Source organism: Capricornis sumatraensis, chromosome 17, assembly GCF_032405125.1.
Source record: "Capricornis sumatraensis isolate serow.1 chromosome 17, serow.2, whole genome shotgun sequence".
Taxonomy (NCBI): Eukaryota; Metazoa; Chordata; class Mammalia; order Artiodactyla; family Bovidae; genus Capricornis; species Capricornis sumatraensis.
The window spans coordinates 56888157-57464872 of NC_091085.1; the positions used below are offsets into that span (position 1 = coordinate 56888157).

The 576716-nt window shown below is 43.8% G+C and overlaps 1 protein-coding gene and 1 non-coding gene across 2 annotated transcripts; both read right to left on the minus strand.

The window, feature by feature from the left end:
• Positions 1-231916: 231916 nt before the first annotated feature.
• Positions 231917-472795, minus strand: TMEM132B (transmembrane protein 132B). Its single transcript, XM_068989611.1, has 8 exons — positions 471906-472795; positions 415029-415175; positions 318790-318976; positions 268698-268841; positions 239298-239503; positions 237103-237373; positions 234406-234597; positions 231917-233065 (listed from the first exon to the last, which is right to left on the minus strand). The coding sequence occupies exons 1-8, from the start codon at positions 472793-472795 to the stop codon at positions 231917-231919; spliced, it is 3186 nt and encodes a 1061-aa protein (XP_068845712.1).
• Positions 256902-256974, minus strand: TRNAW-CCA (transfer RNA tryptophan (anticodon CCA)). Its single transcript has one exon. It is a non-coding gene; the product is annotated as a tRNA-Trp (tRNA).
• Positions 472796-576716: the final 103921 nt, after the last annotated feature.

Consider the following 576716-nt stretch of genomic DNA (forward strand, 5'->3'; position numbering starts at 1 on the left):
GCCCGCGCTCAGCAATGAAGACCCAGCACAGTCAAAGAAAGAAAGAAAATTATAAAACTAATAATAAACAGCAAGGTCCTATTGTATAGCACAATAGGACTTATTATTATTCTGTAGCTCCCCTGCCCAACATGATCCTAAGTGCTTAATTAGTGCTTGCTGCATGAATGGATGGATGGGTTACATCTGTTTGACTCACTGGTGTACCATCCTCATGTGATGTAAATAAACCAAAGATATTCCCTGTATATTGACCTCTAGATTGTATATTTCTTCACCGCAGCCTGGATGTGACCCATTAGCTCAAAAGCCTATTGGCACCAGATTTTTTTTTTTTTTTTTTCGTGCACAATGGATTGTTTTAAGCATAGACGATATAAGCCTTTGGAATTTTCTCACCCAGAGATTCCCCCCTTCCTCAACACCTAAAGCTCCTAAGAGACCACCTGGACACATAAGACTCCCTCTCCCCAGAGCTTCCTTGTTGCCCTTCCTGTCTGGGTAGTGGCCCCCACACCACAGCCTCTGGACGACTTCATGAGGTGGGTGACACCTGCCAGCCAACCAGTCAGTGTGACCCACCTAAGCCTGCTGTCTGCTACTGCCACCTTGTGGTTGAATATTTTCCTTGACTGGACTAGCCCCCAAATCCCTCATTAGAGTGCTGCCCAACGTAAACCTACCGCCATCAGTTCAGTTCAGTTCATTTCGGTCGCTCAGTAGTGTCCGACTCTTTGCGACCCCATGAATCGCAGCACGCCAGGCCTCCCTGTCCATCACCAACTCCCGGAGTTCACACAGACTCATGTCCATCGAGTCAGTGATGCCATCCAGCCACCTCAATTGAGGGACATTTTCCCATCATGCCAGTGTACAGTGTTCAAGGGACACCAGGTGAATAAGACATGGTTCCCACTTCAAATACTAAGCAGTCATTTGAGCATCACTTCAAACATTTATTTACAGCAACTATTCATTACTTTCAGCCTTCCCAGGTGGCACTAGTGGTAAAGAATCTGCCTAATGCCGAAGACATAAGAGATGTGGGTTCAATCTCTGGGCAGGGAAGATCCCCTGGAGGAGAGCACTGGCAACCCACTCCAGTATTCTTGCCTGGAGAATCTCATGGACAGAGGTGCCTGGTGGGCTACAGTCCATAGGGCTGCAAAGAGACCCTACTGAAGTGACTTAGCACACACACACGCTTTCATTACTTCCAGACTTGATACACACAAAATAAAGCACAACAGATGCTATAAGAAAGCTCCCTCACAAACAATAGAAAGTCTCTTTAGATTTCTCTTTTTCTGCTTTCTGCATGAACAAAATGACTGTCAATCGTCCCAAAACTAGTTTTATCAAAAATGAATGCTTGATTTCTAGCATTTGGAGGAAAATAAAATAATACCCCCCTCTCTATGCTCCTGACTTGAATTGCTCTCTAATTACAGAATGCATAGTTCTTTTTGAGAGTTTGAATGTGTGTAGACAATCCTATTAAATGATGTAGCCATTGTGTGAGTGTGTGTGTGTCTGTGTGGTGTCTGACTCTTTTGCGACTCTATGGACTGTAGCCCACCAAGCTCCTCTGTCTATGGAGTTTTTCAGGCAAGGCTACTGCAGTGGGTTGCCATTTCCTCCTCCAGGGGATCTTCCCACCCCAAGGATTGAACCCAAGTCCCCTGCATCTCCTGCAGTACAGGTGGATTCTTTTTTCTTTTCTTTTTTTCAGATGGATTCTTTACCGCCGAGTCACCAGGCAGAGTGATCCGTTAATGCTTGTGAAAAAATGTTCCTGGCCAGGGCTCTTTCCAAATGTGGAGGCACTTTTAAACTTTGCATTTGATCAATTAGGCTTTGTGTTTTTAAGCAGTTGCCATTATCTCTGGCCACAAACGAAAAGAAGGTGTCATTGTCTGAACATACTGGGAAGAGAGTACAGATGAAGTTGTCCTGTGTTGTAAGAGCTGATGGCATGAGTGGTTGCCAAGATCAATACCAGGGGGACCACTGCCAGCCAGAGACATAGTTTTGAATCAATGAGAACTTGGAAAATCATTTCAGATACTCCATCCCTGCTTCACCCAGCTTCCAACTGTGGACCTGCTTATCTTACAATACATGAGAGATTCATCAAAAATAAAAAAGTCTCCATCTGATTCTAGCTAGACTCACCCACAAAACTTCACGCTCTATTCTCCTGGGGACACACTTTTGATCTCGTGGGGTTATGCCCTTTTTTTGGCTAATGCAGCTTTTGGCCGTGACCCATGGAGTTAATGCGGGTGAAGTCCATTTTCCTCCCTATGGACATTTCAGCATGATGGCCAGAGGAGGTAATTATTTCTCCCTTCAAACTGAATTAACAATTTTAAGAAGATGTCACTTTCATCTTTGCAGGAGGAATATCAACTTCCTCATTATCCTTGAACCCGGGGACCCTTGCCCATGGTGTCTGTGTTGGATTTCTTTATTTAAAACTCCCCTACTGCATTGACACGATAGATCCATCTGGATGGATACATCCTGAGAGGGGCTTTGGCAGGAAACAAGGACTTAAGAGCTCCACCATTTAGAGGAATAGGTAACAGAAGTTACATAGTGAATGGAAGTGGCATACAGTAACCACTTATCTTTCTAAAAGACATTTTCAGAATTCAGTTTAATGTGGTTGGTGATTTGGGATACGGACAGGGAGAAGAATAAGCTTTTGCCTCATTTTACCTAGTAATTTAAGTATAAATCTGACTTTAAAGTTTATCCAAAGGAATTTATTTATATATATATTTGGCTGTTTCAGGTATGATTTGTGGCACGTGGGATAGTTCATTGCGTCCCACGGACTCTCTAGTTGTGACACTCTGGCTTAGTTGCTCCTTGGCATGTGGGATCCTAGTTCCCTGATCCAGGGATCAAACCCATACCTCTTGCATTGCAAATTGGATTCTTAACCACTAGACCACAAAGGAAGTCCCTATCCTAAGAAATTTTATACCTGCCATTTTATCTTTAGCCACCAAACAATACTTGCACCAATAACATCCCAGATGCAACAAATTCTCAATTACTGAAGCTGGGGGTGGGGATGGGGAAAGAAATTGACAGACAGAATTCACATGAGACAGTCTTCCCCAGAAAGTTGCACAGATGCTTCAAGCTTCCCTGTATTCCAAGGGATAATAGGTAGGCAAGCTTCAGGGGCCCCCAGGACGATCAGATCCCCTCCCCGGAAAACTGTTCTCCAACAGGAGGCACTGATGTGCTTTCTGGCAGCATAGAACCTGTCACAGTAGATCAGGCGTATGCTGGTGAGCATGTCTTAGTGGCTTCCTTTCTGGGCCATATGGCATCTGCGAGTGGGTGGCCTTTTCCTGACACTGGAAATGAAGTTGCCAACAATCTGGAATTTCCATGCTTTACTTTCTTTCCCTGAGTCCTGTTCAAGTGACACCCCAAGATCCAGAAAATCATGGGACTCAGTTTCATCAGGCTGCTATCAACAGGAAAAAGGAGAATTTGCTTAGTTTTTAATAAAATCTATCACTCATGCCGTGTACATAAGCATGTTGGCACCTGGTGTGAGAGTATGTGAGAAAAGCGCCTGCTACTCTGAGGCATTGTCCCAATGATATTACTTTAAACAATGAAGTGCAGAATGAGGAGGGCTTCCCTGGTGGCTTAGCAGTAAAGAATCCGCCTGCAGTGCGGGAGATGCAGCAGGAGACGTGGGTTACATCCATGTCTAGAGTGGGATGGTTAGATCACACGGTCGCTCTATCATCAGCTTTTAAAAGAACATCCATATCACTTCCTATAGTGGCTGCACCAGTTTACATTCTCACCAACAGTATAGGAGGATTCTCTATTCTTCACACCCTGTCCAGCATTTATCTGAAGGATGCTTTTCATTCAAACATCTCCTGAATTCCTGATTTTCAGTACTCAAAACGTAGGTCATCTCACCATTGGGTCATTGCGTTGTCTACTACCAGGAATGCTTTTCCTTTCCTCTTGACACAAACATCTTTCAAGACTCAATTCAAAAGTCATCTTCCCCAGATACCCATATCATTCCCACATCTTGTAGGAAGGCCAAGGCTCCTACCTGAGAGAATCTGTGGCCCCAGACCTGCTCTGGTCCTCCTCAGGACCTGCGCCTACCTTGGACAGCAGCAGTTTCTAAATGCACTGTGTCCTTCTCGTAGAACATAAGAAATTCCAGGACAGGGGCTGGGTCTCAGTTTATATCTGTTACCCTTTGCCTGTCAAGGGCTTGCCTGAATATACTCGGGGAAATTTTGCTAAAAATCAACATCAAGCCTTTCAGATGAGAACCACAGGGTGATTTGCAGACCTTCCTCCCTCCCTAATGTTTCATTGTGATGACCTCAAAACGCTGATGCTTTTTGTGTAGTATAGACGCACACACAGAAACGCATGTATGTGAGCTTTCCTATCTGCCATGTCAGGTGTATGGAGTGTTTGATCCCTTGAAATGTTGAAGTTGTAGCTTGGGATTGGGGTTTAAATCAAAGTTGTGATACGTTTCTTCTCCCCACAATGGGATTACAAAAAAGCTAACACGTGAAGGCAACCCTGAGAATAACTACAGGACTGAACCTGGGTCCTCAAAGCAGTTTGCCTGACAATGAAAGCCATGATTTCATCTGTGGCTAAGAATATGAAAGTAGGACAAGCTATAGGAGATCAATTTTAAATCATCTGAAGCTACAGGAAAGACATTTTTTAAGGTTCTTTTGAACTGCGATAATGTATGTTTCTGCCATGGCCTTTTACTAGAGAGCTGAACACCTATCTTTTTCATACTCCCGTCTTGATATCATGCTTTCCACAAATGTTAATATTTAAGCCAATTGCAAACCATTGAAATTGTTCTAATTCAGCACATGGATGTGAGCTGTAGTGATTTCTTACCAATGTATCTTTGCTAAAAATAAACCAATATTTAAATTGTACCATTCATTGTTTCTCCTTGCTGGAGGAAAACTTTTGTCTAATTTTGGTTTGGAAAGATTGCTTTTTGGAGCTTTCTTTCGGGAAATCTTTATTGGAAATTTTACATGTCAAATAAAACTCTTTCTTGGAGGAAGCGGGGAGGGAGCAAGACCAGCAACTATACATAAGTGTCTTCATTCCTCATGGCGCCTGGGGATGTCATAAGTTAGACCCATTTTATAGAGCAGGAAACTGACCACAACAGCCTAATCATCATCTTCCAGAAACAGCTTCCAGCACCTGCTGACCTGCCCCCATCTGGCCCAGGTTCCCTCATGTCTGGGCCCAGCTACCTGGGTCTGCCCTCACCATCACCCTGGGGACCCTCAGCACTCTCTCCCATGCTGACACTCCCATTTTCTGTGTCTTTCTCTGTCTAGCTTTGCTCCCTTTCGGGGGCAGAAATCTCATTCAGTGATTGATCATTTGTGACATCTTTTTTTTTTTTTTTCCTTCTTTCTTTTTTGTAACTTTTTGGCCACATCACACAGCATGCAGGGTCTTAGTTCCCTGGCCAGGGACTGAACCCACCTTCCCTGCAGTGGGAATGCAAAGTCCTAACTGCTGGACTGCTAGGGAAGTCCTATGAGAGCATTTTTGAACCACATCTATGTGACTCTTTTTTAAAGTTAGAGGATAATTGCTTTACAGTGTGTTGGTTTCTGCCATACAGCAACAGAGATAAGTCATAGCTATAGATCCCTGAGTTGGGAAAATTCCTTGCAGAAGGAAATGGCAACCCACTCCAGTTTCTTGCCTGGACAATTGCATGGATAGAGAAGGCAGGAAGGCTATAGTCCGTGGGGTTGCAAAGAGTTGGACATGACTTAGCAACTAAACCACCACCATTATATATATATGAGAAGGAAATGGCAACCCACTCCAGTGTTCTTGCCTGGAGAATCCCATGGATAGAGGAGCCTGGTGGGCTACAGTCCATGGGGTCACAAAGAGTCGGACACGACTGAGCGACTTCACACATTATACATATATATCCCCTCCTTCTTGAGCCTCACTCCTCCTCTGCCCATCCCACCCCTCTAGGTTGTCTTAGAGCACCAGCTGGGCCCCCTGTGTCATATCACAGCTTCCCATTAGTTATCAATTTTGCACATGGCAAGGTATATATGCCAGTGCTACTTTCTTAATTCATCCCACACTCTGCTTCCCTACAGTGTCCGTTCTCCATGTCTATGTCTTCATCCCTTCCCTGCAAATAGGTTCATCTGTACCATTTTTAAAACCAAATGACAAGGGACTTCCCTGCTGATCCAGTGGCTGAGACTCTGCGCTCCCAATGCAAGGGGCCCAGTTTGATCCCTAGTCAGGGAGTTAGATCCCACATGCTGCAAGTAAGACCTGGTGCAACCAAATAAATATTAAAAAAAGAGAAAAGGATGAGCCCCACTTCAGTGCCCACATGGATGTTGGCGTTCATGATCGGGTTGGTGGGGTGTAAGTACTCTAGGGCACACGGCCCGCGGGTTTTACTGCAGCTTTCCTTAAAGGAGGGATCTTGAGTAGGGGAGGCTGCAGTTACAACCACCTGCAGTATTCATTCAACAAGAAAGAAGCCCCAGGGAGTGGCCTGGGTGAGCGAATGTGACAGGGAGTGTCCAAGTGGAGATGGACAGTGAGAGTCACAGTCCACAGATGAGAATGGCAGGATTTTCAGCATGGCACACCGCACACCTCATCCCTACTAAAACACATCTGAGGATGAAAACAATATGCAGGGTTTTCCCCTGGGCCCAAGGAAGCTGGTTCAGCACAGAGAAAATTGTATGCAATCCGGGGAAATAAATTAGAATATGCAAAGCTGCTAAATACAATACCATTCATATAGACGCTAAAAAGGCACATAATTTGATGAAGCCAAACCAATGCCCTCCCTCTTTCCCAATTGCAACCTCTTTCTTCCCACTCCAGTGAATCATTTTTATTTTGACTGCTGTAGTTTATGGAAAGAAAAAAAAATAATCTTTAGAATGGGAAAATGTTTGCATATAACAAATCTGCTCTTTTCTTCCCTGTTCACCCTTAATAAAAGTTGATTCTAATAACTGTGTGTAAGTCTCTTTAAGATAATCTGATATGCATGCACATATTTCCTAATGGAAAATTCTCTTCTAAAGAGAAAGCTCAGACCTCTAGATAAATATTTTATTCTCGTGCTGATCAGTTTTCTATATAAATATCATCTTCTCCCCGACCCCTCCCAATACAGCAAGAGAATGTTTTCCTGCAAAAGAATTGAGAAGGCCTGCCTGTTTTTGCTCCAGGGTAATGGAATATATTTATCGATGCTGAATAAATGACGTGAGTCAGGAGTTCAACTATAGAGGGTCCCGAGGCTCTTACTAATCTTATAAAGATGAAGCATCCTGGGATTCTAAATAAATGAAACACATCTAGTCCTTAAAAGCACACTCAATTCATAATTTTAACCCAGTGTTCCTGCATTTTTCAGGGTCAATAGCAAAATGCAATATCCTCCCATCTATTTGGTTTTTAGCAATCTTATCTTTGGGGATCAGAATCTCATCAGGGAAAATGAACTAAAGGATAAATCAGCATAACTGTAAATAGTCTCTGCTTGCAGCAAAATATCTAACAAAATCCAAATTCTCCCTCATCCATTGTTCTGGGGACCAGGAGAAACACAATGTCAACTCCATAGACAAGCAAATGCCTGCCCACTAGAGCTCCAGAAAGAGTGGCTTATGATATTTGAGATTTGTTTCAAGACTTCTTTCCTCTCATGCACAGTCTGAGAAAATAATATTCACTGTAATGACATTCCGAGTAATGAACGCTAGTTCATCAGTGTTTATGCAGCGGTCATAAGATACAGAGCACAGAAAAACTTGCACACTCTTGTCTAAGAATTTACGCTTAGAAATACTACGAAGTTGACACCTGTATGCAATTTTTTGAAAGTTGTTTCATCAAACTGTAACAGATCTTCAAAGTACACAAATCAGAAGAGTAGAGCTTCTGAAGAGGAAAGGAGGGAATGGGATGAGCTGGGAGATTGGGACTGGCATATGTACACGATGGATACTACATATGGACTAGATAAGTAATGAGAACCTACTGTTTAGCACAGGGAACTTAATGCTCTTTGATGACCTGAATGGGAAGGAAATCCATAAACAAGGAGATATATGAATATGTATAGCTGATGCACTTTGCTGCACAGCAGAAACTAACACAACACTTTAAAGCAACTATATTCCCATAAACTTTTTTTTAAAAAGAAGAGTATACCTTGACAAATTACCACACAGGGAATACTCATATACAGCTTCCACTTAGGTCAATAAATAAAACATAGGAATGTCCTCAAATTCCCTGTAATTTGCCTTCCTGGTCACTACACACACTCACTCCCCCAACTCCCATATGTCAACACCTCAGCCAGTTCTACCTGTTTTGAAGTTTACATAGATGGAATTATCACGGTTATATATCCTTTATTGCCTGGTTTATTTCATTCTGAATTTGGTAAGAGCCATCTACCTTTGATGGATATCTATGATGTGTTCATTTTCTCTTTGTACATGATATATTTACGCGTGCGTGCGTGCATGCTAAGTTGCTTCAGTCATGTTCGACTCTTTGCAACCCTATGGACTGATGCCCACTTGGCTTCTCTATCCATGGATTCTCCAGGCAAAAATACTGGAGGGGGTTGCCACTTCCTCCTCCAGGGGATCTTCCCAACCAAGGAATCAAACTCCACATCTTTTAACTTTGGTATATTTGAAATACATCAAAGTGTATTTTAACCCATTATACTGAGAATTTAGGTTTGTTTGTTGTGGGGCTATTTTAAGCATCCCACTAATACCATTCCTGTACACATGCTTTGGTGCACCAAGTGAAATTGCTGGATTGGAGTCTATAAATATGTTCCATTTAGATAATACCAACTGGTTTCCTCAGTGGTTGGGCTAGTTTTGATTTCCACCTGGAGACTATGAGAAAGCCAGTTAATCAAAATCCTCACCAATACTGGGAATTTGTCTGGCTTTCAAAATCTTTAGCTATATAGATAGGTATATAAGCAATGCTGTTGTGGTTCTAATTGTCTATGACAAATGAGCTCGAAAACACTTTGATATATTTATTGATTGTGGAATATCAGCAATCCATTCCCCAATATTTACAAGTGCCTTTTCCAGTGGTTAAGACTCTGTTCCCAATGCAGGAGGCAAGGGTTCCATCCCTGGATGGGGAGCAAACATCCTGAATGCTTCCAGGCATATCACATGGCAAAAAAATAAAGCCATTATACATATACAAAAATAAATAAAAGTGCCTTTTCAAGTGACAACAAAAAAGAAAAAAGAAAAAAAAAGCAAAAATAAAAGTGACTTTTCAAGAATTCTGCCATTTTTCTAAATGTCTTTTGCTGATTGAGTTAAAGAAGTTCTATAAGTCTCAGATATGAGCCTTTGGTTGATTTATATATGCAAATATTTTCTCTCATTCTAGTTTAACTTTCCATGTTCTTTATGTGGTCTTTAAAAAAAACAGAAGCTCCCAGTTTTAATGTAGTCTAATTCATCAAAATCTGTACCCATTGCTTATTATGTCTGGCTTAAGAAATCTTTGCTTATACAAACAGCAGGTTTTCTTATAAAAGTTCTATGTCTTACCGTTTGCCTATAGCTGTAAGAGTCCCATGAATCTGGTTTTTGTATATGTTTTGGGGTAGTGATCATAACTTTTTTCTAGATGATATCTGAATAACTCAACACCATTTATTGAAGAGTCCGCTTCCCTACCATGCTATAGGGTTATATTTGCCATCAGTCAATGGCCCATAGAGGTGCCAGTCTGTTTCTGGGAGCTCTATTCTGTTCCACTGGTCTGTTTATCTTTCTCTGCACCATTACTGTACTGATGCAATAGCTAAAACATTTTATTATATCTGTTAGAGTCATTTCTCCAAAGTCACCTCTTTTCTTAAACATTTTCTTGGCTATTCCAGGCTCCTTGTATTTTCACATAAATCTTAGAATCAACTGATCATTGAATACCTTCTGGGATTTTCACTGATGTTATATAAAACTGTATTAACATGTTTTCAGTACTAAGAAATCCATGAAACATAGTATATCCCACTGTATAACCATTCTTTAATTGATCTGAATGATGCTTTATAGTTTCCATTGTAGAAGTCTTAAATATTTTTCATTAGACTTAGTATCCATTATCTGCTCCAGAAGTTGGTGATAAACAGAGAAGCCTGGCATGCTGCGGTCCATGGGGTTGAAAAAGAGTCAGACACAGCTGAGCGACTGAACTGAACCGATCTTCTTTATTCTACTTTAAATGGAAACATTACTTAACTTCATTTTCTAAGTGTCTGTTACTGTGATACAAAAATATAATTGATTTCTTATATTGATTTGGTGTGGAAGTTATCTGAATACATTTACTTATTGACTTAAAAAGTCTTCATATTCTTTTAGCTATACAATCATGCCATCTACAAATAATGACAGTTTCTTTATTCAATCCTTAAATATATTTTTTTTCTTTCTATCACTCATGAGACTGGCTATTACTTCTGCACAATGGTTAATACAAGTAGTGATACTAGGTGCCTTTGGTCTCATTTTCAGTTATAGGAAGATAGACTTCAATATTTTGCCATTAGGTATGATTTGCTGTAATGGGCTTTCCAGGTGGCTCAGTGGTAAAGAATCCCCCTGTGAATGCAAGAGATGCCGGTTCAATCCCTGGGTTGGAAAGATCCCCTGGAGAAGGAATTGGCAACCTACCCTCATATTCTGGCCTGGGAAATCCCGTGGACAAGAGGAGCCTGACAGGCTACAGTCCATGAGGTCACAAAAGAGTCGGACATGACTTGGCAACCAAACAACAACAAAATGACTTGCTGTAATTTATATCTTGTGAATATTCTATCACAGGTCAATATGCTTTCCTTCTACTTATGGCTTTGCATGTTTCCTTTTTATATCATGGACATGAAGGAATTTTCAGATTTTTTTCTCCATCTGTTAAGATAATTACTGAATTTTTCTCTTTTATTTGCTAATAATTTTGTGTCCTTTCCCCATTCAATGTTTCAGGAAATATTTTACTAATATTATAAACTAGCCATAAATATTTTATTTTAAAAAAATCTTCACACTGAAATTTTTTTTTAAAGTATGAAATCTTCCCATTTTCTCACAATTCCACCCCCAGAGGTTTTCACTCTTAATCTTTTGGTGCAGAATCTTTCCAAATTTTCCTCTATAGGAGTCCAAGCTTAAACGAAATTATTAAACATATGATCTACTGTCTTCTTAGCATAGTTCTCCTTGAGAATAAGATATTACTGTAGCTAAATCTGTATTTGATCGCCTGATAGAGAAAAATATATTTTTAGTTTGTGATGTTTCCAGATTTAGTAAAGATAGTTATATAAAAAGTTACATAACTGTCTGGCTAAAATCCCAATGAGTTCTTGAACAAGCTCATCAAATCAGTAAAATTAATACCAGTCAGCTGAATCTGGTAAACTGATATTTTTAGTACCCAAATTGAAATGCTTTAATGCATTTTCTTTAACCCCAGACATCTTTATTGGGTCAGCTGGAAATTTAATGCAGCATAGAGGAAATAGCATGGACTCTTGAATCTTCCCTTTGTCCATCTTTTCACCTGATGTTGTGTGGCTCCCCAAGTGGTGCTAGTGGTAAAGAATCCGCCTGTTCATGCAGGAGACAGGAGACACTGCTGTGGACCCTGGGTCGGGAAGATTCCCTGGAGTAGGAAATGGCAAGCTGCTCCAGTATTCTTGCCTGAAAAATCCCATGGCCACAGGTGCCTGATGGACTACAGTCCATAGGACCACAAAGAGTCAGACACACCTGAGTGGCAGAGCACACAACTGGTGTTGTGGGGCTACTTAAGACATTCCTGGTTGGGCATCTGGGTTGCTCTGGAGAGAGGGGTGAACAGGACAGCTGTGGCCCCTGCCTCCACAGCAGAGAAGACAGAAACGAAACATCAGCAGTGCCATGTACTGTTATCGATAGAATGACCTGGAAGCACGCAGCACACACATTCAGGAGGGAAAATGACCTTCAACTAATGGAATCTGGAAACAGTGGAGACAGATCACAGAGATTCCCACAAATGAGTCTGGATTTTATCCGAAGGGCAATAGAAGTCACGCAGCCCATCTTACACAGGGCAGTGGTGTAGTCGTGTTGGGTTGCCCAGTAAGAAGTCATGGAAAAAGCCCAACAAGCTTTTTGGCCAACTCAATATTTGTGTTTGAAATTCATCGAAAACTCCTTCCTGTTCTCTGGGGCCATTGTAATAGGCCAAATGACGATAGAGCCTAGATTAACACTAGGGCCGACCAAGAGGACGGTTAGAAGAGAAACATGGCCAGGAGGTGGAATTCAGTAGACTTTGTGATCAGATAGAGAAGAGAGGAGAGAGAAAAAAATCAAACGCAATATCCTCATTGTTCCCATGAATAACTGAGTATGTAACAGAGACCCAGGAGCTGCCTAGGGGGTCAGCAAAGTTGGCTCGGACAGGACCTTCCATTGTGGGGGAGGCTACTGAACTGAACAGCATCTCTGAGCCCTCCCCACCCCCCAGGAGTGTTTCATTTGCTAAGTCGTATCTAACTCCTTGCAGACCCATGAACCGCAGCACGCCAGGCTTCCCTATCCTTCACTATCTCCAGGACAGTCATCATAACCATAAATAGTCTCGTAAAACATGCACTATCCACTTGTTATTTTCCATTCAATATTTTAGAAAATACTGTATTAATATTATAAACTAGTCATAAATATCTTATTTTGAAATATCTTCACATTGAAACAGCTGTTCACTTTGGTTAAGCTGAAATGCTTAACCAAGGTGAACTCAAATGTGCCCGGCCATGATCCAATAGAATCAGAATCATTTCCTCCCATTTTACAGGTGAGATTGCTAAAGCACACAAGGATCGTGAGCTGGCCAAACGATGCTCAGTTCACCTCCCTGCTAAGCTGAACTTAGAAAGCTGATGGCAGGTTATAACTTTTCTGGGCTCCATCCCTTCTGTTGGAAGGGAAGATCAGACCCGCCTTGGAAGATGTGAGGGTAAAGGGAGTCTAATAGTCACACTGTCCTGAGACCACAGCCGTGAGTGTTACATAAGTCCACAACCAGAGCAGGGTGAGAGCTGCGGAAGGAAGCCTCATTAATGCACTTCACCTTGGAGTGACCATATCCAGCACCCACAGAAGATGACAAAGGCTCTTGCAAACAGCAGGCTCCCTGGGAACATTGTGAATCCCCCATGCCTGCCAAGGGACTCCAGGGATGTGCCTGAATTTCTCTGGGCTTCAGGTTTGCCACCTGTAAATTGGATCACAAGCATTCCTCCTGCTCAGGGTTGCTGGGGAGTTTAAGTGGATTTCTGTCCTATCCCTTGGAGCCTGGAGTAAGGGCTCAGTGGTGGTCAGCACTACCTGGGGCAGCAGGGACAAGTGACACACACAGAAATGCAGGACCAGGCCTTGAGCCTACTCCAAGTCATGGGGAAGGGGAGTTAACAGCTGTCTTTGTAGCTCATCTGTAGCTCAAAGAAACACTTGTTATTTCTGCCCTTTGTCAGCCTCAAACCACAGGCAGGTCAGGTGTGATCAGAGACTTATCCTTAGCTGCCCAGAGGCCATTCAGCTCCAAACTAAGTAAGCTCGAGGAAAGTGAAAGTGAAGTTGCTCAGCCGTGTCTGACTCTGCAACCCCATGGACTGTAGCCTACCAGGCTCCTTCATCCATGGAATTTTCCAGGCAAGAGTACCGGAGTGGATTGCCATTTCCTTCTCCAGGGGACCTTCCAGATTGAACCCAGGTCTCCTGCATTTCAGGCAGACGCTTTACCATCTGAGCCACCAAAGAAGCTAGAGGAGTAAAGGATTAATTCATAGATGATTAATTACAGACAGATTTATTTTTAAAGAAGGGCACAATTTAAGGATGTTTTGTTGAAGAAACATGTGGAATGACATCATACTTAAGTTTCTGAAATTTTATGTAATATGAACCACCTTCCAGGGTCAGGACTAGGGTGAAACAGGCAAGGCATCCAGGACTCAGAATTTAAGGAGGCACCAGCTGCTCTGGGCAGCTATATGTGCCTGCACCCACACAGCCAGAGAGCAAGTGATGCCTTAAATTTTGCACCCTGGGGTGTGGAGAAAAGGGAATTCTCTTACACTGTTGTTGGCAATATAAATTGGTGCAGCCACTATGGAGAACAGTACAAGATTCCTTTAAAAACTAAAAAAGAACTACCATATGACACAGCAATCCCACTCCTGGGTATACACCCAGAAAGAAGCATAATTCCAAAAAATATATACACCCCAATGTTCAGTGCAGCACTATTTATAATACTCAGGGGATGCAAGCAACCTAAGTGTCCATCAACAGAAGAAGAGATAAGAGAAGATGTGGTACGCATATACAATGGAATCTCACTCAGCCATAAAAAAGGAATGAAGGTGTGCAATTTGCAGAGATGCAGACAGACCTAGAGACTGTTATACAGAGTGAAGGAGATCAGAAACAGGAAAACAAATATCATATAATATTGCTTATGTGTTGAATGTAGAAAAATGATATATAGATGAACTTATTTCCAAAGCAGAAATAGAAACACAGACATAGAGAATGAATATATGAATATGGGGGTGGGAGGGAGTGGGGTGGGATGAACTGGGAGATTGGTATTGACACATAGGCACTGTTGCTACTGTGTATTTATAAAACAGATGGCTAATGAGAATCCACTGCATAGGACAAGGAACAACACAATGCTCTGTGTTGATCTAAATGGGAAGGAAACCCAAGAAAGGGTAGATATGTGTATATGGATAGTTGATTCACTTTGAAACTAACACAACACTGTAAAACAATTACACTCCCATAAAAATTCATTAAAAGCAAACAAACTAATGTGTACCCCGAGAACTTGCTTTCTGGCCCTAGTCTAGCCCTTGCCATCATTACAAAGTTAAAATTTTCATGTAATTGGTCTCAGTAAATTACTCAAGCCTCATTGCTGCCAGGCTGAGAGTCACAGCTGGAGAAGGAAAAAGATACTCCTACCCTCTTGTCTCCTGCCAAGACTGGAGGCCAATCTCTCCACCTGCTTCTGTCTCTGTGATCTACCCAGAGATTTTCTTAAATCCCCACCAAGTGATTTCCTGACTATGATCTTAGTAACAGCTGATGATAGGCAATCCATAAAATTGCAGAGTGGATCCTAAGCTGAAAAACAGATCCTATACTTCATTGCCTTATGGAAGGACTTGAGCTAGGAAACCCTCAGAGCTTTGGGGGTTCTAAGTGTTTCCTGGTAGAAAGGACACTTTTCCTGTTTGACACTTTGCATGGGAGACCATGCTGGGTACAGCTTGGTGACAACTTAAATGTCATTCCACCAAGGTCAGAATCACCTTGACATATTTTTACTCAGACTTGGAGTCGGCGTGCTGATAGTATCAGTAGTGAGTCCAACACGTAATCACTCTCTTATGTAGCAGACACTGAGAATTTTCACTGTAACCATAACCTTGGCTCCAAAGAAAGGTGCCATTATTGCCATATTTTAAATATAAAACAGCTAGCTAGTATGAGAGACAGTGTGTGTGTATTACTCCTCTATATACTTTATGTCTTTTCATTTATGGAACTTTCATAGCATCTGCAGAAGGTAGGTGCTGTTATTATTCCCATTTCACAGATGAGATTGAGGGAGATACATGCTTGACAAGCTATGGAAAAGTTAATAATTGTTTTTAATCATCTGTATTTTGTCTATGCTATGAGTAGCTTCATGTGTTTCAAAAATTTTTAACATTCCCTTCTAGGAACTTCCCTGCTAGTCCAGTGGTTAAGAATCCACCTTCCTTCGTAAAGGACAAAATGATTCCTGGCCAGAGAACTAAGAACTCATGTGCCGTGGAGCAACAAAGAGCCTGCATACTGCAACTAAGACCTGTAGCCCGTCAGGTTCCTCTTCTGTGGGATCCTCCAGGCAAGAATACTGGAGTGAGTTGCCATGCCCTCCTCCAGGGGATCTTCCTGACCCAGGGATCGAACTCGCACCTCTTATGTCTCCTGCATTGGCAGGCAGGTTGTTTACCACTAGCGCCACCTGGGAAGCCTGAGCCACCACAAAAGACCCCAGTTGAGACTCAACAGAATCAAAATTAAACAAATAAATGTAAAAAAGATTCCCTTCTAAATTACAAAAAAATCAGAGTATAAGAATCAATCAATATGCAGACATTAAAGCTTTATAAATTTGCAGTACTTATAACATCATTATTCTTTTCCCTAATAGGGCAGGTAATCAATGTTACTTGGAAGGGGAAAGCTATAGTATGGACCCTGAAACAGAAGTATAATCAGTCATATCACATCACAGATGTCAGCAGGCCTCCATGACAACCATTCTGTGTTGGGATAAATGTGTAAACGTAAAACTGGAGACTTGCACCTAAGTCAGTGGGCAGGATGAATACTAGCAGGGCTTCTGTTTTATAATTATTTTTCACGAACTACCACAACCTCCAACAGATGGGGATAAAATGGAAACAGTGACAGATTTTATTTTCTTGGGCTCCAAAATCACTGCAGATGGAGACTGCAGCCATGAAATTAAAAGATGTTTGCTCCTTGGAAGAAAAGCTATGACCAACCTAGACAGCATATTAAAAAGCAGAGACATTACTTTGCCAACAAAGGTCTGTCTATTCAAAGCTATATTTTTCCAGTAGTCATGTATGGATGTGAGAGTTGGACTATAAAGAAAGCTGAGTGCCGAAGAATTGATGCTTTTGAACTGTGGTGTTGGAGAATATTCTTGAGAGTCCCTTGGACTGCAAGGAGATCAAACCAGTCAATCATAAAGAAAATCAGTCCTGAATATTCATTGGAAGAACAGATGCTGGAGCTGAAACTCCAATACTTTGGCCACCTGATTCGATGAACTAACTCATTGGAAAAGACCCTGATGCTGGGAAAGATTGAAGGCAGGAGGAGAAGGGGACGACAGAGGATGAGATGGTTGGATGACATCACCGACTCAATGGACATGAGTTTGAGAAGGCTCTGGGAGTTGCTGATGAACAGGGAAGCCTGGTGTGCTGCAGTCCATGGGGTTGCAAAGAGTTGGACACGACTGAGTGACTGAACAGAACTGAACTGAACCACAACCCCCAGTACTGTTTCCCCTTACTGAGTGGGAGAGACAGGAGCTAAAGACCTAGAAACGATCTTGTTGAGTGAAGTAAGTCAGACAGAGAAAAAGAAATATCGTAGGACACCCCTTATAAGAGAAATCTAAGAAGAAATGATACAAATGAACATATTTACAAAACAGAAACAAACTCACAGACTTAGAGGACCAGCTTATAGTTACCAGGGGGGAATGTTGGTGGTGGGGAGGGATAGTTAGGGAGTTTGGGATGGACATGTACATACTGCTATATTTAAAATGGATAACCAACAAGGACCTACTGTGTAGCACAGGGAACTCTGACCAGTGTTATATGGCAGGGACTTCCCTAGTGGTGCAGTGGATAAGGAATCCATTTGTCAATGCAGGGGACACTGGTTCGATCTCTGGTCCAGGAAGATCCCACATGCTTCAGGGCTACAGAGCCCATGCTCTAAAACAAGAGAACCCACCCCTCAATGAGAAGTCTGCACACCGAAATGAAGAGTAAACCCTGCTCACCACAACTAGAGAAAGCCCACACAAAGCAACGAAGGCTCTGCACAGCCAAAAAAAAAAAAAAAATGGTATATGGCAGCCTGGTTAGGAGGGGATTTCAGGGGAGAATGATACATGTATATGTATGGCTGAGTCCCTTTGCTGTACACCTGAAATTATCACAGCATTGTTAAGCAGCTATGTGCTCAGGCACTTCAGTCATGTCCGACTCTCTGGGACACTATGGACTTTAGCCCACCAGGCTCCTCTGTCCATGGGGTACTCCAGGCAAGGATACTGAAGTGGGTTGCCCTGCCGTTTTCCAGAGGATCTTCCCAACCCAGGGATTGAACACCCATCTCTTGCTTCTCCTGCACTGCAAGCAGATTCTCTACCACTGAGTCACCTGGGAAGTCCACTAAGTGGCTATGTGCTGTGCTGTGCTTAGTCGCTCAATCATGTCCAACCCTTTTCAACCCAACGGACTGTAGCCCACCTGGCTCCTCTGTGCGGGGATTCTCCGGGCAACAATACTGGAGTGTGTTGCCACATTCCAATACAAAATTAAGAGTTCTTTTGAAAAAACATATCATAAAGAGATTGCAAAAGTAATGGACAGGGAAAGAACAAGAGAAAGTAGAAGATAGTGGACAGGGAGGTGAATGCAAGGCAGAGAAAAAGGAAACAGCACCTGCCTACCCACAGGAAATTCAAATCCCATGTTGCATTTCCTATAATAAAAGTCATCACCAAGCTTTATGTTAAGCTTTGGTTAACAGGGATAAAATGTAAGCTCTCAGTGACAGAGAATCATGCTTTGAGATTCGTCCCAATACATTATTTATAAGTCGTACTTAAGCGACCGAGACACTGAGTATACTTTCTCTCACAAACATAAACTCAAGGGCCAAGGAACATTTACCTGGAGATCTTGGATGCTCAGTTTCATACGGAGCTGCAGGATTGCTGCATGACTGATGGGTATTCCTTTCACATGTGGAATTTCTAAGACCCGTGCTTCTCTTCCTCACCAAGGGGATGGGTATTTCACTCAAGACCCTCTGAAAGATTTTTACTTGAATAAGGGTCTTAAGTCATCAATTGTGGGATCATGGACTGGCCATCTAATTCACTGTGCCTCTAAATGAGATCAGGGATGCAATATATAACATCTGTCATGTATTTTAAGCCACTAAATTTGCAGTAATTTTTTCCAGCAGCAATAGAGAGCTAAGAAATATGACCCTTAGTTCCCCAAGAGTCTGACCATAGCCTGATTTCAACAAGCATCACAGACGTGTCTGGTGGTCCAGTGGCTAAGACTCTGAGCTCCCAATGAAAGGGGCCTGGGTTCGATCTCTGATCAGGGGACCAGATCCCTTATGCCACAACTAAAAGATCTTTCATTGTGCAGCTAAGACCTGGTGCAGCCAAATATACACATAATAAATTTTTAAAAAACACAAGCATCACTTAAGTTTAAAATAAAATATCACCTCCCTGTGAGGATGCTCCCTGACTCCCTAGCTACATAAAATCACATATCCTTCTCTCTCCTGATGCCCTAGAGATGCCCTGTTCCATCACTCTGACTTGAACAATACATCATTCATTGAAACTATCTATGTGTTTATCTCCAGGTACCCCCCATATTGGGACATGGGCTCCTACGGGCAGGGATCTTATATGCTCTATTCCTGATTGCCTCTGTCACCCAGAATAAAGTTCATTACAAAAAGATACTGGAAAGAAGGCTTGTCAAGATGAGCAAGAAGGCAGATGTTCACACATTACCTCTGTCAAGTGTAATATAGAAAAGGGAGACATGGGTAGCCCAGTGGTTAAGACTCCACACTCCCAACCCTGGGGGAAGTTGGTTCCATCCCTGGCCAGGGAACCAAGATCCCACATGCCACATGGAATGGTCAAAAAGGAAAAGAAAAGGGAGATATATATGGGCTCTAGAGTCAGACTGCTGGGTCCCGTTACCAACTCCTTCATTTATCAGGTCTGTGCAACCCTGGGAATTTGCTTCAACTCCCTGAAGCTCTGATTTCTCATGTACAAGTGGTGGTATGCATTGTGTCTAGCTCCCAGGGCTGCTGTGAGGATACCCCGAGGAATTTCTCATGCAATCTGCCTGGCACATTAAAGACCAATCTGAGCTTTTGTCTGAGATGATCTGGGATGAGGTTCCAGGAGGCAACCCCCATTCTCTTGTTCTCCTGCAATTACTAGGAGAAGAGCTTGCCCTCATCTTCTCCTTGGATATTTATCACACCTTGACTCAGCTCAACTTAAAAGCTTTCAGGAGAGAACTCCAATAAAAGACACATGTTCTGGAATAGACTTACAAATTTTTTGCATTTTTAATTTTTGCATGTAAATTATACTCGTATCTTTCATTGTGAGTGACAAGCCCATCTCAAATGAGTTTCAGCAAAAAGAGAATGTCTTGGTTCATGTGCCAGATAAAGGAAATGATTCAGGGAAAGTCATTGCTTCAGGCATGGCTGGATCCAGGGCCTGAGAAATGGAATATGTTCTTTTTCTATCTCTCCATTGCTCAACTCCTCCCACCCCGGCTACAAAGACTGAGGGGGAAGTGGGAGGAGGCCTCAAAGAAGCATCGATGGTATTGATACAAAAGGAACAGAGGATGGGAAACAAGATGGTGAAAAAAGTCGAAGAAAAGGTGTTCTGCCTACTCTTTGAACCTGGAGAGGCCTGGAGAAAAGAAAGCTTGCTGAAGGAAAATGTCACTTAGATTGCTAAAGGAAATTTGCACCAGCAATGATGAGGTTCTTTAGAGACAATGTAAAAAAGAGTTTTATTTCCATGTGCAGTTGTCAAAACAGAGTCTTCTCTGGTGCCCTGGCAGGTGAATCCATTGTCCTTGTGAAGGCTGCAGGTTTACTTCTGAAACTGTATCCAGTATGGGTACCCAGTGTGATTAAAATCTCCATCCTAAAGTCTGAAGTTCCAAGGACTTCCATAGTGGTCCAGTGGTTTAAACTCCGTGCATCAAAGCAGGGGACTCAGGTTCAATCCCTGGCCAGGGAACTAAGGCCCCCCATGCTAAGTGGTACAGCCAAAACTTACTTTTAAAAATTAAAAAAAAAAGTCTGCAGTTCTGTCCTTCAGGTCTTCAGACATCCGTATCCAAAAAGGTTTCATATGTGACCAGCTCTTACAGGCTGCACTGTGCTCCCCCCAAATTCATAGGTTGAAGTCCTAATACTCAGTGCCTCAAAATGTGACCACATTGGGAATCAAGTTCACTGAAGATGTAAATACTTTTTAAAAAATTTGGCTGCACCAGATATTAGTTGTGGCAAGTGGAATCCTTAGTTGTGACATGCAAACTCCTAGTTGTGGCATGTGGGATCTAGTTCCCTGACCAGGGATCGAACCGAGGTCCCCTGTATTGGGAGCACTGGAGTCTTAGCCACTGGACCAAAAGGGAAGTTCCACCGATGTAATTCCTAAACATGTGGTCATTAGGGTGGCCTCTTATCTAACATGACTGGTGTTCTTCTGAGAAGTGGACATTTGGAGACAGACACACACAGAACACCATATGAAGGTGAAGGCAGGGATGGGGATGATGCTTCTCCAAGTTAAGGAAAGCCAAGGATCACCCACAAACCACCAGCGGCTAGGTGAGAAGCCGTAACAGATTCTTCCTTGGAGCCTCCACAAGGAACCAAACCTGCCCACACTTTGCCCTTGGACATCAAGCCTCCAGAACTGTGAAGACATTTCTGCCATTTAAGCATCTGTGATACTTCATCCCAACAGCTCTTGTAAATGAGCACACCTGCCAAGGAGATGTGAAGCTGGATGTGAGATGAACAGATCCCTGAGGTCAAAATGCCAAGGGAAAGCCCAGGGCCCATCACCCACTTCTGATGGCCTTTGTCCATGCCCTTAAAGCATCTCAGTGGAAACTGGGCACAGTGAGATTACATTATGGGAGCTGGCAGCAAGTAACAGTGGCATGGGAACCACCATAGGTGAATCGATTGTCCTCAGAAAGTTTTTGTGATTAAGAACTCAGCTGGGGGAAGTCAGCTGATGACAAGCAGCCTACAAAATGCAGGTTTTGCAAAATATCATTAAATTGTCACAGGCCCACTGTTTCCACAATGATGTACAATAATTCTGCGATGCTAGCCCAAACCAGGCAAAGTAATCTCCTTATGCAAAATGTATGCGATTAATAAAAGATGAACATTTTTATGCAGCTGTCCTTGCCCTTCCAAATACTAATTATATTTATTCCTTTTTATTCATGCAAAGTTTTGTTATATAAATGTAATCATGGTTTTGTAAATCCATAACTGTGTGCAGGACAGCAACGCTGATCTCATCTCTTCAGCTAAGACTTACAAAGCGTTTCATTAAAATGATGTTCTGCCCCGAGGTTCACCCAATGAATTGAATGTGTGACAATAGAATAATGCCACAAGCATACCAGGTACTTTTTAAAAACTCTTTACTTATTTTCAGGCAATGTTGCTAGAAAATTTCCTTATCTCCAAAGTGATGGAGAAAGGGGTCAGGAATTAAAGCATCTACAAGCCCCTGTACCCTTGTCTTTTGAAGTAAAATGCTGACTCGAGAGTTAATGATGGGGAAATGTGAAGATGTAGAAACAAACCATGGCTGCTGGGGCTAAGAAACTGGTAACAATTTAGACTACAATTCTGCCACATCACAGCATCACCAAACGCCCAGTTCCCTGAACGACACAGATTAAAGTCCTGACACACATTCCTAAGTTGTTTTTTCAGGAAGCAGACCCCCTCCAGATGAGAATTGCAAACCAAAAGAGCACAGACCCTAGACTGGTTGAAACCAGAAAGTTGATGATGTTTGAAACTTCACCTTGATGCCAACCAGTCCTAGAACTGTCCACAAGCTGATCACTCCTTGCTCCTTGAACACTGTAAAAGTCCTCCCTAACCCCTCCAGGGTGGGTCACATGGTCTTCAGGGCATTAGCCTGCTGTGGCCACCTATGCCTGGCAAAGAAATAAAAGCTACTCTTTCCTACTTCACCCAAAATTCTGTCTCTATGTTTCTGTTCAGCACCAGTGAACAGAGGCCAAGTTTCAGCAACAGAAAGATGGCAAACATAGAAACGCCTCTGTTTCACAAAAGTCTTTGTTCTGGCTTTTTATTTCCTGGTTTGTGCTAGGTGATGGGGGTGGGGAGGGGGGATGAAAGCATCAGTTCAGTTCAGTTCAGTCACTCAGTCGTGTCCGACTCTTTGCGACCCCATGAATTGCAGCACGCCAGGCCTCCCTGTCCATCACCAACTCCCGGAGTTCACTCAGACTCATGTCCATCGAGTCAGTGATGCCATCCAGCCATCTCATCCTCTGTCCTCCCCTTCTCCTCCTGCTCCCAATCCCTCCCAGCATCAGAGTCTTTTCCAATGAGTCATTTCTTCACATTAGGTGGCCAAAGTACTGGAGTTTCAGCTTCAGCATCATCCCCTCCAAAGAAATCCCAGGGCTGATCTCCTTCAGAATGGACTGGTTGGATCTCCTTGCATTCCAAGGGACTCTCAAGAGTCTTCTCCAACACCACAGTTCAAAAGCATCAATTCTTCGGCACTCAGCCTTCTTCACAGTCCAACTCTCACATCCATACATGACCACTGGAAAAGCCATAGCCTTGACTAGATGGACCTTTGTTGGCAAAGTAATGCCTCTGCTTTTGAATATGCTATCTAGGTTGGTCATAACTTTCCTTCCAAGGAGTAAGCGTCTTTTAATCATCAGTCTTGCGGAAATAGTGTGGGGGGAAAAAAAAAGGTTCCTCAGACACAGAACTCTTGTAGATTTCTTTGAAGTCATTTGGTCAAAGTTCTGGTTTTGCAGAAATGGCGGAGGAACCAGAGATCAAATTGCCAACATCCACTGGATCATCCAAAAAGTAAGAGAGTTCCAGAAAAACATCTATTTCTGCTTTATTGACTATGCCAAAGCCTTTGACTGTGTGGATCACAATAAACTGTGGAAAATTCTGAAAGAGATGGGAATACCAGACCACCTGACCTGCCTCTTGAGTAACCTATATGCAGGTCGGGAAGCAACAGTTAGAACTGGACATGGAACAACAGACTGGTTCCAAATAGGAAAAGGAGCATGTCAAGGCTGTATATTGTCACCCTGCTTATTTAACTTATATGCAGAGTATATCATGAGAAACGCTGGACTGGAAGAAGCATAAGCTGGAATCAAGATTGCCGGGAGAAATATCAATCACCTCAGATATGCAGATGACACCACCCTTATGGCAGAAAGTGAAGAAGAACTAAAGAGCCTCTTGATGAAAGTGAAAGAGGAGAGTGAAAACACTGGCTTAAGGCTCAACATTCAGAAAATGAAGATCATGGTCCCATCACTTCATGGGAAATAGATGGAGAAACAGTGGAAACAGTGTCAGACTTCATTTTTTAGGGCTCCAAAATCACTGCAGATGGTGATTGCAGCCATGAAATTAAAAGACGCTTACTTCTTGGAAGGAAAGTTATGACCAACCTAGATAGCATATTGAAAAGCAGAGATATCACCTTGCCAACCGAGGTCTGTCTAGTCAAGGCTATGGTTTTTCCAGTGGTCATGTATGGATGTGAGAGTTGGACTATGAAAAAGGCTGAGCACCGAAGAATTGATGCTTTTGAACCGTGGTGTTGGAGAAGACTCTTGAGAGTCCCTTGGACTGCAAGGAGTTCCAACCAGTCCATCCTAAAGGAGACCAGTCCTGGGTGTTCATTGGAAGGACTGATGCTGAGGCTGAAACTCCAATACTTTGGCCATCTCATGTGAAGAGTTGACTCATTGGGAAAGACCCTGATGCTGGGAGGGATTGGGGGCAGGAGGAGAAAGGGACGACAGAAGATGAGATGGCTGGATGGTATCACCGACTCCATGCACATGAGTCTGGGTGAACTCCTGGAGTTGGTAATGGACAGGGAGGCCTGGTGTGCTGCAATTCATGGGGTTGCAAAGAGTCGGACACAACTGAGCAACTGAACTGAACGGAATGTTCTTAAACTCTTACCTCCTGCAGGACTTTCCAGTGTCCTTGGCTGGAGAAAGCACAAGGGAAGATGGCAGGGAGGGTTGTTCAGAGATATTTATGATGCATAAAAGATCCTGTGGGAGTGAATGAATGGTTTTTCTGTGGCCTCTTAACAAGCACAGGGCATACACTTAAAGGGAGGGAGAAAAATGTAACATGGTATCCAGTTTCCCTCTAGGTAAGAAAATCCTTTACAACTAATCCCATCTCTTGGACTTTGTTCTTTCCAGGGCACCATGTTGTGAAAGACTCACCAAGGAATGTTCACGCTTGAGCATATCTGCCCTGGATCTGCCTTGGGAGGTTTCTCCTTAACCTTTAAAGCATTCCTGTGCCTACAAGGTTCTCCTGAGCTGACAGTGATGTTAGTGATGTGAAAACTTGCTGATGAAGGAAGATACATGTTTCTTTGTGTAAAAGAGGTGGCCAGAGGGAGGTGTTAATTTGCACTGGTTTTTAGAAATGAATCTGTCAGCATCACAAGAATTTACACACAGGTCTGTAAAAAGGAGGATTTCTCCAATGGCTCACAGGGTGAAGAATCTGCCTGCAATGCAGGAGATGATGTGGTTTCAATCCCTGGGCCAGGAAGATTCCCCTGGAGGAGGAAATGGCAACCCATTCCAGTATTCTTGCCTGAAAAATCCCATGGATAGAGGAGCGTGGCATGCTACAGTCCATAGGGTCATAAAAGAGTTGGACATGACTGAGCAACTAAGTACACGATAAGGAAAAAAAAATCCAGGACAAAGGAGACTCACTTCTGGTTAAAGTGAAGTGAAAGTTGCTCAGTTGTGTCTGACTCTTTGCGACCCCATGGACTATACAGTTCATGGAATTCTCTAGGCCAGAATACTGGAGTGGGTAGCCTTTCTCTTTTCCGGGGGATCTTCCCAACCCAGGGGTCAAACCCAGGTCTCCCACATTGCAGGCAGATTCTTTACCAGTTGAGCTACAGAGTAAAGGCAGGTCATTTATGTAGTAGTGAAGTTTTAGGATCAAGTCAGGGAGAGACAGAATAGGTTAATGATCAAACTCCTCATTTATGCTGTAGCATACCTATCCCATTTTTCTACAGCAATCTTTTTAACAAATGCACTTTTCTCCCACCAACACTTATGATCTCAATAATATAGATCAGCAGAACTATCAATATTAAAACTTTTTAATATTCAAAGAATGTATTTGCCCTCTTGAGCAAGAAGCCTTAGGGAACAACTCGATTTTAAGTTGATGGGATACGGACCAGGTATACCTATAATCTGAATTTTATGATAGCTGCTGTATGGAGAAGGAGATGGCAATCCACTCCAGTATTCTTGCCTAGAGAATTCCACGGACAGGGCGGGCTGCTGTCCATAGGGTCACACAGATGGACACGACTGAAGCAACTTTGTATGCATGCATGCATGCATTGGAGAAGGAAATGGCAACCCACTCCAGTATTCTTGCCTGGAGAATCCCAGGGAAAGAGGAGATTGGTGGGCTACTGTCTGTGGGGTCGCACAGAGTCAGATACGACTGAAGCGACTTAGCAGCAGCAGCAGCTGTATAAATATTCACCAACATTTTCTTTATCTCTCTAAGATGATGTAAGGCCCAACGCAACATTCTCTCCTGTGTGAAAACCAAAAAACAGCAGATCCAAGGCCACACTGCTTAGGAGCCCTTGTAAAGGTTTTTCCCTATGCCTAAACTACAAATCGTACACCCAGCATGTGGGATCTTAGTTCCCTGACCAGGGATCAAACCTGTGTCCCTGGCACAGGAAGCATATGTCCCTAAATCGTATGATTCATATTGAACACTGCTTTCCTTCTAAGAGTCTGAAATTCTGGTATGTACCAGGCAGAAGGTATGAACAGTTCTCAATAAACACCCTGGATGTTTAGTCTCTAATAAACTGGCTAGTAGTCAACATCTCACTCATGTTGTCATAAATTGAAACTGGTGGAATTAAAGACATTCTGTGCAACTCCCTGGGAAGGGGACTTTGGAATCCTGAACCCAGTTTCTTGCAGATCCTTCCATAGGTTGTTTCCCTTTGATGATTTTGCTTTATATAGATATTTTTTGCTGGCCTCGTTTCTGTTCACAGAAGATCAATGGATCTTCAAGTAGAATGTGGTTTTCTTCTCATTTTATCCCTAAACAAACTTTGTGAGTCTATTTAGGATGACCAGACATCACATGAAACATTAAAAATACCCTTAACCCAGTACACAGACAACTTGTGTATTCATGGACTCTGTCTCATTAGCTTCATGCGAACCACGTCCGCCACATCATTACTGGATCGTGGCCTCCAGGATTTCTCAGGAGAAAGGTTTATACTGACTTTTCTCCTATCGCCGTTTTCCTTCTTAAATTTGTTAATGCAAAGCTGAGTTTTAAATTCCTCACAGAACTGAGACATTAGCGGAGGGTGGAAAGATATCCATCCGGCTTCAGCTGATAATGCCTTTAATATGCTGGGAAGCTTTGGGCTCCGTGCCTTATGATCAATTATGCAAGTTCATTCTTCCGCTCCTCTGGGCTCAGACGTGAAGTCTTTGTCTTAAGTAGTAAGAGCCGGTCCCTATAGCCTTAAGATAGGAGGAAACCACTGAGAACCCACAGCCCCCAGGCCCACCCAGCTGTGCTCACAGCATCCAGACCACTGGTCCGAAACAATTTCCTGCAGCTCAAATCTCGAAACAAATTCAATGCTGGAGGTCTTACCCTGATATCTGCAGGCTACTTTGCTTCTCAAAAGTCTGTTCTGAGCCTCTCTTGTTTTTTTCAAGATTGACCTGCACAGTGTTAAAAACTAAGTTAAATTTATTGCCAGTATATAAAGACAGAGAGATTTTAAATCACATTCCAGATTTCTGGCATCTTGTGAAATAATCAGAATGTCTGTCTTTCCAAGGACCACCCATCAACATGAGGATACCTAAGAGAGAGGTTGTCCATTTTTTTCTCTCTGATGTTTAGCCGACTTCCCTTCACCTCCCTGGCCCTGGCATTTTATTTAGCAGTTTATTTACTTTTGGTCACCCTGTGTGGCTTGCAGGATCTCAGTTCCCCAACCAGGGATGGAACCTGGGCCACAGCAGTGAAGGTACAGAGTCCTAACCACTAGGCCACTAGGGAGCTCCCAGTCCTGGCATTCTAATTTCCATTGCCCGATTCTAAAGTTTTACATGGGCATGATTTCCACACTGACATGCCTAGTAGGAGCCCATGTGTTGATTCTATCACACTTTTTTTTTTTCACCAAGTCTTCTTTCAAAAAATAAATAAAGCCCATTTGAGGATGCCCACAGCAGCCTTCCTGTGGATTTCCCCGATGGCTCAGATGGTAAAGCGTCTACCCACAATGTGGGAGACCCACGTTCAATCCCTGGGTCAGGAAGATCCGGAGAAGGAAATGGCAACCCACTCCAATATTCTTGGCTGGAAAATCCCATGGAAGGAGGAACCTGATAGGCTACAGTCCATGGGGTTGCAAAGAGTCAGACATGACTGAGTGACTTCACTTTCACTTACAGCAGCTTAGTAACTGCTTACCATGTTAAGCGCAGGAATTCTGGCATCAGCCTGCTTGAACTGAGACCTGGCTCTGAAACTTTCCTAAGCACATGTGGGCAATCCCAGGCACTGCTTCTGTTTCCTCATTTGCAAATGGGGATAATATTGTTATCTACCTTATAGATGCTTCCCAGGTGGCGTTAGTGGTAAAGAACCTGCCTACCAATGCAGGAGACATAAGAGATATAAGTTCAATCCCGGGGTTTGGAAGATCCCCTGGAGAAGGAAACGGCAACCCACTCCATTATTCATGCCTGGAAAATTCCATGGACAGAGGAGCCTGGTAGGCTAGAGTCCATGGGGGTCACAAAGAGTTGGACACGACTAAGCACCACCCACCTTATTGACAGATAAGTAGACAGACCAATTTTTTTTTTGAGACTCTATTTTTAATTTTCCCTGGTAATAGTAATCTTTTCAGGATTTTGTTTTGTTTATTTTTTCGCCACACCACACAGCTTGTGGGATCTTACTTCCCCAACTGGGGATGGAACTCAGGCCCATAGCAGTGAAGGTGTGGAGTCTTAAGCATGGACTCCTGGGGAAATCCTCATAGTGATCTTCTTTGAAAAAATTGAGCAAAAAATTTTAAAGTAAGGTTTCTAGTGGTTTTGAAGCTTTGTTGGTCATGAATTACTTGGTTGAAGTGTCTACTGATGCCAGGGCCCTTTGATAACCATGAGACTCATGCCACTTTCTGCTAGAGCATCAGTGAGAAGCATCAACTCAGACATCCTCCAAATCTTCCTTCTATGCTCTGCTTCTGTCCATTTGCTCCTGCTTGGGACAATGTTGCTGTCACCAGCACAGCAGGATTCAGAGAGACCTAGCTGAAGTGGACAGTAAAGGAACAATAGTTTCGGTTTTGTTTTTGTTTTCCGGGAGTTCAGAAATAAAACTCATGCTGAGGAGTCAATGGATAAAGAAACCTCAGTTTTGGAAATTCAAAATGGAGCATATAGTTATCAGAAAGATAGGAATGCATTTGAAGGACTTCCCTGATGGTGCAGTGGCTAAGACTTCATGCTTCCACTCCTGGGAGCATGGGTTCAGTCCCTGGTCAGGGAACTAAGATCCCACATGCCACCTGGCACACCCCCAAATTAAATAAAACTTAAAAAAAAAAAAAGCAAATGAGGCCCCAGGCAGTGACATGGGCTGGTGGAAGGAAGAGTTTTAAACTGATCCAGTTTAATTCTAGAATCTGTCATGTTCTTACCAGAAAAACCCTGGACCCAGGGGGCAATATGGCAGACCTCACAGACACCCAGAGCCAAGGAACCATTGGCAAGCACATTACATTTACATAATATTTTAGGGGGGAAAATGGAGACAACCACAATATTTGCCTGGCTTTGTGCCTTCCTTCCTGGCAAACTTACATAGCACTGGCCTGAGCCTTTCAGTTCAAAAATTGGCTTCCAGGCAACTGGGAAGAGCCTAGAAACCCAGCACCTGTGACTGTGTATTTTTATGTCTATTTTTTGAGTCGAAGATAAAGTGACTTAGTCTCATTTGTCTCTTATCCAAATCACCGCTGGTTTGGGGGCATCACCTGCTTTCTATATTCCAAAATGTCCCAAGGTTAGAGCAATAAAATCTCTTTTTGCTGAATTCAAGAAACAGGGAGATGACGGCTGCAGGTGCCAAAATCCATAATGGAATTTGCCTGCAAAGCCACTTGTGGATTGCCTACTCCCATCTCTGTGTCCCAGATGGACCAGATGTTGGGTGGAAAAAGGGCAGCAAACAGCAGAAATGAGGACACCTGTCTACTTTCCCTGGACTTCCCCCACTCCTTCCGTGCTCAGGAAGGTTCAAGAATAGCAGAAAGAGTTCTGAACTGTAGACCCAGTGAGGTCACCACTCAGTTCTATAACTCTGGGTGCACCAATCACATTGTGTTTTAAGGGAAGAGTTTGGATTTTTTTGGCTAGGGGACCACTTGGGAGATTGGAAACCTCAGGGCTTCTTGATTGTTAATGAACTCTTATCCACCAGAGCAAGCACATTAAAAATTATTTACATTTAATCATACTGAAATGCATTTCTCAAATCATTAGTGCTTCTAGAACGTGCCTTGTACATAGAAGGAATACAGCAAGTAAATCTGGCTTGATCAAGTGGCATCAACAGACCAATGACAGAAGACAGATTTGTTGCTGGCATGGCGTGTTTACTGAAGAGAGAGGTCAGTGTGGATTGGGCCAAGCTCTGAACTTTGGATGCATTTTCTCACCAAATACTTCCAACAGTGCTCTGCCACTGGTGTTACTGGCACTTTGCTGCACAGATAGAAGGCTGAGAAACATAGAGGTTCACTGTCTCATAAGTGATGGAGGCCAGCATTGAATGGTAACCCTCACATCCAGCCAGCCATCTGCTGGCCTGGCCACCTTCTCCTCATCATCAGTTTCAGTCATCCTTACTCCACAGCTGGCCGCTTTCATGAAATTTACCAGTTCCAATACCTTCCATAATGGCCTTGGATAGCAAAGAGCCCATTGTTGGAGAATGAAATAGTGGTGGACATCAACATTCAGCACAGCAAGGGAATAAGGACTGGGGACTCAGGGTTATGACGGCTTGTAAAACAAGACATCCCCATTTGAGTCCTATATCAAAACCACAAAGTTTTAATATCTGTTATCAGAGGCAGCCACACTCTTCCAAATGACAAAATTGCATAAGGGAACCATTGAAACTCACCCCTCCACCAAACACACACACACACAAATAGCCAAGACCCATCCATCATGCCAGGAGACCAGGGGGCAGCCTTTATCTTGCACACATCACTCTCTGAGTGATTTCCTATTCACTGTGGCCATTTGGGAGGCAATTTGCAAACACCATCACTGCCCCCACCAACTTGATAAAAGATATGTTGGCAGCACTGAGAGGCAGATGGGTAGAGAGAAATCAAAATAAAGAAGTGTCAAGCGCTTCCCTGGTAGCCCAGTGGTTAAAATTCTGCCTTGCAACACAAGGGACACCAGTTCAATCTCTGGTCCGGGAAGATCCCACATTCCTCAGAGCAACTAAGCCAGCACTCTAGAGCCTGTGAGCCACAGCTACTGAGCCCACACAATGCAACTAAGGAAGCCTGTGTACCTAGAACCTGTGTTCTGCAGCAAGAGAAGCCACTACAATGAGAAACCCATGCACCTCAAGGAAGAGTGACCCCCACTTGCCACAACTAGAGAAAACCCGTGCATAGCAATGAAGATTCAACACAACCAAAAAATGCTCAGTTGTCAGTCATGGACGACTCTGCGATTCCATGGACTGTAGTCCATCAGGCTCCTCTTTCCCCGGGATTTTCCAGGCAAGAATACTGGAATGGGTTGCTATTTCCTTCTCCAGAAAAAATAAATAAATCTTTAAAAAAGAAAAAAGTGTTCAGCAGGATGGTAAGTATTTGAAATTACCCAAGAGCAGGTAATAGGAAATAATTGCACCAGATTTCTTTTCTATGTCTACCTTTAATCTCCTCAATTCTTTGCAGGGTGGATATTCCCAAGCATCTTTGTTCATGTAACTTCTGTGGCTCAGGAGATTCAAGGAGTTCTTTAATGTCTATCTGAGCAGGAGAGACTGGTTTTCCTTAACCTAGACATGGATTTTCCAGCTTCTCAATTTAAGGTAAAGTCTGGAAAAAGTTTTAAGAGTGAAAGAAAAAGATGATCCTTCTCATAAAAGCTGTTAAATATTGTAAGTGCGATGATATATATAGAATTCCACTGCTGTGTTGGATTACCTGAAATTGGCAACTCTTTTCAATCTTCTCGCATCCTTGCCTGGAGAAGTAGTTGCTAAACTGGTTTTGGTTCCATCAGGTTCTGTGTATTTTGAGCGCATTTTGAAATAAATATCATAAGAATCCAGCAGAGCTTTTAGCAATCCCACACGCATGGAGAGGCGGAAATTACATTCACAGTTGCCAAAACAAAAAAAAAAGCCAGGACTTGAGGGGCCATGATCCTGAACAGAAAAGAAGCCCCAAGAAGTAAATGCCACCCTCCAATTTTGTTCTCAAAGCATTTGCCAGATTCTTAAACGCTCCATGGGGAGCCCTCTGCATCGAAACAACAAACTGCTAAAAAGCAAAGCGGTTTACAGCATTCTTAAGGTACTGAGAAGACAACCTTATGAGACAGGTATTATTTTATCCCACGATACAACGGAGAAAACTGAACCTTATAGAGCCCATCACTTGCTCAAGGCAATGCAGCTGCCATTTGCAAAGCCGGGATTTGAATCTGGGTTTAATTTCGCCTAAAGCACTCTTCCCTTGAAATGCTCCCACTCTCATTTCCATAAAGTATCTGCTCAAATGTCATCTTGCAAGAGAACCTTTGAAAGTTTCAGTGTGAGATGGCCCCCATTCTCGATCCACGGCATGTCTTACCCTGTTACCCAGCTTCTTCCCAGCCCTTAGCATCAGGTGGTGTGTCTCTGTGGACCAATTGTGTTTACCACCTAAGTCACTAGACGGTGCCCCTAGACATGGGAGTTGTTTTGTTCACTGTTGTGTCCCAGTGACTAGAATAGAACTTGCTCCCCACTAAGCACTCCAAGCATATTGCTGAATCAAAGAAGGAGAAGAGTAAATTGAGATCTTATGCTCTGATGCTAAGTCGTCAAATCATCCCCATGAATTTTCTAAAAAGACATAGGTTAAAACCACAATGTAAACTGGTGGTCCAGTGGCTAAGACTCCATGCTCCCAATACAGGGGGCCCAGCGTTAATCCCTTGTAGGGGAACTAGATCCCACATGCCCCAACTAAAGATCCCAAAGGCTGCAAATAAGCCCAGATGTAGCTAAATAATGAAATAGTTTTTTAAAATAAAATTACACAGCAAGTCATGGTAGTACTTCTCCACAGTGGCCAAAAGATGGAAGCAACCCAAATGTCCATCAAAGGTTGAATGGATAAACAAAATGGGTTATATTCATAAAATGGAATATTATTCAGCCACAGAAAGGAAGGACACACTTGGAGTTCCCTGGAGGTCCAGTGGTTAGGACTCCAGTTTTACTGCCCAGGGCCCCGGGCTCAATTCCTGGTCAGGGAATTAAGGTCCTGCAAGCTGTGTGGGAAAGCCAAAAAAAAAAAAAAAAGAAATAAGGAATGAAGCAATTACACCTGCTACAACATGAGTAAACCTCAGAAACACGGTGCTGTTTCTGAGTACAATCTGAAAGAATTCAGATACAAAAGACCACATATTGTATGATTCCATTTATATGAAAAGCCTAGAAATAGGCAAACCCGTTGAGATAGATTCCCTCATAGCTCAGACGATAACGAATCTGCCTACAAAGCAGGAGTGAGTGAGTGCTAAGTCACCTCAATCGTTATCTGACTCTGCAATCCCTGGGACTAGCCCGTCAGGCTCCTCTGTCCATGGGATTCTTTTTACCTTTAGCGCCCCCTGGTGATGGATGCTGTCAGATGAGAATATATATGCGGTACCATGCAGGGGACATGGGTTCAAATTATGGGTCAGGAAGATCCCCTGGAGAAGGAAATGGCAACCCATTCCAGTATTCTTGCCTGGGAAATACCATGGACAGAGGAGCGTGGCGGGCTACAGTCCATAGGGTCGCAAGAGTCGGACATGACTTAGCGACTAAACCACCACCGCCACATTGAGACAGAAAGCAGTTTACAGAGATGGGAGAAGAGTGAGGAAATGACGGTTTGATGTGTAGGGCTTTCTTAGACGCTGGTGAGAACATTTCAGAACTCAGTAGAAGGACTTCCCTGGTGGTACAGTGGATAAGAATCTGCCTGCCAATGCAGGGGACATGGGTTTGATCCAACTAAGCCCATGAGCTGCAATTACTGAGCCTGAGGTCTAGAGCCTGCGCTCTGCAACGAAAAGCCACCACTATGAGAAGCCCAAACATTGCAACAGAGAGTCGCCCCCGCTTGTCCCAGCTAGAGAAAAAAGAACGCAGCAATGACGATCCAACACAGCCAAAACTTAATTAATTTTTTTAAAAGACCCAATAGAGGTGATGGTTGCACATCCTCATGAATGTGTTTAATGCCCCTGAGTTATCCCCTTTAAAATGGTTAATTTTAGGTTATGCTAGTTTTACCTCAATATTTCCAAATTACCTGAGTCTTAGCATTAGTCAGAGAAACTCTCCATAGTTCAATTTCTTCACTTATAAACATTTCTAAATATTTAACTGAAACAGTCTCATTACGAAGTTCAAGACTGATTTAATACACAACATCGGTTTGTAAATTATAAAGCATTACAGCATGCTCATTGCTGTTTCTATTCTCCTCCGGTTCTTGAGAGGGTGATCACCATTTCTTTTTTTTTTCCTTTTGAAAAGTGATCTTGATCAATTGATAAATCCCTGTCTGATCAATAATCTGGGCTTATTTCACTTCTGAAACCAGATTCTTCCTAGCCTTGTAGACTTCCCCCATGAAAGAAAAGCCCCCTTTCTGCCTGCACTTTGAGAGGCTTGCTGATCTCAGATTGGAATGTTCTCCCCTATTACAATAGTTTTTTCCCCTATTACAGTGGTCCCTCTCCCCTATTTCATAATCATTTTGCATAAAGTCTCTCCTTACCTAAGTCTAGATCGGTTTCTACTTGACACTGTCTATCTAGGAAAAGGAAGAGTTAATGAAACGGGATTGGGCTTGAGATGCCATCACTGAGAAGGAAAAGCTCACTCCAGGCACATTTCCTCCTACAATGCACCCTCCTGACCTAAGTACAGTGTGGAGGGAACCATCAAGCCGCCGTCCAGTCACTCCCAAACCTGAGTCCTCTTCCCCTTCATCATCCAGCTGTGAAACAAGCTTCTCAGTCCCCAGTATATCCAATAATTCCTCTGAAACTGGACTGCAGAGAGGCGAGGAGCTCTCAGAATCATAGACTGCCACCCCAGATCTCTATAAAATTCTAGATCCTAGCCTGAGAATTCTTTATTAATAAACCATTGGTTGTTATTTGCATTCATTCTTTTTGTGGTCCTCACGGGAGAGGTTCATTACCTTAGAATGATCCTAGAATTACCTAACTTTCCACGACTGAAAGTAAAAACTTCTCATTATTCTTCCATTTATTTTTATTGATTCTTTGATCAATGATGAATTTTTATTCATGTGCTTATTAAGGATTTTTTAATCTCTTCTTTTGAGAATTGCCTTTTTGATATGCTATTGATTTAGAGGGAACAAATCCCCAAATATTTTAACCCTTTCTTTGTCATCTATGAATAAGTCCAAATACAACCGAATTATTTTGACCATGTCAGGACATGTTGATGGTGTAATTTAAGCCTAAGCTCCTTTTAGAAAAGGATATAAGGACATCCCTGGTGGTCCAGTGGTTAAGAATCTACCATGCAATGCACATCAACCATTCAATGTCGCAGTAATCCAAGTCCATGCCCCAAGCAGTAATGCTGATGAAGCTGAAGTTGAATGGCTCTATGAAGACCTACAAGACCTTCTGGAACTAACACCCCAAAAAAGATGTCTTTTTCATCGTAGGGGACTGGAATGCAAAAGTAGGAAGTCAAGAAACACCTGGAGTAATAGGCACATTTGGCCTTGGAATACAGAATGAAGTAGGGCAAAGGCTAATAGAGTTTTGCCAGGAGAATGCACTGGTCAGAGCAAACACTCTCTTCCAACAACACAAGAGAAGATTCTATACCTGGACATCACCAGATGGTCAATACCAGAATCAGATTGATTATATTCTTTGTAGCCGAAGATGGAGAAGCTCTGAACAGCCAGACTGAACTGACCTGAACTGAACCCAATGGTCTCCCCACAAACTGGGGGTCAGAGATCCCTAAATCATGAAGGTGTTCCTCAAATAAGTGGAATAGGGGGAAAAAAAAACCCTGTATTTCACTCCCCGTACACCTTGTACAGTCAACCATCAGTAAATATTCCCTTAATAGTTGAATGTGTGGTCATCCTTTCTGATCACCTTTATAAACTCCCAGCCACACTTCAGGATGGACAGGATGGTCCCCATGATTTGGTATGGAAGTGGAAGTTCAGAGAGGCCAGCCCAAGGTTGCAGAGCCAGCAAGGTGCATCCAGTTCCTGGATGCTCTCTGAGAGAGAGGGAGGGATGGGGAAAGAGAGGAAGAAGCATCTTCTGCGGTTTACTCCCTGGAGTCCACCACCAATAGCTCCAGTTTTCACTCAGGAGCCTCTGCAGGATCAGAGCCACAGCAACAAGATTTTGGATCAGAAGCCTGAAACCACAGCAGTGGAAGGACTTCCCAGTGGTTGAGACTCCACGCTCCCAATGCAGGGGGTCTGGGTTCCATCCCTGGTCAGGGAACTAAACCCCACGTGCTGCAACTAAAGATTCTGCATGCCACAGTGAAGACCAAAGATTCCAAGTGCCATAACAAGACCCGGCAGCAGCCAAGATAAAAAATAAATAAATAAAATAAATATTTTTAAAAAAAACACAGCAGCGGAAGGATAAGAGTGCAGAATGAGGGTGATGCCACCACATCAGGTTATAGGTTCAAAAAACATTTCTGGGTTGGCAAATGTTACGGAAGATGCTAAGACGAGCGGGCTGGACCATTTGTCTGTGTTGGCATGGAATTCACAGGAGACAGAGGGATGATGACATGGGAGCAGGCTAGTAAAGCAGTCCCTTTGCGAAACCAGGTCTGGGTTTGGGCTGAGAGTGGGAGAGGGGTGGCGATGGCCAGAGAGGGCAGCTATCCTCTGTGTCTTCCAGGAGAACCTCTTAGGGAGTGTGTCATTGATGGATTCACACCATAGCCCCATTGCTGGGCTTCGGGTGTGCGTGTGTGAGTGTGTATGTGTTTACCATTCCTCTGATCTCCTTTTCCAAAAAATAAATGACATGCCACAGGACGAAAGCACTGACATTTACACTAATGATGTCAATGACATTCTTGCTCCTTCAGTATCGTTTGTGTGCTGCTCTTGATTCATGCTACACTCATCCGTGAGGAAGCATAAGTGAAAGGTTCTTTCAAAAACTTCTTAGTAAATGTCTGATGAATGGGAACCCAAATAAGTCCACAATGCTTTTTCTCTAACCTTGAAATGGCAAAGATTGGCAAAGAACTCTGAAACAGTACTCTCTCCCACCTTGGGTGGGTTTTGAAAACTGAATTATCCTTTCTGTCATGATACTCCATCCACAAACCATATACCCTTGTCCCATAATATGAAACTGAAAACAAAACTCAAAGGAACCTAGAAATAACTATAAGCAAGCCATATTAGAAATCAATGACATTTCCCACCTTTTTTGGCTAAAGTAAATAGTGTTCTCTGGTCAAGGATAATGCTTTGAGTGGTGGTTTGTAATCTGTCAGATTCATCCACTGAATAAATGCAGGTTGAACCTCTTTTCTGTGATATGACTAATGTCTGGGGATACAGTGGCTCTTTCCTCTTTTGACCTAGGAGACAAATAGTAAGACAGGTATTCATCTTCTGCAAAGTTTGACAGAACAGGGCAATTGCCTACCACGTTGTGTATTCTTTGATTAAATTAATCACCAACATTTAAATACCAGAATGTTGCATGTCAAAATAGCATCTCCTTTTTTTTCCCATTGAAATATGAAAGAGGAATTAATTAGGGGCCCATTTCTTGCGTGGAGACAGCTACTGGAGATGAGTGCTGGCTAGTCACTCTCTCTCTTATTTTTTGACCACATAGCTTGTGGGATCTTAGTTCCCTGACTGTGGATCAAATCCACACCCCCGGCATTGGAAGCTCAGAGTCTTAACCACTAGAACACCAGTGAAGTCCCTCGCTGTTCTCTTTAGCTGGGGGTACACACAATAGTTTCCTATTGACTGCTTCTTTCATTGAGTTCACCTTTCCAAATAGTATTATATGGAAGAGAGTGACTTTGAAAAGAAAAAGTGATTGTACAAATAATTATTTCATTCCATCTGTAGTCCATGCTCCAAAGGAAAAATTAAAGAGCAGGTTATATGTAATGCGGCAGGGGGGCGGGATCCTACCTCTTCTCAGTTTCCGATCCCTGAGACTTCTCCAAATACAGTTTGCAGGACGGAGCCCAGGCAGGGCCAGGCAGGAAAGACTTCAGATCTACACTGAGCTTTAAGACTGAAGTCATTTCATGCTCCATTAAAGAGCTATTCATCATTGCTTGGTCATGTACATATGAATCTGGCTAAACACATCTGTTATCTGAGGCTGGTCTGCTTCAAGAATTCTGTAGACAAGGTCCAGATAAGACATTGTTGTAATGTTAGGACTTTAAAGCTGTTGAAAGATAATCTTATGGCTAGGAAGGATGCAAACTCTCCTATTTTAATTGTAAGCAAGATGCTGGACTAGAATGGCATTCTATTCTCTAGCATTCTCTGAACACTATGATGCTACAAGGTAACTGTGCTCAGAACTGACATGTTAATACACTTGACATTCAACCAATGACGTGATGTTTGTGTAGAGTGACACCCATTGGAAGAGGCTGGGACTCATGCCATGCAGCCTGGCCCCTGCCTGCCCTTAGCACCTGCATTAATTCAACTTACAGATATAAAGGGGATGCATTGAAATGTCTCAGTTAGAGAAAACACCTGCAGCTTGCAAAAGAGGCACGAAAGGATAAATCTGCCTTTTCCTTTATTTCCTCTTCAATAGGCAAATTTTGGAACACGAATAGAATTACTATATCTTCAATAAATTCCAGCCCATGGTGGCTTCGCCGCCAGGTACTTCTTTTCTATTAACCTTCCTTTATAAAAGCAAAGGAACAGCAACAATGGGTCAGCTAGTCCTTACAAAGCCACATGTGTGTCCCACATAAAAGCCTCTATCGTGACTACAATGTGTTGCTCAGCTTCAAGAATGAGGCTCAGGGAAGGGTCCTTTCCATAGCCCCTCACCAGTATCTGCAAAATATTAGCAGGTAATTGACAAAGCAACTACTGACTTGTCGCTCTTACTGCCTATCAACTCATTACTTTTACTAACTTTACCAGTGAGGTGACTGAGGCCACAAGAAGTGAAAGTGAAGTTGTATCCGACTCTGCAATCCCATAGACTGTAGCCTACCAGGCTCCTCTGTCCGTGGGATTTTCCAGGCAACAGTACTGGAATGGATTTCCTTCTCCAGGGGATCTTCCCAACCCAGGACTCGAACCCAGGTCTCCCACATTGTATATGGACGCTTTACCATCTGAACCACCAGGGAAGTCCCCAAGAAGTTAACGTGCCCCCAAATCAGACACTTCTATCTTTAGCATTCGTAACGAAGCCTGAGTCAATGCAAGGGTCAACATCACTGCCATGTCTGTGCCACAGTGGGCACCCAGCCTGGTAGTACCTTCAGATGGTGGCAGCCTTGCTACTGCTACTGCTAAGTCTCTTCAGTCGTGTCTGACTCTGTGCGACCCCAGAGATGGCAGCCCACCAGGCTCCCCCGTCCCTGGGATTCTCCAGGCAAGAACACTGGAGTGGGTTGCCATTTCCTTCTCCAATGCATGAAAGTGAAAAGTGAAAGTGAAGTCGCTCAGTCGTGTCCAACTCTTAGCGACCCCATGGACTGCAGCCTACCATGCTCCTCCGTCCATGGACTTTTCCAGGCAAGAGTACTGGAGTGGGTTGCCAAGCCTTGGCCACCATCAAATAGCAGCCACAGGACACCAATGCCTGAGAATCTGTAGGAAATTCCCAGACCCAAGACAGATAATAAATGATCATTTGAAACAAATGTTTTCAGTAACCGGTTACAACTGGATACCGTTAATAATTCAGATTTACCAATGACAAATCTGAGGTTATGGAAAGTTCATTTGCCCCAAATTAAAGACATTTTGATGGAAGATCCAGGAACAGTTTCAGGTCCCTCTGACTCAGTTGCAATGTCATTCCCTGTGTTCTACACTAGGACTTTGTTGTTTATCCATTCTAGGTACAACAGCTAATAGCTGTCAATCCCGACCTTCCATTCCATCCCTCCTCCAATCCTTCTCCCCCTTGGCAACCACAAGTCTGTTCTCCATGTCTGTGAGTCTTTCCTGTTTCATAGATAAATGTGTCATGTTTTAGATTCTATATATAAGTGATATCATATGGTATTTGTCTTTCTCTGACTTACTTCACTTAGTTTGATAATCTCTAATTGCCTCCATGTTGCTGCAAGTGGCATATTTTGTTCTTTTTCATGGCCGGATAGTATTGCAGTGTATATACGTGCCGCACCTTCTTTATCCAGTCATCCGTTGGTGGACATTTAGGTGGTTTCTGTGCCTTAGCTATTGTGAAAAGTGCTGCTGTGAACATATCGGTGCATGCATCTTTTTGAATCAGAATTTTGTTTGGATATATGCCCAGGAGTGGGATTGCCAGCTCATATGATAGTTCTATTTTTAGTTTTCTGAGGAATCTCTATACTGTTTTCCATAGTCGCTGTACCAATTTGCATTCCCACCAACAGTGTAGGAGGGTTCCCTTTTCTCCACACTCTCTCCATCATTTGTTATTCATAGGCTTTTTGATGATAGCCATTCTGATCAGTGTGAGGAGGTACCTCATTGCAGTTTTGACTCACATTTCTCTAATAATTTCTAGCTTTCTTTCTTATAAGAATACAGTATATAATATATTAATATATAGCATACACAATATGTGTTCATCAATTCTTTATGCTATCCTTAAGTCTTCCAGGCAACAGTAGGCTGTTAGTATTTAAGATCTGGATGAGTCAAAAATTAAAAGCAAATTTTCAACTGCATGGAGAGCTAGTGCCCCTAAGACTCTGTTGTTGTTCAAGGGTCAACTGTAATTTGTTTTCTAATTAGAGTTTATCACACTTGTTTATGCAGGAAACCATAAAATCGGCTCCCAGATGCTAATAATAAATGACGTCAGCACAAACGCAATCCCCCATGGGTCGCCAAACAGCTGCACCAGCTGAAATTAATTTTGAAAACATCCATAGCTTACAGTGGTTTTAATCTTCAGAGTAGGGGGATTAGTTTCCTCTATAGAGTGAAGAATCATGTCTCTCTTCAATTATTGGAAAGAATAAATGGTCCATTGAAGACAAACCAAGAGCACACACTGTACAGCCCAATGCTTGTGACTTTGGACTATTTGTCTCTCTTTCTTTTTAAAGTAATTTTATTTGTTAACTTATTTTTGGCAATGCTGGGTCTTCATTCCTGTGTGGGCTTTTCTCTAGTTAAGGTGAGTGTGGGCTACCCTCTAATTGTGGTGCATGAGCTTCTCATTTCAGTGGCTTCCCTTGTTGTGAAGCATGAATTCTAAGGTACGGGCTCAATAATTGTGATGCATGGACTTAGTTGCTCCGAGGCATGTGGGATCTTCCTGGACAAGGGATCAAACCCTCATCTCCTGCATTGGCAGGTGAATTCTTTATCACTGAGCCACCAGAGAAACCCTATTTTTTTTTTTTTTTTGTAGTAGCAGCTTCATTGAGATATAAATCAAATACCAAAATGAGTGCCCTCTAGAAGTACACAGTTCCATGGGTTTTTTAGTATATTCACAGTCAGGTAATCATCATCATTAATCACAATAATGGTGGTTGATAATCATTTTCAGAGCTTCCCAAAGAAACCCTGTACCTAGCAGTAGTCACTCCCCAACCCCACCCCACCCTCAGCCTGCAACTACTAATCTACCTCCTGTCTCTTTGGACTTGGTTATGCTGGAGGCTTTGTATGAGTGGAATAAGGCAATACTTTCCTCTTGTGTCTGGATTTATTTTCGAGGCTCATCATGGTGGAGCATGTGTCAGCGGCTTCCTTGGTGGCACAGTCTGTAAAGAATCCACCTGCCAAGGCAGAAGATGTGGGTTCAATCCCTGGGTCAGTAAGATCCTCTGGAGAAGGAAACAGCAACCCCCTCTAGTACTCTTGCCTGCAGAATCCCATGGACAGAGGAGCCTGGCAGGCTATAGTCCACGGGGTTGCCAAAGAGTCAGACATGACTTGGTGACTAAACAACAAACAACAAAACAGCATGCATCAGAACTTTATTTCAAAAAATATTTATTTATTTGGCTGTGCCAGGTCTTTGTTACAGCATGTAGGATCTTTAGTTGGGGGATGTGAACCCTTATTTGCGGCATGTGGGATTTAGTTTCCTGAGCAGATATGGAACCTGGATCCCGGCATTAGGAGAGTGGAGTCTTAGCTTCTGGACCACCAGGGAAGTCCCAGAACTTCACTGATGTCATGGCTGAATAATATTCCAGTGGACCAGTATACTGGTCCATGTGGTTACTTCTCCATTCATTAGTAGATGGACATCGGGTTTTTTTCACTTTGGGCTCTGATGAATAACGCTGCTATGAACATTCCTGTATATGTTTTTGTGTAAATATATATTTTCAGTTTTATCAGGTATGTTCCGAGGGTTGCAATTGCCAGGCTGGGCATGTTTCTTCATCTCCTGGTGCCTTTGTTTCTCCGTCTATAAACAGACACAGTGATAGTGACTTATCCATAGGTTTGCTGGGAAGAGTAGGTGAACTGAATCTACTAGCATTTGGGACATGTGTCTATGGCAGTGAACATTTATAACATGTCCTTATCACCACATGTTCACCAACCAGGAAGTTCTACCAAACTCCTCCTTTCGAGTTTTTATGGAAGCTTTATTACATAGGCATGATTGAGTAAATCCTCGGCCATTCGCAGTTGATTCCCCTCCATCCCCTCACCCCCCCCCCCAACATGACCTACCCTCCAAGGAAATCAGAGGGCAGGATTGAAATTTCCAACCCTCTAATTTTGGTTTGTTCCCTTGGTAACCAGCCCCATCCTGGGGTGTGGTCCAGAGGCCACATAATCTGTGGATGATTAATTATTTCTATTATATGCATTCATTTGATACTGTCCTTTAATTGAAGCTCCAGTCACATCTAAAAAGAAATCTTGTCATTAGAGTTTTGTTTGTTTTATTGTTCTGAGAAATGGGGTATCTCCTGCTATATCAGTGAACAAGGACTGCAGCCCTCCAATGCGAGTTTGTGAGTCCTAAGGGCACTCAGGAAGGAGAAGAATATCTGTGATCTAGCAGCCATCAGGACTGCAGCCACTCCCTACAGTGAGCCTCAAGGAAGTTCAGGACATATGAGATCACAGGATACTGGCCCAAGATAGCTGAGACGCGTATAAGAGGAATGATGTCAGTGAGCCCAGACTCTCTCATCTTGCTATACACAGAAAAGCAGTAAATTCCTTAACTTGAAGAAGTTAAGGTTTCCTGATTTCCTTTAATTAACAATAATCTTTTGATATTCAGACTACCTGCCCTTTGTGGCAAAACTTCTATGTAACCTGGCTCCTCTTCTCCCTCCTCCAAGCAGTTCTCCCAGGGTTACTTGAGATGCTGCCTCCCAGACCTGAAGTCCTAAAAATTCCCACCAAATAAAACATAACTCTCAACTTTGAGGTTCTGGATATTTTATAAGTTGACAGTTTAATTTTAAAAATATATATGCTTCATCTTTGGAGAAGCCTTAACCCTTCAGTGTACCTGACTGGATGATGACACAAATATTCCCTTAAGTGCCTGAAAGAATTAATAACACTCCCTGAAAATGTCCATACTTTTTAGTTATAGCTACAAGAGTATCAAGAAAGAAATGCTTCACCAAAAATAAGAATAATGTTGACTAGAAAGAACTGAAAATAGAAAATGGCCACACACACAAAATCCAAACAGATTGCTTCAATGGCAAATTTATGAAAAAGGAGAAATAACATAAAATACGCATTATCAAATTAGCAAACCCTCCAGATCTTTCTGGATTTCTAAAACATATCCCACTAGAATCATCTGTGCTTTGAAACATCCTGTTTGCTTACTCAATGGCATCTCTGGAGCCAGCTTTTTATTCAAAGAGCTACATTCTTCTGGCAACTTGTGCAAAAATAAAAACTCTGAAGTCCTCCCAGATGGGTTCCTGCATTCCTGCAAGAATCCTGACACTTGGGAGATGGCCTCATCTTCTGTCTCCCCTGGATTCATGATGGATGAAATACACAATCACTTCTCAAGTCTTTGCCCCTGTTGCTTGCTGTGTGTATACTGCTTTTCTCACCCCGACCTTGAACTGATACCGAGTAGGACCCTGTCGGGCTCCTGGGCACAAAATCTTTTCTGTGTCCCCCATTTCTTGACTATAGAAAACAGGCTTCATTCAGCCTCCAAGACCTTCCCTTCATTCCAAAGGGCAGGTTCAGACAGCTTCTAATCAGGGGAGAGAGGGGATGCAGAGACAAGGCAGGAGCAATTAAGAAACAATAGTGCAGCCTTGGGTCGGGGTCCTGGTTCCCCCTCAGGGTATATACAGATCAGTATCTTTGAGCTGTTTTGCAGATACTGAAATGAAACCCCCCACCAGTTGGGAGAAGTTAACTGTATGCTGCCCATCAGCATGTAGATCCCAGACTGGCTGGAACCAGAAGGTTGATAATGCTGACTCCCACTTACCTCATCACCAACCAATCAGAAGAAAGTCCACAAGCTGATCACACCCTCCTCTTTGAAACATTACTATGAAACTTCTTATCTCCTCCAGGTGGAGACACACATTGTTTTGAGGGCATTAGCCTACTGTGGCCCTGCTTGCCTGCCAGAGCAATAAAGCTATTCTTTTCTATTTCACCCAAAACTCTGTCTCTGAGATTTAATTTGGTGTCAGGTGCAGAGGTTGGATTGGCATCAGAACCCTATGCCCATCTCCTGGATTTGCAGGTGGACCTTGGCTTGTTTTCCCAGGAATCTACCTATAAACCAAGGCAGGGATGAGGGGTTCAGAGTCTATCTGTCTATGATGAGTTTCCTTGCAGTGCTAACCCTCCAACATGGTCCTTTCAGCATCCTAGACCATCCTTCCTTACTAAGGGAATCCCCACTTGGGGTACAACAGCCCCCAGCTGTTAGCCTCCAGCTGTGAGGTCAAAGTCCCCCATCTTGTCACCTTCCCCAAGGGGAAGAAGGCATTGGCTCAGGGGCACTCAGCAACTACATTGGAGGAGTGGGGGGGGGGTGGCATTTACACTGCTAAACCCCTTCCAGTTGGAAAATTCCCAGCATGAATCCATCATTCCAACGATGCTTAGGGGGAAACCCCGATGTCCACATGTCCTTGAAAAATAGGAGAGAACAATGAAAATCAGAGAGCATGAGTTTGAAGAGCTCTGAACTTGAACTTTTGCAGACTCTCCTAGGAACTCTCTCTCCCATGTGGCTGGGCCAACAGTTTAGCCTTAAAATGAAATTTTGGAGTCTGCAATCCTGCACATGGACTAAAAATCGATCATGAACTGTGTAATAATCTTTAGCCTTTGGCATGTCACAATTTCAAAACTTTTATTGCACCAGCTATATTTATAGTTTACCTTCTAAGTTATTTACGTGCATTTTATAATTTATGTAAACATTTTACAGAGTTTTACATAAACCCCTGATTCTGGGAATAGGGCTGAAATTTTATGATCTTTGTTATGTGTAAATTATATTTGGATTTTGTTCAATATTTTCATTTTCAAAATTATTTCATTTTTTAAAACTTTATTTCTGTAGGAAAATATCCTATTTAATTATTCTTTAGTAAGGACCCTTGGTATGTGGATTAGCCTAAGACACTCATGATCCTGTAAATATTCTTTTCACAAAATCTTTAAAAATAAGAAGTACTTTCATATTTAACTGTCATTAATATGTGGGTTGAGGACTCAGGTTGAAAATCCGTAAAAGAGAAATTAAATATACTGGAAAAACTTATACTAGAATCAGTCTTATTGATCAAAATCATACTTAATAACAATAATTTGTCTTTTTCCTATGAAATAAGAAGCATTTTTAAAAATGAATGCTAACTATTGGCTATAAATATTAGCATTTTCAAATTATTCATCACTGTTGTGAGAAAATAATAATAATGAAAACAGCATACTGCCAGGCTCCTCTGTCCATGGAATCCTTCCAGCAAGAATACTGGACTGGGTAGCCATTCCTTTCTCCAGGGGATCTTCCCAACCCAGAAACTGAACCCAAGTCTCCTGCATTGTAAGCAGACTCTTTACCTTCTGAGTCACTAGGAAAGCTCATCTAAGAAGCCCACGAATCCTCTATAATATCCCAGGTTCTTGGCTATATTCTGAATTCTTCAGATAGTCATTCACTGAATCTCACAACAATCTCATAAGATAGCCACTGTGTTACCTCCAGGTTCCAGATGAGGAAACTGAAGCAGAGAGTAGTCAGGTAATATGTTTTGGGATCACAGGATTAATAAATGACAGAATAGGCCTTTAAATCCAGGCAGAGTTGCTCACATATTGTTCTCATGACCTCAAAATTTGTCTAATACATCTAAAAAATTGTGTCACTACACATAAAGAGCTTGACATCATCATCATGATCCTTTTGCTATTTTAAATAATGCCACCACTTTATTGTGCTCAGACCACCACTACCCAGTATAACACAAAGTACAAATTTAGAAAACATCAAGTCTTCCATGCTTCTGTCAATAAATTTTCACATTATATTGATTTTGTAAGACTGGAAATCTTTCCTATTGTCTGCTGGAAAATAATCTGAATATATAACATATGAATGTGACTACTTTCTCTTAAAAATGGCCCAGTTGTGCCCTGCACAACCAGCACAACTGTATATGGCAGTCTGCTTATTGGACATGAATCATTAAAATATAGCAATCTGGTACACAAATATGTACATCTCAATTGCTAGTTTCAAATTGCCTTCTATAAAGTTATAACTGTGTACATTTTCACCAATAGGATTACTCCAAATACGGATATTACTAAATTTTTTGTCCAATCTTGCTAAATACACTTCACTTTTTAAAAAAATGAATTTTCCCGATAACTTCTGAGATTGAGAAGGATTGTGTGTAGCTCCTCTTGGAAACCTGATTGAAACATGCCAATGGGTAAACAGCCATTGACACAATCAGGGAATTTGAACACTGTCTGGATATCTGAAGATACTAAGAAATCATTATTAATTTTATTCAAGGTAATGATGATGCTATAGTTATTTTTTAAGTCCCCTTTAGAGATGCAGCCTAAAGTATTTACTAATAAAATGCTCTGATATCTGAAATGTTTTTTATTACTATTCCAGGTGGAGTGAATGCAAAGAAACAAGATTAGCAAATGGGTATAATTGTTAAAATAGAATAGTGAGTAAATGGAAGACCACTTACATATTTCTCCATTTTGTAAAGTATTTATTTATTTATTTGGCTGCGTTGGGTCTTAGTTGCAGCATGCAAGATCTTTGATTGCAGTGCACCCAGTCTCTAGTTGTAGGCATGGGCTCAGTAGTTGCCGCTCAGTTGCTCTGCAGTATGTGGGATCCTAGTACCCCAACCAGGGATCAAATCTGCATTCCTTATACTGCAAGGTGGATTCTTAACTACTGAACCACCAGGGAAGTCCCATATCTCTCAAGTTTTTTTTTTTAATTTTGATGTTGAAATTTTCCATAAAAAAAGGAATGTCACATTTTCTGTCCTTAAAGAGAATGAGACAACACTAGGTAATTAACAGAAGCAAGACAAGAACATTCAGATAAGTGTAATGGAAGTTAAGTTTTACATTTAAAAAATTGTAGACTTTGATGGATCTAATATGTCATCTATTAGGATGTCATTTGTAGAGCATGCCTGGGCAGGAACAGGAAACTCCTTCTTACTTAAAACATTTTTTTATGATTCTCTCTTAGCAGTGAAAGGTTGATTATGTTATATCCTATAAGGATTTCTTTCCTGCCATACTTTTATATGGAAAAAAAATAAATAACTACAGAGAGGTGGAAATTAATTGATAACTCGAAGACTATTCCCCAGATTTTCATGGGCCCGTGTGTTTCCATATGATCTTACTCTGTTTAAGCTCTTGATTGATGTCATGTTTAGAGCAGGATCAAGAGCCTGGCTAGAGTTAATCTAGGGCCAATCTTTCTCATTCATTTTTTTTTTTGCTTTCCATCACAGAACTTATCTCATGCTCACTGTGTTACAGGCATTGTGTTTGTACTGGGGCCACAGAGCCAAATCAGAGGATCTTTACAAACACAGTAAGTCCCCTACATTCAAACCTTTAGGATGCAAACTTAAACAGAGGCAAACCTTCCCCTGCCAGCTGTTGTACTGTACTACTGTACTTTTCAAAGTACTGTACTGTAAGATTTAAAATATTTTCTTTGTGTTTGTGTTTTATGTGTTAATTGTGTGAAAAGCATTATTAAACCTATTACAAGGCAATACAAGGCGATGGACAGGGAGGCCTGGCGTGCTGCAGTCCATGCGGTCACAAGGAGTCAGACATGACTGAGCAACTGAACTGACTGAACTGACAGACTGACAAGGCAATACTATAGAGCTGATTATGTTAGTTGGGTACCTAGGCTAACACTGTTGAACTTACTAACAAATTGGACTTACAAATGTGCTCTCAGGAGGCAACTCGTTCATAAGTAGGAAGCTTACAGTATTTCACGGTTTTTTGTTTGCTTATGTTTTTTTAATCCTCAAAATTAATTTACATTTATTTTTTGTAGATTTTTTGATAATGGCCATTCTGACTGGTGTGAGATCATACCTCATTATAGTTTTGATTTGCATTTCTCTAATGAGTAATGTTGAGTATTTTCTCATGTGTTTATTAGCCATCTCCATGTCTTCTTTGGAGAAATGTCTGTTTAGATCTTCTGCCCACTTTTTTGATTGGGTTGTTTGTTTTTCTGGTATTGAGTTGCTTATATAGTTTGGAGATTAATTCTTAGTTTTTTCATTTGCTATTAATTTCTCCCATTCTGAGGGTTTTTTCACCTTGCTTATAGTTTCCTTCATTGTGCAAAAGCTTTTAAGTTTAATTAGGTCCCATTTGTTTATTTTTGTTTTTATTTCCATTACTATAGGAGGTGGGTCATCATCAAAAAATCTACAAACAATAAATGCCAGAGAAGGTGTGGAGAAAAGGGAACTCTCTTACACTGTTGGTGGGAATGCAAACTGATACAACCATTATGGACAAAAGTATGGAGACTCCTTAAAAAAAAAATCTAGGAATAAAACTACTATATGACCCAGCAATCCCACAACTGGATAGATACCCTGAGGAAACCAGAATTGAAGAAGACACATGTACCCCAGTGTTCATTGCAGCACTATTTACAATAGTTAGGACATGGAAACAACCTAGGAAGCAACCTCAGCAGATGAATGGATAAGGAGGTTGTGGTGCATATACATAATGGAATATTACTCAGCTATAAAAAGGAACACATTTGAGTTAGTTCTAGTGAGATAGATGAACCTAGAGCCTATTATACAAAGTGAAGTATGTCAGAAAAAGAAAAATATTATATATTAACACATGTATATAGAATCTAGAAAGATAGCATGAATGATCCTACATGCAGGGTAGCAAAAGAGACACAGACATAAAGAACAGACTTTTGGACACAATGGGTGAAGGAGAGGGTGGGATGATTGGAGAGAGCAGCATTGAAACATATACATTACCATATGTAAAACAGATAGCCAGTGAGAGTTTGATGCATGACAAAGGCAACCCAAAGCCAGTGCTCTGTGACAACCTGGAGGGCCGGGGGTGGGGGGGTGCAGGGAGGGGACACATGTATGCCTATGGCCTATGCACACATGTTGATGTATGAGAGAGGCTTACAGTTTCCCTCACTGTGCAAAAATTTTTAAGTTTAATTATATCCCATTTGTTTTTTCTTATATTTATTTCACCCACTCTAGGAGTGATAGGTCATCATCAAAAAAATCTACAAATTCGTTTACAATATTGTTAATTATCCTCCAGTTAATATAAATGAATCAATTTAAAAAACTAAATTGGAAATAAATGTCACTTTTACCAAATTGGTCAAATGAACCAATAAGAAAGCAGGACTAGCCAATAAGACATTACAAACATGATTTCTCTTGGCTTGATCAAGGGGAAAGGATAAGCAATCGAAGGAAGTAGGCTTGTTCTTTCAAAACAAATGCTGAAGATTTGTCCTGTCAGGTGTCACAGCCCCAGCATTTTCTTCTCCCCAAACAGCCAAGACAGATAAAGTTGCCCCCAACCAGCCAGCTGGGGGAAAGGGGCTGTCCACTGCCTGGGCTACACCCCAGGAGGCTTCCCACACTGCACAACATGGATCAGGGAGAACTTTATCTGATCAAGATGCACCAGAAAGGCAGCAATTTGTCTTTAACAAACTCCCGTTCAGAGAGGACTCCCACGGATGCAGGAAAGGAAAGACAACTACATCTCAACAGTCCTTGGAGGAGGGAAGTTACTGTCTCATGGTCCAGCAGGAATAGGCTGAGGATGCTGCTGGCAAACACAGAGTGGAAGTGATGTCTTTAGAAAGATGAACAACAACAAGATTTAAAACAATACAGTAAATGAATATTCATTGGAAGGACTGATGGCTGAAGCTGAAGCTCCAATAATTTGGCCACCTGATGCAAAGAGCTGACTCACTGAAAAAGATCCTGATGCTGGGAAAGACTGAGGGCAGAAGGAGAAGGGGGTGACAGAAGATGAGATGGTTGGATGGCATCACCAACTCAATGGACATGAGTTGGAGTAAACTCAGGGAGATACTGCTGGACAGAGAAGCCTGGCAGCCAGTCCATTGGGTCCCAGAGTTGGACATGACTTAGCAACTGAACAACAACAGCAAAGTGATAGAGCAGAGGATTCTGAGGAATTGCAATGAAATTGAAATTGAGCTATGAACAGGTCCACAAGGAATATGGTACTTGACTGTATGTTTCTCCTCCTCATCTTCCTCCTCCTCATTATTATTACTATTATTATTTTGTTGGTGGGGGAGTCTATTTTTTTTAATTTAATTTTCTTTTTCTTTTTTGTTTTCTTTTCTAGTACTTTGTTTTTTTCTTTTTGTCCTGTTTTACTTTTTATTTTCTTTACAAACCCTTGTGTCCAAGGGCTGACTTTCAATAGTGGCAGTGAAGGAGCTGCTCTGTCACCGACTAAACCCTGATCCAGAAGCAGGTCGTCTACTAATGGTTTAGCACTGGGTTCCCCACAAATGTGCGGTGCGTGACGGGCGAGGGGGCGGCCGCCCTTCCTGCCGCGTCCAGTGTCCCAGGACGAAGGGCTCTCCGCACTGGACCCTGGAACAGGGGCGGCGGGGATGGTGGGGGACAAGGCTATCCCAGGCCAACCAAGGCTCCAGGGGCCTGGCGTGATTCTGATTTAGAGGCGTTCAGTCATAATCCCACAGTTGGTAGCTTGGCCCCATTGGCTCCTGAGCCTAGCATATTTTAATTTTTATAAAGTTTTTTTTCATTTTTAAAGTCTTTATTGAATTTGTTTTAACACTGCTTCTGTTTTATGTTTTGATTTATTGGCCACAAGGCATGTTGGATCTCAGCTCGCCACCCGGGGGATTGACCCTGCACCCCTTGCACTGGAAGGTGAAGTCCTAACCACTGAACCCCCAGAGAAGACCCTGCTGCTGCTAAGTCGCTTCAGTCGTGTCCGACTCTGTGCGACCCCATAGACGGCAGCCCACCAGGCTTCGCCGTCCCTGGGATTCTCCAGGCAAGAATGCTGAAGTGGGTTGCTATTTCCTTCTCCAATGCATGAAAGTGAAAAGTGAAAGTGAAGTCGCTCAGTGGTGTCCGACTCTTCGCGACCCCATGGACTGCAGGCTCCACCGTCCATAGGATTTTCCAGGCAAGAGTACTGGAGTGGGGTGCCATTGCCTTCTCCGAGAGAAGACCCTGGTGGAGTCTATTTTAATCATTTATTTAATGTAAGAATTCCTGGGGATCCAAGCAAGCGAAATGCACTTTAAAGATTTACACCCAATCTCACTATGCCCTCTGCTCTTTAGCTGCCATGAAGACACACTTTGAGACACCACTGTGTTGTGCCCCCCACCATCAGCACCACAAATGCCCACTTCTCATCAGTCCACTCACCTCTCTCTGAGCAAAGAACCACATCTCACACAAAACAGGCTTCTATCAGAGAAACAGATGAGCTTGTTAATGAAGGGGATGAAAATTGGAGCCATAATGAGCTACTGTGTCATAAATGAGTACAAATTACATTGTCAGTGCTATTTACAATTTCACATGGCACAGAGCCCTGTAATTATGTCTATGCAATTATTCCGTTCAGAGGACTTTTCAGTAAGGGATTCTCGCCATGGCCAAAATGCATTTGGAAGCTTCTGTGGTGCACGGAAGTTAGAACCAGCCCTGGAAGGATTCATCACTGCATATTTGGAAGCAAATTTGTGAGCAAAGGCTCTAAAGATGGGTCTGAACCTTAAAAAAAGTGGAGGTTCAAAGTTTGGAGACCTCATAAGTGGCCCTGGACAGTGTGGTCATGAGGTCAAAACACTGAGTCGATTTCCAAATATTCACATGGTTGCATCAGTAGAAGCAAAATCTTGGACCTCACCTACATCTACACATTTCTGCCACCTTTGGAAGTCCCTTCAGAGATAGATTTTTTTACATATGGTGTTGGTTTAGTCACTAAGTTGTGTCCAACTCTTGCGGATGGATTGTAGCCCAACAGGCTCCTCTGTCCATGGGATTTCCCAGGCAAGAATACTGGAGTGGGTTGCCATTTCCTTCTCCAGAGGATCTTCCCGACCCAGGGATCGAACCCAGGTCTCCTGCACTGCAGGCAATTTCTTTACCAACTGAGCCACCAGGGAAGCCCTTTTTTACATATAACCTGTAAATATTTTAGTACATTTTTCTAAAGGCTATCAACCGTTTTTTAAAAACATCATCACAATACCACGACACACCTAAACTGATGCACAATAATTTAAATCATCCTGGACCTTGTCAGCATTCAAGTTTCCTCAAATGTGTGAGCCTGTTGTTAAATCCCTGCTATAGCGTAGGTAATTTTGTGTTTCATTTCCATAGATTAGAATGTCAGCCTTTTATTCCACTGTGGTTCCCCGAAACGCAGCAAATCCTGTCATTAGATTCACCTTCGCCAAACTGCCCATGGCTGCAGCATCCCTAAACCGTTCAACAGACGGAACACGGCTTAGTTTGTTCTAAAAGATGAGCTTTGTTACCATTCTGGTAGAAAATTAAAGCACTGACTGAAAGAAGTAAAATCAGCTTTTGTTATAATAGAAGTGAATGTGAAGCTTCCAGCTAATGTAACAAAGGCAAAATTTACAATAGCAGGGGAACAAAAGTGGACAATAGAATTGTCTCAACCTATGGAATGTCTGCGGAGAGGGCGATGGCACCCCACTCCAGTCCTCATGCCTGGAAAAATCCCATGGTTGGAGGAGCCTGGTGGGCTGCAGTCCATGGGGTCGCGAAGAGTCGAACACGATTGAGCGACTTCACTGGGGGCTTTCCCAAATGACTCAGTGGTAAAGAATCTGTCTGCCAATGCAGGAGACTCAGGTTCTATCCCAGGGTCAAGAAGATTCCCTGGAGGAAATGGCAACCCACTCCAGTATTCTTGCCTGAAAAATCCCATGGATAGAAGAGCCTGACAAGCTACAGTCTATGTGGTCACAAAGAGTTGGACACGATTGAGGGACTGAGAATGCATGCGTGGAATTTCTGGGGAAACATCCCACAAACCCAGATGTCATGAGACAATGCTGTTGATGTGCCGACATGAACGGCATGAGTCATATAGCGTTTAACACCTCTGATTCTGGCACAAGAGTTAAGATCAGGGAGTCTGCACTGGGGGATTCTTAGAGAATCCTGTCTGGACAGTGCCTTCCTCACTTCCATTGCTCTTTTTTCTTTTTTTTGACTGTGCCATGCAGCATGTTCCCTGACCAAAGATCAAACCTGTGCCCCCTGCATTGGAACCTGAGTCTTAACCACTGGATCGCCAGGGAAGTCCCCTTCCTTGCTTCCTGGATGCAGTGGAGCACAAATCATTTAAATGAACCAGCTCACTGGCTGCGATTCTGGGTAAGAGGTAGCCGGAAAAGAACAGTAAACCAAAGCATCCTCAAAGACTGTCCTCTTTCCGCAACCGACTTGGAATCAGCGCTCTCAAAACCTGCCTCATAAGTGGTCTTATTGACAGGAGGTCAGGCCATCAACACTCATACCCTCAAGCACCCAGTCCATTTCTGTTTGTAGAACAAGCTAACCTATTCTTGCCCCAGCTGTCGCCCCTGTCTGTCCTCTTCCTTGAGCTCCTGCCTGGGTCTGGTTCCTTTCGAATCTTCCCTCCAGGAGAACAGCATCCCTGTTTCATCCCCTGCAGGAGGCTTCCTAGACCTCTCTGACTACAGCTGCTCCATCACCCCATTCATATGTCTCTCTCTCTCTATCAGATTTTTTCTGAATCCAAGCTCAGTTTGCTTGCAGCACAACAAGGGAGATGACGTGTTGAGGCAAGAAATAGCGACTTTATATGGAAAGCCAAGCATCTGAGAAGATGCTGGGCTAGCACCCTAGAGTACTATCTTACGGGATCTGGATGCCAGTTTCTTTTATAGAACACGGAGGGGGAGGAGGTGAGGGAGTAAAGTAAAAAAAGGCTATAAATCTCACAAAATATCACCTGGGTTGGCCAGCACTGGGGAGGGGATGTGTTAATTGTTTTTTCCTGCAGCCGTTCCCAGGTGGGCAGGGTCAGAATGTCTCCCTGTGAACTGAACAAAGGCTCTTTAGTTTAACATTCTGGCAGAGGGGGCAGGTTCCCCGAGGCAGGCCATTATGTATGCTCACAGCTATAGACAGCATCCTTTCAGTGATTATAGTAACAGAAGCAATGGAAAGCAAACGTTAAAATAAGAGAAACAGATCCAACATGGAGTCAGACCCTGTTCTTCCCTGTTACAACCTGAGAGACTGAGGCCTGAGGAAACCACAGGGTCCTGCTTCTCAGGAGGAGCCCGAGAGGAGGAAATGGGAGGCGTGCACAGCAGATCAACCTGTGTAGCTTGTCCCAGGCCTGGAAGGCACAAGGCCACCATGGACCTGACTCCACTGTGAGAGGCTGGTTATAACCAGCTGCAGCCTTGCCCCTGCCAAGCTCCCAGCCAGCGCAGATATGGGTGCACTGATTAATGCATTCATTAACACACGCATTAGTACACCTGTCAACACACTCAGGAATACATTCATTAACACACTCAGTAATAAACCTGACCCTGAGCCCTAGCCCTAGTTAAATTGGGTGGGGACCAAGGCTACCGTGCTTCACTTCAGTGAACATTAAGGCTTCCTTCTAAACACAGCACTTGTTAGCATCCTGTTTGTGCCCTGATGGCAATAACCTCTTAGAATTTTCTGTCACTTGCTTCTGTAACTGAACAAAACTCTAGGGCTTTCCCAGTGTAAAATCCTACCCATGTTCTCCATCTGCATTTTGTCTGTAAAAAAACTTTACTCAGAGAAGAGAGAATATGCAGAAAGCAAGAAAACAGTCAAGCAAGACACAATAATAGGACTTTAGCCATTAAATAAAGTCAAGGACCTTCAGTTCTTAATCAAGGACTATGGATAATATTCGGAGCCACGTCCTTTGAGCTCTTCTGCAGATACTCAAACACCCACCAGATGGAAGAGTTAACTGTCTGCAGCCCACAAGCAGAGACCACAGACCTGTTGAAACCAGAGGCTGATGATGCTGATTCCCAACCAATCAGAAGAATGTCCATGACGTGACCACACCCTGCTCCTTGAGCACTGTAAGACTCCCCACTTCCCCTCCAGGGAGGACATGCAGTCTTGAGGGCATTCGCCTTCTGTAGCCCCCTTTGCCTGGCCAAACAACAAAGCTATTCTTTTCGACTTCACCCCTAACCCCGTCTGCAAGGTCTAATCCAGTACTGAGGTAGAGGGGTTGAATTTCAGCAACACTTGTTCCTTGCAGAGGGGTCTTTCCTCTCATCCCTGAGGCTGAGACCCTGAGGCTGGGTCTCAGGAACTGCAATTAATGAGACATTCCTCTAGCCTCCTCCTGAAGACACAAACCCATCACGAGAACACTTCAGCACAATTCACTGTAAACTAGGACCAAGGGGAGACGCTGGGAATCATGTTACCTAAAACATCCAGAGAGAGAAAATAGGAGAGGTCTGTGTGTGTGTGTGTGTGTGTGTGTGTGTGTGTGAGTGTTGTTTGAGGGGGTGGGAGAAAAGGATCATCAGTTCCGTTCAGTTCAGTTCAGTTCAGTCGCTCAGTCGTGTCTGACTTTAATCATCTACTAAAACTTTAGACGGAATCATCTAAAAATTATTAAATATTATCTGTGCAGAAAGAACTTTCCACTAGCATCTATCTATATCTTGTTTTAAATTTTATTTTATTGAAGTGTAGTTGATTTGAAATGTTGTGTTAATTTCTGCCATGCAACAAAGTGATTCAGTTTTATTATATATACATATATTCACATACACACATATATATATATTCCTTTTTCATATTACTCACCATATGGTTTATCACAGGATATGGAATATATTAATAGTGCCCTGTGCAATACAGTAGGGCTTTGTTGTTTGTATTTATGTACATATTTAACACAGTCCATTGAGAAGTCTTAAATTTTTTAGAGTACAAATTTAGGTGTTGTATCTCGCTGGATTGGAGTGTCAGGTACTGCTCCAGAAGCTAGCATCATTCCCATTATACAGACAAGAAAACTGAGCACAAAGAGGCTGAGATCCTGCCGGGGTCCACATGGAGGGGAACAGCAGAGCTGGGATCAGACTGGAGCAGACTGGCTCTGGAGTCTGAGCTCCTGTCCACACTCCCGCTAGGGGGTCTGCTGGGTTACCCAGCACTCAGGTGACCTAGGAAAGCTGCCCTGTTTCCTCTGAACCTTGATTTGCTCCTATAGGAAGTAGGATGACACTATGTAACTTCTGAGCATCACTGAGACAGAAATTGGGGCAAGATTCTAAGTTGTAACTTGCTGGGGACTGCATATTGACATCAGGCTGAGGGACTCTGGCCCCCTTCCCTCTGTCCTCTCTTTTCTCTGCACCCAGCTCACACTGTCCCCATGGTGAACTGCCTTCCTCACTCATCCCATTTTGCGCATGCTACCCCTTCATCCACCGTTCCTTCCACCTGCTACGTCTCCCTCTGGGGGCCCATGGATGCCCCATTCTCAAAGGGACTCAGTATTTGTCAAAACAAATAACCACTGTACTCCTATCCATATAAGAAAATAGGTCCGGGGAACAGGGAGGGAGATGCGTGTTATCGGGGTCACATTTTCCCTCTCGTAGATTTCTGAGGCTTGAATTGACAAGGATGTGAAAACCCAAGTCTTACAAAGCAGCACAGGCCATAGGGCTAAAGGAAATAATATTTCTCCTGGTTCCCACGGAAAAGATGACCCTTTACAGAGAACTCTCAAAGTACCAGAGACATCTGTGCAGCTCTCATCCAACTTTCTATGTAGAAAAACAACAAGTCAAGGGACTTTCCTGGTGGTTCAGTGATTAAGACTCCACAGTACCAATGCAGGGGCCACAGGTTTGACCCCTGGTCGAGGAACTAAGATCCTACATCCCACACGGTTCGGCCAGAAACAAAAAGAAAAACAACAGGTCGGCTGACTCTAGCAGAAAACTTAAAGTGCAATTAAGATCGTGGCATTTTCCCCTTGTCTGCTACTGGCAGGGGTGAAAATTTCAGCTGTCACAGGTTAATTCATTTTGTACCAGCTCTGCAATAAAAACTGCTAGCAGAAATCTCCAGTCTGAAAGACTTGGTCTGGATGTCCCTTGTGAGGACCCAAATTAAAGAAAAGGATGCTTTAGGGATTCAGGAAGGAAAGAACATTTCAAAGTCACAGGTGTTGTTTGATTTCACAGGCTGTGGGTTTTTATAGTTCCCATTAGCCACACCCCAGAGAAGGTGATGGCACCCCACTCCAGTACTCTTGCCTGGAAAATCCCGTGGACAGAGGAGCCTGGTGGGCTGCAGTCCATGGGGTCGCTGAGGGTAGGACATGACTGAGCAACTTCACTTTCACTTTTCACTTGCATGCATTGGAGAAGGAAATGGCAACCCACTCCAGTATTCTTGCCTGGAGAATCCCAGGGACGGGGGGAGCCTGTTGGGTTGCTGACTATGGGGTGGCACAGAGTTGAACACGACTGAAGCGACTTAGCAGGAGCAGCAGCAGCCGCCGCCACACCCAGCAACAACGAACAGCCAGGAGTTCAAGAAACTCACATGAACAAACATAATCGCTGCACAGTTCTAATTAATTTTACCCTAACAGATGAGGAAAAAAAGGATTAAGTTTTAAATGACTTCTGCTGGTTAGAGTGAAAGATAATAAACAGTGCAATTGATAATCTCTGCTTCTGGTTAAATTTATTTTTGCAAATCTATTTTGCAGATTAAACTGTTAAGGTCTAGTGACAAAACCAGCTTCAAATATAATCTCTATATGCGCCCCTTTAGAGTTAAATTGGTTTTTGAAAGTAACAGTAAATGCAGATCGATCCCTGAATTTGGAATGAAAATGAACAGATTCATTCCTTCAGAAACCTTGTCCCCAATATGTCACCAGCTAATGATTTTCCCTTCATTTGCCAACTAAAAATTGTGATTTTTCAGAGCCTCTCTTATCTTCATTCACTCATAATTCTCAAGGCATGCCAATCTAGCTTGTACTGTGTTTGACTTAAATATTGGTTAAATTCAAATTACAGTTACCCACAACAACAGTAAAACTGGGATATAATTAATAGGGAGCAAACTCAATATTATTTCATTCAGAAACAGCTGGGAAGAATCTTTGCCATGTAAACCCTTAGAAACATGCACACCACAGCCTGTAAGATCCTCTATTATGTTTGCTCGTGGTCCTATGTCAAGAATGTCCTAACAATTTCTTGAATAAAACCGTAACTTTTTTTTCTGATTACAAAAGCAGCATATATTCAAGGTCAAAAATTCAGGGAAACCAAGGAAAATCATTTGCAATCATATCAATCCTACCACTCAGGGTGGTTAATGTGTTTAGCGTATGTCATTTCAGCAAACTGACACATTGAGAGAATTCCCTGGTGAACCAGTGGTTAGAACTCTCCACTTTCACTGCTGAGAGCACAGATTTGACCCCTCGTTGGGGAACTAAGATTTTGCAAGGGTTGCAGTTCTGCAATCTCTCCCCCAAAACCAGACACACTGATGAAAGCACTCTTGACAACAAATACTGGACAGGATGCGGAGAAACTGAATTATTCACATGTCCTTTCTGGGAATACAAAGTGGTACGGCCACTCTGGAAAATACTTTAGCAGTTCCCTGTAAAACCAAAAGTGAACTTAACATACAACCCAGTAATTGAATTCTTGGGCATTTATTCCAAAGATATGCAAACTGATTTCTATGCAGAAAATGTACACTAATGTTCATAGCAGATTTATTTATACATAGCCCCAAACTGAAAACTACCTACATATTCTTTAGCAAATGAGCAAGTTTAATATACAGCAATCCAGCCTTACTAAGGAATGTGTGTATGGGCGCTTAGTCACTCAATTGTGTCTGACTCTTTGCAACCCCATAGACTGCAGCCCACCAGAGGAAGCTGGAATCCCTCAGCTTCCTCTGTCCACAGGGATTGTCCAGGCAAGAATACTAGAGTGGGGTGCCATGCCCTCCTCCAGAAGACCTTCCCAACCCAGGGATCGAACCCAGGTCTCCTGCATTGCAGGCAGATTCTTTACAGCCTGAGCCACCAGGGAAGCCCAAGAATACCGGAGTAGGTAGCTTATCCCTTCTCCAGGGGATCTTCCTGACCCAGGAATCGAACTGGGGTCTCCTGCATTGCAGGTGAATTCTTTACCAGCTGAGCCACCAGGGAAGCCCACTAAGGAATACTACTCGGCAATCAAAAAAATACACTGTGGATGCACATGGCACGCTGGGTAATCCTGAGTGGAATAGCTGGTCTTAAAAGGAGACTTGCTGAAAATTCTATTTGTATAAAAGTTGTGAAATAACAAAATTATAGCAATGAGAACAGATTAGTGATTGCCAGGAATTTGGTAGGGTATGAAGGGGCAGCATTAAGAGCTTTGTAGCAAAGAGAGTCATATATCTGTCTTAGGGGGATGACTACATGAAAGCACATGTGTGAGAAGACTTCAGACACACACAGGAATGCATGTATAGTCATCCCACAAAATCCACAAGGAAGTGGCTCCAGGATTCCCCGTGAATACCAAGATCCACAGATGCTCAAGTCCTCATGCAAAATAGCTGGTAGAGTTGGTCTTCTATATGGGCAAGTTCCGAGTTCTCAGATTCAACCAACCATGGATTTGAAACCATGATTTAAAATCCGAGGTTGTCTGAATTTGCCAGTGTTAACCAGCAGATACATAGTGTCATATATGTATCCGGTAAAACCTGAATAAACTCCATTGATTGGGCCAATGTCATCAATTTCCTGATTTTGACATCATAGGTTTGTAATATTTGATACTACAGTTATATGTTATTGCTGTTGTTTAGTCGCTAAGTTGTGTCCAACTCTTTTCAACTCTATGGACTGTAGCCCACTAGGCTCCTCTGTCCATGGGATTTTCCAGGCAAGAATACTGGAGTGGGTTGCCATTTCCTTCTCCAGGGGATCTTCTCGACCCAGGGATTGAAACTGCGTCTCTTGTACCACCTGCATCAGCAGGCAGATCCTTTGCCACTAAGCCACCTGGGAAGCCCTTTACCTACAAGATGTCAATTTGGGAACAGGTTGGGTGAAGATTGGACAGGATCTCCCTGTATGTTTCTTTGTAAGTTTCTGTGAATCTGCAATTATTTTAAAACTATTTTTAGAAGAATAAGGCAGTAACCTTGTTCTACTAAGGAATGATAACTAGTTTTTCATTCTTTTTTCTAAAACCATTATCCTATTCCAGGGCAATTTTAAGATTAAAGTATGAATTCATATGATGTATGAAGGATATTCTCTATTCCACTCAAAAATACATTAAAGTTGCTATAGGTTTTCTTAAAATAGCATCCAATGCATGCTGCTCTGTAACTTGATTTAACTTTCATTGCATATAATTGCCATTTTCCCATGTCATTAAGTACAATTTTTTTGCAGCATCATTTTTAAAATGCTTTCCCTAAGGATTTCCCTGGCAGTCCAGTGGTTAAGATACTGCATTTCCAATGCCAGGATCAGGGGTTCCATCCCTGGTCAGGGAACTAAGATTCCACAAGCCATGCTCATGGCTAAGAAAAAAAAAAAAAAAGGAATCTCATGGTAACTTGGACTCATTCCAGCCAACATTATATCTGTGGGAATTGTTTCTACTGCAGTATGTAGCTATAGATTGCTCATTTTCACCACTCTATAGCATGATTTATTAATTCATTCTCCAGTCTACACGTGAAAAACATTTGGGCACTTTCCGCCTTCTGACTTGTACAAGCAGTGTAACTAGAACCTTCTAGAACCTTTCTTTTGGTGACACATTCACACCTCTCTGTTGGGTGTATACTTGTTCTGGGTGGTATAGTCACTAAGTTGTGACTGACTCCTTTGTGACCCTATGGACTGTAGCCCCACCGGGTTCCTCTGTCCATGGGATTCCCCAGGCAAGAATAATGGAGTGGGTTGCCATTTCCTTCTCCAGGGGATCTTTTCAACCCAGGGATTGAAACTGGCCCTCCTGCATTGGCAAGAAGATTATTTACCACTGAGCTACCAAGGAAGCCCAGGCATATACTTCAGTTCAGTTCAGTTCAGTTCAGTTGCTCAGTCATGTCCGACTCTTTGCAACCCCATGAATCACAGCACGCCAGGCCTCCCTGTCCATCATCAACTCCCAGAGTTCACTCAGACTCACGTCCATAGAGTTAGTGATGCCATCCAGCCATCTCATCCTCTGTCGTCCCCTTCTCTTCCTGCCCCCAATCCCTCCCAGCACCAAAGTCCTTTCCAGTGAGTCAACTCTTCACATGAGATGGCCAAAGTACTGGAGTTTCAGCTTTAGCATCATTCCTTCCAAAGAAATCCCAGGGTTGATCTCCTTCAGAATGGACTGGTTGGATCTCCTTGCAGTCCAAGGGACTCTCAAGAGTCTTCTCCAACACCACAGTTCAAAAGCATCAATTCTTCGGCGCTCAGCCTTCTTCACAAGTCATATATTTGTTCAGATTTAGTAGATTATGCCAAAGAGTTGTTCAAAAGAGTCATGCTCATTTCAATTTACCTTTTTCTTTTCTTTTTCTTTCATTTGTTGTTTGGGGAAATGTATAGCCTGCAAGATATAATTGACTTGCCTTGAATATGTGGTTCTTTCTCACATGGAAGGGGCTGAATTCATGCCTTTAGTCACTGACCTCTGTTGTCAGAAGACACTGCAGTCAATTCCCTACATGTGAACTCTCGAGTTGTGAGATTTCAAAGGAGCACATGTGCATTCACATGCCCAGTCATGTAAGTTGACTCACGTGTCTGGAGAATATTGTCATGTGTGTGCATCCTACACAAGGCTGTGCTTCTGTGCACTTTACTATATAGTACGGTATAGAGGACATTAGTACAGTATCTTTATTTCAAGGCCAGGATGTCCAGAAGCAAGTGTGAAAGCAGCTAAGTGCCAAGTGATGATGAAAACAAAAGTGAATATAATTGAGAGCACAGTGAGGTGAAAAGATGGTAGAGCTATTGGAATGTGCTTTTCGAGGTCCTGTACTGTAAGTTTTAAAATGTTTTTCTTTTGGGTTTGTTTTTTATGTATTACTTTTGTGAAAATTGTTAAAAGCCTATTACAATACAGCTCAGTTCAGTCAATCAGTCGTGTCCGACTCTTTGCGACCCCATGAACCGCAGCACGCCAGGCCTCTTTGTCCACCACCAACTCCGGGAGTTTACCTAAGCTCATGTCCATTGAGTCAGTGATGCCATCCAACCATCTCAGTACTATGTAGCCAATTGTGTTAGCTAGGTACCTAGGCTAACTTTATGGAATTACGGACAAACTGGACTTACAAACTAGCTCTTGGAACAGAACTCGTTTGTATGTAGGGGACTTACTCTAATCTCTTCTGTGGCACAGTCACCTGGACCCAAATCCTAGCCTGGATCCGAATCCTAATTCTTCTGCTAGCTGTGTGACCTCAGGCAAATAACCTTACCTCTTGTGCCTTAGATTTGGTAACACTGGATTATGAAGAGTTCTTGCCTTGCAGGGCACTTATTAGGATTAAGTTGGTTATAACATATAAAGGACTTGGAAGGGTACTGGCACACAGTGCGTGGGGGTTACTCTTATTTTTTAAAGAAAAAAAAATCTCTGTTGAATTCTACTGTGCTCCATGGGCAATTAGAATTTTATATTCAGGGAATACATGGAGATTTTTGAATTTCAGAAGCTTTTCATTTTTAAAAGAATTCTTCCTGCAGAAAGCAGAGGGGAAGGCCTGGTGGGTGGTTAGGAATGTGGACCAGGAGGCAGAAAGTGTGGTTGCAGGGTCTTTGTACTGGTACTTTGATTTCCAAGATGGCGGTCCTTGCTCCTGGGAATGGAGCAAGTATCTTACCTGGGTTATCTGTGTTGAGACTCAAATAGAGGCAACAGAGGAAGAGCTGATGGGGAAGAGAAAATTCTGGGCTCATAGACCACAGGAGGGAGAAAGTTTACATCTTTGAGAAACACAAGGAAAGTTAATGAATGTGTTTGGAGAATGGGGCACTGATGGAGCTAGAGAGTTGAGCAGAGTCAAATCAGACTTTAAATTTCTTTATTTGATTGTGCTGGGTCTTAGTTGTGGCATGAGCTCCCTGACCAGGGATCCAATCTGGACTCCCTGCATTGGGAGCACAGAGTGTTAGCCTTTGGACCACCGGGAAAGTCCCAACAACTTTGAACTTTATCCTCCATTCCAGTAGTGGTCATTGACATGGGGCAATGGCTTGACCTCCTGGACCATTCTGATTCATCCTCTACTCATGGTCCACTAAACCCATGGTGCAAAAAAAAGGTATAATATGCAGGCAAAGAGAAGAATCAACAAAGTTTAGCAGGTGATGCAAGTTGGAGATTTAAACTATCAATAAGGTTTCTTCAAGAATTGTCATCCTCGGGGCTTCCCTGGTGGCTCAGTGGTAAAGAATGTGTCTGCTGATGCAGGATACATGGATATGGTCCCTGATCAGTCCCACATGCTGGGGAACAACTAAGCCCCTGCACCGCAACTGCTGAGCCTGTGCTCAAGAGCCCAGGAACCACAACTGCTGAAGCCTGCATGCTGTCGATCCCATGCCCCGCAACAAGAGAAGCCGCCGAAATAAGGAGCCCATGCATAGCCATTAGAGAGTAGCCCCCTCTTGCCACAACTAGAGAAAAGCCTGTGCAACAATGAAGACCCAGAACAGCCAAAAATAAAATTATTAAAAAAAAAAAAAAGATTTGTCATTCTCTGGGGCTGGGGGATGAACAGATGCTCGTCTGCCTCTGGGGAGTTCACACCCCCACTTTGCCACTGCTGGGGCCCAGGATACCACCAGTCACACTAGCGGTCCCTCTCCTTAGAAAAGACTTTGGAGGCACAGAAAGCACTTACACAAGTTTAGAACAGACTTCTGCTGTCTTCCTTAGATTTCAGTAAAGAAAACAAGAAAAAGCCAGCCAATGATGTATTCCCAACAGAGTGCATTTCTAACACACTTTTTCTTTAAAGATGAATTATAAAGATACGTTTTGCAAAAGGTGATGATACTTTACTCCCAGACAAAGCCAGTACATCTTGCCTCGGGGCTGTTGCCTCCTGCAAGTCAGTTGCTGCTGTGTTGAGGGCTTCCTGCCTGCTCCAACCTATCGCTTCTGTCCCCCAGGGATCTGTTCTCTTGTTGACAGCTGCTCCTAAGTATTAATTTCTTATTTTGCATTTTTGGTTGCCTTGATCAGCGTGCCACATGTTAATGCCTTGTTCATCTCATGTGTACTGCATTCCATGTTTAGTTTAAAGTAAATGTTTGTTTTCTGGGGTGGTTTCTGTTTGAATTAAGAAAGTGGTCATCTAAGGCAGAAAAGCAAAGAAGCTTTCCTCTTGAGAGTAAGGATTCCATAATTGTCAGTTAGGGGCAGCATTTGCTCTTCCCTCACTAGACCTGAGGGATGTGGTTTATACTCCAAAAGTGTGAAGCTGTTTTGGAGTCAAGGAGAACTTGCCTCCTCAGAAATTCCTCTGGGATTTCCCTGGTGGCTCAATGGTAAAGAATCCATCTGCCAGTGCAGGAGATGCAAGTTTGATCCCTGGTCTGGAAAGATCCCACATGCCTGGGAGCAGCTGAGTCCGTGTGCCACAGCTATTGAACCTGTACTCTAGAGGTTGGGAACTGCAACAAGAGAAGCCACCACAATGAGAAGCCTGCACATTACAACTAGAGAAAGCCCGTGTGCAGCAATGAAGACCCAGTGGAGTCAAAAATAAAACATAGATAAATAAAAGGAGCCCATGTACTGCTACTAAGACGTGGTGCAGCCTAAATAAATATGTTTTTAAAGTGTATTCTTCACTCTAGTTATAGAAATAGTCTATAGAGTGTATTGTGGCACCTGTTTTCTTGCCAATCCCAAGAGTATGGTTTTTCTTAGAGAACTGAAAAATGGTTCAAAACAATGAAGACATTGTTTAACAGAGTAATTCCAACCACAGAGGTCTAAAGCATGACATAAAGGTCCCACACATAAACAAACGGGAGCTAATTAAACTTAGAGGCTTCTGCAAAGCAAAGACAAGCATTAGCATAATGAAAAAACAATCTACTAAATAGGAAAAAATATTTTCAAATGATATGATCAATAGGAGTTAATCTCCAAAATATTTAAATAGCTCATACAATTCAATATCAAAAACCAAACAACCCCACTAAGAAATGGGCAGAAGACTTGAATAGACATTCTTCTAAAGAAGACATACAGAAGGCCAACAGGTGCATGAAAAGATGCTCAGCATCACTAATTATCAGAGAAATGCAATTCAAAACCCAAAATGAGCTATCACCTCACACTTTTTATACTTTTAAATTTTATTTATTTTCTCATTTTTTGTTGCTCTGGATCTTCATTGCTGCACATGGGCTTTCTCTGGTTGTGTGGGCTTCCCATTGTGGTGTTTCCTCTTGTTTCGGAGCATGGGCTCTAGGGTGCTCAGACTCAGTAGTTATGACTTGCAGGCTCTAGAGCGAGCGTTCAGTATTTGTGGCCCATTGACTTAGTTGCTCCACGGCATGTGGGATCTTCCTGGACCAGGGATCGAACCCATGTCCTCTGCATTAGCGGGTGGATTCTTATCCACTCTATCACCAGGTAGAGAGAAATCCCTCAGCTTACACTTTTAATGAAGGTATGTACATTGTTTTCTTAGACACAATGCTACTGCACACTTAATAGACTACACTATAGTATAAACATAACTTTTATACACATTGGGAAACCCAAAAATGTGTGATTCACTTTATTGCAATATTTGCTTTATTGCAGTGGTTTGAAACCTACAGTCTCCTTGAGACCTGTAGTCCAGAGGACCTGTAGTCCTCTGGAATCTTCTGAGCAGGCATTTAACACAAGGCACCCATCCCATCAAATTATTTAATCTTCTCCATTTGAAAACCCCTGATACCCGCAGGGGATGATCCCATGCGGTGAATTTAGAAGACTGCCTGGCTATTAGGGGTTTTTGTTTTGCTCGGAATACCCACTTCTAAGTGCAAATGTGCCAGCCAGTGTGGTACCTGTGTGAGTGAGTCATAAACGGTGCATGGCTCTGTAGCTCTTAAACACTTCGCTGCAGGGCTCCACACTGTGCACCTGTCAGGATTCTGTCTTTTCTGCCAGCAGTGTTTGAGCTATTTGAGCAGGTGACAGCGTACACCTAGTAGAACATATACAGGGAAATGTGCACCAAAGATCAGAATGTGAAATGCCAGGACTATTTAAACACAACACGTGGAAGGGCTGCAGGCATCTCTCTTTGAGAGGTACAGACTGAGAGGATCAGGTTTCAGTGTGCAAGCTGCTGCGTTAATAAGTCATGAGCTAACCAAGACGGGCTCAAGTGCTGGGCTGCGCACACTTTGCTTCTGCGGCCCCTCCCAAACCCCATCTGGCTTCTAAACCTGCCACCCATCCCACATGCACTCCCATTGCTGAGGTCCCCTTGTCCTCCAGCAGGATCCCCCTAAGTAGGACTCCGGACTGGCTCTCTGTCCTGCGTGGGCAGGTGGGCCACAACCCCTGTTTGCCCAGAGAAGTCATGGTTTCTGCTTATTGCCCCAGCATGACTGTGATGTTTTAAATTTATTTATTTATTTTGGCTACACTGGGTCTTTGCTGTTGCATTCGGGCTTTCTCTAGCTGTGGTGAGCAGGGGCTACTCTCTAGTTGCAGTGCATGGGTTCTCATTGTGGAGGCTTCTCTTGTTGCTCAGCACAGGCTCTAGGCACGCAGGCTCCAGTAGCTGTGTCTCGTGGGCTCAGTGTTTGTGGTATGCAGGCTTAGTTGCCCCAAGGCTTATAGAATCTTCCAGGGATCGAACCCATGTCCCCTGCATTGACAGACAGATTCTCAACTACTGGACCACCAGGAAAGTCTAGCATGACTGTTAATTGTTACTATTTTACTTAGCAAAGTGTTACCAAGCCAATCTTGGGTCCATTCACCAGACACTCAGCAAAGCCAATCTACAAACAGTGGTTTGTGGTGAACTCGTGTTTACTGCAGGCACCAAGCAAGGAGAACAGGCAGCTCATTCCCCAAAGACCTGGTCTCCCTGATAACTTTTTTTTTCCCCCTTATGACTTCTAAAGAGTCTTTAAAGACAAAGTGAGGGAGAGGGTCATAGGGTATGTGATCTCTGCTTCTGGGCAGAGAGAACCCCATGACATTAGTAAGCAAGACAACAGTCTCTTGGTGAGGGATATGGACAGGGAGTGACAAGAAGTCTTACCTCCTCACCTCATTCATCCCACAAACTGGTTGAGTGTCTAGTCTGTTATGCTGTTTGCTAGATCCTGAAGCAGCAGCTGGCACCATCAGTTCAGACAACTAACATTTTAGCGAATGAGACAACAAGCCAATAAATCATCAATATTATTTCAGATGGTAATGCTCATTTTGAAGGGCAGAAGCCAGAACAAACTAGTGTGATGGAGCACGCCTACCATGCCCCCTCACTCCCAGGACATACATCTCCCTCCTCTCTGCCTGCAAGTTCATCTCCTCCTTACCCTCATCTTGAGGCAGGGAAAGGAGGTAACATGGGCCCCTTCCTGGATAAAACAATTGGAGATTCATTCCCTGTGGATCATTACTCCAAGAGAAGAAGAGTAGGACAATCAGGAGAGGAGGTTGGGCTCTGCCCAGACTACATATTTTTCATTCTCGAAGTCAAAAGACCTCCCTGACCACACATGCAGAGAAAGGCTTCTTGGAGGTCAAAAGAGGAGTGATGCTAAGTGATACTAACTACCCATAGGCCTCTTTGGTGGAATCCATCTTGGCTGAGAAATGCATGCACACACAGGGAGGATGCTGAGCTATATCAAATATGGCTCAGAACCAGGCAAGACAAAATGATTGGCCAAAGGAAACCCGGAAGAAATGTCCCATGTAAGTGATTCAAACTGCCACAAGGGTGCAACTCTCTCTGAGGATGCCCATGTGTCTATCTACAGATACTATACTCTTTTCTTCCAAATAAATACTTTGCTTGTTTCACTACTTTCTGTCTTTGTGGGAATTCTTTTTCTGCAAAGTCAAGAGGGCCAGGGCCTTGTCACTGACCACTGGTCTAGAGGCTAGGATTCGACACTCTCACTGCCGTGACCCAACCCAATTTCCGGCCAGGAACCAAAGCCCTGCCTCAAGTCCCTGCAGGCTGAGACCACTCTTTCTCCGTTCTTGTGTCCTTCCTGATGACCCTGTCCAAAGTGACTGCTAGACCCAAGTTCCGCAGACTGGCTGGCTTATGAGCAACAGACATTTCTTTCTCCCAGTTCTGGAAGCTGGGAAGTCCAAAGGCAAGGCACTAGCAGGGCAGATGGCAGCTGAGGGTCCCCTTCTTGGCTCACGGATGGTTGGGGCTGCCATGGGCACAGAAGAGGAGAAACTATTTTCCCTGCAGTCTTCCAGGTTGAGACCAGAGTTGATGCTCCATCACATTTACAATTTTGATTGGTAGCTTGGATGGTCTCTTGCTTCCCCACTGGCTCAGCGGTAAAGAATCCGCCTGCAGTGCAGAAGCCATAGGAGACACAAGTTTGATCCCTGGGTCAGGAAGACCCCCTGGAGGAGAACATGGCAACCCACTCCAGTATTCCCACCTGGAGAATTCCATGTACAGAGGAACCTGGCAAGCTACAGTCCACAGGGTCGTGAAGAGTTGGACATGATTGAAGCAACTTAGTATGTTAGCATGCACTTTGGACATTTTTCACCTGATGGTAGAAGACAGGAAGTCCTGGGCTGGCTAAAAGTTTTCAATCAGGGAAAGGGTGGATTATCCTCCTCTGAACACATTTTTTTTTTTTAAGTGTTTTGATCACATCCCAGGAGCTGTTCCATCAACAGAACCACTGCTTCTGTGTTTCTTCCTCCCTTTTTTCTCCTCCTTTTGGTAAAGATTTTTCATTAATGGAGTGATCACTCTGTGGAGGGAATACAGTTATGACAAATCTCAGCTTACTTAACATCTATCTTTGAAAGTTCAAAATATTACCTCAAATGCTCTCTTTTAATCTTTTTGATTTTTCCTTTGAGTAGATATGTTTCCCCTAGGCTGAATGCATAAAAAGTTTCCTTAAGACGTTGAAGATTTGCAGATACAAGCAATATGTCAATATCTCCCTCGTCTTACTACACATTTGCCTTAAAGGTCTCTTTTGTATTTTTTTTTAAATAATCTGAGATCATGTTGGCCTGCAGAATGGGCCAGGTCCTTGTTCTACTTCTTATATAAGGTGGGATATGGGGGCTTCACCAAGGACACATACTAGGAAGGATTATAAAGACACTCTGAAGAGTGAGGCTGAAACCAAGCAGGACCCTGTAGTGATGGTTTGACAACTCTGCGAATAGACTAAAAATACAATGAATTGTAGACTTTAATGGATTGATCTGAGTATGTAAATTATGTTTCAAGAAAGCTATTGAAAAGAAAACAGACAAGGAAAGACTCGAATATGGAGCAGTGAGATGGGGAGAAAATCAAGCAGAACTTTGACCAATGCATTCCGCAAGCATTGAACCATCTACCCACTGCCACACCATCATATGCTAAGGCATCAAGGAAGACAAAGATGTGACTCTTCCCCTCCAAGCACACAGGCTCCCAAGAGTACAGACCCCTTATCCAACAGTGAGTCCACCCAGGTAACAGTGGGATGGAGATAACTGGGATGCATCACAGCAGATTAGAGGATGGAGTGATGAACTCTCCCCTGGGGAGGAGAGAGCAGAAAGGACTCCTGGCAGAGATGCCTGAGGGGGCTCTGCAGGCTGTGAGCATCCCAATCGCAAAGTGATGGCAACAGGAAGTAGCAGGGTCCACTGCGGATGGTGTGGGGAACAGGGTGCGGGGCGTGGGAAGCAGAAGAGTCATGTGAGCTGCCACCACCAAGGGCTTCATCTACCAAGATAAGAGGGGTATCTGGTGGTCCAGCGGTTAAGACTTCACCTGTCAACACAGAGGGTGCGGGTTTAATCCCTGGTCAGGAACTAAGATCCCACATGCTTCAGGGCCAAAAGCACCCAACATAAGACAGAAGCAATATTGTAACAAATTCAATAAATACTTTTAAGATGGTCCACATTAAAAAATAATCTTAAAAAAAAAAGGCAGGGAGGGCATCTGATGATACTTAAAAACAAAAACAAAAACCCAGACCCAATTACATACTGCTCACCTTCCATGGTGGCTCAGAGGATAAAGCATCTGCCTGCAATGTGGGAGACCTGGGTTCGATCCCTGGGTAGGGAAGATCCCCTGGAGAAGGAAACGGCAACCCACTCCAGTATTCTTGCCTGGAGAATCCCATGGATGGAGGAGCCTGGTAGGCTGCAGTCCATGGGGTTGCAAAGAGTCGGATACGACCGAGTGATTTCACTCTTTTGTTTATTGGCCACGCAGCACACAGGGTCTTGGTTCCCTGGCCAGGGATCAAACTGGGACCCCCTACATTGAACGTGCAGTCTTAACCACTGGACCAACAGGGAAATCCTTTTTCTTCCCCATGTGTAGAGCTCCGTGTGGCCTTTAGACTAGAAATGCAGCATCAGCTCTCTGGTTCTCAGTCTTTTCTGGACTCAGGCTGTTAACGCAAGTTTCTGTGAGGCCAAACAAATGAGTCTGGAGCACAGAAAGGTTTATTGCAGGGCCATGAAAGGAGATGGGTGGCTCATGCCCTTAAAAAGCCTCAAGCTCCCCAAAGTTTGGCAAGACGCTTTTTAAAAAGCCAAGTGAGGAGAGGGAGGGTATTACAGGGTCTGTGATCAGTTTATCCACAATTCTCTGATTGGCAGATGGTGTGGTAACAGGTGGTGTCACAGGCGTTCACTTTATTAGTCTTTAGGCTCCAGGAGGCCTGGGGCTATGTGCTCAGGCTCATCAGGTAGTTAACATCTCCTATTTAATGGAGAGTTTTCACATCTGTAAAACAACTCGGGAAATGTGCATCAAATACTGTTATCTAGGCAATTCAGAGCAGAAGAACCTGGGGGAAAAGCCTGCCCCCACCAAGGCACCATGCCGTCCTGCTCGGTTATAAGACTAGAACTAACCCATCACGTCTTCCAGCTCGTGACTCATCCTTCAGATCTTGGGCTTGGCCATCTCTATAATTGTGTGAGCCAATTCCTTATCATGAATCTCTTTATTAATATCTATATGTATATAAATATCTTGCCTTAATTCAGACTTCATTGCTCCCAGAATAAATACCAACAGCCAATGAAATGTGAAGAATTATGTGTGATAAACAGGTGTTCCAGTGGGTAGGGGGCCAGGCTGTATGAACAGGAGGCTCAAGGGTGCCATTCAACAGGAGTAAAGGAAATGACATTCTAATCAGATGGCAAATGCCAGCCCTGGGTAATTACAGTCTGCCCCAGGTTCATCTTAGACTATTAGAACTATGGGGAGTAGTTTGCATCTAAATTAAAATTGGACTTCAAAGAGGCTGGATGAGCTTGCATGTCTAAAGACAGAAAAATGTGACCGACAGGTCACTAATTACTAAGGAGTTCTATACCAGTGGCTGGGGAGAGGGGGAAAAAGAAATGATGATAATAAGAAAGCAGGTCAGGGCACCTGGCAGAAAGTACAGGAAAACATCATATGGGTAATCAGAAACTAACTTCTGTAATCCGTTATTTTTGGTAATATATATTGGATATATTATACATATGTGTGTGCTACATATTAGAGATATAATATACATGTCTGTGCTATACATGGCTTCCCTGATGGCTCAGTTGGTAAAGAATATGATATATATTATATGCTCTATCTTATGCTGGGAGCTTCCCAGGTAGCACTAGTGGGAAAGAATTTGTCTGCCAATGCAGGAGACATGAGATTCGGGTGTGATCCCTGGGTCAAGAAGTTCCCCTGGAGTAGGAAATGGCAACCCACTCCAGTATTCTTGTCTGGAAAATTCTGTGGGTAGAGTCTTGCAGGCCACAGTCCATGTGATTGCAGAGTCAGCACAACTAAGCAACTGAGCATGCACATATATTCAGTTCAGTTCAGTGCAGTTCAGTCGCTCAGTCGTGTCCGACTCCTTGGGACCCCATGAATCGCAGCACGCCAGGCCTCCCTGTCCATCACCAACTCCCGGAGTTCACTCAGATTCACATCCATCGAGTCAGTGATGCCATCCAGCCATCTCATCCTCTGTCCTCCCCTTCTCCTCCTGCCCCCAATCCCTCCCAGCATCAGGGTCTTTTCCAATGAGTCAACTCTTCGCATGAGGTGGCCAAAGTATTGAAGTTTCAGCCTCAGCATCAGTCCTTCCAATGAACACCCAGGACTGGTCTCCTTTAGGATGGACTGGTTGGATCTCCTTGCAGTCCAAGGGACTCTCAAGAGTCTTCTCCAACACCACAGTTCAAAAGCATCAATTTTTCGGAGCTCAGCTTTCTTCACAGTCCAACTCTCACATCCATACATGACCACTGGAAAAACCATAGCCTTGACTAGAAGTAATACTTCTGCTTTTGAATATGCTATCTAGGTTAGTCATAACTTTCCTTCCAAGGAGTAAGCGTCTTTTAATTTCATGGCTGCAATCACCATCTGCAGTGATTTTGGAGCCCCCCAAAAATAAAGTCTGACACTGTTTCTACTGTTTCTCCATGTATTTCCCATGAAGTGATGGGACCAGATGCCATGATCTTAGTTTTCTGAATGTTGAGCTTTATTTACATTACTTTGTGAATTAGTTATGTAAATATAGGGCTAAGTAAAATTTCAAAATATATAAGATGAAACTCTACATATAAAACAGTGTATTTGGGGGAATTCCCTGGTTGTCCAATGGCTAGAATTCCATACTTTCACTGCTGAGGGCCTGAGTTCAATCCCTCACCAGGGAACTAAGATCCCACAGGCAGTATGGTACAGCCAAAAAAGAAAAGTGAACAATGTATTTTCACATCTTTTGGTAAAGTGTTTCTAGTACATATGCGCAATATATGTTATATTTAATATATGGTACTACTATGTGTAAAACATATAAGCAACACATAATTTTACATATATTTGCATATATACATTTATATTTAATAAACTACACACACATAGTCTTCTTTTACATCTCATTTCCAAAGTTTGTTTAATTTCTCCATGATAACTAAAGAAATCAGTTCACTAGAAAAAGTGTGAGTGAGCTTAGTAACCACACCACTTTCATTGAGGGCTTCCCTTTGGTATCTTGCTTAGGCATCCAAAATATTTACAGGGTCGTGAATAAATCTGTCCTCACCACAGCCTGACATGGCAGGGCAGGATGCTAAATACAGAATCAACTTTAGCCTTAGAACCCTAAAAACTGTCTATTTTCTCTTGCTTCTCTAAAGGGGTACATGGGACTTCCCTGGCAGTCCAATGGTTAAGAGTCTGCGCCTCCAGTCCAGGGGGTGCAGGTTCAATGCCTGGTCTGGGAACTAAGATTCTGCTAGATGCATGACGGAAAAAAAAAGAAAAGAATTTCTTGAACTGAATGAAAATGAAAATGCAACATACCAACTTAAAAAAAAGAATTAAAATAAAATAAATAAAAGAGGCACAATTATGGGAAAGAGAAAAAATTCCTGCCTGACTTTAGATCTGACCTGAGTTCTTTACTGATGATGCTTCCCCGTTTCCATCACTCATGCAATTCTGGGCATTCCCAGCGTCGTGTTCCTTCCTTATGGGTTTACCTTAAATCTTCTCATCTGTGAGCAAACAGGAGGGTTTGGAGGGCTTGATTATTCATTTAGCTGCATGGCATGACTGCCCTGCAATGGGAAAAATCAGCTTAGAGAATGTGTGAGGACTACTGAGCAGCGTATTTGCTGCTGAAACGAGGGTCCATTGAGGAGTTCAGGAGAGCCTTAAAGACCTGCCCTAATAAGGATCACATCCATCTTCACCTTCTGCTCTATTAAACCTGGGGGATCGGATACCTGGAGGACATTCCGTGTGCCGGCTGCTCCTCTTTCCCACGTTCCCCAGATCTCTGCACTTAATTCCTTGGGTTTCTCAAGATAGATGCCAGCCAGAGGCAATATTTACAGCTAATCCAGACAGCTGCTTCAGTGACAGGAATTACAACTCTCTCTCACTTCTGCCCGCCAGGGCTAGTCTTATTTGTGGGCCCAGACTGTCTAAAATTTATGTCTATTTCCTTTAGTAAATCTTTATTAAAAAGAGGCTCTTCCCTCTATATTCAGAGGGTGAATTCTTTCCGTTTTATTAAATAAATTTGTATAACCTACGTGTCATGTGTGCACATACCTCTTTGTGGTATGTGTGTGTTCTCTTGACTCATCCTTGAAGGAGTAGTAAACACATGTGGAAGGGGTTGGCCAGGGAAGTAGAAAAGGATCCAGGGTTCTAAGGCAGCCCCGAAATGGAAGATTTTTCCTCTGTGATGCACCCTCTTCATGCTGGGTGGTTCCACGATGTGTGTGCATGCTCAGTCATGTCTGACTCTTTGCGACCCAGGGACTGTAGCCCACCAGGCTTCTCTGTCCATGGGGTTTTCCAGGCAAGAATACTGGAGTGGGTTGCCATTTTCTTCTCAAAGGGATCTTCCCATCCCAGGGATCGAACCTCCGTCTCCTGTATTGGCAGGCAGATTCTTTACCACTAGCGCCACCTGGGAAGTCCACCTGGTTCCACTGTAGCCGTGGTCAGCTGTCCACCTGCCTTTCTCTTTGGCCATCCTCCATGTTGTGGAGACCACAATGACTAGCCTTTTCATCAAGCTGCCGTATCAGGGGAAGAGCCAGTCACATACTACTGGGGCCTGCTTGACATCAGAGCTTCCCATCTGGGCTGCTCCATATCCTATGGATTCTCCAAGAACTCCCCGGGGATGTGTGCTGATGGTCATCGGCTAATGGTCTATCTTCTCCTCATGTCATTACCCCAGGGTAGGACAGGTTGGTGGCCTCTTATAAAATCTCCAGGCCAATGGTTCTTTTTCTGCTTGCAGATATCAGAAAATCCACTCAAACTGGATTCAGCAAAAAAAGTGGCTCAATGTAATCTGATATAAATAAAATGTTTAGCTCTACTGGGACCCAGGAATTCAAGCGAGCCATCAATACCCAGGTCTTCTTCACTCTTCCTTCTCTGATGTGGCTTTCCTTTTTTGATCCATCCGTGGTTCCAGGCTCTTATTATCTATAAGCTTTACAAAATTTTTTTTTAAAAATTATCTGATAACTTCGGCAAGAGGAGTTCTGCAAGAAAGAGTCTTAAAAACTGATACAAAACACACAAATTGTACTCGTGTATTTTGCATTAATCTGTTCCCCTACCACTGAGATCTTGGGAGCTAAATGACACTGCTTTGACCAGACTTTGTAGACTGAGTGATTCCATTGCATTTCCATAGGTGGCGCTAGTGGTAAAGAACTGGCCTGCCAATGCAGGAGACAGGAGAGGCAGGTTTGATCCCTGGGTGGGAAAGATCCCCTGGAGAAGGGCATGGCTACCCACTCCAGTGTTCTTGCCTGGAGAATGCCATGGACAGAGGAGCCTGGCGGGCTACAGTTCATGGGGCCACAGAGAGTTGGACACGACTGAGCGCAAGCTACAACAAGCCAACATATTCCACTCTCTTGCATCTGAAATGTGCAGAGAATTTGGAAACAAAGCCACACAAAAACCAGTCACTCTTACTCCAGAGCCACATTTAGACCTGCTCTATACATCCTGGGATTTGGGCTACATGCTGGTGTTTATTTTTAAAACTGACCTACTTTCCACGCCTGAAATGGGAGAGAATCCACGGGGGCAGTTTGCCTCTGCGGTGTCAGAGAGAAAGCCCATGGAGCTGATTATGTGGGCGAACACAAAGGTCATGCCCGGATGGCAGGTGCCTTTCGAGTTCTGTGAAGGTTTAAAGGTACATCGCAGCCAGCGGGGACTGTGAAACACGGCCGGGAATTCAGCATTCTCTTAACAGCAGCGGGTAGAGAGAGAGAGAGAGAGAGAAAGCCTTTCAGGGAAGATCTTTTATTGTCACAGAACGTGAGAAAATAAAAGTCTATTTCACAAAGGTCTGGCCTGAATAAAGCAACACCTTTAAGATAGACTTCAAAACTCAAAATGTGCAGCAGAAAGGTAGACACTGGTGTATTCAGCAGGAAATGGTATTTTTGAAGAAGACTGAGAGAGACTGATTAATTAAAGCTCTCTCTGCCCTCTGTGAGCCTCTGGCCATCATAGATTTTTTTGAGTAATAAAAAGCCATTTTCCTAAGAATCATTCCCAGCTCTGCTAAGAGGAATGTACCCATTCTGACCGGAGTGTGCAAATAATTTTGTTGTCAGCCACCCAGGCAACAGAAGGGAGCTGGACTGTGCAGAAAATCTGATGGTCATATAGCATGCTGTTCCATTTCTAATTATAGCCACCAAGGCTAACTTTCCCTGGGTTTGGAGATCCTGGTCTCAGAGGGCATCCAGGCTGGCACTCCTTCAGAACAAAATACAAAACCACTATTTTCTCAAATTCCCTTTTACGTGCTCTTGCATTTTGATCAAACTCTGGGATGACGAAACGGAGGAGACTTTTACTAAGCACTCTCCATAGATGACTTGGATAATGATCTGTTACCTTTTGGACAATGGAGAAGGAATTCAGTGCTTTTACTTACTTATTTATTTTTTTTGATCATCTACAAGGGCACTTAATCACTGGACTGCCATAGTTTTATCATGAGATTTGTTCCTATTTTAATTAGAAAAATGGCCTCTGGAGAATGCTTAGGCTGGTAGCAATGGCTACATTTTTTTCTCTTTTTTGCTTTAGTTCACTGGACATTGGCAGGTGGTAACTCATGATTCCATGTGTGTCTCTTCTTTAACTTTGTTTTAGAAGGAGCGAGGTTCTTTATGGTTCCATGTCTGTGGGTAATGCAACAGCTGCTGATTATGCTAATTCCTGCTTACTTGCAAAGAGGCTTGTGTTTATTTTGTGCCTCGCCAGCTGTCAACAAAGACATTTTAGGAATAATTGCCATATTTAAAGGCAGACTTCATTCCAGTGTCCTACTGTGGATCCTCCCAGCATGAGGACAATCAGAATTCTGCATAAAGACCTCTGATAGAAGGGCAGGCACAATGGTGGGATGGCAGTCTTGGCCGGATTCCCCATCACCTGTCTCCCTCACCTGTGCAGGGAATGATCTTCACAACAGAACGAATTCTTGACTTGCTTTGCCCAGAGGAGATCGAAATGCTGCGCTTGTCACGGGTTTGGGAAAGACCTCATTTCATGGTAGTTAAGGAGGCTGAAGTTTTCATCACTTCATCATTGATGTTTGAGAAAACCTGCTCTCCAATTGGAAATTCCAGCAATCTTCAGAGAGCCCGTTTTATTGTCTCCAAAGCTTTGACATGCTTTCTCACTTAGTGATCAGAATAAAAACCAAGGATTGTTTTTGAGCAAGTAATTTTGTTCCTGATCTTCCTTCAAGATTTTATTTTATTTGTATGTTATAGCCTAGATTTTATTTCATGAGAGAAGTAGAGGAATTTTGCAATTGCATATTCTTTCTTTTTTTTTTGCAATTGATATTCTACACAGTGAAGAAGAAAAAGGTCAGTAAATGAAAGCACACTAATCTCCATTATTTATTTTCCAACTATTGTCCTCTTTCAGCTCAGACATCTTTTTAGTTAATAAACAAATTGAAATAAAGTAGTTTTTGTAGAAGAACCACTATGACACTCCTATCTGCACCTATCTATGGAAATAGGCCTCCACTCTTGATTATCCAGAAGGCTTATTCAGAACAGAAATTACTCTTAGAGGTAGGGTAGGGGGAGGCATAAACTATTGGATATCAGATAGGCTCAAGGATGTATTGCATGATACTAGGAATAGAGCCAATAATTTTGTAATAAATGGAAATGGAAAATAACCTTTTAAATTGTATAAAAATAAATTTTTAAAAATTTATACTTAAAAGTTTAATCTCAGTTTCCTCAAAGCATAATGTGAGGACAAGAATCTAATATTGTTTCCTTGGATAAATCCCCCAAATATTCTCTAGGCAAGAATACTGGAGAGGGTTGCCATGCCCTTCTCCAGGGTATCTTCCTGACCGAGGGATCAAACCCACATCTCTTATATCTCCTGCATTGGCAAATGAGTTCTTTACCACTAGCGCCACCTAAGAAGCCCCCTAAATTCTCCATCCCTCAGCAAATGTGCAGACCCACTAGATTCCAAGGTGGGACTTTATTGCTGAATTCATTTCTTCCAGAGCATTCCCATGCTACTTGACAATATACAGTAATGTAGTCAGTATCTGTGAGTCAGCCTTGTGCTAATGGGGATGACAGGGATTTTAAAAAGCCAGACCCATCTTTAAAGGAACTAAGGGAAAGAGTGAAAAAATACAAAGTAAGCAACAGTGGGTCTCAGTCTTGTCTGGTGTGAGGTGAAAAGCAGCAAAGAAAGCTTTGGGGCATAGCCAAGCCTTCATGGTGAGCATGAATGGGGATAGATGGATGATGAATCAATCAATCCTGCCTATGGGATGAGGCATCCATTAAAAAAAAAGACATGAAAGGACAGGGATTGAAGGTTTCTTGGTTGCAGAACACACAGAGATTTGAGGAGCATAGCACCCGGAGAGGGCATGGAAGCTCCGCCCCCTTCCCCGCGGCTTGCCCCGTTCATCTCTTCCATCTGGCTATTCCTGAATTATATTCTTTCATAGGGGTTCCCTGGTGGCTCAGTGGTAGAGAATCTGCCTGCTAGTGCAGGAGCCACAGGTTCAATCCCTGAGTCAGGAAGTTCCCTTGGAGAATGAAAAGGCAACCCACTTCAGTATACTTGCCTGGGAAATCCCAGGGACAGAGGAGCCTGGCTGCCTACAGTCCATGGGGTTGCAAAAGAGTCACACACAGCCTAGTGAATAAGCAACAACATCCTTTCATAACTGGTAATCGAGTCAGTAAAATGCTTCTCTGGGTTTTGTGAGCTATTTTAGCAAATTAACTGAACTCAAGTAGGGGGTCTTAGAAATCTTCCATTTACAGCGAATCTGTCAGAAGCACAGGTAACAACCTGGACTTGTGATTAGCACCTAGATGGGGATAGTCTTGTGGGATCAGACATTAATTTCAGGTGAATAGTGTTGGAATTTAATTGAATTGTAGGACACTCAGAAATTGGAAGATTGCTTGGTGGTATGGAAAACCACCTTCATACACACACTGGAATTGGTACTGAAACAAGAGGGAAGGGGGCAGGGCACAAACTTCAAAAGAATGACATCCCCTGGAGGTTCAGTTCAGTTCAGTTCAATTCAGTCGCTCAGTCGTGTCCGACTCCTTGCGACTGCATGGACCGCAGCACTCCAGGCCTCCCTGTCCATCACCAACTCCCGGAGTTTACTCAAACTCATGTCCATTGAGTTGGTGATGCCATCTAGCCATCTCATCTCTGTTGTCCCTTTCGCCTACCTTCAATCTTTCCCAGCGTCAGGGTCTTTTCAAATGAGTCAGCTCTTTGCATCAGGTGGCCAAAGTGTTGGAGTTTCAGCTTCAATATCAGTCCTTCCAATGAACACCCAGGACTGATCTCTTTTAAGATGGACTGGTTGGATCTCCTTGCAGTCCAAGGGATTCTCAAGAGTCTTCTCCAACACCACAGTTCAAAAGCATCAATTCTTTGGCGCTCAGCTTTCTTCACAGTCCAACTCTCACATCCATACATGACTACTAGAAAAATCATAGTTTTGACTAGATGGACCTTTGTTGGCAAAGTAATGTCTCTGCTTTTTACTATGCTGTCTAGGTTGGTCATAACTTTTCTTCCAAGGAGTAAGCGTCTTTTAATTTCATGGTTGTAGTCACCATCTGCAGTGATTTTTGAGCCCCCCAAAATAAAATCTGCCACTATTTCCACTGTTTCTCCATCTAATTGCCATGAAACCACTGGAGGAGGGCATGGAAACCCACTCAAGTATTCTTTCCTGGAGAATCCCCATGGACAGAGGAGCCTGGCCAGCTACAGTCCATGGGGTCGCAAAGTCAGACAGGACTGAGCTGCTAAGCACAGCATAACACAGCCATAAGAGATGACAAAAACTGGTTAGAATCAACTAGGTCCAAGATGGTGGAAGATTTGACTTCCAGTGGACCTTGAGCCTCATTATAAGCTCATTGTAAAACATTAACATGCTAAGTGACACACCCACCAGCACCATGACAGTTCCAAGGCCAACCTTCAAAGATCAAAGAATGAGCAGTGGTCCAATTCCTGGAAATCTTTACCACTTCCTCAAAATAATTGGAATAATCCTCCCACTTATTAATCTATGAAATTAGTCAACCCATAAAAACTAAGAATGCCAAATTTGGGGGCAGACACGACTGAAGTGACTTAGCAGCAGCAGCAGCAGCAGCAGCACCTTGTGAAATGGCCCACACTCTGTCTGCGGGCTGTGTTCTCTCTAAATAAATCTACTTCTTAGCTATTGCTTTGTCTCTCACTGAATTCTTTCTGTGACATGACATCAAGAACCTAAGCTTCATTAAGTCTTGAGACCAGGTATGTGATCTCAGTTAAAAGACCATGGGTTCAAGCCCCAATCTACCTTGCACAGTTTCAGCACCAGAACTTTACTTGGGATCAGAATCAGAGATAATAAGAGACTCTTGCATAGTCTCTTATTCCCAAAATATAGACAAAATTATCACATCCCCTATTTTTTTTCCATTTAATTTTAGAGTAGAGCATTGGGTCCAATTTGTAGAATCTTTATTATTAATTAGTATGACATCAGATGGTGAGGAAAGAGGATAATACCAGGTTTGCATTCACTTCACGAGCAATTGCTCTGTTTAGCTGATAGTGCATTTCATTTCTTTCTTATCAGTGTAACTCAAAGGTTTGTCTCTGTAACACACAGATGCCAGATGCTCTCCCTAATTAGTATTTCAAGTTCTACAGTGACCATCCCCAAGCTATGTACATCATTCTCCATTGTGAGAGGCCTTAACTCCTTTCTCCAACCCATGCAAGCCTTTTGTCTGACCTTCACAGCTGCTGGCTTTGTGGACCACCACTTGGGAGGCTATTTTCAGCATCTTCTATTGGATAGCAGATTGGCACTATCATATGGGCAAATTGAAGCTACATGGATGGCAGGTCCAGAATCCTTGAGATTAAACTTTGAAAGTGGCCCCTTGGTTTCAGGTCATCATAGTGAAAGCAAGCAGGACTCTGTGGGTCCCTCCTGGGTACAAATCCTTTCTGTGTCCCCTGTTTCTTGTTTGTAGGAAATAGGCTTTATTCAGCCTCGACCTTCTCTGAGTTCCAAAGGGAGATTCAAACATTTGCTTATCAGGGGAAGGAGGGGATGGAGAAGTAAAGGAGAATCAGTTCAGAAACAAGAGTGCAGCCTTGGGGCAGGGTTCTGGCTCCTCCCGAAGAGATATATCTAACACCATCTCTGAGTTCTTCTAAAGGAACTAATGTGCCGCCTCACGTAGATGGTAACTACATGCTGAGACCCCAGACTGTCTGAAGCCAGAAGGCTCATGATTAAGAGTCCTGGAGGACCGCCCTGCTACCTCACCACCAACCAATCAGAAGAAAGTCGCTCACCCTGCAGCCCTCATCCCAAATTCTGCCTATCAAAATTTCCCCTGAAGACCAATGAAAGGACTTCCCTGGTGCCAGTGGCTAAGACTCCAAGTTTCCACTGCAGGGGGCCCAGGATCGATCTCTGGTTAGGGAACTAGATCCCCATGCCATAATTAAGGGTGTGCATGCTGCCACTCAAGATCCTAATGCCTGAACAAAGATCAAAGATCCCGTGAATCACAACTAAGACTTGGTGCAGCCAGATAAATAAATCAATAAAAAATAAATATTTTTAAAAAGAAAACCAACGGGAGTTCCAGTTTTTTGAGCACAAGCAACCAATTTTCCCAGCTGGTGCTGTGCTGTGTTTAGTGTATCCAACTCTTTGCAACCCCATGGAGTGTGGCCCACAAGGCTCCTCTGTCCATGGGGATTCTCCAGGCAAAAATACTGGAGTGGGTTGCCATGCTCTTCTCCAGGGGAATCTTCCCAACCCAGGGATCGAACCCAGGTCTCCCACATTGCAGGTGGATTCTTTACCATCTGACCCACCAGGGAAGCCTGAAAATACTGGAGTGGGTAGCCTATCTTCTCTCCAGGGGATCCTCCCAACCCAGGAATTGAATCGGGGTCTCCTGCAGTGCAAGCGGATACTTCACAGCTTGGCCACCAGGGAAGCCTTTCCCGGCTTAGCCCTGCAATAAATTTTTCTCTGCTCCAAACACCAATATTTCAGGTTTTTTGGCTTAGCGGTGCATTGGGTACACCAGCTTGTGTTCAGTAACAATTGCTGCGCCTGCATCATGAGCTATCAGTCAGTAATAAGCTCACCTTCCAAGAAAGAGGAAGAGTTGGATATGGAGGGTCTTCACTGGAGGCAATAGCACTATCCTTGACAGACTTGTTTTGTACAAATGCGTTAGCCGTCAGGGATTTTCTCACTTCCTCCTGGGAATAAAGCCCATTGCTAATGACAGTGTTTGTATGTCCCCCACCCATCCCTAACCAATTCATATGCTTAAGCCCTAAGCCCTGTTAAGTCACTTCAGTCATGCTCGACTCTGTGCGACCCCATCAGGCTCCCCCGTCCCTGGGATTCTCCAGGCAAGAACACTGGAGTGGGCTGCCATTTCCTTCTCCAATGCAATTCATACACTTAAGCCCTAAGCCCTAATGTGGTGGCATTTGGAAGTAGATGTAACAGAATATGTGCAATCACTTCAGAAACAGTCCACCTCACCTCCTGAAGTTAAGAGCAACGATGGATGTAGCACAGTGACTAACCCATGGGCTCAGCTGTCCCCTTGGCCAACATTTCTATTCATCTCAATTACTTTCTACAACAGTCCTCTGTGGCAGGAGTTTTCACCCTTCTTTTTTTGAAGACTGGCAAATGAAATTGCAAGAAATTAAGCCACTGCCCGAGGTCACAAAGCTTGGAGGTGGCAGAGCCTTGAGTCTCACCCAGATTTGTTAACAGAAAATGGAAATGATCTAACTCAGGGATCCCCAACCCCTAGGACATGGACTGGTACCCATCTATGGCCTATTAGGAACCAGGCCACACAGCAGGAGGTGAGTGGTGGGGGAGGGAGCAAAGCTTCTATATTTACAGCCGCTCCCCCTCACTCGCATCCATCTGGTCCATGAAAGATCTGTCTTCCATAAAACCAGTTCCTGATGCCAAAAATATTGGGGACCACTGACCTACCTCATTTACCCTCCTCTTCCTCCTGAGAGCTGAAGTCACTCAAGGCCTCTGGATACTTAAGCCAGTAACCACCCTGGGACTCAGTTCTATCACCTTGGAATAGGACCACAGCAATGCACAGACTTGAATCACTAGGGCAATTGAGAGCATCTTTGTAAGGATGCTAGATTCTCCTTTTCTCAACAACAGGAAATCCAGCCACAGGAGTTCCTGGAACTATTACTAGTATAATAATAATGATACTCAGAGACAGAAGGACTCAGAGAGGGGCACCCGGGAGCTGGGTAAGTGACAGCCCTGTTCATTTTGTTCTTGGTTGGGTGAAGCTCATGATGTAACTGAGCAGGAACTTTCAAGGCCTTCCTGGGCAAACCCTTCCCCCATATCCTTGCTTTATTTCCTCTCTGAAGTATCTAGAAAATAGTATCTGAGACACATTTCCTGGGTTGTTTTAAAGATGCTAAAACCACCACCAAATGGAAGAAAGTAACTATTTGGTGACCGTGAGCAGACAGCCCCCCAGACCCACAGGCACCTAAGGATTGTTAACCCCTGCGGCATCACCCTATTACCTTGTCATCAACTAAAGAATTGTGCACAAACAGATCACATACCCTGGGACACCCCTCCCTCACCTGGCCTTTAAAGATGCTTTGCTGGGACTTCCCTGGTGGTCCAGTTGTTGAGAATCCACCTTGCAGTGCAGGGCATGTGAAGTTGATTCCTGGACAGGGAACAAAGGTACCACATGCTATTGTTTTTCAGTCACTCAGTCCTGTCCGACTCTTTGCAACCCCATGGACGGCAGCACACCGGGCTTCCCTGTTCTTCACCATCTCCTGGAGTTTGCTCAAACTCATGTCCATTGAGTCTGTGATGCCATCCAACCATCTTGTCCACCACATACCACAGAGCAACTAAGTCCCACTGCTATAACTGCTGGGCTTGTGTCCTCTTGAGCCCATATGTCTCAATTAGAGAGTCCATGACCCACAATAAATGATCTTGCATGATGCAGGGAAGATCCCTCATGCTGAAGCTAAGACCCAACACAGCCAAATAAATTTTAAAATGCTTTGCTGGAACCCAGCAGGGAGTTCACGTGTTTTGAGCATTAGCTGCCCTGGACTCTTCTTGGTGCCTGCAATGAACACTAGGCTTTCTTTCACTATAACCCAGTGTCAGTAGATTTGGTTTACTGCGGGCAAGAGGGCCCCAGATTGGTTCAGTAACAGCATCTTCTGTATGGGGTTCAGCAGACTCCTCACTCCCCCTGGCCAGGGAGCTTTGTGTCAGTCCTTCTAGACTCACGGAGAAGTGTGATAGAAAAAATAAATGGATCTACTCAGGCAGGTAGCTTAACCTCTGTGTTCTCATCTGTAGAATGGGTACCAGTGGCACCACCTTCAAATGCTTCTCTAAAGCAGGTCCCATCTCTGGAAAGTAAACCTCAAAGAAGACAGTGCCCTTACCTCCCAGTTTCTGTGGGATGGTAGCAGTCCAGCTTTGGCAGGTGCCTAACTCAGATGGTAAACTATCTCCTTGCATCGTGGTATACCTGGGTTGGATATCTGGGTCAGAAAAATCCCCTGGAGAAGGAAATGGCAATCCACTCCAGTATTCCTGCCTGGAAAAGTGTATGGACAGAGGAGGCTGGTGGGCTACAGTCCTTGGGGTCACAGAGAGTCAGACATGACTGAATGACTGACACTTTCTTTCTTCTCCCTCCCAAGACCACCTCCTGCCATAAAGGTATGAATTTTGTCTTTCCCCTGGAGAAAGCCAGTTAGCTAAAGCAGAGGGTCAATCCAGTGATCAAATAAAGTTAGGGCCAACGCCCTGTGAAAAGTAGTGTTGCCACATTCTCTCACTTGAAGACGTGCATATAGTTGGTTGGCTTGAGACTTCCCTGGTGGTCCAGTGGCTAAGACACTATACTCCCAATGACGGGGACCACGAGGCCCAGGGTTCAATCCCTGATTGGGAAACTAGGTCCCACCTGCCACAACGAAAAGATCCTTCATGCTGAAACCGAGACCTGGTGCAGCCAAATAAATAGTTGGATATTTTTAAAAAATCATAATGGGTAGGCTGCAGAAGAGAGTGAGATTTCTGTTTTCCCAGGCTCAGCTCTTAGGCACTACCCTCTGATGCATATCACATTCTGGTTTAATGGTTATTCAACAACAAATCTGCTTTCTTTCTCTACCATCTTTATGGAAAGGGTTTTCTAGGTTGGGAGAGGATTTTGCTTTTAATTATATTCATCCCCAAATCTAGGGATTTCTATATTAGGGATGAGCAGTTAAATGTTACCAAAAAGAGGAAAACGGGGCTGACACAGACTTATTCAACAATTACTTGACAATATCCAGAAAAAATAAAAGAAAAGCTCCAATTTGCCCTTCTGCAAAGCTCCCTCCTCCCCCTCCATATCTTTGCCACAGTGGGAAACAGTGATATTTCACTTTTCGAGGGGAATTCTTTCTTCCAGAAAAGTGATTCTTTAGAATGTTAACATCTATCAATTAAACATGCAAAGAAACTTTAAAAAAATTTTTTTATTAAAGTATAGTTGATTTATGATGTTATGTTAATTTCTGCTATACATCAAAGTGACTGGGTTATACAAATACATACTTTTTCATATTCTTTTCCATTATGATTTATCATAAAAGATATTGACTATAGTTCCCTATGCTATACAGTAGGACCCTGTTTTTCAAAGAAACTTAAAAAAATATATCCTGATCTGTCCCACTCTCTCCCCAAGACCCCAGACCCTGCTAGCCTACACTCACCCAACTGCTTCTGCGCCTGCGTAGGGGATCCGCCCCTGCTCGCCCCACAGGGCTCTCAGCCTCCCCTCTGCGCGCCTGCGCGCTCTCTGCGGTGGAGGCGGAGCCAACCCGTTGCGCTGGAAACCAAGGGGGCGGAGCCGAGAGGAGGCACCACCTCCTCCTAGGACTTCTGGGCACACGGCTCGGCTTGTCGCGAGTACGCGCAGATGACATCGGCACCCCCAAAGTCCTTGGCATCTTCAGGAGGGGGTGTGGATTGAGTAGGAAATGACACAGACGACGCGTGGGCCACCTGGCGGCCACGCGGAGAAATAATCCGGCCCGCGTCCTGTGGACAGTGTAGACCCACGCCGGCTCCGGCGGTGTAGACCCGCTCTGTCTCCCCACGGTTGAAGGCCCGCCTTCCTGGGAGGTGGGGAGGGGCTCAGACCTGAAATGGAAAGAAGTCGACCCGACCGAGGTCACGGAAGGAACCGGCTTCCTGCACCCTCTTTCCTTTTAGGAGCAGAGCTCTCCCAGCGCACCTTGTCTGAGCGGAACACAAACTCCAGGGGTCGGGAGGTGTAAGGAGCAAGACTGGAGCTTTCCTAGTTGGGGTCACTGGCGGAACGCTGTCGTTAACACGTTCATTTCGCGTTAAGGACTGAAACAGCCGAGGTTTTTCCCAGGCCCCCACCTGCCTGGTGCCATACCCGGTGCCTCTCCCTCTAGAGCATCTTGGGAACCGGCCAAGCTCCTATTTCTAGCCCCATCCACCCCAGATGAGGTTGTTTCTGCCCTCACCTGTTCAAGGAAATAACTCCAGCAATTTTCGCTTCCCTCCCCACATCTTCAGCTGTTCCCCGTCCTCACACCCTTTTCCGGTCACTCCATCAGCGTTATCTAAACCCTTGACAGCACTGCTTGGATCCAGATCTTAGTGTGTTGAATGCATTTTCTGTAAAAAAAAGTCTTCAAACACATCGACATAGAACCCCTAGATGAGTCTCCTCCTGGGACAAAAAGGTGCTCTATTGATACTGCTTCTGTCTCATTTTTATTATCACGTTTGTTTCTGATGTTTCTCAACCCCCGTATCTGACAATTGTCAGCATCCAAGTCACCCAGCTTATTTAACTTATATGCAGAGTACATCATGAGAAACGGAAGAAGCACAAGCTGGAATCAAGATTGCTGGGAGAAATATCAATAACCTCAGATAAGCAGATGACACTACCCTTATGGCAGAAAGTGAAGAGGAACTAAAAAGCCTCTTGATGCATGTGAAAGAGGAGAGTGAAAAAGTTGGCTTAAAGCTCAACATTCAGAAAACGAAGATCATGGCATCCGGTCCCATCACTTCATGGGAAATAGATGGAGAAACAGTGGAAACAGTGGCTGACTTTATTTTTCTGGGCTCCAAAATCACTGCAGATGGTGATTGCAGCCATGAAAGTAAAAGACACTTACTCCTTGGAAGGAAAGTTATGACCAACCTAGATAGTATATTCAAAAGCAGAGACATTACTTTGCCAACAAAGGTCCGTCTAGTCAAGGCTATGGTTTTTCCTGTGGTCATGTACAGATGTGAGAGTTGGACTGTGAAGAAGGCTGAGCGCCAAAGAATTGATGCTTTTGAAGTGTGGTGTTGGAGAAGACTCTTGAGAGTCCCTTGGACTGCAAGGAGATCCAACCAATCCACTCTAAAGGAGATCAGTCCTGGGTGTTCTTTGGAAGGACTGATGCTAAAGCTGAAACTCCAATACTTTGGCCACCTCATACGAAGAGTTGACTCATTGGAAAAGACCCTGATGCTGGGAGGGATTGGGGGCAGGAGGAGAAGGAGACGACAGAGGATGAGATGGCTGGATGGCATCACTGACTGGATGGACAAGAGTTTGGGTGAACTCCGGGAGTTGGTGATGGACAGGGAGGCCTGGTGTGCTGCAGTTCATGGGGTCGCAAAGAGTCAGACACGACGGAGCGACTGAACTGAACTGAAGGACCTTAGGAAGAGGACCTGGTTGCCATTTTAGCTGAAGCTTTCTTAGAGGGATTAATTTATAAAGAAACTCCTAGAAGATAATCAATCTGAAGTGTGAACTTTTTCATTGTATCTCCTATTATAACTTAGTAAAAATGAATTCTGTCCTATACTTAGGTATTATTAAAACTTCCTTTGCTATATTAAATTCTGCCAAACAAAAAAAAATTGTACATTCACACATACACATATATGCAATATATATCCACTTTTACGTATGTAGCCATTAAATTTTGCAAAAAATAATTAATAAAATAAAAAGTCACAAATACCAACTGTGATGTTTTCTCAGTAAATTGATGGTAGCTCTGAAGCAATTTCTAACCTGGTTTATAAAAGTCTTTTTTTTAAGAATCATAAAATATCACTAGGAAAATTCTGAAAGAGATGGGAATACCAGACCACCTGACCTGCCTCTTGAGAAACCTGTATGACGGTCAGGAAGCAACAGTTAGAACTGGACATGGAACAACAGACTGGTTCCAAATAGGAAAAGGAGTACATCAAGACTGTATATTGGTACCCTGCTTATTTAACTTATATGCAGAGTACATCATGAGAAATGCTGAGCTGGAGGAAGCACAAGCTGGAATCAAGATTGCCGGGAGAAATGTCAATAACCTCAGATAAGCAGATGACACCACCCTTATGGCAGAAAGTGAAGAAGAACTAAAGAGCCTCTTGATGAAAGTGAAAGAGGAGAGTGAAAAAGTTGGTTTAAAGCTCAACATTCAGAAAACGAAGATCACGGCATCCGGTCCCATCACTTCATGGGAAATAGATGGGGAAACAGTGGAAACAGTGGCTGACTTTATTTCTGGGCTCCAAAATCACTGCAGATGGTGATTGCAGCCATGAAATTAAGACGCTTGCTTCTTGGAAGGAAAGTTATGACCAACTTAGACAGCATATTCAAAAGCAGAGACATTACTTTGCCGACTAAGGTCCATCTAGTCAAGGCTATGGTTCTTCCAGTGGTCATGTATGGATGTGAGAGTTGGACTATAAAGAAGACTGAGCACCAAAGAATTGATGCTTTTGAACTGTGGTGTTGGAGAAGACTCTTGAGAGTCGCTTGGACTGCAAGGAGATCCAACCAGTCCATTCTAAAGGAGATCAGTCCTGGGTGTTCATTGGAAGGACTGAAGCTGAAACTCCAATTCTTTGGCCACCTCATGCGAAGAGCTGACTCATTTGAAAAGACCCTGATGCTGGGAGGGATTGGGGGCAGGAGGAGAAGGGGATGACAGAGGATGAGATGGCATCACCGACTCGATGGACATGGGTTTGGGTGAACTCCGGGAGTTGGTGATGGACAGGGAGGCCTGGTGTGCTGTGGTTCATGGGGTCACAAAGACTCAGACACAACTGAGGGACTGAACTGAACTGAATGCTAAATGGTGACCAAAGCCAAATATTTTGGGTTTTTCTTTCTTACTCAAATAATTATGTAGATCATTTTATCCCAATAGTATGTTGTATTTTAACCAAGAAAGTGAAGGGGGAAAAAAAACTGAAAAATAAACATTGATCTGAATACCAAGTAATTTCACTTCCTTTAATATCTAAGGATGTTTATACAATAGCTTTATCACTTCCTTTTTATATCCATTGGCTGTATTTTGAAAAGAAATAGAAACTAGTACAACCAGAGAGAAGCTGTGATCTGAGTCCATTTCAGGCCCACTAAGGACAGCAGATGGTGACTGCAGCCATGAAATTAAAAGATGTTTACTCCTTGGAAGAAAAGTTATAAGCAAAAGCAGTAATATCTCAAAAGCAGAGATATTACTTTGCCGACTAGGTCCATCTAGTCAAGGCTATGGTTTTTCCAGTAGTCATGTATGGATGTGAGAGTTGGACTGTGAAGAAGGCTGAGCACTGAAGAATTGATGCGTTTGAACTGTGGTGTTGGAGAAGACTCTTGAGAGTCCCTTGGATTGCAAGGAGATCCAACCAGTCCATTCTGAAGGAGATCAACCCTGGGATTTCTTTGGAAGGAATGATGCTAAAGCTGAAACTCCAGTACTTTGGCCACCTCATGCGAAGAGTTGACTCATAGGAAAAAACTTTGATGCTGGGAGGGATTGGGGGCAGGAGGAGAAGAGGATGACAGAGGATGAGATGGCTGGATGGCATCACTGACTCGATGGATGTGAGTCTGAGTGAACTCCGGGAGATGGTGATGAACAGGGAGGCCTGGCGTGCTGCAATTCATGGGGTCACAAAGAGTTGGACACGACTGAGCGACTGAACTGAACTGAAAGAGGGAAGAGACATGCTTCAGAGTTTTATTTTACTTAAAATATTTATTTATTTGGCTACCCGAGGTCTTAGTTGCAGATCACAGGAATCTTTAGTTGTGGCAAGTGAACTCTTAGTTGCAGCATGTGGTATCTAGTTCCCTGACCAGGGGTTGAACAGGGGTTCCCTGGTGCTGGAAGCACAGAGTCTTCATTACTGGACCACTAGGGAAGCCCCTAGAGGTTTATTTTAGAAATTAATTTGACTCACCCAGTTCTTGCTTTATTTACAAGGAACAGAATCCACTTTGACTTGCTGAGACAAAGAGGGGATTTACTGGAAAGACACAAGGATTCAAAGAGTGACCATTGCCAGTAAACGAGACAGCTCCTCCCCCTCTCCTGTCTCTAGAGCCTTCTGATCTCTCTTCCTCTGCTTCTCTCTGACCACCTTCAACCATCTCTTCCCTCCTGTAGGTGGACTTTCTCTGATCTTTCACAGATGACTCAGCCATGGCCCCTCAACTGTCTGACAGAGACTGAATAGAAAATCTGTGACCCAAGTCCAGGGTCCCAGGAAAGAGGTTCTGAATGGTCCAGCTCTGGCTTCAGTGCTCACTCTGATCTAATAGTCTTGACACCAGGTCAGGATCACTAGACTCACTGCCCACTCGGCAAAGCATGAGGCAGTGGACTCTGAAGGCAGCCAGGCTGGACAGGCAAGTGGAAGAATTAAAAACGGTGCAGTACACATACACAGCTCCAGAGCTCCAGTATCTCTAACTGTGCGGGGCTGACATGATGCCCTTGACAAACGCACAATCCTATTCAGGACTAGTTTAGCTTAAAACCAGAGCAGTTACTCGAAGATCCAACTGGAAATTCTGTTAACTGCAGGTGGCTTCCGGCTGGTGATCTGAAAATGGTATCATGTATACGAGGAGAGAGGCTGGTAAGTGACTTCTAGAGACGTGCTTTTTTATGCTTCTTCTTTTTTTAAAAAATTTATTTGGCCACCTCTGGTCTTAGCTATGGCCTGGCATCAGAGAGATCTTTCCTTGCAGTGCATGGACTCTCCTGTTGTGGCACTTGGGCTCAGTAGCTGTGGTACAGAGGCTTAGTTGCCCCTCAGCATGTGGGATCTTATTTTCTCGACAAGGGATCGAACCTGTGTCCCTTGCATTGGCAGGCGGATTCTTAACCATTGGGCCACTAGGGAAGTCCTTTCTGCTTAATCTTGACTAAGAGGGGACAACAAAAGATTTATTGGATTGATACTTCCTATGCTGTGCTTATACCCCAGAAATTTAAATAATCTGATGAGCAGGGAGGTACCCACTTGCTCAAGATATTAAGATGAGACAAGTGTTTATTGTTCTCCTTTTCATCTATTCAAAACACCTTTTGAAGAAAAGATATTCAATGCAGATCCAATAACATAATTAAGCAAATTTTAAAAAGAAATGATGACCTCACTTCCTCACTACTTGAAGCCCCCAGAATCTTGGAATCCCAATGAGTGATTTCAAAAAGGTTGACTGAGAACATACTACGGGCAGTGAAGAATTGGACTAAGTTGTTAGGGAGACAAGGGTCAAGAAATAAGTTATTCTTTCAAGAATTCAGGGTTTAGATATCGCCAAACACTCACATAACTAACTCTTGATACAAGGCAGAGCTTAGTGGTGGTAGAGTCAAAAGATTAAATAACATGGAAAAAATGAGAGAGAGAAAACAATCTGACCTAATCTATAAATTCTTTATCTATTCAGCCATTTTAACAGCTCCTTCTGTATTTGACTCTGAAAACAAATATGAGATTGGTATGTCCTACACACCAACATTGGGCTTCCCTGGTGGCTCAGAGGTAAAAGAATCTTCCTGAAATGCAGGAGACACAAGAGACAAAAGTTGGAATCCTGGGTCAGGAAAATTTCCTGGAGGAGGAAATGGCAAACCACTCCAGTATTCTTGCCTGGGAAATCCCACGGACAGAGGAGCCTAGCAGAGTATAGTCCATGGGGTCACAAAGAGTCAGACACAACTGAGCAACTAGACATAGACAGCACATACCAACAGCCTGTTACATGATCCTGGATGGTGATGTGGAATTTGGGGAAACCTGTCTATGGAAGGGTGCAGGGCTCTCCTAACTGATATATTTCAACCACCTTGGCCACATGACACACTTAGAAAAATCAGAAAAATACAGATGTAATTTTCTTCACAAAATACATTAGAATTTTTTAAAAAGAATATATATGTACCACAGCTTTCTTACACAATGGAGTATTACTCAGCCATTAAAAAGAATACATTTGAATCAGTTCTTATGAGGTGGATGAAACTGGAGCTGTTTATACAGAGTTAAGTAAGCCAGAATGAAAAACACCAATACAGTAAACTAACGCATATATATGGAATTTAGAAAGATGGCAACGATAAACCCTGTATGCGAGACAGCAAAAGAGACACAGATGTATAGAACAGTCTTTTGGACTCTGTGGGAGAGGGAGGGGGGTGATGATTCGGGAGAATGGCATTGAAACATGTATAATATCATATAGGAAACGAATCGCCAGTCCAGGTTCGATGCAGGATACAGGATGCTTGGGGCTGGTGCACTGGGATGACCCAGAGGGATGGTATGGGGAGGGAGGTGGGAGGCGGGTTCAGGATTGGGAACACGTGTACACACGTGGTGGATTCATGTGGATGTATGGCAAAACCAATACAGTATTGTAATTAGCCTCTAATTAAAATAAACGAATTTAAATTAAAAAAAATTAAAAGGAGAATATATAGAAATACAAATAATCATGTCATCAAGACCAAGGCCATCAACAATTTAGCCCCCTGGTGATATTTTCAACCCAGATTCAGTTTGTAGTAATTGTATCTTGAAATACCAGAATCCATGCCCAAAATTCATGTTCTATAACCCCAGAATCAGTGCTATAAACCCATCACTGAAACCTATGATAAAGCATGTACTTCATTTTGCCTGCTTGAAAGTGATGGGGAAAAACTGGTCTGGCTACAAAGGTATTTCCTTTACAACCAATCATGGTTTTGCACCATTCATCAAAAATAGTGGTTCCAATCACAAAATCTTTTCCAGGGAATGTCCACTCTCACAGCTCAACTATTTACACATCTCAGGCTTGAGGTGATTCATTTCCAGTTGCTTTCAATTTTTTTCTGGACTCTTTCAGATGAAGTCACAAGTTGTTATGGTTTGTTTTTAAATTATGTAGCGGTCCTGCATTGTTACTGAATACTCAAATTTGATGAGGTCATTAAAATGATGACAATATCAATCACCATAGCAACCAACCCATCAATCCAGAGTCTGATTTATCCTATGGGCTGAAATTTTTTACAGCTCTTGAAAACTCAGGCGCAATGCAAATCAAACATTTAGCTGCTGAAAGAGTTGGAGACCAGACATCCATCAACTCTGACTGGTATTGAATTGTTGTCAGTAGTCAATAATGAATAGCACAGGCCATTTCTTTGGAACTACCCAGGAGTTAAAAGACCTGAGTGTGTGTACACAACAACTTCACCTGCACGCCTCTCTATCTGTCCTCATTAGACTACATTCCGAGAATTGATTGGATGAGAAGGAAAAGTGCCCACCATAGAAAATAATGTTCTCCTTCATTGGTAAATTTCTTTTAAGTCTCACCCATAGAAATGATATCTTTGTCTCCCAGTAATTAATAGGAACCAAAGCAGAGTGAGAAGACAGAAACTAAAAGAATGAATAATTGCCAGCACCGTGAACTAAATGTATAACTAAAAATATATGAGGCACAGGTAGAATATGCTTCATCTTGCCCTTCTTTGACAGGCACATAAATCTCTTGTTGCTTCCCTCATCCAAAGCCAAGAGCTAAAAATACAAGGTGGCACCTGTGTTGTTAAATACTGTTTTATGACAGCAGTGTCTTGAGGGAAACAGTGTATTTTTGGTTGAGCAGACTGAGCTGTCCCAACAGAAAACATGATGGGGTGGGTGGGGAGGGAATCTAGACTGGAAAAGCTTTGTCTAAAGCACACCCTGAGTTCAGTCTTTTCTGTATGTGATTGCAGAAAAGGACGTGGTATAAATTATACGCAGTATAAATTATTCACTGAGACGCTCTGTTCCCTAGAACTTACTCTGTGTCAGCCCTGCAAATCTTTTGGGCACTGAGGACCAGCAAAATGGAAGCGCAAAATGTCAGACACTGTTGGTCCTGAAACACAACAACTCTTGAATTTTTGAGGCAGGGATTATTTTTTATTAAGTAATCTATTTCTGCTCTATTGACTATGCCAAAGTCTTTGACTGTGTGGATCACAATAAACTGTGGAAAATTCTGAAAGAGATGGGAATACCAGACCACCTGACCTGCCTCTTGGGAAATCTGTATGCAGATCAGGAAGCAGCAGTTAGAACTGGACATGCAACAACAGACTGGTTCCAAATACGAAAAGGAGTACGTCAAGGCTGTATATTGTCACCCTGCTTATTTAACTTCTACGCAGAGTACATCATGAGAAACGCTGGACTGGAAGAAACACAAGCTGGAATCAAGATTGCCAGGAGAAATATCAATCACCTCAGATATGCAGATGACACCACCCTTATGGCAGAAAGTGAAGAGGAACTAAAAATCCTCTTGAAGAAAGTAAAAGAGGGGAGTGAAAAAGTTGGCCTAAAGCTCAACATTCAGAAAACGAAGATCATGGCATCCAGTCCCATCACTTCATGGGAAATAGATGGGGAAACAGTAGAAACAGTGTCAGACTTTATTTTTGGGGGCTCCAAAATCACTGCAGATGGTGACTGCAGCCATGAAATTAAAAGACACTTACTCCCTGGAAGAAAAGTTATGACCAACCTAGACAGTATATTCAAAAGCAGAGACATTACTTTGCCGACTAAGGTCTGTCTAGTCAAGGCTATGGTTTTTCCAGTAGTCATGTACAGATGTGAGAGTTGGACTGTGAAGAAGGCTGAGCGCCAAAGAATTGATGCTTTTGAACTGTGGTGTTGGAGAAGACTCTTGAGAGTCCCTTGGACTGCAAGGAGATCCAACCAGTCCATTCTGAAGGAGATCAGCCCTGGGATTTCTTTGGAAGGAATGATGCTAAAGCTGAAACTCCAGTACTTTGGCCACCTCATACGAAGAGTTGACTCATTGGAAAAGACTTTGATGCTGGGAGGGATTGGGGGCAGGAGGAGAAGGGGACGACCGAGGATGAGATGGTTGGATGGCATCACTGACTCGATGGACCTGAGTCTGAGTGAACTCCGGGAGTTGATGATGGACAGGGAGCCCTGACGTGCTGCAATTCATGGGGTCGCAAAGAGTCGGACAGGACTGAGCGACTGAACTGAACTGAACTGAATCTTATTCCTGGCAGTCCGGTGGTGACGACTTCGCCTTCCAGGGCAGGGGTGCTGGTTCCATCCCTGAATGGGGAGCTAGTTCCATCCCTGATTGGAGAGCTAAGATCTCACATGCCTTGTGGCCAAAAAACTGAAACCTAAAATAAAAACAAATGTAAAAAATTCAATAAAGTCTTAAAAAATTCTTTAAGAAAAAGTAATAATTCCTCTAAATGTTTAGAATAAAAAACTAATGGCATCAGCCAGGTAAAAGATTTGTTCTTCCATTAAATGTTTGGATCTCCTGACACATGATAGCACTTTCCTAGACTCAGGATTCAGAAAGGAACAAACCCCAGAATCCTCCTTCATGGTGCTTACATTCTTGTCAAGAAAGTAATAGCAGATATGGGGACTTATTTGCAGTTATTAAAAAAAGAGAGGTATCAAGGACAATTCCAAGGAGTCTGACTGTGCAACTCCATGAATCATGGTGTCATTGAATGAGATAATGAAAAGTGTAGAAGATGCACTGGGAGGATGAGGATTCATTTGGGAGACATTCAGTTTGAAAAATATTTTATCCATGTAATAGGAGATGTTAAGTACAAACTTGGATATATGGCCCTAGAGTCAGAGGGAAGACTCTTGAAAGGCACTAGTCAATAGATGGGGCTTAAAGCCACAAGAGTCAAACCACATCACCCGGGGAAGGAGGGTAGGGAGTTCAACACTGAGCCTTGAGAGTCTAACATTAAGAGTAGGGAGAATGAAGAGGGATTTTTAAGAGAAGTCAGGAGAAATTCAAGAGCAAAATGTGTTCCTAGCAGTAGGATTGATCACACGTGGCTGATGGCAGGTGAGCATGAAGCGTTCATGACAAGGATGTGTGTGTCAGGTGACAATACAGGCACAGGGGATGGGCTTGGAAATGGTGTCTCATTTAGGCAAACAGTCATGCTGTCTATGGACCACTGAATGGCTGAAAGATGGAAAAATAATAAGACCACAAAAGGAGCAGATAAGTAAGAGGATCTCAGACTGACATACCCGCTTCTCCTGCAAGTACCTTGTGAACAAAATACAGCTTTAAGAATATGGCGCAGGGACTTCCTCCTGGTCCAGTGGTCAAGACTCCACACTCCCATGCAGGGGGCACGGGTTCGATCCCTGGTGAGGGAACTGGAGCTTGGATGCACTGGAACAGAGTGCAACTAAAGATCTCGTGTGCTGGAACTAAGACCCAACACAGCCAAATAAATAAATAAAAATAAATATTAAAAAAAATATGATACACACGGTGGAAAGGTTTTTTTTCCTTAAAATATAAACCCATGTATTAAATGTTTCTTCAGTTTTTTCTGGGTGAAAAGATCAAGACCTATGACTTGAACACTGTGAAAAGCAGGGAGTAGAGCGATATTGGGCAGATTTTTATGAGGAGGAAGCCTTGAGGCTATGGAAATGGAGATGAGCTTTCACTACATGGAGGGAAGGGCTGAAGGACCAATCAAAATACTGGTGCTTGGGCTTTGAAGGTGTGGCTTGAGATGAGATGTTTTCCCTCAGTCTCATTTGGCACTTCGCTTCACTCCAGGACAGTGACCCAACTTTTCTCTGTTGGAATCGTGGCTGCGTCCACACTACCTTCTTTGTGGAGGAAAGTGCCTCTGAACCAGGAAATGCGGCGGAGTGATCACCTTGACACGATACACAGGACTTAGTCAACGTCAGCACCGTGAGAGCCTGTGTTGATGGTGTTTCTGCTGGAACCCTGCCGTCTGCCTCCGCCTTCTCCCACAGAATGAACATCCTCCGTGGCTAACCAATACTGTAATTAAATGCCAACACCCGGGGAGGGGGCCCAAGTAGCAACACATTAAATGTGCAAGGAGGGCTCCCTGTCTGGAGAACTAGTTCCCACCTGCATATGATTCAGAATATATATTTTTAAAATTCTTCAGTCTGGGTAAACCAGGTTGTTGTTCAGTCGCTCAGTCGTGCCAACTCTTTGCGACCCCATAGACTGCAGCATGCCAGGCTTCCCTATCCTTCACTATCTCCCAGAGTTTGCTCAGACTCCTGTCCATTGACTCGATGATGCAATCCAACCATCTCATCCTCTGTTGTCCCTCTCTCCTCCTGCCCGCAATCTTTCGCAACATCAGGGTCTTTTCTAGTGAGGCAGCTCTTCCCATTAGGTGGCCAAAGTTTTGGGAAAATCAGGAGGTTTCTTTTTGATTATTATATTTAATTTTATTGGAATGCAGTTGCTTTACAGTATTGCGTTAGTTTCTACTGTCCAGCACAATGAATCAGCTGTACGTATACATACATCCCCTCATTTTTGGATTTGCTTCCCCTTTGGGTCACCACAGAGCACTGAGTAGAGTTCCCTGTGCTATATAGTAGGTTATCTATTTTATTCACACAGGGGTGCTGTGAATATTAGAGAGAGTTAAATTACAGAGATTCACTTATGGTCTTTTTGTGATAAATGCCCAGTTAACATGGATCTTATTATGATAATGAATATGGCTGTTAAAAAGAAGCATAGTGGGCTGGTTAAAAACACAGGATCTGGAGTTAGACTTCTCATAGCCAAATCTTAGGTCTTCACCTTACAAAGTGAATGAACTTGGATGTGTTCCATAGTGGCTGCCTATTCCAGGTACCACATCTGTAAACCAACAATACCACTTCTGGGTATTTATCCTGGAGAGAAGGAAACATGGGTTCCCACCTGTGCACAGATGTTCATAGCAGTTTTCATTGTAATAGCCACAGACCAGAAACAATTTAATGTCCATCAAAAGGGAGGATGAATAAACTAAGGGACAGACTAAGAAATGAAACAATGGTTACTGAGCACAAAACAACTTTGGATGGATCGTAAGAGTACTATCCTGATTTTTTTTTTAAGCTGATCTGAAAAGGCTACATACCATATGATTCAAATGAACAAATTGTTGCAGGAAGGGAGATCTCTTCCAGGGCCTAAGAGTGGGCTCTTGTCTAACCCTTGGAAATAAATTGTCTGAGGAGACACACGTGCTGACAAAGCAAGAGACTTTATTGGAAAGGGGAACATAGGTGAAGAACAGGAGAGTAAGGGAACCCAGGAGGACTGCTTTGTCACGTGGCTCTCAGTTCAGTTCAGTTCTGTCACTCAGTCGTGTCTGACTTTTTGTGACCCCATGGACTGCAGCACTCCAGGCTTCCCTGTCCATCACCAACTCCCAAAGCTTGCTCAAACTCATGTCCATCGAGTCAGTGATGCCATCCAACCATCTCATTCTCTGTCATCCCCTTCTCCTCCTGCCTTCAATCTTTCCCAACATCAGGGTCTTTTCCAATGAGTCAGTTCTTCACATCAGGTGGCCAAAGTATTGGAGTTTCAGCTTCAGCATCAGTCCTCCCAATCAATATTCAGAACTGATTTCCTTTAGGATGGACTGGTTGGATCTCCTTGCAGTCCAAGAGATTCTCAAGAGTCTTCTCCAACACCGCAGTTCAAAAGCATCCATTCTTCAGCACTTAGCTTTCCTTATAGTCCAGCTCTCACATCCATATGTGACTACTGGAAAGACCATAGCTTTGAATAGATGGACCTTCGTTGGCGAAGTAATGTCTCTGGCTTTTTAATACATTGTCTAGATTGGTCATAGCTTTTCTTCCAAGGAGCAAGTGTTTCAATTTCATGGCTGCAGTCACCATCTGCAGTGATTTTGAGCCCCCCAAAATGAAGTCTGTCACTGTTTCCATGGTTTCCCCATGTATTTGCCATGAAGTGATAGGACCAGATGCCATGGTCTTAGTTTTCTGAATGTTGAGTTTTAAGCCAACTCTTTCACTTTCATCAGGAGACTCTAGTTCTTCTTCACTTTCTGCCATAAGGGTGGTGTCATCTGCATATCTGAGGTGACTGATATTTCTCCCAGCAATCTTGATTCCAGCTTGTGCTTCATCTAGAGCAGCATTTCGCATGATGTACTCTGCATATAAGTTAAATAAGCAGGGTGACAATATACAGTCTTGACATACTCCTTTTCCTATTTGGAACCAGTCTGTCATTCTATGTCGAGTTCTAACTGTTGCTCCTTGATCTGCATACAGATTTCTCAGGAGGCAGGTCAGGTGGTCTGGTATTCCCGTCTCTCTCAGAATTTTCCACAGTTTATTGTGATCCACACAGTCAAAGGTTTTGGCATAGTCAATAATACAGAAGTAGATGTTTTTCTGGAACTCCCTTGTTTTTTCGATGGTCCAACAGATATTGGCAATTTAATATCTGGTTCCTCTGCTTTTTCTAAATCCAGCTTGAACATCTGGAAGTTCTCAGTTCACGTACTGTTGAAGCCTGGCTTGGAGAATTTTGACCTTTACTTTGCTAGCATGTGAGATGAGTACAGTTGTGTGGTAGTTTGAGCATTCTTTGGCATTGGAATAAAAATTGACCTTTTCCAGTCCTGTGGCCACTGCTGAGTTTTCCAAATTTGCTGGCATATTGAGTGCAGCACTTTCACAGCATCATCTTTCAGGATTTGAAATAGCTCAACTAGAATTCCATCACCTTCACTAGCTTTGTTTGTAGCGATGCTTCTTAAGGGCCACTTGACTTTGCATTCCAGGATGTCTGGCTCTAGGTGAGTGATCACACCATCATCATTATGTGGGTCTTGAATATCTTTTTTGTGTAGTTCTTCGGTATATTCTTTCCACCTCTTCTTAATATCTTCTGCTTCTGTTAGATCCATACACGGCTCTCAGTCTCAGGATTTATGGTGGTAAGGTTAGTTTCTAGGTAGTCTCTGGCCAATCATTCTGACTCTGGGTCCTTCCTTCTGGCACACACTCACTCAGCCAAGATGAATTCTGAGTTGGTAGGATATATGGATTAGAGTTTTTTCTCTCTTTTTATCCTTTCCTGAATTCTTCTGGTTGGTGGTAGCTTGTTAGTTCCACATCCTTACCAGGACCTCCTGTTTGGGATAACTCATGCAAGTGGTTACTGTGCTGTCCAGGGTAGGTGGTTTCAATCAGTGGTTCCCTAACAAAATTACAGTAATGGAGAACAGGAGTCAGAGTTAGAGAGAAGGTAGACCATAAAAAGTAATGCTAGGGAGTTTTCTGGGTGATGGGCTGTTTCTGTTTCTTAACTGTGGTGGTGGTTCTATGAATCTGTAGATATGATTAAATTTTGTAGAACTATTCACATGACTTCCCTGGTGGCTCAGCGGTAAAGAAGCCTGCAATACAGGAGCTGCCGGAGATGCGGATTCCATCCCAGGGGCAGGAAGATTCCCTGGAGGGGGAAATGGCAACCCACTCCAGTATTCTTGCCTGGAGAATCCCAAGGACAGAGGAGCCTGGTGGGCTATAGTCCATGGGGTCGCAAAGAGTTGGACACAACTGAGGTGACTTAGCATGCAGGCATTCACATGCACACACACAAAAACCCACACACAGAATACATGTAAAACTGGTAAAATCCAAATGAATTATAAAAGTCAGTTAAGAGTAATGCAAAAAAAAAAAAAAAGAGTAATGCAGCAATATTGATTTCTTGGTCTTAATAATTCCACTGTGGTTATGTAAAATGGTATTAGGAAAGCTGAGTGAAATGTACATAGAAACTCTCACCACTATTTTTGCAACTTTTATGTGAGTCTAAAATTATTTTGACAGTTTTTAAAAATAGCGCTCACATAGAATTGAACAATTCAGTAAACAGATGGAAGAAGGTAGGAACCATATTTCTGACTGTGGGAGTGAGAATTTACAGATAAAAAAGAGGAGGACACTGGAATAATTCCTGAGGTAATGGACTAGAGTCAGAGACATCAATACAAATTCATGTGTCCTTTCATATAGATACAGATGGCTATGTATAGAAATATTTATAGATATGTGTTGGATAATACAAGGGTCAGTATACACACATATATTTCCTTGTTCTGTCAGCTGAAAGGACTGAAAAGAAATGACACCCCTTAACAATGAGCACCTCTTGCATCTAGATCTTGGTTTGTAATATCATTTGTTCAGTAGAAGGAACCAGGGTTCTTTTGAGAAAGGCTGATTCTAGGACTGGAGCATGAAATATACAAGATGAGTCTGGAGCATCTTAGAGTGCCAGAAACTAAGGAAATGCATTGTTAGAAGTCCACATTGATGGTGGTATGTCCTGGAACACAGAAGCCCACTGAAAGAGCTTCCAGTGGTTAAAGTTGGAACACTTGGAGCAAAGATAAACAGATGAATTAGTATTGGGTTGTAACCGGAAGTATAAAATAATTGTCCAGGAGCCCGAGTTGATATTAGTAAATGATTGAATAAATTAGTAAATGGAGAGAAGAGACAAATTTTCCATGCAACAAGAATTTTGCCTGGAAAACTTACGTAGATATTCTCCCCTCAAGGAGGATGAGTGTTACCTCTTCCCCAACTCCTCAGGTGTGGGCTGTACATAGTGATTTCCTTTCAAGGAGGACAGCTTGGAAAAGGAAGGAAACAAATAAATTTACAGTAGAGACCCCAGCCAGGTGATCAAGGTCCGTGTCAACAGTGTTAAGTCACTTTGGTGTATACACCACGTTGGTGGTGTACACCCTTGGGATGACATTACGTAGATGACACTTTTCCTCTGTGGTCTAAGTCCCCCCAGATTATAACCCCTGTGTAAACATGAGAAAAAAATATCCAACAAATTCCACTCATGGGTCATCCTGCAAACTACTGACAAAACCATCAAAGTCATCAAAAGTAAGAAAGTCTGTCACAGCATAGAAAACAAACTTATGGTTACCAAAGGGAAAAGGGGGTTTCCTGTAAGGAACCTGCAATATGAAAAAGAATATGGGTACATATGCATAACTGAGTCACTTTGCTGTACACCAGAAACTATCACAACATTGTATAACAACTATACTTCAATTTTAAAAAATGAATATGGGGCCCTTCCCTGGTGGTTCAGTGGTTAAGACTGAGCTTCCACTGCAGGTTCAATCCTTGGTCAAGGAGCTAAGATCCAACATGCCTTGTTGACAAAAACCCAAAATGTAAAATAGAAGCAATATTGTTATAAGTTCAATTAAGACGTTTAAAATGGTCTATGTTTTAGAAAAATGCAGTGGACATTCATGTACATGTTTTTTGTTAGACATAAGCCTATGTTTCTCTTGTGTATGCAGCTGGGAGCAAAAATGCTGTGCTCAAAGATAAGTGCAGGTAAGCTTTCCCAGATCCCACCAAATGAACTTCAGCTTTCACAGAGGCTGTATCTCTCCACAATATTGGCTTTAGATCACCAAGAGTGTTAAGTTCTGAGTTTTTTTTTTTTTCCCTGACTTTAAACCACAATAGTCATTGCTCTTGGTAAAATATTGTATATCACAGCTATGACTCTTTGTGGGCTGCAGAGTAGCCTGGGTACCATCCATCCTATGTGGATCAGAAGAAGAAAACCTGCCCATCCATTCTTCACTACTTCCTCTCGCTGGAAATCCTGGCTATCCTTTCTGCACAATCGATCGACTCTTTCTTCATCGCTTTATTTTGAGTCTCTATCCTATTTCTACATCCCCCAAACATTTGTTCTCAGTGCCCTCTGTTTTGCTACAGAAAATAAAAATCCCTGGGTGGAAGCAAAACAAAAAGGAAATGAAAGAAATCTACAGAAACATCGCATGTGGATTTCAATCTTTATAACCTCCCTATTTTGTAATAGATTTCTATCAGAAATCTGCTAATCTGCTGCCAAATGGCCAGAGTTCATGTTTCTGGTGTGTTCAGCACTCCCTCGGGGTTTGCGTTGTCAGAGAAGATGCCTCATGCACTCACCTGCACCATTAATACATCACGCAGGATGGAACCAAGTGTCTTTCGCAGGCTCACCAACTGCACCACTGGCTGAGAGCAGGAAAACTTAATTGGTTCTAAAACAGGCAAATTAAGGACATGCTGAGTCTTCCCTCTCAGAGATCAATCCAAACACTTTCACAGAAGCATAGAGATGCTCCTTGGGGTGAAATAAATGTTAATGTTAAAAGAAAGTCAAAATATACCCCCTTCCCTCCACAAAAAAAGCTCAAATCAGTTTCTAATGCTTTAAAGAGAAAAATGACATTCTGGTTTTACACAGACTAAAGTCTGCTAAAATATGTCAATACTCAGAGCTTAGCAGAAAGGGTGCAGGGGTGTGTTGGTTTAGCTTTGCCGCAGATGTGAGCACAATGGTGGGGCTGGCTCTGGAGTAAAAGATGGCAACTCTTTTTTTTTTTTTTTGGTTGCATCGCAAAGCTTGTGGGATCTTAGTTCCCAGACCAGGGATTGAACCTGGGCCCCAGCAGTGAAAGCACCAAATCACTGGACCACCAAGAAAGTCTCCAAAGATGTCAACTCTTCAGAGACTATAGGACATTCTTTTCTGACTGGGACTTAGTGGCTATTAATTTAATAGCAGCCCCAGGCTGGAGTGAAATTATAGATACAATTCATGGGGCTTCTCAGAAAATAGAAATATCGTAGAGGTCTCCTGAAGACAAAAAAATATGAACTGGTCTGTACATTAGCTGCTGGTCTCCTATGGCTGTTACCTGAAAGAATACTAAAGATATCAATATTAAAGAGTCCTCCTCCTCTGTCTCTACCCTACCCCTCCATTTATCTTTGTTCCTCATCTGCTTATGCAAACTCTGTCAATCAAAAGTGAGAATAATTTATAAATCCCTTCGTAGATTTTCGATTGAGACACGGTTGATGCCCTTAACATCTGTGTTATCAAGTCAACCATATATAATAAAATGTTATTCAGTCATGAAGACAGGAATCGTGTCATTTGTGACAGCATGGATGAACCCAGAAGACGTATGTTAAGTAAAATAAGAGACATAGAAAGACAAGTACTGTGTGATCTCATTTATATTGAAATCTAAGAAGTTCAACTTAGAGAATAGAAGGGTTGCTGCCAGGGACTGAGGGTAGAGGAAAGATGGGAAGACACCAGTCAAAGAGTACAAACTTTCAGAATACAGAAAGTATTCTGAGTATTTCTTTCTTTTCAAAAGAAAATTTTCTTCTTCCTTCAGAAGAGTGCAAACCTACACTTTAAAACTCAATTCTGGGGTTCTAATGTACAGCAGGGTGACTAGAGCTAATAATACTGTAATATTATATTATATACTTGAAATTTGCTAAAAGAGTAGATATTAAATGTTATCCCCCACCCTCAAAAAAGGTAACCATGTGAGGTGATGGATTAAGCCAATTAGCTTAATTGTGCAATTTTTTTACAATGAATATATCAAGTTATCACATTTTATACCTTTAAATATATGCAATTAAAAATATATATGCAATTTTAATTTGTCAGTTATACTTCAGTAAGGCTTAGAGGAGTAAGAGAAGTTAAATTTTAGGGGGGAAAAGTCAGAATGCATTTACTTCTTTATTTATGTATTGGCTGAGCAGTGTGGTTTGTAGGATCTTATTTCCCAGATGAGGGATTGAACCCTCACCCTTAGCAGTGAAAGCATGGAGTCCTAACCACTGGATCGCCAGAATATTTTACATCATGACAGAATGCTGAAGAGGGACTCCAATGCACACATGTTGTCTATTTTTATTTTATTTTTTAAAGCATATTGTCTCTTTTTGAAGGAGCTGGGTCTCAAATGAATAGATGGGGCATGGTCTGCTGTCAACACTGCAGAGAGACTGAAAAAGCAACAGGACATGCAGATCTTATTGTACAAAGACTTGCTCATAACTGACTGACACTCTTGCTATCTTCTTCTTCCACTGACGGTGACCCTGCTTGACCCACAAGACAGAGAATGAGCAGCTCAGACAGGCATCAAGGCTGCCTGCTACACATGGACCGACAGGGCATGGCTGTTGTGAGCTTCAAGGAAAGACACAGAAGAATTCTCTGAAGCCAGCACAGCCACTCAGCTGTCCGTGCAAAGGACAAGGCTTGAGGCCAACAGAGCAAGAGGGACACAGCAACTGTAAGATCCACCTTCCCAGGAGGCTCTCACTTTCTTGTGGCTGGACATCCATCCTCTGAGGACCACTGTGCCACTTCCTACACATCAGCCCTGTTCTTACTGAGGGCTTTCACCATCCTATTTGATAGAGTTGTCACTGGCCATGTCAATTGCAACCATATCCACTCTATGAAAATTTCAGAGAATGCACCGGAATGAAAAGACATCCATGGACATGTCCCTGACTGCATGCTAAACATGGCTCATACAACTTCTGGAACTAGTCTCCTGCGGGACTATGATGTCACAGACCCCAGTTACCATTTTCAGTGGGGGTAGGTCTATAACGGTAGTTAATTTTCCTCAGACCCACTTCGGACCTGGGAAAGTTCTCAGGAGTTCCCTGAAGCTTAGCATCAAAGCTGCCCTCCCCACTGTAGAGCCACCTGATAACTGACATCCCTGCTGTGTAAACTCCTCTGTCTCCAGGGCTGCAAAGAAGGGACAATTGACACCATCCTCCTAATATAACCCCTCCTCAATATAAAAATCCTGAGTAGTGCATTAGAGCCTTATCCCAATGCTGTTTGAGGATCTTTAATTCAATAGCTCATCTTTAAGCTGGTTGTTATCAACTGCAAACAGGGTTTCCCTTATGGCTCAGATGGTAAAGAACTTGCCTGCAGTGCTGGAGGTCCAGGTTCAATCCCTGGGTTGGAAATATCCCTTGGAGAAGGGAATGGCTCCCCACTCCAGTATTCTTGCCTGGAGAATTCCATGGACAGAGGAGCCTGACAGGTTACAGTCCACTGGGTCAAAAAGACTTTGACACAACTGGGCAACTAACATTAATATACTAGCAAATACATTATATTACATTATCAACTTGAATGAAAGTGTACCATTTGAATGAAGTCACTGCTGTTTGATGTGGATAGACTTTGGATTTAATCTGAAATGCTAGTCATGGACTCTCTAAGTACAGAATCATTTTATCCTCATGAAAATGAAGCTATTAGGGAACAGAGGACACAGAGTAAATGAAAAGTTATGATGGAAAAAAAGTTGCTCCTATTGAAAAGACTCCAGTCATAATAGGTGAAATTCTTAATTCTGGGGAGATAATTGGGTTGTGGAAATTCTCTAAACATTTGGCCTAAGAAGGAAACTTGGCAAAATATATCAACACCCAGTGGGATGAAGCAGTTGGAGTTTTGGTAAATCACAGGTGCAAAAATTTCCACATTTCCATTGGTATTTATCAGAATTAAGCAACTATGATGTTGATTAATATGAAATTGACATTTTTTAACATCCCCTTTTCATACAGAGCAAAGGAGTATTCCAGCCTTGCGTGAATACAGCATCCATCAGCACACAGAAGACATCCAACATCCTTTATCCTTTCTCACACCTGAGCTTTAGCTAAAACAGAGACAGGGGGCAGTCTCTGCCCACCTAGAACAGGAAGGAGGAGAAGGACCCATGGATATATTTCAAACCAGTGACCCAGGAGCTTGTTTTCCTGTCTCTTCCTTAGTTAAATACACATTTCCTGCAATGCGGGAGACTGCCTGCAGTGTAGACCTGGGTTTGATCCCTGGGTCAAGAAACTCCCCTGGAGAAGGAAATGGCAACCCACTCCAGTATTCTTGCCTGCAAAATCCCATGGACAGAGGAGCCAGGTGGGCTACAGTCCATAGGGTCATAAAGAGTTGGACACGACTGAGCGACTAAACCACCACCACCATTCAGAAGACTCGCATGCCATCCTCTCAGTGCGTCCACGCCTACATCATTCCTTCGAGGGCTGTAGGTCTGCATAGATGGAGGAAAAAGAGGGCTTGCTCTCTCCTATAAACTGTACCTTTAAGTCCACCACCCCTCCGCAGCAGACACACACATCCACATCTACAGTCTTGACTCTTATCTATAAACTTGAGGACAAATAAAAACTTTCCAGCTCATCTTAATAGCACTCTTGTAAATGGTTCGCGTAGCCTAGCAAACAGTGGGAAGACAATAAAAGCAATATTTCTGAGCCATGCTAGAGTTTTGCTCCAGAGAGAGGAAATTGTTTCTTAAATTGCTTCAGCATTTTATTTATTTTCATAACAGAGCAAAACAATAGAAAGAGAGCTGTTTATCTGGCCCTTGGATGTCCTGTTTCTTCCCTCTCCAGCTACATTCCCCCAACTTTCAATTTAGATCACAAGGTGGCCCCAGATTGCTTTCCAGTTCCGTCTTCTAACAACTGCATGTGATGAACACTTGATTCTTCTCACTGCTTCCACCATCTCTCTTTTGCTTGGTGGCTTGTGGTTTCTGGAGAGAAAGCAGCCCTTCCCTACTCTGTATCCAGCTGGCGCCACTAGGTCTGACCTATACCCAAACTGCAGGAAAGCATCCGTTCCAGACCTGACACGCAATGCTGTTAGCAGGTGGGGGGTTTGGAGGAGGTCTTTTGTTGTAGCAGCATGAGCTGACTACCACACTCCTATTGCATGCACGCGTGGTCAGTCTCTCCAGTCGTCTCAGACTCTTTGAGACCCCCATGGACTGCAGCCCACCAGGCTCCTCTGTCCATGTGATTCTCCAGACAAGGATACTGGAGTGGGTTGCCATGCCCTCCTCCAGGGGATCTTCCCGACCCAGGGATCGAACCCACGTCACCTACCTCTCCTATGTCTCCTGCATTGGCAGACGGTTTCTTTACCACTAGTGCCACCAGGGACTTCTCACACACTCCTGTTAGAGAAGTCTAATGCTCTTTGCCCAGGAAGGTTTCCTTCCCTCCCCCAGGGGGAGAGGAATTTTCTTGGATACAGTTTTCCCAATACAAAGAGTCTTCACCTATGGGGACTTCCTTGGTGGTTCAGTGGCTGAGACTCCATGCTCCCCAATGCAGGGGGCCTGGGTTCCATCTCTGGTCAGGGAAGAAGATCACACATGCTGCAACTAAGACTCAGCACAGCCAAGTATACGCATAAGTAAATAATATACATATTTTAATAAGTACTTGGCAATAAGGGCTTTCCCAGCTGGCTCAGTGGTCAAGAATCCAGCTACCAATGCAAGAGACACAGGAGATGCAGGTTCAGTCCCTGGGTCGGGAAGATCCCCTGGAGAAGGAAATGGCAACCCGCTCCAGTGTTCTTTCCTTGATAGTTCAATGGACAGAGGAACCTGGTGGGCTACAGTCCATGGGGTCACAAAGAGTCAGACATGACTGAGCATGCGTGCGCGTGCGTGCACACACACATACACGGCAGTAATGATGTTGTTCAGTCACTCAGTTGTGTCCAACTCTTTGCCACCCCATGGACTGCAGCATGCCAAGTTTCCCTGTCCTTCACTATCTCCCAGCAGAGAAGGCAACGGCACCCCACTCCAGTACTCTTGCCTGGAAAAGCCCATGGACGGAGGAGCCTGGTAGGCTGCAGTCCATGGGGTCACTAAGAGTCGGACACGACTGAGCAACTTCACTTTCACTTTTTACTTTCATGCATTGGAGAAGGAAATGGCAACCCACTCCAGTGTTCTTGCCTGGAGAATCCCAGGGACATGTAGCCTGGTGGGCTGCCATCTATGGGGTCGCACAGAGTTGGACATGACTGAAGTGACTTAGCAGCACTATCTCCCAGAGTTCGCTCAAACTCATGTCCTTTGAATTGGTGATGCCATCCAACCATCTCATCCCCTGTTGCCCCTTCTCCTGCCCTCAATCTTTCCCACCATCACGGTCTTTTCCAATGAGTTGGCTCTGCACCTTAGGTGGCCAGAATATTGGAGCTTCAGCTTCAGCATCAGTCCTTCCAATGAATATTGGCAATAACGTTGCCAATTCTCAAAAAACAGAGGCTTCGCCTATGCCCTGGGGTCAGGGTGGGGTAGCACTTACTTCCCTTCCCCTACAAGCCTCTGGGTTTTGTTTTTCCAAGGCATAGGTATTAGGTAGGGACACTTTAAGAACTTTTAAGAATAGGTACTAGGGACTTCCTCGGTGGTCCAGTGGTTAAGAATTTGTCTTGCGATGTCGGGGATATTAGTTCAGTTCCTGGTTGGGGAACTAAGATCCCACATGCCTCAGGGCAACTAGGCCCATCAACTGCTGACCCTAAGTGTGACAATGAAAGACCCTATATGATGGAACAAAATCCTGTATGCCACAGCTAAGACCCAACACAGTCAAATAAAGGAATAAATACTTTTTTAAAAAATCACCTATTATCTCTTAAAAAAAAAAAACTGGCTGTATGACTCACTGACAGTATAAGTGTAGAAAAAATTGCTAAAATAGATACATTTATAGGTCTAACTGAATCACTTTACTATATACCTGAAACTACTAACATAACATTGTTAATCAACATTATTGTTGTTTAGTTAGTAGGTCCCGTTCAACTCTGTGTGACACCACGGACGGTAGCCCACCAGGCTCCTCTGTCCATGGGATTTTCTAGGCGAGAATACTGGAGTGGGTTGCCATTTCCTTCTCCAGGGGATCTTCCCAACCCAGGGATCGAACCCGAGTCTCCTGCATTGGCAGGTGGATTCTTTACCACTGAGCCACCAGGGAAACCCTACTCCAATACAAAATAAGAATTTAAAAAGAAAGGAAGAAAGAAAGAAAAATTGTTTATTGTCTTTAAGACTCAATGTCTTCATCGATAAAATGAAGGAAGTCTTTCTTTCCACCTCCAGGATCATTGTGAGCATTAATTCAGATAAATACTAGAAAGCATTTAATATAGATCCTAGCACTGAAAGCACTTACATATTAAGTACTCAGTAAAAATGAATTCTATTAGGAGGATTTTAAAATAATTCACCTACTTCTAACTGCTTCATCTTTTCTGCAATGAGCCGGTGTTTTTTAAAAGCCATTCAGTGCTTATCCATGGCAAGGAGTACCAGGCCTCTGTGTTATGGCATGCTTTTAACACTGATCAGGGCTATGTTCTGAGAACAGTGCATTCCTGGAAATGGAAAATAATTCCAAGTTTGCATAATTCTCATCTGATCCTCATAAAGAGTAGCAGGGGTATCTGATTATTAGTCAAAGTATTATAACTACTGCAATGATTGAATTTACATGTTTTAAAGTCTGTGATTATAGGTGAATTATTACTTTTTTGGTAGAACTGCTATTTGAAAACAGGCACATCAAGTGAGCTTGTATTAATCTATTGACAGCTCACTATGAGGCTTAGCAAACTTTGAAGTTGTACCAGCTGTCAAATTCCATGGAAAATCTGCCTCTTAACTGACTTTGACAGAGGTTTTGATTCCAGGTGGGGTTTTTTAAATTTTTATTTTATTTATTTTGGCAGCACTGGGTCTTGGTTGCAGCATGAGGGATCTTTAGTTGCAGCATTCAAACTCTTGGTTGTGGCATGAAGGATCTAGTTCCCTGACCAGGGATTGAACCTGGGTCCCCTGCATTGGGAGCACACAGTCACAGCCACTGGACCACCAGGGAAGTCCCCTGATTCCAGGTTTAAATAACCAGAAGTTATGCTTTAAAAAGGTTTTCCTAGTTGCCTCTACACTTGGAAGACATTTCCTTCATCCCTGTTCTGTCACGAAATCATGTCCAGGAAAAGGGGGCCCTTGGATTCTCACACTCATTCACCAGCTCTAGTGGCACCTTGAGTCTAACGAAGTCTGGAATGTTCCACCCACGTGAACTTCCACACCTCACCTGAGGAAGTTCACCTAGAATCAGTGTGACACTTTCAGGAGTTTCCAACTGTTCTGAGCAGCAACTTAATCTTTTCAAACAGACACACACATACACACACACTTATGTACAGACACCCACTTACACACATACACATACTTACACATAGAGACACACACAACACACTTACATACACAGATACCCACTAACATATCTATACCTACTCTCACACACACACACATACACACACACTTATGCACTTACAAACCTACACATACACATAGAGATACACATACATACACTCACATACACAGATACCCACTTACACATCTCTACCTACTCACACACACAGACACACACACACATTTTGACAACTTGAACCCTCCTCTCTTCCTGCCACTATACACTTGAGACTTGTACCCAATGAAACTCTCCAGAAGAAGAGTATCTTTTCACACTTTAAAACTTCCATCTAAAGTTCTAGACATTGATACTATCCAAATTTGCTTAGGGTCTGGGGGAAAAAAGCCTTCTTACATTCTTCTAGTGGGGATGCAAATTTGCTTAACCTTTTGGCAGCCTCTTGACAATATCCATAGAAACTTTCAAGTGCACAGCAATCTACTTTCAGAAATATATCTAATTAATATGTTTCACCAGCCACCAAAAGTACAGGCACAAGAATATTTATTGCTGCATCATTTGAGGGAAAATGTCATTGGAGCAGGTGTTTGCATAAAGAAACATCAGCTATTCAGCAGAAATGATGAATATTTATTTGTGTAGGAACCATGGCTTCATTTCATTCCATCAACAAATATATTTATTAAGGACATATCAGAAGCCCAGAGCAGTGTCTGTCATCAACATTACTTCACTCAACAGGGCATATATGGTTCCTTCTCTCTTGGAGTTTATCTCTTAATGGGAAGAAGAAGATAATAAACAATTAGCAAAGAAATAGACACAGCTATACCAGGTAGAGAGAAGTACTATGAATAAGATTATAGAGTAACAGAATAGAAAATAACTAGCACTAATGTTGCCAAAATTCAGCCTGTATATACTGGAGCCAGATTAAATCTCAGAGACAAGAGTTTTGGATAAAGCAGAAAGAAACAGTTTCACTGTTTTGCCAGGCAAAGGGGGCTACAGGGGGGCTAATGTCCTTTAGACTGTATCCTACTCTGTAGGGGTAGTGAAGAGTTTTATAGTTTTCAAGGATTAGGGTGTGTCAGCTCATGGACATTCTTCTGATTGTTTAGTGATGAGGTAATTGGGAGTCAGCATCATCAACCTTCTGGTTCCAACTGGTCTGGGGTCTCCGTGCTTGTGGGCAGCAGACATTCAATTTCTCCCACTGGGTGGGAGTTTCAGTGCCTGCAAAACAGCTCAAAGAACATGGTTCAGAATATTAGCTATAGTTCTCAGGGAAGAACTAAAGATCCTTGACTTCATTTAATGTCTAAAGTATTATTCTTTTGTCTTACTTTATTGTTTTCCTTTCTTCCTGCATTTTCTCACTTCTCTGATTAAGTTTATTCTTTGACTAGAGATAAAAGGCAAGTGGAGGACATGGGTGGGGGTCTATTCTGGGAAGGCAGTATAGGGTCCTGCTCAGTTGCACTAAAAAATAATTCACACTAAGGCTAACTAGCAAGGAGAGCAAACCAGTCAGTCCTAAAGGAAATAAACCCTGACTATTCATTGGAAGGACTGATGCTGAAGCTGAAGCACCGATACTTTGGCCACCTGATGCGAAGTGCCAACTCATTGGAAAAGACCCTGATGCTGGGAAAGATTGAGGGCAGGAGGAAAAGGGGGTGACAGAGAATGAGATGGTTGGATAGACATGAGTTTGAGCAAACACCAGGAGATAGTGAAAGACAGGGAAGCCTGGCATGCTGTCATCTATGGGGTCACAAAGAGCCAGACATGACTTAGCAACTCAACAACAACAAAAAGGCTAACCCAACTTATATTTTATATCATCTTCTAGTGGCTTGGAGAGCACACCCTGAGATGATCCAGGGCATTCTCCGTCTGAATAGTCTGTCAGTGGAGCCAAGATAAAGGGATGGTCTTCAGCAGTCAGAGAAGACTTTCTGAAAGAGGAGAAAAGGAATGAATCGTGGCTCTAGAAGAATCAAGGATTTCTTTAAAATGTCCTTCAGGCAGAGGAAATCTTATTTGTATTAATCTAGTTACAAAGCTGAGCTTTTGATTCAGAAATCTTTGTGAGGAACTAGAAATGATATTGTTCAAACTCACTTCTGGTTAAGCTGTCTGCCAGTCACAAATGAAAATTATGAGTTGACTTAAAAAGATGCCCATGTTGCATGCAGTCTTTTTTTTTTCTATTTGCATTTACATTTTCATTGATTCCAGGAACACTCCAAATCTTCCAAGATGTTTGTGCTTTAATCTTTTGAATCTGCTTTCAAATATTACTGTGTATCAGATCTTTATAAAAAGACGCTGAAACAATAAGGAAGCAATACTCATAAAATGCGGACATGAGCTCACAATCTAGGGGCAGAGAAGGCATTAAGCCATGACAGTAAGTCCCTTGAATATGAACAAGTTCCATTCTGAGAGCACATTTGTAAGCCCAATTTGTTCATAAGTCCAACAAAGTTAGCTTAAGTACCCAATTAACACAATCAGTTATATAATACTGTGCTGTAATAGGTTTATAATGCTTTTCACACAAATAATACTCTGATAGTTGGATGGCATCACCAACTCAATGGACATGAGTTTGAGTAAACTCTGGCAGTTGGTGATGGACAGGGAGGCCTGGCATGCTGCAGTCCCTGGGGTCGCAAAGAGTCGGACACGACTGAGTGACTGAACTGAACTGAACGGAATACATTTAAAAAATGCAAAAAATAAAACAGTTTTAATTTTACAGTACAGGACCTTGAAAAGTACAGTAGTACAGTACACCAGCTGGCATACAAGGATTGGCATCAAGTGAAGAGGCAAGAAGAGTTACTGACTGGCGGAGATGGAAGAGGTGGGAAAATGTAGAGCCGAAGGATTGACATCAATAGGAGACAGAGGGCAAGCTGCAATGTCACTCTCACCTGATATTGATAGAACACACACTGGCATCTTTGAAAGTTCGCAACTTGGAGGTTCATACGTAGGGGACTTACTGTAGTTACTTGTATAAGGAGCTTATTACCGTTCAGTTCAATAGTTCAGTTCTGGGAAGAAAAAGTTCAGTTAAAATGTCTCTTTGGTTAATGAGCTCCAGTGCAAGGAGGGAATGGGAAATCCTGAGAAGGTGAAAGTCCTAGAAAAATGGGTTTGCCTTCATCTCTCAGAGGCTGAGTCATACTCAGACCAGGAACTTACAAGTCTCTGTCTATTAAAGTTTCTAGAAGCAATAGCAAAAATCACATCAAATTTTAAATACTTATAAATTTATTGTTTTTCAAACATATGCTCCCAAGTAGAACAATGGTCTTTTGACATAAAATGATATAATTATATATGAGGTCCTATGTTGGACAGCAAGGAGATCAAATCAGTCAATCCTAAAGGAAACCAACCCTGAATATTCGTTGGAAGGACTGATGCTGAAACTGAAGCTCCAATACTTTGACCACTTGATGCAATGAGCTGACTGGAAAAGATCCTGATGCTGGGAAGGACTGAAGGCAGGAGGAAGAAGGGGATGACAGAGGATGAGATGGTTGGATGGCATCACTGATTCAATGGACATGAACTTGGGCAAACTCCGGGAGATGGTAAAGAACAGGGAAGCCTGGTGTGCTGTAGTCCATAAGGTCACAAAGAGTTGGACATCACCTAGTGATTGAATGCCAACAAAAAATTTGAGTTTCAGACCTGGATAAATGTCCTATCTACCTTCTAGCTTCTCTCAAGCTCTGCACTCTTGAGTAGCCAAACCATGACTCCGGTTGAGTTATTTTCACCAAATAGATGTAATTTCAAAAGTGCTGATTAGAACCAGAATCTAAAAGAGAATAAATCATCATTAAATTTAAATGGACCTGGCTCCCTGCTGGTCCACTGACTAAGGCTCCATGCTCCCAGTGCAGAGGGCCCATGTTCAATCCCTGGTCAGGGAACTAGGTTCTCCCATGCCATAACTAAGACCAGGCACAGCCAATTAAATAGATATTTAAAAAATAAAATTAAAAAAAAACTAACAGTACCATCAAAGTGTAAAGACCACAGAGCATGCAGTTTCTCTAAACATCTGTCTGTGATTGATCCATAGAGAATGAAAAAGGGACAGGGTCTTCTCTGTTATAACCTACAGATGTCTGATAAGAATAAATAATGTTTACATTATCACTTTCCATTACACCATCATCCTATTACTCAATGTGGCATGTCAGTTTCAGATGCACCTCTGTAATCAATTAACAGTGAATAATTTATATTAACAGCTGTTGCCAAGTGTTTCCAGATGCTGTCTCATGGGAGACATCTAGTACTTTTCAAAGGTTGCCGCAGGCCCATGTGAGTAACCAAATTCAGTATCTAAACGAAGGGGGTTGTCTTTTCCTTTTTCCAAATATAAAGCTATGATCTGGTCCCTCCACATGGAAAACAGAAATACCAGCTCTTACCATCAAGCTATAAACTTGCAAGACAGGACTCTTGCTGGCTACTGTGTTCTGGTCTTAGTTATGAATATAGCAGTGAGCTCCCACACCCCCTCCCTAGGGGTGGGGCACACAATTCAAGGGCTGATCATAGGTTAGACTTCATCACTTAACATGACCCAAGTCACAGGGGGATGCCATTCAAATATGTGGATATCTTGCTTCTCTTCTGAAATGTCACTTAAGGACATGTACACAGGTGAGTGTGTGCTAAGTCTCTTCAGTCATGTCCAACTCTTTGTGACCCTATGGACTGTAGCCCACTGGCTCTTCTGTCCAGGGGATTCTCCAGGCAAGAATACTGGAGTGGGTTGCCATGCCCTCCTCCAGGGGATCTTCCCAAACCAAGGATCAAACCTGCATCTCTTATAGCAGGTGGGTTCTTTACCACTAGCACCACCTGGGAAGCCCCAAAGATATATACGCTTTCCTATTAACCAAACCAAGACTTTACCAGGAAGCCCAAGGCATCACACCATCAAAGAAAATGAGTTGAGATCTTTTGGAACTTCAAACTCCTGTGCACATCAAAGCCCATTCAGTGCCTCATCTCTTTCATTCGCAAGATGACAGCTCGGTAACAGAAAATGTTCCAGATAACGTGTTCAGGAAGTGTCGACGGGCTGACCAAATGCAGATGGCAGATTTTCATGTTAATGAGTCTCTCTCTTGAAGTTAAAAAAAGTAGTTCTGAAGGAGGCGACTTTAGAACCGTTCCGTGTCCTTGCATTACCTGACGACTTCAGGCAAAGGACTGTAGTCATCTCAGACTCGTTGAGGATGATGTAAATTGGAGAGCTTTTCCAAACATGTCAATGATTCTAATTCTGTTCTACAAAGCTTTTCAGAGTGTTCTTCACCATCCTATTTGAAGTGGCTGAGTAGGGGAGGAAAGGACGAGAAATTCATCAACTCATTGTGCTTTTTTTCCCCCCCTAATTTATAGTTTTTTGGTTTTGGCTGCACTGTGACTTATGCAAGGGTCTTAGTTCCCCAACCTGGGATTGAACCCATGCCCCTTGCAGCAGAAGCAGGAAGTCCTAACACTGGACACCAGGGAATTTCCCATGATGCTTTTTAAATTGCCCTGGGTCATTTCAGATCTGGAAGCTAATCTGTTTCTTCCTGCAAAAGTCAGAATAAGAGTGAGTGTGCATGCACACATACACATACACACACACACACACACACACACACACACACACACACACACACTGGTGAGGGGAATTTTCTTTATTGAGTTCACCGATTCAAATGCTAATGTCTTCCAGAAACATCCAACTAGACACACTCGGAAATAGTGCTCTACCAGCTCTCTGGATCTCCCTTAGCCCAGTCAAGTTGACACATCAAATTAATCATCAGGAACAGCAAAACCCAGCAGCACAGAGACGGTAGATCAGCTATCTAGTCCATTGGCTGGTGCGGAGACAGAAAATCTTACAAGAGCATGCTAGTATGTCTTCATGCTTGTTGTGCCCTCTGTTGGAAAGTATCCGAGTATCCAGATGCTCAAGTACCTCAAGTATCCAGATGCTTCCTTATATCTTTACCTCCTTCAAATTGTTTAGTCGCTCAGTCCTATCTGACTCTTTGCAATCCCAGGCTTCTCTGTTTGTGGGATTTCCCAGGTAAGAATACTGGAGTAGGCTGTCATTTCCCTTTGCACGTGATCTTCCCATCCCACTGATCGAACCCGCGTTTCCTGCTTGGCAAAAAGATTCTTTACCTTTGAGCCACTGGGCTTCCCATTTGTCCAAAGACCCCTGCTTTATTTTCCTCCTCCAAACTCATCACTTGACACACTGTTTTGTATTTAAACACAAGTTTGCTGTCTGTCTCGTCTCATTAGAATGTTCAAAAAAAGCAAGGGTTTTATTCACTGCTGTAATCTGGACCACTTTAAATCATAATCCTCAAGTGTTAGAATGGATCAGAATCTCCCAGAAGCTTTGTCATAATGAAGATCTGGGGTTCCCACTCCCAGAATTTCTGATGCAGTAGGTCTGGGGTGGTACCCAAAAGTCTGAATTTCTACCAAGTTCCCAGGTGATGCTGATGCTGCTGGTCCAGGAACCACACTTTGAGAACCATGGCTCCAAAACTTCTTGCCACAATGTAGGTGCTCAATAAATATTCATTAAATGAATAAATGAATGAACACTCTTATTGTGTCTCTTGCTTACTGATAAACCTCTGTGGTCATACCTGACAACATGTCCTCAGCACAGGCCATCTTTTCTCTGGACCTGAGTACAGGTCATACCAGGCTTTGGGAAGTCAGGGCTCCCTTCCCAGAGTCTTGGTGAAGGCCCTCCCCAACAAAGGTGCCTTGAATCTCAGCTACAGCCAATCATTCCTGTACAGATGGTTATAGCTGTGTTCTGTCTTTTTAATACCATCATCAAGATTCCCCTCAAGGAGGACTTTGCCTTTTATGTTCCAAGAGGAATATCATCACCCTGCTCGTCATCAGGGAAAACAAAAAACATCCTAAATATCCAACAATAGAGAAAGAGTTAAGTAAATGATAGTCTAGCCATATGCTGGTGTATCATTCAGCCATAAAGATTATGTTTACACAGATTGTTTTACTAGCTGCAGTAAATGGTTTTTATATAATACTATAAAGAGTGGCGCTGGAATAATATTCTCTTGAAAGCTCCCTTCTGCTGGCATAGGTGTAGGCAACTTGCGCTGGAATGGCACACAAGTAGCAGTGACAGGGAAGCAGCAGCCTGGTAACGTGTGTCTTTGGTGGATTTGTTTTTCTTTTTAAAAAATATTTATTTATTTTTGGCTGTGCTAGGTCTTTGTTACAACACAGGTTTTTCTCTAGTTGCAGTGAGTAGGGGCTACTCTCTAGTTGCGATGCACGGCGGGCTTCTCTCGTTGTGGAGCACAGGCTCTAGGGCATGAGGGCTTTCGTAGCCGTGGGGCATGGACTCTAGCGCACAGCTTCCACAGTCATGGCACACGAGCTGAGCTGTTCCACAGCATGTGGGACCTTCCCAGACCAGGGCTCTTTCCCCTGTCTCCTGCATTGGCAGGCAGATTCTTTAGCACTGTGCCACCAGGCAAGCCCTGGGGTTGGTTTTCTAATTGGAGATGGATCATTGATTGGTTGCAGGGAAAGCAAGCAATGATGGGGAGAGAGTGGCATGGCGTGTGTTTCCCACCTAGCCTCTGGACTGGATTTCTGTTTCTCTATTTCAGGGGTCCCCAACCTCCGGGAAGTAATGCCTCATGATCTGAGATGGAGCTGATGTAATAATAATAGAAATAGAGAGGTGGGAGGGAGGTTCAAGAGGGAGGGGACATATGTACACCTACGGCTAATTCATGTTGATGTATGGCAGAAATCAAACCAATATTGTAAAGCAATCATCTTTCAATTAAAAATAATAAAAAATAATAGAAATAAAAAGCACAGTAAATATAATGCTCTTGAATCATCTCCAAACCACTTCCTACCAACCCCCATCTGTGGGAAAATTATCTTCCACAAAACCGATCCCTGGTGCCAAAAATATTGGGGACCGCTGCTCCATTTAGAAGACAGAAGACCAATTTCATAACATCAAAGCAATAGTTAACAGTTATTAAGCCCTAACCATATGCTGGGCACAGCACTGTTTTATGATCTATGCATGTATGCATGTGTTAATTACATTTCATTTATTCAGGGAGCCAATTATTTCAAGAAATAAATGGAACAGTTTTTATGAAACACATGTGTAGCTGTGGGAAAAAACAGGGCCATGTTCATCATATTCATTCATGTGGATTTGCTAGTTAGAAAAAAAAAGATCTCTCTCCTGTGACATTTATATTCTGGTTGGGGGGGAGGTGATAAATAATAAGTAAGCAAATTATAAAGAATACTGGAAAGCAGTAAGTGTTATAAAAATACCTAGTAAGGCGGGTCAAGAGGGTTGAATACATTGAGGTGATTTTAAATAAAAGGAAAAATATACAAGAAAATGATACCCCTTCTGAAAAATTATAGCTGTTGTCTCTAGGAGGATAATTCTATTTTATTTCAGAGTGGTTTTCTAAATAACCCACAACATGGTATATTAAGGACTTATTCTCTAAGACTAACATTTTTCAGAGACACTACAGGATAAAATAGAAATGGTTAGCCATATCTGGGCACAGAATATAGCTCTTCTACTTACTAGCTGAACCACCATAATTAGCATTAATTTTTCTCCTCTTTAACAAGGGGAGCTATTTAAAGATTAAATGATACAGCATTTGCTTGTCCATGAGAAATTCTTTTATCTACAGTTAATAAAACCTGACCATAGTAACTTAAATAATGTTCTGTGCTTAGTCACTCAGTTGTGTCCAACTCTTTGCAACCCCATAGCGACTTTCACTTCACTTCACTTTACTTCAGGGGCTTAATGATGTCTGGACAAAAGTTTTGATTTTTTTGGTCATTTGACTCAAAGTCACAAGATGGCTTCTGCAGCTCTAGTCATCACAGCTGTGTCCATAGCAAGAAGAAAAAGAAAGACAGAAGGGACGGGTTGATGATTAGCAAAACAAATGCTTTTTACAAAACCCTACAGAAGAGTTCTACTTCGACCACATTGACTAGGATTTGGCCACAGGAACACAAAGATGATCAGGAGAGGGAGTTATGGTAATGGATGCTACATTATCCAATAACTACTTTTTCCCACCTTAAACACAAAAGCACTGTGCCCAGGACATAGGTGTGTGTGTGTGTGTGTACACATGCACACACTCAGCCATGTCCAATTTCTTGCAATCCCATCGAAATGGAGCCTTCCAGGCTCCACTGTCCATGGAATTTTCCAGGCAAGAATGCTGGAGTGAGTTGCCATTTACTACTCCAGAGGGTCTTCCAGACCTAGGGACTTAACTCAAGTCTCTTGCATCTCCTGAATTGGCAGGTGGATTCTTTAACACTGAGCCACCTGGAAAGCCCATACATAGGAGGCCATCTGTAAATGCTGGCTACTACTATTACCAAATATTTTTAAAGAGTTATTGAAAAGCAGAGACATTACTTTGCCAACAAAGCTCCGTCTAGTCAAGGCTATAGTTTTTCCTGTGGTCATGTATGGATGTGAGAGTTGGACTGTGAAGAAAGCTGAGCTCCAAAGAATTGATGCTTTTGAACTGTGGTATTGGAGAAGACTCTTGAGTTTTCCTCGGACTGCAAGGAGATCCAACCAGTCCATTCTGAAGGAGATCAGCCCTGGGATTTCTTTGGAAGGAATGATGCTAAAGCTGAAACTCCAGTACTTTGGCCACCTCATGCGAAGAGTTGACTCATTGGAAAAGACTTTGATGCTGGGAGGGATTGGGGGCAGGAGGAGAAGGGGATAACAGAGGATGAGATGGCTGGATGGCATCACTGACTCAATGGGCATGAATCTGAGTGAACTCTGGGAGTTGGTGACGGACAGGGAGGGCTGGCGTGCTGCGATTCATGGGGTCGCAAAGAGTCGGAAATGATTGAGCGACTGAACTACACTGAACTGAACCTTTGCTTTTAGAAAGACAGTTTGGGGTACCACGCTTAAGGAAACACTATCTCTTCTCCGTATCCCCAGTGCAGCTGGTTACCATTATTATTTTCTAGTTAGCAACACTTGATAATATGTAGGCTTTGTTCAATGTGCTCACACTCCAGTTTTCATCAGCTGAAGCCATTTTCCCAGGGACATCCACCTGCACTGCTTAGCTAGGAGTATTTGGGGTTAATTCACTAGAAGCCAAGTGGTTCTTGAGGGCTCCCCAAGGAGATTCAACTCCCCCCATTTCTACCACCCAGAGGATCAGCCAACCCATAAACAGCAGTGGGGACAGAATCACGCTACTAAAGTAGCCTGTAGAGTCACAGGCAGCAAATCTGTCTACATCTTTGACACCAATCTGGTCCACACATCACCTCCTCTCAGGTGGAGAGTTGAAGAACCCCTAATTGCCTTCCTGATGGGTCTCATGTCTGTGCTGGAGCAACTGTTTCCAATAATGAAATGAATCATGCGACCCTCCCATTTAAAAGCCTTCAACAACACTGCATTATTTTTTTTTAATATTTATTTATTTGGCTGTGGCGGGTCTTAGTTGGGGCACATGGGCCCTCCCATTTTTGTTTGGGGCATGTGGGATCTTTGGTTGCGGTATGTGATCTCTCTGTTGCGACATGTGTGATCTACTTCTCTGACCAGGGATGGAACCCAGGCTCCCTGCTTTGGGAGTGCAAAGTCTTAGCCACTGGACCACCAGGGAAGTCCCTGCATTAATTTTTTTAATTGACTTATAACATCATATTGATTTTAGGTGTACAATGTGATGGTTTGATATTTGCATAAATTGTAAAATGATGACTACTATGAGTTTAATTTACAGTTAAACTATAAAAAGTAGTTATAATTTTTTGTATCCAGCATCTCACATAGTTAAATTTTTTCCTTGTGATGAGAGCTTTCAAGATTTCTTTCCTTAGCAACTTTCAAATATACAACACGGTATTATTAATTATAGTAACCTTGCTATATCTTATGTACCCCAAATATATTTCTCTTATAACTGAAAGTTTGGACCTTTTGAACCCATTCTTTGTGGAATTGCTTAAACACAGATTTTATCGTAAATGCAATGGGAGAGTAAGATAGGGATTAAAGAATGCAAAATGATTTGTTGTTCAAACTGTCCACGTTAATCCAATCATGTACTATAGCACCTCCCCACAGGGTACTCTGAGGATTCAGACAAGGCAGTGAATGTAACAAACTCATTACCTAAAGAAAAACAAGACATAAAATTATGTATATATATTAATATATTATGGTATATATTATATATTATAATTTAATATCATATATACACATGCATGCTTATGCATACTAAGTTGCTTCTGTCCTATCTGACTCTTTGCTACCCTATGAACTGTAGGCTGCTGGGCTCCCCTGTCCATGTGATTCTCCAGGCAAGAATACTGGAGTGGGTTGCCAGGCCCTCCTCCAGGGGATCTTCCCCACTCAGGGAATCTAACCCACATGTCTTATGTAAAGAATCCAAAGAGTGGTCCCTGGCGGCCTTCTGATACACAACCCCAGCTCACTTCTCATCTTTCCCTGTGGCCTCCTCCTCCCGCCCTTGACACAGCCACTGAGGTTATTTATCCCGCAGACACACAGCAGCTTTCGGCCTCCAGGAAAGGTGGTCTGGTTTTCCTACGCCTTCACACTCCTGAGCACACAGACTTGATTGACATTGATGACTGACTTGGAGAAGAAAGTGAAATGGGTGGAGAGAGTTTGTTTTGGGCCGTTTCGGGAAGGCTTTAAGCGGGTCACACGTAGGAGCCGGTGGCAGCTGCCAGCGCACACGGGGCACCGAAAGCCCAGGAGCCATGATTCTTCCCTGCAATTCTTCAATCTTGGCAGCGAGGCCTGGATGCTGATTAAATAGCTAATTCGGGAAAATTAAAGATGCTCCAGAACCTTCATCTTGGCGGCGTCTTTTCTCCAGACGCCAGGGCAGTGGAGCGCCTGCCTCCGCAGGTGACACGGATGTCGTTCCCTGGCCAAGAGATGGAAGGTGAACAGATGGAAGGAACTCACTGATGGGGCCGCTCTCTTCCTCACCCCTCCCATGATACAAATTTAGTGTAAGGAGGAATAAATAAAAATCTCTATTCGAATGAAGCAGCAAAGACGCTTTCAAAACGGCATTCATCAGGTGAGCTGTTCAGTAAGCCATAAGCGCTGCACCAGGGGCAGAGAGGAGCACGCGGCAGGGTCTTTGGTGACGCCCTGATGCCCGGAACCGCCTCCGTCACCTGTCATTCCCTGCGCGCTGGGGCGAGGACCTGGATCGTGAGTACTTTCAGCCTCACCCTTCATTCATTTCAGCCATGCACCCTCTGCCTGGCAAAGAGAGGAAGGAACCCAGCGCACCGAAAGCTTATATATCATTGAACTATGATTTCTTGACCCTCTATCAGCTGAGAGCAGACTGTAGCAGTGACCCAAGTGCATGAACTCCTGCCTTCACAGGGCTTAATTCTTGTGTAATATCTAGAAAGAAAAATGGGCAAATGGAATGCTTTCATAATACCTTCATTCCTGAAATAAAAAAGAGGGCTAAGAAGACACAGAAACTAAAAGAAAGAAAAAGGAATTCAACCAAATGTACTGAGCATGGGGTATGTATCCAAAACACAAGAGCTGCTCAAAGAGCATCAAGAAATTAGAGAGTAAGTCAAAGGCTTGACCTGATTTATGAATTTTTCTTCTGGGCTTACAAATTGCTCTTTCTGGAATTTCATATGCCACTTAGTTAGAATCCAAAATGGTGATTCCTTTTTGGGTGATCAATCAGAGTTGTGTGGTCGTTTAATTCTGCCTGTTATATACAGATTTCTCTGGGGGAGGAATCAAAAGAGAATTTGTAGGTCAGTAAATTACTGGGGATAACTGGAGGAACCAACATTTATGGAATATTCGGGATATTCTAAGAGCCATGATTTAATATTATGAATTTATAAATCCCTGCTCTTCTTCAAGTCAAGCATTCTTATTTTCACTTTATAGTTGAGGAAAACGAGGTGCAAAGAGCTAAAGTAAGAAGTTGAAAGTAGTCTGGTGGCCAAATCAGACCCACAGATGTTTTTGAATTTTTGATCCTATCATGTTAAAAATTAGTTACCAAAATTTCAAATGCATAGGATTTCATATTTAAAAATTCAGATTTCTCTGAATTTCAGAGATTTCAGAGATCTAAAATTCAGATTATGGCAGGACTGTCATCCCAGCTTGCCTATAAAATTAGACTTTTTCTTTACCTCATACACCAAAACTAATTCAAAAGTGGATTATAGACCTCAATGTAAGTTCTGAAATTCTAAAGCTCTCTGAAGAAAACACGAAAGCAAATCTTCATGACCTTGGACTAGGTAATGGTTTCTTAGTTATGACACGAAAAACATATGTGACAAAAGAAAAAATGGATATTGGACTTCATCAAAATTAAAACTTCTGTTCACCAGAAGACATCACTGAGAAAGTGACAAGACAGCCCCCAATGGGGGAAAATATTTGAAAATCATATATCTGAGAAGGGACTTGTATGTAGAAGATATAAATAACCCATACCAGGGCTTCCCTTGTGGCTCAACTGGTAAAGAATCCACCTGCAATGTGGGAGACCTGGGTTCAATCTTTGGGTTGGGAAGATCCCCTGTACCCACTCCAGTATTCTGGTCTAGAGAATTCCTTGGACTGTAATAGTCCATGCGGTCACAAGAGTCAGATACGACTGAATGACTTTCATTTTCTCATTCAACACCAGACCACCTAATTTTTTAAACGGGCAAATAATTTGAATGAAAAGTTATATGTAAAAAATATTCAGAAATGGTGAATAATCACATGAAAGTTTGCGCAACATCTTTAGTCATTAGGTAAATGAAAATCAAAACTAGTGTGAGATATTTTAAATTCAGAATCTAAAAGTTGGACAATAGTATGTATTGGAAAAGAAATGGAAAAGCTGAAACCCTAACACATTGCTGGTGGGAATGTAAAATTGTGCAACTGCTTTGGAAAATATTTTGGCAATTCTTCAAACAGTAAAACATAAAGTTACCACATTACCCAGAAATTCCTCTCCTAAATAACACCCAACAGAATAGAAAATAAATGCCTACACAAAAACATGTACACAAATGTTCATATCATGATTTTTCATAATAAACAAGAATTGAAACAAAAGGTTTCTTAACTGATGTATTGATAAAGTATGGCCTATCCATCCAATGGAATATTATTCTATTAGAATAAAAAGGAATGACGTATTGATTCATGGTAAGACATGATGAATTTTGAAAACAATATGCTAAGTGAAAGAAGCCAGATACAAAAGGCTATCCTATGATTTTGTTTATCATGGTACTCATTGTATCATTATATTATTCATTATATGAAATATCCATCATGGTAAAATTCATCAAGACTGATTAGTAGTTGCCAGGGCCAATGGTCGCAGTGGGGGAGGGGGCAGAATATTCTAACAGGGTGATGAAAATATTCTGGAATTAGGAGTCTGAGTGAACTCCGGTAGTTGGTGATGGACAGGAAGGCCTGGTATGCTGCGATTCATGGGGTCGCAAAGAGTCAGACACAACTGAGTGACTGAACTGAACTGAACTGATGGTTGTATAATTTTGTGAATACACAAAAAAAACCCCACTAAACTGTATCCTTTTAAAAAAATGAGTTTTATGTTACATCAATTGCATTGCAATAAGACCACCATTTGAAAAAAAAAACACTAAAGGACATGACAGATAGGTATTTTTAAATCATCATAATTTTTTTTAGATATCATGCCAACTTCATTGTTATGAGCTCCCTTTTCTTTTCAGCCCTAACAGGTAAGAGAAGGTTTAAGACAGGAGAATCCCAATTAATGAGAATTGATCATTGTCCTATAGTCCCACACGACTCCAGTCTAGTAGACTGGAAAACTGATGATGCCCACCCCCACCTTTCTGGCTTATTTTGTTAAACTTCACCCAAAACTATGATTTACCTCCCTGTGCCACGGAGAAGGAGCAGGACTTTCTGAGCAGGAGAAGCGGGTCCTTCTCCCACCCCCTGGCCTCCGCCTGCCTTTTGTCTGTGGAAAAGCTTTAGCAAAAGAATAAGCTTAATCAGAGAAGTGAGAAGATAGAAATAGTCAAAGGAGACCAAAGAATGATAGTTCAGTCATTAAGCAAAGGCAAAGACCTCTAGTTCCTTCTTAGGGGCGATAGATCACATTCTGAGCCATCTCCTGTGAGCTCTCTTATAGATACTGAAACCCCCACCAGGTGGAAGAAGTTAACTACATGATTACCAGACTGAAGCCATGACATAAGCTGCCACAATTCCAAGAATCAGCCTGAAAGAAATGCGAGCAAACCGACCTTGGAACTGAAGATTCATTGTATTTAAAACAATCAAGAGGTTACCAATCAGACCACTGAGGCCCAACTTCAAGAGGACTGTCAGAGCTGAGTGTGCTCTTTCTGCAAGTAGCCCCATCCTTCTGTCCATAGAAACTCTTGCCCACTGATTATCAGGAGGTCGGGGAGAATTCAGCCTTTGGACAAGCGCCCAAACTCCCCCACCCCCAATCCCAGTGGCTAGCATCTGGAATAAAGCAAACTTCCTTTACTATCAACTTGCCTCTTTATTGGCATTTGAGTGGCGAGCAGCCAGACCCCACTTTCAGTAACACCATGGCTAGTCTTTGACATTAGAACATTTTTTTTAAAATCATTGGAAACACATCCCCCAGATCCGGACTCTAAAGGGTCTTCTGCCACCAGTTATAACACAGATGATACATGCATGCTCGTGTTCATTAAAGACGGTCACAGCAGAGCGGCTCTCAAGTTTTCTGTCACTGCCACACTTTCATGTGGGAGAAATCCTGGGTAGCCTGTCAGAACGTGGAGCTGCCTTGACATACATTCCAATCCAAATGATAAATCTCCCTGGCGTAGATTATAGAAGCTGGTCAGAGATTCTCAGCTCTGGCTGCTCATTATAATCACCCCAGAAGCTTTGTAATAATGTCATCCATCAATTGGGTTTCATCTCACAGGAACTGAATCAGAGTCTCAGGGGCTGAGTCCCAGGCACGTTTATTTTCAAAAGAGCTTAAGATTATTCACTCCATTGTGCAGCCATGGTTGAGAAATCCTAATTATGTAAAATCAGCCAAAAGCATACTTGGGCAGTAGATGGGTGCAGTTAATACAAGAGATGCATATTTCAAAGTCTTGTTCTGTTGTTAATCTCAGCGGCACTCACTGTCATTCTCAGGAAGGTGAATCGATATGGAAAGCCAAGCTACTCATAAGGTTGTCTTTGGGTTTTTCCATTTCCAAGAATATCAGAGAAGACAAAGACGAGGGTTAAAGCTGCCTGACTCAGGCTCCTCTCCTCTCCTGGGGAATTCTCTACGTGTGGGGTCTTCTGCAAGGACACCATAGCTTCCAAGGGCACCATCATTTCCTGGGTGGTGAATGCCAGCAAATGCAAGGACTAAACACTCTTTTGAAACTGACTGGCGTTGTTCCAGGGGCTCCAAAGCGCTCTGGTACCATTAATTCCTTTATGTCTCTACACCGAAAAGAATTCAGTGAGAGGCAACGTGATAGATAAAAAGTGATTTATTAGAAGAGGATGCTTGTGAAGTTTACAAGTGGGCGAGCAAGGAGGTGTCGCATCCCAAGAACTTTTGGGGTTATAGTTTTATAATCAAAGGAAAAGTGAGGTGGGGGGAATCTTATTTGTCTTTCTTGAGTAGACGTCACGTGTCCATCATCAGCTCCTCCTCCAGGTTGGACAGGGAAGTCTTCTGGTCCCTACATGGTCAAATTAGGTCCACAGATTATTGTTTTTTTCCGTAATGTCCTACGGATCATTAACTTATGGAGCTCACTGGGCAGGATGTGGGTCTCGTGCCTCCACTATTTGACTGTCTGGGGGCACGTATTCTGCTTCTGTTGCATGGCTTTTTCGCTAAGTGGGCCTGCTTGGTTTTGTGGTTAAGCAAACCTGCTTTGTTGTGTGCTGTGCTGTGCTTAGTCGCTCAGTCGTGTCCAACTCTTCGTGACCCCATGGACTGCAGCCTCCCAGGCTCCTCTGTCCATGGGGATTCACCAGGCAAGAATATTGGAGTGGTCGCCATGCCCTCCTCCAGGGGATCTTCCCGACCCAGGGTATCTACCCTCGAACCCACATCTCCCACATTGCAGGAGACTCTTTACCAACTGAACCACCAAACTGCTTTTTTTGAGTAATCACTAAATTTCAGGAGTTTCCCATTACAAACCTCTAATGGGATTTACTATTTAATCACCTACTTTGTCCTTTACTCTGTCACTATCAATTTCATTGAAACAAAATAAGTTCTTTGGACTCAGCCTAAAGACCCTTCACTCCACCTCTTGCACAGAAGTCAGAAATGCATCATGAATGAAATCAGTCCAAGCTTGGGCGTGTGGCGGAAGGGAGTTTTCCTTTTCCTTCTCAGTTCTTTTGGCTGGCATTTAAAATGATAAAGGTAGATTACCAGGAAAAAAAAAGGTATTAATATTCAGATAGGGAATCCTATAAGTATGAAGAATTCCAAAGACAATCAGGCAAGGTGAAGTATATGTTGACAAAATATTAATCAGTCAACCTAAGAAAGAAATGGAAAATTTTATTTGAGCCAAATTTGAGGATTATAACCTGGGAAGAGCATTTCAGAAAACTCTGAGAACTGTTCCACCCATTAGATGTCAAGATGCAGTTTACCTAGATTTTTTGATGCAGAGGGCTGTCCATGAAATGATGTCGTATTATTGGCAGTTTACATAATCCAGATGAAGGTGCCATTATGGTGAGTCCTGTGAGCCCCTTACAAGATCAAGAAGAAATGTTATCTTTTAAGGAGCTGTCTTGTTGGTCCCAGTGTTGCAGGTAGTGGGACCCCTGTCAGGCCCCAAGAGTAGGCTGTTGTCTCACACTCTGAAATGAATTGTCTGAGGAGACACACGTGCTGACAAAGCAAGAGATGTTATTGGGAAGGGGCGCCCAGGCGGAGAGCAGGAGGGTCAGGGAACCCAGGAGGACTGCTCTGCCGTGTGGCTCACAGTCTGAAGAACTTAAGCTACTCCAATTTGTTACCAGAAAAACTCCATTTTGTAAGGTTCCGGGAAAAGAGCCTTTGGAAATCCCCTGACCTCACCCTACCACCCAATCGGACCCCAGACCAGAATCTCCTGACTTAACGTTCAGGAACTTGTGGTCTACCTAGGTAATACGGACCAATCAAAAACCAACACACAACCCTTTGAAAGAAAGTGACCAATCAGATGTCCCCCTACCTAGAAATTCTTTTTTTCATGAACACTCCCTATATAAGCAATGTAACCCCAAACCTGGGGCTCCTCACTATAGCTGCTGCATCGGTAACGGTGGGAGCCCCAGCTCGAGCTTGGTAATAAAAACTCTCTTGCTTTTGCATCGGATATCGGCTCCCTGGTGGTCATTGGGAGATTTCGCGACTTGGGCATAACAAGTCTTGGCTTTGAGGGTGATGGGATTCGTTTCTGGGTCGTCTCTGACTTGCGTTCCTTACTGGTGGCATGTGCATCACTCAGCCAAGATGGATTCCAGGGAGGAGTATTCTGAAATGTTGGTGGCACTGATGTCTCCTCTCTCCTTTTGATATTTACCAAATTCTTCCAGATGGTGCTAGCTTGTTAGTCCCATGTTCCTTACCAGGACCTCCTGTTGGTATGATAACCCATGCAAACGGTTACTATCTCGCCTGCCCAGGGGTGTAGTTTCAGTCAGTGTTTCCCCTAACACTAGGAGAGTATTGATCTTTATGGTTGAGCAGGTATTTCTGCCAAAGGGGAAGGTTTGGTGGATCCCTAATGCACATACCCAATGCATGGTGCGGGGAGAAGAGAGGTCAAAGGGCAGAAAAGAACTATTCATGTTTAACGTTTTTTGATCTTGCCACAAAAAATTCACATGTGTGAGTTTTATTGCACATATAAATTCTATTCACATATATATTCTAGACAAAGGAGAGCAGGTGGGATCTGAGGCTGAAACCAAGCAAGACACTGTGGGGCCCTCCTGGGCATAAAAACCTTTTCAGATCCCCCATTCTTATTCATGGGGCTTCCCAGGTGGCACAGCAGTAAGAATCTACCTGCCAGTGAAGGAGATACAGGAGACGTGGGTTTGATCCTTGGGTCAGGAAGATCTCCTGGAGGAGGAAATGGCAACCCACTCTAGTATTCTTGCCTGGAGACTCCCGGGAACAGAGGAACCTATCAGGTCTCTGAGGTCCCAAAGAGTTGAACACTACTGAGCACACATTCTTATTTGTAGAATAAAGGCTTCAATCTCCATGATCTTGCCTGAGTTCCAAAGGGCAGATTCCAACAGATACTAATCAGGGGAGGGAGGGAATACAGGGGCAAAGGAAGCTGTGTCTGGAAACAATAGTGCAGGCTTGGGGCAGGGTCCTGGTTCCTCCTCAAGGAATATACACAACAGTAACTCTGAGTTTTTCTGCAGGAATTTAGGCCTCCACGGAAGTGGAGGATGGTAAATTCAGGCTGAGCACAAGATTCCTGGAGCTCCACCCTGTTACTTCACCACCAACCAATCAGAAGAAAGTTACACGCTCTGCAGCCCTCCTCCCAAATTCTGCCTATAAAAACTTTCCCCCTAAACCATTGGGGGAGTTCCAGGTTTCTGAACAAAAACTGTCCATTCTCCTTGCTCAGTTCAGTTCAGTCGCTCAGTCGTGTCCAACTCTTTGCGACCGCATCAATCACAGTACGCCAGGCCTCCATGTCCATCACCAACTCCCGGAGTTCACTCAGACTCACGTCCATCAAGCTGGTGATGCCATCCAGCCATCTCATCCTCTGTCATCCTCTTCTCCTGCTGCCCCCAGTCCCTCCCAGCATCAGTCTTTTCCAGTGAGTCAACTCCTCGCATGAGGTGGCCAAAGTACTGGAGTTTCAGCTTTAGCATCAGTCCTTCCAAAGAAATCCCAGGGCTGATCTCCTTCAGAATGGACTAGTTGGATCTCCTTGCAGTCCAAGGGACTCTCAAGAGTCTTCTCCAACACCACAATTCAAAAGCATCAATTCTTTGGCACTCAGCTTTCTTCACAGTCCAACTCTCACATCCATACATGACTACTGGAAAAACCATAGCCTTGACTAGACGGAACTTTGTTGGCAAAGTAATGTCTCTGCTTTTGAATATGCTGTCTAGGTTGGTCATAACTTTCCTTCCAAGGAGTAAGCATCTTTTAATTTCTCCTTGCTAGACCCTGCAATAAAAATTTCTCTGATCCAAACTGTTAAGTGTGTGTGTGTGTGTGATAGTAAGTGGGGAGAAGGTGGAAGGAGTGTGTGTATACAGAGAGGGAGAGAAAGAGTTTTCTCTAACTGAATTTCAATTCTATGATGAACCCATAAGTGGAAGAAACTTAATCTCAGCTCCTGCTAACAATTGACTTAATCTATATGGTATCTACTTAAGCCCCTGATGAGGAGTAATTTATAATAAGTCAATACTTTGGTCACCTGATGCAAAGAGCCAACTCATAGGGAAAGATCCTGATGCTGGGAAAAATTGAGGACAGGAGGAGTATGGGGAGACAGAGGATGAGATGGTTGGATGGCGTCATCGACTGAATGGATACGAGTTTGAACAAACTCATAGTGAAGATAGTGAAGGACAGGGAAGCCTGGCATGCTGCAATCCATGAGGTTACAAACAGTCAGACACAACTGAGCAACTGACCAACAGCAATGGCAAGTTAACTGCTTCTGAGCTTTGAACTAAGAATGAGATGTAAGAGTACGTTTCCTTGACCTCAAAAAATGCTAATGTTAAAAACCAACTAGCAAAGGAGGGTCAAAATTCCTTTGGTGTTCCCTTCAATGGTGAGTGATTAGAGTCTTGTAGTGCAAACAATACTTATCCACCAGAGGACTAGGTGCTTTGATTAAATAAAAAAGGTAGGTACCAATGTGCTGGCCGCTTATGTATTCGTTTCTCCATGTACTCCCCCAGAACCAGTTGCTCTTTCCTGACAATCCTCTACTTGTTTGCATTAGAATTCTTTTTCAACATCAAATGCATTCTATTCTTCTGGTCATGTGATCCAAGCTAGACCAATTTTACCCTCCCTGTCACCTTGAACAGAGATCCAAAGAACAGAATATAGCTTGTATTCCATTTCACTCCCAAAGTGGCTTGTTTTCTAGTCCCTTTGGGCTAAAGAAGCATTAATGAAGTCCCCACTCCCAGTCTCCTTGGGCTGCCTTGTTCTCCCTAGGCTGATATCAAGCTCACTAATTCTGAGAATGTCCCAACCTCTGTTCATCAAATCACCTTTGCTTAAGTTAACTCAAGTTGATTTGCTTGCAAAGAAAAAAAAGTCTAGTCAGTATACCTGCATATTTAAAAAATATTTTTCTCTGGCTAATATATCTACTCAGTACCAATTCAGTGTCCAGGGTTTGACTGGACAGTCTGAAGAATATATAGAATCCTTGCCCTGATGAAACTTCCAGCCAGTCATGGATATGGACTGGGGAGATCTCTGTAAAGAAAAAAATAGGAAAGAAATTTTGTGCCATAATGTGGAAAATACTGCATATGTCTTTATATTTTGAAACATAGTAAGAATAGTTTTTGCATCTTACACGCACACACACACACACACACACACACACACACAGTTTAACACAGGCACTGAAAGCTCTAAACAGAGCATCGGCTCTGAAGCAGAATATCTGGGTTGATGAGATACAGACAGTGACAGCATGGCCACCTGTTCATCGAATACGCCTTTCTGATGCTCCTGCTGGGAGCAGTCACTCATGCTAGCATCTCATTCTCTGTCATTTCGATGGAATCATGTGACCAAACCTTGACTAGGAAATATGAGTAGATAGTAAGTATCTCAAGATGCAGACGTGGGACTTCCCTGGTGGTCCAGCAGCTAAGACTTTGCACACTCCCAATGCAGGAGTTCGATCCCTGGTCAGAGAACTAGATCCCCCATGCCACAGTGAAGAGTTTTTATGCTGCTACTAAAGATCCCACATTCATGTGCTGCAACTAAGACCTTGAGCAGCCAAATAAATAAATAAATATTGAAGGGGAAAATGATGCTTATGTGCTTTCTCTGCGTTTTTTTCTTTTTTCCTTTTTTTTCATCTTGTCATGGAATAATATTGATAATATGTCCATTTTAGAAGCCTTGTGTTGAATCTGGCAAAGCCATATATGGAACAAATTACTGCTTAGAAGAGTAAGTTTAATTTTTCTGTCATTTAGAAAAACCACATGAAGCGTCCTACCAGTGAGAAATATACTTCTCTTGAGTCTCTTTGTATTTTTAGGTTTATTTTTAAATCTTTATTGAGGTATAATGGATAGGAAAAAACTGTAAATAGTTAGTGCATATGTTTTGATGGATATGGGCATATTCATACATAAAACATAATACCAGATCGTTTCCCAGTGGCTCAGTGGTGAAAAATCTACCTGCAACGCAGGAGCTACAGGAGATGTGGGTTCAAACCCTGGGTCAAGAAGATCCCCTGGAGAAGGGCATGGCAACCCGCTCCAGTATTCCTGCCTGGAGAATCTCATGGACAGAGAAGCCTGGCAGGCTACAAGGGCGCAAAGAGTCAGACAGACTGAAGCAAATGAGCAAGCACATAACATTATATACCATCAGCACAATCAAGGTACTAAATATGTCCATCATAGTGTTGTTCCTTTGTCACAGCAACCAGGATTATCTTCAGTAGCACACTCAGATTCACACCCGCCATGAAAATTTCTGTATGTTACATAACTTAGTTTTGGACAATGTGTATAAATATATTCATGCATTCATGCCACACACATGTACTGAAATCCCATCATTTGCTAAGTATTCTATACTAGGACCTAGAGATAAGTCTAGTTTTCAACATTCTAGTATACAATCAGGGAATAATAGGCCTTCCATTTATGTCACGCATAATATATGAAATCACTGTCATCTCCATTAGCCAATGTGATTCCCACAATTTTCTTGTAGTGTGTGAAAGGCAGAGATCATTAACCCCATTTCAGGTGTGAGTCCTGAGGTTCATAAGTGAAGCTCTCTGAATTTTGGCTGCTCTGGGTCTTTGCTGCTGCGCGAGGGCTTTCTCTAGTTGAGGCGGGTGGGAGCTACTCTCTAGTTGTGGTGTGTGCTTCTCACTGCAGTGGATTCTCTTGTTGAGCACAGGCTTTAGGCACATGAACTGTTGCGGCTCACGGGTTCTAGAGCGCAGGCTCAGCAGCTTTGCACAGGCTTAGTTGCCCTGCGATACGTGATATCTTCCGAGACCAGGGATCAAACCCGTGTCCCCTACATTGCAAGGCAGATTCTTAACCACTGGACCACCAAGGAAGCCCTGTCTGAATTTTCTTTTAACAGAGTTAGCAAGAACCAAAATGAAAAGGAACATTTCAATAAAACATACTACTTAGAACTATAGAGATAAATGCCCCAAATTTGTCAAAATAGAATGGTTGCCTCCAGGCAAGGGAAAATGGGCAGATGGGACTGTTTGGGCTTTGTTCTGTTTAAATTTGTCACAAGTCTGGTTGAAATGTATGATTCTTTAAATTATATCATGCGGGGCTTTGATTTTTTTTTCATATAGTTAATTTTTACAAATTTTCTTTACAGTTTTTCTCCCAAATGTCTAGTATTTTCACTTCTTTTCTCATCCACATTGGAACTTTTGGTTTTCCTTTCAAATGATCTGACATTTTCTAGTTCAGCTCTTTCATATGCATCCATTTAACACCTACTGCATAACAGGTTGAAGGATATATTCAGGCAGTATGTATTTCTATAAAACCAGGTGTATAAAAACAGAAATCCTGGGGCTTCCCTGGTGAGCTAGCGGTTAAGAATCTGCCTGCCAATGCAGGGGACACTGGTTCGATTCCTGGTCTGGGAACATCTCGCAGGCCATGGAACAACTAAGTCCAGGCACCACATCTACTGAGCCAGCTCTCTAGAACCGCTGCTCCAGAATGAGAGAAGCCACTGCAGTGAGAAGCCTGGCACCCCAACTAAAGTAGCCCCCACTAGTCACAACTATAGAGAGCCCGTGCACCAGTGAAGACCTAGCACAGCAGAAAATTAGTAAATCAGAACCATACGTTCTGGTCAGCACTCAGGGAACCTGCAAGCTTGCTGGAGAAGGAAATTGGGAAGACATCTAAGGAACTCTGAGCATTTCTTATTTTCATGTGACAATTTTTCTCAGCTCCTTATCACTCAATTTTAGGTCCATCTTACCATCAGTGTTTTAACATATCCAGTGCTTGTTTTTGGAGCTATGTAAGATAATGTTCCCTTTCAGTGGCATTTGGAGTTTGTTTGTTTATGGAATGTATAATTAAAGATAAAGTATTGATACACACTCTGTTGTGAGCCCAGGGACAGAAGGAGGCAGGGAGAGTGTCTTCCTGAAGTGCAAATCTATTAGGCCACCTCTTACTGACAACTTTCCAAAGGCTCATCATTACCTTCAGGCTAAAGCCCCAAACCCTCTGTGGGTAACACTGTCTGTCATCATTTAGCTTCTGCCTGAAATCAGGAGCCCCCACCCCACACCCACCTGCCCAAGTATCCAACCCCATCACCTTTCCCTCCACACACCAGGGGAACCATGTAGATCCCAGAGTTTGTGATGCCTCTGCTCACATTGAGAAAGGAGGTGGATGCCCTACCCCACCCCCAACCCAGAGTGAGCAGTTGAGTTCATTCCCTGTGAACAAAAATTCAAAATACCAATAGCAGGACAATCGAGAGAGGAGGCTAGGCTTGGCTAAGATAAGACATGAGAGATCACATATCTCTCATTCTCAAAGTCAGGAGACCTTCTCAACTGCACATGTGTAGAAAGGCTCCTTGGAGGCCAAAAGGGGAGTGATGCTAAGTGATGCTAACTACCCATAGGCCTCTTTGGTGGAATCCATCTTGGCTGAGAGATGCTGGTGTGTGCACACATGGGAGGATCCTGAGACTGACCAGATACAGACTCAGAACAAGGCAAATCAGAGTGATTGGCCAAAGGAAACCTGGAACAATTGCCCTGTTAAGTGATTCAACCCAAGGAAACCTGGAGCAATTGCCCTACAAAGTGATTCAACCCAAGGAAACCTGGAGCAATTGCCCTGTAAAGTGATTCAATCACCATGAGGGTGCAACTCTCTTTCTGAGTTCACTTGAGTGTCTATCCACACATACTGTCCTTTTTTCCTGCTCATAAACACTTTACTTGTTTCACTACACTCTGTCTTTGTGGGAACTCTTTTTCTGCAAACCCAAAGGGCCAGGGCCTGGTCACTGACCACTGGTCTAGCGGCTAGGATTCAGCTCTCTCGCTTCTCTGCCCCAACCTCAATCTTTGTTCAGGAACCAAAGCCCCACTTTTCCTAGGGTGTTGTCCCTGGATGTTTGGCTGGCCTCTCCTCAACTTGAAGTCTTCCATCTCAAGAGACAATATTTTTTTTTAAAATGATACGAAGGAACTTATTAGTATTTACAAACCAGAAACAGACCCACAGACAGAGAAAACAAACTTCTGGTTACCAAAGGAGAAGGAGGTGGAGGGGAGCAATCAACTAAGAGCTTGCGATGAACAGATACACGTCACTGCATATAAGATAGATAATCAACAAGGACCTACTGTATAACACAGAGAACTCTACCCAACATTCTGTAATAATCTATAAGGGAAAAATAATCTGAAAATGAATATATATTTTTAATTTTTTTTAATTGGAGGATAATTGCTTTACAATATTGTGATGGTTTCTGCCATACATCAGCATGAATCAGCCACAAGTATACATATGTCCCCTCCCTCTTGAACCCCTCTCCCATCTCCCACCCCATCCCATCCCTCTAGGTTGTCATGGAGCATGGGATGAGCTTCCTGTGTCACACAACAAATTCCCACTTGCTATCTGTTTTACATATGGTAATATACGCGCTTCCATGATATTCTCTCAATTCGTCCCACCCTCTCCTTCCCCCACTGTGTCCACAAGTCTGTGCTCTACGTCCATGTCTCCTTTGCTGCCGTGCAAATAGGCTCATCAGTACCATCTTCCTAGATTCCAAATGCATGTATTAATATACAATATTAGTTTATAGTTTATTATATATTTATTATATGTATATATAATAAATGTATATCAAACTGGGGTCTTCTGCATTGCAGGTGGATTCTTTACCAACTGAGCTATCAGGGAAGCTCATATAATAAAATAATTACATATAAACATTTTATATATATGTACATACACACACATATATGTATTTCTGAATCATCTTGCTGTACACCTGAAACTAACGTGGCATGGTAAATCAGCTGTATTTCCATTTTGAAAAAAGAGAAAATGAAAGAGACAACACTTGTCTGTACTGACTCTCTTGCGTGAGTTCAATGTCTCACCTGTGGCTTCAGTGGGAACCTGTCGTGTCCACAGGAACCCTGCTGTCGTACATCACTGCTGCCCTGAACCATCAGGACATCAGGGAGGCCATCGGAGAGAGAGTTCCTTCTTTGTTTCTTGCCTTCCAGCTCAGAGAAGAGGATGAGCCTTTCCACACCCCCTGGAGAAGGACTCGGAAGTTCCATGGGTTGGTAGCTCTCACTTTCTGACACTGAGAGGCTGCTATCCACTAAAAATATGTTATTCACTCTTCCAACTCCAAGTTGTCTCAGGGAAGCAGTTGTCCAGCCTAGGAGGGCTTTTGCCCCCCACTGGCATCTAGACAGGAATATATAACCAGTTGTCACCAATGAAGTGTGAACAGCAGTGATGCAACACTTCTGAACCAAGGTGTGTGGAAATGAGAGTGTCTTCTTCATGCTTCTCTTCTCCATTCATAGACTCAAAATAGAAGGAACCAGGCCCCACCTGAAAAGACTTCCAGGAGTTAAGGGGGAAAGAATTTTCTTGTGTCAATCGATGCATTGAGATTGGAGGATTTATTTGCTATGCCAATTACTCTTACTCCAGGTTTCCTTGGTGGCTCAGATGGTAAAGAATCTTCCTGAAATGCAGGAGACTAGGGTTGGATTTCTGGGTCATGAAGATCCCCTGGTGAAGGGAATGGAAACCCACTCCAGTACTCTTGCCTGGAGAATCCCATGGACAGAGGAGCCTGCTGGGCTACAGTCCATGGGGTCGCAAAGAGTTGGACACGACTGAGTGAATAATGCTTTCACTTTACTCTTATTTTAATTAATACACTTCCATATAAGCAGTCCCAGGATATCTTTTTTCTCTTTTGTCGTTGAAAATAGTTTTAAAATATTTCTTTCTTTTTTTTTTTGGCTACGTCAGGTCTTAGTTGCAGCTTGCAGACTCTTGGTTGCGGAGCGTGGGCTTCTCTCTATTCCTGGTGTGCAGGCTTAGCTTTGGGATCTTAGTTCCCCGACCAGGGATTGAAGCTCAACCATGGACAGGTGAATTCTTCACCACTGGACCACCAAGAAGTCCCAGAATCATGGTATCTTTAAAACAACAAAGTCCAAATGTGTAATCCAAAAATGATGTTAATTATATAAATCAAATATTTAAATGACATGAACAAGATGCTTTCCCTGATTTGATCTGACTCTTTCCTCATTAAATGTGTTCCCCCTCCCCAGGTTTTTACCTGGGGAGGTAAGGTAAGGTTGGGGTGGCTAAGGTTTTTACCCCCAGGGAGATATATAGCGTGAGCATATTCTTATTTGAGAAGCATTTTAGGAAGGTGGCTTTACAAGTATTAAAAGCTGATTCTTCTTCTGATGGACAGCTCCATGGATTCTCCAGAGACCCTCTGGTCTTCCTATCCAAGCACAATTTCCTTGGTACCCACAAGCCTCATTTCCCCAGCAGCAGCATCTAAACCTTAAGCCCTTTACCCCTGTCTCAGGCAGGACAGGATAGCCTCTACCAGTTTGCATTTTCTTACTCCGGCCAGATGCTCCTCTTAAAATCACTCCAAACCAGATTGCTCTGTTGGCTGTGTTGTACTGGGTCCCCAAGATTCACACAACTTTGGACCCCATCAGAGAAGAGCAGAGAAGTCTTTCTTTCTCTCCCCATCTCTGCTGCTATGGGTAATGTGTGTTCCCTTTTTAACTATGTCTGTCCTTTAACAATGAAATGATGCAATCACATACAGGAAAATTATGTTTCCAAACAACAAATAGGGAACTTCAACTCACAAACTCACCCAAAACTGAAACAAAAGCCATCTTCATTTTTCCATTAGCAGCATGGAGCCTACCAAAAATATTCACCTGACAGATGAATTTGCTGTTTCATCTGTTTTCTTAAATTTAGCATATGTCTTTGGCAGATAAGCCATTCAGTTACCTATTTATAAATGTTTTCAAATTCCGTGATATTTTCCCCCCATTTCAATGGTGTTCTATCATTTTAAAATGAAAACGTTTCCCCAAATGTAGAAAGAACATTATTAATAATTTAACGTTCAAGTCAGGTTTTGCCTTAATGATAAAAATAAAAAGTACTATGTATCATATAGGAACTTGGACTTATTTCCCAAGTACACATTTTTTCACAAAGTAGCTTTTCTGGTCATTTAAGAAGTTGAGTTGAAGAGAGTCACATGAAAAATCAGGCTCAGAATGCTTTCAGCTGCCCCTTCTGTCTGCTACAAATCATCTCTCATGTTTAACTTTCTCCTGTTTTGTAATTTTGCTGTTTGGGATAAAAGGCATGTCCAATAATTGGGCTCAGTGAAATGAAAGTCACTCAGTCATGTTTGACTCTTTGCGACCCCATGGACTGTAGCCCACCAGGCTCCTCTGTCCATGGAATTCTCCAGGTAAGAATACTTGAGTGATTTGCCATTCCCTTCTCAAAACTGAGCTCAGTAATACCAAGCTAATTCCATAAACCCCATTTTTATTTTATTTTATTCATTTATTTGGCTGTGCGGCATCTTAGCAGTGTGCCTAATATTTAGTTGCAGCATGTAGGCCTTAGTTCTGGCATGTGGGATCTAGTTCCCTGACCAGGAATCAAACTCAGGACTCCTGCATTGGGAGCATGGAGTCTTAGCCACTGGGCCACCAGGGAGGTCCCAAGATGATGTATTTATTACTCAGGACAGGCTACATCAGGGTGTGATAGGAAACCTAAGAGGCAGGTAAACTTGCCCCCAGTTTACGAAAGAGCAAACTGGGGCCTGGAGATGATAAATGATTTTCTCCAAATCTGCGCTTTCATTTGCTTCCCATATAGCAGGAACTGCAGCAAGCTTGCCTTTCACAACCCAGTTCCAATTGGTCTCTCAGAGAGATGTGTTAAAAAAAAAAAAGATTCATGGTCATAAATGAAACCAGATGGGCTGGAAGAGGGTGATAATCAACCAGACCAGCTGAATTAGTTTCCCTAGGGTCGCCATGACAAAGCACTATAAACTGGGTGTCTGAGAACAACATTCATGTATTCTCTGTCTGTTCCAGAGGCCAGAAGTCCAAGATCGAAGTGTCAACAGGGCCATCCCTTCACAGGCTCCAGAGATCAGTGTGTTCCAGACCTTTCTCCTAGCCTCTGATAGTTCCTCGTCTTATGACAGCATAATTCCTGTCTTCACATGATTCACTCTCCCTATACAATGTCTCTCTCTCCAAACTTCTCTTCTTTTAAGGTCACTAGTTATGTTGGATGAGGGCCCCATCCTACTTCAGTATGACCTCATTTTAATTAATTACCCTGTTTCCAAGTAAGCTCTCAGTCTGAGGTACTTGACGTTAGGGTTCCATGGGTAGAAGGTGAGCATTTGGAACAAGCATTTGTTTTCACTGGGATACTAATTTCCTTTAAAAAAGAAAGAAAGAAAGAAAGAAATTAAAGACTGTCCTTGAAGGACTTCCCTGATGGTCCAGTAGTTAAAACTTTGCCTTCCAATGCAGGGGGTGTGGGTTCCATCCTTGGTCAGAGAGCTAAGATCTCACATGCCTCACAGTCATAAAACCAAAACATAAAACAATAACAACAAAAACTGAAAAGCAATATTGTAACAAGTTTAATAAAAACTTTTAAAACAGTCCACGTCAAAAAAAAATTTTTTTATAATAAATTAAAGACTGTCCCCAAGGGTGTATGCATGCTCAGTTGGGTCTGACTCTTTCCGACCCTGTGGGATATAGCCCACCAGGCTCTTCGGTCCATGGGCTTTTCTAGGCAAGAATACTGGAGTGGGTTGCCATTTCCTCCTCCAGGGGTCTTTCTATCCAAGGGATCAAACCTGCATCTCTTGCACTGGCAGGTGGATTCTTTACCACTGAGCCACCTGGGAAGTCCTCCTGAGGATAAGTTAGTGCTTTTCATTTTTATTTCTTAATAAATGCATCATGTTTCCAGTGACTCAAACAAAATTGATTATCTATTTTCACACTATATGAAGCACATAGTAACACTCCCACATGAAAACTGTCAAGGTTTGAAGTTAGTGGATTTAAATCACACAACGGGCTAATGGTGACATTAGTATTGGACTTTGGGCTTTCTATCTTAATGGGGTAGAGCCATGGTGTGGGGAAGGAAATGGCAACCCACTCCAGTATTCTTGCTGGAAAAATCCCATGGACAGAGGAACCTGATGGGTTATAGTCCATGGGGTTGCAAAGAATCGTACATGACTGCATGACTGAAGAGGGAGAGAGAGCCTTAGGGAGGTAGGTTTTAGATACAGAAAGAAAGAAAGTGAAGTCGCTCAGTCATGTCAGACTCTTTGTAATCCCATGGTCTATAACCTGTCAGGCTCCTCCTTCCATAGGATTTTCCAGGCAAGAATACTAGAGTGGGTTGCCATTTCCTTCTCCAGGGGATCTTCCCAGCCCAGGGATCAAACCTGGGTCCCCCACATTGCAGGCAGACTCCTTACCATCTGAGCAACCTTTAGAAGTAGAAGGTAAAATTCCTAGGAATTCCTAGAAAATTTTTTAGGAAAGCCAGAACCTCCTTCTCACCAGTAAAAATATGACTTATAAAGTCAAACCTTCCATCAAGGCAGAAGAGAGCCTTAAACCCCCAACTAGGGAGCAGGAAACCCAGGATCAAAAAGTGTCATTGGCAGTAAAGCACCTCTGTCCTGTCACTCATCCTGACAATGCCTTCTGCACAACAGTAGGCAACAGCAGTAATGGGTCTTCCTGCAAGTAAAGACATTAAAGCTCAGAGAGAAAAAATAAATATTGCACATTAACACATAGATGTGGAATCTAGGAAACTGGTAGAGATGAACCTATTTGCAAAACAGAAATAGAGATAAAACACAGGCACAGAAAACAACTGTAGGAACACCAAGGAAGGAAGGGGGAGTGGGGTGAATTGGGAGACTGGAATTGACGTATATACACTACTGATATTATGTATAAAGTAGATAACTGATCCACAACTGGCCAATGTTTTTGCTTCGGCTCCGTCTCTTCATTCTCTCTGGAGTTATTCCTCCACTCTTCTCCAGTAGCATGTCGGGCACCTACTGAACTGGGGAGTTCATCTTTCAGTGTCTTATCTTTTTGCCTTTTCATACTTTTCACAGGGTTCTTAAGGCAAGAATACTGAAGTGGTTTGCCATTCCCTTATCCAGTGGACCACATTTTGTGGTGTTGGAGAAGACTCTTGAGAGTCCCTTGGACTTCAGGGAGATCAAACCAGTCAGTCCTAACGGAAATTAGTCCTGAATACTCACTGAAAGGACTGATGCTGAAGTTGAAACTCCAATACTTTGGCTTCCTGATGCTAAGAGCTGACTCACTTGAAAAGATCTTGATGCTGGGAAAGATTGAAGGCAGGAGGAGAAGGGGACAACAGAGGATGAGATGGTTGGATGGCATCACTGACTCAATGGACATGAGCTTGAGCAAGCTCTGGGGGTTGTGATGAACAGGGAAGCCTGATGTGCTGCAGTCCATGAGGTCACAGAGTCGGACACAACTGAGTGACTGAACTGAATAAGAACCTACTGTATAGCACAGAGAACCATACTCAGTGCTCTGTGGTGACCTAAATGGGGGGGAACCCCCAAATTGAGGATATATGGATACATATAGGGGATTCACTTTGTACAGCAGAAACTAACATTGTAAAGCAACTGTACTCCAATAAAAAATAAAAAAATAAAGCCCAGTGAATTAGTGGCATATTGTCCAAAGTCCAGGTGACACTGGAAGTGAAAGTGAAGTCACTCAGTCGTGTCCAACTCTTTGCAACCCTGTGGGCTGTAGCCCACCAGGCTCCTCTGTCCATGAGATTCTCCAGGCAAGAATACTGGAGTGGGTTGCCATTTCCTTCTCCAGGGGATCTTTCCAACCCAGGGATCGAACCCGGGTCTCCCGCATTGTAGGCAGACACTTTAACCTCTGAACTACCAGGGATGCCCAGGTGACAGTGGAGAGTCATCAATTTCCTTGCTCTTTGCCCCAGATCAGGTGGTGGGCTTTCTTAGTCCCTACCTTGGAGAGATACCATTATTCGTAAGTGAGAGAGAGTCTGTGATCCTCATGTGTTGTTTCCAAGTCTATGTGGACACACACCATATTTCCTTCACTGTAACAAGAGAAATGGAAGTTCTGTTTTGTTGGAGGCAAGAGGATGAGAAAAACAATCACTATCACTTTGAGTGCTGTTTTGAAACTCGTACTTTTTGTCTGCTGAGAGTTGAGCTAAAGAAACATTATTTCAAAGCACAAGCCAGAGAGAAATTTCTAGAATAACTAACTCCTGCAGCTTCCCAAGCTGTGGACCCAGCTATGTATATAAGATGAATAATAAGACATACGTGTGTGCTAAGTTGCTTCAGTCGTGTCCTACTCTTTGCGGCTCTGTGGACCATAGCTCCCTAGGCCCCACTGTCCATGAACTTCTCCAGACATGAATACTGGAGTGGATTGCCATGCCCTCATCCCGGGGATCATCCTGACCCAGGGACTGAACCCACGTCTCTTACATCTCCTGCATTGGCAGGCGGGTTCTTTACCTCTAGCACCACCTGTGAAGCCTGAATAATAAGACAAGAACCCACATAAACAAATCTTTATGACTCTTCTTTTTCTTTCTGGCCATGCCATGTGGCATGTGGGATCTTATTTCCCTAACCAGGGATTGAACCTGTAGACTCACTACAATGGAAGTGTGGAACCTTAACACCTAGACCACCAGGGTTCATCGCATAACTCTGTACATAAACAGCTAGTTAAAAAGAGAAGTTAAGCAGATCAAATAGAAAGATGCTCCTCAGGGCTTCTGATGATGAAGCTAATATGTGTCTTCCTCAGCTTGTCCTTCATAAACTGAAGTCTGCAACTACTTCTAGTCCAGTCATGAACCTCTGTCTACAGATCATAACAGATAGAGAATTTCCAGAACACCACTAATCTGGGGACAAAGTGGATCCACCATAAGACATTTGGTCTTTGATCCTCATTCTCAAAGAATCATTTCTCATAAACTGTCTTAAACATTGAAAGAAACACTACATCAACTTGGACAGAAACAAACCCACAGTTCATATAAATAAAACAGTTCATGCAACCATATTTGAGCAAAAATTCAAGTGGTTTCTACCCTTCGAGTTTCATATGTGTCCATTTGCAAATAAGTTAATTACATAGCTTAGTTAAGACAACAACTGAAGGAATTAACATTCACTTTAATTCAGCATCTCGGTATTCACTTTTTGTGACATTTGAAAGCTATTTTTTATTAAAGAATAGTTGATTTGCAGCAGTATGTTAGTTTCATGTACAGAGCATAGCGATTCAGTATTTTTTACAGATTATACTCCATTATAGGATATTACAAGATATGGGGTATAATTCCGTGTGCTTTACAGTAAATTCATCTTGCTTATCTAGTTTACATACAGTAGTTTAATTCCCTAATTTGTCCTTCCTCTCTAAGAGTTATTTTTTCAATTTTGGATTTTGGGGTGATTCTTAGCATGAAAACTTTAAAGCACATCCATAATTTGGAGTAGGATTATACACAAAGAAGTTTTATATTTACTGTTACCTGGTATATCATCTACTAAAATATTTCAAAAAGAGATCTAGTCTATTTCATAACATTTTACAGTCTTTAATAAATTCCTTGTAACCAGCAGTGCCGAAAAAAATTTTAAAGCTTTTATAATATTATTGGTCAATATTAAATTTGTCATAAATTTTCCCTAACTTTGGAAACAAGCCCAGTAGCTAATTTTGCAAGTGATTCATAGTTATCATAGATTTAAATACAACAAGGTGTTAAATCCTGTTAAGTGCAAGTTTGTTTGAGTAAGAAATTATTTCCCTTTAACGACAAGTGTTGATTAAACTATTTCAGCGCATCGTCCTGGTCTTGCAAGGGAAGCAGCAGAGTTAGAAAAATAACAGAAATGTGTGTTGGAAACACAGAAAGCCATAAGAATTTATACTGCCTTTTACAGCAAAAAATAAGTTTAAGCTCTTTGATTGTGGCTGTGTGTGACTCAAGCCATCAACATTTTGGTGAGGAATTTAAGTTTATTAAAGTCTCCAGATAGGTATATTGGAAGCTCTGGGGGGTCTGTTCATATGCTCTATGTTACTGGGATGACAGAGGACGAGATGGTTGGATCGCAACACCGACTCCATGGACATGAGTTTGAGCAAGCTCTGGGAGATGGTGAAGGACAGGGAAGCCTGGCATGCTGCATTCCATGGGGTCAAAAAGAGTCTGACATGACTGAGCAACTGAAGGACAACAACAGCGTTTCTGGCTGTGACCTTGGAAGAAACAGTGGTGTAAGGGTTTCCATTCAAGCCCTGGTGCAGGGCAAGCGCTGATGGAGGTGAGTCCATGCCATGTGTACTCATGAGTACACATGAGTCCACTAGGGGACGCTGCCCTTCCTTGCAGATCAATGAATGTAACTTTAATGTATGTAGATTACATTTCTGTTCATTTAAGCCACAGAGAATATAACAAGCATTTATTACTAAAATCAGTGTTCCCCTTCAGAAGAAAGCATCGGGCTAGCTAGGACATTTTGTGGGGGGAGGTCCATTTATTAAGTGATTGAAGGTTCTATAGTCCCAAGCAGAGAATGATTTTTTACTTCAAAAACATCAGAATCAACACCACTATGCTTTTGGAATGCTCTCTCTATTTGGAAGCTTTTAAATAATCTAGACAATTCCCTCTTCAGAATTAGGGGATAGAATTCTAACGAGATAAAAAGTCACAATACCATGAAAAGTGAAAATTTTCAGCCAACTCCTTTTTTCAGCCAGGTCCTTCAAACATGTTCTGAAAAACATTTTATTTTGAAAGGATTGTTGCCCTAACAAATATGCCTTTCTTGTTACAGTGGGGCTCACAAAATATATTAATTTCTGCAATGAGACAACAAAAATGTTTCTTGTTTATTAGTATTTTTATGGACGTATAATTTTATTTGCAATGCTGTCTTAATTTCTGCTGTACAGAAAGTGCTTCAGTTATACATATATATGTATAAAAGAATATTTTTAAAAAGAATGTATATATACACAGCATATATATATATAATGAAAAGTGAAAGTGAAAGTCACTCAATTGTGTCACTCTTTGTGACCCCATGGACTATACAGCTCATGTAATTCTCAGGCCAGAATGCTGGAGTGGGTAGCCTTTCCCTTCTCCAGGGGATCTTCCCAACCCAGTAATCAAAGCCAGGTCTCCCGAATTGCAGGCAGATTCTTTATCAGCTGAGCCACAAGGGAAGCCCAAGAATACTGGAGTGGGTAGCCTTTCCTTTCTCCAGCAGATCTTCCCTGACCCAGGAATAGAACTGGGGTCTCCTACATTGCAGGCAGCCTCTTTACCACCTGAGCTATGAGGGAAGCCCTAGATATAATATGTACATATATATACTATATATACTATATATACATGTGCGTGTGTGCTAGGTCTCTTCAGTTGTGTCTAACTCTTTGTGACGCTATGGACTGTAGCCCGCCAGGCTCCATTTTCCACGGGATTTTCCAGGCAAGAATACTGGAGTGGGTTGCCATGCCCTTCTCCAGGGGATCTTCCCAACCCAGGGATCGAACCCCGCATCTCTTATGTCTCCTGTGTTGAAAGGCAGGTGCTTTATCACTAGCGCCATCTGGGGAGCCCATATATACCTATATACATACCTACATTCAGTTATACATAATATGTATAAAATATTTTAAAGAATGTATATGTATATATACACACTTATAAATTTTTTTCTTTTCAATTATGGTTCAAATATAGTTCTCTGTGTTACACAGTAGGACCTTGCTGTTTATCCATCCTGTTTATAATATAGTTTGCATCTGCTAACCCCAGCCTCCCTCTCTATCCCTCTTGCCAGTTCTCTATGTCAATGAGTCTGTTTCTCTTTCATAGATAGGTCCATTTGGAGACACTGAAGGTTTTAATGGAGTAAATATGGGGCTGAATTGGGGTACCCATTGAGGATCAAGAGTCAGACAGGAACGTAGGCACGGTCAGGTGCTAAGCAGGTGCCTCTGAGCCAGAGGTGCGCAATTGTGTTTCTGCTTGCTCCCAGGAGTGCCAAGTCCCCCAGTCATGGCTCCAGGATCATAAGGCCCGCCTCTCTCCTTAGCCACTTCCTTACCTGTGTGGACAGCTGTGTGACATCTTCCCATCAATTCCTCTAACCCTTGAGAGAGAGAGTATTTAAACCTCACTTCAGGGCAGTGCTGTCTCAGGACGGAAGAAAACATATCTTCAAGAGAGGATGAGATTGTTTGGCGTTTTAGGGACCTCTTTGGGTTTTTGTTTGTTTGCTTTTAAACTGGAGTGTTTTGTTTGTTTGTTTAAATGTTTATTTGTTTATTTAGGCTGTTGCCAAATCTTAGTTGCGGCACTTGGGATCTTTAATTACGGCATGCAGGATCTAGTTTCCTAACCAGGGATCCAACTGGGCCCTCTGCACTGGCAGTGCAGAGTCTTAGCCATTGGACGACTGATGAAGTCCCAGAGACCCCTTTGTTAATTCTCCAGGGAGACAAAATTATCACCGGACGAACAAACATTGACCGTGACCGTAATCACTCCGGTCGATGGAAGTGTACCCTCTCCTTGACATCCATCCCTTCTCATTTACAGTATTTTTCACACCAGCAGCAACTTGCTTACAAGATCAGGGCCCCCTGCAAAGTCCACAAAAGCCCAGCTAATTCCTTTCATTTTTTTTAAAAGGAGAAATGCCAATACAAGTTGACAGAAACTGTGGAGTATTGTAAATGTTGACATGTTCTAAATAAACACTGTCAACACAGGCAAAACATTGTGGCATAATGGTATTAGTTGTGAAATAATTATGGCATTTATAAAAATGTTAATTTATGGCCACTGCTGATCTGTATTTGGGGAATGAGATGGAAGCCGGAAATGGCTTAATGACTGTCAGACCTCTTCTTCCCAGTCTGCAGTGGGACTCCTAGCTGTCACAGCCTTCCTTAGCTACGAGGCTGAAGTTCTTCACCTGAGGTTCTGGTGGGATGGGAGGTGGGGACAGGCAAATCGGTCCTGCTGGCAGCCCCCTACTCACCCTGTGGAAAGGTCACTTGAATGGATTCATCTTCAGTGGTGACCAGCACCACTTTGGAGTCAGAGAGAATGGAGTTTCATTTCTGCCTCTGATACTTAGCAGGTAAAAGTCATCTTTTAGAAAATTCCAATTTCCTCATGCATAAAATAGAGGAAATTATAGAACCTGGTCCATTGGCTGATTGGAAAGATTGTATGAGATACAAGAGGTAAGTAATTACACCACTGCTGTCTCTCAAGTATACTTCTCAATAATCACTATCATTATTTTAAAATATACTATTAAAATTTTCCACAGTAATAGCTATTAAAAAATAATTTTACTCTGCACTTTTGATGTGAATTTGAGGATGAAGTGCCGATTTGGTTCCAATATCGGGTCCTTGGACGGCACTATTCATGGAGATGGGACTTGGTGAGTATGGAAACTTCGGGTTAGGGAGAGAAACATAATAGTCTACCCTCCATATTATGTCTTTAAAAATTGTTAGCTCATCAAAAAAAATTTTTTTACAATTATGTAATCAAAGTATACAACAAAAATGTAAGTCTGTTCCCACTCCAAAGTAAATGAATGCCATAGTTTTGGCTGACTGCAAAAATGGAAAGATATTTTTTTGTTATAAAATATAATGCTTCCATAACCTCCTCTCTCTTAATCTCTCTTTCCATCTCCCAGGCCTTGCCACAGTCAATTAAAGCACATTGTCTAAGGTGGGACCCAGAAGTCAATAATTTTCAAAGCAGCTCCATCCCCAACCAATGACTGTCAGGCAGTTTGAGAACCACTGATGGATGGTATACAAGCCCTGCAGGCCATTCTAATGATGCTGAAGTGTGAGCCCTTGACCTTGGCCCTCCCAATTGTGGATGAGGATTTTCTACGGCCTCTTTCTTTAGTCACTAGGGATCAACATTTGTATGAAATGGGGAAGGACTCTGGGCAAGTAAAATACAAATGATAAAGGCCACAATCATACTAATTCCTGGAGACCAGGTCATTTAAGCTGACCACAGGGGACCATCTGGGAATCAGTATGTTGTTTCCAAGGACTGGATAATTCAAAGACCTTTTATCTCAACATTTGTGATTCACAGTAGATGGTGAGTCATTCCTGGGGGCTTTAGTAATGTGTCTCCATCTCTGTGGGATAAGGATCTCTCCAACTGTTACTGCTTAATAAGAGTTTCAGTATGGGATGATACAAAAATTCTGGAACTGGATCCATCATACGATGGGAAATTAATTGGCTAGCAAGTGAAAGATGAATTGGGGCATACACAAATGAACATGAGAAGTCCAGTAAAGAGGCTATCGCGAAAACCCAGTTCCAGGGCACAATTCTCGCATCTGAAAAAGGAAAGAAACAACAGATGTCAGGGAGAGTCAGGAGCTGAATTCAAAGGATAAGTTAAGTGACTAGATATGGAATCAAGGAAGCCAGTGGTATCACAAATGACTGTGACTTGACCTTGCTTTCATGTGTTAAATGTATAGATGTCTATAGGAAATATGATCAAATAGCCTGAATGAATCACCCAGCTCAGGCATAAAAGAGTCTGGGAAATACAGAACATACCAAAACCTGGGTATAGTTCTTACAGAACAAACATTCCCCAATACATGAAATGAGTGCAGGAGAAGCAGAAGATAAAGCCCTGAGAAATTAAAATCATTTAAATAACCTGGTGGTTAACTTTGTAATGGGAGAAAAGGCTATGGATACTTTTTAAAGGGAGTTCATTAGAATCTGTTGGTTTGTTTTTTTTTTTTCTTTAATCTAGATAAGAATGCCCATGCAAAGTAAAAGGATCCCAGTACTGAAACAGGAGGGAAGAGGGCAGGGTACAATCTTTAAAAGAATGACTTGGCCGTAGGACATGATAAAAACTGGTTAAAACTGACTACATTCAAGATCATGGACGATTCAACTTCCAGTAGCCCTTGAGCCTTATTATATTCTTTTTTGTAATATAGTAACATCTAAATGGCAGAAAGTGAAGAGGAACTAAAAAGCCTCTTGATGAAAGTGAAAGTGGAGAGTGAAAAAGTTGGCTTAAAGCTCAACATTCAGAAAACGAAGATCATGGCATCTGGTCCCATCACTTCAATGGGAAATAGATGGGGAAACAGTGGAAACTGTTAGACTTTACTTTGGGGGGCTCCAAAATCACTGCAGATGGTGATTGCAGCCATGAAATTAAAAGACGCTTACTCCTTGGAAGGAAAGTTATGACCAACCTAGATAGTATATTCAAAAGCAGAGACATTACTTTGACGACTAAGGTCCGTCTAGAAACTCCAGTACTTTGGCCACCTCATGCGAAGAGTTGACTCAATGGAAAAGACTTTGATGCTGGGAGGGATTGGGGGCAGGAGGAGAAGGGGACGACCGAGGATGAGATGGCTGGATGGCATCACTGACTCGATGAACGCTAGTCTGAAGTGAACTCCGGGAGTTGGTGATGGACAGGGAGGCTTGGCGTGCCGTGATTCATGGGGTCACAAAGAGTCAGACACGACTGAGTGACTGAACTGAACTGAACTGAGTCAAGGCTGTGGTTTTTCCAGTGGTCACGTATGGATGTGAGAGTTGGACTGTGAAGAAAGCTGAGTGCTGAAGAACTGATGCTTTTGAACTGTGGTGTTGGAGAAGACTCTTGAGAGTCCCTTGGACAGCAAGGAGATCCAACCAATCCATTCTGAAGGAGATCAACCCTGGGATTTCTTTGGAGGGGATGATGCTGAAGCTGAAACTCCAGTACTTTAGCCACCTCACACGAAGAGTTGACTCATTGGAAAAGACTCTGATGCTGGGAGGGATTGGGGGCAGGAGGAGAAGGGGACGACAGAGGATGAGATGGCTGGATGGCATCACTGACTCGATGGACGTGAGTCTGAGTGAACTCCGGGAGTTGGTGATGGACAGGGAGCTCTGGCGTGCTGCAGTTCATGGGGTCGCCATGAGTTGGACATGAATGAGCGACTGCACTGAAACTGAACTGAACTGAACATCTAAATGACACAACCACCAGTGCCATGAGAGCTCTGAGGCCAGCCATAAAAGGCCAGAAAGTAGGTGATGTCCCAATTCATGGAAATCTCTGCCCCTTCCCCCAAATAATTGAAATAATCCTCTCATTAGCTTATGAAATTACCCAGCCCATAAAAACTATGTCATATTTTGAGGCTCTCTCTCTTGCATTCTGAGATGGCCCATACTTTGTTGAGTGTGTTTCTCTCTAAATAAATCTATTTTTTAGTCCTCACTTTGTCTCTCACAGAATTCCTCCTGCACTGAGACACAGAGAACTTGAGCCTCAGTGAGTCCAGACACCAGGTGAGTGGTTCTAATTAACAGACTGTAGGTTCAAATCGCAAACTGTGTTTAGGCTGGGTTCAAGTCCCAAGCTGAATTACGCGGTTTTAGATAAGAGAAGCAAAAAGGGAAAATATTCTGTGCTTTATTCTTCATGACGAAGTCTAGTGAACAAAATCACATCTATTTTGCCAAGTTCAGACATTCAGCTAAAAGGGCAGAAGAAACTCCAATTGCATTCGTTGTTGACTAGGTTGTTTTTGTAGCAGCAAACCTCATGCTGCAAATGCTTAAAGATTGAAAAATAAAGGCTTAATTTGGTTGCTTAGGCTTTTATTAGGCTCAAAATGATCAGTCGGTTTTTTTTATTAAATGGTAAAGGAGTGTTCAGCTCCTGCGAACAATCATCTCAATCATGTTGGTTTCTATTTCATCCCTGATGAATAGTAATTAATTACACGTTGATCATTTTCATCCTTAGAACCACACTGAGATGTGTGAATACATTTATATATAGCCAGTAATGCCAATGCAATCCTCAATTAGCAGAAAGGGGCTGAAATGCCTTTGGTTCGTGCAACACTGATGGTTGATTGGCTTCTTGTTATGCAAATAAAGCTCCCCACTGAGAGAGGAAAAGATGAGAATAAAAAAGTGTTCTACCCAATGAAGTGGACATTCTCTGTGTACTTGTGTGTGTGCCTTTCCAGTTTCTCTTCCGTAGACATCATCCTCTTTCTTTCAACTGGATGACTTTATTCATGAAAGAGTTTTGGAGTAAGTCCTAAAATTAAGGACTTATTTATTTTAACAATATTTTGTGCAGACTTGACATCCGGGGAAATCAAGAGAATCTGGAACTGCTAGTCCCTGCCCCCCAATAGCTATTACAGGAGCCATCTTTACGTCATTCTAAGCTAATTGAGTGGGAGGATTATTTCAATTTTATGTTTGGTTAAACTTCACTATGTGTATACAATAAGTCCCCTACACGTGAAACTTCAAGTTTCTAACTTTCAAAGATGCAAACTAGCTACTTAGGGAAGTAATCAGGGAAAAAAGTTGGGAAACTGCTCTGATAGAGGAGAAAAACAAGGATGAGGGAAAGTTGCTAAGTCTAATTGCTGCAATAGTTATCATCATCATCATTGAAAATATTGTGTATACATCCCCTGAATTAATCCTTCTAACAGTCTTAAGGAGTAAGAACTGTTAGTTGGGTATGTAGGCTAACTTATTTGGACTTAACGAATGTGCTCTCAGAACAGAACTAATTCGTATGCAGGGGACTTACTGTATTGCTATTCATTTCTACAATGAAATTTTGTTTTAATCTGACTCTGTGCTAGGTGTTCGGTGGGAGTTATGGGTGAGACAGTGAACAAGACAGCTCTGGTCTCTGATCCTCCAGAACTCAGTGTCTATAAGTTAGAAATAAATTTGTGCCCTGACAGTCTCTGATGAGATCTATCAAGATACATCATTTCCAGAACATTGCTAGAAAGTCAGTATACATGTGCTGTTGGATACAGGTGTGATAACTGAGGTCCAGAACACTAGGGCAGGTGGTCAACATGGGGCTCAGACTGGATGAAGTCCTGAAACAAGTGTTCCTCCTTGTTGCCTGCCAACATACATCTTAGGCAAAGAAGGCTCTGTGAGTTCGTCTGCATGATGTCAGGATTTCTAAGACCATCCCAGGGGAGAAATGTGCCAAGTAATGATTAAAATGCAATCATCACCCCAGATATTTAAAATCATTTTTATTTTTGATACAATTTTTAAAGGTTGCACTCCTTTTAGAGTTATTACAAAATACTGGCTATATTCCCTGAGCTGTTCAATATACCCTTGTAGCCTGTCTTACACTCAATACTTTGTATCTCCCTTTCATTCACACCAACAGCTCCCCTCTGAACTTCCCCACTGGTAACCGTTAGTTTGTTCTCTATGTCTGTGAATCTGCCTCTTTTTTGTTTTATTCACTAATTTGTTGTATTTTTTAGATGCCACATATAAGTGATAGCAGCCAGTATTCACCTTTTGCTTTCTGACATTTTACTGAGCAAGATGCCCCCCAAGTCCATCCATGTTGCTGCAGATGGCAACATTTCATTCTTTTTTATGACTGAGTAATATTCCATTGGGGCTATACACCACATCTTCTTTATCCATTCATGTGTTGATGGACACTTAGATTGCTACCATACGTTGGCAATAAAAAATGCTGTTATGACAGGGTGCATGTATCTTTTCTAGTTAGTGTTTTTGATATTTTCAGATATATACACAAGGTGGGGTTGCTGGATCATATGGCAATTCCACTGTTAAGTTTTTCAGGGAACCTCCATACTGTTCTCCATAGTGGCTGCAACAATTAACATTCCCACCAACAGTGTAGGAGGGTTCTGTTTTCTGCACATCCTCTTCAGCATTTGTTATTTGTGGTCTTTGTTTAAAATTAATTTATCTGTTTATTGAAGGATAATTGCTTTACAGAATTTTATTGTTTTCTGTCAAACCTCAACATGAATCTGCCATCAGTTCCGCTCAGTTCAGTCGCTCAGTCATGTCCGACTCTTTGCGACCCCATGAATTGCAGCACGCCAGGCCTCCCTGTCCATCACCAACTCCCAGAGTTCACTCAGACTCACATCCATCAAGTCAATGATGCCATCCAGCCATCTCATCCTCAGTCGTCCCCTTCTCCTCCTGCCCCCAATTCCTCTCAGCATCAGAGTCTTTTCCAATGAGTCAACTCTTCGCATGAGGTGGCCAAAGTACTGGAGTTTCAGCTTTAGCATCATTCCTTCCAAAGAAATCCCAGGGCTGATCTCCTTCAGAATGGACTGGTTGGATCTCCTTGCAGTCCAAGGGACTCTCAAGAGTCTTCTCCAACACCACAGTTCAAAAGCATCAATTTTTTGGCGCTCAGCCTTCTTCACAGTCCAACTCTCACATCCATACATGACCACAGGAAAAACCATAGCCTTGACTAGACAGACCTTAGTCGGCAAAGTAATGTCTCTGCTTTTGAATATACTGTCCAGGTTGGTCATAACTTTTCTTCCAAGGAGTAAGTGTCTTTTAATTTCATGGCTGCAATCACCATCTGCAGTGATTTTGGAGCCCCCAAAATAAAGCCTGACACTGTTTCCACTGTTTCCCCATCTATTTCCCATGAAGTGATGGGACTGGATGCCATGATCTTCGTTTTCTGAATGTTGAGCTTTAGGCCAACTTTTTCACTCTGCTCTTTCACTTTCATCAAGAGGCTTTTTAGTTCCTCTTCACTTTCTGCCATAAGGGTGGTGTCATCTGCCTATCTGAGGTTATTGATATTTCTCCCAGCAATCTTGATTCCAGCTTGTGTTTCTTCCAGTCCAGCGTTTCTCATGATGTACTCTGCATAGAAGTTAAATAAGCAGGGTGACAATATATAGCCTTGACGTACTCCTTTTCCTATTTGGAACCAGTCTGTTGTTCCATGTCCAGTTCTAACTGCTGCTTCCTGACCTGCATACAGATTTCTCAAGAGGCAAGTCAGTGGTCTGGTATTCTGCCATAGGTATACATATATCCCCTCCCTTCTGAACCTCCCTCCCATCCTTTTTCTCCACACACTCTCCAACATTTATTTTTTTGTAGACTTTTTGATGATGGCCATTCTGACTGGTGTGAGATGATATCTCATTGTAGTTTTGATTTGCATTTCTCTAATAATGAGCGATGTTAAGCATCTTTTCATGTGTTTGTTAGCCATCTGTATGTCTTCTTTGGAGAAATGTCTGTTTATGTCTTTTTCCCACTTTTTGTTTGGGTTGTTTTTTTTTTCTGGTATTGAGTTGTATGAGCTGCTTGTATATTTTGGAAATTAATCCTTTGTCAGTTGTTTCATTTGTTATTTTCTCCTGTTCTGAGGGTTGTCTTTTCATCTTGCTTATAGCTTCCTTTGCTGTGCAATAGCTTTTAAGTTTAATCAGGTCCCATTTGTTTACTTTTGTTTTTATTTCTGTTGTTCTAGGAGCTGGGTCATGGAGGATCTTGCTTTGATTTATGTCATCAAGTGTTCTGCCTATGTTTTCCTCTAAAAGTTTTATAGTTTCTGGTCTTACAAATAGGTCTTTAATTCATTTTGAGTTTATCTTTGTGAATGGTGTTAGGAAGTGTTCTGACTTCATTCTTTTACATACAGCTTTCCCAGCACCATTTATTGAAGAAGCTGTCTTTGCCCCATTGTATATTCTTGCCTCCTTTGTCAAAAATAAGGTACCAGTAGGTGCATGGGTTTATATCTGGGCTATCTATCTTGTTCCATTGGTCTCTATTTCTGTTTTTGTGCCAGTATCATACTGTCTTGATGACTGTAGCTTTGTAGTATAATCTGAAGTCAGGAAGGTTGATTCCTCCAGACCCATTCTTATTTCTCAAGACTGCTTTGGCTATTCGGGGTCTTTTGTGTTTCCATATGAATTGTGAATTTTTTTGTTCTAGTTCTGTGAAAAATGCCATTGGTAATTTGATAGGGATCACAATGAATCCTGTAGATTGCATTTGCTAGTATAGTCATTTTCACAATATTGATTCTTCCTACCCAGGAACGTGGAATATCTCTCCATCTGTTTATGTGGTCTTTGATTTCTTTCATTAGTGTCTTATAATTTTCTGTGTACAATTCTTTTGCCTCCTTAGGTAAGTTTATTGCTAGATATTTAATTCTTTTTGTTGCAATGGTGAATGGGATTGGTTCCTTAACTTCTCTTTCTGATTTTTCATTTTTAGTATATAGAAATTCAAGTGATTTCTGTGTATTGATTTTGTATCCTGCAACTTTTCTAAATTCACTGATTAGCTCTAGTAATTTTCTGATACTATCTTTAGGGTTTTCTATGTACAATATCATGTCATCTGCAAACAGTGAGAGCTTTACTTCTTTTCTGATCTGGATTCCTTTTATTTCTTTTTCTTTTCTGATTGCTATAGCTAGGATTTCCACAACTCTGTTGAATAATAGTGGAGAAAGTGGGCACTCTTGTCTTGTTCCTGATCTTAGGGGGAATGCTTTCAGTTTTTCACCATTGAGAATAATGTTTGCTGTAGGCTTATCATATATGGCCTTTAGTATGTTGAGGTAGGTTCTTTATATGCCCATTTTTTGAAAAGTTTTAATCATAAATGGGTGCTTAATTTTGCCAAAGGTTTTTTTATGTATCTATTGAGATTATCACATGGTTTTTATCTTTCAATTTGTCAATATGGTACATCACATTGATTGATTTGTGTATATTGAAGAATCCTTGCATCTCTGGAATAAACCCAACTTGATTAAGGTATATGAGCTTTTTGATGTGTTGCTGAATTCTGTTTGCTAACATTTTGTTGAGGATATTTGCAGCCATGATGATAGGTGATATTGGCCTGTAGTTTTCTTTTTATATGTTTTTCTGTTTATATATTTTCTTTTTTATATGTCTTTAGGTCTGAAGTGGGTTTCTTGTAGACAGTATGTATATGGGTCTTGTTTTTGTATGCATTCAGCCAGTCTGTGTTTTTTGTTTGGAGCATTTAATCCATTTACATTTAAAGTAATTATTGATATATATGTTCCTATCACCATTTTTAAAATTGTTTGGGGTTGATTTTGTAGATCTTTTTTCCTCTCTTGTATTTCTTGACTATATAAGTTCCTTTAACATTTGTTGTAAAGCTGGTTTGGTGGTACTTAATTCTCTTAACTTTTGCTTAACTGAAAAGCTTTTGATTTCTCCATCAATTTTGAATGAAATCCTTGCCAGGTACAGTAATCTTGGTTGTAGATTTTTCCCTTTCAGAACTTTAAATATATCTTGCCATTCCCTTCTGGCCTGCAGAGTTTCTGCTGAAAGATCAGCTGTTAACTGTATGGGGTTTCCCGTGTATGTTACCTGTTGCTTTTTCCTTGCTGCTTTTAATATTTTTTCTTTGCATTTAGTCTTTATTAGTTTGATTAGTGTGTATCTTGGCATGTTTCTCCTTGGGTTTATCCTGTATGGGACTCTTTTGCCTCTTGGACTTGATTGACTATTTCCTTTTCCATTTTGGAGAAATTTTCAACTATAATCTCTTCAAAAATTTTCTCATACCCTTTCTTTTTCTCTTCTTCTTCTGGGACCCTTATAATTCAAATGTTAATGTGTTTGATATTGTCCCAGAGGTCTCTGAGACTATCGTCAGTTCTTTTCATTCTTTTTCCTTTATTCTGCTCTTCAGAAGCTATTTCCACCATTCTATCTTCCAGCTCACTGATTCGTCTTTCTGCTTCAGATATTCTGCTATTGATTCCTTCTAGAGCATTTTTAATTTCAGTAATTGTGTTGTTTGTCTCTGTATGTTTATTCTTTAATTCTTCTAGGTCTTTGTCAATTGATTCTTGCATTTTCTCCATTTTCTTTTCAAGGTTTTTTATAATCTTTACTATCATTATTCTGAATTCTTTTTCAGGTAGTTTACCTATTTCCTCTTCATTTATTTGGACTTCTGTGTTTGTAATTTGTTCCTTCATTTGTGTAATATTTCTCTGCATTTTCTTTCTTTTTTTAACTTTTTGTGGCTTGAGGTTTCCTTTTCCCAGGCTTCAAGATTGAATTCTTTCTTCCTTTTGGTTTCTGCCCTCCTAAGGTTGGTCCAGTGGGTTGTGTAAGCTTCCTTTAGGGTGAGATTTGTTCTGAGTTTTTTGTTTGTTTGTTTGTTTGTTTTTCCTTTGATGGGCAAGGCTGAGTGAGGTGGTGATCCTGTCTGCTGATGACTGGGTTTGTATTTTTGTTTCGTTTGTTGTTTAGATGAGGCATGCTGTATAGGGTGCTACTGGTAGCTGGGTGATGCCTGGTCTTGTGTTCAAGTGATTTCCTTTGTGTGAGTTCTCACTATGTGATACTTCCTAGGGTTAGTTCTCTGGTAGTCTAGGGTCTTGGAGTCAGTGCTCCCACTCCAAAGGCTCAGGGCTTGATCTTGAAGCCAAGAGGGTGGTGTTCACCAGTGCTGTTATTGCAACTGTTAGATTCCTGGCTTCTCAGCTATGATGTTCAGTGACCTCAGGCAAGTCATTATCTCCTTCTCTCTAATGCTTATTTTTGGCAACTAATGAATTCATCTGCCCAGGACAGCCCCTCCAGAGGGAGGTAAACAGTTCCAGGCTCTTAGACCCTATCTGCTAAGTAAATCAGCATTTGTGGTCTCTTTCATGATGACCATTCCGACAGATGTGAGGTGGTATCTCTTTGTGGTTTTGATTTGCGTTTCCCTAATGATTAGCAATGTTGAGCGTCTTTTAATGTGCCAATCTTGATTTTTCAATATACTCTTTATTCTCATTCTCACCTAGTTATGTTGTGCTCCTGAACCATCTGGTGATTCCCTGTAGACATAAAATCAGTCATTCATTTCTCTTGTTTACACATCACTCCCCATCAGCCCTCTCAGAACTAGGGTTGCCAGGTGACATAGTGGAGATCTGACTAAATTTGAATTTCACATGTTATGAATTTTTAGTATGTGCATGCTAGGTCACTTTAGTCATGTCCAACTCTTTGTGACCTTATGGACTGTAGCCTGCCAGGCTCCTCTGTCCATGGGATTCTCCAGGCAGGAATACTGGAGTAGGTTGCCATGCCCTCCTCCAGGGAATCTTCCCGACCCAAGGACTGAACCTGTGTCTCCTGCAGCTCCTGCATTGCAGGTGGATTCTTTACAGCTGAGCCACTGGGGACGTCCAATTTTCAGTATAAGAACGTCCCAGATATTGCTTGGAATATACCTATATTAAAATTATTGATTACTTATCTGAAATTTAAATTTAACTGGGGGATCCAGCAATTTTACTTGGTAAATCTGATCATTCTTCTCATAACATCTTCCTCCTTTTTCTACGAAGCATGAACAGTGCCTACATAATTATTCTTGTTTTACTTTATGCTCTTTCTCATCTTTAGAAATCGCAATTGATAAAAGAACTAGATGCTAGGGAGAAATATTTCAAATAATTTCTTTCTACATTGATTATTTGCACCTCAAGTCTCAAAGGAAAAAAAAATCAGACTATAAAGTACGGGCACAATCCAAGGACCCAATGCAAAACTCGTCATTTTCTTTAATAAATAGCAGTTTTGAAAACTAGAATTTATAAGGAGATAATATATTTTTGCAAGCTTTAATAGTTGAATGCAGGGTTTGATATTTCCAGCCTCAAGAAATGAAATTCTAATGGATAAAAGACAAAAACTGAATCCTTTTGTGGAAATATATAATCAGAAGCTTTTGATAATAATAGGGCTTATTGAGATGCTTACTCTATACATACAAAAGGATAGATTTATGGAGGTCAAGGGAACATTTTGGGGATTTTCAGTGGCTTAATAGTTTAAAAAGATCTATAAAGCTATAAGATTATATTGAGCAAAAGAAATAATTAGATTTGTAATAGATAAAAGTAGAGTTTGCTTGTTTGTTTTGTCATGCAGCATATGGGATCTTAGTTCCCAGAGCAGGGATTGAACCCACACCCTTTGCATTGGAAAGGCAGTGTCTTAACCACTAGACCACCAGGGAAGTCCCCAAAGTGTTTTAAGATAGCCTCCTTTCTACAGTGGAAATAGGGCAGTTTGTATCATCATAGTCAGGGTGTGACCTGGCTCGTAGCCATCATATTAAGAACATAAAAGGGGAATTTTTTTCACACTGAAATAACTAGAATGTTTAATTTTGCCTCTCAACTTCCCCTCTGGGTGAAGGGTTGGGGGTGATGTGGGAGTGGGGAGTGATGTCAGGGTACATAGAAGAGAATGACAACACTTACACTGATCCCTTAATCAAATACCCTACATGGTAACATCTGTTTCAGTTCATTACTAGGGAAAAAGCAACTTGATCTTGATGATTTTGAGATAGTGAAATAGATGTGAACAGCTGCTAATAAAACAGGATAGCACTCAAAGACTTTTCAAGAAGGGTGAAGTAAGCAGAGATAAGAAAAAGTTATAGGACTTCCCTGATGGTCCAGTGGTTAAGAGTCCACCTGCCAGTTCAGAGGACACCAGTTTGATCTCTGGTCTGGAAAGATCCCACATGGTACTGAGAAACTAAGCCTGAGTGCCACAACTACTGAGCCGGCAAAATGAGAGAAGCCCCCGCAGAGAGACGAGAAGCCCTCCTGAGACGAGAAGCCACCACAGCGAGACGAGAAGCCTCCGCAGCGAGACGAGAAGCCCATGCATCACAACAAAGAGTAGCCCCCACTCGCTGCAACTAGAGAAAGCCTGTCTACATTAACAAGGACCCATCACAGTCAAAATAAATAAGTAAAAAAATGTTTAGAAAGAAAAATTATGGGAGCAGTAATCATGGTCATCTTTCTTGAGAGGTCTATCCTCCTAGTCTGGCCACACTGCAAAATCCAGGTGAAGCTCATGATCTGACCACAACAAACTACAGCTGACCCTTGAAGAATGAGGGATTAGGGGTGCCGACCCTCCAATCCATGTATAACTAACAGTTGACCCTCTGTATTCACAAATTCAACCAACCATGAATTGTGTAAAACTCAAATATTACTTCCCTCCTGGCCCAGGTGGTAAAGAATCCACCTGCAATGAGGGAGACCTAGGTTTGATCCCTGGATTGGGAAGACCCCTGGAGAAGGTCACGGCTACCCATTCCAGTATTCTAGCCTAGAGAATTCCATGGACTGTATAGTCCATTTTCTCACACAGAGTTGGACACGACTGAGTGACTTTCACTTTCACTTCACTCTCAAGTATTACTGAGGGGTGGAGGTCGGAGTGTATGTGGGGAAACATGTATAAGTGGATCCTTGCAGTTCAAGTCCAGGTTGTTCAAGGATCACTTCTGTATTGTGTGAAAAATATCTTCCATAACAGAGCAATGAACCACCTGCCCGACCCTCTGAGCCAGGTTTGGCATGAGACAACACAGAGTAAGCCATCTCTTTGTATCATCTATTGCCCTGGTTAGGGGGCTGCGTGTGTGCTAAGTCACTTCAGTTGTGTCTGACTCTTTGTGACCCTATGGACTGTAGCCCATCAGATTCCTCTGTCCACAGGATTGTCTAGGCAAGGAAACTGGAGTGGGTTGCCATGCCCTCCTTCAGGGAATCTTCCCAACCCAGGGATTGAACCAAAGGCAGGTTCTTTACCACTAGCACCACCTAGAAAGCCCAAAGGATCATCACAAGATAGCTCTAAGATGAGAAAGTAGAGCCATAAAATTTCTGCAGACAGCGAGACAGTGTCCCCCTGTGGACCTATACCCAGTCCAAGAAAACCAACTGCAAGGGATTCCCCTGGTGGTCCAGTGGTGAAGAATCCACCTGCTAATGCTGGGGACACATGTTTGATCCTTGGTCAGGGGAGATCCCACATGCCACGTGGCAACTAAGCCTGTGCATCCCAATACTGAAGCCTGTGGGCCCTGGAGCCTTGTGCTCCACTGCACGAGAAGCCACCACAATGAAAAGCTGGTGCACCACAACGAAGAGTGGCCCCTGCTCATTGCAACTAGAGAAAGCCCGAGCACAGCAACAAGGACCCAACACAGCCATAAACAAATAAAGAAAGAACCAACCGCGAAACCGTTTCAAGTGGTCAAACAGGGAGTCACGTCAAGATACAACATTGTCTGCACAGAAGCAGGGAGAAAAACTGTCAGCTCTCAAAGGAGTAGACCGTAATTTGGAAAAACAGGATGCCTCATTCTAATGCAAGTCATTTTAGACACAACATTCTAAAACATCCACACTTCGGGGAATAAAACACATGATTATCAGAAATTATTCAAATGGAAGACAAAGCAGAATCGCCTCCCATCCTGTGCTGTAAAAACACATCAGAGAAGCCACTATAAAAATAGCCATGCGAATGGTTGTTTTAAGTTTTTCACAGCTTATTTAAGTCATAATTTGAAGGCTTTGTCTCCGAGGAAGGAAAGAAGTATCTGCATCGGGACCTGTTCAGAACGGCTCTGAAATTTACCATCACGTGGAGGGTGCTAAAGAAAGCCCCTGGCAGAATCAAGCGCCCCCAGCTGTGTTGGCCAGGGAGAAGACTAGAAATGGAGCAAAGGGTGAAACTATGAATGTGTCTCAGATGAGACGGTTGAATGGCACCCCCAACTCAAACTCATTTGCTCATGAGTTTGAGCAAATTCTGGGAGATGGTGAAGGATGGGGAAGCCTGGCGTGCTGCAGTTCATGGGGTCGAAAAGAGTTGGACACAACTGAGTGAAAAACAACAGGAAAACAAAAGTTTCGATACAAGTACTGCTGGGAAAACAGGGGAACTCCCAGCAATTGTCTCTCCTCTGGGAGGAATTCAGAGCACCTTGTAAGAGTCCCGACAATCAATGAATTACTTTCAGGATGTAATTTCACAACTAGGCATAAAAAAAATGAAACGTTCACCACATAGAAAAATGTAACAGAATGGAAAACGGCAGAACCAGTAAGTGGAGAGAAAGAATAATAGTCTAACTCAAATCATCCTGAAAAAGAGGGGGGGAAATAGGCATTAGAAAGGCAGAGGGAGCAAGAGAAACAAACTGAAATGTCTATTGTCTTCATATCAGGCGGCATATCTGTAAGGAAGGAGACCCTGTGCTTGGGAAGATATATGCAGAGGCCATTTGGGGGTAAAACCAAGCTCTTGAATGTAAAACAATCAAAAACACTTTTTGCAATTCTTCATAAGATGATGGAGCTTTCCAGGTGGCACAGTGGTAAAGAATCTGCCTGCCAATGCCGGAATCACAAGAGGTGCAGATTTGATCCCTGGGTTGGGAAGATCCCCTGGAGGAGGAAATATCAGCTTGCTCCAATATTCTTCCCTGAAAAATTTCAAGGACAGAGGAACCTGGCAGGCTACAGTCGGTGGGGTCACAAAGAGTTGGACCCAACTGAGCAACGGAGCACACACACACACATGTGAGGTGATGAGAGGAATTTATTAGTGATCCTTTGTGAAAACAAGATGAGCACAGCAAGTAGAGGGGTATAGACAGTGGGAGAGGAACTGAGGAGCCAGCCTACAGGGCACTATTTTTCTTTTTTTGATCATGCCCCAAGGCTTGCAGGATCTTGGTTTCCCAACCAGGAATTGAACCCTCTGCATGGGAAACATGGAGTCTTAACCACTGAACCGCCAGGGAAGTCCCAAGACATTTTCCGTGTGTTACAAGGGGTCCATTCATCTGTCTCAGTACTTGGTGGGCAGAGCAGGAGCTGCCTGCCAGGCCCCCCACCGCTTCCTCCACTTGGCATCTGTGCAAATCTACGGGCAGTGATCATGGTGGAGACAGAAGTCGAATCAACCAGAAGTGGGCTCCAAGGAGAGGCTCCCTGCCTGAAGACCCAGGCTCATGTAAAGTCCAGATGGAAGAGTCAGGGTGTGCGTTCGGCTCCCCGTGAAGTCATCTGCATTGCTGTGGTGTAATCCCTGTGCTTGTGACTCCCAGCTTCCTCCCATGTTCGACAGAGTCTCTTGGACTTGCAAATGTTTGTCACGAGCAATACTTCTGGGCAAATGGGGCAAGGGGCTGGCTGGTGAGCTTCTGGTCACAGTCATTGTTCTAGAAATAGAGGGTTGACCCCTAGTCCCACTAGATTAGTGGGCTGCAGGAAATGAGCTCTCTGCTGCAGAAACCTTGCAGAAGTTAGAGGTCATCTCAGGAAGCACAAACTGTCCATATTTTAGCAGACTTCTCAAGGGGTACTAGTGATAAAGAATCCGCTTGCCAGTGCAGACTAAGAGACCTGGGTTTGATCCCTGGGTCAGGAAGACCCCCTGAACAAAGGCAACCCACTTCAGAATTCTTGCCTGGAGAATCCCATGGACAGAGGAGCCAGGCAGGTCATAGGGTCTCACAGAGTTGGACACGACTGAAATTACTTAGCATCACACCGGGGGGTTTGTGATGACAATTGCCCATCCACGCTGAGGTCCTGTCGGTTTGGTGAATAAGGGCTAACCAATGTTTTTTGTTTTTCTAATGACAGCATCCAGAAACTCTGAAGCAATAACCTGGTGCATTTATAAAAGCTGCCATCACAAGCAGTGCTATCTTACCCACGGTCCACAGATTATGCGTGATGGCTGGACATCACATCTGCCAGATCCTTTGCAACTATGTACAACGTCTATTCTGTGGACGGAACCATCAGCTCAATGCCTCAGAAGGGCTGAGCCCAGAAGGTCCAGCCAGGTCCCTCCCCCATCCACTACCCAAGCTGCAACCAGAGTGTATCCCAGGGCTTGGTGGGACTTACTGAGAAACAATATGCTCTTTTCTGCTGGATTTTTCTGCCTGGAGGAACAGGCAGCTCATGCTGCCCCCAGGAGGGAAGATCCTGCCTGACAACAGAACATACATGGCAGACAGCAAGAAATGAGGTTATGGGACTTCCCTGGTGGTCCAGTGGCTAAGACTCTCAATGCTAAGGGCCCGGGTTTGATCCCTGGTCAGGGAACCAGATCCCACACACCGCCACTAAGAATTCACACGCCTCAACTAAGACCAAGAGCAGCCAAATACATAAATAAATAGATTTGTTTAGAAAGAAAGAAATGAGGTTAAGAGAAACTCTATTCTGATGAGCCCCTGAATCTAGCTGAACCTTCAAGCCAAACTGTTCATGAATACTTTAGCAACACAAAATGTATTTTGTGTTATTTGTGTAAGCCAATTTGAATTGGATTGACTGTTATGAAAGAAAGAGGCCAACGTGATACGTATAAATTCAGGACCATGTATAGTTAACCTCAATCTCCCTTCTTTGTAGAATAACATCTACAGCCAAGTGGACGTAGAAGCGAGGGGGATGGAAGAGGGGAGTGGAATTAGAGTGGAAGTTTTAGCAGAAGGACCAGCCTGAGAACTAGGGTGGGTATAAATGGGTGGTCTTATAATCACCACCAGGAAAACATTGTGTCCCAATGGTGCATGTGTGCTAAGTTGCTTCAGGTGTGTCTGACTCTTTTGGACCCTATGGACTGTAGCCTGCCAGTCTCCCCGTTCATGGGATTCCCCAGGCAAGAATACTGGAGTGTGTTGCCATGCCCTCCTCCAGGGGATCTTCCCCACTCAGGGATTGAACCCAAGTCTCTTACATCTCCTGCATTGGCAGGTGGGCTTTTTACCACCAGTGCCATCTGGGAAGCCCATTCACGCGGTATTACCCACTAAATAAAATGCTCTGTGAGGCTTATCCATCTCTCCCGTGGGTTCATCGTAACTAAACAACCACCTTTTAAAAGTATACTATTTTGAAAGAAAGTAATTTTAGTTGCATGGTGAATTACACGGACCAGTGGACTTTGAAAACAGCCTATTCTAAACTGATACACTGGAAAAAAACATTTCTAAAACAATTAATACTGAATTAGATTGCATGCCTCATTTGGGATTCAGTGTGGAAGATGAAGACCCCAGAACAGATGACTCACCTGGATAATTCCAATGGCTCCACCCTCCCTCTAAATGTTGGGCTTCCCTGATAGCTCAGTTGGTAAAGAAACCGCCTGCAATGCAGGGGACCCCAATTCACCTCCTGGTTTGGGAAGATCCACAGGAGAATGGATAGGCTACCCACTTCAGCATTCTTGGGCTTCCCTGGTGGCTCAGCTGGTAAAGAATCCACCTGCAATGTGGGAGACCTGGGTTTGATCCCTGGGTTGGGAAGATCCTCTGGAGAATGGAAAGGCTACCCACTCCAGTATTCTGACCTGGAGAACTCCATAGTCTATGGGGTCACAAAGAGTCAGACATGACTGAGCAACTTTCACTTCACTTCACTCACTGTGAATACTGAACTTTACGAGGGCTTGTAGATCCAGAGAAACCACGTTGGCAAAGCTTCAGAGTCTGTTTGTTTTTCTTGGAAATGGGCTTTTATTTCACATATAAGCACACAAACCAAAACCAAACAATCAATTCAATGCTTGAAAACTTCCATGTCCACAGAAGAAAAATCATCTGAAATGTTAAGGATAATGTTCGTCATATCTCTAGTATACTATTTTCTTTTGGCCACACATCAAATACGTAGATGAAGGAGGGCAGATCATGTCACCCCAAAGTGGATCCCTTTGGGATGTTGATTATTTTGAATTAAAGTTACTAAAGAAACAGTTGGTGCAAGAAAGATGTTCTGAACCTCCTTTGTCCCCCCAAAAGCAGGAAATATATCTCCCCCACGTGGGACTTCCCTGGTGGTCCAGCAGCTAAGACTCCATGCAGGGGGCCCAGGTTTAATGCCTGGTCAGGGTTTACCAGGTGACACTAGTGGAAAAGAACCCACCTGCCAGTGCAGGAGACATAAGAGACATAAGACAGGTTCAATCCCTGGGTCGAGAAGATCCCACCCACTCCAGTATTCTTGCCTAGAGAATCCCGTGGATGGAGGAGCTTGGCAGGCTCCAGTTCTGCCAGTCCATAGCTTCGTGGTCAGACTCGACCGGAGCAACTTAACACATATGCAGAGAACTAGACCCCACATGCCACAACTGAAAGATGCCATGTGCCTCAACAAAGACCTGGTGCAGCCAAATAAATGAACAATTCTTTTTTTAAGACGAAGAAATAAGCTTCACTAAAATACCCTTCTATTGGGTCAGGCCGCTAAGCTTTGGAGATTATATGTTGCTGAAACTAGCAATATTTTATCTAATACAGGACAGCATAGAATAATAGATACCTCCTACAAACGCACTATGCCTTCAGTATGAAATTTAGCTTCTGCCTCTAAACATTTTTTTTAATAAAAATTTTTAAACTCCAGAAATCATTAAAAGGATAATTCTATTATCTAGAACTTCCAGCATTAAAGAGTTTTGAATGTTTCTGGTGCTTATTTTTAACCAAAACACCCTCTTATTTATAAGAATGATATTTACAAGAATTTTTATGAGAATGACCACATGAACATAGCAGAAATTATTAGACTAACTGGTCAGAGAAAGTAGTATGCTCATATTTTATTTTAATTCCAACAAAAATTCTTATAAAAGCCATGTAAACCCCCTATCAGGAAAATACATCAGACTCTTTTATTACCTGCATTAATGTTTATCAAAATGTTTGTATATTTAAACCTTTTCTTGCTAGAGAAATCCTTTCTTTTCTCTCTGTGGAACATGTATTTTATGGTGCATTAAGCCAACAAGACAAAAATTGATCTGATGTTTACTCTTATATGTGATTTAGTATAAATAGGCATGAGTCTCAAATATATAGTTTTTCCTATAACTGCAAGCCCAAGTATTTCTCTCCCACAGGCTCCAGGAAAGATTGTTAAAATAGCTTTGTAATTAATCCTTCCCCATAGATGAAATTTCTCATTCCATTGCTCTTATTACAATCCCCATCTTAATCTCCTATCACATTTCAGGAACCAAAAGGAATTTAGTGAAAGGTTGAAGAATGGGCCAAAAATCACTGGTGCAGTTAATATGAACATTCTAAGAAGGAGACCCTCTAAATGTAGGAAAGTACTCCATCTGATTTTCTTTAACCTTCTACTCCCTGAACCAAAAGAAATATACTGAAAGGCTGAAGAACTGGCCAAAATCACCTCTATAATTAAGATTAATAAAAGAAAGAGATCCTCTAAATACAGAAAGCTGCTACATCTGATTTTCTTTACCCTTATACTTGGGACTTAACAGGCAGCACTAGTGGTAAAGAACCCACCTGCTAATGCAGGAGACATAGAGATGTGGGTTTGATCCCTGGATTGGGAAGATCCCCTGGAGAAGGAATGGCAACCCCCTCCAGTATTCTCGCCTGGGAAATCCGATGGACAAAGGAGCCTGGTGGGCCAAAGTCCATAGGATCGCACAGAATCGGATACAATGAAAGTGACTTAGCTGCACGTGTGCGTGCAACCTTCTACTTACTGACTGAAGTAAGTACTTTGAATTGAGGGCAGTCACTGTTTAAACGCAATGCACGTAATATTCAGCCTGGGTTCAGTCTGCTGGCTATGAGCTCAGATTCTGGATTCAGATGTTCTGGGTTTACACCCGGGCTCCATGCTTCCTTGCTCTGGTCTGTGCCCTTGGGAAGTGCACTGCAGAACTGCAGCAGCTGTGAGGATCACAGCAATGCCAGCAGGGTCAAGTTAAGAGGAACTCAGCTTACAGTTTCACAGAGAAATTAAATGAGACCTTGATCAAGACTTGCCCGAAGGCCACCCTGCAGCTGTTCTTTTTTGTTTACGAGAACCATTAAATTCTCTTGGTTATTTAAGTCAAATTGAGAATGGATTTGCGTCATGGGGAACCACAAGCACCCTAGCCTGTGCAGGCCCACAGCCAACAGTACTTGACCTTTCTGAGAAATATAGCCTGTTCTGAAGAATGGGCACAGGTTTGGCAACATAACTAATTGTGTGTTTTCTATTTGTGTCGCATTACGAAGTGTTCTGAACTTTAGGTCACTCTGATTTCACAGAAAAGAGGAACAAGAAAAATGTGAAAAGAACAAAATTTGCTCAAAGAAGATAGTAGAAAGTGGGGTTGGGAGGATTACAAACACTTTATGCAAGAAAGGATTACCTCCTATGTCAGCAGCTGTCCTGGATGTCCTGCCCAATCTATTTTATTTCCTCCCAGAGAGGTCCTTCCCACACTCAAAACATTTCCTAATTTATCTGTAGTTTTTTTTTAAAAAAAAAAAACCTCCTGAATCTGCATGTGTTCATGGCTGTGTGAAAGGAACATGGATAATAAATTGATAGAGAGAAAGTATAGTCAAAGCTATGGTCTTTCCAGTAGTCATGTATGGATATGAGAGTTGGATCTTAAAGAAGGCTGAGCACCAAAGAATTGATGCTTTCGAAATGTGGTACTAGAGAAGACTCTTGAGAGTCCCTTGGATAGTAAGGAGATCCAACCAGTCAACCTTAAAGGAAATTAACCCTGAAAGGAAATCAACCTTACACCTAGGAAGGAGTGATGCTGAAGATGAAGCTCCGATACTTTGGCCACACGACTCAAAGAGCTGACTCTTTGGAAAAGACCCTGATGCTGGAAAAGGAGAAGAAGGGGACGACAGAAGATGAGATGGTTGGATAGCATCACTGATTTAATGGACATGAACTTGGGCAAACTCTGGGAGATATTGAGGAACAGGGAAGCCCGGCGTGCTGTAGTCCATTGGATCACAAAGAGTTGGACACAGCTTAGTGACTGAACAAGAGAAAAAGTATCTTTTCTATATAGCCATTAGGAAGGAAAGGATTAGCAGAGGCTTGCAGTCCACTCTCTTCCTTTATGGGGAGCATCTGGGAAGGAAGAAAGAACATCCACTCTCACTTCTCTTTCTAACTTTTTATTTTGTATTGGGGTATAGCTATTTGCAATGTTGTGATAGTTTCAGGTGAACAGAGAAGGGACTCAGCCATACATATACGTGTATCTATTCTCTCCCAAACTCCCCTCCCATCCAGGCAGCCACATAACATTAAGCACAGTGTACTACACAGTGGGTCCTCGTTGGTTACCCATTTTAAATACAGTGGTGTGTCTATGTCCTTCCCAAGCTCCCAGACTATCCCTTCCTATACTACTCTCATTTCTTAGTAAACTTAGGAGATGGCATTGCCAGATGAAATACAGCAAGCCAGCTACATTTGATTTTTCAGGTAAACTATTTTTTAGTATAAGTGTGCCCCCAGTGTTGCATGGGACACACTTACATGAAAAAAATTATTCCTTGTTTATCTAAATTCAACTTGTAACTGGGCATCTTATGTTTAGATTTGTTAAGTCTGATGATCTTATCAGGAAAGCTTCTGGGAAACACAATAATGGTATTTGCTAGGGGTTGCACAGAGTCGGACACGACTGAAGCAACTTAGCAGCAGCAGCACCAGCAGCAGTAGCAAAAGAAACCTTATGAGTTGGCATGATATACTTTGTCTATGATGCGTATGGTAAATACATCTGGAATCCATGGATGTATGAGGCACTCAGAGACCCAGGGCCCTTCCAACTCATGAGGAAGTGCTCAGCCATCCTCTTCATCTGGCCAGGAGATGAGGGAAGAAAGAGCATGAAGGACCCAGCAGGAGGTAACATGGACCAGAGCTAGAAATGCATACATCATGTCCCTTTGGCCAGAACAGTCTAAGGAAGCTGGGAACATTGTTGAGCTAGATCTCCGGGGGGCCAGGACCATGTTTTGTAACCAAATAGCCAGATTTTACTCTCTGTCTGCCTCATGATCTAATAAGTAGTAGGTGTTTTTTTTTATTAAGGCTTCCCCGGTGGCTCAGTAATAAAGAATCTGCCTGCAGTGCAGGAGCCACAGGAGACCCGGGCTCAGTCCTTGGGTTGGGAAGATCCCCTGGAGGAGGGCATGGCAACCCACTCCAGTATTCTTGTCTGGAGAATCCCATGGACAGAGGAGCCTGGTGGGCTATAGTCCATAGGGTTGCGAAGAGTCAGACACGTCTGAAGCGACTTAGCACACACACATTCTTTTATTAGGTATACAAATTAGATCTGAAAATAATTGCAAACAAGCCCAGACACATAGTAAGCATTGGCTGTTACCATTTTTATCAGGTAATTATTTCATAGAGGTTGTATGTGAGCCTTTTCTGTAAAGGTAGTGAGCCAGGAGTGGCTCAAAGTACTCCTGGGGACTCTACCCTAGTGGTCCAGTGGTTACTCCACACTTACACTGCAGGGTGTGTGTGTTCGATCCCTGGTTGGGGAACTGACCACATGCTACACAGCATGGTCAAAAAAAGCTCCTGGACAGGAAAATGAGTGCAAAACTACTTGACGTTTTTCTGAAGACAAATGGATATGAAACATACTCTGTGAAAAGGCAGCTTCCTTAAGCATACAATGGAGCTCAGATCCACGATTTCCTATTTCCTTGAAGTTCTAAGCCATTTCTATGGAATGAGGCTAAAGTATCCTATAGGTGGAGAAAAAAGAATTGAATTCAGATGCTGGAGGGACTTTGGAGGTAACAGAGTATCTCTTCCTTCCATTCTCAAAGGAGGAGAAGGCAGTAAAAGAGGCTATGAATGTCTAGAACTATTGGCAGGAACAGATTGTAAATAACACATTTTGATCCCAAATCTTTATTATAGCAAATGGTGGATATTAGATAAAAATGCCTCATGTATCCTCAATAAAGCAGCAATGGTGCTTTCAACCCATTTGAGCTAGTTAAGCTTTCATGGATTAAAAGCCTTTTAATAATATCTGCTGAAAAGTATGTCTCTCCCAGATCCACGCAGTAACAAAAATCATTGTACAACCATTATGTGGAGCTTGGACAGGAAAGATAATGGTCTCGGTTTTATAAAGTTGGAGGGAGTGATAGATTATGCCCTGAAGTTTCAGCGGTGCAATTCTATTTAATAAGCATTCAGAAGTTCAAATGTTTATCTGAATTTCAGGACCTGCAGAGACACACTTCAGCCCATTGGCTTATCCAGGAGCAGTTTTATCTCTTTTGGATACTAAGGAGCATGGTCGGGTGGCACGACAAGAGAAAAACGGGGATGGAGAGAAAGGGTCAGTGTTTTCCTGCTCTGGCTCATACACCAGAGATGGGAGTGGAAACCAGAGGGTGTCCTGCTTGCAGATGAAACAAGAACCACCCCACCCACGGCATGCTCCAACCTCCCTCCCTTGGGGACCCCTAGAGACACCCTGGACCCTGGAAGAGATGCAGGGCAGTTTTTCAGGGCGGGTCATGTGCTGATGTAGCCCTGCCTTCCCTGGATCCAGGTGAGCGGACGTCTGTCCAGCTTTGCCTTCTCTGCAGTACCTGAACCCAAGCTGAGAATCTGCTAGGAGCAGAACCCTCCTCTAGTGGGGGAAAGAGAGGCTGGGATGAATTGAGAAAGTAGCATTGCAATATATATATTGCCATGTGTGAAATAGATAGCTAGTGGGAAGCTGCCGTATAACAGGGAGCCCGGCCTAGCACTCTGTGATGACCTAGAGGAGTGGGATGGGGGGATGAGTTGGGAGGGAAACACAAAAGGGGGGCAATATACATATACTTATGGCTGATCCGTGTTTGTAAAGTGGAAATCAACACAACATCGCAAAGCAATTATCCTCTAATTAGAAATGTTTTCTAAAAAAAGAACGCTTTTTCCAGCAGAATCAATATTTCACTATTCATTAGCTTATTTTGCCTTTAAACTAACTTAATTCAATAAACCCCTTTCTCCTTCCCTCCCTCCTCCCCTTTCCACCTCTTTCTTTCCCGTTTGCCCTCAACATCACATTCTCCTTTCTGTATCGTTTGTAGATCATCAGACTTGAAAGTTGAGGGCCTTTGTAGTTGTTCCTAAAAGCTCATACAGGTGTGTATCCTTTACCAGGATCACTACTCTGTGATCATAAATGCTTTCTGATCTCCATTTCCTCCCAGTATCAGGGACCACTTAGCTTCGGTCTAGAATAACAGATGAAAACCAAAGCTATAAACTGCCATAGGTCAAGACTCCCTAATACTAAGATACATACACACACAGCCCTACCTGAATCTGGGTAGCGATTTTTTTCCACCCAGCATCTGATTCCTTGCAATATTCACCAAAGAAACTGTGCAAAACCTTTGGAACACTCTGTAAGAAGCTTTAACCTAAATGACATTCATAATGTTCTTTTCCCAGAAGTGTTCTATTTGAGAGAACAGAACGGATGTTTTCCCCTTCCCGATCAAAACGTAACCTATTTTTGAGAGTGTTCTTTACTTCCTCAATGGAAAAGAGTCTTAACATTGTGGCATAAATATAAGAACAGGTTAAAACTATTCTCCACTTTCCTTCAGAGGTCAGGAGTCGTAAATTTATATCCTAAGATAATATAGGGGCTTCCTTGGTGGTTCAGACAGTAAAGAATCTGCCTGCAATGCAGGAGACCGGGTTCAATCCCTGGGTCAGGAAGATCCCCTGGAGAAGGAAACGGCAACCCACTCCAGTATTCTTGCCTGGAGAATTCCATGGACTGGGGGGTCTGGTGGGCTACAGTCTTGGGTCACAGAGAGTCAGACATGACTGAGCGACTAACACAAACCCATAGGATAATATATGGGCTACTAGAGAAAGGTGTTAATTTCAATTTGGCAGAAAATTAAGCATCCTTGTAGTTATTGTAAAAATGCAGTCATGAAAATGAATAAGTATAACTTGAACCCAACATTTAGGTTTTAGGGAAGACCTTTAACAGGCAAAATTGGGGGGAGATCTTCAGGGCATGCAACACTCCCGAGACTGGTTGGTGGAGAGGTAGCAGGTGATGGTCCAGGAACCTCAGTCATCAGTCTGCTGGTTCCAAGTAGTGTGAGGTATACATGCTTGTGCTCAGCCTGCAGTTACCATCCTCCACCGAGGTGGGGACCTTAGTTGCTATAGAAGACTCAGAGATATGTATTGGATTGTTCCGTGTATCCTTTGAAGCAACTTAGCAGCAGCAGCAGCATCAGTGTATCCTTTCAGGAGGAACCAGGACCCTGCCCCACAGGCTGCACTATTGTTTTTGGACGGCTCCTCCATTAGGAGCTGTTTGAATCTGCCCTTTGGTCCACCCCATAGCCTTTCCCATGAGCTATGTCCTCGCCATATGGCGCAGATCTTCCAGACAAATGGGGGTCACTCTACAGCTCCCATCCTGGTCTGCACCCAAGGAGGTAATTAGGACCTTGAGGGCTTCCCAGGCGGTGCTAGTGGTGAAGAACCTGCCTGCCAGTGCAGGAGACATAAGAGACACAGGTTCAGTCTCTGGGTCCGGAAGATCCCCTGGAGGAGGGAATGGCCACCTACTCCAGTATTCTTGCCTGGAGAATCCCATGGACAGAGGAGCCTGGCTACAGTCTATAGGGTCACAGAGTTGGACATGACTGAAGCAAGTTAGCACACACGAGGCTGTCTCAAGGCAAAGGGGAGATGGAGGATGTGACAGCAGCCTCCTCAGACACATTACAACTCAGGAAAATTTACACAATGTCAGTTCAGTGCACGTAGTTGGATCGAAAAAAGAAAGAAAACATTTCTGTTTAAAGACACAAAGACACCCTGAAGATTCATGCAGAATGGCAGGCTTTCGGTTTTGCAACTGCTAGGGGTGGGGAGCAGGAGAATGTGAGGATGTCAACCTCCCTGTTTGCTTATAGATGACACAAGGAAGAGCCTTTTCGATCATCTGTGATTCAGAGAACAGGATCACTCTGTCCTCTGAAGGATAAACCAGAACTCCTCAGAAGTTCCCTTTCCCAGGACTTCCCTGCTGGTCCAGTGGTTAAGATTTTGTACTCCCAATGCAGGGGCCCCAGGGTTCCATCCCTGATCAGAGAACTAGATCCCACATGCCACAGCTAGGAACCCCGCTTGCCAAAACTAAGACCTGGCACAGCCAAATAAATGGTTTTTCTTTTAAATGTACCCCAACCCTCCTGTTACCATTCCTAACTGTTACAAATTGAACTGTGTTCCCCCAAATTCATGTGTTGACATTCTAACCACCAGCAGCACCCCACCCAGTAAAGTTGAATGTGTATTTGGAAATAGGGTCACTGTGAAACAGGAGGGAAGGGGGCAGGGCACAACTCTTGAAAGAATGATGTAGCCTGAGGACACGACATAAACTGATTAGAATCAAATCAGTGCAAGATGGTAGATGAGGACTTCTCTGGTGGCTCAGATTATGGCAAAGAGTCCACCTGCAATGCAGGAGATCTGGGTTCAATCTCTGAGTCAGGAAGATCCCCTGGAGAAGGAAATGGCAACCCATTCCAGTATTCTTGTCTGGAGAATTCCATCGACAGAGGAACTTGGTGGCCTACAGTCCATGGATTCGCAAAGAGTTGGTCGCAAAGAGTTGGACACGACTGAGCAAGTTTCACTTTTAAGACCATAGATGAGTTGACTTCCAGTTGAGCCTCAGCATAAGTTCATTGTAATACAAAAGTGAGATAAGTCACACACACACAGGTACCCAGAGGGTTCCAAGCTGACCATCAGGATCAAAAAGGGGGTGGTGGCCAAATTTCTGGAAATCCCTGCCCTTTCCAAATAATTGGAATAATCCTCCCACTTACCTATGCTCCCCAGGAGGTTCAGTGGTAAGGTATCCACTTGCCAAAGAAGGATATGCTGGAGATATGGACTCGATCCCTGGGTCAGCAAGATCCCCTGGAGGAGGGCGTGGCAACCCACTCCAGTGTTCTCGCCTGGAGAATCCCATGGACAGAGGAGTCTGATGGCCTATAGTCCATGGGGTCGAGAAGAGTCAGACAGACTGAGCATGCACACACGCTTTCATTATGAAATTACTCAGCCCATAAAAACTAAGCAAACTGTATTTCAGGGCCTCTCACCTTCTGAGATGGCCCACACTCTGTCTATGGAGTGTGTTTCTCTCTAAATAATTCCACTTCTTATCCATCACTTTGTCTCTCTCTGAATTCTGTCTGCAATGAAACATCAAGAACCTGAGCTTCATTAAGTCCTGAAACCGGGTACATCATCTCAGTTAAAAGACCATGAGTTCAAGTCCCAAGGTGGGTCTCACGGTTTCAATTGGAGATGCAATAAGTTAAGACGAAGAACAGACTTGTGGGGAGGGAGGAGGTGAGACAAAATGATCGAGTAGCCTTGAATCATATACATTAACATGCGTAAGATTAAATAACCACTGGAAATTTGCTGTATGATGCAGGGAGCTCAAAACTGGTGCTTTGTGACAATCCAGAGGGGTGGGATGGAGTGGGAGGTAGGAGGGAGTTTCAAGAAGAAGGGAACATGCATATACCTATGGCTGATTCCTGCTGATAAATGGCAGAAACCAACACAATACTGTAAAGCAATTATCCGCCAATTAAAAAATAAATTTAAATTTTAAAAAATATTTAAAACAAGACAAGGACATGCTGGAGCAGGGTAGGCCCAGATGAGGTATCCAGGATCCTGGGCTGGCCCCACTGCGCTTACACAGGCTCAGAATAAAAACTGAGTTGACACTAGAAAAATCAGGAAGAGACATGCTGTCCATGTAATCAAATAAATGTGATCACCACAACACCTGTGTATTCCTCTTCTCTGAGCAGAGAGGAGACACCCACTGGGAAGATTTTCTTCCTTATTTCCTTTCTCAGAGTTTCCATGCTTCTCTCTATACAGGACTGTTTTGTGCTCAGACCTGTCAACGCACACTTAACTTCTTTTTATTTGAGTACAGTTGATTTACAATGTTGTGTTAGTTTCAGGTGTACAGCAAAGTGAATCAGCTATACATATACATATATTAATACATATACATATATTCACACAGTTCACTTCAGTCGCTCAGTCATGTCTGACTCTTTGCGACCCCATAAATCACAGTACGCCAGGCCTCCCTGTCGATCACCAACTCCCAGAGTTCACTCAGACTCACATCCATCGTGTCAATGATGCCATCCAGCCATCTCATCCTCTGTCGTCCCCTTCTCTTCCTGCCCCCAATCCCTCCCAGCATCAGGGTCTTTTCCAATGAGTCAACTCTTCGCATGAGGTGGCTAAAGTACTGGAGTTTCAGCTTTAGCATCATACCTTCCAAAGAAATCCCAGGGCTGATCTCCTTCAGAATGGACTGGTTGGATCTCCTTGCAGGCCAAGGAACTCTCAAGCGTCTTCTCCAGCACCACAGTTCAAAAGCATCAATTCTTCGGCACTCAGCCTTCTTCACAGTCCAACTCTCACATCCATACATGACCACAGGAAAAACCATAGCGTAGACTAGACGGACCTTAGTCGGCAAAGTAATGTCTCTGCTTTTGAATATGCTATCTAGGTTGGTCATAACTTTTCTTCCAAGGAGTAAGCATCTTTTAATTTCATAGCTGCAATCACCATCTGCAGTGATTTTGGAGCCCCCCAAAAAGTCTGACACTATTTCCACTGTTTCCCCATCTATTTCCTGAGAAGTGATGGGACCGGATGCCATGATCTTCGTTTTCCAAATGTTGAGCTTTAAGCCAACTTTTTCACTCTCCACTTTCACTTTCATCAAGAGGCTTTTTAATTCCTCTTCACTTTCTGCCATAAGGGTGGTGTCATCTGCATATCTGAGGTTATTGATATTTCTCATGGCAATCTTGATTCCAGCTTGTGCTTTCTCCAGTCCAGCATTTCTCATGATGTACTCTGCGTATAAGTTAAATAAGTAGGGTGACAATATACAGCCTTGACATACTCCTTTTCCTATTTGGAACCAGTCTGCTGTTCCATGTCCAGTTCTAACTGTTGCTTCCTGAGCTGCACACAGATTTCTCAAGAGGCAGGTCAGGTGGTCTGGTATTCCCATCTCTCTCAGAATTTTCCACAGTTTATTGTGATCCACACAGTCAAAGGCTTTGGCATAGTCAATAAAGCAGAAATAGACATTTTTCTGGAACTCTCTTGCTTTTTCCATGATCCAGTGGATGTTGGCAATTTGATCTCTGGTTCCTCTGCCTTTTCTAAGCCAACTTGAACATCAGGATGTTCACAGGTCATGTATTCCTGAAGCCTGGCTTGGAGAATTTTGAGCATTACTTTACTAGCATATGAGATGAGTGCAATTGTGCAGTAGTTTGAGCATTCTTTGGCATTGCCTTTCTTTGGGATTGGAATGAAAATTGACCTTTTCCAGTCCTGTGGCCACTGCTGAGTTTTCCAAATTTGCTGGCATATTGAGTGCAGCACTTTCACAGCATCATCTTTCAGGATTTGAAACAGCTCAACTGGAATTCCATCACCTCCACTCGCTTTGTTTGTAGTGATGCTTTCTAAGGCCCACTTGACTTCACATTCCAGGATGTCTGGGTCTAGATGAGTGATCACACCATCGTGATTATCTGGGTTGTGAAGATCTTTTTTGTACAGTTCTTCTGTGTATTCTTGCCACCTCTTCTTAATATCTTCTGCTTCTGTTAGGTCCATATCATTTCTGTCCTTTATCAAGCCCATCTTTGCATGAAATGTTCCCTTGGTATCTCTAATTTTCTTGAAGAGATCTCTAGTCTTTCCCATTCTGTTGTTTTCCTCTATTTATTTGCATTGATCACTGAAGAAGGCTTTCTTATCTCTTCTTGCTATTCTCTGGAATTCTGTATTCAGATGCTTATATCTTTCCTTTTCTCCTTTGCTGTTTGCTTCTCTTCTTTTCACAGCTATTTGTAAGGCCTCCCCAGACAGTCATTTTGCTTTTTTGAATTTCTTTCCCATGGGGATGGTCTTGATCCCTGTCTCCTGTACAATGTCAGGAACCCCAGTCCATAGTTCATTAGGCACTCTATCTATCAGATCTAGGCCCCTAAATCTATTTCTCACTTCCACTGTATAATCATAAGGGATTTGATTTAGGTCATACCTGAATGGTCTAGCGGTTTTCCCTACTTTCCTCAATTTCATTCTGAATTTGGTAATAAGGAGTTCATGATCTGAGCCACAGTCAGCTCCTGGTCTTGTTTTTGCTGAGTGTATAGAGCTTCTCCATCTTTGGCTGCAAAGAATATAATCAATCTGATTTCAGTGTTGACCATCTGGTGATGTCCATGTATAGAGTCTTCTCTTGTGTTGTTGGAAGAGGGTGTTTGCTATGACCAGTGCGTTTTCTTGGCAAAACTTTATTTATTAGTCTTCACCCTGGTTCATTCCACATTCCAAAGCCAAATTTGCCTGTTACTCCAGGTGTTTCTTGACTTCCTACTTTTGCATTCCAATCCCCTATAATGAAAAGGACATCTTTTGGGGGTGTTAGTTCTAAAAGGTCTTGTAGGTCTTCATAGAACCGTTCAACTTCAGCTTCTTCAGTGTTACTGGTTGGGGCATAGACTTGGATTACTGTGATATTGAATGGTTTGCCTTGGAAATGAACAGAGATCATTCTGTTGTTTTTTGAGATTGCATCCAAGTACTGCATTTCAGACTCTTTTGTTGACCATGATGGCTACTCCATTTCTTCTGAGGGATTCCTGTCCGCAGTAGTAGATATAATGGTCATCTGAGTTAAATTCACCCATTCCAGTCCATGTTTGTTCACTGATTCCTAGAATGTCAACGTTCACTCTTGCCATCTCCTGTTTGACCACTTCCAATTTGCCTTGATTCATGGACCTGACATTCCAGGTTCCTATGCAATATTGCTCTTTACAGCATCGGACCTTGCTTCTATCACCAGTCACATCCACAGCTGGGTATTGTTTTTGCTTTGGCTCCATCCCTTCATTCTTTCTGGAGTTATTTCTCCACTGATCTCCAGTAGCATATTGGGCACCTACTGACCTGGGGAGTTCCTCTTTCAGTATCCTATCATTTTGCCTTTTCATACTGTTCATGGGGTTCTCAAGGCAAGAATACTGAAGTGATTTGCCATTCCCTTCTCCAGTGGACCACATTCTGTCAGATCTCTCCACCATGACCCACCCGTCTTGGGTGGCCCTGCGGGGAATGCTTAGTTTCATTGAGTTAGACAAGGCTGTGGTCCTAGTGTGATTAGATTGACTAGTTTTCTGTGAGTATGGTTTCAGTGTGTCTTCCTTCTGATGCCCTCTTGCAACACCTACTCTCTTACTTGGGTTTCTCTTACCTTGGGCACGGGATATCTCTTCACAGCTGCTCCAGCAAAGCACAGCCGCTGCTCCTTACCTTGGACGAGGGGTATCTCCTCACTGCCGCCCTTCCTGACCTTCAACATGGGATAGCTCCTCTAGGCCCTCCTATGCCCGCACCACCATATATGTATATATACATACATAAAAGATTCATTTCCCATATAGGTAATTACAGAGTATTGAGTAGAGTTCACTGTGCCATGTAGTAGGTCCTTATTAGTTATCTATTTTATATATAATAATGTGTTTATGCCAGTCCCAATCTCCCAATTTAACCCCTCCCCTGCTTATCCCCTGGTAACCATAATTTTCTATATCTGTAACTCTATTTCTGCTTAATACACCTTTATTTTAATTATTATTCATCTCCCCTCGGTCAGCGTTCAAATCTTCTTCATCCTTCCACCTCTTGTACTTAGTATAGAATCTGGCATATTAATTCATCCGTTTACACATTCAGCGGCTTTACTGCACACCTACAATTCTTGACCCCAACATAAAAGCCGGGAACATAACAGGGGATGAAACTGGACCCACCCCAGGAGGTCACAGTTTCAGCAGGGAAACAAATTTCAGTCAACTCTGCCTGTAAAGGTGTGTAAAATGAGCACTGGGCAAAGGCAGAGGTCTGCGGTCCTGTCATCATGTAAAACAGCGTCATGGGGTCAGAGCAACAAAGAAAATCCACATGGTTGCCTAAGAATGTAAAATAGTGTGGCTTGACCTGCTTTTGCAGAATCAAAGCAGGTTCCCTAAGAGAGTGGAATTCGAGATGGGATACCTGGAGGGTGAATAGGGGCTAACCAGCTAACAGCAAGGGAGCAACGTTCGGGACACAGGGAACCTGTGAACTAAAGGGAATGGCAGAGAAGGGCTTGCGGCTGGGCTGTGGAAGTGCAGGGGTGCCCAGGGTGGGTAGGGACTAGAAGATGCCTGGCTTTGATGGAAAAGTTTTAAAAATATTTACTTTTATTCTAAGAACAGTGGGAAGGCAGGCTGGTAGGGGAAAAAGAATAGGATGAGACTTCCATGTAAAAACTGATCCCACAGGCTATAGCACAGAGAACAAATTTGAGGGTCCATGAGGGATGCGGGGGACTAATTAGAAGGTTCCAGACCATGAAGGGGTGTTAGCTACAAGTCTGGAGGGAGTGAGTGAGAGGGAATGAAATGGGGAGCAAGGGGGAAAAGCGTGAAAATGGGGGGATGCAGAAAGGTCCATACATACGGATGCCTGTTTAACTGAGTATATGGGAGGTTACTATCCTAGGCACCTCTTAGTTCTCATGAGAACTATATGGATGAGAAGAAATGGTGAACAAATGAAAAAATTCAGTGAATTTAAGCTGATTTCCTTACTGCTGGACATCAAATTTTTATATCCTGGTGGTCCTCGTACGTCACTTAAATAAGATATTATTTTAAATTTCTACTGAGTTATTGTCTATGAAAGTATTTTTCTCAGAAGCCCCCCTTTTTTTGGCCACAAGGTGGGGCTTGCAGAATCTTAGTTCCCCAACTAGGGATCCAACCCAGGCCCCTGGAAATGAAAGTGTGGGGTCCTAAACCCTGGACCACCAGGGAATCCTCAGAAGCACATCTCTTAAGAAGTGTTTATACAAAACAGAATCCGGAACTCTACCCAACTCTCTCATGTTGCAGGAGGGGAAGCGGGTGGGTCTGAAGAGGAAAAGTTTTCCAAGTTCTCATTCTGGGAGCAGAGTCAGAAGGGGCAGCTTCAGCATCATCACTTTTAAAGGGGGGTTGTTGCTGTTGTTTCATCACTAAGTCATGTCCAACTCTTTACAACCCCCATGGACTATTGCCCACCAGGCTCCTCTATCCATGGGATTTCCCAGGCAAGAATACTGGAGTGGATTGCCATTTCTTCCTCCAGGAGATCTTCCCAACTCAGGGATCAAACCTGAGTCTCCTGCATTGGCAGGTGGATTTGTTACCACTGAGTCACCTGGGAAGCCTTTTAAAGGGGTAGTTTGGCTTCATTCGATCCCTGGGTTGGGAAGATCCCCTGGAGAAGGAACTTAATGAGAGTTGGACTGTGAAGAAAGAAAGCTGAGCACTGAAGAACTGATGCTTTTGAACTGTGGTGTTGGAGAAGACTCTTGAGAGTCCCTTGGACTGCAAGGAGATCCAACCAGTCCATTCTGAGGGAGATCAGCCCTGGAATTTTTTTGGAGGGAATGATGCTGAAGCTGAAACTCCAGTACTTTGGCCACCTCATGCGAAGAGTTGACTCATTGGAAAAGACTCTGATGCTGGGAGGGATTGGGGGCAGGAGGAGAAGAGGACGACAGAGGATGAAATGGCTGGATGGCATCACCAACTCGATGGACGCGACTCTGAGTGAACTCCAGGATGGACAGGGAGGCCTGGCGCACTGCGATTCATGGGGTCGCAAAGAGTCGGACGCAACTGAGCGACTGAACTGAACTGAACTTGGCTTCATTCTAGCCCTGGTACTAAATCCCCTAAGGATCCAGAACTGAGCCTTTGGAGAGTCACCCCTCTGCTCAGGACTACTTCTGCATTTGGTCAATAGCACCATCCACCTGCCAATAGTGAAGTGAGTGAAGTTGCTCAGTCGTGTCTGACTCTTTGCGACCCCATGGACTGGAGCCTACGGGGCTTCTCCGTCCATGGGATTCTCCAGGCAAGAATACTGGAGTGGGTTACCATTTCCTTCTCCAGGGGATCTTCCTGACCCAGGGATTGAACCTGGGTCTGCCGCATTGGAGGCAGACACTTTAACCTCTGAGCCACCAGGGAAGCCCAGCCTTCTCCTCCACTCTAAACAGAAAGCATCATGCCTGAAAAGTCATTCCAGAGCCCACTGGGGTTCAGCTCTGAGATGCGGGCTGTGACTTTTCTGCTCTCCCTTTTGTGTGTATGCACCTTTGTGCTTCAAAGTCTACAGATGCTCTCTCCAAATACCCCCTCGTCATGTTTCCGAGTGGTAATAAAGGCACTGCCTGTCCCAAGAGCTGCCTTTTCTGTGCTGAAATAAAAAGGAACCAAGAAATAAGACTTTTGAGAACGTACAAGAAGGAAAAGAGACTTTCCAATCCCAGGAACAGTCATTAGAATTTTGCACACAAAAGATCCACATGGAGTTCTCAGAAGGCCACTGAGAGAGAGAGAAGGACAGGAGGAAACACTCTCAGTAAACAGAATGCAACATCAATGGCATATGTTTGGGTTTTTCTTTTTTTCTGGAGTGGATTTTTTTGGTGAAAGAGCTGTAATTAATTATGGGCAACATCCATGTTCCAGAAGAAATCAATGGCAGTGGCCTCAGCGGTGGGCAGCCTACTGGAAATTGACAAAAGCTGATCACATGCAGCCTCACTTATATATTTTCTTAAATATTTCTTTATCTGGGGCTTCGTAGTGGCTCAGCAGTAAAGAATCCACCTGCCAATGCAGGAGATAAGGATTCCATCCCAGGGTCGGGAGGAGCCCACATGCTACAGAGCAACTAAACTCACGCACCACAACTACTGAGCCCAGGAGCTGCAGCTCCCAGAACCTGCGCTCTGCAACAAGAGAAGCCACCACAAGGAGAAGCCCTCGAACTGCAAAAAGAGTAACCCCTGCTCTCCACAGCTGGAGAAAATCCCAAGCAACAGTGATGAACAAGCACAGCCAAAAATAAGTAAATAAAAATTAAAAATATATATATACGCTGGAAGGGCATTTTAAAACAATTTTATTTACTTAGTTGTGCCTGGACTTAGCTGTGGCATGTGGGATCTAGTTCCTCGGCCAAGGATTGAACCCAGGCCCCCTGCATTGCGAGCCCAGAGCCTTAGCCATGGGACTGGGGAAGTCCCTCCTCCGTCCTTTCATATATCAAGGTCAGCAAGTATTTTTTCAGGAAATGCTCATATGGGAAAAATTTTTCACTTTGGGAGCCCTGTGGTCTCTGTTGTCCTTGTCACACAAAAAGCAACCACAAAGGATACAAACAGATGACTTGCTGTGTTCCAGTAAAATGTCATTTGTGGACACTGAACTTAGAAATCAAATTTTTTATGTAAAAAATTTGTTGAAGTTTAGTTGATTTATAATATTGTGTTAGTTTTGAGTGTATATCACAGTGACTCAGTTATATATATATATAAATATGTATATAAATATATATATATATAATATAGGTAAATACTGGAGAGGTCTTCCCTGGTAGCTCATCTGGTAATGAATACACCTGCAATACAGGAAACCTGATTCAGTTCCTGGGTTTCCTGGGTTTCCCATGGAGAAGGGATAGTCTACACACTCCAGTATTCATGGGCTTCCCTGGTGGCTCAGATGGTAAAGACCACCTGCAATGCAGGAGACCTGGGTTTGATCCCTGGGTTGGGAAGATCCCCTGGAGGAGGGCATGGCAACCCACTCCAGTGTTCTTGCCTTGAGAATCCCCATGGACAGAGGAGCCTGGCGGGCTACAGTCCACAGGGTTGCAACAGAGTGAGAGACAATCATGCAGCCAAACAATAGACAACATACATAAATATGCAGGTATATCTTGTTCAGATTGTCTCCCCTTATAGGTTAGTACAAAATATTGGGTAGAGTTCCCTGTGCTATACAGTGTCCTTGTTGTTAATCTATTTTATATGTAAGTGTTAGTCGCTCATTCGTGCCCGACTCTTTGCCACCCGATGGACTGCAGCCCACCAGGCTCCTCCGTCCATGAGATTTTCCAAGCAAGAATACTTGAATGGGTTGCCATTTCCTTCCCCAGGGGATCTTCCCAACCTAGGGATCGAACCTGGGTCTCCTGAACTGCAGGCAGATTCTTTACTGACTGAGCTACAGGAAAGCCCATTTTATATGTAGTGGTATGTATATGTCAACCCCAGTCTCCTAATCAAATGTTTTCCATGCCATGGAATATTCTTTTGATTGTTGCCCTTCTGATCTGTCTCACTGCCGTTCTTTCTTTATATCTTTAGTTGTAGAAAATGCTTCCTGTTAGTCTTCACATCACTTTCATCAATAATTGCTCTGTAAATTGTTGTAATTTTGTGGAAGGAAAATTATATACCCATGGAAGGAGGTGAGCTGAGGGTCTTCTGACACTGCCATTGTGGCCATACCCCAGCTACTAAGTTTTATTGATCCGTCAGTGTATCACGCTATACATCACAGTCTCCCTGGGGTAGGGGACCAGGTCTGGCTTATTTACCAAAGCATCCTTGGCACTGGCAACGTCCAGCTCATGGAAGACAGTCAGTTAATCTCTACCAAGTAGACATATGAAGAGCAGTCCGTATAAATAGGATACTGAGTGTTTGCAAGATTGAATTTCAGGACTTCAGTGGTGGCACAGTGGATAAGAATCCACCTGCCAATGCAAAGGACACAGGTTCAACCCCTGGTCCAGGAAGATCCCACAGGCCACGAGACAACTACGCCCGTGTGTCACGACTACTGAGCCTGCGTGCCGTCAACTGCTGAAGCCCAAATGCTTAGAGCCCGTACTCCGCAACAAGAGAGGCCACCCGAATGAGAAGCCCGTGCACTGCAATGAAGAGTGGCCCCTGCTTACCGCAACTAGAGAAAGCCTGAGCAAACAGTGAGGACCCAGCGCAGCCAAAAATAAAATAAAATAATAAAGTTTTTCAAAAGATTGAATTTCAAACACGTGCATCTGAAACTGTGAAATAAAATGATCCATCTTTTCTCTAAACACAGTTTTTCTAACTACATTTAGCCCTGATGCTGTCAATTTTTCCCCAAGTACCAACAGCTATCTTTGATGTCTTTTACTTCTTTTTTTTTTTCCTTTAACTTTTATTTCTAACTTAAAAAAAATCCCTGTCTAGTGAGTGAATGCACATTTACCAAACAGGAATAAACAGATGTCTCTCATTAGTACAAGATGGCTTTCATCTTTCGCACAACTTTAATTTTATTTTCCCGTTTAATGTTCATCAAGAGATCGTATGGAATAAAGCCTTCAGACAAATAATGCAATTTTACAAGTTTCCACTTTGGCAAAACTTGCAGAGTTTAGACAGAGGACACTGCAGCTGCCGTTGTCGATCTGCCCGGGGACCAAATGAGACACGATGTACAAGGAAATGCGTCGCCAGTAACAGTAGCGACAACAAGATGGTATCTGTGCCATTTGAGATTTTATCCCCAATGTTGGAAAGTGCTGGGCATTTCCTAGGTAATTATTAAATATTTAGCAGATGAAAGAATCAACAAAAAAAGAAAGAAAAAGGCATGTACGTTGTATTTTGCTTTCCCTCTCTTCTTAGTCCATGCATACCCTAAATAATTTTGCTGTTACTGTGATTCTTACATGTTTTAATTTTTTTTTTTTTGTCAGAAACACCTCCAGGAAGACTGTAACCCTCAGAAGTCTACCCTGACTTCAGTGTCTTGAAGCTGAATATTGGGCAGGATTTACAGAAAAATGACTGGGAAATGGATAGGACAACGGCAGAAAAGCAAGGATGACAGGGACTGGCTGAGACAAAGGTAAGGTTTGGGGATAACTGGTGCATAAACAAGAGTTACTAGGATCAATGCACTCTTTAACAATGTGTTAAGCTACAAGTAATAGAAAATCCAGTGTTATTTCTTTATTCCATACGGATATTTATTATTTAGTAAGAAGCACTGCAGGGCAGGCAGAATTGGGTCAACAACCCAACGATATCCTCAGGGCCCCAGACTCTGACCCCCACCTCAGCATACTGGCTCACATACAGAATTTTGAACCACATAGTATGGGGACGGCTGTCATATATCCAGGCATTGCCTCCTCGTAGCACAGCCCCAGTGGGAGGGAAAGGGGCAGAGAGGGGACTTCTTCGAACATTGCTTTTTCTTTCATCAGAGAAGAAAAATTTTCTTGGAAAATGCCAGCAGTCTTCGTAATATATTACAGCGCATCCCATGATTCATCCCAGCACCGCTGATGGGCACAGAGGGATGGAACACCCCTGAGTGGCCCCTCAAACCAATCAGGGACTTCCTGGGTGGTTCAATGGTTAAGACTTCGCCTTCCAGTGTAAGGGGTGCTGGTTTGATCCCTGGGCTGGAGAACTAAGGTCCCACATACTGTGCAGCATGGCCAAGAAAATAAAAGCAAATTAATTAATTGATTTTAAGAAAAAAAAAAAAAAAGGACCCATGGGACTAGGTGCCCAGCAAAATCCTACTCATCTGAACAAAACTGGGCAAAAACCCAACCACATCAGGGACTGTCAGTTTCCCTAACAGGTCCGTTATTCTAAAGGCTTTTAGAATACTAATTGTGGGAGAGACAGTGACAAGCTAATAAAAGTCTCCAGTGTTACTCAGAGGGAGCTCACATAACACAAAATTCACAGCAAAGAAGTGGTCCCCTCCCCAGTTCTTTGGGGGGATTATTCTTTTTAAGTCTTTATTGAAGTTGTTATAATATTACTTCTGTTTTATGCGTTGGATGCTTGGCTGCCAGGCATGTGGGGTCTTAGCTTCCTGTTCAGTTCAGTTCAGTCGTGTCCGACTCTTTGCCACCCCATGAACCGCAGCCCACCAGGCCTCCCTACCTATTACCAACTCCCCGAGTCCACCCAAACCCATGTCCATCGAGTCAGTGATGCCATCCAACCATCTCATCCTCTGTCGTCCCCTTCTCCTCATGCCTTCAGTCTTTCCCAGCATCAGGGTCTTTTCCAATGAATCAGCTTCCTGAGCAGGGACCAAACACGCACTCCCCAGCATTGGAAGGGGAAGTCTTAACCACTGGACCACCAGGGAATCTCTAATATTGTCTCCCCACTCTGTTTGCTCCTGCTTTCTTAAGTTTCTTTCAAACATGTACTGGGAATTCCCTGGCAATCCACTGGTTAGGACTCTGGGCTTTCACTGTCAGAGCACAAGTTTGATCCCTGGTCGGGAAACTAAGATCCCACAAGCCACATGGTGCAGCCAAAGGAAATAAAAACAAACAAACAAAAAAAAAAACAATAAATCCACATACTCATTTCCCTTTTTAGCAAATAGGAAGCTGGCATTCGGATCACCTCTGATATGTTTTCTTTTCATTGTATCTATTTTCATAATTAGGAGCTTCCCTGGTAGCTCAGCTGGTAAAAAATCCACCTGCAATGCAGGAGACCCCAGTTCGATTCCTGGGTCAGAAAGTTCCACTGGAGAAGGAACAGGCTACCCACTCCAGTGTCCTCTGCCTTCCCTGGTGGCTCAGCTGGTAAAGAGTCCACCCATGTTGCGGGAGACCTGGGTTCGATCCCTGCTTTGGGAAGATTGCTAAACCAATATCAGTTTCCCATTTATAGTGTTCACATATGGTTTCCTCTGTAAAAGTTTTTATTCAAGCAATATATTTTTAAAGGAAAATATTATTTAATGAACAGTGTAAATGGCACAGCAGGTACGATCATCATAAGGATGTCTCATAAAAGACTGAAAATCAGGAACCTGGATGAGGGGGGTAGGAGAAAACGTTTGGGGACCTCCAACAGCCTTTACAGTAATTTAGACCTATTAGGCCACTCCAGTACTCTTGCCTGGAGAATCCCATGGATGGAGGAGCCTGGTGGGCTGCAGTCCGTGGGGTCGCTGAGGGTCGGACACGACTAAGCGACTTCACTTTCACTTTTCACTTTCATGCATTGGAGAAGGAAAGGGCAACCCACTCCAGTGTTCTTGCCTGGAGAATCCCAGGGATGGAGGAGCCTGGTAGGCTGCCATCTATGGCATCACACTGAGTTGGACACAACTGAAGCGACTTAGCAGCAGCACCAGACCTATTAGGGGAACGGAAGCTGCATTCACATTAATTTAAGGACAAAATCAACCAACACCTAAAGGTTGTATCAGGTCTTGTTTGCCCCTGATGCCATCCTGCCTCTCCAAATAGACCCCAAACAGTCCCGGGGGTTGTTGTGGATTCCTGTCTGGACAGAGAGCAGGCTGTTTTATTACTCACTGAATGCCACGTGACCACTTCTCCTGGAGAGCTGCCACAATGCCGTTTGTTTCTGTAAAGAAGCTGAAGTGTACAAGGTCATGATTCAAGAGACATTGATTTTTGTCCTGAAATCTTGACTGCTAATAACCGTGGAAGCCACAAGCTGATACATTTGTGTCAGTGGTGTGTGATTTGTATTTCGATGTTGTTTCTAACTAAAGCAGTAACTTGAGTTACAGGAAAGTACTCAGTGGACAAAGTCCCTGTGAGATGATTGGGGCGAAGGGTGGGTTTTTCTTTAAACTCGTGAGGATGGCAGATGAATGATTTTACTTTAATTAAATTTTTATTGGAGTATAGTTGCTTTACAGTGTTGTGTTAGTTTCTGCTCTACAGCAAAGTGATCAGTTACTCATATGCATGCATCCCTTCTTTTTTGGATTTCCCTCCCATTTAGGTTCCGGGAGTTGGTGATAGACAGGGAGGCCTGGCGTGCTGCGATTCAGGGGTCGCAAAGAGTCGGACACGACTGGGCGACTGAACTGAACTGAACTGAACTAGGTTACCGGGGAGCACTGAGTAGGATTCTCTGAGCTATACAGTATGTTCTCATTAGATATCTATTTGATACATAGTATCAATAGTGTGTATATGTCCATCTCAATCTCTAAATTCATTCCTCCTCAACTTCCCCCAGCTTGGTGTCCATACGTTTATTCTCTGTGTCTGTGTTTCTATTTCTGTCTATCCCATTTTTAGGGGCTTCCCTGGTGTCTCAAATGATAAAGAACTCACCTGCAATGTAGGAGACCTGGGTTCAGTCCCTGGGTCAGGAAGATCCCCTGGAGAAGGAAATGACAACCCACTCCTATATTCTTGTCTGGAGAATTCCACTGACAGAACAGCCTGGCAAGCTACAGTCCATGGGTCGCAAAGAGACACAACTGAGTGATTATCACTTTCACTTTTTTTACCATTTTTCTAGATTCCACATATATGTTTTAATATGTGATATTTGATTTAATATGTGATTTTTCTCTCTCTGACAGATGAATGATCGACATCTGGGAAGGTCAGAGCTCAGGCATGCAGGGAAATTTGGGGAGAGGTCAAAACCCCGTTCAAACAGAATGTCAGGGCCAAAGAGAGACCTGCCAGTAACACTTGATATTATCTTTCCTCCCGTCTCCACAGGGAACCCTCCCAGACTTCAGTCTCTGGAAGTCTCCTGAGTACCACAGTGTGTAACAGAGTGTGAAGTGAACTGGCAAAGTGCATCACAAAATAAGCATGTTAAGCAAGAGTGTCATTTTCTGCAGCCAGAAAGGACTCCAGTACACGGCTTCACCTCTCCATCTAGACAACTTGTGATTCTCTTTATCTCAGATCTGCGGTTTGAGCCAAAGGCTAAGGATAGACTCTTCTGGAAGAGTTTTTCACAGATCCCAGAAAAGCAGCATGTGACAAGTGGCAACTAGTGAAGGCAGGTTCCAATTGCCTTTTTTTTGATGAATATTTATGTTCCCTTTTTCAAAGCAAATGAGTCCTTAGAGGAGAAATACATCAGAACCTCTTCAATCCTGACTCCATGAGGACTGAAAAAGTTTAAAGCATTGTTAAGTGTTAGTCGCTCAGTCGTGCCCGACTCTTTGCGACCTCATGGACTGCAGCCCTCTAGGCTCCACTGTCCATGAGATTCTCCAGGCAAAGATACTGGAGTGGGTTGCCATTTCCTTCTCCAGGGTTAAAGGATTAGAGATGTGAAAGAGAAACACAATGTTTTTACTGTCAAATTCACATGGAAGGTAATTTAAATAACATAAACAAACATCAAAGCCCAACCATTTCACATAATAGTGACTAATAATAATAAATAAGAATGAAGTGTCATTATCTCATCAGGCCCAAGAATTTTGTTGTTTTTCCTTTAAAAGTTTGCAATAAAGAGCTACCCATGACTCATATTTGTCCTGTTAACTTGGATACTTTTTCTTTGTTCATCAGATATTTTCTTAAAGACATGGCAACTCGCCTCATCCCAGTTATGACTTTCAAATTAACCACATCTAAACCAGTGGGGTTTGTGGAATTCTACACTGACAGGTTAGCTACGCTGATGGAAAATCACAGGAAGATTTTCAGTGTTGTTGTTTTTTTTATTGAAGTATAGTTGGTGTACAATATTATATGTTACAAGCGTACAATACAGTGATCCACCATTTTCGTAATTTATTTATTTGGCTACATCACGTTGTTTTTTTTTGCTGTATTTTATTTATTTATTTATTTATTTTAATATAAATTTATTTATTTTAATTGGAGGCTAATTACTTTACAATATTGTATTGGTTTTGCCATACATCCCAACATGAATCCTCCATGGATGTACACGTGTTCCCCATCCTGAACCCCCCTTCCTCCTCCTTCCCCGTACCATCCCTCTGGGTCATCCCAGTGCACCAGCCCCAAGCATCCTGTATCGAATCTGGACTGACAATTGTTTCTTATATTATATTATACATGTTTCAATGCCATTCTCCCAAATCATCCCACCCTCTCCCTCTCCCACAGAGTCCAAAAGACTGTTCTATACATCTGTGTCTCTTTTGCTGTCTCGCATACAGGGTTATCGTTACCATCTTTCTAAATTCCATATATATGCATTAGTATACTGTATTAGTGTTTTTCTTTCTGGCTTACTTCACTCTGTATAATAGGCTCCGGACTTCCCTGGTGGCTCAGAGGTTAAAGTGTCTGCCTGGAATGCAGGAGTTTCATCCACCTCATTAGAACAGATTCAAATGTATTCTTTTTAATGGCTGAGTAATACTCCATTGTGTATATGTACCACAGCTTTCTTAGCCATTCATCTGCTGATGGACATCTAGGTTGCTTCCATGTCCTGGCTATTATAAACAGTGCTGCGATGAACATTGGGGTACACGTGTCTCTTTCAATTCTGGTTTCCTCGGTGTGTATGCCCAGCAGTGGGATTGCTGGGTCATAAGACAGTTCTATTTCCAGTTTTTTAAGGTATCTCCACACTGTTCTCCATAGTGGCTGTACTAGTTTGCATTCCCGTCAACAGTGTCAGAGGGTTCCCTTTTCTCCACACCCTCTCCAGCATGTATTGCTTGTAGACTCTTGGATTGCAGCCATTCTGACTGGCGTGGAATGGGACCTCCCTGTGGTTTTGATTTGCATTTCTCTGATAATGAGTGGTGTTGAGCATCTTTTCATGCATCACGTTTGATTTGCAGCATGGGGGATCAGTTTCCCCGCAGCATGTGGGATCTTAGTCCCCAACCAGGGATCGAACCTGCATTGCAAGATGGATCCTTAACCACTGGACCACGAGGGAAGTCCCCACAAATTTTTTGGTTTTAGGGTGTTTTTTTCTTTTCGTGATTTGCAACTTTTTAAGTTTGCATTTCACTTATAGTTATTATAAAATATTGGCTATATTTCCTGTGTTGTACTATATATCCTTAAAGCTTATTTTGTACGTAATAATCTGTGCCTCTTCATCCCCTCCTTCTGTCTTGCCCCTCCCCACTTCCCTCTCCTTACTAGTAACAACTAGTTTGTTCTCTATAACTGAGTTTGCTTCTTTTTTGTTATAATAACTAGTTAGTTGTATTTTTAGATTCCACATATAAGTGACATCATACAGTATTTCCCTTTCCATGGCTGACTTATTTCACTTACCATCATGCCCTCCAAATCCATCCATGTGGTTGCAAATGGCAACATTTCATTCTTTTTATGACTGAGTAGTATTCCACTGTGTATATATGTGTTATGTATACAGCACGTCTTTATTCATTCATCTGTTGATGGGCACTTAGGTTGCTTCCATCGCTCAGGCTGCCATTACCAAGCTCCAGCTATGCCCTAAGGTAATCACAGCTGTGAGTGGGACCTCTGACCCCACTTTATGGATGGGCATGGGCATGAGGACACACACTGGGCACAACAGAGTCATGCTCCCTTATCACCAGTCACCTTCTTCCCAGGCCCAGCAGTACTCCACCCTAGGAGAACTATGAGGGTGATGAGTACCCCCCGCCAAGCACCAGGCCGTTTTGTCCACCTGTCTGGGGTCAGAAGCTGAAGCTTCCAGGACATAGACACTCTCGGTCAGCCTCCCACTGGGAAATCTCTGAGAAACCCCTGGTGCCCTCCTTCCTTTGGTGCCAGCAGAAAAAAACTCAAACCTTGCAGATTCCCAGCCCACACGGGACCTTCCCCCCATCCCACCTCATAGCTTCTAGTTGATCTGTGGACATGTGTGTGCGTACTCAGTCGTGTCCTACCCCTTGGGACCCCGTGGACTGTAGCCCACCTGGCTCCTCTGTCCATGGGATTTTCCAGGCAAGAATACTGGAGTGTGTTGCCATTTCCCCTGGGTTGGGGGTCTTCCCAACCCAGGGATCGAAACTGTGTCTCCTGCATTGGCAGGTGGATTCTTTACCACTGAGCCACCCGGGAAGCCTGGAGACCAGAAGTCCCAGATCTTTATATGAGATTGCTCGAATTTTAAGATGCCACATTGAATTAATTATTTCTGCACATTTTGACCACAGCAAGTCAGCGTGTTGGATTCGGGCCAAGCCTCCGCCCTGATTCTGCACATCTTTTTCCTTCTGACTGATGGATGAAATAGATGAGGAAACAGTGGAAACAGTGGCTGACTTTATTTTTCTGGGCTCCAAAATCACTGCAGACGGTGATTGCAGCCATGAAATTAAAAGATGCTTACTCCTTAGAAGGAAAGTTATGACCAACTTAGACAGCATATTAAAAAGCAGAGACATTACTTTGTCGACAAAGGTCTGTCTAGTCAAGGCTATGGTTTTTCCAATGGTCATGTAAGGATATGAGAGTTAGACTGTAAAGAGAGCTGACCGCAAAATTGATGCTTTTGAACTGTGGTGTTGGAGAAGACTCTTTAGAGTCCCTTGGACTGCAAGGAGGTCCAATCTGTCCATCCTAAAGGAGATCAGTCCTGGGTGTTCATTGGAAGGACTGATGTTGAAGCTGAAACTTCAATATTTTGGCCACCTGATACGAAGAGCTGACTCATTTGAAAAGACCCTGACGCTGGGAAAGATTGAGGGCAGGAGGAGAAGGGGACAACAGAGGATGAGATGGTTGGATGGCATCACCAACTCAATGGACATGGGTTTGGGTAAGCTTCAGGAGTTGGTGATGGACAGGGAGGCCTAGCGTGCTGCAGTTCATGGGGTCACAGAGTCGGACACGACTGAGCAACTGAACTGAACTGAAGTGATGGATGAAAGCCTTTCTTGAGGACCATCCCTAGATCCCACCTCATCCCCTGCTCTACCGCTTCTAAATCCCTTTTCCTGCCTCATCAGACTTGAAGATGCTCCGAGAAGGAAAAGGAGGCAGTGAATCAGTATTCAAAGAAGATAATGATCAGTAACAGCTTAACCGGTAACCTCTCCCTGGAGGAACCAGGATTCAAAGGCTTTTTCTGGGGCGATGATGCTCTGACTGCCCACCAATGACCCCATCTCCCTCCTTGCTAGCAAGTCACGTCTCACAATAGATGCTGATACTGAGTTACTTTTCCGAACTCTTTGGAGATGACATGCAATCCAGTGTCAGCCAAAGGAGACGTGAGAGGACACTGATGGAGTCTTCTGTAATGTTCCCTTCTCAATAAAAAGAGACACACACAGAATGCTTTTCCTCTGTTGAAGCCAGGCCTCTCCTTTCCACTCCCCTCCCCAGAGCTAATCTCCTTCCTTCCTTTAAATGTTAATGGATAAGGACGTGATGCTAGGAGCTCTGACAGCCACCTTGTGGCCGTGAGGAGAAAAGTCAAAGAATCAACTGAAATTCTGAGGAGGCTTCTTGGTGTGTGAGATAATAACCCCTCTGGTTTAAAACTTTCCAGCTGAAGCTTCTATTATTTGGCACTAACACAGGGTACAGCTAGAATGCCAGAGAAACTGAGATCCTATATGTGAAATTTCAAGACCCACAATAAGCATCAATATACGAAGACTATTTTCTGGGATTGGGTGTATTCTTTCTCAAAGCTCCAACCAAAGGTACAGCATGGCTTGTGTCTCTTTATAAAATTAACAGAAGCACAGTTGCCCTGTATTTTTTCCAAATGTCGTGAGTCTAAGTAAGTGCTGAGGTGTGTTCATACAACCCACTCATGAAACTGGATAAACACCTCTGATGCTTTTACTCACAGTTCAGAGCTCTGACCCAGATTTACGGGACAAAACCACGGTGTGTGGAATTTAATTATAGGAGCCTAGCAATCTGGTCGATCCATCCCATGTGAGAGGTACAATCTTCCCCCACCAGCATCTGCCAGAAAATCACAAGGAAAATAGTCAAGCCAAACGTCCTTTTGTCAGTCTGGCAAGTGACCCCACAAAAAGCTCCAAGCCCCCTTAGCCAACTGTGAATACAAATAATTGCTTTCCAGTTCAGAAACATTCATCCTTGCTCAGAACCCAGGCTGACAGCAAGCCCCAGACATTCTCTCCCCTCTCCCCAGCTGAGTCTTCTCCGGCATCCCCTGTGGACTAATGCAACCATCGGAAAGCTATCCATTTTAGCTTCACTGCCTGATAAAAGTAGAGATATCATTAAACAGTCGCTCCATAACAGACCAACCAGATATAATTTAAGGAGATTAAATGGGTCCAATTTTGGACATCTATAGAATTAATATCAAGAAGCAGTATCAAAATAGAAAATGAGACCCAGCCAATCCCATGCCATCTCTCGACTGAACATCTTATCATCGGGGCATTAAAGATAACACTCTCACCTCTCCCTCTGAATGGCAGTTGGCAGGCTCACTGTCATCAGGCCACCTACAGGAGGGAGCCTTGTTGCTTCTCTCAGAGATAATCTACAACAAAGTAAGTACTGAGACTTCCCTGGTGGTCCAGTGGTTAAGACTCCACACTTCTGCTGAAGGGGACACATTTTCCATATTCGGTTGGAGAACTAAAATTCCGCCTGCCTGGGCAGTGTGGCCATTTTTTTTTAATATAGTCTAAAAAAAAAAAAACAATAAAATACACAGCATGTGCACAGTAGTCAAACAAAATTTCAATTAATTCAGAACTTGCTCCCAAATTTCCCAAGACCGCTTATGATCATGAGTTCTCAGGACGTTGATTCTTCCACCTCCTGATGTCACGCTAAATGGCCTGCATTGAAAATGCTGATGGGAGGAAAATGTATTTGTGCTAGACTGTGGTTTGTCCCTGTGGTTTCAGGACCAGAGGAAATAGCATAATCCCCCGCTCCCAACCCCAAGTCCTCTTCTCCCTCCCTCCTGGTTGAGGGAGGTGAAATTGATGGGTTTTGCATCTGTTTTCAGAGCAGCATGGGAAGATTCTCAACTCAAGGGAGTTTGTGGTTTCCTTCATTTGCCTCTTTGATGACAACCCAGTGCTTCCTCCATCCAAAGCATTTCATGAATGGCTCAGGAGAGATGATGAATTATCTGTCACCCTTTGCCCTCAGCACGACAGCTTCGCTCTCCCGCACCCAGGGCAGCCAGGGGTCACCCCTTGTGAGTTCTGGATCAGCCCCAGGGATCAGAGGATGGAGTCCCACTCCAGCAATCCTGCCAACTCACAGCACCCTTGCTGCCCGATTGCCCCGCCTGTAAAGGCGATGACACCCATGCTACCTGCACCATAGGCCTTGCAAAGACCAAATGCAGTGAGGTGAGCGAGGCCTGACGAGGGATAAGAAGCACCTCCCACTGTGAATTAGCATCCCTGACCTCCTGTGGTCATGACCGTGCAGTTGTATGGCCCCTGGGGGAAGATAGAGCCCAGCTCAGCAAGGCTGCCGGCTCACCAGGATGGGACAGCGGGGGCAGGTGGGACAGAGGGGGCAACGCAGCAACTCTGTAATTATGACATGGGCTATCACATCTTCTCCCATCCCCTCCCAAGTTTACATGTGTCTGAGACATAGAACATACAACTCATGACATCAAAACACAATAGTTTTTTTTTTTTTTTCTTTTTCTTTCTTTTTTTGGCCCTATTCGGCAGCATGGCGGATATAAGTTCCCCAACCAGGGATCAAACCCACAACCCCTGTGCTGGGAGCTGAGACTCTTAACCTCTGGACCACCAGGGGAGTTATTTTGTCTTCTCCAGCCCCTTTCAAAAGTATGAATTAAAGAACAGAGACTTAAAGAAAACAACTGTATTGATTTCAGCTCTCCGCTGAACTTCTCATCTTCCATAAGCAGTGACATAGACGACAGCCATCAAGACTTGAAATTGTATTACGCTAGAAATTTGTTTACATGTTTATGACCTCTCCCACACACAAATGGGCTTTCCAGGTGGCTCAGTGGGTAAGGAATCCACCTGCAATGCAGGAGGCACAGGCAGACATGGGTTCGGTGCCCAGGAGGGGAAGATCCCCCCCAGAGGAGGGCATGGCACCCCACTCCAGTATTCCTGCCTGGAGAGCTCCATGGACAGAGGAGCCTGGTGGGCTACAGTCCATGGGGTCGCAAAGAGTTGAACACGACTGAAGTGACTTAGCACACACACATGCAGGTGAACACAAATGCCTTTCTTTTTTCATGATTTTTTTAAAATTTTTTATTGGAGTATAGTTGATTTAAAATGGTCTGTCAGTTTCTACTGTAGAGCAAAGTGAATCAATTAGACGTATACATATATCCACTCTTTTTTAGCTTCTTTTCCCACATAGGCTTTTACAGACTATTGAATACAATTCTCTGTGCTATACCGGAGGCCCTCTTTAGTTATAAATAGTTGATAAATAGTAGTGTGTGTATCTGTTGCTTCCATTCTCCCAATTTATCCCTCCCCTCTGCTCCCTGCCTCTCAGGTAACCATAAGTTTGTTTTCTGCATCTGCTTTGTAAATAAGTTCATTTGTACCACGAATGCTCTTCTTGAGGGCAGGAATTTTGCCTCTCTTTTCCCACTCAGTATTCTTGCATTTTCTCTCCTCCAAGCTTCAGCATCTACCCCCCATTCTACTTCTCAGCTGGAAGCCATACCTTCTCTTTTACTGATGAAGTGGACACAACCAAGGAAATAGAGAAATGCCTGGCTTGTGGTAGATGCTGAATTAATATTTGTTCTATGAAAGAGAAGATTAGAAGTATGTTATCATAAAGAAAATGGTGCAGTGGCTAAGACTGCACTCCCAAGGCAGGGGGTTAAGGTTTGATCCCTGGTCATGGAACTAGACCCCACATGTCACAACTAAGAGTCTGCAGGTCACACACACGTGTGCTAAGTCACTTCAGTCGTGTCTGATTCTGTGCAACCCTATGGACTGTAGCCCACCAGGCTTCTCTGTCCACGGGACTCTCCAGAGAACAAAAGTGGAGTGGGTTGCCATGCCCTCTTCTAGGCGATCTTCCCAACCCAGGGATCAAACCTGTGTCTCCTGAATGTCCTGCATTGCAGGTAGATTCTCTACTGCAGAGCCACTGGGGAGTCCCTTGCATACCCCAACAGAGATCAAAGATCCCACATGCAACAACCCAGCACAGCCAAATAAGTAAATATTTCTTTGAAAAAAAAATTGTGAATGCATTCCTGATCACTGTCTCCTATAACCAAAAACAAAAAACAAAAAAATCAAGCAAACCAAAGGCACAGGTGAAGGTGTGATCTTCAGTGTCTTTCCTGAAAGGTGACCTTCAGTGTCTTTCCTGACAATAACAGGATGGAGTCTGGCTCTAAGGACCTGGCCAGTGAGAAATGACACTGCCCTCACCAGAGTCAGGGACGAAGACAACCTGGCCTCGGGTCTCGAACAGAGAATGCGCCAGCTCCCTCCATACTGCAGGGATGGGAGGACCTCACCAGATGCCCCCAGTGTGATACAGAGCTCATCTTCCCAATCAGCACTGACCCCTCAGACCTGCTGAATATAACACTCATTGTTATTATTCTGGTTATTTACTGACAGACACAGCAGTTGGAGAAAAACACTGGAATCACTATTGTGCTCATCATCAAAATGCCTCGTTATGGGAAAGCGTTCCTGAATGGTGCAGAGGGGTGACCAATCTATCCAGCATTCGTTCCGTCCGTGGAAAATGAAGCTGGTCGAATTGGAACGACGTGAAAAGAAGTTTATTTTTCTCCTGCCAAGGTTGCAGTTTTCAAGAGCCACAAATGTTTCCGAATCAAATGTTGGATGAAAACATTTGCCACCCAGGACACGCTGGCCGTGGATCTGCTGCTGAAAGCAGTTTAGGGGCTCACGTGCGGTGGAGAACTACATTCATTAGTGGGGCGCCATCCCCATCGTAAAGGCTCATCTGGTGGCTCATTGGTAAAGAATCTGCCTGCCGACGCAGGAGACGTGGGTTCAGTTTCTGGGTCAGGAAGATCCCCTGGAGGAGGAAATGACAACTCACTCCAGTATTCTTGCCTGGAGAATCTCCATGGACAGAGGAGCCTGGTGGGCTAGAGTCCATGGGGTCAAAAAGAGTCAGACACGACTGAGTGACTAAACAATAACAGCGCAGCTATCCCCATCATGGCCCTGGGCTTCCCAGAGTCTCTTCCTGCTCAAAGTCGCCAGGAGCCCCAGGATGTTGTCACTCGGCCAGAGCTGGCTGGTGTCCTCTGAATGCCCATCTGGGGGCAGGCTGCTTCTGGACTGGCAGAGGAACTCTACTCACTGGGGGGCAGCACGGAAGCGGGTATTTTCTCCCCAGTGTCCCACAGGGTTTCCCGGAACTTGCCTGGGCAGCGCACACAGGAGCAAGCTCCGCTCCCAGAAGCTGATGGATTTCATCCTTCAGGAAATACCGGCGAAATTGACAAGGGCGCTGTCCTCTAGGAGATCAAAAATTGGAGGATGAGTCTGAAAGGTATCAGAATTGAAAGCCTTTCTGCATCTTTACAGTAAGAATTTTCCTGTGACAGACACGGGGGAGGATACAGGGCTGAGCAGAGAGCCTCTGACCCCTCTGTGAAAGAAATCGGAACAAGGGACAGGAAGAGAAAGCAGCCAATAGGGGGAAGCACCAAGATCCAGCAACTTCTCTTGAATTTCCCTCTTCCCAAGGGAAATTCGAATGGCATCTCACCGTCCCCCAACTCCTGCCATATTGCTCTCTGCTTCTACATCCACTTTAATCCCTGATTTATGAACAAAATTAACAGAAATCAGTCAGGCATGGCTGGGCCTGCAGTGCTGTGTTCAGCAACAGAGGTTTCCCAGGGTAATTACAATAGGATAATAACAGAAAAAACGACTGGTCAATGACAGCGGATCATGAGCACTAAAAAGACCAGGGATTTCACCAATAACACTGTCAACCAGCGAGAATAGACACAGTTCTAGGGCTGGAACCACTCCTGAACTTCTCTCTCTGCCGGTTCCCTTCATAGGAGATCTGTGGTGTTACCGAGGTAGTCTTTATATTCCTGGTTTATGCCCTTAATACCATTGGTGGCTCGTTGGTGCTCATCAATATTGGGTTCAAATTTGACCTTGACATCCCCTTTCCCCACAGAAAGAACGCTGTTCCTTTTGGTCTTCTGACAGGGTTCGCTTATCATCATTTCCAGTTTAATCAAGGGCTCTTGCCATCCACCACCGCCCCTCAACCTTCGGCAAACACAACCAGCCATTTGGACTGAAGGTTTGCCTGGACAGACACCACCATTTCATCCAATGATGAAGCAGTAACTGAAAAATCCTTGGGATGATAAGTGTTTTAAAACCAATCCTTCCAGTTTCCTGTACCTTGGTCTCCATTGGGAAACAGAGGTCAAGAAGCAACAGTTAGAACCGGACATGGAATAACTGACTTGTTCAAAACTGGGACTGGAGTATGTCAAGGCTGTGTATTGCCACGCTGCTTATTTAACTTCTGCACAGAGTGCATCATGCGAAAAGACGGGCTGGATGAAATTCAGTTTGTGAAACTGCTGGGAAACAGAGGAAGTAACCTCATTCACTTTCAGTTGGTTCTGCCAGACACGCACATCCAGGGAAAACCCGTCTGGAAGATGGAGGAGGCGTTTCTCGTGGAACCCAGCCTGTGATCTTCCCAAGTAACAGATTGTGTAGTACAGTTTATTTGTTTGCTTGATTTCTTCATGTTACCTTGACCTGGTTTTGCGGTGTTTGTTAAGGACAGTCTGTTTCCCCTTCTTGAGCAGCTGATTAAGTGCTACCCCCGCCCCAGCCACTTCCTTCCCTTACAGGTCTCCCAGCCACAATGTTCCTTCCTTGGTGCCCTGGACCAAGGACCAAATAACTCAAAGCAATCTCTACTCTCCCTGCGTGGCCAGGCTGATAGCTTTCTCTCAAAGTATAACTGGAAGTGGGGTCCAGATGCTCACCACTCAAAAGCCAATAAAGGGGCAAGTTTGGTGGAAAGGAAAGTTTGCTTTATTTCAAGCCAGCAACTGGGGAGGGGGCAGACTTCTGTCCAAAGGCCAACTTCCCTCTCCCCCAGCCCTGACAATCAGGGGGCAAGAGCTTTTATAGACAGAGGGAGGGGGCTACCTACCGAAATAGCACAGTTAGCTCTGATAGTCCTCTTGAAATTGGTCATCAGTAGTCTGATCAGCGTCATCTTGATTAAGAATGCTTCATCTTTAGTTCCAGGGTCAGTTTGTTCCCATTTCCTTGAGGCCGGTTCTCAGAACTGTGGCAGCTTATCTCATGGCTACAGTCTGCTCATCATGTAGCTAACTTCTTCCACCCAATGGGTTTTGTTTTTTTTTTTTAATCTACAAGACAGCTCACAGGATATGGCTCAGAATATTGTCTCTAGCCCTTGCGGAGGGACTATGCCTGTGTGTCCCCCATTTCTGGAAGCCTCCTAAGTCTTCTAGTAACAGCAGTGTCTGCCTTAGTGAGCCTATGTGATGTGTGTCTGGAACTGCTCTCGTAGCAGCCGCTTGACTATGCGTAATGACTAAACTATTATTATTTAGTCTTGTTAGGCTGTTTTTCTTTGTTTATGCGTTTTTTTTCACTTCTCTGATTAAGCTTGTTCTTTGGCTAAAGTTTTTCCACACACAAAATGCAGGCTGAGCACGAGGTGAGCAGGGCGGCAAGGACCATAGGGCCCTGCTTCCTTTCAACAGGAGCTGCAAATTACAGACTTCTGCCTTTCATCCGTCTGAGAGGCACTGTGTTACGTCCCGCTGTCAGAAGCATCCTTGAATCTTAGAAATCACTGTCAGTATTTGGGGTCTAGAGGTGGGGGTCTGAGCCCTACCCAGCCTTCAGCTGTCTCCCCCTGTGTAACCCAGCCTGTTCCTTGTTTTGCTTCTCCGTTTTCCTCTGGATTCCTCAAGCAGAATTGGGGTAGACCAGGGCTTACTCTTGACTCTGACATCCATGATCGCAAGTCCTCATGCTCGTGTAACTACATCCCCGTGCACCCAGCTTCCCTCTTCAGGGGCTGCTATGAGAGCAGTTCCAGACACTCATCACACAGACTCACTAAGGCAGCCGCCACTGTTTCTAGAAGCCTTAGGAAGCGTCCAGGAGTGGGGGGGGGGAGGGCACACAGGCACTCATTGGCTCCCCACACATGCCAGGGCACTGGAAACAGGAGACAGGAGCCAAAGGCTTCCGTCAGGGGATCTTAGCAGGGGATTGAGAGCAGATATAGTTGGGGTCAGGTCCTGCATTCTTAAAGCAATAAATGTGGGCCTTTTGATATTACCTCCAAAGAAAGGGACATGCCTAGTGACAGCAAACAGCCCTTCTTCACGCCACTGAAAACTTCCATCTGCATTTCCTGGACTGCGCTGGGAATGATGTTCCCAAATCCTCAAAGTGTCTTGTGCATTTTGTATTATACCTTTTGCAATTTAAAAAGCATTTGCTTATTCAAATGTGAACACTGAAAACATACCGCATATTTGGAAATTCCATATAGGCTTTAATTGTATTAAGTAAAGAAATCTGGGGGCAGGGGGAGGAAAGAAATTTAATTGGCCTGTCTTCTCTTTAAATCCGAGTTTGATTCCTGGGTCAGGAAGATCCCCTGGAGGAGGAAATGGCAACCCACTCCAGGATTCTTGCCTGGAGAATCCCATGGACAGAGGAGCCTGGTGGGTTACAGTGCACGAGGTCGCAAAGAGTTGGACACGACTGAGTGACTAAACCACCACCACCGCTCTTTAAATCAGAGGCCCTGATGTGGCCAAGACTTGTCAATAACCTTGGAAAAGGGCCTGTGATCTACCAAAAGTTAAAATTTCAAGCTGAATTCTGGGTCCTTGAGCAGGAGGTTCATCATTTGATTATTATAATTAATATATTATATAAATTATAGCATTATTATATATTAAACTATAGAGAGAATTCATTACTAGAAGTGGTGAGAAAGGGCAGAACATAAAACAAAAAAGAAAGACAGAAGGAGAGGAAAAAAGAGGGAAAGGACAAGGACACATAAGAAGCGGGGTAGGCTGCTCTGTGAGATTAGAAGGGAATTCATCTCCGGTATTGCAGACCCTGGTACACGGCTCGCTAGCAGGACCTGGCCCCACGCGGTGCGTTCCTTCCCATCGACGCTAGAGGGCGCGCCCACGCAAGCCCCGGAGACGCTCTAAGCAGGCGACAGGGGGCGCTGTTATAGGGCCAGAGGGAGCCTAACTAGGACAGGGGAAGCCGGGACACCTTCCGGGTGGAGGGAGGCTGGGCGGCCCTGGGGCTGGTGGACTGGGGAGGAGGGAGGTTTTCCCTGTGGACCAAGGCGGAAAGACCCCACCTCGTCCAAATCCCGAGGGCGCCATATGCTTTGGGGAAGCTGGAGGGAGCATTGCAGTGAGCGCAGTGACCTTTGTAAAATCGTCTCTCTTGATGTCTCAGAGGCAGGTGTTCCTGGTTTAGAATCTCAGCTCTTCCCATAGCCGTGCGAGACTGAACAAGGAATCCACCTCTCTGAACCTCAGTTCCCTCCACCCCTAAGTGGGAATAATGACCATGCCCAGATGGCACAGCTGGGGCGAGAGTTAATGAGACCCTGCACCACTCGAGCGACCAGTGGCGATCTGGGGCACGCATGTGCAACACGCACGTGAGAGCCCACTCTGCTTTGGGATAGATTCTGCTCATGAAGAGAAATGTGCACTTTCCCTTAAGCCAAATACTGACTGCACAGCTAATCAGCCTGAACCTCATTCCTTTATTTGTTCATGATTAGATCTGGCCATTAATCCAATTTTCCGGGTTTAGAATTAGGCTTTAACCCTGTCGTTCTCTGCAGCTCTGACAACTTACCTGGCAGCAGAAGGACATTGGTGTGGTGCAGGGTGCCTCCCCCCGTTAGCCTCAAGGACACCAGGAGCTAAAGCGACAGGTGGCAAAGGAAATCTAATTTCCCCCCAGTGAAGCGAAGTGAAGTCACTCAGTCATGTCCGACTCCTTGCGACCTGGTGGACTGTAGCCCACCAGGCTCCTCCGTGCATGGGATTCTCCAGGCAAGAATACTGGAGTGGTTTGGAAATTTCCCCCCAAGCCCTAAGTAATTACAGAATGTCACCATAACCTGAATATTTACCCAGAAGAACGCAACAATGTGATGACTCCCGATCAGCCCCAAAGCTTAACTGTCATTTAAATAGGGCATGGTATTTGCAATATTAATTTCATTATCTTCTACTGTCTTATCATTATACATCTCAAGCATCACACGGAATATATTTGCATGTGTAAAGAATCCATCATCATTGTTTCTCTGTGCAGAAATGGCTGTTGGTTTGATTTCTGGATCTGAGCATCAGGAAAGTCATGGGATAATGTGTTTTTGCATCAAAGCTTGCTCATTGTTGGAGAAAAATACAACACGGGGTGGAAAGGGCACCTGGACAATGTGGGCATGTCACATCCATCACTTGCGATACATTCTTGCTGTGGTTTGATAACTCCTTCTGCTCCCAAGTCAGCTACTAGAATAGAAGTCCCTTCAGAATTCCCCAAAGTTCAACTGCACTCACAGCAGGAGCCTTGGACCTGACTGCAAAATTCTCAGGCTGGAATTGTTTTACTTCTTTCAATTCTCCTGATTGTAGATTTTTCTCAGGGAACATCTTGGCCTTCCAGGGAAGTCCTGGGACATCCATTTTTAATGGAAGAAACCAAGACCCAAAGGCAGACATGGTCTTCACTTTACAAAACAGAGGTGGGATTCTCCAAAGCAGCTTGCCTGGAAATCGCCAAATCGCCACATTTTCTGACAGACATCACTTGGACTTTCTTATTTTCACTCTCCTTGGCCCTTACTCTCTTATTTCACTTGTCTTCACTCTCTTCACTCGCTTATTTCACTTGTCTTATTTTCATTCTCCTTGGCCTTCAAGTGATGGAGGCACTTGAGACAATTCAGCTTGAAGTGTCTCTTCTCAACCTTTAAGAAATTCGCTTTGCATGATCAAACCTCCATTCTGGAATATCCTGGTGAAATTGCAAGATGAGCCTCTCTGCAAAGTGTCACCTCCACTCTCCGATACACTTTGTGACATATGGGTTTCCCCCCGCACTGCGGGGGGAATAATGGGCTGCACAGTCTGAATGCCTGGTCTCAAATTTCCGATTTGTCACCTGCCTCTGTTGGTCTGTTTTAACGTCTAACCCTTAGCTTTCTCAATTGTAAAATTCAGAGGTAAATAGGATCTAAGTTATCAGGGAGGATTAAGTTAACATCTGGCAGCTTGTATTGTTATTAATATAAGTATTCTGAATGTTCTTCTTCCTTCAAATGTTCAGACAAGGCTTGAAATATCCCCCAAACGCACAGTGAGATGAGACAGTCGGCATGGAGTGTGATGTCAAAGGTTGTTCAGACGCCCTGACCTGGCGCCAGTGTTCCACCAAGGGACCAGCAGGGATGCTGAAGCTCACCTGCAGGCGCTCATCCAGGACTGGATGGTTTTAATCATGACAGTTAGGTGCTGAGTCCATCTGTTGACTAGACATGGGGTGTACACAGAAGGAGAATGAGGTGAATTAATACAGACCAGGATGAATTAAGTATCAACCATCTTGTCTCAGCCCATTTAGTGCTCAACCATAACCCTACAAGAGAGGGATATCTCTCTCCATTTACAGACGGAGAAACAGATCAGGGAGGGCAAGTCACGTCCAGTGTTCTGCACCATCCGTGTGACCACGTCTGGATTCACAGCCATGGTTTTCTGATGCCACGGTCCATGGTGCCTCAAAACCCACTCCCACCACTGGCTTACCCTCTTCTGGGTTTGGAATATTCAGACCCAGGGCACTAGACTGTCCTTCATCCTAATCAGTCCTTCCCCAATCGGTTCCCAAGAATGACCAACCTCGTGTTCATTCATTGTCTCAGCAGCCACCACTTCCACGACATCTCGGCCACCTTCCTTCCTCTGATGTCCTGCAGGCAGAGACAGTTTCCACAGGTGTCTGACCTGCACAGGTACATGTGACCTGGGGCTCAGAAGCCTCCCATGGTTGGTTTAATGTTCTGGTGTCACCATCTTGAAATTCTTAACAATTTTACCTTTGAATTTGTGTTTGTAAAGGAAATCAGATAGAACATCAGGCCACTCGTGAGAGCAGAGAATATACATGTAACTTACGTGCCTGCTGTTCCCTGCCACATATTACATCCATGATACCAGAATACTGGAAGAGCCATCTTCAGCTGGCAAGAAGGGCGCTGACCAACCCTCTCCCTCACTTTCCTTTCGAACCTGAACTTGCTTTGAATGCAAAAAGAAGCAGCGTGCTGAGAAACACAAACGGTCAGAGAACCCCACTGTGGACTTGCCGACTCATGTTTCTTTCCTACATTAACCACCCACTGACCCCAGAAAGGATGACCCAGAAGAAAGGAGGAAAATAGGCCAACGTGGCAGTCCTTTTCTTTCCATCCCTCCTTTACTCATCAGCAAGCTGAAGGGAGGGATTGTTCCTAGAATATATGCACCTCAAAATGTGAAATAATAACAGTCAAGCCGGTCTTGTGCAAGGCTTACACTGTGCTGGCAAGAACAAAATACATGTGCACTTAAATTGTGTAAGATACAGATCTTTTCAATTTCAGTGCCTTTGCCTACAAGTTAAATGCACGGGTATTTACATTTAGAACTGGTCTTACACAGTATAAAGATTAATGACTAAATTTGTTTCCATCCTTCATGATGTCTGTTTACTTAGAATAGCACTGAAGAGCAAATAAGAAGCACCATAAGTTGAGAGAAAACCCGCAAGAAAAATCGTAATATTTTATTACCTTGATACTTTTATCTCTTTTTTTAAAATCCCACCTGCAGAGTATGCAGCCACTCTGTCCACAGGGCCGTGTGTTACCTCTTCAACTTATACTGCAATTGTGACCCCATTCTCAACAGTAAGGCCAGTACCTAATCCATCTTTGCAACACCACCAGCAACCAACATGAAATTAAGTCCACTAACAGATGCGTTTATTTGTTTCTTGTTTTGAATTTAGAATGAGGAGGTGGGAGTGGGTGTTTTCACCACTGGATTGAAAAATGGAGATATTAAGCAGGAAACTAATTACACAGCTTCTGAAAATAACTTTTAAGTTTGGTTTCCACTTCTTCTCCATCACAAATAAATGTTTTTAAAATCCTTTAAAGTGCCTCTTGGCTATACACAAAAACATGCCTGTCAGTTGGAAATTTCTCATCCCTGTCAATGGGAAATATCTCCACTGCAAATATGAGAAAACTGGGCTTGAAATAACTTAAAAATAAAGACAATTTACTGACTCACATAAAGATACACAATGCACCTCAGAGCAGCTCTGTCCAGCAGTTCAACAGTATTCCCCTGGCCCTGGTGTGCTTCTGTTTCCTGCGCTTGTCTCCATAGTTTCAGCTACGTCCTAGTCACAGCCACCCCATGATCACAGAATGGCTCCCATCAACCCCCAGGCACAGGAGCATCCTCATTTGTATCTCTTTTTCCAAGTGTGTCTACAGGGCCTGAGCGGGCAGAAGGTAACTCTAGATCAACTCGGGTCTTCTCTGTGACCAGCCTTGTTGTTGTTCAGTTGCTCCGCCTTGTCTGCTTCTCTGCAACCAGGGACTGCAGCACACCAGCTTTCCCTGTCCTTCGCTATCTCCCATACTTTGCTCAAACTCACGGTCACTGAGTTGGTGATGCCATCCAACTGTCTCATCCCCTGTTGCCCCCTTCTCCCTCCTGTCCTCAATCTTTCCTAGCAGCAGGGTGTTTTCTAATGAGTTGGCTCTTTGCATCAGGTGGCCAAAGCATTGGAGTTTCAGCATCAGTCCTTGACTGGAGATCTTATCTGAAAATTAGGTCAGTACAGAAGAAAATATATCTGAGAGATGAAGAAAGAAAAAGAGAGGGTGGGATTCAGAGTCTTGAGAAGGTTGATTGAGCAGCCGGATCAAACTGTACCTGAAACCACATGCTTGACTTTTCACTTATGAGTGCCAGTAAATTCCTTGCCGACTCTTTGGGGTTTTTGTTTGTTTGTTTTGCTTGCTTGATAAATCTCAGTTACTGTCAATCAAAAGAATCCTGACAATTATAGAACTCATCCATTCAACCACTCATTCATCAAACAGTCCTCAAGTACTCTTCTGTATCAGGCACTGGTCTCTGCTTTCTGGAGCTGCAATCTAGAGAGAGAGGATATACCCAAAGCAAACCTGCGGAAGTGATTAATTCTATATTCGTGAGACTCTGGGCATGTCACAGACAGCTTGGGCATATCATCCTCCATGAGCCACCTGCCTGTTTCAATTTCTAAAAGCCTAGTTGGAGAGAGAGCTACAAAATGCTTAGGTGATATATAAATTCAGGTAAACCCCTTACTCTTACATGTTTAATTCCCCACCCCAGTCCCAACATCACATCTAAAAGGCATAGGAATTTCCCCAGTGGTCCAGTGACTGCGACTCCGTGCTCCAACGCAGGCGTTGCAGGCTTGATCCGGAGTCAGGTATATAATTTCCACATGCCTTGCAGTGCAGCCAAAACAAAAGCCATAAAATGATATGTCTATAAGTTACTTTCATTAAATACAATATGTTTTATACCAGGGCAGTAGAGAGAGGAAATAAATCTAGTAGTTTAAATACCCAGTTCTTCATCGCTGTTCATTCCTCAAGCTTCTACCAGGTTCTGCACTGGAACAGCGGGAACGCAAGAACCTTTGGATGAAAGCTCTCATTTAAACCCCTCCAGATAAAATTCGCTTCTGGTGTGTATGTTTGTGTTTTCCTGCGTCTCTGTGCTTTCTCTTGGTTCACAAGAGCCATCAGCCAATTCTCTGAAATTTTCTAAACTCTTAAATAAATGGACTTCAATAGAAGACACTGGTTCTTTCCTCCTGATTCTACTTCTTCTGAGAGGTGCAGCTGAATTTTTTTTCATGCCTTTTGGAAAGTTTCTTCTCTATCTCCACATTCATCTCCTCCTGTAATTTTCTGTGCAGTTTCAACACATGCTGTTGGTATAATTCAAGCTGCATTTTCATTTTCTACCAAAGTTAAAATTTTTCCCTTTCAAACCACGCTCTCTGACTACAGAGATGCTGGTTCCTGTTGGGAGAGTGTAATTGAATGCTGAGGGCTTTGCTGATTTGATTTCCTCCTGGTAGCACATATATTTCCCAATTTTTCCTTGCACTAACTTAGCTGCATAAAGCGTGGTTTCTACAAAGCAGCTTTGATATGATGAATCATTTTCTGATTCATTCTTTTGTATCCAGGTTGCCACTTCTCATGGAGTTTCTTGGACACCATTTTTGGCAGGTTTCCATCAGAGATGAGCTGACCCTCACTCTAACAATTCTCTACATGCATAGAGTTGCTTGAGTATTGTTCTGTTCAATCCAATCCTTCTCTCTTATTTTCCCCGCTTCTGCTTCCCGTGAAAGCAGGCTAGACTTTCCTGAAGCTCAGCATTTTCATCTGAATCATCCACTGATGATATCAGAAGCTGTTGCCTTGCATCCAAAAGGGTTTAACCGCTTGAGATATTTTGCTTTCAGCCACTTGAGACTGGAGACGATCTTCTTTTAGGGACAATAGCTGTCCTTGAATATGAGCTATGAGCTATACACAATTGAAACGAAAGGTTAGTAGACGCCAGGTCTAGTTCTTTGAGAAGGACTATTTTATCCTCAAATATGGATTTGTTCATGTTTGGATCACTTGCTGCTGATTTAAGCATCTCTAACTTGTTTGGAGAAAGTGAAAGTTGCTCAATTGTGTCCGACTCTTTGCGACCCCATGCATGGACTGTAGTCTTCCAGGCTCCTCGTGGAATTCTCCAAGCCAGAATACTAGAGTCGGTAGTCTATCCCTTCTCCAGGGGGTCTTCCTGACCCAGGAATCAAACTGAAGTTTCCTGCATTGTAGGCAGATTCTTTACCAACTGAGCTACTTGTTCAAAGAGGTAACCTCAATTGAAGGCAACTTAAGGTCTCCATAAACTGTAATCAAGTTAAGCTTGTCACAGAATTCTATAATATGTTTTACCTCATACAGAAAATCTTCACGCTACCATTTTTTTCCTTCCTTAAAATTATGTATTAATATAATCAAAGCAGTCAGTAGCATTTGCTACCATCTCCCAAGAAAACCCCAACTTGGGTCTGTCTAAGCCCCCCAACAACATCATGCCAACCTGCTCAACTTCTCCAGGACGTCATGAGCAACAGAGTATGGTGGTCAGTGCTGAAGGTACTTTCGGTGGCTAGTCCCCTGCTGGGCCACAGCAGACCACATGGAGCCCCATGGAATAGTCCTATTGGACCCTAATCAAAAGCCTGACCACCAGGGAGGACCATCCATGAGGCTGAGAGGAAGCCAGCAGTGCCATTAAGCAGTGTGGTCTTGGGTCTTGGCAGTCCAGTGGTTAAGACTTCATGCTTCCAATGCAGGGGTGAGGGTTCAATCCTTGGTCAAGGAAGAAAGATCCTACATGCCTACTGGCACCACCAAAAAATTTAAAAAAAGAAAAAGTGTGGTCGTGGTCTGACCTTTCTCTGCCAACACATGTGCCCCACACATGATGAAAAAAGTGGGAATGAATAAGGACGCTTGAAGCCAGAGGTGATCAGCTCATGAAGGTCCCACAGGAAGCCAAGAGTATCCAGATTATGTCAGTCTGCCACCCTCTGCCCCTGTGGCTCAGAGTGTCAAGGTGGGACCCTCTGCAGGGGACCATGTGTGTGGCGTGTCACTATCCCAAGCTATGACGTGGCGTGCACACCATCCCCAGCTCCTTCCTTTCATTTCAACTCTTCCTCCAGCAGCTACAAAACCTGGTCCTGCCAACAAAGCTCAAAATCTCCCTTTCTAAGTTTCCTTATTTCATGTTTTGGGGCAAAGGGCGGGGCGGGGATGGAAGAGGGTGGAGAAGAGCAATGCTGAGACCAGGAGAAATCTGGCCACAAGTGTAAGGACAGAAGCAAAAGGGGCCTCATCAAGGATATTTGTGGTTTGCTCACTTTGTATTTTTTTTGAATATTATTCTCATGACATTTTTTGAATATAATTTGCATATAATTAAATGGGCAGGTCTTGGGTGTAAAATACAGTTTGGTGAATTTTTAAGTTTTTGTTTATTTTTCATCTTTGCCTGCCCTGGGTCTTTACTGCTGCACTCAGGCTTTCTCTATTTGCAGAGAGTGGGGGCTACTCTCTAGCTGGGGTGCACGGGCTTCCCATGCAGTGGATTCTCTTGCTGCAGAGCACAGGCTCTAGTAGTTGGGGTGCACGGACTTAGTTGCCCTGTGGCCTGTGGAATCTTCCCGGACCAGGGATGGAACCTGTGTCCCCTGCATTGGCAGGCAGATACTTAACCAATGGGTAACCAGGCTCACCCTAGTTCAGTTAGTCAACACACACCCCAATAAAGGAAAAAAACTGCTCTGATTTTTATCCCCAGAGATCTTTTTTTTTTTAACCTGTTCTTGAATTTCATGTAAATGGAACTATACAGTCAGTACTCTTAGGTTTTGCTTCTTTCATTTGGTTAAGTCCATGAAGCTGCATAAATCGGAAGCGTGTTCCTATTTTGAGTAGCATCCCCTGTCTGAAAAAAGATACAATGTTTATCCATTCTCCTGTGGATGGCAGTTTGGGTTGTTTCTATTTTTTGTATGCATTATGAATAAAACTGCTCTGAACATGTCTTCCTGTGAAATCATGTTTTTATTGCTCTTGGATAAATACCAAAGAAGGATCTTCTTAGCTAATATGTTAAGTATATGTTTAACTTAATCGGAAACTGACAAGATGTTTCCCAAAGTGGTGATAGTATTTCTTAGTCCCTACCGACAACGCCAGAAAAATTTCCCCACATATTTGGCAAGAACGGCTGTTTCATTCTTTTTAATAGCACATAATAGATGGTGAATGCTCAGCATACTCAGTTGCTAAGTCATGTCTGCCTCTTTGCAACCCCATGGACTGAAGCCTGCCAGGCTCCCCTGTCCATGGGATTTCCCAGGCAAGAATACTAGAGTGGGTTGCCATTCTCCAGGGGATCTTCCTGGACCAGGGATCGAACCCTGGTCTCCTGCATTGGCAGGCAGGCTCTTTACCACTGAGCCACCAGGGAAGCCCATGATAGATGGCATGCACTTGCATTTCGTGATCGTTGAAACTGACATTTCCCTGATGACAAATGGGGAAAGTTACTCATTCTTGTGCCTGTCCCAGATCTTCCTTTGGGAAATTTCTGTTCAAAGTTTTGACCCATTTTCAACACTGCTATTTGTCTTTTTATGGAGCTTCGGGCATTCTTTGAATATTCTGAATATAATTCTCCTGCTCTGAGAATGTTTTCTCCCAATCTGTGGATTGCCTGTTTATTTTCATAATGATGTCTTTTGAAAAGCAGGATTTTTAGTTTTGATGAAGTCAAATTCATCGACATTTCACTTACACTAAATGATCTTGTGACCTGATAAAGAAAGCTTTACTGACTCCAAGGTTGACAGAAAAATATTCTATGTTTTCTTTGAGAAGTTGTAAATTGTAGTGTTTATATTTAGGTCTATCAAGGTGTATCGAGATGCATTTTAGATGTATCAAGGTTTAGGTACAGCTCAACCTTGAAAGCAGTAGTCTTTTTTTTTCCTTTTTGGCCTGGCTGTGGCTTACAGGATCTTAGTTCCCTGACCAGGGATTAAACCGAGGCACTTGGTATTAAGAACCCGGAGTCCTAACCACTAGACCACAGGGAATTCCCTGAATGCATTATTTTGAGTGATAGAGGTCAGTCACAAAACCCCCATATTGTGTGATCCCATTCCCATGAAATGTACAGAAAACCAGAACTATGCACTCAGAGTCGATCAGTGGTTTCCTGGGCCTCTAGGTTGGAGAACTCGGGAAGTGACCTGGCGGTGGGTACGGGGTTTCTTTTATGCCTGGTGAGTATATTCGAAGATTGATTTTGGTGAAAGTGTAAATATACTAAAAGCTACTGAAAATGAATTAATGGTGTGGGAGGTAAATTATATCTCAATACAGTTGTTATAAACAAATATCAAAGAACAAGTAAAAGCAGCTGACTTCAGTTTTCTAATGCGAATGTCATCTTAGTGTTTGGGTCAATATGAGACAGATTCGTCCTTATAAAGTGGACTTTTAGGAACTTCCCTGGCCATCCAGGGGTTAAGACTTCGCCTTCCAATGCAGGGGCTGCTGGTTCGATCCCTGGTCAGGGAGCTAAGATCCTACATGCCTTGTGCCAAAAAACCAAAATGCAAAACAGAAGCAATATTGTAACAAATTCAATAAGGACTGTTAAAATGATTCTCATCAAAAAAATCTTTAAAAAACTAATTTTTATGAAAGAATTTACCTTCCTTATCTTGCTAAGCTTGAGCAGGACCCAAAGTTTCTTGGGTTCAGCAGCCCCTAGAGATACCTCACTTACGGATGGGTGTTGTGATATGTCTCAGGTCCCAAAGCTTCCCTGATTACAGATCTGTCATTTTAAACACAGCAAGGAATGAGTCAGCTCAAAATGGAAGCAACTGTTCTAAAATCACTCAGCACTCACCTCCACAGTTGCCGAAGCCTCTTACCACATCACTACCTTTATTTCTTGAGAACACTGGCAACATAAAAACAACATAGAATCTTTATTAACGGTATTGCTAGATTGCTTCAGAGAAGGGTCTTTCAAAGTGTACAATGCAATCCATTAGAGTTTTAATAGCTTTTAGGCAAAATTAAGCAAATAATCAAATTAATGAATAACTTATTAAAATGGAAAAAAGAAAACTAAATTGAGTGACTTATGGAGAATGATGTTGAGGAATACTTGAAATACGTGAAATGTTTCTCTTTAAGCAGACTTCTCAAAACCTTAAATGTAGTCTGAAAATTTTCAAGGGGGAGGATTAAAAAGCATTTCTCATGGAAGGATATGTTCTTGGAATGATTTTTTTGTGTATGTGTGTATATGTGTTCAATATTTTGAATTTGTTTCCTTTTTTCCCACCATCTGATCTGGCCAAGTTTCTTTACTGAAACACGCTTAAGAAACGCTGTGTTAAGAGGTTACTGCCTTACAACCCAAACTTGTCCTGTTGATCGTGTGTGTGTGTTAGCTGCTTAGTCATGTCTGACTCTTTTGTGACCCCCATAGACTATAGCCCAGCAAGCTCCTCAGTCCATGGAATTCTCTAGGCAAGAATACTGGAGTGGGTTGCCATCTCCTCCTTCAGAGGTTCTTTTCAACCCAGGGATTGTACCCGGGTCTCCCGCATTGCAGGCATATTCTATACCATCTGAGCCCCCAGGGAAGCCCTAGTCCCACAATACTTTTTTTCATTTAGAACTTTCCAGAATTTGGGCAGCTTATGCCTAGATTTAGATATCTATGAACAGTTTAGAGTAAGAAATATCCTAGCATGCCAGACCCAAACCTAGAGCCCTATGTGTACCTAGTATGTCTTAAGTTTGTTTATTAAAAAACATTTATATATTTTAATTATTTATTTAGTTATTTGGCTGTGCCTATTCTCAGTTGCAGCATGAAGAAGAATCTAGTTCCCCAACCAGGGATCAAACCCAGGTCCCCTGCATCAGAAGCTTAGAGTCTTAGCCACTGGAAGTAAAGCAAAAGTCAGTCAGTTGTGTCCAGCTCTTTGCCACCCCATGGACTATACAGTCTGTGGAATTCTCCAGGCCAGAATATTGGAGTAGGTAACCTTTCCCTTCTTCAGGGGATCTTCCCAACCCAGAAATCAAACCAGGGTCTCCTGCATTGGCAGGCAGATTCTTTACCAACTGAGGTATCCGGCCCCCTTAGCCACTGGACCAACAGGGAAGTCCTCAGGTTTATTTTTTAAAAAAACAAACTAGGTCACATCTCTTATCTGCTTTGCGAGAATCCTGATTCATGAGAATCGTCATTCAAAATCTATGCTTGGCCATGAAGCTCCCCCATCCAACCAGGGTCCCTTGACCCTGAGGGTCCAAGCACATGGATCTTCCTGCCTTGGCATGTTCTGTTCCCTCAAGCTGGTACACTATTTCAATTTTACCTGCCCATAAGGACCCCACCCCAAACCACTACTACCAGCTGGCGCTGTTCTGGAAAGTGTCAGGGGCCTGCAGACATGGAGTTTTAGTCCTTCTTTGCTGTGTCCATGACCCAGCAGCAAGTTAACATTATGGACCTTTACTGTTATGTTAATCAAATGACTAGTTATTTTGGCTTTTTATGGGTCATTTCATATGAGTGGAAATATTGCCCTTGATATGGAAAACAATCTAGAGTTTTCTTGTTTTGTCCTATAATTTTATGTTATTATAAAGTAAAGCATATCTAGAATATTGCAGGCTAAGGTAACATAGGTTTTTAAAAGAGTATTTAATAATTTCCCAACTACAGATTCTTTATTACATGTAGTCAGATAAAATGTGAAGTGAAAAAATGTATCCTTCGTTTCATAATTTACTACTTGGTCTCTTAAGGCTTGTGTCTTCTCTGAACCCACACCTCATCATCAGGAAGAGAATATTCTAGATGGTTGGTTCTTAGAAATAGGGTTCTCTCAAGGGCTCAGTAGACATCTCCTGTGCCCCGCCTCCTCCCACCTCCCCACCCCGACCATCACCAAAGTACTTCCATCTAGAAGTTTCATTCCAAGTCATCTTGAACATTTATGATAAAATCATGTGTGAATGTGACCTGTGATTCTTTGATGGAATTGTTATTTCACCTCTGAAAATATTAGCTTTAAGCAACTCATCATTATTTACAATTGGCTACATTTCTTGGTGATCACCATCCCGAAAGTTATCTCACCAGTGAATTGTTTTCAAAAGTCATGAAAATTTTATAGGTTCTAAACTTCTCAATGAAGCTAGCATAATATTGTCATGCAGGCATTTAAATGTGTCTATGAGGGGAAACAGTGGAAACCGTGTCAGACTTTATTTGGGGGGACTCCAAAATCACTGCAGATGGTGACTGAAGCCATGAAATTAAAAGGCACTTACTCCTTGGAAGCAAAGTTATGACCAACCTAGATAGCATATTCAAAAGCAGAGACATTACTTTGCCAAGAAAGGTCCGTCTAGTCAAGGCTATGGTTTTTCCAGTAGTCACATATGGATGTGAGAATTGGACTGTGAAGAAGGCTGAGCACTGAAGAATTGATGCTTTTGAACTGTGGTGTTGGAGAAGACTCTTGAGAGTTTCTTGGACTGCAAGGCGATCTAACCAGTCCATCCTAAAGAAGATCAGTTCTGGGTGTTTTTTGGAAGGAATGATGCTGAAGCTGAAACCAATACTTTAGCCACCTCATGCGAAGATTTGGCTCATTGAAAAAGACCCTGATGCTGGGAGGGATTGGGGGCAGGAGAAGAAGGGGATGACCGAGGATGAGATGGCTGGATGGCATCACCAACTAGATGGACATGAATTTGAGTGAACTCGGGAGTTGGTGATGGACAGGGAGGCTTGGCGTGCTGTTATTCATGGGGTCACAAAGAGTCGGACATGACTGAGCAACTGAACTGAACTGATAGTCCAGCTATGACGGACCTCACAGAAGCCCGCCGAATACGAAGGATCTTGCAGAAGCGCGGCCGAGAGGAGCTACCCCTCACCTGAGGTCAAGGGCGGAGATCAGGAGTGCCAGGCTGGGACAACACAGGAGTGGTCTAGAGGAGCTACCCAATGCCTGAGGTCAGGGGAGGCCGCTGAGCGGGTGCAGGAGGGCCTACAGGAGTTACTCCACGTTCAAGGTCAGGAGGGGCGGTAGTGAGGAAATACCCCTCGTCTAAGGTAAGGAGCAGAGGCTGTGCTTTGCTGGAGGAGCCGTGAAGAGATATCCCGTGCCCAAGGTAAGAGAAACCCAAGTAAGACAGTAGGTGTTGCGAGAAGGCATCAGAGGGCAAACACACTGAAACCATACTCGAAGAAAACTAGCTAATCTAATCACACTAGGACCACAGCCTTGTCTAACTCAGTGAAACTAAGATATGCCTGTGGGGTAACCCAAGATGAGCGGGTCATGGTGGAGAGGTCTGACAGAATGTGGTCCACTGGAGAAGGGAATGGCAAACCACTTCAGTATTCTTGCCTTGAGAACCCCATGAACAGTATGAAAAGGCAAAATGATAGGATACTGAAAGAGGAACTCCCCAGGTCAGTAGGTGCCCAATATGCTACTGGAGATCAGTGGAGAAATAACTCCAGAAAGAATGAAGGGATGGAGCCAAAGCAAAAACAATACCCAGCTGTGGATGTGACTGGTGATAGAAGCAAGGTCCGATGCTGTAAAGAGCAATATTGCATAGGAACCTGGAATGTCAGGTCCATGAATCAAGGCAAATTGGAAGTGGTCAAACAGGAGATGGCAAGAGTGAACGTTGACATTCTAGGAATCAGTGAACAAACATGGACTGGAATGGGTGAATTTAACTCAGATGACCATTATATCTACTAGTGTGGGCAGGAATCCCTTAGAAGAAATGGAGTAGCCATCATGGTCAACAAGAGTCTGAAATGCAGTACTTGGATGCAATCTCAAAAAACAACAGAATGATCTCTGTTCATTTCCAAGGCAAACCATTCAATATTACGGTAATCCAAGTCTATGCCCCAACCAGTAACGCTGAAGAAGCTGAAGTTGAACGGTTCTATGAAGACTTACAAAACCTTTTAGAGCTAACACCCCCAAAAGATGTCCTTTTCATTATAGGGGACTGGAATGCAAAAGTAGGAAGTCAAGAAACACCTGGAGTAACAGGTAAACTTGGCCTTGGAATATGGAATGAAGCAGGGCAAAGGCTAATAGAGTTTTGCCAAGAGAACACACTGGTCATAGCAAACACCCTCTTCCAACAACACAAGAGAAGACTCTACACATGGACATCATCAGATGGTCAACACTGAAATCAGATTGATTATATTCTTTGCAGCCAAAGATGGAAAAGCTCTATACAGTCAGCAAAAACAAGACCAGGAGCTGACTGTGGCTCAGATCATGAACTCCTTACTGTCAAATTCAGACTGAAATTGAAGAAAGTAGGAAAAACCATTAGGCCATTCAGGTATAACCTAAATCAAATCCCTTATGATTATACAGTGGAAGTGAGAAATAGATTTAAGGGCCTAGATCTGATAGACAGGGTGCCTGATCAACTATGGACTGAGGTTCCTGACATTGTACAGGAGACAGGGATCAAGACCATTCCTACGGAAAATAAATGCAAAAAAGCAAAATGGCTGTCTGAAGAGGCCTTACACATAGCTGTGAGAAGAAGAGAAGCAAAAAGCAAAGAAGAAAAGGAAAGATATAAGCATCTGAATGCAGAGTTCCAAAGAATAGCAAGAAGAGATAAGAAAGCCTTCCTCAGTGATCAATGCAAAGAAATAGAGGAAAACAACAGAATGGGAAAGACTATAGCTCTCTTCAAGAAAATTAGAGATACCAGGGCAATGTTTGATGCAAACATAGGCTCGATAAAGGTCAGAAATGATATGGACCTAACAGAAGCAGAAGATATTAAGAAGAGGTGGCAAGAATACACAGAAGAACTGTACAAGAAAGATCTTCACAACCCAGATGATCATGATGGTGTGATCACTCACCTAGAGCCACACATCCTGGAATGTGAAGTCAAGTGGGCCTGAGGAAGCATCGCTATGAACAAAGCTAGTGGAGGTGATGGAATTCCAGTTGAGCTATTTCAAATCCTGAAAGATGATGCTATGAAAGTGCTGCACTCAATATGCCAGCAAACTTGGAAAACTCAGCAGTGGCCACAGGACTGGAAAAGGTCAGTTTTCATTCCAATTCCAAAGAAAGGCAATGCCAAGGAATGCTCAAACTACTGCACAATTGCACTCATCTCACATGCTAGTAAAGTAATGCTCAAAATTCTCCAAGCCAGGCTTCAGCAATACGTGAACTGTGAACTCCCTGACGTTCAAGCTTGTTTTAGAAAAGGCAGAGGAACCAGAGATCAAATTGCCAACATCTGCTGGATTATCGAAAAAGCAAGAGAGTTCCAGAAAAACATCTATTTCTGCTTTATTGACTATGCCAAAGCCTTTGACTGTGTGGATCACAATCAACTGTGGAAAATTCTGAGAGAGATGGGAATACCAGACCACCTGACCTGCCTCTTGAGAAACCTGTATACAGGTCAGGAAGCAACAGTTAGAACTGGACATGGAACAACAGACTGGTTCCAAATAGGAAAAAGAGTACCTCAAGGCTGTATATTGTCACCCTGCTATCTAACTTATACGCAGAGTACATCATGAGAAATGCTGGGCTGGAGAAAGCGTAAGCTGGAATCAAGATTGCCGGGAGAAATGTCAATCACCTCAGATATGCAAATGACACCACCCTTATGGCAGAAAGTGAAGAGGAACTAAAAAGCCTCTTGATGAAAGTGAAAGAGGAGAGCGAAAAAGTTGGCTTAAAGCTCAACGTTCAGAAAAAACGAAGATCATGGCATCTGGCCTCATCACTTCATGGGAAATAGATGGGGAAACAGTGGAAACAGTGTCAGACTTTATGTTTTGGGGCACTCCAAAATCACTGCAGATGGTGACTGCAGCCATGAAATTAAAAGACGCTTACTCCTTGGAAGAAAAGTTATGACCAACCTAGATAGTATATTCAAAAGCAAGACATTACTTTGCCAACTAAGGTCCGTCTAGTCAAGGCTATGGTTTTTCCTGTGGTCATGGATGGATGTGAGAGTTGGACTGTGAAGAAGGCTGAGCACCCAAGAATTGATGCGTTTGAACTGTGATGTTGGAGAAGACTCTTGAGAGTCCCTTGGACTGCAAGGAGATCCAACCAGTCCATTCTGAAGGAGATCAACCCTGGGTTTTCTTTGGAAGGAATGATGCTAAAGCTGAAGCTCCAATACTTTGGCCACCTCATGTGAAGAGTTGACTCATTGGAAAAGACTCTGATGCTGGGAGGGATTGGGGGCAGGAAGAGAAGGGGATGACCGAGGATGAGATGGCTGGATGGCATCACGGACTCGATGGACGTGAGTCTGAGTGAACTCCGGGAGTTGGTGATGGACAGGGAGGCCTGGCATGCTGCGATTCATGGGGTCACAAAGAGTTGGACAGGACTGAGCGACTGAACTGAACTGAATTTCCTCTTTGTACTTGAGAGTCTGGGTATGGGGATTAGGACTCCCCTAAGGCCAGGGCGGGTCTCCCGAGGTCATATCTGGACTTGTGATCCTTGCATTTTAGACAGGAAGTTTGGAGCCTCCCTGAGAAGCAAAGTTTAGGACGGAAGACCTCATTAGTGTATTAGCATATTAGGATCCTTCAGTTTAGTAAAGCTCGTGTTCCTCAAAAGAACTTTAAGGGCTAGCAATTCCCAATTAAATAGGAAGGAATCTCCCCTGGGTAGATCTGACCCACGTGGAGTAGCAGTGACAATAATTACGTTCCATCCCTTGTCTCTCTGATCATCTTTCCAACGCACACAGAAAGAGACGTTATTCATCCAACTGACAGATTCCACAACCTGAACCATACAACTTACATTCTGATTCTTGCTGAAAGAGACAAAGTTCCTAGGTCAGAGATGGTCTTAAAATTCTGGTAAACTAAAAAATAGAAAAAAATACAATCTCTCCCTTTGTTTTATGAAAAAATAAAACTATTAGGAAGCATCAACTTCAGTACTGTTGCTAATCTTGCCACTTAAAACAAAACTATCTGGGACTTCCCCGGTGGTCCAGTGGCTAAGACTTCACCTTTCAGCACAGCAGGTGTGGGTTTGATCCCTGTTTGGGGAATATCCCACATGCTGCATGGTGCAGCCAAAAAATGAAGAAAGAAAAAATAAGTTTGCCATGCTTTTCTCTAATTCTGAAATTCTCAGCCAATGACTGTCCTCAAGACCTTGTAGACTGCTGCGGAACATAAACACTTAACATCTTCTTTTGAACAACTATTTGAGGATGGGATAATTTCTTGGAGCCTACCAATGGACTGTTTTACTATGACAAGGAATCATCCAGAACGTTTTATTTCTTCATTTTCAGATAGTTCGGGAGTGCCTTTACAGGTACATTAAATACACTGTGGAAGAGATACAACAGATCATACTAGAAGCTGTGCGTACTGAGAGACAGGTTCATTACACAATCGAAAAGGTAGAGAGACGCAGTGTTGTAATGGCGTGCTCTGTTTACAATAGCTGATGTATACCAGGAAACAAGAATCCAACTCAGAAAAATGGGAAATAGAAGATTATACCTTTTTTTCCCGAATGCCTCGAAGCCACCCAAGAGTGCAGAACTGGCTGGGCCCTGTGGGTTTGGCTCCTTCCTGTGTTCTTCAGCTCAGATCGGATCCACCCAAGAAGAATCCAGGGCTGGGACCAGATGGCTGAGGATACAGATTTAAATCATGAGCAAGAACCTCCCTGGTGGCCCAGTGGTTAAGACTCCATGCTTCCACTGCAGGGGATGTGGGTTGGATCCTTGGTTGGGGAACTAAGATTCCGCATGCCACGTGTTACAGAAAACAGAACGCAACACCGTAAGTGGTGAGCAAACAGCATGCCCTTTAGACACAAGTAATAGATGAGCAGCAATGAAAAAATGGTTTGCAGCAGGAGACTCCTGTGTGTCCCTCCAAGAGGATGGATCTGCTGTATAATACTCATGTGCAAGGGAGTGTCTTTCAGTGTCTTAGAGTTACTTCTCTTTTCCTGGCTTTGATCACTTCCTTATTTCATGCTCCTCTCTCAGCATTATCTTTCTTATCTTTCTTAGTTTGGGTGTTTGCTTCGACCTGCAATGATGTGTCTAGAACATGGACTGTCATGGGGGCCGGGCAATGGATTGGGTTTTAAATTAATGTCCTTGCTAGAAGCCCAGAAAAATTCTCCCAGTGGAAGTCAGCTACGGAAAGGGAATCCCCCACTCAGTGGTCTGTGACCAGAGGAAGCACTTGGATCTCTCTGTCTGCCAGTCCTGGCATCTTTCAGCATATGGGCTGGTGGTGCTGAACAATTCACTGCTTCAGAGTAGCTGGTATGATAGATAGCAGATCCAGTGCAAATTTACAGACTTGTCCAGTGGAACAGTAAATTAAACCAACCAGAATGGCAACTTAAGAACCTGGAGCCATGTTAAGAACCTGGAGCCATGTGACCCTTGCCAGCCTAAAATATTTATGGGAATAAAGCATGCTAACACTATGTGGGAATATAAGGGTAAAATGGAGATACTACAGTGATTACAGCAAGGAGAAAAAAGGCATATTCTTCAGGGAAGCATCTCTAAGTGAAGAAATGGCATCATATGGGAAGTGTCTATCCTGGCATGTGGGGTTATTTCATTTGGTGACTCAGATTCCTCTAAAGGAGGTAACTATAGATTATTTCAGCTCCAACCTTATCAGGGAAAAATAAAACGCTGTCCATGCTCTTTGGAGGTAAAGAAAGTAGTGTCAGGTCACAAGTGACTTAAAGCATCTTAGAGAAGTAATGCTGTCAAGGGGGTGTAAAGGTCAACATCACATGGACCCTGAATCCCAAAGCAACACCCATCTCTCTGTAGAGTGCTTTCTTCCAATGGGCAGCATAGATGTATAAACTGACCTGTTTCTGCAACACCTAAAGAGATTGTAGTCCTCAAGATAAAAGTAAAGGTTTCATCGGAACAACTGACCTCCAATACTCTGGCCAACTGATGCGAAGAGCCAACTCACTGGAAAAGACCATGGTGCTAGGGAAAATTGAAGGCAGGAGGAGAAAGGGGTGAAGATGAAATGGTTGGATAGCATCACCAACTTAATGGACATGAGTTTGAGGAAATTCCAGGAGATGGTGAAGGACAAGGGAGCCTGATGTGCTGCAGTCCATGGGGTCTCAAATAGTCGGACATGACTTAGCAACTGAGCAACAATAATATGCAATGTGAAGATGTCCAGTTTGTCAGTTGATGACATTGTTGCTTTCTTACAAGGAGGATAATTACCCTACCAGACTGGAATTGTTCCTTGCCACTTGGAAAAGGGGATAATGTCCTGATCATCTTGACTCTTAGATGAGGCTATAAACACTGCAACCAGGTTAGAATATCTCTGCACATTTTTTGAGTTTAGAAAAAAAATGTTTAAAGCAAACACAAAACACCTCTGTAACTGATCTAAATCATATCAAACCATAAAGAAACTACCTCTGTAACTGATCTAAATTGTATCAAACCATAAAGAAATTACCTTGTAACTGATTTCAGCTGTATCAAATGATAAAGAAACTAACAGGTATTAAGCATTTCCATATCAAATGCTGCAAATACAATGTTTGCATTTTGCACACACAGAAATCTAAATCTAAAGGGTTTATTCTTTTACTAGCCTCATTTCAAACTTTCTTTTTTCATCCTCTTTCAGAAACTGACTTTACTAAACCACATACATGCATATTAAGATCTGAGAAGAGGCTTTGGCGGCTGTGGTTCCTTCCTCCTCATTCCAAGAAGATGAATGTGCTGTTAGTGGGAAACAACCACCCAAAGTGTGATGGGGGTTGGGGGCGGGGTGGGGGGAGTGGACATCTGAGACAGTGTTCAGGTTCATTTTTGAAACCTGCCATTCTTCAGATTTTATTTCCTGACTGATTTCCAATCAATTTGATTCCAAATCAATTTCCAAATTGATTTCCAATTCCCAGGTTGATGCATCATTCCTCCAATGATGTCTGTAGGGCCCAGTGAAAGATCATGCTTGGGTTGGGGCATTTTTTAGGACATGTCAAGTTATTGCCATAGAGACACCCCTTTTCATGCTGATAACAAGGAGTAACATTTGCCAAAATGCCACGGATGATGCTGGCATTGTCAGAATGGGTACATTCACCACAGAGAGCCATAGGGACTTGTCAATGCACCCGTCAGCCTTTCAGCAGAGACATCATCAACCTTCTAGGAAGAATCCTCGACTCTCGTTGTTGCTGTTGTTGTTGTTTTAATGGGTCCAGAGCTCTGCCAGTTCTAGGCCCTCAGCACCCCAAACCCCTGTCCCAAATATGGACACATGAGTGGGTCACAGACAAATAAAGACCAAAAGGAGGAAGACAGCAGGGACCGATGCACTGCATGTCAGCACTGAATCCAGCATGGTTGGACACTGGACAGGGACCTGAGAAATAGGAGTCCTCCTTCTGAGACATCCAGGAAGGGGTGTCCCCCTATTTGTAACTTTCAAGAAACATTTTCTTTAGGTTTCCATTTATTGCTGCATCAAAGGTATTAAAATCTCTGGCTAAAAAGAAAAATACATATAGTCAAATCATACAGCTGCTGCAATTATAAGAGAAAAATGTGGATAAAATAATGCAACCACTGGAGAATGTTTAAATGTTTATTTTCATGTTAAAAAGGATGAGTTACCCTGTGGTTAGAATATACCTTTATGCTGAAAAACAAAGTCACTTTATTTCTGAAATAGTTTTGGGAAAAAAAGAAAGAAAAAAGGAAAAAGAAATCCAAAAGTAAGGAAGAGTAAGATCAAAATGTTCTGGCAGGTTCCATCCACAGTCCCAACAGAAGCCATGCCCTCTAAAGGCTGCATCTCTAATTCAGTGCATTTCACGATGTCAAGTTCTGATGTTTCCCACCACCAGTTTAGATATTTCTGAGCAGGATGTCTGTACATTTAAAAGCTACAGCTTTGCATGCTTTTATTTGAAAAGGTATTTATTCCAACACAGCTTTCAGTGTTTCAGTATATCGCCTATATTACATACAAAAATATCTGCTATCCATATTTGAGCATAACTTTTCCACCACCCATACTGTTCCTTCACATGACAGGTGACACGCGATACATTACACATAGTACAGTTTTGAGGGAGAAGATGGTTGCTGGGTTTATAGACCACCTATCTTGTCATTTGCAGAGACTAGAATGGAGATCTGAGGCTGCTGAGTAGTTGGTGAGAGTAGAAAGGTGATGAAAGGATTCAGACGGAACCACCCTCTGTGGTCAGTGGAGTTGGAATGAGTGGTCTTCCCTGACAGAAACTTTACTGTGATCCCCACGTCCCAACACTGGGAAGACATTTTTCTAAAAGAGTGAGACGAGAAAGCTGATCAACATGCACGATTCCTAAAACTTAAAATTTCCCAGGCACAAAATCCTTCTTCCTCAGATGTGGCAATGGGACAAAGTTAATCCATTTTTTTCCCTGCATTAATTTTTTATAAATAAAAAATTCTCTGCCTACAGTCTAAGCATGATTACAGTCTGGGAATGCAGTCTGGCCAGTGTGCAACAGAAAATCACCAGGGGTCAACGATTCTCTCTTGGTTCACACAGAGTATTCTGAGGTCAGCTACCTTGTGTGTTCTTTGAGGAAAGTTTCCGGGGAAAACTTCCAGTGTCTTTTGTTTTCTCTCAAATGTAACACTGCAAGTTTAAACTCCAGTAATTTTGTGTGGCAGCTGCTCCTTGATAGCTGTGTGCTGGCCTGGAGATGGTAGTTTCACATCCTCCATGGTTGTAGGTCACCTGGTCCTCACGTGGCATCTGAATTGCCCCTCATGTGATTCACGGAGCTCACGGCCTGCTGTCCCCATTAGAGGCTGCTGGTGTCTGCCTCAGGGGGAGCCTGGGCATCCCGTTTTTATGGGAGAGAAAGGGATTCGGTCTACATCATTTATTTCAGGTTTTTGACACCAATCCTTTGCATATCTTGGCCATAAAAACCTGGAAAATCCAGGCAAATGCATGCCTTCCCCCACCCCCTCAGAGAACCGTATTTCAAGGCTTACTTAATTTACATCATTCCCCCAATTCTAGTTTAAATATTTTGGAAGTATAGTTCCTATTTGTTTTAAATTAACCAGGTTGGAAATCAAGCAGACATAGCACATGGATTCTAGTCAGTAGGAAGTATTTAGAACAGAAAGAGCTTCAGTGAAATTCTGTTCAGCTGAGTAGTTGTCCATGCCCAATCTGAGAACAACTGACAGTGTTGATTCCCACAAATAACTGAATTTCTGGCTCTTCACTATTTACACACACACACACACACACACACACACACACACACACACACACACACATGGGTATAAGTATGTATGTGTGAGTATAGGGAAGTGTGTGTTGTGTGGTAAAAGGGACCCTTCCCCTGAAACCTTCCATTTGATATTTATTTTGAGCTGGCTGAATCTCAACATAAGCCAGCAAAGGTGATTTATGCAGCCTGCATCACTCTGGGGGACGCTAGCTTACAGAACCACAGGGGGCACCTTCAGGACCACGGTCAGCTCCCAGCCCTGTTGCGAAACCAAGTGAAAGTGAAAGTTGCTCAGTCGTGTCCGACTCTTTGCGACCCCATGGACTACAGTCCATGGAATTCTCCAGGCCAGAATACTGGAATATATATCCTTTCATTTCTCCAGGGGATCTTCCCAACCCAGGGATCAAACCCAGGTCTCCCTCATTGTAGGCAGACTCTTTACCAACTGAGCTATAAACCAAGGGTTCCTTCTAATTCTCCCCAGTGTGTTCTTTGCATCACGTCAAGCACTCAGGCTATAGAAGGTGGCCTAACTTGTATGCTCCTGAATAAGGCTCCTCATGACAATGGTAGGTTCCTCTTCCCCTGAATTCTTCCCATGGAAACTCTCATTTTACCAGTGGGAGCCAGCCTGCTGTGTGTGTGAGACTCACTCCCTGCACCAGTTGAGGCTCCTCAGTTTTAGAAACGAAACCCCTATTATGTCTGGACTGTCAAAGGGAAAGAAAATTGAAAATATCTTATAGGGGGAGCAGGACTCATATGGACAGCTCTGCTTCCATTAGGATGTGAATTTCTCTCCAGCCCTACACAGTCAGTTTTGAGCAACCTCCCCACCAAGTCCTTTGAAAAGCAGAGGCAGCTTCCTTTGGCTACCAGAGCAGCTCTTCCTACAAGGTGTCAGCCATCTCTTTGCAAACTCCTTTGGGAGCCAACACCTGGGTCTCCTGACTGCATTTCCCAATTGAACTGGAAGATTTGGGCAACCTTACCAGCTTCAGTTCCTAATCCCCATTTTAAACACAAGAGCAACTGAACACCAGCCCCTGGAGGTCAGGCAGTGCATCACTGGTAACTTAGGCATGGTTTATAAATGTACTGTAGTCCTGTGGGCAGGAGACACAGGGAGAACGCTATGTCTGCCATGTCATGGCTGGAGGAGGCTAGTTGTCATGTTCCTGTCCATGGAACCCTATAAGAGAACCACTGAATCACACCCTTATAAACAGCCCAGTCATCAGCCATCGAGAGTCAAGGAACTGTTTCAACACCTCCTGCAGGTCCTGGCCACTTTGGGTCTTTAAACTTCTACTGCTCTGAGATGCAAATGGTTCAGGAAAGCTTGGAATGAGGCATACTCATCCAGTGTCTGTTTTTCCAGCTACCACATCCTAATAGAATGTTGCCATAGTTTCCTAATCTGAACTTGCTTTGCTTGAGACCAGGCATGTTGTTCTTTGAAAAACATTATTTATTTAAAAATTATGCAGGAATCATGCTTTTTTCTCTCTCTCTCTTGCTTGCCATTTCAATTTCCCAATAGCTATGGTTTTTCATCACAATTGCTTCTCAAGCTTCTGGAATAGTCATTTATTTTATGAATTTTTTTGGGAAAAAAAAAAAAACATTGCTTTTCTTGATTAATGTACACCCTGTATAGGTTTTACCTCTGCCAGAGTCATGACTAGGGATATATATATATATATATATATATATGTTTATATATGAGCTTTTTTTTGTGGTGGGGTGGAAATCATTGAATGGGTAGATTTCTATGTATTACTAAGTTGAAACATCATTCCACTTACTGTTCTAATAAAGTTTGGCTCTGGTAAAAGAAAAGTTTCATCTGAAGGTAATTCCGATGCAATTTCCTTTCTGTGCGTATCATTTCTAGACCTTGATATCAGTTTGGATAACAAACAGTGTTGACCACAAAGCATTAGTATCAATACAACTATTTTGAGGACTGCTTTGCCCTCGGAAACGCACTCCAAGAAGGAGGTCCTCATGACTCCTGCAAGCAGAAGATAAAAGGTTCACAGTTCATAATTTTTCTCCAAAGTTTTTAAGCATCATGTAGAAAACTGTAAAGGAGATGGCCCCCCTCACAGTACATTAACATTTTAAGTAAAATCCCACGTCCCTATCTGAGACAACAAAGTTCAACCAAAAAAAAAGGAGAGACAGCATGAGGATTAGCTTCTTAGCTATTGCCCCTAAGTGATGAAGTGTGGAAAACTGGAAAGACCCTGAACTCCCGCACAGACACCCAGGAAATAACAGGACATGGCAAATCGTGGGGACTAAAACTCATATGTAAATCAAACAGATCTCAGAGAAAAGAATGGCATCTCTTGTCTTCATGTTTCAAAAAGAATTGCAGAGGTCAAAGGAACCAGGTGCGAGTGCAAAGATATATAAAAATAATGAGCAATGCTCGTAACAAATATGGGCGGCTACATTCAGCATCTTTCACGTATGTCCAATCTCAGGCCAAGGGCAAGAAATGTCCACTGTGCTTTAAAAGGTCTAGGAGTAGAAAAATCAAACCCAAGTCTTTTCTAATTCCACACGGCTGTTTTGCCACGAGATGATTAACAATGTCTGTGGGGTCAGGTTTATTCTACTGGAACTGAGCTAGTACCAGGCAGCAGATAAAATCATTGTCTTAGAATTTCTCTAGGACCCACACGTGGCCGACTCAGAGACAGTGCCTAGCTTCAAACCCAGCTGCCTTTGCTCTCTCTGATACCTGCTTAGAAAGGGATCCCGCCAGACCGCCACAAATGAAGCTCTGTTAAATCATCCCCTATTGCTGATCAGACTCACGGCTCCACCATTCAAAAAACAGAAGGCATAAAGGTGAATACAAACATGAGAAAGGAGTTCACATCTGGTCCTGCAGCCTCTCCATGTAGTCTCTGAAGCCCTGGGACTCTCCCAGCCCCATATCTGGGCAGACCCACTGGATGTTGTCATCACTGTCAAACAGGATGGAGTTGGTGTAGGGGCCGCCGTCCTCTGGGAGGATGGTGGTGTAGGAAGTAAACTTGACCCTCTTCCTCTTGGGGCCTGTGGAACTCAGAGGGTCATTTTTCATGTCTTTCTCATAGACATAGTCAGAAGGTCTGAGCAGCTGACTATGGAAAGTCTTCTGGGAACCGCCGTTCAGAAGGAAGTTCCTCTCCTCGAACTGCAGCCCCCTGTCAATCATGGTGGTGCACTCCTCCGAGGGGAGGGTCACGTCCACCGGGTTCTCTAGAAGCTCCACGTCATTCCCCAGCCAGACCCAGTCATGGGAATGGGGGATGTTGCCTTGCTCGCTCACGGCGAATCTTTTGTGTCTGTATTTCCAAGCAAATGCCACACAGTTGATCAAGAAAACCAAGATGGCTAGGCAGAAGACGCAGAGCAGGGCGTACATGCCGATCTCCAAGTCAGTAAGCCCCCTGGAGGTCACCGTGAGGTCACTAGGATTATGGGGTTCTGGTGACTTCCCTTGAGCGGGGAAGCTTGTGAAGGCATCTGGACCACCGCTCTTGCGCGTCTTCTTGTCTTTTCCCTCCATGGCAGACTGTGGGGTTGTGCTTTTGTTGGCATTTTCCTCGTGGCCAACAGAGGCACCATGCTGGAACCACTCCTGAACCGCTCTCTCCTGGTTTCCCTCACGATCTATGGTGTTACTGAGGTGGTCTTTATATTCCCGGTTTATGCCCTCAATATCGTTGGTGCCTCCCTGGTGCTCATCAATACTGGGCTCAAATTTGACTTTGACGTTCCCTTTCCCCACGGCAAGAATGCTCTTCCTCTTGGTCTTTTGACAGGGCTCACTGATCATCATTTCCAGTTTAATCAAGGGCCCTTGCCCTTCCCCCTCTGCAACCACAACTGGCCATTTGGACTGAAGGCTTGCCTGGACAGACACCACCATTTCATCCAAAGATGAGACAGTAACTGAAAAATCCTTGGGATCGTAAATGTCTAAAGGTGTCACTGAACCATCGCTGAACAAAATCCAAGAACTGATGATGGCTTCCTAAGAGAAATGAAACCAGAGCATTAGGTTATAATCAGGTTCCTTCAAAACCTGCAAAGGTAAATATGATTTTCTATGTAATATTATTTAAACATACAAACTGAGAATTAATTTCTGTGTTTTATTATTGTGAACAGCTCTTGGCTTGCCTTGAATTGGCATGAGCCATAAGCCACAGCCCTACTAATGTAAGAAATGGACAATATGCTTTAGCTAATGCATTAAAGTGTATTTTACAATAAGTCCCCTACATATGAACTTCCAAGTTGCGAGCTTTCAAAGATGCAAACGTGTGTGCATGTCCAGTCACCCAAGTTAGTTCTTGTATCTGGCATATATTGTACATGCATGCACCCTCTACAAGTGGCTGTGCTTTCGTGTACGTCACTGTATAGAGTACAGTGGCACAGCATCTTTATTTCAAGTCCAGGATGTCTGGAAGCAAGTGTAAAAGCGGCGACAGTGATGTAGCTGGTACTGTACTGTAGGATTAAAAATGTTTTCTTTACTTTTTGCTTGTTTTTTATGCATTATTTCTGTGAAAAGTATTATAAAATGACTGCCTTACAGTACTATATAGCCGATTGTGTTAGTTGGGTACCTAGGCTAATTTTGTTAAACTTAGGAACAAACTGGACTTATGAACACACTCTCAGAATGGAGCTGGTGCGTATGTACAGGACTTACTGTAATTTACCGCATGCCAGACAACAGAATTTGACTTTGACCCTTCTAAAAACATTCTGAAAGATCAAACAATTTATCTGAATCAAATTCAGGTGCAACGAATTGGGCGCCTGCTCAAGAGAATATTGCTTTGAACTTTCCTTATTAGGAAGCCAATGCTGACAGAGCAAAACATGCCCTGGCTGGACATGCTTATGGAAGGATGCCTCCTGAGACCAGTTTGCTTGAAAGGCACAGTGCCCTGGTATCTTTATCAATGTCATGTCAAAGTTTAAAGAGGGGGAGAGTGTGAAAGTTGGCAATCATTGTCAACAGTGGCAGATGCCATGCTTATTCAAGTAGCTGAAATGAAATTTCCAAGTGTCAACAGGCACCTGCTTGGGCAAAAGTAAGAATATGGGAGCCTTTGGTCATGGTCTAGCAGCAGACTGTGTCTAAAACAGGTAAGGCTGCTCTAAAGCAAGAAGAACATACAAGGAAAATGGGTCTAAGACATTGAGTACTTTTCTCGGAGATAGGACAGATTGGATAAGAAATAGGAAGCAGCTACAAGAATCACCAGTCCCAGTTATGAGTGCTCTATCTCCTTTGCAAGATGTGACAGAGAAAGAAGTGGTCCCATGTCCAGCAACAAAAGGACTCTGGAATCTTACCTGCTGTGGGGCTTGAAGAACATCCTGGGCAGCTGCTGTTGAGATGATGGCTCTTTTGTCCAACCTGTGAGGCTGCAGGGAAAGAGACAAGCCGGCCACCAGCTGCACACCCAGGTCCACGATAGTGACCCGGTCATCCAGGACGGTCACGGTTTTTTCAGCCAGGATGGAGTCAGAGAGAGGCGACAGGACCTGTAGAGTCAGTGGGAAGCCTCAGTGTCTGCATTACACCATTCGAAACTCCTGAACTGATGCTCCCCCCAAAGTGTTCTCCTAGTTTCCTGTGACGTGACTGTATGTAGCGAAATTGTATATGTGAGCAAGTCATGAATGTGTGCGTGCTAAGTCATGATCCTGTTCAATTACGCTTTCCAAGTGAAGGAGTTTTAAGTACAAATATCATCCCGGCCCACTTCTTTCCTTTGATTCATATCATGATAACAGTACTGTATTTTTTTAAGCTTGATTTAATTTAGAGGCAATAACTAAAAATTGCCTACCTTGGTACTAGGCACCAAAGACTGACATTTTTCCAACAAATAATATTTAATTGTGAAAATGGCAGAATTGCAGTAAAAGCTCTTTAAAAGGTTGGTGCTCAGCCATCTCTTCCTACTCCTACTCCTTCCAGTGAGCATTAGATGTTCACTATGGATCACTTACCCCTGGAGAAGGGAATGGCAACCCACTCCAGTATTCTTGCCTGGAGAATTCCATGGACAGAGGAGCCTGGCGGGCTACAGTGCATGGAGTCCCAAAGAGTCGGACACGACTGAGTGACTAACACACATACGCATGGACCAGTGATCACCAGTGTGTGGGCTGCCGTGTCATCACTGGATAAGCCAGGTGAGCAAAGTGGGAAGGAGAATCTTACTCTCCTAAGAAACCATTTTTCTTAATTTACCATCTAGCTTGCAAGCAGGTAGTGGTGGTTTAGCCGCTAAGTCGTATCCAACTCTTGTGACCCCATGGACTGTAGCCCACCAGGCTCCTCTGTCCATGGGATTTCCCAGGTAAGAATACTGGAGTGGGTTGCCATTTCCTTCTCCAGGGGATCTTTCCAATCCAGGGACCAGACCCTAGTTTCCTCCATTGGCAGATTCTTTATCACTGTGCCATCAGGGAAGCCCTCGCAATCAGGGGTGAATATCAAATGAAGAGTTATATCTAGTGGATAGAATTTCTAGACCTATCCCCCCAAAGACGTTCTGTCCAATCTGTCAAACCTGTGAATATGATGAGAAATCACCCTCCCAACTATGTTATAGGATATGGCACAGTTGACCATACTGGGTTAGCCAGGTGGGTCTCATGGAATCACACGAGCCTTTAAAATCAGAGCACTTTCTCCCTGACTGGTAGAAGAGAAAGTCAGATTCAAAGAGTGAGAATCTGGTGGTGGATCTGTTCCATAAGGAGGGATGCAGGTGACCTCTAGGAGCAGAGAATGACCTCTGGCTGAAAATCCACAAGGAAGCAGAGTCCTCAGTCTTGAAACACTTCTTCAAAGCCCCACATGAGCCCAGCCTGACCCATACTGTGACTGCAGCCTTGCAGTACCCTGACTTGGTACCCCAAGCTCAACTGGACTCTCAACATTCAGAACTCTGAGTTAATAAATTAGCGGTGCTTCATGCTGGGATATGTTTGGTTGATTTGTTAACACAGCAACGAAAGAGTGATGCAGAATACAACACTGAATCCAGTTTGTCAAAAATTGACTTGGGCAACACCCCAAAAATCTGACTTTGTGAACTATGAGCAGTAACCTTTTAATTTGTTATTAAAAAATATGCTGCATTCTTTCTGCAGAATGATCCTGTCCACTGGCTAGAAAATAGTCTTACTGTTACTATAGTAAAGTGGAGAGTGGTTTTTATTATTTTTAGTGCAATACATTTAAAAAAATTTTTTGTGTCCACTGTTCAAGGTAAAATAGAGCTAAATGGTTAATGCTCAAGTTGAGGAAAATAAAACTGGCTTTCATAGGTTCTACTGTCTTTTGTTAGTGACACATGAAAAATAATCACATTAGGGGAAAGATTGCTTAGACTGTGCATTAAATTTAGCTTTGGTAAAAGGAATGAGATATTTTTTCTCAGCTCTCTAAAAGGCAAACATTTTTCCTTGATTATTCTTCAAGGTTTTTATTTGCTACTCTAGACAATAAGATTTGAAAATGACTTTGACCTTTGGGGGAAAATACAATATAATTTTATTATCATTACTTTATATCTTTCAATTGTTCTGTGAATTTTTATGAATTCTATTGTCTTTTATAAAAGTATTCATTTATTTAGTTAGTTGCATGGGGTCTTAGTTGCATCATGTGGGATCTTTCGTTGGGGCACACGGACTCTCTAGTTGTGGCTAGCGGACTCTGGAGCCCACAGGCTTAGTTGTTTCAATTCTACTGGAATTCCAGTTCCTTGTCCAGGGATTGAATCCATGTTTCTTGAACTGCAAGGTAGATTCTTAACCACTAACCGCTGGACTATCAGGGAAGCATCTTTAAAAAAAAAAAAAAGTAACACAAAATTTAATTTGAGTTTGAACTGTTAGAATTGACAAACCCTCTATCACTGCCCATAAGTCTTTGATGCACGCACACACACGCTATCCTCCAGCATCTGCCTGGACACTTATCAACACAGACCAGGGTTGGGGCAGGTGGCGAGTGCTGGGTGCCTGTACCTGCACGGTGGTGATGCCCGGCTCCCGGCCCACCAGGGTCCTGCCATCCTGTATCTGAGCGATTCTCGGCTCTTCCACCTTCATGAAATCCATCACGAGGTCGGTAATGTCAAACTGCCAGTCAGGGCCCAGCATGTAGCTCAGCTGACCCGAGTCAGGGGACTCGGCCACGAACTGGGTGAGGACGCGCACGAGGGCGTGCTGGTACTGCAGCGAGCACCCTCTCCCCTTCTTCTCCTCATCCTCCTCGTCTTCGCTGTCTCGGGTGGGCCTGGGACACACACACACAGCGGAGCCAACGTCATCCTGGTGAAGAAGGGTCTCCCCTACCTCCCTGTCCAGATTCCCCATGACTGTGATGCTTCGTGTGAACTGCATTTCCTTCCTGCCAGAGTGCTCACAAGTGGTCACCCACCACATGCTGCCTCTTCACTCCCGGACCCTGTGCGGTGGTCACTGAGCATCACATGTGCTGCCGCGGCCCTGCCTCACTCGCCCGGGGCTGGGGGTCAGCCCCGCCCAGGCCCAGCTGCTAACAAAACTGAAACACGTCTGACACGCGCATCCCGACTTCTCCTCCTTCCTCGGTGCCCCGGCCCTTCCCCCTGTCCTGACACGAGTTCTCCTCCACTTGCCTGCCCATGACCTGCCCTGAGAAACCTTCTCTGGCTTCGCTACTCCACAGACTTCCCCTCAAGATGAACCTGTCTGGCGTCCCTCGTGAGAGGACCTGGCTTGGTGGCTGCTGACTGGTCTGCGGGGCCCTCGGTGGGCTGGGTCTTGTGTCAGGGGAGGGAGGGGCAGAGGCTCATATGTCCTGAGTTGGAATACGTGCCGGGTCCTGCCTTACCTGCTCCTGTAAAGTGAATAAATGCTATCTCTAGAGTTCTGACTGCTGCAGGGTGTATCACTTCACTGAATTCTTGGAACAACTCTATTCAGCCACTCTACTGTCATCTCCAACTTGTAGATGAAGAAATAGGAAGAGAGAAGTTAAAAAACCTGACCAAGGTCGCATGGCTATACACGGGAAAGTGAAAGTCGCTCAGTTGCGTCTGACTCTTTGCAACCCCATGGGCTGGCTGTAGCCGGCCAGGCTCCTCTGTCCATGGAACTCTCCAGGCAAGAACACTGGGGTGGGTAGCCATTCCCTTCTCCAGGGGATCTTCCCAACCCAGGGATCGAGCCCAGGTCCTCCACATTATAGGCGGATTCTTTACGATCTGAGCCACCAGAGAAACCCAAACACGGAAAAGCCAGAGTGAAAACTTAGTGACCTTATTCCAGAGTTTACAGCTTAGCCACTGCACTGTGCTCAACTAAGGATGATTGAATTTTCAAGCAGGAAACTGAGAATGGACAATGCAGGAAAGAACACTAGGGCAGCGGGGAATAGAGCTCTTGCCCAAGCCAGGCCTTGTGCTGTGTGCTTCTTATGCGTTGCATCATTTTATTGAATCCCAGCAACTATTCTGTGAGATAGGTAATATGGCAGTAAACCCACTACATAAGAATGAGTTCCGTTCCAAGCGTGCATTCATTTAAGTACAATTCGTTTGTAAGTCCAACTATGATAGCCTAGGTATGCAACTAACACAATGGGCTTTAGAGTAGCTTGCCGTAATAGGTTTATAACACTTTTCATGCAAATAATTCATAAAAACAAACGGAAAATAAAGAAAATATTTTTAATCTTGCAGCACACGACCTTGAAAAGTACAGTAGTGCAGTACAACAGCTGGCACTCCTTAACAATATCAGCTACGTCACCACTGCTTTTACGCTCACTTGCGGACATCCTGGGCTTGAGACAAAGACCCTGTACTACTGTACTCTGTACAGTACACAAAAGCACAGCCACTCGTAGGAGATGTGCCCGTGTGACAGCGCATGCCGGACACGTGAACTAGTCTATGGGTCGGGACTACGCGAACGTGCACTGGCATCTGTGAAAGTTCACAACACGAGGGTTCGTATGTAGAGGGCTTACTATATCATCCCTATTATAATTTCCACCTGTCAGAGTAAGGACCCAAGTCAGATCCATCTTAACTCTGTTCCCATTACTACCCGCTGTAGATGCAGTTTTGCTGGAGCCTCAGTCCCTGAGGACGTTTTGCCTCAGAGCTGAGCCCCAGGAGCCTCAGATCCACAGCCCCCCCCTGAGGGTCACCCCCTCACCCTTAGTTCCTCACCTTCGATTGGAGGCCACTGGGATCCTCCATCCTTTGATCTGGCTCAGCTCTGTGTCCGAGATCTCAACCTGCAGGGGAAGTCTGGGCACCCAGACCGTGACCTCTAACTGGGAGGTGAAGTGCTGGTGGGTGAAGTTCACAACCGTGTCCACTTTGCTCTTCATCTCCTTCCCATTCACAAAAATTGAATCACAGCCGTTGGAGACCTTGGGGGAGGGGACAGAATCGCCAGATGCATCAGCAGAAAAAGCACATGTGCAACCTGACAGTAAAAGCTCATGAACCGCAACAGCTCTGATCTGTGCAGCCCCAAGACAACCAGGAGAACGTGGCTTGAACAAAAGGTAATTTGTAGGCACTAATTGGTGACAATGCTGACAAATGGACTCCAGGAAAACCATTCTGTATTACAAACTACTGACAAGTAAAACCATAAACATAATTTAATGGCGTTCCATAACCCTTGTTGCCTTTTCTGTGTGTTTTTTTCCTTTTCCTCACCTCTTTTTATGTACTCAAACCACCACTAATCAAACCCCAGGTGCAGCATAAGTGCTGTATCTGAAGATGTTTAAAAGGTATCCATATGTTACTAAAACAACACTTCATTTGAGCCGTAAAAGGGATTTTTTTTTTTTCTGAGAAAAACCAGGAGAGCTTTGCACTAGATTAAGACCCTTGTAGAAATACACTCATGAAATGCATCAGAAATATGGATACAACTATTTTTGCCCCATTACATTTTGCATTAATTTTACAGGATGGAGATGAGGATGTGGCATTCTGCTATGGACTTCTGACTCAGCACGTGGGGCAGGCACCCTTTTAACACGACGCATTTGCAGGTTAGGTATCAGACAACGTAAGCCCCCGTGGCACTTCACATCTTCCAGAGAAGCAAGGAAAATGTTGATGGCTTTCTCGCCTAGACCATCAAAAGAATGAATGTCTTTTACATATCTGGATGGGGAGGGGGAGATCATCACTTTATGGGCAGAAGACACAAAAGCAACAATCAGTTTAGCACAGAATCACACAACTGCTGGGGCCTGCAACCTTCATTTTACAGATGAAGAACCCGAGGCCAGCTATGTGATGCGTCGCTGGCTCAAGGGACTTGACGCTACTTTTAGGGACACTGGCCTGCTGGCAGTGGTCCCCAGCTCACCTGGAGTGCCCCCAAGAGGCCTGTTTCCCAAGCCACAAGTGAAGGCTCACTCATGACCTTCTTTTCCTCACCTGAATCAGTACTTGCGACCCAGCCTCCCTTCCCAGCCCCAGGGCACAGGTTCAACTGCTTCCTCCGTGTGACCAGGTGAACGGCCCAGAGCAATGCCATCAGTGTCAAGGTGCAAACTCTAAGAGCAAACCTCCACGTTGTTTGGGATGAATTATCACCACCTGTCCTCTCCCCCTAGATAAAGGACATCAATGTGTATTTGCTTTCACAGGAAGGAAAAGATGAGCTTGGTTCACGGTGGAGTGAAATCAGACTGAGGAGAAAATAACTAAAATGATGCTTACATTCTTACATCAGAATCACAGACACAGGCCCCTGTCATTGCCACCTCACCATGTCACTGGTATCTCTGGGAATCTTTAAGCAGAATTAAGCAAGGCCAGTAATAGGAAGATGGGATGAAGCCACAGCGACACTAACCTGACAACCGTGGGTTACAAAGCAATAAACAGGGGTACTGATGGGTAACTGCGCATCAGGCTGAGTTCATTCAGGGAGCGCCTTCCCACCCTCTCAGAGCTTAGCCCTCCAGAGTCCCCTGACCTCCAGGCTCCACTACTCTGAGCAGCAAAAATTCTGCCCTCAGATGGCAGTGGAAAGTGGCAGTTAATGTGTCTCTCCCCCTGAAATTCCAGTGGGAGTCGGAAGAGACATTTCCATCACTCTTCAAAGTGTAAAAGAATCCACTTCGCCTATCTCTCTCTGTCTGCTTTACTTCCTAAAGGAGAGAACAAAAATGATGAACCAAGCAAATGACCAACCAAAAAATGACCAACCAAGCTGTCTTTTAAGGCATGTTTGTGGGACGTAAATCTGTATTGTTTTGCCCAGGACTGTAAAGCGAGTAACCAGAGTTAAGATTTTCAATTAAAGCAGAAAAACAAGTGGAGAGCTGTGTTTTTGTTTTAAAATCCTGTGAGGCCGACACAATGCTGAGCCAACTGCCCTTCCTTGGGTGGCAGGCCTGTTTTAGAGAAACTTCTGCCTTCCCTCCAGAGCACTGCAGTGGGAGACATGCGATAAGACCCCTAAACATCCCCGGACTCAGTGGCAATAGCAGACCTATCAAGAGAACAGCGCTCCTCACTGACAAGAACGCTGCGATGGATGCGTTAGGGTTCTGCCCTCACCTTCTCCCAGCTCACGTGGGCCTCAGCCATTGCTAGAACTTTCCCCAACCTCCCTCCCTCCCTCCAGTGCAGACCTCAACTCTCCTGAATCTGCAGGATTATTATAACCTATGTGAGATGCACGTATGTGTGTGTGTTTCCTCTAGAAGGAATGGTTTAGTATTTGTTATTTCAGTGTTTGCAGGGACTTTATAGGACATAGCTAGTGTAAATAATGAGAATCGATTGCAGTAGGGATCTCTAATGGGTACAGGAACTCACTGGCCGTGAGGTTCTTCCTCTTCTCTGGAAGCATTAATCCCCACAATAACTGCGTGTGGCAGGCACCATGACCTTCATTGGACCGAGACTGAATCCAGTGTCAAGAAAGGGAACATCACTTCCCAGGGCTTTGCCTATGTGTGTAACGATGCCAGCCAGCCCTCAGGACTGCTGACACCTGCTCTTTCCTCTGCCTGCTCACGCCAGTTCCCTCTAGAGACGTCCCTCGCTGCACAGGACAAAGTCCAAAATCTTGATTACGGCTTACAAGACCTAAGGACACGGTACTGCCAGCTTCTCCAGGCTCCCTTTGCACTCCTCTCCCTGCCCCTGCACAGGCCCTTCCCTCGTGGGTCACGGGTCTTCTCTCCCTGGAGCTCTCCTGAACTTATCCCCAACTGAACACCTTGCACCACCTTCCCATGACTGAATGACTGAGATCTGTTTGTCATTCACATCTCAGGCAGATAGAACTACTGTCTTGGGCCACCCAGTCCCACACCAGCACCCCTGCCCCATTACACACACACACACACACACACACACACACACACACACACATATCTTCCTCTTTTCTGTCCAGCCAACCATAAGAACAGGGCTTCCTTGGTGGCTGAGCAGTAAAGAACCCACGTGACAAAAGCAGCAGACACAACAGGAGATGTGGGTTCCATCCTTGGGTCAGGAAGATCTCCTGGAAAAGGAAATGGCAACCCATTCCAGTGTGCTTGCCTGAAAAATCCCAGGACAGAGGAGCCCGGCAAGTTACAGCCCACGGGGTCGCACAGAGTGGGACACGACTGAGCGACGGAGTACCACACTATGTCAGTTACTTTGGATTCCTCTGTGTTGTGTTTTATAATTTACTTTTCAATATTTATCACTCTCTGAATGTTCCTGGCTATTTTTTACTTGTTTCTTATCCCTGCTCTCCACCTGAAAGTAATCTGCTTGAGGCCATGGGCCTGTCTTCTCTCATCTACTGTGTCTCTACTTCTAGCACAGAGATGACAGATAGCAAGTGTTCAATAACTAGATGTTCAACGTGACTATGTCACCAGTTTCCTCTGGGTCCCACTCATTCCTCTGCTCCATGAGTAGCCTGAATCTGGATAAGAAGGGGGACGAGGTGGTGTACACCAGGTTATCACATTAAGGATATCATGAGAGGAGGCAGACAAGTAGAAGAAACCTAGTCCAAATACTCAGGGAGTTGAGGTAAAAAATCTGATAAATTTGGATTTCCAGCGATGAGTTTGGCCTTTGGGCTAGGAACTGAAAGGGAGATCTCTGTGTCATGTCACATTGTAGAGGCATGTGTGTTGGGGAAGAAGACAGACAGACAGACACTGCAAGGTAAGGATCAGAGTCAGGTTCCTACCACTCACCGTAAGGATACCCCCAGGGCTCTCTGAGGCCCTGAAGCAACACCAAATGCTGTGTATTCTAATGTAAGAAGAGCTGGGGACGGGAATGTGAAGATGGAAATTGACGGCTCATGCCACGTTAATCTGTGAGCATGGGCCAGATGGCTTGTCAATGTCATCGCAGGAAGGCTGCCTCTAGAGGTTCACTGCTCTACTGTCAAATCACACTTCTGCAGTTACAGTACTTTAGAGTAACAGGGGCAAACACGGTGTAAATAGTTTTCCTTTGGGTATCTTGTAAGATACATCATTGGTTTCGTTTTCTATTTAGAAAAGAAGCAAGAACTGAGTCTGTGTATCAGCACCCTCCCTCTGAGTCTGCCACACTGTTGATGTATCTGCGTCTACACCACGGAGACTATAGGGCTTCCCTCCTGACCTCTCCCCCGACCTGGAGAAATGAGTTAGAAAGAAAAAAAGTCACACAGTCAAGAGTAATGGCTGCCGTCTACTTCCTCGACAACTTGGCAATAGCAGTTTAAGAAGCGTAAACGGTGTTTGTTTAAACTGAATAAAATTAAAGGGTGCCTTCTGCAGTGCTGTTTATGATGAAAATAAAAAATATTCTGTATGAAATGCCTAGTTCAATAAATAACAGTGTACACAAATGAAACATGTGGAATCATACAATAAATTTAAATAAAATTTAAGGAAAGGAAAATATAATCAGGAAATAATATTTAGTGAAAAATGATGGAGTTAAAATTATATGGACACACTCATTCTAATTTTATAAATATATGTTATGTGTGGGCATTACTGAAGAATAAAAAGATCTGAGTAATGGAGGGAAAGCTATATAATAAAAGAATATGTTTCACAAATCATAATAAATGCTGAATTCCATATGAAGATAGGAAAAAAGGAAGCATGTAAAGAAAAAAAATCTTTCAATTCAACTGTCATCAAATTAAACATTCTGTATTTATTACCAAGTTGAGCAAGTGCATTATGTCTCAGGAGCAGCGGGTACTCAAAAAATATTTATTTGACCTTGAGGGTTTATATCTCCAAGAAATACAAAAAAAGAAAACCAATAGCTATCATGTATTGAGTGCTTACTAGCATCATGCATTTTTTTTTTAGAACTTTACATAGGATGATAGCCATTGATTCCTCTGAATACCCTGTTCATGAAGTGTTTTGTCCCTACATTACAGATGGGGAAAGTAAGGCCCAGGACAGGCACCTCCTGCAGGGATCGCAGCTGGTGACGGGGCAGAGGTCCTCTGAATGGGGGCAGAGGGCTCCTCACAGTGTATGTTACCCTCATCATACAGCCCATAGAAGGGGGGCCTGACTGGGAAAAACAAGACCTCAATACACACACTGGGACTTTTTTATAACCCTCATTGAGGTGTAATTTAAGTTCAATGCACAGTATCCATTTGGAGGGTACAGCTGGATGAGTTGGGTGGTGCGTGCACCATGAAACCACTGCCACACTCAGACACAGAATACTTCCACCATCCCCAAAGATCCCTGGTGCCCCTTTTGAGCCCATCATTCCCTCCACACTGGCCCCAAGCCACCAGTGATGTGTCATTAAGCAGGAGGTATGGATTAGTTCCGGAGAAGGCAATGGCAACCCACTCCAGTACTCTTGCCTGGAAAATCCCATGGACGGAGGAGCCTGGTAGGCTGTAGTCCATGAGGTTGCTAAGAGTCGGACACGACTGAGCGACTTCACTTTGACTTTTCACTTTCATGCATTGGAGAAGGAAATGGCAACCCACTCCAGTGTTCTTGCCTGGAGAATCTCAGGGACGGGGGAGCCTGGTGGGCTGCCATCTATGGGGTCGCACAGGGTCGAACATGACTGAAGCGACTTAGCAGCAGCAGCAACAGCATGGATGAGTTCAGACTAGCTTGATAGTTAGTGCTCAAGTCCAGGGTGAGGGAGGTGCAAACAGCAGTTCGGTGCCTCAGACTGAAGGCCAGTAACTTGGGTCCTCATCCAACTCTTCCCCTCAGGACACTGAATAAGTCACTTTCCATCTCCAGGCTCGGATGCCCCATTGGTAAACTCAAGGGTACCTGAAATTTCCAGCTCGTACACCCTCCCATCCTATCAATGGACGATGGAGAGAGCAAGCTTGGAGACCCAGTGTAGTTTGACATTGCTTTTCTCTGTCACAGACCTCTCATCTGTAAAATAAGGATAAATCATTCATTCATTTGATAAATATGTATTTAATGTCAGTGAAGACCCAGGAACTGTCCTAGGTGCTGAGGATAGAGTGATAAAAATACAGTCCTTACTCTTTTTTTTTTTTTTTAAATTTTTTTTACAGTCCCTACTCTTATGGAGCTGACCATCCAGTGCAGGAGACAGACAAACTTGACACACATAGATATAACTGCAATACTAGAGATCTCTTCAAGAAAACTGGAGATACCAAGGGAACATTTGGTGCAAATATGGGCACACTAAATGACAGAAAAAGCAAGGACCTAACAGAAGTGGAAGAGATTAAGGAGAGGCGTCAAGAATAAACAGAAGAACTGTACAGTAAAGGTCTTAATGATCCAGATAACCACGACGGTGTGATCACTCACCTAGAGCCAGACATCCTGGAGAGTGAAGTCAAGTGGGCCTTAGGAAGCATTACTATGAGCAAAGCTAGTGGAGGTGATGGGATTCCAGCTGAGCTATTTCAAATCCTAAAAGATGATGCTCTTAAAGTGCTGCACTCACTATGCCGGCAAATTTGAAAAACTCAGCAGTGGCCACAGGACTGGAAAACGTCAGTTTTCATTTCAATCCCCAAAAAAGGTAATGCCAAAGAATGTTCAAACTATCATACAATTGCACTCTTTTCACATGCTAGCAAGATTATACTCAAAATCAGATAGCAAGATGGGCTTAAAAGGAAAATCAAACAAGATAAGAAAACAGTGATGACAGGACTTCTTGGCGGTCCAAGGGCTAAGACTCATTGCCGCAAGGCAGGGGCCTGGGTTTAATCCCTGGACAGGGAACTAGATACGACATGCCACAACTAAAGGTTCTGCATGCTGCAATGAAGGTCGAAGATCCAATATCGCAGCTAAGACCTGGCACAGCCAAAAAAATAACTAAATAAACATAAATGTTAAAAAAAGAAAAACAGTGATGACAGCCCAGTTAGAATTTTCTGCTCTGTTCCATCCCATCCCATTCTATTTCACTCCACTTTGCCCTGGGCCATTTCATTCCAGTCCATTCTATTCCTTCACTTTTCATAAAATGCTGGTGGGATCCCATAAAAACTGGCCCTTAATCTGAAAAAAATCCTGCACTTGGGTATTGTGGGAAAGTGATCCTCTACCCATTCTACAGATGAGGAGACTAAACCTCAGTTAGATCATCTGGCCAGTAACGGAGGGCCAGGGTCCCAGGCGACATGTTCTGACCTGACGGTGTCCTTTTCTTTTGGTCAAATAGCTCCTGTAGTAACCACTGATCCCCTCTCTATATTCGGTTCATTCTTAGCTTTCACTTAAAGAATTACTTATAAAATCAAGGATAAGGAGCCTGGCTTATCCTCTGCTTGATAAAAATCAAAATCAAAATCATGTCAGCCACATTCCAGTTTCAGTTCAGAGATGTAGTCAGCTGAAAAGAGCACTTCTCCCAGTTACCAAACTGCAAATTAAAAACTTTTCTTGGCACTTCCCTGGCCGTCAGTGGTTAAAACTGTGCCTTCCAATGCAGGTGGTACGGGTTCCATCTCTGGTCAGGGAGCTAAGACTCTACATGCCTCTGGGCCAAAAAACTAGAACATAAAACAGAAAACAGTATTGCAACAAATTCGATAAAGACTTTAAAAATGGTCCTCATCAAAAAAAAATGTATAAAAAATAAAAACTTTTCTCAAACACATCAGAGAAATGCTGATGCAGGGCTACAAACTAACCTGTAATCTAGAGAAAGACACGTGCCCACGGGGAGAAAGAGAAATGAAGCGTTTGCTTCCCCAGGGCAAACTCTGCTAGATGTCATATAAGCTAGAAAAAAGAATCCAAGTGACAAATTGTACTGACTTAAGAAAGGCCTGGTAGGGGCTCGTGTGAGAGGTTTGAGCTTTTATAGCCTGTAAACACATGGGAGCTTGTACCCACTGGCTTGCTCTGAATTCCATCAGCTACTTAGGGAAGAGCCAGCAGTGGCCCCGGGGCATCTCTTGTGTCTTTGGCTCAGGAGGGGAACAGCAGCCCCAGCGGAAACTTTACACACTCCCATATCCTCTGTTTCCTCTACAAGGCAAAAGTCTCAGTCTTCAGGCCAAAAGTGTAATAAAAACTGCCATTCAGAGCTCTTAGGGGATTCTGTTGTATCTAAAGAAATCAGTTTGAGTTAAATTTAAGCTGCTTTATTAAAAGAGGCCTGCATCATGACTCTTGCAAAGAGCTATGTGCTTGTGATGACTAAGTTACCTCATTAAAGTTTATCCAGTAAGATTTATACAATAAGATGCTCTAGAACGGGGAATTCCCTCGCAGTCCAATGGTCGAAACTCCACACTCTCATTCCTGAGGGCCCAGGTTCAATCCCTGGCTGGGGAACTTCATGCTTGTGCTCAGCTGTGTCCAACTCTTTGTGACCCCATGGGTTGTAACCCACCAGGCTCGTCTGTCCATGGAAATTTCCAGGGAAGATACTGGAGTGGGTTGCCATTTCCTTCTCGAGGAGATCTTCCCGACCCAGGGACCAAATCTGTTATGTCTCCTGCATTGGCAGGCGGGTTCTTAACGACTAGCGCCACCAAGGAACTAAGATCCCACAGTGCAACCATTAAAACAAAAAAAAAAGACAAACTTTTTTTTTTTCAGAGAGAAAAAAAGCTCTAGGATGGGGTTTGCAGCCTTTGGGATCTAATGCCTGATGATCTGGGGTGGAGCTGGTGAAGTGAGACTAGAAATAAAGTGCACAATAAACGTAATGTGCTTGAATCACCCTGAAACCTTCTCTCCCCAGCCCCTCAGTTCCGTTCAGTCGCTCAGTCGTGTGCGACTCTTTGCAACCCCACGGACTGTAACACGCCAGGCCTCCCTGTCCATCACCAACTCCCGGAGTTTACTCAGACTCATGTCCATTGAATCGGTGATGCCATCCAACCATCTCATCCTCTGTAGTTTCTTTCTCCTCCTGCCTTCAATCCTTCCCCCACCCCCTAGTCTGTGGAAAAACTGTCTTCCACAAAACTGGTCCCTGGTGCCAAAAATGCTGGGGACTGCTGCTCCAGGACATAACAGTGCTCTTGTCCCCAGGGCTTTCCCAGGCTATGCCAGACTTTCTTTGGTCAGAGGCATCCACTTCTCTGAATCATAACTGTCTATCCCTTCCCTTCAGTAAGTAAACATACCATCTTGATCATCTTTTTTTCCCCCTAGAACATTACTGAATTGGGCTTAATAGCACTGTGTGACTCTGAACAGGTAACTTGATCTGAGTTTCTGCTCCTTCATCTGTTTTATCAATTGGCCTTCACCTGGCTCTAATAGAGCATTTGCCTATAAAATACCTCATTCTTTTCTTAATGACTCACACAAGTGGCAGTTGAGTTTTAACGTTAACTGAAGCAAAATTGCAACTAACCAGTATTACACAATAAAATCCCTATTTTCATTCACTTAGGCACAGAAGTTATGATTTTTAATATAAAGAATATGCACAGTAACATGTATGCATATGAGATACACACACACATGTGTATATATATATAGCATATAATTGCACAGATGGGCAGTATATGCATATTTAACTCTCTGCCCAGAACCCTTGAGCAATTTATAGTGTGCTGGTTCTCTCTGTGTACTATTACCACCTTCACTGTTTGTAAATGTGTCTCCCAGTTCTTATAACATTTAATCAGCCAAGGGTTTCTCGGTGGCCATAATTCAGTCTCTAATGTCTTCCTGAAGGCCAGAGGTCAGTGACACCATCACCACTGATTTGCTTAGCCACCAGAGGAAGGCATCACACATCTCTGGAAGATGTGGAGACCCTTACCATTGTGCTTGTGTGCCCCGCAGGTTATGCCAGTATATACTGATGAATACATGACCAGGCAGAGTAACGAAGGCAATCAGATTAAAAGATGCACAATTTCTACCCATATATGTGTATATGGATATATGTGAAGGTAAGCACACGATGTTATCTGGGGCCAAATGCATATAATTGTGGAGCTCTCCCCAGTGGCTCAGATGGTGAAGAATCTGCCTGCGATGCATGAGACCCTGGTTCAATCCCTGGGTCAGGAAGATCCCCTGGAGAAAGGAATGGCAACCCACTCCAGTATTCTTGCCTGGAGAATTCCAACATGAAATCGAATTCTCAGGAGCTAAACTATTCATGTGCTACAGCTCCATGGCCTTTGGGCCCATTGTACAATCATGAACACAAATCCAAACATCAGAACTGGAATTCCCTGATGGTCAGGTGGTTAGGACTCGCTGCTTTCACTGCCCAGGGGCCTGGGTTCAATCCCGGGGTGGGGAACTGAGATCCCACAAGCCATGTGGTGCAGCAACCCTACCACCACCACCAAAAAACAAAACCAAACATCAGAACTGAAATCATGTAGCAGTCCACTGCCAATGGTGCATGTTGTTTATACACCATTCTGTCGACTATTGTAAAAAAATGAAAGGGTGCTAAGTCACTTTAGTCATGTCTGACTCTTTGCGACCCTATGGACTACATAGCCTGCCAGGCTCCCTTGTAAATGCAATGCCCCAGGCAAGAATACTGGAGTGGATTTCCATTTCCTTCTCCAAGGGATCTTCCTGACCCAAAAATAGAACCCACATCTCTTATGTCTCCTGCATTGGCAGGTGGCTTCTTTACCTCTAGGGCCAAAAAAAATGAATATGCAAAGTCAAATTATTCTTATGAAGATTTCCAGGAGACAAGTCCGTGGATTCTGACTCGAGTAATCTTCTGTATGTATACATATGTACATTCACAGATTATGAGTTAATATATGAATGCTTACTTCTCTGCCTCTGAGATCATAAGGCAAGTCTTTTGAGGACAGGCATGCTGCCTTACTCAATTCTCTGCAGCCCAGGCTCATGGCACAGAGCCCAGTACCTTGTAGATGTACAAGACCTGTGCAGAATAAATGAGAGATGAAGTGCTCTGCTCATATCTGCTCATATCATACAACAGTAATGGGCAGGTCTTGTGAACCTCTCCCCATCCATCCATCACGTCCAGCACCATACTGAAAGCCTCCACTCTAAGGAGACTCATTCACTGTCAAGGTCTGATCATGAGGCTTTGCTCTCAGACTCATTTATTCTTATTAATCCTCTTTTCATGCAGATCAATCTCATTTTCCTAGTCAGATCACGGATGGGACATGTCAGTTCTTCATCCCTCCAAAGCAATGTGCCCAGTGCCTAGCCCAGAACTGACTGATTATCCGGTCCTCCCAGCAAGGGCAGATCTCGGAGCCAGTGTGGGCAGAATGGAGACCATTTCACTTCCCAGCTCATCTGAAACACACTCCTCCTTACAGAATCTTAAAGTCTTGGTGCTACAGAGACCTCAGAGAATGCAACTCTGTAGCCTGGGGAGGATGAGGATCCATCTCAAAGGCACAGAGAGCTCGCAGTGAGTCTGAGGTTAAAACTCAGTGATGATATACACTGAGGTCCAAGCAGGGCTCTGAGGACACAAAGCAAACCCAAGAGTCCCTGCCCTTGAGAAGGCATGAGTGGAGAAGAGAGATGCCTGTGCAAAATACTGTCAGCAACAGTGACTGTTAGGACAGTAAGATTTGTATGGTGTTTACAAGATGCTCAGGCCTCGCTGGTTGCCTCAGGTTCACCAACCTTCCACTCACCTTCATCCAAGATGCCCAGGACGCTCCTCCACTGCAGACCCATTGATGCCCTGTCAACTGCAAATTGGTACTTGCCAACAGCATGTACCATCCACCTCTGTGTGTGCTTGCTAAGTCGCTTCAGTCATGTCTGACTCTGTGCAACCCTACGCCCACTAGGCTCCTCTGTCCACAGGATTCTCCAGGCAAGAATACTGGAGCGGGTTGCCATGCCCTCCTCCAGGGGATCTTCCTGACCCTGGGATCAAACCCACGTCTCTTATGTCTCCTGCATTGGCAGGCAGGTTCTTTTACCACTAGCGTCACCTGGGAAGCCCGCCATCCACCTCTACAAGTATTAAATCATGCTGTTGCCAATATTCAACACCCCTGAAAGGAGTTCAGGGTGGAGAGCAGAAATGAGGCACTCTGGATTTTGGGGAAAAACTGGCAGGACAGGTCTGATAGTTAGATATTTTTCAGGAGCCAATTTTATGAGCCTAATTCTTGTACCTCCTCATATCTAGAAAAGCACTAGAATCTTTCATGGTGATGACTGTTCCTCATGACTAGCTACAACCTTCTAAAAATAAATGTGTGTTTGATTGCACGTGTACCCCCTTCACCAAAGTCACACTGGTGATTTTGACCTCCCCCTGCACCCTGCCTCTTTGGAGCAGTTTCTCAGAGCTATCTAAGGTGCTATCTCCCGAGCTACAGTCGTCATTTTGCCCCAAATAAAACTTAACTTGGGACTTTTCACTTCATGCATTTTTTTAAAGCTGACACTCACTTCCACCCAACTTCATCTTCCCCCTCATCAGTCAAGCATCACCACTCAATGACTGCATTCTGCTAGTCAGGCCGCTTCCATGAAGAAATAACAAAATTCTGGCTCTTTTCCACTAGGAGAAAAAAATCCCCATCTGAGGCGTATTCGACAAGGTTTGATTCTACCTCGACAGACAAGTGCTTCCAAAATTGTGCCCCTTATCAAAACCACAACAGCAAATTAGGCCCAAGATTACGGTTTGTTGTAAAGTTTAGCATACGCTTTTCTGGGGAACGTTTTTATTTTAGCTTTGTAGCTCTCGACATTGGGAGATTTTTCAAAGCACCACCAATGCTTGTGAGTTTAGGAAAAGATCCAAGTGCTTCCTGTGCATCAAACGGTGGCCCGGGAGGGATGAAGAGCTGTTTATCTGGTAAGAGCCCAGCGTATGGTGCTACTCAGCCTCCTGAACCAGCTCAGACAGCAGACACTGAACCTGGTGGAGAGAAGCACCCTGAATGAGGTTCCACTGGCACACAGGCTGGAGTCACAAGCTTAGGTGTCCGGGGTTTGCACAGCAATTAGTCACATAAAAGAAAGGCATTTTGGCAGGATAAGCATATTCTCAGGGGAATGAGAAATCTGCAGGGTTTGTGTTTTCCAAGCTGATTTTGAAAGTACTTCTGAAAATTTCCCTGAGAAACTTTTGTATCAAAGCATGCTATGAACTGGGGACTCAAGGTATGAAAAGTAGTTGAGAGGTTTTTTTTGTTTCTTTTTGTTTTAAGTCTCTGAGACTCCAGGGGAAGGGAAAAAGAAAATGCCAACAATGACCTCATCACCAATTCCTCCAAAATCTGAATGTGGAAAAGATGGAGGTTGAAAGGCCCAACCTAAGATCTGGCAAAGACAGGATTGGCTCAGCGCTGCCAAGGAAAGGCTGGGTATCCAGACTTCTCAGAGGAGATTTTCGGAGAGGGACCAGCGACTCAGAGCCTAGCCAGGCTGAGCCAGTCACAGAGGGAGGGGTAAAGCACAGCAATGCCTAGGTAGCACAGAAGTCCCTGGAATTCATCCCCTTGATCAACTCAGAGTCCTTGCCAGTGTGACACGGGCTGATTAAAATCCTGGATATAAAAATTTCCAGACTGGTAACAAAACACAGAAGTAGCCCCTGTGGCGAAATTACAGCTGTTCTTAAATGACTCTGCCTCATGAAAACCTCTACCTATGTGAGCAATAAATTACAATAATTGCATCTAATACATTGGTCTAACACATCTCACTTAATACAACTTATTTATCTAAGATATTTGTAATAGAATTCAGTTTACCCATATAATTCACCCTTTTTTTTTTTTTTTTCAGCAGGACTAGCCTGGGATGATGGAGCTTCTGTGGAGGCTGATGGGGGTTGCAACAACCCAATCCCTCTGGGCCAAGGGAGGTGACATAAATGAGGAAAGGAGGTCTTCTCTGAAAGACAGAAAACTCGGGGATTGTGAAAAACTAGAGGGAGCACCCCAAACCCTGCTCAAAGGGGTTAACTCCCACCCCCCTGAGCCTTCCGCTGCCATGCGGGAACGTCAGGGCTGTGTGCAGAGATCCTCTGACTTTGAAAGAGAAATGGAAGATCCAGGGTTCAGTGAAATTTACTAATGTTTGAATGTTGACATCTAAGAATACATTTTAAAAGTACTTGACTCTGTGTGGGGGCTTGTCTTGGGGACTGTATTTGCCTCAAAGCCTATCATTTTACGGGATTCCCAGGTAGCTCAGCGCTAAAGAATCCACCTGTCAATGCTGGAGACTCAGGTTCAGTCTCTAGGTTGGGAAGATCCCCTGGAGAAGGAAATGGCAACCCACTCCAGTATTCTTGCCTGGGAGAATCCCATGGACAGAGGAGCCTGGAGGGCTACAGTCCATGGGGTCACAGTCAGACGCTGACTGAGCACGCAAGCACTATCATCTTATGACCTTTGGCCTAAGGACATCATGATACAAATGATAGTGAGATGAGATAGATAAGCTCTCAGCTAGATATTTACAACTGGCCTCCTGTTCACACCTCCTGGGGTGAGAAAAAGATGGGCTCCAGGTTGGAGACTCACTACCAGTCCCCTGTTTACATTTCTTGAGGTAAGAGACAAATGGGCTCCGGGTTACCTTCTTATGACTGGACTCTTTACATTTCAAGATCTGCACTTCTATACAAGAAACGACAGCAGGAATAGGGTGGATAAGCAGACATTGGGTACAAAAGAGAGGAGCCAGACCCTATTAGGAGATCAAGAGGTAATACATTCTCCATGCTTGGGGCAAGGGAGATGCCATACGTGTGAAAAAAGTCTTCACAGGGTCAAAAAGGCAGGGGATGTCAGACCATAGTAAGTCTTGCTATTTTCCTCCCATATGCCTTTGCAATGAAATCCATTTTGACTAAGGTATGTGAGCACACCCAGGGGAGGGTCCTGAGACAAACCAGCCAGGGAGTCAAAGACGATGGGGCTTTCCAGACGGTACTAGTGGTAAAGAACCCACCTCCCAAAGCAGGAGACATGAGAGATACAGGTTTGATCCCTGGGTCAGGAAGATCCCCTGGAGGAGGGCATGGCAACCCACTCCAGTATTCTTGCTTGGAGAATCCCATGGACAGAAGAGCCTGGCGGGCTACAGGTCTATGGGGTCACCAAGAGTTGGACACATGTGAAGTGACTTAGCATACAGGCATGCAAAGAAGACGACTCGGCAAGACGACAGAGACCCAGAAGACTCCTCCCCTTAGAAAGGATTTTAACTTCCCAAAGGCATGACTCAAGCAACTCTCATGCTGAGTTCACCCATGGATATTTCCACATGTACTCTGCTTTTCTAATACATAATATACTTTCTTCTATACCTTCTGTCTTCTTATCTGATTCCTCCTTTCAGGATAGACTAGGATTGGGACTTAGATTCCAGCCCCTAGCCCCTGTCATTTAGCAGTTAGGATTCCTGGTTTCCACCCAGGCGACCAGGGTTCAATTCCCAATCAGGGAGCTAAGGTCTTGCTTCCAGCTGCTACTTACTGCTACGTGTCCCTGAGATCAATAGGATGTAGTGCAATGGCACAGAAATACTGTGTTTTGTTTCTTTTTCTCCAATATATCAGATTTTGAGGTCCTTATCATGGCCTCGTTAGCATCATGCTCCTCAATTCTTATGAAAACATTTGCTAGTTCCCCCACAGGCTTTATCAGAAATAGGAAATAGGTTTGTCTCACTTGCCAATACAAATCACCCCATAGTGGCTACTCAAGGGACCTCTGCTCAAGAAGAAGCCAGGGCTGTAGAAGGAAGGAGTGCTGGGATGGATTAGTGATGTCTGGATTGGCGCATGCTAGGGAGCGGGGTCCTACTACATGTTTTGTTTATTCTATGTTATTTACATCCTATTTATGAAACCAAAATCCTTTGGCCCAGCGTCCTTGACCAAAGTCCCTTCTGTCTCAACCTGGGCCAGAGTGCAAGCACTGGTATCAAAGTGGAAAACCCTTCAAAATTCTCACCACTATTCTGTCACTCAAGGAGGCTGTCAAAAGCACATGGAGGGACTTCCCTGGTGATCCAGTAGTTAAGACTTCGCCCTCGAAACCAGAGGAAGCGGGTTTGATCCCTGGCCCACAGCTAAGACCTGATGTAGCCAAATAAAATCAAAATAAAAAAGTTCTTTTTAAGAAAAGCCACATGGGAATCCACCATCCCCATGAGTGGGCTTCAGACACATAGCCAGTCTCAGCACATGGCCGCGGACTACTCTTCCTACAACTGTGCACGTAGGAAAAGAAGTCATCAGAGTGTAACCCAAATAGTCATCAAGTGTCAGACACAACGGATGTTAGGAAGTCATGGATACATTCACCTCTCTGAACACATCCCTTGAGGAGTGACATGGCCGAAATCCTTGATGATGGAAACTGCTCTTGCGTCCGGAGCATTTAAAGATAACTACATTAGGGCAATCGCTTTGGGCTGGGGCCTTTCATTTTAAAAACAGCCCGGTAAACTGAGCTTTAGAAGTGGTCAAAAATATCTGAAACATTTGAAGAGGGGCCCTTTAAGAAGGTTAAGGCAACTCTGCAGGGAGAAATAGGAGTCAGAAGCAGAGCTTTGAAATCTGAGATTGTCTCTTAACATTTCAAGTTAAACCCGAAATGTTTCCTTGGCAAATTAGTTCAAGAGCAGTGTAGAAGAAACACACTGAGTATAAGAATATAAACGATCGTTTCCTGCTGGAAGCCCACTGCTCTTGAAAACGGATTAGAAGAGATAAGAATCCATTTGTTTAATAGGTGGCTACATAATCCAATGGTTTCCCAAGTGTTGCAGAGGTAAAGAATCCGCCTGCCAATGCAGGAGGTGCAAGAGATGTGGGTTCCATCCCTCAGTCGGGAAGATCTCAAGCAGGAAACGGCAAACCGCTCCGGAATTCTTGCCTGGGAAATCCCATGGACAGCGGAGCCTGGCAGGCTACAGTCCGTGGGGGTCATAGAGAGTTAGACACGACTGAGTAACTGAGCAGGTGTGCCAACACACGGAATCCAGACCATCCAGTCCCAGGAAAACACCATTCCATTGTTTCTGGCGAAGACAGAATTTGTATTTCCACCAACTGCTAAAGGCAGAGTTACTTTCCCAAAGTCCATATCGGACTAGGGATAAATATCAATAAAGCAGGAATAAACTGCTCATGCAAGACCCCTGCATATTCAGGGGACTCTCCGAAGTTTTTTCTCATTCGTGCCCATCGAGTCTGTGCTGTACTAATTGTTTTTGGCTGAGGAAGTCAGTTCTAGCTCTTTCTGGTTGGATTTTCTTTTCAAATAAACATTTATGTATTTATTTGGCTGTGCCAGGTCTTAATTGTTGCATGTGGGATCTTCCATCTTTATTGCAGCATGTGGCATACAGGATCTGGTTCCCTGACCAGGGATCGAACCTGGGCCCCCTGCATTTGGAGCACAAAATCTTAGCCACTGGATCATCAGGAAAGTCCACGGATTTCTTTTTATGTTCACCAGTTTCCGATATGAGGAAATTTCCCTGTATACATTTGAAATGTTTAAGAGAAAAAGAGGCTACAGTTTAATCTTTGGAAGATAATCTTAACCTCATGATATGCATAAAATAAGTCAATGCGCAGATAATCTCAAAGTAGAGGGGAGAACCTTGCCCCTGAAATAAGCACCCTAACCACTCCAATGGGGCTAAGTTCCCTGTGAAATTGGGAAGCTGTCTGTGAAGCCAAAGCTGAGACCCCAGACTCAAACCCCAGCCCTGGCACTTACCAACTGGGTGACCCTCATTTCTGCAACAATAATTAAATGCCCCATGCATCACTTTTCTTAGATGGGTAACTTCTAAAGTTTACTTAAATGGGTGAGGAGGGACATGTAGGGAGAGGGAGGTACAAACTATTGAGTATAAGATACTCAATACTCCAGACTTCCCTGGTGGTCCAGGGGCAAAGACTCTGCACTCCCAGTGCGGGGGCATGGTTTCAATCCCTGGGTAGGGAACTAGATTCCACATGCCACAACTAAGAGTCTGCAATGCTGCAGCTAAAACATCCAGTGTGCTGCAATGAAGATGGAAGATCCGTGTGACCCAACTAAGACCTGGCACAGTCAAATAAATAAGTAAATTTTTTTAAAAAGATAGGCACAAGGCTGTATTGTGTGGTACACCACACAGAGAATATAGCCAATGTTTTGTGAATGGAAAGTAACTTTTTAAAAAATTGTATAAATTAAAAAAAAAATTTAAATAAACTGCATTAAATGATTTGAGTTTCTCCAGGAAACTCAAATGAATTTGAATATAAAGCTGATACATTCTGCTCACCATCAAAACTGCTGGTAGGAGCTGAAATTGTAAACCAAGCTCCAAAATGTCAAGGATAAATGTGCCAGGAGACAGAGGCACTATAGCCATAGTTGACCCTACTTGATACTGATGATACAGCCACAGACCCAAGACCCCAGTGAACCCCCAGGACCTTGCCCTGAGCAGGGCCTGATGGAGAGCAGAGGTGAGAGGTGGCCAGCAGAGGAGAAGGAAGCGTGCGGGCGTGTTTACTGAGGGAAGGAAGCCAGTAGGCTCGCAGACCTACCCTGGCTCATTCCAGGGTTTCTCCACGTGACGCCAAAACAATTCCAGAATGTTAGTTCTTCATTAGAGATGCTAAAGACAGAAAGGAACAAAAGATCTAATTAATATTGAAATCAGAGTGATGCTGATGGAACAAAAGGTTGGGGATGCAGCAATAGCTATCCTCTGGCCAACAGGAAATATATGACACATCTCCCATCAGAATGGAACAATAAAAGTCCAAATTACCAGCATAAAGAAGGACACAATTAGGCAATAACATCCAAGCTGCCTGACGACTTATTCTTAGCTGCCTGGCTCCTGGTGATGGGTGAAGCGAAGGAAATTCATGCCCAGAAATAGAAGAACAGTGTTTTCTGGAGGAACGTTTGCCAAGCATCGCTGAAAGAGAGAGAAATGGGCTTAAACTACTCTAGGATTTCTCTCCAATCTCCTTCTGATAAAATTAGGATCCATCTGAGGGTTTCTCTGGAAGCTTTTTGGAGCCCACGGCAGACAAGGACCCTTTCAAGGTAAGTCAGTGCAGAGAGACTGTTCTGAACCCAGTTCATCAACATCGTGGGGTCCCCACAAGGTCCTCAATCTCACTCTCACCTGTGACTGGGCCCCATCTTTCATTAGTGAACCTGCTCCTACAGCGCAGGACACACAGAGAAGGGGAGAAAGACAGACCCTGGGCATTTGCAGATCTCTTTCAACTGGATGATGTGCCAACATTGAAAAGTCAAAAATCTTACATAAAAATCTAGATTTTCAGAAACATCTGTCTTTAATTCTGTCTTTAAATGAGAAGAAGTAGGAAGGGACTGTTTGTCTACTTTTCTGCACCATAAATTTGGACACAAAATGGACTAGTATTTATGCACAACCTAGACACTTAAACTTCTCCAGCCTCAGTTTTCTGGGCTGTAAAATGGAATAATATTGGGACCTACTCTGTGGGGCTGCTGGGTACATTGCAGGCTGTAATGTGTTTAAAATCAGGGGAACAGAGTCTGGTATAGTGTCACCGTGGGCTGTGGTGCTTGTCACTGCTCCTTCTAACAGACCCTTCAGGGCAGGAAGAGAAGTAAGACATGGACCTGCCTTCAAGGGGCAAACCTGCCACCTGCACAAGGACGCACAATGCACTGAGTCCCTAACACATACGTCTTCATAGGGGACAGAAGCACAAAGGTGAGGACTGCAGCGGTGGCGGGGGGCGGGTGTGGACTGGAGATGCAGAACAGCAGGAAGAAGGTGGCAGCACAGAGCAGGTGCACCTGACCCACGTCCAGAAGACAGCCGAGCTTTCTCCAGGTCCAGGGAGTGGCGGAGGGCTGCTGGGCCCAGGAGCCGGCATGAGCACAGGAAAAGATGCACAAAACCACACAGAGGAAGGTAGAAATGAGAGATGAGGAGAAAATAAGTCCAGATGTATCTCTGGATACACCTCCAACCTGAAGTCATCATGGCTCTTTTGGCTGCATGTCAATGTATTACTATTTCTCCCTTTCAGCTTAAGATACTTGGCTTTGCATTTCTATTGCTGTTGTTGTTTAGTAGCTCAGTCATGGCCAACCCTTTGCAAACCCATGGATTGTAGCCCGCGAGGCTCCTCTGTCCATGGGATTCTCCAGGCAAGAAATAACAGGAGAGGGTTGCCATTTACTCCTCCAGGGGATCTTCCCGACCCAGTGATTGAACTCAAGTCTTCTGTGTCTTCTGCATTGGGAAGCCCTGAATTTCTATTGCTTGCAACCAAAACAAAGCAAAGCTCACCAATGCAGAATTTCATCCCAGGCCTGCAGATCCCACTACCTACCACACCTGTCTAATCCTCTGAATCGTTATGTCTCTGGCTCAGTGGCATCAATGCACACCACGTCTCTAAGGAACATGTTCAGGACATGCCCACCCTGCAACCTCATGCCTCTGTGAATCCAACCACTTAAGAAAATCAGGTCATACCGCATTTTGCAGGGGCAATGTGATAACCTAAGAAATGTAGCTGCTCTCTCAAAGCTTCCTGCATTCTCCAGAGGTGACACTGGGCTCTGTTTAGTGACCCCACACCAGCAGCAGAAAACTTTATGTTTTATTTTCGACAGTACATCCGCTGCCTACCCTTGCCCTTTGCAGACCAAGTTTGGAAATAAAGACCTTCCCTGGGGCAGAGAAGGTTTTAAAATGTTAATTCCCTTTTATGAGGCCTTTAGCATCTCATTATTGCAAGTCCAGCTGATACCAGAAGGCTGGAAACTTAATTATTGCAGCCAAAAGTTGGAGGGTACTCTCTTCAAGATCAGCGTGAGTTTACATTGATTTCTCTCCAAGCGTGAATGAGTTCATCGCCTGCTGGTGACGTATGCCAGGCTTCTGTGGTTCTGGAGACCACAGCTCGCTGACAAACAATACAGCTACTGACACATGAAAACAGGAGGCCATCACTTCGTCAGGATGATAGACGTTCAAAGATTAAATCATAATTACAACATGGAAATTGCATTTTTCTTCCTTCCTCTGAAAACCTTTAAAGAAACTTAGCAAAGAACAGAAAATGTGTTGTTTCTGAAAGCATGTTGCTCCTGCTCAGTTGCTCAATCATATCCGACTCTTTGCAACCCCATGGACTGTAACCTGCCAGGCTCCTCTGTCCATGGGGTTTCCCAGGCAAGAATACTGGAATGGGTTGCCATTTCCTCCTCCAGAAGACCTTCCCGACCCATACACGGGATCGAAGCCGTGTATCTTGCATCTCCTACATTGGCCGGCAGATTCTTTACCACTGCACCATCTGGGAAGTCTTTCTGGCAGCATAAAGACCCCCAGAGCTATCTGGATCTTAATTTTCAGAATATGTCACTTTACATGGGGGTTGGAATTGTGACTCCAAAATGATACATCCATGTTCTAGCCCCCGGCACCATGAATGTGACCTTATTTGGAAACAGGGTCTTTTAAACATATTTATTTATTATTTTATTTGATGTGCCAGGTCTTAGCTGAGGCACCTGGGAGCCTCGATATTCACTGCAGCATACCAGACCTAGTTCCCCGACTAGGAAGCGAGTCTGGGGCCCCTTGTATTAGGAGCTTGGAGTATTAGCCACTGAACCACCAGGGAAGTCCCTGGAAACAGGGTTTTGGCAGATATAATTAACCTAAGGATCTTGAGATGAGATCATTCTGAACTAGGATGGCTCCTAAATCCAAGGACAAGTGCCCTTACAGGAGAATAAGGTCACATGGAGACACAAGGGCAAGACATGTGCAGATAGACGCAGAGACTGCAAGGATACGGGTACAAGCCCAGGAACACTTGGAGCCACCAGAGGCTGGAAGAGGCCAGGAAGGATCCTCCCCTAGAGCTTCTGGAGGAAGGGAGGTGCTGACCACACTTTGATTTCAGACTTTCGGCCTCCAGAACTCTAAGAGAACAAATTTATGTTGTTCAAGCCACTGAGTTTGTGGGAACCTATTATGGGAGCTACAGAAAACTAATACATGTGCCAAAGAGACTGCAAATGTAACTGAGAAAAGAACCTTGAGATGAAAGGAGTATCTGGGTCTATGGTCTCCAACCTTTTTGGCACCAGGGTCCAACTTTGTGGAAGACAACTTTTCCATGGGCCAGGAGTGGAGGGGATGGTTTTGGATGATTCAAGCACATTACATTTATTGTGCACTGTATTTCTAATCTAATGTCCCTGCTGATCTGATAGGAGGTACCAGTTCTGGGACCTGGAGGTGGGGAGCCCGGAGCTGGGTTATCCAGGTGACCCTAAAGGTCCTGATTAGAGACAGGCAGGAGGGTCAGAGTCAGAGAAACAGAGGTGATGATGGAACCAGTCGTCAGAGAGAGAGAGATTTGAAGATGCTACAGTGTTGACTTGGAAGAGGGGGCCATAGTCGGGAAATGCAGGCAGTCTCCAAAAGCTGGAAAAGGCAAATAGATTTTCTGCTAGAGCTTCCAGAAGGAGGCAGCCCTGCCAAGCAACCCATTTTAGGGTCCTGACCTCCCATCCTATCAGATAATAAATGTGTTTTGTTTGAAGCTACTAAGTTCATGTTGATTTGTTACAGCACCAAGAGGAAACGGATACGTAGACCTTCCAGGTTATGAGGATGGAAATACAAGCCTTTCAAATTCAGAAAAAGTCAATTATCAACTGACTTCATGATGGGAAAGCCATAGGAATGATACTTCGAATGATACTCTGCTACTAGCCTAAAGGTGCTCCCCGTGGGGTCAGCATCTGAACTGACATCACCTGTCTGAAAGCTTACCAACCCCCCAAACTCGCTCACTCTGCATTATTTTTATTTATGTTGAGCCCAAGTAGTTCCCTTTTGACTTCCACTCTTGGAACCTAAAAAGCACAAATCTCCTCCGTATTCCAGAGGATGGTCCTCCGAAGACTTCAAAAGAGCTGTCGCGTCCTCCTCTTCACCTCTCCCGGGGACTTTTCTTCTTATCACTGGGCTCAACACTCACGCTTCCTTCAATCATTTCTCCTGCGGTTTGATCTCAAGGACTCTCAGCCCCTCAGACACTGTTTGACAGAACACAATCCAATTTCCAGCTTTCCTCTTATGCCTAGAAAGACATGGAATTCTCTATCAGAGTGACAAGTGACATCTATCATCTGTGACTTATAGAGACTAGGGGACAAGAAGTAGCTCCCTTTCCTCTGAAACCCACTATCAGAAAACCAACAGTACAAGTGTGGTGAGAAATCACAGAGGTCCCTCCGCCTCCGGCAGGGAGACGAGGGGAAGATGTGGAGACTGTGGTGATTTGGGTGCAGGGGCTTACACACAGGGGTGTCCATTGGTTACTTCCAGGTCAAGGGTCACAGGGAGTAGTGTGGGCCCAGGGCTATCTGACCTTCATAAGAATTCATAAGAATTCATAAGTGAATTTCATAAGAACTTGGATATCCAGATGTCTATGTAATTAGCCAATTTTTACAGGGTGGCAGAAAATTAAATAAGCACACGCACACCCCTGAATCAGATACAGCCTCCAGTCTGCCCACCTGGGACCTCTGTTCTGGGGTCACATACCCATTAACGCCAAAAAAAATTATATCAACCTGTGGCAGTCTCTTCAGACAGGTGGTTCCACAGGGAATTAGAGCCATGACCTTGTAATACCTTTTAATGGAGTTTAGTCTGGTTTTAGAAAAGGCAGAGGAACCAGAGATCAAATTGCCAACATCTGCTGGATCATCGAAAAAGCAAGAGAGTTCCAGAAAAACATCTACTTCTGCTTTATTGACTATGCCAAAACCTTTGACTGTGTGGATCACAATAAACTGTGGAAAATTCTGAGAGAGATGGGAATACCAGACCACCTGATCTGCCTCTTGAGAAACCTGTATGCAGGTCAGGAAGCAACAGTTAGAACTGGACATGGAACAACAGACTGGTTCCAAATAGGAAAAGGAGTACGTCAAGGCTGTATATTGTCACCCTGCTTATTTAACGTATATGCAGAGTACATCATGAGAAACGCTGGACTGGAAGAAACACAAGCTGGAATCCAGATTGCCGGGAGAAATAGCAAAAACCTCAGATATGCAGATGACACCACACTTATGGCAGAAAGTGAAGAGGAATTAAAAAGCCTCTTGATGAAAGTGAAAGTGGAGAGTGAAAAAGTTGGCTTAAAGCTCAACATTCAGAAAACGAAGATCATGACATCTGGTCCCATCACTTCATGGGAAATAGATGGGGAAACAGTAGAAACAGTGTCAGACTTTATTTTTGGGGGCTCCAAAATCACTGCAGATGGTGACTGCAGCCATGAAATTAAAAGACACTTAATCCCTGGAAGAAAAGTTATGACCAACCTAGATAGCATATTCAAAAGCAGAGACATTACTTTGCCAACTAAGGTCCGTCTAGTCAAGGCTATGGTTTTTCCAGTAGTCATGTATGGATGTGAGAGTTGGACTCTGAAGAAGGCTGAGCACCGAAGAATTGATGCTTTTGAACTGTGGTGTTGGAGAAGACTCTTGAGAGTCCCTTGGACTGCAAGGAGATCCAACCAGTCCATTCTGAAGGAGATCAGCCCTGGGATTTCTTTGGAAGGAATGATGCTAAAGTTGAAACTCCAGTACTTTGGCCACCTCATGTGAAGAGTTGACTCATTGGAAAAGAGCCTGATGCTGGGAGGGATTGGGGGCAGGAGGAGAAGGGGACGACCGAGGATGAGATGGCTGGATAGCATCACTGACTTGATGGACGTGAGTCTGAGTGAACTCCAGGAGTTGGTGATGGACAGGGAGGCTTGGCATGCTGCAATTCATGGGATGGCAAAGAGTCGGACACGACTGAGCAACTGAACTGAACTGAGTCTGTAAAAATACCGAATCACCATGCTGTACACCTGTTACTAATATCATATTGTAAACCAACTATACTTCCATTAAAAATACAGTTGGTTCATCAGATCTCACTGTGAACAAAAGCACCATGGTTTCTTGCAAACACACATGCATACACACACAATTAATACACGTCTTCTATTTTTTTTTAACATGGAAGTAGTTGTCAGCTTACAATGTGACGTTGATCCCTTCTAATCTTGCCAAGGTTCCAGCCCTTCAAAATCCTTTATGCTCTCAGATTCAGTTCCCCCAAAGTCCCAAGTCAAAGAAGCCAATTTGGACATCACCACAATTTACACCTTTCTAAATGCATTCTTTCTCCCTTACCTAAGTCACCATCCCAACACTCAGAATTTCCATCACATGACAATCTTTGGTGAAACCTGCACAACCCTCCCTGGGGAGTCACACAGAGTCTCCTGGACCGTGAGGAAGTGACACAGTGACCTCCACAGACCAAGGGTGTCTCTCCCCAGGGTGTTAAGGCGCATCCACATCTTTGGGGTGCCCCTGGTGATGCTGAGGCCAGAGGGCAGCTCTGAAGATGACACTGTAACCTCAGTGTTGTGACAAAATGTATGACAAATGGTGGCAGGAGAGCTGTGACAAGTGCATCACGGCCACTTAATGAACCCCCTCCACTGACCCAGGCCCCGGAATCTGCAGCAGAGCCCGGGCTGCCCTAGAAACGTCTTACGGCAGCTCTGGGCTTGGTGATGTGCACCCTCTGGTTTGCCAAGATCAGGCCACAGTTTGCTAGAAGAAAGCCCCATCTTCACGTGGCCACGGAAGTGACAGTTGAACCCCAAACCACTGCCTCCCAGAGCAATGCCTCTATCAGGGCGGACACAGGATGCTTCCAGTATATTGCCAGGAAGAGGAGAAAGCCAAGTAGAAGGCAACAATGGGAACCACGAACTTGGCCGCGCCTCTGTAGGGTACAGCTCTCTGGGACAGGAGAGTGAGGGTTCTGCCTCGGGGGGCTCCCCACCAGGGTCTCAGGAAGGGATGTGGCTGAGGGGACTATAGAGCTGAGCCATCCTTTGGAGCCCATGGTGGCATAATCACACAGATACCATCTCCAGGCTCCATCACTAATGTCTCCCTTCTGGAAAGATGAGGAGGGGGATGGTAAATAACATGCTTTTGTCAAAGGCAACCAAGGACAATGAATCAATATTTTTCATTCTCCGCAGATGAATTTGCATGACTTGGCTCAGAACTTTCTGGATTCTGAATATAGAAGGCTTCAGATTTGTTTAATCAAACCTGCCCATGGAGTTTAAGACCTGTCAGGATTAAAGATTAATTTTTTCTTAATTTTAATTAGAACTCACATCAATTCTTCCTTATCAAAAAAGCCATCTCTAGCTTAAGGCACAGCTTCCTGCAGGTCAACATTAGAAGGAATCAGGCCCTCCCAGATCTTGTCCACCACAGGGAAACCCTTGCAGGATTTTCTGTCCACCTCAAAGTTCTTCAGATGGAGACCAAGTTCCATTCAACCTCTGAACAGCAGCCAGTAGAATGGAAAGAAGGCAGAATTCAGCATTACTGTATTTTTTTTAAATTAATGAAAACACAGGACCTATGAGCTCTCTTAGCAGCTTAAAGGAGAAAGGATCACTCTAAAGACGGAAGTCCTTTCTCCTGGGGTTCTGAGCTGCAAAAGGAAACTGCCAACCAGTGAGCCAAGAAAAAACTGGCAGAAACTCTGAATTCAGTGATTCAAACAGACCCCTGCAAAGAATATGGAGAAAAAAGTCATGGGCTGGTTCCTGGCTGAATTTGGAGCCATAAATCCAGCTAATTGGATGGAAAACGCAGCATAAATAATCCATGACCAGATTCTCCAAACTGTGAGCTATGTCCCACTGATACCCTGATGAAGCTGGGGGCACACGAACGGACTTTTTAAAAAGTTAATCATTTATTTTCATGTATATTAAGGAAAAATTAGTACATCAAAGTAATGGGTTTTACAATGGATTTTATTGTCTTCTAATGAGACATTTAAGATATTCAATGTTGAAAAAGTAAGGCATTTAAAGAAAACATGTTGAGTAAATTACATTATTTGGCACAGGAAGTTGGCAAAACTTGAGAAGATGGCAGATAGATTGCTAAACTTCAGAAAATACTGTCCTATGAGAAAAAAGAGGAGGAAAGGGGCCCCCTCCTCCATCCCAGGGGAGGGAAACAGCGTGTCCAGCTGTCTCTGATCCCAGGCGAGTCCCTGTCATCACTCACTCCCTCTTCAGCACCCCCATCATCCCCATCAGCACCCCCATCACTTCCCCCTCAGCACCTCCATCACTCCCCATCAGCACACCCATCACTCCCCATCAGCACTCCCATCACTCCTCATCAGCACCTCCATCACTCCCCCATCAGCATCCCCATCACTCCCCATCAGCATCCCCATCAGTACCCCCATTGCTCCCCATCGCTCCATCCTCAGCACCCCATCACTCCCCATCAGCACTCCCATCACTTCCCCCTCAGCACTCCCATCACTCCCCCCTCAGCACCTCCATCACTCTCCCCTCAGCACCTCCATCACTCCCCCCTCAGCATCCCCATCGCTCCCCCCTCAGCACCTCCATCACTCCCCCCTCAGCATCCCCATCATCCCCCCTCAGCATCCCCATCATCCCCATCAGCATCCCCATCACTCCCTCCTCAGCACCCCATCACTCCCCATCAGCACCTCCATCACTTCCCCCTCAGCATCCCCATCATCCCCCCTCAGCATCCCCATCACTCCTCATCAGCACCTACATCACTCCCCCCTCAGCATCCCCATCATCCCCCCTCAGCATCCCCATCACTCCTCATCAGCACCTCCATCACTCCCCCCTCAGCATCCCCATCACTCCTCATCAGCACCTCCATCACTCCCCCCTCAGCATGCCCATCACTCCTCATCAGCACCTCCATCACTCCCCCCCAGCATCCCCATCACTCCCCATCAGCACACCCATCACTCCCCCCTCAGCATCCCCATCATCCCCATCAGCATCCCCATCATCCCCATCAGCATCCCCATCGCTCCCTCCTCAGCACCCCATCACTCCCCATCAGCACCTCCATCACTCCCCCCTCAGCATCCCCATCATCCCCCCTCAGCATCCCCATCACTCCTCATCAGCATCCCCATCATCCCCCCTCAGCATCCCCATCATCCCCATCAGCATCCCCATCGCTCCCTCCTCAGCATCCCCATCATCCCCATCAGCATCCCCATCATCCCCATCAGCATCCCCATCACTCCCCATCAGCACCTGCATCACTCCTCCCTCAGCATCCCCATTGCTCCCCATCACTCCATCCTCAGCACCCCATCACTCCCCATCAGCACTCCCATCGCTTCCCCCTCAGCACTCCCATCACTCCTCATCAGCACCTCCATCACTCCCCCCTCAGCATGCCCATCACTCCTCATCAGCACCTACATCACTCCCCCCTCAGCATCCCCATCATCCCCCCTCAGCATCCCCATCACTCCTCATCAGCACCTCCATCACTCCCCCCTCAGCATCCCCATCACTCCTCATCAGCACCTCCATCACTCCCCCCTCAGCATCCCCATCACTCCTCATCAGCACCCCATCACTCCCCATCAGCACCCACATCACTCCCCCCTCAGCATCCCCATTGCTCCCCATCACTCCATCCTCAGCACCCCATCACTCCCCATCAGCACTCCCATCGCTTCCCCCTCAGCACTCCCATCACTCCTCATCAGCACCTCCATCACTCCCCCCTCAGCATGCCCATCACTCCTCATCAGCACCCCATCACTCCCCATCAGCACCCACATCACTCCCCCATCAGCATCCCCATCATCCCCATCAGCATCCCCATCGCTCCCTCCTCAGCACCCCATCACTCCCCATCAGCACCTGCATCACTTCCCCCTCAGCACTCCCATCATCCCCATCAGCACCCCCATTGCTCCCCATCACTCCATCCTCAGCACCCCATCACTCCCCATCAGCACCCGCATCGCTTCCCCCTCAGCACTCCCATCACTCCTCATCAGCACCTCCATCACTCCCCTCTCAGCATCCCCATCATCCCCATCAGCATCCCCATCAGCACCCTCATCAGCACCTGCATCCAGGTTCTGCCCTTGGGAGCCTGGGATGCTCAGAGCAGCCGTGTGACAGAACGGGAAGGAAAGCCCCAAATGCCTAGGCATCTAGAAGTAAAACCCACTGTACCTTGATGACGTCTTCATCTGCAGACCTGCATTCCACAGCCTCTGACACGTCCACCACCAAACCATCCTCTTGAACTGCCACCACCTTGACGGGAACTGAAACAACCTTTCCAGTGAGAATGGCCGTGTTCAGGACCTCCGAGTCCTGTGCGAGAGAGAAGAGGACCCGTGTCAGCCACAGGCACGCCCGTGAGTCCCAGGAGGAGTGACCCTCAAGCCACCTCCGACCTTAGTAGTTGCTCTACAATTTAAAAAACTGTCTGTGCCCTCCAGACACCCCTCACACACAGCGCAAGCGTCCTTTTTGATACTTTGGTAAACGATGCCGTATTTCCAGAGCTTATTCACACAGTGAACACAGCCTTCATTTTAGTTTCAAATCAGGAAAAACAGCAGCACACAGAGCAGAAGAGAACTGGAGGCAGATTGTAAGCCTCCACACTCCTGAGCTGATCACCAACACTGTCTTTCCTCAAACCACTAAGCACTCCCAGAAATTTCCCAGCCAAGCTCAGGTATTGTGAAACCAACAACACCATGTTAATTTTTCTCCTCCTCTGACATCACTCAAAGTTTTGTAGGTTCTGTCTTCCTAACTTATCTCCCATCTGTCAAGTTCTTTATATTTTCCTTCCTTTTTTAAATTGCGGCGGCACTGGTGGTGAGGGGGCTTCTCTAGTTGTGGAGCACTCAGGCTCAGCAACTGTGGTGGACTGGAGATTTAGTTGCCCAGCCTCAGATGGTATCTTAGCTCCCCAGCCAGGATCCAACCTGTCCTCTGCATTAGCAGGCAGATTCTCAATCACTGGACCACCAGGGAAGCCCCCCCAATCTGTCAATATCCTGTCAACCCCAGAATCAGTTCCTCCGTGGAAGAAGAATCTCCCCATTCAGTCAACTGCCACTGGCCCCTAATTGACCTTCCTGTGTCCACAGTCTTCACAGCAGTCGGAAATAATCTTTTTTCTTTTAAATGTTTTAATAGAATTCAGATTATTTCTCTCCTAAATTAAAACTCTTTGAAAGCATCCTAGGGTTCTTAAGATGAAGTCCAAACTCATGGATGTGTAGGGACCTGACCCTCGTCCACCTCCCTAGCTCCCTCTTGCCCCCTTCCTGCTGTCCGTCATCACAGTCAAGCCTCACAGAAGTCTTTTCTGTTCTTCCAAGAGTAAACCCCATTCATGCCTTCTGCCCTTACATACGCAGGGCTCTCCAACCCCAAACACACCTCACTGTTGCTTCCACCCTTCAGATCTCAGCATATATGTCCGTTTCTTTGGAGAAACGGGGCCTTTCTGCCTGCTACAATGTGAGTTAGCACTGTATTATCATCCGTCATGGCATCTAGTCTGTCCTGCAAGGTAATAACCACAGCTGTCACTGTATATTTATTTTGTGTTTACGTTTTAATCTGTGGCTACTTATTAAGCTGTGAACTCCCCAAGGGTCCCGCTCTCCTATCAATGAATGTGACTTGGATGGTGCTGACCCAGGCCATTAAATCAGGCTTCACAAATGAGCAGATGAACCAAATGTGGTCCATCAGGGTATTCTAGCCCCATGTCCACAGAGACTGATTCAAGATTGAAACCCAAATGAAATCAGTGACAACAGAAAGGAAAAGAAACAGATTCCTGGGAAAGATTTCTGGGTTCCTGAATCCGGCTACATCTGTGTCTGTCATCTTTGGAAATTTAGAGATACAAAATAAACTGCTTTATTTAAGCAAGTTTTAATTGGGCTTTTATCACTTGCAACTGAAAGTCTTGACTAATACACAAGAGATTAGACACCATGTTGGGCTCTAGGGAAAGAGAAAAGACAAAAATAAATATCAATCTCTACCCTGAAGAAGCTCATATCCTTTAAAGACACTATAATAATTTTCCCAAACTGAGTCTCAAGGTAGGTGACTTTATGTTTCATAACAAATCACAACCAATCTTCAGAGCTTGTTGCTTTTATTTCAAATACATTTGCAACCGCATTTCCTTCTTTAGCTTTCTCATGCGTGGCTGAGATGTTTGCAACCATGTTTTCCAGTGTCCACCAAGAAATAGCCTTTCAAAAACCCCAAAGGCAGTTTCTACCTGCCTCTGGCACAATGAGAAAGCAATTTGTCTTGTTAAATATTACATTTAAATCATCCCCTGGTGCCAGAGATTGCTAAAAATTCACCATCTATCAAAATGCAACTCTTTCATTCTGTTCCCATTGGTGCCAGCTCTAGGTTTTATGTCTTGAGAGCATATTTATATTCCTTTATGAAGATAAGTTTCCATTAACGTGGCACATTAGTGTGGCATCTATAAAAATGGCAAAGTAAGGACATGTGAAAAGTCCTCTGTGAAAGAAATTTTAAAATTGGCCAAAAGAGTAAAAATCCACTTTTTCAGAACTCTAGGAATAAAACAAAGGCTTGTGCAGCCAAGAGAGCATTTATTCAAGAAAAATGGCTGAATCTTGGTAAAAACAGGATTTTGTGGCATTTTAACTTGATTTACTCCCATTCCCTACTGTCCAACTCAGTAGTAGCTTTGAAAAATGACAGCCCACTTTCACAGAAAAATACCACTATCTGAAAACCATGGAAGAGAGCAGATCAGGGACGGAGATCTTTCAAAACTTCATTGCCAAAGAATTGCCATTACCTGACTTGTCTGGTATTTCCTAGAAAATTTCATTTGCAAAGCTTTTTGTATCTGACTTGACTCCGAGTTCATTCCCTGTGAAAAGCTTTTTACTAAAGGTATTTGTTTAAAGCAATTACAGGCAATTAGTTAATTTCATAGCTAGCTGCCTGAGGCAGTGGTAACAGTTGTGACAAACAATAGATTCATCAAAAAGTTTAATAAGAAAAGATGAGGAATAGAATTGCCAGAGGGGCTCTGAAATGCTAACACATATTCTGGGGAATCTGTAAGACCATGCTTATACACAGGGCTGTGTGCATGCCCAGGAAGACCTGAGAAGGCTCTCAGCTCGTGCCCCTGGTTGATTTTGACATTATAGAGAAGCAGGAAGTGAAAGCTAAGGCAGAGCTGTCTAATGCCTGACCGGGGATTTAAAGTGTGTCCCAACACAGTCAAAGAGACCCTTGTGGGATTTCCCTGGTGGTCCAGTGGTTAAGACTCTGCCTTCCAATGCAGGGCGGGCAAGATCAATTCCTGCTAGGAAATTTAGATCCCATATGCCATGCAGTGTGACCAAAAATCAAAAAAGAAATAAAATTTTTTAAAAAGAGGCCCTTGGTAAAGATCGTGATACTTTGATTCCAGATGCCTAAGGAAATCTCTGCCCAATCATTGGCTGACCACCAAGCTAACCAAACAAAGAATTCAGGGGCCACAGGCAACAAAGAATAAAAACTTTACAGAATTTGTTCACAAAAGTCACTCAACAACTACTACCACAACTACTACACACAACAACAACTATAACAAACCTAGGGAAGGGTGGCAGCAACATAGACGGATACAGAGATTGTCATACATAGTGAGGTCAGAAAGAGAAAGACAAATACCATATGATGTCACATATGTTCAAGACCTTGTATTACAATAACCTGAAAAAATCTGAAAATATATATGTATAATTGAATCACTTTGCTAAACATCTGAAACTAACATAATATTGTAAATCAATCATAATTCAATGAAAAAATTCTTTTATCCGTATGTTAGGTAGTTAGAATAGGAAAAAGGAGTCCAGAATGGCAGTGGCTAAAAGACAAGGAAGGGAAAAGCCTGCGAAAATAGAAAAAAAGGAAGGTCCAAGGACCTGAGTGAGGACCTCAGGCAGAACACACAGCCCTCCTGGTTAGCCCAGTCTACACAGGGCAGGCCCGGGGGGAGGAGAAAAAACATAAAAAGAGGAGCCAAAAGGCCGGGGGTCTCTCTCTCCTCTTTGTGTCTTTTGGGTCGGCATGCCCTCATGCCTCGAGGATGTATTTTCCTGTATTTTCTAAATAAAACTGAGCTGCAAACGGAGCTGTAAAACTGATCTGCCCAAGAGCTGTGACACAGCCTGCCCGAGGGCTTTAACGCTGGTCCATCGTTTCAAATTTTTGTTGTGATGAGACAGAACCAAGGAAATGACACACTCCCCCGACACATATATACATATTGAAACAGAACTTTTGTGTAAATCTCAAGAAAAAGTTGACGGGCTTACGAAAACATCTAATGCTTTCTGAAAGCTTCTCATCTCACTTTTTTTTTTTTTAAAGAATAAAACTCCATTGTTTTCAGCTATGAAAATGTAGGAGTTGTATATAACTTTTCAGCACATTATTCTGACTATATAATCTTAGACTAAAGATAAAAATAACTGTAAACACATATTGAATTCTAGTTAGGTTTGTTTTCCACAGCAGTATGGTTTAGCAATTCCAAAACTACTTTAGTGTACTCTAGGATGGAGCAAATAATGTATGTTGGATAATGAGAGCCAAGTTTCTTATTGCTAGAGAAGTTGAGTTTAAAAATGGAAAGAAGAATGAACTATGTGGTCATGAGTTCGAATTAGAAACACCAGCATGAACTCCTGGGGGAATGTAGGTGTAGGTATGTTTATATGTGTGTAAATGTAGGTATGTGTATGTATATGGTTTTTCTAGTTCCATTGGTTGAGAGAACTTAGATACAGACAATGATGGCTAACAATCAGCACACCTAGTAAAGTGATGCTTAAAATTCTCCAAGCCAGGCTTCAACAATACATGAACTGTGAAATTCCAGATGTTCAAGCTGGTTTTAGAAAAGGCAGAAGAACAAGAGATCAAATTGCCAACATCCGCTGGATCATCGAAAAAGCAAGAGAGTTCCAGAAAAACATCTATTTCTGCTTTATTGACTATGCCAAAGCCTTTGACTGTGTGGATCACAATCAACTGTGGAAAATTCTGAAAGACATGGGAATACCAGACCACCTGACCTGCCTCTTGAGAAACCTGTATGCAGGTCAGGAAGCAACAGTTAGAACTGGACATGGAACAACAGACTGGTTCCAAATAGGAAAAGGAGTACGTCAAGGCTGTATATTGTCACCCTGCTTATTTAACTTATATGCAGAGTACATCATGAGAAATGCTGGGTTGGAGGAAGCACAGGCTGGAATCAAGATTGCTGGGGAAAATATTAATAACCTCAGATATGCAGATGACACCACCCTTATGGCAGAAAGTGAAGAGGAACTAAAGAGCCTCTTGATGAAAGTGAAAGAGGAGAGTGAAAAAGTTGGCTTAAAGCTCAACATTCAGAAAACGAAGATCATGGCATCTGGTCCCATCACTTCATGGGAAATAGATGGGGAAACAGTGGAAACAGTGTCAGACTTTATTTTTCTGGGCTCCAAACTCACTGCAGATGGTGATTGCAGCCATGAAATTAAAAGACGCTTACTTCTTGGAAGGAAAGTTATGACCAACCTAGACAGCATATTGAAAAGCAGAGACATTACTTTGTCAACAAAGGTCCATCTAGTCAAGGCTATGGTTTTTCCAGTGGCCATGTATGGATGTGAGAGTTGGACTATAAAGAAAGCTGAGTGCAGAAGGATTGATGCTTTTGAACTGTGGTGTTGGAGAAGACTCTTGAGAGTCCCTTGGACTGCAAGGAGATCCAACCAGTCCATCCTAAAGGAGATCAGTCCTGGGTGTTCATTGGAAGGACTGATGTTGAGGCTGAAACTCCAATACTTTGGGCACCTCATGCGAAGAGCTGACTCATTGGAAAAGACCCTGATGCTGGGAAAGATTGAGGGCAGGAGGAGAAGGGGACAACAGAGGATGAGATGGTTGGATGGCGTCACCGACTCGATGGACATGGGCTTGGGTGGACTCCAGGAGTTGGTGACGGACAGGGAGGCCTGGCGTGCTGCAGTTCATGGGGTCGCAAACAGTCAGACATTACTGAGCCACTGAACTGAAATGAGACCCAGATTTTAGTTCTAAACACCATTCTTTAAGAAAGGAAACAGCTCTTTAGAGAAATGGGTGATTCTAGGACTGAGAGTCAGAAAGTACCCAGACAGTGATCCTAAAATTTACTGTCCACCCAGAAGGTAATAAAGTGATCAAAACAAATATCAAAGGACCCAGGGAGACAGCTTGAAAGGCCTCCAGTGGCCAACCTGGAACAATTTTATAACACTACAAATAATTGTAATTGCTAATCATAATAATATAACAATATATATTATATGTAATATGTAATAAGCTATTGAATCCATACTGATATCAACAAACAAACAGAGAAGAAAGAAAACGTCACCCATAGGGTAAAATTCCAACAAAAAATGATGAAATTAGAATATACCATCATTGTAGGAATCACTATTGATGCTACTGATGATTAAAAGTATGATAAGAGAGAGGATATTTGTAGAGTGTAAAATTACCTCTGTGCAAGAGACTTATTCATTTCAAAGAAAAAAACAGTAATTTTGTGGTACCGAAAGTTAGATACATCACATTATCCACATGATCAAAGATAACATCACTACTAATGAGATAAAGAGACATCATATGTCCTGAAGAGGAAGCAACATTTCCTGAAGTGTTCTCTCCACAAAAAAAAGTGACTCTAATAATGAAGAAACAGCAGAAAAATCCAAATTATGGAGCATTCTACAAAATAGCTGGCCTATATATTTCAAGTGTATCACAGTCTGAAAGACAAAGACTGAGAAACTTCCATATTAAAGGAAAATAAGAGACACAACAAAGGTATATGTGATCCTAGATCAGATCCTCAAACAGAAAAAAATACGTTTATTTTACTTTAATAAGTGTTGGTGGAACAATCGATGAAATTTGCATAAGGTCTGGGGACCACGTAATTCTTAGTATCAATATTAATTTCCTGATTTTGATCATTTCACTCTATAAAAGAGTTTGGGGAAAATTCACACTGATGTGTGTACAGATGAAGGATCAACATGTGTACAACTCTCAAACATTTCATGAAAACAGTAATAATGTGTGTTTGTGTAAAGAGAATGTTAATATTTGGGGAATTTTGGTGAGAGAATTTGGAAAATGCATTTATTCAGACTCACAGGAAAGTTTTTTAATATCTTTTTTTTTTTTTTTTTTGGCTGCTTTGGGTCTTAGTTGTGGCAAGTAGGATCTTAGTTCTCTGAACAATTGAACCCTTGTCCCCTGAATTGGAAGGCAGATTCTCAAGCACTGGACCACCAGGGAAGTCCCTGGGAAAGTTTTAAATAATATGAAAAGCCAAAAGAGTCAACAATAAAAACAATCAGTGAATAAAGACAGAAGATATTGTAAGTACCTAATGAACACAACTTATGATGATTAATTTCCTTAAATACTTAGATCTAAGTGTCCAGCACTGGGATAAATGATTTACATGCATTACCTATTCATAATAATGCATAATTACAATAAACATAGTATAATATGAATTAACATCTAATAACAAAACAGCACTACAGAGTAGAATCTGGTACATCATAAACATTTGATAAGTATTAATTGCTCTTACTAATCTCATTTAATCCTCAAATATCCCTATTGAAGGACTACTATTTTCATTCTCATTTTACAAACAGGGAAACGAAAGCTTGAAGTTCAGTTCAGTTCAGTTGCTCAGTCGTGTCCAACTCTTTGTGACCCCACGGACTGCAGCACACCAGGCTTCCCTGTCCATCACCAACTCCTGGAGTTTACTCAAACTCATGTCCATTGAGTTGGTGATGCCATTCAGCCATCTCATCCTCTGTCGTCCCCTTCTCCTCTTGCCCTCAATCTTTCCCAGCATCAGGGTCTTTTCCAATGAGTCAGCTCTTCGCATCAGGTGGCCAAAGTATTGGAGTTTCAGTTTCAGCATCAGTCCTTCTAATGAATACTTAGGACTGATTTCCTTTAGGATAGACTGGTTGGATCTCCTTGCAGTCCAAGGGACTCTCAAGAGTCTTCTCCAGCACCACAGTTCAAAAGCATCAGTTCTTCAGCGCTCAGCTTTCTTTATAGTCCAACTCTCACATCCATACATGACTATTGGAAAGCGTTCCTCAATTTGGCCAGAATCACTCTTCTGCTGAGCAACCCAGCTGGGGATGTGAACCAAAGCCCGCTGCCCAGGCTGCCTTGTCAGCTCTCCTCCCAGCCCCTCACCTGTAGGATAGAGCTAACAATCCATTTTTTGGCCTCACTCAAAAGCTTTAAGGATATAAGATGGATTTGTAAAGGCTTTGATTTTAAAACTTTTCAAAAGATGTTACACAAATGTGAAGATTACATTTTAGTAGAAACAGCCAAGTAGCCCCAAAGCCCCAAGCAATGACCATGTGTGGCTTCAAGTATGTTCCATTCCAGCCTCTCCCCCAGCTTGTAAGGTTCTGAGTCACACTCTTGCATCCTCTGGTCCCTGGCACAGGGATACCAGTCTCTAAACAGGTGTCTGACCCTATTCTGTGTTCAGACTCCTCAACTACTGACACCTAAAATGGCAAGATAGGTGTAAACTTCACTCAGAGACAAGCAAGATGTTGGCTCCAACTGAAAGGATGGTTTTCAGTCCCACTGTTGTATCATAAAACTCTGAAATCAGCCCTGTTCTTCCCCTCTTGATGGTTATTTTTGGATTCTGAGTATTTATTATCCACAAAGCAGTAAGCTATTTCAAAACCCAGCTCTTCGTGAATCCCTGAATAACACGAGGATAGTTATCTCAAACGGGATAGCACTCAGAGAGGGTCAATAAAATGTGTATCTGTGAAAACACTCTCCAGGCATCTCCTGGGTGGGAGCTTTGAGCGAAGAGGCCAAAACTATTTGGAAGGAGCTTCTATCAGGCATCACCCAATGGCCAGGGCAACCGCATTACACCAGGCAGCCAAGAGCATGATGTGGAAAATGCTACTTAATGTACATGATCAGGGGTCACATACAGGGAAGATGGTTCGTGCAGTGGGTCTCATAGTCATGTTCATCTCCAGGTCTGACACAACAGGATATCAGTGGGGGAATCCCTACATCTTCGTGTAAGGAGGGAGGTTCTACAAGGAATGGGGACTGAGAAAGCCAGGAAGAGACTAAACTCCATGGGATGCGGAGCAGGTTTCTTTTCTTCCTGTGACCCCCTGCACTGCCTGGGGTGCTGTAAGATCGCAAATGTAGCTGAAACCTTCCAAAGATGTGAGAGTCAAAGAGAGAATACACAGCTTTGGAGCAGAGCAAAACAGAGAGTAAGAGAGAGAGAGAGAGAAGACAAAGAAAACACCTAAGTCTGAAAAAAGCCAGCCAGACGGGTGCAGCAGCACACACGCAGCTTGGAGACACAGAGACAGCCCTACAGATAATGTGAGAGGCAGGCAGGCGGACAGGCAAGAGGCTCAGTCCCACCCTCGGGCTTTCCTGCTTCTTCTGTTTCCCCCAATTCAGGTGGGTCCTGTCTATTCACATCTCTCAGCTCCAACACTGAATAGTAATTATATGTGTTTTCTCCAATTCATTCCTCTAGTTAACTATTAGCACTTCCTTAATTATAACTGTAACGTGTAAATAGTGTTTCTTTGTTGTCTGGGGCATTGGGCGGGGGGGACCTTCTCATCTAACTTGAGCTACGTTAAAATTTAACACAACTTCCATTTGCCAGAGACTCAGCAAGTAAATGACATCTATTCAATTAAAATTGAAACCAGATCTGATGGCACCAGTGAGAAAAACTGTTCCCGAAGTAAAGCTTAGTGCTGGGGCTTTCCTGGTAGTCTAGTGGTTACGATTCCATACTCCCAATGCAGGGGGCATGGGTTCAATCCCTAATCAGGGAACTAAGATCCCACATACTTCATGGTATGGCCCAAAACAAACACTCCAAAAGATTCTGATACCAAGAAATCTGCGAAGACCAACCACACCTCCTCCCTTTTTAGTATAATAGAAGTCTGAATTTTAACTCGGGGAATTTGGTTCTTCGGGACTCTCATTCACATCTTCTGTGGGACTTTGTGAATAAAGTCTCTATGCTTTGCCCCAACAACTCATCTCTCCACTTATTGACCTGTCATATGGTGAGCAGAATGAGCTTGGACTTGGTAACATGTGTACCTTACATATTTCTGCTTGTTTAATTCACAGAGCAAATCTGTGAGACAGAACTCTCATCTCCATTTTACAGATCAAAATGCAAGGCACAAAAAAAGACACTCGAATTTCTATTACTACAGTTTTGACTAATAGAGTAAGCATCTCATTATACTATAGAGATTATACTACTAAACCCCAGAAAGCCTCACTCTCGAGTCTGCACCCTATCCACCGTGTTATTTGCTTAGTAAGAATAATACCAACAACAAGGACCCAATATATAGAACAGGGAGAGACCCATAAGGCAAAAAAAAATCTGTTTACATATACGTAAGCTGAATCACTGTGTTGTACATCTGAACTAACAAAATATATATACATACATTAATTAAAAATAAAAATAAGTAAACACATTAATAAATTTTAAGATGAACCACAAAAATAGAATCACAGCAATATGAAAATCATAAAACACCCATGTTAGTAGAATGCTGAGTGCTTCACATGTCCTGTCTCACTAACACTCAGAGGGAGGGTCTTTTTTGACTCTTCTCTCCCCCGCGCTATTTCCACATATTATTTTATTTTATAGAAAATACCACAAACTGGAAATTTTTAAACTCTTTTACTTGCTTATGACCAAGCTCATTCATTAAAGCTTAATTCCTGGGCTTCTGTTTCCACTTATGACTCAGAATTGCTCCATCTGCTGAAACTAGAAATTCAGATAAAACACATAAAACAACTGTCAATTAGAAAGTGGGCAGAAATTTTCTTTAAAAAAATAAGGTGAGTCTCTTGATTATCATAGGGAGATAAATTCAAATAAAACTCTACAGTTTCATTGAGCTTAGAAAACAGAAATTAGAGTTCAGAGAGTTTGAAGCCACTAGAATTTGTGAGGCAGGTTTTCAGAGAGAAGGGGCTGCTGTACAGAGAAAGAATCCTTGAGATCTGCAGGGGGGCCCCTGAGGGGGTCTCTGACTCACTACATCATCCTTAGGATCCACAGGGGATTGGTTCCAGCATCTTCCCTCCCCAGGGTACCAAAATTTGTGGATGCTCAAGTCTCATATAAAATAGCAGAGTCTTTGCCTATCAACATCTTCTCATGGACGTTAAATCATCTCCAGATTACTTATAATACTCAATACAATGTAAGTGCTATGTAAACAGTTGCTGATGTGCAGCAAATTCAAGTTTTGCTTTCTGAAAATTTCTGGAATTTTTTTTTCAAATATTTTCCATTCGAGGTTGGTTGAATCCAGGGAAATGGAACCTGGAAATATAGAAGGCTGATTGTACTCGTCTGTGCATGCAAGGGCAAGGAGAAAATTTCAGAAAGCAGTAAACTGAACAATTTTAGAACTCATATGGAGCTGAAAAGAGTCCATGTCCCCACCAGCCAGACGGGAGAGCTTGCAGTATGAGGCACTGGACAGAATGCTCAGAAGGGTCAAGCAAGATAGCAGGGCTAAAGCACCCAAGTAAAGGCTGCTCTTGACCTTCCCTAACAAAGCTTAAAGGCAGCCTCAAATGAATCAAATGTATCTGCAAGAAACTTAACTGGGTTTCCCTGGTGGCTCAGTGGTAAAGAACCCATCTGTCCATGCAGAAGACATGGGTTCAATCCCTAATCCAGGAAGATCCCACATGCCTTAGAGCAACTAGGCCTGTGCGCCACAACTATTGAGCCTGTGCTCTAGAGCCCAGAAGCCACAACTACTGAGCCCACGTGCTCTGGAGACCGTGCTCCAAAACAAGAGAGGCTGTTGCAATGAAAAACCAGTGCACCACAACTAGAGAAACGCTCGCACAGCAACGAAGAGCCAGCACAGTCAAGAGTAAATAAATAAATAGTATTAAAAAAAATAGAGCCATGTTTCCCAAGTTATTTTTCTAAAAGAAAGAAACTTAACCATATGCCAGATCAAAGTCAGCACCATTTAAAGGAATGTAGCAAGACCTGGCACTCAACAAGGTAAAAGTCACCATGGATGAAAGGAAATCAAAAGGTATGAAGTAGGACTTCCCTGGTGGGGCAATGGATAAGATTCCGTCCACCAATGCAGGGGACATAGCTTCGATCCCTGGCTCAGGAAGATTCGACGTGCACATGTACCACAACTACTGAGCCTGCCCTCTAGAGCCCACAAGCTGCAGCTGCTGAAGCCCTTGCACCTGAGTCTGTGCTCCACAAGGGAAGCCACCACAATGAGAAGCCTGCACACAGCAACCAAGAGAAGCGCCCGCTCACTGCAACCAGAGAAAGCCCATGTGCAGCAATGAAGACCCAGTGCAGCCAAAACTCAAACAAAAGAATATTTTTAAAGATGTATCAGGTAACCAGAAGGAAAATCAATCAAAACAAAAGACTCAGAAATTGTGAAAATGATGGAGTTATGAATATGGGGTGGGAGGATTATACACAGAAAATATTAAAGTTAAAAGACAATGGAATGACTATTGAGTGCTTACCCAAGGTAAATGAAAACTTATACCCTACAGCAACATAGATTTATTCATAAGAGCCAGAAACAAGTCACATATCCATTAAGTGGGGAATGGATAAACAGATTGTGGCATAGCCATATGATGGAATAATATTCAGCAACAAACCACTGATACACGTGAAAACGTGGATGAACTGCAAAACAATAAAAGAAGTTATGTATACTGTAAGTTCTACTAACTTAAAACTCTGGGGGAGGCGGTCCTAAGATGGCGGAGGAATAGGACGGGAAGACCACTTTCTCCCTCATAAATTCCTCAAAAGAACATTTCAATGCTGAGCAAACTCCACAAAACAACTTCTGAATGCTGGCAGAGGACATCAGGCAAGCAGAAAAGCAGACCATTGTCTTCAAAAACAGGTAGGAAAAAATATAAAAGATGAAAAAAGAGACAAAGGAGGTGGGGAGGGAGCTCCGTCCCAGGAAGGGAAGCCCGTCCCGGGAGGGGAATTTTAAGAAGAGAGGTTTCCAAACACCAGGAAACACTCTCCCTGCCGAGTCTGTGGCGAGCCTTGGAAACACAGAGGGCAACATAACAGGAAGGAAAAATAAATAAATAATTAAAACCAACAGATTACAAGCCCAACAGTAACCCCCCCAGCGGAAAAGCAGCACAGACGCCTGCATCCGCCACTAGCAAGTGGGGGCAGGGCAGGGACGCGCGGGAGGCGCGGGCTGCAGAGATTTGTAAGAATCGGGCAGGAACGCCCCACGCGTAACCAGAACGATCTAACTTGGGCTAGCAAACCAGACTGTGGGATAGCTACCACGCGAAAAGCTCGAACATAAAACACTGCCAGGACCGCGCACAGAACAAAGGATGGAACGGAAATAGCCGGCTGCAGACCATCCCCCACCGGGGACAGGCAGCCAGAGCCGTAAGGGCTGGAAAGGGGCAATTGCAGACCCGGAGAGACTTTACCTACCAAACTGCAAGCAGGCTTCTTTGCTAAGACTTCTGGGGGTGCTGGACAGTCACCATCTGTCTCACAAGGGGCACCAGCGGTACACCCAGAAAACTGAGCAGCAGAGACAGAAAAGGCGACAAGTCGCAGCAACCGCGCTCACCAAACTCCTGAGCTACTCGGACCCGGGAAGGGCGCAAAACACAGTCCCGACCGAATCTGTGCCTCTGAGGGCTACCTGAGTGCCGAACCTGAGCGGCTTAGACCGGGGAGGTGCACGCAGCCTAGGGCCAGCCTCAGACGGTTCCCAGCTGAGCATCGTAGAGCCAGAGCGGTTTGTGCGCCGCGAGAAGGGACAGGTCCAGCGGGCCTGAGACACTGTGTGCACACGACAGTGCTATTTGTTTGCAGCATCCCCCCTCCCCACAGCGCGACTGAACTAGTGAGCCTAAAACACCAGCAAACAGAAGAAGTTAAACAGAGGGAACCGCCTTGGAAGTGACCCCACACTGACCACAACATCAGAGAAGGGCCAGATATATCTTTACTAGTTTTACAATCATTCATTTTTTTTTCTTTTTCTTTCTAACTTTTTAAAAAAATTGTTAAGTCTTCTATTTCTCTTCTAATTTTTATTTCTATAACCTACTATTACTTTTCAAAAAAAAAAGACTATTTTTTTTAAGGCAAACACCATATATAGTCTTTGTGTGGTTGTTGTTGGTGTTTTTTAATAATTCTTGTGGCTTTTTTTTTTCTTTTTTTTCTTTTTTCTTTTTTCCTTCTGCTTCTTTTCTTTAATATTGTATTTTTGAAAATCCAACCTCTACTCTAGATTTTTAATCTTTGCTTTTTGGTTTTGGTTGTCAATTTTCTACTTTTAAAAACCCCAACTTCACTACCCAAGTTTACCTGAGAGCGAGATTACTGGCTTGACCACTCTCTTCTCCTTTGGACTCTCCTTTTTCTCCACCAGGTGGCCTCTATCTCTTTTCTCCCCCATCTCTTCTTTATCCAACTCTGTGAATCTCTGTGTGTTCCAGACGGTGGAGAACACCTAAGGAACTGGTTACTGGCAGGATTTGTCTCTCTCCTTTTCATTCCTCTCTCTTATCCTCCTGGCCACCTCTGTCTACTTCCTCCCTCTCCTCTTCCCTGTATAACTCCGTAAATACCTCTGAGCGGTCCAGACTATAGAGCGCACATAAGGAAGTGACTACTGGATAGCTTGCTCTCTCCTCTTTTGATCTCACCGCATCTCATTCCAGTCACCTCTAACTACCCCCTCCCTCTTCTCTTCTCCATGTAACTCAGTGAACCTCTCTGGGTGTTCCTCAATGTGGAGAAACTTTTCATCTTTAACCTAGATGTTTTATCATCGGTGCTGTATAGATGGAGAAGTCTAGAGGCTACTGTAAAAATAAAACTGAAAACCAGAAGCAGGAGGCTTAAGTCCAAAGCCTGAGAACATCAGAGAACTCCTGAATTCAGGGAACATTAAGCAATAGGAGCTCATCAAACGCCTCCATACCTACACTGAAACCAAGCTTCACCCAAGGGCCAATAAGTTCCAGAGCAAGACATACCACACAAATTCTCCAGCAACACAGGAACACACCCCTGAGCTTCAATATACAGGCAGCTCAAAGTTACTCCAAAACATTTGATGACATCTCATAACCCATTACTGGTCACTCCACTGCTCTCCAGAGAGAAGAAACCCAGCTCCACCCACCAGAACTCCAACACAAGCCTCCCTAACCAGGAAACCTTGACAAGCCACTGATACAACCCCACCCACAGTGAGAAAGCTCCATAATAAAGAGAACTCCACAAATTACCAGAATATTAAAAGGCCACCCCAAACGCAGCAATATAACCAAGATGAAGAGACAGAGGAATACTCAGCAGGTAAAGGAACAGGAGAAATGCCCACCAAACCAAACAAAAGAGGAAGAGATAGGGAATCTACCTGAGAAAGAATTCCAAATATTGATAGTGAAAATGACCCAAAATCTTGAAATCAAAATGGAATCACAGATAAATAGCCTAGAGACAAGGATTGAGAAGATGCAAGAAAGGTTTAACAAGGACCTAGAAGAAATAAAAAAGAGTCAATATATAATGAATAACACAATAAATGAGATCAGAAACACTCTGGAGGCAACAAATAGAATAACAGAGGCAGAAGATAGGATTAGTGAAATAGAAGATAGAATGGTAGAAATAAATGAATCAGAGAGGAAAAAAGAAAAACGAATTAAAAGAAATGAGGACAATCTCAGAGACCTCCAGGACAATATGAAATGCTCCAATGTTCGAATTATAGGAGTCCCAGAAGAAGAAGACAAAAAGAAAGAGCATGAGAAAATCCTTGAGGAGATAATAGTTGAAAACTTCCCTAAAATGGGGAAGGAAATAATCACCCAAGTCCAAGAAACACAGAGAGTTCCAAATAGGATAAACCCAAGGTGAAACACCCCAAGACACATATTAATCAAATGAACAAAGATCAAACACAAAGAACAAATATTAAAAGCAGCAAGGGAAAAACAACAAATAACACACAAGGGGATTCCCATAAGGATAACAGCTGATCTTTCAATAGAAACTATTCAGGCCAGGAGGGAATGGCAAGACATACTTAAAGTGATGAAAGAAAATAACCTACAGCCCAGATTACTGTACCTAACATGGATCTCATTCAAATACGAAGGAGAAATCAAAAGCTTTACAAACAAGCAAAAGCTGAGAGAATTCAGCACCACCAAACCAGCTCCCCAACAAATTCTAAAGGATATTCTGTAGACAGGAAACACAAAAGGGTGTATAAACCCAAACCCAAAACAATAAAGTAAATGGTAACGGGATCATACTTATCAATAATTACCTTAAACATAAATGGGTTGAATGCCCCAACCAAAAGGCAAAGACTGGCCAAATGGATACAAGAACAAGACCCCTCTATATGCTGCTTACAAGAGACCCACCTCAAAACAAGGGACACATACAGACTGAAAGTGAAGGGCTGGAAAAAGATATTCCACGCAAATAGAGACCAAAAGAAAGCAGGAGTGCCAATACTCATATCTGATAAAATAGACTTTAAAACAAAGGCTGTGAAAAGAGACAAAGAAGGCCACTACATAATGATCAAAGGATCAATCCAAGAAGAAGATATAACAATTATAAATATATATGCACCCAATATAGGAGCACCGCAATATGTAAGACAAATGCTAACAAATATGAAAGGGGAAATTAACAATAACACAATAATAGCGGGAGACTTTAATACCCCACTCACACCTATGGACAGATCAACTAAACAGAAAATTAACAAAGAAATGCAAACTTTAAGTGATACTTTAGACCAGTTAGACCTAATTGATATCTATAGGACATTTCACCCCAAAACAATGAATTTCACCTTTTTCTCAAGTGCTCATGGAACCTTCTCCAGGATAGATCATATCCTGGGCCATAAATCTAACCTTGATAAATTAAAAAAAAATCAAAATCATTCCAAGCATCTTTTCTGACCATAATTCATTAAGATTAGATCTCAATTACAGGAGAAAAACTATTAAAAATTCCAACATATGGAGGTTGAACAACACACTTCTGAATAACCAACAAATCACAGAAGAAATCAAAAAAGAAATCAAAATATGCATAGAAACTAATGAAAATGAAAACACAACAACCCAAAACCTGTGGGACACTATAAAAGCAGTGCTAAGAGGAAAGTTCATAGCAATACAGGCATACCTCAAGAAACAAGAATAAAGTCAAATAAATAACCTAACTCTACACCTAAAACAACTAGAAAAGGAAGAATTGGAGAACCCCAGAGTTAGTAGAAGGAAAGAAATCTTAAAAAATTAGGGCAGAAATAAATGCAAAAGAAACAAAAGAGACCATAGCAAAAATCAACAAAGCCAAACGCTGGTTCTTTGAAAGGATAAATAAAATTGACAAACCATTAGCCAGACTCATCAAGAAGCAAAGAGAGGAAAATCAAATCAATAAAATTAGAAATGAAAATGGAGAGGCCACAACAGACAACACAGAAATACAAAGGATCATAAGAGACTACTATCAGCAATTATATGCCAATAAAATGGACAACGTGGAAGAAATGGACAAATTCTTAGAAAAGTACAATTTTCCAAAACTGAACCAGGAAGAAATAGAAAATCTTAACAGACCCATCACAAGCACGGAAATTGAAACTGTAATCAGAAATCTTCCAGCAAACAAAAGCCCAGGTCCAGACGGCTTCACAGCTGAATTCTACCAAAAATTTCGAGAAGAGCTAACACCTATCCTACTCAAACTCTTCCAGAAAATTGCAGAGGAAGGTAAACTTCCAAACTCATTCTATGAGGCCACCATCACCCTAATACCAAAACCTGACAAAGATACTACAAAAAAAGAAAACTACAGGCCAATATCACTGATTAACATAGATGCAAAAATCCTCAACAAAATTCTAGCAATCAGAATCCAACAACACATTAAAAAGATCATACACCATGACCAAGTGGGCTTTATCCCAGGGATGCAAAGATTCTTCAATATCTGCAAATCAATCAATGTAATTCACCACATTAACAAATTGAAAAATAAAAGCCATGTGATTACCTCAGTAGATGCAGAGAAGGCCTTTGACAAAATTCAACATCCATTTATGATAAAAACTCTCCAGAAAGCAGGAATAGAAGGAACATACCTCAACATAATAAAAGCTATATATGACAAACCCACAGCAAACATTATCCTCAATGGTGAAAAATTGAAAGCATTTCCCCTAAAGTCAGGAACAAGACAAGGGTGCCCACTTTCACTGCTACTATTCAACATAGTTCTGGAAGTTTTAGCCACAGCAATCAGAGCAGAAAAAGAAATAAAAGGAATCCAAATTGGGGAAGAAGAAGTAAAACTCTCACTGTTTGCAGATGACATGATCCTCTACATAGAAAACCCTAAAGACTCCACCAGAAAATTACTAGAGCTAATCAATGAATATAGTAAAGTTGCAGGATATAAAATCAACACACAGAAATGCCTTGCATTTCTATACACTAATAATGAGAAAGTAGAAAAAGAAATTAAGGAAACAATTCCATTCACCATTGCAATGAAAAGAATAAAATACTTAGGAATATATCTACCTAAAGAAACTAAAGACCTGTATATAGAAAACTATAAAACACTGATGAAAGAAATCAAAGAGGACACTAATAGATGGAGAAATATACCATGTTCATGGGTCGGAAGAATCAATATAGTGAAAATGAGTCTACTACCCAAAGCAATTTACAAATTCAATGCAATCCCTATCAAGCTACCAGCGATATTTTTTACAGAACTAGAACAAATAATTTCAAGATTTGTATGGAAATACGAGAAACCTCGAATAGCCAAAGCAATCTTGAGAAAGAAGAATGGAACTGGAGGAATCAACTTGCCTGACTTCAGGCTCTACTACAAAGCCACAGTCATCAAGACAGTATGGTACTGGCACAAAGACAGACATATAGATCAATGGAACATAATAGAAAGCCCAGAGATAAATCCACACACATATGGACACCTTATCTTTGACAAAGGAGGCAAGAATATACAATGGAGTAAAGACAATCTCTTTAACAAGTGGTGCTGGGAAAACTGGTCAACCACTTGTAAAAGAATGAAACTAGATCACTTTCTAACACCACACACAAAAATAAACTCAAAATGGATTAAAGATCTAAATGTAAGACCAGAAACTATAAAACTCCTAGAGGAGAACATAGGCAAAACACTCTCCGACATAAATCACAGCAGGATCCTCTATGATCCACCTCCCAGAATACTGGAAATAAAAGCAAAAATAAACAAGTGGGATCTAATTAAAATTAAAAGCTTCTGCACAACAAAGGAAAATATAAGCAAGGTGAAAAGACAACCTTCTGAATGGGAGAAAATAATAGCAAATGAAGCAACTGACAAACAACTAATCTCAAAAATATACAAGCAACTTATGCAGCTCAATTCCAGAAAAATAAACGACCCAATCAAAAAATGGGCCATTATAAACAGTGCTGCGATGAACATTGGGGTACATGTGTCTCTTTCAATTCTGGTTTCCTCGGTGTGTATACCCAGCAGTGGGATTGCTGGGTCATAAGGTAGTTCTATTTGCAATTTTTTAAGGAATCTCCACACTGTTCTCCATAGTGGCTGTACTAGTTTGCATTCCCACCAACAGTGTAGGAGGGTTCCCTTTTCTCCACACCCTCTCCAGCATTTGTTGCTTGCAGATTTTTGGATCGCAGCCATTCTGACTGGTGTGAAGTGGTACCTCATTGTGGTTTTGATTTGCATTTCTCTGATAATGAGTGATGTTGAGCATCTTTTCATGTGTTTGTTAGCCATCCGTATGTCTTCTTTGGAGAAATGTCTATTTAGTTATAATAGCCAGGACATGGAAACAACCTAGATGTCCATCAGCAGATGAATGGATAAGAAAGCTTTGGTACATGTACACAATGGAGTATTACTCAGCCGTTAAAAAGAATTCATTTGAATCAGTTCTGATGAGATGGATGAAACTGGAGCCGATTATACAGAGTGAAGTAAGCCAGAAAGAAAAACACCAATACAGTATACTAACACATATATATGGAATTTAGAAAGATGGCAATGACGACCCTGTATGCAAGACAGGAAAAAAGACACAGCTGTGTATAACGGACTTTTGGACTCAGAGAGAGAGGGAGAGGGCGGGATGATTTGGGAGAATGGCATTCTATCATGTATACTATCATGTAAGAATTGAATCGCCAGTCTATGTCTGACGCAGGATACAGCATGCTTGGGGCTGGTGCATGGGGATCACCCACAGAGATGTTATGGGGAGGGAGGTGGGAGGGGGTTTCATGTTTGGAAACACATGTAAGAATTAAAGATTTTAAAATTTAATAAAAAAAAAAATAAATAAATAAATAAAAGAAACTAAAAAAAAAAAAAAAAAAATGGGCCAAAGAACTAAATAGACATTTCTCCAAAGAAGACATACAGATGGCTAACAAACACATGAAAAGATGCTCAACATCACTCATTATCAGAGAAATGCAAATCAAAACCACAATAAGGTACCACTTCACACCAGTCAGAATGGCTGAGATCCAAAAATCTGCAAACAATAAATGCTGGAGAGGGTGTGGAGAAAAGGGAACACTCCTACACTGTTGGTGGGAATGCAAACTAGTACAGCCACTATGGAGAATAGTGCAGAGATTCCTTAAAAAATTGCAAACAGAACTGCCTTATGACCCAGCAATCCCACTGCTGGGCATACACACTGAGGAAACCAGAATTGAAAGAGGCACATGTACCCCAATGTTCATCGCAGCACTGTTTATAATAGCCAGGACATGGAAACAACCTAGATGTCCATCAGCAGATGAATGGATAAGAAAGCTGTGGTACATATACACAATGGAGTATTACTCAGCCATTAAAAAGAATACATTTGAATCAGTTCTGATGAGATGGATGAAACTGGAGCCGATTATAGAGTGAAGTAAGCCAGAAAGAAAAACACCAATACAGTATACTAACACATATATATGGAATTTAGAAAGATGGCAATGATGACCCTGTATGCAAGACAGCAAAAAAAGACACAGATATGTATAGCGGACTTTTGGACTCAGAGGGAGAGGGAGAGGGTGGGATGTTTTGGGAGAATGGCATTGTAACAGGTATACTATCATGTAAGAATCGAATAGCCAGTCTATGTCCGATGCAGGATACAGCATGCTTGGGGCTGGTGAACAGGGATGACCCAGAGAGATGTTATGGGGAGGGAGGTGGGAGGGGGGCTCATGTTTGGGAATGCATGTACACCCGTGGTGGATTCATGTCAATGTATGGCAAAACCAATACAGTATTGTAAAGTAAAATAAAGTAAAAATAAAAATTAAAAAATAATAATAATAAATAAATAAATTTCATTGGTCAGAATCCACAGTGCCACTTTAACTTCAGGTTGAACAAGGAGTTTGTTTTTCCTGGATATCCAGGAAGAAGAAAATGAAATAAAGATTGATAAATGCAAAAAAAAAAAAAAAAAGACTCTGGGGGAAAACAAAAGGCAAAATTATAGTGATAGAAGTTAGACCAGCAGTCACCAAAGATGTGGTAGGGAGAAAACTGGTTACAGAGAGACAAGAAGGAACGTTGGGGACTGATGGAAATGTCCCATGTCTTCATTGTGATGGTGGTGACCTAGTCACTCCTAAAACCTATCAAATTATGAAATGAGTTTTACTGAACATGCACTTTATTCCTCAAAAAACATAGCAAAAAACTAGATTTCGTTTTCTGATTGCTCATTGCTGCATCCCTGGTATTTATTTTTATGCAATAAAGTTGTTAGAAGAAAAGGGAAGGAATGAGAAAGGATCCATCTGGGTCCATTTTCCAATGGTCAGTCCACTGCTGACCCTATTGTGTGAAAGAACCGAAGTCCAAGGTCCAGGTCCCCACACTGCAGCAGCTGGTCACGTGTCACATACTGTCCTTGGGTGGATAAAACTCATACACTCTCTTAACAACTCACACACGGGGTTACCAACTTCCCCTTTTCTCACATTTCACCCTTCTACCCAGTGTGGCATAATGGTTCCAAGCTAGTCTGGGGAGCCAGAACCCCTGCTCCCCGTCTGACCTATGTCCCTTGGGAAAATCACTGAAACTCACTCAGACTCAGTTTCCTTATCTGTAAAAGGTGGTCAATAACTACCTATGCCTCAGGAAGTAGCCATGAGGCTTAATTAATGTAACACATTTAAAACTCTTGGAACACTGCCTGGCCCTTGGTAGCTGCTCAGTGAAGCCTAGTCATTGGTTTTATTACTTCCATCTCATTTTTTTTTTTCATGGAGAAATTTCATTCTTCCTTCAATACCCTACCAAAGAGTTGTCTCCTATGCAAAGCCTCCCCAGGCAACAGTCCCCTGTAAAAAAAAAAAAAAAAAAAAAAGATGATTCCCCAAAGTAGTCCCAATAGTGCCTTATAAATGCAACCCCTTGGTGCTGGAGAAGACTCTCCAGAAAAATCCTGAATATTCACTGGAACGACTGATGCTGAAGCTGAAGCTCCAATAATTTGTCCACCTAATATGAAGAGCCAACTCATTGGAAAAGACCCTGAAGGCAGGAGGAGAAGAGGTTGAAAGAGGATGAGATGCTTGGATGGCATCATTGACTCAATGGACATGAGTTTGAGCAAACTCCAGGGGATAGTGAAGGACAGGGACACCTGCTGTGCTACATACAGTCCATGGGGCTGCAAAGAGTCAGACTGACTTAGTGACTGAATAACAACAAGTTTTCTTCTATGCAAAGCCCCCCAGATGACAGTTTCCTGTAAAAATTAACTGTTTCCTCAAATATGTCCCAATAGTGCCTTATAAATGCCTCCTCACGCACAGTTTCCTAGTTCACATGGCTGTCTCTTGGATGTGCTTGTGTGTGTGTTTTGAACACGTAGAGTCTGGCATCAGCCTGAAGTCATTACAGATGTTTGAACAAACTTAATAAATACCGATTTATTTCGTATTTACTGGAAGTCTAGTCTACACAGAATGACTTGGAGGAAGTGTAAAGCAGAAAGTCACCTCCTTGGAAAGACAAAATCTGAATAGTTTTATAGGCACTTTAACCCTGAGTCCTCCTATCAAGAATGAAAACTCACTCTGGAAGAACTCATCTAAGAAATTTTCATGAACTCTGTCTGTAAAGAAGAGAAGCCCCATGTCATCATAGGTAAACATGACCCCAAAACATACATTTTTTTTTCTCAAAGCATTTTAGAATTTCTAAAGGCTGAAAGAACTCAATGAAAATTACATCCTATTCTCTGTATTTCCCACATTGAACCTGACAAAAGGAAATGTGTGATGTCAGGATAGAAGCCATTCTTTCAATCTATTTGATAAATTATTCACCATCTTTCCCTATGTAAATATATTAAGATTAACATGTAAAACAAGCAGCCTCCTATATTAAAATTCAAAGTCACTCTGAAGTGTTGCCCCAGCATTTACAAATTAGTGCCCCAGGACTCAAATTAATGGAACTGCTGACTGCAAACCTATTTTTGCTTTCCTGGTTACGTTATATCAAATCCAGCTGCCTTGTCTCTTTGCCTGAATCTTTAAGACCATATACTGGGCTTGTATTTGTTTTCTAGTGCTGCCATAACAGATTACCACAAACCTGATAACTTAAAAGAGCAGAAATTAATTCTCTCACAGACCTGTCAATCAGAAGTCTGAACTCAACATTTTGGCAGGGCTACACTCCCTCCAAGGCCCTAGGGCAGGACTCTTCCTTACCTCTTCCAGCTCTGGGCAGCTCTAGGCACCCCTTGGCTTGTGGTAGCATCACTCTAATCTCTGCCTCCATCTTCACAGGCCATCTGTTCTGTGTTTCTTCTCTGAATCTGTGTGCCTTAAATCTTGCTCTTCTTCCCCCATAAGAACATTGGTTTCTGAATTTACCAGCCAAGATCATCTCTTCTTGAGATGCTTGACTTAATTACATATGCAAAAACCCTATTTCCAAATAAGGTCACAATAACAGGTATGGGGAGGGGGTCAGAACCTAGACATATCTTTTTGGGAGATACTGTTCAATCCACTACCTGGCTTGTCTCTGGTTGCACCGTTGAGTGTAGAAAATAAGGTGACCGGCCCCAACCTTTATGTTACAAGGAAAACAGTGAAAAAACTCTGGCCCTCACCTGTATTGAGAAAAGCTCAAACTTTCTCATTCTTTAACAAAACAAATCCCTTACTACTTTGGGAAAACCAGTAGGGTGGGTTTTTTCACCACTTTCATAATAAATTCAAATTGCAAAACAAGCAATTGTCTATTGCCTACACCCCCTTACCTCTAAGCAGGAATCATCATATTCAGTATACACACCCTGGAAGATCAAAAAGTTTTATTTTTGCTTTCAAAGAATCAGAAAACAATGCTGGGACATTTCTAAGAGAGAGAAGCAGTATTAACTCAGCTGTCCCCAGAAAACCACTTTCCACTGTGTGGTGCAGGGGACTCAGGTTCAATCCCTGATCGGGGAACTAAGATTTCATATGCTGCAGGGCAACTAGGCCCACGTGTCACAACCACTGAGGCCAAGCACCACAACTAGAGAAACTGGTGTGCAGCAATTAAAGATCCCGCGTGAGGCAACGAAGATCTCATGTGCCACAACTAAGATCCGATAACACCTACTAGATAGATAAATATAAAAAGAAAGAAAGCTGCTTTCCACACCAGTGACGTCAATGCACACACTTCACCGGCTGGGACACAAGGTCTAAGCGGATGGAAGTTCTGAGATGCTGTTGTATGACACCGTGCTAAGGTTATGCATGAGCAGAAAGTGATCAGTGTGAATGATGAAGTGGCTGGTGGCTCTGCCTGTCTCCTTCAGAAAAGAAAAATAAGCATAGTTATGAATTTTTGTTTGTTTTGTTGTTTAGTTGTTCAAAAGGGAGAAATTTCCTTCAGACTTGCTTGCACATATAAATTCTTCTCAATTCCTTTCGAAGGGGGTTCCCTAGACAAGCAGTTTTCAGTATTAGACTTGAGCTTATCCTATTACTACACAAAGGAAAAAAGTCTATGCCTTTACTTGACACTTCAATTAAGGAGCTGTTTTTGATATTGGGAAGGTGGGTGAAGCATGACTTAAACAAAGAGACAGTTACTGAACCCAGTAATTTAGAACATGCAATGTTCACTGAAGCCCAGAGGTAATCTAATTCCTACATTGATATGTCATAATGGATTTTGGAAATTATTTTTGAAGTGCCATTGAAACCCCAAAGAGAGACAGAACAGAGTGACTTATTATTCCAAGAAGAGGGACACTGGCCATGCAATAGCACTGGTCCCCAAGTGAGCTCTGATTCTCTTCCATCCTAGGAACTTGACCATTGACTCCTCTCAGCTTCTGTTCTTCCCACAGGGCTGATGGACCTCTCCTTCCAGAAATGCATCCTGGGACCCAGGTCTACAGCCAATCAGCAGCTGGCATTTCTCCTGCCCCAACCATTGGTTCAAGGACTGGCACATGATCCCTGCCTGGTCCAATCATATAAGGCTTCTATAACTAGTAAACAGTAGTCTCCTGGCTGATCCAAAGCCTTTACAGACTGTGTTGTAAACTTCATTTCATGCCTCTGAATTGAGACTGACTTTCTTGTGTTGTGTGTAAGAAGGTGGCAGGAAATGAAGTCCTTTTCAGTGGTTTCTCACAAATGGAGCCAACCACATGCTCTCTCTTATCATTTGCAGGTAGACTCTGAAACAATGTAGTCAGTACTGGTCTAAATACAGTTACTGCCTAATTAAGAGAGGGATCCTCACTTAGGACATCAGTCTCAATTAGAGACCAAACCAACACTCTCATGCATAACAGAGCCCTGGGGTTACCACACAGTGGGCTCTAATCAATTTTTTCTCCTAGTTACACTTGACATTTCCCTCCCCTGAAAGTAATTGTGACTTCACTTCCATAGCACCCATGCCATTCACACCACCTTTACGTCAAGAGATTCACAGCTTCCCTGGGAGGTAAGCAGGGAAGTTAGGACCATTTCCATTATACAGAGGAGGAAACTGAGTCTCCAAGAGGGCACCTGGCCTACCGTAGGTCTCAGAACTGGTTATGAAATCTTCAAAGAACAGAAACCTATCCTTCTCTTCTGGGGTGATATTTCTACTGGGGCACTTTTGTAATTACTTATTTCAGTAAGGGAATGGGTATATTTGCAGTGTAGCACTGTAGTTAAGAGAATACTGTGGTAGAATACTATCCCTCTTTCTTGATCTAGAATCCTGGACCTTTCACTTCCTGAATGGACTTGGATAAATGATTTATTTTCTCAAGATCCCATTTACTGAATGTCTGCCTACTGGTTCTAGCAATTACTGAGGGAGAAGGGTTAAAACCTCCAACTATAATTGTAGATTTATTTATTTATCCTCTCAGTTATAAAAGTTTTTGCTTTATGTATTTTGAAGCTTTGTTACTGAGTGCCTACAGGCTTTAAAATAAAGAGGATTCCAAATATGAAGAGTGGACTCCATAACCTCAGCAGGATGATATAGATAAAGGTTGCAGATAGGGATCTCAAATGCTTATTTTCCTCAACTGCTGCATGCATCTTTCTGTCATAGTGAAATTGAATATCACGCCTCCTTCCCCTGAGACTTTGTCCATGGAATTGCTCAAAGGGGAAGTTCTGAATTGTAACAGGAATGATTCCTCTCATCCAAAAAGACTGAGATGGATAACAATTCAACTCAGTTTCTTATATCTTCACAATCATCTTCTCAAGCACTCCTTTTTTCTTCACAGACACTTAAGTTAAATGCTTCAAAGCATGTGTTGACAAATGTTTGACAACATCAAAACAATGGCTTTTTAAGGAACAAAGCCCAAATCCTTTTTCAAAGGAAAGAAACTTTCTGTAAAGGTAAACAATCAACCCCATTTTGACATGTAGACATCTGAATTTTCCAGTGAGGAAACCACGGAATACTGAACTTGCTAGATACCTAAGAAATTAACTCTTCCACTCTCCAATCATGTTGTCAACATTGTCAAGAATGAAAATATATGGTGTTGGCAAAGAAGAGACACAACAGACCCTTTCATACACTGCTGATGGGGATATGAGCCTGGAAATATCATTTATAATTAACAATCCATGGTTCTTTGATTCAGCAATCCCAGGATTAAGGATCTGTAAAAAGTTATTTGTTGCACTAGTGCTTGTAGTGCAAAAATGTAAGGCAAGAAAGAACGGAAGGAAGGAAGAAGGAAAGAGAAGGAGAGAGAAAAAAGGAGGGGGGAGTGGAAGGAAAGGAAAACAACCTAAATGTCTAACAGAAGATTGATTAAATAAATGATGCCCATCCTATGAAATATTATGCAGGAAAAATTATTGTTAAGAAGGAAAAATGTTTGGGGTCTCTATAAATCGGCCTAAGGATAAATCATGATATTATAAAGAAATATACATAGAATAATTCCATGTTTCTTTGTAGCTTTATTCTTATATCTTGTCATTTGTAGGAAGGGACACTAGGAACCAGTATCTAGATTTGCCCAGGACAGCCCCGTAGGCGGTATTTGGGGGAGAGAGTAGAGAAAGTCATCTGTATTCCTTGAGACATTGCCTTAGGGACCACAACCATGCCTGTGTTCAGCCACTGGTATCCAAGCAGCATCCCCCAAACTATGGTCCTTCATGCATAGCCCTTAAATGTGTGCTATCAGCATGTGCTATAGTCAATATTTCTTTGACTCAATTCACATTTTACAGGAGTTTTACTTAATCATATTTTTTAAAGGTGTTTTCTTTTTTTATACTTATTTTATTGAAGTATAGTTGATTTACAACCAATGTTGTGTTAGTTTCTGGTGTACAGCAAAGCAATTCAGATATATACATATATTCTTTTTCATATTTTTCCACTGTGGTTAATCACAGGCTACTGAATACAGTTCCCTGTGCTATACAGTAGGACCTTGTGTTTTATCCATCCTACATGTAACAGTTTGCATCTGCTAATCCCAAACTCTGTGTCCATCCCACCCTCACCTCCCCTCCCCACAAGTCTGTTTTCTACGCCTATGAATTCGTTTCTGTTTTGTAGATTAGTTCATTTGTGTCATACTTTAGATTCCAAACATAAGTGATATCATGGAATTTTTTAAAAAGACGTTTTTGTAACATGAATGGAAAGGGTCAGCATTACATGCCACAGGTAAAAAGAAGCAAAACTAAATACTCAGAGCTGGAGCACAACCTTTAAAATTGTGAACTGCTATGCTGCGCACCTGAAACATATAATATTGTATGCCCGCTGTACCGCAAACCTAAAAAACAGCTAGTCCTCACTTTGCAAAGTTCCATTATACACAGATGGCAGTTACCACAGTTTAGTCAAATAACCTGAATCTCCCCTAAAACACGGTTCATTTTTCAGTTACCAAGATCTCCTCTATTCACCCGAGTAAATGTACCAACTACAAACCTCTAACCAGCTCTTCAGCTCACAAATCACTACATAAACAAACAGATGGATACCATGATGAGTGACCAATTACATCAATTACTTCACAGTCTGTTGGTGACTGATAACTGTGCATCTGTGATTCAGTTCATACCCAGACAGTGTGAAAGTGTGCTGTTTCCTCGTCTCTCAGGGGTAAGACCCCCTGCCAAAATGGATCATCCAAAGATGGGATGGGTCAACGAGATCAAAGTGCAACATAGAAATGAAAAGCACTGATGCTCAAAGTAAAATGAAAATAAAATGTGGGTGGAATCAGAATACCTGGGTGATGTGGGCAATGTTGACACTATCAGAGTCAAGAAACTAGAGCTATGCAGTTAGAGGAGCTTAATAAAGGTGAATATCAACATAAATGAGAAAAGTAGTTGTAACACAGAGATCAAAGATGCCACAGAGGAAATGACACCAGCCAACCAACACCACGTTAAAGAAATCTCAGAGATCTTTCACAACATTGAAAGTGCAAACGATAAAATGTGAGAAGCTGATTCAAGGCCTAATGAGTGTGACAATCTGTCAAAGCATGGAAAAGATGCTCTCTTCAAATCCTAAGTCAAACAATGAGAAGATAAACGCTGCTCAAACTGCTCTTGATAAGTTTTATACAAAGAAATAAAACACTTTCTCAGTGTTGCTACTGTTTTAAATTACCAATGTACCAAACCAATATTACTTTTACTGTCTTTTTTCATTTCCTTATATACTTTCTAATCAACAATGAGAGTGTTTTTAATGTTCTGACAAAACTTTTTAAAGGTCACAAAACAAACACAATTTCTGCCATTGATTAGTAAGATCGCTTTGCACGCTTTCAGTCTGCTGGGTCACTGACGTGGTCTGGCACCACCATGAAAACAGGGCTACCTGTAATTAAAACAGAGCACTATTATTAAACGACATTTGGATACTGTTGCCTGTCCAGGGCTTTGGCAACGGACTCACTGTTTTCCTAGTAAAGCTGAGCAAGTTCCTAAAGAATTGTTAAAAAATAGCAGAATCCAAGTGAGACTCGGTTCTTGACCTAATCAAAGGTTGAAAGAGAATTGAAAGGAAATAATTTTCTCCTTATGTTATTCGGTTTTATTTAACATGCTGCTCATGCCCTATGTACACTCACCTTACTTGTTGGGATGTGTCTCTAGGAAGCCTTCAGCCCTCACCTTTCCTTCTACAGACCCTCCCCTTCCCCACACTGTCCAACTTCACCTGCCACCATGGTCCTCATCAACCTTCAGAGCCTCCCCTGGGCCCTCAGCAGATCTGCCCACCCCCATCCATTATATGCTCTTGTAACAACACCCTAGACTTGCCTGTTACAGCACCTGCCGCAACTGTGATCACATAACCAAGTATGTCCTTGGTTGTTTCACAAGTGACATCCTGGTTAGGATGGAAGGATGACGCTTTTTGCTCCTTTCACTCTTCCTTGCATCCCACAGGCCTTACCCTGGGGCTGATATATAATAGATGTTCATTTAATATTTGGTAAGTGTTGACAGGCTTCCCTGGTAGCTCAGCTGGTAAAGAATCCACCTGCAATTCAGGAGACTCTGGTTCGATTCCTGGGTTGGGAAGATCCCGTGGAGAAGGGAGAGGCTACCCACTCCAGTATTCATGGGCTTCCCTGGTGGCTCAGATGGTAAAGAATCTGCCTTAATGCAGGAGACCTGGGTTCAATCCCTGGGTTGGGAAGATCCCCTGGAGAAGGGCATGGCAATCCACTCCAGTATTCTTGCCTGGAGAATCCCCATGGACAGAGGAGCCTGGTAGGCTACAGTCCATTCAGTCACAAAGAATAGGACACAACTGAGAAACAAGTGTTGAATGAATGATGAGTCTGGACAATTGCAGGAAATAATACGTTCCCTAAAAAACATTCACTGCAGAAAAGCTATTGTTAATCCACAGAGAGCTTGATGCAAATTAAAAGATGGTACCTCATCCATCCCTCAGAAAATTATGATAATGTACCGATTTTGTTAGAGCGAGGCACTTTACTGCCACCTGCTATGCAACTGCCCTACTTAAGTCCCAACTCTGCAATGTCTGGGGTGTGGATGACATGGGTGTGGCCATGCCCTTGAGCAGTATGCAACCTGGACAACCTTACTTGCAGTCCTGAGCGTGCTCAGGCTGGAAAGCCATTTCCCAGGAGTGGAGCCTGAATCCTCTCTGCAGCTTGGATCACCACATGCCCCTCTCCCAACCTCTCACAGAAGAGTGTGCCCATCACACCCCAGGAAATTCAGTTATTTCCATCGACTGATACATTTCAGACTCTAAAACCACAGAAAAGGATTTCAAATAGCATGAAATGAAATGAAGCAACAAAGCCACTGATCCAGAAGCTTATCTACAATCTGAGGTTAAACCATTGTCCAAGAAACAGATACAGAGACCCTTTTAGAGAAATAAAGTAGTGCCATTTCAAGAAAAGGAAGCGGAGAAAAAGGAAGGAGGCCCATCTGGTGGGGTCTCTACAAGCACAAGGAAGGGTCTGGGAGCGTGACGAGGTGGGTTTTGGACGTGTTACTTTTCATTTTCTTACAATGAGATTACATCACAGCAGGAGTCTCAGGGACCCTGCTCTCTTGGGACTAGAGCTCAGAAATACACTGACAACATGAAGTATTTTTTTAAAAAGGAGCCAGGGACTTTCCTGGTGGTCCAGCGGCTAAGACTCTGAGCTCCCAATGCAAGGGGCCCGGGTTTGATCCCCGGTCAGGGAACTAGATCCCATATGCCGCAACTAAGAGTTTACATGCTGCAACTAAAACTCCTGGATGCCACAGTGAAGATCCGAGATCCCACATGTCACTACTAAGGTCTAACACAGCCGAACAAAATAAATAATTTTTTTTAAGAGGAGCCAGACAAAAGGTGGGGCCACATCTACCCTCATCAAATCTGTCTAAATGATCCCTCTCTCCATCTCTGCTGAGAAAAAAAATCCAGTCCTCCCAGGAGACCACTGAACCTCCAGAGTTCCAGTCACTGGCTTTAACCCAGACTGGATTCTTCTCTTCATTTCCATTTCTGTGGGAAGTTGAAGCTATTCAACATTTTCATCGGGAGCTTAGAGCCCGCATCAAATAGAGTACTAAGATCTAATAAAGGAATCGTTACTTTTTTGCTCATAGTCATCTGTGAAGAAAACTATACAGGTTATTTTATCAGATGGTGTTTTAAATGAGCTTGAGTATACATAGATAATGCAAAGTGACAGGAGCTATTACTGAGAGGAATTCATGAGAAATTGAGAGGTTATTTCTCCTTCGCATGTAGGAGACTGGAGCGAGAGGCAGAAAAGAAAATCATTTGTCCTTTTGTGGCAAGGAGGCAGATGAAACAGTGTTCGAGTTCTCAGCTCAGGCTGCAAGGCACTGCATTTATTTCTGCTTGTCCTCTATTTTATTATTGATTTTATTGAAATATAGTTGATTTACAACGTAGTGTTAATTTCTGCTGTACAGCAAAGTGGTTCAGTCTTACATATATACATTTTTTTCATATTCTTCTCCACTATTCTTTATCACAGGATATTGAATATAGCTCCCTGTGCTACACAGTAGGACCTAGTTTTTTATCCATCCTCTATATACCAATTTGCATCTGCTAATCCCAAACTCCCATCTATCCCTCCCCATCGCCCCTCCCCCTTTCCAACCACAAGTGTGTTTTTGAAGACTGTGAGTCCGTTTCTGTTCTGTAAGCTCATTTGCGTCATAAGCTCATTAAGCTCATTTGCGTCATATTTTAGACTGCACATAGAAGCCATATCTTATGGTGTTTGTCTTTTGTCTGGTTTGCTTCATTTAGTATGATAATCTCTAAGCCCATGCATGTTGTGGCAAACGGCACTATTTCTTTACGGCTCTGCTTGCCTTCCTGTGTGTCCACTGTGGCCATGAACAGAGCAGAGCTAGGCCGGTCCCAGGAGAAGGATGGGACACGTGGCCCAGAGGTACCCCCTGAAACCACCCCAGCTGAACTGTCCCCCCGCAGCCCAATCACCACAGCTGCCCAGCCACTATAGGAGCGACCCTAAATGACTGTGGTGTTAAGCCACTAAGTTCTAGGGAACTTTATTACACAACAGCAGCAAACCGGTCCAACTATAAAATTTAAAAAATAACGGAAAGGGTAAAAAGTGAAATACGATCACCTCTTGTTAAAGACTACACAGATGCACAGAAATAAACTAGAATTAGATGCGTCACAACACGCCTCTAGGCAATGGGGGAAAAAAGATGATTTTATTTTCTTCTTTGTAAGTGTCTCTGTTTCATGAATTCTCTTCGATGAGAAAAAATATTGTGAAAAGTGAAATTATTTGCCTGACTCAATTCCCTCATCACTTATACGAAAGACACAGAAAAGAGGTTTCATTCTGCGCTAGAAAAGCAGTTTAATGGAAAGGAAATGCGCTCTTGGATAAAAAAAACCCGGGGCTTGGTTTCTGACCCCAACTCAACCCTTCACCTGCCCACAAGATACATCTCGGAGCCACAAAGCAGTAAAATGAGTTCAAGGCATTTAACAGGATGGTTTTAAGGATTAAGGGTGGAAAATGTACACAGAAAGGCCATATAATGACAAATCAGAGTAACTCAGCCTCTAGGTGTGAGGCCTAAGAATCCACATTTTAAAGCCCTGGGCTTCCCTGGGCTCCCCTGGTGGTCCAGTGGTTAATCCACGTGCTAATGCAGGGGCACAGGTTCGATCGCTGGTCCAGAAAGATTTCACGTACCACACGGCAACTAAGCTGGTGCGTTACAACTACTGAGCCCGTGTCCCCTACAGCCTGTGCTCTGCAATAAAAGAAGCCCTCAGGCAGCAACAAAGACGCACCGCAGCCAAAAAAAAAACTTTTACAAAAAATTTGGGGGGTTTTCCAGGTGGTGCTAGTGGTAAAGAATCCGCCTGTCAATCCAAGTGACATAAGAGACATGGGTTCAATCCCTGGGTCGGGAAGATCCCCTGGAGAAGGGCATGGCTACCCACTCCAGTATGCTTGCCTGGAGAATCCCATGGACAGAGGAGCCTGGTGGGCTACAGTTCATAGGGATTGCAAAGAGTTGAACATGACTGAAGCTACTGAGAACACACATACAAATAAATAACTTAAAAAACTAGCTCCCCACGTGATTTCAAAACTAAAAGAGTAAGAATCTTCAGTCTAAATCATCAAGGATATGAAAAAGAAATGGTGTGATTAGTTTTTGGTGTATGTTATACTCTAGTAAAGCTTAAAGATAATCATGCTTTCATTCACTGAAAAGGTAGCCTAAAAGGATCCTGGGGGAGCATATTTAAACATGAACAATCAAATAAGAATTGGTTATGGGAAATAAGGGCTTTCCTGGTGGCTCAGAGGTTAAAGCGTCTGACTGCAATGCAGGAGACCTGGGTTCGATCCCTGGGTCGGGAAGATCCTCTGGAGAAGGAAACGGCAACCCACTCCAGTATTCTTGATTGGAGAATCTCATGGACAGAGGAGCCTGGTAGGCTACAGTCCACAGGGTCGCAAAGAGTCGGACACGACTAAGCGACTTCACTTCACTTATGGAAAATGAAAATCAATGTCTCTTGATATTAATGTTGTTGTTGCTGTTTGGTCATATCCAACTTTTTGCGACCCCATAGACTGTAGCCCGCCAGGCTCCTCTGCCAAGGGAATTCCCAGGCAAGAATAGTGGAGTGGGTTGTCGTGTCCTCTTCCAGGGGATCTTTCCAACCTGGGGACTGAACCCATGTTTCCTGCAGTGGCAGGTGGATTCTTCCCCATTGAGCCCCCTGAGAAACCCTGATGTTAACACTTAACCACATATGGTAATACATGAGTCAGAGTCCAGTCAGGAGACAGAAACCACATCAGTCATTTGATCAGGAAAAATTTAAGATGGAAATGTCTCTTTTTTTTAACTTTTTATTTTATATTTGAGTCTTGAAAAACCTATATGCAGGTCAGGAAGCAACAGTTAGAACTGGACATGGAACAGACTGGTTCCAAAGAGGAAAAGGAGTACGTCAAGGCTGTATATTGTCACCCTGCTTATTTAACTTATATGCAGAGTACATCATGAGAAATGCTGGGCTGGAAGAAGCACAAGCTGGAATCAAGATTGCTGGGAGAATTATCAATAACCTCAGATGTGCAGATGACACCACACTTATGGCAGAAAGTGAAGAGGAACTAAAAAGCCTCTTGATGAAAGTGAAAGAGGAGAGTGAAAAAGTTGGCTTAAAGCTCAACATTCAGAAAATGAAGATCATGGCATCTGGTCCCATTACTTCATGGGAAATAGATGGGGAAACAGTGGAAACAGTGTCAGACTATTTTTTTGGGCTCCAAAATCACTGCAGATGGTGACTGCAGCCATGAAATTAAAAGACACTTACTCCTTGGAAGAAAAGTTATGACCAACCTAGATAGCATATTCAAAAGCAGAGACATTATTTTACCAACAAAAGTCCGTCTAGTCAAGGCTATGGTTTTTACTGTGGTCATGTATGGATATGAGAGTTGGACTGTGAGGAAAGCTGAGTGCCTAAGAATTGATGCTTTTGAACTGTGGTGTTGGAGAAGACTCTTGAGAGTCCCTTGCACTGCAAGGAGATCCAACCAGTCCATTCTGAAGGAGATCAACCCTGGGATTTCTTTGGAAGGAATGATGCTAAAGCTGAAGCTCCAGTACTTTGGCCATCTCATGCGAAAAGCTGACTCATTGGAAAAGACTCTGATGCTGGGAGGGATTGGGGGCAGGAGGAGAAGGGGACGACAGAGGATGAGATGGCTGGATGGCATCACTGACTTGATGGACGTGAGTTTGAGTGAACTCCGGGAGATGGTGATGGACAGGGAGGCCTGGCGTGCTGCGATTCATGGGGTCGCAAAGAGTCGGCACAACTGAGCAACTGAACTGAACTGAACTGACAGCCTGTTAGGGTGCTTCCCAGTGGTGCTAGTGGTAAAGAACTCTCTTCCATTGCAGGAGACATAAGAGATGTAGGTTTGATCTCTGGGTCGGGAAGATCCCCTGGAGGAGGGCATGACAACTTACCCCAGTATTCTTGCCTGGAGAATCCCCAGGGAGAGAAGACCCTGGCTGGCTACAGTCAGTGGGGTTGGAAAGAGTCGAACACGACTGAAGCGACTTAGCACGCCTGCATATAGCCTGTTAACAATGTTGTGATGGTTTCAAGCAGACAGCAAGGGGACTCAGCCATACAAACACTTGTATCTATTCTCCTTCAAATTTCCCTCCCAGCTGGGGATTTCTAACTAATGAAAGGTGGGTAACTAAAAGAAAATAACTCTAGAGAACATAAGAAGGCAGATGTCAGCCCTAGAGACCAGCTCTAGATCTCAGGGAGGGTGTCCAAGAAAGGATAAAACATGAAGAGCTCCCCCTCCCCAAGTCTCCGAGGCTGAGATTCAGACACTGCAGAGGGTGTGGCTGCAGCCCACTGGCTGGTGGAGATTGTACTGAGTGCCATGGGTAAGGTGGTCCCCAGTAGGTGAGCAGGAAATCACCCACCTGTGAGTCAGTGAAACTCCCTGGACAGTGAGCATCACAGGGTCTTTGCATGGTGCTGGGAGCTGTACCACAGGGGATGGAAACAAGACCATATTGTAGTTAGAAAGCCCTGTCCCCTGGTACATCTTGCCCTGTCTCTCCAATGGCCACTTCTGGAAAAGCCCAATATTACACCATCTGACAAAAGCAAAAATGTTTGCACAGTTCAGCTCCAAGAGGCCAAAGCAGGCAGAGAAGGTCAGAGTACGAGCTGATGGGCAATAAAATGAAAACTGGCATCAGTTCAGTTCAGTTGCTCAGTCGTGTCCAACTCTTTGCGACCCCATGAATCGCAGCACGCCAGGCCTCCCTGTCCATCACCAACTCCTGAAGTTCACTCAGACTCACGTCCATCAAGTCAGTGATGCCATCCAGCCATCTCATCCTCGGTCATCCCCTTCTCCTCCTGCCCCCAATCCCTCCCAGCATCAGAGTCTTTTCCAATGAGTCAGCTTTTCGCATGAGGTGGCCAAAGTACTGGAGTTTCATCTTTAGCATCATTTCTTCCAAAGAAATCCCAGGGCTGATCTCCTTCAGAATGGACTGGTTGGATCTCCTTGCAGTCCAAGGGACTCTCAAGAGTCTTCTCCAACACCACAGTTCAAAAGCATCAATTCTTCGGCGCTCAGCCTTCTTCACAGTCCAACTCTCACTCCATACATGACCACAGTAAAAACCATAGCCTTGACTAGACGGACCTTAGTTGGCAAAGTAATGTCTCTGCTTTTGAATATGCTGTCTAGGTTGGTCATAACTTTTCTTCCAAGGAGTAAGTGTCTTTTAATTTCATGGCTGCAGTCACCATCTGGCATAGGGCTTGCTAAATGTTCTTGAAGGTTCAGGAGACTTTGTACTCTGAATTTCCCTTCATCTCTTAATAAAACAATATGATACTATTTATGATGTTAACGTTCCCTATTCTGGGTGTTCTAAATCTATGCACTCCTGGGCATATACTCAGAGAAAACTATAATTCCAAAAGATATGTGCACCCCAGTGTGCATTGTAGCACTACTTACAATAGCCAGGATATGGAGGCAACCTAAATGTCCATCAATAGATTAATGGATAAGAAAGATGTGGTACATATATACAATAGAATACCATTCAACCATTAAAAGGAACAAAATCATGCCATTTGCAGAGATGTGAATAGACCTAGATACTGTTATGTAGAGTGAAGTAAGTCAGAAAAATAAAAACAAATATCATATAGTAAGACATATATGTGCAGTCTAGAAAAATGGTACAGATGAATCTATTTGCAAAGCAGATATAGAGACACAGGTGTAGAGAACAAACGTGTGGATACCAACGTGCTAAAGGAGGAAGGGGAAATTAGAAGATTGGGATTAACATACATACACTGTCTAAAACAGATAACTAATGAGAACCCAGAGAATGCTACTCAGTGCCCTGTGGTGACCTAAATGGGAAGAAAATCCAAAGAAGAGGGGATATGCATATATGTGTAGCTGATGCACTTTGCTGTACGGCAGAAACTGACACAACATTGCAAAGCAACTACACTCCAATAAAAATTGTTAAAAGGATCTATGATGAGTGAAACTGACCTATCTGAAAAGGCTTCCTAAATGGTTACACTAGTTCATTTCAGCAGAATCTGAATTTTTAAGAAAGGAGATGAAGACAGAGATGTTAAGGAAGGTGCCTAACATCACACAGCAAACTAGGAATGAACTAAAAAGCAAAAGGTGTCTCCCAGGCCAGTGCTGAAGACCTTCCATCATCTCTGGGATCTTTAGATAAACACAGAGTGACCAAGTATTCCTGAGGGATTATAGAAAGCTCTGGGCTGTGCTCCCATTGAGCACAGGGCGGAAACCCATTGTCAAAGAGGGCTGTTGCTGACCTGTTTCCCACCTTCTCACCTCAATGTGCAGGAACAAGCACAGTTAGCTCCTATCTATGATGCCTGTGCCACATACAAGAAAGCTCTCCAAGAACTGTTTGACTCGCACATCAGCAGGACCTGAAAGGCAGGCTGAAACCTGAGTGTGGGGGGGTCCACAGAGCCAGGAGGCAGATTCGCTGAGAATCAATAGCCCTCATTAATTCCGGAGATTAACCCAGAAAACACCTGGCAGCTGTTTCAACACATTGCTTATTGTCACAACAAGCATAATTAATCTCCACAATGATAAACAATACATCATAGCAGCGGACAAAGTCTTAAGGCAATGATGTTTTCAAATATAGCTGATACCCAATCATCTCTTCTGAGAAACTTCCCTGGGACTAACCATTTCCCATTATGTAGAGGCAACTTTAAAGGGGATGTTGGGTGATGACAAATGTAGCTGCTTGTCCATACTTTATTCCTAACTCGTGAGGAATTCCAGAGTCCTCAAACTGTTTTCTCGCAGGGCAACAGAAGGAATTAGCTTGAGGGCTCCCCAACAAAAAGGACACTTGCAATTCCGCTCCTTGATAATGTCTCAGCACTGTTCCTGGTGTATGCCCCATTCCATCCAGCCTGCTGCTGCTGCTGCTGCTGCTAAGTCGCTTCAGTCATGTCCGATTCTGTGCGACCCCACAGACGGCAGCCCACCAGGCTCCACTGTCCCTGGGATTCTCCAGCCTACACCTCTGCAATAACTGCACCGCAGATCTTCAGAACTTGTTCATCTTGCGTAACTAAAACTGCCTGCCTGCATGCATGCATGCTCAGTTCTGTCCAACTCCTTTTGACCCATGTAGGCTCTTCTGTCCATGGAATTTTCCAGTGGGTTGCCATTTCCTACTCCAGGGGATCTTCCCAACCCAGAGATCAAACTCTCCTGAGTCTCCTGCATTGGCAGGTGGAGCCACTGAGCCACCTCAGAAGCCCCCTAAGTAGCACTATCCCATTTCCTCCTCCCTCCAGCCCCTGGCAACTACCATTCTACTCCTTGTGTCTAAGAGGTTGGGTATGATAGATTTCTCATCTAAGCAGGATCATGCATTATTTGTCTTTCTGTGAACAGCTTATTTCACTTCACATCATATCCTCCTGATTCATCCTTGTCATTGCATATGACAAAATGTCCTTCTTTTTTAAGGCTATTAAAAAATATTCCATTGCACGTGTACACCACTTTATCCATTCATCTGTCAAGAGACATTTGTTTCCAATCTTGGATACTGTGAATAGTGCCACAATGTACATGAGAGCGCAAGCTTCTTTCTGAGATCCTGTTCTTTATTTCCGTTTGCCTTGTTTCAATTTTTCCTCTCTGGGTTTTTATCACTAACGCCTAGTCTACTGATGTCAGAGTCTTTCCTTTAGATGTAAAGATCATGATCCAGCTGGTTCAAGTCCAATCACACTGCACTTTGGGGATTAGGGTGAGGGAGATGGGGGGAATGAGCCCCGTTCTCCTGTCCCCATCTCTCTTTGCTCTCACACCCACTGCCCATCCATTCATGTGTGAACACAGTCCTGCAGGAACTGATGTCAAGCTCCCTGACCTGTGGCATCGGCAGCACTGTTGCAGATACCATGGAGTTTTAAAAATGTGTGACCATGCACCCGTTCTCAGGAGGCTGATGATCCCAAAGAACCCGTGGAGCCTGGGGCTGGGGGCTGGGCGAGTTCCTGTCTGTGACTCTTGCTCTTTCCCTGTCCCCATTCACCTGGGAGATGCAGAATGAAGGCCTTCTCCCTGGGGACGATGCCTTTTCATTACCAGCAACTTCTCTTTGGCTCTGACATGTAACCACCCAGGTGGCGACCCGTCACTACCCCAAGGAAGACGTGGCAGCGTCGGCCCCACCTCGAGTTCCTGTTTCTTTTTTCCTCCAGGGCCAGAGGAACAGAAGGTTGGGGGCCAGCATACCACATGGAGGCAGAAGCAGGGCAGCTCATACTGTGTGGACATCCCCAACTCCCCGCACAGCTGTCTCTACGATGGGATCTCTGGGCAGCCCTAGGGGACCACAGGGAGTTCAGAGATGGATGTGAGTCCCAGGTGGAGCGCAGCCCTCTCCAAACTAGACCACCTTCCATCCAGTCCGATTTCTCTGGATAGGACAGTCCCTGAGGCTGACTCCATCAGTGAGCTCCCCTCCTGCAGAGAGAGCAGGACCTCATAACCTTCACCAGCCAAGGGTGGGCATCTCCCAGAGTCAACGCTCATTCTGGAAAAATGGGAGGGGGGGTCGTAGGGGTGGGTGGCCCGAGGTCCACAGCGCCCCATCCCCTGGTCTTCTCTCAATGCCACGCTCCTTTTCTCAGAAAAGAACCAGCAGCTTCTCCTGCTGAGTCTAAATCAATAAAAGCACAATTACTCCACCCAAGGATGTCAGGGTTTTAACTTGGTCTTTCATTGCAGGATAGAATATTTTGTCTTTTGTTAAAGCAATTTCACACAAACACACACGTTTCTGTTCTTGGTCAGAAAGCCTTTGCTGACATCACCAGTGCCAAGAACTGTCTCCCTTATCCGTCCCGGCTCCGTCCCAGTGCCTGGCACACAGGACTCTGGCAGGTGTGTGAAGGAATGACTGACAACCTACTCCTTAAATCTGAACCACGTTCTACAGTTTCTAAAGAATGTTGGGATTATGGTGGACGAACCGTCAGACTAACCTCATCTATCCTCTAGATCACATTAAAATGGGAATAAAGGAATAAAAACATTGCAGTCCACAGCAACAACAGAAAAAGGCCATCAGCAGGTAACAGAGCCGCATTATCTCTGGGGATGGAAAGAAGCAGATGGCTGGGGTAAAAGATGAAGCAAGCAAGACTGGCTTCCCAGCATCAGAATTAACAAAGGAGACACATAGGAACAAGACTCCACAAAGGTTATCAACATTACAGGCATCAACAATGTAAAACTTACAAAAGCAATAATATCCAGATGGGGAAATGGCAAGAAATCTCAGAGAGTTATTCCTTCTACTTTCCAATTCAGGAGTTGGCATCACTGGCTAAAACTGTGTTGTGAAAGAAACAGAGGTGGCGTGGTGATGACGGTGGACATGACAGGTAGCATTTTTAGTAATACTAATAATGATGCTAATAATAGTTCCAAGCCTTGGTATGCGTTCTTCTACCAACTTTTCTTTCTTAAATTACCGAGATATTTTAAAAATCAAACTTTCTTGTCAGCTAATGTTTTTTTTTTCTTGTTTGTTTTATGAAATACAAGGAGTCTACTTCTTTGTCTTCTTCTATGTATAGATTAAAAGGATTTAACACTTTCACAAATAAAATACAGCCTAGAGTAGGATTTTGTTGTTATAAAATATGGGGTCCAACCACTGTTTATCCACCAGCCAAAGGATTCGTGGACGTGACCCATCAGGAATGATGATTCTCGAATATCACTGATGTCATACAGGGGGCGCTGGGATTTGCCCTTTTTTTTCTGTTTTAACGCTTATTGAATACAAATCATTTAAAAGTAAAATGATAAAACTTTTCAGAAAAAGAAGTCACACGCAGGCTTCATTCAGCCGCAGGGCCGGCAGTGGCGCTGGCGGGGAGGCAGCACCTTTCCAAGAGGCCAGATGCTGTGCACCAGGTGTGCACCAGGTGTGCACCAGGTGCGTCTCGGGTGCTGTGCTGAGCGCTGGGTAGGGCCGAAAGAGGCCGGATGAAGCCGTAGGCTGTCAGGGCTGAACACTGGGCCGGCGGGTCAGGGGTTCAGGGAGCCTGGGGGAGGGGAGCGCAGGGCTTGCGTGGTCACGAGCCCGTCGGTCTGTGAGCTCCATCTAGCGGGCACCCCGGGGACTGCCGCCCGTGATCCCCTCTCCTCGGAAAAAAATTCAAGTCAATCAAAAACGCCATCTTGGCAGTGTGCAAAATTAAAGCGATTTAGGAAAAGGTGTGCTGGACCCTGCAGTAAGCTATGCAAAACGGCACCTTTACCTTGCCCTTTCTCTCAAGAAGACTTTATGCACAGCTGGTATGCCCTGCGGGGAGGGGAGAGGCTACAACAATTATCTAGAGGCTGCATCTATGCCCATGGGGCAGTGGTGAGTTGCCACCCTGTTAGGAAATAGTTTAATTTCATCACTATTCTTAACTGTCTCCTGTTTAAGCACGATGGAATTCTAATGAAAAGAAGCTGATGACATCTATCGTATTCTTACTTTGTAATAAAAACTGTGACTATAATGTTGCTGTATTGAATCCTCAAAGTAACCTGTTGAGGTTGCCATAGTGAGAATTTTAGTACCCCTTTTACAGATAGAATGACTCAGGTGCCAAAGGCAGGCTCAGGCCACACAGCTTAAGTAACTGGCAGGTTAGATTTTAGTAGTGGCACTTTGACGTCTCTCAAGCACACAGTTCAGTACAGTCGCTAAGTCGTGTCCGACTCTTTGCGACCCCATGGACTGCAGCACGCCAGGCCTCCCTGTCCATCACCAACTCCCGGAGTTTACCCAACTCATGTCCTTTGAGTCGGTGATGCCATCCAACCGTCTCATCCTCTGTCATTCCCTTCTCCCTTCAATCTTTCCCAGCATCAGGGTCTTTTCAAATGAGTCAGCTCTTCACATCAGGTGGCCAAAGTATTCAGGCCTCCACATTTCCCCAGCTGCAGAGAAGGGGTTGTCCCTTCACTGACCAGGACAGAGGCAGGCAAAGTCTTTTGGTTTGCAAGGATTCTGGTTTGCCATTTCCAACAGGAGCCTCAGAGGTGGCCCCTGGAAGTCAGTACCCACAAATGCTTGCATATCCCCAACCCCACATTTTGATAAATAATCCAGTTCATCTACCAACAGGAAAAGAAGTTTTTTCCAAAAGAAATTTATTTCTTCAGAATACAGCCTTTTGGTGAGTTTACCATCTCTAAGGGCATGTAAAACAGAAGCACAAACCCTTCACTTAATCGCTCTCAATTTTGTCATTCAGGGCTCGTTACCCAACAAAACAGAACAATTCCCAAGCAGGAATCTTTGATGAATGCGCTGGCCGACAGACGTTTTTGGTGAGATAGGTCATAAATATTCATGGTATTGACGCAGCCTTAGAAATCTGTCATGTCACATTTCTGCAACAGAAACACCCAGACTTCTATCACTTTGTTCTTCAACTGACAGTCACCAGTTTCTTTCCTGGACTTGCTTCTTGGGTCTGTTTTTCCTGTTCATCTTCAGGTATTGTATGTCAGCAAAGTTTCACCAAAAAAGACACAGGTCAAAGGAACCAAATATCTTAATGGGTTTCTTCCTTCTCCTTTTCCAGTTTGCTGACTCCATTTCATTCTTCAAGAACAAATCTTTTTATATTGTTATTTTTTAAGTCAGTTAGGAAATGATAGAGCATCTCCATCCAGCTATGGGGCCATTTTGGAGATAGGTTCTCTGAATAGGCTCACTGGCATCACATGCTTGGCTGTGGGGAGTTGACCTGCATCCCACACTTTAGATAGATGCACATGGCAGCACTTAGAAAGTGAGTGGCTTCAGTCTTATCCAACCAAGATGGTTATTTCTGGTCATTTGTAAAGTACATCCACTGGACATATCTTCAGCTGGACAATTTAAAATTACTCCTTTCAGCGTGAGCATGTTGGATCAGTCAGGTGAAACTGTGTGTATATAACCAAGGGAATGGCTGTTTGCCGACCATCCTGTTCTTTCTTGTCTATCAGAAAGGCTCGAAGACAGCGCTGAGTCAGGTTTATTCTGGATTCCCACAGCAAGGTATTTTATGCAATCTCCAACAAGTAATTATACTGACAGACTTGTGTTGGTGGAAGAAGGAGGACTCTCCTCTTCTGGATGGACTTTTGAAGTCAGGCTTCCACAAAAATACCTTTCAAAGGTACTGGAATCTCTTTCTAGTCCTAGGAAATGAAGTCTAATCACCACTAATGAATGAGAACACTTTGTAGCTGAGTTAATGACTAAAGACCTGATAGCTTTTAGAGTCTTTATCCAGAACGTCCAATCTCACTGAAGATGTTGAAGGTGTAGGATGAAGCTGCCCCAAATCCCATCCAGATCTTAGTGGACAAGTTCTTGGCATATATGCACCCCTCCCCCTTCCTGCCCCATAGTGGGCTAGCTAAATAGTGCCCCCCGCCCCCAATTCATGTCCACTGAAATCTCAGAATGTGACCTGATTTGGAAAGAAGGTCTGTGCAGATATAATTAGATAGATGAGGTGAAAGTGGTGAAAGTTGCTCAGCCGTGTCCGACTCTTTGTGACCCCATGGACTATACAGTCTATGGAATTCTCCAGGCCAGAATACTGGAGTGGGTAGCCATTCCCTTCTCCAGGGGATCTTCCCAACCCAGGGATCGAACTCAGGCCTCCCACATTGCAGGTGGATTCTTTACCATCTGAGCCACCAGGGAAGCCCAAGAATATTAGAGTGGGTAGCCTATCCCTTCTCCAGCAGATCTTCCCACCAAGGAATTGAACCGAGGTCTCCTGCATTGCAGGCAGACTCTTTACCAGCTAAGCTACCCAGGAAGCCTGGTATACTGGTTGAGGGTGGACTCAAATGCCATGACTGGGGTCCTTATAAGGAGGGGACATGCAGAGACGCTGACACACACACAGAGGCTGAGACGGGAGTGATGTGGCCCCAAGCTACGGAACGCCTAAAGCTGGAAGGTCAGGAAGAACCAAGAATCTTCAAGCCATCAGAGGTAGTCGGGCTGGGCTGACAACTTGGGTTTGGAGCTCTGGCCTCCAAAACTATGAGAGAATCCATCCCTGTTGTTTTAAGCCGTCAAGTTGGTGGTAATTCTTCATGGCAGCCTCAGAAAAATAATGTAGCTTACAAAACAGACTACAGCCACTGCCATTTGGTACATGACATAAAACCCACTTTCTACCTCCAAACCAGACGGAATTTTTACAAGAGGCATGGTGGTAACTTCCTCTCGCCCTCCCCCCACCCGACCTCCCCCCCAAAAAAAAACAGAGAGAAAGAAAGAAATGGAAACCGCCTAAATATTCACCAGTAGGGAAATAAGACTATGGATAAGCCCACAGCAGAATATTATAGAGTAGTTTTTTTTAAATGAATGAGGCAGCTCTATTCATCTGGGTACGAAAAAGCCTCCAAGACGTATTGTTGACTGTAAAGAATGTGATACTCAATGCAATGCCCTTTGTTTTCCAACATAGCCATGCGGAAAAAAAAAAAAAAAAAATCATTTGCTTTCTGCAGCCAGGTATCTGTGTATGAAGGTAGATACAAAGTCTTGGATGAGAAAAATAAAATGATTAAACATAGTTCATTCAGGGAAGAGGGCTGGAATTGCGGGTAGCCAATGAACACTTGAGCCTTATCTGTAAGGTTTTAGGAGGATGTATTCAAGTCCTCTTAGATTTTCCTTTTAAGTTTTAAATAAGACAAGGGACCAGAAAAAACCTTATTGATAAGCCTTCAAAGCTTTCTGAGTTATACTCATGACTTAATTACTTAAGACCCCCTGGCAGGTCCCCCTGGGGCCCCAAGAGCCCCAAAGATGCCTGCTGGACCTTCCCTGGGGTGAACCATCTCTCCTTAGAGCTGGCTCAGGGCTGGAAACTCCCAGGACAAAGACTGTCCCCTCTGAACCCTAGGCCATCTGCAAGCAAATGAGCAAAGGAGAAACATAGCTGCAGAGAGAGGGCAAGAGACACTCCATGAGAGAAAGCAGGAGCTTCATGGGATTGAAGTCTCCAAGTGGTTGGTGCCTTCAGGACAGTCATCCCAGGAAAATAAGGGCATACATTGTCCTTGGAGTTTCAACAAGGCAAGTGGAGTAAACTGCAGTCATTGGAGCAGCAGCCTGAACCCTAATGTTAAGGGAGCAGAGTGCCAACAAATCATATATTAAAATGGTTTCACGTGACTCTGTCCTCTGTGTGTGTGTGTGTGGCAGTGGGGGCAGGGGGGTGGTGAGCAAGAATCAGGAAAAAAAAAAGAAAAGCGTATCTTTCAGAAATGTAGCTTTCCCATGGGTAAGCTGCAGTCAAAATGTTCACCAGTCTGGGCTTCCCCTGACATACCCGCCCCCACCACCGCACTCTACCCTCTCCCATTATGATAACTAATCTCTACACATCACACTGGTGTTCTGTCTAATCCAATGACCTCAAAATACCATGGGGCCAGAAATCCCTTCTATCCTTCCCTGTGTGTGCCACTCTTCTGAGCTAACGGCCACCACTTCTATTTGTGATGACTAACACGACGCCAGGCTCTGTTCTGAGAAATTCCCATCTGTGACATCACCACAATCCTGGGCCAGTTTCCTGATGGGGAAACTGAGTCACCACAGAACACTTAAGTCATTTTCCCGAGGTCGTGTGCCCGCTAAGTGTCAGAGGCAGGATCTGAACCCAGATCCAGAGGCTGTGTTCTAACCACTGCACTGCTCGACACTGAGAGGCCCTCAGGTAACCGAGTGTGCCATCCACTCAGATCAATTTGAAACTCTGTCGCCTGTGAAACAGGGATTAGGAAGTCTGAGTTGTCGCTGATGAAAAGGAGCCCAAGGTCCCTGCCCATTATGACTGTCACTGATATCTTCCTGGTCCAAGTCCAAGATGGGCATGGAGCCTGGGGAGTCTTTCAAAGGGAAACTTGTGCCACAAATACACATACACACACAAACCCAGCTCCACAGCACAACTAGGTGTGCACCTTTTGGCAACTTATTTATTATTCTGTTCCTCAGTGTCCTTATCCACAAGATGGGATAATAGTACACTTCTTATAAGGTTGCTGGCTAATGAATTAATACATCTAATAGGTCAATACCTTTCCCTGCAAATATGTCTGCGTCCTGATCCCAGAACCTGTGAATATGTGACCTTATATGACGAAGGGGCTTTGAAGATGCCACTGAGGTAAGGATCCTGAGATGGGGAGAATGTCCTGCATTGTCCAGGTGGCCCAATGTAATCAGCCCTTAGAAGAGGGAGGCAGCAGGGTCTGAGTCAGAGAAAGAGATGCATGATGGAAGCAGAGGTCAAAGTGATGTGGGCTAAGTACCGTGGGCACCTCCAGAAGCTGGAAAGGGCAAAGAACAGATTCCTAGAGCTTCCAAAATAATGCGGCTCTGCTGACACCTTGATTTTGTCCTGCAGACTCATCTCAGACTTCTGACCTCCAGAATTATAAGATACATTTGTGTTGTTTAAAGCCACTCTGGGCTTTCCAGGTGGCACTAATAGTAAAGAACCCAACTGCTAGTGCAGGAGACATAAGAAATCTGGGTTTAATCCCTGAGTGGGGAACATCCCTGGAGGAGGGTTCGGCAACCCGCTCCAGTATTCTTCTCTGGGAAATCCCGTGGACAGAGGAGCCTGGTAGGTCACAGTCCATGGGGTCGCAAAGAGTCACACAGGATTGGAACAACTTGCCACACATGCACACAAAGCCAGCCTGTCAATGGTAATTTGCTATAGCAGCAAGAGCAGGCTAATGCAGACACCGGGAATTAGACACTGGGGGACCTGTGAAATGTCATCTGCTACTTCCAAGGCCTGGAAGAGCTGCCCCCGGCTTCCTCTCTAAGCTCGTCTCTTTCCCGTGCCTTTCCCCAGCTGTCTGCATCCCAACAGCTTGGCCTTCTTTGAGTGCCTCAAGTTAAGCAAGCTTATTTCCGTTTGAAGATGCACACTGTTCCCTCTGCCTGCAATGCTCTTCCTCCACAGCCTTCTATAGCTGGTTCCTCTTGTCAGTTAGTTCTCAGAGCAAGCATCAGATCATTAGACAAACATCTTCTTGACCACTTGACACTGCCACTCCCATCCCTGTCTCTTTATTCTAAGACCCAGCATAAATTTCTCCATAGCATACATCATTGTCTGCAGTGGTCAAATGTACTTGTTTCTTGTACTCTGAACTCTCCTCTCCTAGAATGCAAGGACCTGGAGAGCTGAGACTGTGTGTATCTGTTCATCACCATTCACCAGAACACAGAGTAGACACACGAATATTGTTTGAAATAAATAAGTATTTGTGCCCAAGCCTTGGCATAAAGTTTCAGGTCAGTTTGGCTAAAAAGGAGTCTGATTATCGCTTGCTTTTTCCTAGGCTGAACCTGTGTGTCCAGCTGCCTAGAAACTCATCAAGTGTGTTCATTTTTGATTCCAACCTTTTTGAAGGATAACTTTTTTTTTTTAATCTGTATGAGTAGAGCTGGGCTTTTTAGTTTTAAGAACTGTAGTGGAATGGTGGGCTGCAGCCCTAAATTCCAAGCCACCCCTGGAAAGAAATCTCCATGCTCAAAGCTAGGTAGTTGGACAGAAAACCAGAGAGAAGTGAAAGAGAGTGAAAGACATGGTGGGGAGTGGGGGATGGGGGAGAAAAGAAAAAACTCATGCTTTCATAAAGAAAAGAAGAGGAAGGAAGGGAAAGCGGAGGCAGGCAGGGTAGGGAAGCAGAAGGGAAGGGAAAGACAGTTAGCATTTCCCCGGTGACTGCTCTCAGACAAAACGCAGATCACTGCTGATGCAGACCATCCCCATCTATCTGGCCTTCAAGAGCTAGATGATCCCAGTAGCTCAGATTCCAGCGCGGGATTCAGTCCTTCATTTGACAAATAGTAAGTGTCCCAGGCATTGTTCTAGGTACTGGGGACCCAGCTGTGGACAAAACTGGCCAGAAGCCTGCCGTCAAGGATCTCTCCTTCTGGGGAGGAAGACAGACGATGAATCCTAAATCTCACACACTGATAATATCCATGAAGAAGATACATGAGGGTGAGGATGTGGACAGAGGGTGATGAGCAAGGGGATGGAGAGCCAGTTTGGTCCCTGTGGTCGGGGATGGTATCCCTCTATCAGTTGAACCGAAGAGAAGGAGTCAGATGTGGGGAGATGGGGGCAAGCGTGTTTTGGAGGAAAGAGAAGAGTCAAGAACACAGATATGGGAGTTGCAGAGTTAATTGTAGGATAGAGGGTTTTATCTGCAAGGATCTCACTCTTGGTGCCCAACTTGAGTCTGGATGATAGAAGCACCCCCAGAATGTCCTGAAATCACTGAGTGTGGCCCCTCTGTCTTCGGTTCTAGACAGGAAGGTCAAAGCAGTGCAGAATGCATTTGAACATATCCAGTGTGGGCAAGGGTATTGGGAATACGGTGCTCCAGGGGTTTATTCCCTGGGACACACCAGCACCGTCCCTTAAGGTTCTGGAACCTTGTCCATGACCTTGTTCTCAGATGTGGCCCCTGAGCCTGGTCATGAATCAAGCTTTGGCCAAGCTGAGAGGAGAAAGCTGGTCACCCCAGGCCAGAAACAGAAGCATACCTGGTTTCATGGACTCTGGGACCCTATCCAGGTTCAGCTGGTCAGTTCCCAACAAGGCTCTTTCTTTCCATACACATTTTAGAGTTTGCCAATCCCTAAGCTACACAGGAACTCTCAGGGCAATTGACCGGCCACTGTCAACTGGTCACTCAGCATGGACTCAGAGCAGCTGTTCCCATCACACACGCCTGATGGATTTCAATGCAACCTTCTCTCAAGAGCACTTGGTCCTGAGATGGATATAGGATGAGACAAATTAAAAAAAAAACAACACATGTTCTCCGGGACACAGTTCAACAACATCCACAAAGGAAAGGGATTTATGCAGCAAACCTTGAATAGTTTTTAAGGAGGCATTACGGAAAGCGGGTACATAAAATGTAATTCAAGTGCATTTCCCTTGTTCAAACAGCTTCATCTGGTGCATGGAAAACAGCAGATTACAAAATGCTCATTTTTTATATTAAAAAAATACTAAGGGAATTCCCTGACAGTTCAGTTGTTAGGATTTGGGGCTTTCACTGCTGGGAAGCCACTGCTGGGTTTGATCCTTGGTGGGGGAACTAAGATCCCAGAAATTACATGGCAAGGCAAAAAAGAAAAAAAGGCCTCATAGAAAACATCTTTGCGACACTGATTCTGAAGCCTGATATCTCACCATTGCAAGTGGGACAATGCCCACAAAGGAGGTCTGGCTGATGAAGATCTCGGAGACGACCAGCTCCCTCGGGGCGTCCTCCACGGGGTACTCCACCTGCCAGGTGATCTGCTGGGCACCAGCCAGGCCACTGCTGTTGTCAACTCCGAAGTCCACTTGCAAGATCTCGTAGAAGGAGCCATTTGTTCTGGAAAACAAACACATGGCAAAGTGCAGTTTAAAACTGCGATTCAGCAGAATGTCAAGCATGAGATGAATTGCCACGTTCCTCTTTGTCAAAACGAAGGATTGCCAAGTTCAACAAGTCACACGGCAGTGTCGATAGAGCCTGATTCACAGGCTGCCATAGATGACCCACACCTCAGAGTGAACGGACCATCCGTCTTCAGGGCTCTGTGGGAAGCAGACTGTCCTTCCCCGAGTGAGCAGCTCAGACCGCACTGCATCTCTGGACACTGTGACAGCCCTGTCCTCCCCAGCCCAGCGTCTGCCTACATCATAATCCAAGTGCCACACACAGGATGTGACCAAACCCTTCACCTAAGGCCACCGTCACTCCAGTCCTGAGGCATAGCCTGGATCTGGCTGCTTCTATTGCTACTTACCTGTGTGTCTGTGGACCCATAGTTCAAACTGTGGGCTTTAGAATTTGGGAAGAACATCGGTGACTACATGGACTTGTGGGGGCATCATGAGACCAATCATGGGAAAGGACCCCACCACGTGCATGGTTCGTGACATCAGCTATGAGCCACACATTAAGGTACCATGGCGGATTCTTCATGGCCGCCTGAAATGGGATGGGATGGGATGTAATGTAAGAAATCCCCACCTGCCATCATTCATGGAGTAACAACATGGTACATCTATCTGGAGGAGGGGGAAGAAAGCGGACAGGGCACACACAAGCGGAAAGGACAAGCGCCATTCCCAGCACCTTCCTACACAAGCAGAGCCTCTCCTCGCTGACACGAACTTGTGAGCTATAGGCTGACTCTTGTACTGACAGGAGAAGTTACTGAGCAGAGAGGTGAAAAGCCTATCCTCGCTGACATGAACTTGTGAGCTATAGGCTGACTCTTGTACTGACAGGAGAAGTTACTGAGCAGAGAGGTGAAAAGCCACCCAGCATGGGATTCCTGAGCGACTTTTCTTCCATAAGTCCATGTCTATCATCCTGAATCTAGCTGTACCTGGATCCAAGGAATGCTAACAGCAAGTGTGACTGATTCATAGCTCCTAAAACCTCAGTCACTCAGGTGTAAAGATTCTTGCCCAGCAGAATCTCCTACCACGGACAGCTCCCTCCCACTGACAACTTTAGGGGGAAAAACCACAGTATTGACAAAACGGCTATCGTAAATTTGTCCTTTAAATCTTCCATCTAGCTCCTTGTAAGAAAGACAAATATCATATGAAATTGTTATACATGGAATCTAAAAAAAATGGTAAAAATGATCTTATTTACAAAAACAGATACAGAGTCACAGATACATAATAGAAAACAATCTTACGGTTACCATGGGAAAAAGGGAGAGGAGAGGAGGATTAAATTGGGTGATTGGGATTGACATATACGCACTATTATATACAAAATGGATAACTAATAAGAACCTACTGTATGGCACAGGGAACTTCACTCAATACTCTGCAATGACCTATATGAGAAAACAGTCTAAAAAAACAGTGGATGTATGTACAGCAGATTCTCTTTGCTGTATACCTGAAACTATTGATAACACAACACTGTAAATCAACAATTTTGGTGTTCAGTCACTAATCTGACTCTTTGCAACGCTATGGACTGCAGCACTCCAGGGTTCCCTGTCCTTCACTATCTCCCAGAGTTGGCTCAAACTCATGTCCATTGAGTCGGTGATGCCATCACTCAACCATCTCATCCTCTGTTGCCCCCTTCTCCTCTTGAGCCCTCAGGGTCTTTTCATCAGGGTCTTTTCCAATGAGTCAGCTATATCCCAATAAATCAACTATATCCCAATAAATTTTTTTTAATTGTGGAAAATTTTTTAAATGGGGGGAAATGTAATGTCTATAACCTGACTTACTTACAAAATTACACTTAGAATTAAACTGAAGCACCATTAAAAAAAAAGTGGATATATGTTACACTGACCTGTCTGATATGGAATTCTCCCCCAAATAGCACTACATTAGAATTAGTCATGCCCAGCATTTTTTCTCCATAGCCAAGGTTTCAAGAAACTCTCTGATATCACTGTGTCCAATAGAGTGGCCACTTAAATTGGAGTATAAATGTATTAGGGCTTTTCTGGAGGCTCATACAGTAAAGAACCTGCCTGCAATGAAGGCGACTCAGCCTGGTTCAACCCCTGAGTCAGGAAGATCCCCTGGAGAAGGGGATGGCTACCCACTCCAGTATTCTTGCCTGGAGAATCCTATGGTTAGAGGAGCCTGGCAAGCTACAGTCCATGGGGTCGCAAAGAGTCGAACACAACTGAGCAACTAACACACACACATAAACGTATTAAAGTTACACTGCGAGGTAGTCCCAGCTGGCTGGTTGTGGGCAAATCATCAAGTATCTATTTCCACAAGTATCTATATTGCACAAGTTTCCATGGGGAAGGGAATATGTGTTGGACAAAGGACTGGTCTCAGGAGAGGATGGGAGTGGGCTCACATGGGAACCCCCTAACCTCCTAAAAAGGAGACCCCCTTTTTACTAGGGCACTGTCAGAGGGACTTCAGAATCTAAGGGACTTGGGCACTCAGTTCTTGGCTTCAGTCACCCCCCTTTCCCAGCCGCCATACTCCAGCCTAAAGTCACTTCTCTGATCACCGGGATGCTCCACTTATCGGTCAAGTCTCCTCCTGCAAGAGACTCTTGGCCTTATCAGATCAGACCTTTGATTTCTCTTTGGGCTCCTCCGTGCTTGTAACCAGATCTAAGGAACTGCTTCTAATGCCTCCTGGGTCTCATCATTCAGTAAACCTCAGAAAAACTACTGCCAAGAAAATGAAAATCCAGCACTAGAAGAAAATGAACATAACTCTCTCTGTTACCAGCAGTTTAATCCTGCTAAATCCACATTCTGGCTTTGGGGTGCCAAAGTAGCCAGTCTTTGGGAAAAAGGGGGCAGGGTCTGTATGGGAGGGCTTCCCCCCTTAACTGTGCTGTCCCACTGCAGACCAGCTACAGGAACCTGCCCAAGTCCAGGTTAACACAAATGGATTAACAATCCAGTCAGTCATTTTATGCACAGATTTTTAAGTCATTTCCCTGAAACCAGAGAAAAAGGGTCTTTTACTTTCAGGCAGCTGGCATGCCTGGTAATAAGTCCATTTCTATGGAAATGGGTTTATAACTATTAATTTTACCTGCTCCTGATCTATTCTTGATAGGCCTGTCCATTTAGAAAAGTGCTCCATGAGTCTCTCAATTTAATAATTACCCACTGCCTTTGGGGAATTGGGATCAGTGAGATATTCATTAGATACTTTTTCTTTTCCCTGGGGTGGAGGGGTGTGTGTGTGTGTGTGTGTGTGTGTGTGTGTGTGTGTGTTTGGAGGGGTCAGGCAGGAACACTGCTTGGCTGCTTCTCCCCTCTAGCTAGAACACACAGCCTCCTCCCAAAAGGACTTGCTTCCCAGAAGTTCTATTTCCCTTGGAAACTTGTCCTTTAATATAAGTTTAAGCCTGCTCCGTGGGACCATGGGACTCCTGAGGTGAGGCTGAGACACCTTTTAAGCGCACTGTATGGCTGCAGCTCAGCCGTGCCAGCAAGAAGCAAGGGGAGGAGAGTTGGGAGCAGGGGAGAGAGACGGGATCCAGAGCAGCAGCTGGTCCCCAGGAACCACATCCAGCCCTGTCTCAGCAGATCCCCTGAGATGACAACGATTGTTGCTTTGCAGAAGGAGGTGGCGGGGGGTGGGGGGGTGGTGGTGGTGATGGGGGAACAGGGAGGGAAAGAGAGAGAAACAGAAAGAAAGAAGGAAAGAATGTTTGAAAGCTTGAACTGTTCTCCAGCACGTTGGACCATTTACCTAAATTATTTTTCTCCCTACAAATTTCTAGACAATTCTGAGCTACCAGGCTGAGATGCTTGTGCCACATGAGTTTTTTCTAGAAATGGAGCAAAAGGCTGTCTCTGGTCTCAGGGCTTCTGTTTTTTCTTATGAGTCTATTTCTAGGCATTATTTTAAAAGATGACCAAAAAAGCAAGGCAAATACTGAACAATGATCACATTGAACAAATGTCCCAGAATAAGCCTGCTGGTTATTCAATGTAAATGCAAGCCTGAACCCTGACTTCCTGTCTTGACTGTTCATGTCACCTGCGCAACAGTGCACCTGTCCTCTGCTGTTCTGACTGTGGCAGCGGGCATGGTGCCTGGAAAATGGTAGGAGTTCCCAACATATGTGTTTAATTCTCTGAATACACTCAAAAGGCCCAGTAGGACAACCTGTAAATTGGGGAGATGTGGTTAATTTGCATTCTAAAGCTACCAGTCAGCTGGGTTCTGAGACACATGTTCCTGCCTGCCCAGTAAGTATATTTAAATACTCTGCTTTGAGAAGATGTATCTGTCTCCACTACCAGAATGTAATCTTTAAAAAAAAAAAGACTTTAATTTTTAGAGCAATTTTAGGTTCACAGCAAAACTGAGGAAAAGGTATAAAAGTTTTCCCCATCTACTTCCTCCCCCTATACACGCAGCCTCCTCCATTATCAACATCCCCCATCAGATGGTACATTGGTTACAATCAGTGAATCTACATGGACGCATCATTATCACCCAAAGTGCACAGCTTACATCACAGTCCTCTCCTGGTTTTGTATATTCTACAGGTTTGAACAAATGTATAATGAAAAGTGTTCATCATTATAGTCTCATACAGAGTATTTTCACTGGTCTAAGCTCAACATTCAGAAAATGAAGATCATGGCATCTTGTCCCATCACTTCATCGGAAATAGATGGGGGAAACAGTGGAAACAGTGTCAGACTTTATTTTGGGGGGCTCCAAAATCACTGCAGATGGTGACTGCAGCCATGAAATTAAAAGACACTTACTCCTTGGAAGAAAAGTTATGACCAACCTAGACAGCATATTCAAAAGCAGAGACATTACTTTGCCAACAAAGGTCTGTCTAGTCAAGGCTATGGTTTTTCCAGTGGTCATGTATGGATGTGAGAGTTGGACTGTGAAGAAAGCTGAGCACAGCTTTTGAACTGTGGTGTCGGAGAAGACTCTTGAGAGTCCTTTGGACTGACAAGGAGATCCAACCAGTCCATTCTGAAGGAGATCAGCCCTGGGTGTTCTTTGGAAGGACTGATGCTAAAGCTGAAACTCCAGTACTTTGGCCACCTCATGCGAAGAGTTGACTCATTGGAAAAGACTCTGATGCTGGGAGGGATTGGGGGCAGGAGGAAAAGGGGACAACAGAGGTTGAGATGGCTGGATGGCATCACTGACTTGATGGACATGAGTTTGAGTGAACTCCGGGAGTTGGTGATGGACAGGGAGGCCTGGCGTCCTGCAATTCATGGGGTAGCAAAGAGTCGGACACGACTGAGCGACTGAACTGAACTGAACTGAACTGAGCTGAACTGAGGCGTCTTTTGATCTCTGCCTATTCATCACTCCTTCCCCAAACCCTGGTCAACACTGATCTTTTCACTGTCTCCATAGTTGTGCCTTTTCCAGAATGTCACAGACTTGGAATCACATAGTATGTAGCCATTTCAGATTGGCCTCTTTCACTGAATAATATGCAGGTAAGGTTCTTCCCTGTTTTTCCATGACTTGATAGCTCATTTCAGCACTGAATAATATCATAATACCCCATTATGTGGATGGACCACAGTTTATTTATCAATCCACCCACTGAAGGACATCTTGGTTGCTTCTAATTTTTTAGAACAAAGCTACTATAAATATCCATGTACAGGTTTTTGTGTAGGCATAAGTTTTTAATACCTTTAGGTAAATACCAAGGAGCACAACTGCTAAATTTTCTAAACATAAGTTCTCAAAGGTCAAAACCTATCGTAACACCAGGGTCCCTACAATCCCTGGCATTTTCATTTATTCTATGACATTTATTAAGCACTGAATATCTGTCAGCCATGGAGAATTCACTGATAGACAAAATAGATGAGATTCCTCTCTTAACAGTCAGGTAAATAAACAAATAAGGTAAGCCCATGTCATGATAAATGCCATCCTAAAAATGAAATAGAAAAATGAAGTTTCTTTTTAAAAAGTGAAATACTTATTTTTCAATTTAAAAAAAAATTACATTTATACCACATGACCCAGCAATTCTACTTCTAGGTGTATACCCCAAAGAAACAAAAACACTAATTCAAAAAGATACCTGCACCACAATGCTCAAAGCAGCATTATTTACAATTGCTGATGTGAAAGCAACCTAAGTATCATCAATAGATGACTGGATAAAGGAGATATAAAATGGAATACTACTCAGCCATAAAAAAGAATGAAATCGCTGCCATGTGCAGCAACATGCATGGACCTAGAGACTGTCATACTAAGTGAGGTAACTCAGACAGAGAAAGACAAACATATGCCACCGCTTACATCTGGAATCTAAAAGATACCACAAACTCGTGAATATAATAAAAAAAAGAGACTCGTGGATCTAGAGAACAAACTAGTGGGTACCAGTGGGAAGAGGGCGGGGGAGGGGCAATATACGGTAGACGAGGAGAGGGACAAACTACTATGTGTAAAATAAGTTATACGAATCTACTGAAGACTATAGGGAATATCGCCAATATTTATAGTAACTATAAATGAAGTATAACCTTCAGACATTGGGAATCACTTTACTGTATACCTGTAACATATTGTGCATCAACAAAACTTCATTTAAAAAATAAAGTATAAAATGTTAGTTTTCATTTTAAAATAGAATATAAATTAAAACAGAAGACAATGAAACGAGTGTTCAGGTAATGCCTCTGCAAGGAGCTGACATTTGAGCTGAAACCTTAAGGATGCTTAACAGATCTTTAGCAAATGTTTGCTGAATAAATGAATAAATCTATTTTAAGCTTCAGAAAAAAATCATGGGAAACATTTATCCCAGAATCATCAGCATGAACACAAGGTGCTAACTGAAAAAGAGCCTCCTTCAAGCCTTTGTTCAAATATTCAGATTTTTCTGTAATAGATTATGGAAGAACCAGAAGAAATTTTCTGGCCAATCAAATACAACCCAAAGACTCTTCTGACCACCCCACTAAAAATGTCATCTTCCTTTCCTGCAGTTGTGATCCCATTATCCTGCTCTAAGTTTCCCACAGCTTTCACTTTATAACCTGTAAGTTAATTCATTTGTTGCTTCTCTCTCTCTCTCTCACACACACACACGTGAGTGCAAGCAACAGGAAAGCAGGGATTTCTGCCTGTTTTTCTCACTACTGCATCGCCAGCCCTTAGAACACAGCCTGGGGCACAGTGTTGTGTGCTTAGTTGCTCAGTCATATTCAACTCTTTGGAACCCTTTGGACTGTTAGCCTTTCAGTCTCCTCTGCCCATGGGATTTTTCAGGGAGGAATCCTGGAGCGGGTTGCCATTTTCTTCCTGACCCAGGGATTGAACCTGAATCTCCTGTGTCTCCTGGAATGCAGGCAGATTCTTTATCCACTGAGCCAGCCATCGGGGAACGCTGGGGCATAGTTGGTACTCATTAAATATCTGTTGATGGAATCTCTGAATATCAAACACCAGTTTGAGCAAGACTTCAGAGAAGAAAGTGTGCTTAGGAAAACCAGAGAGGCTGTGATATGGTCTTTGGAGGAGAGAAATTGGCAGGTCAGGGAAGGCTTTTCCTGGTAGAGGCAGCCTCTTCAAATATTGACTCAGGCCAATATTTGAAGAATGGGCTCAAACAACAGGCAACTGCTACTGCCCACTGCTCAGGGTCCCTCATCACACCCTCTTTTCCCTCCAGACTTCCTTCCCACTCTGTGATTTCCCCTCCCTCAACAGCAGTCCTCCCAGAGAGGAAGGGAGCAAATCCCTGTTCACCAAATCCATCAACAGGGCAGAGGGTCTTTAGTTCATCTCTCTGCCTGTCACTCAGCCCTTTTCATCGTGACCTCATGGTTGGCTCTCAGAATCTAGCATGAATAAATCATTTCTTTCTGCAATTTCACAAAATTTAGGCATTGCCCCCGCATTTCTGCTCTCTCCAAAGAACTTGCTGTGGAAAAAATGTTTCAGGTTGACTAATCAGGGTAGCTAGCAGGCAAACGTCTAAAAATATTTAAAAGCCCCTCATTTAGAGCAGGGACTTTTGGACTCAAAACCTTCTTTCCTCATTGGTTTAATTTCAAGACTTCTCCTTACATTGCTATTTAGAATCTTGAAAAAATCCTAAGACTGTGTCACCCAGGAGTAGACCAAGAACAGGGGTCCTTTCATTACATTTCTAGCTGACTAGGAAAGTTAAATAGGAAACCCGAGGTTATAATGTGGTCGCTGGGTGCATGTGGCCAGGGCCATATTTATTGACCACCTCCACTGTTGTGTTTTCATGAAATTTGACTTGGTTGCTAATGTTTTTCAAGGCAGAATATTCACACCAAAGAACTGGTATCTCTGGTTTCTTGGAAGCATAGACAACACTGTCGCACATTCCCATGTGGCAATAATCAGCTAGAACAGCAAGATGCTGTTCACACAAAGTGGATCAAAGACCTAAGAGCTAAATTTATAAAAAGTCTTAGGAGAAAACATAGGCAATAATCTCTGTGACTTTGGTTGAGGCAGTGGTTTCTCAGATAAAACAACACAAACACACAAACACAGAATAAGAAACAATTTAAAACTTTAGTGCTTCAAATTCCATCAGTAAAATCAAGACACTGAATAGAATGGAGGAAATATTTGCAAATCAGATATCTAATAAACAATCATTATCCAGAATTATCCAGAATATATAAAGAGCTTTTACAACTCAACAATTTAAAAAGCAATAACAACAGCAATTAAAATTAGGCAAAGTATTTGAATAAACATTTTTCCAAAGAAGATATAAAACGGCCAATAAGCCCATGAAAAGATGCTCGATATCATTATCCATTAAGGAACTGCAGATCAAAACCACAGTGAAATCCCACTTTAAACTATTAGGATGGCTGCAGTCTTTAAAAAAATAAAAGGCAGGCAAGTGAGGAGGAATAAATTGGGAGACTGGGATTGACATATACACACTACTATATATAAAACAGATTATTAATAAGGACTTACTGTATAACACAGAAAACTCTACTCAACACTCTGTAATAGCCTATAAAAGAATCTAAAAGGGGGACAATGTTTATGTATAACTAATTTGCTTTGCTGTATACCTGAAACCGACACCACTGTAAATCAATTATAACCCAATAAAATTTGTTTAAAGAAGACAAAAATATGTGGGCAAGAATGTGAAGAAATTGTAAACCACATGCATTGCTGGTGAAAATATAAAACGGTACAGCTGATTTGAAAAATATCTTTGCAGTTCCTCAAAAATTAAACAGCATTACCACATGCCCTGGCAAGTTCACTCCTAGGTATATATATAAATATACGCAAGAGAAATGAAAACGTGCGTTCACATAAAAAGTTGTACACAAGGTGTCCCCGGTGGCTCAGTGGTAAAAAATCTGCCAGTGCAGGAGACACGGGTTAGATCCCTGACCCAGGAAAACCCCATTTGCCTCGGAGCAACTAAAGCCTTTGTGCCAAAACTATTGAGCCTGTGAGCTGCAGCTACTGAAGCCTGCACTCTGCACCAAGAGAAGGCACCGCAATGAGAAGCGTGTGCGCCGCAGCTAGAGACTAGCCCCCTCCTCACTACAACTAGAGAAAGCCCTTACACAGCAACAAAGACCCAGCACTGCCAAAAATAAATAAATAACATTTTTTCTTTAATTTTGCACAAATGTTGATTGTAGCACTATTTTTGATAATAATACCCAACATTTATCGTGGAAAAAGCTCCAAAGTCTTCAATTAGCTAAACATGAACTGTCTTTCAGTGAGCTGTGGGTTTTCTACATTCCAGGAACTATGCTAGGAACTTGAACTTCAGCAATGGCATGAGAAGGATACTATCATTATCAATCTTGAGTCGTTTCTGCTCCGGTTGCTTTAAGGGGCCACTCCACTGAGCAACCCTTGATGAGGTCAGCAAAGATCAGCTAGTCACCAAGAAAGAGAAGCATTTTCCGTCCTTATCAACCTGGACTGTCCCTTTGCTTTCTCCCTCCCCTCCTCTTGTGTCCTCCTTCTTTTCCTCTCTTTCTCATTCTTTTCCCTTTCTCTTTGTCCTTCTTGTAGGTAAGTCAGTCTGAGCCATAATGCCCTTCAGAAACACAAAAGTTGCAAAAAAATTAATACCAAAGTTGACTTCACGTCTCTCCACGGGAGGTTTTCTTCTTATAGTTTAATGTCAGGGAATGCGTCACGGAACAGAGCGTTCCCCTCTTCCGTCTTCTCTCGGTGTCTTTGTCTCTCTCTTCTATGTTGAGCAAATTTCAACGTTAGGCCAGATTATACCATTAGCTATGGATTATTTTTTCATTTGAATATGATTTCAGTATACATTAATGAGCCTCTAATAAAACGTTCTAAGCATAGTGCTGGCTTCTGTTCACTGGTGGGGTCATGGTACAAACCAAATAATATAGTTTCCCCCACAGGCCTTATTAATTTCGTTCAACTCTTCCTATGAATTCAGATAAGTTTTGAGAAGAAAGCAGCATCTAACAAAACACATTAGCCCAGACTAGGGGATTTAAGGAACTTGTTCTTTTTGAACTCAGATCTAGTGAAGGAATTGAGAGGAGGTTTTCAGACAGCAGGGAAAAAATATTTGCATTTTCTATACCTGTAGCCTCTCTTTTAAAGTATATATTTATCTAATCTTTCTGCTCTCACAGGTTGCAAACTAGTTCTTTAAAACTAGTGAGAATATGCGTGAAGCATACCAGCGATTCTGCTCATACTCCCCCTCAATCTACAGCTCTAAAATTCGAACTACTTAACTGTGCAGGTTAAACACAACGGTGCATGTGTGCTCACAGATACACAAATGAAATAACGGAGCTACGTAAACGGAAGAAGAAAAGGATTAACTGAATCATCAGGGTATGTAGCATTATTTTTAAATTGAAGTATAATTGATTCACAATATTGTGTTAGTTTCAGATTTATAGCAAAGCAATTCAGTTCAGCAATCCTATTTTTTCAGATTCTTTTCCATTATAGTTTATCCCAAAATACAGAATATAATTCCCTGTTCTGTACAGTAAATCATTGTTGCTTATCAGGAAAATGATCTGAAATGTATGTGTGTGAGAATGTCTGGATCACTTTGTTATATACCTGAAATTAATACAATATCGTAAATCAACTAAACTTCAATTAAAAAAAAAAAAGAAAGCCACCATTGTCAACTCTCCCTTGCTTGGTTTATTCTCCTTCTGTTAAATCTCCAATTCATTTTTCTGCAGTAAATACTCCCAGAAACTCTTTATCTAACTCAAACCAGCTCATGATCAGTCCACCAACTCACTGCCCTACTTTCCAACACAGAAAAAAATGATAGTAAATTCCTCTTGTTTTTTCCATTTTTAAATATTTCAAAGTACCTCACAGAGTGGTGTAAGTGACCTTATTTTTGCTTACCAACAATTTCCCAGAGTGGAAAACAATAAATCTTGATAATGAGCAAACAGCGCGGGCACCTCCACTCTCTCAGCTGCCAGATCCTGGACCATTTCTCACACTAACAACTCACCCTCACTTCCAGCTTATTTGATTTTATCAGCATCACTGTGACAAGCCTGGAGACGGCGAAGACAACTGCCACAGTTAATTTTCCCCCCTCTGCCTCTGTCCTTCTGACAACATCCCAAAAACCCTTGCAGGAAGAGAGAGTCCAGAAATCACCTCCCACCAACTCCCCAAATACAGCTCCTCAGAGTCCTCTCTCCGTTTCTTCCTGTTACCAACTTTGAGCAACATTCTTGTCATGTACAATGACTCGTGGAATTCAGTGCTGTTTAGTTTTTTCCCAATTTTTATTTTATACAGGAGTAGAGTTGATTAACAATGCTGAGTTACCTGCAGGTGTACAGCAAAGTGATTCGGTTTCACAAATACATGTATCTATTCTGTTTCAAAATCTTTTCCCATTTAGGTTGCTGCAGAATGTTGAGTAGAGTGCCCTTTGCTGTACAGGAGAACCTTGTTGGTTATCATTTTAAATAAAGTAGCAGCAATATGTGAACCGTGAACTCCCTGATGTTCAAGCTGGTTTTAGAAAAGGCAGAGGAACCAGAGATCAAATTGCCAACATCCGCTGGATCATCGAAGAAGCAAGAGAGTTCCAGAAAAACATCTATTTCTGCTTTATTGACTATGCCAAAGCCTTTGACTGTGTGGATCACAATCAACTGTGGAAAATTCTGAAAGACATGGGAATACCAGACCACCTAACCTGCCTCTTGAGAAATCTGTATGCAGGTCAGGAAGCAACAGTTAGAACTGGACATGGAACAACAGACTGGTTCCAAATAGGAAAAGGAGTACATCAAGGCTGTATATTGTCACCCTGCTTATTTAACTTATATGCAGAGTACATCATGAGAAACGCTGGACTGGAAGAAACACAAGCTGGAATCAAGATTGCCGGAAAATAATAACAATCACCTCAGATATGCAGATGACACCACCCTTATGGCAGAAAGTGAAGAGGAGCTAAAAAGCCTCTTGATGAAAGTGAAAGAGGAGAGCAAAAAAGTTGGCTTAAAGCTCAACATGCAGAAAATGAAGATCATGGCATCCGGTCCCTATTTCCCCAGCAAACAGACGGGGAAACAGTGGAAACAGTGTCAGACTTTATTTTTGGGGGGCTCCAAAATCACTGCAGATGGTGACTGCAGCCATGAAATTAAAAGACGCTTACTCCTTGGAAGAAAAGTTATGACCAACCTAGATAGTATATTCAAAAGCAGAGACATTATTTTGCTAACTAAGGTCCATCTAGTCAAGGCTATGGTTTTCCCAGTGGTCATGTATGGATGTGAGAGTTGGACTGTGAAGAAGGCTGAGCACCAAAGAGTTGATGCTTTTGAAGTGTGGTGTTGGAGAAGACTCTTGAGAGTACCTGGACTGCAAGGAGATCCAACCAGTCCATTCTGAAGGAGATCAACCCTGGGATTTCTTTGGAAGGAATGATTCTAAAGCTGAAGCTCCAGTACTTTGGCCACCTCATGCGTGGAGTTAACTCATTGGAGAAGACTCTGATGCTGGGAGGGATTGAGGGCAGGAGGAGGAGGGGACGACCGAGGATGAGATGGCTGGATGGCATCACGGACTCGATGGACGAGTGATGGGTGAACTCCGGGAGATGGTGATGGACAGGGAGGCCTGGCATGCTGTGACTCATGGGGTCGCAGAGAGTCGGACACGACTGAGTGACTGAACTGAACTGAACTGATGTACATGTCGAATCCAAACTCCTAATTTATCCCTCTCCCCCCATCTTTCCCCTTTGGTAACTATGTTTGTTTCTGGATTCCACACATAAGCAATATCATATGGCATTTGTCTTTCTCTGTCTGACTGACTTCCCTTAATGATCACCTCTAAGTCCACCCATGTTGCTGCAAATGGCACAAAGTCATTTGTTCCCTCATTGGTCCTCCAGGGAGATAGTGTGGGCATCTGTGAGCCTGAACATGAATGACTCCTTGCCTCATTTTTACATCAACAGAGCACGTTTTGCCCTCTGTTCTGCCTCTAGAACATTTGCTCTCTGACCCACAGGAAGAGGAGGGCTCTGGTCATTCTCTCCCTGACAATGAAGCACTCACTCAAGGAAGTGAGTTTGGAAGCAGTCCCACAGTCTCGTCTGATTGTGGGCATCATCAAGAGCCCTCCTCCAGTGAGTACAGAGGGGAAAGAGTAAGCTACGTTCAAGACTCAGGAACAGGGCAGCCCTGGCTGAGGGCAGTCAGCAAGTACAGATAGCCTCCGGAATCTACCAGGAGTCTGATTGCAGGGGCCGCGAACATCACATTCCCTCATTCGTTCATGCTGGTAGGTTTATGAAGAAGACCACGTCCCTGACTCTGCACCAGGCTCAGTGGTATATACAAGCAGAGTCCCACACAAAACTCTAATTATCTTTCAAAGAGTCTGCTTCTCAGTGAAAGCCTTTCTCCTGTCATGTGGCACCGGATTTCTCTGCACCTAAACTGGAAAGGACCTCATTAAAAGCAGAATCTTCTGCTGCCTAACGGGCAGGTTGGCTCCTCCAAGGGGAGCAGCTGCTAATGAGGCCAGGGTCCCTGGGTTGCACCCGGTGCTTGCTGGTGAGTTGGGCTCCTCCAGGTGGCTGTGGAGGGCACCCATAAGTCCAGCACACTGCAAGCCACCCTGTGGCCAGGGGCCAGCTGACAGCTGCAATCAGCGCCGATTTATCCCCAGTCCTGGTGTATTCCCTGCTGAGAAACAGAAGCAGCATTCTGCCCAAAGGATGACACTGGGCTCCCCGTGAAGGCGACTGTGACAGTCAGATGATTGGAGGTGTGTTCGTGGCCAACCCCGCAAAGATCAGGCCAGAGACAAGCTGCCTGCAGAACATTAGATCAGAAGAAAGCTCACATTCCAGCCACAGCATCAATTAGAGACCACAGACATTGACTGTGAATACCAGGGGGACTCACGTCTCTCAAAGGGGTGGCGTCAGAAGGCGCAAGAATCATGAGGTTTACAGACAGAGGGAACAGACTGGCGGCTGCCAACAGGCAGGGAGGGGAGGAGGTTGGAGAGGGATGGATTGGGGAGTTGGGACTAGCAGATGCAAACTGTTTTAAATAAACAACAAGATCCTACTGTGTAGCACAGGGAACTATATTCAATATCCTGTGACCACACAGAGGACAAAAGTGTGGACAGCGAGGGGGGAAGACGGGGAGGGGGATGAACTGGGAGACTGGGATTGACATACATGCACCACTATGTATAAAACAGATAACTAATGAGAGCCTACTGTATGGCATGTGGGGGGAAAGGAAGCTACAATCTGTAGGGCATGTATCAAGCTAACCTTAAAAAGGTGTTACAATACACATTAGGTGCAGACAAATACAGTTTGATTCCACTTATATGAAATACTTAGAAGAGCCAACTTCATGCAGTCGGAAAGTACACTGGCAGATGTCAGGGGCCAGGGGCTAGCGGGTAGGGAGGGGGAATGGGGAGATGGTGTTTGAAGATGACAGAGTTTCAGATTAGGACGGTGAAAAATTTGGGAGATGGATGATGGTAAGAGTTGTACACCAAGGTGAATGTAGTTAGTGCCATTGAAGCATACAGTTAAATATGGTCAAAATAGTACGTCTTATATCATGTGGCTTTTACCACAAAAAAAGAAAAAACAGTTAAAAAATATCCTGTAATAAACCATAATGAAAAAGAATATATATATATGTATTACTGAATTATTTTGTTATAAGCAGAAATTAATACATTGTAAGTCAACTGAACTTCAATGAAATAAGTTTTTAAAAAAGAATCCAACCTACAGCCTGGACTTGTCCCCCAAATTCCAGACTCTTATTGAACTCCCTTTCAGCAGCTTCAGTTAGGGAACTAAAAAGCATCTCAAACTTGACGCTGAACTTCTGCCCTCCCAAGACCAAACCATATGCTCTTCCCCATCAAAGACAAGGCCATCTCTCCTTCCAGTTACTCAGGTCAAAACCTTGGTCATCCCAAGCACTCCCCCCCTCCTTAGTAGCCCAATCTGGGCTGTTCACAGAGCCTGTCACGCCTATCTGGGAAGTGTATTTTTAAAATAACTTCGCTTTATCATGCCTACTATACCCACGATGGCCCAGGCCATTGTCCCCTGTTGCCTGGTCATTGTCATCACCTCCTAAATGATTTGCTTCCTCCCTCACCCCCAGCCCTCCACTCTGTTCTCTCTACATAGCAGCCAGCATACTCCAGTTAAACCAGGAGTCAGATACGTTCACCATCCTATTAAAAATCCTTAAGGAATTCTCATCTCAGTTGCATAAAAGCCCATTTCCTTGCAAGCATCTCTAAAGCTTTACACAACCCGGCTCCCCAGCCCCAGTGCGCATTATCCTCCTGAATACCTCTGCCACCACCATGCCCTCAGTCACTCTGGCCGAGCCACACTGCTCCCTCACTGTTCCTCCAGCACTAGGCACGCTGCTGCCTTGAGGTCTTCCCTCTGCCTGTCCCTTCTACTGGACCCTCTTCCCTGTGACGTCTGTAGAGCTTACCCCTCACCTTCAGATCGTGCCTCAAAAGCTGCCTTTTAGGGGACCCTGCTGAAAGACCCATGTCCTACATGGGCCAGCCCCCTCCCCCTCCCCTGCTGTTTCTCACCATCAAACATACTCTATTTACATACTTTTGCTGTGGACTGTCTCTGTCTCTTAGATTGTAAACTGAGTGGGTGCAGGGATTTTTCTCCATGTTTCCTGCAATACCTAAGAAAGTACCTGGCCCAGAGGTACTCCATAAATATGTCATGAATGAATGAATGAACTGTGACCCTCAGAGTCCATGCTTCAACTGCACACTTCTTTGGTTTCCTCAGAATGTCATATCTGGATCTTTGGGAACTTCCCTGGTGGTTCGTGGCTAAGAATCTGCCTTGCAATACAGACAATGTAGGTTGAGGAACTAAGATTCCATATGCCTTGGGCAACTAAGCCCATGCGCCACAACAAAGAACCAAATAAATAAACCAATATTTTTAAAAATCTGGATGCTTGTGTGGGAGGCCCTCCGGTGCATCCCTGGCTGGGTGCATCCATGTATCCCTCATGCTTACTTTCTTCCAATGTACATATTCATCTTGGGCATCTTCATAACAGCATCAAGAAAGACTGGATTTTCTGAGTTTCCGCTTCCCTGACTGGGGCCTTCCGTCAGTCTATAAGTCACAAAATAGGAAATTCACGCAGCGTTGCTCTCTGTCACCAAGTGTCTGCTTCTTTTGGTCACTCCCTACATTCATCAGGCAGCTGGGTACTTTCTGCAGAGTTCATAGGTGTCAACTGTGAGACTATTAGTATGATACCAACTCCTCAGCCATGACTGGAAGTGGAATCACCAGTGTTACTTTTTTTTCACTGTGGCAAGAACATTTAACCTGAATCTACCTTCATCACAAATTTTATCTGTACAACACAGTATTGTTAACTATGGGTGATGCTGTATAGCAGAACTCTAGAACTTACTCACCCTGCATCCGATGCGAATGTTTTGAAGGCAGGTACTGTTACAATGGACTTAATAATATGTAAGGATCATAAGGACCACGTTTCCAAGGAGCATCATGAATAATACTGATGACCAGTTTCATCTAAGAAGGTAAAATATCTGCCTTTGGTTCTAGCATTCTCAAAGCAAATGGCCACTCCAAATCACCTGAAATCATTTCAAAATCACAAGAGCAAACCAAAAAATTAAAGACAGGGACTTCCCTGGTGGTCCAGTGGTTAAGACACTGAACTCCCAATGCAGGGGGTCTGGGATCAATCTCTGGTCAGGAAACTATATCCCACGTGCCATAACTAAGAGCCTGCATCCCATAACTAAGACCAAAAGCAGCCAAATTAAATAAATAAAGAAAAGCCAGCCAGATAGACAAACAGACACTCTGGGGTGTTCAAAAACAAACCCAAACAGAATCTCTACCCTCATTAACCTTGAAACTGAGTAGAGTTAAGAGAATTCTACAAATAGATTGACATTCTGAATGCCATTTGGGTCAAAAATCAGATTAGAATTCCTGTAACCTTCAATTTACCTGGCAGCTTTTCAATAAATGTCAGCTGGGCAGAAATCCAATGGAAGTGATCTGCAGGCCCCTGTAATTCCCACGGTGTGTAAATCTCCGTGAGTGAGGAGGTCTCCTTCAGGAAACAAGAATTCTCCTGTTGCCGATTAATTAAAACCCAATGATTCCATCACATCTCCTCCTTGGCCCACTGTATTAATTACAACAGCCTCAAAAATCTTTCTTATGGGCCAATTACTCTATAGTAATTAGCTCTTAAGTCAACCACAATTAGAAAGGATTATGTGCATGTAATTTCTTCCACTTCTCCTTTAATGAATATATGTATTCAAGCACTCCTGAAATTCTTTACATAGAATTGATCTTATCCTGTTGTATTTTAAGAAGGACTAATTTGGTCCAGAAGAGCCAGTATGAACCAGAATCCTGCATGAAGTAAAAGAAAAAAACAGTTAAAAATCGAAATTTTTTATTTTTTGGTCTCCCAAGGATGCTTGTATAACCTGTTATGCATGCATGCATGCTCAGTCATGTCAGACTCTTTGTGACCCCATGGAATGTAGCCCTCCAGGCTCCTCTGTCTATGGGATTTTCCAGGCAAGAATACTGGAGTGGGTTGCCATTTCCTCCTCCAGGGAATCTTCCTGACCCAGGAATGGAACCCAACTCTTTGGTGTCTCCTGCATTGGCAGGCAGATTCTTTACCACTGCACCACCTGGGAAGCCTCATAACCCACTACAGAATACAAAAATAAGACAGTCTGGGACAATGAAAGACCTCCATGTACGGGTTCCAGGGCTGAGGACTTTGAGTTCATGTGGATTCACGTACCAGCACCTTGATCTTGCCCAGTGCTCGCACTACATCAATCTCATATCCCACCTCTGCATGTTCTCAAGGATTGAAAACTATTCCAGATAATGATGAGATCCGATGAGGGTCAGCACAGGTCAGACCCTCAGAGGAAGATAACCACTAATTGGCCTGAGACCGTGGGATAAAAGGTGACATCTGTTCCGGGGGCTGAGCCAGGCTGCATTAATGAGCTGCTCTGCGGCCGCGCGATGGCCATTTGGCCAGCTGACCTCCGGCATCCTGTGTGTGTCCCTGTGAGCTGTCTACCACTGGAGGAGGGCACATCCATGCTGGCAGGCAGAGCACCACTGGGTGAAACGGTAGCTTTGGGAATCAGGCCCAACAACCAAGCAAAGAGAAACTCCTTTTACCTTGCCTCGGAAGCTTCAAGGTCAGTGTCTGTAAAGTCAGTTTCTTTGAAAACTCCATGTAGTCCTAAAGCCACGGTTTGCTCTCTCTGGTGTACACTGACTGATTTTACTCTCCTGAGAAATGCTAGGAGTCTGGGGACCATGCTTTCTGAACACAGAATGAGAGCATGTTATTGGAGGTTTGTGAGTCTCTAATGGGAAGCAAACATCTGAAGTTAGGACTGTCCCAGAATGTCAAGATCAACGTGCCTAGGAAGAAATACAAAGAGGTTTGTCTCAGTTTCTAATTCCACCAGACTTTTGCAAACTTACGCTCTTTGGCTGTGTCTCAACTGGACTGGGACTCATTCGTTCAAGCATCTGATAAAATGTGTTTGAGCATCTCCTGGGAGCCAAGCTCTATTCCCAGCACTGGGATCAATGGGAGGAAAACAGCTGAGGCTCCTGCTCTCCTGGAGTTTTTATTTTGGCAGAAGGAACTAATTACAAAGCAAATATGAAATTAAGTAACACCAGTTTTAAGTAGTGAATTTGATAGTCATTAGTGAGCTGCTCCGGAGAAGGCAATGGCACCCCACTCCAGTCCTCTTGCCTGGAAAATCCCATGGATGGCAGCGCCTGGTGGGCTGCACTCCATGGGGTCGCTAAGAGTCGGACACGACTGAGTGACTTCACTTTCACTTTTCACTTTCATGCATTGGAGAAGGAAATGGCAACCCACTCCAGTGTTCTTGCCTGGAGAATCCCAGGGACGGGGGAGCCTAGTGGGCTGCTGTCTATGGGGTCACACAGAGTCGGACATAACTGAAGCGACTTAGCAGCAGCAGCAGCAGCAGCAGCAGCAGCAGCAGCAGCAGTGAGCTGCTCTAAACACTTTTGGGGTTCCCCATTTTCTGCACACAGGAGAGAGGATTATACTTCTGGCCCACTTGAGGTTGGATGGAGCCTGTGTGTCTCCCTTCTGGGCAAGTATTTAATCAACAGTACAAGCTTCTACTTCCAGATGAGGTGCTATCTTGGCTGCCTTTGAGATTATGATGGTCAGAGTCCCCAGAGCTCATAGCATGAGTGAGAAATAAATCTTCGTTGATTTTTACATATAACTTTCTTTTATTTTTTAGCCATGCTGTGTGGCATGTGGGATCTTAGTTCCCTGACCAAGGAGGGAACCTGTGCCCCCTGAAATGGAAGAACAGAGTCTTACCCACAGGACCGCCAGGGAAGCCCCAAACCTTTACTGTTTTAAACCACTGAGATTTGGGGGTGACGTGTAGCACTGCATCATCCAGCCCATCCTGGCTGGTGCAGAGATGAAAAGAGCATGCAATCAAGTGAGGAGAGGGATCATTTAGATCGAGCCATGAGATATTTGAGACCTGAGATTTTGGGGATGGAGGACACAGATCAGTGTTGCAGACAAGGGGGACACAGGGGCAAAGGCTCTGAGTTGTTAATAAGTTTGCCTTGTACAAGCATGCATGTCCTACACACACACAGTACTCAGCTGCACACACGCACAAACACCGACACAAATTCACAGAGGGAGTGATGAGCAGGAAGCAGAGGGTAAACAGGCAGGCTTCCCAGTGATAAAGAATCTGCCTGCCAATGCAGGAGATGCAGTTTCAATCCCTGGGTGCGGAAGATCCTCTGGAATAGGAAACGGCCACCCACTCCAGTATTCCTGCCTGGAAAACCCCATCGACAGAGGAACTTGACGGGCTACAGTCCATGGGGTCGCAAAGAGTCAGATACAGTTGAGCACGCACACCACCACTGCCCTGTGGTCCATCTGCAGACACTCATGGACCAGCCTTCAGCCCTGAGAGCGAGTCAGCAGTGATACAGGCCCTTTTCATAAAACCTCACACATCCCATCAAGGGATGGGTCTTTCCAGAAACTATTTGCAAATGTGGACCCCACTCCTGGCTACAGAGACCTAACCCCATCCAGTTCTCTATCAGCACAAAGTAAAAAAAAAAAAAATTCTGACCACTGAGACAAGCAGAGAAGTAAGGGATGCTCCGGTTCCACAGAGGGGTTAATTTTCTCTGTGAGTCAAAGTCCTGAGCCTGGGTGCTTCATGGCAGTGCCCTGCTGGGTACCTGGTACAGGCCAAGCACTGTGCCAGGACCTTAGTCATGTAAGTCTCACAATATGGACTTCCCTCGTGACGCAGTGGTTCGCCTTCAATTCACCTTCGATGCCGGGGACACAGGTCCAACTCCTTGTCCGAGAAGATCCCACATGCTGCAGGGCAACTAAGCCTGTGCGCCTCAAGTCCTGAGCCCGTGCTGTACAGCCTGAGAGCCACAACTACTGAGTGCACGTGCCCTAGAGCCTGCACTCCGCGACGAGAAGCCACCACAATGAGAAGGCCGTGCACCACAATCAGAGCGTAGTCCCCACTCTCCGAAACTAGAGAAAGCCCGTGTGCAGCAGTGAAGACCCAGCACAGCCAAAAATACATGATAAATAAATAAATAATTTTTAGGAAGTCTCACTGTGGCCCTCTGAGAGAGGCTCTATTGTTGCCAAGTCACATGTGATGGGACAGTCTCAAACAAGTGAGTGACTTTCCCACAGTGTCACAGCTAGGAAGTCATAGAACCCAGGATCCAAACCAATACCTGGCTCCAAGGTCATGACTAGAATATGCTTGTAAGGAAACGAGCTGAGGCCTGATCCATGATACGGTCCACAACCTAAAGAAAGTCTGTGCTCACAAACAGAGGGTGGTCTTCGTAAAGCACAGAAAGAAGTGGGGCAGAGGCAGTTGGAAACTTGATCTCTGTAGAGAGGAGATTCTGAGCTCCAAGAATTAAGCTCTCAGCCTCTAAGAGCTCTTGCCTGAGAATGGAGGGAAAAGAGGGTGCAGAAGAGGTGATGGGGGCAGGGAGCAGGGAAGAGAACAGCATTTTAGGAGGTCCGAGAGCCAGCCAAGGAGCCAGACTCACGCTCTGGGCCACCCAAGGACTAGAACCAAAGCCTCTGGCCCTTCGACTTTGATATTTGATTAGGCTAATTTAAGCCCCTTCTGTTTGCAACTAAAGAAGTTGAAACACATCTGACAGCATTCAAGTCTATCATGAGAAGGAGATGCGGTATTTCACGATACACAAGTGGCATTATTCTACTTCCCTCATAATTTCAGTGGTGGTGACTTTCCACTGGCATTCCGCCATGTTTCATCTGATATGTGGGGAGAGCCAAAGACAGCAATAAATCAGTATCAAGCGTAGCAAACCTCCTTTCTTAAAGTCTAATACTGCCTTCCATGGGCAGCCTCATATTTTCAGAAAAGGAACCTGAATGTAGGTAGAAAAACCTCCTTGCATGTGTGCATGCTAAGTTGCTTCAGACGTGTCTGATTCTTTGTGACCCTATAGGCTGTAGGCTGCCAGGCTCCTCTGTCCAAGTGGTTCTCCAGGCAAGAATACTGGAGTGGGTTGCCATGCCCTCCTCATGAAACCTCCTTAAAATGCCTAAATTACTAACACAATGACGTATCTCCCAGCCCTCTTGTATAAGTTTGTCTTGAAATCCAGGGAGACCATTTTCCAGTTCTTTTTCTCTGTTTCAAAATCTAGAGCAAGTGGCTAGCATCCCATCACAGTTTAACAAGTGAAGAACCCATAGAGTTGAAGGTAAGGCAATTTCAGGAGGCCAGGGACTCTGTTGTTTCAACTCAAATGGCTCAAAATAAATTCAACATCTCTCACGGCCTCTCAACCACCTGTACATGCTCAGGCACGTTTCTCAAGCAACCACAGCCAAGTATTAAGTTTTTTCAGAAAGGACTTCGTATTAAAAGTGAAGACATATTCAAGGACCCGACATGAAAGGAAAGTCCGACATCCTTCCAGCCCTGATATTATTCAAAACACAGGAACATCAGTGCACGTCCAATCCACCCAGCGTCCTCGGGCAAGACATCAGCAAGCCCAGGCACTCTGCCCATTGTCCACACAATGATGTCTCAAGGCTGTCGCCTGGTGCACCTGGAGTGGTCCCAGCAGGAAGCAGGGTTCCACTCATCATGGTTTAATGGAATAGTATAGGATGAAGGGATTATCTGCAGAGGAGCAAGCAAGGACATGAGCAATAACAAGGGATGCTGAAAAAGACAGAGGTGAGCGAGAGCAAAAAGCTGCCACCTCCCGAGTTTGAAAGGATATGGGGGAGGGAAGAGAATAGTGTTACTGGAGCCCCATGAGAGCTGGAGGCATGGATGGAGGGCCACCTAGCAGGAGCTGTAGCCTTGGGAGTGGAGGGGGCCATGCAAAAAGGACTTTTTCTTCCTGCCCTCTGGTCTCCCACTAATGCCTCCCACTGGCTGAGTCTGGCCAGGAGCCAGCAGCAAGGGAGCCCAGGTGACACGACCTGTCGGCATGAACTCCCAAATCACACAGCAGAGAGAGCGGAAGATGGACTGCTTGAGGGCCAGGAGACAATAAGTGGCGAGCTTGTCATTCGAGGTTCTGTCTGGTAGTACCCCACGATCCTCCAGATGTGTCCCCCTCCAGATGCCTCTTATGGTGCCAGCTCTGCAGAGGCTGAATTCATCTCCAGCACTCCCATTTCTGTTTCTAATTATGCCAGACCACGAGAGAGATTTCAGGGGATGCTGGAGGGCAGTAGGGAAGCATATAGAAGTATTGATCCACTGCAAGTTTTACACATTCCAAACATCTTCCCAGAAGTCTTTCATAACTTAGTTTGAGCCAACGGACCTAAGACAAAATGCCTCATTCTAGAATGCTTCAAGCAGTCTGGTCAAGGTCCTCGCAAAGGAGTAAACTGCTCTGCATGTAATTATTGTCATGGTCGCAAATTTCCATCTGCAGAGACGGGACTTCTCTGTCCCTGATACAGGTCTCCTCCCTTTCACTGTCTCTCAGAGCTCACTGTACTCTCATTCACGGAGCCTCCTGCCATCTGAAATCAGGTTTTTATGTAACTTTACAGGTTTATGCTTGTGTCCCTCACTTGAACATAAGCTTCAGAAGGGGGGAACTGTGTTCTTTTGATTCACATCATGTCTCCGGGGCACACGGTGTCAGCGCCTCTCAGGAGCTAAGTGAAACCTTTGCACGACTGAGCGAAGGACAAATGGGGACCAGAGAAACCCGTGCCCCCTAATTTTCTCCAACTGCTGCCCCATCCATAGAGGCCGACTGAGCAAGGGAAGCAGGGATGCTGACAGCAGGATCATGTGAGCCCTTCTGTCCCTCTAGGAGAGTTCCCACTGCCTCCAGGATCCCGAGGACCCCAACACCTGCTCAGAGCATCACTTGCAAGCCTGACCTGCATCCATAAAGTTCTGGCTGCAGGTCCTCTCAAGGTCAAGAAACTGCAAGGGATGATGGGAGATGGATTTGGAAAGGCCATGACGGATGTGAGGACACATGATACCCAGTAACAGGAAGCAGGCAAAACAGCAGCCCACATTCACACTGATGCTGCCAGAGCCTCAGATTTGAACTGAACATAGAACAGTTTTCACAGATGACCATTTGCTCCTCAGTAATGTGAGGTGAGGAGGGAGACGGAGCAGGTGCTCTCATAAACCCTCAGAAACTCGGGTCCTCATGATCGCGAACCACTTCTACTCGAAAGGGTAATTGGGCCTCCTTGATGAAATGTCCCCCTTTCCAGGAATTTTCCTGAAAATCCAATCTATTGACTTGGTTTAACTGTCAATCTGATACCCAGCTTTGCAGACTCCTTTTTACCCCAACCCTGTTTCCCAGAGAAAGAGATTGACTTTTCCATTCCTGCTCATTAAAAGTGATCTGTTTTAGACTCACAGACCTAGAGAATGAATTTATGGTTACCAGTGGGGAAGAGCAGAGGGTCGGGATAGTTAGGGAGTTTGGGATCGACATGTGCATACTGCCAAATTTAAAACAGATAACCAACAAGGACCTACTTTAGAGTACAGGGGTCTCTGCTTGATGTTCTGTAACAATCTAAATGAGAAAAGAATTTGAAAAACATACATGTGTATTAAAAAAAAATGATCTGTTTTAAATATTGTGCTATGTCTTCCAAGGAGGCCTCAGATAGAAACAGAAAAGAAATTTCTCAGTCTTTGAGGCACCGAGAAAACAGGTTTCATTTTCTGCCCATGTCAGGCCCTGCAGTTGAGTCAAACAAGCAAAGGTCTATTGACCCACTGAGTCAGTTGGTCACATGGCACCTGGACAATGGGTAAGTTCAGTGGGGTCCACATGGGTTGTGGCCACTCACAGCAGAATACCCTGTTCTCCTACAGGTTCACAGGTGTACAGGCAGCCACGATGCAGAAGGTAAAAGTTTAGGTGCACAGCTCACAATTCTTGAAGAGGTACCATCTGAGACCTGTGTATGAACGGCTCACAGCGAGCATTGCCTAAATGTGCAGAGAATATGATGACAAAGAGGGAAAACCAAACTACCCTCAGTAAGTCAAGGACTTGAGGGGAACTTGACCAATGCAGTCCTTACAAGCTCAGGAACTGTGTTCACTCAGACAAGCCTACCTAGGTCCATGCTTACCTTGGAAGGCCTTGTATTTAGTTATTTATTGCCACATAACAAATTAACCCCAATTTTAGCAGATTGAAACAATAAACACTTACTATTTCACAGTTCCTGTGGGTCAGATATTAGGGAGCAGCTGAGCTGAGTGATTCTTTTTTTAAATGCGTTTTAATTTTATACTGGAGTATAGCTGATCATCAGGGTCATGTTAGTTTCAGGTGTACAGCAAAGTGCTTCAATTATACACATACGTGTATCTATTCTCTTTCAAATCCTTGGCCCATTTAGGCTGTTCCATACTACAGAGCAGAGTTCCAGGGCCACTCAGGAGACTGCAGTGAGGATGCTGGGCGGGGCCACGTCATCTGAAGGCTTGACTGGGGCTGGAGGAGCCACTTCCAAGATGGCACCCTCACACGGCTGTTGCTTCAGCTCATCACCACACAGACATCTCCAAAGGGCTGCCTGGGTGTCTTCATCACATGGTGACTAGCTTTCCCCAGGATGCAAGATCCAAGAAAGAACAAGGAGGAAGGCCTTCTACCACCTGGTCTCAGAAGTCACACACCATCACTCCCACCATTCTGTACTCTTTAGAAGAGAGTCACTAAGTCCTGCCCACACTCAAGGGGAGAGAGATTAAGCTCCACCTCTTAGGAAGGAATGTCATGAGAATGTGTGTGCCAGACTTCCATGATGGCACAGTGGTTAAGAGTCCACCTGCCAATGCAGGGGACATGGGTCTGATCCCTAGTCTGGGAAGATCCCACATACCTGGGAGCAACTAAGTCTGTGTGCCACAACTGCTGAAGTCCATGAGCCCTCCAGTCTGCACTCCACAACAAGGAAAGCCACCACAATGAGAAACCCAAGCACTGCAACAAAGACTCAGTGAAGCCAAAAGTAAAATAAATAAATATTTTTTAAAAGAATGTATATACTGATTTTAAAACTACCACAGCCTACTGAGCAAACATCAATAAGAGTTGAACTTGGAACTTAAGAGGCAAGACAGACTCAAGTTTGAATTTTCCTTTCATCATGGGTTACCTTTGGTTTAACTCCATCATACCACAGGCTCCTCATCTGTAAATGAGGAAAATAATTCCCGTATTGTCTAGTTATTGTGAGAATTTAACTAGGTGTAAAGTGTTCAAGACTGTGGCTGGCATACAGCAAGAATCCAACTCATTTTATTAATATTTTAACTACTATTAACAGTAAAGAAAAACAATTTAGCATATTTTTTGCATGTTAATCTCTGGTGCAACACTACCCCATCAGTGTCACATATATCATTTTATTGTTGTTGTTCAGTCCCTAAGTCATGTCTGACTCCTTGCAACCCCATGAACTGCAGCACGTCAGGCTTATCTGTCCATCACAATCTCCCTGAGTTTGCTCAAACTCATGTCTATCAAGTCAGTGATGCCATCCAACCATCTCACCCTCTGTTGCCCCCTTCTTCTCTTGACCTCAATCTTTCCCAGCATCAGGGTCTTTCCCAATGAGTTGGCTCTTTCCATCAGGTGGCCAAAGTACTGGAGCTTCAGTTTCAGCATCAAACCTTCCCATGCATATTAAGGATTAATTTCCTTTAGGATTGACTGGTTTGATCTTGCAGTCCAAGGGACTCTCAAGTCTTCTCCAACACCACAGTTCAAAAGCATCAATTCTTGGGCACTCAGCTTTCTTTATGGTCCAACTCTCACATCCATACATGACTACTGGAAAAACCTTTGACTAGACAGACCTTTGTTGGCAAAGTAATGCCTCTGCTTTTTAATAGGCTGTCTAGGTTGGTCAGAACTTTTCTTCCAAGGAGCAAGCATCTTTTAATTTCATGACTACAGTCACTGTCTGCATTGATTTTATCATAGATGGGTTTATATAGTTAAATAATAGATAATTATTTGTTTAAATGTATAACTCCTAAGTTTTCAGCATCCTACAAATAACGACATGATGTAAGGTCACTGATGTCTCCAAGACATTCTGAGTCATATTGTACTAGGACAAAACCAAAGTCCAAATTTCATGAAGGCTTATAGGTAGATTCTGCCTTCAAAAGATGCCAGAATCAATTAAAGTTTATACTTGTGTCCTCTTCCATCTAGGACAGTATCTTGGCTGCCTCCTTTCTTTAAGTGGAAATAAATCAGAAAATCATGACTATGATAAAGGCGCATGGGTTGACCCAGCCATCAAGAAGCCAAGTTTCTAATGTGATACTAATGTTTCTACTGGTAGCACATACTTTTGCTCTATGCCAGCTGTGTGACCCCAGGCAAGTCTCTTAACCTCTGTTAGCCTCAATTATCTAAACCATAAATGAAGGTACTGAATACCAGATTTCTAATATTCTGTCAAGCGCTAACCATCGCTGGCTTCTCTGAATTTGTCTCTGGATGCTATCTGAGATTGGATAACAAGAGCTTTTGCAGACAAACCCAGAGACAATTAAAGGGATGGTCCCATATGCAAATGATGATTGCAAATGTATTTCTTGAGGAAAAAAAAGTCTCTCAGGACCAACATCTGGCCAAAAAATGCTGATTGGTATACATATGCTTAAATGTGATAACAATTTCTTCAGTGCAGTCTTGCTCTTCATACCAAGACCTACTGAGTAGAGCAGAATAGCATCCACAGACAGTGAGAGTGTTGTCCCCTTTCTTCTAATTGTATCAGCTAGATTTCTCTGTGAAATGAAGCATCCCAAACTTAGCGGCTACAACAATGACCAAAGACCCAGCAGCTGGCCACCAGTTCAAGAGCAAAGTCCGAAGTCCATAAAAAGAACTGTCTAGTTGAGCCCGACCAACGTTGCAGACACACATAATTACACACTAAGTAAATGGCTGTTATCTTCGACAGTTTCATTTTAGGGCGATTTGTTTTGCAGCAAAAACTGATACATAATCTTTATAATTTGTTTCTTCTCCATGTGTTATTTTCTCGGCTAGACACTTAGTACACTGTCAGCCGTGATACTAAAGCACTTCCTCTTCTTTTGTCCTAACTCTGATTTCCTATTAAGCATAATGTTTATGGTAGAGTTCTGAAAGATACTGTCTATCAAGAAAGTTCCTTTCTATTTCTACTTGGCTAAGAGTTTTTGCATAAATTAAGAGCTAAAATAGACACTGCTCTCATTCTGTAGGCACTGAGCAGCAGCCCCTTCCAGACAAATGGAAAGCTTCTTCCGGGAAGACCACTTTGGGAACATATCGAACAGCTGATAATGGCAGAGACAAGACTGAGACATGGAAAATGATTAAAGAATAAGACACACAACAGCTACAGTCAAATGATGAATAAGAACAATATACGGACAGGTTCAACAGAAGTTCAGAGAAGAATGAGAGGTTGATGTTCAAAACAAAAGGAAGGAAGGCAGGAGAAAAAAAGACAGGAAGAAAGGGATGAAGGAAGAAAGGAAGAGAGATGGAGGGAGGGAGAAAGAAAAAGGAAAGAAAGGAAGGAAGGACGAAAACAAGCAATTCCATGAGATGAAGACACATAAGGGTGCAAAATGGCAAAATACACTTGACAAGTGCATCAGGGCAGTACCACACATTGACTTCGCTGGCTTTTCTTCCTGGGCACATAGAAAGGCTACACTTGCCAGCCTCCCTGGAAGCCCTGTCTCTGCCTACTGACCAGTGAAATATGGGGAGAGGTAACATAAGCTACTTCCAAACCTAGCCTTTTAAAACACCCAGTGAGATGTTCCAGGGTTTCCACGGAAACTTCTAAAGATGGCATGGCAACAAGCACAGTTTCCAGATGGCATAGCACAGGACAGAAGCAGTCCCTGACCACTGCCTGGACTTGGGTATCACTACCTGGATGTAGCTCAGAAACTTCATCCAAGCCCTGTTGGACTGTTATGCCACTGAGATACAGGGTTATTTGTTACAGCAGCTAGTATCAAGTATCCTAACGAATATAAAAAGCTATGATGAGCAGTGTTCAAAGAACCCAATAACTGGAATATCCCACTGAATTCCTTAGAGACTAGCCACTCTGTGCTAGACCACTGGCTTGCAATTCTAGCCCTCAGTTTCCATTTTTAAAGACAGCCTTCGTTTTTGGAGCTCAGGAAGAAAGAATCTTACTGATTTTCCTGTGAGGAAGAGAGTACCTGCTGTAATAAGTTTACTTCCACCAAGGCTGCTGAACAATGAGGTCATGAAGGATACGCTAAATACTATTTCAAAAGAAAAGACAGAAAACAGACCGAGGCTTTCTGTTCCCAAGCAGACTGGGGAGTCAGCAGCCCAGGTGATGGATCAGACCTCCTATGCTTTCCACATAATCTCAATGACAATAAGACTATAAGGAGGGAGAGACAAGGCCACTCAGGGATGCACACAGTCTTGGGGAAACTTGAGATTGTTCAGTTCCCACTCCAGCCCCTTAACTCTTTTCTAACTTAAATTTTACTTTATATTGGAGTAGAGTTGATTTACAATGTTGTGTTAGTTTCAGGTGTACAGCAAAGCGATTCAGTTATATGTACACATATATCCATGATTCTTTCCCCATATAAGTTATTACAAAATATTGAGTAGAGTTCCCTGTGCTATACAGTAGGTCTTTGTTGATTATCTACTTTATATATAGTACTGTGTACATATACACACTACATACTGTCTGGTGCCTCAGACAGTAAAGAATCTGCCTACCAAGCAGGAGACCTCAGTTCCATCCCTGGGTTGGGAAGATTCCCTGGAGAAGGAAATGGCAACCCCCATCCAGGATTCTTGCCTGGAGAATTCCAGGAACAGAGGAGCCTGGCAGGCTACAGTCCATAGGGTCCCAAAGAGTTGACACGACTGAGCTGCTAACACTTTCAGTGTGTATATGTTCATCCCCAATTCCTAATGTATCCCTCCCCGCCATCCACATTTCCCCATTGGTAACCATAAGCTTGTTTTTGAAGTCTGGGGGTCTGTTTCTGTTTTGTAAATAGGTTCATTTGCACCGTTTGCTTTAGATTCCACATATAAGTGATTTAGTTTGAGAAAGCAAATTGAAAGATAGTTGAATCAAAGGCAGTACCCTGCTACTTATATTTTAAAACAATGCTGATGATCTTTTTTTAAGCAAAATTTCTTTCTTCTCTATAAGCTACAATATAAAATTGCACTGCATAGTAGGAAGTCTAAGTGGGGCGACATCTGGCATTCTTTATCTTCTGATCCTAGCATTTAAAAAAAATTATCTATCTGGCTGCTCTGGGTCTTAGTTGCAGCACACAGGATCTTCAGTAACGGCATGTGCATTCTTAGTTGTAGCTTGTGGGACCTAGTTGCCCAACCAGTTTAAAGAATAAGATTGAAGGACTTCCCTGGTGGTCCAGTGGCTAGAACTCCACACTTCCAGTTTCAGGGCTCGGATTCAATCCCTAGTCTAGGAACAAAGATCCCACAAGCCGTGAGGTGAAGCCTAAATTAATTAATTAAAGAATAAGGTTGAGAGATGAGACAATATTGAGAACAGAACCTTAAAGTGAATTTCTTGGAATGCCCTCTTCTGAGGTCTTTAGAAATACCTTTGTCTCTGACCTTCCTGGGGCTTCCCTGGTGGCTCAGATGGTAAAGCATCTGCCTGCAATGCAGGAGGCTTAAGTTCAATCCCTGGGTCAGGAAGATCCCCTGGAGAAGGGAATGGCAACCCACTCCAGTATCCTTGCCTGGAGAATTCCATGGACAGAGGAGCCTGGCGGGCTACAGTCCATAGGGTCCCAAAGAGTTGACACAGCTGAGCCATGTGGCTCAGTTGACATATGGCCATGATCACAGAGAGTCGGTCACAACTGAGCAACTAAACACTGCCCTTCCTGAAGCTCAGTCCTTTGGTGGATCTCTGAATTTCATGCACTAACCTGGTATCTTCCCAATAAATTATAATTTTTTTTACTCATGCCTGGTTTTCTATTCTTCCCAAAACAATGACTCCTGTCTAGTCCAAAGTAAAAATTTTCATCCAGATCTCAGCTAACAAAAAGACAGATACCAAAATACCTGATGTTTCCCTTTGCCAAAACACACACACACTCACACACACACACACAAAAAAACCCAACAACCAATTAACAGAACAAAAATGCTTTTATCTGTGCTTTAAAAGGAAGCAAATTAAAAATCTAAAATACCCAGATAGAAACGTTTAATCTTTACTCCCTCAGAACCTCAATAATTGGTCAATATTAACTAAAGTCAGAAGAATAGAAGATTCTCAATACCAAAAAATATACAAATTTTGTCTGAATTGGAAGAGAAAAAAATTTAGGTTCTTGGGGGAAAAAATAAAGGGACTTTCTTAAGAGAAAAAAAACCAGGTGAAAGCTTGCCCAGTCATGTCCGACTCTTTGTGATCCCCTGGGCTGTAGCCCACCAGACTCCTCTGTCCATGGGATTTTCCAGGCAAGAATACTGGAGCGGGTTGCCATTTCCTCCTCCAGGGGATCTTCCTGACCCAGGGATCTAACACGTATCTCCTGTGTTTCCTGAATTGCAGAAGGATTCTTTACTGCTTGAACCATTAGGGAAGCCCATAGGTGAAGAAAGAGTTAATTAACTTAGCTTAAAGCTCTTCAGAATTCGTCCCCATAAGGAAGGGAGTGGATTGAGCACAGGAGAGAAAATTTGTACCATAAATCAAGCATTACTTGGCTATCCGTGTGGCTCAGTTTTCTCCAGATAAATTTTTAAAATTATGATAAGACCAGTTTTGAGTTTGAATCTTTTCATAATACATTCGTTTGCCTTTACATGAAAGTGAAATATACTGTTCTTTTAAAAAGATAAATATGTGTATGTGTGTCTGTGTGTGTGTGTGTGTGTGTGTGTACACACACCCAGGTTTGATTCAAAACCCAGTGAGAAGTAAAGTGTGCAGTCGATGAAGACACAAATTATCATTTGCGTGGAGCTGATGAGAGCCCAGTTCTAACAGAGCTGGTCTTAAATCAGGATTGCAGTAATGTTGTTCTGCACCTGATTACAAGTATCCAGGCATATTTTCCTGAAGTATACTCAGCACTCCATCTATAATAGGTTGTCATCCAATAACAACGACAGATTTGGCTAGAGAGGAAGATTTTGCTTTATGATATTTTTTGCAAATCATTGCTCACCCTTTGAGCCTCAATAATGCAAATGAGACTCAGACTCTGTTCCAGTCTCCCATGGAGCTGCATATCTGTAAGAAAGACCCACTCTACTTCTAGGAAGACCTGTCCCAGCTGGCATTCAAGCCCAAGAATTAGGTAGATATTATTATCATGATTATTATGGGGCTTTCCTGGTGGCTCAGACAGTAAAGAATCTGCCTGCAATGTAGAAGACCCAGGTTCAATTCCTGGGTCAGGAGATCCCCTGGAGGAGGAAATGGCTACCCACCCCAGTATTCTTGCCTGGAGAAGCCCATGAACAGATGAGCCTGGAGGGCTATGGTCCACGTGTCACAAAGAGTCGGACATGACTAAGTGACTAACAGTACTACTACGATCATTTTCAAAAGGCCATCCTGGAAACAGGCTGGCATTTTCTCAAAAAATTAAATATACACATTGTTGTAGAGAAGAAACCAACACAACATTATAAAGCAATTATCCTCCAGCTAAAAATTAAAAAAAAATTTAATGTTAAACAGAATTACCATATGAACTAGCAACTCTTCTCCTAAGTATATATACCACCTCCACAAAAAAGAAAGTAGGGACTCAAGAAAATACTAGCACACAGATGTTTTATTTTTATGTATTTATTTTTTTGTGGCCACACGGTGTGGCATGTGGGATCTTAGTTCCCTGACCAGGGATCGAAGCCACTCTCCCTGCAGCGGAAGTGTGGAGTCTCAGCCACTGGACTGCCAGGGAAGCCCCCACACAGATGTTTACAGCAGCACTATTCCCAGCAGCCATGGGGCAGAGGCACCCTCAAAGTCCCCTGACTAGATGAACAAACTGTGGTGTATCCACTCAGCAGACTACTATTCAGCCCTAAAGAGAATGACATCCTCATCCGCGCTACACTGTGAATGAATCTCAAAAGCACTGGAAAGTGAAACAAGCCATACACAAAGGTCACATATTGTGTATAGAGCCATTGATATGAAACATCCAGAAAAGGTAAACTCACAAGAGATGGAAAACACCTCAGTGATTCCCAAGGGCACGGGTCGAACCTTGGGAAGCAACTGCATAAGATGTTTTGTAACTAAATAGAGAAGCTGGTGACACAATCTTGCAATGTGCTGGATGCCACTGACTTGTTCACTGTATTTATTGATTTATGTGCTGCACTGGGTCTTCGTTGCAGGCTTTCTCTAGTTGCAGAGAATGGGGGCTACTCTCTAGTTGTGGTGCACAGCTTCTCATAGCCATGGGTTCTCTTGCTGCCAAGCCCAGGCTCTAGGGTGTGTGGGCCTCATTAGTCGTGGCATGTGGGCTTAGCTGCCCTGCGGCCTGTGGAATCTTCCCCAAAGAGGGACTGAACTGGTTTCCCCTGTGTTGCAAGGTGGATTCTTCACCACTAGAATACCAGGGAAGCTGTCCACTGTGAAATGACTAACTTTATGTTACGTGAATTTCATAACATAATTAAATGAAAGATAATAACAATCTACCAAAAAAGTCAATCCTCTCCATTTTAAAAATATATAGGCTCGTACTATCAAACTTGTCTTCCTTAAACACTTTTTGACCTCCCCCTACTCCCCAGACATTAACTCAAACACATTGTGTTTTAATTACAAGGCACGAAAGTAGGTGACAAGGCTACATATCTAATTAATGTCAACATAAAAACCAGAGATAAATTCCACAGTCACTTTTATACTCAAGATTGGTAATAGCAATCTTTACACAACAGAAAAGCTTAATTGATGTTTCAAATGCTTCCTTAATGTTCTGGAAAGAGGAAACGTGACCATGTATGTCTCACCATCACGAAGAAAGGTATGGGAGAATTCATGTATTTCCTCTGCCTCGCCTCTTAGACCTGCAGCTATTTTTAAAATTAATTTATTTTAATGGGACGATAATTACAATATTGTGGTGGTTTTGCTGTACATCGACATGAATCAGCCACAGGTGCACTTCTGTCCCCCATCCTGAACCCACCTCCCACCACCCTCCCCACTCCATCCCTCTAGGTTGTCCCAGAGGACCCACTTCGAGTGCCCTGCTTCATGCATTGAACTTGCACTGGTTATCTATTTTACATATGGTAACATACATGTTTCAATCCTATTCTTTGAAATCATCCTACCTTCACCTTCTCCCACAGAGTCCAAAAGTCTGCTCTTTACATCTCTGTCTCATTTGCTGCCTTGCATATAGGATCGTCATTACTGTCTTTCTAAATTCCATATATAGGCGTTAATATACTGTATTGGTGTTTCTCTTTCTGACTCACTTCACTCCGTATAATAGGCTCCAGTTTCATCCACCTCATTAGAACTGACTCAAATGCACTCTTTTCTATAGCTGACTGATATTCCATTGTGTACATATATCACAATTTCCTATCCATTCATCTGCCAATGGACATTGCCTCCATGTCCTAGCTACTGCAAACAGTGCTAGTTCGGCACCTGTCTTAAGGGAATATGCACCTTGATACATTTTGGCATATAAAATAATAAAATAATAATATCATAATAATGATGGTGGTAAAAAAGCCAGTCATACCACCCTAAATGATAATTTCCAGTGATGAATTGCTTGCCAGATAGCCCCATATGTACTTCATTTTTTTTCCAAACTTTTCTTCCAAACTTTTTTTCAAACTGTCATCCAGATGAGGTGACATCTATCTGTCACACACCAGAGCTTCTTAAGGACCCACTTCTTCCTTCTGTCCACACTGGTTCAGGTGGGTCTGATTCCACCCCTTGCTCCATCCAGATGTGGCCAGTCAGAACCAACTTCCAGGACTTGACTTGGAGTCGTGAGAACAAACATCTTTCCCAGGGAAGTTGTCTGAGGCCAGGAAGTAAGCCCAGAACTGATGGATGCCCTCTACCATACCCAGAGGAAAGCCCACCTCAGGGTGGCACCATCTCAGGATCCACAGCACCCAGAGGCTGGCATAGATTGTGTCCTGATGGCAGCCTGGGTCCCTCCTGATGCAGCCGTGCCTGAAACCAGACCTGTCCTGCGCTTATCAGTTATGCCAGCCAATTGTTTTCCTCTGTGCTGCCAAGCTGCAACCTCAGGATTAACTAGAACTGGCAGGAATAGGGAGGGTGCCTACGTCATCTCAGCAAAGTGGACCAAGATGGTCTTCCTCCTCTTAGCCTGGTTTGGGTGAGGATGAACACTTAGAGAAGTACAGGAAGGCAGGATGATAAAACAGGGAAAATTACTCTCAGAGAAAGATGTTGCCTCAAAACATAGCCAGGTATCCAAATCGTTTCCTTACTCTGACACATGAACAAATCAGCAATCCCTGATGGGGACCCAGACTCTCCACTCATGACCCGAGTGTCTGGATTGGCTCCCCACCTTCATTTCCAAGGGGCTTCCCTGATTTCTCAGTGGTAAAGAATCTGCCTACAATACAGGAGACACAAGAGACGTGAGTTCAAACCCTGAGTTGAGAAGATCCCCTAGAAGAAAAAATGGCAACCTACTCCAGTACTATTGCCTGGAAAATCCCACGGGCAAGAGGAACCTGGCGGGCTACAGTCCATGGGGTTGCAAAGAGTCAGACACAACTGAGTGACTAAGCATATCCTCTTTTCCAAAGTGACATGAACTTGGAACTTTGCAATTTCTTCTCCTCAGTTCTACTCTTAAAGACCAGCTAATGATGCCACTGACATACGGCTCATAAAGAGTTCAGTGGTTCAGGAACAGAAACCATGAGGGACATAAAAAAGAAAGTATCTGCACCCTGGATTATTGAGATGCTCCAAGAGGCAGGTGCTAAAACGGAGCTGGGAGTGAGGAAGTTGAGAGTGACTACCTGGAAGAGAGAGGAGGAGGAGGGAACAGGATGGAGCAGGGAGAGGCTCCGGACTGCAGAACAGAGCTGAAAAAGGCTCATCTAACCCAGCGTTTAGAAAAGACCCTGATGCTGGGGAAAACTGAGGGCAGAAGGAGAAGGGGATGACAGAGGATGCGATGGTTGGATGGCATCACCAGTTTGATGGACATGAGTTTGAGCAAGCCCCAGGAAGCCTGGCATGCTGTAGTCCATGGAGTCACAAAGAGTCGGACACGACTGAGCGACTGAACTGAAGTAAACCCAATGTTTAGCTCTGGAGCAAAGGCACCTGGGAGGCAAGTCCAGCCTTGAGCAAGGATGACCAGAGCCCAGAATCCCTGTGGTTCACAGCTGATGGCTGGGGGCTGCCTGGGGAGAGAGCAGCCTCAGCTCAGCTCTGCAGCCCAGAAGAACCCTGAGGGCTGTCACACACTGTGTTCCTTGCAGTGAAGGGCAAGCCTTTCTTAAACACTGTTTGATTCCACTTGTACAAGAATACCTAGAATAGTCAAATTCGCTGGATCCAGAGTATACTGGTAGATGCCAGGGCCCAGGGTGGGGGTGCGGAGGGGGAATGGGGACTTAGTCTTTAATGGGGACAGAGTTTCAGTTTGGGAAGGTGAAAAAGTTGGGAGATGGATGATGGTGAGATTTGCACAACAGCGTGACTGTCGTTAGTGCCACTGAACTGTACAGTTAAATGTGGTTAAAATAGTGTGTTTTATATTATGAGACTTTCACCACAGTACGAAAAAGAAAAAAACATTTTTTTATAAAAAAGAGCAGGCCTTTCCTGAAGAGAGACGGGGCAGCCCTACTGCACAGTCACAGAGCCAGGTGTACAATCCACAACATGGGCGTCTAGCTCTGCCCTGGTGACCCCAACAAATGGAATGTTCAACCTGCTCGTGCCTTTCGGAAATGGTCACTGGAAAGCAAAATAAATGGTATTTTAATGTGGAGGACTTACACAGCCTCCCTGCCTTGAACATGGCTGCTCTTGGATATTTTCCTCTGTGTTCTCACGATACGCAGGAGAAACTCTTGAAGGATGTGGTTTGGAGGCTCATGCACTAAGGTCTGGGGAACAAAGTTTTCATCTTGCTTCCAGCATCCTGCACACAATTCTCTCATGCAGATATGAGAAAGACTACTTTTCTTTTATAGCTAAACACACGCCCCAGCTAGCAGGCAGCCATTTCAAAAACCAGTTGCCTTTGAAGGATTCTCCTGAAATGCCACAAATAAAACTGAGCAGCTCACCATTTCAGGAGAAAAAGACTCTACACTGGATGACGGGAAACCTGGGGCCAAGTGGCGACTACCCTGTCTAGCATCCTGAAAAACTTCTGCACGGCCAATGCAACAATCCACAGAGTGAAAAAGCAGCCTGTGGAATAGCAGAAAATATTTGCAAACCATACATCCGATGAATGGTTTCCAGAGTACATAAAAGATTCCTATAATTCAACAATGAGAAAAAGATAATAATTTGATTTTGTAAATGAGTACAGGACTTGAATAGACATTTCTCCAAAGAAAGTACACAAATGACCAATAAGCATATGAAAAGATGTTCAACATCAATAATCATCAGGCAAAGGCAAATCAAAACCACAGATACCACCTTACTCCTATTAGAATTTTTTTTTAAGAAAGGAAATAACAATAGCAAGCATGTGGGGAAATGGGAACCCTCTCCATTTAAACTGTTTGTTGGATGTAAAATGGTGCAGTCCCTATGGAAAAGAGTACAGAGATTTCTAAAAAAATTTTTAAAGTACTTAAAAAAAGAGAGAATAAAGATCTTTGGTAAACACCAAAAGTTCTTCTGAAAGAATGAATGGTAAGTGATTCTATTCCTGCACAGACGTCAAGAAGGGACGTGTGGGTACAGAAGAGAGGAAAGAGGAGGGAGGCTGGGATGAAATGGGAGATTGGGACTGGCACATATACACTACCATGTGTAAAACACACAGCTAGTGGGAAGCTGCTATATAGTACATGGAGCTCAGCTCAGTGCTCTGTGATGACCTAGATGGGTGGGAGGGAGGCTCAAAAGGGAGGGGATATATGAATGTTTACAGCAGAAACTAACACAAAATTGTAAAGCAATTATCCTCCAATTAAAAATAAATCAATTAATTAAATAAGTAAAAATTTTAAAGTGCATCATTTTATTGTTTTAATTTTTATTTTATATTGGAGTATAGTTGATTTACAATGTTGTGTTAGTTTCCATTAAACATGTACCTATTCTTTCTCAAATTATTTTCCCAGTTAGGTTATTACAGAAAATTGAGTAGAGTTTCCTGTGCTACACAGTAGGTCTTTGTTGGTTATCTATTATATATACAAGAGTGTGCATATGTTAATCCCAAACTCCTAAGAAAGTGCATCAGTTTAGGTGAAAATGCTTGTGTGCACAGGTGTGAACTGGTAGAGATGGTCCACTTATGTCTCCAGCTTACCTACTGTGCACCAGGTATCATGCAAGCTGTGTTCTGTACACTCACTCATTTTAAGAACATGAGAGAGTAAGACACTGATTGTACTGTTTAGAAAGACTGGAGCATAGGTCTATTTCTTCTGTGTTATTCATTTGTTTAGCTTCATTGTACTGTTATATAACAAAAGAGAGACCACTTAATCATAAAAAAAGAACAAAACAGTATCCAGGATACACACTGCTCTCCAGCAAATGTGGCAGAAACTTAGACCCCTAAGAGACAAGTAAAGCTTCCCATGCTGCTTATCATAGTTCTTAGTTTGTGTTTATTTGTTCATTTCATTAGCTAGCCAACGAAAAAAGAAAGTTTTAAAACAATAATTCTCCAGCTTGTCTGCAGTTATGTGATATAAAATACCCTTATTGTGTTGAGGTATAAGCTGCAAACTTTGATAAAGTTAAAAAATTAACAAATCAGTCCAAAAAATACAATCCCCCCACCAAAAAAAAAAAACCACAACAAAACCCTAAGGTGTTAGCTTTCTTGATATATATACAATAACTACCAAAAAAAATATTCACTTAGAAAAGGTGTTAGGAACTAACTGCTCAATGAACCAAATCCACCTGCTCATGAAAATCCCACAAGCTCTTCAGACTGACAGCCAAAATTCCCTGAAACCTAAGCCCTCACCATGACCTTTTGGCCTTTCAAGCACCATATTCCCAACAAACAACTCCTGGAACATCCTTTGGGCTTTTCCACCTCCATGTTTCATCCCATGCAGTTCCTTTGATCCGAACTTATTTTTCCTACCATCGCTGCATGTTAAAATCATCCTTCCAAAATGCATCAAATAAAACTCTTCTGGGCAAGAGACAGATAACAAAGTTAAAATAGTCTAACACAAAACAAACAGACATTCATACCCACTAGGATGGCTTTCATTCAAAAATAGAAAATAACATGTGCTGGGGAAAAAGGGAAGAAATTGCAACCCTCACACATGGCTGCTGGGAAATATGAAATGGCACAGCTGCATGGGAACACAATTTGATAGTTTCTCCAAAAGGTACCATACAATTACCATAAGACCCAGTCATCCCACTCCTAGACAGACACTGAGAGAAATGAAAAGATATATCCACATAGCAGGATTCTAATAGAGAAAGAGAAAGATGTTTGCTTTCCCCACAGTAAAATAAAAGCCTTGGTTCTGGGACTTCCCTGGTGGTTCAGTGGCTAAGACTCCATGCTCCCAATGCAAGGGGCCCAGATTCAGTCCTTGGTCAGGGAACTAGACCCCACACGATGCAACTAAGAGTTCACATGCCACAACTAAAGATCCCGAATGCCACAGTGAAGCTCCTGCGTGCTGCAACTAAGACCTGGTGCATTTAAATAAATCAGTAATATATTTCTAAAAAGTCTTAGTCCTGGTGTTGGGCAGAACTCAATCATAAGCCCAGCCCCGCATCCTCACTGTGGGCAGATACAGGAGCAGCCTCTGAGATGTTTTCTTTGACCCACTGGGAAAGTTTGTTAGTACCCCCTTAGATGATCCCTGTACCTCTATTTTAGCACAGGAACTTTGTTTGTTTAAGTGTGTGTCCTCCATCAGAACCTAAAAGGCAGGGACAGGTCCCCCACCCATCACTTTCCTATGCCAGGTCCAGACTGATGACTCATTGTCACAGAAATACACAAACAAGTTGGTGTTTCGTGGAAAGCTATCAGAGATCCCTGTGGAAGGTTCAGCCCCTGCACAGAGCCAGAGTGGAGACAGTTTGCAGCTTCAGGTAGTACAGCCTCTGTTCTCAGAATTTCATAGTCCAGCACATTCCTCCTTTCTCCTCAACGACAAAGAACCTCTTTTTCTACTTCTGTCTACTAGCCTGTGAGATTCTCAGAACTCCCCTAGTCTGGGCACGGAGGAGGCTGTACTGTGTGAATCATGTAAGCTGCTCTGGAGAGCAGAGCAGTGATGCTCAAAACAGGAAGGGAGGCCCCACAGAGGGGGCTCCACTTACCCTGGTGAGATCTACTCATAAAAGACTGTATTCTGTTATCCCTTCCCCACTAATGATGAACACAGTGACTTTCCTCACACTGCGGGCTGCTCTCTCACCACACAGATTTTCACAAAATACACCACTGGGCACTCAGTTCATTAAGTGCTGAGCTGGGCACTCAGCTTCACCCTGGCTGCAGTGGGTATGTCTACCGACTGAGGTGGAACCTAACCTCACCTTGACAAACAGTGGGAGTAGCCAGTTGACCAGATGCCTCTTCAGGTTAGATGAACCAATGGACCATTGAGCAGTTGACCTGACAAACTGGCAGTTATATATGAAGGGTAGTATTCACTGGAAATGGGATTAAGAGACAGTCTATCTATCCCTGGGTCAGCAGGTCCTAAGGTGGTTGGAAGCCAGGTCCAGGCCTTCCTGAAAGGCTATGAACCAGACTCTAAGACTATTAACTCTTTATCAGTGTATTGAGATGTATACGAAATTGTCCGTGAGTAGTTCATTTCTAGATACCAGGTAAAGACACACAAAGGCATAATGTACTCATAGGAAGAATTAGTGCCTTGTTAGCTGAAGACATTAATTATTTAGTCGCTGCCTTGTTCTCTTAATCGACTTCATCAGTTAGAATAATATCAACATTAGTTAGAAGTGCCAGCACTTTTCATCATTGGACCTTGCTGGAAATAATAGATGAATTACAATCTTAAATTGCATATTATTTTTCAGGCAATTTCTGATCACTGGGAGAGCAGGGGGAAATGTGAATCTACAAGAGGTTTCTGCAGAAGGATTTCCTTGTTTCTTTGCCACATGTATATCAAGGGGCCAGTACAGGCATGCCTCAGAGACACTGTGTGTTTTGTTCCAGACCACAATAAATGGAGTCATGTGAATTTATTGGTTTCCCAGTGCATCTAAAAGTTACGTTTACAGGACTTCCCTGCTGGTCCAGTGCCTAAGACTCCATGTTTCTAATGCAGGGGGCCTAGGTTTGACCCCTGGTCAGGGAACTATCCCACAGGCCAGAAAAAAAGACCCTGCAAGCCCCCACTATAAGTAAATATTTTTTAAAACAATAAAAGTTATACTTACACTACACCATAATCTATTCAGTGTGCAGTAGCATTATAACTTTAAAAATATACATACCTTAATGTAAAAGCATTTTATTGCTAAAAAATGTTAACCATCACCTGAGCCTCAGCGAGTCAAAATCTTTTTGCTGGTAGGGGGTCTTGCCTCAGTGTTACTGGCAGCTGACCAATCAGGATGGTGGTTGCTGAAAGTCAGGGGTGGCTGTGACAATTTCTTAAAACAGCAACAAAGTTTGCCCATTGATCAACTCTTCAGAAGCGATTTCTCTGTTGCATGTAGCGCTGTTTGATAGCATTTTACCCCAGTAGCACTTCTTTCAGAATTGGAGTCAATCCTTTCAAATCCCGCTGCTACATTATCAACTAAGTGTATGCAATATTCTAAGTCCATCGTTGTCATTTCGACAGTCTTCACAGCATCTTCACCAGAAGTAGATTCCATCTCAAGAAACCACTTCTTCAGGGCTTCCCTGGAGGTCCAGTGTTAAATACTTTGTATTACCAATACAATACTTGTGCAGGGGGTACAAGTTCGACCCCTGTTAGGGGAACTAAGATCCTACATGCCATGCAACACAACCAAAAATTTTTTTAATGGAATTGTCACTGATACCATCATTTCTCAAAAAAAAAGAAGAAATGAAAGGAAAAAGATACCACTTCTTCACTCATCCATAAGAAAGCAAGTCCTCATCTGTTAAAGTTTTATCAAGAGATTCCAGCAATTCATACACTTCTTCAGGCTCCATGTCTAATTCTAGCGTTCTTGCTGTTTCCATCACATCGGCAGTTGCTTCCTTCACTGAAGCCTCGAACCCCTCAAAGTCATTCAGGAAAGTTGGAATCACATTCTTCCAAACTCCCGTTAATGTCAATATTTTCACCTCTTCCCATGAATCACAAATGTTTTTAGTGGCATCTGGAGTGGTGAATTTCCTTCTCCAATGCATGAAAGTGAAAAGTGAAAGTGAAGTCGCTCAGTCGTGTCCGACTCTTCGAGACCCAATGGACTGCAGCCTACGTGGTGGGCTGCCGTCTGTGGGGTCGCACAGAGTCGGACACCACTGAAGCGACTTAGCAGCAGCAGCAGCAGAGTGGTGAATCCTTTCCAGAAGGTTTTCAATTCACTTTGCCTAGATCCATCAGAGTCTATCTATGGCAGCAATAGACTTAGTGTATTTCTTAGCAAATAAGACTTGAAAGTTGAAATTACTCCTTGATCCGTGGGCTGCAGAATGGATGCTGTGTTAGCAGGCATGAAAACACACTGATCTCGTTATACATCTCCATCAGAGTTCTTGGGTGATCAGGTGCATTGTCACTGAGAAGTAATATTTTGAAAGAAATCTCTTTTTCTGAGCAGTTGTTCTCAAGGGTGAGTTTAAAATGTTCAGTAATGGGACTTCCCTCGTGGTCCAGTGGCTAAGACTCCATGCTCTCAATATGGAGTGTGCACGTTTTAATCCCTGGTTATGGAACTAGATCCTGCATGCCACAGCTAAAAGATCCCATATGTTGCTACTAAGACCTGGCACAGCCAAATAAGTAAGTAAGTAAATAAGTATCTTTGAAAACTAATAAAATAAAATAGTAAACCATGTTGTAAAAACAGTTGTGCTGCTCTGTTGTTCCATTTGTAGACCAGAGGCAGTGTAGATTGGGCGTAACTCTTAAGGGCCCTAGGATTTTTGGAATGGGAAATGAGCACTGGCTTCAAATTCAGGTCACCAGCTGCATTAGCCCCTAATGTGTCAGCCTGTCCTCTGAAGCTTTGAAGCCAGACATTGACTTCTCTAGCTATGAATGTCTTAGAATGCATCCTCTTCCAAAAGAAGTTTCCTTCATCTGCATTGAATATCTGTTGTCTACTGCAGCCACTTTCATGAGTTGTCTTAGCTAGATCTTCTAGATAACCTGCTGAAGCTTCTACATCAGCACTTGCAGCTTCCTTTTGCACTTTATTATGGAGACATGGCCTCTCCCCTTACACCTTCCGAACCATCCTCTGCCAGCTTTAAACTCTTCCTCTGCAACTTCCACCTCTCTCAGCCTTCACAGAATTGAAAAGTGTGACCCTGGGTCGGGGAGATCCGTTGGAGAAGGGAATGGCAACCCACTGTGGTATTCTTGCCTGGAGAATCCCATGGACAGAGGAGCGGGAGGGCTACGGTCCATGGGGGTCACAAAGTGTCAGACACAACTGAGTGACTAACACTTTCACTTCTTCACTTTCACCCAACCACCTAGTTCCAGAGCTGAGACTCAGTTCCAGGACCCTTGATTGTCAGTGGGTCAGTCTTTACGACTCCTGGAAACAGCCCTGACACTCGGGATTCTCTTTTTTTCAATTGGAGTATAATTGCTTTACAATGTTGTGTTACTTTCTGTTGTACAACAATGTGAGCAATCAGCCATACCTATAAATATATCCTCTTCCTCTTGAGCCTCACCCCCATCCCACTCATCTAGGTCATCAGAGCACTGAGCTGAGCTCACCAGACTATACAGCAGCTTCCCACCAGCGATCTGCTTTACACATGGTAATATGCGCATTGCTACTCTTGCAATGTGCCCCACCCTCTCTTTCCCCCTCCGTGTCCACGTGTCTCTTCTCCACATCTGCATCGCTATTCCTGCCCTGGAAATAGGCTCATCAGCATCATTTTTCTAGATTCCACATATGTGCATTAATATACGATGCTTGTTTTCCTCTTTCTGACTTACTTCACTCTGTATGACAGACTCTGGGTCAATCCACATGACACTTTATGCTGGGATTAAATCATCCTGATGACATGGAGACATACAAAGATGGTAAAGATGACAAGGAACAATGGACTGGTTCAAAATTGGGAAGGGAGTATATCAAGGCTGTATATTGTCACCCTGTTTATTTAACTTATACGCAGAGTACATCATGAGAAACACTGGGCTAGATGAAGCACAAGCTGGAATCAAGATTGCTGGGAGAAATACCAATAACCTCAGACATACAGATGACACCAACCTTATGGCAGAAAGTGAAGAAGAACTAAAGAGACTCTTGATGAAAGTGAAAGAGGAGAGTGAAAAGAGTTGGCTTAAAACTCTACATTCAGAAAACTAAGATCATGGCATCTGGTCCCATTACTTCATGGGAAACAATGGAAACAGTGACAGATTTTATTTTCTTGGGCTCCAAAATCACTGTGGATGGTGACTACAGCCATGAAATTAAAAGATGCTTGTTCCTTGGAAGAAAAGCAATGACAAACCTAGATAGTGTATTGTAAGGCAGAGACATTACTTTGCCAACAAAGGTTTGTATTATAGTCAAAGCTATAGTTTTTTCAATAGTCATGTATGGATGTGAGAGATAGATAATAAAAAAAAGGCTGAGCCCCAGAGAACTGATGCCTTCGAACTGTGGTGCTGGAGAAGACTCTTGAGAGTCTCTTGGACAGCAAGGACATAAACCCAGTCAATCCTAAAAGAATTCAACCCTGATTATTCATTGAAAGGATTGATGCTGAGGCTCCAACACTTTGGCCACCTGATGCAAAGAGCCAATTCATTGGAAACGACACTGATGCTGGCAAAGACTAAAGGCAGGTGGAGAAGGGGGCAACAGAGGATGAGATGGCTGGCTGGCATCACTGACTCAATGCACATCAGTTTGAGCAAGCTCCAGGAGTTGGTGAAGGACAGGGAAGCCTGGCATACTGCAGTCCATGAAGTTACAAAGAGTTGAACACAAATTAGAGACTGAACAAGAACGACAAAGATGATCTGCTTTTACCCAGTCAAGTGTTGAAACCAGGAAGACATGAACATTCAGGCGTTTCCAAAATACAATGCTTTCATGTCCAAAAGATAGTTTGGAAATATTCCTCTTTCATAAATGACACGGGCACATTAGAAAATCATTTCAAACCAAAGGATATGCCCGAGTCTTGCCAATAAAAGTGAGCAACGTCTCATTAATGAGACATGGTGACATGGAGAAACACCACCCTTCTTTTTCCCAGTAAAACTACTGTAATTAAGCCAGAGCGTTGTCTGTGTTATTAAGCAAAATAAATAATTACCGCATGCCCCTGAGGCTCATTGCTAAGCTCAGCCTTGGGCTAAGGCTCTCGCATTGAGTTCTGAAATCCATTTCAGAACTCAGGTGCAGGGTGACTGAGTAACTTGCACACCGCAATTACCATGCCGACCAAAGGTGCCCGGTGTCCCTCAGCCCACACAATGCAATGATGGCTGGTGTCTGTTCCAACTGGCTTTAATTCTGCAGATTAGAAAGGGAAGCGATGGTTACTTTCTTCCCATCCTCCGATCCCAAAGCTAGGGAGGAGAGGGAGCTAGCCCCAGGCAGACATCTGATATTCTGGACTGAATCAGAGAACAGCCCAGAGTCCAAAGGTCACCTTTTACCTCACAGCTGCCCAAGGCTCACTGATGTCCTGTATCTCCCAGCAGAGGTGACCTCTGGCAGAGAAGGAATTCACCAGTTAATTTTTTTTTTTTTTTACCATTAGCGCTAAGTCAGTCTTTCAGATGGACAGATATTAACAGTGGATTTCCTGGACCACAGAGGAAAGGAAACCAACCCCCCCTCCATTCAGCATCCTTCTAACTTTCCCTCCCAGCAGAGAGAGGCCTTAAGATGAGCTATGGATCCTGAACTTCCTTTCAAACCAGGAAGGGTTGAGACTGCAAGAACCTTGCTATAAAGTGACTGGCTGTTTCTCTTGTTCATTTTCTTCAAGTGCACACTCATGGGTTTCCAAGGACAATCATTGCAGGCAATCATAATCGTAGATAGAGAAAATGCAACAGAAATAAAATGGATGTTATACATCAAAAATGTGAGAAGTTGACAGTACTAAGAGGGCAAAATCTATAAACAACTAACAGAGTGTTTATCTTAGTAAAGAGAGAAGAATTTGATCCTGAAATGGACATCACATTCTGAGCCCACCCCATCACCATCCAATCTATTGCGGCAATATTTTAGCACCAAAGACATAGCAACTCGGACCACAGGGCAAGCTCCCACTCCAGTGAGGCTCAGATAACAGAGGACTATGAATATTTCACCTTAAAAATAACCTGTCACTAATGAAAACCCTTTTGCTCACACGTAAGATTTGAATTAAGTTGTCTGGGTCAGAAGATTGGAAATGTTGTCAAGTGGAAATTTTATTTAGCTCAGAAGACATTCAATGCTTTCAGTGTACTTAATATTTGGGAGATCAATTTTGATCCTGAAATCTTTAAGTTGGAATCATTGGATCACAAGAATCTCAAGACTAAGGCTGAAAGCTTTAACGTTATGGGGAGCAGTAACCTTTCTAGAGGGAAACTTCATTCTTGGGGCCAAATGCCATCCCTAAGCATGGCTAATCAACTCATTAACATGGGTTTGTGGGCCTTGGGCAAGAGGCTCCGTGGATGGTTCAACAACAGCAAAAATACCAACATAATAATATAGACCCAAAGTTCTCAGGCTGCTGACTGGGCATCAGCCAAGTTGACTATCAGTATTTTTAGGTGATAATCATCCTTAGGAAAGTCAAATAAATGTTTTTCATTAAGAAGTCTTAGACTTCCCTGATGGGAAAGTGGATAAGAATCTGCCTGCCAATGCAGGGGACATAGGTTTGATCCCTGGTCCAGGAAGATTCCACATGCCTCGGAGCAACTAAGCTGGTGCGCCACAACTACTGAAGCTTGAGCACCCTAGAGCTTGTGCTCTGCAACAAGAGAAGCCACCACAATGAGAAGCACATGCTCTGAAATGAAGAGCAGCCCCCACTCACCGCAACTAGAGAAAGCCCATGAGCAGCAACGGAGACCCAGTGCACCCAAAATAAATAAATAATTTTTTTTTTAAAAAGTAGTCTTTAGAGAAATTTCACCCATGTTCGATATGTCAATATCCACTCTGGGTTTAATGAGCATTTGGAAATAATACCCATCCCCCAACCAATGTACTCTTTCCTTGGGTGACACCAACTTATTGTTCAGGTCTCAGTTTGATGTCCCCTCTTGAAGAAAGCCATCTCTGAAAGGGACCTCTCCTACATGGTTGGTGGGAATGTTAACTGGTATAATCATTATGGAGAACAGTATGGAAGTTCCTTTAAACACGAAAAACAGAGCTACCATATGACCCACTCCTGGGCATATACCTGGAGAAAACCATAATTTGAAAAGATACTTGAACCCCATTATTCACTGCAGAGCTATTTACAATAGCCAAGACATGGAAGCAACCTAAATGTGCATCGACAGAGGAATGGAAAAAGAAGATGTAGTACATGCATACAATGGGATATTCAGTTCAGTTCCGTTCAGTTCAGTCGCTCAGTCATGTCCGACTCCTTGCGACCCCATGAATCACAGCACGTCAGGCCTCCCTGTCCATCACCAACTCCCGGAGTTCACTCAAACTCATGTCCATCAAGTCGGTGATGCCATCCGACCATCTCATCCTCTGTCGTCCCCTTCTCCTCCTGCCCCCAATCCCTCCCAGCATCAGAGTTTTTTCCAATGAGTCAACTCTTCTCATGAGGTGGCCAAAGTATTGGAGTTTAAGCTTCAGCATCAGTCCTTCCAATGAACACCCAGGACTGATCTCCTTTAGGATGGACTGGTTGGATCTCCTGCAGTCCAAGGGACTCTCAAGAGTCTTCTCCAACACCACAGTTTAAAAGCATCAATTCTTCGGTACTCAGCTTTCTTCACAGTCCAACTCTCACACCCATACATGACTACTGGAAAAACCATAGCCTTGACTAGACAGACCTTAGTCAGCAAAGTAATATCTCTGCTTTTTAATATGCTATCTAGGTTGGTCATAACTTTTCTCCCAAGGAGTAAGTGTCTTTTAATTTCATGGCTGCAATCACCATCTGCAGTGATTTTGGAGCCCAAAAAAATAAAGTCTGACACTGTTTCCCCATCTATTTCCCATGAAGTGATGGGACCAGATGCCATGATCTTCGTTTTCTGAATGTTGAGCTTTAAGCCAACATTCCTCTTTCACTTTCATCAAGAAGCTTTTTAGTTCCTCTTCACTTTCCTCTTTCACTTTCATCAAGAGGCTTTTTAGTTCCTCTTCACTTTCTGCAATAAGGGTGGTGTCATCTGCATATGTGAGGTTATTGATATTACTCAGCCATAAAGAAGAATGAAATGATGCCCTTTGCAGCAAGATGAATGGAGCTAGAGATGATCACACTAAGTGAAGTTAGTCAGACAGAGAAAAACAAGTATCATTTGATACCACTCATATGTGGGATCCAATTTTTTTTAATGATACAAAAGAATTTATTTATAAAACAGAAACAGACTTACAGATATGAAAAACAAACTTATGGTTACCAAAGGAGAAATGTGTGGGGTTGGGGGGATAAATCAGGAGCTTGGGATGAATATATACACACTACTGTATATAAGATAGATAACCACAAAGACTTGTTTTGTAGCACAGGGAACCCTATTCAATATTCTATGATAACCTATATGAAAAAAGAATCTGAAGAAGAATGAATGTGTGTGTAGGTATAATTGAATCATTTTGTTGTATACCTGAAACTAACACAACATTATAAATCAACTATAAGCCAATAAAATTTAAAAAAGAAAGTCACAGAAATTACAGTAAAAAAAAAAAAGAAAAGAAAAAAAAGGGAAGAAAGCCATCTCTGACCTCCTAAACTCTATCAGACTTCTCGGTTTTACACTCTCAAAGTTCTAATTTTTCTCCTTCAAGATCATTTCTTATAATTATACTTAATTACCTGTGTAAATCTTAAGAGTCCAGCTTCACTGCCAGGCTTGTCAGAAGCTTTCCCTTTCTGCCTGTTCAGCATAGATGGACACAACTCAGCACATAACCCAGTGAATGAAAACAAAAGTATTTATGTATTTATTTATTTCAATTAAGAAACAAATTACTACCTACTTAGGGATAAAGCTGGTTAAGAGTCTTGGTTTACAAATTCTAAATTTTCTAGTTTTGTTGGAGATCCAAGTGTAGTAGACGTGTAAGAGTTTAGCCTGGGCTTCTCTGGTAGCTTAGACAGTAAAGAATCTGCCTGCAATGCAGGAGACTGGCATTCGGAAATATAGGGTCAGAAAGATCCCCTGGAGGAGGAAATGGTAACCCAATACTCTTGCCTGGGAAATCCCATGGACAGAGGAGCCTGGTGGGCTACAGTCCATGGGGTCACAAAGAGCTGGACATGACGGGGTGACTGAGCATGCTAAGCATATACCCTAGAGCACAAGCTATAGGGCACGTGAACTTCAGTAGTTGCGGCCACATGTTTAGACCAGATAACTCAGACGGCCCTCAGCACATCTGAAATTCCAGGGGCTGTATGTGACCCAGGCTAGGACAATCAGTGTGTTCCATTTCATTTGTCACAGTGATTGATTGGTTCAGAGAGGGATACATGACTCAAACTGGGCCAATGAAACATGAGCTGAGATTTTTGTTGGAACCACTGGAAAAGAGAAGTACTTACGGTGAAAAGACTGCACTACTGAGAGGGCGAAAGCCTAGAGTTGCTGCAGGCCATCTTGTCACCCCGATGGAAATGAACAAAACCTACACAAAGTCCAAAGGAAATCAATCCTAAAGGAAATCACCCTGAATATTCATTGGAAGGACAGATGCTGAGGCTGAAGCTCCAATACTCTGGCCACCTGATGCGAAGAGCCAACTCATGGAAAAGACCCTGATGCTGGGAAAGATTGAGGGCAGTAGGAGAAGGGGACGAAAGAGGATGAGATGGTTGGATGGCATCACCGACTCAATGGACGTGAGTTTGAGAAAACTCCAGGAGATAGTGAAGGACAGGAAAGCCTGGTGTGCTGCAGTCCATGGGGTCACAAAGAGTCAGACGAGACTGAGCAGTTGAACAACAACAACAAAGATCCAGCTGTGCCTGATGTGAGACGTCCCCTTGGATTTTCCATCCCCTTGGATTTTCTTATCATGTGAGCTAACTTCTTTCCTTTATGCGTTAAGAGGTGGGTTTCTGTTGCTTGAGGAGAGCCTCACATAAAATACGAACGAAGCTAAGGACTCTGAGGCTGGTATATTTTCCATCAAACCACCTCATGCACAGAATCAGAGCAAAATGAATTCAAAATCCAGTTGAAGAGGGTTTCTCAGAAGATGATGTTGGAACTGGGCTGGCCCTGGAAGGGTAGAGGAGGTTCAGAAGGACAGAAAGAAGAGGAGGACCTGCTGGAGGTCCGAAGAAGTGCACGGAGGAAGGCAGCGGGAACCAGGTATGAGGAAGGGGCAGGGGAGAAGCTCCCCTGACTTGGTGAGATGAGTGGGGTGGCACAGTGGGCAAACCCGACAGGAATCTGTCTGGATGTGAGGTTTAGGCTGAATTTTGAGGTTCTGGAGAGGAAAAAATAGACACATAAAGTTAAAAGCACCTTCAGCAGACAGTGGAAGAGGGCCACTTACAAAGTTCATGAACAGGTCTGAAGATGTGCTGCCCATCGTGGAGCATTTCACATTTTTATTAATTCATTTATCTTTAGCTGTGCTGGATCTTTGTTGTGGTGTGTGGGCTTTCACTGCGGTGGCTTCCCTTGATGCAGAGCATGGGCTCTAGGGCTACAGGGCCCATGCTCTGTAGTTGTGATGCACAGGCTTAGTTGCTCTGCTGCATGTGGGATCTTTCTGGACCAGGGATCAAACCCATGTCCCCCTGCATTGGCAGGTAGAGTCTTAATGACTGGACCACCAGGCAAGTCCCTTTCATAATGTTGTAAAGTGACATCATTTCAGGAATTCCCTGGTGTCCAGTGGATAGGACTTCATGCTTTCACCATTGGAGTCAGATTCAATCTCTGCTTGGGGAATCAAAAGCCTGCAAGCTGTGCATCATGGCCATAAAAAATAAAATAAAATAGCATCATCATTTGAAAATTGAGATGCTTCACATCAAATCCAGATGTGTCTCCTCTTAAAACAATCAGTAGGAGATGCCCCGAAGTTTCAAGAACCTCCCAGCTTTTCTGTCTTGGGTGTAGTCAGGACCTCCTCCCAGTGAATGTGCTCAATTCATTTTGATATTATTTCTCACTAAGATCAGCTTCCTGATGGCCTTTATCATTCAAATGATTAAGGAAGCCCTTTGCAATAAACAGTCTCATAATTCAGATAGTTCCACTGGGGAGAGACCCACGCCCCTTCCCTTCACTTCATTAATGAAAAACACAGGAGATGTAGGAAAATAAGAAGACAAAAATTACTTTCTGGGAGGGGCTGAATTTTAAAGAGCTTCTTAAAAACTTCCAAAATGAAAAGCAACAAGCATGATGGTCCATCATCTTCAAAAAGAGTAGCATTAAAAGATGACAAAGAAGGGCCAAGATTAGACTTCATGAAAATTTTCCAGCTTCTTGCCTCAGAAGAAGAGGTCAGTAACTAGTCCTCAAAAGAAATGGTTTCTGGGATTTCCCTGGAGGTCCAGTGGTTAAGAGTCTGAGCTTCCAATGCAGGGTATTCAGGTTCAACCCTGGTCAGGGAATGAGCTCCCACATGACATGCATCGCAACCAAAGGAAAAAAAAAAAAAAAGGTGATTTCCCTTCAAATCCAGTGTCAATGGCATGCACAAAAGATCCTAGTGCCTCTGGTCTTGGATGAACTCAGTTTTACTTCATTTGACTCTGGGCTATGGCTTGAGAACAGAGGAATGGCCCCTGACTCAAAAAGAAACAGTGTAATACCCTAATGGTTCAAAGAGAAATAGATTCAACTGGAGTAGAGATGATCTGTTTGGTTCAAGGAGAAAAATTAAGATGCATTCCCAGTAGGTTTAGAAAGATGTACCTTGGTCAGTAAGACCCCTCGACCAGTAGATGAGATAACAGTCAGAGACTGCTTAGAACTGACCCTATCACAACCTCCAAGGTGATCTGAGCCAAGAACACAGTTGGTGTTTCTTCAAGTGCAGAAGAGGGTCCCTCTACCAGAACTAAGAGGCAGTCTTCCAGGCAGCCTCCGTTTTAGGCCCCCTCCTCATGTTAATTTGCATGTCTCTGTGGAGAGCAGTAACTAGTATGAGCCTGAGGATATCTAGCTGGCTCCACGTAGGCCCAAGATTAAGGGGTGTTCTGAAAGGGGCTGTGCAGTGGACCAATGCTGAGGTCCTGAGAAGATGCTGGGATCACACCCAGACCAGGCTGTAAGGCAACATCCTTAGTACATCAATGGCTGACGTGACCTTTGAGTGTGCAGATAATGTAAACATTCATGACTCCACATAGCCTCGTCTGTGTGTTGGAGGTGTTACAGTGAAGAAAGAAGATAAAAGTAACCTGGTGAGCAACGATCTTCCTGCTGGGTGGCTTTGTGAACAGGACTTTGTTGTTGTTCAGTTGCCCGGTTGTGTCTAACTCTTTGTGACCCTCTGCACACCAGACCTCCCGTCCCTCACCATCTCCCAAAGTTTGCCGAAGTTCATGTCCATTGCATCGGTGATGCCATCCAGCCATCTCATCCTCTGATGCCCTCCTCTCCTTCCACCTTCAGTCTTTCCCAGCAACAGGGACTTTTCCTGTGAGTCAACTGTTCGCATCAGGTGACCAAAATACTGAAGCTTCAGCCTCAGCATCAGCCCTCAGTGAGTATTCAGGGTTGATTTCCCTGAAGATTGATTGGTTTGATCTCCTTGCTCTCCAAGGGACTTTCAGGAGTCTTCTCCAGCACCACAGTTCGAAGGCATCAATTCTTTGCCACTCTGCCTTCTTTATGGTCCAGCTCTCACAACTGTAAGTGACCACTAGGAAGACTACAGCTTTGACTATATGGACCTTTGTCAGCAGAGGAATGTCTCTGCTTTTCAGCACACTGTCTAGGTTTGCCATAGCTTTCATGCCGAGAAGCAATCGTCTTCTGATTTCATGGCTGAAGTCACCATCTGCAGTGATTTTAGAGCCCAAGAAGAGGAAATCTGTCACTGCTTCCACCTTTTTCCCTTCTATTTGCCATGAAGTAATGGGGCCGGGTGTCATCATTTTGTTTTTTTTAAGTATTTAGTCTTAAGCTGGCTCTTTCACTCTCCTCCTTCACCCTCATCAAGACGTCCTTTAGTTCCCCTTTGCTTTTTGCCATTAGAGTGGTATCATCCACATATCTGAGGTTGTTGATATTTCTCCCGCCTATCTTGATTCCAGCTTGTAACTCATCCAGCCTGGCATTTCTCATGACGTGGTGCTCAGTATACAGGTTAAATAAACAGGGAAACAGCCCTGCCGTACTCCTTTCTCAATCCTGAACCAACCAGTTGATCCATCAGGGTTCTAACTGTTGCTTCCTAACCCACATACAAGTTTCTCAGGAGACAGGTAAGATGGTTTGGTATTCCCATCTTTTTAAGAGCTTTCCACAGTTTATTATGTTCCACACAGTCAAAGGCTTTGTTGGAGTCGATGAAACAGAGGTAGATGTTTTTCTGAAATTCCCTTGCTTTCTCAATTATCCAGTGAATGCTGGCAATCTGAACAGGACTTTACCTGTCTCTCAGGGCAAGAATACTGAAGTGAATAGCATGAAAAGGCAAAAAGATAGGACACTGAAAGATGAACACCCCAGGTCAGTAGGTGCCCAATATGCTACTGGTGATCAGTGGAGAAATAACTCCAGAAAAAATGAAGGATGCAACCAAGGCAAAAACAACACCCAGTTGTGGATGTGACTGGTGATAGAAGTAAAGTCCGATGCTGTAAAGAGCAATATTGCATAGGAACCTGGAACGTCAGGTCCATGAATCAAGGCAAATTGGAAGTGGTCAAACAGGAGATGGCAAGAGTGAACATCAAAATTCTAGGAATCAGCGAACTAAGATGGACTGGAATGGGTGAATTTAACTCATATGACCATTATATCTACTATTGTGGGCAGGAATCCCTTAGAAAAAATGGAGTAGCCATCATAGTCAACATAAGAGTATGAAATGCAGTACTTGGATGTAATCTCAAAAACGACAGAATGATCTCTGTTCATTCCCTAGACAAACCATTCAATATTACGGTAATCCAAGTCTATGCCACAACCAGTAACGCTAAAGAGGATGAGGTTGAACAGTTCCATGAAGACCTACAAGACCCTCTAGAACTAACACCCAAAAAAGATGGCCTTTTCATTATAGGGTACTGGAATGCAAAAGTAGGAAGTCAAGAAACACCTGGAATAACAGGCAAATTTGGCCTTGGAATATGGAAGTAAGCAGGGCAAAGGCTAATAGAGTTTTGCCAAGAGAATGCACTGGTCATAACAAACACCCTCTTCCAACAACACAAGAGAAGACTCTACACGTGGACATCACCAGACGGTCGATACCAAAATCAGATTGATTATATTCTTTGAAGCCAAAGATGGAGAAGCTCTATACAGTCAGCAAAAACAAGACCAGGAGCTGACTGTGGCTCAGACCTGAACTCCTTATTGCCAAATTCAGACTGAAATTGAAGAAAGTAGAGAAACCCACTAGACCATTCAGGTATGACCTAAATCAAATCCCTTATGACTATACAGTGGAAGTGAGAAATAAATTTAAGGGACTAGATCTGACAGACAGAGTGCCTGATGAACTATGGATGGAGGTTTGTGACACTGTACAGGAGACAGGAATCAAGACCATCCCCAAGAAAAAGAAATGCAAAAAAGCAAAATGGCTGTCTGAGGAGGCCTTAAAAATAGCTGTGAAAAGAAGGGAAGCGAAAAGCAAAGGAGAAGAGGAAAGATATAAGCATCTGAATGCAGAATTCCAAAGAATAGCAAGGAGAGATGAGAAAGCCTTCCTCAGTGATCACTGCAAAGAAACAGAGGAAAACAACAGAATGGGAAAGACTAGAGATCTCTTCAAGAAAATTAGAGATACCAAGGGAACATTTCATGCAAAGATGGGCTCAATAAAGAACAGAAATGGTAGGGACCTAACAGAAGCAGAAGATATTAAGAAGAGGTGGCAAGAATACACAGGAGAACTGTACAGAAAAGATCTTCAGGACCCAGATGATCATGATGGTGTGATCACTCACCTAGAACCAGACATCCTGGAATGTGAAGTCAAGTGGGCCTGAGGAAGCATCACCATGAACAAAGCTAGTGGAGGTGGTAGAATTTCAGTTGAGCTATTTCAAATCCTAAAAGATAAAGCTGTGAAAGTGCTGCACTCAATATGCCAGCAAACTTGGAAAACTCAGCAGTGGCCATAGGACTGGAAAAGGCCAGTTTTCATTCTAATCCCAAAGAAAGGCAATGCCAAAGAATGCTCAAACTACCACACAATTGCACTCATCTCACACGCTAGTAAAGTAATGCTCAAAATTCTCCAAGCCAGGCTTCAGCAATATGTGAACCATGAACTTCCAGATGTTCAAGCTGGTTTTAGAAAAGGCAGAGGAACCAGAGATCAAATTGCCAACATCTGCTGGATCATCACAAAAGCAAGAAAATTCCAGAAAAACATCTATTTCTGCTTTATTGACTATGCCAAAGCCTTTGACTGTGTGGATCACAATAAACTGTGGAAAATTCTGAGAGAGATGGGAATACCAGACCACCTGACCTGCCTCTTGAGAAACCTATATGCAGGTCAGGAAGCAACAGTTAGAACTGGACATGGAACAACAGACTGGTTCCAAATAAGAAAAAGAGTACATCAAGGCTGTATATTGTCACCCTGCTTATTCAACTTCTATGCAGAGTACATCATGAGAAATGCTGGGCTGGAAAAAGCACAAGCTGGAATCAAGATTGCCAGGAGAAATATCAATAACCTCAGATATGCAGATGACACCACCCTTATGGCAGAAAGTGAAAAGGAACTAAAGAGCCTCTTGATCAAAGTGAAAGAGAAGGGTGAAAAAGTTGGCTATAACTCAACATTCAGACAACTAAGATCATGGCATCTGGTCCCATCACTTCATGGGAAATAGATGGGGAAACAGTGGAAACGGTGGCTGACTTTATTTTTCTGGGCTTCAAAATCAAGGCAGATGGTGATTGAAGCCGTGAAATTAAAAGACACTTACTCCTTGGAAGGAAAGTTATGACCAACCTAGACAGAATATTAAAAAGCAGGACATTACTTTGTCAACAAAAGTCCACTAGCCAAGGCTATGGTTTGTCCAGTGGTCATGTATGGATGTGAGAGTTGGATTGTGAAGAAAGCTGAGCACCGAAGGAAAAATTGATGCTTTTGAACTGTGGTGTTGGAGAAGACTCTTGAGAGTCCCTCGGACTGCAAGGAGATCCAACCAGTCCATTCTAAAGGAGATCAGTCCTGGGTGTTTATTGGTAGGACTGATGTTGAAGCTGAAACTTCAATACTTTGGCCGCCTGATATGAAGAGCTGACTCACTGGAAAAGACCCTGATGCTGGGAAAGATTGAGGGCAGGAGGAGAAGGGGACGACAGAGGATGAGATGGTTGGATGGCATCAGCGACCCAATGGACATGGGTTTGGGTGGACTCCAGGAGTTGGTGATTGTCAGGGAGGCCTGGCGTGCTGTGGTTCATGGGGTCACTAAGAGTGGGACATGACTGAGTGCCGGGAGCCAGCGTGAGGAACTCCGCCTGTGGCAAAGGTCATGAGGAAGGAGGTTCGGCATTATGCAAAGGCGGGATCGAGCCTCAGAAGACTCCCTGTTCCCAAGCATCTACCCCTAAAACCAGAGTCTGCCTACTTTACTGTTTTATGCTCTCACTTATACCTCTGACTTTACGGGGGGCTGTCCCCCACCACCTCTCTCGGAGAAGGACTTAACTTGCAGCTCCAGTCTATAAAAATTCCTGGGCATGACAAGAGTGTTTCAACTTACAAACTCCTCTGAAGTTTCTCTAGCCTGCCTGAGCTGGTTCGTCTGGCCACATGTGATTGTTTACACCCTCCCAACCGTGAGAGGCATGAGATGCTTTAAACTTTCTAAATACAGATTCTTTTGAGAAGTTAGAAAATTATTAGTATAGTATAGTGGGTTGATTAGGAATTATATTGGTGAAGGGTTTTTCATTTGTTGAGCTGATATTTGCTGCTAAATCTCCATATTCCCTGCCCTTATAATGAATATAACTAGCATATGGGAGAAATAAGTATTAACCTTTGATATTAATCATGTTAAACCTTAGGCTAAGTAAATTCCTTTCTTGATTATAACCCTCTGCACCCTCACCCTATAGGAATGCAACTTTATGGTGCCTTCAGAGGGTGGCGCCTGGTTTAAGAAAATTCACCCCTGGAAGAATAAGTTTTCTTGTTGACTGACTGTTATCAGAAAGGGCCATAAAATGTCAGCAGGCCTCATGGCCAGAAGATTATGTAAAACCCCTAAGACCTTTGTATACATTTATATGAAGCACCTGATTTTGACAAGGGTCAGGTCTGCTGACCCCGCGTGACTCTGTATTCATCCCCATGTATAACAAAAATTATATAAGCAAACCTGCAAATAAAGAAAATGGATCATTTTCTGGAAAGACTGATTCCCCCGTGTCGTTCTTTCTTGTTCTCCGTTTTTCTGGCTGAATTCCCATCTGGAGCGGGGGTACTCGCCAAGCCTGCTAATTTTGCCCTGGCTTCTAAGACCCATGTGAGAGGGAGCCCAAGGTGGGGCACCTTCCGCTATTCAAGTGGGCGCTGGTGGCCTAAGTAGGTGGTGCAAACTCCTTGTCTTGGAGTTTTATTGGTATTCCATGTAAACCAAGTTATTCAGCCTCTTTTTCTCCACTAATTTTCCTATTACACTATTCTTTTCTAATCTCTCTTTATATTTCTAATTAAATAGCTTTTTCCTAGGACGCCAATTCCGTCTCCCCTTCAAATTACCCTGGATCCACCAAGGCTGGACCCCAGCAACTGAGTGACTGAACTAAACTGAACTTACCTGCCTCTTCCTGTTGGTCCTCCCATTCCCAGCATTCACACGGGTCTCCCCAGTGGTGCTACCCAGTGTAACAGCAACCAGGGCAGGACTCATCTTCATCAGGATCCCCAATTCAGCCACTCTTAGAGGCAGGCATCCCAGACAGCTGACGCTTTGAACATAAGTCACCTCCAGAGAGACATGCTCCTGGCACAGTCCATGGCAGGATTTCCACTCAGCTACTCTGAACTTGACTGTCCTTCAGCTCCGGAGAATCTTCAGGAATTACACAGCTCACAGCTCCCCAGTCCCTGTAAGGTCCCACCCAAACCAAGTGAACCTGGCTGGCCTTCTGGGCCTCCTGGGGGTTCCTGCCCTCATGGATCACAGATGTGTGCTGCTGGTTTAACGTCTGAATACAGTCATTTCATGTATTTTGTCCGTGTTTCAGCTGTTTGCAGAGGGAGGGCAAGTGCAGCCAGTGACACCATATGGTCACAAGCTTCGAGCTACCCTGTAAAATAAACACACATGGGACTTCCCTGGTAGCCCAGTGGTTGACCACGCTTCCACTGCAGGGGCCACAGGTTTGATCCTTCATCATGGATCCCTAATGAAAAAAAAATCCTGATTTCTATCAATAGATCATTCTATGGGATTACACCTAAAATAATAAACAATATTTAAATAAATAAATACAGGTGAACCAGGGTGTTCCTCCCCAGCCTCACCCCCACGGCCCACATTTTAATGCCTCCATTCTGGTCTCCCACATGGAATCTGTCTCAAGTCCTGTGGATCCTGGCAGACTCCTCTCTGAAATCTCTGCCCTCTTCCCTCCCACTCATCCAGCTTCACTGAAGTAGTCTCTCAGCAGGCCTCTGCCTCTCAGTCTTGTCTCTGCTTCCCACAAGCATCGTCCTGAGACACTCCTGCCACACTACCGCTGCGTTCAAACCCCGCCATGGCTCACTGCCAACCTTGCTCTCTATTAGGAGGACATGCCGGTCATCTCTTCCCCACATGCCTGTCTAGACCCAGTTCCTGCTCCTCCCATTGCTTGTGCCTGCCTGTGCACACCTGCAGGCCTTTGAACATGCTTACCTGGACATGCACACCTGCAGGCCTGTGAACCATGCTCACCTGGACGTGCACACCTGTGGGCATTTGAACATGCTCGCATGGACCTGCGTACCTGTGGGCCTGTGAACATGCTCACCTGGACATGCACACCTGCAGGCCTGTGAACATGCTCACATGGACATGCACACCTGTAGGCCTGTGAACCATGCTCACCTGGACCTGCACACCTGCGGGCCTGTGAACATGCTCATATGGACCTACACACCTGCGGGCCTGTGAACATGCTCACCTGGACATGCACACCTGCGGGCCTTTGAACATGCTCACCTGGACATGCACACATGCAGATCTTTGAACCATGCTCACATGGACCTGCACACCTGTGCACCTTTGAACCATGCTCACATGGACCTGCACACCTGCGGGCCTCTGGTCCCCCCTCCCCTCTGCCCAAGAAAGCTCTCTTCCAGCCTTGCCCTTGGTAAGCCCCCAGAAGCTTCACCATCACCTGTACAATACTCCCTGAAATCAAATCGACTGTCCCCTCCTCTCTCTCTGACTCTTCCCTTGCGTACATCACACAGTCTCCATGACCCCTAGTGGGTGGAGGGGCACCTGCCTCTCCTCTCAGGATCACAAATGCTTTGGAGAGCGGGAACTGCATGTTATTTCTTGATTCCCCTGCTCCTGCAAGCGTCCCACCCACGCTACATGCTCACATTCAGGCTGAACTGAATCAAGCCCTGGCAAGCAGCAGAAGCCGACTGTGATTGATAGAGACACCAGGGTGCCCCGGAACAGAGCAGACCCCAATTCCAGCTCTGAGCACAGGGGACCATTCATCCTGTACCCCACACAGGACCCAGAGTGATAGAATTACAACAGCAAAGCCAAGTTTGAAAGAAATTGTTCAAGCTAAGTGAAATCAGGAGGAAAAAGACAGTCATGGGGGTAGAGATGGATGAATCCCTGAGAAGAGCAGGAGGAGAGGGTGGGAGTGGAGGGCCTATTTCCTGGCAGCTCCTCCTGTCTTTCAGCCTCTTGTCACCATGCACATGCAGCTGTGTTATCAAGCAAGAGAATAAATAAGTCTCCTCTGAGTTGCAAAACACACATGAACTTCCTTAGCACAGGCAGCACCAGCGCAGAGCCGACCAAGGGCACGTCCCAGCCCAGACCTGCCAGCAGGTGGAGGGGAGGGGGCAGCATGGGCTGATGGTGTATCTCCAAGGTGAGAAAAAGAGACAGTCATCAAGGAACTGGAGTGGGGTGGGCCTAGGAGAAAGGTTCTCAAGCCAAGAGAGCAGAGATTTTTAAGGAGAGATTTAAAAGTGTGCATTTTGCTTTAGAAATTAAAAATAAAATTCTGACATGGATTTGAGGGTCCACCGGAATTTCTGAAGTGACAGCCTCTGAGGACACAGAGATGAATAAGCCACCGTCCTCTCCTTGGAGGAGCACGGAGAGACTGCAGGGGAGAGGCATGAGAATAAATACAAGAGGATGCAGTGTGCTGGACGGCGTAGCTGAAACAGACACGAGACACAGGAGGGGCTCACAGGAGAGGGTGTTAGCAAGGAGACTGGAAAACAAATAAAAACCTTTACCTCTAACATCCCCACAGCCCTGTCAGGATCCCCGCCTCTCGGATCATTTTTTGACTGCTCCCTGGGAACAGTTTTAGGGACATCAGAAAAGTACAGTCAGGAGCACACAGCTGGCAATCAATAAATGCAGATTTAGGGACTTCCCTGGTGGTCCACTGACTAAGACTCCATGCTCCCAGTGCTGGGGGCCTGGGTTCTATCCCTGGTCAGGGAATTAGTAGATCCTGCATGCCACAGCTAAGACCCAGCACAGTCAAATAAATAAGAATTTTTTAAAAATAAATGCAGATTTAACTGACATGGTGTGGGGATTCATCCTGATCATCTTCCCACGAAAGCCACCTCACCTTCATAAATCAGAAATTGACCCCAATTCACGTTCTATCACCTAGGTATGCTGAGGCCATAAACCACCCTAAAGCTGAGAGTTGCTGGAAAAATTAGTTTATCTCTCATGTAACAAGTCTGGCAGGGGCTGGCCGGGTGCTCAACCCTGCAGATCAGCTAACTGCAGCCCACAGGCAAAATTCAGCCAGACTCCCGCCTTTGCAACTGAAGAGCGATCGGAACACGGCATGCTCATTTGTTTACTGCTTCTTGGCAGATTGTGCGAAGTGAAAAATATTTACTATCTGGTCCTTTATAGAAAGGGCTTCCCTGGTGGCTCGGCAATAAAGAATCCACCTGCAATGCAGCAGACACAAGTTCGATCCCTGGGTTGGGAAGATACCCTCCACTCCAGTATTCTTGCCTGGAGAATCCTATGGACAGAGGAGCCTGGCAGGCTACAGTCCACGGGGTCACAAAGAGTCACACATGACTGTGAGCATGCACACACATCTTTATAGAAAAAGGGTGTTGATCCCTGGACTACTGTCTGTCATTTGACTCCAGGACCAATCACCTGGGGAAGAGTTCCAGAAATTTCTGCAGCAGTAAATAAATTCTCTTGCATGAAATTACATGTGGATTACACACAACTCCACTCATGACTCATTAGCCAGAAATGCCACATGGCTCTACCCCACCACAGAGGCTGGAGGTGCAATAAAATTACTGATGAACTACATGAGTGACCACATACTATACACCTTCAGATTCCTTTTTTAAAAATAAAGAATTCCAGGGACCTCCCTGGCGGTCCAGCGGTTAAGACGTCCCTTGTCAGGAAGCTAAGATCACACGTACCTTGCTGCCAAAAACCTGAAACATAAAACAGAAACAACACTGTAACAAATTCAATGAAGATTTTAAAAATGGTCCACTTCAAAAAAAAAAAAAAAAAACCTTGAAAATAAAAAGAATTCCACAAACCCTAGAAAACAATCTATCTCAGGCAAAAACCATGTACGGAAACAATCTGGCCCAATGGCCTTTTCAGGAAACTCAGAAGACAGGTCAAGCAAGAATTAGAACCCCCCTTCAAAAAAAAAAAAAAAAATCACAGAAACACACACCTTTCTCTGATTAGAATTTTTTTCTTATTCAAACCTCCTGGCACTCACATATCCTTGCAAATTTCTCTCAAGCCTTTTCGGAGAGTCTTCATTGCCTTCCTGAACTGGGCACAATTTCAAATCTGATTTCCTTTAGTCACTAAGTGCAAGCTGTGATTCCCACAAATGTCCCTAAGTGACAGGCTTTATCCTTGTCAGCACTCTGTTCTTGCCTCTGAACTAAGCCCCCTGTTCCCAAGACAACGTTTACCACCAGCACTTATGGCTCTCAACTTTCTTCTCCTCCCCTCCTTTTCTGTCTCCCAGCCAGGTTAGCCGGGTCTTTATTCTCTCTCCTTCCATCCTTCCAATTTCCTTCCACCCCACTGTCCCCACTCCTGAAATGTGTACTTGCCTCATCACCACTCCAGACTCTCCCTCCCGACCCCCCAATTAGGAATCACTCCAGAATTCCCTTGAATCATCAATGGCTGTTTGTTGCAGTCTCTTCAACTCAAACTGCTTATTTCTTCTTTTAATGCATAGAGCACCTTCTGTTCAAACTGCTGGAGGGCCTTGGATGGTGAGGTGTCTTTTCAGTTTTTAATGAGTCCAATTCAGTGCAGACTCATTTTAAGATCTACATTTAAACTTCTCTGATTAGCTTCACGGAGGGCAGGGGGAAAATATCAGAGCCTGGCATTTAAAATTTCACTTCTTAACCTAAAGATATTTCAGAGTTTCCACTGGGATCAAAAATAAGCATCAAAGAAGACACCATATCCACTTAACGAGAAAAACAGCAGAGGAGATAGCCAAGTATTCAAATGCAGAGTCAACAAACTGAGGAGTTTAACAAGATCACCCAGAATGGAATGGTTTCTGTCTCCTTACAACTGTATTTATAAATGTTTTCCTAAGAGATAAATAAGCAGATTTTTGGATGACAGAAATGTTTTCTCTTCTAAGCTTTAGGCAACATGTTTGCCTTCTCAGCTGTATCTTTGCAAATGCCTATACAAAAGACCTGAAATTCCTGAAGAGGCCAAGTTATCTGCTGGCACTTGGCTTCAAAACAGAGGGAGTGCTCACCCAGTCCCCCTCACATCCCATGGGGCGCTGGGAAGGACCAGAAACATCACACACACACACACACACACACACACACACACACATTGTTTTATGCAGAAAACCTCCTGTTGCCGTTTTTCTGAATAACTGCTGCCTTAAAAAGGTTTATGATGGAAAACTGAGCCTGCAAAAAAAATGCCAGGATCCTATGTAACACCTATTATTTTATTTTAGATGCCACATCAAAGTTAGAATGCAGTGCTTCCTTACTGTAAAGTTGTCATCATAAAAACTCCACTGCCTGTTTCTGAAAACGTAAATTTGGCATTCTCAACAGGGCACCATCAGCCTAGGTAGGGTCCAGGCCAGAACCCAGAAATCTCTGTTCAAACAAGCCCTACTTGAAAGCTCCATTCAGCTCTCCAGAGCCATGTGCAGAAGCCAAACAATAGTAAATTCAGTGAGGACAAGAGATGTCTTCTGTCAGGTCTGGCCCTGTTCCGGGGGAAGGGGATTAGGACAAGCTGCCCAAGCAGTAATTAACAAGACAGGGACAACCCCAAAGGGCAGTGTGACTGGCTGAAGCAAGCGAGGTCTGCACACTAAGGCTGAGAATTCCTGCGTTGTCTGGGGTTTGGTGACAGTCACCTCCCCCAACTAACCGGCAGTTCATGAAGCTAATGTGCATTTGGAATCTCCAAGAGTAGCATATGAATACCGAATACAATAGGAGGCATTTTCTCAATGTATTTTCCCAATGTATCCCGAATGTTTCATGGACTATCTCTAAACAGACTCATTTACTGTATGTGGCCTTTGGGAAATAACTATGCCAGAGAAGGTTTTCTATGTTTGTTTCATTTTACTTTATTTCCTTGGTTTGCAATGGGTTATTTACTTTCAGGCCAAAGGTCTTGAGCAACACTGATACAGATCTTTTAAAAGAAATTAGCTTCATCCTGCTGGTGTTATAAAAATAGGAGAGCTGGAAAAGAATTTCGAGATTGCAGACTATTGCTCTCGTTTTAAGTTAGGGGAAATTGATGCTCAAAGGAGAAAATGTTGGCGTGTGAACGGACACACAGCAAGCTGGGTGGTAGCCAAGATTCCAATGTTTTCCCTGATGCTCAATCCAAGGTTCTGTAATCGTTTTATGCTATGGCTTCTTGTCATCATTAGAGGGAAAAACTAGAAAGAAGGAGCTGTGATGGGAAGAGCAACTTCTTTTGCAGCCTACAAAAAGGTCACCAAATGGTCTTATTTAAAATTCATACCACAAAATCTAAAAGTGAAATATAAGCAGCAAAAGCTCACAATATGTGACTCAACAACAACAACAATTTAATGTTGGATTGTATATCTATGTAAAGTGTTGAAATGCAAAAAATTAGCAGGATTATTAGGAAAATTATGGGCAACAAGCTTTAAGATTTTGGTGTAAGGGTAAAATCCCAAGTCATAAATCATAAGATTGGTAATTTGACTACCATAAAATTTTAAACATATGCAAGACAGAAGACTCCATAGAAAGTGAAGGGACAAGACAAACTAAAGACAATATTGGATACATAAATTAAAAATTAATATCCAACTTACAGAATGAGCACCTATAAATCAGTAAAGAAAAATCATCTCATAGCCAAATGATATGAAAAGATATTTCCCAGAAATGGAAGTGTAAATGACCAATAAACATATGAAAAGATGTTCAACTTTGCTAGCAGTCACTGAAATGAAAATCATAACAATAAGAAGATATTGTCACTCATCAAACTGACATTATTTAAAAGACTATATAATACCAAGCACCAAGGAAAGAGGAGGGAAATGAGAACCCTCTTTCATTGCTGGGAGGGGACCCACTAGCACAGCAACTTGGGAAAATAATCGGCTGCTTCAAAATATTAAAAGCATGCAATCCCTTAGATTTAGCATTTATATCTCCTGGAACTTTTTCCAGAAAAGAACTTAACATATGTTCATAATGAGACATATGCGAATACAATTAACCCATCATTACTGGTGGCTCACCGGTAAAGAAGCCACCTGTAACGCAGGAGACACAGGTTCGTTCACTCCCTGGGTCGGGGAGATCCCTTGGAGAAGGAAATCGCAACCCACTCCAGTATTCTTGCCTAGGAAATCCCATGGACAGAGGAGCCTGGCAGGCTACAGCTCATGAGGTTTCAAGGGTCAGACATGACTCAGCAACTAGACCACATGGGAAACAGAACATCTGCAAACAAACTAAACATTCACCACTGCAGGAATGGTTAAATAAGCCACGATATATCCCAGTTATTGACTCTTTTGTAGCAGAAGCAAGTCAAAGATACATGTATCCCATATACATTGCAGCGTTATTCACAGTAGCCAAGACATGGAGGCAACCTAAGTACCCATTGATGGATAAGTGGATAAAGAAGATGTGGTGTATATATATACAATGGACTACAGTTCAGCCATAAAAAAGAAGAAAATCTTGCCAGTTGCAACAACACAGATGGACCTTGAGGGCATCATGTTATGTCAAATGAATCAGACAGAGAAAGACATATACTTATGATACCACTTATATTTGGAATCTAAAAAACAAACAACAAAAACAAGCTCATAGTGCACAGAGAACAGATTAGCAGTTGTCAGAGGTAGGGGTGGGGTAGGCAAAATGAATAAAGGGGATAAAAAGGTATAAACTTCCAGTTATAAAATGCATAAGTCATAGGTATATAATATACAACACAGAGACTATTGTTAATAATATTACATTGCATATCTCAAGGTTGGTAAGAAAGTAGATCTTAATAATTCCCATGACAAGAAAAAAGTTTGTAACTGTGTTGGTGATGGATGTTAACTAGATTAAGATGATGATCATTCTGCAATAATACAAATATCAAATCATTAGGCTATATACTTTAAACTCATATAATGTTACACGTCAGTTATATCTTAATTTTTACAACAGAATCATGCCAGAAGACCCCTGCTTTCAATAATGTGTGTGTGTGGTCACTCAGTCGTGTCTGACTCTTTGCGAACCCACAGACTGTAGCCCACCAGGCTCCTCTGTCCATGGGATTCTCCAGGCAAGAATACTGAAGTGGAGAGCCATTCTCTTCTCCAGAGGAATTCCTGACTCAGGGATCAAACTCAAGTCTCATGTAAGGCAGGAGGATTCTTTACTGTCTGAGTCACCAGGGAAGCCACTGCTTTCAATAACGGTTGCCTGGATAATCCCAACCAGCTCTCCAGCTGAGGACACAATCAAAGCTGCTCAAAATTTAACAATGACTTCATATACACTATTAATACTATGTATAAAGTACTTAACTAATGTGAACATACTATATAGCACAGGGAACTCTACTCAGTTCTACCTAAACAGGTCGCGAATCCAAAAAACAGGGGATTATGTGTACCTATAGCTGATCATGTGTACCACAGCTGATGGTACCTAACCTATGACCAACCTAGACAACATATTAAAAAGCAGAGACATTACTCTGCCAACAAAGATCCATCTAGTCAAAGCTATGGTCCTTCCAGTAGTCATGTATGGATGTGAGAGATGGACCATAAAGAAAACTGAGTGCCAAAGAACTGATACTCTTGAACTGTGGTGTTGGAGAAGACTCTTGAGAGTCTCTTGGACTGCGAGGAGTTCAAACCAGTCAATCCTGAAGGAAATCAATCCTGAATATTCACTGGAAGGACTGATGCTGAAGCTGAAACTCCAATACTTTGGCTATCTGATGAAGAACTGACTCCTTAGAAAAGACCCTGATGCTGGGAAAGATTGAAGGCAGGAGGAGAAGGAGGTGACAGAAGATAAGATGGTTGGATGGCATCACCGACTGAATGGACTCAACGGACATGAATTTGAGCAAGTTCCAGGAGTTGGTGATGGACAGGGAAGCCTGGAGTGCTGCAGTCCACGTAGTCGCCAAGAGTCAGACACAACTGAGTGACTGAACTGAACTGACTGACAGCATATTCACTTTGCTGTACAGTATAAACTAACACAACATTGTAAAGCAACTATACTTAATAATAAAATACAACAGACAAAAAATATTTATTAATATAAGGATGACTTAATGAAGGCACCAGAGAAACAAACAAAAAATGAAGAGTCACTACACCAGAATCCGGGAGAGAACAGAGGGCCAGGAAGATGAGCCTCGGACTGGAGGTGTCATTCCCTCTGTGGGCATCCGTCAGTATCAAGGAGGGAGCTGAGGCGCTGAGAGTTTTGACAGCCTCACGGGGCTGGGGCAAATACTGCAGCCCAGAGCTCACAGAAGGGTAGGGGCCTAGGGAATCTACACATTAAACTGCAATCTCAAAGAAACCTATACTCAAATTCAAAAGACTTAGATTAGCAGAAAGCAGAAAATGAAAGTTAAAAGAGTTTATACTACCTAGTTTCAAAATAATCAAGATGATGTGGGCAAAGAGACATATAGCTACGAGGAATGGAACAGGCAGCCCAGACACAGACTTGCAAATATAATAGAGTAAATGAATTTTCAGCAAAAGTAGCAAGGTACTTCAATGGGGAAAGAATTTTTTTCAGTAAATGTGCTGGGGGGAAAACTGGCAAAAGCATAGCGGAGAAAGGGATAATTGGAGAGGAAGAGGGAAGTAGATGCAGAGAGAGAGACAAGCAGAAGAAGAGAGAAATAAAAGGGAAAACAAGAGAACCAGGGCTCTTACCTCCTGCTCTGATGAATTATAGACCTAAACCTGTAAAACTAATACCAGGAAATAAGGTACACAGTCCTTACGACTTTAGAGTAAAATTGATAGGACACAAAGACCATGAACCATAAAATTAAAGATTGATAAATTGGACTTCATTACAACTTTAAAACTTTTGTTCTTCAAAAGGCATTGGTAAGAAAATAAAATGGGAAATCAGAACAGAAGCCAGGAGAAAATTTTGCCAATGTGCATCTAATAAAACCGTAATGTCCGGAATATAAAAACAGCTCTAACAACTTAATAATTAAAAAAGAATTAATAGAATTATTAGAAAAGAGTTAATTATTATTTTAATTATATTTTAATTATATATTAATTACATATTTTTAAATTATATAGAGTTAATTATTATTAGAAAAGAGTTCATAAAGGATTTTGACAAACATTTCAACAGAGATGATAAATGAATGTTAAACAAGCACAGGAAAAGATGATCAAAACACATAGTTATTAGGGGGATGTAAATAAAACCACAATGAGATACCCTTATATATACTCACTAGAATGGCTAAAATTAAAGACTGATAGTGCCAAATGTTGACAAGGAGTGGGAGCAACTAAAACTCTCCTATACTTCTCCTGGAAGTATAAAATGATACAATCACTCTGAAAAACAATTTGGCAGTTCCTTATGAAATTAAACATACACCTACCATATGATCCAGTGATCCTGAGTATTTAACCATGTGAAATGTGAACAGTTTTCCACACAAAGATTTGTATACAGATGTTTATGAGAGCTCTATTCATAATAGCAGGAAACTGGAGACAACCTAAATGTCCACGAACAGGCAAACAGATAATAAACTCTATCTATCCCAGGGGGAGGAGAAGGAATGAAGTATTAATACATACAACATCATGAGTAAATCTCAAAACGTGATGCTAAGCAAAAGATGCCAAACACATCTTTCCATCTCTATTACACTGTAGAAGAGGCTAGTCTAAGCTATAGAGATGGTAACCAGGTCAGTGGTTGCCTAGGAATAGGGGCAGGGAATAGGGAAAACTTTCATTGTCGTGGCAATGCTATACATCTTGCTAGTGGTACTTATTAGTCAGGAGAATAAATTTTTCAAAACTCATCAAAATGTACATTTAAAGTGGGTGTGCTTTATTGTATCCAAATTGTACTTCAAGAATTTTTTATTTTTCAGAAAGCAGCTACAGAAAAAGGGAAGATTACCTTGAAAGTAAAAATAGACTGACAGTAACTTCTCAACACAAACAATGTAAGCCAGAAGACAATATAAGGATATAATCAAAGTGTTGAAAGAAAATAACTGCCAACTTAGATTTCTACTACCAAGTAAATAATTCTTACAGAACAAAAATAAGATAAGAGCATTTGCATACCAACAAAAAATATTTATGTGGAGCAAACATTACTAAATAAAATACTAACAAAGGCCAAACAAAAGTTATCCCAAAGTTTTTCAACTGATTAGATCAGGCCCACCAGATTATCCAGGATCTTCTCCTTTACTTAAAGTCAACTGATGATGAAGGTCAAAGACATCAACAATATACCTCATAGCAATACCTAGATTAGTGCTTGACTGAACAACCAGGAGCTATAGTCTAGCCAAGTTAATGCATAAAACTGATCATCACAAGTGCTAGCTAATACTTTCAGAGACGCAATTTTCCAAAGCATTGACTAAGCCTTTAAAAGACCAATATCCTGTACCATCACTTCTGCAAATGAACCTAAGAAAATAAGCTAAAAAACAAAGCGTTATTTAGATAAGAAAACTATTTAGAAACAACCTAACTGGCCCCATTCAAGAAATTAAGTAAATGATACAATGCTTGTCTGAAGAAACAATGAGGAGCTATTGAAAGGCTTACGAAAGTTTACAATTATATTTGTAAATGCCTGTGATGAAATACTAAGTCAAGAAATGCAGGAGAGAAAATTGTTTTATAGAATGTAATAAATTTGGAGAATAAGAACATTAAGTGGAACTAGGAAAAAATGGTAACAGTGATTCTTTATGCTTTCTGCTTTTCTGTTTTCTGACAATGACCTTGCGTTACTTTTCACACTACACGGAGTGAAATAAAGAAGAATGTTCCATGCAAACCACAGATGTCTGTAAAAAAGAGAGATGTCATTCTGGTAACTAAGAGTGTTTTGTCCTATTACAGACCCCAAGTCTTTTGTATGCAAATAAGGTCAATCAATGACCTACTCTCATCTTTAAGAGAAAAAAAGGGGAGAAGACCAAAAGTGAAAAAAAAAAAAATGACGCTTTCCTCAACCTAGCAGAGATCCCAGATAGAAAGGACCTTTTCTGACATAGTTACCTTCCCAAGTCACTGTGAAAGTAACTTTAACAAATTACCAAGGGAAAAAATGCACTTTCACCACCTTGCCCTTCCCAATTCAGCTCAATTTCACGGTGCACGACTGCCTTCTATTTTATTGTCACTAAGGCACCAGAGAAAACAAATAGAATAAAGACTACCATTGTTAGCAGACGTTTTGAAAAAAACAAACAAAAAAATTTGTCTTTCTTACAGTTCCAATGGGTTATTTAGTTTCAGTGGCATCTGTTGACAATGAAAAATGTAACCACCATAGCCATAAATCTCCTTTGGTTGTAAATGTTTAATTATAATGTTTCCATTTCAATTTAAGATAAATTCGCTTTCTATCTTAAGAAACAACTGTTCCCAAGGAAACAGAACAGGGGGGAAAATCCACAGCAGTGATTGTTACCCAGCCCCTCTGAAACTCCTCTAAAGCAGAAATCCAGTCAGTCCTTCCCAGCAGGTCACCAACAGGTAACCACAGAGGAGATCAAATTATCACCCCCATTCCATCCTCAGGAAGTTCTCTGGCTCTGCTGGAGTTCACGGAGAAACAGATCACACCACACTCCCTCCCTGCATCACATAAAGCAAGTTTCCAGCCACAGACGCTCCAAAACATTTTTCCCATAGACCTGAACATTAGAAACATCTCGCTCTCCCGTCACAGTTGTATCTGGTGGATTTCTCTAGAACCGCAAGGGATAATATCCACCGCAGCCTAGATCTCCTGCTAGGGATGGGGTAAAGGAAACCCAGCAGAAGCCCATTCTCTACCTGGGAGAAGAAAAATAATAAAAGTGCCTTGAGAAGCATCACCCAGAGAAGCTGCTCCAGGAACTCCTGGTTCTGATCATAATTATAAATGAAAATCTGAATGTAACCCCAGATAAGGAGAAACTGGACAGTCGAACCCATCCCTCGGGCTACTTCTCACAACTAAAAGGGATCTCTCAGTGTCTGAGAGCTGGCAACTGCAGAGCAGTCAGGTCATCCTCATCTTCATTGGCCCACTCACTCAACATGTGTCAAAACTTCACTTAGTGTCTGGAGATTTCATAGAATGGGATGTATGTCTGTGTTCAAAGTTAACCCTACTTGCAGGATAGACTGTGACTTTACAAACGATGATCAAAAGTTGCTACAGAGAAACACCCCTCTCCTGATCTCAGCTCAGGTGGGGTGGAGTTACTTAAGGAGCATTTGCTCCTTGCTCCTAATTAGAACTTCTTCTATCCTTTTAAGGAGGTCATTTATTGAGGGCTTACACTGTCCTTGGTTCTGTACAAAAAAACTTCAGACAATTATCTCATATAGTCCCCAGAGCACACCTCACAGTAAGCATTGTTCTCTTTTCAATGTCACAAATGAGAAACTGAGGAACAGAGAGATTGAGTCACCTGCCTGAGGTCACACAGCTAGGAAAGGACAGGGCCTGCATTTGAACCCAGATCTAACTCCAAAGACTGTCATTTTCAATGACTGTAATATTTACTTCCCTGCAGACAAGTTAGGCAAATCCCAAAACTACCCCCAGTTCATAGGTAACATTCAGTCCAATTGTAGGCACACTGGCTGCCATGAAATTTGAACAACTATCTCCTATTTCCCTATTTCAGACATCACCAGCTTGGTTTTCCCAGAGGCAGTAACAGCACACAGATACCAGATTTCACAGCTATTTTCTCTCCCAAAATACCTTCTAAACCTCCAATCTTTTCTGCTTTTTGATAAATCATGATCTAGGCCCCTAGCAAAGCTACTGCTTTATTTGCTGTTGCCTTTGAAACAAGTAAAAGTGGAATCCAAGTGGGTTTCTAGGGAGAAAACAGAACATACCTTGAAATTCTCTTTAAGGATCAATCCAATTTCATTTGCCTAATTGTGTATCTGGGGTTAAGAAAATCTGTTTTAGAGGGAAAAAAACATCTTCGAAAACACTGCATTTGGATTCAAATCTTTACAGTGGATTTTTTTAACTGAAGTTTAGTAATTTACGGTATTATGTTAGCTTTGGGTGTACAACCAAGTGATACACACACACACACACATACACATATATATACACACACATACTCTTTTTCAGATTCTTTTCCCGTATCAGTTATTACAAAATATTGAGTATGGTTCCATATGCTACACAGTAGGTCCTTGTTGGTTATCTATTTTATATATAGTAATGTGTGTCTGCTAATCCCAACCTCTTTAGGGTAGATTTCTGCAGAAGGAGGAAACTGTTAAGAGAGCATGTACAAAGGCTAGGCTGTTCTTTCGATTTTACTTTATTTTAATCCCCACAGTGAGTCTATAAGGAAATTCCCACTTCATAGAAAAGGTTCAGAGAGTTTCTCATCTGACACAGTTCACATAGCTGATCAGAAATGGAGGAACCACAATGGATCTCAGTTCTCTGCTTTCAAACCCCAGGCTACACCTGCATCTAAAAAGCCCCCTTTTCTCTGGATCTGAGAGATTCTTTCCAGATCACACTGGGGGCTGCTTCTGCCACAGCCGGATGGTGGGTGGTATACAGGGGATCTCAAGGCCAGAAGGGCCAGCAGACATCCTCAGTGGGTGAGACCCGCTCAGGTGAAACACACAAGTGTGAGTCTCAAAACCAACATTCAGCTTATTTGCATTTAGAAAGAAACCCTGTTGAAATCTCCGCCCTTTTATCAGTTCATTATACTGTTCTTCACCTCTCTCTTCTGTGTATCACAGTGGTACAAAGGTTTATTTCTAATGGGTGTTTTAAATTGTTTCTTTCAACCTGGAAATCTTATTTTTTCATAGCAACCATCCAGGAATCACTATGTCTATCTTGATACAGAGGTGAATACAATTATAGTAAATCCGCAATACTTACAGGTCACTTGCTCTGTGCCAAACTCTGTTGTAAGTGGTTTAGAAACATAAAATAATTTAATGTTACAACAGTCCTACCAGTAGATACAAATTTTTCTCTAAAGTTGAGGAAATCAAGGCACAGGAGTTCAAATAACTTGTTTACAGTCATATATCTAATAAGTGGTGATATCAAGAAACATTTCCTAAAAGAACAACATCACGTGCTTAACAATAAATGCCAATAGCCAACCCCAGACTGATATTGCAATTTATAGTAAGAAAGATGTATTTGGTCTCCTTCTCTGTTCCTGACACAGAGCTCCTAAAACCTTTGGAACTTCCTAACTGATGAGAATAATAAAGGTGACTTTTGTTCTGTTAGTGAGGTGACTTTTGGAACTCACTTGAGGATGGTGAGGATGGTTGATTACCAGGGCAACCAACTATGTGACCAGAGGGTTGGAATTTTTAGTCCAGCCCCCCGACCCTGACCTCCTAGAAAGGGAGAGAAGCTGGAGGATGAATCACTTGCTGATGAGCAGTGATTTTTAATCATTCACACCTATGTAATAAAGCTTCCATAAAAACCCAAAAGGACAGGCTTCAGAGATCTTCTAGGTTGGTGGATATTTGGGGAGAGTGGTGGCCTGGAAAGAGCATGAAAGCTCTGCCCCCTTGCCCCATACCTTGCCCCTATGCATTTCTTCCATTTGGCTATTGCTGAGTTATATCTTTTATAATCAACAAGTAATCTAGGAAGTAAAATGTTTCTCTAAGTTCTGTGAACTACTACAGCAAATCAATCAAATTCAAGGAGGAGGTCATCAGAACCTTCGATCCATAGCTAGTGACTCAGAAGCATAGGTGACAGCCTGGACTTGGAATTGGCATCTAAGTGGGGAAGAGAGGGCAGTCTTGCGGGATCTAGTCTTACACTGACTCTAGGTAGACAGAGGCAGAATCCAGCTGAATTATCGGACCCCTAGTTGGTGCAGGAGCACTGCTCAGTGGTGGTGGGAACCACTCCCTCCCCAACACACACACATACATTGGAGTTGGGTTCAGGACTTTTATGCAATTTGGAGGAGACAGTAGGGCATGGAGGGGACTGTGGCAAACCAGAGCGCACAGCCCCCTTCTAAGCCGAATGGCCAAGGCAGCAAGGGCAGTTGCGATCTTTCGCTATCAGCCTGACTTCATGTTAACAGAACTTCCAACTTCCCCAGAGAAGCCAGAAATGCGTATTTGCAGCTAAATCTCCTCATTTTTTTTTAATGTTGGCCCAAGTTGAAGGGAAAAATAAAACATTCAGCAGGCCACACAAAATAGGTTCAAGGTCTACCAATTTGCCACCTGTATTTAGGAGATTCCAATGGACCCCATGCGAAGTACCAACAGTTTATATGTCTATGCAGTTGAGGCAACCTGGTGGGACTCTTGAAAACAAAGACACTGCTTTGCAACTGTCTAATCAAAGGGAAGATACAAGGGGCCTTTATTAACTGGAAAGTAACAGTGCACCCTAATGAGTCACTCAGCATCAAAGTGCATCAAATTCATCGCTGCTGTTTTTATTTTTTGAAAATCATTAAATATCATTTTCTTTCCCTTTATAGCAAGATCCAAGTGACAACCGATCCATCAGCTTATCTGCTGATATTTAACTACAGCATTTTGCATTCATTATTTCCTACTTAAATCATTCTTTGAAAAAGAGGAATAACTTCATCTTGCCTCTTGACAGCAGAGAAATTAAATATCAAGACTTTAACGTGAGTGTTTCCCCAACCAAACACCAACAGCAGATCCATAAAATTAAGCCAGAAGAGCATCAACCCAAAATAAGACAGATAGGGACAAGTTTCTGAAAAACTCCTCTCATTTCCAAAAGTTAAGAAATTTCTAAACTCAGACACAACTTGCTAATTGGTACAATCACTTTGGAGAGCCACTTGGTGACATGAAGAAAGTTAAAGATATTTATACCCAAGGAGGCTGCAATCCCATTGCTAGGACAGACCCTGGTGATTGGGCATCCCATTTTTAAAATCTGGTCCCCAGCAAGGAATAAATTTTGAATTACAACTCAGAAAAATCATACACGAAGGACACTAAAGTTACACAAAATAATATTTTTCTTTATTAATTGCTCTGGACTCTCATATTTTCTATTCTATGCTAATCTATTCAATTTCTCTTTTTTAAAATAAACTTGTCACTACTCATTAACAGTCACAACCCTCAGTTTAAAACCACTATCCCAGAGGACCTGGTGCAAACCATTAAGATTGCACTAAAATCTATATGAGCAAAAATTTAATTTAGGAAATGTTGCACTGAGGAGAAGAGGCAAGTTGTGGGATGATCCTGATAGCATGATGTCAGGTACATAGTTCTAAAACATGACAAACACAGTTCTAGGGAACTGTACCTGTCTTGGTCCATTTGGGCTACTCTTAACAAAAATGCCACCTACTGGGAGGCTTATAAGCAACAGAAAATTATTTCTCCCAGTTCTGGAAACTGGAAGTCAAAGATCAAGGTACCAGAAATTCCCTGGCTACCCAATGGTTAGGGCTCCATGTGGAATCTTCCCAGGACAGGGACCCAAACTGTGTCCCCTACATTGGCAGGTGGATTCTTAACCAGCAGTGTGCATGTGTGTTCAGTTGCTTCAATCATGTCCAACTCTTTGTGACCCTATGGACTATAGCCTCCCAGGTTCTTCTGTCCTTGGGATTCTCCAGGCAAGACTACTGAAGTGGATTGCCTTGCTCTCCTCCAGAGGAACTTCCCAACCCAGGGATCGAACCCGAGTCTCCTGCATTGGCAGGTGAGTTCTTTATCACTAGTGCCACCTGGAATGCCTCTTAACCACTGAATCTCTGGGGAAGTCCTTAGAGTCTTTTTTATAAAGGTGCTAATCCCATCGTTGAAGCTCCATCCTTCCACTGATAAGGATCTCCCAAAGGCTTCTCCTTCTAATACCATCACCTTGGAGATTAGGATTCCAGCAGATACACTGCAGAAGCGGGGTGTGTGTGGGATGCTGGGGAGACAAACACTTGAACCATAGCAGTATCTACAAAATAAAATTAAATGAACACTCATAAGAAGGATAAGCATGTAATTCTAAATAGTGGTTAAATCTAAGGAGGAAAGAAGAGGAAGACAATAGGCATAGTTTGGTCATTTGTTTTTGCTTGTTTGCCTTTTGTTTTGTTTTTTTGACCATACCATGCATCTTGAGAGATCTTAGTTCCCCAATCAAGGATCGAACCCACACCCTGGGCAGTGAAAACACAGAGCCCTAGCCACTGAACCGCCAGGGAAGTCCCTTTGCTTTTGTTTTTTTAAGCTCTACAGCAAATGTGGGGAAAGATCAAAGCGTGACAAAGCTATGCAGTAGATAGGCAGGTATTTGTTACAATAGTCTCTATATTTTCAAATAAGTTTGAAATTGTTCTCAGAGAAAGAAAAGTAAAGGAAAACAACTTGTCCACTTAGAGAGCAGAGAGCAGTCAGCTTCCTTGCTCTCTGGACAGTTATGGTCCCTCTCTGTTAAGGGGTGGCAGGAAGTCCAGGAGATGAGGTGTTCCTAACTAGATCATCCTTCCTTATTCATGCAGTAGCACCTACTATGCACTAGGCATGGCTCTGGGCAACAGTGACTCCATGTGAACAGACACACAGGTCCTGTAGTCCTGAAGCCTATGGATTAAGTGCAATTAGTGTCAGAAGTATAAAACTGTAGCAGCAAGAAGTCCACATACATTTTGCAGACAGTCGCCGGCACGGCAAGGGACCATGACTCCTACACTTGAGTGTGGGCTGCATTGTAACTTCTTCCAAAGAGGACGGTATAGACAGAAGAGCATGGCGTAGCTTCACAGCAGAGAAACCTAGCAAATACTGGCCGCAGCCAGTGACCAAGGTGACCAGTATCAACAGTGATGAAGGGTGCTGGTCACGGGTACTCTCAGTATGATGTGATGAAACTGAAACTTCACCTCTATAGTCTGCTTCCCAAAACTTATAATCCCAGTCTAACCATGAGGTGGAAAAATGAGGCAAATTGCAACAGGGGGACATCCACAAAATACCTGATCAACACTCCCCCCGACACCGTCAAGGTCAACAAGTACAAGGAACATCTGAGAAACTGTCATGGCTGAGGAGACAAGATGACTAAATGTGATGTGGCGTCCTGGTGGGATCCCAGGATAGAGAAAGGACATTAGATGAAAACCTTTAAAAATCTGAATTAAGTATGGAGCTTTGTTAATATTGGGTTGGTCAAAAAGTTGGTTCAGACTTTTCTTTAAGATGTTATGGAAAAACATGAACTAACCTTTTGGCAAACTCAGTACTAACATATCGATATTGGCTAATTAAATATACCAAATGTAACATAACATACTTTGCCCAGTGTTAGTAATAGAGGAAACTGAGTGTGGAGAGGGTGGGGAGTTTCTACGGGAAATTTCTTTACTATCAGCTCAATTTTTCTGTAAATTTAAAACTGATCCAAAACATAGAATGTAAAGTAAAAAGTAAAAAGCTAACAAAAATAAAAACATGAAAAAAGAAAAGAAAAACTAAAGTCCACTAATAAAAAGGTGGATCATCTTACGCCGAGGAACGTCTTCATGGGTGGAAGGCTGCACGTCCCTCCTGTACATAGCGTCAAGAGGCCTTAAGTAGTTACGCAGATACAGATGGCAGAATACGGAGCCACGCTGCCCCTGCACCCACGGAAAGCAACAGAGGACACTGGCTATGGGGCTGGATAAAACCAAATCAAACATCCTTTTAAAAGGTTTCTAGGACTTCCCTGGTGGTCCAGTGTTATGATGCCACTCTTCCACTGCCGGGGACATGGCTACAACCCCTGGTCAGGGAACTAAGAGCCCACATGCCTCACGACCAAAAAAAATAAGAGGGAAAAAAAAGACACAGAGGTTTATTCTTAAACAGGAAAGGAAAGGAAACCAGGCATACTACCTTTTCTGTGGGTATAAAGGAATTGATGCTTGGTTGAGACAGTGTTAAATGAATACTTTCGAATCACAGAGTATTTTCTCCAGGAAAACAATGAAGGGGTCGGGGAAGCATTTGAAGGTTCATTTGCCTGCTTTTGTCAAAGACTTGCACCAGATCTGAGGAAGGTTTCCTGGTTCCAAAGGTCAGTTTGGTCAATGACATCTATAATATCATCATAATAAATATGTCAAAGTAAGTAAATAAATACATCACAATAAAGACATAAAAAATGATTTAATGGAGCAGCTGGGGTTTCTAACAAATACCAGCCTGAGAAGTCAAACAAAGAGTCATTTCCAACAGCATGAACTTTGCAGGTTTCCCTCGGTTAATTTCATCAACCACCTGTCAGAAATTTGGTGCAAAGGCTCTGATCTCAGATCACCATGTGGGCAGACCTTTGGAAAGAAAGCCTCCCATTTCCTCTAACTCAATTTCTGCCTGCATCAGGGAACTACAGAAGTCAAATTCCACAGCAGAAATAAAATCTGCGCTCAGTAAGAGAGGGCACATCTAAACCTCAATGATACTTGAGTGTCTGAGAGACATTCTATTCTCAATTTCTGTTTCACAACATGGGTACAACCCCTATGTTGCATGAAGCTGGTAATGCAGCAATCAAGGCTGACCTTCCTGCAGCCTTGAACAGTATCGCTTACCTTAGGGATTCGGGGAGGCCACCAAAAACCCGCCCAAGTGTTGACCTTTGGCAGGGTCTCTCTTCAGCACCTCCCTCTTCTCTTTTTCTCTGGTGCTGGGAAAGCAGTCTTGGGCTTAGAATAATCTGGCATATATTTGTTGAGTGCCTCCTATGCGGCAGGCGCTATTCTAGGATCTTGAAGTCTGGGTTCATATTGCAGCTCTGCCAGTCCTGGCTCTGTGCCTGTGGACCCTTAAGATCTCTGAGCCTCACTCTTTCCATCTGTAAGTGTGGTTAGTCGTGCTACCTTCTTCAAGGAGATATTTTGATAATACATGGAGAGAAAATATAACATAGAACCTAGCACACAGTAGGAGCTCAGTAAGTGCTGCATTTAATAGAATTTGCTTCCAATACCCCTGAGAACTCCTAAATTGGCACCTCTCCAGAATTATTCAAACTGGCCCCAGCCAGGTCCATCCTCAACAGATGTTTCATATTCCCAGACAATTCAACCACTATAAAACTTTGCATTAAAGGATACTAGGTATCCATTCTTCTGTTGATGGACATCTAGGTTGCTTCCATGTCCTATGTATTGTAAATAATGCTGCAATGAACACTGGGGTGCGTGTATCTTTTTGAATTATGGTATTCTCCAGGTATATGCCCAGGAGTGGGATTGCTGGGTACCTATATACAATGGAATATTACTCAGCCATAAAAAAGAACGAAATTGTGCCATTTGCAGAGGTTTGGATGGATCTAGAGATGGTCATACAGAGTGAAGTAAATCAGGACGAGAAAAACAAATATCCTATATTAACACATATTTGTGGAATCTAGAAAAATGGTATAGATGATCTTGTTCGCAAAGCAGAAGTAGAGTCACAAACAGAACAGACATATGGATTCCAAGAGGAAAAGGAGGGGCTGGGATGAATTGGGAGATTGGAAATGATGCATAAATACTATTGCTACCATGTATAAAATAAATAACTAATGAGAATCGACTGTATAGAACAGGGAACACTACTCAGTGTTCGGTGGTGACCTGAATGGGAAGGCAATCCAACAAAGAGGGGATGTATGTATACCTATAGCCGATTTACCTTGATGTACAGTAGAAACTAATAGAACATTGTAAAGCAACTATACTTCAACAAATTTTTTTTAAAAAAAATTCTTGAAAATGATACAGTGTTCAGTTCAGTTCAGTCACTCAGTCATGTCCGACTCTTTGCGACCCCATGAATCGCAGCATGCCAGGCCTCCCTGTCCATCACCAACTCCCGGAGTTCACTCAGACTCACGTCCATCGAGTCCATGATGCCATCCAGCCATCTCATCCTCAGTCATCCCCTTCTCCTCCTGCCCCCAATTCCTCTCAGCATCAGAGTCTTTTCCAATGAGTCAACTCTTCACATGGGGTGGCCAAAGTACTGGAGTTTCAGCTTTAGCATCATTCCTTCCAAAGAAATCCCAGGACTGATCTCCTTCAGAATGGACTGGTTGGATCTCCTTGCAGTCCAAGGGACTCAGTCTTCTCCAACGCCACAGGTCAAAAGCATCAATTCTTCGGCGCTCAGCCTTCTTCACAGTCCAACTCTCACATCCATACATGACCACTGGAAAAACCATAGCCTTGACTAGATGGACCTTAGTCGGCAAAGCAATGTCTCTGCTTTTGAATATACTATCTAAGTTGGTCATAATTTTCCTTCCAAGGAGTAAGTGCCTTTTAATTTCATGGCTGCAGTCACCATCTGCAGTGATTTTGGAGCCCCAAAAAAATAAAGTCTGACACTGTTTCCACTGTTTCCCCATCTATTTGCCATGGAGTGATGGGACTGGATGCCATGATCTTAGTTTTCTGAATGCTGAGCTTTAAGCCAACTTTTTCACTCTCCTCTTTCACTTTCATCAAGAGGCTTTTTAGTTCCTCTTCACTTTCTGCCATAAGTGTGGTGTCATCTGCATATCTGAGGTGATTCATATTTCTCCTGGCAATCTTGATTCCAGCTTGTGCTTCTTCCAGCCCAGTGTTTCTCATGATGTACTCTGCATAGAAGTTAAATAAGCAGGGTGACAATATACAGCCTTGACGTACTCCTTTTCCTATTTGGAACCAGTCTGTTGTTCCATGTCCAGTTCTAACTGTTGCTTCCTGAGCTGCATATAGGTTTCTCAAGAGGCAGGTCAGGTGGTCTGGTATTCCCATCTCTCTCAGAATTTTCCACAGTTTATTGTGATCCACACAGTCAAAGGCTTTGACATAGTCAACAAAGCAGAAATAGATGTTTTTCTGGAACTCTCTTGCTTTTTCCATGATCCAGCGGATGTTGGCAATTTGATCTCTGGTTCCTCTGCCTTTTCTAAAACCAGCTTGAACATCAGGGAGCTCACGGTTCACGTATTGCTGAAGCCTGGCTTGGAGAATACAGTGTTAGTATCATATAAAGAATGGTTTAATAAGCCGCCTTCCCAGACATGTTTATATTTGAATTTCCACTTATCCTTTAAGGGCCCATTCAAATGTCACTTCCTCTCAGAGGGCTTTTTCCTCCATTGAATCCTCTTTGTTCTATTACATTTGGGCTCTTGTTGGAAAACTGTGCAGCGCTCCACCTACTGGCCAGGTTTGCAGACCTGGCCTCTGTCTCTCGCACCAGAGTTCCCAGCATCTTGTGGGAGAGAGAGCCCTGCTTCTGAAAGACCATAAAAAGTCAAGCCAGTTGTTTAGACTTGCTGAGACAGGCAATGGGGAGCCACTAGGTCATGATGAAAGCAGTATTTTAAGATTACTCTGGCAGCTGGTAACAGAATGGACTGGTGGAGAGAGCTCACAGTCAGAGAGGCCATGAGACAGCCACAGGGAATTTCTAGGAATGAGCCAGCATACCACCAGGAATACATTCCTCAGTCAGTGATGCCAGCCTGGTCAGCAGGAAGACTCAGAGCCGTAAAGTAGACACATTTTTTTTAGCAACCATACCTGAACTCCCAACTATAAAAGTTTCTGCTCTAGGACATCCCTAGTGGTACAGTGGTTAAGATTCTGCACTTCCAATGCAACGGGTGTGAGTTTGATCCCTGCTTGGGGAACTAGGATCCTACATGCCTTGCAGACTGAAAACATTTTTTTAAATTTAAGTTAAACAATGTTTTAATGTTTCCGTTCCAAGCCAGCATACTGAGAATTAGGGAAACATCTTAATCATCTAAACATGGCCACTTTGAAACCTATTAACTTATTCCATACATGGTATCACTACTGAAAATGAATATTTGATTAAGAGAATGAAGACAAGCCACAGAGAAGGAGAAGATATTTACAAAGCACATAACCGTTAAACAATTGGTATCTAAGATATACCAAGCACTCTCAACACACAAGAAGGAGGAAAAACAGCCCAACTTTTTAAAAATGGGCTACAGATCTGATCAGACACCTCACCAAAGAAGAGATACAAATGAAAAGCAAGCGCATGAAATGGTGTTCCACATCATATCTTCTTAGGGAGTTGCAAATTAAAACAGTGAGAAACCACTACACACCTCTTAGAGTAAAATCCAAAACACTATTTGGTTGTTACCAAATACCCATGAGGATACAGAGCAAAAGGAGTTCTTATTCATTGCTGGTGGCAATGCAAAATGGTGCAGCCACTTTCAAAGATAGTTTGGCAGTTTCATACAAAACCAGATGTACTCTTACCATAAGATCCAGCAGTCACACTCCTTGGTATTTACCCAAAGGAGCTGAAAACTTAAGCCCACAAAAAAATACACACACAGATGTTTATGGAAGCTTTATTCTCAGTTTCCAAAACTTGGAAGCAATCAAGATGTCCTTCAGTAGGTGAATGGATAAATAAACAGTGGTTCATTCAGACAACAGAGTATCATTCAATTCTGAAAAGAAATGAGCTAGCAAGCCACAAAAAGACATGGAGGAACCTGAAAAGCATATTACTCAGTGAAAGAAGTCAACCTGAAAAGTCTACATTCTGTGCAATTCAACTTCATGACATTCTGGAAACGGCAAAACTAGAAGGATAATAACAAAATCAGTGGTTATCAGGGTTTGGGGGGAGGAAGGGAGGGATGAATAGGGAGAGCACAAAGGAGTTTTATGGTAATAAAACTATCCTGTATGATACTAGAATGATGGAGACGTCATTGTTCATTTATCCAAATCCAGAGAATGTACAATACAAAGTGTGTGCTGTCTCTTCAGTTGTGTCCAACTCTTTGTGATGCTATGGACTGTAGCCCGCCAGGCTCCTCTGTCCATGGGATTCTCCAGGCAAGAATACTGGAGTGGGTTGCCGTGCCCTCCTCCAGGGGATCTTCCCAACCCGGGGATTGAACCCACATCTCTTAAGTCTCCTGCACTGGCAGGTGGGTTCTTTACCACTAGTGCCACCTGGGAAGTCCCTGTACAATACAAAGAGTGAACCCTAATGTATATTGTGGACCTTAGTTAATAAGAATGCATCTTTATCATGCTAAGTGCAGTGAGACAGAGAAAACAAATGTCATATGATATAGCATATATGTGGCATCTAAAATATGACAGGGATGAACTTATTCACAAAACAGAAACAGATTCACAGACATAGAAAATAAACTTATAGCGACCAAAGGGGAAACGTGGGCAGAGAGGGATAAACTAGGAGTTTGAGATTAACAAATACAAACTCCTGTCCATAAAATAGAAAAGCAATAAGGATTTACTGTATAGCAGGGAGAAGACAATGAAAATCCACTCCAGTACTCTTGCCTGGAAAATCCCACGGACGGAGAACCCTGGTAGGCTGCAGTCCAGGGGGTCGCTAAGAGTTGGACACGACTAAGCGACTTCACTTTCACTTTTCACTTTCATGCATTGGAGAAGGAAATGGTAACCCACTCTAGTGTTCTTGCCTGGAGAATCCCAGGGACAGGGGAGCCTGGCAGGCTACTGTCTATGGGGTCACGCAGAATCGGACACGACTGAAGCGACTTAGCAGCAGCAGCAGCAGCAAGGTGAACTATATTCAATATCGTGTAATAACCTATAATAGTAAACAATCTTAATATATATACACATACACTTATATGAATCACTTTGCTATACACCTGACACTAACACAACATTGAAATTCAACTATACTTCAACTGAAAAAAAAAAAAAAAAGCCTTCTATGGCTTAAGAGAAAGTGAAGTTGCTTAGTCATGTCCGACTCTTTGCGACCCCATGGACTGTAGCCTATAAGGCTCCTCCATCCATGGGATTTTCCAGGCAAGAATACTGGAGTGGGTTGCCATATCCTTCTCCAAGAGATCTCCGACCAAGGGATTGAACTCCGGTATGGCTTAAGAGAACCAAGGTTTAATTACCACTCATGCTACTGTGTTTGACAGGCCAGCAAGGGACACTTCTGCTTGCTATCACTGACAAAGACTCTCCCTAACTAAACCCGAGTCAGGATCTCTAAGCCTCCCTCCTCTGGACCATGTACTTATCCTTGCCCCACCTGTGTAGCCCAATTATAGCAAGAATCCTAAGTCAGTTTAGAAATATCCCACCCCATCCTTGATGTCTGATCACCCTCCATCTCCAGTCAAATTCCTCATGCCCATGCTAGACATTTGATCGCTCTGGCCTGCCCTCAGCAAGAGCCTGGTTTGGTCAGTCTCGTAAGAATCCATTATTCTCAGTGCCTCCTAGCAGTTTGCCGTCTACCGACCCCTTACCCACTTTGTTTCTTGGCTGTAAATCCCCAGCTGTCTTTACTGTGTTGGGAATGGAGCCCAATTCCACCCTGGGGTCTCTCTTCCCTTGCTGAAAAGGTTTCTGAACAAAGTCTTTCTCTACCACTTTAACCAGTCTCTTTCTTTAACCAGAAGAAAGCTGGTTCTGGTTCTCTCTGGCACCTCTCAGAAGCCAGGCTGATGGGTGGGTTTTGACAAAGCCTTTTGTGTGTTCTGCCTGCCCCCACACCATCCCTCCTCCCGGTGGGAGCACTTGACTTGAAAGAAATTGGTGACTAGATTGGACAACACAAAACCCAACAACATTGCTGCTAAAGTCATAACATAACAACTAAAATTTAAAAACTGAAGACAACAAGTGGGGGAAAACATTTGCAGTTAAACATGAGAAAGATGGTTAAATTTCACCCGAAACAGTCAATGCAAATTAAGCCTACAAGAAGAGAGCCATATTTCAACTATCAAATTCTCTTTTGAAGGCAATGCCCAACATTGGCAAAAGAATGGAGAGCTGGGCCTTCTTACATAGATCAGGAAAGAAAATTTCAAAAAAGCTTCAAAACCTTGAAACACTGTGATGTCTTTTGAACCTACCCATTCACTTCTAGCTTTCTCTCCCAAAGACTTACCTGTTGGAATATACAACTTCATGTTTTTAAAAAATGAATGTTTAAAAGGGGGAAAAATGAAACAAAAATGGCCAGCAGCAATGCTTTAAAGAGGAAAAAAATGAAACTTGGTAAATGAATAGAATACACTTCTATAATAGCAATAGAATACCACACCACTTTTAGATAGTACATTAAAAATTATGGGTTCTGGGACTCCCCTGGTGGCCCAGTGGCTAACACCCCATGCTCCCAATGGAGGGGACCTGGGTTCAGTCTCTGGTCAGGGAACTAGATTCCACATGCTGCAACTAAGCACATGCCTCAACTAAAGACTGAAGGCCTAGCATGCCACAACTAACACCCGGTGCAGCCAAACAAATAAATAAAAGTATGTTTTGAAAATGATAGTTCATTGAAAGGCCCTATTCATCTTGAAATTGTTAGGAAACAATGCTTATATATGCATATTCGTATGGGCTCAGGGGTGGGCTTGAGAACCCACCACTTCTGCCAGTTTTTCAAGTGAAAGTGAGAGTCGCTCAGGCGTGTCCAACTCTTTGCGACCCCATGGACTGCATAGAATATTCTTCACGCCAGAATAGTGGAGCAGGTAGCCTTTCCCTCCTCCAGGGAATCTTCCCAACCCAGGGATCAAACCCAGGTCTCTTGCATTGCAGGCAGGGTCTTTACCAACTGAGCCACCAGGGAACCCCCGGAATACTGGAGTGAGTAACACATCCCTCCTCCAGCAGATCTTCCCAAACCAGGAATCGAAAGGGGGTCTCCTGCATTGCATGTGGATTCTTTACCAACTGAGCTATCAGGGGGTGATAATTATTTTTATGGTTAAATATCTAATGACATGAAAAGATGTTGCCATATATTTATTCTGCAATATTACAGAAAACAGCTTTCAAAGGTAAAGAAATTCTAAAATTGACAAAAGTCATATATTTTTGTACACTCATATACCCATAAACCCATATGAGTATATAAGTAGACTCACCAAAATATTAACAGTGGTTACCCGTGAATCATACACTGATTCAGAGATGCCTTTTATCTTCTCTGTTTTAATAAGTAACCAAACATCTATTACTTTGAAGTAAGAAGCTTTCTATTACACTTAGCTTTCTATTACACTTTTTTCTATTTGGCTGAAACTGGCCAGAAGCATAAATGAACAAAGAGTTTCCCACTGGTTAGCAAAAGAGGTAAAATATTTTTAGAACATTTTTTTTTTCCTTTTCTTTGACTCGTCTGATCCCTTTCAGGGGGAGGGGAGGGGTTCTCCATTTCCTATAGGTGAATTCTGTTGCCACTTTCTAGAGAGAATTACAAACAACATGATGCATTTCTATACATCAAATCTTGGTTTTGAACTATTTTGACAGCTGGTACTTAGAGGTCTCTAGGTGTGCAGTGACAAACGCTACTATAAATCCAAGAATTCTGTATTCTAAGTTCCATTATTTTCCAATCCTAAAATTATTTTAAAAAACAAGGTACCTCTATCTTTTGATGGTGCTTAAATTCATTAATATTTCATTTATTCCTGTATCCGTGGCAACACATTAAAATCATCTGTGGAGGGACTTCCCTGATGATTCAGTGGTTAAAAATCCACCTTGCAATGCAGGGGACGTGGGTTCAGTCCCAGGTCCTGGAACTAAGATCCCACATGCAGTGGGGCAACTAAGCCTGCAAGCCACAACTACTGAGCCCACACACCACAACTAGAGAATCGCTGCACCACAACAAAATATCCCACATGACCCAACTAAGACCCGACGCAGCCAAACAATAAATTTTTCTAAATAAAAAGAAAGAATCACCTGGAGAGGTTTTATTGGTTGATTTTTTGTTTTAATAGTAATGCCTATGACCCAGTTAGGGCTAAGGTTTAAGGAACATGTGTTTTTAGAGACTCCCAGGCTATTCGGATACACATCCAGGACTGACATGTCTTGACTGATTCATTCACCAAGTAGTCATTAAGCCCCTTGTATTTGTTTCCTAGGGCTGCTTCAACAAATTACCACAAATGTAATGACCTAAAGCAACGGAACTACCACAGTTCTGTAAGATAGAACTCCAAACCCAAGGTGTCATCAGGGTCTCAGGACCCATTCATTGCTTTCTTCAGCCCCTGGTGGCCCCAGGCTTCCTTGACTTGAGGCCGCATCCCTCTCATGTCTGCCTCCATCTTCACATGGGCTTTTCCTCTGTGTGTCGATCTTAGAAGGACACATCGTTGGATTGAAGGCCTGCCCAGATACTCCAAGATGATGACCTCATCTCAAGATTCCTTAATTACCTCTGTAAAGACACTTTTTCCAAATAAGGTAAAGTTCACAAGTTCCGGGCATTCAGATGTAGAAACATCTATTGAGGGACCACCCTTCAATGCACTATGGTGCATATTTCCACATTGTAGATGGCTTGCTAGTGCTGTGGGTGCTGCTTTCTACTGAGTTTTCAGTCCATCTGGGACCAGAGAGCTGAAAGAGTGTGCACAGCATGGGTACATCCTCAGGCCTTGTGAAGAACCCAGTGTCGTGGACAAGAGTGGGGACCCAAAGGGCGAACTGCGTTGGCTACTTACTGGTTCTGACACCTTGGAAATCGTTTAAACTAAACCTCCCCTGATTAAAATTAAAAGCTTTTGCACAACAAAGGAAACTATAAGCAAGGTGAAAAGACAGCCTTCAGAATGGGAGAAAATAATAGAAACGGAGCAACTGACAAAGAACTAATTCCAAAAATATACAAGCAACTCCTGTGATTCAATTCCAGAAAAATAAACGACCCAATCAAAAAATGGGCCAAAGAACTAAACAGATATTTCTCCAAAGAAGACATACAGATGGCTAACAAACACATGAAAGATGCTCAACATCACTCATTATCAGAGAAATGCAAATCAAAACCACAAGGAGGTCCCATTTCACACCAGTCAGAATAGCTGCTATCCAAAAGTCTACAAACTATAAATGCTGGAGAGGGTGTGGAGAAAAGGGAACCCTCTTACACTGTTGGTGGGAATGCAAACTAGTATAGCCACTATGGAGAATAGTGTGGAGATTCCTTAAAAAACTGGAAATAGAACTGCCTTATGACCCAGCAATCCTGCTGCTGGGCATACACACCAAGGAAACCAGAAATGAAAGAGACACATGTACCCCAATGTTCATCGCAGCACTGTTTATAATAGCCAGGACACGGAAGCAACCTAGATGTCCATCAGCAGATGAATGGATAAGAAAGCTGTGGTACATATACACAATGGAGTATTACTCAGCCGTTAAAAAGAATTCATTTGAATCAGTTCTGATGAGGTGGATGAAACTGGAGCTGATTATACAGAGTGAAGTAAGCCAGAAAGAAAAACACCAATACAGTATACTAACACATATATATGGAATTTAGAAAGATGGTAACGATAACCCTGTAGGTGAGACAGCAAAAGAAACACAGATGTATAGACCAGTCTTTTGGACTGTGTGGGAGAGGGAGAGGGTGGGATGATTTGGGAGAATGGCATTGAAACATGTATAATATCATATAAGAAACGAATCGCCAGTCCAGGTTCGATGCAGGATACAGGATGCTTGGGGTTGGTGCACTGGGATGACCCAGAGGGATGGTACGGGGAGGGAGGGGGTAGGGGGTTTCAGGATGGGGAACACGTGTACACCCGTGGCGGATTCATGTGGATGTATGGCAAAACCAATACAATACTGTAAAGTAATTAGCCTCCAATTAAAATAAATTTAAATTAAAAATAAATAAACTATACCTCAATTTACACATCTATTGATTGGAAATGACAATAGTTTTTAGCCTCCCAAGGCTCTAATATTTCTGATTTTTAAACACGTGTGTTTCCTCAAAGACTTTCAGTGGTGCTGGGCACCTAATGAGAATGACATAGTTTTTCAAAAACTTTTTCGAATGAATAAGGAACAGACAACAAAACTACACAAAATTATCCTCAGAGACACTTAAAACGTTCCATGTGTTCTATTGTTTACGTTTCAGTAAAATATTTTACGGAAGGAAAGTAACCACCATGAACTAACCCTGGTGGGAAACAGAGGCAACTCTGACCATCACGGTACTGTCCTTCTCCCTCCTCCCGCCCTTCCTCCTCCTTTCTCCCTCCTCCTTTCTCCCTCCTCCTCCCCCTGCCCTTCTTCCTCCTCCTCTTCATTCTTCCTCTTCCTCTCCTTCCTCTTCCCCCCTCCCCCTCTTTCTCTCTTTCTCCTCCTCCTTCTGCTGCTGCTTCTTCTCCAACTTGAATAACGCACTTTAAGCACAATAAAAGATTTAGCCCGGCTCATGTTCCGTGGAGCCATAAAATGACACGCGACGTTTATGTGATTAGAGATGACTTTTCCTCTCTTACCACTGTTTGTTCCTTAAGGTTTCCGCTGTTCAATTTCACACCAAGCAATGAGTTAGTTGACTTAGGAAAAAGGATAATCCTTTCTTCTGCTCAACTGGTTATAATCATTTCTGGATTAGAGCAGGTCAAGAAAAACTCCTGAAATACTGGACCCAGATGTTCAAACATGGTAACACTTCGTGGTAAACATTTACCTTTGAGGTCAATTTCTCTTTCAACTGGGTTATAGCCATGTTCATTCCAATCCCAAAGAAAGGCAATGCCAAAGATTGTTCAAACTACTGCACAATTGCACTCATCTCACATGCTAGTAAAGTAATGCTCAAAATTCTCCAAGCCAGGCTTCAGCAATATATGAACCATGAACTTCCAGATGTTCAAGCTGGTTTTAGAAAAGGCAGAGGAACCAGAGATCAAATTGCCAACATCTGCTAGATCATGGAAAAAGCAAGAGAGTTCCAGAAAAACATCTATTTCTGCTTTATTCACTACTCCAAAGCCTTTGACTGGGTGGATCACAATAAACTGTGGAAAATTCTGAAAGAGATGGGAATACCAGACCACCTAACCTGCCTCTTGAGAAACCTATACGCAGCTCAGGAAGCAACAGTTAGAACTGGACATGGAACAACAGACTGGTTCCAAATGGGAAAAGGAGTATGTCAAGGCTGTATACTGTCACCCTGCTTATTTAACTTCTATGCAGAGCACATCATGGGAAACACTGGGCTGGAAGAAGCACAAGCTGGAATCAAGATTTCCAGGAGAAATATCAATCACCTCAGATATGCAGATGACACCACCCTTCTGGCAGAAAGTGAAGAGGAACTAAAAAGCCTCTTGATGAAAGTGAAAGAGGAGAGTGAAAAAAGAAAAAGGAGAGTGAAAAACTTGGCTTAAAGCTCAACATTCAGAAAACTAAGATCATGGCATCTGCTCCCATCACTTCATGGGAAATAGATGGAGAAACAGTGGAAACAATGTCAGACTTTATTTTTTGGGGCTCCAAAATCACTGCAGATGGTGACTGCAGCCATGAAATTAAAAGACGCTTACTCCTTGGAAGGAAAGTTATGACCAACCTAGACAGCATATTAAAAAGCAGAGACACTACTTTGCCAACAAAGTTCCATCTAGTCAAGGCTATGGTTTTTCCAGTGGTCATGTATGGATGTGAGAGTTGGACTGTGAAGAAGGCTGAGCACTGAAGAATTGATGCGTTTGAACTGTGGTGTTGGAGAAGACTCTTGGGAGTCCCTCGGACTGCAAGGAGATCCAACCAGTCCATTCTGAAGGAGATCAGTCCTGGGTGTTCTTTGGAAGGAATGATGCTAAAGCTGAAACTCCAGTACTTTGGCCACCTCATGTGAAGAGTTGACTCATTGAAAAAGATTCTGATGCTGGGAGGGATTGGGGGCAGGAAGAGAAGGGGACGACAGAGGATGAGACGGCTGGATGGCATCACCCACTCGATGGACATGAGTCTGAGTGAACTCTGGGAGTTGATGATGGACGGGGAGGCCTGGCGTGCTGCGATTCATGGGGTCGCAGAGTCGGACATGACCGAGTGACTGAACTGAACTGAACTGAACTGAGGTGCGTCTATTTCTTTCAAGAAATCTATTTTAGGGTTTGGCTTCTTTCCTATGGAGACTCCTGTTTCCATGGGGCACTCCCAAGAACTTGTCTCTGTCCCAACTTTTAGAGGAGGATGAGCTCTGCAATGTGGTTTCTGACCATACAAAAAGTGGCAGCCTATTTTCTCCAATGTTTGGGTCCCAACAGTCCGATGGAAACCATTGAAAAAACAATCTCACCTCAACCTAGCTGGTTGCACATTGTCTCCATACCAAGAGTCCATTTCATTCAGCTTTTCTTTCCCTTGGGTCTGCTTTATCTGTTCTGAACACTTTCAAATTTGCTTATTTTTCTAACTTCTTTTCTCCTCTTTGGACAATGCAACTGTTTATCTTGCGGTTTTCATCTTTATTACTCACATTTCCTCACAATGAGTGTTCATTAAAATATTTTAAATGAAGACCTTTACTGCCTTCCTCACTGAGCCCATCGAATCTTCCCATATGACACATATTTAATTCTTATCACAGAACTTCAGGCAGTATGTGCATTATATTCTGTTAAAAACCCTATTCCGCCCAAGGTTGTCACAATTCAGAGATTACAGCTTTCAGTGGGATGTTTCATTTAGAGATATATTCATAGATTCACTTTGTTAGCCCGGCAAATACGGTCCATGAGCTTGTATTTCACACCTCATTTGATCTCACAATTCAACAAAAAAAAAAAGTATAAAAAGAAGCAATTATTTATTTAGATTATGGAATGGATTTTAGAAGGATATTAGATAAGCATAAATTGTCACGCCAAAGCAACAGTCCTTGTCCTTCTAACATCCCCAGGGAGGTCAAAAAGAGAAAGTGAAGAAAGAGAAGAAGAGGGCGTCAGAATGCCTGATAATTACATAACTCTGGTTATGAAAGGGCTTTTTTCCTCTTGTAACTTTATAAATCTCTTCTAAAGAGAATGCAGAATTGATTCTCTGAAAACCAAAAGTGATAACCGCAGCCTGTGCTTGTCCTTCAATCTAAAACATCAGCACTTGATCAGTCCAATGTTTCAACCAAATCAATTCCATGTGCATAAACCATGGAGAAGGCCATTTGAGACCCACACAGTAATTTCTGAGGGTGCACGTCCAGGCAGCCCACTGGGGCTGCTCCAACCCAGCAGGAGGGTCCAAGCAGGACTTCCTAGCCACTTCCTGTTTCTACCCTCCTGTTTTGCCCCAAGAACCCTCTCTCATACTTGAATTCCAGGTCGTTCGGGTGGGTCCAGCCATCCCCTACTTTTACAACTGGCTGCAGTGATTGGTTCAGGGTGAGTACGAGATCCACGTTACTCCAAGCAGAGCCAATGATGAGCAGCCCCAAGACTTGTGCTGGACACCATGGGACAGAGCATGTTCTCCCTGAGGAGACCAAGCCAGCAGGATGGATGCTGGGAGCTGCTGGTGGTCAACTTGGCACCAGAAGGGAGAGCCTGCTGGAGATGATACCAACCCAGAGGAAAGACAAGGAGACAGGTTGCTAGGGATACTGCATCCAGACACTCTTGGTTCTGGGAGAAACCTATAGGTTTCCCCGCCTTGAACTTTTCCACGTGCTCCTAGGAGCCCTTTTTGCTTGGACTTCATTCATGCAGTACCTAAGGGTATCAGTCAAAGACCACCTGATAAACACCCCAGCAATAAAGAGGAAGCCATCCAGTGGAGTCAAAGCAGAAATCAAACCACAATCCTTGACAGGTGCCACTTTTAAAGAGTGTGCCAAACACTGCTAGTTGACCACGCTTCTTCCCTGATAGCAAAGACCTTCTCCCAGTACAAAGCCTGAAAATAACAGCAAATATTCACTTTCCCAGACTGTGCTAATTCTTGAGCAAAGGCATGGAACCCACTGCTTACTGATGATATCTAAAAGGAAGACTTGAAGGGGAAATCATCTTTCCAGTTGGAAAGGTCTTCTCTCCCAGCAAAAAAGATACATGAGGAGAAGCCCCCCTCCCTTCCAGTCTTTATATACAACTAGACAAGTTTGTGATGTCTGGAACTGCTGCAGCCATCTTGCAGCCACGAGAAAACAAGCTGGAGGATGACAGCCAACAAACTGGGCATGATACAGTGGAAAGACAGAGCACACCCCAGGGCAACACAACTGTGCTGCGAGATTAACCAACCACGGAAACGCCCACCTCCGAATTTCTTGTCACATGAGATCACAAAACCCTACTGTAGCAGCCATTTTAGGTGGGAATTCTAGCACTTGCAGCTGAGCCCAAATACGTAAATCCTAAGCTCTCTTCATGTATCAATGCAGGGTTTGGGGGTGTTCAGATAGCAAGTAGAGATTTCCAGGGAAATCATGGGTCAACTGAGGTCTCAGACTAAAGTTCTGTCAAGGGATGTAAAGAACAATATCCAGAATGTTTATTTGGGAGTGAGAGGCACCCAGAACCCAGATCGCCTGGTCAATACCCTTAATAGAAGGCTTTTTGGTCACTCAACCTGAATCTCTCTTTCCTTTTGAAAGAGATCTTCAAAAGCAGTCAGAACTGAGTTCTAGCTGAGGTTGGCTGAGGTTGCCCAAGATGAAACAGCACTCAGCCTAGAAATCCACTGGAAAAGGCAAATTTCACCCAATCTCTCCATTTCTCATGCTCCCACCACCAACCCCCTCATTCATTCACCAAGTGCTCCTTCAGTGCCCAACATCATGGACCTCAAAGCGTTTAAAATCAAGGAAAGAGAGACTTCTCTCGCAGTCCTGTGGTTAAGTCTCTGCACTTCCACTGCAGGGCATGTGGGTTCAATCCCTGGTTAGGGAACTAAGACCCCACATGCCCCACGGTACAGCCAAAAAGCCAAAAACACAAAAACAAGAACTAAAGAAAAGAGAACAGGTTATGACGATAGAAGGTGGTAAGTAAGAGATCAGAAAGGGGCTCTTTGCCAACCTGAGAAGTTAGGTCTCATCCTGGCTGAAGGGGGAGCTATTAATGGCTTTAAAATGGGTAGGAAGATTCCCCTGGTGGTCCAGTAATTAAGAATCCACCTTGCAATGCAGGGGACTCAGGTTCAATACCTGGTCAGAGAACTAAGATCCCACATGCTGCAGGGCAACTAAGTCTGCACATCGCAACTACTGAGTCTGTGCACCACAATTAGAGAGAAGCCCTCAGGCTGCAATTAAGCCAAAATAATCCAGCCAAAAATAGATAAATATTTGGGGGAAAAAAAATGGGAGTATGGCATAGCCAGCACTGCTCAGTCCAAAGAGAAGAGAAGACAGGCAAAGAGATCGTAGAAAAGGCTATTGCAACAGGCCTGAGCTCATTCTGCTTGCTGGGAGCCCCGATGCAATATTGTTAGCAATGACCTCCCTCTGCCTCCCAGGTGAGCTCAGCACCATAAACCCAAGGGTGGTATCCGAGCTGGAGAAGATCTGCCAACGATGTGAAGTTGACCTAACTTCACATTCTGAGCCCATATGCCAATACCCAGGTGTGATGTCTGCAAAACAACCACCTTTAAGCACTAAGAGACAATTACCAGACAGCTTAGAGCCACCCTACATTCGCTCATTAAAAAAGTACTTTTCCCACTTGCCTCTTGAATCATTTCTATTTTACCCATTTCATTCTTCAGTTCTTCGCTGCCAACAATAGCAATAATAAAATTTAAAAATAATGGTTATCAAACCGTGCACCATGACAAATGTGAGTGCAGGTAATTTTTGAGATTGCCAACCTAATCAGGTCATTGATGTATAAAGAGCATAAAGGATAAAGCCTTCAGCCAGCATCACATCCCATAATGGACCCATTCAGAAGCTGCAGGACAGAGCTGCGCTGATGAGCTCAAAAGAACACATCGCCCATTAAATGCAGAGGCATTGCTTTATTTATACACACATTATTTTGCTATCAGCGTCTGCAGCCATCCCCAACAAACGGCTGCTGAGGTACCTTGAGGATCCCAGCGCTTACCTGCTCTGTGTGTCCGGGTGATGGCCCACGCATGTGAGGGTGGCCGTGGTCTGAACGCTGTCGTTATCTATTTCTTCCTGGACTGCCCACTGGTCCTCGCTGCTGACTCTCACTGCAGTTATTTTCACACCGGCTGCTGCCTTAATTCTGTCGGGGAGAAAAATATATATATATGACCATCTTAGTTCAAAACAGAGAGTCAAAACAGGGAGCTAGAACCGATCTCCCCTTTCCTCTGGGAGATGCAAGAAAGAGTGCCAGTAAATGGCTTTCCTTCAAAAACTAAGTGTCTTGTTATCTTTACAAGTGCCCCGAAGTAGGAGCTCCAGCATTCTGCCACATGTGTTAATTTTCTGTTTGATTGGTGTGTTAGGAACCAGATCACTTTCTTTTTCAGGGGCCCTGCAGGATGGAGACAAAACAGATGTGTCTGGCAGGCATGGATAGGATCTGGGGGCCAGTTCTTCCCTGGGGGTGGATGAAGAAGGGTTCTCATAAAGTAGAAGGGTCTGAGAGGCTGCAGGGGCTGTGCCAGCTACAGAGGCTCTGTGGGAAAGAATGCCAGAGTCACACTGGGCATTTCTCACCCGCCAATGTCAAGGGCACCTCCTCATGTGCTCCAGGACTTTCTGCAGACTCTACAGCACGTTCACTCATAGCTGCTGCTGCTGCTGCTGCTGCTAAGTTGCTTCAGTCATGTCCGACTCTGTGCAACCCCATAGAAGGCAGCCCACCAGGCTCCCCCATCCCTGGGATTCTCCAGGCAAGAACACTGGGGTGGGTTGCCATTTCCTTCTCCAATGCATGAAAGTGAAAAGTGAAAGTGAAGTCGCTCAGTCATGTCCAACTCTTCGCGATCTCATGGACTGCAGCCTACCAGGCTCATCCGCCCATGGGATTTTCCAGGCAAGAGGCATATGAGCAACAGAGATGCTGGCGTTTGTTTCCCCAAAAGACCTGTACAAGAAAGTTCACGGCAGCACTGTCATATTAAACCCAGTAGGGAAATGGCCTACACTGTCCATCAAAAGCAGAACTAATAAAATATACAGTCACCCAATGGAATAAGACAGAAATACCAAGAATGAACAGTGTAGTACCACACAGAACTACATGGATGCTGTGTTAGTTTCAGGCGTACAGCAAAGTAAATCAGTTATACATATATTCCCCCCTTTTATTAGATTATTTTCCAATATATGTCATTACAGAGTACTGAGTAGAGTTCCCTGTGCCATACAGTAGGTCCTTATTAGTTATCTATTTTATATGCAGTAGTGTGTATGTGCCAGGGCTTCTTAGGTGGCGCTAGTGGTAAAGAACCTGCCTGCCAGTGCAGGAGACATAAGAGATGCGGGTTTGATCCCTGAGTCAGGAAGATTCCCTGGAGGAGGGCATGGCAACCCACTCCAGTATTCTGGCCTGGAGAATCCCATGGACAGAGAGGGATCTGGAGGGCTACAGTTCATAGGGTCGCAAAGAGTCAGACACAACTGAAGTGACTTAGCACACGTGTGTATGTCTCCCAATTTATCTCCCCCACCTTTTACTCCCTTGTAACCATAAGTTTATTATCGAAATCTGTATTTCTGTTTTGTAGATACTTTCATTTGTAGCCTTTTTTTTTTTACTATACCCCAATCAAAAGTAAAAATAAATTTAGGAATTTATTAGAACAATTTAGGAATAAATCTGTGTGTACTAATTGATATCTCCAAACAGATATCAACTTAATATTTATTAAAACAAATTAAAACCAATTTTTTTTAAACTACATGGATGAACTTCCTATATTTGGAGGTTGAGTGGCAGATGCCAGATGTCAAAAAGCACACACTGTATAATCTCATTTATAGAAATTTTGAAACCGTTAAACTCATCTGTGAGGCTGACGTTAGCATCTGTTACCCTTTGGAGCAAACAGCTGGATGGATTCCCCCGGGGGGCTTCTGGAGCACCGACAATGTTTGTTTCTTCTTTTGGGTGCTGACTGCACTACAGGTTGTGAGAATCCACCCAGCTGTGCTCACATATATGTAGTTTTCTGTTTGTTTCGTGTGGACTCTTACGTACACTCATAATCATTCATTTGGTAAAGAATCTGCCTGCAATGCAGAAGAGCCGGTTTCAATCCCTGGGTCAGCAAGATCCCCTGGAGAAGAGAATGACAACCCCACTCCAGTATTCCTGCCTGGAGAATTCCATGGACAGAGGAGCCTAGCAAGCTACAGCTCATGGGGTCGCAAAGAGTTGGACACGACTGAGTGACTAACACTTTCACTCTCAATCATTCAGTATAAAGTCCCAAACAAAGCAAGCAGACTTCATGTTGCTAACAGGAATGCAAGTCAAGGCCATGGAGAACTTTCACTCTTGGACATGACTTCTCCACTGTGCAAGCTCAGTGGGAGTTCCCAAGATGAGTTAGACCATTGCCACCCTGGACACACCTAGGGGCTTTTCCCCCAAACCTCCACCACCCCTCGAGGTGTCCAGGACACAGTGTAACCTGAGACTTTGGCCTTGTCTATGATGGGGAAGAGCCTCGGAGTCCAGACGAGCATTCCTCCCTGTTGGCCCAATGACAGGCGGCAATGCAGCAGCTATGGACAAGCAAGAGAGACCCCTGGACTGCAGGCCAGACTCCACCCAGCAGAGACAAGAGAGGGCAGAGACCCATAGCCTCCCCATCGCGTTCTGCTAGGTCTCTCCAGCCCACAGCATCTGCCACCTTGTAGGGCAGAAGAAGACTGGCCCGGGGAGCACATCTAAGTGTTTGTGTCTTATACTTAAGCCATCCACTTCAATGGTTTGGTTGTCCACACAGTGGATGTGCACTAAAGGATGACCTTTGCCCAAAGAGAAGATGAGTCTTTGCCCTCAGCTCTTAGGAGGTGACCTCTAAGCCCTTGTGGTGTTCTATCTGATTAGAGTATCTTTGTTTACCTGGGAGCCCTGGGTCATATGGTATCAACTTGAACCTCTGGAGGGACTAGAGACTAAGGTCAACCAACTAGGCATTCAACTAGGCATGATCATGTCTGCACGACCAAGCTCTGCGCATCAAAGCTTCAGTGAGTGTCTCTAGCTGTGGTTGTGTGTAAGTCAAATCTCTGTCTGCTTGAGAAGACATGATTTGAGAACTCTGAAATCATCAACGCCATGAAACAATTTTCTACCACAGATTATCCACCCAGTCCTCTAATATTAAGGAGACTGTCTTGAGATCCAGGTGCTATATATGAAGCACCAGGAAATACAAAGATGGACAAAGCTCAGTCCAGACCAGTGAGTATCCAGTGGTTTTGGTACAGACCGGGGAATGGCTCGTCTACCACCTGCCCCATCATACTGTAGAAAAAGACTTACTAACAAATGCCAAAATATCTTGGGCACCTTCCATATGCCAGGCTGTCTGATACCTTTCATCACTAATGCATGTAATTCCTATACCACCTGTGAGAGTAGGACTGATGCTCCCATTCAAGGAAACTTGAGCTGCCACAAGACAGGCAAATTTATGTGGGTATGGGCAGCACAGAGAAATGTCATGTTCTGCCTTAGCCCTAGAAGATACGGAAGATGAGTACTTGGACAACAAAAGATGCACACATTCTGGTTATTGGAAACTCACCAGCCAAAATATTCAGAGAAGTGCACTTACTAACGTTAGAGTTAGCCAAGCAACTCACAACAAGGAAAGTGCTCACAAAAAAACTGAACCAATGACCATTCAAAAGCATAAATGGCTGCAACTTTGAAGTCAAAACCATCTATGGACAATACTGTCCTCCTGTTTAAACTGTCCTCCTCTCCAAATACCCATGGAGGCACAATACTAGGAGCTGCACGCACCCTGACACTGCTCAGAAATTGGGTTGAATTGTAATAGCTAGGATTTCCTGAGGCCACGCCCATGGGTCAGACTCTTTTCCAGGAGCTTTACCTAAACTGTCTTGTGCTTCACCTGTCTGAACGTTTCATCTCCTAAGAGCACTATGAATGGAGATTGTTATTTCAGGTTCACAAATGGAAATCTGTGACACCGGAAGACTACAGAAAAGGACTGCAATCGAGAGCCGATTCCACCATGGAAGCGGGATCCGGTCTGCCCCTCTGGCAACTACACCTGAGACACAAGAGCCAGTGTTCACTCCAGGCAATCCAGGTTGGGTCCTAGCCCCGCTGTTCACTTTATCTGTCATGCTGAGGCTCCCCTCTCTCAGGAAAAACAAAGGATGGGTGCGGTGGGTTGAGTAGGGTCCCTCAAACGTTCAGATCCACCCAGAACCTCAAAATGTGACCTGATCTGAAAATAGCATCTTCACTGATATAATTAGTCAGAGGATCTCAAGAAGACACCCTCCTGGATTTAGGATGGGCCTGAACCAATGAGTGGTGTCTTTATAAGGGAACAAAAAGGAGAAGACAGAGATACAGGAAAGAAGGCAATCTGAAGACAAGGGGAGAGATTGGAGTGATCTGTCCACAAGCCAACAAACACCAAGAATGGTGGACAACCCACCAGAAGCCCGGAGAAGGGCAGGGAGTGGATTCTCCTTAAGAGCCTCCAGAGAGAACCAGCACTCCTGACACCTTGATTGCGGACCTCCAGCCTGCTAAGCTGTGAGATAGCATACATCCATTGTTTCAAGCCCCCCAGCTTGTTGGGGCAGCCCTAGGAAATGAATACAGTGACCCCGTCATAACATTGATACACAGGCAGAGAGATAACACAATATAAAGTGCTGGCATAGAGGAAGTGCTACATACATGGATATACTACATTATATTACTTTCTGTGAGTAAAGGAGGAAATTAAGAAACTCAGTTGTCTGGGTAAACAGATGCTGACACATTAATAAAACAAACTTAAAAATAAAGAGCAGTATATTCTTCTTAATTTTTTTTTATTTTATATTGGAATACAGTTGGTTAACAATGTTGTGTTAGTTTTGGGCGTACAGCAAAGTGATTCACTTATACATATACATGTATGTATGCCTTTTCAAATTGTTTTCCAATTTAGGTTGTTACATAATATGGAGCAGAGCTTCCTGCGCTATACAGTAGGTACTTGCTGGCTATCCATTTCAAATACAGCAATGTGTATATGTTAATCCCAAACTCCTTAATTTTCCTTTCCCCTGACTCTTCCCCAAGAGAAATAAATTCTAATTATCTTTGCTTTGGATGGTTGTGAAATACCAGGCATTCCTGCCTGCCTAGGAAAGCTGGATGCTCCCAGGGACGAAGGTCAGGGAGGTGATGGAGTTAGTGATGATGACAACGAACCAGTTTTAAGAGTTTGGATAAATCACTGAACATCTGTGAGTTGGTTTCCTCATCTACAAAATGTGTGTGATAAGAATATCTACCTAGAATGTTGTTATTATGAAGGTTAAGTGAATCACTGAATATAAAGTGCTTAGAAGAACACCTGGGACCAAGAAACAGATCAGTGTTACCATTAGGGTTTTTCTCACCGTGAACTGTTGCATACTCTCCAGAGACCATACACTTAGGCATTAAGTCCCCTCCCTATGAGATGTCCTTGTCCTTTGAAACTGCTCTAAGTCTCCATGCAGGACCCCAACCACTTCCTCTCCAAATACGATTTCTCTCATCTTACTCTTTTTCCTTGGCAGGAAATTCCTCTCATATCCCAAGATGGGGCAAACTGTAGAGAACATTCAACCTTTGACACTTTGGGTTCCAAGGACATCAGTGTACACCTGACAAATTCTCTGAAATTTTCTATGATTGTAGTTGACCAAAGAAATAACCCCCTTCTGGTTCATATCTACTTGAATGTCTAGAAGTAGGGCCAGCTTTAGAATCGACTCATCACAAAGGTGTAAATGATGCCTCCAGGTCCCTAGGCACTTGACTCTGTTCAGCTCTCACATATGCGGGTTTTGTGCACTGACAGGCTCTCCTCTCATGGTCACAGTGTGGCTGCAACAGCTCCAGATCTCGCATCCTCATCGACAAAGGAAAAGTAAGACTCTCTCAAGATTTTGCTCTTGACTCCAGAACAAAATTCTGGAGCCAGGTTTTCATTGGTTGAACTTGACTGAGTATTCAACCTTGGACCTAAAACTGTGGCCGAGGTAGGTGAAAGGACAGTGCTCAATGGTTTGGCCCATCAATGACCATCCTGCACTAGGTAAAATTAACCCCATCTGAACCACAGGGGAGGGGTTAGCAGGGAGTGGCTGCCAAAAGGAAATTCGAGTTAGAAAAAAAATGGATGGTAGGAATCAAAAACACAAGCCTAAAGCTAGATTATTGAGGTTCTGCCTCTCTCCTACATAGAAGTTATAAAATTGTCCCTAAATCCTAGTTCTCAGTCCAAACCTTTCCCAATTTTAGATCCTATTTGTTACAACAATCTAAGCCCAGAAAAATCCATATCTTGAATATTCATTAAGTTTGTTTTAGAGAAATATTTTTAGGCTTAGAGATATTCTTAACTCTTGTTATTTAAAAACTACAATAATCTAAACCTTGTGACGATTAATGGTCTCAGCACTGTAATGAGTTTTGAGGGATTTGGGGGCTGATCAAGGGAAAGATACGACCACAAGGTGGCAGTAGCAAGCAAAAGCTTTACCTGGGCAAAGATTTGATAGGTTTGCGTGTTACTATAGGAGTCCCTCACAGCCTAAGATCCTCCAAACTATATGGGGGCCACTAGCCAGAAGGGAAGGAGGGCAGGGAGCCCCAGAGAGAGAAGAATCGGAGAGGGAACTTACATGTCACTGAGCGGAACGGTGGGAAATCTCCAGGTCAAACAGCTCCAAAGCACCACTGTAGCTTGGAGTCTTAAAGCTACAAGGTCTATCGCTAACAGACGCTGGGAACAGTTTTGCAGGGCATGCAAAGCAAGCGAGCTCTAAATGTGTAATACAACATGCTTATTTCAAGTATATTTAAAACAATTAGATGTGTAAAAAATTGAGTTTGACTCTTAAGCTAACAGGTCCTAGTCTACTGTGAAGAAATAAACCAATACAAGGACCAACCTGCAGGGATCACCTCCAGTTCATTTATGTAACAACCATTTCCTGACATTCACCAAAAAAAAAAAACCTTATAATATTTCCATAGGGTCTTCATCATACAACTATTTGTTATCTGTGTTCTCCAAGTTATGTGATTACATAGAAAAAAATAACACGGCAAGCTAAGAAACTGTTAGATGAACAGAGCCTTCAGGAAACCAATCCCCACTCTCACTTGGCGTTTGGATGACAGTGACACCAACTCAGCATCTTATGTCTTTTGGGGAGTGGGGTCAGCCCCTGCTGATTGTCAGCTATAAATAAAATGCCAATGCAATGCAAATCTACTGCAAAGTGTAAATGCCAACCTTGGAATATGGAGGACTGACAAATGCCAACCAAGCTACTGAGAAAAAGGATCCGGCAAAGGATCCACCCCCTTTCAAGAGATACTTACTGACAGTTTACAACGTGAAGAAGGGGAAATCAACGAGAAAAGAGATAAGTGCTTCAAAAGAGAGCGGCTTGAGTAGCAAAGCAGTGAAGCTCTTGGGGAAATTGGGGAAGCCTTGAAATACTTCCGCTAAGCTGGTCCTTTTTGAGATCCTACTGACAACATCAAGTGTGAAATGAAAAATGCAACACCGTGCAGTTCTATAAAATTGAAGGGAAATAACCACAAAAAACTGTCAAGAGGCAATGAATGCATTCTTCATTCTGAGCAGCACCGAAAGGGAATCACTGGATTTTGTTTACTTGTTTATCTTTATTTCATTTCTCAAAGAAGAAGAAAAATCCCAATCAGGTTTCGTTTTTCTCATGACTTTCTATATGATTTTATGTTCCCATTTTCAGTGGATTCGTTTCCAATGGCCAGATATTCTCGAATTAAAGAAAAACTTTCCATAACACACTTGTAGTTTTAAATGTCAATGCTCTGAAAAGTGCATATTTTATGCATGTGAAATATACTAACATTCTCTATTGGCGGGGAACTGGCTTCCTCATAGCTCCTAAAACAGCACATGACTTCCTGCCTTTAAACCTTTGCTCATGTTGTTCCCCTCACCTGAAAAGATCTCCCTTGACACCCACAGGACTCACTCCCTCATCTTCTTCAGGTTCCAGCGAATATCTCTTTGAGCCTTTCCCAAACCACCCAATCTAAAATAAAGCCCTATCTAGTACCCACAGACTTTGCTTCTGTTGTTTACTCTCTGTCTCTCCCGCTGGACAGAAGCACCAGGAGAATGGGTAGAATTTTTTTTTTTTTTAATATTGTGTTTCCTGCTTTATCCATTGTTCTGAGAGCCGTGCCAGGGAAATTGGAGGTGCTTAATAACTGTTGGTAGAATGAAAGGTCTCTATCTAACCATCTATCTCTGGGTGCTCCATAAATATCAGACCTTCAGGGCTGAAAATGCCCAGTAAGAGATAAAAGCTATCAAGAGCAGGGGACAGAGTTCAGGCATGAGAACCCCATGGACCAGAGGTTCTTCGACTTTCGGACCATCAGAATAGCCGAGTTACAGCTATCTGGACCCCACCTCCAAAGACTGTGACTCACTAGGTCGAGGGCGGGACCCAGCAGTGCTGTTTTTAAACAGGCTGCCATTCTGATGCAGGTGGTCCCCAGAACAATCCTTGGATAACAGTGCTTGGGACACATTTCAGACAATCACATTCTGTCAAGGAGAGTAACGCGAAGGAACATCTGGTGTTCAACTCGCTTTCTGAGATAAGCCGAGCCCAGGGCGCTGGAGCACTTTCAGGATGAGCTTCGGCAAAACTATAAAGATACTTTTAATTTGGATTCTCCCAGCAAACCACTTTCTCTGTGATAAATTAACCACAGAGAGAGGCATGAATCTCCCACTAGGTACCTGAAGACTGGCAAAGGCGGGCTCTGCTGAGAGCTCGCTGCAGACCATGATTTAAACTTGGGAGAGATTACAGGACAGGGGAAAGTCAATGCAAGGAGCCTGCCATGCTCATGACTACAGAGCAGGTGGGGCTCCCTCCTGCCCAGGTGGCTGAACCTGGACTCTAAGGATAGATACTTTTGGTCTCAGTCCTAAAGACAGCAGGAGTCAACTTGAAGGACAAACAAACAACCCATGCTGGAAACCCTTCAGAGCAGAGTCCTTGAGGGCATGGATCGCAGCTCTGAGAACAGGCACGTGTAAAGTAGGGTTTTAATTCCAATGAGAACGTCCCCAAAGCAACATGCGCTGATTCCTGAGGAGCTATCTCCTGTCTCTTATCTCACTGTTTAACCTTTCACCTAAGAAAGCTAAAAATTCGTCAAACTATACATATAGCTTTTGACAAATCGGAAATTTGACGAATTGCTCCCTTCTTTTACACTTCCTACGGCATTGAGATAAGTGTATCCAAAACTCTGCCTCGGCCCCCAGACACCCAAAACCGGCAAAAATGACTGCCTCCAGCCTGGGGCATGTCTTACTTAGCCACTTACTTATTTACTTCTGGTCCATACCAGGTGCAGCAGACAGTGGGGTGGTCCACTATGAACCGGGACTCCAGGGGATCGCATCTTTTAGGATCTTTTCCCCTTGAGTGTGGGGAGGGCCTGTGCTTCCTACTAATCAGAGTAGTATGACAGAAGTGATGAAATGTCATTCCATGGTTCCATTACATTTTATAGGACTCCATCTTGCTAGTGGACTCGCTCTACAGAATCTCTCTCCCAGGTGTCTTCGAACCAGTAAGCAGCCATGTTGGGAGACCCACGTGGCCAGGAGCTTAGGTAGTCTCCAGCAACTGAGGACCAACAGTCAGAAGACATCCAGGGCCCAAAGTCCTACAAGAGCAAGGAAATAAACTCTGCCAACACACCAGTGAGTATGGAAGAAGATTCTTCCCCAGCTGAACCTCAGATGAGAATGCTCTTGTTTAAAGCTGGGATCCCCAACTCCCAGGCCACAGGCCAGTATCAGGCCATTAGGCAATTTTGTCCTATGGGAGCCTAGGATTAATTAAGAACTGGGCCACACAGTGGGAGGTGAGTGGCAGACAGCTAGCAGTCCAGGGAATCTCATCTGTATTTACAGCCACTGCCCATTGCTCTCATTACCACCTGAGCTCCACCTCCTGTCAGATCAGCAGTGGCGTTAGATTCCGGTTGTTGTTTACTCACTCAGTTGTGTCCAACTCTTTTGCAACCTCATGGACTGTAGCCGAGCAGGCTTCTTCGTCCACAGGATTTCCCAGGCAAGAATACTGGAGTGGGTAGCTATTTGCTCCTCCAGAGGATATTCCAGACCCAGGGATCAAAGCTGCATTTCTTGCATTGCAGGCAGATTCTTTACTGTCATAGGAATGCTTGAATCATCCTGAAACCATCCTCCCCACCGCACTGGTCTGTGGAAAAACTGTCTTTCACAAAACTGGTCCCTGGTGCCAGAAAGGTGGGAGACCGCTGAGTCAAAGGAGTATGGCCAGGGATGCCAAATGCCCTGCCATGAACAGAACAGTCCTGCCCCACTCCAGATGCCAACAGTTCTCCCACTAAAACACTGTCAGTTCAGTTCAGTCATTCAGTCGTGTCCGACTCTTTGCAACCCCATGAATCGCAGCACGCCAGGCCTCCCTGTCCATCGAGTCAGTGATGCCATCCAGCCATCTCATCCTCTGTCGTCCCCTTCTCCTCCTGCCCCCAATCCCTCCCAACATCAAAGTCTTTTCCAATGAGTCAACTCTTCGCATGAGGTGGCCAAAGTATTGGAGTTTCAGCTTTAGCATCATTCCTTCCAAAGAAATCCCAGGGCTGGTCTCCTTCAGAATGGACTGGTTGGATCTCCTTGCAGTCCAAGGGACTCTCAAGAGTCTTCTCCAACACCACAGTTCAAAAGCATCAATTCTTCAGCGCTCAGCCTTCTTCACAGTCCAACTCTCACATCCATACATGGCTACTGGAAAAACCATAGCCTTGACTAGACAGACCTTAGTCGGCAAAGTAATGTCTCTGCTTTTGAATATGCCATCTAGGTTGGTCATAACTTTTCTTCCAAAGAGTAAGTGTCTTTTAATTTCATGGCTGCAGTCACCATCTACAGTGATTTTGGAGCCCAAAAAAATAGTCTGACACTGTTTCCATTGTTTCCCCATCTATTTCCCATGAAGTGATGGGACCGGATGCCATGATCTTCGTTTTCTGAATGTTGAGCTTTAAGCCAACTTTTTCACTCTCCTCTTTCACTTTCATCAAGAGGCTTTTGAGTTCCTCTTCACTTTCTGCCATAAGGGTGGTGTCATCTGCATATCTGAGGTGATTGATATTTCTCCTGGCAATCTTGACTCCAGCTTGTGTTTCTTCCAGTCCAGCATTTCTCATGATGTACTCTGCATATAAGTTAAATAAGCAGGGTGACAATATACAGCCTTGACGTACTCCTTTTCCAATTAGGAACCAGTCTGTTGTTCCATGTCCAAAAAAGATCTTCACGACCCAGATAATCACGATGGTGTGATCACTCATCTAGAGCCAGACATCCTGGAATGTGAAGTCAAGTGGGCCTTAGAAAGCATCACTACGAACGAAGCTAGTGGAGGTGATGGAATTCCAATTGAGCTATTTCAAATCCTGAAAGATGATGCTGTGAAAAAACACTGTAGGCACCTGATATTCAGCCTCCTAGAGATAATATCCCCACCACCACCTGCACACATGCCTGGGATTATCTTTTCCTGGCAAACTGGATCCCAGGCTGAGCTCCAGACACTCCCTCACTACTCTGCCCTTGGTCCCATGTGAAGCACATGCTTATTTTTCAGCATTAGTGGACAGAAGGGCAAGCAGCTCCCCTACAAACTATGGATGTGCTGGGTCACAGCCATGAAGCCAATACCTGCCACAATTTCAAGTCCATTGTTGTCCCATTATGAGGAATATAGTCTGTTCATCCACTTCACTTCTTCGTAAAGCCCCACTGTTGGCTCCCACCCTGAAAACCAGTCCCTCTTCAGATCACATTTAAACATCCGACAAGATGAAGCACAGAAGGCTTTATCCTCAGATTCCCAGCCACTGTCTCAGATCATCATGTCCCACGGCATGAAGTTAAAGACAGCGGGTGCCTCTCTGAAGTAGACCTGTTCAAAGCACAATAGAGAAACACACACACACGTGTGCACACACACACACACCGTGAGCAGCACGTGGCAGGGGGCAAGGAGGCTATTATTTTCTCAGAGCTCAACAAACGGCTTCTCATGATCCAATTAGCAAAGTAATATTGTTTTATGGGAACCTAGGATTAGAAGGCAATGGCAACCCACTCCAGTACTCTCGCCTGGAAAATCCCAGGGACAGGGGAGCCTGGTGAGCTACCGTCTATGGCGTCACACAGAGTCGGACACGCCTGAGCGACTTCACTTTCACTTTTCCTTTCATGCATTAGAGAAGGAAATGGCAACCCACTCCAGTGTTCTTGCCTGGAGAATCCCAGGGACGGGGGGAGCCTGGTGGGCTGCCGTCTGTGGGGTTGCACAGAGTCAGACATGACTGAAGCGACTTAGCAGCAGCAGCAGCAATTAAGAACCAGAAATGCTTTTGAAATGAAGGAACGGGGAAAGCAGATAAGTCGGACTCAGGGGTTTGGAATTCAAATGTGGCCAGGAAGTATTTGATTTAATTTACCGTCTACACACTACTTATCTGTTACATGTCAGGCATTAACCATCTACTATGTGTAGGAGAAATACACAGTTCTACCAAACAGATGGAATATGAAGTTAAGACTACTTTCTGACTTAAAATTTGGACTCTAAGAAAGAAAAAGACACTTAACACACACATCTTAAAAATATGGGGGGAAAAATGGACTCCAGCTCTGTGACCTTGGGAAAGTCATTGAACCTCTTTGTGCCTCAGTTTCCTCATCTGTAAAATGGGACTATTATTACTACTACTACCTCACAGGGTCATTGAAAGGATTCAATGGAGACAGTGTACACAAAATTCTTAGAACAGAGTTTGGCATATAAGGACTATGCAGACTTCACGGTGCTGGTGGTAGTGACAAGAACGCTCAGATGCTGGCCCTTTCATAAGCCAACTCAGCTCTAAATGCTGACATTTCCAAGAATCAGCCCCTTGGTGGTAAAATGCTTCAGAAACAGTCTGAGAAATGTAGAAAAACTGTTGTGAGAATTGTCCAACAGGCTCCCAGTACTGGTCATCTGATCCACAGAAGACCAGAAGGTGTTCAAGTAGAATCTACCAGCACTTACCGCCTCTCCTGGTGCAGCGCACCTACCTGGACCTCCCTTGGGATCCACTTAAGCTCAGTCCAGGCACCTCAGGGTAGGCTGACCCCACCCTCGGCTTCAAGGGTTGATATGCTGTAGCCAATCAAAGCATTGTGTCCTCCTGGACAGTGATTGGTCCAAGGAGGAAGCATGTGACTCAACCCAAAAAATCAGGATGTCTCATCCCCCTGGCCATAACTGATTGGCCCACAAATAGACATGTCAACCGTAAATTTTCAGGGAGTATTGAGTCCAGCTCTGTTGTCGCTAAGTAATAAGTGTTCCAAGAGCCCACCACCTGCCTGAGAATAAAACCAACAGGGGAAAACAAAGGCAATAGGTGGAAAGAGATGGCTTCCTGGTTACACTAAGCATCTGGATCCAGTCAGACCTGAGACTTGTCTTTCAGTTACATGAGTCAGGAAATTCCCTTCAGGCTGCTTTGAGTTGGATTTCTTCTATTAATATGTGCATTTGCAAGTGCACTGACAAAAGCAGCCAGGACCTGACATTTCTACCACTCAGAGGACCAAATAAAATCCTCCCAAAGTTCACAGATGATACACAAAGTTACCACCACAGATGGCGGAAGGATGTTCAATATTTCAACCATCACTGTAAGCACAGAAAGCAAATATTAAACAAAGGGAACCTACAGAAACAATCAGAGATCCTCTCCCTTTGTGATATCCATCACTTCAGAATAAATATTAATAAACAAACCTCAGGTATAAAATTCAATTCATAACTCAAAAATAACCTGACCTTTTATGGAATTAAACTCATTTTCTGTCAAGCCTGCTATTTTTTTAGAATGTTTGATGATAAAAATCTTCAAATGCCTAGTAAAGAATCATTTCATTGTAATAATTTAAAGCATTTTGTGAGCCACTATGAATTTTTTGTCTCCAACCTGGACACAATCAAGGGATCAACCTGGTACATTGGATAGTTCATCTCCATGAAGACTTGTCATTAATTTTCAGTAACTTGGTATTTACAGCTCCTGAGAAATAAATACACACACATATATATACATCCATTTCCCAACTTCATCTACCATCTAGAGTGTAATGATCTACAAAATAATTGTTTACAAACAGAACTTTCCAAGTTCCAACTGAATACCACCTGAAATCACCTCTTAGAAGTCTCAAAAGAAATCAAACTCAATGCATCCAAAACCGAACTCACGATCAACTCAGCCAAAAATAAAAATAAAAGCCACCTCATTCCTCTTGCCCCCTTTAAGAGAAGACCACTCCCTTAGTGGAGGATGCTATAACAAGATACCACACCCTGGGTGGCTTAAACAACAGAAATTTATTTCGCACAGTTTTGGAGTCTAGGAAGTCCAAGATCAAGGTGCTGGCAGATTTAGCTCCTGAGAGCCCTCTTCCTGGATTGCAGATGGCTGCCTTCTTGCTGTGTCCTCATGTGGTAGGGAACAGAGAGGCGAAGAAAGCTCTCTTATAAGGGCACTAATCTCAACTGTGAGCTCCACTCCACCCTCATGAACTAAATACCTCCCAAAGGTCCCATCTCCAAATAACATCACACTGGGCATTGGGAATCCCACATATCCATGCAGGGAGATGTGAAAATTTCAGCTCATGGCAGCCAGCATACATCAAATTGCTCAAATCAGAAACCCAGGGATCAACCTTGACACCCTTCTTTCTATAACGGGCTCTCATGTCCAGTCCAGTAGCAAGTCCCCTGCCATCGTCCTCACCACGGTAAGCACTCTACAACCATTGCTAGAAGTCACAGAGCAAGCAGGATGATCTCTCCAAATCCTAAGCCATCAAAGTGCCAAGCCTAAAACCTGCACCGGCTACCACCATTGTTATAAAAAGTCCAAAATCCCACAAGACCCTGCATGATCTCAACCATGATTGAGAGATCATCAAACTGCCCAAAGGAGGCAGTGGATAGGCTATTAGCTTTGTGGCTAAAAGCACAGACTCCAGAACCAAACTGCCTGGATTCAAATCCTGGCTCTACCATTTATCTACTCTGTGAACAACTAACCTGACTGAGCCTCAGTTTTCTCCTCTGTAAAATGGGAGCATAGTAACCATCTCATACATGTCATGGGAGGATTGAATTTTAAGCACTTAGCAGGAGCAATTTTCTCTTTTTAGGATTCTGGCTCTGTCCTCAGAAGACATAGACTTTCCCCACATATGGCTATACTCACTGGTCTCTGTTTCTCCCACAGACCCTTTTGCTAGCCTTCTTTTCTTGTCCACTACTGATAGAGGCTGATGGCTGTGCACAACATCTCTAGAGGACCTCTTGTCCTCCCTCTGGCTTCCGGCTGGGTTCATCCAATAGAAGGCACAGCAGATTAGATGATGAGAGGAGAGAAGCTGAGGTATTAATACCCTGGCTTCTTCCTGCTGGTGATGATGGCTGAGCTTCCCGCCCTGTGAGCATGGTTCCTGTGGTCCAGCCCTATACCACAACCTCTACTCTCACCGGGTTCTTGCAATTCCTTCCCTACTCCTGGGCCAGTTACTGCCTTGGCCCTATCCCCACTTAGTCAAACCCCCATGAAATTTTCTTTGGGTTACCAGCTCTTTCTCCTCTGAACCCCAAATGCTTCAGGCCTTTGCAAAACTCTTCCTTATGGCTGAATTTTTTCCTCACCTCCAACAATCCAGTTCACTCCTTTCCATCCTTCAATTCTCAACTGACACCTCCTCTGGGAAGCCTTCACGGGTACACAGGACTGGATTCCTTTTTTCTTTTATTGTGCCTTGATTTTTCCCTTCCTAGTACTTATCACAGCTAATATTAAATAATTATCTGTAAGTTTCTATATACATTATGGTCTTCAGACTCAAAAGACTCACCCCAGCAGAGACCACATCAGGCTTGTTTTGATCACATCCCCCACTTCCTAAGCTGCTTTGCACGCACGTTAGGTACTCAGTGTGCACTTGTCAAATTAACCAATCACACAATGAAGTGCAGCCAGTCCCTGCAATTGGAATGATGGCCTTCATCCAACCCAGGGAGAAACAAAGCAGTGATGTCCAGGCCAAGCCACTTTTGCATCTAAATCTAAGATAGACGCACCCAAAAGAGACCTATCTCTTCCTGCTGAGAGAGCCCGCAATCTCTCTGGTGCTAAGTAAAAGTGTCAGTCATGTCCAACACTTTGTAACCCCATAGACTGTAGCCCACCAGGCTCCTCTGTCCATGGGATTCTCCAGGCAAGCATACTGGGGTGGGTTGCCATTCCCTTCTCCGGGGGATCTTCCCGACACAGGACTCGAACCCAGGTCTCCTGCGTTGTAAGCAGATTCTCTGCTGTCTGAGCCACCAGGGAAGCCAAGATGCCAAGGTGGTTGCTGATTATGAAGCTTCTCTAGCCAAACTTCATGTGGCGCCCCTGTGGCAATGTTGGCCACCAAGGCTGGCTGAGGGAGGGAAGCTGGCGTGGATTTAAAGGCCTCGAGACTAGGGGTGACCCCACTCTCGCCTGTCACTTACAGTAGCAGCTGAAACGGCACCTCATTTTCGGTTACCCTCCCAGAACGCCTGCTGACGGCTTTCACACGTCATCTCATTTGTTCTTCATGAAAATCTGCGAAGCTGCTACAGAGAACGAGTCGCGCGCCCGCAACCACACAAGGGGGCAGACACAGAAGTGAGGCCGCGCCCCTGTGGTCACGGGTCCCAGCCCACACAGCTCCTCCTGCAAGGACGCCGGCCAGACGCCCCTGCTGCCTCTGCGTCCTCAGCGCTGCTTGTCAGGTGGAGTGTTCCAAACCTCTCCCAGGGCCTCTTTAATCCAGATGGAAACTGATGGGAAAAGCAGTGCCACAGTGGAGTTGCGAGCACACCTCCAGACCCCAGTGCCCGGGTCCAAAATCAAGTGTTAACACTCTCTATGTAACTTAACACTAATTATTTTACCCTCTTCAGACCCGTTTCCTGTCTGTAAAATGGGGATACAGTGTCCACTTGGAGGGCAGCCTTGAGTATTAATTGCATGAATGTATTTACATCCACAGTACAATGCCTGACCTGGCTTAGAGCAAACAAGCACGAGTCACTCATTCTGTGTGCCTTCTAACCATCAACAGCTTAACTGTCCCCATGGGATAACTGTCAGCCTCAGGGTAAGGTGGACATCTTATTCCACTTCATTCCACTCCCCGCCAGTCCATGGATGGAAGGGAAGACCCATAATGGGTATGAACATGAGTCCACAAAGTCATTATTTTCTTTACTTTCTAAAACTCAAATTAGCTTTGATTCTCTGTGTAGCCAGGCTGATTTAAAATATAAAAACTGAGGCACTTCCCTGGTGGTCCAGTGGCTAAGGTTCCACTTTTCCGACGCAAAGTGCTCAGGTCTGATCCCTGGTCAGGGAACTAGATCCCTCCACATGCCGCAACTAAGACCCAGTGTGTTCAAATCAATAAAAAATTAATTAATTTTAAAAATAACTGAAAGTAGTCTTGCCTGAGATTTTCTCCTCCCCTCCAGGGATGGAGGAGGCATGGGATTCTGTGTGTGGACAAAGATGGGAGGGAGCAGAGGGCTATGAGAAACTTTGTCCTCCACCCGTTGTCCCTGAGATATCCATCACGGTGGCTCCCATCACTCCTTGGGTCAGAGGTGGGAGTGGGGGGAGAGGGGTGGCTCAGCTACTCCTCTGCCAGCCTTGGTGCTAGGAATCTTCCAGAAGGCTGCCCATGTCCCAGCTACTCTGACCCATGGTTGTAAACTCAATTGCCCCCAGGAACCAGACAGGTTTGAAGGTGAGTAGCTGGGCAGGTAGATGCTACAGTGAACAGGTGACTGACTCACTTGCCCCAACCGAAGGGGATACCCGTGAGGAACCTCTGTCTTCAAGTCTGCGAAGGAGACTTCCAGTAGCAAGACCTTCCACCCACGCAATTTTGCCCAGTATGTAACAACTTGGTATCCATTGACGTGCAATGGATCTGCAGCCCGGAGCCTGCTTTGTGGGAAGCATTTCCAGAGGAGTTTTTGCTTTCTCTCCACCCCAGGACAATGTTTCTCCATTTACTCAGTTCAGGAACACAGTCTCCCAAGACCACACTGACATGGTGTCAGACACATATACCCACACATACACTATTCTGCAGTCAAGTCCTTGTTTTAATCCTGCTGTGACAAAAAGTGATCCATTAGCTCAGATCCCACAGACACAAAGGAACCAGGGTAACACATCAGTTACCTACAGCAGCAACTATCTGAGCATCAAAGACCAGGGAGACAAAACTCCAGGTGACACTGTTTTGCTTGGCGTCCTGCCAGGGACAATTCTGTGCTCTACACACAGACCAGAGACACATCTGTTCTTTAGTGAACCAACAATCGGAGAACCCAGCTGTGTCCCTATCTTCTAGGCTCCTATATTTCTAGCTGTGTTTGTAAAAGAAGCTACAACGTTACAGAGACTTGGAAAGTGAGAAGCAACCATATTTCTTAATCTTCCTTTCAAAAATGAAACTTTCTGTGCCATGGACCATGAATGTACCTTTAAGAGGAAAAGCAAGTGCCGTAAAGAGACCAGATTTCTGTCTGGGGTATTCAAAGTTGTGGATAATACAGCCGAGGATGTTCAGAACTGTCTCAGGCACAGTCTCCCCTGTCCCACAGGCTCCTTAACTCTGTAATCTCTTCAGAAATATCCTTCAGAGATGGATTATAAATATTACACATCCAGGATGTAGAGAAAAGGGGACCCTCCTACACTGTTGGTGGGAATGTAAATTGGCACAACCACTAAGGAGAACAGTATAGGCGTTCCTTAAGAAACTAAAAATAGAACCACCATATAATCCAGCAATCCCACTCCTGGGCATACATCCAGAGAAAACTCTAATTCAAAAAGATACATGCACCCCAGTGTTCACAGCAGCACTATTTACAATAGCCAGGATGTGGAAGCAGCCTCAGTGTCCATCAACAGAGGAACAGATAAAGAAGACGTGGTGCACCTATACAATGGAGTGTTACTCAGCCACAGAAAAGAATGAAACTTTTGCCATTTGCAGCAATATGAATAGACCTAGAGACTATCATACTAAGTGAAGGAAGTCAGAGAAACACAAATGTCATATGATATCACTTATATGTGGAATCTAAAATATGATACAGGTGAACTTATTTACAAAACAGAAGTAAAGTGACAGACATTGAAAACAAACTTATAGTTACCAAAAACGAAAGGGAAGAGGGATAAATTAGGAATTTGGGATTAAAAGATACACACTACTATATAAAAAATAGATAACCAACAAGGGCTTACTGTATAGCACAAGGAATGGTACTCAACATTTTGTAATAATCTATAAAGGAAAGGAATCTGAAAAATAATGTAATATGCATTGTATATATGCATATATGCAAATATATGCATATATATACATGCATATATATATACATGCATATATATGAATTGCTTTGCTGTACACCTGAAACTAACATATTATAAATCAACTATAATTTTAAAAAGTACTACACATCCAGAGGCATATAAGAGAAGAAGTCCCATGTCACAGATGGAGATTTATCTCAAACTTGGATAACAGTTCTCCATGTGATACTAGCTAAATCATGACACTGCTTGGTATGACACCAAAACTGCATTTCCAAGGTACGTTCATCTGGGGAATTGTTCTCATCTCTGCAAAAGCAAAAACTCAATCAGATAGCACTGGATCTGGGAAAACTCTCCCCTTTTCTGCTCCTCTTAAAAGCCAAGATTATTCCCAGCTTGGAGCCTGGCACCCACTGCCTGTGCCCTCTCAACTCTCCCGGGCGCTTTCTTTATGCCTGCCTCACGCAATTCAGCCTCTTCATTTACTGATGCACCTTGTCGAGTGTCCACAGGCATTTCAAACAGCAACAGGTCATTAAGTAGAGAACAAAAGGCAACTAAGCGTTAAGAACAAACAGGCAAAAGCAAGCAGAATCTACTAATTTGCTCTTGTGATGGGCATTTTTTTCATTAGCCAGCAGTGCTGCAAAATCACTTTTAATACACTACTCCCCGATTCAGAAGATATCAGGAGCCCCAGTGCTGAGCCATGTCCAGACCATTCTTGGCCAGACATTCTTTCTCCTCACCAGCCAGCTGACCTTCCCTCCCTTCCCCCATGGGTCCATCTGAACTTGGCTCCATTCAAAATCCTCAAGTACTCCAGTACTTGGGTTGGCTCAGAAAATAAGAGCACCATACACACCAGAACACCAAGAATTTCTCTGGGCCACCCCTATGAGGAAACAGCTTTGCAAGGTCAGAGAACTACATCCTCCCCTACTACAGAGTCAGTGCAATATCAGTACCAGGCAAATGGAAAGCACTCAAATACCTGTTGAATTAATAAATGAATGAGGGATTTCCCTTGTTGTCCACTGGCCAAGACTCCAAGCTCCCAATGCAGGGGTCCTGGGTTTGACCACTGGTCAGGGAACTAAATCCTGCATGCTGCAACTAAGACCCAGAGCAGCCAAATAAATATATTTTTAAAAATAATGAATGAATGAATTTCACACAAGAGAAATAATATGTGACACTGATTTGCCTCCCATGGGTTAAATGAAAAATATACTTTTATATGTATGGCTGAGTCCCTTTGCTGTCCACCTGAAACATCACAGCATTGTTAATTAGCTATATTCCAATATAAAACAAAAAGTTTTTTAAAAAGACATTGGGATTCATTGGAACCTAGTTTAAATAAATTGCTCATAAAAGTAAGGTAAAATATAAATAAATAAATTGCTTATATTTCCTTTAGTTGCCAAACCTACTCTAAAGTACAGCAAAGTCACAACAATAAAAGCATTTTTCCCTGGGAAACTGTAGCCTGAGAGTTACATCAGGTCTGTGTTGAACACAAATTTTAACAGCATCTGCTCTCGTGTGCCCTAGAACATTCTGTCCCATTACTAAAAAGACTCCTTCTGGACAGAAAGTGCAAGGGGCATTGACCACCACCACCTTAAGGATACACTAGGCAGCCTCAAGCTGCCAAGCCCCTTGGCAGGATGGGAAACAAGGGGCTCAGGGCAGGCGGGGGAGTGTGGCCTCTCTTGAGAGTCCAGAGAAGGGAAGCAAAGAGCTGGGGACCAGGTCCCCTCCACCCTTGGACTTTCAGCTCTCAAGAGGCCACAGTTTTGTTTTGTTTTGTTTTGTTTAAGTGACGAATGGGGAGAGCTTAATTGGTGACTTCAAACTCAATTTCTTTTTTTAAAAATTTTATTTATTTACTATTTTATTTCTGATTGTGCTGAGTGAGTCTTTACTGCTGCGGGAGCTTTTCTTTAACTGCAGCAAGCGGGGGCTACTGTCTAGTTGCTGTGAGCAGACGTCTCGCTGTGGTGGCTTCTCTCCTTACAGGCCTCTAGGGCGAGGCCTGCAGTAGTTGCAGTTCCTGGGCTCCTGAGCACAGGCTCAGTAGTTGTGGCTCCTGAGCTTACTTGCTCTGCGGCATGAGGGATCTTCCAGGATCAGGGATTGAACCTGTGTCTCCTGCATTGGCAGGCGGATTCTTTACCACTGAGCCATGAGGGAAGCCCAGACAGTTTTTTAATCACATCAAATGTTGTCAGGAAAGAAAATGTTGTCAGGTCTTAGAGATAAAGACCAAGCTTTCATGTCGCCAAATTTTATTACAGAGTTCTTATACCTCATACAGTTTTAATGGCTGAAATTAAATATTAAAAATTATGTTTATTTTTAACAATGTTTTTAAGATGTAGGGCAAACACCTCTACATGAGAGGGCACATAAGAATAGTTTAGGTGATATGACAAGGACTTGATATTAAGTTGAAAAAAAGAGTTTGTAATCTTTATCAAACATTTTGATTAAATCGGTAGAAAGTTTCAGTTGAGTGTTTTAATGTCTTTAACCTCTTATGACACTTGAAAATCTCCCCCTTTAAACAAAGAAAACTAGTGACCCCCCCCAAATCAAGGCATTTTAGAGCCTGCCACCTTCTAGCTTGAATGTTACAACACTGGCTTTCATGCATAATTATATTACAGTTGCCTTCTATTTATAGCAAAAGATACTGGTTTTTCCATTTATAGAAGAGATACAAAGGTTCTATTTTAGGTCAGTTTAGTAAAAATATGAGCTGATTTAAAGAACTGAACATCAGTACTGCTGTTATACAGGGCTTCACAGGTGGCAGGCACAGTGGTAAAGAATTCACCTGCCAAAGGGGGCGATGCGAGAGACTTGGGTTAGATCCCTGGGTAGAGAAGATCAGCTGGAGTAGGAAATGGCAACCCACTGCAGTATTCTTGCCTGAAAAACCCCACGGACAGAGGAGCCTGGTGGGCTACAGTCCACGGGGTCGAAAAGAGTCATAGACAATTGGGCAACTGAGCACCATACACACACACACACACACACACACACACACACACACAGTGAAAGAAACAATGACATCAGATGGGGAAAAGACAATGCAACTGCCCAGTCTCTTTGGTCAGGATTCCCAAGGTGACGGGTTTATGTGATAAACCCATTCCTGCCATAGCCACATGTCTAGTCTGACGTGAACTAGAAAAATAGAATAAAGCCAGAAACTCAAAAGAGATTGATTTTCTGCCTTAAGGGAGCAAAATAACATTTTCTTTAGAGATAAATTTATTTCCTCCCCCCCAGTAGGTATTAATTGAAATGACAATAGTTAAGGGAAAAAGAGTTTGGGGTGGTGGGTAAGTATGGGAAAACTGAATCCTGGGAAACACCAGTTCCAGGGATGACGTGGACCACCTCTCACAGGCAGCCTCACACCCTGCATGGCCACGCTGCAGCTGCACCCAGGGGTCTCCGAGCTGCAGATCAAAGAGCCATTTTCCACCACAAGAGGCGGTCTCCCTGTCGGGCTCAATTCAGCTCAGATGAGAGCAGAGGAATCTGAGAATTTCACTCCAGGGTGGGTTTGCTCAACAGCTCAGATGAAAGAAGGAAATATATCTGGAGGAGGAATCAAGCTGCTCAGAAGGGACTGAGTTTATCTTCAGCTGTCAAAGCACTCCGCTGGGGAGCACACAGCCTCCTGCCTTCACCTGTCTATGTCTCCTCTTGTCTCCACCACTAGCGAACAGCTGAGAATGGAAGCCACAAACAGAAAGGATTTTCAAGCAAAGACAAGGCAAAGAAAACAGATTTTTCAAGAGCGAAACACCCACAGCTTTCACAAATTTAGACTGAGCTAGAAAAATCTGAAACACATTTCAAAAACAATATTGTCAAACTGGGCTTAATGGAATCTCTGGGCATCCGACTACAGCCATCTTGCCACCCATGTAGGGGAACAACATCTAAGCCACGCTAATGGCTTCATGATTAAGAAACTGAGAGTCAGGGAAGTGAAGTAATCTGAGTGAGGACCTAAAGAGCCAGGACCAGAACTCAGACGCCCAACTGCTGGCTGTCTTTTCTCTCTACCATTCAATGTCATGGGTCATTAAGAAGGCAGCAAGAATGCACCTTCTTCATCCTCTTGCACCAAATGTCCTGCTAAGAATTATTATCCAATATCCTGGGACCATCTCTCGGAATGAAAAAGATAAAACCTTCTATAGATCACTTGGTTTTATCTTTTTCATTCTGAGAGATGATCCCAAGATATTGAATGATAATCCTTAACAGGACATTTGGTGTAAGAGGATGAAGAAGGTGCATTCTTGCCACCTTCTTATTAATAATAAACTATGACAATGGATGGCTGAGAGAAAGCACACCCAACAGTTGGACATCTGAGTCCTGTTCCTGGCCCTTAGATCCTTACTCAGATCACTTCACTTTTCTGACTCTCAGTTTCTTAACCATCAAGTCATTAGAACAACTGAGATGTACCCCAACTAGAGGCTTCCCTGGTGGTGCAGTGGTAAAAGAACCCACCTGCCAATGCAGGAAATGCAAGAGACTCAGGTTCGATTCCTGGGTCAGCATGATTGCTCCCTTTGAGTAGGAAATGGCAACCCACTCCAGTATTTTTGCCCCAAAAATCCCATGGACAGAGGAGCCTTGCAGGCTACAGTCCATGGGGTTGCAAAGAGTCAGACACAACTGAGCAACTGAGAATGCATGGATGATATTAACTAGAAAAATAAAGATACGAAACTGCTCTGAGAAACGACATTTGCTTTTGAAGAACAGATTAAACCTATCCTACTTTTGTCTCTGTTTTAAGAATCTAAAGATACTGGGGGTACAATGAAAATTATTTATGTTTGCTATAAAACACTAACCTAAAAAGTCAAATACTCAAGGAAGGGAGCAAGTAGAGTTCTTGGTTTGCATGCAACAGAAACCCCATCTGGCCAGCTTATGAGAAAGAGATTTATAGGAGCAAGACTGGGCATCTCATAGAATGAAGGAGAAGGCTGGAGGTCCAGATCCAGAAATGGGCCCAGATCCAGGGCAGAAAGCTGGCAGGACTACTACAGAGACCATTTGACCAGAATTACCAGACCCCACCCCAAGCATCCACTTCCGCTGGCACCAAACATCCAACAGACACCCGTGACCTGTAGTAACTGTGCTTCCCATGGGTGTCCAGAGAGAATCTCCCTCCACAGGAGATCCCCACACACCACCTGTGGACCAGACAGCAGGAGGAACTCACCACCGTGCCCAACCCAATGCCTGTGTGAACTATGCATGCGAACACTCACACAGGCATACGCACACACACGTATACATGCACACATATACACATATGCACATGCAAACAGAGCAGACACGTGTGAAGCACCCCTCCTCAACCCTGCCCCTCAGCCCACCCAATTTCAGCACAGCCGTGGTGGACAGCTCCATGTGCCCCTGCCACTGAGCAACCTTCACCAGCTTGTTCTTGATGTTTTCTCCCAGTTACCTCCCCCGGGGAATATTCAACCAGCTGAGATGGGAGTCAGCAGATAAGTGCTCCAGCCACCCCATCTTCCAGGGGGACGATTCTGAGGCAACTTCTGCACAGTCCCAAGGATGGATGAAGTCCCTAGGGGCCCCTCAGTGCATCTTTATCACCCCTTCCTCCTTCACTGCTTCAGTGTCCCCACCTCACATTTCCAGTGTCTGCCATCACCTCCCAGAAGTGAACCACCTGGGCTCCGGTTCCTTTTCTCAGGATCTGCTCAGGACCTACATGCTCTCTTATGCACCAAGCAATGTTCTTCATGGAAGGAGGGTAGGCCTTGGACTTGCAGTAGGTTGGAAGCTGTTGGAATATAAACCCCTATTGTTCTATCAGATCCACCTATGATTGCCCTGAGCTGGGACAGAGTTGAGGGCGACATTGGTTTGGGACACACCCTGTGCTTAGCAGCCAGGCTGACACATAAAATCAGCGCCTCCCTTTCTCTCTCCATATCTCTCTCTTTTTAAAAAGTTTTTATGTGGACCATTTTTTAAAAAGTCTTTATTGAATTTGTTACAATATTATTTCTGTTTTATGTTTTGGTTTTTTGGCTGCAAGGCATGAGGGATCTTAGCTCCCAACCAGGGATCAAACCCACACTCTCTTGAGCCAATAAGAATCTTGTCAAGAGACCAGAGCATTTAAAACAGAGGAAATGTAGGTGGGAAGGAGGGGTGGACACAGCCATCTGGACACCAGCCACATCATATCACATGAGGCCCTGCAGGTCCGCCTGCTTACTCTCAGTGCAGTGCAAAGCCATCAGAGCAGAAGGTGCAAATGACTGGCACGTGTTGAAGGCCACTCTGGTTGCTATGGGGAAAACAGATGTGTGGGGCAAGAGAGGAGACTGGGAGGCCGGTTAGGACAGGATATTGCAATACTCTCCACATCAGAGGGGATGGTGGTATGCATGAGGGCAGTGGAATTTGAGGTGGAAAGAAGTGGACAATTTCAGACTACAGTTTGGAAATAGAACCAATGGAAGGGTGAACTACTGTATCTCTTTAGCCTCTAGAATCAAGACCTTAGCTATCAATGGCTTTCTATGTAACAGTTCTTTTGTAGGGAGGGGAAGTGTTTCTTTAATGCCACACAAGCAAGAATAGGAGACTAAACAAGTGAAAGAAAGACTTACATACAGATGACACACATACACACATAGAAACAGAGGAAGTTTAATTCAGGGAAGGCGTGACTCCCTTACATGTATCTGAGAAGTTCAATCAAGATTAGCACAATTTGGGACTGGCATGTACACACTGCTCTATACACACTGGTGCTGGTGGTGGTTTAGTCACTAAGTCATGTCTGACTCTTGCGACCCCATGGACTATATCCCTCCAGCTCCGCTGTCCATGGGATTTCCCAGGCAGGAATACTGGAGTGGGTTGCCATTTCCTTCTCCAGAGGATTTTGACTCAGAGATCGAATCCATGTCTCCTGCATTCCAGGCGGATTCTTTTACTCTTTTATCAGGCAAGCCCATATACACACTGCTATATATAAAAGAGATAACTAATAAGAACCTACTGTGTAACACAGAGAACTCCACTGAGTATTCCGTAATGGCCTAAAAGTAAAAAGAGTGGATATGTGTATATGTATAACCGATTCACTCTGCTGTACACCTTAAATTAACATGACATGGTAAATCAACTATACTCCAATAAAAACTTTTTTTAAATAAATAAAATAGACAACCAACAAGCATCTACTGTATAGAACAGGAAACTCTATTCAATTCTTTGTGATAACCTAAATGGGTAAAAGAATTTGAAAAAAAATACATGTATATGTATAACTGAACCACTTTACTATATACTTGAAACTGACACAACATTGTTAATCAGAGCCTCTTGAGGAAAGTGAAAGAGGAAAGTGAAAAAGTTGGCTTAAAACTCAACATTCAAAAGACTAAGATCATGGCATCTGGTCCCATCACTTTACAGCAAATAGATGGGGAAGCAATGGAAACAGTGAGAGACTATTTCCTTGGGCTCCAAAATCACTGCAGATGGTGACTGCAGCCATGAAATTAAATGACGCTCCTTGGAAGAAAAGCTATAACCAACCTAGATAGCATATTAAAAAGCAGAGACATTACTTTGCTGACAAAAGTCCATCTAGTTAAAAGCTATGGCTTTTCCAGTAGTCAGGTATGGATGTGAGAGTTGGACTATAAGCAAAGCTGAGCACCAAAGAATTGATGCTTCTAAACTGTGGTGTTGGAGAAGACTCTTGAGAGTCCCTTGGACTGCAAGGAGATCAAACCAGTCAATCCTAAAGGAAATCAGTCCTAAATATTCATTGGAAGGACTGATGCTAAAGCTGAAGCTTCAATACTTAGTCCACCTGGTGCGAAGAACCTTCTCATTGGAAAAGACCCTGATGCTGGTGGTGAGTTTGAGCAAGCTCCAAGAGTTGGTGATGGACGGGGAAGCCTGGCATGCTGCAGTTCGTGGGGTTGCAAAGAGTTGGACATGACGAAGAGACTTAACTGACTGATACTCCAATATAAAATGAAAAATTTTTCTAAAGATTAGTGCAATAGGAAGCTGCTAGTCCCCTAGGCTAGAAGGATGGAAGGAAGAAGTCATGGCCCCAGAGCCAAGAGGAGTCACTTGAAGATGACAGAACCACACCGGGCTCACCAATCAGAAGTGCAGCTGCTGCCAAAGACACCATCGCTGCCCAGGGCAGAGAGGATGGGGTGGAACACCCCAGCTACTCCTTTCCCTCGGTCCTCCAGTCTTCAGCCAGTGCCCCCTAGCTGGCTGCAGGCAGCTGAAAGGAAGCTGGGACCCACAGGGTCAGCCTTCTGTGATACAGGCAGTGAAAAGGAAGATCCAAGACTGGATCTGAGGACAAGATCCAGGCACCACCCTCCAATCACTGTGCTGGGGGATCTACCCACAGACCCCTTTGGTCCCTGGAAGGACAGGCTGAGTTCCCCGCCCACTGTTGTGAGTGGAAGGCTGGCTTCCCAAAGATGCGTATCCACAGAAGCTATGCACGTGACCTTATCTGGATAAAGTAGTTTGGTGAGGATCTCGAGACGACATCATCCTGGATGAGGTCGGGCCCTAAACCCAAAGACGCGTGTTCTCATCAGAGACAGGAAAGGAGAAGACCCAGAGAGGCTGCAGAATGGAAGATCGCGTGAAGACAGAGGCAGGGACGGAACCTGTGTGGCCACGAGCCAAGGGCGCCAGTATCAAAAGCCGCCGCCACCAAAAGTCGGGAGAGGCATGAAACAGACTCTCCCCCGAGCATCCAGAAGGAGCCACCCCTGCCCACACCATGACTCCAGCCTTCCGGCCCTGAGAACTGAGAGAGAAGACATTCCTGCTACTAGTTTAAGCCACCAAGCTTGCAGTGCTTTGGTTGTGGCTGCCCTAGGCAACGAACACACCTATCCACCTATCTTCAGCTTCATTTTTTTCTGTTCCCTGGCAATTGCTTTTTACAAGTGGAAGGTAAATCCTCAATCAGGAAAAAAAAAAAAGGAACAAAACAGGCACGCAGCACCTCTGTCTTTTATACGATATTGTGACCTGGAAAACCCTCATCACTCAAAACCCTAACTTACCCATGTTTCTCTCAGTATGGCTTCACCTAGGGAGTGTGTTTGCTTCCTTCACAATGGAAAGTCATCTGTTGAGTTTTTCCTTCACATGGTGGCCAATCCTTCCATCTCAATTAGTCCCCCCTTTCATAACGGGCTCTGCTCTCTCACAAAGCCATGTGCCATCTCCTCCTTTTTTCTTTAAATGTATTTGGCTACACCAGGTCTCAGTTGTGGCACCCAGGATCTTTAGTTGCAGCATTTGGGATCCAGTTCCCCAACCAGGGATCGAACCCGGGTACCCTGCACTGGAAACACAGAGTCTTAACCAGTGGACCACCAGAGAAATCCCTGCCACCTCCTTCCTAACTAACTGGTGAAGGCACTGTAATAGTTTCCAGTCGCTGCTGTAATAAACTGCCATAAAGTTAGTAGCTTGAAACAACACAGATCTCATCATGTTGGAAGTCAAAAACCCAAAATGAGCTAAGATGAAGGGCTGCATTTCTTCTAAACAGGGATTTGAACCAGTCTTCCTTGTTTATTAATCCACACTTTCTCCACAATACCACATGGCTTCCTGAAATGAGTCAAAGCTGAAAGAAGGGAGCTACCCTTATGTTCTGATGTTGTTCAGTCCCTATGTTGTGTCCAATTCTCTGTGACCCCATGGACTGCAGCATGCCAGGCTCCTCTGTCATCCACTAGCTCCCAGAGTTTGCTCAAATTCATGTCCATTGAGTCGGCGATACTATATAACTATCTCATCCTCTGTTGCCCCCTTCTCTTCCTGTCTTCAGTCTTTCCCAGCATCAGGGTCTTTTCCAATGAATCAGCTCTTCACATCAGGTGGCCAAAAGATTGGAGCTTCAGCTTTAGTATCAGTCCTTCCAATGAATATTTGGGGTTGATTTCCTTTAGGATGGACTGATCTCCTTGCAGTCCATCCACCTTCATATCCACTGCTTAATCACAGTATAAATCTCATCAGTCTTCTGATCACAGCAGCAACATCGCTCCCAACTAGGCTACCCACCACTCCATACTCAGCGTTGTCATCTGTACTGGATCAAGAATACCGTTCCCCCTCCTCACCTCATACTCTCATTTATCCAAACTGTAACAGCCAAGGTCAAGTGACACCTCCTTTTCCAGACTCCCTAACCATCTACGTTTCAACACATTCCTGAAACACCCATCTCATCCAGCTTTGTCAATCTGTATGTGTGCATTTCATCCCCCAAGGAATTTTGAGATCTTTGTGGGTGAACACCCCATCTAGGAGCTCTTGGTAACTTCCAAAACGCCAGCTTAGAAGGTGCTTGATGAATGGTTGTTAGTCAGAACCCAAATCAAGGAGCTGGAACTGCAGGCATGTGCAGAAGAGATGCTCATTAGAGAAAAGTATTCCTTCCGCATCCCTAAGGGTATCCAAGTCAGTGAGGATCCTTTAAGCATGTTCATGATGTCCCCTGAGATATACTAGGGCCTACATAAGTGGAAAAAAATTATAACAAGGAAAAAATAATTATTAGAGCTATGTGTCAGACCCTGTTCCAAGCTATTTTTGTATATTAATTTATTCCTCACAGTAGTCTTGTGAAGTAGGTGTTATCCTCCATTTATAGAAGGGGAAACTAAGGCATGGGTACACCTGAGGAGTGACCTCACTGCTTGCTTGGTTCTCAAGGCCTTCTTACGTATGATCTCCCTACCCAAACTCTGTTACCTCTGCTTCCTCCCAAACCCAAATCTACCTCCTAAATTCTCTTGACCTATGACCTGGGCTTCCTCTGGGGCTCTCCATTTGCTTCAGTTGCCTCCTGATCTCCAGGATAAGCCCCCTGCTGAGTCAGCCCGCCTCTGAGAACTCTCTTTATTCTGTACCCTCAGGGGTGCTCCCATCAGTCTGAAGTAGACATGCCCTCTAGAAGGACGACCATCACATCCCACCTCCACACCTGCACAGGCGCTTCCCAGCTGAGGCACACAGACAGCAAATCAGATTTTGTGGGCAGCAGCACTTTGACCACTTGTAGTAATTCTCACAGAGGGTCTGGATGTGGCCCAGGGATCGGATTTTAGCAGCCTCCTCCAAGGCATTCTGTTGCCAGTGGTCAGTGATCCCCAGAGCACACCGGGAGAAATTTCAAGACAGAGGTTTTCTGATGACTTAAAAAGCTGGTCACTCAGTCTTATTCTCCCCTCCGCCACAGCAGAAAGGCACTTATTTTACATAAATTCTGCTTTCAGATGATTTTGACACCTACATTTTAAGCATAGGTGTGATTGCAGGCATCAGTTCAGCTCCCTGGGGCCTGTGCCAAGCGATCCTAACTTCTCTGTGTGGGCCACTCAGCTTCCTTGCTCTGTGATGGACATCCCAGATCAGTCTCAGCCCTCAGAAGGGGCAGGGGATACATTCACCCTCTTAGAACACCTCCCTCCCCCTGAGCAATTTGCCCCTGCAGGTGCCTCCTTCCAGACCCATCACACGGCCTATAAGAAGTGGTATCATCCTGCCATTTTAGAAGGGAGAGAGCTGGGCTAGGAAGAGTGTAAATAGCCCTTATTCCAGTCAGCTGGCCACTGGCGAAGAGTTGCCAAGCGAGGGGAGGGTAAATGTCCACCTCAGAGCCAACTTCTGAAGCCAGGGGCTTCTGAAATGGGAAAGACATTAGAAAGGCTTGGCTGAAACCCCCCAAAAAGCCCCAAAGGAGATCTCCTCCCATGTGTTTCCCTATTCAAACTGAACCCTGGCAGGAAACACCTAGGACCCAAGAAACTAATTTATTGGTTAAAACTCAGCTACATCCCAGTTACTCCCAAAGAAACAAGTTATCAACCAACTTCCCCAGTCTGCAGGCATCCCCACAGTATGCCACACTCTCTTGCTAAAGTACCATCTGTATTAATTCTTAATATTTTCTTTTAAATCTTCTCACTGCCTTTACACAAATTTATCTAGGAAAGAAGCAATGTATCAGCACCTAAATTGAAAAAAAAAAAACTATCGCTTTCCCTAAAGAGAAGAAATCTCTAAAATAAATACAATAAAAACAACATTATTGAATTCTAGCCAGCCACTGCTGCCTACTGAAGGCTCCCAACCTGGGCTGTGGGCTCGCACTGTTCAAAACAAAATCAAAGTCAACCAATAAGGAGATGAGCAAGCGCTTAGGGATGCAAGGGACTCTAGGGCATCAAACAGAGACTCTCCCCTTGACTGAATCACAATAGAAAGAAGATGCAGAAGGAATCCACTCTCACCAGGTAAACTCAACGTTGTGCTCACTCAGTCATGTCTGATTCTTTGCGACCCTACGGACTGTAGCCCATAAGGCTCCTTTGTCCATAGGGTTTCCCAGGTAAGAATACTGGAGTGGGTTGCCATTTCCTCCTCCAGGGGATCTCCCCGACCAAGGAATAGAACCTGCATCTCTCGCATATCCTGCACTGGTAGGCAGATTCTTTATCACTGAGTCACCAGGAAAGCCCAGACTTAATGTTACCAAGCACCTACGTTTGGTACTCGAAAATCTACACTCATCTCAGGGGGTAGCCAAAATAGTTTTCCCCCTGCATTTGTGGTTCCCAAAGTATAAGATGCAGACTGATTTTAGGTGGTATCTAAGGTGAATTTAAAGGGAAAAGTCATTCTAAAATCTGGTCACTTTGGAGAAAGTGGAACAACATAATTAAGAACTCATGGGACCATGGAAGGTGAGTGAATTTACGTGTGAGTCTAACCAAACATTCTAACCACTTTCTCCGGACTCCAACGTTACTATGGGAACAAGAGGCACTGGCCAGTCAGACTTTCAAACCAGGTGTGACAGAATGTGATGTATGCTCCTTAAAGGCAGCCATTGCCTGCTCACCCACCCCAGGTCGCTAATTATGTAACATAGCTGACATCCACATTTCTGAGTCCCAATTTAATTTCTTTATGTCAGTTGAGTTTCTTTCAGGATAAAAGCAAAGAGGTGTTCCTCTCTTCCTTGACTAGCTATAATTAACTCCAAAAATATTCGTCCTTTAGCAGTGAAATGGTCTCTTTATAGTCACCTGGGGAGTCACAGAAAGGAAAATTGGCACTGGATTCTGAGGTTGAATAAGGCAAGGCACGGGCACTCCTTCTCCTGTGAAAACTCACCCCATCTCCTAGTCTTTGACTGTTGCATATTTAAATAAGCCCGTCCATGGTGATCACAGATTAGATTCAGAGTCTGAGACTGAGTTTCTTAGAGAAAGCAACAATGAGCTGGATTATTCATACGCGCATACCCACACCGAGGTGGCCTTTTTGTGTATCTCAGCTCAGATATTACAGTACATTGTGTGCTATCCAGTTGCAGTCCAATTTCTGACACAATTTCCATAATAGCAAAATTTACATACAGATGGCAAATAAATAAAACCTTTCTGCCACTTGGTCTGCCGTTCTTATGGTCAGCAAATCCTATTAGGGACTTTATTAACCTGCTCAGTGATGGAAATGTTATATCTGATCTTATGGAGTTCAGCTGTGCAATCCAGTCCTGCTACAAAATGGAATTTAACTCTCGACATGCAACACAAAACCACCAAAACTGAAGGAGATGGTCTCTTCTTTGCTCTCCATTTTCTTGAACAGCACGTAATTGCAATTAGTCAATGAGCACAAAGGGAGACAAATGGACCAACACACACAAATGCCAAGCAGGAGTAAAGACACCCTGACATGCTAGAAAGAAAGAGAAGCACGGGGGAAGGGAGGGGGGTTCTGGAATGGAAGAGGCATTAGAAAGGCTTGGCTGAAACCCCGGAGAAACCCCAAAGGAGGTCTCCTTCCATGTGTTTCCCTATTTCAGGCAGGAAACATCTAGGACTCAAGGGACTAATTTACTGGTTAAAACCAGCCACCTTCTGCATCTACACGAGGAAAGAAATGTGTTTGTAAGTGAGCTGAGAGCTTCACCTCTCTGCAAATTCTCATGAGAATCCTGTAGAATCCTGAAGAATTTCCTGTGCCCCAGGAGAATTTAGATGGAAACATCATCTCCGATCTAAGAAAGTTGAGGCTCCAGGGAGAGGACTTTGGGGAGTAAGAAGGTCTCGCTAAGACCTTTTCTTTTGCCTTAACAATGTTCTTCATGCCCACAGTTCAGAGCAAGATCCTGGTGGATCAAGCAGTGGCCTCAATAAATCAATCCAACCTGAAGATAAAAATTTGTGGTCTTGGAGATCTCAAAATGATCATGAAACAGAATGGAAAACACAAGAGTCATGAAGGAGAGGACGAGAACCAGAGAATGTGAGAAACTTCTGAATCTCCAGCTAATTGTATTAAAAGTTATTTGTTTTCCATTGTAGAGCACTGGGGGCTTCCCAGGTGGTGCAGTGGTAAAGAATCTGCCTGCCGAAGCAGGAGATGCAAGAGACGCAGGTTTGATCCCTGGGTCGGGAAGATCCCTGGAGTAGAAAATGGCAAGCCTCTCCAGTATTCTTGCCTGGAAAATTCCATGGACAGAGGAGCCTGGCAGGCTATAGTCCATGGGGTTGCAAAGAGTCAGACATAAATGAGCAACTGAGCTCACACACTAGAGCACTGAATCCATTTTCTAGGGGTACCATAATAAAGTATCAGACTAGGGGGTTAAACAACAGAAATTTATTTTTCAGAGTTCCGGAAAATCTAGATCTTTCAAAGCCCAAGATCTAGATGCCACCTGGGATGGTTTCTTTGGAGACCTCTCGTCTTGTCAATGGCCAGCTTCTCTCTGTGTCCTCACATGGCTTTTTCTTGTATTTATGTCTGGTGTCCTCACCTCCTCCTCTCATAGAGACACCAGTCATATCAGATTAGGGTCTGTGCTAATGACCTCACCTCACCTCTTGAAAGACTCTGTCTCTAAATACAATCAGATGGGGGTAGTGGTTAAGACTTCAACATATGAGTTTGGTGGGGACACAATCAGGTCCGTAACAGGTATCCACCCTCATAAGCTAACTGCTGTATCTGGGATGTCAAGGTATGTTTGTTCCCCATTTACTGAGCCCCAGCTACAAGCCATGCACATGTCCTACATGAAGCCAACATGCCAGTGTGGGAGAAACAGACAAGAAATGAGTGAACAAATAAGCCTGGCTTATTTCACGACATGATAAGCACCAGGAAGAAAAGAGGCTGGAAAACAGGAGCATGGTTGGAACTTCCCTAGTGGTCCAGTGATTAAGAATCCAGGATTCCACTGCAGGGGCATGGATTCCAACCCTGCTCGGGGAACTAAGATCCCGCAAGTCAAGAGGAGAGGCCAAAAAATAAACAAATTTTTTAAAGGGATATTCGAGGTAAGAAGGTGGGGAGGGGCCAGTCCTATTCACCATTTCAGGAATAGTGAACAAAGAAAATGCCCTGGGACTTCCCTAGTGGTCCAGTGGTTAAGATTTCATGCTCCCAATGCAGGGGGCTGGGATTCGATCCCTGTTTAGGGAACTAAGATCCCACATGTCACTGCCAGAATAAATAAATAAATAAAAAGAGATATTAAAAAATTAAAATGGTTAACTTTATTTTTTAAAAATTCTCTGAACTGGAAGTAGACATGCTGGTTTCTGGGAACCAAGAGAAGGTATAGGCAGTCGAAACGTGGTGGGAGACGGGCAGACAGAAGAGGACCAGGTCTTTATCAACGTTCAGTCCACTCTCCTCATATTCTTTCCTGCTTCCTCAGGTCACAATCAAGATCACTGGAAATCTGTAACAGGACAGGTACCATTTTCCCTTACACCTGCCATTCAACCCAATCAGGATTTCAAGTACTGTGTATAAAATATCTACAACTGTGATCCTCACCGGTGCAAAAAGGGCGTCTTTATTTCTCTTTTTCCCTCCTGAAATAACATCGCTGAACACTGATCCTGACATCCCAACCTCAAGGGCAGGCAGAAAGCTCCTTCGGCTAAACCCACCAGGGTAAGCATCCTGGGAAAGATGTTTGATTTCCCATTTATAGGGAAACTGCCCATGGATTTATGAAGTAGCAGGTGCAACCGCATTGTCGTCAGGGAAGAAAAATCATTACTTGGGACCCTGGAGGTAAGTGGCAAGTTTTCTTATTCTGAATTTCAAATTTAATTCGACTCAAGGGAGATTTCATGAGCTCTAACAGGCTGCCGGTCCTTGCCAGAGACACAGACTGCCAAATCAGCAGTCCCCGCCCGCAGACGTGCATAAGCATAGACACTGACACAAATTCAGTTAATTGCGATGTTCTGGGATAAAGTGTGAATAAAATACTCCAAGAACTTGGAGGAGTGGCTGGTGAACTTCCTGCAAAACGTTTTGTGGATTTAGACCACTCAGATAGGAAGAAATGCGATGAAACATCCATTTAACCTTAAAATTGTGGATTATAGGTCATACCATTACATAATTCATTCTCTTTCTCCATCCTGGCTTTATGAAAGGTATCTAAATGACAGTAAATGGTAGTCAGTCTTACTATAATGGAAGTAGAGACTATCTTTTAATTTTTTACTGAAGCAACAGAGATGAAGAGTACACTACAATTTTATTGGGAATCCGATGAAGTTGGCACCAAACAGTACTCCACCAAACAGCATGAAAGGATCATAGAGCGCAGTTTGCATCTCTCTTTAGTACCTCCCATTTGAATCTCTCTATAATTATTTACTGTCCAAGTCACTGGCAGGCAACTACAAAATGATGAAAGAGCAAACTGAACCAGCTTCACATTAACGAATCCCATGGGTCAGACGAACTGTGCACACAATTACTTATTTTTTTACATAAAATTCTCAGCCACCCTAAAGTGAGTGGTGGGAGACTTCCCTGGTGGTCTAGGGGCTGAGACTCTGCGCTCCCAGTGTGGGGTGGAGTGGGAGGAGCTAGGGCCCCAAGTTTGAGCCCTGGTCGGGGAACTAGATTCCACATGCCACCACTAAAGATCATGCATGGTACAACTAAGACCCGGCACAGCCAAATAAATAGATAAATACTTTTAGAAACAAAACAAAAATTCAAATAAAGTCAGTGATGAAGGTAAGAAGGACACCCATTTGTTTCTCAGAAATCTACAAGATACACAGGAAGTTCCTTCAGGCCCTGGGAAATCAAACCACCAAGACTTTGAGCATTGTTTCAGCATTTGAACATATACAGGCTCCCTTAGCTCTAGGGAAAAGAATTCTCCTGATACCCTAGGTCCCCTATATTCATCAAAACACAGGTGGCAGATGCTGCTAATTGCTTACCCAGTATCCATCTTCCATTTCTTCCTCATCAAGAAAACTCTGATTTGAGGTGAGGAGACTGGCAGTATGCCCAGTTAAACACCTACAATTCCCTACTCACTATGGATGGATTTGAGCATGAGAACAGTTTGGCCATTGAACATTAATCAAAAGGCATTGATTGATGCTTCTGGGAGAGGTCCCTGAAGCGGGATAGACTCAGGTGCACATGATTTTTCGCCCCCTCTCTCCCCTTCCTTCCTTCTGCATGGAATGCAGACGTGACGGCCACCACTGCAGCAATCATCCTGTGACAGTGAGAGAAAGGCCAAGGGAATCATACAGTCCCTGATGCTCTGATAGCCTGATTCACCAGATGGATCCCTACCTGTGGAATTTCTTGCCTTTCCCTGAATCTATTCCTGTCTTGGTGAGGTCCGCGTTCTTTGAGGTTTCTGCTACATGTAGATACCCTTTGAATCTCTAACTAATCCAAGCCCCTTCAATCTAGCTTTTATCCCTAGGTGTCCATTAATCATATTAAAGTCACCAATAACGTCCAGATATAAAATGCAAAGGGTAATTTTCATTTCCATGCCTGATTTCTCAGCAGCACTCACTTCTGTTGACTCTTGTTTTCTGTCTCTTCTCTTGGCTAGTATGATGTCACATTCTAACATTTTTTCTGCTGTTTCTCTGGCTGCTCTTCTGAAGATTCTCTGCTGTTATTTATCAAATGTTGGAGTCCTTCAAGACTCAGTCACAAGCCTTCTTTTCTTCTCAGGATTTTTACTGAGAAAATCTCATTTTTCCCAAGGCTCCAATTATTATGATCTGACTGCCCAGAGACTTAAATTTCCATCTCCAGAAAAGATTCTTATTTTCTCTATTTTGATTTCCAGACTCACATTTCTAACCGCCCTTTCCACCTCTCCATCCAAACATCCAATTACAACATCTGAAAATAACATTTCACTAGATAAATTTAATAGCCAAATAGAAATGACAAAGGAAACATTCAGTGAACTTGAAGACAGGTCAAGGGATGTTACCCAATGTGAAAAGAACAAGAATAAAGACAGTAGAGACAGAAAAAAAATTAATAAAGCCTCAAGCAACTGTTTCAGTTCAGTTCAGTTCAGTTCAGTCGCTCAGTCATGTCCAACTCTTTGCAACCCCATGAATCACATCACGCCAGGCTTCCCTGTCCATCACCTTCTCCCAGAGTACACTCAGACTCACGTCCATCGAGTCGGTGATGCCATCCAGCCATCTCATCCTCTGTCGTCCCCTTCTCCTCCTGCCCCCAATCCCTCCCAGCATTAGAGTCTTTTCCAATGAGTCAACTCTTCGCATGAGGTGGCCAAAGTACTGGAGTTTCCAGCTTTAGCATCATTCCTTCCAAAGAACACCCAGCCAGGACTAATCTCCTTTAGGATGGACTGCTTAGATTTCCTTGCAGTCCAAGTGACTCTCAAGAGTCTTCTCCAACACCACAGTTCAAAAGCATCAATTCTTCGGCACTCAGCTTTCTTCACAGTGCAACTCTCACATCCATACATGACTACTGGAAAAACCATAGCCTTGACTAGACAGACCTTAGTTGGCAAAGTAATGTCTCTGCTTTTGAATATGCTATCTAGGTTGGTCATAACTTTCCTTCCAAGGAGTAAGTGTCTTTTAATTTCATGGCTGCAGTCACCCATCTGCAGTGATTTTGGAGCCCAAAAAAGTAAAGTCTGACACTGTTTCCACTGTTTCCCCATCTATTTCCCATGAAGTGATGGGACCAGATGCCATGATCTTTGTTTTCTGAATGTTGAGCTTTAAGCCAACTTTTTCACTCTTCTCTTTCTTTTTTCACTCTCCTCTTTCACTTTCATCAAGAGGCTTTTTAGCTCCTCTTCACTTTCTGCCATAAAGGTGGTGTCATCTGCATATCTGAGGTGATTGATATTTCTCCTGGCAATCTTGATTCCAGCTTGTGCTTCCTCCAGCCCAGTGTTTCTCATGATGTACTCTGCATAGAAGTTAAATAAGCAGGGTGACAATATACAGCTTTGACGTACTCCTTTACCTATTTGGAACCAGTCTGTTATTCCATGTCCAGTTCTAACTGTTGCTTCCTGAACTGCATATAGGTTTCTCAAGAGGCAGGTCAGGTGGTCTGGTATTCTCATCTCTTTCAGAATTTTCCACAGTTTATTGTGATCCACACAGTCAAAGGCTTTGGCATAGTCAATAAGGCAGAAATAGATGTTTTTCTGAAACTCTCTTGCTTTTTCGATGATCCAGTGGATGTTGGCAATTTGATCTCTGGTTCCTCTGCCTTTTCTAAAACCAGCTTGAACATCAAGAAGTTCATGGTTCACGTATTGTTAAGCCTGGCTTGGAGAATTTTGAACATTACTTTACTAGCATGTGAGATGAGTGCAATTGTGCAGTAGTTTGAGCATTCTTTGGCATTGCCTTTCTTTGGGATTGGAATGAAAATTGACCTTTTCCAGTCCTGTGGCCACTGCTGAGCTTTCCAAATCTGCTGGCATATTGAGTGCAGCACTTTCACAGCATCATCTTTCAGGATTTGAAAGAGCTCAACTGGAATTCCATCACCTCCACTAGCTTTGTTCATAGTCATGCTTTCTAAGGCCCACTTGACTTCACTTTTCAGGATGTCTGGCTCTAGATGAGTGATTACAGCATTGTGCTTATCTTAGTCATGAAGATCTTTTTTGTACAGTCCTTCTGTGTACTCTTGCCACCTCTTCTTAATATCTTCTGCTTCTGTTAGGTCCCTACCATTTCTGTCCTTTATTGAGCCCATCTTTGCATGAAATGTTCCTTTGGTATCTTGAATTTTCTTGAAGAGATCTCCCGTCTTTCCCATTCTGTTCTTTTCCTGTATTTATTTGCATTAATCGCTGAAGAAGGCTTTCTTATCTCCTTGCTATTCTTTGGAACTCTGCATTCAGATGCTTATATCTTTCCTTTTCTCCTTTGCTTTTCACTTGTCTTCTTTTCACTTGGATGCAATCTCAAAAATGACAGAATGATCTCTGTTCGTTTCCAAGGCAAACCATTCAATATCACAGTAATCCAAGTCTATGCCCCAACCAGTAATGCTGAAGTAGCTGAAGTTGAACGGTTCTATGAAGACCTACAAGACTTTTTAGAACTAACACCCAATTCCTTTTCATTATAGAGGACTGGAATGCAAAAGTAGGAAGTCAAGAAACACCTGGAGTAACAGGCAAATTTGGCCTTGGAGTACAGAATGAAGCAGGGCAAAGGCTAATAGTTTTGCCAAGAGAACACACCGGTCATAGTAAATACCCTCTTCCAACAACACAAGAGAAGACTCTACACATGGACATCACCAGATGGTCAACACCGAAATCAGATTGATTATATTCTTTACCGCCAAAGATGGAGAAGCTCTATACAGTCAGCAAAAACAAGACTGGGAGCTAACTGTGGCTCAGCTTATTGCCAAATTCAGACTTTAATTGAAGAAGTAGGGAAAACCACTAGACTATTCAGGTATGACCTAAATCAAGTCCCTTATGATTATACAGTGGAAGTGAGAAACAGATTTCAGGGACTAGATCTGATAGGTAGAATGCCTGATGAACTATGGACAGAGGTTCATGACATTGTACAGGAGACAGGGATCAAGACCATCCCCATGGAAAAGAAATGCAAAAAAGCCAAATGGCTATCTGGGGAGGCCTTACAAATAGCTGTGAAAAGAAGAGAAGTGAAAAGCAAAGGAGAAAAGCAACTGTTTAGACAATGCCAAATGATCTAAATTATAGCCCATAATTGATGTGCAGAGGAGTAAGAAAATGAGAAAGAAAAAATCATTTCAATAAATAAAGCTGAAAAGTTCTCAATGTGGATGAAAGACACGAATGCACAAACTCAAGAACGCAACAAACCCAAGGCAAGGCAAGCATGAGAAGGTCATGTTTCAACATACTGTGTCAGCTGAGCTTCAACATACTGTGTCAGCTGAAAGGCAGACACAACAAGCAAAAGGAAAACAACACATGCCCTACAGGAAAACAAGGCCATGCATGGCTGTCTTCTCACTCCCAACTAAGGAGGACAAAAAAAAGAGTGAAACATTTTAAAGTGCTGAAGGAAAAAAATAAATCTGCTAACCCAGAATTCTATAAATGGCAAAAAATACTCTCTGAGAATGAGGATGAGATACAGACATTTTCAGATAAAAGGAATTCATTGCTGGAAGGTTTGCACTACCAGAAACTTCCAAGAGAAGTCCTATATACTGAATAGAAATGGCACCAGTAAAGACTTAGACCCCCAGAAGGGAATGAAGAGCATCAGAAATAGTAAACATCTGGATAAGTGCAAAAAGCTATTTTACTTTTTCCTTTTTCCTCAGTTTTTTATAATACACAAAATTATTTAGGGCAAAAATTATAATATTGTCTTCTAGAGTTTTTAACATATTTGTATGTAATTATTTAAAATAACTTTAGCTTTTAAGGGCACAGGTGGTTAAATGAACCTACTATCTCTCTATATTTTATAAGAAATGGGGTGTGTGGGTGTGTGTGTGTGTGCGTGTATGTGTGTGTGGTGTTAATCACTCAGTCATGTCCAACTCTTTGCGATTCCATGAACTGTAGCCCGCCAGATTCCTCTGGCCATGGAATTCTCCAGGCAAGAATGTTGGAGGGGGTAGCCATTTTCTTCTCCAGGGGATTTTCCTGACCCAGTTATTGAACCCAGACCTCCAGCACTACAGGCAGATTCTTTACTGAGCCACCAGGGAAGCCCTTATTTTATGGGAAGTGATACATGAACTTAAAGTCGACTGTGAAAAGTTATGTACGTATTGCAATCCCTGAAGTTACCACTGAAAGTATAATACAAGTGAGTTTACCCTATAGAAAAGTGAAACTAGAATTCATCAAAATATTGAAATATCCCCCAAAAAGACAGAAAAAGAAAGACAGAGGAACAATAAGAGAACCAAACAGAAACAAATAATAAAACGGTGATCCTCAAATCTAACCACATCCGTTATCACATTAAATATTAACAGAATAGCCTCTCTATTTAAAAGGCTGAGATCATCAAAATAGATACAAATACAAGACACAATTATATGCTGTCTACAGGAGACACATTTTAAGGATAAAAAACACAAGTGAATTTTGCAAGGTTGCAGAATATAAGTTCAATACATAAAAGTTAACTGTATCTGTACAGACTAGCAATAAAAAAATGTCAAAATGAAAATAAAAATCAACAACTCCATTTATAATACCATTAAAAATAAAATATTAAAGAATAAAGCTACCAAAGATGTACAAGACCTGTACACTAAAAATTATAAAGTATTTCTGAAGAAAATAAAGACAGTAAATAAATGGGGAAATATATCATGGTCAAGTATCAAAAGGTTCAATATTGTTAAGAGGGCAGTCCTCCATAAAGCAGCGTATAGACGCAATGCAATCCCAGTCAAAATCACACGAATACTGAACTCTAGCCAATGATGCACACACTGAACTATTTAGAGGGATGTGAATAAACACCTGCAGTGTGCTTTTCAATACATCAAATAATAAGATGGATTCATGGATGGACAGAGGGATTGACAGATGGACCAATACCTGATAAAGCAAAAACAGTAAAACAGTAATGGCAGAATCTAAGTGGTTGGCATGTGGATTCTTCCTATAAATTTCCTTCAACTATGTTATATGTCTGAATTCTTATATAAAATATTAGAAAAAGCATAATTATGAAATATTTCCAACACCTAAAAGAGTACAAAGAATAATAAGTTAGTGTTAGTCCTTCAGTCATGTCCGACTGTTTATGACCCCGTGGACTGTAGCCTGCCAGGCTCCTCTGTCCATGGGATTCTCCAGGCAAGAATACTGGAGTGGGTTACCATTCTCTTCTCCAGGGGATTTTCCCAACTCAGGGATCGAACCCAAGTCTCCTGCATTGCAGGCAGATTATTTACCATCTGAGCCACCAGGGAAGCCCACAAAGAAAAAACGAACACAAAACACCCGTAACTCTCACCAACCATATTAACATGCAAAACAGATACAGCCGAAGTTCCCTGCCTGCCTTCAGCCCACCTCTCTTGGTGCTGGTGCTTCTTATGTTCATGTTTATTTTATGCATCCCTAGAGAAGGAAATGGCAGCCCACTCCAGTGTTCTTGCCTGGAGAATCCCATGGACAGAGGAGCCTGGCGGGCTGCAGTTTGTGGAGTTGCAAAGAGTCGGACACGACTGAGTGACTAACACACACACACACACATTTTATTCACAGACTACATACGAATGGATTTACATACAACAAACAGAAATGCATTGCATGTTTTTAAAACTGCATCCCACTGTAAGTCTGAGCCGGCAAAATTTTTCCCCTTAGCCTTAGATTTTAGAGATTTATTCAACAATTATAACATGAATTCATTTCCATACTTGTAGAGCATTTCTCTATATAAATATTTAGCTATTTATTTATCCATTATTTATCCATTCTCCTCTGACAGATATTTCTGCCATGTCATCTCAAGATGTGGCCTCTCTGAGAATAGCAGCAAGGGGCTCAGATTCTCAGAATGGAATGACCTGGGTTCAAGGCCTGACTTCATGGCTTCCTGTCCCTCGAGGAAGTCACGTAACTTCCTGAGCTTCAGCTTCTTCATGTGACAAGTGGGGGTGGTCCTCAGTGAGGAAAGGAAGAAAAAATAAGATGGATGGATGGCAAGCACTTAGCACAATGTCTGCCTGACACACACAGGTATTGATACTCAGAATTAGAAACATAAAAAACGGGACAGCCCCAGGGATGGCCAACCCCATTTGGCTCAGGCCCCATCAGCACTATCAGGCATGAAAACTCCTAGCTCTCCTTCACAGGGGTAAATGTCTGAAGAGGAGAGTGACCCTCACAACATGGCAACCAGATTCTCACTTTCACTGAGGGTAGCACATCAGGCAAACCTTCAAAGGTAGTTAAGGAGCATCCAGAAATCTTCCTTCATCACGAGCCCACCAGCTGACTCTCCACTGTCCCCAGCAGGTCCCAGGAGGGGACTATTCACAGACACGTGGGCAGGGCAGAAGAGGATGCCTAGGGATGGTGCAGTACGGCAGTGCTGGCAACAGTGGGGACCCTTGTTCAGTTGAGATTGAATTCTTAAATTTATTTTGCTTTAATGAATTTAAATTTGAAAATTGATACTCAATTGTCAGAAATTCTATAAGTATGTTTGGAACAAGGTGGATCTGTGTATCTACCATTATCACCCCTAGTCTAAAGGGATGAAAGCAGAGAGTGATTACTTTATAAAATCCAGAATTACAGGAGATGAACTGCCAACAGTTGCTATAGCAACAGATGAAGGGGTGTAAGCAAACCACAGTCTAGCCAGAGGGCAAAGAGAGGGACTAGCTATCTTGCCCCGTCTCTCTCTTTTGTTGTCTAGATTTTGCCCAATGCCTGCCACTGGGCAGACCAAACCAGATTTGGAGACACATATGCATGCACACACATACAGAAACTATTAACCAATGAAGTTTCAGCTGCCAAACTGGTAATGATATGCACAATACATTCCTGGATGTGATGGAGCTACACCCTGCGAGTATTTTGATTGGCAAGACAATTCCCAGAAATAGGGCAACCCTGAGCAGGAAGAAGGCCTTGAGGCTGGGTACCAAGGTCATGGAAGGTCACGCACCAGCCCACTTGCAGACAAGCAGCCCCACCACAAATAGTCTATAAGACAGGTTTGAAAACAACCACCTCAACCTCCTAACATGACTGCCAAGGGCAGTCAAAACTTCTGAGTGTAGCTTGGCACAAGCTAAGTGTACACCAACTTTTTGGCCACCACCCTAATCTAGGTACACTCCAGTTTTTCCAAACTTAAGATAAAGCAATCCACACAGGTCAAAATCTCCTTTGGTTGGTTTTTGTTTTGTTTGCTTTGTTCATTTAGTGTTTGTTTTTTATATTCCACATCTGAGTGAAAACACATAGATACAGAGAACAGAGTAGTGGTTACCAGAGGGGAGGAGGGTGGGAGGCGGACATGGGTAGAGAGGTTCATCTATTTAGTAATGGATGGAAGCGAAGTTTTTGGTGGTGAGCAGAAAAAAATAAATTAAAAAAAAATCCCCTTTTGAACCTTCACACACTGTTGTTGGAAATGTAAATTGATGCAGCCACCAGGAAAACAGTATGGAGGGTTCTCAAAAAACTAAAAATAAAACTAAAAATGTGACCCAACAATTCCACTCCTGGATACATACCTGAAAAAAGCAAAAACACTACTTTGAAAAGACACACGCCCCCCCAGTGTTCATAACAGCATTATTTATGATTGCCAAAGTATGGGAGCAAGCTAAGTGTCCATCCACAGATGACTGGATAAAGAAGACGTGGTGCAGATCCATAGTGGAATACTACTCAGCCATACAAAAAGAACGAAGCTTTGCCATTTGCAGCAACATGGATGGATTCACAGGGCATTATGCTAAGTGAAATGAGTCAAAAAGAGAAAGATACATACTGTATGATATCACTTATATGTGGAATCTAAAACATACAACAAACTAATGAGTATAACAACAAAAAAAGGCTGCAGACTCACAGAAAAAGAGAACAAACTAGTGGTGACCGTGGGGAAAGTGGTGGGGGAGGGACAATTTAGAGGGGAAACGGGTTATTACATGAAATCCAAGTGTGAAACTTTTAAAAATTGTAAGCTCAACATTCAGAAAACTAAGATCATGGCATCTGGTCCTATCACTTCATGGCAAATAGATGGGGAAACAGTGGAAACAGTGGCTGACTTCACTTTTGGGGGCTCCAAAATCACTGCAGATGCTGACTGCAGCCATGAAACTAAAAGACACTTACTTCTTGGAAGGAAAGTTATGACCAACCTAGACAGCACATTAAAAAGCAGAGACATTACTTTGTCAACAAAGGTCCGTCCAGTGTTTTTCCAGTAGTCGTGTATGGATGTGAGAGTTGGACTATAAAGAAAGCTGAGTGCCAAAGAATTGATGTTTTTGAACTGTGGTGTTGGAGAAGACTCACAAGAGTCCCTTGGACTGCAAGGAGATCCAATCAGTCCATTGGGAATGTGGATTCAAGCCCTGATCAGAGAATTAAGATCCCACATGCCTCGCAGCCAAAAAACCAAAACATAAAGCAGAAGCAATATTGTAACAAAAATTCAATAAAGACTTCTTAAACCTTAAAAAAAAGGCCCTAAAGGAGATCGTCTAAAGGAGATTAGTCCTGGGTGTTCAATGGAAGGACTGATGCTGAAACTGAAACTCCAATACTTTGACCACCTCATGTGAAGAGCTGACTTATTTCAAAAGACCGTGATGCTGGGAAAGATTGAGGGCAGGAGGAGAAGGGGATGACAGAGAATGAGATGGTTGGATGGCATCACCAACTCAGTGGACAAGAGTTTGGGTGGACTCCGGGAGTTGGTGATGGACAGGGAGGCCTGGCGTGCTGCAATTCATGGGGTCACAAAGAGTCAGACTCGACCGAGCGACTGAACTGAACTGAACTGAATAGAATTTAAAGAATATTTATTTCAATTTTTAAAAAAATCCCCTCTGTAGCTAGACTCCTCAAGCCTGTGACATCTATACTTGCTCCCTACCAGCCTCCATGGGAGCTCCCAGACTCCAGTGAGGTAGAAATGGGGCTGAGCACCAATGGAAATACACTCACTGAATTCAGCCGATGACTTTTGGAACTAGTTAAACACTCTGGGCAGGTCATGGTTTATTGGGGAAATAATTGCCTACCTTCTTTCTAAGTTTTGCTGAAATCTAGGCTTGATCTGTGCTTTGACATTGCCAGATGCAGAGCATCTGTGTCTATGCAGAGTTTCCTCAAGGGAAATCTGAGTTTCCTTTGGGGAAAAAAATTAATAAAGCCTGAATTTGGGGCACCACCTGAGGTAATTTCACCAAACAGGTTGCTATTGGGCTTTTTTTAAGGTTTAAGATTTTTTTTATGTGGATCTTTTTTAAAGTCTTTATTGAATTTTTGTTACAATATTGCTTCTGCTTTATGTTTTGGTTTTTTGGCTGCAAGGCATGTGGGATCTTAATTCCCTGATCAGGGCTTGAATCCACATTCCCTGCAGTGGGAAGTGGAGTCTTAACCACAGGATTACCAGGGAAATCTTCCCAGGTTGCTATTGTTTTAAGTGTGAAAGTAAGCACTGAGACTTTTTTTTTTTTACTTTTCTTTTTCTTTTTTTTATTGACCATGCCACGCATCTAATGAGATCTTAGTTCCCCAACCAGGGATTGAACCTGGGCCCCCAGCAGTGGGAAGCGTGAATGGCAGTCATCTCAAAACCTTCTGAACTGCTTAAGTGCATAGAGCATCTTTCATTTCAGCAGAAAAGGTGTAGTGGCTTCTATAATGACTAATTGCTTCTGGCTCCCTTCATAATATACAAATAAGCAAATATACAAATAAGTGATCAAGAAGAGCCAAGATTCTCCTGTAATATTCACTTCTGATTCATTTATTTAAAAATTACTTCAAAGAGCTGACTCATTTGAAAAGACTGTGATGCTGGGAAAGATTGAGGGCAGGAGGAGAAGGGGACAACAGAAGATGAGATGGTTGGATGGCATCACTGACTCGATGGACATGGGTTTGGCTAGACTCCAGGAGTGGGTGATGGACAGGGAGGCCTGGCTTGCTGCAGTTCATGGGGTCGCGAAGAGTCGGACACGACTGAGCGACTGAACTGAACTGAACTGAATTGAGGCAAGCAAGAATCATCAACAGATGCTAAAATTCATGGGCAAAAAGTACATGAAAGATGTTGACAGTCACAAATTATCTTCCCAGATGTTATTATTACTAATTACAAAAGGGAAAATCATACTTGTAGTAGAGGAAATGAAAAGATATCACTTTAAGAAGGTAACCTAGGTAAATATCAGTGGTAATGAGACATGTCAACATTGCATGCCTCCCATACAACAGAGAGAAGGACAAGCACTTCATTGAGATTCCTACCAAATACATACATCCTCAATTTAATCATGAAAAGATACCAGAAAAACCCAAATTGAGGAACACTGTCAAAAATAACTGGTCAGTATTCATCAAAAACATGAAAGAGAGAAAAAGCAAAAATAAAACACAGACCAAAGACCAGAATTCATCAGACTAAGGAGCTATAACAACTCTAGGCAATGTGGGATCCTGGAGCCAAAAAAGGATGTTACGGGAACAGCAGGCACTTTTTCATAATGTCTGCAGGTTAGTTAACAATATTACAGCCATGCTAATTTCCTGGTTTTGATATGCACACTGTGGCTATGTAAAAAATGTTTGCATTAGGGACAGTCTGTGTTTTCTGCAACTTTCCTATAAATCTAAAATCATCCCAAGACAAAAAGCTTTTACAAAATTAAAATAAATGAAATGAAGTTTGAACATACTGCATTTTGTTTGTTTCCTTTGTGGCCCTTAGCTTGGGTTTTAATGTGTATAATTTAGTTTATTTGCTTGGTTACTGCCTTCCTCCTTGGAAAATATGAGCTTGAGAGGTGGGAGCATGTGTGGTTTTTTTCAAAAGGAAAAAAGGAAAGCAAACCAAAGGTGGACAACTAATAGGTGATCACAAAATATTTGCTCCATCAACAACAGCTAGATTTCAGCCTTCAGGCTCACCCATCCCATAGTCATCAGCTACATTTTCTACCTCCAACACTTCTGATCTCCCTTCTGCCCAGTGCTGAAATGAAGGAAGATGGTCTCTGCAGTCAGGGAATCTAGAAAGCTTTGAGGTAATTGACATTCTCAACCTGGAACATATATTAGCAATACTAGGTACAAAAGAAGGCCCTGAGGAAGTGGTGTGGACCGGAAGTGATATCCATGAGAGAGAAAAAGGACCTCCATGGAGGGGACAGAGGCTGACCAGGAGGTGATGTTTCCTGGTGTCTCCTTGATCCCATGGATGAGAAAGTCTTCAGCAGCCAGTTTTCCCAAAGCCTGGTCCTGGGTCTGCAGGTGGTCCTGGTGTTGCATAGACATGGCTCAAATAGCAAGAAGTCACATCTGGAGAAGGAAACGGCAATCTACTCCAGTATTCTTGCCTGGAAAATCCCATGGACACGGATGGAAGAGCCTGGCAGGTTGCAGTCCACGGGGTTGCAAAGAGTTGGACATGATTGAATGACTTCACTTTCACTTTCAAGCACACAAAGAAGTAAAAAACCACTACCAATGAAAAGAACAACCAATCAGAGATTATGCAATTAACAGAAAAGAATGAAACATTTGTTAAAAAAAAAAAAAAAAGAAGTCACAGAGGGAGACAGTCACTCCCTCCAGGATCTGTGGTGATGTACAGGAGAAAGTCTCCGTGGCCATCATCTCTCTGCAGCATGTGCTAAACCTCCTTTCAAGCAGAAATCCGACCTCAGGTTGCTTCCACAGGTGATGACTTAGCACTTAGCAGTGTTGTGTTCTTTGCTGTTGTTATTACTGTGACTTATCTTTATAATACTCTTTCATGTAAACAAGTAATACTGATTTCTATTTATGGTCACTGATGTAAGGTATCCTTTTAAATGTGTTTATGTAAGTTTTCAGTGATTTCATTTAAAGAAAAAGAGCAAATAAAAATTGCACAAAGAAGGCACGTGGATATGACTTAACTTACGATGGCAGGATGTGGCAGCATCTGATATGACAAAAAAAAAAAAAAATCCTAAAGGGGATGTGTGAATTACCAAGGTTTAGACTACACTGGCACTGCCTACAGTTTGACTAGAAATGATGAATCCTTAGTTGCATCATGAAGAGTTTTTAGTTGTGGCATGTGGGATCTCTGACCAGGCATCGAACCTGGACCCCCTGCATTGGGAGCGCAGAGTCTTGACCACTCTTGACCACCAGGGAAATCCCACATGCCACAACTAAAGATCCCAGGTACCACGACTAAGACCCAGCACAGTCAAATAAATAAATAGAATCATTAAAAAAAAAGAAAAAATGATTAATCCTTTCTCACACTGTAGCCAAGACAAAACCTCTTCCAGCAACAGATCTCCAAGTGTCCCAACCTTCAGTATTTATGAAATTCCTATTTATTTATTCCATGAATTCATACAGTCTTGACAATTCACACCCTTCATCCAGGAACAGTGCTTCACAACATTTCCAAATTCACTCATTCATTCACCCAAAACATATTTCTTGAGCACTTATTCTGTGCCACACAGTACCCTGGGTCCTTAGTGCACATCAAAGAACAAAGTAGGCAAAAGTCCCTGTCCTCAGAGGCCTCACATTCCAGCAGGAAGAGGTGAGCCATAAATGGTGTTATATTATGTCATTAATACAAATGGTAAAGTATGTCCAAAAAATCAGAGCAGGGCAGGGGGCCACAGGAGGAGGTCAGATCATGTCGGGCCTATGGGCCCATAGGAGAACTTTGGCTTTTGCTCAAGACAGCAGAGGGCAAAGGTGGAGGCTGGGAGACCTGTCAGGAGGCCAAGAGAGGACCCTGGCTTGACATGGAGGGAGTTCAATTCTGGATACTATACAGGAAAATCCTACCAGACATGTAAGTGTGGATGACCCAGAAGAATTGCAGAAGAGCCTGTCAACCTGCCCAGAAGTGCCCCTCCCGGTAGACAGCCTCTCTTGTTGAATGCCTCTACTGATTGGGAGCTCATCACTTCTAGAGAAAACTCAAGATTTGCTGATAGCTCAAATGGAGGGGTATGTATCAGAGAACGGCAAAAGTCAATCTGGTGATTAGACATCTGGCCTGAGCAACAAGAAGGATGTGGTGGCAACAAATGAAAGCAAAGAATCTGACTGAGCAAAGCTGATGCTTCATATATAGCCACTTACAGTATAAACAGCTTTAAGTGTCATAGAAATTGTGACACAGAGAAGTTAAGTAACCTGCCTAAGGTCACCCAGCTGGCACCCGGTACCTAAGCTGTCTGGCCCCGGAGTCTATAGTCTTAACCACTGGGCTCCACTGCCTAGCAGGATGAGAGGTCAGCCTAGGAGGTTCTCTGTGAAAGCCAAGAAAGAGCTATTTTCATAAATCAGGGATAAAGCTTCTCAGGATCACTCTTGGCCTTGGAGACATTACAGATGGAGTGGGAAAACTTTCATAATATGTCAGCCTTTCTTGGTTCGAAAGACTTACCCTGGATCCAGCCTAGCAGCCCACAAACCCTCCAAACCCCACTTTTTAACCCTTTGCTAAAAGGGTCTTGGGGACTTCCCTTGTGGTCCAGTGGTTGAGAATCCACCTTCCAATGCAGGGGACACCAGTTCGATTCCTGGTCAAGGTACTAAGATCCCACATGCCGTGGGGCAACTAAGCCCACGTGTGGCAACCACTGAGCCCCCTGGGCACTGCAATGAAGAGCCAGTGTGCCCCAACTAAGACCCAATGCAGCCAAATAAATAAATATTTTTAAAAAGAAAGAAAGAAAACTCTGGAACTTTAAATTTGAAATAACAAATAAATAAAAAGCTTTTCAATATACGGTTAGTTTTAGATATTAGCATTTAACAGAGTCTATCTGTGTTAGAGAACAACCAATTCAACTTTTGTTCAGACTGGCCCCAATACAATATGCAGTCAGAAACAGCAATGTAACACATGAAAATTGCACACACCTGTCCCCTGTCCAGACGTCTTCAATTCTGAACTTATCTCAGTGAATCTTGTGCACATTCACACTTTGACCTGGGGTTTCATCTGAGCCAGAATGAAATATGTCACATTTCATTCATAAAAGACACGATTAAAACAGACAATTATGTTATGTTATGTTTGGAAATAACACATCCCCTACAGCCCGAAAACAGTGTTTTATTTTTAAGAGCCTGAATATACAAAAAGACAATAGCCAGACCATCTATGACAAGAAAAGTCTGACCCACAACCTTGCAGCAACTAAGCCAAAATGCCAAACCACAGCCTCAGCAACAGTCAGCCCAGAAAGGTCTGAAGTTGGTCCACGATTGCCAGCTTCCCTCTTGACAGCCTCTGCTTCCAATTCAAGGTCAGCCAGAAAAAGCCAAATATGTTTCCCAAACTAGTCACATAAGATGCTCACTGCTCAGGAGCCCCCTCCAGCTTCCCCATACTGACAATCAGAACAGAACTTTCCCACTTCCTTGTCTGCCCTTGGGTCTTTGCCAAACGTCAGTGATGGTGACTGACTCCCTAGCAAAAGCAAGCTCTGGAAAAATAACCTCTGTTCTCATCTAGGTGATCTTCATTTATTTCCACAATTTTAGTGCCTTCTTCTCTGGGGCTTCCCTTGTGGCTCAGCTGGTAAAGAATCCGCCTGCAATGCGGGAGACCTGGGTTCGATCCCTGGGTTAAGAAGATCCCCTGGAGAAGGGAATGGCTACCCACTCCAGTATTCTGGCCTGGAGAATTCCGTGGACTACACAGTCACAAAGAGTCAGACACTACTGAGTGACTTTCACTTTCACTCTTCTCTGGCCATAAAGTTCAACGTAAGAAATAATAATCGGACTTCCCTGGTGGTACGGTGGAAGAAAACCCACCTACCAATGCAGGGCATGCGGGTTCAATCCCTGGTCTGGGAGGATTCCATGTGCTTCAGAACAGCTAAGCCTCTGTGCCAAAAACCACTGAGCCCACACTTTAGAGCCTGCAAGCCACAGCTACAGAGCTCCCAGGCCTAGAGCCTGAACTCTACAACAAGAGAAGGCACTGCCAGGCACACCACATGAAGAGGACCCCCATTTGCGTGACTAGAGAAAGCCCATCTGCAGCAAGGAAGATCCAGCGCAGCCATAAATAGATGTTATTTTTTAAAAAAGAAATAAGTCATCTGCATTCAATACCCTGTAATAGCCTACCATGGAAAACTCTGAAAAAGAATATGTACATATATATGTATGTATGTGCGTGCACGTCTGCTAAGCCGCTCTAGTCCCGTTTGACTCTTTGCAACACCATGGACTATAGCCCGCCAGGCTCCTCTGTCTATGGGATTCTCCAGGCCAAGAATACTGGAGCAGGTTGCCATTCCCTTCTCCAGGAGATCTTCCCGATGCAGGGATTGAACCCACAACTCTTAAGACTCCTGAACTGCCAGGCAGGTTCTTTACCACTGGTGCCACCTGGGAAGCCCCGTGTATGTATTTAGGTATGTATGTATAACTGAATCATTTTGCTATACACCTGAAACTAACAAAACATTGTAAATTAACTATATTTCAATAAAGAAATTAGAATTTTATCCTTGTATAGGAATGCAATTGATATTGATATACCGGTTTTTAAAATTAAGTTCACTATATAATTTACATGTGAATAAAGCTTCTGTAAGCAAACAAGCAGAAAGAAACAATAGTCATATGTAGGAAAGCATGACGACAAGAAACTCTAGATGGTGACCCAGAAAGATCTGAAAGGTAAAGCTCAGTCTCCACCTGGACAAGTAGAACCATCCAAAAGAGTGTTTTCAACTCCTGCATGCAGACCCACACACCAACCCCACCACTTCCCCACTGCACGGCTTCAAACAGGTAACACCTAACCTCTCTGAGTCTCAGTTTCCACATTCATAAGATGGACACGAATCCTTTGTATGCTGCCTGTGATCACATGAGAGACACAACTTGAGCCTGGCACAGTACACATAATTATTTAAAAGCATCAATTAATCATATGAATTAAACATAATAGCATCAATTATAGTATGTAAATAATTGTATCTATAAACACTTACTGAACACCTACATGGTGCCAGGCACTCTTCTAATTGTTTTACATGAAGCAACTAATTCACTAAATAATACCAGTGATGCTGGAGGAATGTTTCACTTCCTTTTTCAAAACATTTATTTAGTTGGCTGTGCCAGGTCTTAGTTTCAGCATGAGGGAGCCTCAGTTGCGGCATGCGGGATCTAGTTCCCTGACCAGGGATGGAACCTGGGCCCCCTGCACTGGGAGCGTGGAGTCTTAGCCACCAGACCACCAGGGAAGTCCCTGATGTTTCATTTCCTATGATGCACTCACTGACCACTTCTGTCTCCCTGACACCCACAGTGAATGAGTCGGTGATGTCTGCCTTCAGAGGTTAGAATTTAGCCCCTCTTCTAAGCATTGTTTTCCCCTTTTTCCAATACTATGTCAGGAATTTCAAAATGCTCACAAGAACCAGATAAGTGAGTGCAATGGGCCGGGCATGGTGGGGACTGGAGTGAGCCAGGCAATGCATGATCCATCTAAAGCAGGAAGCCACTCCTTAACTACAGCCAACTGTAGCCAAGTTACCAAATCTTCAAAACCTTCCAAGAAAATGATATGTGAGATCTCCCTATTGTCAGAGGTTGTCAACTCTTTTAAATATTTTAAGGAATGCCATATGAGATTTAAAAAAAAAAAAAAACCAGCACGCATCTCTGGATTAGACTTGCTATGACCATCAGTTTACAAACTTTAAACTAAGTGCTTCTCCTTTGGGACAGTTTCAAGGCCCCACACCTAAAGGCTCCTGGATAGTATTAATATTTCCTGAAGGCTGACAGTTCATGATTTGACCTTTCAGGGCAAAGTCAGCACATTAGAGTTCATTTCAGCTCTAAAATTAACTTCTGTGAGCAACAAAAAACTTGAGGGGTTTCTACTTAGGACCAAGATGCCACTTCAGGAGCCCCTACATTCTGGATCTTCCTCCAGTCTCAGCAGCTTCTCTCTCCCTAAGTTGACCCTCAGTTCTGGCATGACTGAGCCATGCACAGTCTGGGAGGTGCGGCAGCTGCCCCTTCCTATCTTCGAAAGGCAGTTGGCTGTGGGGGTGAAGGGCACAGGCTCTAGAGCTTGCCCACCAGTAGGTTCACTCCCACCACTCCCTAGCTATGTGAGCTCGGGCAAGTTACTTGACCTCTCTGTGCCTCAGAAAAATGGGGATGATGATACTTGCCTACTTGAGTTGTTTGTTGTCAAATTCAGTGAGTGAAGGAATGTAAATCACTTAGAATGTGGTCTGGAGCATTCTAAGTTCTCAGTGAAAGCTATCTAGTACTGTGTGCGCCATTGTGCTGGCCTGAAATGCTTTTCTCAGCCAGGTTCCCAGACTTTCCCAACCACCAGGGCATCTGCTCTCCCTTTCCTTGAAATTCTCACTCAATAACATTCTCTCTACACCCGAGATGGCAAATAAGCTTAGTCTGAAACGTCATACCCTCTCCCTCACATGAATTGGTAGGAGCTGCCTGGAGTCCTGGACTCAGTGTGGCAGCATATTAGTAATGTCTGCCATGGCAGAGGGAGTACTAGGTGCTGCAGTTGATTGATCATGTCTGCCTTAGGAGAGTAAATGGCAGGAGAGCAGAAGCCATCCCTATGCCATTCTTGGTCTGTAGTGAGCAGCTGGCACTGCCTGGCATTGAAAGAATCTCTGCAGAGCAAGAGCTGGGTTTTAGACCAGACCAGCCCCATCACTGAAGTGAATAGCACAGGGTTGGGTCCACACCCAGTTCTGAATCAATTTTACCACCAAGACTAACTCAAGGGGCTTCAAGTAAGAACCCTACTTCCTGCAGGCTGCTAAACCCATTTGGGATCTACCAGAGTATTGGGATCCTCTTGGCGGGTTCTGAACAAGGACACCTCCAGACAAGTGTGATCTGGGACATCAGCCTCCGTCAGAATCAGAAGGACGACCCTGGACTCATGATTAGTTCTTATTTTTCCTCACCTGCATCCAGCAAAACGAAGCCCCACCTGCACTGCAGTTTAGATGTCTACCAGCTCAGCATCTGGGGATGAGGAAACAGCCACAGCCTAACATTCAATGAAGACTCTCCATGCACCAGGCACTGTTCTAAGAACTTGATTAACTTGTGTAATCCTCACAACCACCCCCAGGAAATAGATCCCGTCATTATTCCCATCTCATCCATGAGGAAGCTGAAGCCCAGAGAGGTTGGGTGAATTGCCCCAGGGCACACAGCCGGTGCATAGCAGAGCCATGCATTCTACTGCTACCCAGGGACCTTTGTGAGCAAAATAAGCTAAAGACAGATTTGTACCTTTAGCTCAGAGAAGTTCCCCACTTTCTGCAATCCTAAAACCAAGTCTTCATCATACAGATACAGCAGCTGCTTTACTTTGACAAAGGATTCTTTACTGACTAAAAACTAAGAGGAAGGATGGGACTTCCCTGGTGGGCCAATGACTAAGACTCCATGCTCCCAATGCAGGAGGCCCAGGTTTGATCCCTGGTCAGGGAACTAGATTCCACACACTGCAACTAAGGGTTTGCATGTCCCAACTAAGACCCAGCACAGCCAAATAAATAATTTAAAAAAAAAAAACTGAGAGGTAGGAGACATTGTCTCAGAAAACTCCTTTATGGATTTAGAAATTCATTTACAAGGTGTCCACTTCTGGGCATTCATTCTGAGATTCTACCTCGCACATCAAAGAGAGAAGTGAGAGGTTCAGAATATCAGATGAGAGCCTGAAAGGGACACACTTGGACCTCACAGCCTGAATCACTGCTTTCCAAGCAGATATTTCAATCCTGGCCTCACAACAGAAGTAGTTAGGGAGAGCTTGGAAAACAGAGATGCCCAGAGCCCGTCCCCAAATGCTCTGCTTGAGGCTGTCTAGTCTGCTGGCTTGCATTGGTCTTATGTTTGTAAGTTTCCTCACTGCGGTGGAGGAAACTTACAATCAACAACCACTTGATAGAATAACAATTCACTGAGGACCAACGGTGGACTTCCAGCCCATCCCACCCTGCAGAGCCTCTTACCTAAGAGTGAAGTGGTCTGCCACGGAGCCACTAGTCAGGGAGACCAAAAAGGTGGCTGTGTCCCCTTCCCGGATGAGGTTCAGCGGCACAGAGAGGACGACGTTCTCATCCAGGTTCAGCAGGGACCACCGCAGATCGTCTTGGGTCGGGTAGACCACGACACTCCCAATCCTCTCCCGGGCTGGGGGTGCCGGCGGGGGGCTGTCCTGACCCGAGTGGATGTTATTCTCCCACTTGCCATCCTCTTCCAGGGGACACTGACCGGCCAGATCAGCCGGGTAGAGCGCGAAGAAGAGTTCCATGGCCGTGCCGCCGAGCAGGGCTGGGATCTCCTCCTCAGGCTCCAGGTCCAGCCCGGAGCTGAACCACTCAGGCAGCAGCTCCAGCTCGGCCACACACAGCCCCGGGGTCCCTTGCAGCCGACAGCTGGCTGCCACTTCCCTGGCTTCGGGGAAAGCAAACATCTTGACACAGGGTAGTTGTTCCGCAGGGTCACCATCAGCCCAGCCCATCCCAGTGATATAAAACAAGGTCTGCACTTTGGGTCTGTTGGAGTAAATGGAGCTATCGAGGATGTGGGCTTTCACCTTCCAATTAAAGGGAAACTGGCCCACGTGGCCAAAGGGTGTAGAAGTCAGCATGAGCTCCCGGGGGACCGTCTTTTCCACTGAAAATGGACCATAGCTGGCATTGACAACTGGGGGTCTCCTGGCTCGGTAGATGAAGAAAGACTCCACCCGGGTCTGCAGACTGGAGTTCCGCGTGATGTCCTGGTTGGCCTCTTTAAGAAAGAAGGACTCCTCTGCGTTAGAGATGTGGAAGCTCGTGGGAAGGTAAGCGGGGAGTGAGGAGAACCTCTGTAGGCTGTCCACGATGGCTCGGCTCTCCATCACTGCACAAGAAAGGAAAGGAAGATTGAGAACAGAGTCTGGATTTAATTAACACAGTGCAAGCTCCACCCACCCACCCCCAGCACACTGCCCACTGGCCACACGCATCCGTCCCCTGGATCTCATAACTGTGGAATTCCTTGCATCACATAAAGTATGTTCTAAGGATCTTCCAAAATAACCAAGGCAGAGTGGGAAGGAGCCCCCAGGTACAACTGACCCAATCGCCCTGTGGCTGAATTACACCCTCAGAGGGAAAACATCACACCCTCTTGTTCTCGCAAATCTCGACTCTGTTGTAATCACCCCACAGAGAGTAGGCTGCCTACCCAGCCCAACACACAACCAGGCATCGGACTGTTGTTGTATATGAGGTGCTGATGCTTTTATTTGATGTTTACACTTCTTCCTGTCACTCCTAGATGGGATGCGTGCAGGGACATTGAGACATCTCCTAATTCTTTTTGAAATGAGGGTGAAGCTATGGTTCAGCATTCCTACTTCTAGAAATCTCTCCCTCTGAAACACGAGTGAGAATGCATAAAGATCTGTTTATCTACAAGGATGTCCCCTACAGCATCCTTTTGAATTGCAGACAAAGTAAAGAATGTGTAATATATGAGGGACTTCCTTGGTGGTCCAGTGGTTACTTCGTGTTCCCAATGCAGGGGGCCCAGTTTCGATCCCTGGTCAGGGAACCAGATCCCATGTGCTGTAACTAAGAGTTCACATGCAGCAGCTGAAGAGCCGACATGCTATGATGAAAACTGAGTATCTGGTGTGCGGCAGCTAAGACCCAGCACAGCCAGATAAATAAATAAAAGTATTTTTTAAAAAAACTACTTAAAAAAAAAAAAGAACATATGTGCTAGAGTGAGCAGGCTGGATCTAAATCCCAACTCTGTCACTTCTTCACTGAGCAACTTCGGGCAAATTACTTAACCTGTCTGTGCCTCAAATGTCTTCATATAAAGTAGAATATAAATATAAACTATAATAAGGATTAATGAGTTAATAAATATGAAGAGCCTAGAACAGTGCTGACTCACAAACACGCTCAACCTTTTCCAGCTACCGTGATTATTATTTATCCATTTAAACCACTCCAAAGGTTTATTAAGAGGAGATTGGATAAACTATACACTTTTGCAGTGGGATAATAAGCAGCGGTGAGAAAAATGAAGCCCAGTGGGACTTCCCTGGTGGTCCAGCAGTTAAGATTCCATGCTTCCAGTGCAGGGGGCATAGGTTTGATCCCTGGTCCCACATGTGGACAAAAAAAGAATAATAATAAAGTTAATTTTAAAAAAAAGGAAAATGAAGCACAACTGTATCAGTATATTTGAAAAAAAAAGTCACAACATGTCATTAAACATAAACAGCTATAATCATAACTCATATAATCCTATTTGGATAACTTTTTAGGATTCTATTTGGGTAATTTTTTAGGTACCTATGTAAATGTACATATACTCATGTGTGGTATCTATAGAATCTAAAAAGGATTTTTGAATTTTATCACCAATGTTTCTCCTTTCTTAAAATTTATCACAATAACCGTGTGTTATACTTTGTTAATTAAAATACATATAAATATAGATATACATGTATACATGTGCATGCATATATGTATGTGTGTGTGTGTGTGTGTTTCTTTCAAATGGCAAAACACAGAAAGCAAAGATCCAAGATTTTTCAAAGTGAAGACAGCCCACCAGGAACCAGGGTCAGCAAATCAAGCCACAAACAGACAGGGATTCTTCCTTGCCCTAAAACAAACCTCTGCCCTTGGAACCCAGCTTCCAACCAGAGCAAGAAGAAATAAAGCTGGCAGCAGTGTTTAAAATGCAGCATCATCAGAGGATAAAAAGCAAATAAATACTCCATTGACTCCAACTCCTGGTTGGAGTTTTCTGCAGCCATTACAAATTCTACAGAATACAGCGTTCTATTGACTGAAATAATTTTGGACCTTTTCAGGGCTGTCCTTGGTGAGCTCTCCTTTCCAAGAGAATGATAAAATTGTAATTAGGAGATTGTGAAGCAGATACAATCATTTCAGAGTTGACGCATCCTTGCACCAAGAAGGTGTTCAGAAGGCAAGTTCTCTGCACCATCTCACTTACATGCAGAATCTAAAACAGTCTGATTTGTAGAAGCAGAGAGTTGGATGGTGGTTGCCAGAGGCTGGGGAGAGAGAGGAATGAGGCAGGATGGGGGGTTAAAGGGTACAAAGTTTCAGTTAAACAAGATGAATGCCTTCTAGAGAGCTAATGCACAGCAATGTGATACAGTTAACAATCCTGTATTGTACATTGTAATTTGCTAAGAGAATGGATCTTAGCTTAAATCTTTTCTATACACACACACACACACACACACACACACACACATAAGAATGGTAATCAGGTAGAGGTAATAGATATGTTAATTAGTTTGATTATGGTGATCACTTCACAATGGTTACATATATCAAAACCTCAAATTGTACACCTTAAATATACTTTGTATAGATCAATGATATCTCAGTAAAGCTGTGGGGGGATAAAAGAAGAAGAAAGAAAGAAGAAAGTAAGTTCTCAAGTGTCATCAATATGGCCAGTCCTGGGTCAAATTAATTACTAGAGAAGAGTTATTTTTTATTCATTTCTCCAATTACCTATCTAAATATATTTACTGTTCACTGACTGTGTTCCCAGCCCTTATATGGAAGTCACAGGAGCAAGACAGATGTGGTTTCTGCCCCCAAGGAGTGGTCAGATTTTGGAGAAAAGCATGGCTAACCTACACAAAGCAATTATAAAAGTGAATAGGACTTCGCTGCTGGTCCAGTGGCTAAGACCCCATGCTTCCAATGCAAGGTGCCCAAGTTTAATCCCTAGTTGGGGAACTAAGATTCCACAAACTTCGTGGCATGGCCCCAGAAAATAAGTGAACATTCAGACCCTTCAAAATGACCACCCAGTAATTCTCTACCTAGGAATTCACGTGACAGAAATAGGAGATCAAGAAGGAGAGTCATGTGCAAGCGTCCTCACAAGTATGACTTACAGCCGCAACACACAGAAAACAGCCTAACAACTCATCATGAAGGCACTGATCCTATAAATGATGAAAGTCTGACTCTACATGAGATGTTAAGAGATCACCATAACCACGGTCTCAACAAATATGTAGTGTTGTGAGAAAATGCTTACAATCTTCAGTGAAACAGCAGCCATCAAATCTTGTTTTACATGATTTCAAATGTTTAAAATATATTTTAAGTAGTAAATATTGTATGTACACAACATAGAGACATGCATAAATGCATATACAATGCATTTGCCCAGACTTAGATTTCCTCCAGAATGCTTCCCATAGATTGGGTGGTGTTTGGATCAAAGATGGAGGAGGAAGAGACAACTCTGAAGAATGAGCTTCAACCAAAGGAAAGTCTTAGCTGTTGCCACCACCAAGGGGCAATTTGTATTTTGACAACGACAAGCAATGCAGAAAGACCATCCCAGATGAAATTTAAATTATTTTTTGGTTGGTTTATTTCCCCACTCCAAACTAAGAAGTTAAATTCTTGGCGAATTCGCCCATAAATCAGCTGGCAACAAGGGGAATCTGTCTTCCACAGCCTGACAATATCCTTCAGTAGATATGGGTGGGCACACAGCTGACCAGATTTGGAAAGAGACTCCAATTTTACCTTCCCGTAAAATCTATGGGAAGCCTAAGGCAAGGTTTAAATACTGGCTTATTTACAGATAGGGAAAAGGAAATTAAAATAAATGTAAATTTTAATATGATCTGTTTCCATTGTGGATTAGTTTTTTTCCATTATCATTTATATTGATATTTTCTGTCTCTCAAAAATTGATTTATAAGAAATTTAAAACTGTGCTTTCTCTCTTCTTTATTATGGCCAAAGCTTGTATTTCATCCAAAATAGCAGTGTGAGTTTACAATCCTGTCCCACCATAACTCAAGCAAAATGCAATACAAATTTTGTCTGAAGGCATCTATGGAAAACCATAAACATCGGCTGCCAGATCCTCATTTTTGTTCTCAAACTAGATTGCAACAAAATATGATATGTGAATTTAGGAGCATTTTATGGAGTCATGAGACTGTGTCCTTACAAAAACATCCAGGATCTGAGAAGCTAACATGCCTCCCTTCGGTCCCCTAACATCATATAGTGGCCCCATTCTTCTTCCCATTGGCAGGCAGACCATGTGGCCGGAGGTCTGGATGTGAAATAAGACCCTATTCAGTCTGCTAATTTCCTAGAGGGCTTTTCACCACCCGACTGAATGAGGTGGGTGCTGAGAGCAGAAAATGAGGAAGTCTTGGTTTGGCCCAACTGCAAAGCACTTCCTATCACTGCCCTCCTTATGAGCCAAAAAGAGAATCAAGTCCAGGTTCATCAAGAGCACGAGGTGCTCCAGACAGACGCTCTGTAATTAAAGGATGTTCTGAATCACAGATGGCTCCAGGGAAGTCCCAAAAAGAACTTCGGGTGGAAACAAACAGAATGAAGCAACTCCCACAATGTTAGGAATCCCAGTAGGGACTCTGTAACCCAAAGTGTGTGGATGAACATCACCGCTGTGCTTGGCACACAAAAAAATACTCCTGGGCATGTGTCTTGGTCAGGACTGGAGGAACCTATAGCCATAAGATAATGCAGCCCACAGACTCACAAACCTTTTCACTACCATCACCAGTCCTGCATGGAAGATTATTAACAGTCCTGTGGTTCCACAGGGTCAAGGCCTGTGACATTTCTGCAGCTGAGTCTCTTCTAATTCCCACAAAAAAATATGGACAGCCAGAAATAAAAGGCTCTCTCTGCAGTGGACCGGAAGGGCCACATCTTTGAAAACCATCAGCAAGTGAAACTGCTCACTGATCTGTCGAAGGGTAGTCCTGATGAATAGGTGGTAATTTACTGCCACCATCTGGGAACCCCGCCCCCATGGTCATGGAGACCAGGAGCTACAAGGAAGCCTTTGGGAGCATTCCTATCAGTTCAGAACAGTGCAGTGGATATTGTTTCTGAGGCAGAGGAAAGAAGTAGGAGATCTTTTATACTCATGCTTTCCAGTCTATCTCCATGATGTTTGTGTGTCTTCCTCTGTGAACTTCTGCGCCTGCTGGGGAAGTCCATCACCCACCTATGAGTACAGCAGGCTCCTTCCCACCAGGATTTCTTAACTCAGAAAAGGTTTTTCTGAGCAGGCACTCCAGCCCTATCTCTGCTCTTCTCTGCATCATAGGGAACTACATTTCCCAAGCTCCTTTGCTCCCTGGCTTCTGGATGCGATCAGCCAATGTGTTGCTCTGGTAGAAGATGGAGCATGGGAGGTATTTCTCCCCCTTATCTCCCAGTATTTACTGGCAGAGACTGTCCAGCCCCATCAGAGCTCCCACCATGAATATAGCTCTCTTAGGCAGTAGTTCTAATACTTACTAGATGGTTCCAGCTTCTGGGTTCTGATAATCCAATTTTCCCACTTTGTCCCTTCAGTCCAATTGGTAACAACTTCCTGCTGTAATTAATTTCTGGATTACTTTACCATTCCCAGAAAGTATTTACCATGCCCGACTTCATTTCACAGATCTTCCATCACATGACTAACTGATTCCCTTGATTAAATTCCCTCTGTGGAAATAACTAGTGCGGCTTCTGTTTTCTCCACTAGAGTCTGACAAATATATCCAGTCACTATTCAGTCCATCCTGTTATATTTCTTCAAGGCCACTCTCACCATCTGAAATTAGCCTTTGTGTTTTTACTTGTTGACTTATTTTCTATCAAGTCTCTCTATTAAAATTCAAGCTCATGAGAACTGAGACTTTGCCACCCAATTGATGGCTGCATATCCAGGATCTAGCAGAAGAAACAAAACAAATATGTGCTGAGTGCATGTCCATCAATTAAGAGTGCCTTGGCTTAATGCTTAAGAGACTAAATCTCTCTGTGTTCTCCTGAGCCTTTCTTTGGCTTCCTCCCAGGGTTGTTAATAGATACCATTAATATTAACAAATCATTGGCCCATCACATTATCACTCCATTCATTTCCTCTCAAATATCACATCCCTGTGGTCACTAAGCTGGTTGCTAGGTTTGCCAAGCCAAGAGCTGCAATTTTCACATGGAGGGAAAAAAAAGATCACTTAAAGGAGAAATAGCATTTACAGAACACTGGCGATGTGCTAACCTGGGCATATACAACTGCTACATCCATTGATTATCACAATGGCTGTGAGATGAACAGTCTTTGTCCCTTTTGGAAAATGGTGGAACTGAGGCACAGAGAAATTAAGCAGTTTGAACATGGTCGAAGATAAGAGTCAAACCAGTTCTGTCCAATTTCAGAGACTTTTCACTTCTCTGTACTGCCCCAGGGCCAACTGGTCTGGTGGTTCTACAATGAAGCCAAGGAGTTAGCCATGGGAAGGTCAGCGAAGCAGCTGGAGCTCAAGGCTCACAGGGCCAAGTTCATGGACAAAATCTCTGCAGACTTAGTGAGGTTTTCATCACTCTGCAGTCACAGGTGACTGTCTCCCACCCCAGGTATCAGCCTGGATTCCCAGGTAGAGCAAGAATATAGATATAGTTGGCCCAAAGCATCACAACGCAGCTGCTGGCAAAGCAGCCAGTGATCCATACCTTTAAGGATGGGCTCGATAAAGGACAGAAATGGTATGGACCTAACAGATGCAGAAGATATTTAGAAGAGGTGGCAAGAATACACAGAAGAACTGTACAAAAAAGATCTTCATGACCCAGATAATCATGATGATGTGATCACTAATCTAGAGACAGACATCTTGGAAACTGAAGTCGAGTGGGCCTTAAAAAGCATCACTACGAACAAAGCTAGTGGAGGTGATGGAATTCCAGTGGAGCTGTTTCAAATCCTGAAAGATGATGCTGTGAAAGTGCTGCACTCAATATGCCAGCAAGTTTGGAAAACTCAGCAGTGGCCACAGGACTGGAAAAGGTCAGTTTTCATTCCAATCCCAAAGAAAGGCAATGCCAAAGAATGCTCAAACTACTGCACAATTGCACTCATCTCACACGCTAGTAAAGTAATGCTCAAAATTCTCCAAGCCAGGCTTCAGCAATACGTGAACTGTGAACTTCCTGATGTTCAAGCTGGTTTTAGAAAAGGCAGAGGAACCAGAGATCAAATTGCCAACATCCGCTGGATCATGGAAAAAGCAAGAGAGTTCCAGAAAAACATCTATTTCTGCTTTATTGACTATGCCAAAGCCTTTGACTGTGTGGATCACAATAAACTGTGGAAAATTCTGAAAGAGATGGGATTACCAGACCACCTAACCTGCCTCTTGAGAAATCTGTATGCAGGTCAGGAAGCAACAGTTAGAACTGGACATGGAACAACAGACTGGTTCCAAATAGGAAAAGGAGTACGTCAAGGCTGTATATTGTCACCCTGCTTATTTAACTTCTATGCAGAGGACATCATGAGAAATGCTGGACTGGAAGAAGCACAAGCTGGAATCAAGATTGCCAGGAGAAATATCAATCACCTCAGATATGCAGATGACACCACCCTTATGGCAGAAAGTGAAGAAGAGCTAAAAAGCCTCTTGATGAAAGTGAAAGAGGAGAGTGAAAAAGTTGGCTTAAACTCAACATTCAGAAAACAAAGATCATGGCGTCTGGTCCCATCACTTCATGGGAAATAGATGGGGAAACAGTGGAAACAGTGTCAGGCTTTATTTTTTGGGGCTCCACAATCACTGCAGATGGTGACTGCAGCCATGAAATTAAAAGACACTTACTCCTTGGAAGAAAAGTTATGACCAACCTAGATAGCATATTCAAAAGCAGAGACATTACTTTGCCGACTAAGGTCCGTCTAGTCAAGGCTATGGTTTTTCCTGTGGTCATGTATGGATGTGAGAGTTGGACTGTGAAGAAGGCTGAGCGCCGAAGAATTGATGCTTTTGAACTGTGGTGTTGGAGAGGACTCTTGAGAGTCCCTTGGACTGCAAGGAGATCCAACCAGTCCATTCTGAAGGAGATCAGCCCTGGGATTCCTTTGGAAGGAATGATGCTAAAGCTGAAACTCCAGTACTTTGGCCACCTCATGCAAAGAGTTGACTCATTGGAAAAGACTCTGATGCTGGGAGGGACTGGGGGCAGGAGGAGAAGGGGACAACCGAGGATGAGATGGCTGGATGGCATCATGGACTTGATGGACATGAGTCTGAGTGAACTCCGGGAGATGGTGATGAACAGGGAGTCCTGGTGTGCTGCGATTCATGGGGTCGCAAAGAGTCGGACACGACTGAGTGACTGAACTGAACTGAACTGAAGGTATGGTAGCAATAAATATTGGAGAAGGAAATGGCAACCCACTCCAGTATTCTTGCCTGGAAAATTCCATGGACAGAGGAGCCTGGTAGGTTACAGTCCATGGGGTCACAGAGAGTCAGACACGACTGAGCAGAGCCTTGCTACCTGTAAACCACATCACATGACCTAAAGCCTCAGGAGGAGGAGCCAGTGCAGCAAGTCAGACCAAATGCTCTCAGGTTAAGGAGGAGAATTGCATGTGCTTATTTAGTCATTAACCACCAGCCGTGGTGGAATTTATTATATACATCCCCATTTAGTCTGCAGCCACCCCCAACTGTATCCCCTAGTTGTACCCCAGGGACCACACACTTTCCCACCTCTGCATCTGAAACACAAGTCCCAGACCACATAACTCAGAAAAGGTAGCAAAAACTATCCAACTCAAAAGGCACCCATATAAAAGTAAGATGGGGAAACTTGAGTTTGTCTCTCTCAACCAGATAAAATTCACACAGCTGAAACAGGAGAGACCATACAGACAGAAATGTATGAGGACACCAGGTCATCAGGCAGGAGGGAGAGACGCTTGCCTTCATCCCAAGATTCTTCTCAAATCTCAAGCTGGGGAGCCCTGAATGGCCAACATGAGTCATTCATAAGGGCAAGAAACTGATTAAAAAAAAAAAAAAAAAACAGACCAGAGGGACTTGCCTGGTGGTCCAGTGGTTAAAACCTACCTGCTAATGCAGGGTACACTGGCTCAAGCCCTGGTTGGGGAACTAAGATCCCACATGCCACAGGGCAACTAAGCCTGTGGGCCACAACCATTGGGCCTGCACTCTAGAGCCCATGCCCCACAACAGCAGGAATCGCCACATAGAGAAGTAGGCGTGGTGCCACTGGAGTAGCCCTCCCTCACTGAAACTAGAGAAAGCCCATGCCCAGCAATGAAGAACCTGGGCACTGCATCAAAAAGACCCAACACAACCAAAACTAAAACAAAAATAAATAAATAAACTTCTTTAAAAAAAAAAAAAGCAGACTAGAAGCAGGGGAGAAACAGGAAGCAGACATGAAGTAGACAGGAAGTGGACAGGAAGGAGTATGTCCCTTCTCCCAGCTCCAGTCTTAAAGTTTTCTCTAGCATGTGCCTCCCCGCTCCTCTTCCCCTGCCAGCATTAGCAGAGACTAACAGGAGACAACTGACTAAGAGATATATGGTTTTCTGACTCCAGCCCCAGAATTACAGACCAGAGACCTGCTTGACGCTGAAATGCTGAGCGTAGTTTCCGGGGGAGGAACCTGGCTGCTGGGCGTATTTCCGGGGAAGGAACCTGGCTGTGTGCCTCCCTCCACCCTTCCTCCCTGCAAAACCAACACTGAACACTATCGTCACTCTTTTCATTTTTTTTTTTGTAAAAGGGAAAATCCTCTTTAGATTTCTTTCAGATGAGTGAAAAATGGAACTAATGTAGGTCTTTCATAAAAGTGACGTGGCATAAAGTGAACTTTCAAAGAGTAGAGGGGCGCTGGTACTCAAAAATGAATAGTCATTCATCACCTTGAGGGTCATATAAGTCTTGGGTCATATACCAGCAAATCCATTAAGGATTAGATACGGCTTCCCAGGTGGCACAGTGGTCAAGAATCCGCCCACCAATTCAGGAGGTGCAAAAAACTCGGGTCTGATCCCTGGGTCGGGAAGATCCCCTGGAGTAGAAAATGGCAGCTCGCTCCAGTATTCTTGCCTGGAAAATTCCATGGACAGAGGAGCCTGGTGGGCTACAGTCCATGGGATTGCACAGTCAGACACAACTGAGCAACTGAGCACAGCACAGCACAGCAGAACCATATATTACAGTGATAATAAAAAATAAAATATAGAGAAATAAGGGTAATGAGAATAGACCCGTTATCACAGACAACATTTACATATAATCCTTATGATATACCAAGCACTTCAAGGCATTTCAAGGGTATTAACACTTTTCATCTTCACAATCTTTTGATTATGAGGATTTTATTATTAGTCCCACTCATGGATGGGAACATTACTTTGCCTACATAGCATTACTTTGCCTACAAAGATTTGTATAGTCAAAGCTATGATTTTTCCAGTGGTCATGTATGTATATGAGAGCTGAACAATAAAAAAGGCTGAGTGCTGCAGAACTGATGTCTTCAAACTGTGGTGCTGGAGAAGACTCTTGAGAGTCTCTTGGACAGCAAGGAAATCAACGCAGTCAATACTAAAGGAAATCAACCCTGAATATTCATTGGAAGGACTGATGCTGAAGCTCCTCCAATACTTTGGCCACCCAATGGGAAGAGCTGACTCAGAAAAGACCCTGATGCTGGGAAAGATTGAAGGCAGGAGGAGAAGGGGAAGACAGAGGATGAGATGGTTGGATGGCATCACCGACTCAGTGGGCATGAACTTCAGCAAACTCCAAGAGACAGTAAAGGACAGGGAAGCCTGGTGTGCTGCAGTCCACGGGGTCACAGAGTCAGACACGACTGAGCAACTGAACAACAACATACATGGGAAAACTGAGGCTTGGGGAGGTTAAGAGACTTGCCTAAGATCCCAGAGCTCGGAAGAGGCAGAGAGGGTTACTTGATCCAAGCTGTTCAAGCTCCAGGCAGAGAGTAGGGTTTTTGCCTTAGCCACTGTGTTCTGCTGCCAGCTGAAAGCTTAGGAAGCAAACTCTACATTGTAAGAGCTTCGGCAATAACTAAAGAGACTGCAAATGTGCCTCTGAATTGCCCAGCTCTCAAAACACAAGATGAAGTCACTAGTTGGACACCGTTCATAAGATGAAAGCAAGAAGCAAAGCTTTTCCTGGCTCTGAGAGAAAGCCCTCCAGTGGTAATGCCCCAAGGGACACAGCAGCATCCCTACAGTGAGCTTATTAGCAGGCTCCCTTTGGTGCTGGGCACACGAGTTGGGGTGTAAGAGCAAAGGGCCATTAGGCAAAGGCAATTCTTCAGAAGACAATGGAGTGTGAGCCAAGACAGCTGATACTTCTCAGAAGGTCCAGCTTGACAGGAAGAATAAAATCCAGAGTGAGATCCTAGAGAACGCTGTCCTTCAAACTCTCCTCCATGAAATTACTTTCTTACCAAACCAGCCAATGGATAGCAGAAGTCTCAAGACTATATTCTCTAGCAAGATCGGGGGGCACAAATATTCTACATAGACCATCAAAGCTCAGTGTATAAGACTTAAAACATAATGAAGGACTTCCCTGGGGGTACAGTCCCTGGGGGTACAGTGGTTAAGAATTTATTTGCTAATGCAGAGGACAGAGGTTTTGGCCCAGGAACTAAGATCTCACATGCCTGCCACAGGGCAACTAAGCCCGAGCGCCACAACCTATAGCCTGTGCACCCTAGAGCTGGTGCTCTGCAACAAGAGAAGCCACCACAATGAGAAGCCCGAGCACCACAGCTAGAGAATAGCCCCTGTCACCGCAACTAGAGAAAGCCCATGAGCAACAACGAAGATTCAGTGCAGCCAAAATAAATAATTTTTAAAAAACAAAATGAAGAATATGGATCTTTTTTTCATGATGCCCACTGCTGCTTTTATGCCAGAAAAAAAAAAAAATCCTCCCCAGCATCCCAGCATCAAACATATATTCACCTGTACTTTCAACTCTGTTTCCATGGATGGGTATATGTACATACATTTTTGTGTCTACATTTTTACATTTAATTCTTCTTTGAAAAGCTTTTTTTTTTTTAATAATGAGATTTTTTTTCTTTTTTAGTATTTTGGTCTTTATTGAATTTGTTACAACAGTGCTTCTGTTTTATGTTTTGGTTTTTTGGCCATGAGGCATGTGGGATCTTAACTCTCTGACCAGGAGCTCTAACCCTTTACACTGGAAGGCAAAGTCTTAACCACTGGACTGCCAGGGAACTCCCACATTTAATTCTTTCTTTATTGAGGTATTTTTGACAGTTGAAAGTCTTACATACGCAAGGTGTAGAATTTGATGACTTACACTGTGAACTAGTCACCGTATCCATTGCCTCAGACCCACCGACATATGCGAATCCACTTGATATTTTTGGTGGTGAGGAAATTTAAGATCTACCCTCTTACAAATTTTAAGTATTAGATTGAATTCTTGAATCCGTCTGAAGTTTCTTCTGGGGTCCAATGTAAAATGAGGATCTGATCGTAGTTGGAAACAAGCATATGCTGAATCAGCCAGAAGTATTTTATTTGAATCACAGTTTTGGGGTTCTTTAGTTGAAAAAAATAACATGACTGCATTTAGGGATAGAGGTTTTAAAGGGGTAATTAAGTTCAAGTGAGGTCGTTAGGGTGGGCCCTAGTCTATTACGAATGGTTCTTAGAAGAAGAGATTAGGACACAGACCCACGCAGAAGGATAACCACATGAGGACACAGAGAGAAGATGACCATCTACACACCAAGGAGCGAGGCCTCAGGAGACACCAACCCTACTCACACCTGGATCTTGGCCCTCCCACCTCTAGAACCATGAGAATAAACTTCAGTTGTTTAAGTCACGCAATCTGTAGTAGTTTGTTATGGTAACCCTAGCAAACTAATATCAAGAGATTACTCTTCTTTATCAAAATTCTATCAGCTTGTCTTACCCATTTTTCATCTTTAGATTCACTTTAGATTCATTGCATCCAGTTGCCCAAAACCCAGACTCCGTCATATTTTTCTATGTGTTTTCAAGTTTTCTAGGATGAACATGTCTTCTTGCTTATTTAATCTAAGAGAAATACTGACATTTTTTCCCTTAAAAAGAAAGATATGGAATTTGATTTTAAGTGACAGACCAAGCACACTCATTTCCTCACATCTCTACAGAAACTCCACTACAGAATATTATAGGAAAAGTATAGCTTCCCTGGTAGCTCAGATGGTAGAGTCTGCCCACAATGCAGAAGACCCGGGATCAACCCCTGAGTTGGGAAGATCCGCTGGAGGTGGGCATGGCAACCCACTCCAGTATTCTCACCTGGGAAATCCCATGGACGGAGGAGCCTGGAGGGCTACAGTCCATGGGGTCACAAAAGAGTCAGACATAACTTAGTAGTGACCAAACAAAAACAACAACACACAGAGGGGCAACCATGTGAAGACACAGAAGGAAGATGGTCATTGACAAGCTATGGAGACCAGGGGTTTCCGTGACTTTCAGCAAAATACAATGTTAACTGCTAAGAAAGGAAAGTAAGGAGTGTCAGCTAAATTCTCATCTTTTATAGAATGAGCCGCTGCTGTTGAAATTTGATCAACTCGAGGAGCAGAGGCATGGGGTACATATTGGGTTGGCCAAGTTCATTTGGATTTAACAGAAAAACTCAAACATGTTGGCCAATCCAATAGAAAGACAAAAATAAGCGTAACTAACAGAACTACAAGTGGAAGTGGCTGGACCTGGCTGACTTTAGAGAGAGACAGCGAGATCAAAGATACAGAGGGATGGAAAATGATTGCCAGTCTTTGAAAGTTATCCTGAGCCATTTTGTCTTCCCCAAATGCATGCATGACTGTGAGGGTGAATAGGCTTTGTCTCCAAGAAGCCGAAACTAGCCAAGCAGGGGAGGACAGCGTTGAACAGACGCTGGACATTTGAGTGTGGGGTAAAGGAAGAGTGGCCTTAATGTTGACACTAAGTCATCACATCTGTGGGAGAGATGGATGGCTACCTGTCAAAAAACAACATGAGAAACTACTGTCCGAGGCCACTGGTAACTGCCGGGTAGCACATCCCTGCACCCTGCACTTGTTCCACCCTGTGTGCCCTAAAATAGAGGAGGGATTTACCATTCTTCCCTCAAATCAAACAAACAAAACAGCAGAAACTTTCTATCCACTGTATTGCATATGGCTGCTCAGTCAGGGACTTCCCAGCCTCTCCTGTCCCCCTGGCACGGCCATGTGACTAGTTCTGGCCGATGAAATAAGAGCCTGTCCTGCTTTGAAGCCAAAATTGGTATCTTTTATCTTCGACCAGTGAGAAGCAGGGGACCTCGAGACTCTAGGTCATGGCAGAGCAGCCAGAAGCTGGAAGGGAGCCTGGACCCCTAAGTCTCCACCTGGAGGAGAGCCACCTGCCAAATATGGCAGCCACATTGGATGGGACCAAGAACAAATCTTAACAATGTGTTAAACCGCTGCTAGGGTTTTATTTATTACAGCAGCTAGTGACACCTAACTAATACGACACTGTATAGGCTAACAACCTGGACAGCTGTGATCCTGTCCGTACGCAGAAGTTGGAACAAAAGTTCACATCTCTTCCTTAAGGTAACTGTGCTTTCATTAGCAAGGAAATACAGGCAGTCAGAGAAACAAAGCGAAGAGCTGTTAAGCCAACGTGAGAGGTTTCCACGGGGCACCAGATGTAGAAAGAGCGTTATTAAACGGATTATATAGATCTTAGTGACAGTAATTTTGACCTCCTATAGGCACCGTCAGCTGTTAAAACAGTAGGAAATGTTGATGACCTTGTTCTTATTTCCATTTATATTTATCCTAAATTGGACACCTTGGAGATTGTTTAAATAAGAGAGGGAAATTCACTAAGTAACCCTGACAGCTCTGCCACTCTCTGATAGGGGAGGCAGCTGAGGCTTACAAAAGGCAGAAGACACCTGGGCTGGAGTCCCACGTCTTCCATCAGCTCAATTTATGCACCAAGACAAGTCACTTCATCCCCGCAAGATGCATTTTACAAAGAAGGTGTCACTTCCTGCTGCCCATCAGGGACACACCTCAAGGAAACCCAATAACGTGATTTGTTATTGTGTGACTGCATTACTCAGAATGTCATATGTGGAGTGTCCTTGCTTTGCACTTCTCACTAGTTCAGACTAGCCCTTCTCATCTTCTGGCCATTGTTGATAGCAAAAATGATTCCTTCAATTCAGAGAAAACCCACACCACGCAAGTCTGAACAAAATGGGCATTTAACGGCAGTCGTGGTTGGAGAGAGAGGCTACCTTCAGATCTGGCCGGAATCGGCATTTAAACCACATCATCCACATGCAACTTCACAAATATCCTTCAGTGGGTGAAGGGATAGATACGTATCTGGTGGTGTAGCCACTGAAGGGGAAACAACTTGATGGATAGTTGTTTCCATGTATCCAATAAAGCAAATGACGGATATCCACACAATATGGATAAATCTCAAACGCATTTTGCTGCCAAAAAGAAGGCAGCCTCGAAAAGCTACCTACTATACGACTCCATATGTGTGACCGTCTAGTAAAATCAGAACTGGAGGCATGAGGGACAGAGCAGTGATTGCCAGGGATCAGAGGCTGAGATTTAACTATTTCACTACAAAAACTCAAAACAAAGGATTAGGGATGGGGTGATGGAACTGTTCTGTATCCTGACTGTTGCGTTGGTTACGTGACTCTATACATTTGTCAAAAGCTCATAGTGCTATATGCCTAAAAATGAACACGTGAAGTAACTACAGGAAGGGAAACAAAGATTGCCCAGTTGTAGTTGGGCACCTACTGTAGTCTTTGTAGTCGTTGCCTAGAAAATCTACTTTAGGAAATCTTTAAGGCTGTTGTTTAAGGCTTAAGAGTTTAAACAGCATGAGCTCAGATGCCTTCAACATCCCTGCTGCAATTCTTTAAGCTATTCAACTGCTTGAAAATTTATTTTTGCCTACCACAAAAAATAAATAAGAGGGGGACTTCCCTGGCAGTCCAGTGGTTAAGACTCTGCTTCCTCTACAGGGGCCTGGTCAGGAAACTATTAATAAGATCCCACATGCCTTGCAGCACAGCCAAAAGGATAAAAAAGTAAGAGTATTTTCTGTCTGAATTAATTTCTCCAGTTAATCAGGTAAGTCAAGGTACCCTAAGATGCAGGAAGTGCAGAGTTGTGACCAGAATAGACAAGCAAAGGACACAGCCTGCCTTGCGGGAACTAAAAATTGTAACTGAAAAGAGAAGATATCTACACTTAAAAACCTGATAATAAAAGAAGGTAAAAGTTGCATTGTTAACTTGCCTGATATGAGTTATGTGTGCCGCCAAATTTGAGAAAGAAGACATCAATATTGATTGGGAATCATCACAAATGTATCATCAGTAGGATCCAGTGAATAAAATAATAGTAGTTATAGGGTCTTCCCTGGTGCTTCAGTGGTTAAGAATCTGCTTTCCAATTCAGGGGACGTGACTTTGATCCCTGGTCAGGGTATTAAGTTCTCACATGCTGTGGGGCACCTAAGCCCTCTGGCCACATCTAAAGAGAAGCCTGCAATCAGCAACCAAGTCACAACAGAGTCAAATAAATAAACAAATAAAATATTTTTTTAAAACAGTAGCAATAACTAGGAACTAGGAAGTGCCTACTATGTGCCAGTCACCATTCTGCTTTATTTATATCAGCTGTTTACCTGATCCTATGAGATGGGATATTATTTTCAGATTGCTATCATTATTATTATATAATTATATAAGTAATATTATTATGTCCATTTTATTGACTGAAAAAATGAAGGCACAGAGAGGTCAAGAAACATGCCTAAGGTCACACAGCATGAGAGGGGTAGAGCCAGGATTGGGCTCCAGAGTCCAGGCTGCGACTGCTATTCTCCACTGGCTCCCAAAACATTTCTCCTCTGTTTGATCCCATGACAGCTGCTGCTCAGACTCAGTCACCTCCCTTCACCAAAGCAAAGAAGGGCTCCATTAGTGCTTCTGACTGATCCTATGACCCAGAATAAAACCCACAGAGAACACAAAGAAAGAAATAGAAACTTCCTCTGGTGAGTGGTGAGGGGAGTGAAGTGCAGAGGAACCTTTGTGTTGCCGGGGGTGGTTGGGGTTGGGGGGGCACAGGGAGTGTATGGGAAATCTCTATACCTCTTAACTTCACTGTGAACCTATACTGCTCTTAAAAATAAAGTCTTCATTTTAAAAAGTAAGAAAGAAACTTCCTCCCCACACTGGCCCCAGGGGTTGTGCCATGAACCCCTGTCATAGGTAAAACCAAAACAACCCTGGGGAGTCTTGGGAAAAACAAAACCAAAAATCCCTCAATCCTTTTTTTCTCAAATTTAATTCTGAGTTTATTCTGTGTTGGGCAGTCATCCCGGAAATGAAGGAACACAGAGGACAGCATTGCTGAAGGAGGAGGTAGCTCCCTGCACCCAACCCAGGACACTCCCGTTCTGGCACTGGCTTCCCGGCCCCGCCCCACACCGGGCGCCCCTGACCCAGGGCTCCTCTCTCCTGCCACAGGTCGCCTCTGCAGCAACAGGGGTCTCGTGCGCTGCAACACTGCCACCTAGTGGCCGAGGCTGTTCCACGCTGCAAGAAGCAAGTGGTTGGTTCCCCATTTCCATAGCTGAAATGGGCAATACAGTTTGATTTGGAGACTTTAACCAAGACTCATTGCTGCTTTCTGGTGGAAAACGATTAGACAAAGCACGATGACTCTCTGGGAACAGATTCTTTGTTGGCAGGCAACAGAAACCCCAACTCTGCTGGGCTTCAGTGAGAAAGGGGGTCACCCCTGCCCCAGACCTCAGCCTGGGACGAAGGGGACCACAGGCAGCAAAATGGTGAGGGGAAGGGGAGAAGCACCCAGCACAACTAGGGTCCCCGTGCTCTGGAAGGACCTGAAAGTACACCCAGGAGGGAGGAGGCACCACAGATCCCCAGAGACACTGCCGGGTTTTCCCCGCCACAAACTGGCTACCAAGCCCAGTGATCTACAAAGGCAGCGAGCCAAGCAGAGCTCCAGGCTGACCCCATGATCTCTTCTCTCCCATGTCTTTGTCCACTAGTTTCACCCTGAGAAATTGCAGAGAGGAGAAGAAATGATTTTTGTCTGAATCTTTCACATCCTTCCAGGGAAATTCTGGCAGTTTTATGAAAGGGCTTTTCTTCCCTCTTTTTCAGTTCTACTTGCTCCAGGAGGAAATCTCTCCAGCCTCTGACTCAAAAACTATCCAAGTTCTTCCCTCTCAGTGACCACCTGAGTGCTGAGAGACCCGAGCAGGGGAAGACGTGAAAACACCGATCCCAACATTGATGAATTCAGCCTGCGTGGTGACAGTGACATGGGGACAGGACCACCCGGCACTGAGATATCTATTAGGGAACCGTCCCCAAGGAAAAAACACAGCCTATCACCTGCTGTACATCCAACCAGAGGTCACTCAGGTCCTGCTCACGTGCCTGGCTTCCTTGAAGTCCCCCCAAAGCCAAGGAGTAGGGGAGGAACCTGAGCTCCAGAGCAAGTGACCTTGGCTGGAAAATCAGCCCATTTTTCAACCATCTGGTCACCGTGGTGAGCACCCCAGCCCCCGGGAGGAACATGGGGGGAAAGGAGACAGGAGGATGATCCTAGGAGTTTGTGGGCATCAGATGGGATGGATCAGGCATACCCACTACCTTAGTGTTGCTATCGTGAAATGCCATAGAGTGGCTTAAACAAGAGACATTTATTTTCTCAGAGTTCTGGAGCTGGGGGCCGAAAATCAAGGTGTTGGCCAATTTGATCTCTGGTGAGAGCCTGCTTCCTTGCTTATAGATGGCTAGCCTCTCCCTGTATCCCCACATGGCAGAGGGAGAGAGTGCGGGTGTCTCTTCCTCTCTCTCTCTCTTTTTATTTTTAGCCATGCCACACAGCCTGTGGACTCTTAGTTCTCCAACCAGGGACTGAGCTAAAGCCCTTGGCAGTGAAAGCATGGAGTCCCAATCACCAGACTGCCAGGGAATTCCCTGTTCCTCTCTTTTCAAGAGCACTTATCCCACCATGGGGGCTTCACCCTCGTGACCTCGGCTAAAACTGATCACCTGCCCACAATTCACCTCCTGATACTATCACATTCAGTCCATATGACCACCCATCCATCACGCATCCATTCACTCAGTGCTTATCATGGGCCAGTCCTGTGCCAAGCACTGAAGGTAGGTGGGGACCATGGACCAATGCAGCCCTGCCCCATGAAATTTTGTCTAGTTTGGGGGTATGAACATAAAAAGTCATTCCCATAATGAAAAACAAGAGTCATGACAGAAGAGGGGTTTCTAATACAATATTGTTTTAAGATGTTTTCTGATGCAGACTATTTTTAAAGTCTTTACTGAATTTATTACAATATTATTTCTGTTTCATGTCTTGGCTTTTGGGCCCCGAGGCATGTGGGATCATAGCTCACCAAGCAAGGCTCGAATTCACACTCCCTGCAGTGGGAAGTGAAGCCTTAACCACTGGACCACCAGGGAAGTCCCCTGACGCAGTCTTGATGGAACCAAAGCAGGTGGGACCTGCAGTGGATTCAACAGTATCCACCAAAACCTCATGTCCACTTGGAACCTCAAAATGTGAACTAAGGGACGTCCCTGGTGGTCCAGTGAATATGAATTCGCCTTGCAATGCAGGAGACGTGGGTCCCATCCCTGATCAGAAAACTAAGATCCCACATGCTGCGGAGCAACTACTTAAGTCTGCTGGAGCCTGAGCAACACAACTAGAGAGTCCATGTGCCACAAGAAAAGATCCCGTATCATGCAATGAGGATCCTGCATGCACAGCTAAGACCCAACGCGGCCAAATAAAATTAAATATTTCTTTTAAAAGTGACTTTCATTGAAAATTAGGTCTTTGCAGATGTGATTAGGGCATACTGAATAAAAGCCAGTGGGTGGTATGTTTATAGGGGAAAGAAGAGAGATTTCCACACACAGAAAGCCATGTGGATGAAGATGGGGACAGAGAATAATCGAATGAACCAGGTCAAGGGGTTGAAAGAGGGTCTGGGAGGAGAGCAGCACGGGCGAAGGACCAAAGGTGGGGGACACACAGCCCTGCTGCAGCAGGTGGGGGAGGAGAGAGACGCAGGCAGACTCGGGACGAGGGGGGCTCCAGGTCACACAGGGCCCGGTGGGGCCCCTTCATAGTGCCTGGACTTCATCCCAGGCCTAACAGGAAGCCTCTAAAGCGGCTGGCGTCACAGAAACATGGCACCACACAATGCGGTTGGTAAGCCAGTGCCCTGGGATGATGGAGAATGGACTGGAAGCAGGAATGACCAAGACAGAGACAGACACAAAGGTCCAAGTCATTAAAAGGTAGTGACCTCGTTATACAAATGGACCAAAGAAGGCTCCTGTCTGCTAACCAACCCCCACACTGTTTATTTCTGGAGAACGCAGCTAGGACCATTAGCCCAAAGACTGCTGATGCCAAACTCAATTTTTTACATATGCAATTGCTTTAAATGTAGCCCAAATAACCATGGTTTTATAGCCATTTAGATTCTGCTTATTTTGCATATCCCAGGCACTCAACATCTGCTACCTTCCATAAGAAAAAACCCTGGACAATAAAAGATCCCCAGGTGTTATGGCCCTCTGGAGCTCCCTGACCTCCCACTGAGCTCTGGACACATGAGCCCCACCTGGGGGTGAGCCTCACCCCCAGCTATTGCCCATCTCTCCAGGGAAAGTGTTGCCTTTCTCGTGGTTCAGGTCATCTCATGGCCATATCTTTTGGTTTATCAGCTCCAATTTCCTCAAAGTCACCATGCTCTCTACTGCAGAAAGGGCCAGTAGGATGGAGAAATGGTTCAAGAGATTTTGAGAGGACTGGGGGATTACCTAGCTATGGTGGGAGGGGAAAGGGAGCTGGAGAGGAAAGAAAGAATTAAGAGTTGTGCTGGGCTGAGGCTCGGGCCAAAGGGTGAGATAGTCACAGAGACCAGGGAGAGCATCCCTGGGGGAGGGGGAGGGGGCATCGTGAGTCTGAGAGACGAGCGGGCCCACCCGGTAGAAATGCCCACGAAGTCATGCATTAGACCCTGCAGCCACAGCTCAACAGGACTCTGAGTGCAGGAGGGATGTGGATGCTGCCAGAAAGGAGGTGGCAAGAGCAGTCACTTGGGGAAGCAGCCCAAAGAGACACCCACAGAATGGGAAGTGACCCCTTAATGTGGGGGGCTCTGGCAGGTGACAAGGAGCCTTGAAGAGAAGGCTCCAAGGGGCACTCATGATGTGGGGCAGAGGAGAGATGGATTTCTAGAGAGATGGATGTTGTTATCAGAAAAGCCATCGTTGGGGTACTTCCCTGGGGTCCAGTGGCTATAATTCCGAGCTCCCAATGCAGGAAGCCTGGGCTCAATCCCTGGTGGGGGAACTAGATCCTGCATGCCATAACTAAGACCCAGCATAGCCAAATAAATAAATATAAATAAGTATTTTTTAAAAGAACAGCTATCAGAGTGCTAGGAAGACTTCTGAGAAGGAGGGATCCTTCCCTGAGAAGAACCCGAGCCTTTGACAATAACTTGGATGAACTCAGCAGAGTTTCAGTGGAGATGCAGTGGCAAGAAGCAGAATGATGGCGGTGAGGAGCAGGCAGAACACGAGGAAGGAAACACTGAAAACAGACAACTCTTTCGAGAAATGTGGCCAGAAAAAGGAGGATCAGACTAGGAGTTAGAGGTCCCTCCCCTTGAGTCTGGTCCGAAACCATCCTCTGGTTGCTCTAACCCATCATGCCCTTTGGACGTCCCTGGTGCAGATAGACAGAAGTGCTGTCTGCCCAGACATCCCCCTGAATATCTCCTGTAGAATCTGGAGCTGGGACTAGGGTACCACATCTCCAGCTTTACTCAAATGCCCCCAGTTCCTAATTCCTGCCATCACCACTCCCCACTTTAAATAGCATTAAGCTGATCTTTACCACCCGGGTTGCTATGACAACGGAATGTCAGCGTGTGCTCCATCCTGAGCTCATGCCTTCTTTATTGAAAACAGGTCAATGAAGAGGGTGGGTAGCTTTTTTAGCAGAATCTGAAGTACTGAAATAAAGATTGTTGAGCCCAAGACCAATCACTCAAAGAAAGAGTCATTCTCCCCAAAGCAGTGAACAGATCCTGAATCGAGTCTCCTGGAGTCCAAAGGTACGGGGACTGGCCAACTGCTGGACGCTTGGGAATCTCTTCCTTATTTTTTAAGCATTTGTTGTCTCGCCAATACCTGTTTCTCTTCTCTCCCTTTGAGGAAACACTTTGGCAATTTGGTCATCAGTGGGCATGTAACCCAAACCAGACCATAGGGATATAAACCGCAGAGATACAAGTTCTCTGGACCTGTGCAGAAGCTCCCCAGAGAGACCTCCCCTCTTCCCAGGGACAGTGTGGTGTGAGGATAAGAGCCCCAGGGCTGCAGATGGATGTTTCTGCACTGAGCAGGGAGCTCAGAGCTCCAGGGCATACGTTCTAGCCCACAGAAAGCAAACCCGAAGTCAGCCAGAAACTTGGTCCTTACAGACCCTGAGCTGCTGGGTCAAGTCTCTGTCTTAAACTGGAGGAATCCTTGCACGCACACACATCTTGAATCTGTGGCATCCTGTGAGGTTCCATGACTTGTGTAGGAAGAGGAGAAACTGCCACCAGAGACAGGCAGCTAGAAAGTTCCAACTAAAAAGCTGGAAATGGAAAACAAAAAGTCCTTTTAAAAACAACACACAACTACCCAAAGCAATTTACAAACTCAATGCAATCCCTATCAAGCTACCAGCCATATTTTTCACAGAACTAGAACAAATAATTTCAAGATTTGTATGGAAATACAAGAAACCTCGAATAGCCAAAGCAATCTTGAGAAAGAAGAATGGAACTAGAGGAATCAACTTGCCTGACTTGAGGCTCTACTACAAAGCCACAGTCATCAAGACAGTGTGGTACTGGCACAAAGACAGAAATATAGATCAATGGAACATAATAGAAAGCCCAGAGATAAATCCACACACATATGGACACCTTATCTTTGACAAAGGAGGCAAGAATATACAATGGAGTAAAGACAATCTCTTTAACAAGTGGTGCTGGGAAAACTGATCAACCACTTGTAAAAGAATGAAACTAGATCACTTTCTAACACCACACACAAAAATAAACTCAAAATGGATTAAAGATCTAAATGTAAGACCAGAAACTATAAAACTCCTAGAGGAGAATATAGGCGAAACACTCTCCGACATAAGTCACAGCAGGATCCTCTATGGTCCACCTCCCAGAATACTGGAAATACAAGCAAAAATAAACAAATGGGATCTAATTAAACTTAAAAGCTTCTGCACAACAAAGGAAAATATAAGCAAAGTGAAAAGACAGCCTTCTGAATGGGAGAAAATAATAGCAAATGAAGCAACTGACAAACAACTAATCTCAAAAATATACAAGCAACTTATGCAGCTCAATTCCAGAAAAATAAACGACCCAATCAAAAAATGGGCCAAAGAACTAAATAGACATTTCTCCAAAGAAGACATACGGATGGCTAACAAACACATGAAAAGATGCTCAACATCACTCATTATCAGAGAAATGCAAATCAAAACCACAATGAGGTACCACTTCACACCAGTCAGAATGGCTGCGATCCAAAAATCTGCAAGCAATAAATGCTGGAGAGGGTGTGGAGAAAAGGGAACCCTCCTACACTGTTGGTGGGAATGCAAACTAGTACAGCCACTTTGGAGAACAGTGTGGAGATTCCTTAAAAAATTGCAAATAGAACTACCTTATGACCCAGCAATCCCACTGCTGGGCATACACACCGAGGAAACCAGAATTGAAAGAGACACATGTACCCCAATGTTCATCGCAGCACTGTTTATAATAGCCAGGACATGGAAACAACCTAGATGTCCATCAGCAGATGAATGGATAAGAAAGCTGTGGTACATATACACAATGGAGTATTACTCAGCCATTAAAAAGAATACATTTGAATCAGTTCTGATGAGATGGATGAAACTGGAGCCGATTATACAGAGTGAAGTAACCCAGAAAGAAAAACACCAATACAGTATACTAACACATATATATGGAATTTAGAAAGATGGCAATGACGACCCTGTATGCAAGACAGCAAAAAAGACACAGATGTGTATAACGGACTTTTGGACTCAGAGGGAGAGGGAGAGGGTGGGATGATTTGGGAGAATGGCATTGTAACATGTATACTATCATGTAAGAATCGAATCACCAGTCTATGTCCGACGCAGGATACAGCATGTTTGGGGCTGGTGCACGGGGATGACCCAGAGAGATGTTATGGGGAGGGAGGTGGGAGGGGGGCTCATGTTTGGGAATGCATGTACACCTGTGGTGGATTCATGTCAATGTATGGCAAAACCAATACAGTATTGTAAAGTAAAATAAAGTAAAAATAAAAATCACGATAAATGGTCAAAAAATAAAAATAAAAACAACACACAGGACGTGAGCATCTCCTTGCACCATAAAAATGAGCCAGCTTCCGATGAGATATCTGAGGCCCCGTGTTTCTGGAATTCTTTGCAAAAATGTCACATACCTGATCAACGACTTTCCAATGCCAACAATCCATAGATTCAAATAATCATTGTTTGAATGTTTAATGAATAAATACATTGACCAGCAGATTACTTTCCAGTCATTTCTCCAATGTGGCAACTTCTTCCAAACAGTTAGAGCCAACACAAGCCAGTCTGAACCGGAAAATCACTCCAGTTTCCAAAAAGTGTGAGTTTCATGTGTTTGTGTTTCCCAGGACATGGCAGCTGTGTCCTGAAAAGTCATCTGCATTCCTTATTCAATTTGCAAAAATAGTAAACGTGATGGGGTTGATGTCACAGGCTATGATGTCCTCCCCTGTTTCCTAACTATGTCAGTGGAAAGACTCCCGGAAGGGCTCTCTTGTTCTTGTATTTATGTAGATAACTGTCTATGCCAGTGGGCCAGAGGAATTTTGATCAAACCCCATTGACGTTGGGGACTTTTCCTTCCCAAACTGGGAGATGCCACCTCTTATCTCCAGCTGACAAAAATTCAAAACATCAGATCTACTGTGGTTTGGTGAGTCTCTGCGGACACAATCTCATTCATCACTCAAAGGTATAAAATTGATCATTTGACAAAATCCATCCAAAATTCATCTGCACATATCCTTTGAGTGAGTAACTGGCCTTCTCAGAGTTTATCCTAATACACCTGCACACAGGTGAAATGACAGACATGCAAGGTTCCCCTTGGAAACAATCTTTATAACACTTTACCTTGAGTTTCTGTGTGCCAGGTACTGTTTAAGCACTTTCTATAGATGAGTTCATTTCTTCGCCACGCTTCTGGGAGGTAAGCAGGTGAGACCAGGAGCTCTACTGAGAGATGAGGAAGCTGAGGGACACCATGAGGTAAAGCAATTTGGCCAAGCATTTTTGTAAGGGGCCGAAGTCTGGAAACCAGTCAAGTGTTTATCAATAAAAGAGTGGCTGCATCAGTGCTGTGACAGCCATACCATGAAGTGAAATCACAGGACGTGAAAAAATGCAGCTTTTTATGTTAGAGAAAGATCTCCAAGACACGCTGCATGTTAAGTGAAGACAACTAGGTGCAAAACAGTGTTTGTGGTTTGCTAGTATTTGAGAGGGGAAAACAAACTATATATACACATGAAAAGATATAGTTATGTGCTTTTCCATGCATGAAGCTCTCTGAAAACACTGCAGAGAAGCTAATAACCCTGGTTGCCTGTGCAAAACAAAACTGGATCGCTGTTGGGCAGTCAAAATTTTTTTCATTATAGTATCATCACTTTTTTTCATTATCATCATTTGCATACTTTTTGAAATTTCAGGTATATGAATCTGTTTTGTCTTCACAGATTTTAGTGGTCCTATTACATACCATAAGATGTACCCATTTTAAGTGTACAGTTCGATGTGAATCTGTAATCATCACCACAATCCAGCTTTAGAACTGTGCCATTGCCCCAAAAAGTTCCCCGTGCTAGTATGTAGGTGACCCCATCCCCACCCATGGCCCCAGGCGGCTACTGATCTGCTGTCTGACTCTATAGTTTTGCCTTTTCTAGAAATTCATGTGCGTATGTAGTCACACCATATGCATACTTGTGGGTCTGGGTCCTTTTACTCAGCATGATTATTTGAAAGTCACTCACGTTGTTTCGTGAATCAGGGGGTGATTCCCTTTTACTCTGTTGTGTGAATATGCCATAGTGTGTTCATCTGAGCCATTTCCAGCTGAGGGCAATGATGAATAAAGCTGTTAGGAACATTTACAAACAAGTCTTTCATTTCTATTAGGTTAGACACCTAAGGGTGGAATTGCTGAGTCATAGGGTAGGTGTCCATTTGGTTTCACTTTCCAGCCAAACTACTTCCCAAAGCAACTGCACCATTTTACATTTCCATCAACAGCAGTCCCGTTTCTCTACATTCTTGTGGACACTTGATATCATCAGCCTTTTGTATTACGGCCATCCTGCTGTTCTCATTACAGATTTTTTTTTTTTAAGATTTTTTGATGTGGACAATTTTTAAAGTCTCTACTGAATTTACTGCAGTATTGCTTCTGTTTTATGTTTTGGTTTTTTGGCCCCAAAGTATGTGGGATCTTAGCTCCTCCACCAGGGATCGGATCCACACCCTCTGCACTGGAAGGCGAAATCAACCACTGCACCAGGAGGGAAGCCCCTCTCATTCCAGGTTTAATCTACATTTCCCTAATGACTAATAGCATCAACTATCTTTTTCTGTCTTCAAAACATATTTTTAAATCTGAACCTGAAAATACTCTATAGAAATTGAGGAATTTCACATAAAAATTAGGAACTCTGATTTCTCTCCCTAAAATCTGACAAACCTGACATTCATGGAGACCCAACACCTCTTTTCCAGAAATCTTGCTTTCTAATTTTTCTGACATAGGGAAGCAACCCACTGCATATAGTGCATATTATAATAGTAATATCTTTAGTGGGATCTGGAGCAGCATCCTTTCATCAAACCAACAATGGTTCCCAGACTTCCCTGATGGTCCAGTGGTTAAGACTCTGAGCTCCCAATGCAGGCGGCCCGACTTCAATCCCTGGTCAGAGAATTAAGATCCCGCATCCCACAACTAGGACCTGGCATAGCCAAATAAATTTTTTAAAATAAGAAAACCAACAATGGTTCCAAAGTCAAAGATAGGAACATTCATTCTCATGGTATAAGTCATAAATTAGCTCAGGTGAGGTTTTGCCACCAAATGACTCTGCTAAAAATTTACCCAAAGCATTTCAGTTTTCAGAGCTTTGAGGATTTGGAATTTCACATGAAAGATGATGACCCTGTAATACCTGCTCTCTTCCACCAGCAGGGTCAGTCAATTCAGCCCAGTTCAGTCACTCATCATGTCCGACTCTTTGCGACCCCATGAACCGCAGCACGCCAGGCCTCCCTGTCCATCACCAACTCCCAGAGTTCACTCAAACTCACATCCATTGAGTCAGTGATGCCATCCAACCATCTCATCTTCTGTCGTCCCCTTCTCCTCCTGCCCCCAATCTTCCCAGCATCAGGGTCTTTTGAAATGAGTCAGCTCTTCGTATCAGGTGGCCAAAGTTTTGGAGTTTCAGCTTCAGCATCAGTCCTTCCAATGAACATTCTGGACTGATTTCCTTTAGGATGGACTGGTGGGATCTCCTTGTAGTCCAAGGGACTCTCAAGAGTCTTCTCTAACACCACAGATCAAAAGCATCAATTCTTCAGTGCTCAGCTTTCTTTATAGTCCAAATCTCACATTCATACAGGACTACTGGAAAAACCATAGCCTGGACTATACAGACCTTTGTTGGCAAAGCAATGTCTCTGCTTTTTAATAAGCTGTCTAGATTAGTCATAGCTTTTCTTCCAAGGAGTAAGCATCTTTTAATTTCATGGCTGCAGTCACCATCTGCAGTCTGCACCAGGAGGGTGCGTGCTTTCAAATGCTGGCGATCCCCAAACAGAGGATCAGGACATTTTCTGAGGGCATTTTCCTTTGTCCTGTGAGCAGGCTCAGGACTGGGGTAAATGCATTTGCTTCCATTTAAGTCAGTCAAAGACTCTGAGATCTGCTTAGATTCCCACCCCCTTGGAACCTCCCCTGTACTTAAAGAATGAAAGGACTCCTGCACTCTTTACAAAGGAAACAAACCTGTTCCTTTTCCTAGCTGAGTTTACCCAGGATTTCCCAACTGGACCCCCCTCACATCCTCTCCACCAACAGGCCTGCTCCACACTCACAAAAGCTGACTGTTTCAAAACCTACTGGCAAATCTTATTAAAGTAATCCCCCTCCCTGAACCCAGATTATTACAGCCACCTTTACAGCAGAATAAAAATTAATTTTCTCTACTATAATAAGAACGATAAGAATGAATCACTTGGGACCAAATAAAGATTACAATTAGCCCCAGCAAAATAAATCTAAATTTAATGCAGGCCAGCAATTTCTCTCCACTCCTGTTTCCTCTCTGGTTCCCGTATGAATGAGGGTGCTGGGTTAGACTACCTCACCGTCTGGGCCATTGTTGATACAGTTCCAACAAGGGGCTCTGGGAGGAATGCCAGGATTCAAGCCAACACTCCAAACAAAGGCTGCAGTCTTAGTTCAGGACTTGGAGACATTGCGAAGGAAGGCCATGTCTTTGTCAGAAACAATGAGCTGTGCTGCCTGAGACAGGTAGCTCCTTCTGGATCCCTGTGGATGGTGTGGTTATTTACCCCCTTCTGCTAACTGCATTCCAGTTTTCCTTTGGGAACAATCTCCTCCCCTTCTTGGCATTTTAGGTAGCTGCAATTCCACTCTCATCTCCAGGAATGGGTACTTGACCCAAGTCTGGCCAGTCAGAGACTCTGCATAGGTGAGTGACAATGAGGCACAGGACTTCTATTTGAAATATTTGGCAAGAACTCTTTATTCCCTCTGGCTTTTACTGAGAGGTCTTCTTATCCCCAAACGGATGCATAGAATAAGCTAATCCTCAAGGGAAATCTGAGATAAGGAGAGATATTAGCTCTTGATGACAATATTTTAACTGCTGGATCAAGCCATATTTGAAGCTTTTCAACTGTATGAGCCAATAAATTCCTTTTTTTCCCTGTCTAATGTTTTCTGTCTCTTGAAACCAAGCGTGCCCTCACAGGCATAACTGTTTCTTGGCATTTCATAGAAAAATGAGCCCATCACTAAACTGGGCCCTCTGTGATAATAAATAGGGTGTTTGATTCCTCAGAGGACTAAAGAAGACAGGATTTCACCCACAAAGATCCAGGTCCCAGGCAAACAAGAAAGTAATGGGGTGATACAGGAGCATGGCTGTCCTGTTAAGACTTGGAAGTATGCTCAACAAGCTAAACAACAAGCTCAGTTTCCAGAAGGGCCAAGAGTTCTGATCTCCACCAGGAGGGACGGGTCTGAGTTTCCCAAGTGTGTGTTGTTGGCATTTCCAGATGATTTTGATAAACAGCTGGCACTTTGAATCCACCCACACTGCCTGGTATCAAACAGCCTGAAAATTCCCACACTAACAAGGCTGCTTTCTGCCTACTTCCAACAAAAAGTAGGTGAGCCTGGGCAGTGTCCCTCCATGCAATGCAAACCCTGCACCATGAGTCCAACAGAATGGCAAGAACCTCAAAAATCCCTCCACAGGGCCAATGAGAAGATGGGGTTTGGTCTTTCTTCCCCTTCCTCCTCTCTAGCTTGCAAGTTTCCTCTATCCTTAATAAACTCTATCCCCTGTGACCTTGTGGAATGCATCCTACACCCTGGTGCCCAACAGGCGGCCAGCTAGACTGATCCAGCTTTCGTGACAAAGAGGAGCTGTTGTCTTGGCAAGGCTTTGCCCTAGGGCATCTGACTGATACCCTGAAGAGCAAGCCCCTCTCTGCTCTCTCTCCCTCTATTTGAACAGAGAAGACCCCTGTCCTCTGGGGGGTCAGAGAGAAAGGCCCACCCACAAGCAGAGGGTGGACAAGCTGGCCCCATCACCCAGGGTCAGCGAGAAGGAGGACAGCCCAGACCCGAGGGCAAGCACACAGTAAGTGCCCCCCCCCCCCGCAGCGGCGTGGGGAGCTTAGTCTGAGGTCACCATTAGCCGTGGGATCTGTGAAGGGTGAGGGTCAGCCTGTGGCCAAGAGAAAAGAAGCAGTGTGTGCGATCAGAACAGAAGGCTGGGCAGCAGCGTGAGCCGAAACCAACTCGTCCTCAGGGGGCTTTGAACTTGAGACAGTAGAGCCATTGACAGGGGAGCATTTGGAGCTGAAAGAGCAGAGGGCCTCTCCTGGGGGGGGGGTGCATGTCCTCATCACTTTCCCTCCTCCTTCCCTCCACCTGTCACTCTTAAGAGCTTGTTCGGAGGTTCTAGCAGGGGAGCGCAGCTACTCGTATACCCTTGACCCAAGACCAGTCCTCCTCTACCAGGGAAGGTGGTCCCCTTCAACCAAGTATGCAGCTCCAGGAGGGATGGACGTGGAGGGGTGAGGGAGGAAGGGGACACCCGCTTAGCCAGCCAGATCCATCAAACCCACCCTGGTGATTAATGGGGTGACAGATGTCACTACCAGATTGCCCTCATGTCCCACCTGTAACCCTTGAGCTCAGTGTCATCACTAACAGCATCTACTCCGTCCCGCACACTCCTGGCACCCAGCTCCGAGTGAAGTGCCCTACAGGCACCATCGCCGCAGAAGTTCCTGCACCAACCCTGTGAGTACAGTCACAGGGGCTGAATTCTACCCTTTCTATAGGTGAGGAAACCAACACTCTGAGAAGACTCAGCTCTAATCCAAGGTCACTGGGACTGTCCAGCCACTTCTGATTCTCTTACCACTTCTCTGCCCTGCTCACCTGGGAAACTAAGGTCTCACTGATGGCCTCTGGGAACACACAGTCAGTGCCAGGGAGGAAACCAAGGGCTTTCAGTCCATTGCGTTTCAGACCTTCTTTTTTAGCTCTACATATTTTTGCTAAGACAAACTGTTTTTTAATCAGTTTTATCGGAGTATAGTTGCTTTACAATGTTGTGTTAGTTTCTGCTGTACAGTGGAGTGAATCAGTTATATATACACACATATGCACGTACGTATCCCCTCTTTTTTGGATTTCCTTCCCATTTAGGTCACCCCAAAGCACTGAGTAATTCCCTGTGCTATACAGTAAGGTCTCATCAGCTATCTATTTTATACCTAAGAGTGTATGGATGTCGATCCCAATCTTCCAATTTATCCCTCCCCTGCTTAACTTCTTGGTATTCATCTACTTGTTCTCTATACCTGTGTTTCCATTTTTGCTTTGCAAATAAGTTCATCTGTCCCATTCTTCTAGATTCCACAGATAATAGATATTAGACAATATTTGTTTTTCTCTTTCTGACTTGCTCCATTCTGTATGACAATCTCTAGGTCCATCCACATCTCTACAAATGACTTGATTTCATTCCTTTTTATGGCTGAGTAATATTCCATTGTATATACATACCACATCTTCATCCATTTCTCTGTTGATGGACATTTAGGTTGCTTCCATTGTATTGGAAAAGCTTCCATTCCAACTGGCTATTGTATTGGCTATTGTACATTGGGGTGCAATGTACAATATTTTAATGTACAATGTACAATGTATTTTAAACTATTTTTAAATGTATGATGTGATATTTAAGATTTGCAAAAGAGTGTTTGAAACAATAAATGCACACATACACTGAAGAAATAAACCATCACGGATCAGCTGATGGCCCTGGGCTCAGTCTCCATCACATTCCCCTCCTGACCCCAAAGGAACTCCTTTTCTGGACTTGGGGTTCCTCATGATTGTATTTTCTTTTACCTTGACTACAGTATATGATGTCTACTTACACCATGATATACTGTGTTGTTTCTGGAGTTTAAAACATTGTATAAATAGGAGTATACTCTATTCCTTTGCAATTTGCATTTTCCACTACACACTGTATTTGTGAAATTCACATCTATTGATACATATTGCTGTCACCCACTCATTCTGCTACTGTATTACATCCCATTGTATGGAAATACCATATGGATCCATTCTCTTGCTGGATATTGAGGGGGGTTCCAAGTTTCTGTGATGAGATATAATGTTTTAAGAAACAATTCTCATACGTGTCTCCTTGTTTACATTTATTTGCATTTCCATTTACAGTGGAGTTTCCAAATTGTTTCAGGAAAGAACAACTTTCTTATGGGGAAGCTGATAAAGATAAGCACTAAGAGCTTTCTGGATGTAGCAGAGGCGGTTCTGGAGTCCCTCCCGTTAAGCCTAGCCAACCCTCTCAGCATCCCCAAAAGGTGAAGGCCCAGAGTAGAAGCATAGCCGTCGGGGTAATTTGCCAACAGCCACCCGTCATGGAAACAGAAGGACTAGAGCCGAAAGCCAGTGTCCTGCTCCCGGCCCAAGAAAAGCCAAAGGCAGGGACTGAGAGAGAAGATCACGTCTTTCTCAGCACTGCCCGGCTGGCAAGCCAGGGATGCCAGTGTCCTGGTGCTTCTGCACATCGACTGCTTACGGGAGGAGGAGGCAGAGAGCTTCTTTCTACGCAGATGCCTATGAGGCCACAAAAAGCTCTCACTGGGACTTCCCTGGTGATCCAGTGGTTGGGAATCCACCTGCCAGTGCAAGGGATACAGGTCCAATCCCTGGTGTGGGCAGATTCCACATGCCGCAGAGGAACTAAGCCCGTGCACCACAACATTGAGGCCCACATGTCCTAGGGCCTGTGCTCCACAACAAGAAAGGCCAGCACAGTGAGAAGCCTGCGCGCACACTAGAGAGTAGCCCCTGCTCATCAAAACTCGAGGAAGTCTGCACATCAGTGAAGACCTAGCATAGCCATAAATAAATACATATATATATACACACACACACATTTTTTAAAAACTCTCAGTGAATGTGAATAACACTATTTAACATTTATACAGCACTCACTCTGTGTGATGGGACCATCCCAAGCACCTGACATGCACTAATCCATTTTTACTTTCTCAACAAGCAGAGGTACCATGGTCCGCTCCTTCATGGGATGAAACAAAAGCACAGAGAGGTGAAGTCACTTGCTCACAGTCACACAGCTAGCAGGGGTGGAGGCAGAATCTGAACCCAGGTAGTGGCAGGCTGCCCGCTCGGAGCCCCTACTGGTCGAATGCCACCTATGGAACTCATCCTTAAAAAAACACCAAGAATAACGAGAAGGCAGGCACCACAAACACAGGCACAAGCTGGGCCAGGAAGGTAGCGCAGAGTGAAGCGAGCAAGCGGAAGAAAATGAAGAGAGGCTTGGGGGGAGCCCCGCGGCGTAGCCGCTGTAGGAGACATCACACCCTCACCCAGACAAATTCTCGATCGGTTGTGATTTGCAATCACTCTGGGCCTTTTCTAGCCTGAATCTACCTCCTCTGGGTGCATACCTGCCTGGTCTCCAGGACGGGTCAAGTCGACAAGCCCAGAAGGATGCTCTCGTCAGCGAGGGAAAACAGCAGAAGCCAGGCCAGGGAACCCAAGAGCCTGACCCACACAACAGCCCCTGCTCCACCTGCAAGCACCCCGCCCGGCCACCCAGGCTCCCAGCCTCCCAGCCTCCCAGGCAGCCAAGGGCAGCGCTTTGCACAAAGAAGACATGTCTCAGTTCATCTTGATTCTGATCTATGACAGAACAGCCAGGCGGCCTGGGTCATCAGCGCCAAAGAAAGGCAAATCCATCCCAACTTCTAACCCCTGAGACTCAGCCGGAAAATGACAACAGCCCCGGAAATGTCGCTAATTTGCGCTGGAAGAAAAGATCTTTGTGCCTCCCTCGCAAGGGTTCATGACCTTGAGCTGTTCCCAGCTTAAGAGGATTTGCTGGGCTCAGGCCCTTGCTGGCTCGGTCTCATGCTGGAAGAAGCGGCTGAGCCTCTTGTGAGCCCAAATGCAGAGGCGCCTACTCAACAAGAAGCAAGAAGCCCATGAGAGCCCGGTTGTCACCTGTCTCCTAATCCTCTCACCCCACTCAGGGAAGAATGCAGTATCTTCTTGAGAACCTGTTCTGAGAGGGATAGAGGGAAAGGGCTGCCCCCTGCTGTCAAGTCGATGCCAAATTCCAGCAAAACCTCCAGCTACTAAGGAGGAGACATTGCTGCAGAAGGCAAGACCTTGTAAACATTCTCAGACGCCCACAAGGCCCGTCGACGCTGGCTCCCAAAGGACAAATGTTGAGCCAGCTGCTGGACCACGAATTGGATGGAGATTTTCAGAGAAAGACAGCATCATGGAATTCACTCCGCACACTCAGCCAAAGGGTTCTGCACACAGTTATATCCGAGCTCACACACTGCCCAGGCAGATGCCGGACAGAGGGAAGAGAAGAATTCCTAGCCCCACTGATAGGAATTCCACTCAGTTGGTACATACACTGAAAGCCCCTCGTGGGTCAGGAGACAGAGAAACAGAGATGCCCCTACACATGCCCCATGGCTTGATGATGCCTGGCACCAACTGTGGATTTCGTGCAAAACTAAGATGCAGGCGCCCTTGACCAAAAAAATTTTTTTACAGAATTTCAGCAATTTCCCTGGTGGTCCAGTGGTTAAGAATCTGCCTTCCAAGGCAGGGGACATGGGTTCGATCCAGGGTCAGGGAACTAAGATCCCACATGCCTCAGGGCAATTAAGCCCAGAATCCTGGGTGCCTCAGTGAAGATACAGCCCAGCCAAAACCAAAAAACAAAAAAATTCAAGCCAGTGACAACAAAGCATTAAACAAAGTATAGGACCCTCCTGAGGGTGGTACCCTGTGTAACTGCACGGGTCACATGTCCACAAAGCCAGTCGAGGATGCATGTGGCAGAAAAATAGTTTACATCAATGGAGGGAAGGAAGGAGAGAGAGAAAGAGGTAAGGGGAAATCAAGAAAGAGAGGAAAATGTATATTTAACTCCAGAAAAGACAAATCCAATCCATAGTGGCAGAAAGATAACAACAGTTACCTGGGGCTGGAGAGGGTTAGATGGAGTCGGGGATGTACTGTATGGGAAGTGGTACAAGGTATTTGAGAGGTGATAAAAATGTTCAGAGCTAAATTATGGTGAAGATTAAATGTGTGTATAAATTGTCAACATTCACCAAAATACTATCCACTTAAAATGGATATATTATACTGTATGAAAATGATACTTCAATAAAGTTAACTTTTAAAAAAAGAGAGAGAGAGGAAAGCAAAGAAAAAAGGAAAAGACAAAAGGAAATACACTGGACCATGCAACTCACAACCCAGAACTGTTTATGCCTGCCTGGACCCAGAGATTGACAGAATCATAAATGTCAATGTTTGTTGAGCTTTGCTGTGTTTTGGCCACTGTCCTAAGGGATTTACATGTATTAACTCATTTACTAGTAACAACAATTCACTGAGGTAGGTTTTTACTGTCTCTACTTTTTTTTCATTGCAACCTCATGACACATTTTATAGTGGCAAGTTTGTGCTTTTTTTCCCCCTTTGATTCTATTTATTTATTTTTAATTGAAGTATAACTGGTTTACAATGTTGCGCCAATCTCTGCTGTACAGCAAAGTGCTTCAGCTACATACATATAGACATTCTTTTTTATATTCTTTTCCATTATGGTTTATCATGATATTGAATATAGCTCCCTGTGCTATACATTGGGGCCTTGTTGTCTATCCAATTCTAAATGTAATCGTTCGCATCTACCAACCCCGAACTCCCAGTCCATCCCTCTCCCTCCCCACCCTCTTGGCAACCACAAGTCAGTTCTCTATGTCTGTGAGTCTGTTTCAGGCACAGCTTGATTAAGTAGTTTGCCCAAGGTTCCAAATCCAGTCTGTAGCTAAGCCAGGATTCAACCCCTGGTGATCTGAGCCCAAGCTCACACTGGAGGTGTTGCAGAGAAATTACAGAGTCCATGTCCTCAGCACAAACAGGCTTTTAAATGACACAGGCAGCACCCAGTGGCCTACGTGGCAGAGGTGTGGGCAGTGGCTGCCAGCAGAGGCAGGAGGTGTTAAGAGAGACCTCTCCATGGGTTTATAGTCTGTGCATTAGGGATGACCCACTCCAGACACTGCCGCCATCACAGGTCCCCCCATAACTCCACAGTGACAGACAAGACAACGAGCTGGGGACATTGACACGGTCTATAGAGCATGCTTCATCACTTCCAAAGCCACACCTGAATCCCGACAAATGTCTGTGATGAAACCTCTAGGAGCAGCTCTCGGGGAACGTGCCTATCAGACGTTTCTTGGGTGGCTGCCCCAGTGGAATGCAGCTGTCCAGACGCGTTAGCTGTGTCATTCATCAGCCCCACAGGCCCCAGGAACAGAGGCTGGTCTCCTGGAAGATGGTGGCACTTGGCCTGAGGCTCTCTAAATGGTGCGGAGGCATCTACCCAGGGACCCCAGGGGGCCACCCAGAAGCAGATCTGCCTACAGCCAAGCGTTCGTTCTGAACATAGGTTTACTGTCAACCTTTCAAAAAAGAGCTCAACTCCAGACTTCTTGAAGAAATGGTTGATTCTGGAGCCGGAAACATACCAGATGAACCTAAAATAGCTTGTGCAAGGAAATGGGTGAGTGTTCCAAAAGTGACAGGGACGTGTCAAGAGGACACATGAGCCAGCCTGAAAGGAGCGCTTGCCAGCAAAAGCTGGATCTATTTAGAGCATCCAAATAAAGAGCAACTCCGTGGCTGAAACCCATGGAGTATGTTCAAATCCCCGAGCTCACAATGATTGTCAAAAACCAAAACAGGGAGGATCCACAAGCTGGATTTCTGGCTTCCCTTGGAAAGCTGGAAGACCTGGCAGCATCAGACCCACATTCCCATGTGACTACAGCTGGCCGGGGCTGGGGAGTCTCTTGACAAGCTGAGCACAAAGTGGTCTCTACTTTGCCACAGTCCTCACCACTCCCTATTACCTGACCTGGAGATAGACTCCCGACAGCTCTTTCGTTTCCACAGGAGCACCTGCTTCACTCCTTTATAACACGAGCCTGCCATCTTGATCTGAAATATCCTTCCAATCAGACACATCCCTCATCACTGAAAGTCAGGTCTGGCCTGACCAGCCAAAGGAGATACTACTTCAGCTTCTCCAGGCTGCATTTCACACAGTCAGGAGGGAAATATCAAGATACTGAAAAAACGATGGATCCTATATCCCTCATCCACGCTTTCTGCCCTCGCCGCCTGCCCTCTGAATTGCCCACTGTCTGTGCTGTTTGTATGGGATCTTGAGCAGAGGGGCACCATGATATGATTTACATTTTACAAAGGTTTATTCTGGTTCCTTGATGAGAAGAGACTGTAGGGAGACCACCATGAAAGCAGGAAGACGTGATAGGGGTCGTGGCAGATTCCAGGCAGGATGCGATGGGGTTTGGAGCAGGAGGAGGAGAAAGATGAGGTCAGACCCTGAATATATTTGACACTAGGGATGATATGACGTGTGCACCTGGGCCAACCAGAAGGACAAATTGCCATCAACTGCCATGTGTGTAAAACTTTCATGTCTATTTCAATTCATTTAAATCCCAATTAGCTTTGATTTTAAAACACCATTTGGAAGTGGCAGCTGCCTCCCCTCCTGACCCAGGATTGAAATGGTCTCACTTTTATGACAGTTAGGCCTGCATCCCCTATGACTAACAGATGCCACACGGGGTGAGCACTGAAGAGCTGGGGACACCCTTAAGTGAGAACTTCCCTTTGACAGGGCACGGGTTACAGAATTCTTCAGCAAACACCGACACATATCCCCCTTTCGTCATGCTCAATTATGTCTAAGAATATGTGAACATCTTCCCAAAATAGCCCAGAGGAACGAGCAGGAAAAATTCCACCCTGAAAGGTCTTTCACAGAAGAGTTTGGAAGCCTGGAAACAGGTGTGTATAATTGAACTATCTCAGGCACCAGAACTCGGTGATGGGCTGCCTGACGTGACATCGTATTTCATTTGTATAACTGTTCAGTCCCTGCCTTGAGTCAAGGAAACACCTAAGACCGTCTCTCAAATCAACAAGCCCATTAGCAGATGGATAGGAGGTGCCCTGCTGAAACCTCTCTCTGCTCAATAAGAGGAAGAACCACTGAGTAGGGAGAAGGGAGAAAGGTCACAAGTGACTCTCTGTGTGTCTGGCCACTGTCGCCATGGTAACCAGAGGCCTAGCAGACCTAGAAGCCACAGAGAGGCAGCCCTATGGAGTCCCATGGCTGAAAGATCTGAGAGCAAACGGAGAAGTCTTGCCTCCCTGGAGGATGGGGGTGGTTATGTTGACTTGAGGAAAGGAATCTAACTTGTATGCCTGGGTTCCGACCCAAGCTTCCCTGCTTATTAACTGTGGACTGTGGAGCTTACACAAGGGCTCTAAACCTCAGTTTCTTCATCTGTAAAATGGGAGAGACAATGGGTATTGTGAGGAGTTAATACAAGTTCTCAATGCGGTGGGTAGCGCTCAGTGATTCTGCTATCATCCCAGCCACCATCCACACGGTCATCTCCACCCTGGTCTCCCCACAAGCCATGCCACTGCCGCCTGGAAGATCTGGTCCAACACCTATACAGGACTGAGAATGGCTTTGCCCCACTTATGATGGGTGGTGTTTTCCTGACATGGCTGCAGCAGTATATCCATGGCACGTGCTCTTCTTACAATTGATATGGACACACCTTCATGGGCCAGTGTCCCCTCCTTTGGAGTAGGGGTTAGCCTGTGGCTGCAACAGAAGTGACTCTGTGTGACAAAGGCAATACATCTCTTCCTGATCCTCCTGGGATGCTGGGCCTTGTAACCGGCCGCCATACTGTGAGGAAGTCAGGCAGCCACAGGGGAAGCCCTGGTGGAGGTGGTCCAGTCACAGCGCAGCTGATCCCACAGAGAATCAGTATCAACTATCAGACACGTGAGTGAGCAAGTCTTCAGATGATTCCTTCCAGGCGCCCCAGAGGACAGCAAATGTTACAGAGACAGCTGTCCCTCCCAAAATCATCCATTAGAAAGCAAAACAAATGTCATCATTGTTTTAAGCTACTATGTTTTGGCTTGGTTTGTGTGATCAGAACACAGCTTCTAGAAATTTTAATTTTGAACACAGCTCAAACTGATCACCATCCATAAATCTCCTGAGGGCTCCACCAGGGGATAGACCTGGCCAAGGAAACACACGTCCATTAACACTTCAGTAATGAATTCTAGAAGGGGAAGAGCAGGTGCTGATTTATGCCTGCTACATTGTCCATTTCCACCAAGAATGGAAATCCATGACAAGGACTTATATCTGAGAGTTCCCTGCCTAGGACAGAGTCTGGCACATAGTAGATGCTCAGTGAATATCGGCAGAATGAATGAGAACATTCAACATAAAAAGATTCAAATAATTAAGATCCTAGAGTGTGGGAACATTCCATCTTGATGTCCACTGGTAAGGACAATAACCAAATTAATAAAAGCAAGCTGGAAATACACAGTTCTGGTTAGCATGGAAAGAATCAGCATCTGGCAGGTAAAAGAAGACACATGAAGTGCTATTCTTCTTTTCAAAGCTGTTTCTATGTCTATGAAAAGAAAAAGGGTGCCTTATTCTGTATAGTACATAATAACAAAGCATAAAAAAAATACACAATGAAGAATCTGGGGACTTCCTGGGGCTTCAGTGACTAAGGCTCTGTGCTCCCAATGTAGGGGGCCTGGGTTCGATCCCTGGTCAGGGAACTAGATCCCACATGCTGCAACTCAGAGTTTACATCTGCAAGTAAAGACCCTGCATGCCACAATGAAGGCTGAAGCTCACACGTGCTGCAACTAAGACCCAGCACAGCCAAGTATTAGCAAGTATTTTTTTAAAGAAAAAGAATCTGAATGTTTCCTGACTAGGATGCTCATCTCAGGACTGGTTGTATAGTGAATCACTAGAGTTAGCCTAAATGCCCATCATTTGGAAAAGAGTAAATAAACCATGGTGCAAAGGAATATTACACAGCAGGTAAAAAGCACGAGGGACGTCTAAATGTGCTAATGTGAATAGGTCTCCAAGATACATTGTTGGCTGCAGGAAAGCAAGTTGCAGAATACTATGGCCAATACAACACTGAGATAAAAAGTTTAAATGCACAAAAATAATATATTGTTCATGGTTCTACATATAAATAAAATATAAAAATGGTTTCAAGGATGCATGATCAGTTTATCATTGTGATTGTTTCTGGGGTGGGTGATGAAACTGTGCAGAAGAGAATATCAACTTCCCCAGTAACATTCGAGGTTGTTTTTTTCTTAATAAAATAATCAAAAGACTTGTTGCAAATGTGACAAACTGTTAACAGCTGACATTTCTAGGTGCTAAGTACACTGATGTTGGTTACATTACTCTTTGTACTTTTCATATTATTTTCTTTCTCAAAATAAAAATTACGTTTTAAAAAAAATAAAGGCTTTTCACACTCTGCTGGGAGACTGTGAGTGGCAAGACCATTTTAGAGAGCAATTTATTATAATGGCAAATGCATCAACCTTTGGACACAGCAATCTCATGCCTCTGTGTTGACCTTGGAGAAAGGCATGAGCGCTCACAGGGCAGATGCCAGGATGGTAAGTACTGTTTGTAGCAACAGACACTTAGAAACAGCTTAACTGTCCAGCAGTGGGGAAGAGCCACAGAATCTGGAGCAGTCCCATATTCTAGAACAATATTTAGAAGTGACGAAGAGTGACACAGACACCTATGAACTGGTGTGAAGTCATCTCCCCAGTGTCAAGAGAAAGAAAGCAAGTTGCAAAACCAATCACGTGAAGTATAGCATTTGTGTGTTGTTTTTGAAAATATGTGTTGCTGTTGTTTTTTAAAATACTTACTTGGCTTCATGGGGCCTTAGTTGTGGGGTCTTGCAGGGTCTCCGTCGCATCCTATAGGGTCTCTGATTGTGGTGCACAGACTCTAGTTGTGGCACATGGGCTTAGTTGTTTTGAGGCACGTGGGATCTTAGTTCTCCAACCAGGGATCAAACCCGCCGTGTCCCTTGCACTGCAAGGCAGATTCTTAACCACTGTACCACAAGGGAAGTCCTCATTTAAGTACTGTATTTTTCCACAGCTATATATGTTTATATTTAACTGCACATAAAAGGTCTGAAATTAAAAAAAAAAAAAAAGGCTGTCATGACTGTGGTTACCTCTGAAGAGATAGTGGGGGTAGAGAAGTGGGGTTTGTGATGTTGATCATGCTAAGTGTGAGGCTTACTCATACCATTTTAATATTCACATGGGTAAATAATAGTAGCGGTAATAATTACAATGCACACCCTAAGATGATGCTTCCTATTTGCCAGATGCTGTTCTAAGTGCTTGACATACGTTCATCCGTTTGATCTAAGCACAGCCCTGTGAGGTTGGGTGAAGGATCCCAGGGCACAGAGAGGTTAAGAAGGTGACCTGGGGATTCCCTGGTGGTCCAGTGATTTCACTACCATGGCCCAGGATTCAATCCCTAGTCGGAGAACGAAGATTCAAACAAGCTGTGCAGTGCAGCCCAAAAAAAAAACAAAGAAGCTTGCCCAAATCAAAGAGAGTAACAACTGTGACAGACTGAAACATAATAACTACATATAAATCCATGGGTTTGTATTAATAATGCTCAAAACCTTTCTGAATCTACCCCATTCATTCACTAGTTTGAAAATGAGCCCTCTCCGTGTGCCAGACAGAAATCCCAGGCCTTGTGGGGCAGACGTTTCGGTGGGAAAAAGAAAGACCATCCACAGAATTAAAAAAAATTAAAGACTTCCCTGATGGTCCAGCGGCTAAGACTCTGCATTCCAACGCACACAGCCTGGGTTCAAACCCTTGCTGGGAAACTAAAATCCCACATCTCAATGTGAGTTCATATATTGCAACTAAGATCCAGCACAACCAAATAAATAAAAATATATTAAAAATTTAAATGTATAGCAGGTTAGCAATTTCAAGGGCCAAGAAGAAAAATAAAGACAAGAAGGGGATAAAGAATGTTGACAGAAGGGAGAAGGATGGTCACAGTGCTAGATAGGATGGCAAAGAACCTTCTCTTAGCAAGGGCCACCGGCAGAAAGGTCTGAGAAAGCAAGGGCAAGAGAATGGATGAGGCTCCAGGTTGACGGAGCAACAGGTGCAAATATCCTGAGGTAGGAACATGCCTGGGAAATGCCAGCAACAGTAGGATGCTGCTGTGCCCACATGGGTCAAGTAAACAGGTAAGAATTGAAGACCAAGTGGAGAAGCCTGATCACTTGGGATATTCTGGTCCCTTTTAAGGATAATGGCTTTTATTCGGAGTGAGACTAGTGCCACTGAAACATTGTGAGCAGAAGAGGGATATGGTCCAATTAACATGCAGCAGAGCTTCTCTAGTCGCTGAAGGAGAAAGGATTGGGGTGAAGTGAGGCCAGGGAGCTGGGAGACCAGGAATGAGACTACTGCAATAGGCCAGGCAAACAATGATGGTGGCTGGGAGCAGGGTCAGGCAGTGGGGTGGGGGAAGGGAGAAAGGGTCAGATTCTGGATATATTTTTTAGAAGGTAGAGTCTCAAGAACTGCTAATGTCTTGGATATGACAGAGAGAAGAGGGATCAAAGATGGTTCCAGGCATTTCAACCTGAGCAGCTAGAAGGATGGAGTTGTCATCAACAGAAATACAAAAGACTGCAGGAGAAATGGGTTCGGAGCAAAGACCAGGTAAGGAGAAGATACCCTGAGACCGCCAGGGAGAGATGTCACATAGACAGTCAGACAGAGAAGTCTAGGGCTCAAGGGAAGGAGTTGGTTGGAGACAAGATGAATGAGTCTCATGCACCATCTGCTAAAACCTGAGGTTCCAAGAGCTACATTGGGCGGCAGGTGTATTTTATGAAGCCTGCATAGTATTTTTAATTTAGATTTATTTCCCCCATTTCTCATAAAAGTCCAGATTTCCAGTCATGGTTTGAAAAATTGGAAGATCTGGCAACCCTGGACCCCTCTTCCGGCCTGGAGACGAGCAGCGTCTGCTCTCATTAAACCAGGCAGCCAACAGTGGCCCCCAACTGGCCACACCAAGCCATCACCTCACCTGCCTGGCCCCCGGGGTGTCTGAGTTTCTGTTCCTGGCACCAGACTCCAAAAACAACGAACCTCCACTTTGACAACTGCTATAGCAACAAAACTAGTGAAGCCTGGAACTTTCAACTTTTTCTCCTCCCTCCAAAAAAGCACATTATGAGGCTCTCTCAGACAAAACAAACTAATATGATCTCTAACTTCAGTGGAGTATGAAGTTGTTAAACACACACAGCTACAGAGAAAGAGATTCAACACCAGCCAGCCATGGATGAACACAAACAGCCCCATCTGGTGCTCATTTGCCTCCTCTTTCAAACTCGAGATCCCCACCAAAACAAAAATTACAGGTCCGTAATGTGTTAGGAAGTTGTCTGCCACACCACAGCACAGAAAATTTCCACTCCCCACCCCAAATCAGCCAAATGAAGATCAATGCATCGATAAAATGCAATGACGTGTTAACGCACCCCTTAAAAAAGATTAAATGCTTTTTAGCCCAGTCTTAGGAAAACCTAATAAAGAATTAACTGTCCGCAACACCATGGAATTTCACTCAAGGTTTTACTTTATGTCAGGACTTCTTAGATCATTAACTTTTAACAGACAGGCTTCCCCCAGCTTTGCGACATGTGGCTGCCGTCACATGCAGCACTGATAAGTCGTTAAAATTGGACCCCTGCTTCCTGTCAGAACTTCAGGTGTGGGCTCCAGCTGATGTATCAAGGCTAAGACAAATCCCAGGCTCGCAAAAGCGCGTGAAGGTGTGCAGTTCAAAGATGTTAGCTGCATTCACTCCGCCAAGCCTCTGAGAGCTGAAGTGGAGCTACCCAGCTAAACTCCCACCCACGTCTGAACACTGATGGCAACTCCTGGAGGATGTTGGAGGGCAGACTGGAAAGTAGGTGGGTGGTCCCTGCAAGGCTTGGGGAGCATATCCACACACGCCATGGAGCTGGGGCATTCTCTCCACAAAGAATGAAGGAGCTGAGGCAGCCTCTTGCCAGCTGACCTGAGCAAGTTATATACCTCTCTGTGTCTTTGTGTCCTGTCTATAAAACAGGCTAATTTTCATCTCCCCCTATCTCACAGAGCTGCTGTGAGGATAAAATGAGTTAATTCTCCCGAAGTGTTTGGACCAGGTCCTAGTATCCACCGGTCACTCCATAAATGGGAGTTACTGTGGATGTTGTTGTTGTTGCTGTTATTACAGAGATTTTCCCCCTTTGTTGGACGGAGTCTCTGCATCACATAAGGCGTGGAGGGGGAAGGCTAATATCATTGATGGATGACTTCTCTTGGACCACACCTGGGGGTCAAGATGCTGGCTAATGCCAGCTGGGGGCTGACTCAGCTTCCCCACAGCTCCTGGCTGTGGCAGGCTGTGACAAGGAATATAAAGAAAACAGAGCAGGCTAAGAGGAGGGGGAAATCCCTATTTTAGGTAGAGAAATGAAGGAAGTAATAGCTGGTGGGGAAGGATGGAGGAGGGGTGTCAAGGGTACTTCTTTAAGATGGAGCATGTTTGCTGTTGGGAATGGTCCAGAAGAGAGCAGGGGCCTATAATACAAGAGAAAGAGCTGATGAAGAGAGTCATCAGGTAGGTGGGAGGAGATGGGGATCAACACGAAGCCTCGCCAGATTTCTCTCTTCATGTGTCCACTCATCCCTGGAAGAGCTTGTCTCCATCCCTTCCAGGGCATGTGTTCGGAAATCACACTGGTGGGTTAGAGAACCATCACTGTGATGGGCTAGCGCTGGTGCCGAACTGGTTGACATTTTGGACACCCCTCCCCTCACTGAGCATCTCAATTCTTTATTCCATTTACTTAGTTGCAGATAAGTGAGGACAGAAGCTACAACTGCTCCATCTAGTAAACCCAGCAAAGAGTACAATGTACGGTGCACAGTAGGTGTTTAATAAATGTTGATGAGATGAATGGCCAGCATGGGCAGCTGCCGAAGGGTCCTATTTGGTTTCCTAAAATGTCAAGGATGGACAGTGTTGGGGCAGCACTAAGCCAGAAGGCTGGCCATCCCTGCACCCCTAACCCCTGCCCGGGTTCTACCTGCAGAGGATTGCCAGAAGAGGCTATCTGTGACAGTGAGCCAAGGCAGGTACTCAGAGGAGGGACCCGCTCACCCGCTTGGCACACGTCTGGTCTTCACCTGCGGCGGGAAGGCTGAAACGACAGTGCCGCTCATGCACCTGCCTGGGGACAGGAGACAATCCCCTTCCAAGGGGTGGCGGGTCCCTCCTCCTCCCATCCACCCTGGTGGTGTGAGGATGCTTGCTTCACCAAGCGGGAAAAGCCATTCAGCAGTGACCCAGGCAGGACCGGGGAGCAGACCAAGAATGTTCTGATCTGTGTCCAGCGCAGTGACTTACAGCCCCGGGCCCCCTCTCTTTGACACTCTCCTATGGGTCTAGAGTACTGCTCCCCACCCCCAGACAAGCTCACTAAGAGTCAGGCTGCTATCAAAGACTAATTAGGAACAAACGCACATTCTCCATAGCAGCTGCTGGAAACCCACAAGACCAACTGAGCGCCGTTAAGAGATTATCCAGCCAAGGCTGTGGGCTTAACAGCTTTCCTTGGCTCCTCTCACTCTGACCCCAGACTTAAGTGTAAGGAGCCTGATGAGCTTTGGTGCCCTCCAAACAACCTGGTCCTTATTCTATGATTCTTGGTACCATGCTAAAGAGTTTGTCTGAAAAGACACTTTGCAGCCAACATTCACGTGCGTACCCATTCACTGGACAAACAGCTGTGAGCACTTGCTAAGGGGACATGGCAAGGCACTCGGGACCCACATGGCCCCTGCCTCACGGGGGCGACATTCTCTCAGAAGCAAACAGACAACAAACCGCACCCATGACAAGTGGATGACACAGACTGAAGAGGGGACACGAGCAACGGGAAAACAGGGCAGGACCAGGAAGGACTGGTGTGCTTGGGGGTCAGGTAGTATGACAGCATGAAGAAAGGGGTCACTAAAGCCACGATGGGTGGTGGAATCTGAGCAAAGCTGGAAGGAGGTGAGGGAGATGGCCAAACAGGTATCTGGGAAGAGCACTCTTGGGGGAGGGAGCAAAAGCTTAGGGGCGGGAGGTACACACAGGTTTGAAGAAAAGCGAGGAGGCCAGTGTGCCTGGAGCAAGAGGGTAAGGAGGACGTGGGCTCAGAAACATCCCAGGTCAGATCACGCCAGACCGCCTTGAGGATCTGGCTTTTGCGTGAGTGAGATGGAGTCTTCGTAGGTTCTGAGCAGAGGAAGGACATGATCTAACTTAGGCTTTTAAAAGTTCACTCGGACTTGGAGTAGTTGTGAATTACACCGCAAACTCAATGCCAACCACTAAATAAAGTTTTTAAAAAGAAGTATAATTGACGTGAGAGAAGAAAAACTGGAGTCATATAAAATGTTCAATTAGAACCAGAGAAGCAGAAAATAAGTGGAACCCAAAACAAAGAAAGAATGAGGGCAACAAGTAGAAAACAGTCAAAATTCAGTAGATATTACCAAAACCTGGAAACAACCAAGCGGTCCATCAATAAATGAATGGGTAAAGTAACTGGTATGTCCATACAATGGGAAATTATTCATCAAGAAAAGTGAGCTATCAAGCCATGAAAAGACAGGTAAATGCACACTGTTAAGTGAAATAAGCCAAAAAAATGCAAAACTACCGAGACAGTAAGATCAATGGTTGCCAGCATTTCAGTGAGGAGAGGTGAGCAGGTGGAGGGTAGAGGATTTTCAGAGCAGTGCAACTATTCTGTATGACACTGTAATGGTGGACACGTGACATTTTGCATTAGTCAAAAGCCAGAGAATGCACAGCACAGAGAGCACACCCTAATGTGAACCATGGACTTCAGTTAGTAATGATGTATCACACCACTGGCTAATCAGTGTTAACAAACGTTCCGTGCCGATACAGGATGTTAATAATAGGGGAGACTGGGGTACATGGGAGTATATGGGAACTCTTTGTACTTGCTGCTCATTTTTCTGTAAACATAAAACTGCTCTTAAAAAAAAAACAGTCTGTTAATTAAAAAAAGGATCCCTCTGGCTACTGTGTTGGGAATAGACTAGAAGCAAGAGAGGAAGCAGAGAGGCAGGAGGCCGTCAGGGTGGGGAGAGAAATAAACTGATTCTGGACATATTTTGAAGGTACAGCCAAGAGGATGTGGGATGAAAGATCAAGAAAAGCCGAGGATGACTCCAGGGTTTTGGAGGATAGATTTGGCACCAAGTGGGATGAGAATGTCTGGGAAGGACTGTGGGCCAGGAAGTCTGTGCTGTCACGAACAAAACTACGGGTTTCACCACAGACCCAGGCACGGGTTTCATCACAAACCCAGGCAAACAGCTTCAACTCTAAAGTCTCGAAGTTCCTCTTACAGAAGTCAAGTGTGAACAGATAACCACATTTACATTGAAGTTTACATTGGACTTTGCATGTACCTTCAGATCTATACATAGATGCCAGGACCATTGCTTCTCGGCCTTTTGGCTGAGATTGCAGACGGTAAAGCGTCTGTCTACGATGTGGGAGACTCGGGTTCAATCCCTGGGTTGGGAAGATTCCTTGGAGAAGGAAATGGAAATCCATTCCAGTACTATTGCCTGGAAAATCCCATGGACAGAGGAGCCTGGTAGGCTACAGTCCATGGGGTCGCAAAGAGTCGGACACGACTGAGCGACTTCACGTTCACGTTCAGCTCAAATGCTGCCTGTGGCCAGGAAGAGGAGGTAAACGAGTGAAGCAGACCAGGGGAGAGGCAAAAGGGAGCGGTGAGGACTGTGGTTAACTGCAGAACACACTCCATCTCAAGGCAGCTCCCTAGCTCTAGCCCACCATTGCCAAGTGTTTCTCTAGTGGCTCAGATTGTAAAGAATCTGCCTGTCATACAAGAGACCCAGGTTCAATCCCTGGGTTAGGAAGATCAGCTGGAGTAGGGAATGCCAACCCACTCCAATATTCTTGCCCATGCACAGAGGAGGCTGGTGGTGGGCTACAGTCCATGGAGTCACAAAGAGTCCAACACAACTGAGCAACTAACACTTTTCATCAGAGTAATGAACAGCCAGCAGAGAAGACTGGTCCAGGATGGCTCAGTCTTATGACTTTTCAAGAAAAGCTAGAAATCTGGATTTTTATTTGAATCCTCTCTATTTTTAAAGTTTGGCAACTAACTTCCTTTTTTTATTCTCTGTGGGCCAGACATTAAGCAAGCCAAACAAAACACATCCATAGGCAGGACTAGGCACACTCCTACCCATTGTAACTTCTGTTCTAAAGGTTCCTAAAATTTTTATGGCTCTAAAGGGGTTTGATGAAAGTGAAAGAGGAGAGTGGAAAAATTGGCTTAAAGCTCAACATTCAGAAAACTAAGATCATGGCATCTGGTCCCATCACTTCATGAGAAATGGAGAAACAATGGAAACAGTGTCAGACTTTATTTTTTGGGGCTCTAAAATCACTGCAGATGGTGACTGCATCCATGAAATTAAAAGACACTTACTCCTTGGAAGGAAAGTTATGACCAACCTAGATAGCATATTCAAAAGCAGAGACATTACTTTGCCAACAAAGGTCCGTCTAGTCAAGGCTATGGTTTTTCCTGTGGTCATGTATGGATGTGAGAGTAGGACTGTGAAGATGGCTGAGTGCCGAAAAATTGATGCTTTTGAACTGCGGTGTTGGAGAAGACTCTTGAGAGTCCCTTGGACTGCAGGGAGATCCAACTAGTCCACTCTAAAGGAGATCAGCCCTGGGTGTTCATTGGAAGGACTGATGCTGAGGCTGAAGTTCCAATACTTTGGCCACTTTATATGAAGAGTTGACTCATTGGAAAAGACTCTGATGCTGGGAGGGTTTGGGGGTAAGAGGAGAAGGGGATGACAGAGGATGAGATGGCTGGATGGTATCACCGACTCGATGGACGTGAGTTTGAGTAAACTCTGGGAGTTGGTGATGGACAGGGAGGCCTGGCGTGCTGCGATTCATGGGGTCGCAAAGAGTCGGACACGACTGAGCGACTGAACTGAACTGAACTGAACTGAAAGGGGTTTACCTTTGAATCAGCAAATATTAATGAACTGAAAGATGACTTTTTATAATAGTACATCAACAAATAGTATTAAAAGTAAAGCAATGATTCTGGATAAATCTACAGTTCAAAACAATACATGCACCCCAATGCTCATTGCAATGCTGTTTATAATAGTCAAGCCATAGAAGCAACCTAAATGTCCATCAACAGAGAAATGGATAAAAAAGGTGTGGTACATAAACACAGTGGGATTTTACTCAGCCATTAAAAAAGAATAAAATAATGTCATTTACAGCAACACAAAGAGACCTAGAGATTGTCAGAAAGAGAATGATAAATATCATATGACATCACTTTTATGCAGAATCTAAAAAAAGACAACAAACTTATTTACAAAACAGAAATAGACTCACAGACTTAGAGAATGAACTTAGAGTTACCAAGACAGAAGGGTGGAGAGAGAGGGATAGTTTTGGAGTTTGTGATTGACATGCACACACTGCTATTAATTAAAACAGATAACCAACAAAGACCTGCTATATAGCATAGGGAACTCTGCAATAACCGAAATGGGAAAATAATTTGTAAAAGAATGGATCCATGTGTGTATGACCGAATCACTTTGCTATACACCTGAAATTAACACAACATTGTTAATCAACCATATACTAATACAAGATTTTTAAAAATTTTAAAGTAATGGTACAATATACAACAGCTACTGGGTACCAGGTTCTGGTATATACAATCACTTAAATCTTGCACAACCAATTAACCTCATTTTACTAATGAAGAAAATCAAGGCAAAGAGATAATCTTCTCTGGATCACACAGCTACTATGTAGTAAAGTAGAGCCTGGAACACGCGAAGGCTAGATCTAGGGTCTGTGCTCTTGGCCACTGTATTACACTGCCTTCTAGATGCGGCTGTTGTTCATAGCCCGATTAGCATTGGGTCATTTGGCTATTTAACTAAACCAAAGCTAAAAATCAGTTTGACACATATTTTGCAAAGCACTGGAGCTGTACAACTAATAGGCAGCATTTATATGTATCTGGTACCATTCTTAGAGCTTCATATTCATTCTCACAATCCTGGGAATGGATGTTACTATTACTATCTCCATTTTACAGATAAGACACAGAGGCTCAGAGAGGTTAAGTTACTCACCCAAGGTCACACAGCTGGAAAGTGGTAAAGACTGGATGGTGTGCTGCAGTCCACGGGGTCACAAAGAGATGGACACAACTGAGCAACTGAACTGACTGAAGACAGACCAGATTTGGAATCCACAGGGATCATCTCCCATTACTTCATGGCAAATAGACGGGGAAACAGTGGATACAGTGAGAGACTTTATTTTCTTGGGCTCCAAAATAAATGAAGATGGTGACTGTAGCCATGAAATTAAAAGATGCTTGCTCCTTGGAAGAGAAGCTATGACCAACCCAGACAGCATATTAAAAAGTAGAGACATTACTTTGCCAACAAAGGTCCATCTAGTCAGGGCTATGGTTTTTCCAGTAGTCATGTATCGATGTGAGAGTTGGACTATAAAGAAAGCTGAGTGCCGAAGAATTGATGCTTTTGAGCTGTGGTGTTGGAGAAGACTCTTGAGAGTCCCTTGGACTGCAAGGAGATCAAACCAGTTAGTCCTAAAGGAAATCAGTCCTAAATAATCATTGGAAGGACTGTTGCTGAAGCTGAAGCTCCAATACTTTGGCCACCTGATGCAAAGAACTGACTGACTGGAAAGACCCTGATACTAGGAAAGACTGAAGGAAGGAAAAGGGGACAACAGAGGATGAGATGGATGACATCACTGACTCGATGGACATGTTTGAGCAACCTCCGGGAGTTGGTGATGGACAGGGAAGGCTGGCATGCTGCAGTCCATGAGTTTGCAAAGAGTCAAGCAACTGAACTTAATCTATAAAACGACATTCAATTCAGTTACTAGAAGAACCTGAGTATGAATCTGCTTTTTCAACTATGGATTTTATGCAACCTCAACAGAGCTCAAGCATTTCTGGTGAAAAGTTGGCATCCAAATTGAGAGGTGATATAAATATAAAATCCTCAGCAGAGTTTAAAGACTGGGTATAAAAAAGGAATGTAAATATCTCATTAATGGTCTGTTCATATGGATTACATGTCAAAAAATAACATTTTGGATAGATTGGGTTAAACAAAATACATTATTAAAATCCCACCTGTTCCTTTTTACTTTGTAAATGTGACTATTGGAAAACATTAAATGACACATGAGGTTCACCCTGTATTTCTGTTGGACAGGTCGGCTCTGGGTGACTGCGGCCGACATCAACCATAGATAATGTGGTTGCATTCCAGGCTACTATCTGCAACAAGCAACAGTGCTTCTTGTTTGCTTGATACATCATTTTTATTTCATCCTGGAAGTGAATCTGTGAATAAGGTAGCAGCCTTGCTCCCATTTCAAAGAAGGCAAAAGTAAGGCTCTATCCTATCTTGCCCAAGGCCAAGCCACTAATTCAAGGTGGAACCAAGTCTCCAATTCACATCAGAGCCTTAAGCATGGCATGCTGTGGGCCACCTCTGTAACTAGTGCACACTTTTAGAAATTAATTTAAGGGAGAAGACTAAGCAGACACAGACATGGTCCCAGCACAGCAGCCTGCCCCAGACACCCAAGTCTGTCTGCATCTTTCTAACATACACATGTGAACACATGTGCGTTCATGAAGCTCACACACAAAGCTCAAGGCAAGACAGTCCATATGACCGGCACCTTCCCAGAATCTCTTCTCCAGCCCGTGATGCATGTTTTTCTCCCAACCTTTCCCTCCCATGTTCCCTTGCAGCTCCTGCCCCAACGGGCTGGATCTCACCCCCTCAGTCACTGCAGGAGTTGCTGGTAGACCTTACTTCCCGCAACCATGACTGGAGGAAATAACCCTACCCAAGGGTCTGGGGTCCTCCTACCCTGGCCCAGACACAACGATTTCCCCCATGCAACTTACAGAATAGAGGCAAAACACAACTGTCATAGTAATGGGCTTATTTTAAACTAACAAGCAACTGTATCTCTCTTCTGTCATTTCATTGTTTAATCAGGCTTGACTATTGCTACCTTTTGATCACACCCTCTTTGTGCTTTTGTCTTCTGTGGCATTTGCTTATAGTAGAAGAGTTAAGATGCAGAAAGGCCTAGGGAGGCTCTTCTGCACACAATCCTACACTTCCTGCTCTTTTTCTCTGCATAGTTTTAATCAAGTTGGTATCTTATTGAATATACAGCTTTCATTTTGCATTTTTCCTCCTACTTAACTGAGCATAAACACTTTCTCCTATTATTAAAAATTCCTAATACACATCATTTATAAAGAATACCTAATACGCCACTGAATGGTTTTACCATAGATTTTATAAATCATTCTCCTGCCTTAAATCAGTATCATGAATATTTTGAATAGCCTGATTTTGGAGTCAGCAAGGTAGATACTTACAACCTTGAGCAAGTGATAAGCTTTCTAAGCCTCAATTTCCACATTCTTAGATTGGGCGAATTGGGCTCATAATTCCTACCTAAAAGGCTGTTGGAAGGATTAAAAAGTGATATACAGGCAGCCCTTCCACAGTGCCTGGCACACACCAAGCACTCAACGGCAGCCAAATTATTTGATCAAGGAATCATACTCCACTCGTTGGAAAACTAAGTTGTTTTACTATTATGAACAGCACTGTAAAGAGCATTTCTGTGTGTAATGCTTGATTCATTTTTCACATTTGAGATTATTTCCTTTTGATAGATTTCCAGCAGTAGAAATACTGGACCAAATAGTGTATGGGTAATACTGAAATCTCTGCCAGTTCTGGCTTTGTCCAACAGTTACTGCCAGCAATGCGAGCATGCCTGTTCCATTGTTTACTGCATAAAAAACCATCCCACATTTAATGGTACAGACCAACACCATTTTATCATAGCTCAGAAAATCTGAGGTTTAGGAAGTCAAACCAAGCACAGAGGAGATGGGATGTCCACTTCAAAAAGGAGACAGTCTCAGCTGGGGAGACCTGAATGGCTGGGTTGACAAGACTTGGACTTGGTTCATCTGAAGGCTCTTTCACTTATACATCAGAGCATGAGCTTGGACGGCTGGAAGACTGGGCTCAGCTGTCAACCAGAGGCCTATCCATGGCCTCTGAATGTAGCTTAGGCTTCCTCTCAGCATGGCGATTGGGGCTCTGAGATGAAATTATCACAAGAGGGGAAGTTCCGGGAGAACCAAGCTGCATGGCCTTAAAGGACTTAGACTCAGAAGTCACACAGCATCACTTTCACTATCATTGTCACAATTCAGCCTAGATTTAAGGGGAGGGGACATAGACCCCATATCTCTCCTTAGGAGGAATATCAAAAATGTATGACTGGTTTTTAAATTGCTGCAATATCTTTTACTATGAATTGGCTTGATAAAGTAATGCAACGAAAACACAACCTCTTATCTGTAACAAGCAGTCACAATTGACCAGAGTCTGGCAGATTTTGCCAACAATGAGAGAAAGATTGGATTGAACCTCCCACCATCATGACTTTCTCTCCATAGTCCCAAGCAGGGGTCCAGCTGGAGGCCACAGAACAGAGCAGCCCAGCTCGCGAAACAATCAAACACAAGACATCAGCTTAAAAACTCCTGGCTGAATGAAATATCCATTGTCTTCGCACACCAAGCAACCATTCCCCAGTGTGGTCATTCCAACATCTCAATTTTTATTTGGTTTGGTCTGGCATGTGGCCCAGACCTGACCAATCAGTACTGTTCAAACCTCTGGCAACAGTAATGAGTTCAGAGGCAGGAAAATCTGGTGAGAGTCGATCTTGTCACTTCTGCTAAAACAACCAGGAAAGAGCTCTTTTCCATCGCTAGCTATAATGATGGTATGACCCTAGATTGCCACAGGCTACTCCTTGAAGTGGCAGCCTGAGAAAGAGACCAGTAGCCAAGTCAGCGAGAGGGACCAAGTCCTGGATATAGCCAGGCCTGAAGCTGTTCCTCCCGGATATGACAGTTTAGGGAGCCAATCTTCTTTCCTTAAGCCTGTTTTGTGTTGAATTTCTGCCACTTGCAAACAAGATGTCTAGCTACATCATCATCATCATCATTTCCTTGACCTTGCTCTTATACCCATCATTCACCCAAAAAATAAAATAAAATAAAATCTTCCTTACCTGCAAACTGCGGAAACAGGAAGAACAGAAACATTTCACATTTGTTCCAGTTCATAAAACCTTTCAAGCTAACACCTAACATCTCTCTCCCATGTGTTCTGTCACAGCAATTTAAAAAATAAAATGGGGGAATAAAAGTGTTTCTAAGCAACAAATTATATATGTAATGGGGGAGGGGGAGGAGAATTAGCAGGTTTAATCTAGTTAGAAACTATTTCCATTTCTTTCTGAAGTTGCTACCTGCGTGAAACCTCCACAGGAGAATGAAACAAAGGTTGAGCTATTTTAATTCTTCTCTGATAAGTTGGTAATAAATGCACCCTGGAAAGACTTGAATGGTGATACTCAGCATAGGCAAATGAATGACATTATTCTGATAAAATAATTACTGTAAAAAAAAGTTACGGCTTTGGATACTGTATTAGTTTTCCATTGTTGTTTATAATTTACCACGAATGTAGCAACTTCAAACAATGCCAGTTTTAATGGAGACAGCATTTCATTTGGGGGAGGTGAAAAAGTTCTGGAGATGAATTGTGATGACGGTTGTACAGCCATATGAATGTACTTAATGCGACTGAACTGTACATCTAAAGAATAGTTAATTTTACCACAGTAAAAAATGCAAACCCAGTGTTTTGGACACCACACTTCCACTACAGAGTTGGGGAAGGGAGGCTGGATTTAATCCCTGGTTGCAGAACTAGGATCCTGCATGTCATGCAACATGACCCCAAAAAAATTTTTTTAGTGCAAATTTAATTCACAGTTTCCATAGGTCAGAAGTCTGGACATACTGTGTCTGGGTTCTCTGCTCAAACTCTCACAGGGATGTCAACAGGCTGTGTCCTTATCAGGAGCCCAGAGTCTTTCCCAAGCTCACTCAGCTTGTTGGCAGAGTCAAGTTCCTTGCGGTTGTAGGACCAAGGTTTCCTTGTTGACTGTGGGAAGGAACCTGCTCTCAGCTTTTAGAGGCCAGCTGTGTTCCTTACCACATGCCCCTTCCAACTTCAAAGCTAGCAATGGAGACTCTTCCTTATGAAAAATCCGCAGAACACTTCACATCTCTCAACTTCTTGGTCTCTAACCCATAGACCTTGACGTAAAGGGTCCATTGATTAGATCTGGTCCACTTCGATAATCTCCCTTTCTTAAAAACAGTGCACCATAAAATGTACCCCAATCTCCAGAGTGATATACCTCCTAGTCACAGTCCCAGGAACCATCACGAACCTCTACATTAGGGAGTCTGGAACATCGGAGAACATCTTCAATTTTGTCTACCAGACATGCCCTAAAACCCAGCAATTCCAATCATATATATTTTTTCCAGAGAAATTCTTGTGCTTGTACACAGGAGATGTACAAGAACACTTACTGCAACATTGCTTATCATAGTGGGAAACAGCAAGCACCCTAAATGCCCATCAACAGGAGAATGGATGAATATACTGTGAGACAGTCCTGCAATAGCATACTATACAGCAATGAAGATGAACTACAGCCATGTGTCTCAGCAAAATGAGTCCAACAAACATAGCTAGGGAAACAAGTTGTAGGAGGATGTGTGTAAATATATTCTACTTATATAGTTTATAAACACACCTTTATGCAGTTCATGATTCCCTACAAGAATAGCAAATTTAAGAAAAATGCTAAATTCCAGTAGTTAATTCCTCTGGGGAAAGAGGGAAACGATATCTAGGAGGAGTAAACAGAAGCATCATTGTAACCGTCATGTTTTATTTCTTTGGTTGGATGGTAGGTGCTTGGTGTTCATTAAAATGTTCTCTGTATCTCCTTGGATGCCTGGAATATTTCATAATTTGCCAGGTAGTAAGTTTTCATAAATCAATAAGAGAAAGTTGAAACTGAAACTCTAGAACTGCCTGCTGTTGAGAAGTTTCAGCAGGTGGGTAATTGTGATGTATAATGAGCTACTTGAATGAATTACAGGCCAATACCAGCTAAGAATCATGAACAGCTTTCATTTTCAGTTTTGGATTTGAAAACATACCAACAAACATACCAATGGCTTCTAATGAAGAATCAGTCACTAGCTAGCGAAACACACGTTGCATCTCCAGGCTTCCTCTTACAAACAGAATACATCTTTGACTTGAGAGGGATGTAAAGCATGTACTATCACCGAGGAGCTGAAAAATGTCCAGATATGCCACCAGGATAACTAGGGGATAGAAAATTCTCCAAAAGCCTGGGGGATAGTCCCAAGGTGACAATGCCTGAGGCCAGCATGGCTTTAGAAATACGGGTTTCATGTGTCCAGAGGCAGTGTGGCCAGATGGCTGCACCCCTGAACCCTGGAAATTCTTGGATTGAGTCCACACTTGGCCACTTCAGCTGTGTGACCTCAATCAAGTTCCTTGATCTCTCTGTGCCTTGGGTCTCTGTCCACAACATGTGGCTGATGAAAGGACACCCTTCACAGGGCGGTTCTGAGGACTGAACTGTGAACAGCTATATAGTACCTACATAGCCTTGGCCACCTGCCAACAGCCACTTGGGGCAGGTTTATCAGGCGGAACCCCCACTCCACCTTTCCACTGTGAGGAAGGGCCCTAAAACAGAGATTCTCAAAGCGGGTGATCTCCTCTCAGAGGACACTGAGTGCAATGTCAGGAGACATTTTTGGTTGTCACAGCTCGGGGAGTGGATGCTACTGGCATCTCATGAGTGGAGACCAGGATGCAGCTCAACATCCTACAGCGCCCAGGATGGCCCCTGCATCAGAGACTCATCCTACCCCCGGTGTCAAGAAGCCCAAAGTGCTAAAAATACAGTCACGGTCATTGTCTTCGATATGAAAATGCCCATGTAGCTCTCTCTGTATCACAAGCTGGGAACCACCCAAGTAACCAACAACAGGGGCCTAGTTTCAAACACAAATGAAGAAAGAAAGTGAAGTCGCTCAGTCGCTCTGACTTGTTGCGACCCCATAGACCTGCTGGGCTCCTCCGTCCACTGGATCTTCCAGGCAAGAATACTGGAGAATGTTGTCACGTCCTTCTCCAGGGGATCTTTCCGACCCAGGGATCGAACCCGCATCTCCTGTGTTGCAGGCAGACTCTTCCGTCTGAGCCACCCAGGGAAGCCCCAATAATAAATGAAGCACCAGCAATCCAGTGAAATGCTGGGAGCTTTTTAAAAGAAAAAGTGATGTCTACCTACTGGGACCAAAAGATCTACAAGATAGAGAAATAATGTGGGGAAAAAAAAAAAAAGGCAAAGATGTATAATTGTGTGAAGACGATCTCTTCATATTTTTTAGAAGAGAAAGTAGAAATAGATGCATTTATTCTGTTTTACACATCAGGTTTCTTTTTTTCTGGAAGGAATCTTCTAAAACTGTAAAGTGGTTACCTTGGGGGGACAAGGATGCTGGGAGAAGAGGACAGCTCTAACTTTCCATCTTGTATCATTCTGTAACTTTGCACTCTGTATATCCTTCTACTAATATTGCATTTTCTGTTTAAATGTCAAAACAGGAAAAATTATCCCTTGGGGTTATCCAGACATGGAGCTTAAGGCCCTTTTTTGTTTTCTTGTAAGTATCGATCTACACGTGTCTTACAAGGCTGAACAATGGTACATTAGAAAAAATAATTACTTAGGTGCTAGGTAATGAAATAAGGTAAAATGATCTTAAGTGGGCTGCTGTAGAAAAAATTAAATGCTTCCCCCCAACGATGTCCACATCCGAATCCCCAGAACCTGAGAATAAGCTACCTTACATGACAAAAGGAATTTCGCAGATGTGTTAAATCAAGAATTTTCTTTTTCTCTCTTTTTTTTTTTTTTTTTTTGGCAACACTGCACAGCATGTGGGGTCTTAGTTTTCTGACTCAGAGTCAAACCCATGCCCCCTTGCATTAAAAGCACAGAGTCTTAACCACTGGACCACTAGTGGAAAAAAAAGTGAAGTCACTCAGTCGTGTCCGACTCTTTGCAACCCCCTGGACTGTAGCCTACCATGCCCCTCCATCCATGGGATTTTCCAGACAAGAGTACTGGGGTGGGTTGCCATTTCCTTCTCCAGAGGATCTTTTTAACCCAGGGATCGAACCTGGGTCTCCCGCATTGAGGCAGATGCTTTACCATCTGAGCCACTAGGGAAGTCCTCAATTAAGGATTTTTGAAATGAGAAGATTATCTGGGATTATCCCATGTGTTCAATGTAATCACAAGGGTCCCTGTAAGAGGGAGGCAGGGGAGTCAGTCAGAGAAGGAGATGAAATGATGGAAGAGGAGAGAGTGTGGAGGGAAGGGAAAGGAGGGAGACAGGGGGGGAGAGAAAGCCAGATTTGAAGATGCTGCGCTGCTGGTCTCGAAGAGTGAGGAAGGGCCCATGGGCCAAGCAGTGCAGGCAGCCTCCAGATCCTGGAAAAAGAAAATGTGTTCTCCCCAGAGCCTCCAAAAGGAACACAGCCCCGCTGAGGCATTGATTTTATCCCCGTGAGACTGATTTCCAGCTTCTGACTCCAGAACTGTAAAATAAAACACTTGTGGGGGGCTTTAATTTTTTGTTTTGTTTGCATTTTATACTTGTGTTGTTTGAAGCCACGAGTTTTGAGATCATTTGCTACGGTAGCAATAGAAACTAATAAGTGTGCCAAAGCATTTATATTATTTTCCCACAAAAGGTGTTTTTTCTTTTCTTTTTTTGCTAAATGCTTTATTTGATCCGTAATGAACTCTGGGCTCAGCCAGTACTCCACACTGTATACGTGGGAACCGAGGCACAGAATTAAGAAATGACTGTTGCCAGTGATCAGGCAGCTACTTGGGGTCACAGTCAGCACTTGTACTCAGGCCTGCTATTCCATTCCGCCTCCTAATACATACACTGGCACAGACAAAAGAAGGCTGTACGCAGAGCAGATTCTGCAGCCAGACTGCCGGATTCAAATGCTAACTTGGCCCCTCACTGGCTGTGTGATCTTGAGCAAGTTAATTAACCTCTCTGTGCCTCTATTATCTCATCCCCAAATGAGGATCGTAACAATATCGACCTCAGAAGGCCACTGTACTAATAAAATCAATTCATATGTGTTAAGTACCTGGCACTAGAATGACTTCAATACAAGTGAATATCCTCAGTATCATTCATCTCAGGTTAAGGTAGAGTTTGGCATAATGTTTTTTTCCCATGACAGTTACTCAATAAACAGGCGTTGAGGGGCATGCTCTTGCTATAGGCACAGGGTTTTCAGGAGCAGTAAGCACCCCCAAAACCCCCTTTTAAGGACGTTTATCTTCCCTAAGTCTTTACAGCGCCCATCCTCAGCCTCTGCCACCTCCCCAAGGCCTACCATTAAAGGTTGTTCCTCAGCCCCAGGCACTCTCTCACTTCCTCCTTCTCACACTTTCCTGAAGTTCTTTGCCTGTGAACCTCAGTATCTGCCCAGCAATGTACTATCCTTCCTCCCACAAGAGAACGCTTTTACTTTCGGGAACCCCTTCACCTACCCTCAGTCCTTGTGGTTTCTGATGACATTAACTCCACCCCCTAGCCCCAGGCGAAGGTTTCGTTTTCCTCCGACCTAGGAGAATATAAACCTTTGACTGGGTAGGCATGCAGATCTTGGGAATGTCAGCTCCAGGAGGGCCAGGATTTGGCTGTGTTTTCTTCTCCAATATATGCTCAGCACCTTGAACATGTAGCCCATTGCAGGTATGCAACTGCCAGTGCAAGTAATAATACTGAATGAAGATTTAATAAGTCTTCTTATTCTGAGAATGAAGCCATCTTGGGACTGAAAGATCAGTTCCAAGGGATAGGTTTGAGCACCTGGATATAACCATACCTGAAAACCTAACTCTGTGGACATTTTAGACACATTGCTAAATAAACTGCCAGATCGACTCCCACGTGTGCCTATAGAGACATTTGTACAAGGACGTTGCAGCATCATTTATAATAGCAAAAGGCAAAAACACCAAAAAAAAAAAAAAATCCACCTAAAGATCTATCAATTAGGTACTAGCTAAATAAATTATGGCAAATCCACACAATGAAATGCCACACTATAGTTATACAGAAAGAGGCAACTCCCTATGAACTTGTAGGAAGAGTCTGAAAGATACGTTTAAGGTTTAATACAAGCACAGAACTATGTGTAAGCTACTGTGGAGAAAGGTGAGGCGAAAGGGGAGTGGATTGTGAGGTCTAAAGTCAGCTCCATGGCAACCATCCTTGTCTTGCTGCCTAGCTCTGCACCTACAACAGATCCCGGCACACGGAACGCTCTCTATAACTCGCTGAATGAATGAATGAATGAACAAACAAGATTTTGCTCCTATATGCACAGAAAAGTCTCAGCAAGGATACACAAAACATCTGATGCTACCAGCTGCCTCTGGGAAGCAGATCGGGAAAGTTGGGGGGACGGATGGGAGGGAAGGAAACCTCATTTTCAACTTGAACCTTTTGAATTTTGAACCATGTACATGCACATCTGTTCTAAAAAGTTAACTAAGTAAATAACAAGACAAAATGTCATCTGTTAGTAGAAGGAAAAATCTCTTGTCTCTCTCTGGAAATCCACATCCCCTAGGAAATGGGGTTGTTAACCACGCTTGGTCTCTGCTCTACATTCTTGGGTGGGGTGCGGGGGCAGTAAAGGCAAATCAAAGTCACGAGACGGCTGTTCAGGAACCAACAATGGCTACTGAATCATTGGGAGACTCTGGGAATCCCACTGCCCTCACTGGGTCTCAGTTTCCTCACCTGTTAAATGGGAGAGTTGGGCAGTGATCTCAAGCTCTGTCCTGAAAATCTAGCATCCCTCCAGGAGAGCATGGCAGACAGAACATCGGCAGCCTCAGCATCCTCCCTGGAGCCATTAGCACGCATCTCCCTGGGAGGTGGCATGCACTGGGTTTCCACGTGGGAGCATTTGTCTTGGCCTGCATCGGGGCATCACAGGATGGCTGCTGGGAGCTACTCGGAGGCTAAATTATTTTACTCGACACATTACCTCGCCCCCTTCTCTGGTTATTTATGCTCTGGGTTTGGCCCTATCAATGCTTCATTATGGAGACTGACACTCGTGGTAATTACGTGTTTCCTTGACCAGATTAGTCATTCACGGCATCTTCCTGTTTTTTTTTTCATTCCTGCTCCTTTATCAAGGACAACAGAGCATCTGCTAGTGATGCTCCAGCAAGAGCCAGCACACATTGGGCACAAAAGACCAACCGAGGTAACTCTAGTTTTCTCACTTAATTTTCATGAGTTGGAGATACTGTTCTGGAATATAATACATATTCAACAGGTTGAAATAAATACCGATTTTGACTGCCAAAACTCAAAAACTTGGCTGGAATATTATAAGGTTTCACTGTTGAAATAGCACCTGTGTTAAGATAAACCTAACATATATTAATCCGAAATCCAAAGCAGAACAATTTGGTGACTCTGCATTTTACAAAAGCTTTTGTCAAAAAGGTCTCTAATTGGCAAGTTCCCTAGGACTGCTAAAAGGGGGACTCGTGGTAAAGCGAATCAAATTGGAATTACACACAGTTGTTTGAGAACATAGTTGCTGCCTAAAGCGGGAACTATTGATAGTGCCAGGGGCTCCCCTGGACTTGGGGTTTTTCCATGAGTGAATAGATATCTTTTTTCTCCTACCCCCAGCACTCTGAGGCACTCAGACTATACCAGCTCAATGCCCAGCACCACACAATCAATACTTGTAGGACCAGCCTAGCAAACGAGCCACAGTGCAAAGGTCATCCAAGAACAGGGCACAGGGTTCAGAGAGGTCAAGGGACTTAGTTAAGGTCACACCACCCTAAAACAGCAGCTCCAGAATCTCTGATTGCCACCGGTGGACCCCTAAACAATACACTTCCATACTCTGCAAACCGAATCATCCAAATCGCATTCCCTGCGTAGGGAGAGGGCTGTGAAGGCTGAGGTCAGTGGGTATGGGGGTAACGGGAGTAGCAGACAGCATGGGTACCTTGGGGAGCTCACAGCCCAGAGAGGCCAGCCAATGTGCACAAGGAAAGGATGCCAGTGCCTACATGAGAGGCTGTTAGAGGCTGTGTGTCAAGGCTATGGAAGAGGTGGTGGGTGTTATGGGAATTCAGAAAAAGATGACAACATCTTTGGTCTTGAAAAGACCAGAGCAGGGGTCAGGTGAGTAGAGCTTCCTAATCCACGAAGGACAGGACAGATCTAGATGGGCTGGGAGTAAGAGAGAGAGAGAAGGCAGACGGCACAGAGAATGCTCAGGGAGGGGGCAATGAACTTACCCCTGATCAGTTTGAGTTGAAGGAAGGATGCAGCAAGGGGTGGTAAGAAATAAGGCTCAAATGGGGACCTCCCCAATGGTCTAGTGGCTAAGACTCTGTGAGACCAGTGCAGAGGGGCCCAAGTTCAATCCCTGGTCAGGGACGGGATCCCACACACAGCAACTAAGAGTTTGCATGTCTCAACTAAAAGATCCCACATGCTGCAATGAAGATCAAAGATATTATGTGTGGCAACTAGGACCTAGGGCAGCCAAATAAATATTTTTAAAAATAATAATAAAATAACAAGAAGCCTTTTTCGAAAGGCTCAGATGTAAAGAGGGTAAACCAAGGACGGCAAACGTGCAGCACACATAGCATCATCTCCCACATCCAGGGCAGACATCAGTAGCAACTGCACCATTCTCTCTCGCTGAGCTTCAGAATCCTTCTTAAACACAGGCTCCAGGGAGCCATTACTCTGAACAGTCTGAGATGGAGTCTCTTTGCCACTATCCCCCAATTAAAGAGAGGAAAATCAGTTCAGTTCAGTTGCTCAGTCATGTCCGACTCCTTGCGACCCCAGGGGCTGCAGCACGCCAGCCTTCCTTGTCCATCACCAACTCCTGGAGCATGCTCAAACTCATGTCCATCGAGTCGGTGATGCCATCCAACCATCTCATCCTCTGTCATCCCCTTCTCCTCCTGCCTTCAATCTTTCCCAGCATCAGGGTCTTTTCCAATGAGCCAGTTCTTCGCAACAGGTAGCCAAAGTATTGGAGCTTCAGCTTCAACATCAGTCCTTCCAATGAATATTTAGGACTGATTTCCTTTAGAATTGACTGGTTTGATCTCCTTGCAGTCCAAGGAACTCTCAAGAGTCTTTTCCAGCACCACAGTTTGAAAGTATCAATTCTTCGGTGCTCAGTTTTCTTTATGGTCAAACTCTCACATCCATACATGACTACATAGCTTTGACTAGATGGACCTTTGTTGGCAAAGTAACATCTCTGCACGGAATACAGCAGTCCTCGGAGCCGCAGCATGCTGGCATAAGGGAAGAGGTCACCTCCTCATGCCAAACTACAGGGAGGGAATACAGCCCCACCCATCAACAGAAAATTGGATTTAAAATTTACTGAGCACATTAAAAATTTACCCGCCCATCAGAAGAAGACCCAGATTCCCCCCAGCCAGTCCCTACCATTAGGATACTTCCACAAGCCTCTTTTCCTTCTCCATCAAAAGGCACACAGAATGAAAACCACAATCACAGAAAACTAACCAAACTGATCGCATAGATCACAGCCTTGTCTAACTCAATGAAACTATGAGCCATGCCACCCAAGACAGATGGGTCATGGTGGAGAGTTCTGACGAAACGTGATCCACTGGAGAAGGGAATGGCAAGCCATTTCAGTCTTCTTGCCTTGCGATCCCTGTGAACAGTATGAAAAGAGAGGAAAATACAGGCACATTATAAAGAGGACCTACTACGCTGCCAAATACAAGGCTATATTATTACTCACCATCAGCCTGCTAATAGCATACCTAGTTAAGAATATTAAGGCTCATCTCCCAGTTCATCCCACTCTTCCCGTTCTCCCCTCCACGTGGCCAAGTCCACCTGCCCATCCTCTAGTCTGCATCTCTATTCCTGATAGCTATTGGGAGGCTGCTGTATGGAACAGGGAGCTCAGCTTGGTGCTCTGTGATGACCTAGCTAGGTAGGGTGGGGAAGGGGAAGGGAAGTCCATGGCAGATATATGTATACATCTAGCTGATTCACTTTGTTATAAGCAGAAACTAATGCAACATTGTAAAGCAATTATACTCCAATAAAAATAAGTAAATAAAAAATTTAAAGCAAATATATATGTATATATACGTATACTTATACTATATATATACATATATATGTATATATTAAGATTCAGGGATCTTAAGTTCAAACACAGAAAGCAAAACAAAAAAGAAACTGATTTGAAGCCACAGAGTGTTATTTCAAAGCCTAGTTTCTTTCCCCACACCGTGGACCTCATTCTCTTTTCCTCCAAGTCAGAATTTTATGTCTATGTGGAAACATTTCAACACCTATTCTAGCAGCCAACCTGTATCCCAAGCCCCCACACCTCAAAAGCAAAACAAAGGTGCCTCCCCGTTCCTACCCACTCCAAATTCCTAACTTCACTTCCACTCACTTCAAACACCTCCTTTTTCCCTCGATGCTGGCCTCCAAGGTGCAGGGGTGAGCCTCCCAATTAGGGGTGTGTGTCCGCATCCAGGAACTGCTGAGGGCACCCCACTGAAGCACTTTCTCTCTCCCTCTCCACCCCCAAGGCCAATTCGCCTCGGGTTCCTTTTGGCAATCATTCCCTGGTGTTCCCTAACAGAGGAGAACTTCTCGTCGTTCGTTCGCTAATTGAATTGTTGTCATGGAAATCACTTTCATTCGCTCTGAAAGGACTGAACTATCCGGCCCCCCTGATTTCTCACTCCTGCCTTTGACAATAACCAGCTTCCCTCCCACCCCTCTGCTCTCAACTGCCTGCTCTTCCTTCCTTGAGCCGTCTTACTCCAAATCTGGAGTCAGGGAAAATAAGTTTTGTGCTTGCTTTTCCAATCCTTGCTGTAGTATTCCACGCACTGTTCACTGAAGAGTTTACTCGCAGGAATTCCCTGGTGGCTCAGTGGTAAAGAATTCACCTGCAAGTGAAGGAGACATGGGTTCAATCCTTGGTGCAGGAAGATCCCACAGACAGCGGAGCAACTAAGACCGTGCACCATGACTACTGAGCCCGTGCTCCAGAGCCTGGGAGCTGCAGCTACTGAGCCCACGTGCGGCAACTACTGAGGCCCTCATGCCTAGAGCCCATGCCCCTCAACAAGAGAGGTGACAGCAATGAGAAGCCCGCACACAGCTAAAGAGCAGATCCCCTCCAGAAACCTCACCCCCAACCCCAACCCCTAGCTCTCCAAGAGAAAAGCCCACACAGCAGCGAAGGACAGCACAGCAGGCAGGGTGGGGAGAAGTCTACTCTCTGCCTTCTGGGTCCCTTGTGTGTGGGAGGGGTCACGGGACGCTTCTGACCAATGAGATCTGGGAAGTTCCTGCTGGGCTGCAGCATCCAAGTGCAGATGCAAGGCTCTCCTGCCAGGGCATCCAGCAGCCCTTACGGGTGGTGGCTGCTACAGCAGCCTGGGCCCTGAGTGAGGATGACACAGAGCCAAGCCTCTAGCCAGCCTGGGATAAACACACATATTGGGCAAGGAATAAAGGTTATCTTAGGCCACAGAAATTTTGAGCTGACTTCTTATCTCAGCTGATTTGCCCTCCATCAGAAAAGATAAAGACAATGTTTAGCCTCTTTAGACTAAAGCTAGTTTCTCGGAAGGCACTGGCCCCAGTCATCATTCTGAACACAGTCCTGTGAACAAAGATCATGGCATCTGGTCCCATCACTCCATGGGAAAGAGATGGGGAAACAGTGGAAACAGTGTCAGACTTTATTTTGGGGGGCTCCACAATCACTGCAGATGGTGACTGCAGCCATGAAATTAAAAGACACTTACTCCTTGGAAGGAAAGTTATGACCAACCTAGATAGCATATTCAAAAGCAGAGACATTACTTTGCCAACTAAGGTCCGTTTAGTCAAGGCTATGGTTTGCGAGAGTTGGACTGTGAAGAAAGCTGAGCACCAAAGAATTGATGCTTTTGAACTGTGGTGTTGGAGAAGACTCTTGAGAGTCCCTTGGACTGCAAGGAGATCCAACCAGTCCATGCTAAAGGAGATCAGCCATGGGTGTTCTTTGGAAGGAATGATGCTAAAGCTGAAACTCCAGTACTTTGGCCACCTCATGCGAAGAGTTGACTTATTGGAAAAGACTCTGATGCTCGGAGGGATTGGGGACAGGAGGAAAAGGGGACGACAGAGGATGAGATGGCTGGATGTCATCACCGACTCTATGGATGTGAGTCTGAGTGAACTCCGGGAGATGGTGATGGACAGGGAGGCCTGGCGTGCTGTGATTCATGGGGTCACAAGGAGTCGGACGCGACTGAGCGACTGAACTGAACTGAACTAAGCTTCTGGGGACTTCATTCTCAGCTCTGTCACTATGAGCTAACTGATAAAGGGCAGGTCACTTAACCTCTCCATGCCTCAGTTTTTGCATCTGTAAAGTGGGATGAAAGTAATACCTACCTCTAAGAGGATGGTTAAATTAATCTATGAAGATTAGATTAGCAACTGCCAAATTAATAAAAATTAGTTATTAATATAATCACTGGTACTTTTATCATTATCATCAAGGCATTCACTCTCTGAATTTCCTTTAATGCTGGATTTTAATTTATAATAAATCATTCTGCTTTGGGGTTTCCCAAGACCACCCATACATTTAGTGATTCACTAGAAGCACTCGTGGAACTCAGTATTCAGTTGTCCTTATGGCTAAGGTTTGTTGCATAACCTGATCAGCAAGAGGAAAAATCACAGGCTGAGTGTATAGAAATCTTATGCACAGGCTATCTTATACTCACTCCCTCCCCACAAGATCACACAGACCTCACTCTTCTATAAGCCACAGAAACACAGCAACATGCATGTGCTGTTCTGCCCAGGGAAGTCCATTTGCGTCTCAGTGCCCACAGTTTATACTGGGAGCTGGTAATGTAGGCACCCTCTGCTTAGCATGTGTCCACCTTCCAGACTCTCAGAAGGAAAGCAGGTGTTCAACATAAATCACAAGGTTCGTATAGTCTGGGAACAGTGAACCACACTTAGAGAACAGTTCAAGCGCCAAGTTCCCAGACTGTTGGCCAGCCAACCGTCAAGTAGACCTTTCTAAGGATAACAGCCTCGCATTATGTTAGCCCTTTCCTGCACACATCCATACCCTCCAAGCAGCCACACCACCTTCAGGGGACCTAACTGGCTTTGAACGGAGGGATGGAACCATACAGTCATAGATAAAAACACTGGAGGTGAGCAGGGCACGGGATCAGGTAGGCCAGCCTGTGCCCTCCAATCCAGGGATGGCAGAGGAATGGCTGCCCGATGAATAGTCCCAGCACCAATGAGCCCCAACTCTACCCAGTGTGGCACTCCTTCCTGGTGAGCAAGACAGGATGCAGAGTTCGGCTGTGCAGAAGTGGGTCACCTGATCATCCATGCCTGGGTGACATCCAACCAGGGCAGAGCTGTCGCTTCCTAGAAAGTCTGCAGAGACTTCCACTGGTATACTTTCCAAGATTTACCACCTTGAGTAACAAAATCTTCCTCCCTACACCCAAAATAATTCTTTCCTCTGTTAATTCCATTCTCTCTCATGTAGTCCTCTGTGAACAGCAAGAATCAGTGTTTAATATCTTGCCCTAAACATGAAATGTGAACATTTGACAAGAGCGATAACATAGTCTACTGGCTCTCTACAGTCTGAATTAAATAACCCAATCACATATGCCCTCCCCATCCTAAAAAAAGAATCTCAGGACTCCCCTGGTAATTCAGTGATTAGGCCTCCATGCTTTCACTGCCGAGGGCTCAGGTTCAATGCCTGATCGGGGAACTGAGATCCTATAAGCCACATGCTACAGTCCGCCAAAAACCAGATTTGCCAAAAAAAAAAAAATTCAATGCTCATTAGCCAGTCCTGACTAGTGCATATAAAGTTAAAATATAACTGCCTACATACCCATTAATAAAAGAATGGTTAAGTCATAGTACTCCACATCTTTTTTTAATGATGAAATTCACATTTATTGTCATGGAAAGATGTCTTTGACTGACAGGTTTTCTGACATTAAAAACCAATATGAATTACCTGCCCTCATTTAAAAACAAAGAGAATCCATGTAAAAATCTGGATTTCTCGATTCTCTACAAGGGGGTTGGCAAACTATATAAAGGGCCAGATAGTAAATATTTTAGGATTTACAGGCCAAATGATCTCTGTTGCAGTTACTCAACTCTGTCACCGCAGTGTGAAAGCAACTGGAGACAATAGATAAACAAGTAGGCATGGCTCTTTCCCAATAAAACCTTATTTATCAATACAGGCAGCAGGCTAGATTTGACCCACAGGCTGTGGCTTGCCATCTCCTGCTCTAAAAGGAAGAGCTAGGCCCTTTCTCAAATCTTCCATCCCAGACCTATTGTAAGAGCAAGGGCCACAGTCTCGCATTCCTGGAGGGCTGGATGGGGAATGCAGCTGGGAGAAGCAGATCACGCAGGGAGCAGCGGTGACTGGGGTGAAGTGAAGAGGTCCAGATGACTTCCATCAGAGAATGCTGGCCCTATGTGGACAAATCTGATGTTTCTAGAGATGCCAGAAATCCCCGTTTTTATTATGAAATGTCTGTTTTTAAATCATAGCCTCTATGAATTTCCCCAGAGGTACAGGGGAAAGTCCTCGCGTGAGTTTGTTCCTGAGCCCTTCTCCTTTTCTTATAAGGACATCAATCACACTGTAGTAGCACCCTAAGGATCATATGACTATCTGCAAAATAAGGTCACATTAGCAAGTACTTGGATACATCTTTTTGGGGGGACACAATTCAACCCATGGCACCCACACATCCAGCTCAAGGTGTTCCAATTTGCAACCTCTACCTTAAAATCTAATGCAGTGGGACTTCCCTGGCGGTCCAGTGGTTAGGACTCTGCGCTTCCACTGCAGGGCACATGGATACCATCCCTGGACAGAGAAGTCATATCCTACATGCTACACCACAAGGCCAAAAAAGAAAAAAGAAAAATCTAATGCATTAAGCAGATGTGATGAAAGACAACTTTATTAGAATCCAAAACCCTGCCCAAATGGGGTTTTCAGGAGGACCTGAACTCCTCTGCCTGCCTTTCACCAGTCCAACCCCTTGGCCAGTCCCCTTTCCAGATTAAAACATCACACACGCACCTTCTGGAAAGCAAGCCAACTTCCCCGCACCCTGACAGTCGTCACCACACCAGCTGTCAGGGGAGATGCCAGTGCTTCTGTTTATTTGACTGACAGCTACTTTGGGGTCAGGTCAAAGCCAAGGGCAAAGCAAGCATTGCTTAACAGACAGGCAGCCCCCAAAGGCATGAGGGAATCACACCCATACAAATAGTCTCTCAAGGTTTCCCCACTGAGAAAAACATCTCATTCCCAACTCCTGCCCAGCCATTCAGCCTTGACTAACACTCCAAACAGCCTTGAGATGCCCGGAATCAAGCGCAGTCCAGGGCCAGCTCATCAGAGATCCATCTAATGATGGTTAGAACGCAGTCAGCAACGGATAGTTCATTTCACCTGATGGCTTTATTGTAATTAACCAAATGCCCACAATGACTCTGTGTAATTCTGGCCACTGTGATCAGACCCACAGTCTGAGCTAAACAGCTGAAAAATGCTCAGAGAACACACCTCGGTGGTGACAGCTGCTGCTACCAGCTGGAGTCGGCTGACCCCAACAAGGTCGGAAGAGAAGCCAGGGTAGTCACAGTTCTAAGAATGCAGCTTATTCTATTTTCCTTTATCTTTTATTCAAACATCCAACAGATGCAAACTATGTATTCAAATAAAAGAATGAATGAATAAAAGTCACCCTGGCGTGGACTTCTTACCTCATTTCCAACACATTAATGACCAGAGTCATGATCCCGTGGACACTGAAAGGCTATCTTTCCATTATCATTAGTATTTACCTTTTAAAGATTGACTTTGGGCTTCTCCAATAGTTCAGCAGGTAAAGAATCCTCCTGCCAATGCAGGAGATGGGTTCAATCCTTAGGTCAGGGAGATCCCTTGGAGAAGGAAATGGCACCTAGTACAGTATTCTTGCCTAAAAAATCTCATGGACAGAGGAGCCTAGTAGGCTACAGTTCAAGGGGTTGCAAAGAGTTGGGTATGATTGAGTGACTCAACACACACACACAAACAAAGATTGATTAGCCAAAAGTTTCTAAGGATGGAAAAAACAAAACTCCAATAAATCCCCAAAACTAGGAAGACAAGGCATAGTTAATTTACCAATCAGGTTTATAATAGCTATTTGGCCAGTGAACTTCCAGATGTTCAAGCTGGTTTTAGAAAAGGCAGAGGAACCAGAGATCAAATTGCCAACATCTGTGGGATCATCGAAAAAGCAAGAGAGTTCCAGAAGAACATTCTGTTTTATTGACTATGCCAAAGCCTTTGACTGTGTGGATCACAATAAACTGTGGAAAATTCTGAAAGAGATGGGACTACCAGATCACCTGACCTGCCTCTTGAGAAACCTGTATGCAGGTCAGGAAGCAACAGTTAGAACTGGACATTGAACAACAGACTGGTTCTAAATAGGAAAAGGAGTACGTGAAGGCTGTATATTGTCACCCTGCTTATTTAACTTATATGCAGAATACATCATGAGAAACGCTGGACTGGAAGAAACACAAGCTGGAATCAAGACTGCTGGGAGAAATATCAATCACTCAGATATGCAGATGACACCACCCTTATGGCAGAAAGTGAAGAAGAACCAAAGAGCCTCTTGATGAAAGTGAAAGAGGAGAGTGAAAAAGTTGGCTTAAAGCTCAACATTCAGAAATCTAAGCTCATGGCATCCGGTCCCATCACTTCACAGCAAATAGATGGGGAAACAGTGGAAACAGTGGCTGACTTTATTTTTATGGGCTCCAAAATCACTGCAGATGATGATTGCAGCCATGAAATTACAAGACGCTTACTCCTTGGAAGGAAAGTTATGACCAACCTAGATAGCATATTCAAAAGCAGAGACATTACTTTGCCAACAAAGGTCCGTCTAGTCAAGGCTATGGTTTTTCCTGTGGTCATGTATGGATGTGAGAGTTGGACTATAAGACAGCTGAGCGCGGAAGAATTGATGCTTTTGAATTGTGGTGTTGGAGAAGACTCTTGAGAGTCCCTTGGACTGCAAGGAGATCCAACCAGTCCATCCTAAAGATCAGTCGTGGGTGTTCACTGGAAGGACTGATGTTGAAGCTGAAACTCCAGTACTTTGGCCACCTGATGCAAAGAACTGACTCACTGGAAAAGACTCTGATGCTGGGAAAGATTGAGGGCAGGAGAAGGGGACGACAGAGGATGAGATGGTTGGATGGCATCACCGACTCAATGGACATAGGTTTGGGTAGACTCTGGGAGTTGGTGATAAGACAGGGAGGCCTGGCATCCTGCGGTTCATGGGGTTGCAAAGAGTCAGACACGACTGAGCGACTGAACTGAACTGACAATTCCTACTCATCCTTTAAAATCCACTTTGTGGTTACCTTTCATCTGGGAATCTTTACCCAACTTCTCCAGGCAAAGAAAGTCTCTTTAATAATCAAGGTATTCCTCCTATCCAAAGTCTTATCACGTCACTCTTATTTATTTCTTTCATTTTGTCTGGAAAGCATGTCCCTGAGAAGAGCAAGTAATTCAGTTTCTTTATCTTTGACTACTTTAGCCATTAGCATCAGGCTTAGCACATAATGGGATCTGCCAAACATTTCCTGGAAGAATGAGCCTAGACAACATTAGTTCCCGAGGGGCATATAAAGATGAGGAAAATTTCAGAAGATCTCAGATGAAGGAAGCAAGACTTACATCCACAAAAAGGTTAGCAGAGTATGATTAAATAGGAAAAAGGCTAAATCCACAAACAAATCCTATGAATGCAGAGAGCCGAGTAAGCTGTGTGAGCCAGCCTGAGCTGGTGCTCCATGAGAGGAGTGAAAGCTCCAGGTCAGCAAGGTCTGGGACAGGTGAATGAGAGGCACATGAAAATGTAAGTTCTAAGAGACAGCATTGCTGATTGTGTGTGTTATGGTCTGTAGGACAGCTGCGACACGGCAACTTGGAATGAAAACACATATTTGTTCTTCATCCCTATTCCTGGCACAGATTTTCAAAAACTCTTGAAATTTCATAAGTGATGGAGCAAAAAACGTGAGAGTGTGGGACTTCCCTGGTGATCCAGTGGCTAAGACTGTGAGCTCCTAATGCAGGGGGTCCAGGTTCCATCACTGGTCAGGGAACTAAAGATCCCACATGCTGCAACCAACATCTGGCACAGCCAAACAAATTTAAAACTTTTTTTTTATTTAAAAAAAAAAGTGAGAGTGTTTTGTTATCCATAACAAGCCCCTTTCAACCACATCCCAGTTTATATTAATGAGGTGATTTTTGCAAAGCCCCAAGACAGCTGCAGGAGGGGACAGTTTCCAGGGAACCCACCATGTGACTAGAGGGTTGGAACTTTCAGCCTCACCTCCTGACCCCCAGGGAGGCGAAAGAGGCTGAAGGTTGCATGGATCACCAATGGCTGACCTGATTTAATCTATCATTCCTATGTGACAAAGCCTCCATACAAACCCAAAATAATGAGGTTCTGAAAGTTTCTGGGTTTGAACGCACAGAGGTGCTGGGAGGGTCATGCACCCAGAGAGGACGTGGAAGCTCTGAGGTCCTCTGCTTCAGAACTTGCCCTGTGAATCCTCCATCTGGCTGCTCCTGAGTTGTATCCTTTTATAATAATTAGCAATCTAGTAAGCACACTGTTTTCCTGAGTTCTATGAGTCATGTTAGCAAATGGTTGAAACTGAAAAGGGGGTTGTGGGAAACCCCAATTTAACAAGCCTGTTGGTCAGGAGGGCAGGTGACAACCTGGACTTGCCCTTGGCATCTGAAGTTGGGGGCGATATTGCAAAACTAACCCCTTGACCTGCAGGATCTAATACTATCTCCAGGTAGACAGTGTCCAAATTGAGGTCGATTGTAGGACACTCAGCTGGTGTTGCAGAGAACAGCTGGGTGGTATGGAGGAAAGCATGCCCCACTCCCTATGACTGGAGAGGAAGTGTTCTGGGGGGAAGAGTGTGAGAGTGGAGAAGATACACAGAGTTTTTCCTTTTTGACACCCTTAGGGGACATCCCTGTTTCCTATCTAAGTTCTCAACCAATTAAAACAAAAAAGGCTGCTATAGAGGCAAGTATCGACTTTATTACTATAAAGTTAATATTGGAGAATAGAGCCTATTTACAGGAAGCTGGGCTCCTCATACTGAGCCCCAGAGTTGTGCAGACTGGCTACAATCCCAGGCAGCCCTAGAGATATAAAGGTATGATGGGATACCATTCTGATCCTATCAGACCCGTAACAATTGAAAAGCCTGGCAGCAAGTGATGACAAGGACACAGAGCAACCAAAACACCTCCACATTACTAGTGAGGCCTTAAAACTGCACCACCAGGGAACTCCCTGGCGGTTCAATGGTTAGGACTCCACACTTTCACTGCCAAGGGCCCAGGTTCAAGCCCTGGTCGGGAAACTAAGGTCTTGCAAGCTGTATGGCATGGCCAAAAGAAGAAAAAAAAAAAAAAAGGCAAACAACAACAAAAAAGACTGTACCACCACTTTGGAAAACAGTGCAGCACCATCTGGTGACATTAGAAATGCAATTAACACATGACCCAACAATTCTAGACCTAGAGCCTGGAGAGTTCACTCCAGCTTCCATAAGGATACACACCAGGATATGTTCCTATCAGCCTTCGTTCATTACAGTGGAAACCAGAAAACCATCTACATGTCTGCCTGCAGTAAAATGGATACACTGTGACACATTCTTACCATGGAATAGTAGACAACTGTAGAGAAGGATGAATTATTGTTACGTCTAGCAACAAGGATGCACCTCTGAAATACAACCTTTGCTGGAAGAGAAATGACACAAAAGAAAACTCAGAGCAGAGTTTCACTCAAGAGTTCACAAAGAGACGAACCAAAATAATAGACCACTGGGGACTTCCCTGACAGTCCAGTGGTTAAGACTCTGTGTTCCCAAAGGTGGGGGCACAGGTTCGAGCCCTGGTTAGGAAATTAAGATCCCACTTGCTGTGTGGCCAAATAATAAAAGAATAATAGACCATTTAGGGAGGCGAACATCGAACAGCAAAGGAGTGAAAACCTAAAATTTAGAGAAGAGTTTCTGTGCAGGGAAGAGGGAACAAGATTGGGGCAGGGAGCTTAAAGAAGGCTTAAAAGCAGAGTCGACAAAATTTATTACCCAAACCCGAACCTATTCTGAGAGTGAAAAGGGATGTTATTAAGGGTTTTGCCAAAACAACAGGACAAAGCTGGGAAATCAAGACATATTGTCATTCTCTACCTGTCACCTTTTGACCATATGTGGTAGGTACCTGGGTGTCCATTGTATGCCTGGATTTCTTACATTTAATTTATAGATGATTTTGCACTTATTCAAGTCTATTAAAAAAAACCCATAAGTATATTTATGTATAAACTGGCATTCAAAATGGCATATCCTGAACATTTTGTGGTAGGGAGCATCTCCCCATGAGTTTGCCAGCAGCCCTCCTGACCCTCAGCATCTGGCTGCATTTGAGCTGAGAATGACATTCAAATGCAAGCAGATGAGCCACACCATTCAGAACACTCTGGAAATGGAAATGCCAATATCTGTGGCAGAGATGGGTAATGACCCACCAGGCAAGGCCATGACACCAAGTTAATCCTTAATGTGTCTAAGAGCTTTTTTCCTTTCATCGGGTCATTTAATAACGTGACAACTCACTTCTTTCCTCCGCCTTCAGCTCCCCCATCGCCATGGAGACGATTGTGAATCAGCTATCATAAATAAAAATAATCCAACAGCACACGCCTGCGCCACATGCCACTTGGATGTGCTGCCAACTCAATTTTATTTTTTTCATGCCCAGAACTCACGGGAGCTCAAGCAACACAGGACACCTCCAGAGGAAGAGATGCTTTTTGGTGACTGTTTAAAGACAGAAGTGGGTCCATCAGGTCCTAGGTTGCCTCTTACCAACCACACAAAGTGGGGTTTGGTTGGGGGGGGGGGGTGTTTACCTAAATAGGAATCTCCCGTTGGGGACCATGTGCATGTGCTCGGTCATTCAGTTGTGTCCGACTGTTGGCAACCCCATGGACTGTAGCCCACCAAGCTCCCCTGTCCATGGGATTCTCCAGGCAAGCATACTGGAGTGGGTTGCCATGCCCTCCTCCAGGGGATCTTCCCAACCCAGGGATCAAATCGGTGTCTCTTGAATTTCATGCATTGACCAGGTGGGTTCTTCACCACTGAGCCACCTGGGGAGTCCCATTCATTAATAACTCTGCTATTGAAACAAACTTCTCCTGTGTCCTCGAATAATCCCCCAAAGCATGCAAGAACTCTGCCAAGACACCATTCTCTTTTGCCTAGCATTCAATGCCTGCCTAAGTCTGCCCTCGCCTGGGTCCCTGCACCAGTGTGAAGGGTGGTTTACCAAATGTTTTCAGGAAGATGAAATTTAACAATTGGAAAGTTAGTCTCTTCTTAATTTCCCTGCAAACCTCCTAAAGAGAGAAAGCCTCCTTCTGGTGCTAATGAGCCTCTAACACTCGGCTGATCACCTTGTTAACAGAGAGACAGCAGGTCTCCGTCTGAAAGCCTTTGGCAAGCAACAGTCTCCAAGCTGGAATTTAAGACCATTGTTTTGTTTTTATTGTCTTCATTTTGAAGGGTTTTGTCTATTTATGGCAAGTGATGCTGGCTTTTGTTTGTGAGAGTGATAGAGATTGCTTTTAAAATAAACATATTTAGATAAAACCAATGAATCAATTTTAAAATTACACATTAAATTGAAAATAGCACAGGAATATACCAGAGGTGGCCTCAAAAAAAAAAAAAAACTGTGAAGGGAATGCATTAAAACAAAAGTTTGGGGAACACAGCCTCCTTGGTGTACTCTCTGCTCCTTTCTACCTTTTCAGGGGCTGGATGTGCACATAGTAGGTTTGCAGTTCAAGTCTACTAAAAACATAAAGGAGGACCAGAGACAGCAGAAAAGCAGGGGTTGGAATAAGCTGAGTGCCAATTACAGGGCAACCTCTTACCATTCTATTCTGACCAAATCTGTAAACTTTTTTTGTTCAAAGCTGATTTGTGAATGGCTGCAAGCCCCCTATGGTCAGGAAGAGTAGGCTCTCAACTGCAAATCTTCCACCTCTCCACAGATACACCTGTGGCAGACATCACCAATCAACTGTGGAATTCTCATCCATAACAGCAAGATGTATGCAAATATTTCTAACACATGAAAATGTTTTAATAAAATGTAAAATGAGAAAAGTTGTTTTTAACTATTATGCTGTATTTTTTTTATTTTTCCTGTGGGCTACCACACATCCTGTTTTGGAAATAGGGAACACAGAAACACTCAAATAAGGGGAAAAAAACCTGCCTTATTCACACATTAACCAGAGCTACACAATGACCTATCCAATCCTGCCAGTTTAGAAGGTAATTTGGAAACTAATAAATTGACTTTTTAAAAATTATCATAATCATTATTGCTCAAGATTCAGTAAAATAAAAATCACCAACTAAAAAAAAAAAAACAAACACGCTCAGATACTGTTGGTGGCATGTCGACAGATAATCTATCTAAAAATTAATTTGGCAACATGAATTGAAAGACTGAAAACTAATCACACCCTTAACCCAGGAATTGTATTCCTAAGATTCTATAAGAAATAATTCCAAAAAAAGAAAAATAATCAGAAGTACAAGAAAAATCAACTTTTTGCAATAAAGCTGTGGCAGTGAAAAATCATAACAATCTAACTGCTTAAAAAATATAAGGGGTTGATATTATTTTAAAGGTATGCCCTTGCATAGAAGTGGTATGCCATCTTCAAAATTAATCCCTGAAGAATATTTAAAGACCTAGGAACATGCTCAAAAGCTCATAGTAAATGATAAAAATCAAGTTATAAACCTTTACATTTAAGATAATGATTTCAGGGGTATGTGTGTGTGTGTATTTACAAACATGTTAACATATACCATAAAAAGACTGGAAGAAAGTAAATTACTGCTGACTTTTCCCAGATGGTTTTTAATTCTTTATGTTGTTTTGTAGTCTCTAAATTTTCAATATTAGTTTGAAAATCAAGGTTGGGAGGAAGACTGCTTTCTAAGCATTTTAAGGAGAACTAACAGTTTTATATCCACTGAGTTTGTTTTATATTGGGGGAAGCACTTAACTTTGTGAATATTTTTAATTGACAGTAAAGGGGTGGCAGTCATACAACCCAGAAATCCCACTGCTGGGCATACACCCTGAAGAAACCAGAACTGAAAGAGACACGTGTACCCCAATGTTCATTGCAGCACTGTTTACAATAGCCAGGACATGGAAGTAACCTAGATGTCCATCAGCAGATGAATGGATAGGGAAGCTGTGGTACATAGACACAGTGGAATAGTACTCAGCCATAAAAAGGAACGCATTTGAGTCCGTTCTAATGAGGTGGATGAACCTAGAGCCTATTATACAGAATGAAGTAAGTCAGAAGAAGAAAGATAAATACTGTATATTAACGCATATATATGGAATTTAGAAAGATGGTACTGATGATCCCACATTCAGGGCAGCAAAGGAGACGCAGATGTAAAGAACAGACTTTTAGACTATGTGGGAGAAGGCGAGGGTGGGATGATTTGAGAATAGCACTGAAACATATACATTACCATATGTAAAATGGATGACCAGTGCAAGCTTGATGCATGAAGCAGGGCCTCTAAGACCAGTGCTCTGGCACAACCCAGAGGGATAGGACGCAGAGGGAGGTGGAGGTGGGGTTCAGGGGACACATGCATACCTGTGGCTGATTCATGCTGATGTGAGGCAAAAACCATCACAATATTGTAAATTATCCTCTAACTAAAATAATTACTTTTTAAAAAAATGTTTAAATGCATATTCTTATGCCAAAAAAAGAAAGTAAAGGGGTGGCAGTAGGAATTGAAAAGATACCCAGCATTTGCCAATGCCAACGTGCCTCAGCCTCAAATACATTCAAATTCCAGCAGGAGGCAGTGTTCCACTTTGAGTAGGCTGACTTGCTGGATGACACACATTCCTGGAGCTCTCTCAGAGATGTCTCTGGAGATCAATCAGGAGTAGTTCTGAAGTAGAGCCACCCTGCTGATCTTTCACCATCCCACTCCAAAAAGGCCTGAGCTTGAAACTGCACCCCAGGAGTGGAAGAAGCTGGGCAAAAACTCTGTAACCTTTCTCACCCAAGAACCAAGGGTACACGCTAGAAAGAAGCTACCTGGGATCAGAGAAAGAGTGTTCCCATCCATCCATCCCTATCCATTCCACAAAGACTTACTGGCACCAACTGGGTGCCAGGTCCTAAAAACATAGCAATGAACAAGATGGGCATAGCTCCATCCCACCTCCACCAGGAGCACAGTCACACAGTGGAAATAGCACTGAACAAGGAAGAACGATAGACTACCTGCCACCAGAGCCTGTGCTGGGAGAGCCTAGTCAATGCAACGTTCAGCAGAAAGCTGAAGGCTGACCAGGAGTGGCCAGACCGGGGACGAGGTGGGGGAGACTCTAGGCAAGAGGAGGAGGATGTACACAGGGCATTGGAAGAGCGGACGTGTGCACGGAGTGTGGTTCCCAGGTGGACAGGCAAGGACAAGCTCCCAAGGGCACTGAGAAACTTCTAAGGAAGAAGTGCCCTCTGCATTTGTATGAGCCACTCTGAAAGTCTGTAAAGGACAGGCTGGAGTTGGGAGAAAGAGTTAGGTTTCCATCTGTAGACAGACCCTTACCACTGCCTGCATGTTCATCTGCTTCCATGGGGAAGACAGACCACTCTGCTTGTTAGAATTGTCATCCAAATCAAGAGTCAGTAGGCCTCAGATGGGATCTTGAATACATGCTTCAGTGCACGGACTTTGATGGCTATCTTGGCCATTTCAAGGCCTTTTTATATATCCTCATTTGAGTTCCAGATCACTGAGACTGACAAAATCCCTTATTTTGGGACAAATAAAGATGCTGGTGTGCCGGAATTTTACCAGCTGTGTTCCGATATCCTTTCAACAATAACCAAAAAAAAAAACCCCAAAACCCTGGGGTTTTGTTTGTTTGTTTTTGCAGGGCTCATGGCCACCATCAATAAAAACTACATTTCCCAGATGTCTTTGCAGCTGAGTGAAGTCATATAACTAATGCTCCCTCTCACCTCCTTTCCACCCATCCTTTTGGTTCTGGCCATCATTGCACCCACAGGATCTGCACACCAGTCTCTGCAGAGATACTTCCCAGCCATTCTGCTTGTACAGATAATTCAAATACAAGGAAATGAATAAGTGGAGAGCGCCCCACCATGACTGTGGGGTACTGCAGCCTGTGGGTAAATACTTCCCTCTACCCCATCTTGGGCAAACAACCACAAGGTGTCCTTCCCAGTGCTCCTGGACTGAACCCCAGTTGCCATGGCAGTAACCAGCTCAATACAGAGCCTTGAGTTGGTTTTCTCTCCTTCCCTGCTTCCTCTCCCCAGTTAGCCCATTGCCACTTCCTTTGGATCCAGTTGCAAAATAATGATAGACTATTTGCCATGAGACCCTCTGGTGGGAGAGCCTAGTCATTGTAACATGATGAACACAAGCCCTTATCAGGTTCTGCTGGCAGGACAGGGTGAGAGAAGTCTGAAAGTAGGACATTAGGGAGGTTTTGCAAGCAACTTCTTTTTTTCAACATTTACTTTATTTATTTGGCTGTGCTGGGCCTTGGTTGCGGCAAGCGGGATCTTTAGTTGTGGCATGCAGTTTCTCTAGTTTTGACATGCGAACTCTTAGTTGCAGCATGTGGATATTGAACCCAGGCCCCCTGCATTGGGAGCTCGGAGTCTTAGCCACTTGACACCAGGGAAGTCCTGCAGGTGGCTTCTTTAAAAGTCAAATTAAGGGACTTCCTTGGTGGTACAGTGGATAAGAATCTGCCTGCTGATGCAGCGGACATGGGTTCAATCCCTGGTCCAGGAAGATTCCACATGCTGTGGAGCAACCAACCCCGTGTGCCACAACTACGGAGTCCACACGCCTAGAACACGTGCTCTGCAATGAAGAGAAGCCCATACTCACTACAACTAGAGAAAGCCCAAGCAAAGCAAGGAAGCCCTACGGCAGTCATAAACAAATAAATAAAGTGCCTTTTTAAAAAAGCAACTTAAGAAGCAAGGACATGTACTTTTTTGCCCTTGGCCATTTCCTGCTCTCAGGACGCTGGAAGGGATGGCTGGGGCTCCATCTTACACTAGGAAGAGGGACCCACCCCTTAGGAATGGCAGTGAGCCGGAAGGAGATTGAACCCTGAGGGTTTGGCAGTGGAGCTGCTGTACAAGATCTGGATGGTTATTTATGCCTTTTTAGATGATGATCGAGAAATACACTTCTACCTTCCTTAAGCTATTACTTAAGGCCTCAGCAGCAGCGAACCTATATGATACTTAACACATACAATCCAAGTGATCAGTCACATCCCATGCCACACCCTACAGGAGATTTAAAGTGATAGCACAAACTCTGGACACTCAGATCTCTCATTTTATTTCAACAAGGAGAAAGTTCTAATTCATCTTTGGGTCAGAACACAGTGTATCCTCTTCCAAGCTCCCCTGACAAGTGACTGTGCTGGAAATCCTCAGGACACAGGTAAAGAGCTAATTACCAGACTCCAGTCCCAACGAGGCTCCGAACATCTCTCTCATCTGCAAGAAAAATGTCATTTAAACGGCATCCCTGCCAGGGAACCAGAAAGGCTGCCTGCCTCACTCCACACATGTCCCACATTTGTCACCCTTCCTTCTGCAGCCAAGAAATCATTATTTTTCCTGGTGCCACTGGACAGAAGTGAAGCAGCAAGGATCCTCCAAGTTACCGTGAGGTCCCCTGGCCCCTGCATCAGCTTCCAAGATTACCAATGCTCAGGTGATGAAGCCAATGCCGGGGAACTGGCCCAGGTCACCAGGGAAGTCAGGTGTGCTCAGAGAACTGCAGAGTAACTGTAGATATAATCAGCGGTCGATCTTACAGCCCAGGATCCTGCAGAAGAAGGTCTTGCTTAAGAGCTGTTACTATTAAGACAGAGGAAAACAACAGCTCTGGAAAAGCACCAAATTAATTATATCAGCTGGTAAAATGTATTCCAACTTGCTGGTTAATAAGGTAGAGAGGTTCTTCCGAACCATCTCTAAAGGCAAAAACCAGCAGCATGGGATGATTGCCAGGGAAACAAAATGAGGTGCCGGAAGGTACAGAAATGGATGCTGGCTCCAAACTGCTGTATGACACTCAGGAAATGCTCGCCCTCTCTGAGCTTCACAGATCTTTCCTGTTTTACAATTGTAGTTTATTGGGAAATGATTTACATGGTTCAACTTCAAAAGGTACAAGATTCTCAAGTAAATATCTCCCTTCTGCTAACATTTTATAGCCATTCAAATCTTCAGAAGCAACCCATGTTATCAGTTTCTTATGAACCTTCCAGAAATATTTTATGTATACAAAAGCACACATATGCACACCCCTCAAACACACACACTATTCTTTTTCCTTTTTCTAACAGAAATAATTACATACTATATGCCGTGTTCGGCATCCTGTTTGTTTTTTCACTAGGCAGTATCTTCAGGTTACTATGGCCAACATTAGAGTGTTTTCATTCTTTTTTTTTTTTTTATGGCTGAATATTGCCCCATTGTATGAAGGCACCAAAATGTATTTAACCAGTCCCTCTTAATGGACAGGGAAGCCTGGTGTGCTGCAGTCCACAGTGTTGCAAAAGTCAGACTAAACAAAGACAAAAACAACTCTTGATGGACATTTAAGTTACTTCCAGCCTTTTGCTACTACAGGGCTGCAGTGAACAACCTCATGTATAGGTTAATTTGCACATGTTCAATCTCTCCAAATATGTTCCCTGAAATGGGATGGCTGAGTCAAAAAGTGTGTGCATTTGTAATTTTGATAGACAATGTCAAAACTGCCCTCCAGAGGAAGTGGACCAGCATTGCCATCAACAGCAGACAAAAGCTGAGTCTCAGGACTCAGTGGTCCAGTGGTTATGACTCTGTGCTCCCAATGCAGGGGACACAGGTTCAATCCCTGGTCGGGGAACAAAGATCTCACATGCCACATAGGAGCAAAAAATAAGGTCAAGTGTCAACTTCCCCACTGCTGAAGCTGATAATGCATCCCCAAGCTCTGTCATTCACTGTTGTCTTCCCAACCATAAGCGTGAGTTTCAGTTACAGCTGATTATCATCTGCACTGTTACTTTCCTTACTGTGGGAAACAGCCCTCTATAACCAGGTGCATATCAAAAGTAAGGGCAAAAAAGACACCTGTTGTGGCATAAAATGGCTAATTCCAGTGTCCTTTCTCAACTTTCTCCTCCTGGTAATAGAATCCCCCAAGCTTGAGCTGTGCCTTTCCCATCCCCCCTGGCAGCCAACTGTACCCACATGATTTAGGTCCAGGTTCTGGGAATGAGTTGAAGTGATGCGTCCAATTTGCAGATCACATCCTTTGAAAAGGAAATGCCCCACCGTCCACTTCCTATCTCTTTTCCCTTCCCAACATGGGATGATCCATGGGGATAAGGCAACCTCCACCATAAGATACCACACTACCAGGGCAAAGAGAAAGACAACCCCTGGATCCCAGGATGATGTCGGAGATCATGGCAAATTTCTACCTGGGACCTCCTGCCCACATCAGGATGGTGAAATGAGAAAAAAAAAAGTCTACCTTGGGACTTGCCTGGTAGTCCAGTGGCTAAGACTTCAGCTCCAAATGAAGGGGGCCCGGTTCAATCCCTGGTTAGGGAACTAGATCCTACATGCCACAACTAAGAGTTAGTATGCCACAACTAACCTTCTGCAACTAAGACCCAGCACAGCCAAATGTCTCTTTTGTTTGAGTCACTGGAATTTGGGATCTCCATGATTCAGCCCCTCTCCTTGATCCAAGATGGAAAGAAAGCATGATTCTCTGTGAATAAGAAGAATACTCCCAAATGTTGAACATGAAAATACCTGACCTGCTTCACCATGTACATCGCCTGCCTGGTCCCTAGACCCCTGAGTTTGGGGTCACCCATCCCTAAGTCCAGAACCTTATTTCTCTATCAGTGTGGGTCTCACTGGGGAGCCCATTCCAAAGTGTCATGTAACATATTCAACTTCAACTTAACTTAGCTTCAAAACATTTAGAAAAGACAGAAATATTTGATAATTTATGTTGAGACAACTGATAAGCTATTGGGATTTGGCTACAGAGCCCTAATTCACCCTAATGCTAAAATAAATTCCAGATATCATATAAAAAGAAATCACAGATGCACCAGAAGAAAAGCTGAGTGACTTTTTTTCTACAGTTGTGGACGTGAAAAGGCCTAGCCCCAACTCAAACCTGACCTTCAGCCCCATCTATGTCAAAACAGAAAAACCTTCAGGTCATAGTTTGACAACCTTTGTTCTACAGCATGATGAATGAACCGGACACAGGGCTTCCCTGGGGGCTCAGTGGTAAAGAGTCTGCCTGCCAACTGCAGGAGACATGGGTTCAGTCCCTGACTGGGGACGATCCCACATGCCGCAGAGCACCTAAACCACAGCTACTGAGCCTTCAACTACTGAAGCCCCAAGTGCTCTAGAGCCCAAGCTCCACAACAAGAGAAGCTACCACAATGAGAAACCCAGGCACCGCAACGGGAGAGTGGCCCCCGCTCACCACGACTAGAAAAAAGCCCATGCACCAGTGAAAAAGCAGTGCAAACAGAAGTAAACAAATAAACAAAATTATTTTTTAAAAAAAGAACGAACCAGGAATAAACGAAGCCCGCCACCAGCATTTGTAAAGGCGGACACGGACCCCAGGCCTGGAGCCGTAGCTGCTACCTCTGCTTTGCCTGGCTGCTCCTGGCTGCAGTTTCACCCAGAGCATCCTACCCTCTCTGACACCCCAGGGCCCTACCTAGCTACAGCAGACAGAATAATGACCCCCCCAAAAAAACGTCCTGGTCCTAATCCCCAGGTAGCACTAGTGATAGAGAACCTGCCTGCCAGTGCAGAAGACGCAAAGTTCAATCCCTGGGTCAGGAAGATTCCCCTGGAGGAGGGCACGGCAACCCAATCCAGTATTCTTGCCTGGAGAATCCCATGGACAGAGGAGCCTGGTGGGCTACAGTCCATGGGGTTGCAAAGAGTCAGACCTGAGTGAAGCAACTTCGCACACGGCACAATCCCCAGAACCTGTGAATATGTCACTTTACATGATAAAGGTGACCTTTCATAGGTGGTAAAGTTCATGATTTTGAAACAGAGAGAGCATCCTGGGTTATCCAGGTGGCCCCATGCAATCTCAAGGGTCCTAAGAAGAGAGAGGCAGGAGGGTCAGAGTTAGAGGAGATGTGACAATGGAAGCAAAAGACAGAGGGATGCACTTGGAAGATGAAGGAATGAGTCACAAGCCAAAGAAAATGCGGCCACCTCTAGAAGCTGCAAAAGGCAAGCAAACAGATTCTCCCCTGGAGCCTCCAGGAGGAACACTGTCCTGCCAATGCGCTGACTCTAGCCTTCCAGACCATTTCAGACTTCTGACCTCCAGACTGTTGCCGTTCAGTCACTCAGTCATGTCCAGCTCTTTGCAATCCCATGGACTCCAGCACACCAGGCTTCCCTGTCCTTCACCAGCTCCCGGAATTTGCTCCAAGTTTATGTCCATTGGGTCGGTGATAGTATCTAACCATCTCATCTTCTGCTGCCCCTTTCTCCTTTGGCCTTTAAAAGATCCTGATGCTGGGAAAGAATGAAGGTAAAAGGAGAAGAGACCTCCAGACTAGAAGATAATAAATCTGTGTTATGTTAGTCCATTAAGTTTGTAGTAATTTGTTACAGCATCTATAGAAAACTAATACATGAGCCCAACAGTAGCACGCAGGGCCAAGCAGGGGAACCCAGGCCCCAACTCCCTGAGATGGTTGTGACTTTTCCATGTCTGGTCCCATCTCACCATAAACCATTAACACATTTACAAATACCAGGATTTAACATCCAGATTACATGTCCCAGATCACCTCTTGCAGCTGGAAGGGACACCAAATTCTTGGTCACATCACATGTTTGGCTTCTGGTTTGGAGACTGTGTCTTTGTACCCATATCTCAGATGCACACCAACTGCAAAAGTCATCCTGAAACCATCCATTCATTCTTTCTTGCAATAACTGTTTATTGGCCAACAACTGAGGGTCAGGAGCTGTTCTAGGTGCTGAAGTTACACCATGGAACAGAAGTACTCTTGGGGGTTGGGAATACATGGCCCTGAACAAACACAGAAGGTCCTCACTCAGTGGCAGGCACTAAGTACTTTATGAGTAAGAGCTTGTCACTGATCACAGCAACCTAGGAGAATTAATGTTGCTATTATTAGACCTATTGTACAAATGTGGAAACTGAGGCCCAGAAAGGTTAAATGGCTTTGCACAATGTCACAAGCAGTTTGCTTTTATCCACCTCCCTGGATTGCCTGGTAGCTCAGCTGGTAAAGAATCCACCTGCAAAGCAGGAGACCCTGGTTCAATTTCTGGGTTGGGAAGATCCACTGGAGAGGGGAAAGGCTACCCACTCTAGTATTCTGGCTTGGAGAATTCCATGGAGTGTATAGTCCGTGAGGTCGCAAAGAGACAGACACACTTCACACCATTCAGCAGGAAAAGACCCACTCACACCAAGTTTTCATTCCACTCTGGGCAGCTTTCCATGTCTAGAGGATACAGAGACAAGATATAAGGAAAATCTGACCTCAAACTGGAGGAGATCAGTGTCCCCACAGAGGTGAAGTCGCCACCTCCCAATTCCACAGAATAATACACAAAAGCAAACTCAGTTGTTTAGTTGCAGAAAGAAGGAGAGGGTAGTTGTAAGCGGAAAACTGCTGGGTAAAAGCTTCTCCTGCTGTGAGCTATTCAATTCATTCATTAAGGATGAAACAGACGCCAATCCACTCCATCCCTAAGGGGCCCAGGAGGCCAGTTTATTGCATCTGGGGGCACCAGGCTCTGCAAGGGGCTTCCCAGCCAACCATCTGTGCGGTAGAGTTCCTCCCTCATCTCTTAGCTGAATCCAAGGGTCAGAAAGTCAAATGCCTGCGGGGACCAGACAGCGACAGTGAATGAACAGAAGCAGCCAATGCACTCGCTTGCATATTAAGTACGTAGGAATGATCTTCACCTCTACTAAAATGTCCTCTCCTATTGTTCTCAAAACACACAGCTCTCTGGAACTGCCTCTCGTTTCTGACAGAGTCTGAGAAACAGAGAAATGATTTTAAAAAAGGATCCTTTAAGAAAAACGATGGTTCAAGGAGGATTATGAATGGTAACTGACAACCTCAGTGCAAGAGACAAGAGGGGCTGGTGGTGACTGCAGCAAAGTTAGTGAGTCTAGTCTGGTTCCAAGGGGGACTGCAGGGCCCTCTGTTTCAAGACAGACCAAAGCTTCAGATATTTATGAGCAATAATCTACTTTTTATTTTATGTTGGTGATAGTCTTTTTTCAAACACTCCATAAGCAAAACAAACTATATCTGTTGGCTAGATTCAGCCTAAAGGGGCATCATTTTGCGTCTTTGGCTTAGGAGAAGTAAGGACCATGGATTACAGAAGCAAATTCTAGTGTCTGGGAGAACATACAACCCTCCTTCCTGGCCTTCATCTGGTTTGAGTAAGCTTACATTCACCCTCTGTACAACCCAGACCTTCTGAAATCATTGCATGTTCGTGCAATGTCATTCTTTCAATGCAATTCATTGGTTAACTGCATAGCTAATAAAAATTTTATTTCCCTACACTCGTAAGGCATTGCTAAGTCACTTCAGTCGTGTCTGACTCTGTGCAACCCCATAGACGGCAGCCCACCAGGCTCCCCCGTCCCTGGGATTCTCCAGGCAAGAACACTGGAGTGGGTTGCCATTTCCTTCTCCAATGCATGAAAGTGAAAAGTGAAAGTGAAGTCGCTCAGTCGTGTGCGACTCTTAGCGACCCCATGGACTGTAGCCTACCAGGCTCCTCTGTCCATGGGATTTTCCAGGCGAGAGTACTGGAGTGGGGTGCCACTGCATATTAATAAATTCAGAAAATTCAGACTTCCAGATTTGGGGTCAAGTAAATACGGTCATGGTATATATGAGTTTGTCTCCCAACTAATGAAATAAGCAGCATTTCTCTCTATCCTTCAGCTGACCACTGAAGTCTATCTAATGGACCAGACCTTTAAGTCAGATGATGTTAGAGCAGCTAATGGTACACAGCCCCATTCTAGGCACCAGAACAGAAGCAAGAGGAATACAACCGTGCATTTCAGGTCCATGAAGAAGGGGCTGTCACTCTGGGGAGTCACACTCTGATTTTTTGGAAGTCAGTCTATAGCGATCTAAGAACATCTTCCTACATCATTTTGCAGGAAAAGTAAGAAAAAACTGGGCAATCAAAACTGTCACAGATTTTAAGGTAGGATCTACCTTTCCCCCTAAAACAATTAGGCCAGAAACCTCTTGCAGGGCAGATGTATTAGTCAGGGTTCTTCAGAGAAGCAGAACCAAGAGGAGATATATATTAATAGATATACAGAAAGATTTATTCTAAGGGATTGGCTCACATGATTGTGGAGACCACAATCTGTCATCTGCAAGCTAGCGGCCCAGGAAAGTTAATGGTGTAGTTCCAGTTCTAAGAACCACAAGCGTCTAATGTCTGAGGGCAGGAAGAGATTGACGTTCCAACTCAAGCCAAGAGAGCAAATTCACCCTTCCTCTGTCTTTTGTCCTATGCAGGCCATTAATAGCTGTGGTGCTGCCCACCATCCCTGGTGATGGCAATTTTTCTTACTCTGTTCACCAATTCAAGCGTTAATCTCTTCCAGAAACACCCTCAGAAACATACCCAGAAATCACATTTTACTATCTCTGGGCATCCCTTAGTCCCATTCAAGCTGACGCATAAAATTAGCCATCATAGGAGCCAACGGGTGGAAGTTGAAAGCCTCACAGAGTTGCCAAAGTAAATAAGACATTCAGCCAAAGCAAACATTTTATTTCTTGAAATGAGGTATGCAAACCACAATGGTAGGGAAGGTGACTGGGTGGAACACAGCATTATTTTAAGTGGTGGACAAGGGAAATTTTTAACACATATATTTCTTTTCATATGAGTGAGAAAGAAATATAACTAACACAACAAACCAGGATGAACAAAGCAGTTAAGATTTACGACTTGGGACAGAGTTAAGCCTGATGCTTCAGTTTGAAAACAAGTAGGGCAGTTTCAAGATAAATCTGAAGAAGTCAGAATAGCATTAGTATATAGTGACAAGATCATTAGGACGTTAACAGCAGCTTGTGAAATGCTGGAACTAATTCAAGTCATGATACACTCCAGGGACCAAGATTCACTTTGGAAAAACTGCAGAATCTAGCGTAAGGCTTGCACACAACTGGAGCTCAAAAAACACTGACAAACATGTAAAAACACGACAGCAAAGTGACCAAATGAAACGCATCTCAGGACACGGACACCCACTCTGGTCTCTCTGTCCTAGCTCCAACCTGCTTGACACAGTGTCTTCTGTGATTATCAGTGGCTTCTGCCGAGATAGCCCGCAAACACAGTTCATTCAAAAGGAAAATGTAATTTCTGTGGTTAGGAGAAGCCCTCTCCAGGACAGCAGCTGATGGGTGCAAAACCGAGTGAAGAGATGGTCTCCCCTGGCTCGACAGGGATTCATCAAGAACTGACCGGAAGATGCCGCAGGGAGCTTGACCCGAAGCCACAAGGATGCCTGGACCCACCCATCCTCTCCCGTAACCTTTTGCTTCTAAATCTCAGCTCCTACTGGTAAGGGTGTCCTCATAAATCGAAACGAACCTGAATCAAAGTGACAAGTCTTAGCGTGCTGCATTCCCCCATAAACAAGCAAGATTTATACCTTCCCAAGGCTATTATCTAGGCGCATTTATCTTTATTTCTGTGTGTAAGTAATGGGTGCGATGCCTCTGCTGACAAGTCCCGGGGGATTCATTACGGAAACCATGGATGAGGGGTTCCTTAGGCTCCTCTCCTTCCCCATTCTCAGCATATTTTTCAAACCAAAGAAAGAGAATTTCATTTAAAAGACCAATGGCCCATGTGTATAAGCGTCATTCCTGGGTTCCAGCTTGACCCAGTGACAGATTTCCAGTGTCCGGGAAGCTGACAACATTTTTCTGCTTTTCTTTAATTACTTAATCTGGTGACCGTCACAGATCAAAATTAAGGAGAAACTCTATGCTAGGCAGCCCTGTGGCCAGGTGATGGGCCCACTCGGAAATGAATTGTCCCCTTAACCAGTTTTTACAACACACGTATTGTATGCTGGGGGCTCTGATACACACTGAGAATGAAGGTCTCCAAGTCAGACAAGACCCTCACTCTAGTCTAGAGGGAGAGATTAAGTATCAACAAGTGGACAAGTAAGATTCCTCAGAAAACAGCTAAGTGCAGTAGGATGACGGGGGTTTATAACCCCATGGACTGCAGCCTGCCAGGCTCCTCTGTCCATGGGGTTCTCCAGGCAAGAAGACTAGAGGGGGTTGCCATTCCCTTCTCCAGGGGATCTTCCCAACCCAGGGATCGAACCCCGGTCTCCTGCATTGCAGGCAGATTATTTACTGTCTAGCTACCAGGGAAGCCCTTAAAACAGAAGAATGGGGAAGCTAAGCTCACTCCCATCCCAGGGACTTTGCCCTTGGTCTTCTCTCTGTCCTAGACATCACAAGCACAGTCATTCTTGTCCTTGGCATCTGTTCCAAATGGCCTCAGTGTTCTTGATGATTGCCCGATGCTCTACCATATGTTTGTAAAGATACAAATATCTTGGGACTTCCCTGGTGATCCAACGCAAGAGGCCTGGGTTCGATCTCTGGTCAGGGAACTAGATCTCAGGTGCATGTCGCACGTAAGTAGTTTGCATGCCACAACTCCAAAGATTCTGCAAGCCTCAATGAAGATCCTGAGTGTAGCAACCAAGACCTGGTGCTGCCAAAATAAAATAAACAGTTTTTTCCAAAAAAGATGCAAATATCTCCTCTGGCCTGAATGAATCTTCCCCCTTGGATTTTGCCAACGCTGGCTCCTTCTTCCCATTCAGAATTCAGATTCAGTGTCACCTTGCTGGCAGGCCTTGACTGAGCATATAAAGTAGCGCCTGCGTCCCAGTCATTCTCTTTCCCATTATCCTGTTTCATCATCTTCACAGTATCTCCCAAAGATGGTGGTAACACATCTCCCACCCGGCACGCTCCTTCCACAATGTAATCTTGTCATTCCTTCCACCAGGAGATGGGAGGTCCCCTCCCCTTCGGTCTGGGTGGGCTGTGACTGCTTTGGCCAGTGAAGTGCAGCACAAATGATACTGTATGACTTTGGAAGCAATGTCCTACAAGGCCATGCAGGTTGCCTTAAACTTGGAGCCCAGAGGCCACCATGTTGTAAGGAAACCCCATCGTATGCAGGGGCTACACGCATACAGATACTCAAACCAGCAGTCCTAATCTTCACGTCATTCCAGCTGGGAGAGTCAGAATGACGGGCTGGGGTGGGGGGAGGGGTTGAGGGGAAAAACATGTGAGTGAGGGAGCTGGGAGTGATTCCCGCCCCCAGCCATCAAGTCACCCCTAACCTTCAAGACTCCCCAACTGAGGCTCCAGGCACTGCGAGGCAGAAACAGTTATCCCCACTGTGCTCTGGTCAAATTTCCAACCCACAGAATCCAGGACTATAATAAAATGGTTGTTGTAAGGCATTAAGTTTGGGGGTAATTTCTTATGCAGCAAGAGCGTCTAGAACATAGCATTTACCACTAAATAAAAGCATCTTCTTTATTTGTTGATTTCCACTTCACCCACGAAGAATAACATTCCATTACGCAGGAACCATGCCTGTTGTACACAGCCGCTTGAACACTACCTGGCATACAAGAGGCTCTCAATAAATATTCCCTGAGCAATTAAAAAGGGAAATAATGGCAAAAAACATGCACAGTTTGAAAACTGCAGTATTAGTGTCCTATGGGTGCTGTAACAAATGGTGGCTTAAAATAACACTTAAAATAATGCTGGAGGCCAAAGCCCAAATTAGTATCATTGTGCCAAAATCAAGGTGTCAGCAGGGCCACACTTTCTCCCTGGGCTCTTGGGGAAAATCTGTTCCCTGCTTCTTCTGACTTCAGGTGGGCGAGACTTTCCTTGGCTTGTGGCCACATCACTCCAGTCTCTGCCTCTGAGGTCACATGGCCTCTTCTCTCTGTCAAATCTCTCTCTGTCTCTCTCGCTATTTAAGGATATTTGAGACAACTTTTGGGGCCCTCCCAGGTAATCTAGGACAACCTTCCCATCTCAAGAGCTTCAACTTAATCACATCTGTAAGTTCTTCTGCATATAATGTCACATTCACAGGTTCCAGGAATTAGGATCATCTTCGAAGGGAGGGGGCATTACTCAGCCTCGCACACCATCCAGGAAAGCAGATCCAGCTCCTGGCAACACAGCAGGCCCCCTGGAGCATCCCCCACACGCACAGTTTCCACCCACAGGGTTCTGCCAGCACCACGCCTGTGGCAGATGCCAAACCCAGAAAACTCAGAACTTCTTTATGTTTAGAAAAGCAGGAGCAGAGATTAAAGAAAAGCCAGCTCGGCTATTTATTCTCCGTCCAGTGACCTTTCGACAAAAATGGGGAGCTTCCATGTATAAAGTGCACCAGCACAAGATTGAAGCATGTGAAATTCCTGCTCTTTAACCATTTTTCTGCCTACAAAAACTGCAGTTCCTAATGAATCACAGGCCTGAGGAGGACAAAGATCTCTAACTTCTGCCCCCAAAGCCCACTTGTCAGAACTGCTGCCAAGATGCAGAAATCCCCCGCTAGAAGGTTGCCCCAAAAAGGTGAAATAAAGGTAAATAAACAGCCCTGAATAGCCATGAACCAGTTGCACAGTCTGCTGCTGCTGCTGCTGCTGCTAAGTTGCTTCAGTCGTGTCCGACTCTGTGCGACCCCATAGACGGCAGCCCACCAGGCTCCTCCGTCCCTGGGATTCTCCAGGCAAGAACACTGGAGTGGGTTGCCATTTCCTTCTCCAATGCGTGAAAATGAAAAGTGGAAGTGAAATTGCTCAGTCGGTTGCACAGTCTAGCTGCCTTGAATTTCTTTTTAAAATATTTATTTATTTGGCTGTACCGGGTCTTAGTTGTGGCATTTGGGATCTTGCAGCATGCAGGATCTAATTCCCTATGGCATATGAGATCTAGTTCCCTGGGATGGAACCCAGGCGCCCTGCATTGAGAGTGAAGAGTCTTAGCCACTGGACCACCAGGGAAGTCCCTAGTTGTCTTGAATTTCATTCTTGCTTTTGGAAAGGGTATCATGGCAATAGCTGGGGGGTGGGGAGGGGGGACACATCTGCCTTGGCAGCTCCAAAGGCAACTGTGAATAACATGCACATGAATGGGTGTGGTTGTGTTCTCATAAAACTTTATTTACAAAAACAGGCTGGAGGCGGATTAGGCTCACAGGTTCACAGTTTGCCAACCTCAGCCCCATGCCCAAGCTTTTGCCTTGCAACCTCATGGACAATCAAACCTTCAAAACAAGCTTGGCAGCACCTCCCACACGCCTGACCTTCCTTAAAGCACAGCTGATGCTTCTGCATCTCCTTCAGCGAGGCTGTATTAAAAATATATGAATCCTGTGGACCGACACACTCCCTCTTTTAAGGAGAGGCTCTTGTGATTTCCAAACTACCTCCCTGTTTCCTGGCGTGGCTGTCAGAGAGAACAGAGCAGCAGATTCCTGAAGCTAGCCCCCATCTCCTTGCAGGAGAAGCTAATCACTCTTTGGCTTCCACAAGATCTTCAGGGCTGGATGACAGGTGCCAGGACATGAACAAACCAACTGACCCAGCATCGCTTCTGCAACATCCAAGTGATGGGAAATTCAAATGCAGGTTTAAAGAAAAACACACGCAACCAGACGACTTAAAACTCGGTGATGAAGGTTGACAATGGCAGCCTAAAACAGGACCCAGGTGAATCTGCTAATTGTTCCCCCGCATTAGACACTAGTTTCATCAAACCCACAATCAGTCGCTGTGACAACTTCAACTAGAATCTGTCCTTCTGGGGCCACCTTTTCATCTTGACTTGTTGAAAGATGTTATTTTTCCCTCAGACATATCCACTCTCAAGAACATCTCACTCCACCCATATGCAAACCACGCCTGTAAGATAGAAATTAAAAAGTAAAAAGGGAAAGAAAGAGAAAGGGCAGAGACCTCACTCCCAGGCCCTGGCTCCCTGCATCTCATCCTCCAAGGTCCAGACTTCAGAAGGCACACTGGGTGGACCATTTCGACTAATTGTTGAACAAGAAAAGACCCTTTCATTCCATGAAGCTGAACCCAAGGGAGCAATTATTAGGAGATAAAAAGAAAAGGCATCTGCATGCAGGAGGATAAATTTGCACACTTTTCCATTTCATTAGGAGAGTCTTCTGTGGATTTTTGACAGTCACCTTGAACAGAATTAGAGAGAGAACTGATAATTGCCTAAAGCATACAGCAGAGCCATGCCACCCCCGTGGGGGCACACCCCTCCCCCCAGCACACACACTCAGACACACACGCACACACACACACACTCTCACACACAGTTTGCTCTGGGAACTGCTACCCCTCCCCTCCCCGGCCCCTATTTTGTTTCTGAACTAGGGATGGGGGGATGAGTCATATGGAACTCGGCTACTTCCCTTGAAATGCAAACCGATGCTCCAGCCCGCTCCCGAATTTCTTCCAGTTCTTCCTTCGAATCAAAGAGGATGAGGGCTCCCTGTCATTTCCTGGTCACAGCTGCCACCTTTTAAAAGTGGGAAGAGACATGCAAGCACACTCCCAGGCCCCAGGGGAGGGGGAAATGCAGTTAACCAGAACCATAATTCCATCTCTGATCCTGAAGAGATGAAAGACAATCTCCCAAGGTCCTTTGGGGGTGACAGGTATGGAGATGCCCCTGGCAGGCAAAACTAACTACTTACAAATGTCTTCTGCTACTTCTGGGTCTAACCTGATTGAGCAGAGTGGACAGAACCTGGTTGAAGTTCACCTCAGAATTTTCAAAAATAAGCTGTCCCTTGGGATACCCTGCAAGGTTTTAACATTCCCCTTCTCCCCAAAGTTACTTTTGGTTTCTTGCTCCTTCCCTCTGCCACTTATTTCTTTCAAGCTCCCCGTGTGGGCTAAGACCCACAGAAACAAGGATGAATACAAAGGAGTAATAGTGAACCATGCCAAGCGCAAATGCCAAAGTCAGACCCAGGTTCAAATCCCAGTCCCACCACTTCTTGGCTGGACGACCTTGAATGTGTTATATTATCTTTCTATGGTTCCAGAATGGAGGTAGTAATAGTAGAACCTCAGGACAGATTACTATGAAGATTGAAAATGAAGTGATATGTGATATGGGCTTAAAGCCTCACTCAATGAATGGCCATTATTACTATTATTATTGCTACTACTATTATTATTATTATTTTAGCACATGTTGGACAAGTGATCAACTACAGCTTGTGAGGGGCCTAACTGGGTGCCAGACCCACAGTGAAAGCTCCATAAACATGAACTCTTCTTATTTTCACCACGAATGGCCTGGCTACTACAGGGACACAGACATCCTGAGAAGATGGACTCAGTGCTAAAGAAACACAAGGCTAGAGTGTTTCATTCTTCCTAGGGAGGAGATGGTCAGAGGCGGCCTCCCCCAGGGGGTCATTTCCTCTGCCAAGCTCCTTAGCAATGACAGATGGATATTTCAGAATCGGACAGCTCACAACCCCATCTCAGCATCTCACAGGGGAGGCAGGCTGCTCCCTCCTACCTCCACAGGACTCCACACCCAGAGCAAGCAGATTTTTCTAAGCTGGTTCCATCATCTGGTGAGCTTTCTGAGTTCTTATGAATGTCACTATTTTTGTAACTATCCCAGAAGGCTGAGATGGGATAAGGATGGCACATTTTAAGAAAAAGTTGACCAATGAAAGCTTGTCCTGAGGGAGCACCCAGGGCAGAAGAGGACCTTGGGACTCATTGTTCTCAAACCAGGTGGAAGGACTACAAATATCAAGCCAGGAGGCAAACATTTCAGGGAGAGGAGGCCAACATTTCAGGGAGAGGGGGCCCCAGTGGTGGACAGGGGTTCGTGTGCTTCTTTGGGAGGAGGGCCTAAGATGGTCACCCTGAAACAAAGTTTAGCTCAAAAGAATTGAACAGATGCCCTTTGGGCTTCCAGCCTTTCTGCAAAGCAGTTAAATGAGCCTTGAAGGCATTCTGGCCATTCCAGGCATCACAAGAATGATCCACCCTAGCAGTTGGCCTTCTGTGTTGAGGTGCCGTCTTTCTCCTGTGTGACTTTGCCCCCTGTGGCCACAGTTGATTGACCCGGATCTGGACACCTGACTCTAGGGGAGTCAATCAGATTCTCCTTCTCGGGCATGTGAACTTGAGACCCAGAGACAGAGAACGTGGGACCCAGTGGGAGGCTGGAACTGAAGTGCCTAAAGGAAGAAGCTGTGGGGCAACCTCACTGCACCATGGGCATGAGCAAACAGGAGAAAAGGAGGCCTGGAGAGGGAAGAGCAGGAAAGCAAGGGTGCAGAGAGGAGGGCAAAGCGACAGCGGGTTCTGGTGGCTTCCCATTTCCTGACTCCAGCTTCTTGAGGCCCTGCTTGCAGCATTCTGCCATGAGGCTTGACAAGACTCAGCTTTGTCTTGCTTTGGTTTCTGTTCTTTAGCACCAAAAAAGTTTCTTACAACTCTGGCCACTTAACAGTGGGAATTCTACCTTGTTAGGTAGTGAGCGCATCAGCATACTAGAGGAATACGCCTGTCCATAAGAAGGCAGAACAAAGAACTCTCCTAAATTAAGTAGGAGATGGAATTTAGTCCAGGGATTTGCTGGAGAAATCCTTCCAGTAAATTCCAGGAAGCCTGAGGTCATAGATCAGACGTGGCACAGAGATGTATTCCAATCTGCTATCTTCTGGTTTGGCTTTTGCTCATCCACTATTTTCTATCATAATTGATTGGGGGTTTGGGGTGATTTTTTTAATATTTATTGATTTGGCTATGTCAGGTCTTAGTGTGGCACTCGTGACCTTGTAGTTGCAGTGTGTGAACTCTTAGTCTCAGTTTGCGGGATCTGGTCCCCCAACCAGGGATTGAACCTGGGCGCTCTGTATTAAGAGCACAGAGTCCTAACCACTGGGCCATCAGGGAAGTCCCCATAATTGATTGTTATTATTACAAAATTGGAAGGTTTCACATAAAACTCCAAGTGTGTGGTCTTTTGGGAAAGACCAACATTGGGCCTTTACTCCGAAGTGGAGCCAATTAGCTAGAGCTGAGCTGCCACCAGCTCCTCCATCTGCAGCACGTGGTCTCCAGTTTGCCCACAGTCCTCCCCCTTCCCTAACGTCCCACCAACCAAAAGTCTGGGTTTTCAGTTGCTTCATCAAGCTTACAGTATTGTTAGAGTAGAGAAATATTCCTCTGCACCCAAGTCTCTATCCAAAGAAGAATCAAAACGTAGGCGGAGAGCAGCAACTTTCTTCCACCCATCCTGATTCACTCCCTTATATGCCTGACTGAACACTGCAGATCTCTGAGTTTGCAATCCTTGGTTTAAAGGCTCATACAGCTGCTTTCAGCAAGAGACCCAGAAACAACAATATATGAAAGCCCATCCTCAATGAAAAATCTCATCACAAAATACATTTCCAACCAGTTCTTCTTTGCTAAAATGCTTTTTCATATTATTTAATATTGAATTTAAAAGCTAGTTGGATTCAGGGACTTCCCTGGTGGTCTAGTGGCTAGGACTCTGTGCTTCCAAGGCAGGGGGCCTGGGATGGATCCCTAGGCAGGGAACTAGGTCCTACAACTAAGAGTTCAAATGCCACAACTAACAATCCTGCCTGAAACAGCTAAGACTTGGCGCAGTCAAACAAATAAATAAATAAATATATTTTTTTTTAGAAAGCTAGCTGGATTCAGCCCAAATTTAATATACTTTTTTATATTCTAAAAACCAGTCTCAATTTCTGAGTCAAACACACTGTTTTAAGCAGCAAGACACTCCTCCATGCCACTCAATTCTCAAACTCCCAGGCCAGCCCCAGGAAGATACCTGTGCCTTACTGAAATCTGTTAAAACTGGCAATTTGGACATAAAGAAATTAAGGAAGACCCCAATCGCTCCAGAGCATTGCACTTAGTGCTAAATTAGCAATTGTTGGAAATGATCTTGTCTTTGTAGACAAAGAAACCTCATTAAATGTTACTACAAAATCAAATAAGGAGATGGAAGCATTAAAGCAGGAAATGCTGAAACGTCACCTTGGGAGCTACTGGCACGTCGTTCTGGGTTTCTTAAGTGAATAGATGGAAACCCAGATTTCCAGGAAGTAAAGGGCAAGGACAGCTGTGGTTGTTTCCCCAGCAGACCTTGGGAGGAGCCCTTCAGGATCACAAGCGTGGCTGTGTTTAACTGCGTTTTCTTAGAGTCTGTATTTGTCTATTTGGCACCCATGCATTACACAGCCAATTATATTAACTACATTTTCTTATTTTCTATATTTTTGATGTTCTGGCATTTGGGAGCCTCAAAGACCCAGAGAGTGTGGTCTGCTCATCCAGGGCCAGCTGATTCTTAGTGATAGTAACAGCTTGCCATGAACACACTTTTCACCCAACATCAACCAATCCCAAGTCCACAACCCCAATGACCTCTTTTTGTAAGTCTTACACAAGCCAATATTTCCCCTGCCCTAAATTAACCCAGAGCCAGGTGCCAGGCCACTAAAGACCACCCCTGCAGTTCCATGGGAACTCTTTCAGCTACTCAGTACCAAGCTGTTTACTCTGCCCTGCCTGGCCTTTCCTGTAGAAAGCTTGCTCAGTAAAGGCTCTCAGCTTTCTCCCTGCTCCTCTCTGCCTCTTGACTCCCCTGGTGCTGCCCCCACGGCCCTACATGGCATCTGAGACCCCCTCTCTCTATGCTCTGTGAGTATAATCAACTTTTTCCTTCTAAGCATCGTTCTCATTTCTTTCTGTGGCCCCACCAGTTTCACTCCACCAGGCTCAACACCTACATTCTTAGGACAAGTTGGGATGGTAGTTTTGAAATATAAATCACTGTTTGCTGGACCCAGTGCATCCTACATGCTCTCCACCCGCCCCTTTCCCATCCAGTCTTTTGGGCCTTCTGTGTTCACTGCCTCAGGGAAGGAGGGGCCCAAAGAGAGCTGAGAAAAGAAAAATGGATGTTCAGCTTTTGAGTTTCAAAACCCTGTGCCTCATGGGGCGCACTCAGTGCTCCTGTGTTTAGACAAAAGATTTGATAGAATATGTAATGAGCAAGAGTGAAGCTTCCTGCTTAGAGACTGAGTGAGTTCCCCAGACTGGGGGGAAGGGAGACCTGAAGGGGACACGAGAAGAAAGTGAGGTCAGCAGGCCCAGGACCAGGGCATCCCAGGAGCCAGAGAAGTTCTGACAAGCACAACACAGAACATCGAGGTAACTATTTCTGCCAAAAGCAAAACAACTTGACATTTCCCTTATGCAACAGGGATTTATTGCAGGTAAATGAGCCAGTTTTCTGCAGGCTCCTGAAGTATCAGGACTAGTTTATCAAGGACTTCATCCATGGCTCTCAATCCTGCCTCACGTCCTGCGACGGGCACAGGGACACATTGCCCAGATCCCACTGCCACCAGGGCCTTGTGGCCCCAGCTGCTGTGAGTATGGGCTGCACATGCCCTGAGGTCACAGAGCCCAAGGTTGCACCCATTCCCAGGGTAACCTACAGCTAGCGACAGATGAAGGCCAGGGCTATGAAAGTTCAACCATCTCAGCCCAATGGGGACACTCCCCATTAGACACCCTGCACTCTAACCTCTGGGAGCCCAACTTTGCAATACTTCCTGGTATAACTGAATGTTTGTGTCCCCCCGGAAATTCATATGCTGAAGTCCTAGCCCCTAGTCTGATAATATTAAGAGATGGGGCCTTGAGGTGTTATCAGATCACAAGGGTAGAGCCCCATGAATAGGATTAGTACCCTTCTAAGAAGAAATTACTCTGCTCCCCATTATATGAGAATACAACAGGAAGGGGCTGTCTGTAAGCCAGAAAGTGGACACCCAGAACCACATTAGCACCCTGATCTCAGACATCCAGCCTCTTGATCTGTGAGGAATAAATCTTGTTTAAGCTGCCCAGTCAATGGTATTCTGTTACAACAGCCCAAACTGACTAAGACACCTCCTGGTTAAATACCTGCCTGGCCCCCAGACTAGTAACCACTGATTAGGGCAAAGGTAAGACTTACGTGTCACTAAGTCCTTTGTGAGCTACGTGACCTCAGGGTGAGGGGCAAAGGAGGAATTCTGGGGGGCAGGTAGCTGGTTAGAAGGAGGGAGATGTCACAGGTTAGGTTCTCCAGGAGGAAGACTAAGATGGAAGGAAGAGTAAAGGGCAGTTAGTGGCGTGCATCCCTGGGATAGCACCTGTGGAAGGAAGAAAAGGGAGCAGGAGTGGGCAGAGGGAGAAGGAGAATCATGGGACAAGCTGATGATTAACAACTTCTGGGCAGACACTGCCCCACTTCCGCTGCGAGGCACCTTCCCACAAAAAGACACCAGCTTGAACTATAACCCAAAACATAAATAAAACAGCCTGAATCAACTGTGTTTATACCTTTAAGTGGAATAGCTACATGGATTTATAATTTATTAGCCCTTCCACGGGGCACACTCAGACACAAAACCATAAGCATACTGAAATGCTTGTTATGCATCTAGCCATATAAACTCTATCAAACCCTATATAAATCCAGATAAAGGTAATAAGTTAGTGTAGTAAAGGACCAGTGGCAACTAATAATTGATGGCCCTTGCTAGCCTACCTAAAATATTACAATAACTAAAGTCTCAAGTCGGAGATTTCATTCCTTTTTTTTTCCTGAGACAAAGCCATTTTAAGCTTTAAGATATTTAAATATGGCTAGATGGAATTAAGATGGAATTAATCTGGTTTACCCTCATAAAGCTGCTTCTTCAGGTGTTTCTGAGATTCTGTCTTCTTAGATGTGTCTCCCACCAGCTCCTAATTTTTCCCCTGAAGGAAGATGACAAGGGCCCCAGAACCATTGCTTAAACTACTAGCAATGAGTATCAACTAGCCTGTGGGTGGTATTTCTGACTCTCCTTCCTGACCACCATCTCCAAGATTTGCTTCTGGGAATAAAAATTATATTGGTAGGGATTTTCTTTAAAGTCTTATGCTGCACAGAATCAATGTGCAAATCCAAAGTAACGCTGAAGGATGTGCCCTGAAGCACTTAAGTGCCTCAGGACATTTCTGAGCTGCAAAATCACAGAAAACCAACTCAAGCTGGTTTAAGAGGAAAAGGGAGTTTATTGGCTGAAGGAAATGAAAAAGCAAGAGGGAGGTCCTACTTCATACCCTCTGTGAGGGAGCGGGAAAGGGTGCTGGGAGGCAGAGGGGGAAACCATAGTACCACATTCCTGCATTGTCCCAGAAAAACTGAGATTTCCTCCAGCAGGTCAGGTCCATCCCAGAGCCAATGACAGTGGCTGGGGGTAGGCTCTGCTCTGATTGGCCGGGAGGATGCTCCACTCTGATTGGCCAGAATGTGATCTCTGATTGGTCACGTGGGATTAATGGTACATTCGCGGCCCCAGAACCAAAATTGATAATCAAGGAGGGGGGCAGAGTATGAGGGCTGGGAGTCAGTCACATCGCAAAATCTTCAAGGAACGTCTTTCAACAGAATGCAGACAGGAGGAGGCTGGCTAAGGCATAGATTTGCTCAGATCTCATCTTCTGTGAACAAGCAGAATCTTGGGGAAACCCCAAGGATACCCCCAGAATCTATCTCCTGAGAGGTTCTGGACTAGATAGAGCCTTTTGTATCAAACCATTTCAGGCGAGCTGTTTCCTAAAACCAGCAGGAAGAGAATGTCAACTAGGTAAGCATGCTTAGACTTTTTCAAAGCTCAAAGGGGTGGATGATTACGGGCACACAGAAAGAAGAAGAAGAAGCTTGACAATCAGACCTGAGCTTTGATGGAATGTGTTACCTTTCTAGGTAGTGAGCATCTTGTCACTGGCAGCAATTAAGCAGCATTTGGAGGCATGTCCTCGCATAGGGGCAACGAACCTCTCAGACACCCTTCATTTGACTTCAGTTCAGTTCAGTTGCTCAGTCGTGTCTGACTCTTTGCGACCCCATGAATTGCAGCACACCAGGCCTCCCTGTCCATCACCAACTCCCGGAGTTCACTCAGACTCGCGTCCATCGAGTCAGTGATGCCATCCAGCCATCTCATCCTCGGTCGTCCCCTTCTTCTCCTGCCCCCAATCCCTTCCAGCATCAAAGTCTTGATTTAATGCCTCCTAAAAATATCCATCCCGTGGTGGGAATGGTAACAACTTAAAAAACAAGTACAAAATACTGTCCCCTGCCCCCTCCATTCACCTAGTCTCTCCCAATGCAAAATATGATGAAATTCTAAAACCCCAAACAGCATCACATCAGAGAACTGGAGATGCCTAACAAGCAGATGGAGCCAAAATGACGGATTCCTCCAGACCACAAAATCCATCACTTCCATCCAGGGGAACAAAGGGCGGGAGGAAACACGCCTGAGAGCCGGCTCCGCTCTGCTTTAACAGAATCAAAGCACTTTAACATTTCACAAAAGAGCCCGAAATGGAAAAATCAGTGTTTGTACACAGAGGCCAACCCTGGTGTCCAGAGCTTCCTCCTTAAATGACACTGTGTGTGCTAAAGACACTGAAATTGTCCTGAAGTCTTGCATACTGTGCATTCATGCCAAAGCAAATGGGAATCACTTAATAAGGGCTTCCAAATGCTGCCACACAAATAATAATAGTAATCACAATCATAACATTGGCATGCTGTTTCGAAACACAGCATCAGAGTTGGGATGGCATGTTAATAAACAGGGCAAGAGATGCAGCCCAGGAAGCTGACTTCCTCACGGATTTAACGAGGGCTCCATTCATATTCATAATCCTATGCATTATTTACACTGATCGGCTTGCTCCCTAACCCCAAACAAGCTCTCATTCAGCGGTTGGTGGGGAAGGTGGGAGAGAGGAGGGGCGCTCCCCAGGCTCACACTGACAGCGATGGGGGTTTTATGATCTCAGAGGATTGACATTCCATTCAGCGCAGAGCAATTTCCACTTGATACTGAGCTATCACTTGTCACCAAGCAGAAAGCCAATTAGGTCACAGTAGAGGTGCCACCGGTCACTGCCAGGGCCAGAGTGCCCGCAGTCAGAATGCACTTACTTGTTGCGGTCAGTGGCCTGCCTCTGCCTGCCCTCCCATGTGCCAGTAGCACACAAGCATCCTAGTTTATATCTCACCTTGATAGTCGTTTTCATGACTCCCCCATGCATCAGGCCATCTGGGCCAGTCGACTCAAGCACCTCAAGGTAGGTAGATCCTGAGTTCATGCATCTTGAGGAGCAGCTGGGGAGCAGGGCTGTGGGATGGGTATGAGGCTCCTGCAAAGCCACGATGCAGAGCAAGCCAGAGGCTGAGAGAGTCTGTGGCACCTGCTCACCTGTCCCCACGCCCACCTCCTGGGCTCTCTGCACACTGGCAGAACCCACAACACTGAGGCCTGTGCCCAGTGCCGTGTCCCCAACACACTCTGGGTAAGCAAGGAGCCAGGGTGCTTGCATTCATTAAGTACCTAACAGCTCCAATCTGACGGTGGTTCTTGGTTCAAGGAGTGGCTGCTGTCCCTCCAAGGCTGACTGTGACGACCTGCACCAGTTCCCACTAAGGCCCTCATCCTGGCAACTGGCCCACTGGCCACAAGCTACTAGGGGCCCCAGATGGAGGGCAATGAGCTCTCTCCGCCAACTGTGCCCTGGCCATGCCTTCAAGAGTCAGAACCCGAAGGATGGTAGTGTCTACCACGGATTCCTGTGACCAAGATCGGATCAACATGCAGGGGGATAAGGGGAGGGCTAGGGTTCTTTCCCTGACAGGCAGGGTGGAGGCAAGAGTACCAAGCCCTC

Bases quoted from the DNA above. Each gene is read 5' to 3' on its own strand.
- TMEM132B (XM_068989611.1), bottom strand. From the start codon at position 472,795: ATGGAGAGCCGAGCCATCGTGGACAGCCTACAGAGGTTCTCCTCACTC. The intron at 415,176-471,905 runs GTAAGAGGCTCT...TCTCCCCGACAG, and splicing joins GCAGACCACTTCACTCTTAG to AATTAAGGCAGCAGCCGGTG. The intron at 237,374-239,297 runs GTGAGGAACTAA...TGTGTGTCCCAG, and splicing joins CCAGTGGCCTCCAATCGAAG to GCCCACCCGAGACAGCGAAG.